At 48.0% G+C, this 487,587-nt stretch overlaps 1 protein-coding gene and 1 long non-coding RNA gene across 3 annotated transcripts; one reads left to right on the plus strand and one right to left on the minus strand.

Moving 5' to 3' along the window:
* Positions 1–237,384: 237,384 nt before the first annotated feature.
* Col22a1 (collagen type XXII alpha 1 chain) lies at positions 237,385–466,885 on the plus strand. Its single transcript, XM_046449181.2, has 64 exons — positions 237,385–237,807; positions 257,081–257,242; positions 261,172–261,738; positions 285,636–285,710; positions 291,236–291,347; positions 296,033–296,156; positions 300,611–300,886; positions 301,308–301,388; positions 302,499–302,615; positions 306,635–306,679; positions 307,782–307,844; positions 310,441–310,479; positions 321,324–321,377; positions 321,904–321,957; positions 323,029–323,082; positions 324,403–324,447; positions 329,673–329,726; positions 331,932–331,976; positions 334,030–334,074; positions 334,358–334,387; positions 334,645–334,698; positions 337,738–337,791; positions 349,416–349,469; positions 358,686–358,739; positions 359,395–359,448; positions 362,313–362,366; positions 363,322–363,375; positions 367,935–367,979; positions 368,587–368,649; positions 369,023–369,076; positions 374,236–374,277; positions 376,954–376,986; positions 379,553–379,606; positions 379,884–379,937; positions 380,696–380,749; positions 382,452–382,505; positions 383,986–384,039; positions 386,678–386,782; positions 387,865–387,909; positions 394,506–394,583; positions 401,696–401,731; positions 403,139–403,192; positions 404,404–404,448; positions 408,933–408,980; positions 414,094–414,207; positions 417,400–417,453; positions 425,281–425,334; positions 426,494–426,547; positions 429,566–429,619; positions 433,715–433,768; positions 438,030–438,083; positions 442,356–442,409; positions 444,806–444,850; positions 445,681–445,734; positions 447,428–447,481; positions 451,337–451,390; positions 452,663–452,734; positions 453,550–453,585; positions 455,806–455,850; positions 458,594–458,773; positions 460,424–460,490; positions 463,257–463,439; positions 464,842–464,919; positions 465,738–466,885. Exons 2-64 carry the CDS (start codon positions 257,125–257,127, stop codon positions 465,923–465,925), a joined length of 4,842 nt encoding a protein of 1,613 aa, XP_046305137.1. The 5' UTR covers positions 237,385–237,807; positions 257,081–257,124; the 3' UTR covers positions 465,926–466,885.
* On the minus strand, positions 460,901–468,455 carry LOC124095818 (uncharacterized). Of its 2 annotated transcripts, none has more exons than XR_009227192.1 (3): positions 468,072–468,455; positions 462,439–462,519; positions 460,901–461,190 (listed from the first exon to the last, which is right to left on the minus strand). It is a non-coding gene; the product is annotated as an uncharacterized LOC124095818 (long non-coding RNA). The 2 variants fall into 2 exon arrangements; XR_006852620.2 differs by lacking the exon at positions 460,901–461,190 and adding an exon at positions 461,260–461,348 and having other exon boundaries at positions 468,072–468,452.
* Positions 468,456–487,587: the final 19,132 nt, after the last annotated feature.

Genomic DNA, 487,587 nt, shown 5'->3' on the forward strand with positions numbered 1-487,587 from the left:
CTATGTGTACATCCTAAGGAAGTGAAAGCCAGATCTCAAAGAGTTTTGCACAGCTTGTCAGGAAAAAACAAAAGAAAACCTCACACTTATTGCATGATTCCATTTACATGAGGTAGCTAAAGTGGTCCAATTCATAGGATCAGAGAGTGGGGTGGCTGGGTAGGGGGCACTCTGGAGACCCGTCTCACAATGGGAACACACTTAATGCTACTATTTGTACCTGAGGAAAAACTTAAAGCAAAAATTACATGAAGTTACCATCTTAACCATAATAGAAATATTAGAAAAAGCTAAAAGAATGAATACATGACTTTAGGACAACGTATTTTAAAAATGAGAATAAATCTTGAAAATTTGCCATAATTCACCCGAGAAGGAATAGAAATCAGGATTGTTCTATCTCTATTAAAGAAAAATTAAATTTATAGTCAAAGTCTTCTCTGAAAGAAAATGCTAGATGCCGATTATTTTCAAAGCAATTAAAATGAATCTTTGATGAAACCATCAAGAAACAGTACAAACAGGTCAGCTACTCAGCGTGTTCATGGACGGCCACCCTGGGCAGAGAGGTAAGGCAGGTGGAAGGGAGAAGTGTGAGCCTGTGTGGTTAGACCTGGGCGACAGGGTGGACCCACAGACCCAAATGGCCAAACCAAGACTGAAGGCGTGGGGGGGCAACACAGAACAGGTCCTGCTCATGAGAGTGATGCAGCAAACTGTCCTGCAGACACGTGTAGTGACTTTTGAATACGAGTGTGCCTCTACCTGTTGATCCAGATACAGCTACCGCAGCGGGATCCAGCTCACCCACAACTAGGCAGATTCGAGATGGGACTGACCTCCCCAGGAAGGTGGGCAGGGCAGGTTCTGGGGTGAGGAAGCATTCTAGGTTGAACTGCATCCTCAAGACTCTCATGCTGCAGCCTCGAGTCCCAGGACCTCAGATGTGAGCTTATTTGGAAATGAGATATTGCAGATGAACTTGGTTAAGATGAGGTCAAACCAGATCCTCTGTGCCCCTCTCCAACACGACTGGCATTTTCTTATAAAAAGGAACGTGCACCGGGAGAAGGCTGTGTGGCCATGAGTTACAGGGCACTGAAGATCCCCTGCAAAGCCTCAGGGGAGGGCACGGATAGACCCTCTCTCACCACCTTTAGAAGTGGCAACCCTGCAGAGAAGTCAAATTCAGCTTGTGTCCCCAGTACTGGGAGAATAAACTTCTGTGTAAGGTACCTGGGGTGTGGTACTTTGTCACAGCAGGCCCAGGACGTAGAAACATCCAGTTTGGTACTTACAGACTCCAGGAAGGAGCAGCAGCAGCCACGAAGTCCGTGCCTGGTGGCTCTCGCCCCACGCATAGTGGAATGGTGCGTAAATAAAAGGGACACTATGGCCAGAGTGTTGTATGTGGGGGGTGGGCAGGGTCCCCCCATACCCAGAATCCAGGAGGTGGCGAGAGCATCTCCTGGGGGAGAGCGGGGCGGGGAGATGGACAGGAAACAGGTCCCGCAGGCCCGTCCTCAGGGGTTCTGGCGGGGCACAGGTGCTCGCTCAGGCAGACAGTGCCCCCGTGCTCCCCACAGCCACTGCTTCTCCTCACCCACCTCAGCTGCCCACTGCTGCCTTGTGCAGCCGCTGAGGCTCCACCGCTCCAGGTCACTCCCCTGTGAAGGCACCAGTTCCATGACCGGAACTTCTGGCCTATTGACTTAGTTCTGAGAGAAGTGCCGCCAGGTGGCTAGGTTAGGAGCAGAGGGAGGAGCCCCACTGCCGCTTCCTGCTGGTCACTTTCCTTTGCTCTTGTCCCTTCTACCTGCCCCCCAGCTTGCCCGTAGATAAGGTGGGGGCAATTACAGTGCTGAGCTTGTCGTTTCCTTGTGAGAATCACTTCTGCTAATATTCTGCACTGCTTAGAGCAGTGCCTCGCCCATGGTAAGTGCCCCGTGAGTGTGCAAAAGAAACATTATGAAGGGAGTGTGTGTGGGGAGAGTGGGGGTGTGGGAGAGAGTGGGGGTGTGGGAGAGAGTGGGGGTGTGGGAGAGAGTGGGGGTGTGGGAGAGAGTGGGGGCGTGGGAGAGAGTGGGGGTGTGGGGGCATGGGAGAGTGTGGGGGCATGCGGGCGCGTGCGCACAGGGGGGCCTGTGTGAGAGTGGGTAACCCCAAGAAACCAAAAGGGAAGATGTCTGCTTATGCCTTCTTTGTGTAGATATGCAGAGAACATAATATTCAAAAATCTCTCAATTTTGCAGAATTTTCCAGACAGTGCTGAGAGGTGGAAGTCAATGTCTGGGAAAGACAAGATGGCAACGATGCAGTGATTGGGAAATGAAGGGTTATGGACCAGCTAAGGGTGGCAAAAGACCCCAATGCCCCCAAGACATCACCACCTGAATTTTTTGTTCTGTTCAGAACTCTACCCCAAAAAATCAAATCCACAAATCCTGATCTCTTTTGGGGACCTGGCAAAAAAGCTGGGCAAGATGTGAAACAACTTAAGGGATAGCATAAAGCTGCTGTCCGTCACTAAGACCACAGGGCTGAAGGAGAAATAGACTTCTAATCGGCGGGGTCCTTCTAAGTTTAGTGGTGCAAAGGGGCCTGCTAACGTGACCTGGGAAAAGGTAGAAGAGGAAGACAAAGATGAGGAGGAGGAGGAGAGGGAAGGATTAAAAAAGACAACAACAACAAACACATTTCCTTGTGATTGATAGGGTAATTGATGCATTTCTTATTGGAGATGTGACTATGTTCAATTCCAGAATCCGTTCGGTCATATTTTAACCTCTCAAAGTGCTCTAGTAATTGTCAGTGGTTCATATAAAGTGGCCCTGTGTGTCCAGAGCACCCTGAAACTGTATCAAAGTTGTCCATGTTTTCAAACATTTTTAAAATGAAAAGGCACTTCTGTGTTCTCCTCACTGCACACTTTGCTGTGGGCATGTGAAGATGTCTCTGGCATTTAGAAATAATTCTATAAGGTGGTGTTAACTATGTGGTCATTGGCTACAAATCCTCAAGTATCCACTGTACCTATCCATAGGCTGTTTAAAAACAAACAAAAAACAAAACAAGAAAACCACCACTAAGGCAAACTCTTGATGCTCCCTGCTTGGGGCAGGTGCCCTTCAGGGAGGCTGTAGTTCAGGGCACAAACCATGAGGCTGGCCCTGCAGACATTGCTGTGGGCACCCATTCAGCTTCAGGCCATCTTGGTTTTGTGTACAGTGATATAGTTTTCTGCTGCTTTTCTTAGCTGTGGAAAAAGGGGTGGGGGTGGGGTCAGATGGCATGAAAAGTGTTTAAGCTTTACTGCACTTAAAAAAAAACAATACAAACTTTTTAAAAAAACAGTAGAACCCTTTATTGTCAGCAAAGAGCCACTGCATCTACAGAAGTTCAAGAACCTTCTGTACTTAAACATTTGCAACATTGGATGTTTTGTATGTTTAGAATGCTGAAATATTTTTGAAGTAGTATTACATTTTTAAAAGTTTTTTAATGCTTTACAAAAGGAGTTGTTACCAACTTGTGATTTGTGCAGTGGGTACAGGGAGCATGAGCCAGTGATTTTTTTTTTTTAATGAAACAGTAAGTAACAGTAATTCTGCACCAGGACAGCTTGGCATAGGTAGGGGCCAGTCTTGTGTCATGGCCATGCATGGATCCTGTGAGGGTGTGAGCTGTGGTCACAGTTTCAAAGGCATTTCTTGTAAGACGTGTGACCAAAGCCACTGCCTTAGGGTGTCCATTCTGTCAGAGCACCTGGCAGCCTTGCGCTCATCGCCAGCAGCGGGCAACTCCTCCTGTGCAGTCTCCTTACAGGATTCTGAGGCTGCCTCTGGGGGAAAAGTGGAAGAAGTTGCAGTTGACTGGTGCCATCTGGCACTGGCACAGCTGGGAGCAGTGGCACATGCTGGGGTGCAAAGTTCCCGACTCACCAGCGCTTCCCTCCCGCGCTGCACAGGTGACCACACCAGCTGCTGCCTGAGCAGCAAGAGGCAGCTACCTGCTCAGCATCGCTCAGAGGCCCAGCAACAGGAGCCTTGTCAACGGTGGCATGAAACTGCCATCCAACCATCCAATTGACAAAAGTTAATAGGATCTATGGAGTTCACGGCTGGCAGGGGATTAGAGAAAAAGGACTTTTCATATATAGCTGATGGGATTATAAGTTACCGCAATCATTTCAGAAAGTAATCTGTTCTAAGAAAATTAAAAAGACAACTGACTTTTGACCCAATAATCCTCCTTAGGCAAGGTATACCACAAAAATAGAGTCACCAGCATGAAGAATGTATTCGTAATGGTGTATTTGCAGTAGTTGTGTGTGTGTGTGTGTGTGTGTGTGTGTGAGAGAGAGAGAGAGAGAGAGAGAGAGAGAGAGAGAAAGAAACAGGGAAAAATGCAACAGCAATACACTTGTTACACAGCAATTTGGTTTTTCTTTTGGTAGAAAGTCAGAAACAAGAAAAAAATCTGTACAATAACATTGATTTTAGTATGAGATTGAGAAGTCTGGCAGACAGACACACTCCTGTTACAACAGGACAGTATTGTTATGCTTACTGTGATGAGCTTGTCCTACCAGAGACAAGGTAGTGGGTTCAATCCAGTGGGCACATTCAAAAAATGGATGCTCACTCTAGAAGGCTCCAGAAGATGGTCTAATGGGAAAAATACCTGAGTCAAATTCTAAGTGATGCTATCTACTCCCATCATGGGCTTGCCTTGTCCTTGGAGATCTAAGCCGCCCTTCCTTGACCACAGCCCAGCCATTCCAGGCAGAGGTGATGTGCCACACAGAAGGTTCCCTCCCCAGCACAGGACCCAGTCACAGCCCTGCTGGCACTGAATTGCAGTAGGAAGCTCTTAGGTAAACCATACTAGGAAATTTACAAGACATTATTTCCTTAATAAGAGTCCAGAAATAGCATTTTTAAAAAGAAATTTGGAGGGAGGAAAAAAAAAATATCACAACATTCCAAAACAATCACAGGTGGAAGAAGGGGTTCCTCACTGTCTCCTTCCCCCACCCTGCTGATAGCCTGGGTGGAGAAGGAAGGACATTCACTCAGAGACCTGGAGGTGAAATCACTGGCGTTGGGCAGTAGGGCACCTGTGGTGGAAGAGAGCACTAGCTGTGGGGACCATGGGAGGGTCAAGGAGGAAAGGAACTTCCTCCCAGGAAGCCCTTGAGCTGGGGGAGGTCTTGAAGGGCTGGGGGTGGGGGAGGTCTTGAAGGGCTGGGGCGGTGGCTGGGCCAGCCCTACCATTTCCTCTCATTATAGTGGGCAGGATTGACTCTGGATCCTTTTGCCTAGAACCCCTTAGTTTTGGAGAATAGTGTCCAAGACCTCATGGTATAGGGCAGGGGCCATCTGCTTCTCCTAGGACCTTGTGGACTTCCAAAATGCAGACTAGCGACTTCAGACAGTTCCGTGTCAGAAGCAGGAGGGTTCTGGGTTCCTGACCTAACCTTCAGCAGGCTGGAGATGGAGAGTGGAGGACACTACAGGAGGAGCAAGACTCAGTCAGCAGACTTGGCTTTAGCACGTGACCCGGTGGGGATGAGGGTGGGGATGCATGGGAGGCAGAAGAAATTTGAGCCAACATTTATCCAGTCCCTCCCTGGTTGAAGTCCTTGGGTTAGAAGCTGTCACTGCTCTTACATTCCAAGGTGCCTAAGGCAATGCTGACCCTGATCTCAGGCCCAACTCCAGGGCAGCCTCCAGTCACTCAGAAGATGACCATGTGCATTTGGCCAGGAAGAAAGGTCCCAGTCAGTGGTGTGACTCGTCTGGCCTCAAGGTCTGGGACCTGGGTACCTAGCCATGACAGGGTCCTTTCTGGGAGCATTTGAAGCAGCAGCCTTCTTTGGGGAGACCCCCTAGGGGCCAAAGTCATTCTTCCTTTGGACTCAAGGACTGGCAATGCTGTAGGCAGCACTTCCTTCCAGAAGAGGGGGCACCTGGAAGTGGCCAGGGAGGTGACCAGGATGGTGGCATGGCTGGGGCCTGAGCCATATCCCCGCCCTCTGGACACTCCAGTTTTGTGGTCAGCAATCCTGTGGAGACAGGGCCAAATGGTCACTAGTGAAAACTCCTCTGGGGTTTGTACCAGTGGGTAACTGTTAACCCTTCAGAAGAGGCCGATTTGTACCAGGTGCCAGTATTCATGAAGTAAATGAGGTAAATGTCCATGTACATTCAAGACCCCCAGGGGATGCCTGGAGCCACACCTAGTACTTACAGGCCTCTGTACTGTGTGTGTTTTTTTTCTATATACACATTATGATAAAGGTCATAAATTAAGCACAGTAAGATAATAACAGAAACATTTTAATACTATAATGAAGTCATGTGAATGTGATCTCTTACTGCTAACTTTCTCAATTTGAGGTACAACAGTAAAAGCATGGATTTCTATAATTTTACAGATGCAAGATTTATTCTTTATTGTAGCTCTTAAAGAGAAAAAAGAACATACTGAGGTTATCAAGAAATTCACCTTTATGCTTAAAGGAAGCATTTTACAGCTTCTCTTTGGCAACCCAACTGCCAGCATCACAAGTCTTGTGCTTTGGGGCCATTAATAAAGTAAGGCCACTTAAATATCAGCATTACTATACCATAACAGTAGGTCTAATAACTGAGATGGTTAAGAGATTAATAGGTAGGTAGCATACACAGAGTGGATACACTGAGCAAGGCGGCCGATTCACATACTCTTACACAAGGGTGTACAATTGTATCACACTACTCTGAACAGTGCATGATTTAAAATTTATGTTTTGTGTTTGCAATTGAATGTAGGGAACTGAAGCTGTAGAAAGTGAAATTGTGGACAAGGGGAACGACTATTCTACCATGGTCAAATGTAAGCTCCCAATGGGCTGTTGTCCCTGAATGTTTAGCTAGAAGAAGGGCCACACAACTGGTGCTTCTGAGCCTGTGTAGATGGCTCAGCTCACCCCCCGCTTTCTGCAGCCCCATCTCAGTTCGTCTTCATGCTCTAAGTATTTGTCAAGAATCTTTCCCCCTCCTGGCAAAAATGAGGTAGCGAAAGCCAGGCAGGCTTGTGCGATTTGTTAAAGTGATTGATACTGCCCAGCAGAGGGCCAGGGCAAAGGCTGCTTGCACAGCAGACGGGGAGAAAGATTGCTATCTACAACACAGAGGGAGACGTACAATTTAAGAAAGGAGATTGATTTTTTCCTTAAACAAGAGGGATGGGTATTGCCACTCCATATCCAGGGCTCTCCCTGGGAACTGCAGACATAACTTTGAGTCTTTCTTGCTTTCCCAGCTTTTGTTCTACAGACTTGTGTCACAGGAAGGCAACCTTGCCAGAAGCCCCGACTCACCTCCCAGCCTGGGCCCCTCCCCTCCAACTGTCCCCAGGTGGACATATTGCCATCTGGGTCTGGGCTGCAACCATCATGGTCAGGCTGCAGGGGACCGAGAAAGATTCAGGGTCATCAGTATCTGACTGGGCACAGAAACATCCACCTCACCTTCACTCATTGAAAATCTTCCCGACACTTGTTGTGCTGCTTCGTGAGAATCCCAGTTGTGAGTAGGAAAACCTTTGATGATTTCAGGACACATGGGGTACATGGTTTGTGTTCATTACAGTTTATTTCCTCCTCTTTGCTGTGAGCCCCACATTATAAACCAATTTCTCTGTTGAAGTCCCCAGTGACCTCTTCCACTATGTGGGACCATCTCTTTGTTGCTTATTGATCAGACACTGATGTTCAGAGCAAAATCTATCAAAAATGAAGCTGTGCTTACCTTCTGATCAAATAATACTGGTTTTAGCAATTTATCTAAGACAGAGCAGTAGATACATACAAGGATGATTGGGATTGTTGCAGTATTATTGGTAATATAAAAACAAAATATCTATTCATGGGAATAGTGAGAAGAAACAATATATTAAAAACAGCTTTCTAGTGCTTAGAGCAGCATCTGGCAAGTACTAGAATATACTCAGTGGATGTTGAACAAATGAATGCACAAATAAAATACAATGTGACCATTTCAAACAATAGAACTAAATCAAATATATCAGATGGCTAAGATGGTTAAGTGAGAAGGGGAGTTGCAGAACATGTGTAATTTGTTCCCGTCTTGTAAAACAGATTTCTTCCCTCCTCCCCACTTCCCTCCATCCCCCTCTTTAAGTGTCTGAGCTTCACATGCACTGAAGTTACCTGTGAGACTGCAGCAACACTATGGTGGTAACTTCTGAAGCAGGTTTGGTAGACCTGTGCTTTTTCATTCAACAAAACATTTGACAAACGTACACGAAGATAAGCGGGTCTCAGATCTTCATTGCCGGTCCTAATGACCACCTAATGAAAACTCCACAGGGGGATGCATTGTTTCCATTGAAACTTATGTTATTTTCACAATTAGATTGTGCCAAGATGAATGTTCTGTGCATCTATCGTTGCCTGTTGAGACTGTATTAGCAGATGCAGACAAGCACAAGAAGCTTTTCATGTTTACACTTGACACTTTGTTTCTTGATTAATTTCAAAAACATGAAGTGGCTCAGCCATTTGACCCACTGAGGCTGGGCAAGCCACCTCCATTATAATCCCATTTTCTTCCTCTTGAAGTAGGAGTATCCTCCCAAGGGTCACTGTGAGCATAGGATATAGCAATGAACAGGAACTGTGCACAGAAGGCTCACGGCAAGCACAACAGGTCAAAGACGAGCTGTAGGGAGATTTGTGGCTCAGAGGAGGGGGAAGAGAGCACGTGGCACAATCCAGGAAGGGATATGATCAAGTAGTTGCCACTTTCCTCTGCACCTTCTGAAGGGAGGAAATTCTAGGTCAAGGGGCCATGTCTGGTGAGGACATTCTTGCTGTGTCTTAACATGGCAAGAGAAAGTCAGTCCTGAACTCATTTCTATAGCAAGTTCACTCCTGCAGTAATGAACCTCGTCATGTAAGAGCAACATCAAGCCACTGATGGAGATGGAGCCCTGGTGACCTGTCACTTCTCAACACTGTTGCATTGGGAACTAGGTTTCCAGCATGTGAACGTAGGAGGACATGTTCAAACCATAGCAGTCACCACTGGGGATGGACGGAACCCTAGATGGAGGCAGAATTAGCCACAGATGAGAATGGGCAGGGGATGCAGACATCTTGAGTCATTTACTGATCTTGCATACCCAGGCTGGGAACCAGCAAAGACACAGGCTGTGGGTATGCCCAGGTGGCTTTGAGAAGGGCAAGTTAGTGACAGTTCCCAGTTCACTTGAACAGAATGGGACAGAAAAGACACTGTGTTTTCTCCTTTGGTTCAGAGGAGGCAATGAACCGCTTTGAAACCTTTTTTTTTGGGGGGGGGGAGGGAGGGTACCAGGGATTGAACTCAGGGGCACTTGACCCCTGAGCCACATCCCCAGCCCTATTTTATATTTTATTCAGAGACAGAGTCTCACTGAGTTGCTTAGCATCATGCCATTGCTGAGGCTGGCTTTGAACTCATTATCCTCCTGCCTCAGCCTCTGGAGCTGCTGGGATTACTCACGTGCCACCGCACATGGCACTTAAATGTGGAGACAGGATGTACAGTTTTTTTTTTCCCCCTCAGTATCCAGAAGAGAAAGAGGATCCATGAAACACTCCCCAGGGCTCCCCATGCACTGGAGGGGCTGGAGCCCCTTTCTGGTCAAGCTGATGAAGAAACCAGCCTCAGGTCTCCTGCAGAATGGAACATGCTGCCCATTTGGTGCAGGATGTTGAGGGAGTGGACAATTGCTAGCCCATGCGATGTGGCTGTGGTTCTTGCTTCTGCAGAGTTTTGAGACTGAGTAGGTCACAGGTGGACACTGCATGAACTTCATCCATGTGTCAGGCACTGTCTAGCCCCTGGGAAAATTCAACATGGACAGCCCCGTACAGTGCTTCTGCTGGCCTCGACATGAAGCTGTTTGGGATTAGACGAGGTGCCTTCCCAAAAGCTCAGATGTGAGATAATGCAAGGAGGTTTGGAGGAGAAATGATTGGGTCATAGCCTTAATTAATTCCATCAGGTATCAATTCACTGATCAGTAACTGGAGGCAGGTGCGTGTGGCTGGAGGAAGTGGTTCATTGGGGTATATATTTTGTATCTGGAGAATGGAGTCTTTCTCTGCTTTCTGACCATCATGTGAGCCGCTACCGCCACAATGTCCTGCCTCACCTCGAACCACAAAGAATGGAGCCAGCCTTCTATGGACCAAGACCTCCAAAACCATGAGTCCTCAAATAAACTTCTCTAAAATTGTTCTGGTCAGATCTTTTAGTGACAGCAGCGAAAAAGCTGAGCAAAACAGAAGTGAAGGCCTGGGCAGGTGAAGGATGGCTACCCACAAGACCAAGTTGGCCAGGCCACTGACCGTCATTTGCTCAGCCTGGAATAGTCCAATTTCAGGAGCAAAGAGGCATGCACATCTGACTTTGTTTTGCCAGACACAGATGCAATTTCCTCAAAGCAAATTGTGTGATTTAAAGGAAACAGATTCTAACCAAAAACCTCATTTTTATGTGTAATTTTCTCTACTCTTGAAAAGAAAATGTAGCAAAGAGGAAGCTGTTATTATAGAGAATTGAAATAATGGGTCTTTGAGGGCTCAAAAAACTCCTCTATTATGTCTATTGTTTTAAGTCATTTCTGAGTCCTCCACAGGAAGACTACCAGGGACACTGGTGAGGGGGAGCCAGGATTAGAGTTGTCATGTGGATAGTGCCTCTGAATGTCTTGGAAGGGCAGAGCCAACTCAGAGCACTTTGAGGTGAGGGTTGTAGAGTAGCCTAGACACATGTCGGCCAGACCCACTGGTAGAGGCAGCCGACCAGTGGTCTGGTCTTTGGATGACAAGAGGCCAAGAAGAATCCATTCTGTAGTGGATGTGGGGCTGTAGAAGTTGGTAGTAAGGAATTCACGCCTGCTCTGTGGGTAGTTCATACCTTTGACTAGCCAGGTAGGACATGGCTCATTTGCAAATCATAGTTTTGATTTCATTTCTCTGTTGGGAGATCACTCAAGTTATTTCTTGGTTTTTCCATTTGGAAAACAGATACAAGATGACTTTAGCTGATACCTAAGAAATCTCTGTAGCCCCATGGTGCTTTAGCTAAATGTTCTGTGAGGTATATATATTCCCTCTACTATATAGTTCATAAAGTCACTGGGTTATGTCAAATATACATGGCCCAATAATACACATGGATTGATCTATGTGTACAACTTTACTCTCGAAATAAGAAAAAAGTTAACAAAGTCGAATCTGTTATTATAGATTATTGAAATAATGGTTATTTGATAAATAGAGGGAATTTTTTTTAAACCCTCAAACATGTCCAATAGTTTTAATGCAGATAGATGTACATAGACATATCTATAGAGAGATGTCTAGGTGTTGTAGATTGCCAGGTAAATACACTTCTATTCAATTAGTCCTTCATGTAGTTGTTTAATCATACATTACTCATTTGTAGAAAGAGCTACCCTGTGTCCTACCACTTTGCAGACACTGAGAATAGAGCAGGAAGGGGAGACAGATACCTACTTTGGGTGGGGGCAGATCTTATAGCAACAGATGCACAAGTAGATTAGCATGTGTCAATTAGCATGACACGAAGCAGCATGTTGAAGGTGGTGGTGGGCTGTTTGTATGGGGTGGTGTCTGTGCACATGCCCTGGGTCAGGCTGCTGCTGGAAAGTGGACTTGCAAGGACGAGGAGGCCCTGGACTCCAGCACACGAACTCGCCATCACAGGGCAGTGGTGGTGAGGAGGGGAAAGCTGTGCTCAGTTATGGTCCTTCTACCTTAGCACTGATGCTGCTGCCCCAAATACATGAGCATTGCACCTCTTCCATTTTCAGCCTTATTTTAGTCAAATTTTTCACCACCATGACTAAAAGACCTGACCAGCACAATTGTAGAGGAGGAAAAGTTTATTTGGTGGCTCACAGTTTCAGAGGTCTCAATTCGTAGACAGCAGGCTCCATTACTTGGAGCTCTAGGTGAGGCAGGACATCATGGCGGAAGAGTATGGTGGAGGGAAGCAGTTCACATGGTGATCAGAAAGCAGATGGAGATCTCCACTTGCCAAATACAAATATACTCCAAAGCCATGCCCAGCACCCCACCTACCTTCAGTCAACACTCAATCCCATCAGGTGATTAATTCATGGATTGGATTAAGGCTCTTGTAACCCAACCATTTCTTCTCTGAACCATCTTGCATTAGGTCTCAAGGTATGTATTTGGTACATTCTTGCAATTTGGGGCAATGTTCTTGCTTTAGCAGTTGCCTGCTCCTGGCTCCAGTCAAGACCATCGGGGCCACAAGAGGAAACTCTTGTCTGATTCAGCCATGGTAAGACTTTTCCTTCCAGTGTTTTTCCTTAGAATCCTGTTGGGTATCTAAAGTTTGTCTACACAGGTGTTGATAGCTGAAAAGTGAGGCTTGGCCAAACCCTGGAGTGACCTAGATTTCAGAGAGGACTGCCTCTGAGCGACCTTGGTGCAAAGCAAGTCCCTCAGCAGAGCGCGGCTGCACGCACCAGTAAGACAGACCATCTGTGTCATTTCAATGTTTGTTTACTGTATGGAAATCACCTACAAGCTGATGCCACAAGCCAAAATAAAATTCACTCTTGGACAAAAGGGTCAGGATGAGGTGGTGGTTGTTACACTTCTCTGTATTTTATAATTTTCCCACAATAAGTCATGTGTAAATAAGTCAGTGAGTTAAAATAACCTTAGAAATTTCAGATATCTAGAATTTGTATTATATACTAATAGAAGTAACCACATTTTTGCATCTTAGAACCATTGGTAGTGCCAGATAATCTGCTTGGACCAGATTTTACATTTTGTTTTGTAAAAATGTCAAAGTACACTCAGGGGAATTGTGTGTGTGTATGGGCATATGCTTCTGATTATGTCACGTATATTTTGTTCTTTTAATTCTTGTCATCCCGTTGGAGTGAAAAAACAGGGATGTCTCCCTGTTTTTTACTTTGGGTGTGGGGTCACTGGTAAACAGTTTTTTGATCTGTTGGGTCTCGGCCCTTCCCCCCAGTCACAGGCTCTCTAAGCATTTCCTGTTGATTTCACCTTTCAATCACTTTCTTCCAAAGCCTTTCCTGAGACTGACTATCCTGTGCAGGAGAACGAGATTAGACCCTTATCTCTCAACCTGCACAAAATGGGTCCACTCAAAAGGAATTTGAGACCCAGGAGTTAGACTGTGCAAGTCCTAGAGGAAAATAGGGTCAACGCTCCATAGTACAACTTTATCAGTAGGACCCCTACAGCTCAGAAAAATACCAGGAATTAGTGAACGGGATGGAATCAAGTTAAAAAGCTTCTGCACAGCAAAGGAAACAATAAGACAACATACAGAAATGGGCAAGAAAACTTTGCTAGATGCTCTTCTGACAGAGGATTAATATCCAGAATATACAAAGAACTCAAAAAAAGAAAATCAGTAAATGAGCAAGTGAATAGACACCGCTCAAAAGAATACAAATGGTCAACAAATATATGGAAAAATGACTAACATCTTTAGCAATTAGCAAAATGTAAATCAAAACTACACAGATTTCATCTCATACCAGTCAGATGGCAATTATCAAAAATACAAACAATAAATGCCAGAGAGGACATGGAGGAAAAGGACACTCACACTGTTGGGGGGACTGTAAAGTAGTACAAGCACTATGGAAATCAATATGCATGTTCCTTAAAAGTCTAGGCATGGGACCACCCCATGACCCAGCTGTACTGATCCTGGGTATTTATCCTAAAGAATTAAAGTCAGTGTACTATAGGGATAGAAACCCACACACCCACGTTGACAGTGGCTCAATTCACCATAGTCAACAACGGAACCAGCCTAGGTGTCAATGGATGAATGGGTAAAGAAAATGTGTGTGTATGTATGTATATATTATACACACACACACACACACACACACACACACACACACACACACAATGGAGTTTTATTCAGCCATAAAGGAAATTGAAATTGTCATTTTTGGGAAAAATGGATGGAACTAGAGACCATTTTACTAAGCAAAACGTGGCAAACTCAGAAAGTCAATTGTCCTGTGTTTTCTCATATGGAAACTAGAAAGAAAGGTGTGTTTGAGGGTCTCAAAAAAAAAAAAAAAAATCAAAGGGGGTGGGGAGCGGGAGGAGGGTGGGGAGCGGGAGGAGGGTAGAAAGTTGGCCAGCATCCTTCCCCAGAACTTACTGTTATATTGTGCTGTGTGCATGTATGAATATGTAACAAACCCCATCATTCTTTCTAAATATAATGCACCAATAGAGAGTATGAAAAAAGCCTTCCCTTTTATTAAGAACTGGAATAATTTTATTATCTTCCCATTACTACATTTCTATTCTTCATTAGTTTCTTTCTGCAGTTTCCAGGGCAGGATTTGTTTTCTATCATTCCCAATAGCGAAACATTGAAGGTACCTCATTCCTTAGATGGTACATCTTTCTCCATCTTCAACCTATAATCTCTGCTTTTAGTAGCACATCATCTTCTGACTGAGCCTCTTCCTATATAGAGACCCCTGTGATTCTATTGGGGTCAAACAGTCCAGGACCCTCCCCCATGCTCAAAGTCCTTGACTGTGTGTTCACCAGGCCCTGTGTTAGATGTGTCCACAGGGTCTGGGTTAGGATGGGGCACCTTCAGTGGACTGTTACTCTACCCACCATACCATGCACGTGCTGTAGGGCACAGTCACCCCCACAGCACCTCCTTCCACATAGCCCCAAGTGCACAGTGAAAGTCCCTGCTCACTGAGGGCTCTTTTCTGGTTTGGTCACTTGATCCTCCTGGGGCACCGTCTGGTAACATTCATCATGGAAGTCCCTCCTGCTCACTCTGTCCACCTTAAGCCACATCCCCTAGGGTTCACCCAGCCACTCTTCCCCCCGCCCCCTGTAGTTTGAAGAGCTTCAGGAGGCTCCATGGCCCGTCCCGTCCAAGGTTGGTGTCATGTCCTCCAGCCCCCACCACTCACTGCTCCCAGCGCGCCACCAAGAGTCACCCTATCCACCTCTGCTTCATCTAACCAGATTGCCACTGGGAACACGAGCTCCTTATTTTTCATCTTGTCTGATTATTCTAGTACCTAGAATGTGCAGACCCATAGTAGGGGTTTGGTACTCATTACTATTGTCTAAATACGCACGGCCTCAGGAAGTTCTTGTGTTGAGACCTGATCTCCAGTGGACAGCATTAGAGGGAGGAAGTTTGGGGAGGTGTCTCAGGCTGTTCATGCTTCTGAAACAAGCTGCAAGCTAGTTCTGTCTGGTGAAGACTGCTCAGTCTCCCAGATACGCCCTTGAGGACCACCACAGCCTCTGGAGGGAGGCAATGTGTCCTCACCTGGCAGCGGGGGGCATAAAGGGTGAAAGGGGCCAACTCTACCAAACTTCTCATACCAGCACTGGGCTATTCCTGAGGTTGGGGTCCTCACAACCTAGATGCCTCCCCAGAGGCCCTACTTTCCAATATTGCTGTATGGGGATGAAGTTCTATCCAAGATTTGGAGGGGACAAGGACATTCAAATCACAGGTGGTGGTCAAGTCGTGAAGGTTCTGCCCTCAAGAGTGGGATCAATGCCCTTGTGAAAGGGACCCAGAGTGTGTTGGTCAGCTTCCTGTTGCTGTAATAAATACCTGTGAAGATGAACTTAGAAAAAGTTTGACTTGCAGTTCTGGGGGTTTCAGTTCATGATTAGCTGGACCTGTTTTGAAGTAGCACCCCATGGTAGAAGCCAACTGCAGAGCAAAACCATTGCCAGGAAGTGGGAGACAGGAAAAGGGGGTGCTGGAGTCCCACTATCTCCTTCAAGGGCACACCCCCAAAAGACCCAAATCTCCTATGAGGCCCCACCCTATAAAACTTCCACCACCTCCCAAGAGTGCTGCAGGCTGGGGACCAAGTCTGCAGCCCACGGGCCTCTGAGGGATACATGTCTAAGCCACGGAACAGTTAGCTGACCCTTCTACCACTTGAGGACCTCATGGGAAGGCATCATCTGTGAGTCAGTGCAGGCCCACACCAGATGCTCTTTGACCCCCGGGTCTCCAGAGCCATGAACAATACTGTTCTATGGTGGGTACACTATCCAGGCCATGGTATTTTTGTTATAGCAGCTGGAGCAGACTAAGACTTGATTCAAACTTGCCACAATGTTCTAGATCCCTTGATGGTTACATTAGTAAGATAACTGCCTGTGAAGCTTGTCCTAGGACCAGGCTCCCTAACAGGTATGGTCCCTGGCACCTTACAGATGGACACACCCAGGGGACACTCCACAATCAACAGCTTTATCCTGCTGGGGCAGAGGGGGTGGTGCTCCACATTGACCACTCCGCCCAGATCTCTCAGCAACTGTGGGGGTTTGACTGACACCCACTTCATAGAGATGGAAACCCAATTTAGGTTCCACAAAGCCCCAGGGGCTCAGCAGGGCTCAGGCCCTCCTGTCTCACGGTGTCACCTCCTGGCTTGTGAAGAGACTGCATTGTAGGCTCCTTCCCCAGAGCAGAGACGCAAATCCCCTAACCATGAAACAGCAACTACGCAAACCCAAACAAAAAGCCCACGTCACTTGCTCCCCGTGACTCGCACGGATTCACACCCCCACGTGGCTTGTAAGGATTGTGACAGGCGCAGACTGCCTGGGGCCCTTGTGTTGGTTTCCAGCAATCAAGTGTTTTCATTAATGCCATTTTCTTGCTGTTACTACTATGAGATTAATTTTAAAATGCTTATTTTTCCTGTCTCCTCTGGATTCCAAAGTAAAGTAAAAAGCTCTGTGTTCAACTTAGGCTTCCTTGAAGTGTGCACGTGCATACCTATGTGTGTACACACACACACACACACACACACAGACTTTTCAACTGGGGCGGCCTGGGAGGTGGGCGTGTGTGCCGAGGCTGGGCAGGAGCCTGTGGTTTGCAGGCAGAGACGATGCTGTGGGCATGAGCCAGTGGGGCTTCCAAGCAGGGTTTCCCACATTCTCCCTGCCTTGGCCTCCTGCCCTCCCAGCTTTCTTCTGGGAAAGACCAGGACGAACAAAGCCCGTGTCTCCTAGGATTTCTAGGCAGTTTCAGACCCACTGCTCTGTCTCACCGGGGCAGTCTGGCTCTACAGAGCGAGTTGAGGGAACTTGGCTGTGGACACCCACAGGCCTCCAGCAGGCCTCGCTCTCTGACCTGTGAAGGGAGCCTCAAAGATCAACAAATGTGTCTCTGGATCCTTGCTTCCATGCGGGAAGGGGTAGGGGTGTCCCTGATTTTATGAGCCCATGAGAAGTGGCCTGGGCTGGCCTGGACAGGTCATTCAGTCAGTCCATTTTCTCATGTAAATTAAGATATCTTTCTCTGGGTTCTTTTGAAGAACTGATGGTCCTGAACAAGAGCTCTCTGGACACCTGTGGGTCCACGGAGCAAGGCCCATGGCAGGAAGTCGGGAAGCAGTCAGTCTTCCACCCTCCAGCTGTGGCTCAGGAGGTGATTTAATGGTTCTCAGCCTTCAGTGTCCTCTTCCAAAGCTAAAGGAGTCTCTGGTTGATGAGACTCTCATCCTGTGTGGCAGGCATGGCACACCTGCCCTGCCACTTTCTCCTCAAGCCGAGAGCTCAGGAGTCCCCTGGGAAGGCAGAGCTTCGCCTAATCTGGCCACTGTCAGAGTATCTCTATCAACCCCTACCAGCCTCAGAGTCTTTCATTGAAAATTTCAACCCCCACAGAAATACAGAAAGCCTGGTTTCACATTCTGCTGCCTATTCTAGCTCATGGGAAGAGTTACTTGGGGGAAATTTTAGATTTTAAGGTTTTGCCTCTGTTGATGAGGTCCTGAATGGTGTCTCCAGCTGCAGGTCAGGAGTGCAGAAGGGGCTGGAGATGGGCTTCCAGAGTGGACTCTGCCCTCTGCAGCCTGGGAATCTACTTGTGCCTTTGCACCTCACTTTCTTCCTCTGTGGAGTTGAGGAAATAATCTAAGGAGCAGGGGGATTGAAAATATGGAGTACATGGGAGCCGTGAGGTGTTTTTTCCCTTTATGGTTTAAAAAAACAGGAGTTGCCTCAAAGACAAACAAGCATATGAAAAGGTCCTCCACAGAGGATGGTGTTAGGGCACTGCACACTGAAGTGACACCCAGATTACGCCGCTTTTCACAGTCCAGATTCAGGACAGACAATAGCACTAACTGGTGCGGATTCAAGATGGAGCAGCCGTTGGGAAGGGAGTTTGGCCGTCTCTCATAGAGCGAAACATGCTTTTGTCATCCAGCTTTGCAATCATGCTCTTGATATTTATCCAAGTGCATTGAGAACTTGTGCTAACACCGAAATCAGCTCACAAGTGTTTATAGAAACGTTGTTCATAATTACTAAAATTTGGAAGCTACCGAGATGTCCTTCAATAGAGAACTAGTCAACTGTGGAACACCCAGACAGTGGCATACCCTGAACCATCCAGCCACAAGAAGACATCGGAGAGCAGTGAAGTTACACTGCTAGGTGAAGGAAGCCCATTGGAAAAGGTGACCCATTCTGATTCCAATCGACATTCTGGAAAATAGAGACCAGTGGTTTTCGGGGGGTTGAGGGCAAGGAGAGAAGGAAGGAAAAGGAGTAGCACAGAGGATTTGGAGGGCAGAGAAACCTTCCTGTGTGACATCATAGCATGCACACATTACACTAGAGTGGACATCAGCAACTGTAGATATGATGTGTCTGTGGCTTCTTTGATGGAAACGAGTGTCCACGCTCGTCATGGTATGGTGTGTCCATGGTGGTGTTGTGGGGAGATGGCCCGTGGGGACTGCACTTTTCTCTCAGGTCTGCTCAGCACCTAAAACTGCTCTTAGAAGGCCCATTAAAAACAAAAAAACCCAAGCATGCTTACCCAAGCCACGTGATGTGTTCAACACTAGAAATTTTTAGAGAACGAAAAATTTTTAAAAAGTATCAACCTAAAACTTCATTTAAATGACAGTGTAGTTTTCAGAAAATCCACCAGCAAGGGGGCGAGTCCTTCAAGGCCCAAAGTAAAGTAGCTAGAAATGAGAATTTGGAGTCCCAGAAAACCAACGTGAACTAGTCACATTTAAGAAAATATAATATGGTCGAATATTCAGTGAAAAACTTATTCATAAAGCTCCGAGTTAATGGATTTTATGGGGTAGTAAATGTTTCTTAAATCTTGGAACTGAGTCTAAGATTTAAATGCCACTATTTAATATTAGTACCATAAGCTCAGAAATCGAACTAAAACCCATTACTCTTCTCATGGAATGCATCCTCTTAACTACTATGGCTTTTCATAAAGCCGTGGCTGCACTTTGTGCAATGCATTTATGAAAGGATCTGTTATGACCAGAATTTGTGGTTAAAAATAACCACCTGGTGAAACTTAAGCACCTCCAAGTAACAGAATACAACCCACTGGCAAAAAAGATGGGCTACTGCCACACTCCACAGGTGACTTTCAAAACCATTGTATTGGGTAAGAGAAGCCAGACACAAGAGAACACTTATTATGTGACTCCATTTGAATGACATTAGATACAGCAAATCTAGTCCATAGTGACAGAAAGCAGGTCAGCATTGGATGAGCTGAAAGGGGTGCAGGAGTGAGGGAGCCCATTAACTGGAGAGGGCCCAGCACTGACCCCCCTTATGGATCTTGATGGTGCTGAGGGTTATCCGGGTGTGTCCTCTCATCTCACTCCAGCTGCCATCACAGAATACCACAGCCGGGCAGTTTCCACAGCTCAGCAGACAGGCAGCCAAGGAGGAGACCCGTGCACGATGGAGAACCTCCCAAGGCCACGGGCCTCCCACAACAGTGTTGAACAGGCTGCAGGATGGTGGTCCTCGTCTTGGAAGTTAGACAGGTGTCCTTTTAAGGTTCCTTCCAAATCAGGGACTTTGATTCTGCCTCCTGCTGCATCCCAGTCTCCTTCTTCAGTCATACATGACGACATGAGCAGCCACCCTGGTGTGCTAGGGCCATAATGTCACACCACACAAGCCTCGTGACATTTGAGGTGGAAATCTACCCATTTTCCAGATGTTGCTACTAAGGTCCAGACAGGTTGTCCGTCTTACCTGGGAGCACAGTGTGGGCACAGGGGACAGAGGCAGAGCCAGTGTTGAGTGACAGATTCCTTGCCCAGAAAAGGCTTGTGCTCAAATAAGCATGGTGTGGCTCTTGGATGGAGAAGCTCCCTGGCCACCCACCTGTCTGCCTGGGCCCTAATAACCACCCCCACGGCTCTCTGGGTCAAGGTCCGTGGCTTGCTGCTTTGATCACCGTGCCCCTTACTCATGGCCAGTGAGCACTGTCATCTGGCCTCTATTTTTGAGGAATCCCATGGGATTTTTGCAACAGCATCTCTACTGCCCTTCTGCCCTGGGAGGAGGGCCACAAGCACCTCAGTGAACAGGCACCCCTCAGTTCATATCTGTGTTGGCTGCTCAGAGGCCAGTCCACTGACCCCCGAGTCTGCCAGGCTCTAGCACATCCATTTCCAAGCCATCTCCAATGTCTCACATAACTTTCCACCTTTCTCACGGTGCTTGTTCTTTCAAGGTCCAAGAGCCATCGCAGCGCGGGGCGGGGGGGGGGGGTCTTTGCTGGTGTGTTCTCTGCCATACACCATGGGAGCATACTCTTGATTGGTTCCCCTTATCCAGCCTACTGGGTCACGCTCCTTGATCCAGTGTCTTACTGCATGAAGTCCGCGATGCTCTCCCAACTCCTGCCTCTGCAGGTCGGCAGGTCCTAACGCTGCCCCTTTGGTGTAGAGTCCCTCTTCTCTCCTGGCAGCTCCAGCTGTGCTGTGCCTTAAACCTGGTCATTGGTCCAAGAGCCACTGGGGGCCGTGGAGTGCACGTTTCCTTTCGATACAGAGGTCCCCACACCATCTGCAAGCCTCTGACAGGGAGGCGTGGACCCAGTCTGGGAGCCCAGAGGTGGAGTGATTTTGAAGTTAGAGATTTTAAGTGCATTAACTAAGATGGCACATCCCATATCGCGTGGCAGTCTCCTCCGCTGCATCTCGGCCCCAGAATTGCTGTGGCGGACCTCCCAAGGTTGACAGCTGAAACTCCTCTGGAACTTCACTGCTCTTACAGTGAGGCCCCAGGCTCCAACCTTAGATTCTTCTCCAGCAGCCACAATGACAAAATCTATGTGCCACCAAGGAAAATGACTGGATTTCAGACTTGGCATTTGATTACTGGCTATGTAACTTCAGCCTTTCATTGTCTTTCTCCAGGAAGCCACATAAGAGGGCTAGGAGAACTTAGGGGACGGGGCTAGTGGCAGGCCCTGCGAGCTCAGACGCACCCTTGTCTGGCAGTGTGCCACCTCCATGTGCATCTGGCATCTTTCTGCTTTGTTTTTTCCGATCCTTTGTTTCAGACTCAGCTCATAAGGGAAGCTGTATTAATGCAGGTGGCATATGGCCCAGAGTTCTTTGTATGTGACTAGGGCCTGCTTATGTGGGCTCAAGAGTGAAGCTAGTCACAGGTGATAAAAACCCATTCAAACTGGATGCCATTTTAAAGCCCTCCCTCCCTCCGTCTTGGGCTCACATAACAAATCCCATCGTGCTGCATTTTGAGCAGCCCCTGGTTAGGGTGGCTCCTGTGGCGAGTCTGCCTGCGTTTCTGTCTTGACCTCATTCTCTTGTGGGCTCTACCCCAAGGTGGAAGGGTGGCCACCAGCAGATGCTAGCTTAGTTCCTAGGCTTGGGAACCTAGTAAACGTATCTCTTTTTGAACTCTTAAAAATTTTTAGAAGAAGATCTCTGGTTGGCCCTGCTTTAGGTTAGTAAACCCCAGGGCACAGGGGAATGTAGGCATGTGGCCTACCCAGTGTTGTATGTCCCACTTGGCTTCCCGAGTTATGTGCGGTTTTCCAGAAGTCAGTACATTACTTAAAACAAAAAGACTTGATAGACAAAAATAATGGGAAAGGCAGGAGACAGCTAGATTTGCCTGGATTTCCAGTTTGAAAATGCTTTTGTAAGGCGATCTGTATACATATTGACATCTGTTACCTCAAGCCATTCTCTCAAGTCCAAGGCTCTGATCTTCATGAATGGATCATTCCTATATTCACATTGCAGATGTAGGAACTAAAGGTCAGAACTGCAGGGTGGGTCATGTGACTGAGCATTGCTATTAGTCTAAACTGCTTGCAAATTTCAAAGACTTGGTATTTAAAGTATATAACTTAACATTTGTATCAAATACATGTGCATGCAATACGCTGGATGTATTAAGTAAAATATACTGCTTAAATAGTAAAATCGGGTGGAATTATTTTAATATAACTTCTAGAAAATTTAAAGATACACGTTTCATGTGACATTTCTATGGGATGGTGCTGGTTTCAGAGTCAGGCAGCCATGACTGTTCTAGGGTAGAGATTGGATGGGCCTGGGCATATCTTTCCTAGAGTGCCCTATCAAGGTGCCAGAAACTGAGTGGCTTCAACAATAGAAGCTCATCATCTCATAGCTCCAGGGGCTGGGAATGTGGTCTATCCTCAGTTCAAGACTGAGGTGTTGGTGGGCTGGTTTCTTCCAAGACCATGAGGACCCGGTTTCTGGAAGTTGTTGCTATTCTGTGCCCCATAGCACCATCAACACCATGTTCTTCCAGCGACTCTCCATCTCATTTTCTCTGCCTGTTTCGATTTGCAAATGTCCCGTTTTTATGATGACCAAGTCATGTTGGCTGGGGATTGCCCTGAGGATGCATTTCCAACTTCAGGACTTCAACACGTGAATGGGCGACACAATTCAGCATGTAGCACCAGGCTTTTCTGACTCCAGCGCCCATGCTTTCCCAAGACTCAATAATAGTCCAGGCAAGAGTGTGATGCGTTCCGTGAAGAGAAGAGAAAGGGGATGAGGTGAAGGGCATCAGAACCAGATTGGGAATGTCTAAGAAAAGCCTCATGAGACACACGGGGGTGGTGGGGAGGTGGTGGTGGTGGTGGTGGTGGTGGGGAGACGGTCTGCTATCTGAGACACACCTCCTAGTAAGTTTTGTAAGTTCTCTAGATTTTCCTACCATTTTGTCCTTTTGGATGGCTATAACAAAATGCCACAAACTGGTTGGATTATGAATAGTAAATTTATTGTGAAAATTCTGGAGGCTGGAAAGCCAAAGATCAAAATACCAGAAGATAAGAGGTCTGGGGAGAAGATAAGAGTTCTGGGGAGAAGATACTTCCTGGCTCACAGATGGCACCTCTGGCTGTATCCTCACATGGTGAAGAGATGGATTTCTCCGAGGTCTCTTCTGTTAGGGCATGTATCCCTGTTATGGTTTGAATATGAGGTGTCCCTGCAAAGCTCCCATGTCAGAAGTGAAATGTTTAGGTCACAGCATTCACAATCCAGTCAGTCCACCCTAGTTGGAATGGACTAACTGGATGGTATCTGTTGGCAGGAGGGGTGTATGTGGAAATGGCTCACTGGGGGTGTGCCCTGGAAGGGTGCATCTTCCCTGTGGCCTCTTCCCCCTACTCTGATTCCTGACCCATGGGCTGAGCAACCTCCCTCATTATGTTCAGATTCATCTCAGGCCCAGAGCAAAGGAGTTGTTTGTCTATGGACCGAGAGCCCTCTGAAATCTGGAGCCCAAAATAAACTTTCCTTCTAAGTTGTCTTTGATTGGCACTTTGGTCAAAGCAGTGGAAAAGCTGACTAGATCATTATTTGTGAGAGATGTGCTCATGACCTAATCATCTATTAAAGCCCCACCTCCTAATAATGTCTCCTTGGGGTTAGGATTTCACACAAATTTGGGGGGACATAAACAATCAACCTCTTACATCCTATCTTCTTGCAGGCCTCTGTCTCCCAGAGGATTTTTTTTTTTTTTTTTGGCAAGTCTCCATTCCAATCCATCTCTGAGAAGAGGTTGATAGGCATCTGGGGCAATATTATCTGGTCACATTCAATCCCAAAGCAGCATAATTTTTCTTAAATGAAATACCCTCATGATCACTCACTTCCCTCTTGAACGTTTCCCAGTATAGATTCATCTCCATGCTTGCGAAATGACTGAGGCTGTTGGGTTGTTGCTATTTTGGGGTAAGACAGAGATGTACGAGGGGACCCTGGGAAATAGAGGATGCTATCTTTACCCTGTTCAGACGTTGTTCATTACGTACACTCAGCAAATGATAAGCAGGCTGCAGAGACGCCTGAGCCAGCTTAGTTCCCATTGCTAATTTGGTTGTATTTTTTCAGAATGGTGATAGATTTTATAGCTTGAAAATATTGTTTCTTCCTGTTGTAGCAGCTCATTTGAATCCATTCATTCAGTTCATTCGATACAGCTGTGGGGAGCTGTGGTACACTGTGGGGTACACAGTGGGGGCCAGAAAAGCACAAACCTTGCCCTCCAGGATCTGAGTGGCCTTTACCCTGAGAAGGACTCCATTATTTAAGTGAGGTGCCATGTGGAAGTCCCCACTGAGAATAACTGTCTCCCTCACCTCTTCCACCCTCCCTCCCTTAGGTTGTCAAACCTACTTCTCGCTGGATGGTTCTGATCCAGAACAAATTCCTTGCTCCCTTAATGTTAGTTTTCTAAGTTGTAAAGAAGGGACCAGGGCTGGTTTTCCTGGAGAATGCTCCCAAGGTTGTTAGACAAGGTCATCTACAGAAGCCACCTGGGGTGGTAAAGACTAGAACACAGAAAAATGGAATGCTCGCCCTGTCATGCTAAGTGGGTTTTGCAGGTAAAAATACTGCTTTATCTACTCTTCTCCATAAGAGGCAAAGAAAGCAGGGAAAGGAAATTGATGGTAGAGAGGAAAGGAGGGTTTTTCCAGAATGGAGTGAAATCACCACAAACAACTCAGTCTCCTGTCTTCTTCCCCCTTCCCTGTTCCCAGCACCCATTGCTACCCTATGCTATGACACCTGGATTCTCAAGTCCAGCCCAGATCCTTTCTCCCAGGCGCCATGTGTGCTTGTTCCTCTGCCCTCTGGTTCCTTCACCGGGATGGCCCACAGACGCCTGGAACTCGAGGTGTCTGATCTTGAATACATTACTGGCTCCAACCTGTTCCAACCTCAGCTGTGCCCGAGTACCCAGCTCCGTCATGCCAGCACCCCAGGGGCATCCTGAGCATCTCCCTCTTCTCAGCACCCAATAAGTGATCATTTCTGGGGCCTTCTGCACTCAATGAATGAATCCCCGGTTCTATGTCTGTACCCTGAGGACAGCCCAGGTGGCCTCTCCTTCATGTCTTGAGATGACGATGGCAGTAAACCATCAAGCAGTGAATCTTACTCAGTGAAGCCTCGCCCTCACTTGTCTCCTACGAGCGTCACACACCTAGAGACGGTGTTCGATTCCTGTTGTCTTCACTCTTCTCCAATCCTCAGTTCTCCACCTCGTAGTCAGACACTTAGGTGTAGCTACTATGCCAGAACAGCTCCTCTACTTGCCCCCAGTGCCCACTCTCTGGGGAGGGAGCCAAAGCACACACCACTCCAGCTTCCACAAACAGATTGGAGAGAAGTCAGGTTTCTAGAACATTCTTTGTGCTTGCTTCCTGGAGTAAAGGGACTTGCTCAGAGCCACATGGAGCCTTTCATAAATCTAACTGCCCTTCCCCAGCTCCTCCCTAGCAGCGAGTTCTTCCTGCCTAAGCTGAGCTCTGGTGGCCCAGCCCTCTCCACGTAGCACCGGCAGTTTGCATCTCGCTGGCTCATCGAGTTGGGCCAGTGCTCAGCACTGGGGTCTGACAGAGACTCGGCTCAGCAGTCTGGACATAGACAAACTATACATTTGTCAACCATTCTTACCAAGCTTCACCCATTGTCCCAGCAATGCATCAGCGGAGCCCGATATCATTCTGTGCCCACAGGCAATGGGGATGGCTAGACTGAACCAGACTGCCCATGTTCTGCCCAGGCTGTCCTCAGTGTGCTGAATCCCATCGTCTCTCAATTGCCTCCTGCCCACCACCCCTCCGTGCTCTGGTTCCCGTATAGTGAATGAAGACTCCTGTGACAGTGGCCCGACATCTGAAGAACTCAAGGTGATTTCCATGCCTTGTGGAGGACCAGTGTCAGCTCTGCCTCTCGGGAATTCAAGGTGTGGGGTCTTTTCCACGCTCTACACCCTCAGAAACAGCCAGAGCCCGGCCTGGAGGGAATAGAGACCATACTTGCTGGACTACACTCAAGGATGGCAGGAGGCATCAGGGTGAGGAGTCCCGATTACCCCTTATTCACCAGCTCCTCGTTTGGCCCAGGATTTCTGCTGCCTGTTTCATGTACATTACCTTGTGTACACTTGGACTATCCCTGAGCTAGAGGTGTCTAGCTGCCCTTGCTTTTCAGATTAAGCAAGTGAGGCTCAAAAATACATTGTCATGTTGCTAAGTAGTAGGGCTATGACTCATTCCCAAGCTTTTCCGACTCCAAGTCAGGAATAAACAGTGCATTGGTATCAACTCTGAGTCAAACGCCAATCCTCTTACTTTGGATGGTGTCCCTTGCTTCTTTTCCTGTATGTCCTTTGATCTTTCATTCTGCCATCCAAAATCATCTTCCCCGGGGAACCTCCCTCCAACAACCCAGATTCATATAACCTGACCACATCGGCTTTCCACTACCCAGTTCCTGCCCCGCGGGTGTGTGGCTTGGCACGTGCGCTGCTTGGCATGTGCTCTGAGATGTAATCACCGTGTTCCATCTGCAGTCGAAATTCAGTTCTTGCCTTACTGATTGAGCAAGTTTCTATGCTGCTCAGCTATAGCAGTGTTACACTAGGCTCTTGGATTGTTGACAAGACAGAAATAACCTGTGTCCCCAAGGTTCTCCATCAATGATGGGCTGTCCCTGGTGCAGGGGCTGCCTTCCATTGTGGGGTCTTTGGAAGCAGGCAGGTCTGAGTCTGAGACTTCACCCTGATTATTTGGGTATTCATAAAGCAAGGACTAGGTGTAATTTCCCAGTGTCCCTAATGCTGTCAACCCAGAATTCCATCTCATGATTTTGCCATTTCAACAGTGTTATGTAAATGGCATCATGCAATAGAAAACCTGGAGGCTGGCTTATCACCCAGCATAGTCCAAGTTAGTGCATGTACTTTTTTTTTATTTTTCATGGTATAGATGTACTGCAGTTTAAACCATTCATCTGTTGAAGGATATTATTTTCAGTTTTAGGATGTTATAAATGCATCTTCTGTGAACATCCACGTACAGGTTTTGTGTGAAGACAAAGGTTTTCATTTCTGAAATAAATGCCCTAGAGCACCATTGTTAGGTCCTACTGTTAGAGTCTAAAGAATCTGCCCATCTACTCTCCTTAGTAGTCACCCCATTTTGTGTCCCTGTTCACCTTACGTGAAACATCTGCTTTCTCTACATCCTTCCCAGTGTTAGTATTGCCCCTTTATGAAGGCGCCTCGCCAGCGTGCTGGGGGGAGATCGCCCCGTTTCCCTAATTGTTGGTGCTATTGAACATTTCTCATGTTTTTATTTGCCATCTACACATCCTCTGGTGGTATGTTTTGTGTTTGTTTTTTCCCTGTTTTCTAATTGGATTGCTTGTTTTTCCATGTCAAGTTTTGAGAGTTCCTTTTATACATGGTTAAATATAAGTTAGTTATAATTTTATATAAATTACTGTCTGGGGCTCAGAGTCCCAGCTCCCCCGTGGCCCTGCCCCTGCCCCAGAGGGGGGTGGAGATGGGGTGCTTGCTTGCATCTTGGCAAGAGGCCCTCAGACCAGCCTTTGGTCCTGGCTCTGGGGGAGGAAGAGGGGCCACAGTCCCTGCTGTGGTTTGAGGCTGGAAGGGGGTGTTTGTTTCAGGAGGTTGTCCCTCACCTGGTCTTTGGAGAACCCAGGCTTTTGCTAGGCTGGTCTGTTTGTGCTGCTCGGCTCACTGGACCCTGAATAAACAGATCGGAGACAGGCCAATCTAGGACATTTGAGACCAAAAGGCAAACCTAGGACTCGGGATCCAAGGTAACTTAGAACCAGCCAGGGACCTCAATCACTTTTTTTTTTTTTTTTTAAGTGTATAACCCTCAGGGTTTACAGTTATACTCTAAGGGAAGAAAATAGAAGTTTGTCTATTTTATCTTCCTAGAGGTAGAAGCCTATTAGAAATTTTGTCATAACAGTTCAAGACAATGCTTGGGAGAAAAATGTCAACGTGTACAAAATTCTTCTTGGAGCCTCTCTGCCAGATACAGACATAAAGTGTAGCCAGCTGATAAAGGGCCTGGGCTTATGGTTTTCAGTTCCCTGGAAACCATTACTAGCCACATTTCTTCAGCCCAATTATTTCACCCAGGTTAAAACAATTGAACTGTCTTTAGCTGTCCAGTGGGCTCAGGGTGGCATTCTCATGGGCTGGAGTGGAGAATTAACTTGGAGGCTCCATGTCAGTCCAACAAAATATAGTTCAACTTCTAACCAAGCAATGACTACTTCCACTCAAGGAAAAGAATCCCAACGGAACCTGGAGCACTGCACCATGCAGGGCAGCCCCACGCACCTGCTGCGTTTCTGACTAGGGCAGCCTGCTTGCCGTCCTTCCTCTCTCCCCCACCCCCCTCCATGCCTCCATTATCACAGGTTAGCCGAGCAGTTCTTGCACTGGGCTCTGGAGCTAGAAATACCAGCAGAGCCCAGTCCCTGACCTCAAGGCCTCCAGCAGGAGCACAGCAACACGGGTGTCTGGCAATAGGTGTGGCAGGGGCCTTCCACAGGGGCCTATAGCTGTGCCAGGCATGGCAACGGCTCTTCAAGATACAAGTGTTGTAGGGAGTTCAAACCTCAAATGACCGTTTGCTGAATTTAGTCAGCCATCTGTAGGGGAGGACATTAAGAATAAACCCTCCCTGTAACACATCTTCAGCCCAGCTCAGAAGCTCAGGGATGAAGGAAGAGGATTCCTGATGGGTGGAATTCAGCTTCCAGCCAGAGGGGGCACGGGCTAGGGAGCTGGGAACCATTAGACGTCCGTCATACCACCTGGCCGATTGTGCAAATGTGGATTTGCAGAATGCTAAAGATCCAAACAAAACCCAAGCCCAGTGTGTTTTGCTAAGGGCTGTGTTAAAAGTCAGTTCGGCAAACGCAGAGGGTAGTTTCAGGCTCTCATTTGACACCACGCTGGAAGGATTCTCTGGCTGTGGGGTCGACTCTGAGGAAGGGACAACTCCCGGCACTTGTCATAAGCAGCACTGTACGTGGCTGTGGTGTTAAGCAGCTCATTCTCATGGGCCAGCCTGTCCTATTTCCTGCAGTGCTGTAGGTTTCCTGGGCTCCCACGTGGGGCCGCTTCAGCTGGAGGGCCAGCTGATGGGAAGGCCCAAAATCTTTCATTCACACATCCTGTAGTTTGGGCTGTTGACAGGGCATGTGGCTGCCCGTTGTCCTGCAGGCTGACTGGCATCATTACAAGGTGGTCTCAGAGCCGAGTTTCAAGACAGCAAAAGCAAAACGGCACTGCCTCTTGGTCTAGGCTCTGGAGATTGCTCGATGTTCCCTCCTCTGCATTCCACGGTATAGGAAGGGCAGCCTCAGTTCACCTTGAGGGGAAACTACCCAAGCATGAGACTCAGGCAGGCATGACCGTTGGGGGCCACCTCCTATGAGTCCATCCACACTAGTACCAAGATTAGTTTCACCATTTTATTGATGTGCAGAGATGCTTAGTAACTTACAGGAAACTTACACAGCAAACCGGGTGAAGAATTCAAGGTAATGTTTCTCTTAAATTCAAGCTCATATGATCCTCAAAATAAAGTCTGCACATTTCCTCACGTTCTACAATTTATAAAGTTTTCTGATAGTGATATGATCACTATGAGTTTTGTTTGAACTTCACAGAAGCCTGCTTAGTTAAATGGAGTATATTTTGGGTATCTACCCAATCTCTGCTGGAGCAACTCGAACGAAGTTTCACAAACTGGGTGACTTAAAAAAATGTATTGTCTCACAGGAGGCCAGAAGTCTTAAAAAAAAAAAAATATCAAGGTTGCTTCCTTGTGAGGCTGTGAGGAAGCATCTGTCTCATGGTCCCCTCAGTTCTCAGGTGTCTGACCATCTCATTCCTTGGTTTGTTGAAGCATCACCCGAGCTTGACCTTGACCTTCTATGCATCCTCCCTGTGTATCCAAGCTCAGTCTTTTTTCAACAAGGACACCAGCCCCAATGGACAGAGACCCATTCTCCAGCATGGGTCATCTTGACCAAGCACTTCTCAACTATTTCCCAACAAGGTCACACTCAGGTTCTGTGAGCTAGAGTATCATGTATCTGAGGGGCTGCAATCCATCTGACACCACCCACAGTGTGGAAAATGAAGCTCTGATTTTCAGAAGAGAAAAGTGGATGCTCCACCCACACTTTATGCACATGTGCAGTGTTACTTCTCTCTGGGACTCCAGAAAATGGAGTCCCAGAGAGAAGTGCCGAGTTAGTGAAAGTCATACAAGTCAGGACCAGCAGGGACCCCGGGTTCCACCATACACCCTTCATCCTCACATACACACTGGAGACTAAAGGGCCCTTTGGTGAGATGTCCCGAAATCATAGATCATTTATAGCCTCAGAACAACTGTAAGATATTACCCCCGAGTCTAAAGCCTGCATGGCCTTCAGACTCTGGAGAAGCCATTGCTCCTAAGACAAAAAGGTGTGAGTATCAAAAAGAAACCTTCAAGAATGAGTCCAACCGCCAGGCAGATAGTCATCATGCCATTCTGTTGGTGAACAGCTCTGCTAGGGCCAGGAGCTAGCTCTGCTCAGTAGTACATGGATGCTAAAGTGGATTTGCTAGTATTTACTTCCACCGTAACCAGAAAGGTGAGAGGGGAGGGAGAAGCCCTAACAGAACCTGGCAGTTATACCGAGTTAAGGTGGATGAGTTAAGGGCAGAAGGTTAGAACTTGTGGGGCAGAATGTCAAAGAAGGGAGCAGCAGGGGGAGGCCTCTAGCTCTGTGGGGCCTCCCTTTACTCTGGCCGAATCTTGAGCAGGGCAGGCATTTGAGGTCAATTCTGAGCCAGGTGAAAGAATCCTGGGAAGTCGGAAGGTCAAACAATGCCTGGAGCTCAAACAGGGCAGGGATAGGTCACCTTCCACCAGCATAGGTGGAAAGATGTTGTCATGCCCAGGTGTCAGGTGGCGTACTCAGTGTGTTGCTTAGAAGGGTGGTGAAGTTAGCTGTAAGTCCAGGCTGCTTGGGATCTGCCCCTTCAAAGCCAAGAAGCCTCAAAATGAGCAAGTTGATCAAAACTTAAGTGCACCCCAGAAAAAAGCCAGACGCTTTTTAAAGGAACACAGCAATATCCAGCACAAAGGCAGTGTCTAGAATCCAATAAACCTTATCCAACCTGCTAAAATGGGAAGATATCTGAGAACTGGAAGGAAAAAAAAATCTAATAGGAGGAGATACAGGAATGACAGTGATGAAATTATCAGATAAGACCCATTAAGACAGCTGTTATAAGTATGTCCCACATGTTCTAATAACTATAAGGAGAGAAAAATTTTTAGAAGAGTTGAAAATGGAACCAGAAGTGAATAATGAGTTGGTATTCACACCAAGAAAGGAACTGTAAGCTTGAACACAGCAGCAGTGACTAGAAAATGAAGAGGAGGAAAGCAGGTGAAGAGCCTCAAGCGCCGCTTTGGTGAATGAAGTATTTGGTAGATGTATTGAAGTAATCATGGCTGAAATGTTTCCAAACTGATGAAAACCATAAATCCAAAGAAACAGGTTCCAACTCCAAGAAAAAATAGAATCAAATCATGGTAAAGAATCCTGGAAGTACCCAATGGGGAGAAAAGGCATATTGTACGTTATATACAAATAGACAACCCGTTTTAAACCAGAGCTAAGCAAACCAAAAGGCAGTGTGGATCTTGGTGCAGTCTGTGCGCGTGCACTGTGGGGGGTGTGTGTAGCATGTGAGTGTGTGCAACTTTGAGGCATCTCCAGAAGCTTTCCAGCTGCCATCGTGGTTCCATCCAGCTCCAGGCCTGGGAGAATCTGGGTTGGGGCCTCCTCGTGCTTCCCGTCAGTGGGCTAGCTTGGTGATGCTCTGCGGCTCGTGCCGTGCTGATGAATGCAGGTGTGATGAGGTCTGCCTCAGGTTGTTGCATGAGTGCCCCAAATACTCTTAATAGAGGACTCAGACATACATAGTCCACAGCTGAGAGGGAGCTCAGTGAGAGGCTGCCCACATAGGGAAGTCTGCAGTCCTCAGTGACGTTGTAAATGGGTCCAGGCAGCAGGAAGTGGTGATAGATTGCTAACTGAGGAGCAAAGCAGGTGAGAGGCAGGTACGGGGCAATTCCAGTTTTATAGGTAACTTCCTGTTTGCTGATGGTTATCTGAAAACATTTTCATAATGACACTCCTGCGTCTGTGTAGGCCCAGTTATACGCAGGTCTATCCCACCTTGTACGTTTCCTTAGCAGCAACACATTGTCCTCTCCAGAACAGTCTAACAAGAAGGCAATATTACCAACAACAAAATTAAAGTGACTTAAGAGGTACCCAGTAAATGCTTCTTATCCCTTGATATCTTCAACATTGTGGTACACACCATTATTCTTCCCATGCACCCTGTGATGCTGAGGTTCCAGGAAAATAGGGAATTGACTCCAGCTTACCTGATGGAAGGCAATGCAGACATTCTAACCAGTTCTGACCATAACAAGTACCCTTTGGCTTCAGCCGTCATTGCAGTGTTCCATTTGTCTTGAGTTCCACTTTTTCTTTAACTTATTGTAGTAAGATTCCCCTGGAACTTGGTTCTCATCCTAGGCCTCTTTTCCAGCATCACTAATGATGTGAAGAAGCTCCCGCAGGGTGTTCCTCTTTGATGACTGCGATGGCACCACAGGATGGGGCACTGTCCTCTGCACAGCTGTGAGCTGGGCTGCTCAGCTTCCTGGGATTTTACCAAGAGCGGCTCCCACATCAGAGTCGCCTGGTGTCACGGTAACCAACTCCCAAGTGCCTCATGAAGCGCTGAAGGAGAAGCCAATGAGATTGCCTCTGAGCCCAAGTTGGCCCACACCTCGTCTTCCACAAGACTCAGGGCAAGACGAGATGCTGAGAAAGTAAGTGATCTGGGTGACATGTTAGCAGACAGTTGATAAAAAGTCTCTTTCTATAGGACATTTGGTAGTTTACAAGGCAATTTACCTGCATGGCCAACTCGAGGAGGAACTTGGGTAGATTACCTACGTTTTCCAGGTTCAAAACAGGTGTCCAGTGCAGAAACACCCAGGGCAGAGCTTATTATCAAGGCCTATCAACACCCCACCCGTGTGGGGATGCCACACGCTTCCAGTCCCATTCCCTGAGGGCAGAACTTGGGGACACAAGGAGGGCTTCCCATGGTTCTCTAATCCTATCACTCGGGGTAAGTGGCTTAGCCACCCAGAACATCACCCCCTTCTTTGGTAAATTAAGGATTTAACTTTTAGGATGTCAAGACTGGAGATGGTGAATTGTGATGAACCTGGCACAGGTAGGGGTTTGGCCACATGGGTTCCTTTCCCCGACCAGAGTGGTTGGTGTGGCAGAAGTCCTGAGGTCTGGCAGTTCAGATTAGACCCAGCTCCTGCAGCAGTCAACACCACGGGACAGTAAGAGCAGAAGGCTGTGGTTTTAGTATGTGTGCTGCAGTGTGTGGCATGGTATGTGCCTTGTTTATGGTATATATAGGGAATGTGGGGTGTTGGGCAGGGAGCGGCACATGCATTGTGCAGCCTATGTGTGTGAACTCACTTTGGGGATGTGGCTCTGGAATCAGGCTATGGGAAGTAGGACAGGAGCCCCGAGTGGGAGGTGGAGGCACTGGGCAGGAGATGCAGGGAGGGCAAGGCGTGGTTTCAAGGGTCTTCTTGCTTTGGAAACGGCGAGCCTGAAATTGAAGGGAGGTGGCGACGGACAGGCCTGGCACAGGGGATGCACAGCGACTGCTACTCAGTGTTACTATCAACGAAGGAGCAAATGAAATCCCTCCTCATTCTGTTTCAATATGTATATTGTATTGAAAGATTATCACGGTATTTGAAGGAAACATTAATTTTTGTAGAAACATGGTAAACAACAGGAATTTTAGTAATGATCAGATCTCATTAAATTTGTCTTGCTTCCCCCCAAATCATTCAGGTCCTCAAATAGGCTCCAGTGCAACTCAAAAGGAGCCTGTCAGGTCCAGACACCCTCTCAGGGTCAGCATGACTGTTTATACATGCACCATCCACAAGACACTGTAGGGCTCACCAGAAGAGTGTCACCCACAGGTGTGCATACATGCAGATCTTTGGTTTGACTATGTCCTACCGAAGTTGATGCATTGGAAACCAAGTCCCCAAATTTACATGTTGATATTCAGATGTGGGCCCTTAGGGAGTTAAGACCAGCTGAGGTCATGAGGGTGGGGCCCTATAGATGCCTTAGTGGCTTTATGAGGAAAGGAAGAGGCACCCAAGCTCACACGCTTGCTCTGGCTCACCATACGATGCCCTCTGCCATGCTAGGGGGCAGGAACAGACCTGCTAGTGTCTGCACCTTGATCTGGGACTTCAGTCTCCAGAACTGGGAGCCAACAACACTTTGCAAACTAACTAGTCCAGCAGCAGGAAATGGACTAAGACCCACACATGCTAACCTTGGCCAGAGATCTCAGGGTGAACACCACACACATGCATCATGGTGTATGCATGCCCATAAGACCCTCAATGGGACCTCCATGCAGATGCCTAGGAACATCCAGGGGCATGACCCCACATAGACAGCATACATAGCACACAGCATGGAAATCCATGGACCCTCAGGAGATCAGGCTGGGAAGTTTCCATCCCTCAGAATTAGCCCAGCACTGACACTGAATGTGTGCACGTTCCAAGTCTTGGTCCTGAAGGGGGGGCCCTTTCCTACCTATGGGCCTTCCTTCTGCCCCTTGCACTTCCACAGCGTCCTCTTCTGCCTCAGCCTGGGATGCCCACCTGCTCCCCTTGGGCCTGCTGGTTTTCAGCCACCTGGCGTGTCCATGGCTATAGTAGGCATGCCCACCTGAGAGGATTCCTAGGGGATCAGACTGCAATTTGGTGGGGGCTGAGGCTGGTGAATAATGGGCTTGGGTCAGCCAAGTTGCCCACGGGGATAAGATAGAAGGTGCTTTGCTTGCACAGGTAGGAGGGAGGCAGGACACCCGCTCTCAGGAGCGCTTTCTTGGGGATCTGGACGGATGCAGCTCCATGGAGATCCAGCAGGCAGAAAGGGCATTTGGGGAAGTTGCAGCAGGAGCAAAGGTAAAGATGGAAAGGTGAATGGGGACGCCACACGCTGCCAGGAGTGCACAAAGGAGGGGGTGAGACGATCACTCGGGAGCAGGCAGTGTGGGTGGCAGCAGGATGAGGCAGGGCTTGTGCAGGATGGGCCCTCGGCTCTTCCAGCTCAGAGACTGGGGCTCTCAGCAGAAGCCCAGCACTTCTGCAGAAAGCTGTCCTGTAATCGCCCCGAGGTCACAGTGCAGGAGTGACTGCATCACCTTTGGAATCAAATGGCCCCAGCTGTGCCATTGGTCGCTGGGTGACCTCAAGTTACCTCCGTTTAGTCATATGCTTTGCTACATGTGAGATTTGTGTTTAGCACAGCCGATGAAGCCTGCCCGTGTCCAACTCTGAGCTTGTTCCTCTGAACACCCAGCGCCCCTTGCTGAGCCTGGCCTCCGAGCATGGAGACCTCAGGCTTCTTTGCACATTTGCCTTTTTACATCTGAAGATCTCTGGGATAGAGCTCGAGGTCTGTGAGACCCTCACCACAATGGGTCCCATGGTGAGTTTCAGCTCAGTCTCTGGTGACACCTACTGGTTCTTGGCCCGTGGGGAGAAGCCTAGAGACATTCGAGATCACAGGATGTTGGGAGCTGGAGCATATGAAGCATATGACAGCTAATGATAACCAACCATGCCACTCTGGGGTCACCTCCTGCTGGGCCTCTCTGCATTCGGGATCTGGAGGAATCTAAAAAAACACAGGTTGGGTTAAAAAGATTGTCCTACTTAAAGCCTGCCCTGGGCTCCCCTTACACAGTCTGTTAAGTAAATTGCTAAAGGAAGGAGGCACCCCAGTAAAATCCAGGTTTCTCCATGCCTTGCCCCTGTCCTCTCTCTGTCCTATGATGCCCTTGACAGTGATGTCTCCTGTGCTCATTTGTGTCCACGATGCTGCCTCCGCACAGCTTCCCGACTGGCACTTCTCCAAGCCCTGCCTGCATCAGGCTGCACAACAGCAGCGGTCCCAGGTCACTGTCATTAGCCTGGGTTTGGTTCCCTTTGGTGTGGCTCTCCCCTTGTGCCAGCCCCGCGAGTACAGGGCCCACCTTTCCTACTGCCGTACCAGCCTGGTGTGCACACTGTAGATACAGGCACTCGTAAGGCATGCCACCCTCTCGGCCTCAGGGAGGGAAGCCGAGGCAGGAAATGCAGCACCTGTCTGTCACGTGCAAGTTCTCAGGATCAAAACCTGGTCACTGTGCTAAGCCCCAGCAATAAATAAAGGCACGAGGTTATGAGGGAGGGATCCCGGGCACGCTTGCCCGATAACAAGGGCCGACATAAAAGACTCCGCCAGGACAGCCTTGCAGAGGCCACGCAACCTCATGTGGAAAATGTTCTGCAAGGACATCTACTCAGCAGCTATCTGTCTGACCTTGGACTGAAGCCACCCTTATCAATCCTGTGGCCAAGGATTCTTGCTTCAGAAGAACTTGTGTAATCCTTGTTCTGCCTTTAAAAGTCTCCTTGTATCCCACCCACGTTCACCGTGGCTTCCATTGCATGTTTGCCCCATGTTAAAGCCCTCCTCGCTTATATTCTCAAACACCAGCATTCTTTAGAGAGTCTTATACAGGCTGATCTTGGAAAGCCCACCGCTTCCCCAACCCAGTCTCCACCGGCTCTTGCCATGGGTGTTTGGTTGCCACAGATGGAAACGAGTCTGTGTGGGGGTCACTTGGCAGAGAGAAGCTTGAGCCCAGGTCTCACTGTGTTCATACAAGTGTCGTCACACCTCTGGCCTAGGCAAGGGCTGCTGCCATCTGTCCATCCCCAGCTGAGCACATTCTACCAGATCAGGAGAATACAGCCCTTCAGAGCATACAGGTAGCTGAACTGCGAGGGCTTCTGGGAGAAGGACCCAGGGCATCATCCAGGCAGGCTGCATCTGCCTGAGCCAGACTCAATCTCATGGTCTCCTTTGTACCCATCCTGGGTGCCAGGGTATCATGGGAACCCACCGACGCCATCAGCATAGACTCATTCAGTAACTACTGTGCACCAGGCACCATCTGGGGCTGGTTGCATCCCTGAAAGCTACTTAGGGCTGGAGGGCTTTGCCTCCCACTCACGTTCGTGGGGCTGGTGAAGGCAGCACATCGCGATGTTGCCAGAGCAGAACTCCCCTACTACCACCTGGTCCCTGTCATCTGAGGAAGTACTGCTGGGGCCACGGAGCTTGGCCTGAAGAAAGGGGGTTCTTTATTCTCCCCCTATTTCACTCCTAGTAGAAGGGGACGGCACCTTCCTGCTCCCCAGTAGGGGGACAGGCATTGTGTCTTGCACTTCACCAGATGCCTTCTCAGCTTGATGCCAACTGCTCTGCAGTGTGGAGTTTGCATTTTCCTCGTGAGGAGATAAGGGGGGAGACGCTCTCAGTTCAGTTGCTCAGCAGCAGTTAGAGTCAGAGAGTCAGAAGCCAAGCTCAGGCTCTCAACACCCTTGGCACAGCAGAGGTGCCAGTGGGCTTAGCGCTGCCTACCGTGTGGCCCTCGGACTCAGGCGACCAGTCAGTGCCTCCTCCTTCCCTTCTGTGCGGTACTAGGGGGGCTATGGTGAAGACCAGCTCTGACCCTTGGTCACCATTGTGATTAGTGCTACTTCCAAGTCCCCTGCAATCCCGAGTTGGCCAGCCGGCCTCCGAGTGGTAGGAGGACTGGGCTGTGTGTCTGCTGGTCTGAGTCATCCCTTCCCTCCTCTGCCTCTCCCCTGCTCTTGGAACATCATCCGTCTCTGGTCAGCTGCACTCAGCAGTGGCTGCCGAGGGGTGATGGATGAGCAGCGAGTGGTTCCTGTCTGCCCCAGTGGGCTGCAGGCCTCCTTCCCGACCCCTGCTGGTCCTGCCACCTCCACCCCTAAGTCTCAGATGCATCTAAATCTTATGAGCTATCTGTGCCTTATCTGTTTCAATATTGACAATCCAGGGGTCTTCCACCTATGAGAAAGCTGATACGCAGAGTTCTAATGGGTACAGGGAGAATGGGAATCTGCCGCCTAAGATAAGGGGCCAGGACCCAGGGGACACTCCCTGGTGTTCATATCTTTCACTGCTGTCTGACCTGTAGGGATAGCCAGGTAGGGCAGAAGTGGGGACAGATCAGGGGAGGGGTGTGGCTGCCTGTTTTGTAGACAGCTACTTGAAGTTGCCTGCACACAGGCTGTCTTAGACACTGCTGTAAGCTAGGGCTTCTCTGCCTGTATCATACCCCGCTTCCCACCTCGGCCCTGAGGAAAATGGGGCCAGGAAGTCCACGGCTTGCCTCAGTCCACAGCTGACAGTGTGAAGGGCTGCACCCCACCACCCTGGCAGGTCCCTTCACTGCGGTAGACACTCGATTTCTCCTAGTAACAGGAAGCTCACACCTGCAGAGCCATCTTCCTCACCCCCAGGACTAGGAGGGCTTCAGTCATACAAGATGCAAGGGAAATTAAAGCACATGGGTAAGAGAAACACGGCCCTAGGCCACACTTCTGTAGAAGGCTTACTGCAGACAAACCCTCATTTTCCCTTTCAAGATTAAGGCAAAAACCAATCCAAGAACAAAGTAGGTATGATCCCGAATCCTGCTAAATATCTTCTGTTGGTGAAAGACATATTTCCGATTTCTCCTCAGTGGTTGCTGGCTGAATCTGTGGCTAGTGGTTACAGCTGTGCTGTAGTCAGTCGCTCCTGTCCCAGAAAAGGGGGCACTGCTCTTCAGACTCAAGCCTCCTAGAGGAGGAAACTCACCGCCCAGGCCCATTCAGTCGCCTGGGAAATGGTGATCTGAGGAAGAGGGGACAACAGAGCTGCCAGGGACAGACACCTGTTTCTGTGACTGGAACACATACACAGGTTTATTTTTTCACATAAAAAAAGCCTTGGAATCAGGGCTGCTGATGTTGGTTGTTGAGGCCCCTAGTGCCGGATTCTTTTGGTCTACCCATGTGGTAACCAGAGGGATGGAGATGTGGCATGTGGAGCTACGGCAGCCAACAGCTGGGAAGTGGGGTAGGTGCCGTGCCTGGTCACGGCTGGACATCTTCCCAAGGCAGGCCCAGCTAACCTGTCCTTGTGTTTTGTAGATCACATGACCACTTTTAGCTTCAAGGGGATGGGGAAAGAGATGGATTGTGGCTGGAGTAGACATGGATCAGCCATGACTCATCACTTGGGGATGAGCACAGTGACATCTTGAGCCAAATCAGTCCTTTCAGCAATGGAGAAGTTAGGTCGGGCTGTTTGGCTATAGAGTCGCCCTGCTGAATTTAAGTCGTGGGCATTGAAGAGCCAAGTGGGAAGGCCCATGTGGAAATCTGTACCTTCATCCTTTTGCCCCTTATATCACAGCTACTTGCCACCTTCTGTGTCATTGAGTTGTACCACCTACCTAGCCCCATCCCGCGCAGCTCAGGTATCAATGTAGTCCATTCTACTCAACCAAACGTTTACCTGAGGCCATTCATGCACTTGGTCTATCTCCAGGGTGCAAATCAGACCCAGTGCAATCCAGCCTTGTCCGAGGACCTTCCAGTGCTGTATGTCAGTTTAATAAGTGCTGGAAAGATCCACACAGCAGATCTCCCACCTAGCCTGATTTCTTGTATCCATGTTCTAATGAACCCTGGAGGCGTCTTGCAGGCAGGCACTGTGCCTCGTGTGTTATTGATCTCTGCACCCGGGCTGAACATTAGCCCTGTGTCTTACATCCCCCAGTCTTGGCCCAGTGACTGGCATATACCTGGAGCTAGTTGTGAACACTTAGAAAAGTGAGTCAATAAGGAAATGAAGAGATCGCTATCCAAACTTTGGAAGTCTGTTTTACTTTTCAAAGTCTTGGCCAAGATACCTGGGATATAATTATAGAGTAAGAGGGGCTTGGGTGTTGTATTAGAATTTCAAGAAAAAAGGTATGTTACTTGAAGAAATATGTAGGTAACTGCAGAGGCTCAGAAGTCCCAGGCAGTGCCATCTGAAGCTGGCACAGTTGGTTGGGAGTCCCAGTCTGATAGCAGAAGACTGATTTTCAGCTCATACCATGGAGCAGAGGTGAAGTCCCCTCCACTCTGCCTTTTTGTTCTCACTCAGGCCTGCAACAATTAGATGAGACCCACTGTGTTGTGGAAAGCCATCTGCCCGAGTGACTTGTTCTAACGCTAAACCCACCTGGGGCTTCCCTCAGACATGCCAGAACCAATCCTCAGCCAGTTATCTGGGCTTCCCTTGGTCTAGTGAGATTAGTGTTAAGGTTGGTATCAGATGCTAATCCTATCTCCCTGTCAAGCTTCTGAATATGCCAACTGGAGCCCAGAGCTCACGTGGGAAGCCTGCAGGGAGTGGGCTTCAAGAGGAATTTGAGTTAGCGCTCTCTCCAGCTACTTGAAGTTAGAGTTTCCCCAAACACCAGAAAGAAACTTGCAGGCCTCCTAAGGATGGAAACACTACCCAATACATGCATTAGGTCTAGAAGCATCAAAGTGCTTCCTTGTCACCTTCACTTCCTGGACAGTGGGTTGAAGTTGCAGTGTGTAGAGAACTTGGACTCCTCTGGGTGTGCAGAGCCTGGCCTCAAAGTTTTCCTGGAATGAGGTCTCTAGCTTTAGACTCCAAGGATTTCCTGTGGTCAAGTATAAACTTTTCAATGAAATGGCTTTTAAATGCTATCTGACTCCAAGTCATTTTGTCTGTCATGCTGCCAAAATTCAGGTAATGGATCCTCACTGTGTATAACCATCCATCAGTGCTGGGCCCAAGGTTTAAACCTGGCTCAGTTCAGGGCCCGAATGAGCAGCTCGTTGTTTCCAAAATGCACTAGTTTACTTGGGCTGCCGTGGTATGCCGCAGTCTGGCTGGGCACAAAGTCACGAGCCACTCAAGCAGGAACAAACTTTATTTCCAAAACTCCCTCGAACGCCCGCACGTGGCCTTCTCCCGGGACACACCACACCAACCAGAAATCCCTCCTCCGGAAATCCCTCCTACCGCACTTCCCCAACCAATGGGAGCTCCAAAGTAGCAGGCCAAGGCGGACAGCAGGGGTCTAATATGCAATTGAATACACATCTTAACATAACCATCATCATCTCAATGGCTTGCTGGCATCACCTTTCAACCAAAAATGCCATGAGTCATTCCTACTTGGCTATGGCTCTCAGCAGTGGTACAGGCCAAGTGGTTGACATAGCAGAGAAGTACTGTGTCAGGGTCCCGGAGCCAAAGTCTGAGGTCAGGGCTGCTCCTGGGGAAGGGGCTGCCCCAGCCGCTCTTGCTCCTGCTGGATCCTTGCCTCAAGGCACTAGATCCCCCGTCTCATTCCTGGGTTTCCTTACTGTACCAGCCATGGTGGCTCAAGACCCATCCTGCTCCAGTACCTCATCTGAACACCACTACACACTGGGCTGGAGAGTGGGACCTCAACAGATTCCGAGGAGACAACTGAATACAAACTAACCCATTTTTTTTTTTTTTATGTCTATCACTCCTGGTGGTATCTTTCAGGGTAAAATTGGAAGATACCACTTTTAAGAAAGTGGAAGTGACCTGATCTACCCTCTACACATTTATCAAAGGTCCCTTGCAGTTCTGCTGTGAAATAAGAACTGAAAAATAGTGGGGGAAGGACATGCCAAGGAGTGTACCGCCTACAAGACCCAGAGTCCGAACTGTTTCCGGTGTATCATCTCATCCAGCTCCCCGAGTAATTCCAGGTGCCCCTCTTGACATTTTCCCCTGGAAGCCGTCATTTCATGGGTAGTATAGGGATCCTCAGTCTGACTGTTAGGCTGTGTCCTCAGGAGGACGAGGGCTGGGACCTGCGGCAGGGTTCTGGGCTCCAGGTCCAGCCTTGCTTCCGATTTTTGCAGGCCACAGGAAGGAGACCATGACTCGGTTGTTTTCTAAAGTGAGATCACAAGGAAGAAAGATTCTGCGACAGTAAATTTATGTGCATGGCTGTGGTTTTGACTTGCTCCATTGGTCTTTGTATAATTTAGACACTTTTATGCCGTTTAGAACACAAGAATATGAATTTTGGTGGATTAAAATCTCATTTGTGGCCCTGCATCTCCAACATTTGCTATGAGCTCTCAAACAAGAGCATAATTTACTATTAGAACATTTTATCTAATGAAAAGTCCTGATCGATTTGGATCAATTTAGCTCAGGGTCTTTTTTCTTGGAGAGACAGTCTCCATAAACAAGAATCTTATCTATACCCAGAATAATGATGGTGCTCAAATTGCCCAGAGGCAGAAAGTTGTCTGGGCTCTTTCAAAGATTCTAATGGCGATTCTAATTACACCCGTGATTTAGAGCGATGGTCCTCTCCATCCATCCGTGCTTTCAGAAGCGCACAGGGAGCCCTTCCTTATGGTGGGGGACCTTCCATGACCTCCTGCTCACCCCCTGGCCTCATCAGCAGCTCCTGCTTCAGCTGCATTTCTTATTCTCGGGACCCCGAAGTGGCTTCTCCCAGCCCCTTGCCTTTGGGCCACTCTTAAGACCAACCAAGTGCCGTCCCCTTGGGGATGCTTCCCACCTTCCCTGGTCAGGACCAGATCTGTCTGTCCCCGCTTTCTTGATCATTGCCCTCTGTTTGCTGGGTTCCTTCACCCCCCCAGGGAGGGATGCTCAGGTGGCCAGGGCAATGGTGGGGGTGCTCTTGGGGAATGCCACTGACTTCCTTGCTTGGCCTCTGCAGGTGACCAAATAGCACCTGCCATTTTCTGGTCAGTGTGTCAATCACTCCTGCAAGAGCCACACATGTCCTCAGGCCTTTTGAGGACCCCTTCTTTGGGCAAGGCACATCTTTCCATTGCATGCCTTCCCAGATCACCATGAGTGGACACCCTAGTGTCCCCACTGTTGCAGTACCCCAGGCGGCAGGCTCCCCCTCGCCAGAACAAGGGACCATCATTGCCATCTCCACAGTGTCTGACCCAACCTCAGAATTCGAGTATGTCCCAATGAATTTCACTTCTAGGTGTAACTAATATGCACTGGTCAAAAATAACTAGAAGACCAAGAGAATAAAGACCACCAGGGAAAGGGAGAAGGGTATAGTACTGGAAGTTGAAATGGGACAAATTATGTGCATTTTAGGAAAATGCTAAAGTGAGCCTCACAGTTGTGTGTAAATAATGCATAAAAAAGGGCTACAGAAAAAAAACAGTTCTCTATTCAGGATTGGCCATGTTGAGCTGGCCATCCAGATAAGCCTCCGAGCTCTGACCCCTGTGAGCTCGGAGGCTCCTGGGAGAGAAGGCCAATGGCCATCCACTGCACACAGAGCCATTCCTGTCTGCAGGACTCCCAGCACAAGAGCTATCTTATCTACTCTCATGATCTGAGGAGAGAAAGCTCCTTCCAGGCGGGGCTGGAGCAAGAAATGGAGACCTTTCCCTGACAATTTGAGAACACTTGAGTAATAGGTGCATTTTGTAGACATCAAATGAATTTGTGCCCAGAAGCATCCGCACAGAGTCGTTTCCAGTAAACAGCCGAGTCTGTTATTAGCATCTATCTGGCCTCCTGGAACCAAGAGAGGTTCTGCCTGCTGTGGAGGAAAATGCTCCGTGTTGGAACCTGCTGCTTGCCGGCCCTGTGGCCTGGCCCCAGTGCAGTCCCATGGGGTCAACCAGTCTGTTTCCCTGCTGCCAAGGGCCAACTTCCTGGGCACGGGTGTGACTTGCGTGTGCTCAGAATAGCCCATGCTCTGCTGGGCTCTCGAAATTCTTTTCTTGAATTTGTCTTGTAGCTGAAGTCTGCTGGGACAGTGGAGCATGTGCCAGAGGAGCCCCGGCTAATGCACGTGTGTCCACTGTTGCTCTGTTCGTCAGTATAGTGCTCACCGTGCCCTGTGAGCACCAGGAAATGGTGTCCACCAATGGCCGAGTGAGTAGGGCACTGGCAGCACTACGATGTCACACCTTCCATTGGGACCACAGCTTGGATTGCCAAAAGATGCCGATGGCATTGTATGAATCATGAACCAAGGAAACCCGTTGTACCCTTTGTTAGTCATGTAACCTCCCTGTATTAGCCAACCACACACGCAGACAGTAGGGAGGTGGGAGGTAAGAACTCATGGTTGGATTTCCATCCAGTCCTTCCTAACTCACTAGGAAGCAAGAAGTTCTTAAAATGTACAGACGACAGTTGAAAATACCAAGTATCTTCGGGCTTTCATAAGAACTATACACACACGAGCTGAAAGACACCAGGTGGATAACCTTGGTCGTTCTACATGTTAGTAGAATGCTCTGATATTTGTATTTAAAAGTGACAATCCTTGTTCACACTACCCCAAAGTAGTCTATAGATGCAGTGTGATCCCTAACAAAATACCAATGACATTCTTCGCAGAACTGTAATAAGAGACCCTAAGATTTGTATGGAACTATAAGAAGTCCTGAATAGCCAGATAAAGAGAGCAGAGTAGGTATTTTGATTATGACAAGAAAGCCATGGTCAGAATATGGCCCCAGCCATGAACAGAACACAAAGGCCTGGACGTTCACCCTCACGTCCCAGCCAACCCATCTCCATCAGAGGAGCGGAGAACGAGGCCCGAGGGAAGGCTTCCCCAGGTTGTGTTGGACGGGCATCCACGTGCCCAGGAATACAGTTACACAACTAGTTAGAAAGACTCACTCAGAATGATCACCAGAGGCTGGCCGGTGGGGGCGCAGCAGGGCTAGGGAAAGCGATTGCTAGGCGACTTGTTACAGTCCCATAGGAAAGAGGCTCCGAGGTGCCCTGGCACGGTGACAGGTGACAATTGTGTCACTCATTAGACATACAGAGCGTAACAAAACAAAATTGGCACTGCACATTATAAAGGTGACACGTGAAACCCATGCTAATTGCTTTTTCTTTAGCTAGAATTGTATTAGATAGCAAGTAAAACCTCCTATAAACAGGCCAAAGGGACTTGAGAAAAAGCTTCAGATTTTCAGGTTTATTGGCACCTTTTTCCCCCAGGGTTTAAGGTTTTATTAACAAGAGGCTCCCTATTTTCTCATTGTATTGGGTCCTGCGAGTTATGCAGCTGGCCCTAGTACAGGGACAAAGGAGATCAGCTGAGGAGTCCCACTCCGATTCAGTTCTAGGACTTCCACTTACCAACCATCTTGCCCTACTTAATAATTATTTCAAGTTGAAGTACAAATGCAGACATTGCGCAAGTCTTAAGTCAGGCTCTAGACTTTCGGGTTCCTCTCAACAACCCCACCCTTCCTGTGGGATACCAGTTCTCATTCGTTCTGCCCCAAAATGTACCTATCACTCAAGTGTTTTCAAGTTGTCCCAATGGAAAGGGGCAGAGAACCAACTAATTGGTTAATCTGGTTGGCTGGATAACTCCAACCCCGGACCAAAGCCTGCGACACAAACCACCTTCACTGGGAACTATTTCAACATCTCCCCCGAGGGCACTTCAGGCTTCTTGCCCAGCCCACTCCATAACTGGCTCACAGATGGCATCTTTAACATGCCACTCTGATCATGTCTCACCCCTATTATGTTTTAGAAGGCTTCCATGGCACCCTAGTACCCTGAAGGGGAGCGTCTTTGAATACCTTCATGTGGCCACCAGCCCATGCTGATATGGCCACAGATGCTACCCGTTCTACTTCCCAAGTTAGTCGGGTCATTGTGAAGTGGCAGTACTTCCCAGGAGGAACTCTAGGGAGGATGGCTACATGGTGTTCCTCCACCTGATTGGCTTTTACCCGCTTTTCCAAATTCAGATCTGGTCTTGCCTCCGCCAGGAAGCCCTTCCTGACTTTATATCTGCCAAGGATTATAACCCAGGTGTACTCATAGTATCTCTGCCATCTCCCACTTCATTGTGTCCACATCCTGAAAGGACACACGGTAGGGCTCATTTCTCCCGTTGAGCCTGTGGAGTGCAGAGATTTTTGCATGCCAGTTATTGGGATCTGAGTAGAAGGGGTCTAAGGAATACCTGTTAAGTATCTTCCATCTCCGTCTTTAACAAAAAGTCTCAAACAAGCAGACACGTGGCACTCTCAGGGCTGAGCCAGTGTCCTGGATGTGTGTGTGTACAGACCACCGAGGGAGAGAGCCAGTGTTCCCAAGCCCCCTGTCTGAGCCACTACAGACGCAAGGCAGCAAGGCTGCATTTCCAGGGCAGACCTGCTAAGGACGAGCAGAGGGGCACCCAGTGGGTGCTAGCACATAGTGGGCACAGCCGGCCAACTGGCAACCACGAATCACCGATGTCTCCGGGCGACTTTGAGGCTCGAGAGAGACGCCTTCCTTTGTGTTTGCATGAAGCAATTGCTCTTTATCTCGCGATGCTTACGCCGAATCCCATTTACCTCAGGGACATTTTTCATTTTCCTCTCCAGCTCTTATTTATTTCAGGCAATTCATCTTCTCTCTCGGTGCCCTTTGCTGCCACCTAGTTAATTGCTTGTTCAAAGTTTTTCATGTTGAAGTTTACCTTTTTATTCTCTACTCAGGAATTATGGAGTTTTTTTTTTTCCTTTCCCATTAGTAAAACGCACTGGAAATACAGCTTTGCTTACCTTTTCCTTCCCTCCCCTGACGACGCAGAAGGGGACGCTGTTGCAAGGAGCGGGACGCTCCCTGGTCCCCAGGGGCCAACAGGGCTCACCTCTCCTCTGTATGCCCACATCAGGATGGGGGCACACGCTCCACCCCATCTGGGGGAAGTGAGCTTGCCCCCTCTTCGTTTCCTTTGGGGTCTTTGAAGACCAAGGTTGTTTACCTTGATGTAATGAGTTTCATTTAGAGATGGAACAATCTGGAAGCAAGAGTACTCAAAGCGTGCCTTGCAGCCACTTTCAGAGACTCGGCTCTCAGACTGGGGGAGTCCATGGTCTGACCTGCTCCCAAGTCCTCTCCTGGGGCTGAGTGCTCTGTCCCTTCTCTGCTCAGGCTCCAACCCTCATCCTGCTGAGTCACACTGCATGGCTCTTACCCCTGCCTAAGACTCCAATTTTTTAAGAAAATTTTACCCCTATAAAAAATTCTACGAGTTTCACGATAGCAGGTTCTTCTTCTCACTGCCTTTATCTCCCTGGTAGAAGCTCAGAAATGTTGGGTGAGTAGGGAGCAAAAGGCAGGTTCTTGGGCAGAATTCAGTATTAGAACATACTTCCTGAGGTGAAAATGATGCGTAACTGAAAAATACTAAAATTGTTTTTAAAACGGTGACCTACGGCTCCTAACAAAGCCTGGGGCATTGCCTAAAGGGGCCAGGGGCATCAGATAGCAGTTGCATAATCATTCCAAGTTTCATGGTGGCCTTATTTCCGTTTTCCAGGTGAGGCAACCAAAGTCATCAAGGTCCTAGAACTTGCCGGAGCCAGGATGTGATGGATGGGGCCGAAACCCGCCTCTGACTCCAGGGCCGAGTGCTTCCCCCTGGTGCTCACCCACTGCTCCCTGCCTGCCATTTCTTCCACCCAGCACCAGAGTCCTGAGCCAGGGAGCAGCACCAAACAAGACCCGAGGTCAGACCTCATAGAACTGCTCACAGAAGATGGATTTCACTGCAAGAATAATGTCTGAAAGGTCCCTACGAGTCTCAGCAACAGCAGAACCAGTGCTCAAGAACAAATGTCAGAGGAACTTGGGTTCCTTCTGAGGGCGACCTCCCCTGCCTGCTCTGCAGAGGCGTAGGTTTAGAAAATTGCTGTAGCACCATCACATTGGAGGGGAGAAATAACGATCGTGGCGGCCAGTTACAACAGTAATGATGATCATAATGGTGGCAAAGCGGCCCCGACCCGCTGTATGGTGTAATACACTTTCTGAACCTCATTTTATTTAATTCTCAACACTGAGGTAGGCTACTCGGATCAGAGAGGCTCAGCTCCGAGGCGTTGCATAACGAGGCCCCACTGCTTGCATTCAGACCCCGCCAGGCTCTCCAAAGCCTTGGATGCGCCAATTACTCCACACTCCCACAGCACAGTGTGTCCTCTATTAGCATTTTTTAAAATTACCTTTCATTTTATGCAGAACTGTGAGCCCAGTTCTTTCTCATGTTCCTCTGTTTAATATAAAATAATGACCCTAAGCCCTGCCAAACAATAAGAGAAAAAAAATGAATTTTTTTAAAAAGCATAACAAAAAATGGTTGGAGAGGAGAACCAGATTGTTGTTTTGCTGGCGTGGCTCAGCCAGGTGCAAACACTAACAGGACACAGCCTGGCTTTGACCCCAGTCCTCACCTACTGTAAGGCTCAGGGTTTATTGGAGAGCTCTGCTTTGCTCTTCTCACAGCTTTCTGGAGGAAGGGCAGGCAAGTCTGCATTCCTTCTCCCACTGAAGATGCCTTGAAGGCATTCATTCCGTTTCACTTCATGTCCCACTTTCCATAACCAGAGGATGGGGGCTACTCTTGGAAAGGGCTTAGGGCCATTTGGATTTCCCACTTCTTCCCCAGACTCACTTCTGATGTCTTGTTTAAGGGTACCAGATAGAGCCCCCAAAGTCGCAGTAACGTGGATTTATTCTACTCAATTGTAGAAGTTTTACGTTTGCCAAGTCTTGAACTATCAACCAAAAATCAAGACAGAAAAATTCCGCTGTCTGTCATGGTCAGATGTGCCCCACTCGGGACCCAAGCAACAGCTGGTCTGCTTCCTGCCCATGTTGCTCTGCCTTTGCTGTGTGGATGCACTCACCCAGTGCGGGACCCACGGAGGCCAGCAGCTTGCCTTGGCCTCCTGTGCTTGGATCCATCTGTCAAGTGTGGTGGAAGCTCCTTCCTTTTTATTCCCAAGTGAGGTTCCTTCTACTGTGGGTACACGTGGTTTGTCCCATCACTTGAGGATACTTGTGTTCCTACTTATAGGTGATTATGAACAGTCACTGTATATATTCAGATAAGTTTGTGTAATAAGTGTTTTTCAGCTGAAAAACACTTTAAAACAGCAACCCCACTGCTTAGTATAAGCTAAACTTTATAATGAACTGACCAGCTGTTTTCCCAATTGGCCCCACCATTTTACTCTCCTACCAGCAGTGTAGGAGTTTCAGTTGATGTCCGTCTTACCAAGTGACATCTTCATTGTGGTTTCATTTGCGTTTCCTAATGACCAGTGAGGCCAATAAGCATCCTTTCATGTACTTATTCACCCAACATGTATCTTTTCTGGATGAACACCACTTGGTTGGAATATCATTTTTATGTTGCTAGATTGTACTTAATTTCAGTTTTTAAAAATAGTATGTTCTGGAGAGAGAGTGGATTATAGTTTGAAATGTCTTGTGCGAGTTTTGCTTTGGGGTAATTCTGGACTCATTAAGTTATCTGGGGGTGTTCCCTCTCCTAGATTAAGAGACTTGTGCAGAATTTGTTTCATTACTTCCTGAAGTGTCTGGTAGGATCCAGCCATAGATCCGAGTCGATAGGCCTTCATCATCTGAGTTTGTTGTTCTCTTAAGGATTTTACTAATTCAATTTCTTCGATAGATAACCTGAATAATCATCTCTCTCCTTGAATGAGCTTGGTTGTTTGTCATCCCAGGAGCTGGTCTATTTCTAAGGCAGATTTATGTGCCCAGGATTCTCATCCCGTTTCCTTTTCCGTTTGTTCTCCGAGGACCAGCAGCAATGTCCTCATTCCTGATAGTGGTAATTTGTAATTTTTTTCCTTTTGATTTCTGGTTACTGGTTTGTCAATTGTATTGGTCTTTTAATGGACCTACTTTGCATTTTCTGTGCTGCCTTCTGGTTCAATCTCATTTCTGCTGTATTCTTTTCCTGCTTTCTACTCATTTTAATTTTTTGATTTTCTAAAGAATTATGAACTTAGGTTACTGATTTTAGATCTTTCTTCACTTCTAACATACATTTAGAACTATCAATTTCTCCTCAACTACTACTTTTGCTACGTCTAAGAAGTTTTGGGTAGTTGTGTTTCCATTTTAACTGACTTAAGGAGTCCCTTAAGACTTCCTTTTCTGCATGATATCAATACCTGCCCCCCTTGGGTATGGTTCTCTTTGGTTTGAAGATTGTTTTTGTGCATTTCTTGCTTGATTTTTGGTTTTTATTGTTTAGCCTCTCCCCCATTCTCGGAAAATGCCAATGACCAACAGAACACACCCTGTTCCTAAAGGATAGGAATGTGGGGAGAGCATACAGAGGCCCACCCCTCCCTCCAGAACCTGAGACCTCAGCCGAAGAGACAATGACTGAGCAGCAGCACCCAGGGAAGCCCACAGCAAGAGGCAAGGGAAAAATATTAGGTGGAATTTGAAGCCCTGGTGCCCATCCATAATACAAGCACATAAAGCAAGCCCAGCTCCCGACAGATTAGCATAATAGCCACAATGACGGCCTATTGACCTCAGTATCCATTGCTCTATGTAATAGGGCTGATGTTTCACGAAAATGTGCTAGGCATGCCAAGAGACGAAAATGGGACTCAGATGTGACAGACTTTGGAATTATCAAAAAAATTCAGAATCGCCGGTTTGTCAAAAGCTATAATGGAAATGTAGACAGCATGCAAGACAAGACGGGTAATGCCAAAGAGTCAAAAAACTAAAGGAATCAGAAAGTTCTAGAAATCAAAACACTAATAGAGATGAAGAGTGTCTTCAGCAGGCTAATTAGTAGCCTTGGTGCAGCTGAGCAGAGATTTAATAAACTAGAAGTCAGAGGAGATTACTCAAACCAAAATGCAAAGGAAGAAATAATTTTAAAACAATTTAAAAAAAAAAATCACAGTACATATGAGAACTCTGGGGCAATACGAAGTGGTATAACATACAGGCATTTGGAAAACCAGAAGTGGGGAGAGAACAAGGTCTAAGGAGTAACTGAAGAATTAAAGGCTGAAAATGTTCCAGAACAGGAGGCCCACCAGGGGGGCCCAGGGCTTCAGGTTCTCCACCGCGTACGTGCCCTCCCCGCTGCTCCTCAGCCATCCTGTCCCGCTGAGGTCAAGGTTCTGGAGTGCGGGTGGGCCCGTCTGCTCTCCACATGTTCCTGGCCTTCCTTGAAGGCACCTGGTCCCTAGTTCTTTAGCCCCTCTCTCATTCTCCAGTGCCCTTGTCCTTGAGAAGGGTGCTGAATGGGCTCCCCTCTGCCAGCAGGGATGGAATTTTGCCCTGCCTCCAGTGGTACCTGTCTCTGCATATGAAACTCTTGGTTCAGTGACAGATGGGTCTGGCAGGCTTCATGACACATGCCTTTCCCTTCCCCAGCCAGAGCAGGCTTCTTCCAGGTCCTTCTGAGGCTCTGAGGAGGTTCCAGGGCGGAAAAGGGCCTATAAAGTGTAAGGACCCTGCCTGAGACCGGCCCCCATGAGCTTCACACTGGCCTACCAGGAACCCACGGGAACACTGGTTCACGTGGCACCCTGCTCCCGGGAAGTCAACGCTGGGTCTCGGGTCTCCCTCTTGATGCCCATCTCTCCAGATGTTTGAATGTCAATTTGCCCTGACAGCTTAGTTCTGATGGGTCTAAGGAAAGACCGATTCTGTTCTCTTGTTGTAGGGGGGGCAGTGAGCACTTCCTAGATGTTTAACGTATTTCAGCTGAAACCAGAAATCCCTCAGTAAGATTGTTTATATTCACCCCAGACACTTGAGCATCCCGATACTGTGGCCTGAGGTCTTCCACTTTTCATAAGTCTGCATCATTACCCATTCTGTCCTTGTGGGTCCTCCCAGGAGTCGATGCCCAGAATGGCTATTTTAGATTTATGGAGAGAAACACCCGTGAAGAATAAATGGGGAGGTGAGAAGCATGGACAAGGAGCCTCGAGACTCACAGCAGACCTGCAGAGGCGCGGCTCAAGCTGTGAAGCAGCCGCGAGCAAGGGTCGCACACTGGCAGGTTTGTGTTGGACAGGAGCAGGCCACTAAGCCCCTGATCAGTCTGGGGAGGGCGAGTGTGGTTTCCACTGTGGTGGGTACGCAGGGCACCATCAGGAGAGCCCTCCCCGTGTGCACACACACTCCCACGCATAGATGCACAGGACTCTATGACCCCAACTGTACCCACTAGACCTCAGCCCTCTCCTGCATGCTTCCGTCTCCCCCACCCCCTTTTTCCAGTATTCCATTTTCCTGTTTACAAATCATATCTGCTATGTTCCATCTGTGCTTAGCTTATCGGCTGTTCTTCATTTTAAATTTTTATTTTGCAGAATTTCAAGCTTATTTTTACTCAGTCCAGTTGTCTGGTGAGAGGCTGTACCTCGTCATGTGTTAAAGTCATGAACATAATAATCATGGCTGTTTTAGGTCCTTGTCAGAAGATTCCAGTGACTAAGTCGGAGTGTGTGTGGTCTTTTTCCTTCTGATGCTCTTTCTGGACATACCTGATATTTTACGAGAACTCTGAAGTTGCACATGGAATGTTGTAGAAACCCAGGCTGCTGCCTTCTGCAGGTGAAGTGGCAGCTGAGGCTGTGGTTCTACTAAAGTGGGAGTGACTCACCCCCAAGCCAATCAGGAGGTGTGCTTTCTCTGCAGTGCTTGAAAAGCCATTTTGGCTTTAGATTCGTTGCTAGTCATGAGTCCTACCCGATAACCTGGGGATTTTGCTGGAACCCATTCTCCCTCGTTGCTTGTAAACCCCAACTTTTGTCTTCTCAGTCCCTTGGGATTATGCTTCCCATTTCAGTGACTTTTGCTGAACCCCTTAGGTTGGGATATTTAAAGATACCCCGCACTGTGGAGAAACCTGCTGAGCGCTGGACCCACTCCTGTGTCCAGCTCGTCACTAAGACCTTGGGTCTTCAATTCTGACTGTCTCCATGGCCCCCCTCCATCTTTCCTCGAGTCTCCTGCCCCGAGGCTGCTGTCCTGTTCCTCTGCCTTGCAGCAGAAGCCTTTTGCCAGTTCCCTTATGTGGAATCTCAAACCCTCCCCTGAAGGTATGAATCAGCAAGTACACTTGAGGGAAATCGGCACAGAATGTGGGATGATTTGTCTGCACTTTCCTCCTCAAAAACCCTGCTTCCCAAACCCCGAACACTGCCACAGCTCTCTGAAGCCTTCAGAATGAGTCTTCTAGCATTTTATTATTTGTTCCTTTTGTTCCTGGTGATTACATTGCCGGCTTCTAGCCTCTCCATCATGGCTGGAAGCACAAGGGCTAAGGGAAGAATTTGGCATGGGAGTGGCATTTCTGGAAGACTCTAGAAACAGGGAGGTCACTGTGAGGCTCCCAAATGGAGCTACAATATGCAGGTTGCAGGTGGAGTGAAAGGCATGTGGAGAAATGGCAAGACCCGAGTTGTTCGGAGTGGTTAGAGAAGGCTACGTTTCATTATGACAATCAAGGAGTGGAACAAAATTGGAGAAGGGGTTTAGTGGCCACCCTTGAAGGACCTTGAATACAGTTGGGACTCCTTAACCTGCCACTGTGGGAAGTTACCCAGAGGGTCTGGCAGAGACTGGAATTTCTGAAAAACTTCCTTTCAGCAGGTAGTTTCTTTAGTGTAGTGCCCTGTGGGCCCAGGAAGAGGCCAGAGGAGCCTGGAAAATAGTCAAGAGGTTAGGAGTGTAGAGAGTGGCCGAGGATGTGCTTGGAGGGCATGCTGATGACTGGGCGGGAAGAAAGGACTGGAAGAGACTTTGGGGACCCTATAAGTTTTTCCCTAGTTACGGTTGCACTTCCTGTTTAGCCCATCATAAGAACCTCGAAACAGGTGCTGCTTCTTTTAAGAGGGACTGTGGAGGCTTATTTCCCAAGAATTTATGCAGAGGCCCACTGAGATGCCATTGCTCCTTCCCACATCATGATGATCAGTGTTGGCTTTTCCCCTGGACAATGGTCCAAGTCTGAAGGCAATTGCCCAGTGACTCTGCATCTTTCTTGGCAGAACTGGCACACCGTCCAGCAGGCAGCAAGCTCCCGTGGGAGCATTCACCTTGATTAATTCACAAGCATCCAAGGGCTGACAGGTTCAGAAGAGATGATTTCAGGAGTCCCCAGGGGTGTCTGCTTGGCTCAGAGGGTGCTCACATTAGCTAATCACATAGGAGTGGATAAGTGAACCAAACGCCTCTTTATTAAATTCCGGGAGAAGCAGCCCAGTTGCAGACAGACTTGTGTTGGTGTCTGCCACATGCTCCCTATAGGCAGGCTATCAAAGGCTTTAGGAATACCTAGAACCTTGCAATGAATCCATAGAAGGTGAACTCTTAGCTCAGGAAAATGACCGCAGACATGCAGAATGTTTACATGCAAGTGTTTGTTGTAGTGTAATTTGTGAGTGAAATGGGAAACAATTAAAATGCCTACAGTGGGGGGGGGGGGGAGAAAATCAGTGAAATAAATTGTGGCATAATCACAATGAACCAGCATGTGATGGAGTCAAAATTACACTTGGTAATGTAATTAATGAGATGCAAAATACAGACAATGTATTCATTTTACAGAGCAGATTGAAAACATGAACCACCATTGATTGATGGTGTGTGTATAAAGGGAGAGATTGGAGGAACACACTAAGACTTACTCCTTGGTGATGGTTTATGTTTTTAAAAATAAACCATTTATTTCATAAATGGTCTATGTAAATATATGTACATGTTTACACTTAAAATATGCACTTACACATTACAGATCACTATGTGACATGTGGCTACAGAAGAGTTCTGAGATGGCCTAGTGTCCTAGCAAAGGCCTTTTAGAGTCAAGCAGACCTGGTGGAAATCCAGACTGCCATCTTCTCAGACTAAAACCCACAACAGCAACAAAAAGTTGAGTTCAGGTTATTCAAACACGGAGATTAATGAGAACTCTGGCACTTTTCGTTAATCAGAAAAGAGTCTAATGGTGTGTGTGTGTTCAAGTAAGAGAACTATTTTTATTACTGGGGAAGATGGCAGCAGAGCCCTGCCTTCCTCCATGCAGGTCTCCTGCAGGTGGGATTTTGAGATTCAGAGCACAGGATACTGACTAGATGGACCAAATCTCCCTGGCCTCAGCCATGAAACCACCGTGCCTTTGGGGAGAGGGTGTCCGGGCCCCGGGTATGCTTGCTGGACCCTCTGACCCTCATTTGTCTTCTGCAAATTCTTTCCTATTCTGTGTGAAGGGCAGGACAGGGAAGGTCATTCTTTCTGATGAACAGGAAGTCTCCACTTGGAGACTTCATTCTTGGGGACAACTCCCTAAGACAAACTTTGCTTTATCATGCAGATCAGTCAGAAATATGGACAGACTCCCCAGTCCTTTCCCTAAACACGGCACCACCTATGAATCCAACATGTGAAGTCCATTCTGCTTCAAGTCCTTCTAGAAGGACCCATGGCAGCTTCCTGTGCAGGCTTCATCAACGCTTGCTTGCAGTTGGGTCTTTCTTTAAAGCAGCGTTTAAATCTAAGCTCTGCATAGTCTTCTTAGCTGATGATTTGGGGTGAGTCACTTCCTCCCCCTGGTCCTCTGCCAAGCTTGATTTCCCCACCTGGGAGGGCCTTTGTGCCTCATCTTGTCCAACCTCCTCATTTTTTCAGAGGAACAAATGATCATTCCACCCCCAGCCCAACCACTCTGTGGCCTCATTGATCAGTCTCAGCCACCCTCAGCCCAGGCAGGAGGCAGCGGATGACTCATGGAGGGGACTGGTAATGAGCTCTGTGGCTGAACTGTCTCCCTGGCGGGTTGCTATGTGCTGAGGAAATTCACCAGGATGGAGTCTAATGCCCCTGGGAATTGCTTTTCTGATTTTCATTTTCTGTTACCAACCTTTATTTTGCTAGTTAGAGTCATGACTGTCCAGTGTTGGGTTCCTTCTCTATTCTGGGCAAAGGTGAGCTATGCTAATGCCTGATGGCCAATTCTCCCAGTGCTTCTCACATTAATGTGATCCCTTTCAAGAGCCAGGATGTTGTAGATTAGCGATTAGATTTAGATATTTAGAGATGATGAACTGTCTGTCGCACAGCTTCTGGTGAGTCGTACAAAGCAGTTCATGATTATTAGAATAATGGTTAGCTTGGAAGCTTATTGTTTCCAAGTTAAAATAACAGATTTCGAGAAGGTGCATAGCAGGTGCGAGTCCACATGGCAGGAGAGCATCAAGGACTTAGATCTCCCGCCCTCTCCCAGAGGAGAGATGCAGCCTTTCTGCACGGCATCTTTACCATTGCTACCACTGCCTCAGTCCCTCATTTTAGGAACTGGTGCCTCCTGTGTTCAGTGTGCAGAGGTCTAGACACATCCAGTGTTACAAAAGTCTGTTTTAGTCAAGATCATGCCTCCAAAGAGTCACCTGCAGCCCAAGTTGGGGGATGGACAGGTAGTCACAGATCCAGGTGGCTTGGGGGAGAAGGTGTGGGAGAGGCCATTATCAAAATTCTGCCCAGGAAACTCCAGGATTTGGTTTCCGTTTCTTCCACACCTGCCATTTTTGATCCCTTTGTTCATTTTGGCCACTTTCCGTCATCACCCGTCTTGAGATATTACGTCCTTTTGATCCTTGAAGAGAACTATGAGCATCTCTATGGTGATATTTGTCACCGTTTAGGTGAGACTCATTATGCTGCATGTACATCCAGGATGTGTGGATATGCAGAAGATGCTTAATTTCTGATGAAAGAATGAGCGAGTGAAAGCTGACTTCTATCTGGACTGTAGACTCAGGGCAATCTGGGAAGCAAAAGGCAGTTCAGCTTTGTGGGGAGACTGGAGATAGATGGCTGGAGGCCAGCATCCAATGCCAGCTTCAACCCCCATTAGTTTCTTGTTCCCCAAAACAGGATAAGTTGCTGACTCCAGACGGATAACAATAGTTCCTAGCTGTATGGTTTTTAGGATGGACACATCCAGCACATGCCTGGCAGAGTGTGCCCTGCATAAGTATTGGCTCTTGCTGAGGGTGCTACAGTGTGTTTATGGTTTCGACATTATAAAGATGGTTGCAGTCTTCTGCTCACCAGTCCCAACCTAAGCTGGCCAAGTGTATCAGAGGGGCAGAGGCTGCAGTGGTCTCCAGGAGGCCCTTGTTCAGATGTTTAGCGTTTGATATTCAGAAGTGGGATACAATGATCTGATGGAATGGTTCCGACTTGGGGATGGCCGAGTCTCTTGGGCTTAGAGTGAGGCAGAAGGCAGATGCCACTGGACTATGAGACCTATGAGTAGAAAAAGATGTGGCCTGGTTTTGTGGCTTTTTCCGAGTTGTGCTGTTTCCACCGGGGTTCTGTTGTGGTATTTGAAGACCCTCTCCCTCCACCCCCAATCCCTGGAGAACAGACTGAACTTGGTGGAGGAACCAGAGGGGATGCCAGACAGCTGCCTCTTCCTGGACCTGCAACGCCCCCTGGTGGCCTGGAGCCCGAGCATCCGTGCCCAGGTTTCCGAGCTGGTGCTCTTGCAGGCAGCATGCTCCTGAGCTGCCCACAACTTCCTGTGTTGTTCTGCTTCCCCCTGAGATCTAGAGCTCTGGGAGGAAAGAAGAAGCCCAGATTCAAAAGGTGGGTTCATGTGACCAAGCTCATGTGTGCCAATAACTTGCAGGATGATCTGCAATTTCTTGTCCAGGCTTCGAGTCTGTTCTCTCATAGCTGTACTGGAAGGACAGGTCATGCACATGGGAGTACCTTGAACATTTTGTGACATCCAGTAGATTCTCATTAAAACTTAGGAAAGTATTGCAGACAAGGACGCTTTCTTTACTAGATGAATTTTCTAGAACCCAAAGAGTGAGGCTTTTATCTTTTTAATAGATATTACAGTCAAGTGATAAAGGTGGTGGTTTGCAGATCTCTAAAATCTATGTTACACTCCCCAGGAGCTCATAAACTCAATTGAGAGAAGGAGCTAAGCAAGAAAATAATTGTTTTTAAGACTGCTTCATGACATTTAATCTTAAGTTTTATTTTTAGTCAACACAGTAATTGTACATATTTGATACAGTGTGGTGTCTTGATAAGTGTGTGATGATCATACACGAGTCATTAGCATATCCATCACCTATAATATTTACCATTGCTTTGTGGCGAGAACATTCAGAAATCCTCTAGCTATTTTGTATTCCTCTATGCCAGTCAGGCAGTTTCCTCATTGTTATTCCTTCCTCGCTTCACAGATGGAAAAGGAGTTAGTGTTTCTAATTACCACACCCAGTCCACGGGGCAGCACAGGGAGGGAGGCGACCATGACAGTCACAGGAGCAGAGCACCTCGGGGGTTAACAGGGCTCTGAAGTCCACCTCACCACGAAAGGACAGTCGGGAGATGAAATTATGTGTGCAAAGACTTTGAAGCAGTATTATACTACCCAATATTCTAAGCAATAGGTTAGATGAATATTTAAAACATTAGAATCATGCAGAAGATACTGTTATTATCAGAACTTTGTAAACCATGTAGAAAGCATCCTAATGGCTAGTAGAATTATGTGATCCAGATGGATTATTATGCAGCCATTTAGAAAGACTAAAAGGTAGATACATGTATGTAATGGAATACAAATATGAGAATACAAAGTTGTACACATTTACACTTATAAAGGATAGAAGCACCACAGGAGGCCTGACGTATCAGGATGATGCGATTTGGGATATTGATGTCTTGTGCTAACAGTTTGTGTGAAGATACATGAATTTTATTTTAATGATCTTAATCCCAATAACAAATAGCTTAGAAATGCAGCTTATTCTCAGTTGTGCAAGAGAAGACAATGACATGGGTTCAGAGGCCTCTTCAGGTTTGGTGACATTTACTCAGTGACGGGTAGAAAAGCTCTGGTAGTCACTGGAGATAGAAGCACCAGGGGCCAGGAAAATGGGTTTGGCTGTTTGACATTAGGCCAAGTTATTAAACCCTTTGTGCCCGTCTATTGGCACAGTTAGACTTGTAGGACCTGTGCTAACGGGTTCCCACGAGGGTTATGTTACTTAAGTTGGAAAGAATTTTGTTTTAATTTTATTATAAAAAACAGAATGCATTACAATTCTTATTACACATATACAGCACAATTTTTCCTGTATCTGGTTGTACACAAAGTATATTCATACCAATTTGTCTTCATACATGTACTTTGGATAACGATGTCCATCACATTCCACCATCCTTGCTAGCCCCCTGCCGCCTCCCTTTCCCTCCCACCCCTCTGCCCTATCTAGAGTTCATCTATTCCTCCCATGCTTCCCCTCTCTAACCCACTATGAATCAGCCTCCTTATATCAGAAAACATTTGGCATTTGTTTTTTGGGGCTTGGCTAACTTCACTTAGCATTATAAAAGCAGGCCCTAATCTTCATGTTGGATTAGGCTCCAATTTCCTTAATTAGACTGTTGTAGTGCAAAAGTTAAAACCAAGAGTCAATGGATTCAAACTATAAAGTTTCTTCTCAGCAAAAAGAAATCTGAGGTGAACAGAGCCTACATTCTGGAAGCAAATTTTTACCTTTCACAGGTAGGGCACTAGTCTCTAGGGTATATAAAGAACTCAAAAAGCTAAGCACCACCACCACCAAAAAAAAAAAAAAAAGAAAAAAAACCACAATCAACAAATGGGTCAAGGACCTGAACAGACACTTCACAGAAGAGGACATACAATCAGTCAACAGGTATGTGAAAAAATGTTCATCTCTAGCAATTAGAGAAATGCAAATCAAAACTCCAAGATGTCACCTTACTCCAGTCAGAATGGCAGCTATTACAAAGACGAATAACAAATGTTGGCAAGGATGTGGGGGAAAAGGCACACTCATACATTGCTGGTGGGACTGCAAATTGGTGCAGCCAATATGGAAAGCAGTATGGACGTTCCTTGGAAATCTGGGAATGGAACCATCATTTGATTCAGCTATCCCTCTCCTCAGACTACCCAAAGGACTTAAAAAGTCTACTACAGGGACACAGCCACATCAATGTTTATAGCAGCACAATTCATAATAGCTAGACTGTGGAACCAACCTAGATGCCCTTCAGTAGATGAATGGATAAAAAATGTGGCATATATACACAATGGAATATTACTCTGCAAAAAAAAAATAAATAAAATCATGGCATTTGCAGGTAAATGGATGGAGTTGAAGAATTTAGAAAGTAGGACTTGTGGGGGGGAAAATCACCATCCTCTTTACAGTTAAGGTGAGAGGTGGGGAACCCTTGGGCAAGGGCTGGGAAGGTTACAGGGACAGATGGCCAAATCACTCAACTCCCTTGGAGAGTAACATTATGGGCATCTCTGTAAGGGTCAGGTGGCCTCGTGCAGTTTGGGCTTTATCCCACGTGGACCTTTAGAGCTCCTAAGATGTAAGACAAGCCCACAACAGTGATCCAAAGCTCAGATTTGGCTGGGAGCTGGTATCACCAGGACATTGTTTCTTTAGCATCTTACCATAATACAGATGGCAAGAACTAAAACTTTGCATGGATTTTATGCTCCCATTTTAGACTGGCAACATTGAAAAAAGTTCAGCAAGCAAATAAAGGAAATTCAGCTGAGTTTCATTGAATTGACCCAGCAGCAGACCGCGTTTGAGATGGCACAGCCACGAGTACGTTGTATTTTGTGGTTTGCTTCATTTTTCACCAGGGCCATAAACCTGGCTGGCGTGAGCATGGTGCAGGAGAGGTCCCTGGGCTGCTTTGCTCTGGTTTCTCTGAATGCTCCAGAGCAGAATGTCAGCCATGCCAGGCAGTGAGTGGTGTGTGTTCTACAGCTGGGTCTAGAGACGCACACATGGCTCATCAGGCAGATCACCAGTCAAGGAGCTCGGCGGCGGGGGCGGGGCAAAGGCAGCACAAGGCCCAAATTAAGGGCAATTGTGAGAAACAGGTTCCTCTCAATTAAGGATGTTTGACCTCCCCTAAGGCCTCAGACAAGAACTATTCTGGGTACATTCATCCTACATCCAAGTCATCCAAGATCATTAAGATGTCCTTATCTTATTCCCAAATATTTAATATCTTTAAGTCATAGGCAAAGTAGCACCTTTCTGACTTGACTTCAATGCAAGTGACCTTTCAGAGGTGGAGTGACTCCAGTAAGGCTATTGACAGGTGGACCTGAAAGGCACTGGGACCCATGCCACTTAGCCCTGGCAAAGACCCCATCTCTGAGTGGGTCACAGACCTGTGTTTCCCATGGGGCTTGATGCCTTTTTAAATTTTACTTTTCTTGCTAAGTGATTATAGCAGGAAGACAAGTCATTTGTAATCTCCAGGTGAATCATCAACTGCAGATATTGTGTATCCACTGTCAAGCCTTTGTAAGTGCTGTATGGAATAAGGGGTAAGTTTGTCATGCTAACTAATGGAACTTAACACTCCACACCTGCGTTCTCCTAGGAATGAGGACCCAATGCAGGTTCTTTCCTGGGCTGCCCGCCTTCTGGTCTGGCAGAGAAAACAGTCTGACCAGGGAGCTGCAAATAAATGAACTTCATGGTGTGAATCCAATCTCAGCATCCTCTGGGCACCTCCATGGTAGTCCAGAGCCAGAGAACTCAAGTCCCCTTGGCAAGAAGGGCAGACCTAGAATGCTTCTCAGTGCTGGAACTCGGCAGAATTCAGCTCAGGGTTTCTCAATTTCAGCACTATTGACATTAGGGCTGAAAAATTCTTGGTTGCGGGGCTGTCCTGTGCAGCCTGCCTACCAAACAGCCCCAGGGATGCCTCGGGTCATCCATTCTGGCCCTGCTTGGTACCAAGTGGTATCAGCATCTCCTCTAAGCCCATGAGCTAAGGGACTTTGAACTAGAACCTGGATCTTTTGTGATTTTTCAGTGGGAGGTTCTGTTTGAAATCCTTAGATTCAGGAGTTTTGGAGCCAGAAGTAAGGAGTGGAAATGAATTGGTCCATTACTAAGTAATTAGGTTGTAAAAAGAGGGACTGACAAATATTTTCTTCAAAAGGTGCCTCTTCTATAGTGAGGATGTGTGGCTTCCATGTGCTGGGAGGGGATCTATGATTACCTGGGCTCACAGTGCAGGCGAAACAGCTGGTGTGAACTGACAACTACAGTCCCTTCCACATCTTCTCTGCGTGCTGCTGGAAGGACATTAGCAATGGCAGGACAAAGACTTGTGGCTTACCTAATTGGTCAGCCAACACTCGATTTTCTGTGCTGCGATTTCTTGCCCAAGACACCATGTGGATAAGTGCCACCCTCTTTCAACGAGAAATTCTAGTTTGTGCTCCTCTAGGGTCTCTAACATTATTGGATCACTTCCCAAGCTCCCAAGCATTTAAGTTTCAACTTTCCCAAGGCCACAGTTAGCAGCTGATGGGGGTGGAGCCCAAGTTGGGTCTGATCTTAGATACCCCATTCTAATTTGAGGACTTAACCACCACACTGGCCAGAGCCGGCTCTTGTTCTTTAAGATATCTTCAAGGTCCAGTGAAGTTATTTGCCTTTGAAGTCATTTGAGATAAGACAGTTCTTAAATGTAAGATCAGAATCACCTTGATAACTTGTTGGAAGATTGCTGGCCCCCACCCATAGAACTTCAATCAGGTGGGCAAATTGAAACCGAGGCTGGTCTGAGGATTTGAAGCCTGTTTCAAGTGTAGCAGGGCATGTACACCTGAATGTGTGGATGACGAGTGTGTGTAGATCACTGAGGAGTTTACTTCCAGTTTTCCCTGATCCCAGTTGCTCATGCCTGGGTTCATCAGCACCCCCATCTCCTATTCTTAGGCTGCACATTAATGTGCATTATTCATGGTTATCGAGTTGGATAACTGTGGTTGAGTGCCTTCTATTTTTACAATAATTAAAGGGTTTAGAGGAAAATAAGCCGAGCTGCTTACGTGCCCTCAAAGAGCCTTGTAGATTGGGGGTAAAATGCTGGGAGAATAAGGATGGGGCTCTGTGCCCTGTCCATGGTGCTGAAGGATTCATTGGAGAAGCTTTGAGCCTACAGGATCTCAGTCCTAGACAGAACCAAACGGTTCTATCCACATTTCCCTCTCCAGTTCTGACACTCAGTTGCTTTCCAAGTCTACAAGGCCAACGATGAAAGGGGTAGGAGGGGGGAGCTATCAGGCCCAGGCTCCAGGAGGCAGGAGGTTCAGTCTTTACATTCTCTAAATTGAGTTTGAGATTAAAGAAGGGGAGGCAGATGACAGATCCAGAAGCCCACTGACCATCAAGCCCACTTTGAGGGCCTGTCTGCTTCTGTCAGTGCTGGACTGGGCAGGAAGGACACCTAGGCCTGAGGACTCTGAACATGGTAGGTTTGTTCAACTTAATTGCATAACCAACAAGGCTAGGACTCAGCCTGATGATCCTTGGAATCCACACAGGCAGGCAATTATACTGGTCCTTGCCTCAGGGGGACTGAAAAGTTGGCACAACAGACCAACATGTGAACACTCAAACGTTAGTTGTACTGTCCCCTGATGAACTGTTAATACTTGTATATCCTTTGGACCGAGTCACAGCCTCTTATTCCTAGTTATTGGAGAGTCACCACAGGGTCCTTAAATGTCCACACCCCCTTGACAGCAGAGTTGCTCATTTTTGTATATTCAAGTCACATGCATATCTTGCTAAAATGCTCACTGTTGAAAGTATGGTCCTCTGACAAGGAACGTTGGCATTGCCCAAGAGCTTGTTAGAAGTATAACACCTAGGGCCTCACACCTCAGACTTGTTGAGTCTTTATTTGTGCGCTTGTTCAAGATTAAGCGGCACTGGCCCAGAAGACACTATTAGATATGCTGCACTCAGTATCTTTGACCATCTCTTGGTCCCTACATCATCCAGTCCTCCGCTGTGATCACTTACCAGTTATGTGTGTAATCATGAATTCAGTCAGGGCAGCAACTCCATGAGATAGAATGGGGACTGGCAACTCTGGCCCTAAGCAAGTGGTGGAAGATCTCCTAGTGGCAGGGCCAGGAACTATGGCACAACAGGTACCAAGTGGAGGACCTTTGCATCTACAAATACCCTCTTGGATGTCTGCTCTGGATCTTCCAGATAAACAGGTTCCAGCCAAGTTTTTTTCACATTTGTGTATACCAAGACTATAAACTTTGAATTTGGGGGTGCATAGAGGTAATTCTTCCACATTTCAGTCGTTTTCTTACACCTATGTTTAGACCTTATACAAGCTACTTCTCTTTTGGGGGGGTGGACAGTTTTTGAACAACGTAATTGCACACTAATAACCAAGTGATCTCTGAACATTAAGTTATGAGAGCTAATGCTTAACTGGGAGAGGTCAAGTCCTTGCCTGCCCCTTTTCCTCTAGGTCTTGCCAAGGAGGTGCTGTGGGTGCGGACAGTTCCTGTCGCCCCAGGTGCTGAGAATTGGGGTGTTGGTAAGTTTCTTTCTTGAAGTGGGCCCTGCCTGGGGAGTGCAGACCTAAGTACATGCAGAAGTTACGTATTTCAGATACGGATATCTTATGAACTGAGCCTCTTGAAGAGGCACACAGAGCCCAAAACAGCGTCTGGAAGATGGCACAGGTGGCCTGTGTTGCAGGTAATGAATGAAGTATCAGGAGTGGAATCAGGAACTTCTCTCCTACAGAAGTAACAAACTGAGCAGGAAAGCATGGCTTTTCAGAGGTGGATAAGCTGAGAAGGAATCAAAACCAGGGTCCTCCCTGGGGCCCACATTCGACTGCCCATCAGAAACAAGTGGGGTTTCTTTCTGACATTCTCAATGTGCTCCATCCATGATCTACCAGGTTGGGAATGGCCTAGAGGGATGTGGTAGGCTGGACATGGGGAACTGTACATTTCAGACCCTTCTAGGAAGTGGACATTGTACCAAGGTAGAACCCTGGGATTATTGCAGTCCCTGGTGGGAAGTTCAAGTGGAGAACATGGCTGGTAATATCACTGGCTGAGGGGTCCCTGTGACGATGACAACTCGGGGAAAGTCAAGAACAGATGGGTTTCTCCTTGGGAAATGGTTCTCATGAAGGTAGGAAGGCAGTCATTAAAAAATATGTATCCAGATCCTGTGAGGATTTAGAAATGAGATTTCAGCATTTAAAAGAGACTGGATACTCCAGCCATGTACAAAGATTCAAGATGAGATGTCCATTTCTCTGACAGCTGTGGAATTAAACTACAGATCAATATCAGGAAGAATGAAGAAGCTGAAGAATTCTTATGTTCTAATTAGACTTTTAGCTTCCAAATACATGAGTCTAAAAGTAACTTAAAGGGGATATTTACAAGTCCAAATCTAGTGAGTATATAAAAGAAGCACCTCAGTTTAGACGTGTGTAGACATGTTTGTGTCCCCACTGCAACCTTCTGTTCCCTGGTCAGACTTTCAAGGTCAGCCCTGCTCTGGGAGTATGTGACCAGCTAAGAAGACTCATGGACCAAGTCCTTCAGGTGACCAGGCCAAACAGCAGAGGCCAATGTGGGCCTGGGCTAAGCATAATGGGAAACATTTTATCCCATAATGTCTGGGAGACAAGTCTGACCATTCCCTAGGGGTCCAGCAGATCTGAGTGACTTACTGATCAGGAGCCAACATGGGCTGTGGCAGAGGGCCAGAACAGCGGGACAGGAGCAGGGTAGGATGGGGATGAAACTTATCCACTCCTTGGACAACACTTTGTGGAAAGGAATCTGCATGTTGACCATCAAAAGCATTCTTTCCTGTCCTTAGTGTCACCCTTGTGTCTTTCTAGACTTTCTTGATTGGCTTTAGAGCCTAAAGAACACCTAGGCCCCCCAGACCTCTGGACTTGTCAGGATGCTGAAGTACAGGTGCTTATCTGGGAAGATGGTCTAGAGAAGGAATCCTGAGAAGTGGTGCAATTGGTGGCAGAGAGGAAACCACATCCTGTGAGAAAGCCCTTCTGCAAATTGCACTTGGATACCTTCTTTGGCCAGCATCACATGGCATCAACAGGACAGTCTCAGAATTCAGGGTGCACCAGCATCCTCTGAAGTTCATGTTAAGTGTTTGAAAGTGCTCCGTCAGCTGTATTTAACCAGCACTCCAGGTAAGTCTGACTTGGAAGGTCCAAGGAATACTGAGCAGATCCACTCATTTTCTAGTTCTCTAGGAAGCAGGAGTAGCATTACCTTAGCACCTGGTCATATATGGAGGATAAACAAGCAAAGGAACTTTCCAGGATTGCTAGATCCTCTGGCCAGCTTTGGATGAGTCTGTGGCAGGTGCCAATGGCTTAGGCAGCCAGGTCATGGACAACTAGGAGTCTCAGGGTAAAGTCTGCTATCCCAGTGAACATTGAGAAAAGTTGAGATGGTACAAAAGTCTACAATTCATTCTGAACTGCATGATGTCCTTGTTCTCATTTTAGATGATTTAATCATGCCTCTCATCACATAATTTTAACTAGAGATCAAACCACAGTATTCCAGGAACCCAGCCATGCCACCATCTTGGTTAGCATTGGTCAGTCTGAATTCTACCTTGGGGCTGGACACAGGGTCATTTAGGGATTGAACCTTATTTTCCTTAAGGAAGGAGAGGAATCTAGATTTTTCTACATGTAAACTATTTCTCTGCCACTGTATCAGCCAAGCTATATTTTATGAATCACTGATTTAATATCATTTCCCATAACTAATATGTTAATTAGCATGGTCAAAAAAATAAAGGTGGTCAAAGATACACAATTTAAACAGATCAATATCAAGTGAGGAAATAGAAGCAAGCCATCAAAAGCTTACCAGCCAAGAAATGCCCAGGACCGGATGCATATACAGCTGAGTCCTACAAGAACTTTAAAGAGCTAATACCAATACTCTTCAATTTATTTCAGGAAATAAAATTAGTTTGGGATTACTGCCTCTTTCTATGAGGCCAATATCTTTGCGTCTTTGCCCGATTTGGGGATCAAAGACCAAGTCAGACCAATCTAATGAACTTAGGCCAATCTAATGAACATAGATGTAAAAACTTCAAGATTCTGGCAAATTGAATACAAAAACAAAAATATTATGCACCATGATCAAGTGGAATTCATCCCAGGGGTGCAAGGTTAGTTCAACATATGGAAATCAACAAATGTAATTCACATCAATAGATTCAAAGAATCATATGATCATCTCAGCAGATACAGAAAAAGCATTTGACAAAATCCAGCACCTTTTATGTTCAAAACACTAGAAAAACTAGGGATAAACAGGAACATCAACTTCATAAAGGCTATCTAAGCTTCAGGTCAACATTCTAGACAAAATAATTGAAGGTATTCCCTCTAGAAATTGGAACAAGATAGAGGGTATCCCTTTCACCACTTCTAGTCAACGTAGTTCTTGAAACACTGGCCAGAGCAATTAGACGAAAGAAATCAAAGGGATTTGTATAGGGAGAGAACTTAAATTAGAACTATTTGCTGAACTATTTGCTGGCTAGAAGACCCCCAAAATCCCAGAAAACTTCCAGAACTTGTAAAAGAATTCAGCAAAGTAGCAGGATATAAAATCAACACCCATAAGTCAAAGGCATTTCTGTATATCAGTGACAAAGCCTCCGAGAAGGAAATGAGGAAAACTACCCCATTCAAAATAAAAAAAAAAAATGATACTTGGGAATCAATGAAAGATGTGAAAGACCTATACAATGAAAACTACAGAATCTTAAGGAGAAATCAAAGATGATCTTAAAAGATGGAACGATCTACCTTGCTCTTGGATAGGCAGAATATCAGAATGACCATAGTACCAAAAGCACTATACAGATTTAATGCAATTCCAATCAAAATCCCGATGGCATTCCTCAAAAACAGGAAAAAGCAGTCATGAAATTCGTCTGGAAAAATGAGACCCAGAATAGCTAAAGCAATCCTTAGCAGGAAGAACGAAGCAGGTGACATCATTATACCAGACCTTAAATGATACTACAGAGCAATAGGATCAAAAACAGCATGGTGGGGCTGGGGATGTGGCTCGAGCGGTAGCACGCTCACCTGGCATGCTCAAGGTGCTGGGTTCGATTCTCAGCACCACATAAAGATGTTGTGTCCACCGAAAACAAAAAATATTGAAAAATTCTCAAAAAAAAGACAGCATGGTATTGGCACCAAAAAAGACTGGTGGACCAATGGTAGAGAATAGAGGACACAGACTAACCCACAAAACTGATTCTTGTATTAGACAAAGGTGCCAAAAACATGCACTGGAGAAAAGATAGCATCTTCACCAAATTGTGCTGGGAAAACTGGAAATCCATATGCAACAATGAAATTAAACCCATCTCTCTCACCATGCACAAAACTCAAAATGGATCAAGCACCTAGGAATTAAACCAGAGACTCCATCTAAAAGAAAAAGTAGGCCCTAATCTTTGTGGGATTAGTCTCCAACTTCCTTAAGACTTCTGTAGCACAAGAATTAAAACCAAGAATCAATAAGTGGGATGGAATCAAACTAAAAATTTGCTTAGCAAAAGAAACGATCTGAGGTGAATAGAGCCTATGTCCTGGGAGCAATTTTTTTTTAACCCCTCAGAGCACTAATCTCTAGGGTATACAAAGAGCTCAAAAACCTAAGCACAGGAAAAAATAACCCAACCAACAAATGGGCCAAGGACCTGAACAGACTTCTAGCAATCAGAGAAATGCAAGTTAGAACTACTCTAAGATTTCATCTTACTTCAGTCAGAATAACAGCTATCATGAAGACAAACTAAGTGTTGGTGAGGATGTGGGGGGAAAGGCACACTCATGTACTGCTGGTGGGACTGCAAATTGGTGCAGCCAATATGGAAAGCAGTATGGAGATTCCTTGGAAATCTGGGAATGGAACCACCATTTGACCCAACTATCCCTCTCCTCAGACTATATCCAATGGACTTAAAAACAGCATACTACAGGGACACAGCCACATCTATGTTTATAGCAGCACAATTCACAATAGCTAAACTGTGGAACCAACCTAGATGCCCTTCAGTGGATGAATGGATAACAAGATGTGGTCTATGTACAATGGAATTTTACTCAGCAATAAGATAAAATCATGGCATTTGCAGGTAAATGGATACAGTTGGAGAAGATAATGCCAAGTGAAGTTAGCCAATCCCCCCAAAACAAATGCCAAATGTTTTCTGATATAAGGCTGACTCATAATGGGGTAGGGAGGGGGAACATGGGAGGAATAGATGAATTCTAGATAGGGAAGAGGGAGGGAAAGGGAGGATGCAGAGGATTAGCAAGGATGGTGGAATGTGATGGACATTATCCAAGTACATGTATGAAGACATAAATTGTGTGTCAACCAACTTTATATACAAACATGAAGTTGTGGTATATATGTGTAATAAGAATTGAATGCAAAAAAAACACGAATTACATGTATAAAGACAAATTGGTGTGAACATACTTTATATACAGAGATATGAAAGATTGTGCTCTATGTGTAATAAAAATTGTAATGCATTCTACTGTTGTGTATTAATAAAAAAAAGGTGGTGAAGCTCCCACTCTAGAGATGTAATTTGTGGTTGAAATGCCACTTGACTATCTGATACAAACTCCTTAGGGCAACGCTTGCCCCTTGAGCCATTGCTTAAGCCAACTTGTGCATCCTTTTATAATTCCTCATAACAAAGCAATATAGATGAGTTATGTATGTCATAACCTCCATTTATAACATTTACTTGGGTTTTTAGATAATCAGACGTAGAAGGTATTGCTTCACTTTAACAAGCAAACTAGTCATGAGGGATTAAGCAACTAGCTACGGACAGTTAGTTGTGAAGTTAGAATACACTCTACTCAACCCAAATCTGCCACTGAAGTTTGAGTCAGTTGCGGATGTAGAAGTGACCGTCACACTAGAGTTGAGTAACATTGAACAGGCCACTTGCCTTCCTTCGGCTTTAGTGCCCACAAAAGGGCCAAGACTGAAGTTATTTGCTCTGACAGGTATTTGTAAAGCCAATGGAGAAATGCCCGAGACCTCTAAGGTGACAGACATACACCCCGAGGGTAGTGATGGGGACTTTGTTCCCAAAATGGCCTGTTGTCATCTTCACTCAGCACTGAAATGGTTATGAGAGTGAGCAGGCTGGGCTAGCCTGGCCTCTCTGAAGCTTGAGGAAATGCAGTGGCAGTCATCTTTAGAGTATGATCTAGCCAAGTCGGGTTCCGAGGCTCTTGGTGGGGACCATTTAGTTGGGATATGTGCCTGTCTCCCTGTGCAGCAAGCCCACCTCCCCACCAAGACAGGTGAGGTTCAACTCACTGGACTTGCCAGTCATTGCTATCTGGAGTGAGGGTTTCCAGGACTTTAAAATATAATTGCAAGAATTTACTTTGATCACTTTCATGTAATATAGCAGCATGTTAGAGGCTTAGAAACTAGAATGATAACCTATAATCCCTTCTTCCTTCATGTCAAAGTTTATCTTATTTGGTCTCAGGACGTTCTTGCAGATCTCCATTTTTACAGATAAAAATCATGCTGTAAATTTAATTTTCTATCCAGCTTTTCTGGCTCACTATTGTATCTTTCCATGTTGCTCCAGAGTTTTCTTAACTCATTTAAGAAGAGTATTCAGTCCATTGAGTATACACTATAATTTATATACCCATTTCCTTATTGATTATTTAAGACTCTTTCCAGTTTTTTTCCTATTAAAAATAATGCTTCAGTGAGTATATTTATACATAGAGGTTGCTTTTCTTTGAGATAGAATTACATCCTTGGGCTCAGTTCCCAGAAGTAAATTATTGAGTTAAAGAATATGAATATTTCCATGGCTCTGCAAATGTATTGCCAAATTGCTTTCCAAAATATTCATTTCAATTAATCAGAGAGGCTTTTACCCCAGTGATACTGTATTTGTTTTTTCCTTTGTTGGCAAAAATATTGTTTGTCGATCAATAAGATTTTCCATCGATGAATCTGAACTTCCTAGTATCTATACATCCTATTTCTCCTCACTTGTGGAGACTTCGATGTGGCATTAATGTCACCTCTGTGTGCCATGGGTATAGCTGAAGACTCTGCACAGAGCACCCTAATGTGGGCACACATGGTTGGGGAAGGATTGGAGCCTCCAGCTTGTGGTGGAGCAGGGTTTGGGAACAGATGAGCTACAAAGGTCAAGAGGAGGGTTGCGATAAGTGTCCATGAAGTGGTGTGTTGAAGTGAAATTCACATCCCAACAGCATATAAGGCCTGGGAAGCAAGATCCCAGTCTGCAGCTGTAGGCTCATCCTTTAACCTGGGTGGGTAACAAGGGCCTGGTCATTCACCTTCTCGGGTATCCACTGAGCATCTGGCTCCAACTTTCAATAGTGGAGCATGAATACCACAGGGTTATGGAAGTCCAAGACCTGCCAATGGCACAATGGGAGGGTCAGTGGCTATAGGAGCTGGGTCTCAAGTGGCTGATACTTCACATGGTGCTGGTTACGTGGGGCACCCTCAATGAGTGTTGAATTAGCAACTCAACTAGTGGCAAGTTGGGTGTGAAGTTCATGTCCTGGTGCACATGTGAGGAGTAAGAAGATTGGGGGAAGGGGGCTTGTGAGGCGACTTCAGGTGAGGCAGGTCTCAGCAGCTAGGAGATGGCAGACTAAGCCTGTTGCTGGCGGGACATAAAGTAACTGAGGCCCCAATTGTTTCCCTAGAGGAGCAGCATAATGGCACTTCCCAGGGCCTGATGAAGACCGGCACAGTTCAGCTAGCAGGCCTTCCCCTCCCTCTCCTCTTCCAGCAGGAATTGAAATTATGCTTATCAAGTTAATTAGTGCAGCCAAAATATTTTGAAGCCATAAATCCGAGCATGATGGAGCTGATAGGGATGTAAGACAACCTAATTAAACCCTCATGTTTTAGAGGGGGAAAAACTGAGGTCCAGAGAATCCTGATGTTCAATGCCATAGCAGGAGCTAGACGGAAAGATCAGGGCTTACCATCCAGGTCTCCTAAGCCCTGGCCTGGGCCCATCAGACCTTGAAGTACTAGATGGGTCCCAAATAACGTCTAATGCTTCATCAACTGGTTTGCCTGCCTCTTCTGCCAATCCCACTTATTGTCCATATTTGGCCTCAGAGTCCACAGGCATCCTTGGGAAGGGGAGCCTCTAGAAGGAGAACCCCTGGGAATGGCGTGTGGAACCGTCATGCCAGTTCAGGGCTCAGAAACAGTTTGGCTTGGTGGACCCGACAGCATATGGGCAGGGTGCAGTGACGCTGCCCCCTGTCTGTCCCTCACATCCTTGAGTGTACAAATAAGCCAGATGAGAAGAGCCATCCACTTTGTAACCTTTTCCCATCTGTCCCGTGATGGCCTTGGGCGGGTGTCCCCAGGTCCCTCCCAGCTCTGGCATGCCATGATCCGATGTTAACAGTTTTGATTGCTCATGCTTCAGCGTGAGTGAGGGTTTCATCTTCCCAGAGGGAAGACAGTGCTGGGCAGGTGTCCAGCCTTGCCTCGGCAGAGCATGCTGGCTAGGTCCATCCCTGGATCCTCTTCCCAACAGCAACATTTCAGGACTTTAGGTGCAAAAGTAGCAGAGCCTAGCTCGTCTGTCTGGCTTTTGATCCAGGCTTAGCCAGAGGAACAGTGGTCCCTTTGGACCAGGTGATCAACTTGAGGGACTGCAGACGGACAAGCGAACAGCCCCCATGAAGTACTGTGGAAACCAGTTAGGACGAGAGGAATCCACTACTTAATATGGCTACGAAATTACAAGCCCTGGGTCTTTGATCTAAGATGATAATCTTTTGCCCAAAATATTTGTGCCAGTTGGCAAGTAGATTCACAAGGGATAAGGTTTTAAGATGTTCAGCACCTAACTTATTGAAAGTTTTTTTTTTTTTTTTTTTTTTTTTAAAGCTGCTTAACAGTTCTAGCAAGATTGCAAGAGCACTGCCTTTGGAGTAGGAGCAACTGGGTCTGCCCCCTGCCATCCCCTGGGTCTTGATTTGGAGAATTTGATGTTTATAGCTCTTCACTTTGAAGTTGAGAATACTGCTGAGATGGGTCCTTAGGATTGAATTGAATGAGTATTAAGATAATGTAGTTGGCACCTGGTAGATGTTCCATAAATACTTAAGTTTTGAAGCAATTGTAGTCCTAATCCAGGCTGACATGAGTAGCCTCATCTTTTCTGATTCCAAATTTATTCATGTCATCAGAAAGGCAGGTACACCAGGTGACATCAGTCATGGCAGGATTTAAAACAGGTGTTAATTGACATTAAGTATGTTTTGTTTGCTGGGTGATGGACTAAATGCTAAGGAGACAGATTTATTCACTTGTCCATTTGTGATAATTATACACAGCCATGCTGATAATCAAAGCCATGGCCTCATGCACGCTATGCAAGTGCTGTACCACCAGCCTATACCACCAGCCCCATTTACTAGGTGTCGACTGACCAAAGAACCTACCATCTCAAACCCTGGAAATGGGGTCCAATGACATTTCTGTCTCTTTAATTGATGTATTCGCATCTTGAGGACCACAGAGTCATAGCTTGAGACCTCAAATGGTGGATTATTAAGCTCTGCTACATTTTCAGGAAAATTGCTTTTATAACTAGTTGGTTGCATAATCTCAACTGAGAATGACAAAGCACATCTTAGGATTCACATAATAGTGTTATAGCATGAGGGCCATGGGTGTCCTTTGCTTGTGAGGACAAGGAGAGCAAGGCCAACCAACAGAATCCCAGGTAACATGACTACTCTTAGGAAGAGCCTTTGACTTTGTGGGCCACTTAGGTAACACTGAGTTTTATCTGTGGGCTTGAGGTTGCAACTAGGTTTGTGTCTACCCTGAGAGATGTCATCTATCATACCAACCTCCCAAGACATTTTATGGGACTTGGAGCAGACTAGGGTTGTTACTGTGAGCTGGTGGGATGAACACCCCACACTGCTGTAACTAACCTCTTTGGTCATTTCATAAGTGTGGTTATAGCCCTTTTGTTTGCCAAGCCCTGTGGAGGATACAATACCGAGTCAGATTTAGGTTGTGCTTAGTCTGTTAGAGAAGCAAGACAGGTCAAGTGCAGACAGAATAAAGAAGCCTAGGAGAAGAACTGCTCAAGATTACTTTGAGGTTATTTCTGCACAAGCTAAGGAATTGGAGCTTGGTGGCAGTCGAGTTGTGTTGTAGTGAACATACCACACACTGTTATCCAGCTGGTAGCTCCTTCCTCTGTTCCCTCACAAATCCTGACTAAAACCACTCAAGTTAGTTACCTGAGTATTTTCTGTTTCACAACAAAACTTAGATATTGGACAGCTTGTCCAAAAGTGTGGAACTTAAGTAGGATGAAATTTGAGCCACGCTGATCAGTTTGCATCCCAAGTGCTCCTCCTAAGCACACTCCTTGGCCTTTTGGTTTGGGTTGACTGATATTAACCCAGGAAGTGAGGAAGGGGGAGGAGGCAGAGTAGGCAGAACGTTGGGCCAATGGGGAGCGTGGGTGTTCGAGGCCTAGCAAGTGGGTTATGCAGGCTGGAGGGTCTGGACTTGATCCTATGGGCAGAGGAGAGCTGCTGCTTATGGAAGAGGAATGGCGGGAAATGCATCATGGTGGAATCCTGGAGGAGGGAGATTGGTTTAGAGAATGCAGCCATGATTTCTTCAGGACAGCGAAGCCTGAGATGAGCAAGGCGAGAAGATGTGCTTTCCCTTGCTAGGAAAGCCTGCCTTCGAGTGGGGCAAGGGCAGCTCACTCCTGGGAAAGGAGAGATAAGGCAGTTTCTAATGTGCTAAAGGTCATGTGCCCATCAATTCCACTACTGGATTCACAACACCACCTTACCTGCACATGCATGTGGTGCCAACTCATGGATGACACCTGCTCATAGGAGCTAATAATGCTCACGTGCCTGGCATTTGCTTATACCCAACACTTGCCATCACACAAGCCACACCCACTTACCCATGCATGTGTGCCTGGCACATGAACACATGCCTGATGCTTGTGAGTGTTTGTCAATCCCAGGATGCATCGTGAATTTAGTATCACGGAAAAATGTGTACATATGCAGTTCTAAGCAGTCCGTTCTGATTAAGGTTTAGCCAGTGGACTTTCTGGACCTAGACTGGTAGAAGGCACCAGAAACTTTACTTGAAAGCCTTGGATTCTGAGGCTCAGAGGGGCTAAATAATTCACTCAGGTTTACAGAGCTACTAGACAGACCCTGAGCTGATTTTTATAGGAAAAAAAACTGTCAGAACTGGAACATATGATTTATTCTTAAGATTACTAAGTAAAATAGTTCTTGAACTAAAAATGTGTATGCATTAACACTTAGCAGTTTCTGATTTACTACAATTTGGGGCTTTAGTAAAGTTCTCATTTTGTGTGACTCTGCAGGACTTCAAGTACACTTGGGTTTTAATACTTTGTGTAGAATGGTCTCTGTATTTTGGCCTCATATTTCTGTATTTTTCTTATGATTCAGGACTCTGAAGACCTTTCATTTGACTTCTGTCTCTCCCATCCCTTCTGTGTCAGATTTATTATTCTTTATGATGAGAAGCAGGGCTCCTTGGAAGGATATGATTATTGGTCTGTAGCAGGAAATATTTAGTGGACCAGAGGGCCCAAGAGCCAACATGGAGGGGCTTCCCTTTGCCCAAAGATGAAACTTTAGGCGATTATAAGCTACAGAAGCTCCCAGTAATTGGAACTGCATAACAGTACACTTGCAGTCAAATGCATAGAGATCCCCAATCAAAACCATAGCACAGAGCTCATTAGAACTACTGGCTTCTAGGGCACTACCAGCAAGGAGTCCAGGACAAGTCCTATCATTCCTAACTGAAGTGTTTTAGTGTAACCAAGAAGTCTAGCTGATGAGGAAAGTTCCAGTTATAAAGACGGCATTACCATTCTGCCGTAACTTATTATCCAGATAATTGCATCAGACAATAATCTCCTATTGCTGGGACCAGATGGCATAGCAGACATCAGGTAGCCGCACCTGAGCCATGACTAGCCACCTGCTTCCGAGATGTTGGCGCATGAGGCATCAGGAGCACCAGGCCATGTCCACAAAGTTCAACTCCGATGGGTTAAAAAAAAATTGAGAGGCAGCATCCTGAAAATCCTGTCCTTAGGCAGAGTTGTGACAGTGGCCTGCATGCCAAGAATGCCCTTTTACATTTTCTAAGGGCATGAACATAAAGGATATGTGCCCAAGACCACACGTGGCCTTCATGGCCAGAAGTATTTACTATCCCCTTCTTTACAAGAAGGGTTCTCCACCTTCGGAGTTTTATAGAGAGCCTGCAACAGGGACAAATGTAGGTGACAGTGCATAGAATCAAGTAGTCAAATAATGTGGGACATGTTATGGAACATTTTGTTTCAATGAGTGAATAGCATAAGCATTGGGACAGGAGCTAGACTTCTCTGGATGGAGGAACACGCAGAGGGCATGGCATTATCACCGGTGGACAGTGGTTGTAGTAACTTAAGAACTACATGTAGTCAACAAGTCAGTTATTTTATTTTGCAACTTCATCCATCTTTCAAGCTCCACTCTACTTATAACATGAGATTTGGCTGGGCATAGTGGTGCACACCTGTAATCCCATCTACTCAGGAGGCTGAGGCAGAAGTCTCAGAAGTTTGAGGTCAGCCTGGGTAACTTAGTAAGACCCTGTCTCATAACAAAAAAAAAAAACAAAGAGCTGAGGATGCAGTCCAGTGGTAGATCACCTCTGGGTTCAGTGGTAGTTCATTCCAGTGCTGAACAAAATGAACAAGTCACATTTATATATGTTTATGGAGTACAATGTGGTTAAGATAAATAATTTGGAATGATTAAGTCAACATAATGTATCACCTTGCTCACTTTTTATTTGTGGCGAGACTTGAAATTTACTCAGCCATTTTGAAATGTTACTGACTATAGTCACCCCATCAGGCAATAGATGTAAAACTATTCTTATCTGAAACTTTGTATCTTTTGACCAAAAGTTCCTTTTGGTCATCCCTATCCTTTAGTCATCCACTTTTTACTTCTGAGGTTTTTTGCATTCCATATAAGTGAGATCCTATAGCATTTGTCTTTCTGTGCCTGTACTATTTCACTTAGCGTCTCCCAGTTCGTCCATGTTATAGGTGTCAGGGTTCCCTTGAGACAGCATGTTTCCATTCTGAAAATGCAGCATCTTCTCTGGCCACTCATGCATCGATGGACTCAGGTTCTCATACTTAGCTATTATACACGGTGCTGCAGCGAACATGGTGTGCAGCTGTCTCAACGGATTGATTTCATTTCCTTTGGATCAGAAGGGTTGCTGTGTCATATGGTTGTTCTATTTTTAGGTCGAAGAACTTCTGTACTATTTTCCATAATGGCTGTACTAATCCACATATCCACCAGCAATGTACCCGAGTTCTCCCTGTGACCTTGCCAGCACTTGAAAAATAAAGAAATATACAACTTTGTAGGTAGTGTTATGTTGAACATGAACAAACGTCCGTGTTTTAGAGTTGCATGCTGATACATAAGGTCACATTTTGAATTTGCTAAAAAATACTTCAAGATTGGGGTAGAGAATGGAACAAATGGGAAAATATTGATAATTATGAACCTGGGAGATTTAAGTTTTCATTAAGTTTGTCAAGTGAAAGAAATTGAACATCAATTGTGACTGTCAATTTGACTAGGCCATGGAATGCCCGATACCACTAAACACTTTCTAGGTATGTCTGAGGGCGTTTCTGGGAGAGATTAGCATTTGATCTGGCGGCACCATCCAATGTCGACAGGCCCAAAGGAAAAAAAGGTGGGGGAGGAAGAAAATGTTTGCTTCTTTCTGCCTCAGGTTGAGAGGTGGTGTCCTCCTGCCTTCAGTAACCCAGTTCTTACATGTGGATTGAGCCAGAATCCACACCATTGACCCTCCAGCTCTGAGGCCTTCAGACACCACTATTGGCTCTCCTAGGTCTCCAGCTTGCAGAGAAGATCATGGGCCTTCGCAGCTCTCATTGTTACATTGGTCAATCCGTTAAGTGCACAGAAGATCATGAGCACTCAGGTACATTTTGTTGCTCCTATCTGCTGTTCCTCTGGAGAGCCCCAATACAAGTGTTCATGCATCAGGTGAGACTGCTCCACCCTGGGAATCCACGTCTGGGAAAGCCTGGCCCACGTCTCCATGCCATGCATAAGCTGCAGCGGGTTCCATGAGGAGTGTGCCAGGTCACTAGGAAACGGGAGCAGCTCAAAAACCTCTAATCTTAGACACTGAAGGGTTAAAGTTCTCACAAACAAGAAGCAAAAACCCAGAAACATTCAAGGCAGTTCAGCCTGGTAGTATGAAGTTGAGGCTGGAAGAGATGTTTAAGAGACAAGTCCATGGTAGCCATGGTGTCAAGTAGCTTTTTAAGAACTCTATATCTTAACAGAGGTTAGGGCCAGTTGGAGATTCACAGTGCAACTGAGAAGATAGCAATTTTCCAAACTCCTCCTCTTCTCTCACCCACACAGGCTCTGGCACCCCCACCACAGGGGCACAGTCTGTTGTCGGACCTACAGAGGCACATTAGCAGCCAAAGTGTGCTGATTCCATGGGGTCCATGCCACTGAGCGCTTGTGTGCAGTGGCAGGTAGCCAGACGACATACAGAATGGTCCAAATGCCGGACATCTTCCTCCCCTTTATCCTTTTCCAACATGAAAGATGTCCTACAAGTGGGCAGAACTTCACTCACTGTAAAGAGATGAGTGGCTCAGTGCTGGAGCAGAGTCATGTCCACTGGCAACTGACCCGACCCAGCTGCTCACACACGGAAGGACAAAGTTTAGAAGATTAAAAGTAGGAATTCTGAGATAGGTGGTTTTGTATGTGCAACTAGCAAGAAGTATGATAATTATTGTTGACTAACCATTTAAGTGGAGCATTAAACCACTTGGCGAGAAAACTTGGCCAGCTAACAAACTGGCCTCTGCCACTGGCCATCCCCCTATTGACTTGAGGAGCACAAAGACCTCCTCAGGTGATAGGGATAGAGTTTATTGTGGCCAAAACACCCTCAGTACCCATTTACTAAGGTTCTTTAGCTATTTTGTGTGTGACTGCCGAGAGCAGGGAGAAAAGCCGAGACCCTGCAGTGGGACGTTACTCAAGGAGACCACTTGGAGCCACATTGAGTACTTTGGGTTCCTTCCACCATAGAAGGGACATGATTATTCTGGATGCAAACAGACACATTCTGGGCAAGGGGCCCCTTTCCTGTGGGTTTTAGCCAGAATTCTCGTGCAAGGCCTTATTCAACATTTGATCTGTTGGCTCTAGGTGATATGTCTCATTAGGTCAGGGTACCCAGAGGATGGCAATCGTAGGACACCCAAGTCACATGACATGCTGTGTTGCCCAGGTACTGCTCACACAGTTGCTGAGGGGCCTGCCCTTCCAGCATTGACACTGGAGAGTTTGAGGGCTCGGAGAAATCCCTCTGGAGACGATTTTGGAGAATTATGTCTGCTTTATTTCATAGCAGAATTAGCTTTTGTAGTGGGTATGTGCCAATTTGCATGTAACAGTCATGATTGATGATGTGTATCACCTCTGGCCCAAGACCAGACACCAAGAGTTCAGAAACTGCCACACAGGCTGACCTTGCACCAACAGGGGAATAACTTCTTGTCAAAGGAGCAAGGAAACAGCACTTTTCATTGTTCCGACAGCACTTCGTCCGAAAGCAGTGTTCTCTGTTAGGACTTCCCTGCTGCACAATGAACAAGATAAGCATCCTCCATGAGGGTCCAGAATCAGGCCACCAACCCCAGAGCAGGCATGGACTGCAGACAGCTAAGACATTAGCCCAGAGGCAAGACTGCAGAGAGCCAGGCAGTCTCCAGTTATCCAGATTCCATCTGAGCAGGGGAACATTTAAAGCCTTAACAGAAAAAAAGTATGTAGTTCTTGGAATAAAGGGAAAGAAGTGCATCCCCTTAAATCCAAATGGCCCACTTGACAAATTTGTGCTTACTGACCCCACAGCTCTGCCTTCATAGTGTTTTGTGTCCTGATCTCCAGAGGGCAATAGTTTCACCAATGAACAAAAAGTTATGCTGAACTTTAAGCTATAGCTTCCATCTGGGAACTTAGGCTGCTTTGGTACAGAGAGCAGCAGGCAAGAAGAGAAGTTCCCATCTTAGGAAGTCAGTCCTCAGGAGATGCTGCCTTATGCAGAGAAGGCAGGAGGGAATATGGTGGGTACCCAGCAATCCACCTAACTACCTTCTAGAGCTCTTTTGCCGACTTGGGATGGTAAATGCACAAGTGCAGAAAGCCAGTTCAAACCCTCCAGGGATAAGAGGCTGGGTCACCACCAGGTGAGCCACTAAGACCTGCAGAATTAGGCAAGAGGGCTGAGGGGCGAGAGGAAACTGAGCATTACTTCTATGCTGGATCGTCTTTCTCCCCACCAACCTTCCTTTCTAAGCTGATCCGAGTCAGGCCTAGTCATGGAGCAGCTTCTCCCTGAATTTGCATGAAGAACAGCGCTTTCCCTCCCCTGGGCTCAGTACCTTGCCTGCAGTCAGCTACTTAGGTGTCCAGCAGTATCCAAGTCCTCCCCGTCCTCAATAACCACATTTCCCCTCTGTCCATGCATGCCCTCTTCCAGGAGAGCTCCTCAGAGCCCCCTTTCTCTCATTTTTGGTGCATTTTAGTTGCCTGTACTGGTGTGATTTCTGCAGTTTGTACATTTGCATGTGTATACAATACTCAACACAGTTTGGCCAGTATCACTTCCCAGCACCCCCCCCACCTCCCACCTTTGATCTCCTACCCACTGATCTCCCCTTGACCTTCACCTTTTTCCACCTTTTTCCTCACTCGCCATCCTCGACCTCTGGAGTTTGACTTACTTTAACATGATGGTCTCTAGCAAACGACCTGCAAATGACAATTCCATTTTCCTTTATAGCCGAGTAAAACTTGTTTGTTTATGTACAGCCCATTTCCTTTATCCTTTCAACCATTGCTGGACACCTAGGCCTATTCCACAGTTTAGCTATTGTGAGTTGTGCTGCTATAAACATGGGTATGCATTCACTTCATGACGACTAATTCTGCAGGGCAAATACCAAGAAGTGGAACAGCTGGGTCATATGGTTTCATTTCTTGTCTTTTGAGGAGTCTCCATCCTCGTTTTCAGAGTAGTTTTACTACTTTGTAATTGCATTAACCGTGTGAAAGTCATTCTCCACATCTTCTCCAGACCGTGTTCTTGATTGCCATTCTGACTGGTGTGAGAAAATTTCAGTGTAGTTTTGATTTGTGTTTCCCTAACTGCTAGTATTGAATACTTCTACATGTATTTGTTAGCCATTTGTATTCATCTTTTGAGAAATGTCTGAATTCATTAGCCCATTTACTGATTGGGTTGTTTGTAGTATAAAGTTTGAGTTCTTTTTATATTCTAGATAACTAGGGATGTGAAAGAACCTACCTAATGGGAGTAGTTGTTTCCTTTGCTGTACAGAAGCTTTGGTTTGATGGCATGCCATTTATTAGTTTTTGGTATTTCCCGAGCTTTCGAGATCCTATTGAGGAAGTTGCCACTTGTGCCTAAAGACATAGGGTCAACACTTTAGCTTTCTTCTAGACGTTACGTAGTTTCTGGTCTAATTCCTAGATCTTTGATCTGTTCTGAGTTAGTTTTTGTGCAGGGCAAGAGATAAGTCTCGTTTTTTCTACATATGAATCAGTTTTTTAAAAAAGTTAATTTGTTATGAATTGTAATGCATTCTGTTGTCATGAAAAATGTGCTCTCCGGGTAATATATCTCTGGTTGTACACAAAGTAGAGTCACATCGTTTGTCTTCATACATGTGCTTAGGGTAATGACGACCATCTCATTCCACCGTCTTTCCTACCCCTATGCCCTCTTTCCCTCCCTCCTCTTCCCTTTGCCCTGTCTAGAGTCCACTTAATCCACCCCCCACCACACACAGCATATTCTGCATCTGCATCTGCATCCTTAAGAATTAGGCCTTTGTTTTGGGGGTATTGGCCAATTTCACTTAGCATTATGTTTTCCAGCTCCATCCATTTGCCTGCAGATGATTTTATTATCTTTTAATGCTGAATAATATTCCATCGTTTATGTGTACTATCTTTTCTCTATCCATCTACTGAAGGGCATGTAGGTTGGTTCCAGTTTAGCTGTTGGGTGAAGAACCAGTTTTTTCAGCACCATTTGTTAAAACAGCTTCCTTTCTTCAATGTATCTCTTTTGTACATTTGTTAAGGATCAGATGACTGCAGATGCACAAGTCTGTCGTCAGTTTACCACTGGTCTAGGTGCCCATTCTCTGCCAGGGCCATGCGGTTTGTTACTATAGCTCTGTAGTGTAATTTGAAGTCAGGTATCGTGATGCCCTCAAGCATTGCTTTTCCACGTAGAATTACTTTGGCTATCCTGGGATTTTTGTTCTTCCAGATGAATTTTAGGATGATTTTTCTAGTTCTGTGAAGGATGTCATTGATTTTGATGGGATTGCATTGGATTTGTATGTTGCTTTTGGGATAATATTTAGACGATGTTAGTTCTGCCTGTGATGAACATGGGAGGTTTTCCAACTTTGATGTCTCTTCCATGTTCTGTAGTTATAGGGGTCTTTCACCTTCCTGGTTAGATTTATTCCTAGGCATTTGAAGCTACTGTGAATGGAATTTTCCCTATTTTTCCCCCTCGGATTCCTTGTTGGTATATAGGAAAGCTATTGATTTCTGTAGGTAAGTTTTGTAACCTGCTATTTGCCAGATTTGGTTATTAGCTCTTGCAGTCTTTTGGCAGATTTGTTTTATGGATCTTCCAGATATAAGATCCTGTTGTCCGCAGACAGTGATAATTTGACTTCCTTTTCTATTTCATTTTATTTCCTCTTACCCAATTGCTCCTCAGAGCCCTAAGAAGGATCCCACATATTAAGTGCCACATGAGAGTCTGCTTCATGGAGGACTCAATAGAAAACAGTCTTGGTCCAGTACTCCTAGATAGTGGTAACGTGGAGTCATGAGCCCCTCATTAAAGTGTACAGTTACTTCAGGGACCTGATTAGTGGTTTAGTGATATTAAAGTTACATGTTAACTCATGAAATAGATATAATCCTCCTTTGGTCTATAAGTAAACTGAACTCAAAGTTGGGTGAATTGTTCAGCTAGTAGTAAGATCTGCAATTGAAAACAAGGGCCATTTGCATAAGTGGCTGTTAGCTTTTTTAAGATGCTCTTTTTTAAGATGCTTTTTTGTATGTAAATTTTTTTTTTTTTTTACACTGTTTTCACCCTAGATGCAGGATCATACTTACATCTCATGTTTACTTAAGTCTTAGTCAACCTTAATATACAAATCTCTGTCTATTAATTACAGAATTGTCATTAGAAGGCTTAATTTGACAACTTCAAAATCTTTCCAATGATAGTTTATGCTAATTTGAGAAGTGACTTGGTCTATTAATAGGCTGTATGTGGAATTTTACATGTTATACCAGACTTATGAGTTACTTCTTTTGATCTGCACAAAAAAATCCAGTGAGGCGTGATTCCATTTTTCAGTCATATACAAATGAGAAAATTGCAGCTCACATCATTCCTCGTCCTGCTCCTCCCCAGTCTCCCCACATCTTGCAGCACCCAATTACTGTAAAATAGTCAGCATGTTAACTTTAAACCCCTACCAGATTCTTAGTGGATTGAAGTATCTCATCCCATTGTTCATTTGAAGACATTTCAATAAGTGAAAGTTACCTCCCCAGAGGTTCCAAACCTCAATCATAACGGCATATAAAGTTAGTTGCACATTGAACCATACTATGCACATGCATTGACAGGAAAGCAAACCTAGAAATAAAGGATGTTCCCAAGCATTCTGGAATCCCTGAGCAGTTGGTTTCAGGGTAACATGGGGAGGAAGGAGGCACATCATTGTGCTCAATATCACGATGGGAACGGGGAAGAGGGAGACCATGCTTGAGGACCAAGAGTTGTTTTCATTCAGACTCGGGCTCTTTAAGACAGATACTTGTAGAAAAGGCCCACTGGATACTTTCCTACTTTGTAGGTGTAGCTTGGTGATACAACGTTTTTCTACTATGTGTAAGGCCCCGAGTTTGATCTAGCACTACAAGGGGGATAAAGACTTGGCACCATCCGGTCGGAGGGTAGCTTAGAAGCTCACAGCCAGAGGGATTGGGAGGAACCCTACGCACTCCAGGGGCCAAAGGTCTGGGGAGCACCTTCTACCCAGGTGATTTACAGCAGCCTTGATAAGGGGTGTATATGGTGCCACCTTACCAGAGAAGGTTCAAGACATAAGAAGTATGGCTCTGACCTTCTGGAAGCAGATGGGGCAAGTGTCATAAGCAAGCAACTCAGCTTTTGTCACAGCCTCAGCTGAGGAATAAGGACTGCAGCCCCGATGTCCTCCAGGGCAGACAGGGGTTTGTAATCTCTAGCAAACCACCCTGATCCACTCTGGGCCTCACTCTCCCCTTGTAGGTGTTGTCTGTTTTGTAGTACTGTCTTAAAGATAGCCTTTAAACCTAAGTGCTTTTTGATACATCTGCAAACTTGCGTTAGGATGTTAACGTTCTTTATCTTCTATGGACAGAAGGTGGAGGGAAATCCAGGAGAAGTTCATTTGGAGTCAGTCACATGGCAAGTGTTATGTCTTGTTCTTGCTGTGAAGTGTGTCTACATGTGCAGGTTTTTATGTACGTGCATCTAGGTTTAGATGACTTCAGTGAGGGTAAGTGGTTAAAGACTGTTGTCCTGCTCTTAGGGAACCATGAGGAGTGGACAGCAGTGTGGGGCAGATATGACTCTCCTAGAAAAAAAACATTCTAAGATTAGAAATGCATATAACTCCAGAGAATGAAAGATCAAGTTACAAAATATAGAACAGGTATGTTGCAGCCATACTGTATTCTCCATCTTCACCAGTGAGGAGGCTGAAGTACAGTAAGACAACTTACTGGAAGCTGCATAGGGATATATTTACAGAGGACTTAGGAGTTCATATGATCTCCATGTAGAGGGTGGGGAACTGCAGATTCAAATACTGGGCTGTGTGCCATTTTATGCAATGTTGAGGCATTTCTGTAGTTAGATCCTCATGAAACTATCCCCTGGTTTAGGGGAACGAGTGATTAAGAAAGCAAATAACCCAATCAACAAATGGGCCAAGGACCTGAACAGACGCTTCTCAGAGGACGACATACAATCAATCAACAAGTACACGAAAAAATGCTCACCATCTCTAGCAGTCAGAGAAATGCAAATCAAAACCACCCTAAGATACCATCTCACTCCAGTAAGATTGGCAGCCATTATGAAGTCAAACAACAAGTGCTGGCGAGGATGTGGGGAAAAGGGTACACTTGTGCATTGCTGGTGGGACTGCAAATTGGTGCAGCCAATTTGGAAAGCAGTATGGAGATTTCTTGGAAAGCTGGGAATGGAACCACCATTTGACCCAGCTATTCCCCTTCTCGGTCTATTCCCTAAAGACCTAAAAAGAGCATGCTACAGGGACACTGCTACATCGATGTTCATAGCAGCACAATTCACAATAGCAAGACTGTGGAACCAACCTAGATGCCCTTCAATAGACGAATGGATAAAAAAAGTGGCATTTATACACAATGGAGTATTACTCTGCATTAAAAAATGACCATCATAGGATTTGCAGGGAAATGGATGGCATTAGAGCAGATTATGCTAAGTGAAGCTAGCCAATCCCTAAGAAACAAATGCCAAATGTCTTCTTTGATATAAGGAGAGTAACTAAGAACAGAGTAGGGATGAAGAGCACGAGAAGATTAACATTAAACAGGGATGAGAGGTGGGAGGGAAAGGGAGAGAGAAGGGAAACTGCATGGAAATGGAAGGAGACCCTCAGTGTTATACAAAAGTACATACAAGAGGAAGTGAGGGGAAAGGGAAAAATACAAGGGGGAGAAATGAATGACAGCAGAGGGGGTAGAGAGAGAAGAAGGGAGGGGAGGGGAGGGGGGATAGTAGAGGATAGGAAAGGCAGCAGAACACAACAGACACTAGTATGGCAATATGTAAATCAGTGGATGTGTAACGGATGTGATTCTGCAGTCTGTATACGGGGTAAAAATGAGAGTTCATAACCCACTTGAATCAAAGTGTGAAATATGATATATCAAGAACTATGTAATGTTTTGAACAGCCAACAATAAAAATTTAAAAAAAAAAAGAAAGCAATCTGTCCAAGACATTCTTCACTTGTAACAGCTTTGAGTTTCCTCCCACATGAGGAGCAGCCTCAGTGCAGACAGATTCAGGAAAGGTAATGTGCTTTCAGGTTCTACCTGCCCAAACTGGATGCCCCCAGCTAAAGAAATAGCCCAGGAGGGCAGACAGGGGGGTTTGTAATCTCTAGCAAACTCAGGCTACCCTGGGGGAGGGGGGGGCGGGGAGATGCACTCCCGGATACTCTTCTGGTATCTGATAGCCCAACCCTGTTTTGAGAAGTCCACCTCATGCGTGGCGATCTACCTGGCCTCTGTATGGCCCAGTCTGGGAAATGATGCTGAGCTACAATGAGCACAGTAACTTCCTCCATGCTTCAGGGGAACTTTCATCTCTTCCATTCTGAGATTTGTTTATGACTATCCAGGCTGGAGGTTGGATCAGTTTTGTGCTCTAATGGGTCTTTCCTACAATGGTTTCTTGGCCATCTACAATGTTCCCTGTGGGTAAAGTGGAAAAAGGTCCCTAGTAGTCATGGCTCAGTTATGGAACAGCATTGTTTCTGATAATCTCCATCCTCCTAGCCTCTGCTCTTCTGCAGTATGGTCAGCTTAATACCAGGGAACCCAGCTCTAACAGCATCTAGCGTCAGTCTCCACTTAAAGGAGACAGCAACCATCAAGTTCCAACAGTGCCAGTTGCTTCCCCACCAGGATATTGAATTAACAGTCCTCTGTTCTCTAGAGACAGGCAGTTGATGGGGTTTCTTGATGTGTATAGTAGATGGGTTCTAGATTGCCTTCTCAGATAAGACTTTGGGTCACTTAGCTTTGAGCCACTTCAAGCTTCTGTCTCATCTTGTGAGCAACATCTCCCCCTCTCAAAGCTTACCTAATTTCTCCCAGCAGGTATTAAAGTTGTCTGCCTCCCAGAATCCTCGCCAAGACACTACATTCCGAGCTAGGAGCTTGTGCCCTGTCAGCACTCTGCCTCATTTCTCCTTGCTCTGGCCCAGGGCCCTAGAGCAACTATTCCCAGCAACTCTTCTGGCTCCCGACAATACATTTTGGTCAGATCTTACAGCTACTTTAATAATTGTGTTCTTTTAACATTTAGCATTATCCCAATCCAGTTATCATGGGACTTGACGGTGTGTTGGTCTAGAAACCAGGAGCAGAACTAGAGCTTATGTTGTGAAGATCAAGATTGGGCTTAAAGATAGATACCTTAGCTAAACTTCTGCAGAGGAATCAGTAAACGGGGGAGGACAGCATCCTCTAGGATAGGTGGGCCAGTTTTGCCTGTCCAGAGGCCTCTGGGATCCGAGTTTATAATGGTCTCATGTACACCCACCTGAGGTCTCCCATTGTAAAATTTGATGACCCATTCCTTTCCCATCAACCTCGACTTTGGCATGGGAAGCTTTCCCAGACTGCAAGTACAGCCTTCTGGAGTCCTACTCTGTATTTGTGTTAGGTGTCCAGTCTTCAGTAGTCTGTTTCCTGGCACAAGAAATAAGGGTCTTTTTAGATGGTATCAAGAAAGCTTTGAGTTTTGTACCAGGTTATGTTTGTCACTGACTAGAGAAACAGGATTAAACCAGAAGTAGTGGACAGGTCAGTGATGACCCTTCTACCCTTTCCCCATTCTCCATGGGTGAACACATTCACCATGAGGCTACTGCATGGCGAGAACATTCAGTTCTCTATTTACCACCATTGATTGGACCATTTTGCCTCCCAGTCAATAAGGGATGTGGCTCCCACCACCCAAATCTGTTTCCTTGGACCAATTCTGGTATCTACTATCTTCCATCAGGTTCCTCAAGATGAAGGTTTACATGCAAATGGCTCATCCCAGTGTGATTTGAGAACAAACAGGGCAGGAAAAGGGCGAGTCCACAGAGGGAAGTCTTATGGAGGGGTGGCTTCAGCTGATCATGGAGAAGTTCTGGCGGTTACATTTCATACTACCCGAAAGGACCTAGAGATCCAGACTCCTGAACCACTAGCCATAGTCTTAGACCACATGGGGCAGGGAGATAAGTTTATACTTCCAGTTCTAGGAAAAGAAACCCAAGTAGCCAAGATAGGCAGCTCTCTTCTTGAGGTACTATCAGAACAAACAAACTCAAATTTTGGCATGAGGCCCACAGAAAAAGCCAAAGTACCAGATTTTCAGCAGGGTTTGTCACGAAGTTGTCTGCTTTATGGTCCTTTAGAAAGTAACAGGACAGTACAGGTCAGCTACTCGCAACTCAGAGCAAGTCTTTAGATACAGCTGAACTTTGATCCTAGAAGTTTTATGTTTATGGAATTATGACGTGTGCAGATTTTATGTATCCCTTGTTTATTTGCACAGGTGTTATGATTTGGAAGTGGAGAGTCCCCCAAAAGCTCAGATGTGAGATAACGCAAGAAGGTTGATAAGTGATTGGGTTGTAAGAGTCTTAACCCAATCTGTGAGTTCCATGATAAGCATTAACTGAATGGTAACTAAAGTGGTATATTGTGACTGGAGGTAGGAATAGGGGAATGGCTGTTGGGGTATATATTTTGTATCTGGAGAGTGGCATCTCTGCCTCCCGATTGCCATGAGCTGCTTCCATTAGCCACTTCCACCATGATGTTTAGCCTCACTTTGAGCCCCGAGGAATGGAACCCCACCTTCTGTGGACGAAGACCTCTGAAACATTAAGTCCTAAAAAAAACCCTAAAAAATTAAGGCTTTCTCCTGTTACTGTGGCTGAATCTTTTTAGTTAAAGCAGAAAAAAAAAAAAACATGTTAAAACAGAAATTGGTACCAGAAGTGGTGTCTTTACTGTCACTAACACGACTCGGTGGTTCACAAACATTGAGCTTTTTGGAATTGGGAGGAATTTTGAGATGCTTAGCATACCCACTGAAGCTCAAGGGAGTAAAGGTAAATGTTCTTTTAAGAAGCCAGTGGGACACCCTTCTTGAAGGGGGCCTAGGAAGTTAACATGCTCAGCCACCCACTCAGGCTGCTGCATTCCAGGGTCCCTAGAGGCTTAGCTAATTGCTTCAGATGGTGGCAGCCTTGGCATCAGCCACCTGGTGCTGGTAATGCAGGATGCTGGAGTTAGGGGTCATGGAGTCTGAGATTTCAAAGGAAGGCCTTGGAAGCCAGGAAAAGTGCAGCAGGGTGGGAGTCCCTACAGACACCCGAGAAGGTAAGGTATGGAGAGTGCAGCAGGAAGCCAAAGCTGGAGACTGGAGATCAAGAAATGCCAGAGTAGGGACGAAGAGCAGGAGAAGATTAACATTAAACAGGGATGAGAGGTGGGAGGGAAAGGGAGAGAGAAGGGAAATTGCATGGAAATGGAAGGAGACCCTCAGGGTTATACAAAAGTACATACAAGAGAAAGTGAGGGGAAAGGGAAAAATAATACAAGGGGGACAAATGAATGACAGTAGAGGGGGCAGAGGGAGGGGAGGGGAGGGGAGGGGAGATAGTAGAGGATAGGAAAGGCAGCAGAACACAACAGACACTAGTATGGCAATATGTAAATCAATGGATGTGTAACTGATGTGATTCTGCAATCTGTATATGGGGTAAAAATGGGAGTTCATAACCCACTTGAATCAAAGTGTGAAATATGATATATCCAGAAATTTGTGATGTTTTGAACAACCAACAATATTAAAAAAAAAGAAAAGAAAACTAAAGAGAAAAAAAAGAAAAAGAAGTGCTAGGAATGTGGGACACCATTCTAAGAAAGCTAAAGGAATCAAGCAGAGACAAGGCAACAGGAAGGCCACTTGGGCTGCCACCAACAAGGCCATGGGGCAGAGCTACACAAGCCCTTTTGGAGAGGTTATGCCCTCATGTGCTCTAGATGCTGGACATGGAGCTGTGGGACTTGTTTGCCCAGTTGAGTATGTCTTGCTATGATCCTGTCCTTTCTAAGGGAATTTTGTGAATGGAAATGTTTATTCAGTACCTTTATATGTTGGATATTTGTAAATTGCTTTTAGTTTTATAGAAGCTCGCAATCAAGATTGTCTTGAGCCTCAGAACTTTGGACTTAACTTTGAGCAATCTCAGAACTGGTGATACCATGGGGGTCTTGGGAATTGCATTGTCAGATGGGTGAGCTCTTGGAGGCCAGCGGCAGAATGTTGTGGTTTAGATGTGTATCCCCCGAAAGCTCACTTGTGAGACAATGCAAGGATTGGAGAAGTAATTGGGGTATAGCCTTAGTCTAATGCGTGCATTAATCCCCGATGGGATTAAATGAAGGAGTAGGATGGGGCTAGAGGAGGTGGGATTTGGGACATCACTATGGGATTATATTATATATATCTATTATATATTATATATTATATATATAAATATAATCTGGAGAGGAGTCTATTTCCCTATCACCATGTGAACTGCTTCCATCTGGCACTTCCACCAGGATGTTCAGCCTCACCTTGAGCCCCAAGAAAGGGCACTGGGCTTCTATGGACTAAGACCTCCAAAATCTTGAGCCTTAAGTAAACCTTTCTTTTACAGTTCTGGTTGGGATCCTTTTAGTCACAGCAGCAAAAACAGGTTGATTTGTGAGTCAAGGAACCTCCATACCATTTTCTATAATGACTGGCTTCCACCCCTACCAAAAGGGTACAAGGATTTTTCCACATCCTCAAACATTTTAGAGTTATTATAATGAGACCAGCCAACAGGTGTGAGGTGATGTCCTACTGCAGTTAGCTTGCTTTTCTGGTTAGTGATGTTGAGCATCTTCCCACGTCCCTGTGGGCCATCTGTATTTCATTCGTCTATTCACATCCTTTGCCAATTTTATCAAGTTATTTTCATGCTGTAAAGTTGAGTTCCTTATTTTGAATATTAACCCCTTATCAGATGTGTGGTTTGCAAATATTCCCCAACCCAGATGTTGTCTGTTCACCGTTTTCTTCATTATGAAGGAACTCAGTCTGATATGGGTCCTATTTGTCCACTTTTGCTTTTACTGCCTGTGTTTTGGATCATCTTTAGGGAAATATTTCCCTCCCCCAGTGTCATGGAGTTCTTGGTCTTGTAGTTTCAGATCTTGTAAACTTAAGTTACTTTTATTTGGTAAAAGGGTTCATTTCATCTCTATGTCGATGTCCAGTTTTACCAATACCATTTGATGGAGATTATCCCTTTCCCCATTTTGTTGGCACTTTTATTAGAAGTGACTGAAACATGGGTTTCTTTGTGGGTTCTGTTCCACTGGCTAGGTATGTTTTAATGTCAACACTGTGCCGTTTTGATTATGGTCTCTTTGTAGTATGTTTAAGTCAGTGTGATGTCTCCAGCTTGTATCCCCCTTACCCCACCTTCTTTGAAGCCAATTTGCCTCAGCTTGAAGGGTAATCATGTGACCTTTATAATGTTGAAGTCCATTCTCACTATCATAAGATGTTAGCTTATCAAATGCTTTTACTGCATCTGCTAAGATTATATAACCTTTTCTCCTTCATTAGGAGTCGAATCAGATTTGCTTACGTTGCATTATTCTTGGATCACTAAGAAATCTCATTGATCATGGTGAATGACTATTGTTGAGTTCAATATATGGGTTAATATGGTTAATATTTTGTTGAGGATTCTTACATTTATCAGGGCTAATTTCTTGTGCTATCCTTGTCTGGTGTTAGTTTCAGGGTAATGGACTTTCAAAGTTTTAAAAATATCACTTCCATTGCAATTGGAGTTTAAGTAGTAGTTCTTTAAGGGTTCTTTAGGTGTTTGGAAGAATTGAAGAGAAACCTTTGGGTTTCTGGACTTCTCTTTAATGAGAAGTTACTTAGAAAACCTGAACAGATCAATAAGAGATATGTTTCTTGAAATGGTCTTGGTGCACGTGTCTAGTGGTTATCCATTCTTTTAGGTTATCCAATTTGTTGGTGTATGATTTTCCATAGTATCCTCCCACAACGTATCATTTTGAATTATCAATTTGAAGTTTCCCATTTCTCTGCATCCTGAGCAGGAGTTAAAAATTTATACTTTCTAATATGTACTAACATCTTAGTTCTGCATTAGGTAGAAAGTTTTTCATGTGTATGTTTAACTTTGTTAGTAATTATGTTCATTGTGACATTCATACATGCATGATTTACTCCATTTCCCAGTATTTCCACTTCCCCTTCTCCTGGTCCCTTCCCTCTAGTTGATGGACCTTTATTTTATTCATTTATACGTGGTGCTGAGAATCAAACCCAGTGCCTCACAGGTGAGGCAAGCTCTACCACTGAGCCACAACTCCAGCCAGACTTTGTCAGTATTCTTTATATTTTAACTTTAATTGGTGAATAATTATACATAAAGCTGATTCTTTGTGACATTCATACATCCCCTATTACCTCCCTTGCCCTTTCTCTCGTTCTACTTTTCTTCCTTTTGTTATCATGAGTATTAGCTCTTGCTTCCACATAAGCCTCAAAAGTCATTCTTAGCATGATATTCTTTTATTCCATCTTTCTTCAGTTCCCCGTTTTTTAACCAGAAAAAGAAAGATGACCGAGTAGAACTCCATTGTGTATATATAGCACATTGCCTCTAGTCATCTATTGATGAACAGTGATGCAGGTTCCATAATTTGGCTATTGTGAGTTGTGTTGGTTTAAACATTTTTTTTTTTAATTAAAAAAGTTGACAGTGAAATGTATTACAATTCTTATTACACATACAGCAATTTCCATATCTCTGGTTGGCTATTTCTTGGATAAAAACACGGGAATGGTAGGTCTGAATTATATGGTGGTTCAATTCCTAGTCTTTTGAAGGAACCTCCACATTGATTTATGTAGGAGCTGGACGAATTTGCAGTTTCACCAACAATGTCTTTCTTGCTACATATATTGTTATTCTAACTCAGGTGAGATTTGATCTGTACTTTTGATTTGCATTTCCATGATTGCTAAGGATATTGAATATTCTCATGTTTGTTGGCCATTTGCATTTCTTTTGAAAACTATTTAGTTCATTTGCCTGTTTGATTGGGTTGAGATCTGTTCTGGATATTAATCCTGTTGAAATAACTGGCAAAGATCTTCAGTTTTGTAGACTCCATGCTCTTGTTTCTCTTGCTGTGCAGAAGCTTTTTAGTTTGACACTATCCCACTTAGATTCCTGCTTTTATTTCTTGAGCTTTAGAAGTCTTGAGGAAGTTGGTATCTGACTCTATGCGTTGGTATGCAGGTCCTGCGTTTTCTTCTAGCAATTGCAAGTTTCTGGTCTTTTATCCCATTAGTGGTCTGATTAGGTTTTTATTTTTCTTTAGTCTTGGTATGTGTCTAGTGATTATCCATTCTTCTAGGTTATCTAATTTGCTGATGAATGACTTGTGCAGAGTGGTAGGGATCTAGGCTCATTTTCCTATGTGGATATCCAGTTTTCCCAATGCCATTTCTTTAGAAAAATCACTAGAAAGTCCTTGTATAACAAAGGTAAATCATCCCAGCAGATGTGTATAAAGAGGGAATAACAAACCAAAAGAATGTGACACCCTAGTAGCTCAAAGCATTTCACCTGTCCTCAGACATCACAGTGGACAAGATGTGGGATAAAGAATTTGGAAACAAATGATTATATCAAAGAAGGTATACATTGACAATTTTAGTCTGTTCAGACATTGCGCTTATTTTTAATCAGGCTTATTTTTAAGTGTATCAAGGATATAGAGAACACTTATCTGAAAGTGTTTCATAAAATATTTTCCTGTCAGTGGCTAGTTTTGTCCCCCCCACCATAGACAATTTGGACTATTGATGTAAACTGCCTTTTCATTTTTGTAACTGCTTTTTTTGAAGTATCTTTGATGATCAAACCCAGTGCCTCACATGTGCTAGGTGAGTGCTCTACTGCTGAGCCACAACCCCAGTCTCCCTTACAAGTTTTTTGGTATAATATCTAAGACTGCAGGATGGCATTTCATAGAGCTATAAACTAGCTGCATGCCTAAGTCACCATAATGTTGAATTAAAAAACACTTTCCTATATAAAAATCTGGCCAGAGAAAAATCTCATTTTAGTCTACATTTCACTTTATAGGACAGCGTTATATGAAACACTGACCGTTGGGAAAGACAAACGTTCATATATCAAGAGAAAGGATTTCTGTCAGCACGTCACTTATCTTGGAGTCACAGATCTGACAACTGCAGTTGAAGATCAGAAAGTTGGAAGGAGGGGAATGAGCCACAAATAACATTACGAGTCAATGTGGCAAGTTCATTCATGTCTATGCTCCAAGAGCCCCTCGGCCCCATTCGGCTGGTTTGCATCATGAGGGAGATGGTGTAGTGACAGGATTCCTAGCCCCCCAAACTAGAGGAAGTTTCCAGAGGCAGGAACCCAGACAGAAACAGTGAGGGAAGAGACTCTAAGACTGCTGTGGAACTTGAAGAGCAAGCACATCTGGAGCCATTCAGTGAAGGGCCTTCCCAAACCTAAACAGAACACTGCTAAGTAAGAACAAGGGATGACCCTGCAGAGATCCCATCATCTTCATTACTTCCATTTATAGATGCAGGGAGAAGTATACCAACAACTCCATGCAAATGGTTGAAATAGAACCAAGAAGTTCAACTTGGAACAACCTCAAGTTGTCTATAGCATGTCTCCTACACATTCTTACAAGCAGGATCGTTAGTACATACATATTGGAAGGCCAAGGTTCGTCGACGGAGATTAAAATGCACACACACACAGATAGCAGTGACAAAGATGAAGCACTTTACTGCCAGCTGGTGCTAGCTTATATAGAAAGTGAGAGTCAGTTATCTTAAAAACCAGGAAGCTCCCGGGGCCAATCATAGTAAAGGTCAGGTCATCACCTATGGTGCACGCACATCTGCCCTGCATAAGATTCATGGGGGGCACGAACTGTCCACGAGCGTGGAAGATGGGAGGACCAATTAGAAAATTTTCAAAACAACTTGTTATCCGCCCACTGGCAACTTGCCCGCCGCCATGTTGCACTAGGGGCTCCTCATCTGAAAGGCCCGGGGAGTTCTAGCCACCCACTGGCAATTTACCCACTGCCATGTCTGAAAGGCTCGGGGAGTTCTCAGGGAGACTCCCAACACATTGCTTCCAAGATACAGAATAGAGCCGAGGGTGCTGCTCAGAAGTAGCGCGGCACAAGCGCTTAGCAGGTGCAGGCCCGAGTTCTTTCCCCAGCACCATAAAAATGTAGGACTATTTTTATGACTGAAAACATAACACCCCTTCCTTGGAGTACCTCAATCATTGTAGGGACAATTTAAGTCAGCCTCTCCATAAGAGCTTCAATATTGTGTCCCAAGTGATCAACTACATTGATTAGTATGCCAAACTGGTTATCAAACCTTAAGTGACAGGAGACCTCTCCCAAATTAGTGTTTCTCAAAACGTGGTCATGGACTAGCCCACCAGATCTCCTTGAGAGTGTTTCAAAATGCAGATAGTGGAAGTGCACGAGTCAATCTTTGGGGGAAAGATCAGAGGATCTGAACATCAGCACACCTCTCCAGGGTGTCTGGTACATCTCACATTGAGGTGCAGGCTCAGTAGCCCAGTCAGGAGACTGGCCAGGTCTGAAACAACCATTCCCACTCCTGTTCCTGGAGTTCAAAAAAAAAGAAACTGCTCTTGTGGCCTTGACACTTCTTATACCATTAAAGAAGTTAAACATGGGCTTTTGTAGTTTTAGATTCTAACAAGCCTTAATTCTGGAAAGTCCAAGGTTGTCACACTGGCAACCTTTAGCAGACTAGATAGTAAGTTATGTACAACATAAGAGCAAAGTTAAGTGAGATGCAGGTCACAGGGCAATGGCCAAGCTGAAGTTTTCTAGCACACTAGCAAAGTCCCTCCTGGGACTTCTTTCCTCCCACATCCCTCAGACCCAATGAGCAAGAACAGTATTTTGTTCACAGGTGGTTTGATGACTTCAAGTAGTATTTCCCAGTTTAAAAAAGTCACTTATAAAAAATTCTTGTTCTGGGGGCTGGGGATGTGGCTCAAGCGGTAGTGCGCTCGCCTGGCATGTGTGCGGCTCGGGTTCGATCCTCAGCACCACATACAAAGATGTTGTGTCCACCAAAAACTAAGAAATGTTAAAAATTCTCTAAAAAGAATTCTTGTTCTACCACGTTTAAGTGCATCAAGCACCTCTAAGTGTTAGAATAAGATATTTCACATAAGAACTCATCTGATATGTACACAGCACTGGTAATTTGCACACGTAGCAATGGTAATACTGACATACCTTCTAATAGGACCATTTTGTTTTTGAACCTTTCCCTCCTTACTTCCTCCACTTCCAGTCCAGTGGATAAGTACAGGCATATGTAGTGCTAAGAGATGGTTGAGCAGATTCATATCCAGAAGTCACTTAGAGGACAAGCTTTTCTATGAATTAGTAAAATTAGCATATCTTTTACATTCTGTGCCGACTACTTGGTCACGCACGGGCAACCTCTTTAACATGTAGAGTGCAGATGTTGCAAAATCGGGACTTGTTTGTCCATTATATACACTATCTGCACAGCAAAACAAAGTGCACAAGACAGAAGAATGTCTGAAAATGTCCAAGTCTGAATATGCTACATTACCTTTTGCAGTTGCCTCCCTCCCCCCTCCTCCACATCACTGAACAAGGACAGTACTATGCTGCTCAGGGGTTGTTTAACAGCTCCATTCCCAGAAGACAGTATTTCATGTATTTTAGCAAAATAGATTTTACAAAATGAGACTTCACTACCTCTGTAACAGATCAGACACTAACACCTGGACGGTAAGAACTCAGTTTGTCCACTGTGTGTAGGACAGACTTGAAGGGCACATGTGTAAAAATAGTTTGATATTTTCAAAATGTGAGCATTCTGGCCCTTCATGGACCCAGTGGGCTAAAACAGTCAAATTTTCAGAAGACAATCCTTCCTAGGAATTTTAATACAGAACATACAAGATTTGTTTACTAGTTTTACTTTTGTCATACACTGGCAACCTCTTCAACATCTAGAGATAGTATAGACACTCTCTCCTTTATATTATGTACATAACAGAAAACCCTTAGACCTAAGGAACAATGGTTCCTCTTGCCACGTAAGTACACTGGTGTGGAGCTCTGGAGAGCCAGCACTGACGCAACGTGTACAACTCATAATTTGTCCACCCACAACATCTTGTTAGAATTACAAAGTTTATAAGGTGTTGAAAGTAGCAAGAACATCAGGCACTCTAGGATATCTAGAAAACAGCTAAGTACTTTTTAAATATCTAGGTTGTCAACTACACATACAGTAGTGAGGAATGAAATGCATACAGAACAATGGTTATAGTAGGAAAATCCACCATCAATATGGCACAGGATCTTCAGAGTACTGTCAGGGATTTTTTTGGTGGGGGAGGGATTGCGATTTTGCTGTGTCTAAAACTAGTTACATCAAAACTAGGTTTGTATGAATTTTGTTTCTACAGGTTTTTAGGGGTTTGAATTTTACATCTAGTTTCTTTTTAAGTGGTATAAGAGGTACAAGGTCTATGCATGTTTGTTTTATGGATAACGCTAAAGCAGATATGTCCCTTGTCAAAGACACTGTTCCTCTGTTGAATGGCTTTGCTCTGCTGTCAAAGATCAGTTGATTCTGTGCGTGGGGGGAGGTCACTTTTCCTTCTCTCCCCCAACCCCATTACCATTTTCATTCGACAACACCCTTGATTCCTCATTAAATTAGCTATTCTAGAACCTTTATCACATGAACCTTAGGGGCTTCAGTTTGTTACTATAATAAATATCTGATGGAATCAATGTAAGGGTTATTTTGGCTTAGGTTTGCAGTATTTCAATCCAATGTTGGGTGGATCCATTTCTTTAGACTTCTGATAAGCATGGTGGACGGCAAAGGCAAGAAGCTTCCCACTTTGGGGCTAGGAGAGGCTGGGGTCCCACAGCCTCCTGAGGACACACATTCCCCAATGACTTAAGGACCACACACCCCCGGCCCCTTTCCCAGTGTTTCACCACCTCCCTACAACATCACACTGGGGAATCAGATGACACATGACCCTTGCAGAACATCTAGATTAGAAATACTTTGATACCTACAAAGTAGTGTGCTTGGATTTTAATGACCATTTGTATTGAACCTATGAAGTTGTGGAAAATTGACACCTTATGAGTTTTATAGTGAATTACCATGGATTAGCTTGTTTAATCTGATGTTTGTCAGCAATATTTTGCAAGTTGTGTAATTTGTGTGTCAGGTTTATACTTAATCTAAATTTGGAGATTGTCACTACAAGTAATTCTAGAATTTCCAGTTCTAAAGTTGTTTGCTAGTACATAGGAAAGCAGTTTTTAATGTTAAATCTTGTACCTTTAGCTCTTGTGATGATTGTGTCAACTTGATTGGACCATGATTTCCTGACATTTGGTCAGATTTTTGGATGTTTCTATGTGAGTTTTTGGATGGGATTTACACTTCAATTGCTATGAAGGGTAATCTGCTTTATCTCAGCCTAACATGGGTGGTCCTTATCCAGTGGGTTGAAGATCTGACAGAAAGTGCTTTTTAGTGAAGCTGTCAGACATACCACTCCATCAGTTCTTGAGCCATAAGCCTGAGGTCTCTGGATTTGAGTTGCTGTATAGCCTTCTGATCTTCCATGGAGAATTTGGACTTGTCAGCCTCCATAATCATGCATGCCAAATCCTTAAGAAAGTCTCCATCACACACGTGTTTCTTCAGTGTCCCCCTGGAAAACCTTGGTTGATACATTCGCTGGATACTTACTGATGAGGGCTTGTCAGTTCTTTAGATTCTCAGGTAATTGGGTCATCCCGAGTAGAGAGGATTTACCTTCTGTGTGCCTTTACCTACTCATCATTAGTGCTCCAACAAGAACTTTCTAGCAGTATTGAGTAGAAGGACAATCTGCTTTGATACCAAGTGTTTACTATCTTAATTTTGGCTGTAGGGTTTTTGTAGATATTCTTTATGAAACTGAGAAAGTCACCCTCTGTCCTTTGTTTACTGAAGCTTTGTCAAATTAGGTGTTGAATCGGTTCAAGTTGTTTTTCTGCATTGATATTTATAATCATGATTTTTTTTGTTATTCAGGTCAACTTTTATCCTTATTGATTTTCCACCTAATTAATCTTGCAAGTTCTTTCATGTATTTTGAAGCTCATTTTAGGTGAACATTTGAAATTGTTATGTCTTGAAGATTTGACCCACTTTCCACTATGTAGCGCCACTTTGAGAATTCTTTGTTCTGAAATCTGCCTTGTCTGAAGTACAGCTATCTTTGGAAAAAAAAAAAGTATCAGCATGATGTACCTTTATCCTTTTTGTTAGTATGGAGTGTTTGCTTCTTGGAGAGGACCTGTAGTTGAGTCTTGCTTGCATCCATTCTTATAGTTTGTCTTCCAATTGGTGTCTTCCAATTGGTGTATTGACTTAATAATTGATGCACTTAGATTGATGCCCAAGTGCGCTCAGGTTGCCATAACAAGATGCCACAGACTGGACAGCTTAAATGACATTTCCTCAATTCTGGAGGCTGGGAATTATGAGATGCAATTGCCGGCTCTTTCTGGCTGGCACATAGTTGCCTTCTTGCTGGGTCCTCACGTGACAGAACAGGATGTTTCTCTTCATAAGGACACCAATTCTGCTGGATCAGGGCTCAACTTTGACCTCAATGAACCTTAAGTACCTCCTTGTAGGCCTTATATCCAAATATAGCCACACTGAGGGTTAGAACTTTGGTAGTGAACATAAGGATATGTTTGGGTCCATAGAAAGTTTCTGCCACATTTGTATCTGTTTCACATCCATTTCCAGGGTGCCTTTCCCGTCTTTGGTTTAAAATAAGTGCTGTAAGTTGCGTATTATTCTCATGTAGTCATGTTTCTCTAAACATTTTACTGTTTGCCCTAGAGATCACATGCATTTTAAGCAAATCTCTACTCACCTCTGAACACCATTTTGCTACCCAGATAGTGCATGTACCTCATAACTATTCGTTTCCAGTTGGCTTCCATAATAACCAGATTTGATGATTTGTTCTCCTGGAGGCCAAAACCTCTGAAGTGAGGATGTTGGCAGGGCTAAGCCCCACTGAAGGGGCAAGTCCTCGTCTTTTCTGGCTTCTCGTGGTTCTGAAAGCCTAACTTCTGCCCTATCTATACAGCCTTCTCAGGGCATGTGTCTCTTCCATTATGTGGATATTTATTATTGTATTTAAAGCTCAGCCCACCTCAAACTCAAAGTGAGGATTTCAAGATCTTTAGTTATTTATTTTTTTTTTCTTAAAAAGGTAGTAGTCACAGCATCCAGCATCCTATGCTAGAGATACATCATGGCTATAAGATTAATAGCCAGGAGACCAGAAATCTCAGAGGGCTGGCACATCACTGAGTACCCAGTTCAGGGCTTTCCAGGAGATAAGCCCTCAGTGCAGATGCATCTCAAGCCTTGGATTCTTCTTTTACCAGAATAGCTCCAACTCCCTTTGTGAGTAGCACCTGGTGACTTCTCAGAACACGTAGAGGCACAAGGAAGGGGAAGGAAACCAAGCTCTGAGAATGGTCTCTGGACAGAGGTCCCCCTGGTTAGGTGGTCATTTGATTCATGACTGCACCTTGCTATGGGTCAGCTCCCATGTTATATCTTGAAGTGCTGCAAGAATAAGCAACTGGGATGTCAGTATCTATGACTCATCTTGGATATACATCGGACCAAAGGGGAAGAGTCTTCCCTAGGGAAGCCATCTAATGAGGATCGCCCCAAACTCCTGGAAGCTATCTGGGTATTAAGACAAACATGTGCTTGGGGGATCTCATTCAACTCACTCTACAGTGTCCTTAACTCTACGTCCCTTGTAACGTTTTTTTAATCCATGATATAAAACCCCAGTTTATTATTTATCATTAGACAGCCATCTATCTTTTAGGTCAATTAAGACTAAGAGATGCTATATTTATTCCTTCTGACACTTCATTTATAGAGATCCGAGTTTGGGGCCCACTTTCCTTCCCTTGGAAAGATTTGAAATATTTGATTAGTATGCATTTGATGTAGGTCGTCAGTGAGGTTCAGCATGGAATCATTTCCGCAGAGCAAGTCTGTAGGGCAATTCCCCCCAAGTTTTGTTTGCCTGCGAAGATGTCTTTACTGAGAGCTTTGTTTGATGTTTAGTTCTGGGGTTCTTTCTTACTCTTCCACTACTCATGAATTTCTGTGGTTGGTCACCCTTCTTTATCGGGAAGTGCTACTTTGTCCCCTCTCCCAAAGCCCCCCTCCCCTCTGGCTTTCAGCAGTTGGAACTTCCCTAGGCAGGTGGGCTGGTCAGTGTGTCCATCTGGTATTCTCTAGCTTTCTGGACCTGTGTGCTGCTGTATATATTTGGCAGTTTTAGCTATTTAAATAGTTCTCTATCCTCAGGAATTCTAATTATTCATCTTTTGTGGAAATAATCCCACATTTGAGTTATTTTTTTTCCTTTTTTTTTTCTTTGCATTGGAGTTTGGGAAGTCTACTGACCCATCCTCAAGCCCTTCAATTCTTTCTCAACATTGTTGTCTATGGAGGTAACTCAAAGCATTTTTTAAGAAAATGTTAGTGCATTATACTCATGTCAAGACCAGCCCCACTACTGTGTATGATTTGCTCCCTTTAGTCCCCAGTGCTTCTTCCCCTCCCCCTCTCTGCCCCTTCTACTCAACTGGTCTTCCGTGTGTCTCCATCATATCCTGTGTTAGTCTTCATGCAGGGCCTAGCTTGTTATTTCTGGAGGCTAGAAGTCCAAAAATCGGGGTTCCAGGAAACTTCAGCTTTTAGCGAGGGTTCTCTTCCTGGTTTGTATAGGGCTACTGTATCATGTAGCTTTTTACTTTGGGTATCCTGGGATGTAGAGAGGGAGGGGAGGAGAATGCACTTCAGTATTTTTAATGGGTGGGGCCGTGCCGAGAATTGGGCCCAGCTTGGCCAGCCGCCTACAAGTGGTATCACAAAGGGCCACACTGATGGTTACGGCTTCAACATGCATTTTGGGAACATAAACGGCAGTCCATAGCCAAGTCCTTAAAACATCGAGTTGTATTAAGGAAATTTGAGAAGTCAGAAGACCCGAGTCTGCACTTGGTACCTATTTTGTATTCAGGCCATGGTGACTGGCCTGTCATTGTGGAGAGCTGGAGGCATGGGAGGGATGAGGAGACCTAGTTAGGGTTGTGCTCCTCGGTAGTGTTGGAGTTTTAACAGGATGCTGTTGGAGCTGCCACATTTCTCATGTCCTTCCCCGTCTCCTGACCTTGGGATTCCCCACCTGTCCTTCCTGGAGTGTTTCGTAGCCTTCAACTTGCAGTACTCTCGTATGGGAAGCCTTCAGGTGTGGCAGCAAGACAAGGCTCTTCAGTCTTCCAGGGACATGAAACCCACTGGTGGTTCTGCTTCTCTGGCCCATGGCCTCCACAAGCATCTGTCAAATTCCCTGCCCTTGGGGAGAGAACAGCTGGGGCCAGTGTCCCGAGGATGCCTCCCTGTGCTCTGGAGAGAAGAGCTTTGTTATGGAGAAAGCTCTGGGCTTATTTCACAAACATGAAATTGGGAATAAAATCCAAGGCCAAGAGACTTTCTTGGGTCTTCACTGAAAATATGGTGGGTGCCTGAAAGCAGAGCCCAAAGTGTAGGTCCCCCTAAGTCTTTAGGCCTCAGGAACTTGTCCCTCCATTTCAGTCCACATTAAACCCCCAACGGTCCATTATTGCCACTGAGGTGTTGCCAGGTTTGTGGCTTCCGCAGCTTTTTCTCCAAGTAGGCAGATCTTGGCACAGACTGCATTTAGACACCTCCAAATTTCAGGGTGGCAGTGCCTTGCAAGCTTAGTTCTCTAGCAGGTATGAAGTTAGTCATTGATTTTCACCTCCCTGTAAAGGTTGAGAGCATGACTTCAGATCCAAACATGTTAGGGATACAGCCAGGAGGGGCCAGATGTCCATTTTAGTTTAGGTCCCTACCAAAGCAGATCTTGGAAACTGTCCCTCCAGTATGAGGAGCTGGGTTTCAGGTGAGCTCAGGAAGCAGAGATTTGGGAGCAGCAGCAGGGGAATCGAGAAGCAGGCCAAGACATGGCTGAACAGCACAGTAGGGAACGGGACTGAACTGTGCTGTGGCTACATTCAGACCTATGAGACCTCCCAGAATCATCTTTGAGGACCAAAGGCTGGGCACTTGCCAAAGTCTTTAGGCCTTACCAGGAAGGAGTTACCCCCCAAATATTCTAGGCTAGGTGTGCTCACAGATCTAGTGGGCCTCACCACTTGGGCAAGGCTGGGCTAAACAGAATGGCTAAGAGCCAGTGCTTGACATTGTCTGCCCCCAGCCCAAGCCTGGTCTCTGAGGGTTTTGTCAGAAGTAGCTGAAGTCATAGGCATCCCATGCAGGTATAGCACAGGCATCCAAGAACGCCTTCAAGCCAACGTGTCCGAGTTTCCCTAATGCTTCCTTAGGAGAAAGCTCTCCATCAGAGGTCCCATTATGAAATATGTGGGACAATTCTGAAGAAGCAGTGCATTCCCCGTGGCTTTCCTGATCCAGGGCCACCTATCCCAGCCAGGTGTGCAGGTTACAAGTTCACATGTTCGCCTCGTGCCTGAGGTGTTGACACCTGTCCTGTTTCAAGCAGGGCATACAGTCTCACTTCCTCCTCCCAAGGAGATGCATTCACACTAAGTAGATGAGGTCATGATCTCAGAATGAGCAACTCAGCCACACAGCAGGGACCGGAACTGGGATTTAAACTTGCACTCTCATCACCATGGACTGCACAGGCTGAAGTGCAGCTCCAGCCCCAGTCCCATTGCAGTAGGGCTGCAGCAAGTGTTTGCATAGTCTGGTCACATCCCTTGTAGATGCTAGCTTGAGCCAAACTTCCGATGCCTCAGGGAGATTTCTAATTCATCCGAGTGGTCAAAATTTTCAAGTAAGGCCCACAGAAGAGACTTCTATAATTTCCATGAAGACACCCTGTGGCCTCATATTAGAGGAGGAATTTTGGGGTTCCCACCTCTTAAGTGTGAGGCTGGTTTTCAGACCCGGGCTTAAGTCATTTTACATGATGCCTAGACTGTGGTTGTGTTGCTTAGAACCCAGCTTTGGTCTGCAGTCTGACTTTCACTCAGCATAAACGTGAGGCCTGGTGTCTTACATTCTGTGAGAACTGTCCCTATCAGTTCTGAAGGAATCCTGCAGACTATAACTTTACTGCAGGATAAGATAAATGCAGTTTCATATACAAATATTTGAAGTTATTTTTTGTTGGAAGTTTCTAAGCACATTTGCCAACTACCTGTAAAAACTTGATTTAAAAACTTGGACCCACTTATTATAAGCCATATGACTAAGTTGTTTTCAGACACCTGGTACCTCTCTCATAAGTTCACCATAGGCCTTGACATGGTGGTCTCATTATGTGACAAAGTCCCAGATGAATTACAGTGCAACAACATGGTGTGAGCTCTAAAGAGCTACAGCAACAGTGTACTTAGAGCCAGAGGTCCTGTGTTTGAGATCTAGCCATGCCCATGAGCAAGCGTCTTTAGCACAAAGTTTGTTCTTTATGATTTTCATTATCTGCATTTTACTTCGGTCCTGCACCTGTCACTGATGACTACTGCAGTGTCATCGTGGAAAGGCATACAAGAACATTGCTGCATGTTATCCATTTTCATGGGCCCTGCAATGCCTAGAGTTTTAGAGTAGAACCTTCCCCCCAAGTATCTAGTGGGTTTAATCGCGAAGCTGGCATATGTTACTTCTGGGAATGGAGGATTTTGATCTTATATTTGGCAAACTCAGAAGAAAACGTGAACTAGGCTCTGCGCCACAGTCTGCATTAAGATTCAAGAGGAAAGCTGCATCTTTCATTATGCACCAAAATTGAAACACTTCACTGTAGGCAAGGGAGCCATGGTGACTTCAGATGGTCGGGTGTAGCGAGGAAAGGCCAGCTGTGAAATCCAGCAGGAAGTGCCTCCTGGTGCTTGAAGGAGGCCTGCTCAGTGTCCCCATGCCTAGGGCCTTGAACTCCACACCACTCATTCTTCACAGGGAGGAGGAAGCCAAGGGCTTTGCTTGTTACTGCATAACACAAATTCAGTTCTTTATTTTAGGGAGAAAAAGATCCCATCTGATTCTAATCTAAGTTCTGACACTTACTAGCTATATGAATTCTGGAACCACATTTCAAAAAGGTCTCCTATTGCCCATGATGTTGAGGTATGTGTTATGACCAGTACCTGCTACTACTGGTTGGCACAGAGGTAAGTTTAAGCCAGAACCAAACTTTGAACCACAATTTCTTCATCAATAGTTAATTAAAGTCTGATATGTATGGGCAAAACTCCATGGTTAGAGCCTTGGGTTCTCTTTATGCATATTTTCAAATGTTATTCTAGGGACTATAGTTTGGAATATTAGATCCGGTTTCTGTAATTAGGTTCAGGTTGTATTTAAGGATTTTTTTATAGCATCCTTAAAACCAATGGTGTGTTACCTCCCCACCCCCTATTACAGATAAGAGGAGTAAGGCTTAAGAGATAAGCTAAATTGCAGAAGCTTACATGGTTCTTACATGGCTGAGGTAGATTTTAATTAGGTTTTATTCCCAATCCACATACTTGCAACTGCACTGGATTTCCCCCTTGGAGCAAAGATGGTTCTTAATTAAAATTGATCTTTAGGCAATTTCTTGCACTTGACTAAACTGTCAGACAAGTAAATCCAAGCCATTTGAGGCAGCAGAACTACAGAACAGGTATTAAGTTTAAAGCCAAAGGTGTCTGGAGTCAGTCTGATGCCTAGTCTTCATGCAAGACACATGCACAAGGGCCTAATTCTCAGCATCCTTACATGTAAGACGATATTTTAGATAGACTTAAAAAAAAATCAGAACTGACAAAATCCCAAGGTGTTTTAGAGATGGAAAGATTCCACTCCTTTCTTTCCCTGCCTCTTATTTTCTCCATGAGGCAATGGAAGTGGTACATGCGGCTCCATCATTTGCATCGACTTGTTATTCGAGGGTAAAATACGTGTTCCATCACTACTTTAACTTTCTTCCTTGGTTTCTGATGGGGCCAGGTGGCTAGAGTGCACCTCCCACTTTGTACCACGCAGCTCTGGGAATGTGTAGACCCTTTCCTTCCCAGTGCCGAAATGCACCCGCTCTCATCCCCCTACTTTAAGAACTCGGGCTCAGCAGGCTGCAAAGCATAGTGCAGACAGGGCAAGTTTCAGTTCAGCAAACATGTTGAGACCAGAAAACTGTTAGCTGGGGTGACAGGCATGAGTTAACCACAGTGCAATGGCAGGAAAATCTGGGATCACATAGAAGTTTCCACTGTGTACTGCCCTTCCCCGAAGGGTTAGAAGGACATCTCTGGTCATGGCTCAGATACTCAATCCTAAACTGGATTAAGTGACTGCCTCCTACAGATATTAAGGATCTGGTGAGCTTCATTGGTTCAAGATCTCTACCTTTTATGACCATCTTATAGTTCAGACATGTGAGTGTCTGGCTTCTTGCCAGCATTCATGATCTGTGGAGGCACCAAGATAGTGTTCATGAGGTCCTAGGTGATGCCATTTTATGAAGACATTTTCCTACGGATGAAAACAGTTACTGAGAACCACACTCTGATACCAGCTTCTGCTTGCTAAGTGGAGAACAGCTTCATGTCTGAGCCACTTGAACAGGCGGCTGGCAGCCACCCCAATGCCTTCACCTATGGTCTGAGCATTTTCACGTGGGCTTCCCAACATGGAATTCCCTCATCTGGAGTGGCTGACTGGGAAACAAGTCAACTCCAGCATCAACTCCCTGGAAAGCCTTCCAAGTTCATTTGCTTGTGTCCTTGCAGTGCAGGGTTTCAGGCTGTGTTACTTTGTAGTCCAGAGGAGCAGCAAGGCATGGGACAATCTCCTTAAGGTATGTTGTTTATGTCCCTGGTCCTAGTTAATAAAAGAGGGTCAGATATTGCTAAAAGTAATGGTAAATGACCATGAGAAGTCGATTTGAAGGATTGAAGACTTAACCCAATATACCTCCCCAAAAAGTCTGCACCCCAAGATGCTCAATGTGACTGGTCAGCATAGTTTTATGCCCATCATGGGCGAGTAAAAACCTTTGAGGCCTCAGACTGATTCACACTGAACTCAGCATCGCATTGTAACTCAACAGGCTATGAAGAGGCATACTTATGGTCTCAGATTTCATGGTCCTCATCTGACGAGCATATTTGTGCTCGCTAGCATGAGATGGCCCGAGTATAGGTAAAGTTGAGTCTTAGCATGTATATAAGCCTGCGAGACTCAGTCTTGCCTTCAGTTAGCTCATACAAATCCAATGCAAGAGAAGAGGATTCAGTGAGGTCAGACTACTTTCCTGTTAAAGCTCACACCCACAAATAGTACAGATCTTGATAGTACGTCAGGATAGAGGGCTGAGAAGTATTGATAGCAAAATAGCTTCTGTTATCAAGTGCTTTCTCTATGCTGGATATTCACCCAAACATGTCACAGTATCAAAGATTGTTTAAGAAAAGACGAGGTAGCAGCTTAAGAGTTTTATCAAGGCAGCACAGCCAGTAAGCAGGACGGATGCTGGATGGTGCTTTCATAGCACCGTCTTTATCCTTAGCATCCACTCAGCACCAGCAAGCCTGTGGGTCACAGTAGCTCAGCAAGTCATCTTCATTTGGGGGCTTTATTAAGTGTTATTCAGTTGTGTTGTCAAGGATGAGACATTTAAGTCATGACTTCAGAATCTACCTGCCCCAAACATTAGGTCTTGGAACCCTCGGGATTGACAAGAGTCCACATAAGCTCTATCAAAATCCCAGTTAGAGGCGGCTCAACAAGGCTGACGCTATTCTTTACTTAGGGCTGTCGAATAGCAACTCATTCGCAGAGGCTGTAAGGCAGACTCCACATCATTCTCCCAGGCAGGCTTGGGATGGCCCAGATGAAGAGTGACCTTTTCTGTCCGATGAGGACAAGCCAATGGTAAGTATTCAAATCTGAACTCACCTACACTGAGGGAAGGGATGTTACACCTCTTGCCTCTCTACCAAGTCTTAGTGGCCAACATGCTGCATTTCTGGGAAGGTGGCCAAGAGCTACCCCACACTCAGTGGCCGAGTAACTGGTACACAAGTTTAGCTTGTGCAGTATGACTCGTTAATCCCCTTTCGGATATACAGTCCCCTTACCCTGGTCCACATTGGTCATGGAGACCTCTGCCTTCCAACTGTGTTATACCCTTAATGTTGCCACAATGACAAAGTGACCTAGTTTCTCTGGAGAACTAAGGTTTTAGGCTAGAGCACCTCATCCATCAGAACTTACAAGGGCTTGGCCCTGTAGACAATCTGGACGGGCACATCCACGGAGTCTTCTATAGCCAGTTATGTGGACCCACACATGTGGGTGATGTCCAAGAAGGTTTCAGGATCAACTTCATTTTTTACTTCTGCTGCACCTAGGTTTCTACTGTGCTGTCCCTGGTGTGTCTGCTCAACTCTGAGGTCCCAAGCCACAGACGTTAGACAAGTTTAGGAAAGGTGGGGCTCCTCTGGTCCACACAAGGGCTGACTGACCATTGTCACCTTGAAGGAAGGCTTGCTACCAGGTAGTCCACGTGAGAACTTGGGAAAGAAACCCCATATGAAAGGTCACAGGTCAAGCTCTAAAACCTGGCAGGTTGAAAGCAGAGGAGGAAGGAACAATGGTTAAGGCAGCCCAGTTAACACCATCAGCGGTGCTTAGCCAGAGTGGCCCGCTACTCCGCCTGAGCAGAGAGGTAGAGGCACACAGCAGTGGACAGCTCTCCATGACGTGCGACATCCCCCTCCCACACACACTCCTGGGTACCTGGAGTCTACAGAACAAATTGCACACCCGATATGCAAGTGAACTGGCGAGTCCTCAGAATTTCAGGGAATCTTGAACCTCTAACCAGCGTAGACATAGGCAGGAAAGCCTCAAATGTGCCTCAGCTAATCGGTTTTCCCACTGGTCTCGTGGAATTCGTGAGGACCCTCTAAACACGCTCATTTCCTAACAATTCACTGGAGCTTCTCAGAGACCTAAAGTTGCCTTGCCTTCCAGCCCTCAGGACCTCATACTTGATCCACGGCTCACTTCTGACGACAGTTTACAGACTGCATGAGAGCCAGCAGAACCTAAGTGTCAATGTGGAACAAGTTTTGGACACCCTTCTGGACAGTCCATTTCCATTTCCCTAGTTGAGCTTTTAAAGTAGGTGATGTGGACAAGACACCTTGAGAACGCTAGGACACTCAGACTGAGCAGTATGACTCAGTGGGAACATGTTCTCTCTAAACCTTCCCAGAGCACCCAGCTCCTGTGTTTAGTTCAGAGCACAACGTGTATGCACACAGATGGGGACGCCTTCCTGCCAGTCCTGTTCATCTCATGGTCAGAAATCCTCAGTCACTTGACAAGTCAAGGATACACAACTGATAGAAGCCCACAGTTGGGGATGAGAGTTTGAGAGCCCATGAAGGTTCTAGAGTTCAATTCACCCACAACACTCCCATGACAAGCCTCCTGTGGGTTTCTTCCATTGCCCAAGTACATTTGGAAGTTGGGACTTTACCTGGAGAAAAGACTCTGGTGAAGTTCCCCATAATGTACATGGGAAGGGGGCAGATTTAAATAAAACCAGACCAACAGCTGCGTAGTCAGGAAACACAGTTTAGGTGTTCAATCTCAAGTTCTAACATTTAGATTTAAATTATGTCTTTAAGATTGCAAACGTGTAGTTAGCTTGAGGCTGTTGATGGGAAGAGCAGAGCATGTTTTTGCATTATGCTCGATTCTTTGGATCACTTTAGTTGTAGCCTAGGTTTCCGAACGGATAGTAAAAGAGGCAACCTTGACATTGAGAGACTATGAGCCAGTCCTCCATATGCAAGAGAGGAGAACAAAACCTTACACTGACATTAGTCATGACAGTCCATATGTTGGAAAGTTGACATAAGTGACCGAGTTACAATTGCTATTCAATAAGACAAATGCTAAAAACAATCCAAGTTACAACTTTGAGAGGACATACTAGTGTCTAGGATGACCATTATGGCAACTAGTGTTAATAGCAAAGTAGTTAAGAGTGAAGTTGAGGAAAAAAGTAGGAAATATCCTTCAGAATATACAAGAACATTGAGTTGTGGCAAAATAAGTTGTCCAAGCCATGTATAAATGGACAGCCTGAAATGCATAGGCAGAAGTAATTTAAGATTGGCCCGAATTGCTTTCATATTTGAAGATGACTAAATTAAGATGCATAGAAGAAGCCCTGGAAACAGATGCATCTTAAGCACGCATGGAAGAAGTTAACTGAATCAATGATGTGAATCAAGATTAGACTCCAGAGACCTTGATACCTACTACCTGTTCAGTAAGTGACCATTTAGCATGTCAGTTGAGTGTTGCATGGCAGATACATTAGCTGATTTATAACAAGAGCAATCCTGTTTGCTAGATCGAGTTGCAAGAATGACTGGTATCCGAGTATCACTGGCTTACAAGGCTTCTTGGGAGGCAAGTTGTACTTCCAGGAAAAATGTCTTCTACCAATCAACCCTCAGGTAGCTCTACAACTTCCATTTCTAAAGCCAGCTCTATTTCTAAAGCCAGCTCTTCCACAACGGGATCTGAGGCTGGAGAACTGTCTCGTTAGCACATTGAGGGTGTCAGAATGTGATGCTCCGATACTGGCCTTGATGGAAGCCACTGGCCCTATCCATGTAGCTGTGCTCATCAGGACAATGTTTGCATGATGTGAAGACACAGCTAAGTAGAGAAAGCCTTCCTGCCTCCCGATCATCTGATCTAGGACTCTTCCTACCCAGCCTGCCATGGTGCTCTTGAAGATATATCCAAATCCCCACACTCCCTAACATGAATAAGCCCTGTCTGAAGGCTGCCCAATGGTGGCTCAGGAAGACAATAGGAAGAAGCATCTTCCAGAAGCATCTCCAGCATTGGACCTACTTTTCCCTCAGACTAGTGTGTTGGATCCCAGGGTACAGTGTGTTGCCTTTAGTCCACATGCCATCTGGATCTGGAAGTGCTGTGTAAGCTTCCTCAGTAGCTTGAGTGATGCCCGTTGTGAGCAAGGGTCTAAGTGAAACATGTGGCTCTTACTCCCCACAACAAGCTATTCAAGGAGACACCTAGCTATGACACTGCCCTCTTAAACAGAGAATTCACTAGGGCAACAAGGATTGAGAACATGGAAGTCTCATGAGCTGTGTAAGGCTTCACGAGATTGTTCTGTTACTTTACAATGTCTCCCCAAACTATGCAGAAGCCAAAGTTAGGTAAGTTGAAATGGTAAATTGAAATGGTAGTGTGCATCTTTGTGACTATCTGCTTACTTCAGTTTGGAGGATCAGCCAGGATATGTGAAGGAATCTCTTAAGATGAGAGATGGCCTTAGGAGTCCCAGTAGACTGATCTCTCCACACTACAAGGCAGAAGTGACCATCTAAGCCTCTGAATCATGCATAGGGAACAAAAAAGGAGAGCAGACTGATCATGATGACCCCACCTCTCCTAGAAGGTTCTGAACTGCAGGGACACCAATGAAAGTGGAGTTGGCAACTTCATGCATCGTTGTCAGAAACAAGGCACATTTAAGTAGCATTTTCCAGTCTCTCAGAAGGGCAGAATTCCAGCAGAGTAGCAAAGCAGGAAGACTATTCATAGCACAGTGAATGTGACCACTTGTGGTTAGTCACAGGTTGAGAGTCACAGGTTGAGGTGACTGGACTAGTTATTAGTCTGAAAATCTCCAACCTTCCATGTCTGTTCTGCAGGAGGAACCATGTAGAGGTTGAGTCACTGCTACTTGGAGACTGACCAAGCAGCTAAGTTGGCTTTAGGGAATGGGTGGCCCTGGGCACAGTCAGATGCATAACTAGCCAGCTTAGAAATGGGTGATGTTGAGGTAGAAGAGCCCATGACCCTCCCTTTGATGGCTGCATAGACAGACTTCCTGAGCTGGATGAGTTCTGAGATCTTGACATGTCAGTCCCCTAGCAACAGTGGTCACAGCCTAGACCAGGATGAACTCAAACTAAACAGACAACCCTAGATACTTAGGGAAGTCAGATAATGGCTGCTGGCAGAACGGGCCAAACAATGTAGTCTCTCGGGGAGATGGGAGCAGTCAGCATTTCATTTATCTGAAGCTCTGCTCTCTGAAGGGTAGATCTGCTCAAAGATTCACTTGTGTTACTTGATACAAGTCACACCAAGAATACCAAAGAGATAGTCAGTACATGGAACTGGAGCACATGCGAGCACCCTAGTAGGGTATGACGGGTCTCCCCTTGTCCCATTAGGTGAACTGCAATCTCTCCACATCCAATGATGTGGAATTGCATCCTTGTGGAAAACAGGGTATTATCTGGTGGTCCACTCAGGGAACCTGGTCTCTCGACGGGTTGTGATCTTGGCAGACCTGGTCTTTTCCCTCCCAACACTGATGTGCAACCCCAGGACACAATCTGATAGTACCTGGCTCCTGTCCCCTCAGTAGGTGATGCCAACACCCAATATGTCTATTGGCGGCTCTTCAGAGATCCTGGGGCTGCAGGCCCGAGTGTTGGGGAATTCACTGTTCAGCGAAAGAACTCAGTAGATGCCACGTCACGCTTGACAGACAACTCAGGCAGGTTTTCTGAAGTCCAAGCGAGACTGACATCCAGGTGCACTAAGTGGTAGCTTGCTTAATCCCATCCCCCCACCTGCTTCTTTATCACCACATCTTAATTCCCCACAGCCCTACAGATGGTTGAGGATTACTTAAGACAAAGGTGGGATATAAGCTTAAGTACTGTTTTTAAAAGCTGTACACAGGACAAGTTCTAGAACTCGATCCCTCAGGGTGGAAGTCAAGGATTGGATAAGATTCTTAATGCTGGTGGCAATACTCCTGCCTCTTGTGCTAACTGAGGTCCCCCATGGAAGGGAGACTGGGACAGCCTGCAGGAAGCATGGTACACCGGCTGGCACTGCATGTTTCTAGAAGACAGGACAGGTGTTAGGGAGCACCTCAGGTGCAGTTTGCTGGGGGGCTGGGGCCCGTGTGGTACTTCATCCCCTGACCTATTCCACTTCCTCCCCCTCATAATACCTCATACCCCAGGGGTGTGTAGGCATCTACTTCCTGTGTTCTAGGAAAACTTAATAGAACCTAAGTGGCTACAGTGAATCCAGCCTTATGTCAAAGCCTTGGCAGTGGGATTCCTGTACTGTCTCCTGTGGGCATCCAGGAGAAGTGACAGAATATTAGTTGTGATCAAACTTTAATTTAGCCTGCTTCTCTTGAGCATTTCCAGCAATACCTTGGAAAAAGTTGATAGGCATCCCTGCTTCTCAGAATTCCCCGAAGATTAGCCTTTCCAATGGTCAGATTTGCCTCATCTACTTCTGACCCCATGGCCCTAATCCCCATGTGGACTAAGTTCTTAGACTTTGCCCTCCTGGGCCTAGCTGACCCAGCCTGCCCAAGCTTAGCTGGGGTCATGTAAATTCTAGCTTCCGTTCAGCCTCAGCTACACCTGTATTTCTAGTCAGTTCTGGTTAACATTTTCAGCTGTGTATACTTATGCTCTAAGGGGACATGATTTTAGGACCTAGAACATCCCTCTTGAACTTGTATCTCAAAATACCTGCACATTTCAGATGGAACTGTATTGGCACGTCATAATTCTGCTTGATACCAGTGACCTAGTGCAGATATTCGAGTAATCCCTCCAAGTTTCAAAGGTGTTCGTGTTCACAGTACTGACTCAGTGTCAGACACCCAAGTTGGCTCATCTTTCAAGGAGACCTCTGGTTCGTGCCACCAGCTAGGCACCCGAGGTGTTTTCAGGTTCACATGTGAAAGTCCTTGGAGCCACAGGCTGCCGATTTCCAGGGTGCTCTGGAAACATCGCCACAGCCTTGGAGACTGGAGGAGCACCGGACAGTTACTCTTTGCTCTTCAGAGGTTCTTCCTGCTCCTCTGCCTCCATCCTGGGCAGTCAACAGCTCTATGGCAGGGAAACACCTTGACGGCTACTATCAAGGTCACTGATGGCAAAGCAGGTGTTCGATCTTCTGGAAGAGTTTAAGAATTCTCATTCTCAGAAACAGAAGAGGCATCCACTGTTCACCGCTTCCCCACATTTGTCTCGATTTCAGAGGTTTGAGATTTAGGCGTGTAAATTCCACATATAGACAAGTAGTTTGAAAAGGTTTTTAAACCCAAGGTACCAGGGATTCTTGTGTGATCTACGGGGGGTGTGGGGAGGAGGAGGACAGCTGGAAAGCCTTTGGGCAGGAGGGCCATGTTTAAGTCTTTCACACCCACACATTCCTGGTCCTTTCCCCTCCTAGGGCTGTGCCGTTCCTCCTTCCATCATCCCTCCCGGTTTGTACCTCCCAATTCACCTGGAGTTCCTAGAAACAGACATTGGGCCAACCCAGACAACCCGGTTCTGTAGAAGTCGTGTCCACTGCCCGTTTCCAGTCTTGCTCTGGGTATGTCAGGATGCTAGGAGCCACCTCCCACCCCCTGCTGACATTGCTGTTCCAGAGCCCAGAGGCAGAGACCCAAGTTCTGTCTGGGCCTGTTCAACTCCAGTTGTCCCTAATGCTGGCCTGCTGCTTTATGGTCTTTCCTCTTCAGAATTGGGCCTGTTTTTCTACCTCCTTGTCCTAGATTCTCATTTTCCCCATTCACTAAGTCATCCTTTACCTGTACCACTGTAGTAATTATTACGTTTTTAATGTTTCAAGACTATTTGCCTCGATGTATTTTTTCTCTTCTGCACTTGGAGGTTATTCAGATCACTGAACACTAGGAGAGTGTCCTCTCCACTTTAAGATTCTCATGTATACCTGTTGAGGTGGATCTGAGGATCTTAAGTTCATGTTTCTTATCCCTAATGTACTTCCTAGAATAATCTGAAGATGAAGACAGCATTTGAGAGACTGAAAATTGTTTAGCTTCAGATACATAGTGCTAAGGGATTTTCCAAGAGAAACATCAAAGTACCACTGGGGAAAAGGAGGTGGAGTTTAAGAATCAAAATTTGAAGTTTTGAGCTGGGAGAGATCTGCAGGAAGGGACTATCCCCCTTATCAAAGGAGTCTGTCACACCAGGGGACCATTTCCTTCTCTACACCCATCAGGACCAGCTGTCTAACTTCAGGGGACTACAGCTGTGGTCATCCTTATGAACCCCTCAGCAACATGGCCAGCACTTCGTTATCCTTTGTGCCCCTGCTTGGTTTAGGAGATCTGAGAAGTGTCAGGTTCCCAGCCTCCATCCCCCCCAGGTACCTGTTTAAAGGCTTAGAAGAGGCCTATCCACGTTTATCTCAGAGGGGAGGTAAGAACGCCTGGAGTTTGGATGCTTCCGATCTTTTGAATAAACCACGTGTGTCAGTCAACTGGACCACAGTCGAGGTGGGCAGGATCTGCTTGTTAGTAGGGAAAGGGAGGAATCCCAGAGCACTGCTGAGGGTGGGCTCGTTTCCTCCTCAGGCTTTGGAGCCATAGTGTGACAGTTTGGTGAAACGTCACCTGGGAGGTGAAGAGACCCCTTTAAGCTGCATTTCCTTGACTGCATCACAGAAGGATTTAAAGGAGAATGGGTGTTGGAGGACACCCTGGGCAGCTACTGGGTGCTCCTGCTGGCTCACTTGCCGACACTGTCAGACTGATGTACAGTTGGAATGCAGATGCACAGCTTAGGTGTAAGGACTACAGCAGTGAGGTCAGGTAACGGGAAACAGACATACGAGGCAGCCGACATGGTGATGCACACCACAAGCAGAAGTTATCTGTAACAAGGGCAGAGGGCCCAATGGAAGGGGACTTAGAGACTAGGTAATGTGAGGCAGCTGTGTGTTATTCCGTGGATTTTGTTGTGTTTTGATTGGAATAACCTGTCAAACTTGCCTTTCTTAGCAGCCAACAACCTCAGACTAAGCTCCATCTACATTTAAGTAGATCCTAGGGGGTAGCTAATGAGAATTTAGAACACATGGATACTGGAGGTCAGTTAAATGTCATGTGGCAACATGCAGGTAAGACATGGTTCAAATGGGTCAGATGACCTTCCCCAGGGCAAGTTAGGGGACCAAATTCCTCAAGATCAGAGGACATCCCTAGGGACTAGAGTGGCAAGCCCCCCTTTTTAGGTGTGAGGATGATCTGGAGGGATTTCTAGCACTTCATTGTGACCATGGGTACCCTTCAGGGCAACCCACCTGGAGGGTCACCCTTTCTGGGTTATTAAATAATATCTCCAGTCATCCTGCAACCCAAAGGGCCATAAATGCTTCTTGCAAATCCAGGGAGGTATTTAGAAGATGCTAGAAAAAAATTCCATCTAAAGATAGCATAATAAATAGGAGAGGCACATTGGACCTCCTAAAGAACAAGAGCCCAGAGAACAGTGAAGGCACAGTATTGGTCCCAAAGTCTAGAATCAAAAGTCTGGGCTTTGGGCCTCCAAGAACTACCAGCCTCCACAGCCACCACCATACACCTTATAAGCGGTGTGAGACCAGGGAAACCCCTAAAAAGGGGTAAGAAAGGTCATAGGATATTCTGAAGGCCTTTGGAATAAGATTTAGCTCTTGTGGCCCCACACTTACAGTGACAGACATCCCCAGGACAGTCAGATGCACCGAGTCAGAACACCCATCTTCCCAGGCCTCAACCCTTACTAGTTGTCCAACAAATTTCAGAGAAATTCGGGCCCATAGGCACAAGAGCTGGGGTTCCCAGTTTTCTGTGTTAGTTCTTTCCTACCTTGTATTGTTTTTGTTTTATTATTTTTTAAAAACACCAAGCCACATTTTTAGACCCATGGTTCAGACTCAGTAGAATGAGGTGTATAAGCTCCGTTTAAACCAGCTATCGAGGAAGGCTTGTTCTTAGCATCCACACCCCATGCAGAGGGCTGGTCTACAAAAGTGGAGAGAAGCCAAGTCAGCCCCACGCTGGAACTTCAGCGGCTGCATCCTGGAAACACCCACGGGCCCAGTTTTGTCACAGGAACCAGGAGCTTGGTGGTTGTGTTTGGGGTCACTGGTGGCTGCTGTGCTCCAACCTGCTGCAGCAGGACAGCGTGCACACAGATCCCAGGAAGGCAGTGCCATGGAGTCAGACCTGCTGTAGCACTGCTCCACAGCAGCTGCCAACTTGTGCAGGACACTCAGGGGAGGGACCCATGGGGAAGTTGGCAAATCACAGTGAACGGAGACAGAAGGACCTAGGTGGAGGAGCATTATGTAGAGGGCAGCTAGATGTTAATGGCAGAAGTAGAGCTGTCTCCTCCCTACACCATGTCCCCCTGGGTTGGGGGCTCTGGGACAGCCAACTCATGCTTTGAGGTGCTCTGCCGAGGTGCTCTGCCCAGGGCCTGGAAGAGTGCCTGTACTTGCCACACCAGGACTAGCAGAGGAGACCTCAGAGTGCAATGTGGGGGAAGTGGGACATCCTGGAGAGACCAGCAGTAGGTTCAGTGAGCAGGGCTTCTCGTCTCAAGCCCCCACAGCACAGCCTGCAGAGGCCCACGAGACACCCGCTTACAGGGCATGGGAAGGAGAGACAAGTTCAGTGGGTCTCCACAGCACAGGGGCAAGGAGGCAGCCTGGGCTTGCCCTGCTGAAGACACGCAGGCCTCACCAATGGCCAGAACAAGGCATCTGGACACCTGAGTCCCAGCCCCGTGTCTCCAGCCCTACTCACCTCCCCAGCACCCAGGCAGTGAAGAGATGGCGATTTAACCTCCCCTGCTATGCATTCGTGTGGGGGCCACAGGAGACTCAGGAGTTCCTTAAGTGGTACCAGAGTACTTTGCTAAAAATATCCAGAGGACAAACTACTGGACTAATGTTTCTCTGTACATCAGAAGTCACTGCATTTTAGGAATATGGACCTGGTCCCGAGCAGCCGACTAATTGAAATGCTTCAGGGACGGAGCCTGAATTGTGCTGCAGAGGGCAGGAGCCCTTCTCCTAACAGACACTTGCTCTTTAGTGATAAGGACAGGAGCAATGTGTGTCTTGAGCTCCACGTGGCACTCATTCCAATGAGATATGAACTTAGTGATCCTGTTTAATGTCATCCATTAGACTGAAACATCATAGGAGTCATACTTTAAGTCCCCCAGTCAGCAGTGCCCTCCCTGTAGCCCTGTTCTAAGTTGCCCCACTTAGCTGGGGAGTTGGCCACAATAGCCAAATTCAGGACAGCTGCTCAGGAAGTACAGCTGGCCAGGGTTTAACTTTGGTAGCCCAACTCTAGCATCCAGGAAGCCATTAGCATCTCGAAACATGGGGAATTTAGGTTTAGTTTAGTCATTAGAAAGTAAAACTTTCCATGTTATTTAGGACATACTAGGTGATCAGTAAAGTGAAGGACAGTAGTGAAAAGTGAAATTTAGAAGTATTCTAAAGAGACGTTGCTACTGGCCTTAGTCCCTTAGTGGAGTTCAGGAACCCGTTTTTTGACTAGAAAAAGCTTCTACAGGTATCAGTTACCCAGCTCAAAAAGTGAGGAGCAGGCAAGTCTATCGATAGACCACACATGACTGAATACTCCAGATGTAGCACAAGGGAAAAGGGACTGACTGAACACACCTGACCACAAAGGAGCAACAGGATGTAGCAGGAGATAGAGGACATCTTCCAGTAGATAAGGAATAAAGTCTAGAAAATCCTCCACGATACTTCTAGTGTATACACCAAGGTCCACGCGTGCTTCCCTGCACTGTGGTCTCCCATCAAGAAGACGGACAACATTGTGGTCCGCTGGCTTATCTTCGTGAAGCAGACTCGAATGTGCCAGAGGCCACTTAGGATGCCTTACCCAAATGGGGCCATGTGGAACTAGTCACTCGCCTAGCACCCTAACACCAACACGCAGGCTCTCTAGTGACCCGGGAGCCTTGTGTTCGTTAGTCTACCTGGGTTTACAGCAGGAAGCAATCAGCTGGGGGATGAGCTGCAGACAGGAAGCACGTTCTCCTGCTTAATGGCAGTGGAGGGGAAAGCCACAAGGCCGAATCCAACACACAGGATCGAAATCCTTCCACATATCACTGATGCTGTCTCTAGTCTCAAGTCAGGAAGCCCACGTTCACTATTCTTAAACAGCGATCATGTGCTGGGCCAAATGGAGAATAAGGCTTGCTGCATAGCCATGAACTCTGACTAGAAACATGGTCCCCGCCTGGAGATTCCATGCAATATTGGAACTAGAAAAAAACCCAGCCCTCTTCCTGGCTAGAGGTTTCAGTTGCTTAGTATGTGGCTCAGGCTACTGTCTTAAGGATAACACGCACATTATGACCACAGGAAGGAGACGTCCCCCATCTCGTGTAGATTTAGGCAACAGGACTTGGGCTCTAGGCAGATACTCAGGTTGAGGGCATTTGACACTGTTTAACGGGTTAAGATTTTAGTCCTGGAAGTTTGCCACAGGATAGTAATGTCCACTACTAGTCACCTGCATGCTAACAGGTGTCCCTCAGTCTTTGCATCCCACCCGTAGAGATTATAAAGACAGGAAAGAGGAATCACGGTCTCAACTCGTGACCAAAGTCCTGAGGCCTTTGCTTCTCCGTTAATGATGGAGCATCAGACAGGCTGTGAAAACCCTGTGATCCGTAACAGGCACACGTTGGGGGGCCTCGTTAGTCACAAATCCATGGCAGGTTTAGTTTGAGTAGGTCCTGGCACCCACTCATTTAATCCTTAACTACCACAGGTGTCATAAAGTGACCCAAACAGCTGGTGCTTACGAAGCACAGGGATAGCAGGTACTAATCCTCCGTGAAGATAACATGAGGTTAAACATGTCCCGGAGTCTTTCAAGTAAGGAAAGTATTACTGTGACTTTTGTTCACCACTGTAATGGTAGCCCAACGGCATTTGCTTCTTCACTGAAGACGGGGAGAGACCACTTAAGAAACATCTTCCCCATCAGGACCTTCCGTTTCCGTCCCACTGCACCCCCAAACCCAGGTTCCCAGGCTCTCCTGCAGCCCGTGCCTGTGTCTCCATAGTGAGTTGGAGACACTTGCTCCCCTGGTCTCTGCGAAGTTGGAGAGGAACAGATCTTCCCTGCCTTCTATTAGGTTGGCATAAGCTCTCAAGTTTCTCCCTATGCGGTTCTCAGAGAGCGTTTCTGAAGAAAGGAAATTCAGAGAGGAGGAAATTCAGAAAGGAGGCCCTTCTGGGGGGGAGGGACCAAAGCCAGAGAGCCAGAGTCTTCAGAGAGTGACGACTGTTCCTTTAAAGGTCACAGAGACATGAGATCAAGAGTAGCCTGCCAGTCAGGGCAGCTCCAGGCGCCGGAGACCCGTGGGAAGGCCGGCAGCTCCGCCTGCAGAAGAGCTGAGGCCTACAGGCTCACCATTCCGACCACCCAACCCCAGAAGCAGCACTAAGTGCACCCCGAACTCCTGGCCCCAGGGAGGCAGGGAGGCAGAGAGGCCAGGGTGCAGCCCTGTAGGCACACCCGAGGAGGAGGAGGCAGGGCTGCATCTCCTCTTTATAGGGCTTCTTATATAGTTCTCCTCCCCCTGAGCTAAGGAGAACTGGTTCCACCTGGGCCCGGGCGTGTCTTGCCCTCCCTCTGCTGGGGCAGCTGGAGGCTTTCAAACACTCAGAAGGCTCGTGCCTGGTGCCTGGTGCCTCGTGCCTCACTGGCCTTGGTCCCGTGGAGCGCAAGGCCCGTGGCTCCGCAGCTGATTCCAGTCAGGAGGGCGTTCATCTGGGCAGGGGGCTCCCTCAGCAGGTGGAGGGAGCAGTCCAGCCTCTGTGTGTCCCTCCAGTGTGGCTCAGTGCGCTCCCGGACCTCCCTGCCGTGACAGACCCCTGTGTGAAGAAGTCCTCGCCAGCCCCGTGAGGGGTCGCTGCCATCAGAAAATTAACTTTGAAATGTGCTCTGACTCTTGGGAAATAGTAACAGTTCCTGTCCCTTTCAACTCAAGTCAGCTTTACCTTGTCAGTCAAGGGATTGATCCCACAGAATTTAAATATCATAATTTCCCCTGGGAATTCAACAGAGAGTTTGATGTATTAGTGCAGTTTTTATACAACAAGTTGACATGACTTTTAATTTGCTTTCATTCAGGTGTTAAAACCACTTTCTTATTTTCGTAGGCCCAGTCATCACATAATGCCAACAAGGTGACAGTTGACATTGTAAATAGTTTCAGGGAGCTGTTTGGGATTCACATCCATCCTTTACGCTCTTGCCAGGGCACCACCAGGAAGTCACTGTGACCACCGAGCCCCAGCAAAACCCAGGGATCCTCACCAGCGACCCACTCCTCCATCTGGGCCCCAAAGGCAGCTCCCCGAGCACCTGCACCTTTCACCCGCTGGGCGTCCAGGTGACCCTTGGGCAGGAGGAGAGGCCCAGCACTGACCAGCCCAGTTCTGCTCATTCTGTCTTCCCCTAGACCTTGCATCTCTCATATGTTCTCAGCAGCTTTCCAGGCAACAAGAGTTCATTTTTAAATTATACCATTTAAAAAAAATCATTATTATTTTAAAATTATGATGTACTTTTAAAAATTATATATTTTAAATAATTATTTAACTACACAAACTTATGTGGTACATAGGTAAGTTGACACAGGTATACAGTGTGTAACGATCAAAAAAGGGTAGTTAACACTTTCATCCCCTTAAGCATTTAAAAAATTGAACATATAATAATTTTACATATTTATGAGGTAGAGTGATGTGTCCATACATGTACACAGGACACGTGGAGCCAGTCAGGGTGATTACCATTCCCAGCCCCCCGTCATTGCTTTGTGCTCGGAGACTGCACTCCTCTTAAAATATACAGGTCATTGTGAACTGAAGTTCCCTGACCAGGCAGAAGAGTACTGGAACTTATTCCTTCTGCCTACCTCCCCCATTCTCACCTCCGACAGCCTGTTTATTTATTTTTCTTTTAGCATCCACATACAGGAGTGAGCATGGGGAACTGGTCTCTCTACATTTACTTCACTTAACGTAATGTCCTCCAGTAAGTTAGACTCATTTTGCTGCAAATGATAGAATATTAGCATATCATTTTTTAATGGATGAATGTGTTCCACTGTGTGTGCCAGTGTGTATGTGTGCATTGTGTGTGTGCCAGTGTGTGTGCCAGTGTGTTTGTGTGCTGCTGTGTGTGTGCCACTGTGTATGTGTGCCAGTGTATACGTGCCAGTGGGTGTGTGTGCCAGTGTGTGTGTTCCATGCTTTTGTAACCTGTTCTTGCTGATGGCATCTAGGGTGAGTCTGTGTCTCAGCTGTTATGAAGAATGAGGTGGCCAACATGCAGGAGGCTTCCAAGACACGCCTGAGGACCTGAATTGTGCCTGCTGGGGAGAAAGCCACCTCATCTCCCCTGTGCTGCCCACCAACAGAGGCTCCCACGTGTCTCTCACAGTCAGCCTGTCATTGCAAGCACTAAGGAGAAGGAGAATTCCACGTTGCCTCCTTTCACTCTGGCCACACTCCTCCCCTGCTGCCTGGACTCCTTCCTGCACTCAGGCTGGACAGAAGAATAAAGACAAGGATGCATATGTGCAAGCCAACCAGGATCCAAGATGGGGACATGGTGGCAAAGACTTCCTGAGTTCATTGTGCAAGCACAGACGATCCTCCTCTGCCTCCACCCCAACAGGACAGGTAGCATCTTCAGAACTATGGCTCTATGTTGGCTGTTGCATATTGACTCATTGAATACGTGCGTGGCTCCAAGCTGCTGCCCAAGAGGCAGATTGCCCTGGAGGGGAGGGGAGCTGAACCTTAAGGCAGAATAGCTGGAAACTTCTGGTAGGGCATTAGCGGAAGGAGCGGGACAACAGGGCAAGAAAGCAAGAACAGGATGTGTGGCAAAAGATGAACAAAAGCAAGAGCAAGACTAGGGCCACACAAAACCAGAACAGGAGGATCTACTACAAGAAGAACACAAAGGCCAAGAGCAAGAAGAATCCATGTCTTATAAATATCATGGTATAGAGATCCCACTTAATATGGTTTTAAATGAGTGAATAAATTATGTAGGTAGGGAAAAAACCTATGTTTCTGGTACATGACTCTTTTTCTTTGGTGATTGGTCAACCTCCTAAAGATGGCAAAACATAAATGCATTGAAAGAACTTGAAATAAGAGCAAAAGGAATCCCACTGAAACATTATATTCTATAATTATCTATACATATAAATATGGTTCTGTGTGTAGGTATATGTGTATTTTGACATTTTCATTTCCTGATTTCAAGCTATGCTGTGATGGACCTTTTAAAGACATGGAATTTAGTGAAGAACACTGGCATAGTCTTGTAATCAGGAATACAACTCAATGAAGCATGTGTTGCCCTAATAGATATTTATCTATTAGAAATTTATGTAATCTCTGTGGGTCCCCCCTGCACAGGATCAAGAAGAGCCCAACGTAGATGCAGGGATCACTCTACCAGGCTGCACCATGGGTAGTCAGACTCCGTGATGGAAAAAGAGTGGGAAGTGAGATCTAGTTTTCTGAGATTTCTTGCAGAGTTCACAGTTATTTCTCTGTTAATTGGCACCTTGCATTCTCCTGATCTTTCTAGATGTGATATGATTTTCTCAACTCAAAAAGTCTTCTCATAAAGATGAGTAACTTTAAAGAAGCACTTGGAGTCGGTAACTGCATGTCCTTGGAGGGTGATACCCACACTGCCTGTGGAAACAGTGCTAAAGTCACAGATCGTAACAGTACAAACTCTGGGCTAAGCTCATCCATCTAGTAGCCCCAGAATGCACCACCGACTCATTCAGAATTTTTAAGAGTCATTCTATACCTTTTAAAAACGTCAATCAGTGTAGATTGGATACAGAGCTGTGCATTTTAACTAAAATAGGCCATTTGGGATACATCAGCCCACCTCATCAGCCTCCCTTCTGCCCCACACGCAGAGCTGAAGCTGCATCCTGTTGTCGTCACTTGGTTTGATTCCCACTGTTTCCTGGGGTCGTAGTTTCTTCCTTTCTGCCCAGTGTCGATGGACACAGTTTTCCAAGACTTCACTTCTCCCATCTCCCTTGAACTGCCTCTAGAGCGTCTCACACCTGGCCTGGAACCTCAGGATGACATGACAGTCTTGGATGAAGGGACTTGGGACACCACTAGAAGTTCTGAGGTTCCAGGCTCCTTTGGTTGTCAGTGAATCAAAGCAACATAAGATACGCTGTGAAGAGCTCAGACCTAAGGGTCAGGGGCCACGGGTCCCGTTCTCAGGTGGCATAAATTGTCAAATCCTGTCTGATCCTCCAGTGCCTTGTGTGTAAAATGCAAGTCTTGGCTGTACAGTTTCTGAAGTTCCCGAATTCCAGCTCTTAGATTCTATAAGGATTTTAAATTTCATAATCACACATAATAGAGTCAATGTCACTCTTCATAAAAATACATGAAAATGGAGAGTAATGGTGAAGCTTTCTTGTTCATTGTTTGAAAAATGAGTAATTAGGAGGACAGAATTATTGCCCAGACGAACAATAACCTTGGATGTGATGTTTGTAGACAATATGTATTTTTAAATTGCATATTTATTTTTGAAAGGAAAAGTTAGAGTCACTTATAGACAATTTGCTTGAGGCCTGGACATTATTTACAGCCTGAATGTGCTTGCTTGGCCCATGATCTTGGATGTGGTCCACCCTAACCCCTCCCCTTCCCCACTCCTGCTGGGACAACCACCTTGTCCTTCTTCTGGCCATCTGGGTCAACTGTGCTGTGCTCTCGTCGCTGGGCACCCCCACAGTTCCACCCTTTGTCCTGTTGGCTCACAACTTCTTATAGAGGGGGAAATGCTTTCTGTTGCCAAGAATTCCAGAAGTAATGCATAGGGAGCAGGTAAAGTTCCACTTGAGCCAACAGGGACCTAGAAACGGATTTAGGATCTGCCATTATTTACCCAGTGCCTGCTGGGTTCCAGCCCTTAGCTAGAGCTTTAACTACCTCTTCTCACACAACCCTGGGGTATAGTCGTGCATTGCAGGCTGATAATTGAGAATAATCTTCAGATAGTTAAAGCTAGTGGTTTCCCAACTGATTTTTTTTAAAACAGAACTTTATTTCAAATGAAACGGCACGTAGGTACATCTGCACACACCTCATTAACTCACACACTTACATTTGATCTGTAGGTGACTTACCCAGCAATTACTGGCTCTATAACAGCAAAGTGCCTCCCTGTGAGCTAACCCTTCCCTGCATTCGGGGTGCTCTTGATCACTTCATCTAGTCAAGGCTGATGGAGCTGCTGGAGAGAGCTCCTTTCCTCCTGGGAGAGGAGTCGAATGTGAGACATTCTCTCTCCACCCGCAGGAGGGAGAAACACGGGAAATACAAAATTGCCACAGCCTGAGAACGAAGGCACAGAGGTATACAGTGTGTAGCAAAGGCAAAATAGAAAACACACCTTGATAGTCTCGAGTTACTGAACCAAACAACTTTGAAGTCTCACATGACCTTTGGACTAAAAATTACATGCAGGAATGCATTTCTTTAATGATTAAGTACCCTTGAACTGGGAGTCCATTCACACAGGGCTCAGACCATCCCTCCTGGGGAAGGCCCTTCTTGGTCACCTGCCAATATGCTGTCCCTTCCTTTGGCCCCTGAGGCAACTCTGAAGACCTTAGGACTCCAAGATATAAAGTCTGAAAATGTCTGAGATATTTCAAATCTTTTTTTTTATAAATGCACCAGGATAAAGCAGTCTTATTACAACCTAGGAGAACTGAGCATAGGCATCTACAGTGAGGATGTTAAAAGTGCAGATTAACTTTGAATTTCTCTATCCCACAGTGAGCCTATGTGCAGATATTGATGGAAACCTCTAAGTCATGTAATCATGGGTAGTTTTGCTTTGTTTTATCTGCATAGGTTATTTCATTCCATTTTATTTTAGCATTAGTACTTGATTTAATTTATTGTGGTCAGAGAAAATGGAGTGTATTTTAATTATTTCAAACTTCTGGAGGTTTCTTTATGATACAGTATCTGGTCAAAATTACAAATTCCAAGTGTTTTATATATATGTATATGTATATGTATATATATATATATATATATATGTATATGTATATTTATTTATATTTGTATATACATAAATATGTATATAAATAAATATGTATATAAATAAATATACATACACATATACATACACACTGTATATATATATATAATTATATATGCACATATATTTAGATATACATTCATGCATATATATTTATATATACACATACATATTTATATATGTACATATATATTTTGATCATATATATTTATACTTATACATTATGTATGCATATATACACATATGGATATATATATATGTGTACATATATGTGTGTGTGTATATATGTGTGTGTGTGTGTGTGTATATAAATATATATATGTATATATGTATGTATGTATGTATGAGACAGATAGAGAGTTTATAGTGGCATAATGCCTAGTTTGTTTTTTCTCTTTAAGTATATACCCATGGCTTAAAATATTTAACATTTTAAATAATCTCATGCATTCAGTAATATGGATGAAACTGTTTTATTCTGTATCAGAGTGAAGTGGTAAAAAATGAACAAGAAAAATGAGCTGTCTTGAAGGATATTTCTTTGTAGAAGAAAAAAATGATTCTTGAAAGAAAACCTCACATAACTAGGATCACAGAGAGAGAAAGGGAGGGGGAAAGGAAGGGAGAGGAAGGGAGAGGAGAAAGAAGAGAAGAGACAGAGGGAGGTGAGAGGAGGGTCAGGAGAGCTTGGGAGGGGCATCTGGGGAGATAAAAGGGCTGCGGGAGCTTCAGGAGGAGGTGGCCTGAGCCTGCAGCAGGAGGACAGGTTCCCTGGTGACAGCCACTCTGGGGAGGGGGAACCCTGGGGAGGGGGGAACCCGGGGGAGTGCTTCTGCTTTGCTTGCATTAGAAACATTCCAACTTCAGATATGACTCAAAGTTAAAGGGGGAATCATGAAGAAAATTCACCAAATACTTATTTGAAAAAGATTTTTATCCAAAATATCCAAAACTTTTAAAATTCAAAAATAAACAGACACCCAATTTAGAAAATTGGCAGGTCATCTGAACAGACATCTTTCCAAAGATGACATACTGATGGCAAATAAGCATGTGAAAAAGATATTAGACATTATAGGTGATTTGGGGAAGACTGCGTGCAGTTATGTAACGTAAAACAGCAAAGACATCCCCTCAAGTGGTACAGAACAAATGCCAGCCTGTGAATGAGCTACACCACTTCATGTGCCACTAAAAATGAACGGCTAAAATTCGATAGCACTGTCAATATCTAATGCTGACAATAATGCAGAGCAAAAAGACCACTCATCCACTTTTGATGGAAAAGCAAAGATGGGATCTTCGAAGACAGTTCAGAAGCTTCTCAGGCAGCCATTGTGTCCCTAGGTACTTACCTGAATGAGTTGGACACTTATGTCCAAAAAAATACCCTACACACAGATGTGTATAGCAGTTTTATTTGTGAATTGACACACACTGGAAATAACCAAGATGTCCTTCAGTGGGGGAATAGAGAGGCAAGTCATGGCACATCCACATCATATAGCACCAGATAGCAGCAGTAGGGAGGACCTGTCAAGTCACGGGGAAACACAGAGGAGCCCTACCCACATGTTGCTAGGTGAAAGAAACCAGTTAGAAAAGGCTATGTTATATGGTTCCAAGTACATGGCATTCTGGGAAAGGCAAGGCAAAACTATACACAACGTAGAAAGAACAGTGGTTTCCAGGGGTCCTGGGGGAAGAGGGAAGAAACATAAGTGAGGTACAAGAGATTTTTTTCAGGCAGTAAAACTGTATGATGACACTGTCATAGTGGACTACTGACAGAAGCATTTGTCAAAAGCCATAGAACTGTACAACAGAGAGTACGCTTTCATGTAAATGCTGGTCTTCAATTAATAGCAGTATAGGAATACTGGTTCTTTAATGTAAGAAATGTGCCACACTAATGCAAGATGCTTATAAGAGGGTATGTGTCACTGTAACCAAAATATCTGATGAGAACAACTCAGAGGAGGAAAGATTTTTGGGGGCTCACAGTTTCAGAGTCAGAGGTTCAGTCCAGGGTTGGCTGGCTCCAAGACGAACATGGAGGAAGGGAATGGCAGAAGAAGGTGCTTAGCTCTTGGCAGCCTCTGGGAAGCAGAGTGGAAACAAAGAGTCAGAGACAAGATGATGTGGTCCCCAAAGCCATGCCCCCAGTGACCCACCTACTCCAGCTGTGTTCCCCTGCCTACAGTTATCACTCAGTAATCCACTGAGATTATTAATCCATCAAATGGATTAATCCAGTCATGAGTCACAGCTTTCATAACCTGGTATCCTCACCTCTGCCTAATACATAAGCTCTCTGAGGGACATCCCAGATCCAAGCTACAACATAGGGGTGACTATGCAGGGGAGAGAGAGTATGTGCAAGTTCGTGGTATCTGTTCAATTTTTCCAAAACGATGGAGCCTATTCCAGAGGGTTGGACCACCAAGTCTGAGGCAGAAAGTCATGAGTGACGAGAAAGAGGAGCAGGCAGAGGAGCCACTCGGGGAATGCATTCTATCCTGTAGCTAATGGGGAGCAGTTGAGGGGGTTAAGCGGGGGAGATGAAGCATTTTCCTTTGAGGTGGCGCTGGCGATGACTCCAGGCCTTAACTTACAGGGCTCTTCTGCACGGGGAACCAGATCACACCTGAGGAAGTGCTTTCAAACCCGTTAATTGCTGACCTAGAGCAAGTTGCTGTTAGATTGCCTGTGGCTTCTGCGTAAGAAGCAGTGTCTCACCATTTCAATCGAAGATCATGGAGTCCTCATTATTCTACTTCCCATGGAGTTTCTGCATGTGATAATATCCACACAATTTGGAGACCTGTTAAGCAACTTTTCTGTTGTAACCAGTAACAATCAGAGGTGAGGTACTCTGGAAGGTGATGGGACATGGGGGGGCACCCGCATCCAATGATGAGGACCTGGATTAGAGCAAAATTCCAGAGATTGAAATTCAGAACATGTCTTAATCCAACTTTCTAAAATAAGGATAAAGAGGGAAAACGACAGGGTGTGTACAATCTTGGGGGTCGGGGAGCCACACATGTGGATAAAAAGCCCAGGAGGTTAAGTGTGTCTCCCAAAGATGAGTTTTTCATTTGGCACGGCCAAAGTTTATTCTCATACACAACTGTGCCAACAAGTGACGATTAATCTGGATGTAAAAGCAAGCAATAACTAGCATTTCTGAGCACTCGCTACAGGTCAGGCACTTTTCTACAATTTACCTCATTGGTTGTGGCAGGGTGGAGGTACCACTGTGTGGACGGTTTCACTGACTTGCCCAATGTTGCTATTCACCATAGGGGGCACGGTCAGGGGCAGAAAAGCAGTCCACCTTCCAACTGCACCTTCTGAGCCACCATGAGTTTCTGTTCTCCACCCCAAGGAGGAAAGAGAGCTTCCAATAATATATTGTAATTGTAATTCCAGGAACACTGTAAAAGTTCAAAAATGGTGTTATGGGAGTACCATGGCCTTTGGGCTCAGACAGAGGAGATTCAAGTTCTAGTTCCACTACCTGCTAGGTCTGGGGAAGGTACAGAAACTACACAAAGATACATAAAAAGCTGCAGGTACTTTATTTAATAGTCTTTATGTGAACAAAATACAGTGACATCAATACAGCGTCCAGCACCCAATGCGTCGTGAATGCGCAATTCACATTAGACCAGCTGTCTTCATTTCATTCTTTATGATTTTGTCTCCTGAATGGATTTTCCCAGCATGATAGGTTGAACTGATTATTTTGGCAGCTCTATCTCCCCATGAAAACGAATAAATTGGTACCCGATTTGGTCTCATTAGTTTGGTAAATATGAGTCATTCTGCAGAGTGAAATAACCTCTCGGAGAACTTTTAAGTGCTGTTTTTTAAATCTAAAAGCTGTGGAGCAGAGTTGGAGTTCGTTAATCTCACCAAGGCCCTGTCTGTGCCAGCAGCCAGCCTCTCTTCTCTGATATCAATAGATGCAAAATCCCTCTTTGATGACTTTAGTTTTGTGGCTTCTATTGCTGACAGTATAATTATATGGTTATTAATATCCTAAATGGCTTATCTGGCTGGCATATCAATGATAGTTCACTGAGAGAACAAAAACAAGGTTTCTCAGTTGGCAAGCTCAGAAGTGCACATCTGACCGAGGCGTTGGTCTCGTCGTCTGTGCCTGCCTAATGAAATAGGCATGGAAGGCTGTCAGTCTGTGTTTGCATAGGATAAGAGCTCAAGAGTTAGAAAAAAATAGGGCTGTCACTTTATAGGACAATGTCCAAGATCACTGTTCGTGGCATAAAGTGAAGCACTTATTTCTTTGTCCTAGCATTTAAACTGTGTTTTAGGCTACTTGGTGCATTGTCTGAAAAAGAAAGGTGACAGACACTGATATCTACTTGAAGAGGTTAGGGACTTTTTATTTACTTCTTGATGTATCCCAACTATCTAAAACAGTACTAGGCAATATCAGGGGCTCTGATGTATAGGATGTATTCCAAATGCCTGATGTCACTGAGACTCTATTGTCACATATTGTAGTATAGCTCCATGGCCATCGCTAAGACCCTTACACACACATATACAACCACAGAATGAGGATGCTCAGTGCAGAACTTCTCTTTACATTCACTGTAAGCCTAGCATTTTCATTTAAATATGCAGTTAAAAGAGTCTCATTAACTTCCGCCATCAACATACCCTTCATCTGCTCTTCACATCCCTTGGTTCTACGGCCTCGTCCGGAAGAGACAGAAGGGAGTTCATGGCATGCAATTGTTGGAAATCGATTCTGCTGATTCTTCTCCCGAATATCTCCCTCCCCTCTTCCTTTTCTCCACTACACTGCTATTTCAGTTTCTCCTTCTTACTTCTGTGGCCACTTCTAAAGTCCCCCCATTACTTCCACTAGTTCTAATCCACTTTCCCCTCATGAAATAAGGCTTCCTGTTTGACTTATAAATGGTGGACTGATTGTGCCTTGTTCCCTCCTGGGCTCAGCATTACTTTCCAAATAAAACTAGACTTCCTGGGGGGATCGGATAGTCCTTTGTGATTTCGTTTCCGGCCACTTTCTGCCCTCCCTCCCTCCTCTCTCTCTCATGCCCTGGTTGCACTGCAGTTATTGATTCATTCCCAGAGTGTCCACGTGTCCTCTTCCCTTCCACTGCAATGTCAAATCTCTTGTGCTCAAGGTAATCATCTTTCCAGAAGCAGTTCGAACATAACACCTGTACCGAGGCACCCTCTCACTGTCCCGTTTGTCATTGAGATATGGTCTACCATCATGCCTTTTTGTACTTTTCCACAGTGCATCTTATTTCTGCATTGTGGTATGGTTACTTATGTTTGTGGCTATTTCATCCCCCTGTCTGTAAGAGTCTGGAAGGTATAGAATATTGCAGAAACAGCCCTACTCCTCTTTGGTTCTTTCCATCAAGAGCTGCAGCCCAGAACTGTCACCAATGCCCAATAAAAGGTTGGACAATAAATATGGAAAGGTTTAAATGTGCATTTACAGCCATGGGGCAAGTCAGCTGTTTTTCATAATTAGGCCAAATCCACTTCTGAAAAAATGAAGTGGGAATGAATATTTATACGGCTGTTCTGCATCTGATAGTCAACTGAGCTGCAGGTGTCCTGGGGCCATGGTCTCAGTCCTCTTGTGTGGTGACGTAGCTGGCTGAAAACTGGACATATGGTGCTGGTCGGAAACCATGTTTTTTGTTTTTAAATGTAAAAAGTACAAGTCATCTGTTTTAATGAATATGTGCAGCATGCTCCATTATTCTGTATTTTTCAAATTACCCAGTTTTCAAATCTGAAGACATACCACCTTCACCCTTTTCTGGCCAGCCCCCCTAGAGTAGAGAAGTGTGGGCCCCCTCCCCAAACATAGGGAACTACCTGTACACTTGCTGCCTGTGCTTTGTGATCTGGCTCCCTGGGGGGCGAGGCAGCATCTCATCAGTTAGAAGGTAACCAGAGGAGGTCTGGAGAAGGCCTGCTGAGGGGAGCTGGGTAGGGTGGGAAGAGGAGGTCTGAGCAAGCTTCTCAGCAAAGCCACTTGTGATCCCAAGATGTCCTCTGGACACCATACAGGAGGACCACCTGCACAGATACGTGGCTCCTGGGAGGTCTATCCCCAGAGCAGCTGGGAAGTCAGAGGTCTGGGGGTGGGGGGAGGCCTGGAAACAGCTTCATTATTATGCACTCCCAGTCTTTGATGTGCAGGAAGTTTGAGGGCAGCACTCCACCCCAAGGCTGTGCAGGGTGGCCTGAAGGCTTAGTTGTCACAGTAGGAAATCCCCTGCTCCACCCCTACCCAAACACTAATCCAGTTGCTAGTGCAGGAGGAGTTTCTTTTGGGGGAGGGAGATGAAGGGGGAAGGAGGGGAAGGTAGGTTAGGAATGTGAGTTACCAAATAGCCCAAAGATGTAGGGCTGTGGCCTAACATTGGAGAGTGGGATTTTCTTCTATAGAACAAAACAGAACAAACACTGCCCTCAGTGCTGACTCAGCAGTTGACCATCTCTACCAGCTTTCCAGGGCCCAGTGGCAAGGCACAATGAACGTGGGACTTAAAACCACAGAACCGTACTCTCTCTGTCACACTCCCGGAGGCTGGCAGTCTGAAGCCAAGTTCTTGGCAGGGCATGTTCCTCCTGGAGGTGCCAGGGGAGGACCCTGTGCTTTCATCTTAGCTTCTGGGGGTACCACAACATTTGGGGGTCCTTGGCGCTTGGATTCATTGCTCTAGCCTATGCTCCATCATCTCACGGTGTCGTCATTTGTGTCCCTGAAACAGTGGTCCACTTTGAATATAGCTATGCTGCTTATTTTAAAAAGGGACATGCTTTTCTTCTCCTCTTCTCCCTCTCTCCCTCCTTAACCTGGGGGCAAGGAACAGGATTACCTTGAGCTATCTGTCCTGCACAGATGTCCTCAGAAGAACTAGGAAGCCACTGTCTCCTAAAGTAACAACTGAATTTCAACACACCATCAGGGTGCACCTGGGACCCCCTGTCAGGACACACCTTGCAGTAGCTTCTTGAGAAACCCTCTATTTCCCCTGATGGGCAGAATCACAGCCTCTGGGACAGGAGTCCCCTGTGTTTCTCCTTTGCTAGCAAAGCAATAAAACTTCTTTTTCTCAATAACGTGACCTTGTTATTGGATTGGCACTGGGGACAAGGATGGAGCTTTTGGTAACAAAATTGGTGAGCCAGATGGGATCCAGGAGCAGCCCCTGCTCTAGCTTTCCCCATCTACTTTCCTCTTCCTTCAAGGACACCCATAATATCGCAGTCAGGCTCACCCTCATTCAATGTGACCTCAACTTAACTTGGTCACACCTGTTAAGACCCCATTCTCAAACAAGGTCACCTTCACAACCTCTGAGTTGAGGACTTCAGAATGTCTTTTTAGGGGACACAATGCAACCAATAACTGTATCCAAGAAACAGTGTACAAGAATGTATTGCACAAGTGACCTCCTTGGTCACTGCGAGAAGCTCTAGAGCCAGAGGATGAAAGGTCCTATGCAGCTGGGCTACTTAGCTCTCTCCATCTGGTATGGAGAGGGGGGTAAGGCCGGTGGATGGGAAATACCCCGGAGCTTTTTGATAAGAACAGAATATGGATTTTTCTGTGATCTGGGCATGGAAAAAAACAGAAAAGAGTGACTTTTTAAGACTCAAGCTGCTGAAGGGGGTTCTGTTGTTTAGGCCATGTCCATAACTTTGTTGCTTAACAAACAATCCTATGAGAGGCTATTTCAAGTACTCTTCTGAACTTAAGTGTGGTTCCTTCCAGAGTACCCTATGCTTTTATATCTTGTACTGTTACCTGGGGTTAAAATGGGTCACTGAAGGCTGGGATGGAAGGAATAGGCACATATTATAAAATAGACATATTTCAAGCCTAAATAGCCTTGGAACAACCATGAACCAATGGAAACATAAAACTCTGCTGTTTGGTCAATTTTCCAAAACTTGGAAGAGGTCTCCTAGCTCATGTTTGAAGATGATTTCCTGACTTCCAGGGCAGAATTTATTGAGTGAATTAGATTGACTGGGAGGATTGCAATCGGCTGTAGTCTTGCTAAGGAGACTTTGGCATACCCCTCATTGGGCCTGCTGCTTATAGCAGAGAACTGTCCACCCTAATGTGACGCCCCTTTCAGGAGGTGACTTAAGACCAGTGCCTGGCTTTCAGAGGGATACCAATGCCTTAGATGAGGGTCTGTCCCAATCCCACGGCTCCCCACAGTATCACCTGAGCTCTGTGCTGCGACTACGTGCCAGTTGCTTCACTCCTCTCGGTTTGACCTTTCCGTTCCTGAAGCTGTACTTAGAGAGGACACCCCACAATAAACCTTTAGCATGTTATTTTCTCTTAGATTTGTTTCCAAGGTCTTTGCTTTCATACTTTCATCTTGACAGGCCACAGAGTATCACACTGGTCTTGTCAATGAATGAAATTATTCCAAACCCCCTGCTGAGCCTGTCATTCCAGAAAGACCTCTTGACATCTCCAACTTCTCTGCTGTTTCGGCCTCGCGGTCCAGCAAATCCAGCAGTCCAGGAAGCCTCCAGGAAGGCAGCAGTGTCCACGGAGACTCTAGAAAGTCCAGTTAGTGGGTCCCAGCAGAGGCCTTCAGGGTCATGGGGTAAAGCTACGACTACACTGGAGACAACTGCTGTCCTCTTGAGAAGCCTCTTTTGTATTCTGGGCCCTGGTAGATATCGAATGCCTGGTCAGGACAGTAGTGACCTTGCAGCCTCCCTCTGCTATCTGTTACTTAAACCAGAAAAATCACAAAGGAATCATGTGTTGAAATGGAAATGATCTGCCAAGCCAGAAGGCAGGCAGCCTGCAGGGAAAGGTGAGTCCCAGCCCAAAGTTACCCGCTCCTGTGCTTCACCCTCTCCCTCCACTCACCTACAGCCTCGTGGGCACCCCTCCAGTGCTAGTGGACCTGATGGAAAAGAGTGAAGGTCTCTTTTGAAAGTGGATGTGTACCACATACTGCCATAACTACAGGTGGTTGGCTACTGCAAGGCAGCCCTAAACAGGGGTGACCGGGGAGGACAGACATGAAGTGAAGTGATCTCAGTAAAAGAATCTAGGAGGTATTTTCTGTTTGTCCATTTTGCAGTGACAAAAAGATAAGCTTAGAGTTATTATGAGTGGGTTAATTGGCTTCTCTGGAATTTTTTTAAAAGAACTATGAGAAGTTAGGTGACCTACGACATACAGAGGATAGTATGTAGATGGATTTCTTCAAAAGGGCATAGGTAATGAAGATATGTGTGAAAAAACCCTAAATGGACACCATATGGCACACCCTATGGAGAAAACTCTCAAGGTGGGTGAGAGAAGCATCCTGTGGATTTCAGTCAGCCTCTTTCCCTGGCCACTCTGCCCTTGCTCTGTGGGTCTATGCCAAAGTTTTGTGTACAGGGATGGAGGCCATGTATGAGCACATCCTTCACCAAGAAGAAGTGGACACTGGTGCCTTCGGCAGAGACTAAAGCTAAGTACCCAGTATGCAGAGGCATGCACTTACATTTCTCCCAATATTCTTTGTTTATACCTCCTGTCCTGGCGCCCTCTTAGCTATTCCCTTCATTCTTGAAAATGTCTCACTTTAGATAATATATTGCATGGTCACTCTATGGACACTGCAGCCCTTGCTCAAGAAATCATCTTGTGGGGCTGGGGATGTGGCTCAAGCGGTAGCGCAACCGCCTGGCGTGCGTGCGGCCCAGGTTCGATCCTCAGCACCACATACAAACAAAGATGTTGTGTCCGCCGAGAACTAAAAAATAAATATTAAAAAATCTCTCTCTCTCTCTCTCTCTCTCTCTCTCTCTTTAAAAAAAAAAAGAAATCATCTTGCTAGCAGGTGGTAAATGCACTACAGCCTTCCCTTCCACAGCGATGTGGCAAAGATTTATTTACCCTGCAGAAAATATTTCTAATGAACCATAGTTCAATGACTTATAAAATACCCATCCATCACCATGTTATCCCCATTTTCAGAGATACTAACCAAGGAAATCATTTTACTGTGAAGGAGAATTTGTAATGAACTCAAACTTACAAATTAATTTATTTTCATCATGTGGCTCATAAAACAAAATCACTGGCTTGATAGATGGACTGAACTTCTGAGACTAAGGTCAAATTTTTTGAAGTAATATCTTACAGGTTGGGGTTCTGTGCCACTCAATAAAGTATATGCCTTAAACCAACAGTTATTCATATCACTTAGGATCCAAAGAGGAGGCAGAAACCATATAGCATTTTAAAAGTGCAGAGATGAGAATAAAGAATTATTAACTATAATAGGGGGCTGCTCACTATGGGGCAAAGAGAAATAGAAAAAAATAAAGCAATGGCTGATATATAGAGCAGACACTACCATTAAGGTTTAGAAGAGCAACTAGGGGAGATACCCATCTGCAAGAGCCTCACTTACTGATGAGGTAGATGCAGACATCATTGGAAAGGATGCAGCCAAAGTCCACTGTATGATAGCAAAGTTCACAGAGGTGTCACATAAGTGGGATTCCCATGGAATACTCCTACTGGGACCTGGAGGAACAGTCTCCCAGGAGGAAACATACCACAGACATCACTGAAGAGCAAGTCCTCTGGGGTAGGAGAAAAGGTGTCCATGGGAGATGCTGCATTAATGGAACTTGCTGGGAAGCTTCCCTCTGGTGTCTGTGAAGCCCAGTCCTTGGTATTGACACAGAGGATGCTCGTGGGCAAAGCTTCCCATGAGAAAGTGCAGCAAGCTATTGGATACCATGTGCTTGCAAGAGCCTATGAAAAGGGGCACCTGGAACTAGGAATTGAAGCCCCACTCACCTGCAGGGCCGCTCCAAGGCTACCTACTGATGCAGGTTGTCATTGTGCCCCCTGACAAATCAGACACATTTGTAGGGTGAATGTCCATTATCAAAAAACCAGTCATGAAAAGTACATTTGTAGGTGAGAGATGGTAAGTTGATAAACAGCACTATCCTCCCCTTTGGCTTCTCAATTTCCATGGTCATGCTTCTATATATGTCTTAACTTCTGTACAGCAAGGAAACCCACCAAGCATGATACAGATATCCTTCTTTCCAGCATGAGATTTTCACACACCCTCTGAAGTGTCTGGTCATTGTGCCCATGACTGGCTTCATTCATTACTCCTCCATCTGTCAAAGACACACAGTATTACCACACATTCTTTGCTGTAAAATGAGTTCTGTTTCCACTCGGTGTTTGGGGATGCTATGATGATGGATAATGGTGCTATGATGACGGATAAAGCATTATAGGCAGAGAAGGAAAACCCATATCCAGAATATGTCTACTCTGATGACAGGAAATCTTAGATCTCTCCACTAGGGAAGAGGGCCAAAATAATCAACCTGCCACCAAGTGGCTAGATGGAGCCCCCTGAGGAATTTTGCCATATCAGGGGTTCATTGATGTTGTCTAATTTCAGAAGATTAGGTACTCACATTAGCACTAGCCAAAAGGCCAGTTTTTCCCCAGGTAAATTCACAGGGGAGCTGCCTGTTGTGTTGCTAGAGAAATCCATCCATCAGGGGATGCCAGGTCATGCCACTCACCAGGATGGTGCTTTCTAGGCGCCACAGAAACCTGCCCACAGAGTATGTCACTGGTGGCATTCACTGGAAATCTGCCCTGTAGGTCAGGGAAAGCCACATACAGGGACATACACCACTGTGGAACTCAGGCTGAAGCCACTCCCACAGGTAGCTTTACACCTTTACCTTGCCAGGGGAAGCCACATCTGGGAAGGTGTGGCATGCTGAGCTGGCTGCTGCATATGGCATATACCTGGCAAGATGAGTGCACCTGAACTAGGTTTAGGAACAGCAGCTCCTTCCTCCTGCATTGTCCCTTCAGCCTCCTCTAGCGACAGCGCTGTCAGTTGCAAAGAAGAAATGCTTATGGAGAGGCTGATTCCATCATGTAAATCAGCTTTGCATCACTGTGACCAAAGTGCCAGACACTAACAACTTCTAGGAGGAAAAGTTTAGTCTGGCTTATAGTTTCGGAGGTCTCAGTCCGCGGTCGACCAACTCCATTGCAGAAACATCATGGTAGAAGCAGCTGTGATAGCCAGGATGTGGGAGTGGGGGAGAGGAAGGAGCCAGGGACAGGTATAGTCTCACTGCCATGCCCCCACTGACCTGCATTCTCCAGCCACTCCTCACCTGCCTGCAGTTTCCACACAGTAGTCCATTCAAAGTATTAATCCATCAAATGGATTAACCCACAGAGGGGATTCACCTCTCTCATGATTCAATCATTTTTAAAATGCCTCATCTCTGAATCTTGCTGCATTGGGGATCATGTTTTCAACATGTGAGCTTTTGAGGAGATGTTCCAGATGCAAAGCGCTACCTCCACATCACAGAGTAGGCAATAAGTCTGGAGATGAGTACAGAAAACTGTTATGGCCACATCACATACAGAGTGTTCTTCCCTGCACCAGAGTACATGTGTCAAAGATCTGGGAGTGAAGGAGGGAGGAGACTGTCATTCACTATAGTTTGATTTTCATAAAAGCAGCCTTGTGGTTCATTGATTCAGATGATGCTCTGCAAGGGAAGACAACTTTACAGTAAAATTTTGAGTTAAATCAGAATCTAAACCTCCCTACTAAGCATTTTGGTCTCCTTATGGTGTTATACTACCTTGAAAAGAAGAGAGTCCTTGATTTTGCCAGGGTGGTTGATTCAAAATGCCAAGAGAAACCCTGTTAACAAAATTCATTGTCAAGACACACACACACACTTTCAAGAAAGACAATGCATGAGATCTGAGGAATGCACTTGGCTATTTTTTATATAGCTCATCTCCAAATTATCAGTCAACGGGGAATTGTGGCAACTCAGTAAAGAAAGTTCTGCTAAGAACACAGATCCTCTGTGAATAAAGGCATCAATCACTCTGCCAGGAAGAACCTTCCACCTGACTGGAAGGCTGTGGAGAAATGGGAAAGATGGTATGGGTGGTGGTAGAAGATAGCCACAAATTGTTGACTCGTCCTCAAGAGCTCCATGGCAGTAACCAGAACTCACGTTTTGTTCATTAATTTGACCCCCTTCTCCTCTCCCCATTTTTAAAATTTAAAAATAACTGATGGTGACAAGATTTTAAGTTTCAGGTGATAATGGAAAGATATTGACATACTCTGGATCCTTTGCCTTTATAAACCTTGTAACAATCTGTGAATAAGTGGGGTTTACATAACGGGGTAATATGCCAGCACAGGGGGCACTCAGGGAGTCTTGTAGTGCTTATGGAAGATTCTACAGGGTAGGGCCTGGTTAAGGACCTTATTGGTCACCCAAGACGGAGTGACCCTGCCACTTCCTGATGCTTATGACTTGGGACCAATCAGCATCTCTGAACACTTCTTGGCTCATCTGTGAAATAAATAAAGATGATGACACAATGCATGTGGTTATTATAAGGCCCTCATGAGGGAATGTCTATGAAGGGATGGGAAGATTCTAGAATAGTATAAAATTCTAGTAGATTTTTATTGACTTATAAAATTCTTATACCATGCTCAAGATAGATAACAGGAAGTCTCATAAAACTTTCACCTCAGTGTCTGAATCAACGCGTTCTATTTTTTTTAAAGAAACAAAAAATAAAAAATAAAAAAAAAACAAAACCCTAATGAACAACCGTCTCCAAAACAAGAGGCATGATCTTACTTCAAGTGTCTAGAGACATGCACTGTGTATAGTTTGATCTGCAATGCCCTTCCAAGGCTCATGCTGAGAGCTTGGTCCCGAGCTGGTGACACTAGGGGGAGGTGGGAACTTCAGGAACTAGGGCCCAGTTGGACCGTATTTTAACCCTGGACCCTTCTCCCCATCCCCTTTCTCTCCCTTTGCTTCCTGGACACCACAAGTTACACATATTTGATCTGTCACGCCCTCCCTGCCATGAAGTTCTGTCTTACTATAGATCCCCACTCAAAGGACCCAGTGACCATAGTATAACCTTCATGATCAGCTGGCTCCATTTCTTTTGGCCTGAAGTGGGGAAGGACATCATCACAGAAGGGTGTGCTGGAGGAAGCTGCTCAGCTCATGGCAGTGGGGAAGGGGGGGGGGAGAGAGAGAGAGAGAGAGAGAGAGAGAGAGAGAGAGAACAGAGGAGCAGGGGATAAGAAATACCTTTCCAATGCATGGCCCCAGTAACCTCCTTCCTCCAGCTAGGTCCCACCTTCCAAGGCCTCCACCACCTCCCAGAAGCCATTCAGCCATCAGTGGACTAATCCAGTCTTGAGGTCAGAGCCCTCATGATCCAATCACTTCTCAAGAGCCCCACCTCTGGATATGGCTCACTTGGGACAAAGCCCTTAACACATGAGCCTTTGGAGGCCATTCCAGATGTAAACCACAGCAGTCCCATGGAAAACTTGCAGTCTATGGCTCACCTTATGAATGCATCTAAACAATGCTCCTCCCTGCTATTCCATTACCTCCCCAATCTGGAAGACCTAAAGTCATTGTCATCTGTTCTGTACAGTGGTACAAAGCAAGTTCTCTCTACATTTTAAAGGATTATTCCAATATTCTCTACACTCTAGATCCCTCGAAACTTCATTAAAGATTCAAACCATTTATCTTGCTCTAGAGAGATGGATATGAGCCAAATTCCTCATGTCACCTGTCTGTCTCAGCCCAAAATATTCCAGTGAAATGGTGATGTTTCCAGAACCCATGGTCAGCGATGGTTCAGAACCAGTGTCTAATAGAATGTGGGGAACTTGCCTTTTTCTGATGCACAGTTAACCTTCTCAGTAGCCATGGATTTTTCTAGGGTCAATTCATATTTTTTATAATACATAGTCATTGTTTTTTAGCAATTTTCAATTTCATTAACAAGTTCCATCAGTCCACCTCTTCCAACTCGGCTCTACCTCCTAAAATTTCCAACATCTTCCAATAGTGCCACCAGCTGAGGACCAAGCTCTCAACAGGAGCCTTTGGAGGACAAGGGAGGACAATGTAGGTCCAAACTCTAATAGAGTGTGTGTCCCTAGATACCTGAGATAAGATCAGGCTTGCTCACAAAATCGAGGTTGTCAAGCTTCTTTTAAAAATCTGACATATTTTTAATCTCCAAGCCCATTATTATGCCCTCTTTTGAATTATTAATTTGAATTAATGATTTTAATTTCAGTTCTTTTCCCCTGAAGCCCGAATACATTTTGCATGGTTTTCTGTCCTGTTTCGTTAAGCCTATATAATGGTCCATCTAGTTTTTTTTCAGTCCCCAGTGTGACTTTTCTCTTTTTATGTAGCTGCCTTTCCCATCCTCCTGTTGGCTTTTTGTCTTACAGTTTTCTTACATCATGTTTTCCTGCTCCACTTTACAGACACTCCACCTGCTTGTGTGCTTTGAAAAGCCGAACGAATTATTTCCCATTGAAATGCAATTATATTTTATAAATGAGATAACGTTCTCTATAGTCATCATTGAACAATGAGATTTTTTAAATTTCATTTTTACCAGTAGATGGTGTGGGCCACAGGGCTTCTCTTGGCACGTGGAAGTGATAGATCCCCTTAGAGCTCAGGTGAAGGTCATGCTGATGTGCTTCTAGCAGCAGTGTCCAGGAGAGCTGGCTTGGGAACTGTCCACAGTACTGAAATGTCTTTTGTTTCCTTGTCTTGTTTTAAATCTCTCCAGCCTTTTTCGACGGGGCACCCTATCTCCATGGAATCTAGAAACAAGATCTAGATGCTATGTGTGCTAGTTACTAATGCAGTATCATTGTCTCCTGTCCCTGTCAGTGGAAATATGTATGTGCACGTGCGTGTGCGAGAGCACACACACACACACACACACCCTTTAAATTTAATTGTTTATATGTCCATGTCAGTCCATCCATCTATATAATAAAAGAGGATATCAATAAATAGGGTCTATTTCCATATTTCTACCTAATTTCTTGTGAGAATCTAACTCTCACTCCCAATGTAGTCTCTTATATGCTTCAGCTCCTGGATGGCAAACTGTGTCCCTGGACCCTCCTCCAGTCCTGGATTTTGCAGACCAGGCTTTCTAGTCACTGCTGGAATGACCCTGCAGACTTGGTTTGATTCCACTTTATGGGCTGTTGTTGCTGATGCACTTTATTTTGGCCAAAACTGAGTAAGAAACTAAATGAGAGAAAGGGGGGAAGGAAGAGACTGAGGGAAGGACAGCTGGCCTGTCGAGTCCTTACTCAGCAGTCAAAGCTCAGCCCAGAAGAATCTTCTTAGACGTTGCCACTTAGGTCATGCCAGCAGGATCTCTCCATTCCGAGAGCCCCCAGTGCCCGCTGTCTGCTGCACAAGGTTCAGTGCTTCCCTATGCATCTCGAATCACTATGGCTGCTACATGAAATTAACTTGTATACAGTACCTGCCTCTGTCGGACTCTGTGTTGGTGTCTTATGCATCTCCATTCTGCACCCCAATAGGCAAAATACACAACATTTGTTCATGCTCATAGGAGTCTACATCCTCATCCTGCCCGTGAAAAAACCTGAGTGGGAACTGGAATGGCTTCTCCAAGAAGAGGGCATTTGTATTTAGGTTGGACTAGATTAGAAAGCAACAGCCTGAACACTAAGTTATCTGGAGAGGTGACTTCATTCATGACACCTGTGCTTTTCAAGATGACAAAAGCTTTGTCATGCTCCTGGGAGCTGGATGAACAGAGGTACCTGTCTGGAGCATGGTGGCAGAAGGAGAAGAGATGTGGCTAGTGGGTGTCAGCCTGTGAAGTGTTTGCCACTGAGCAGGGCGTGTAATTCTGCTTCCAGGAGAAAGAAATCAATATCCTGCAACAACATTAAGGGGACTTCTATGGTAACTAAGAGATGGAATAGGAAACCAAAACTTTTTTCCTTTCATGTTTGGAGTCAGTTTATATTTCAGTGTGTGGTATTCACTTTTGTTAGTGTTCAAATGTGTGCACACTGCCTACTAACCCTAACTGTTCTTAACTATTGAAGGGTAAGCTCTGTGTTCTTCTGTTGCACAAACTTCTCTAACCAGAAGGTCAGCATCAGTTACTTCCTTTCTCTGGCCAATCATCTTTAAGGATGCCTGGTCCTTGCCTCCACTGCCCTGCGTGTTCCCATGGAACCTGCACGTGGTTCAGTGGAGTGGGATCCATCATGATTCTCCTTCTGATATCTTTTCCCAGTCTCTGCACGCACACCCTCACACACATGCATGATATAAACAGTTAACTTACAGATTTTTTGAATGAAGACTACAATCCTAGATTTAGCCTAGAAGGCTCTAGATAGTCTGGCTTCATACAATGCCCTGCAAACACCAGGCCAGCGAACTCCAGTTCTGTGCTCTCCTTACCACAGGCCCTCTGCACGTGCTTCTTCAATGCCTGGAATGGCTCCTTCCCATGTGCCTCACTAGCTATTCTCAGGGCATCCTGTATCTCTGCTTCCGAACACTTAGGACAGGAGGATTCCACATAGATTTTGGGATCCTCTAATCACTGTCACTCCCAACTGGCTGTCAGTTCAACATGGACAGACTTTGTGCCTGTCTGAAGACCAGCACAATATCATGGTGGAGGTGAGAGTTACCTTCTATTAAGTGAATTAAGAAGGCCTTGCTGATTTCTTCTCTAAAATCAATCTCTACCACGTCTGAGCCCCTGCTGAAAATGGAGCACTTTATTACATACTCCCGTAGTACACAGAATAATGGCTTCCCAGAGTCCAACCCCTGACCCGAAAAACCTGTGGTGCTGTCACCCTATGTGCTGAAGAGACTTTGAGAGGCGACGAGCTGAGGATCTTAAGGCGAGGTTATCCGGCATGATACCATGAGTCGGGCATTTGGAGGGAGAGAGGGAGACAGGAGAGGGACCTCAGGAGGCCATGCTGAAGGCTTTGAGAATAGAGGGAGGAATCATGGCCAAGGAACTCAAGTGGCTTTTAGAAGGAAGAGCCAAGTGGATCGATTCCTCCTTGGAACAGAGCCCTGCCGACACCAAGCGTTCAACCAGCAAAACCCACTTCTGTGATGAGGCCTCCGGAACAGTGAGAAAATAAATTTGTGCTGTGCGTCACCAAGTTTTCATTAATTTGCTACAAAAGCAATAGAGAACAACGAGTCTGTCTTGAATTATACTAACTCCTCTCCTGAGCTCACCGGGGTCCGGGCTCCACAGAGACAGGGGCACCCACCTTTGTAGCCCAGAAATTGCATTCCAAACTGACCTCTTCATCAGTTCATGTAAATATTGAGGTTTGACTCTTATTTATTTGGGGGGAGACCTTTAGGCCTCTGTGTGAATTGTGAATAAGGAGAAGTGACAGGGAGGAGTCCTCTACGTTCTATTTCCTATTTATTTATGTAGACAGCCCACATACCAAGGGGAAAGAGTCAAGTTGGTATGTGCCCTCAAAACGTGCCATGGGCCCTCCTCTGTATTTCCTGTGCTAATTCCTCTACTTGTGCCACTGCCTCCCAGAAGGAAGACCTGAGTGCTTTACTCCCGTCAGGCCATGCACTAGAACTCAGCGGAGGAAGTCTCCAGGAAGCCCAAGGCTACCCTCCAGGTTGCATGACAAGTGTTACTGAGGACTGCAGGAAGTGAGCCCAGTGTGGGAACTGGAGGATGAGGAGAGCCTCGCTGCGATGCCCTAACAGTCACTCAAATTCCTACAGTGAACAATCGTCCTCTAATCGGGTAGTAAAGCTGATCATGGAAACATGAAATGCTGCAGTCTAAGGTGAAGATGAAGCTGGGCTTGTTTCTGGTGGAGAGAGGTGCATTCTCTAAACCCTCTTCCCGACTCCTGGTGTCTTACAAAGGAGTCTTCTGAAAGTCAGGCCGTCGCATCACATTCTGGACCCATCCATGAATTATGGCATGGCATCACTCAAGGTCATGGTTCAGCAGGAATTACTTTAAAAAGGTGAAGAAATGAGGCTGCTTTGACCTTTAAACTCCCCATGTCTGGTTTCCAAATTGAGTTTTTGAAAAAAAAGATTTTGGCATTGAAATAAACTGAAATTTGAACAAATTCCTCCTTCTGCTGAACATTCACACATTTCCTCCTCTGAAACGCCTTCATGTCTTCCTTCTGCGCTTCCCAAGTCCCCTCCACGGAGGCCGGCATGGAGTGTCACATCCGCAGAGGCAGCCAAACGGGCTGTGGAAGAAGCAAGGGCATTTATCAGACAGACTTCTGCCGTGACCCCGGGACTCTGTGGGTTGAGGTTTGACTCAGGGACAATATTGCTCTTTGTGCTTTCATAAATGTTATTTTGAGTGATCTTTGCAGCAACTCTGCTAAGAAATCTGTGCTTTCCATCATTTTCAGACATGATAACTTGAAGCTTATAAAGATGAGGTGACTCACCCTAATAACGGATGGCCAAGGTGGTGTGAGGCCAAGTCGAAACTGCTGATCTAATCCAAGCTTCTCATTTTCTCAACAGGAAGATTAGGACTAAAGTAGGAAGAGTGAAATTTGCCAAAATTACTCCAGGAGTTAGGATCAGAGTGAGCATTAGAATCTAAACTTCTGAGCTTGGGCATCAATATGGGTCACAATTCTGAGGTCAAGGAAAATAAGAAGGAAAAAGGGGAGAGCAGCTTAGTTGCCATCTGATTCCTATCTTTTACTTGTATTGAGGGTGTCCAGGGTAGGTAGGGACACTCACACAATTAGATTGGATTTCCTTAGTTAAACAACAATACAACCATCAACTCTAGTATTTGATTAAACTGAATAAGCAAGACTTCTATCTAATATTTTCACCACCGAGGAATCAAAAACACCCATGTTGTAGTCCATCCCCTTTATGTTTGTTCAAAACTTTTTCATATTTTGTGAAATACCATCCCTAACAAAAAGAGAAATTACCTCTGTGTCCCATATGCTCAAACCTAGTTCCCTAACAAGATAAAATTTCTATTAATGATTCATTGAACTTTCTTCCAGAACTGATTATCTGTATTTACAACACACATGGTGTTGGTGATTTAAAATGTAAATCATATCCTAGTATACACACATTGTGTGAGTTCCGTCTTCCCATATTTTATCACGGCCATCTACGTCAGCACTACATACCTACTTCCTTCTTTTTCCAATATTAAGGCATAAAGTGAATATATAAAGGAGCTACCTGTCACAAGGTATATCCCTGAAGGAATTTAAACCCCCATATTAAAAGAAATGCCCCATAAGTATGCCGACTTTTCTATTTATATGCATAAGTCTATCAACTTAACTTAGGAATAAGATTTATGAAATCAAAAACAAAGGTTCCATCTTTCTCTATCTGCCAACACCAGGCAACTTTCTGGGACACATTTTCCTTTTCTGTAATGTGGGAATGGTGATACTTAGCTCAGTGGCACTTTTGCAAGGTAGAAATGAGATATTGCATGAAGTTCCTGCCACAAAGAGCTGTACAGAAACAGGGTTAACCGCTCTGCTTCCTCACGGGTTGGGTTCATCCCTTTCCATCAGATGATGCACTGCCCGGAATGAGTGCCATCACCCTTTCACACTTATCTAGACAACCTGGAGTGAGATGTGGCATATCCAATCCTAGCTCCTGTCTTTCCAAGTGATCCCCAACCCCAAAAATCCTCAGACCTGTCGGAGACTACTGTCCATTGGGTCGACCCTGTCTCATGTCCCTTGCCCTCATGAAGTCCCCTCCCTAGTGGACTTCATGACATTCTAGTATCCTAGCGACATTCGAATGGCTTCTTGCCTAGACCTGCCAATCCCTTCATCCTTTCTTTCTTCATATAACTCTCCAGGCAAAATACCCATCTTTAGGTCTGGATTTACTTAGATCCAGATTTCCTCTACCCTGCTCTGGTGTTCACAGTTAGACGTGATGGAAGGGGAGACGTTTAGACATGTGTCAATATGCTGATCAGGCGTTTCGAGTGGGCCAGAGAACACGCCAAAGCTCATTATTTTCCCATCACTCACAGAGATGTAGTCTCGCATCCCCTCTGCTTTTCCCAAACCATGAGCCAGTGCTCATCTCACCCACCCTTATGTTTATATCTTCTTTCAATAAAAGCATCAGCAATCAGAAGAGCAAGCTAGCAAGGCCACCCTGCCACAGCCCCGCCCCTCCGTAGCCTGTTACCACGTTTGTCTGGGTTCGACCCCTCTGCTTGTGATCACAATCCCACTTGTCCTTCCCTATTTAAGAATGCCACTCGGGAATTTCCACTCTTCTAAACTCTCTTCGTTACTCTTTCTTATTCCACTGGATCATTGTCATAGAGCTGAGAGTGAGGGCCAAGGTGCTCCTGCTCGCACCCTGAAGAGCACGTTATTGATCTCACTTCTCGCAGCCGTCACTCCATTTTCCACTCCCACACTTTGGAAATATCCCTTTAGAAAGTGTCTGTGCACTCTTTGTCCCCAACTCCTCTCTGTCAATTCCCCAACCCAACGGTTTTTGCCAATACTGTCCACCAAGCTCTTCCTGTCAGTTACAGAGGGCTGCCAGGTCCTGGAATCTGATGCCCACGTCCGGATGCACCTCTTGATTTACTTTGTAGGAGCATCTGACCAGTGGATCTTCTTTTCGTCTTGAACACATTCTCTCCTTGGCTTCCTGGTTGCAGGACCCACTTCCTGCCATACCTACCGGGGACCTTCCCCTTAGCCCCTCCCCATCTCCCTTTCTTATCATCCTTACCCCTCGACTTCCAAACACCAGAGTGCAGCGGAGAGCAGCCTTCACTGTCTTCTTTCCCTGGGTGCTCCTACCCAGTTATAAGGCTGCAATATTGCACGACACCGGCAACTCCCACATTTCATTTCCTAGCAGATCTTTCTCCTTGATATCAGCTTTCCATATACAATGACCCACTCAAGATCTCCAGCTGCACGTGTTCTCGTTTGTGCCACCCATCTCAAGTCTAAATCTGAACTTTCAATCTGTACCCTGAAATACTAACTTTCCATGGTTCTCCCCGTCTCAGTGAACACCACCTCTAGTTTTCTAGTTATTTAGGCCAGTAATGTTGGGGTCACTCTAAGTCATTTTATTTCCATCATACAACATGCCCCATGCATCATCAAATTCTGTTAACGATAGCTGCAAACTGCATCCAGGATCTGACCACTTCTCCCGCTCGTGCCGCTCCCCTGGAGCGAGCCCCCATCAGTGAATCATTGCAAAAGCATCCCTTCTTGCCTTTTCCATTTGTCCTTGCCCCTTCTGGATATTCCCCAGGAGTTGCGAGACTGATCCTAATGTAACATTAAGACGACATTTCTAATTTGTTAAAACTCTCTAATGTGCTGAGTAAGAGCTAAAGTTCTTGCACTGGCTTAAGATTGCCAGGAAAATGTGGAGTTTCTAGAATTTCAATGAGCAGGACTTTTCCCACAGGGGAGTCAGAGGCTTTTTGTAAAATTGTCTCTTAGGATGGTGTATACCTTGAGGAGGAATACATACTGAAAGGTTTGAGCATTGATTCAAGGTGGGGAAATAGTGAATATAGAGGATCCAAAGAAGACCTGGGTGTTCCAGGATTTTTAGGGAAACAAAGGACAATAGATTCATAAACAGTTCATCAGGAGGCAAGAAGAACAGGATAGAGTTGAACCAGATCACAAAAGCTCTTAAAAGTATTCTGGATTATATTTGATGGGCAACAGAGGAGCAGAGAGATCTTTTTTTCCTCTAGAGGAGCAAGATGATCAGAACCGTTGAACATAATCCAAAAGCATGATGCTGGCTAAAGCAGCCTAGGGAGAGCAACCTGAACACTTCCACCACAGGACAGGGCAGGGCAGCGTCCAGTGGGACGAAGGGGAGGCTGGAGAACATCACAAACCATATATGAGAAGCTGGCACTTACGGCACAGGGACTGAGCCTTGGGCAGGCACTGAATGGTCACAAAGTATCATGATGTCCTAGATATGGACGCCAGCTTCTGAACCACAGAAGAGGGACAGAGTGGCAGAGAAGCAGGCCACGGGGTGAATTCCCCAAGTCTGCCGCTCTGTTACTGTGCAGATGAAAACAAAGGCCGAGTCTGCCTGACATGAAATGCTTGGGATGAGAAGCGTCCCAAGCACAGCGTCCCTGTGTCTCCTTGGTCTGAAGTTCAGCTGGAATACTTGGACTGACTGGTCATGAGGGTCAAGTCAGTGCAGGCGCAGAGAGCCTGGAGGAGCTGAGCTGCTGACATTCTACCACTTCTGTCCATTGTTTTAGAAAACCCAGCCTTATTCTAGGCTTGGGTCACTTTTATCCACTAAAGATGACACAAGGAAACGTGGCCGGTATGTACCTGGCGATCGTCACCTAATGCATGTTTAATATGGGACAGATGTGTTGTGCAGGAGGAATTCCTGACTGCTCAAGATGCTCACACCTGCCACCATCCTCATCTCTGAGTACCACTGCCCTGTCGTAGAAGATCAGATTCATCAGGCAGAAATGTGGCCTCAGAAAACCATTCAGGCCTCTGCTATTCTTTTCTTTTTTTTTTTTTAGGATCCAGGATTTTTTTTCTTCAGTAAACATTTCATGGCTTTGTGAGGAGAGGGATACCTGGCTCAAAGGATCTGTTTCCTACAAACAGTTGGAAATATGTAGAAAATATCTAGATCAAAATATGAACCAGAATCTAAAGTAATCACTTAAAAAAGTGACCATGCTAACATTCACATTTTTAGTTGTTTTAGGAATTAATTATATTTTATTTGACTCATTTTTGCAGCTTGACTGGGATGATTGACATATAAACACACACAGTGTCTGAGATCCGACAAATGTGAGCCTGTGCCTGCCCATGTCCCTGACCTCCTAGTCCTTCCTGGCAACCCTGTTTTTTCTGTGGTAACAACATGAGATCCACTTTCTTTTTATTTTTATTTTTTAATTTTTAGTTGTAGATGGACACAATACCTTTATTTTATTTGTTTTTTCATTTTTATGTGGTGCTGGTAATTGAACCCCGTGCCTCATGCATGCTAGGCAAGTGCTCTACCATTGAGCCACAATCTTCCCACCCCACCTTTTTAAATTTGTTCTTTTTAGTCATACGTGGCAGTAGAATGTATTTTGACATATCCTACATACATGAAGTATAACTTCCCATTTTTGTGGTTGTACATGATGTGGAGTTTCACTGGTCATGTATTTATATTTGAACATGGGAAAGTTTTATCCTATTTAGTTTACTGTCTTTCCCATTCCCATCTCCCCTAGGACTGGCTTACTTCACTTAGCATGATAGCCTCCAGTTCCATCCATTTACTGACAAATGCTGTAATTTCATTCTTCTTTACAGCTGAGTAATATTCTATTATGTATATATACCACATTTTCTTTATCTATTCATCTGTTGAAGGGCACCTAATCTTAGCTACTGTGAATTGACCTGCTATAAACATTGATGTGGCTGCACCTCTGTAGTATGCTGATTTAAAACCCTTTGGGTATATGCCAAGGAGTGGGATAAGTGGGTCACATGGAATCTCCATACTGCTTTCCAGAATGGTTGCACCAATTTGCAGTCCAACCAGCAGTATGAGTGTGCCTTTTCCCCCACATCCTCGCCAACACTTATTGTTATTTATATCCTCGATAATTGCCATTCTGAATGGAGTGAGATGGAATTTCAGTGTAGTTTTAATGCATTTTTAACAAAACTTTAAGTGCATAGACCACATTGATAACTGAGGAACTATTTTGTTCTGCAGATCTCTAGAATTTATTCATCTTGTAGAGATGTAACTCTGTACTCACTGAACAGCTTCCCACTTCTCCTCCCCACACCTTCCACAGCCCCACCCAACTCTCTGCTTCCATAGTCTGTCTGACCGTAATGGATTCCTCATGTAAGGAGCCATGCAGTGTCTGTCCTTCTGTGACCATCTTATTTCATGCACCATCACATCCTTCAGATCCATCCACTGTGTCACAAATTTCAGGATGTCCTTTTTAAAGGTTGGATCACATTCTAATAATATTCCATGATGTATTGCATGACATCTTATTCATTTGCCAGTGGTCATTGCGGTTACTTCCATGTCTTGGCTACGTGAACAATGCTGCCAGGAACATGGAATTGCAGATATCTGTCCTGCAGCCCAATTTCAATTCTTTTGCATATGTACCCAGGAATGGGATTCAGGATAGCATGGCCATTGTACTTTAAGTGTTTTGAGGAGCCTCCAAGAGCTACTGTTGTTGTTCAGTTTTACATTTCCACCAATAGTGCACAAGAGTGACAATTTCTTCACATTTATGTTAATACTTAGGTAGGGATAGGCATATACAGATATAGCTCTCTGTGTATCTATCTATCTATCTTAGCCATCCTAACAGATGTAAAGAGATGTCCATTTTGTGGTTTCAATCTGCATATTCTTGATGATTGGTGATATTGACCACTTTTTAGTACACCTGTTAGCCATGTGTATATCATCCTTGGAGAAATATCTATTTAAGTCATTTGCCCATTTTTAAATCAGGTGATTTGTGTTTTCATCGTTGGGTTGGACAATTCCTTATATTTTTGTATATTAACCCTGTTTTCTGATGTTATAACAGAATATCACTGATTAGGTTATTTATAAAGAAACAAGTTTTATTAGTTCATCCTACTGGAGGCCGGGAAGTTCAAGACTGGGCAGTGGCATTTGGAGTGGGCCTCCTGCTGCGAGTTGGTGGCATCACAGGGAAGAAGTGCGTGTGAGAGGTCTGGCGGTGCGTGCAGCTGTCACTGCAATGGGTCCAGTCCTCCTGCATGAGAACCCTACTCACTCTCTCCTGACCCAGAGGCCTCTTATAGTCCCTGCTTCATTTAGGACTGTTACCCTGGGGTCAGCCCCCAGATTTGAGCCAGGGCCAGTCCTTATCAGATACATGGTTCGTGAGTGCTTTCTCCTGTTCCTTTTCTGGCCAGAAGCTTTTCAGTTTGATGTCCTGCGTCTGTTTTGAACTCCGGTTCTGTTAGGTACCAAGCTCTCCACCGTCTGGAAGAGAGTTCCAGCTTGCATCCTGTGACTTCGACCTTAGCAGCTCAACCGATATTTGCTTTGAACTCTTTCCCACTCAATCTCCTTTCCTGTGACTGCGCTATTATTGTTTCTGCCCTTTTCCTTGGAGGGTCACCCTGTAAGTGTCCTGAGACGCTTCCCTTTGACCTTGGCATCAGCCTTGGCCAGGCCTTCTCCCTCAGGCCAGATCCTTCTCCCCTCCTGGACTCTGGGCACCTGCCCAGTCAAATCCAGTAAGCACCATCATGCACCTGTATTTGTGCCTTTGACTATTCTCTGGTGCCCCAAGTTTGTTCTTTCTTTCTTTTTTGCCCTTTTGATTTCTGTGATCCTGTTTTGTTGTTGGCTTGTTTTCCCCTTTTTGGATTGGTGCACCATAATGACGTACAATAGTGGGCTTGGTGGTGGCACATTCTGCATGCACATAACATAACTAGGTCAATTTCATTTCCCTTTCCCTCCACTTCTCCCTTTGGGTCTGTTGCCTCTTCTGCAGTGCATTTGGATGGCCAGAGTGAGGGGTGCTATATCCAGCACATCGGTGCAACCTGGTGCCTTAAAGACACTCATATACTCTTGTATAAATTAATAAATAATTGCTCTCCCATGGAAGCCAGTGTTAAACCATCAGATAACATTCTTTAGCTGACTTTCATCTCATCTGAAAAATTGCATCAAATCTCAAATAGGGATAGACTTTCTGAGGCCCTGAGTTTCATAGTATTTTTATCTTTGTGTTTCTAATTTAGCTCATTTTATAATGTATTAAAATATGTAGCACATATGCTTTCTCAGCTCATCACACTATTAAGGCTGTGGGTTTTATTTAATAGCCAAACCAAGGCTTAAAGGGATTTGCAATCCAGCACCCAGATAGATTCTTGTTCATGGCAGGTCCTCCATGCATGCCCATCAAATAATGCACAAGAGGGATAGATAAAGAATGGAACAACAGTGCACAACATACATGTCCATTAAGAACTGCAAGAATTACTATTAAATATGTGTATCCATTAACACACCAACACTTACACTGTGGGAAATACTGTGCCAGGTTCATGGCAGGAAAAGGATGGGACACTCACATGGGATAATCTGAAATGAGATTGGAAAGGGACAACTTTATAGGTGTAGGCAGACTGTGGAGAAATGACAAGGATGAGTTCTGGGCCTTAGTGCTGCTACCTGCAGGAGTTTTTTACTGTGACCCAAGGGCCCCAAGGATGCAGTGGTGACAAGAACCCCAAAAGAGAGATTCCTGTTCGAGAAGCACTGGGGTCACAAGGGAAAGCCCAGCCAGAGATGAGGCCAGATGGTGCCAACCTACCAGAGGGGAGCCAGGGGCTTTCCTAAAATCTCTCCTTGTTAAGAGAAATTCTGAAGTGAGTTCCACCTCACAGAGAAGCAGTATTCTACCGCTTTGAATTCTAGGTGGCGGAGCTAGGAGAAACACCACTCCCCCAGAGGCCACCATCTTCCTCAGCTCCTTGGGTTTCCTACAGGGTAAGAATCTCAAGTCAATCTCTCGTGGCTGCCTATTCTTGATGTGGGATTCTGGTTGTTAGCTGCATTACAACTAGTATTTTTCAATGAGTGTCCTTCCCTGTCCTTTTGTGTTGGTGCCATGTGGTGGCTATTAAGACTGATTTCCTTCCACTGAAATCTCACAGTCCCTCAGGATCCAGTCACTGTTTCACATGCATAAAGTAACAGACACCACAGTGCAAAGCAATCCATTTCTTGGGAGACAAATAGAGGCTTCTGAAGGAAGCAGTGGGCGGAGATGTAAGAGCAGGAAGTACACCATGATGCTCTTAAGAGAGAAAGTGGGATGGCTCCAACTTTGTTTTTCTTTTTTCAAAATTGTTTTAGTTATTTCAGGTCTTTTATGGTTTCATCCAAATTTTATATTTTTTCCTATTTCTGTGAAAACTGCTGTTGGAATTTTGGTAGAGCCTGCATTGAATCCTTGTATCACATTAAGTAATAGGGACATCTTAACGACTTTGATTATTCCAGTCCATGAACACAGGGCCCTTCTATTTATTGGTGTCTTCTTCAATTTATTTCATCAAAGTTTCATGATTTAAGTGCAAAGATCTTTCACTTTCTTGGTTAATTTTATTCCTAAGAATTTTATTCATTTTGATGCTATCATAAATAGGATCCTTTCCTTGAGTTCTTTTTGTATAGATTGTTATTGGCACAAAGAAATTCAGCTATTTTTTTTATATGTTTCATATCCTTCAATGTTGCTGAAACCATTTTTATTCATGTCTGTCATGAATAAAATGATCATCAGTGGATGAAAGGGAAGGAAATTGTGGTGTGCGTGCACACACACACTCACACACACACACAGGCACACACATACACAGGCACATTATTTAGCCTTAAAAATGAAGAGAGTGACATTTGCAATAATCTGGTTGAATCTGGAGGTCATTATGCTGAGGAACAAGTCTCAGAAATAAGTCACAGAAAGAAGCAATCTCATTAGTAACCTAACTCATGTGCCCCACATGAAAAACAGACTTCATACTGAGAGAGCAGAGCAATGGCAGGCCATGAGCAGGGACAGTAGGAAGTGGGAGATGAGGGTCAGAAGGTCCAAGCTTGCTGTTGATGAGGTGAGTCCATCTGGGGAGCTGATGTGTGCAAGGGGGACTGCAGTGAATGATATAGTGCTAGACGCTGAAAATCAGCAAAGAAAGGAGATTTGGATGTTTTTGCTACAACAAAAAGATAACTCTGGAATATAATGGATGTTACATTGTGCACCCGCAGAGACCATTTCAACAAGGATAGGTATATCAGAGCATCATGAACACCTGAATTTACACAGAAAAGAAAAAAAAACCAGTAAGAATATTTTCAATAGCAGGTTAAAGAAAAAAATCAATAAACTTGAAGCAGAGCAATAAACATTTTCAAACTGAAACACAAATAGAAAAAGAAAGAAAATATAAAAACAAAATAGAAATCTAGGAGCTCTGGGATCAGGTCAAATAGTCTACCATATGTATACTTTGCATGCCGGGGGAGAAGAGCAAAAGGAATAAATACAGGACAGAATAATTGTTTCAAGTGATAATGAACAAGAGTTTGCCAAAAATAATGAAAGACAACCAAATACAGATCCAAAAATCTCAGAAAAGTGCAGCAGAAGACACTCGCATACATTAAAGTCAAGCTTAGAAACACCAAGGATTAATGGAGAATATTGAGCACAAACAGAGCAAAAAGAGACATTAAGTGCAGAAGAATAGAGAATAATGTCAGACCTGCTTACCCAAGTCCTGCCAGGCAGAAGACCTGGAATGACCTACTCACAATGCTGACAGGGAAAAGTAAAATCTGGCAACTCAGAATGCTGTGACAATTTTAAAACTTTGAAAATGTTTAACAAATAAGCATGAAATATAGACTGCTTTGGACAAATAAAGCCAAGAAATTCATTACCCATAGGCTTTCAATATAAGAAGTTATAAATCATCAAAGCAGAAAGAGTAAAACAAACGAGGTGAAGACTTGGATCTAATAGAAGAGCAGCGGCAAAAGCTTTTTAAAAAGTGCATAAATATATAAATGGCATTTTTTTCAATTGTCATTCTACCTTAAAAATAATTATCTAAAATTAAAAAGTAGCAACAATGTATTTTGAATTTTATCATAAATGCAGATGTAAAATAATATTGACAATACCCCAAAGGAGGAAAGGGGCTGGCAGTGTGCTCTCACAAGACTGGTACAATATACGCATTACCACAAAATATCATTCAAAGCTGACTCTGATAAATAAGATATTTATTCAAGCCTCTATAAGCCACAAACAAAAGAGGTATAGTTAAAAATGCTATTGCCATTCAGGTTTAACGTAAGTAGTCTAAAGACGTCAATGAAAAAAAAAAAAAAACAGAAATTGTCACATTTGTTGAAAAAGAAGTCCCGCCTGTATGCTGGCTACTGGAAACCTGCTCTAAATATAAAGATCAAAATGTTCAAAATGAAAGGAAGGGAAATTGTGTGCCAGGCAAGCACAAGTCATAGGGAGGCAGGCAGGGAGACTCTGCTGATAACAAAGAGTGGACTTAGGACAAGGGATATTCCCAACACTTCTTTAAAAAAATTATCACATCAGGGTAAAGGATCTGATTTAGCAGGAAGATAATAAAACAATACCAAACGTGTTCCACGAACCAACATATCTTCAAAATACATAAATAAATGACTAATAGAGCAAAAAGGAGCAATAGAGAAATGCATTTGTAGTTGGAGACATCAACACTTGTTCTCTGTCAGTGATAGAACAAAGTAGGCAAAAAAAAAAAAATCAATAAGTATGTCAAAGACTTGAATGGCACTGGCATTTGGTTCTTTGATCAAACGAATGTTACTACCACCACAGCACAACACGGACTTCCAGGTCCAAATAGAACCCTCACTAAGGAAAGCCACACCTAGGTCATAACATGCGCTTTGCAAATTTCACCAAATTTGAAATAATACAAAATGGTCTCTGGCCAGGAGCTCACTATCTACCACTGTGCAACAAATTATTCCAAGACGTAGGAACTTGAACTGCAAATGTTCATTGCCACACATATTCCAGTGGTCAGAAATCTGGGTTTGGCTCCGTGGATGGTTCTGGCTCAGGCTCTCTCCAGGTTTCAGCCACCCTTGGGCGGAGCCTCACCCCCAGGCTCACTGCCACAGGGGATGGCTGGCTGGAGGCTCTCCACAGTCCCAGCTCTGAGCTGGCTGTGAGGATCACCCTAGCCAACAGCGGGAAGGGACCGCACAGGATGTGGCTAACATAAAACCAGGGTCCAAGGGCACCTTTGCAAAGAAGGCTCTTACCAAAAACTACACCCGGAAGTCATCAACAGAAATCTATTTAAATAAATGGAAAAGATTCCATATTGATCAATTGAAAATCTATAGTGTAAATATCCCCAGAACACTCAGGTATGAATTTATAGGTTTACAGAATTCCAATATGTAGCAGATGTGCTTTGGTTCTGAGATAATAATTCAAATCAACATGTTCATTTGAGAGGTCATCTCAAGAACTGGAGAGTGGGAGACCATGTTAACAGGGCCCGTGAAGAGCACCCGAGCTAATCTTTAGATTCAAAATAACTCCAATCAAAATGTGTGGCAGATGTGTCTTAATATTAAAGTTCAATTGAGAATAATTAATTTGGGAGTTGAATCTATGAAGCAGAGGGATGGAGAAGTGGGAAGGGGAAGAGAAGGCAGAGGGTGATCGTGGGTCACTAACCAAGTCTCCGCTGTGGGGAGCCCAGACCTCAGCCCCAGGGCAGAGCCCCAAGTCAACTGTAGACCACAGACTTTACTCTTATCCTCCCAAAGAGGAAAGTGATGGCATTCTCCTATACCATCCTGCCAGTTTTTGGTGGAGGAGACCTCCTAGGGATTTGGTGGCATTAATTCGCCGGCAGTTCTAGCTTGTTGTTTATATGGGCCATGCAGTCCAAGAACCCCTCAGATACAAAACCCAGATGGGTACTGACAGTTAAAGAGGGAGCCACCATGCCCAGAAATAGTCAGGCCTAAGGATTGTGGCAGGACAGCAACTCCTAGTACAAAACACCCCTACAGTGACATCCCACATCCTCAGTGACATTTGCTCTCCCTGCAACCAAAGGATCTATGTGAAGACTCTTCTTGAGCATCTCACCTCCAACTGATTGCTTCTCCACCAGGTTTATTCCTAGGTCAGGAGTAGGGGCCCGTTCACTCAAAGGGAGCCCCTAAGAGATGGCCCTAGGAGCTAGAGGGAAATGCTCCCACCTCCTTTCAGGTGGGCAACGCTAGCAGGACTGTACTGTCCATCTTCCCCAGTCCCTTGAGAACCAAGCCCCCACTGCACATAGTCAGGAACACAATTGCAGCTACAGTTCTTCCCACTCCCCGAAGCCTCCTTCCCTGCCTCCCTCTGTATATCTCTCTAAAAAATAAATGTTAGTATCAGACTAAAAGGTCTGAACAAGGAACCACAACATGTATAAATAATGACAGGAGCACTTATTGGATTCCAAGTAAGACTGCGGAGGTTACTGAGAAATGGCGTCACTGTTAGTCATCAGCGTTATCCTCACACGTTCCCTGCTGAAAGTGGCCTTTATCTGCCCATGATGTATTTCATCCTGCCTGGAAAACACTGACCTGGAATGACTCATATCATTTTTCAGCTCTTCAGGGCTAGGAGGTAATTACTAATACTTTGCTTCTAAGAGAAAAACATGTACTAGGTGTTTAGAGAACTTGCCGTAGTCTTTGGGGCTTCACTAGAGTCAAAGATTAAATTAGAGTCAACTCTCGAGTGCTATAGCATCTGAGGTAAGGTAAAACAAAACCTCTGGAGTGTCCTTTGTTCCCCCTAAGTAAGAATTTATTTTATTATTAAAAGAGAAAGCTCCAGAAGCCTCTTCCCCACAAAAATCACAATATGGCCAGGTTTTGAGTGGGAAGCAAAATTTTCCCATGCTTGCCTCCAAAGATGCCCAACATTAGCTTATTTACATAGTTCCCTCAAGGTTTTTTTTTCTCATATGTATATAAATATGGTTACCCTACATTATAGGATTTATCGCCCTTTTCTAAGTTAAACCTGCATTTGAACCAGGTAAAAAATTTTCTTTACATGTCTCTATATGTACATACTCTTGTTATTTAAAAGAAAAAAAAACACAACACTTTAGTAGTGGCCCTAAGGGGGTATGTCATGCGTTATTTAGCCACCTACTTATCGTTGGAATGTAGGTAGTCTCTAGTTTGGATTGTCATAACAAAAATTCTCCTAAAATGAAAATGCAAACCTTTCCCTATATAAGGTAACTATTTAATTTCATATAAATGTAAATACCTAGTTCATGTTAGATTTTTATCATTTAGCAAAATCTATAAGTTGTTAATACCTACAAGCAATGCACTGTCCTCACTAAAATGCTAAAATGTCCTCTGAACCAGTCTCCGTTCCTTCCATCCCACCTTCTTCAGATCGGCCAGAATGAGCACTTCAGCAAATGAAATCATTCACCTTCTTAAAGTCGCTCGGTGTCTTCTCAGTGCATTGCAAATATATTCTAAGCTCTCAGAAAGCAAACGAGATTACACAGACCCTGCTGCCAGCTGTTGATTCCAATGGCAGCTGTAACAAATCACCACAACTTTCTGAAACCCACAGCTTTTTATTTTATAGTTAGGACATTAGAGGTCTGGCATGGGTCTTGCTGGACTAGAACCAGGATGGGCAGGCTGGTTCCTTCTGGAGACCCTGGGGAGAGTCTGTTTCCTTGCCTTGGCCAGCCTCTAGAGGCCCCTTCCTCCAGAGCCGGCAGCAGAGCCTTCCTGCACTGGCCTCCACCCCTGTCCCCCTCACTTGGAAGGATTCATGAGTTCATTGGATTCATCCAGACACTCCACAATGACCTTCCTTTCTTAGGTTCTTTAATCACAATTGTGAAATCCCTTCGCCATGTAGAAGTAACATGTACAGGTTTTGTTAGGACTTGGAGATATTACTCTGGTGGGGGGCAGCTGGAGAGGTGGGGTTTCATCTGTCCACCACATCCGCCCGTCTTGTAAGCTTCCTCCTTTCTGGTCCTCGTTTCCTTTCTGCACTCAGCCATCCTGAGCCACGCGGGTCCCCCAGAGACACTACTCTCTTGCCCCTCCACCTCTCCCTCTCATTGCTCCATGTACCTATGACATTTGCCCTTCCTGGGATGGGGACACCTTGCTTCTGCTTTGAGACTGAGTTCAGGCATGACTTTCTCCATGAGCGCTCCCTGCTGCCCAGATTCCGCCAACACAACCCACTCCTCCAGCCACGCAGCTCCTCACCTCCGTCTGGTGGCGGTTCTGACACTGCATTGTATCCAGTTGTCCATCTGCCTTGGAGCCCTCATCTTTACAGAAACAAATGTGGAAAGACACCTCTGGTGGCTTGGCCATCGGGGTGTCTCATTAACCCTAGGAGTCCTCGGCATCTCCCCAGGTAAGAGATGAGGGAGACGCCCTCACAAAGGTAGGGTGATCTGCTGGATGACGGACAGGCAGCAGGGGACAGAGCCAGGATCCAAGCCCCTGTTTGACCCTGAAGCACACTGACCGCACCCTACTAGGAATGATCAGGAAGGTGGAGATTTCCTTACTTTTTTTCTGGCTCAATTGGTCCAGATGCCTGAAGGGCAAATTATGTTCTAGTAGTTTCTTCTAATGCCTCTGGGGAAAAAATAAAATAAAAATAAAGCAGAAAACAAAACAACTTTAAACAAGGTCATCTTCTGAACAGAAGGTTTTGGATTTTGTAAGCTCATTGTCACCCCTGCTTTGAGGCTTGGAGCTACCCTTCAGTGACTCGTGACATACGCCTGTGCCAGGCGGCACTTGACACACTTCCATGGACCTTCCACACTTGTACAAACTCCCCAGGAAGTTTTAAACATGATGAAACAGCACTGCAGACTTCGTTTTTGAAACAAAGGTGCATAATTTGAGCACAGATGAGTCAGATGGCAGGTGATTTCCCAATTAGACAATCACTGAAAATTTCTCTCCCACTCAACGGAGAGCCGATGCCACCTCGGCATCCTCTCCCCAGTTTCCGTTAACTGGGATCCGCCACCACCCACCTGTCTTTCCCAGATGATGATTTGACCCAGATCTTCCAGTCTAAGCCATGGGAGCCAGTTGGGAAGGCTCCAGAACACCTATTTGGAGCCACGCTTTTCAATCCTGGCTACTCTTAGAATCACCAAGCAAACTTTCTAAACAAAACCTATACCCAAGCAAGTCTCAATGGATCTGGGTTGAATGTAGGATGCACCCCAGAGCTCCTGGGGGTGATGCTGATGTGCACCTGGCACAAAGACAATGCTTAGGACAGTGTCTTCCACTGTGGCCAGAAAGCACCTATACGTGAACTGCTCCGGGCATTTGATTGATAGGTTTGTGGTTCCACCCAAACTGCCAAATCAAATTCTCTGAAGCTAGAGGCCGTGGGCATGGGTTGTCTTCAATTCCCCCCCGCCCCCCATGATTTTCAGGCTCTCACTCTTTTTTAATATAGAGGGAAACTAAAGCCACAAAAAAATGGAAGGACATGACCAAATTCTCAGCCAGGTCAGGACCTCATCCCAGGTATTGTGAGATGTAATCTGTCATTCATTCCTCTGGGTTGGAGGGAAGAGAATTTGAAAACTCCGTCATTCTTTGAAAATTATGCATAAACTTCAGATATAAAAAACACTTATACTATAACTATAAACAAAATCATAAAGTCCATAAAATTTAAAAAATATTAATGACATACATGAAATGGTTTTGCTGATATAAAGATGTCCACTTGAAGCTGCATGAACACGATAGGTTGTGTGGACTTTGGCATGCTTTCTTGCTTTGTTCTGGGTGACTCCATTTCCCCTCTGCTTTTCTAACATCTTGTATTGAAATGTGTGTGTGTGCACGCGCACACACACACACACAGACACAGACACAGACACAGACACACACTGGAGGTGTAATTCACCATGAAATCAGTTTTGTTTTACTTGACCAGAGACAAACACATCGCTTACATATTAAGACTTCCTTTTTTTATTTTCTCATTAACCTGAATGAATGAAATCAATGTAAGGATATTTCATGACTTTAGAGTCATAAATATATCCCTACATCTGGTGCTAATAGCATTGATTACTCATGAGTATAGGGTGATCCAGAATGCTCTTTTATTTCCTCATGATTATTGCAATGAATTTGCATGTGCACACACACATTTGCATACAGAATGTCAATACTGTTGACAGGATAGGTAAACCTTACTTACAAAAGTGCCATTTTGTATGACTTAGATTTCCCAAGAGATAAGAACTTGATTGTTCTTTTTAATTAATTTTTAATTAATTTAATGCTTTTTAAATTAAAGCATTTGTGCTTTTGTTTTTATTCCTGGACTTGGGGGTTGATGTTTCTTTGCATAACTAGGTCATTCTCTTTTAAATCTTCTAGTTTAACTAAGTAAAGATTTTAAATATCAGCTTGTTAAACATAGTGGACAACCAAAATATGCAGTCAAAATTTAGGTTACATGTGTGTGTGTGTGTGTGTGTGTGTGTGTGTGTCTTTCCTGGTCTATCATTTAGAAGACCAGAAGGGCCATTTTTCACTTCCATAATATCATTCCATATCTTGATACATGATCTTGCAGTACTGTGCATATTGGACAAGAAATGAAGACATTTTCTTTTTTGTTGCTTTTCCAATTAATGTTCTACCTCCGTTCATTAGCACTGAGGGTGCTTTTCTCATTGTGTACAAGTAGCTCAGTGTTCTTTGGTTACCTCTTTACCTGTCTTGTGTAAACACCTGCATGGGCACATCATACTCATAACGTTTCATTTAGCAAATCCATCCCTCTATTTTTTAGTTGTAGGTGGACACAATTTCATTTTTATATGGTGCTGAGTTTTGAACAGAGTGTCTCCCAGGTGCTAGGTGAGCGCTCTACCTCTGTGCCACAACCCCAGCCCCTCCATCCATCTTTTATTTGTGATTTTTAAAATTCATTTTATTCTTATATAGTTTACACCGACTGTTTTCATATAGGCTATATTTCTAGTTTTTACTACACACTTCATAATCGAAGATTTATTCTCTCTGTAATTAATTAACATGTATGTTAGAGAAACATCTACACAATTTTTCCCTGAACCAAATTTCAAAATACTGTTAACAAATAATCACTTTTACTGAAAATTTGAACAGCTACCCTTCCATATATTAAAGTTATAAATAATAGCATGTCTTTTTCTGCCTCACTTCCCATCTCCTCTCTCAGCTTACAGTATTTAAATTATTTGAGGTCTGTAGTTAATGAGCTAAAGGAAAAAATAGGCCTTCCTCCAGAGATCTTCTTTTATAAAACTGTTTGAATATGATTTTAGGTTCATTTTTTTTAAGATTTGCTTTAGTGTTATTTTGTCCGGTGGCATAAAATCAGGTTAAAAATTGCGTTTGAGCCAGGTTTCCTTTAAGTTAATTTGGAACAGATGATCATTTACACAAAATAGAGTAAGCCGTCCCAGGAACATGGACTGCCTCACTGTTCATTTAAAAAGAATTTTGTTGTTGTTGTTGTTATTTTCAAATAGGACGTCTGAAAATATCTGAAATCTATAACTTTTATTCCATCTCGTATCACATGGCCACAACCAGCGCCCCTGTTGTTTAGTGCTGTTTCCAAGAACCACGGCTTCTTCCTCCCCTTCAGATTCTTGAGCCCTTTGCAGTGGGGCCGAGGCTCCCGGGTGGCACCTTCTGGAGCTCTGCTGAATCCTCTAGAATCTGTCAGCCTCTTCCACAGCCACGGACCCGGTCTCTCCTGCTTGGTCCTTGACAATAGCTCTTCCTTATGCTCCCTGGCAGAGGACCTGATGAGGCTTTGACAGTGATTCAGTCTGACTTGGACCTTGGCAGTGAAGGGCCCATAGCCAGGAAATGAAAACGATAATGGTGATGCCTCTTGTCATTCTTCCCAGCCTGACTCGCCAACCAACGTCCACAGTGTCGCCCGGAAGCCCAACACTACATAGGACACTGCCACTTTCCCACCAGATGCCTGGGGTCCTTATGAAGGACAGTTTCCCACCTGATCTGTCTTCCCTCTTAATTGTGTGGGAACCAAACCCACTGTTCTCTGTGCACACAGACCTTCCCCCGGGCGCCTTGCGGGCACAGTCCTTCCCACGTACAGATGGTGGGTCTCGCTCCATAGCTCCATAAGCTGGCATCCCAATTCTCTCCAGGTCTCTCCCAACATGTCTTTGGCTCAGTGGAAGGCAGATTGGTGGTGATTGATATCCTGTGCATATAAATTGGTTTTTTAAAAAGTTGTTCTCTTTTCAAATAATGCTCATTATTCTTTAAGGCTGGTCACTAATTGGACTAGACAACTTTTGGAGAAGGAACTGGACATTGCTGCCATATAAATATTATTCACAATACTTTGGTTGCTTAGAGGTGAGGAAAGGTCATTAGAGCTGCTACTTCTCCCTTTAGGAACTGGAGAGACTTCAGGGCAAACAGGTAGGTACTGCTTCAGAGCTTTGAATTTCTCCTGAGAGTCAAGTATTGAAAGTGCTATTTGTTTGTATTTTATAGAATAAATCTGACCCCAAGAAATCTGAAAAATGGAACTGACCCCTTGGCAGTGATCTTTCTGTGGCCCTTGGTGTTCAAGTAGATAAGGAAGGGCCACCACGGAACTCGTGGAGGAAAGCATTTGCTTGCAAGGCACCTGTTACCACCTAATAGCCACCGCTGTGTTGTCAGTCACCTTGGAAACCCTGTGGAAGAATGGAAATAATTGAGTCATGGAGGGCAAACAATGTGAATCTGACTTCAAACTCTATCACTTCAAAAGGGTACTGAATGGAAATGACAAAGCCAGTCCTTGTCCTCAGAGGCTCACACAGGGAATATGGCCTCAGCACACTTGCCAAGCCTCCACCTGCTCTCCCATGAAGCAGAGGTCAAGCAGATGTCCTTTAGCTCCCTCTGCCATGTCTGAGCGGGTGTCACTCCCTGCTGACCCGGAAGCAGAGTTAGAGCTCCCTGCAATCCCCCTCCTGCCCAGAAGCCTCAAGTCCCTGGTGGAGGGGGTTCCCGGACATTCCCACGTGGAGCACACTCACAAAAACGGGGAAACGGTTTCCCAACTCTCTCGCACTCGTGCCTGGAAGGGGCCGATTTGTCTTTGTCTTCCCTTCATTCCCTCTCCCCCACTGTCTCAGGCACATGGGCCTCGCCGTCTCCCCTTTGGTTCAGGTCCTGGCCCCACATGCACCTTCAGTCCCTGTAGCATAGGAAGATGCCCCCCCCCACTTGCTCAGGCCTTGCAGGTGCTATTCAAACAGAAGCTCACAGAATTATGGTGCTCTCCTTCTGTGCAAGGCTCTGCACTGTGTGTGCATGTGAAGTTTCACTTTTCTTTCCAGAAGGTCAGAAAATATTTCTCTTGAATAATTATTACCTCTCTGTGGAAGAACAATTCTGTTGAATTACTGATCTCCATTTTCAGTCAATGAGTTAACAGTATTATGTGCCTGTTGTCTCATTTATAAAATGATTCATGATTTAATGATATAAAATATGTGCCCCCCCCCCGAAAGTCTTCCTTGGTAGAAAGAGATAAGAAAGAAGAATGAAAACAATTGCAAATGTCCCAAAATGTTTCTAACTGAATGAGTGAACTGATGCATGCCATAAGGGAATTTCAAGTTCAACCAAGGTGCTGTGGACTGAGTTATGTCCCTCCCAAACTCACATACCAAAGCAATAACAACCTTCGAGATGATAGCATTTGGAGGTGGGAGGCTTTGGGAGGAAATTAGATTTAGATGAGGTCAAAGGGTGGAGTCCCACAGTGGGATTCATGTCATTGTAAGAAGAGGAGAGACCAGAGCTCACCTACCACCACCTCTCTGCTTCACGAGGACGCAGGAAGAAGTGGCTGTCTACAATTTGGAAGGAGCCCTCGTCAAAACCCAGCCATGAAGTTGAACTTGGGCATTATGCTTCCAGTACTGTGAGGAGGACATCTCTGTTGTGTGAGCTGCTCAGGCTTGGTGCTCTGTTAGCCAGAAGTGACTATCACTCGAGGCGTCCTGGGTCCAGGGCTCATCTGCTGTCCACTGGGAAATACCATCAATTACCAGGGGCCCTTGGCCTCACTGAGCTGAGGGTCCTCTAGCCACTTTGCCCATAAATTCAAGGCCCACCCTTCTCTGCCATTCTCTATGATCTGGGGGCTGAACTGTAGGAAGATTCAGTGAACAGAGTCTTCTGGGTCCCTAGCCCCATGTTTCTGTGGAGTGTGGCCTCTGGGCAGCATGGGCAGGAAGTCAGGGGGCAAGAAGAAGACATGGGTGTTCTGGGCTGTGCCTTCCCTACTCTGATGCCACCATCTGGCAGCAGGCCCCTCACTCCCCGACAGCTCCTTTCTGGTGGCCTGTCCTGGGCAGCTCCAACTCTACCTGGGACCTGGTCTCTCACTGCTCCGGGTCACTCATAGCTGGGGTGCCATCTGCACCCCTCCGCTGGCAGTCTCAGGAGCCCTCCACATGCTCTGCAGTTCTTCCACACTTCCCTTGCTCTGTGAAGGTCCCCCATTTTGCAGGGTTTTCAGTGGAAACAACTGAGTGAAATTGTGCTGATCCTGACAGAGACCTCACCTGAAGACATTAGGAAAGTTGAATGCTGACTTGTTCTTGCATTCCAAATTGAGCAAGGAGTCTGTTAAATAACAGCAATGATGAAACGGAGTGGAGAAATCCATTATCAGCGGAGCTGCCTAAGCCTGAGGACCAAATATCTCAGTTAGAAAGGACATGAAGGGTCACTTGGTCCAAGCCTTCCTTTAGCTCCTTAGATCACTTTTATCACTCATTCTGGAAGCAGAATGTTCTATGGCACCAGACTATAGAGGTTCAGATCCCAGACAACATATCAACTGATCTTGGGTAAGTGCTGAAAACAATCTTAGTCTCAGTTTTATCATCATTAAAATGAGCACAATATGTACAGATTCAAATTCTTTATCCATAAACATTGAGCCCAGTAATGTTTCCCAATCCAAAATATTTTCAGATTGCAGAAGCATAATATAATGCAGAACATGTTTCTAATATTGTGAGATGCCCCTATGAGGGTCGAGGGCAGTAGACTGTAATAAAACTCATTACTGTTTTTACAGAGAGAAATGAATATTCATAAGGGTAAAATAAATGAAAATTATAAATAGTATCATACTGGTTTTAGCCAGGTTTTCCTACCAAATGATTGCGAAATCTCTTGAGTTTTTACCTACTTGCAGAGTTATTTTGTGACCGCATTGGTTAACGCATCTCAAGCCATGAGCAGTGTTGGGACTGTAGCACTCACTCAAGAAACTGCCATCCTTCACCATCTGCATGGACAGCTACATGGCGCTGCCCACACGCTCGTCGTTTCGAGACAAGGCGCTGTCTGTCAAGTCCCCCTGTTGTGGTGGGTGCACTGCGTCTCTTGGAGTAGCATTTCCAAGTTTAGAATGTTGGAAAGCAGAGCGGGATTTTGAGTTCAGTTCTTGCATCTCAAGCTCTGGGCTCTTCTCCTGTATGTATCTACTCATGCAAGTGAGGAACAGTAGGCTTGCTATAACCCCATGTGACCAGAGAGAAAAGCACACGGGAAGAAGGTGTGGACTGGTTCCTGTGCCCCAGAGCAGGTCTGGCAGGGCAGGGATCCACCAGTGGACTTGATCGGCCCAGGGACTCCACGGACCGGGGTGAAGCAGTTTGTATACCTGCGTCTCTATCTCATTTTCAAATATACAGAGACAGAGGTGCAGACATGTCCCAGAGAGTCTGTGGTAGGAGGCAGGCATGCTGTTCCAGGAGGTTGGCCCCTGTGATACACTCTCCCCAGGTGGATTTGGTTGTGACAGCACAGAGCTGGTCCAGGGCTTGGTAATGGGATTATTCTGGCAGAGGACAATTCAGTGCTAATTAGCATAAGGACATCTTCCAGGCGTCTAGGGCTGGGGCCTGGCAGATGATAAAAGGTCTGGGTCCTGGATGGTGCCCTCTGAGATGTGTAAGTGGGTTAGAGAGAGGGCCTGCCACATCTGGTCATGGTGACAATTAGATTAGGGAGCAGACAGGGAGGGGGAGGAGGCCTCCAAGGTAACCTGTGGGGCCTGGGAGGCAAACTGGCAGAAGCGTCACCTTCCAAAAGGTCACATTCAGCAAACACGAGCTCCAGAGGCAGCGTCAGGGTGCTGACTGGTAGAACGATGGTTTCAGAGGGCCCTTCAAGGGCATCTTGTCCAGTGGCTTCCAGATGTCAGCCACTTGGTGTGGTTGTTAGAAGTATAAGTTCCCAGGCCGTCACTGCAGGCCAGTGGCTTTGGGTTTCCTGGGCGCTGCTGGGGGCCCGTGTCTTAAACAGGGTTCTGGAGGGTTCTAATGCACACACAATCCCCTCGCTGCTGACTCGTTCCACACCAGCGCTTTGCTGATGGGGACCCTGGAATGAGAAGACTCTGAGATCCGAGTGACACCCACGTGGGAACAAGTCCTATGCCCATGTTGTCCCTCATTGAGTCTCCTTGGCCAGTACTACAGTGGGCTATACTGGCTCTGCCTGTCAGAGGGGGATACCGAGGCTATGAAAGGTTCAGGGACTTGCCCATGGCCACACAGCTAGTGTGATGGTGCAGGAGCCTTCCACCACCCCTGCTCCTGAGGTACGTGGAAGGACTTCATGCAGTCCTGGGGTCAGTAGGATCCAGCCCCTACAGAATCCTAACCAGCTCACAACTCTGCCCTGGATGGTCATTCTCCAACACACTGGTTGTCTTCTATTCCTTAAAGAAATATGCTGGCCTCCCACAGCTCTGCACAGGGTCATCTGGTTTTCACCATGGTGCAAACAGAGACATCTTTGTGTCTGGGTGTGTACACATACACATGCTCAAATGCACACATACACACAGATACATGTCCACACAAATGTGTACACATACACAAACACACACACAAACCTACTCACATATACAAATGCACACCCACACAAACACATACAAACACACAGCTGTCCCTGGCACCAGGCTCCCCCCTGACACTGGTCTGGCCAGCTCCTGGCTCTCCATTCTCGAGGCCTTCTCTGTGGCCCCCTGCTTGGACTCTACACACTCCCTGGCCTTGGTGGGAGGAGGGGGATAGAATGCTATTTCTACTTCTTTTTCTTTGAATTGATTGCTACCTGGCTGTGAGCATCACTTTCCGTTTCTCCAGGACGCCTTCTTGACCTCTCCAACTGCACTGAACACCCTTCATGGATTTCCGATAAAGCCTGTCAGTCATCATCCTAACCCTTGTCATTTCACAGCTCCAATTGTTTAAATTGATTGCCTGTTGCTTCCACCAAGACACAATGTTGGGTTTTCCTCACTATTAAGTTCCACTATAGCACATGGTACACCATCGGTGCTCAATAATTACATGTGGGTGATTAATTTGAGTCAATAAATGATCTGTTTAAACATCACCTCTGCAGAAGGTCTTCCCTGACTGCTTCCTCAAGCAGTATTCCCAGGAGTACCATTTGGCTCATTCACAATAGTAATGACAATTTACAATTATTTTATTAACTGTTCACTGTCGCTCTTCCCCATGAAAACAGAAGCTGCATAAATGTGGGGGCAACTTGGTCCCGTTCACTTCTAAAGCAGAGAGTGGCATGTCTTGTGCTCCGTGCTCTCTGCTGAGTGAATCAGTGGGCACCCTGCATCCTTGGCTCATGATTTCCCCACTTCTTCTGCAGCCTGCTGTCCCACCATGGAGGACCTGGACCCACTCACACTGAGATATTGGGAATGGGACTCTATGTGTGTCTTTCCAATGTGGACATTCACAAAGTCCGGGATTCACTGCTGATGAGATTGGACGACAGACATTATTATAAGTTCTTATTACTTGTACCAAGCATGCAGGACCCAGCTCAGAGGTTGAGCTGTATTTTTTAGACTACTTACGGCAACATTTTTCCCTTTCATCATGTACATGACAAATGAAGTCTATTCGGACTCCACTTCCATGAATTACCCAGATTTTTAAGCAAAATATGCTGGGCAATAAATCATCCCAACTTCTATTAGCTAACATCTGGGGGGAAAGAGAAGGCATACATATATTTAAAGAGAATTTACGTTGGGACAATTAATAAAAGAACCACTTTGTCCTGTGGGCAGGAGGTAGGGAGTCCTGAGGGAAAGTCACACCCTGAGTAATGACAATGGGAAGCATGGCACTGCCCTCCGGGAAGGTCGGGATGGTTTTACTGGGACACACAGGAGGCCAGCTGCTCTTGTTAGTCAGGGAGCCCAGCCCTCTGCAGAGCTCTCACGGGAAGGCACGGGCACAGGAAGGCTCAACACCTTGGTTTATACCTGTCCTCACTCCCTCCTCCTTCTGGAACCCCCTAGCAACCAGCTCCACCTGGAAGTGGTGGCGCTATGTGCCGAGATCCTGGTAGGAACAACAGGAAGGAAAGGCCGCAGAACACGGGGAGAGTCGAGGAGGAGAGACAGAGCAGTCATAGCACTCAACTTTAAGAGGAAACCAAAGTGCAGTCACGAAGAATTTTATAGAGATAACCTTGAATTGCTCGATTTATAAAGTATATCATTTGCAAACATCAGCATTTTAATGGTTATTAGTCTCAAATTACTCATGACACATTTCCAAATCGTTTGAGGTACATCAAAGGATCCGCACCAGACCATACTGGGAACATCACTGAAGTTGCAGAAAAGATCCTTGAGCTGGAACACACATGACCTGCTTTACTACTGACAGATCATCTTTCTAGATGTAAAGACATCAGTGCAAGAGGGGTAAAGTTATTTAAGAAAGGTTTGCAATATCATCTGCATGTATTCGTTAGGTTCTCCTTCCAGCATAGGAAATATCCAACAAAACATAAACTATATATTTACACAATTTGCACCTTGATGAATCCATGGGTTTTACCCATTAACCATATGAGCATCTGAGAACAACCACGATCCTTGTATTATCAGCAAAATCACCATTACGGTAATGCATTTTTGTGTGATCTAACCCCCTGTCTGTGCTTAATGGACTGGATTAATGGAGCATGGTGTCCAATTACTCACAAAGCTTCTAACATATCATCTTCCATGCCATTCACTATGGAAAATTGCTCTTCAATTTTATTTTTACCTCTGATTGTGACAAAACCACAACAGAATTAGGTAAGCAGTCCTATTAAGAATTACTATAAAGAGCTAGAAATTTAATCTAAATCATATATAGTGCATGTATATTATTATGTATAAAAATTTTGCTACACATTATACTTCAGTGAACATGAAAAAACCATATTAACACATGCATTTTATACGTATTTGCATACCCACATACATATGACATCCCAATAATTGGAGGCTTAATCTAACTCAAAGAATATATTTTCTTTGTATTCTCGACTTGGGGCAGAACTCTAGGGAGTAAGACCTATCTTCAATAGACTAATAATGACTTCCCCTAGATGTCCCATCCTAGTTGCCAGAACATGAGCATATGAGAAAATACAGCTCCAGGGATGATGTGCTGCAAGTAATGCAGACATGGAGATCAGCCTGGGTTACCTGGGCAGGCCCAGTGGAATGACGTGGGCTTGTAAAGAGCAGAAGAGGAAGACAAAAAAGAGAGGGGCATGAGATTCAAAGCAGTGTTGTTTCTGGCTTCAAGATGGGGAAACTCTTGGGAAGGAATTGAATTCTGCCAATGACCTGTGCATGACCTTGGAGATTGATTCTCCCGGAGCCTCCAGAACCTGCCTTCCACTTGCAGAGAGGCTAGGCAGAGAATGACTTTTGGCTAGACTTTTGACCCATACAAACTGTGAGATAAGAATAGACATTATTATTGCTGTATGTATATACGTGACTGCATGACCAATGTGATTCTGCAACCTGTACACTCAGAAAAATGAGAAATTATATCCCATCTTATTCAAATGTATGATATGTCAAGGTCATTGAACTGTCATGTGTAACTAATGAAAACAAAGAAAAGATTAAAAAAAAAAAAGAAGTGGATTTTGATTCAGATTGCAAAATGTGTAGCAGTTCCTGATGGTGAAAATAAAAGATTAACTACAGTGGGCTGACCAGAGCTAGAAAACTCACTTTCAAGATTGCGCACTCCCAAGGCTGGAAATTACTGTTGTCTTCCCTGGGGAGCCTGGAGGGGTCAGTCAGCCAGGACCTTGGCTACTTTTAGGTAACTTTTCCACATGGCTCTTAGCTTTTCACAACATCACGAAGGGGTTCTGAAAGAGAGTATTCCAAAGAGCCATCCCAACAGAATGTACCCCAAAGTCCATGTGATTAGGGACTCTCCACCGGCAAGACAGGTAGGTGCTCATGTCTCATTGGCCATATCAAGTCAAATGGCCAAGCCTAGACTTGACACTGCAGAGGACCACACAAGGACTCTATACTGGATGGTAAAATAGCAGTTCCCCACATCTGCCCTCTGGTGCCTAATGATGGAGCTCTTGCCCACATACAAAATAGCAATCGCTTTGGGCCCAGAGCCTCACAGCTCCATCCCCGACGGCAGCAGGCTCAGGCTGGAAATCCAGAATCTCATCATCTAGTCAGGCTCCGATGCTCGTCTGCTCCCTCAGGTACTCTGTGCTCTGTCACAAGTTCTGCTAGCCAAAGAGAAAGTTATTTGTGTCTCCAACCCCCAGTGCATCCAGTATTAATGGTGAAGCACGGACAGGAAAACTGAAATAGAAACTTCAATCAAAAAGGGCAAGTGAAAGACGCGGCAGTCACTCATCCATAGAGCACCATAATCCAGGGCTCACACGTCACCGGCTGCCTGCCTGGGGTCCAGTTCTATTCTTGGGAGTGGTTCTCCATGGCTCTGGGCTCTTAATTTTGTCCTCTTAGTCCTTAAGCCTTTTCCGTAACAAATAGTTCATGTCTATAACTAAATAGGTTTCTCAGCCTGCTTCTTAGGCATCGTAGACTGTAGGCTCAGAGGTTTCTTTTCATAGTTTAAATTTCTCCACCCTTTTAATTTCTTTTACTTTTTCCTTAAAGTCATTGTGGTTTTCCTATGACTCTAATTGGGGTTCACCTCATGAGATAACCATCCTGCTCAAGCCTTGGTAAGCTTCTTGCTGTGGGTGCTGCCAGTCCAGGTACTATGAGAAAATCTTATATAAGATTTTTTTAGAAGCCCTTTTGTCTGGTTGAGAAGTTCTGTAATATGTACCCTTTAGATTCTTAGGGGACTTTTCGAGTGGCTGACTAGGAGGCTCCACCCTTAGAGTTTTGAAGTTATAACAAAGGATCTTCTGGTTGCACCCTTGAACTGATCTTGACTTAGACACCATGTTTCACAGACAGTTCCTTGGATTTGATTCATCTACAGGCCATTTCTGACACTGCGAATATTTTGCTCTGAAAGCCCAGGGATAAGAAACAATTTTACTTTTAAAAAATAAAATTCATATTCTCCTTCATATTCACCAAATGCTGCTTGAAAATGGAACATTTCTTTATATATGTCACCTTGCTCCCCCTGTACTTTGTCACAGACATCTAAAAAAGAGTCAGTTGGCATTTTCAACATTCTGCCTGGAAATCTCCAGGTGGATCTGCAAGATTATTAGAGAACGTTTTTTTTTCCTTCCACATTATCCATGTGACAGTTTCATTACTTTTTCTGCAGGTACATGACTCAGATACCCTTTTGTCCAATTTTCAATTTCAATTTCTTTCCCTCTTTTGTGGTCTCCCTCTACCCTGGCCTAGAGCAAATGCCAAGGCTCTGGTTGTAATGTCAGCAACCCCTTTCTGATGTCCATTTCTATTTTCACTGTCCACATTGCATAACCAACCACCCCAAGTACCAACTGCTCAGAACAAAACCCAGCATTTCCTCACGGTTCTGCATCCAGGCAGGGCTCAGTGGGGGCAGGGCCTCCTTCCACGTGGCTGCAGCCCAGATGCTCCAGGAAGGCTCACTCGGATGGTGGGCACGTTTGTACTGGCTGTCGGTGGGCCTCAGCCAGGGAGGCCAGGCAGGTCCTCAGTTCCCACCCATCTTCACCGGTGGCTAGGTTGAGCTTCACAAAGCACAGCATCTGGGTTCTGAGAGGCCTCTCGAAGAGAGAGTTCCGGGAGATCTAGCTTTAGTGGCCATGACAATCATGTGGCCAGGCCAAGAGTGGAGATGAAAGGAGGCTGAGAAAGTGCAGTGGGCCAGGAAATACCCTCCATTGTGCATGTGGGGGGCTAGACAGCCTACCAAGGGACTCTGAATTGGGGGACAAAATCCTAGAGACAGGAAAATCAAAACAAGATGAACCCCAAAGGGAATTAGGTACTAGAGCTGAGGCTAGCTAAGACGGTCCTGAAGTAGAGCCAACATGGAAGACTTCTGTACCAGAAATTGAAATCTGTGTGAAGATTCAGGGTTGAGACAATGCAAAAACTGGTACAAAAATAAGCCAGTAGAGGAACAGAATAGAACAAACTTCCATCACATGCCCATAACCAGCACACAGTGCAATAAATACACGAATGATTCTGGAAGAACTGATCTATCAATTGACTGATTATTATTGATTCCTTCTTCATTGTACACATAAAGTTCCCTCCAGATAGATTTTAGATCTAAAGGTAAAAGGAACATTGTTATAGATTCTAAAGAGCAGCATCAGACAACAACTAATGCCACAGTGTGGGCAAAGCATTTTAAACAGAGAAAAACATGCACTAACCATAAAGCATTTTTTAAAAAGATAAATGTGTCTAATATATAATTAAGAATTTCTATTCATCCAAACACACCATTAATAGAGCAATTGTGTGGCCACAGGTGGGAAAAGATGATTATCTGACAAAGAACTCATATCCAGAATAAATTAGTCTTTTAAATCAATAAGGAAAAGAAAATAAGTTGAACAGAAGAATGAGTAAGAGATTGAACAAGCACTTTGCAAAAGATCATATCCAAAAGGCCAGTGTGCATATGAAAAAGTGTTCAACCTCTCTATTCAAATGCACATGTAAACCATAATGAGACCCTGGTGAAGGCCCCCAGCCCCAAAGGCTAAGGCGAAAATGACTGACAGTACCAAGTACTCCAGGCATCCTTCAACAGCAGGGCTCCTGCTGAGCTGGTAGGAGTGTAAATTATCACAAACATTTTGTAAAACTGGTTGGCAAGAGCTATGAAAGCCCAACAAATGAGTGCTTTATTGCCCAGAAATTCCATTCCTAGGTAATCACAGAGAGCTAAAGAGCATTTGTTTTCTGAAGCTGTGTGCATGAATTTTCATAGTAGCAACAAAACTGCAGACAACCCAATGTTCACTTTTGGTAAAATGGATAAACAAACATGGTATGTGCAGGTAGCATAACACAAAACAGTGTGTAAGAGCTAACCATGGCCATGCCTGAGGGCAGACAGGGATCTCAAAGAGTGTGGAGTGAATAGACCCAGACTCACCTCACAATCCACCGAGTGTGAGCTCATGCATTTTACAGACAGGAGAAATTCACCTTTGTTGACAGATAGCAGGGGCTGTGTTGGTGGGGGTGGGAGGCCCCTGGAGTGGGGGTTGTGACTGGAGGGATGTGAAGGCCCTTGGGGGCCATTACTGGTTTTGTTTTTCTCTTTATCTGTGGTGGTTACACGAGCAATTTTACACTGTGAAAACTCACCCAGCCGTACATTGCTTATTTGGGCACCTTGAGATTTTATTTTGTGCTCAAATGAGAGACAGCCCATTCTTTAGTTATTAAATGTGTAATCAGAGAATTTGACAGCAATTCCAGTGTGGAGATGCTTCTGGTGCAGAGGCTCCTCCAAGCTATGCTGAGAGCCGTGTCTGTATGGAGTGCCCCAGGGCCTGCCCCTACCCGCCTGTGCAGGGGCCTGGGCACAGTTCTGAGCAGACAGCAGCAGGGAAACCCAGAGACACATGGACTGGAGGAGCAGCTGCCATTTCATCCTGGAGTGAGAAGACTGTTAAGTGTGGGGTTGTTTGCTTTCAGTTAAAAACCATGAAAATGGTCCTCACATAGCACCCTCCACACTCCCCCACTGGTGTGTCCCTGTTTTTCTGCAGTACCCTGAGCCATATGGTCATTGCTACCAGAAGTGGGCCCGAGGAGGCCGCCTGACACTAGTTGATCCCACATGCACAGAGGAGCATCTAGTCCTCCATCAAGGAAGAGAGGGAGCTCTGGGGCGAGGTGCGGCAGCAAGGCTCTCAGGGCCCCTGCCTGGTGCAGTGTGTGTGGGCGGAGAGCCCCACAGCCAGCCAGGCCCCTGGAGCTGAGGCCCAGCACTGGCCGCTGCCTACCCACCCACGCATGCTCTTCAGAGAAAACAACAGGCTTAAAAACCGTTTTCAACACAGAATACAGGTAGCGAATGAAAAGGCCTCTTTCGCGATTCCAAAGGAATTCTTTTTCTCCCGGCCCCGCGGCAGGGCAGTTGTGAATGTGGGTATGTCCCCCTTCTGTTTGAAAGGGTCAGTGAATTAGAGTGACAAGCAGTGGGTGACCCCATCAGGCGGCAGTGGTCAGGGCTGGGGCTTGGACTCTCGAATCCCCCTGAACGTTCTGGATAGTGGCCTCAAGCCTTTCTCATATGGGAAGGAATCGCCCTCTCCCCTGCATTTAAAAAATAAAGACGGCAAATTAAAAATATAACTATGGTTAATAATGAGGTATCGTGTTCTTGGAGATCTCTAAGGGAGTAGAGTTTAAGTGTTCCCACCACCAAAAAAAAAAAAAAAGTATGTGAGGTAATGGGTATGTTAATTAGCCCATGTAGGTAGCAGGATGAATGCATATTCTAAAACATCCTGGTGTATGTGATAAATATATACACTTTTGTTCGTTAAAACTGGATATATGTTTGTCTACATATACACCACACATATATGTATATGTCTGAATTTATTTATTTATAGGATTTTTTCAGACTTCACAGGAGATGCTGGCTTCCCAACAGATGCCTCCTAGGCATCTCCCACCTTCGCCTCTGAGCAGGACCTATTCCTCTATACACCAACCAGCTTATAGAATCTGCTCTTTATTGGCACAAGGCTGAGAACTATGAACGAGGGAGGCTGCATCGTCTACGGTGTGTCTCCTTCTGGGGTGCGCAGCCTCTTGCAGGCTCCTTGAAATGTGCAAATCCACATACACATTTCAGATCTGGCCGATGACCATGGATTTGAGTCACTGCAGTGGTCAGTGGACTGCATGGCCTTCTACCCAGCTTCCAGCCGTCAGCCAGTTCCCAAGTCCAGAGCCCCTCCACAGAGGGGGACATGAGTTACTACTGAGAAGGAACTTCGAAGTTCAGCCACGGGCTCAACAGACATTCCTCTTCAGGGACTGAGTTCAAAAGACAGAATGTGCTCCTCAGTGCATTGGAGCTTGGCTGTGTCTTTCATGGGAAGGGGACGGCTAAGTGACAGGGCCCTTTTTGTACCTTGCAACAGGCATTCCTAAGCCCTTTAGAAAGGAGCTGAGACAAGAACAGGGGGCTGGAACCAAGGTAAGGATTCTAAGGGAAATAGAGATTGGATGAAAGAAACATTAAAGATGACAGTTGTCAAGGTTTCCTGTTTGGTTAGATACGAGAAACTTAGGGAAAAAAGCCAGAGATAGGCAATGAATTGGAAGATGAGATCATAAAGCCCGAAGGGCACTTTATACCCTCAGAGTTGCTTGAAATTCAGAGAGCAGGGGAGAGCCACCCAAGAGTCACGAACAGGAGAATTAGGTAATTAGGAATGCTGTTTTACCCTAAAGACATGCGACAGCTCTGACAGAGCACTTCTCTTGGCAGACTCTAATCCAAACTCCATTAGAGTGTTTTAAGGTTACTGGCCTCAAAAATGATGCATTTGGAAGGTAACACATTCCCACAAAAATTCAAAGATGGCTCAATATCCGAGAATCTGGTAATGAAATTCAACATATTTACATAATAAAGGAGAAAAAAAATGAGTGAACATCTCAGTGAACATGGGGGGAGAAAAAGAAATTTATAGTTTTAAACATGATTAACAATTTATCCATCAGTAACAACTCTCTCCAAAATAGGAATTAAAGGAATTTTAACTTGTTGGAGTAAAAAGTATATTATATCAGAAAAATAATTTACTAGGCCATATTTATGGAGTTTTAAAGCATTGTAATTTTAGAAAACGGTATGAGAATATTTGTGTGAATGATAACTAATTTGGGCTGGTGGCTGGCTCTGGGGGTGGGGGGAGATGAACCTGGAGAGGGGAGCAGAGGCCCACGGTCTGTCTGGGAGCTGTGTGTGTGTGTGTGTGTGTGTGTGTGTTTTGAAAACAAAGAAACATGAGACAAGATGGAGGACTTTAAGTGTAATAAGACTTGTTACTGAACACATTATTTCATTGTCTGTGCTATTTTGTGTTTGAAACGCTTTTAAAAAGCAGGAATACACATACAGGTTAGAGAAAATGTCTAAACAGTGCACAAGAATATGGTGGAAGCGAGTTTCCCTCTGCCTCTGAGCCCCAGTGTCCCTGTCCCTCCCAGCTCCCTGGGTCACTCTGTGTTCCCTGCATCAGCAGGCGTCCTCCATGTGTGGAGGCAAACAGCATGGATGGTCCCTGGTCAGTGTCTTTTCCTCACAAAGCAGTGAATCTTGTCTGCTGAATTGTTCAAGCAAAGCTCAGGGAGGCTCCTCCTGAGGCGACAGCTCCTCTCCCTCTGATGGAGGAGGCCCTCACCCCTGCCCAGCTCCCAGCCCCGGCCCCCTCTCCTCTCTTCTAGTCTGGCTTGCACACTGCCACGAGGCCCATCTTCCTAAATAAGAGGCCCGCCAAGGTGTCTCTGCCAATGGGAATGGAGTCAGACCACCTGGTCTAACCCCTCGTCAGTGTGGAACCTTAAACGTCACTTGGACTCTCTGTGTCCTCCATTTGGGGTTAGCCCATCTTGGGTGGCTATAACAAAAATCCCTGTGCCTGGGAACTGTAATAAAGAGCTTATTTAGTTCATGGTTCTGGGGTCTGAACGTCTAAAATCAGCAGCCCCCTGATGAACCCCTGGAGACTTTGACTGGGTGACACGATGGAGAAATGGGAGGGAACTGGCTGTGTGCAGAAAGGGCCACATGTAGTTCATGGCTTCACTTTATAGCAGCCTGCTCCCTTGAGAAGAAAATGTTAATGCCCCCTGCAGTCAGCACCCCCAATGACCTAATCACCCTGCTATGCTCCACCTATATCACCTTTCCTCTCTATTTGAAAGATGTAATTAATTCATACTTCCACCACCTCTTAACACCACCACATTGCATATTAATCTCCCAACGCACCGACTCCTGGAGGACAAATTCATATATATATATATAAAATCCCCTGCATTTCCTTCACCAGCTCCTGGGCTCATTACACTCTCTAGAGTTGTCCCTGAAAATGTCACCCACCACTTTCCCTCTCCAGTCCCAACCTGCTTGACACCTGGGCTGCACAGCACCAGCCACCTCCCCTGGCTCCTAGGATGCTGCCCTCACCTGTCCTTAGACTGATCTGGCTGCTGTCTCCTTAACTGCACATCTGGTGGTCCTAGCTAGTGTTTAACCCAGCCTTCAGTGCTTTGCCTGGTCACCCCCCTGAGACATGTCTTTCAGCCCTCTAGCTATAGTTCCCTCCTCACCTGCGTAGCAGGGTCTCCCGAGCAGCCCCCCTCTTTTCCCTGCAAACCTGTTCCTCCTGTACCTCCATGCTTGGTCTGTGAATGGCCCACCATTCTCACCTTGCAGTCAGCCTATCCCCTCTTTATCATACCACAGAAACATGTGCAGTTTTATAATGTGGATATTGTTAAGCATTCGCATGTCATCAGTGGGTAAGTATCTGGCAGACGTCATACTAAGCACTTTACATGGATTAATTCATTTGGTGACGACCTCACAAGGTGGATACTGTTGTTCCACTCATCGTACCCGTTAAATGGCAGCCTGGCAGTTAAGATGCTTGCCTAGTGCAGTAAGAAAAGACCCTTCCTAATGAGACTCCCTCTCCGTTTCCTTTGCCAGCATCTGCATTGCAGCCACGGAACTGAGCTTCCCAAAACAAATGAGAGCAACTGCTTCCCTAGTTAATACCACCTCTCTGGCAAGGTACACCTGTGTCCTTCATCATCTGCCTTCTGCCTACCTGACCAGACTCAGGTCCTGCTACTAACGCTTATTTTCATGCCCAGAAATTTCTCCCCAGGCAATACTTTGCACAGGCTCCCTGCTTCCACACTGTAGGGGCGAGTGCCACTCGTAGAAAGCTCTTTGCTGCCCCCTGCCGGCCATCATGAGCAATGAGGGAGAAAATTGACAAAGAGCTCTGCATTGTCCTGGTACTTCAGCCGGTGGTTTCCGTGAATTTCATGTTGCACCAGGCTGTCCTGATGCGCTTGGTTTAACTTTCCAAACTTTAATTGGAATTCCCAGAGGTGGGGACCTAAGATCTGTAACTTGATCGAGTGCCTCAGTTGACTCCTGTAAACAGGTGAGTTTAAATGGAAAAAGAGCCGCGTGTTTAGGATTCAGACAGGTTCAGATCTCAGTTTTGCCCCCTGCCTGTTCCTGCTGGGAAGCTACATCACCTTTCTGAGCACTTCTCTCCATGTGAACGATGTAATACATTCATACTTAACCGGAAATTTTTCTGGTGCCTGGTGGACATAATATTGACCAATTAACTCTGGTTCCTTTCCCATTGGATGTGTAGAGAGAAATGAGAATGAAATATCAATCATGATCCAAAACAGCAAAATAAAGAAAATAGAAATTCTTAGCTTTTAGTCTTTTTCTCAGACCACTTGAAATTTCTTCTTTGGACTGCAGACATTTTCTGCTTCCTTTGTCAACATGTATCCGCCTTCAGAAATGGTCCTACTATTTTCTAAAACCTTTTTCTTCTGCTTAAGAGTCCTTCCCAGGAGAGCCACACAGTGTCTGACTCTTCCTAGACCTCGAGGTTGATGCTTAAGGTCACTGAACCCCTTGGGGGGGAGAAAAGATGAAGCCCCCAAAGACTTGCCTAGTGCAGTAAGAAAAGACCCTTCCTAATGAGACTCCCTCTCCGTTTCCTTTGCCAGCATCTGCATTGTAGCCACGGAACTGAGCTTCCCAAAACAAATGAGAGCAACTGCTTCCCTAGTTAATACCACCTCTCTGGCAAGGTACACCTGTGTCCTTCATCATCTGCCTTCTGCCTACCTGACCAGACTCAGGAGACCGGTGGGAGCACTAGGGCAGGCGGGACCTACCCAGGGGTCCTGCTGTGTGTCCATAGTCCTTCTGCCTGTGAGAACCTGCTGCTGTCTCATGGGCCGCCTCCCCTTTTGACTCCTGGCTGCCTTCCCACCACACCGACCAGGTCGTTCCCAGATGAAATGACTGAGAAGACTTCTCCTCCAGAAAGGCCTCAGCACCTTGGAATGAGATGGAGCTGGCCAGAGGATGGTACAGCAGCCTCTGCCCCCTCTGTGGCAGCACTGCAGATGCCTCCTGCCAGCATTCTCATCCTGACCCTGGGCAGCGCCACAGGGCCCCGCGCCTCCTGCCCTCTGCTGGCCTCTCTGGCTTCCTGTGCCCTTTCACAATAGAACAAGGGTGCTTAGTGTGGCTTCTCTCCTCTGAGAGGCAGATTCTGTGCCTTATCAGGCCTCTGGACAGTCACCCCCTGGGGAATTCGGGAGTCTTTCTGAGTGTGTCCAGCTCTTCTCCCTCTCTTGTCCTGGAGCCCTGGCTTTGACAATGGCACCGGGACCCCCCTCCCTCCCTCCACTTCCTACACTTGGCTCCAGAAGCCCTCTCGTCCAGTGCTGGCCCTCTCTCACAGCCCGTCACAGGCATCTCCTGATGCCCACTCCCAACCCACCACCGCCACTCCACCCGCCGCCCACCGCCCACCGCCCCTGCCCCCCAGGCTCTGTATTCTTCCTAGAGCAGGAGCACCACACAGAGACCAGGGGCACTGGGTATGTTGTTTGGGTTTCATTATAACTTATTGCAAAAACCTTAATTGAGTTCTTATTCAAGGACATCAGTTACTGCTGTTGTTATTATTATTGTTATCCCTATTACTATCCCTATTATCATTTTTCTAAAAGTACTGTATATTTACCTCATCTGTGAAATTAATGCAATTATAACTCCTTCAAAAGCTTTTTGATCAGCATTTCCTGTGTGTGTGTATCCACACCTGGCTTCAAAGTACTTGCTATTGAAACATCTCTGCAGTGGAAATTGTAAGCCCTATTTTACATGTAATAAAGGAGAAGTTTCCATTAAACATACACTTGCACACACGTTGTGGAAATTTCCTACGGCTTGTGATGAGCAACAATCTCAGGCCTCCACAGACTTCCTCCACCAAAGGCCAGAAGCACTGGTGGAGGGACGGAGGCTTGGCCACACAAGCAATGTGGAGACCTTCCAGGCAGTTACCCCAGGGCTCATTTATCAGCTCTCTGAGAAGTAGGCACTGCTCAGGATGAGCAGGAGATGCATCATCAATATTGAGCAGATTTCTACTGAGTGTTCTGGAGACTTCCTTTTGGGATCTGTGGCTTCGTGCTGCAGGCTCCTGGTTCGGGCCTGCTGTGGCCCTCCAAGCTCATTGACAGCAGCGGCCACTCACCTCTGCCTTCACCTGTGGGATGGGACCCACAGCCGCGGGGTGTCGCCACTGATTCCTTTGTGATGCCTGGCCCTTGCCATCAGTCATCTGGAGGTCCTTGATCAGCACAGTTTCAATGTTGACACGTTTGTCATCATGGCCTGTTAAATAACAGCAGCCCCCTCACTACACCATTCAAAGTACCTTTACGTGGGTGCGTGAACTGCGAGGAACCACACAGTTCCAGGACTCCTGACTCCAAAAGGATGAAGGTGCGAGGTGGAGCCTGAGGGGCAGCACTCTGCAGACACCCCACAGCTTGCACCTTGGCATTCATGGGAGGAAGGGTGGCTGAGGTCCCAGGCCTGCCCATGCTAGATCTTCAGTTTGCTAAACTAAAAACTCAAGGAAATACTGGCACCATGTACCGGCAGATTCCTGTGGATTTGGATATTCCAAAGGACCTTAGTGGAAAGTTAAAGTAGTCCACAAGTCAGTGGGGCGATTATTCTTTTGAGTGCTGGAGGCAAACATTCTTTGAAAAAGAATGCCCCCACGTTGGTTCCTTTGCATAGATTGGTTGTAAATTGTTATGATGATGATTATTCTCTGACACTCTTGGGTCCATAGGGCAATAGTGATTAGAAGATGGTAGAAGTTTTTTACTTTTAAAATTATATAAATGAACACAGATTGTCTAAGGGGCTGGGTCCCCATGGAAACCGGGCAGTGAGAGTTTCCCACAACTGCCGGGGTCCCAGACGATAGCCCACTCCATCCCCCGCTTTATCTTGCTTCCTCCATTTATGGTCACTCTCTTTTCTTGTGCTCTTCTCCCTCTTGCCTTGTCTCTTGTCCTCCCTTTCTCCTCTTCCCCTTTCATGGGGCACCACGCCACCAGGTGCAAGACTGGCCCAGACCCGGGACTGGGTCTGCCCCTCAAGGCTTTGCATTTCGAGCTGACCGTGAAGGAAGCTGCCAGGAAAGGGAGTGGTATGCGGTCGTCCTAGTCCCAGGAAGAAGGCCCCCTAGCCCAACCATCATGCTAACCAGCACCACAGGGACAGCAGAGCCCTTGCCCCAGCTCAGACCCAGAAATCCAGAACTTAGCTCCCATGCATGGGACGTAAAACTGTGTTTTTTTAAACCATTTTTAATGGTTATTAATGTAACAAGATATAACAAGCGTAGACAGGATTATAAAACTTTGAAGATAAGAAAATGACCTTTAAAAGTTGTAAGATATTTCTATACACCAAAAAGAGATGGATCAACCATTTTCTAGGAAAGACTTAGCTTTGCGCCAAGGGATTCACTACCTGATAACACACTTGTAAAGGGTTCTTATCCCCAGGTCTTGGAGAAAAATTGAATTTGGGAAAGTAGCCCAAATGAGCTGTCTGAGACAAATGTGGAAGGGTGTGTGGCAGTTGGGGACAGGAGCCCTTTGCTTGCAGGCCAGGGATCTCCACGGGCTCAGCTGCCTCCACTGGAGTCATCCCTTTCCTCTGCATGGAGTCAGGGACCTTGACTTATTTCCTGTTCTTTTGGCACTGCATGACATCTCACAAAGCCAAAGAGGGTAGATCTCAGGGGCCCAGGGGGAAGCCAAGGCGCTCAAGACTCTGCCTGCTGGAGAAGGCAGAAGAGTGCACCAGGCTAGCTCTGCGCTTCCTGCTCAGTACCAGATCAGAGGTCAATTGATGTCCAGGGTTACAAGCCAAGGCATGTTTAATGTTAACCATGTGCTCGCTCCACCTCTAACCTGGACCCCACAAACCCCAGGCAGGAGTGACTCTCAGCCTCCCGGGGCAGAGTCAGGCCTCAGGCACCTCTACTTGGCCTCAGGCACTCTTCCAGGTTCTTTCCCCCTCAGTCAGTTACAACCACAACGCCTCATTGTAAGACAGAGTCCTGCTGGCTCTGGCATGAGCACCCAGACCCCTGCCTCTCTGTCTACAGGCTCTTCAAAGGGTACATTCAGTTAACCCCTCTGTGGCTCTTACACAGAGTCCTCCTGCTCTTTGGGGCTGCAGCCTCCTTGGTCCCAAGTTCCCTGTGTCCCTGGAATAGCATCCTGATTTGGAAAATAACCCAGAGAGGGGTAGCAGGTAAGCAAAGTGGCTAAGGGAACACACCCAGGAACCAAAATGCTGACATTTACACAATCTGCTAGCAGTGTGACTTGGAGCAGTTTACTGATTTGACCCTTAGTTCCCTCTTCACAAGCTTGCAGATCATCACACTAGCCTCTCTAAGAGTTGCAAAGAGTAAACTCAGTGACTCAAGGGCCAGGCCCAACTCCACTCTCACCACCACCAACACCTTGCTCCAGGGGTCCTCATCCCCATCAGCAGTACCATCACCCCTGACACCTTTATCTTCCTTATAGTGGAGATTTTTTTTTTTTGGCACTGCATGACATCTCACAAAGCCAAAGAGAGTGAGTTAGCTAGCCTGGTGCACTCTTCTGCCTTCTCTAGCAGGCAGAGTCTTGACTAACACCATCACCACCACCATCACCATTACCATCACCTTCACCATCACCACTACCACTACCACACCACCACCACCACCACCACCATCACCATATCACCATATCACCATCACCACCATCACCACCACCATCACCACCACCACCATCACTACTACCTTCACCATCACCATATCACCACTACCACCACCATAATTCCCGTGTCATCACCATCACCATCACCATCGTCCTCCCTTCTGTTACTATCTGTGCTCCCAGGTGGAGTTCATGCCTTAGTTCTGGACAGTCCTTGAAAGCAGGCCCACCCTTCATTCCTCATGTCTGTTGCGGTAAGAGGAGGTGCCCAGCCCCGTAGATAGGAGAATCACCTCATTGTGGGTGAGACAGTCAAAACACGTGAATAGACTTCCCCCAAGGTCATAGTCAGGTGTGGCACAGCCGGGCCCCATATACCATCATAGTGAAGGTGACAGACCGAGAAAATAACAAGAAGAGGAAACCTAAAGACATAAAGATTCCAGAAAGAAGGGTTGGGGATGTAGCTCAGTTGGTAGAATGCTTGCCTTGTATGCACAAGGCCCTGGGTTTGATCCTTAGCACCAAAGGTGTGGGGTGGGGGAACTAAAATAGCTGTTTTAACAAAATTCAGGAAAACACAGAGAAACAATTCAGTACTTTCTCAGTGAAACTAAACAGAAAGAAAATTTCTGATAATTAGATTTTAACAGCCATAGTTCTCTGCGTTAGCATAATGGTTTTGTTTTCCAGGAGAGAGGTGGAAGAGACAAGCAGACAGTGGCCAGACCCTAAAGACAGCAGAACTCTGACTCACAACCTCTTCGACAAGCAGCTGGGAAGCCAAACCATCACCTTTGAAAAATTGGCCCAGAGTAATCAGGACTCAGTCAATAACTGCCAACTTCCCGCTGCCAGTGGAGCCCACTTTTAACTCACCAATTACGTGAAGCTAAACATGCTCTCAGAACAATGGCACAAGAAGCTCTTTCCACTGAAGCTACCAGCTTTTCTGTGCCAATAACCTCCAGTCAGGCACAGCTGAGCCTCTGCTGCATTCACCCCAGAGCCTCCTTCTTCCTCTGTCTGACTTGTCCCAGGGCCCTGCTGTCCCAGGGTTCTGGGGCGTTGGGCCCCGCTGGCCTGCCTCTTAGCACTACAGGAGGGCCACGTCAACTTTTGATGTGGCTGAACCTTTTGCAATAAAAATTCTGAAAATGGAGCCTGTTTGTTCTTATCTGGGTGATCTTTTTTATTTCTACATGTTTGAGATAAAGAACATTTGTAACAGAGCTGGAGTAGCAAGGGGCTAATGGCAGGAATAGAAGACAGCAAGGACAAGGTGGACCTCACGAAGGCAGTTGCCCTGCACACCCAGGCTACTGCTCTCAGGGCTTCAGCCTCTCCAGCCAAAACCATTGCAAATTTCCCTTCTCCCTCCCTCTGGTTCCTGGAGGCTTCAGTGAAAGCCTGTTTAACTGCACGGTTTACTGTGGCAGGGGCTAGCGATGCGTGACTGTGGAGACTGGGAACGTGTCTAACAGGAATTGAGATGTGCTATGTAATATACACCACATTTTAAAGACAATTAAAAATATAAATTATCTCATTAATAATCTTATACTATTGACATGCTTAAATAGGTTCGATAAAATATATCATTAAAATTAATCTGACCAATTTCTTTGTACTTTTTAATATGCTCTAAGAAAATTGAAAATCTCCCGTGGCTCAGGATATATTTTCATTAGACAAGGTGATTTGGACCAGAGTCAGTACAAATTCTAAATGTCCCAGCTGTCCAGAATCACCTCTCCGTGGGGGTGATGAAATCAGGGAGTGATTCTACATGCTCCCCGTATTACCCAGCTTTGCATTCCTTTGACAAAACAGCTGAAATAATTAACATATACGAGGAAAGATTTATTCAGCTCACAGTTCTGGATATTGCAGTCCAAGAGCAGGTGGATCTGTGGCTTTGGGACTCTAGTAGGGTAGCTGATGGGAATGACAGGGAGCAACGTCAGAGCACACTGCTCACCTCAGGCCAAGAAGCAAGAGAGGAAGAAGGGGCTGGGGTCCCCAAATTCCCTTCAAGAGCATGGCCACAATGACCAAAGGGCCTCCCACCAGGTCCACTTCCAACGAGTTGCACCCCATAGTGCCATGCTGAGGACTGAGGGTTTAATCCTTAGACCTTTGGGAACAGTATCCAGGTCATAGCATCACCTCCAATGGCTTGTAGACTCCAACCTGGAGACACTATCATGCTGTCTGTTGGCTCTTTCAGCAGTTCCCAAAGCTGTGTCCAGGTCACAGACAAGGGTGACACTGTGGACTTGGAAAACCTAGCCTCTGCCTAGAGCTGGTGGGCCCTACAGTCTGCTGACCAAGCCTTCCCTGCAATCCTGCCTCCCATAGAGGCACCTTGGGTGCTCCTGGCATGAACGCCGATTGCTGTCTGGCCAGGAGTAGTCCACCCGACACTTTTTCTTTCCTGCTCACCCACCCTATGCCTCTCAGGTGGTGTGCAGCTGCCCCTCCCAGTTGTGGGGATGAGTCCTAGTGGGTGTCTGCTGGCCCTGGCAATCCCTTGCTCTCTGACCAGCTACCACTTCCTTCACCTGTCTTGGAAATGAAGCCATGATGTGCAGTGGCCAGGATTCTGGGCACGGGCATGGCAGGGGAGCCGGCAATGCTGCTCAGGTGGTGGCTGTCCTTCTCAGCAGAGGAACAATCCCCTTTTCTGTTTCAACCTCTTTTTCCCCTCTGGAGAAGCTCTGGTGTGAGGTCAGGATGCTCAGAGCAGCAGTGGCCTTGTGGCGACCTTGAAGGGCAGGCCAGGAGGATGACAGGGCAGCACCAGAGCCCTAGGTTGGCCAGGCTGCTGGGACAAGCTTGGCACTGCCCAACTCAACACTTCCCATTAGGTGGGATAATTGACTTCCTGTCCTGTAAGCCCCTGAGAATTGGACATTCTGTTACTGCAGATGAGCACATGCAAAACCGTAAAAACCTTGGACCTTCTACAGCTGTTGAAATGCTAAGCATCTGTCAAGGCCTCGCTAGGCCAAGTTCACTTGTTAGCTTGCAGACAGATCATGTGGTGGCTGTGTCCAGAGATGTGCTGACTTTATTGCAGCCCTGATCTTAGGGGACAGCGACAGATCAACCACTGAAGACAACCCTGCCTTCACCTCTGCGTTCCTGGAATCAGCTTGTGCAAGAAAGCCCCCTCCCCCTCCCCCCACCAACCTTGCCCCCGCAGTGCCTCCAATGACACCCATGGGTTATTCCACTTTTCCTGTTAGTTCTGTTGTTCCCATCTGCCGAAGCTCAGTTTTTTTGGTGCATACGCATTTAAGATCATTATGTCTGCATGATGAATTGAGCTTTTTCTTTCATTATAGAACATTCTGCCTTATCTCTGGTAATCATCCTTATCTTGAAGCCTCCTTTCTTATATTAATACAGCCCCATCCGTTTTCTCATGTTTAGCAATTGCATCTATATCTTTTCTCATTTTTTCATTCTCAAACTGTGTGTCGTTAGATTCAAATTATACGATTTTAATCAACGTGCACTCGGAGCTCATTTTTTAACAATCTTATCTTAGCATTTTGTACGGCATGTTTACCCATTTACATTGAATGTCATGTTGCTATTTTAAGCTTAGGTCTTCCACTCGGGTATTTACTTATTTTCTCTTAGTTCCATCTGTTCATTCTTCCTCTGTTCCTTCTCTTGCATTTTTGATGATTTCTGGTTTTTCTTTTCTTTTTCATTTTTTTTTTCGACACCACCTCCTATCTGGGCTGTGGGTGGAATGGGTCCTCCAGAGGAGATGTAGTCCTTTGTGATTGTGGCCTTATTGGGACCAAGTTCAGGTGAGGAGGCTCTGGGTGGGCCCTTGTCAGTGATCATGTCCTTAGACTGTGGAGACACGGAGACACAGAGAACCCCCACGGAAGAGGGAGGCAGAGATGGGAACCATGCATCAACAAGCCGGGGTCCAGGGAGGACCAACAATGGCCAGAAGTCAGGAGGAGGCAGCGAGGCCTGCTTGAGTCCCCACTGGTACCTGGATTCCCGTCTTCTGCCTCCTGGAGGGAGGAGAAGAAATGTCTGCCGCTTACCGCTTGGGTTTGTGGTACTTTGTTACAGCAGTCACAGGAAACTAACAATCTCCTCTGTGAATTTTCAACTCTTTGTTTTGTTCTAGAGACGATTACAGGCACATCTGATCATCACAGTGGACATTCACGTTACGTTTACTCCTTAAAAAAAAAATCTGTCAGCCTCACAGAGTGACTCCATTTGCTTTGTTCTGCTGTTTGTGCTCCACATTTCACTTACACATTTTACAAGCCTCACAATACCTTGTCATTTTACTTTAGACGGCTGTTATGTCTTAAAGAAAGATAAGATAACAAGTACGATTTTTACTTATTTCTGTACGTATATTGCCTACTGTTTTCATTTTTTCCTGAGCCCGCAGTAGGTGTCTTATTCTCTTTTTTGCTCCCGCTAGACTCTTTCACACACTTCTCATGGCGATGTTGAAGTCTCAACTTGCTAATTCCAACGTCTGGACTTCAACATCGCCATGAGAAGTGTGTGAAAGAGTGTAGTGGGAGCAAAAAAGAGAATAAGACACCTACTGCGGGCTCAGCCAATGTTGTATTGTCTGCTTTGGGGGCTGAATTTTAGTTGGTTTGCTTCTTTACATGTCTTTTAATTTTTTAGTTACCTATTAGACATCCTATGCAAGGGAACAGAAGATCCAAAGAAAATAAAAGTTATCTCCGGAAGCTTATCAGGTGTGACTGGTGACACTCCAATTCCTCTTTGGGCATTGTTGCCAGTTGGTAATTTTCTCCAAGAAGATGTCTGTCTGGTTTATGGCTTAGAAACAGGTTTTTGTCCTGATTCTGGCCTTTTGCTTCTGGGGAGCTCCACCTCTGTCCTTCCTGGGTCCCCCAGCTGCAGCCCACTGCCACCTCACACTTCTCCAGACCTGGGAAGAGTGCTGCCTTGCAGGCCCCCACGGGATGCTCTCCTCTCCTACCCTCTAGCCTTGCCCTACACCTTGGACCCTGGGTGAGGCCCTGTGGGAGACACAGTAGAGTTACAACTAGCTCTGTGATGGGACACCCAGCAGTTCCAGTCCCCCTGGCTGCTCACTTACATCCATTCCATACCTGGGAGCACATGTGCTGGCTTCTTCTATCCTCTACCCCAGACTCACTTCCACACAAGCCAGGAGTGAGAACGTAGATGGGCATCTTCTTCCTGGAGAGATCCCTTCTGTTGGGCCTTCTTTGCATCCACAGATTTCCTACAATCACCATGCTTTAGTTTACTCAGCCTGTTCTTGGTTTTGCGGGTGACGGAGATAGTCCCTTGAGACTTTCCACAAGTGACTGGGAGGAGCTGTGTCAGAAGTGTCACACTCCTTATCTATTTCTTTCCTTTCCTTAAGTTCTGAAGTAAAGTGGCCTTGTTCTTAACCCAGAACTTGGGATGATTCTTGGCCAATGGGCAGACATTTGGAAATGGATGGCCTGGGTTGGTGGTGAGGGACCTGCTTATTGCACTCACACTGGTCACATGAATAGGCAGAGCGGAGCAGGCCCTTGCAGGTGGGCAAGACAAGCCCCCTCCCACTTTAGACCAGAGAAACCCAGGGCCCAGCAGGTCCACAGCTCCAGACTTGCGACCCAGTCACAGGCCAGAACCACCTGCCACGCTCACCTTTCCACCCGAGGAGTGTGGCACTTGGAGTCTCAGCTTCCTCATTAGTAAAAGAAGGAAGCCGGATTAAACAATCGGGCTGGCCGGTCCAGCATCAAGTCCAATGCTTTCCTTCCTGTGTGCTGCTAAAGCTTTCAAGGATGTCGAGGACGAGATCCCTGTTACGTCATCCGAGGACCTTTCTATTTGTGCTTAATGGTTCATCAGACCACGGCCAGATCACAATTCTGAGAGGAAAATAATGGCTTATTGTTAAAAACAAATGAGTAAATAAAAACCAAATGAAACAAAAATTTGAAATTTATTCTCACAAAGTCTAAAATTTGCCCTTGTAAAATATTCACTATACATTGTCAATGATATAGTAAAAACATCAATTTCCTATTTATTCCACTCCCAGAGATGACCACCATAAAAAAATACACATTTCTTATAATTTTTCTGGACTTATATTTGTGTTCTTCTTCCTTCAGTATGGGTTTACTGACTTCCCACTGTGTGCTCGAACATTCTGCCAGGTACCAGGGTGCAGCAACAGCCAGAAGGCAAAGTCCTCTCTCTCTCAGGCTACGCCGGGCAGCGTTCTGTGGTGGAGACAGAGGAGACGTCCACAGTGGTGGCAGCAGAATTCCAACAGGGGCGGTGACTCACAGTGGCCGGGAGAGGTCTGTTCCACAAAGCATGCTGTCCCTGTCACTAATGGAGACCCTGACAGTACAAAAAATAAATAAATCAAAAATCAAAAATTTTAAAACACGGGGTAAGAGGAGCTGGTACAAAAACAAAAAGGCCTGAAGGGGTGAGCACATCTAGCCAGCAAGGGGGCCTGAAGGTGCAGAGAGGGAGGGTGGTGTGTGGTGCAGGGGAGAGCCCAGCAGATCTACCTCCTGCAGGGCCTCCAGAAGTGGAGGCTCTCATCTTCTAAGTGCAGCATAGAGCACTGGTAGGTTTCAGGAAAAAGTTTCAGCCTAATTCTTAATTTAAAACGGAGTTAAATACAGACACATATATAATGCATGCCTATACTAAATTAGATATTATATGCTCATTCATGTAAATACATTTTTATTGATGACATAGCCCCTTACTGTTTTAGAGGAACAGGAGTTTTCTACACAAACTTTTGGTCACATCTTTCAGTTAAAAGTGCAGTATATCTTCTCCTGGTGGCTCATGGGGACCCCACACTGTTCTTTCCGACAGCACTGCATGCCTTCTGATCCCCTTCTCTCAGGAGGGAAGCCTAGTTAAACTGGTGGCCATATCTGTGTAAGTGCAACTTTCTCATTTAAGTTACTGATGATTCACTTGGCTATTCAATGATTCAACAGACATTGAGTTCCTGCAATCCTATAGCATGAGATAGTCACAGGGGTCCTTGCCCTTAAGAAGCAGCAGTCTAGAGAAAGAACATCAGCTGCGCAGGGCAAGTTCTACTGAGCTCCAGGACGATGGGAGGCAGGTGTGCATAGAGTAAAAATTCCTCCAAGTTGGGAGAAATTAAGCCTCGGGCATTGCAGGTCAGGAACATGTTCAGAGCATCTCACCCGAAAGCAACTCTGAAGATGAGCTTGAGTGGCTAGTACACAGGACAGGGTGTGCCGAAGGACCAAGTGGAAAGCTCAGAGCAGGCCATGCACAGGCAGGGACAGGCTTTGTCATGAAGACACAGGGAGACATCCCAAGGAAGGAGAGACCCTGTGGCCCATCAGTCAGGACTCCTGGGCCCCTTCGCTTCTGCAGTTGATTTCCTATATCTTCAAAGGTAACCCCCTTCCCCTCTCTATGCCTCCATATCTCAAGTAAGTTCTTTGATTCTTGTGGCCTGTGACTAAGTAGAAAGTCTGACATGTTGTGGAAAAAGTATCTACTTTGACCGCTCCTGAACTCTGATAATGCTGCCAAGTCTTTTCCCAGCAGACAATATTGAAACAATTAATGTCAGAAGAAATGCTGATCTCAGAAAGGGCATCTTCAACAAAATAAGGGGAATAATTAAATAATACTGTAGTTATAGATTCAAAGTAACAAGGAGGTAATTTGTTCCAACTCCCATTTGATAATTCGATAATCCACAGTGGCACCACCTGGAGGTCATCAGCCTTGGCTCCACTGTCCCCATGGAAGGAAAGGAACCCACTCTCCCGCAATGGTCGAGGTCAGCCCCATGTACTATGGGAAACCTGCTTGTTCTAGAAGGTATGGAGTTGTTCTGCAGTCCCACCCTAAGCTGCCAGGGTGTGTAATAGCTCCTTCTCACTGTGCTGGTCCGCCCAGGCCAGTAGGTCCCTGACCTTCTAGACATGGCAGCTGGAGTAGGGAGGCTTCTAAATAAAGGACTTGACAGGGAACCCTGAGAGACAGACCCCTCTTCTTCTCTATTTGAGGCCTGCAAATACAAAGATTGGAACTTGAACTGCTGTGCTGGTTTTCCAGCTATGGGAAGCAGATGAGAAAGTGGCAGAGAGAACACAGACCCTTCCCCTTTGGTTGCCTAAGCCAGTTTAACTTGGGATTTCTGATGGCTATGAGAAACGTGTCCTAAACATTCTCCAAGGAACAGAGGTCGGATGTACATGTTACATTACCGTGGAAGCCAGTGGTCCTGAGTTCTTACTGCTCTGCCTTAATAACCTGGACTGGATCCTTGGTCCAGCCAGATTGCTGAGCATTCTTGACTGTGACATCTGTACCTCTTCCATCGTCCAGGTTGGGTCTGTCTCACAACCTGTGCTGGGCACCTGCTTCACAGCACACATCCATCTCAGCCCTGCCCTGCCCTGCCTGGCCCTGCAATGGGAACTGCTGGGTCATTCACAGGTTTATTCTCTTCTCTTCTTGATCTACATCACCTCCTTCTAGAGCCTCTTTCTCTGACACACTTGTCAGCAGACCCTCTTCCTCTGACACACTTGTTAGCAGCTCCTGGTGTGTTAAGCACATCTGCAGTTGGCCTGCTTCATGACCCCATGAGTGCAGAAGTTGGGTGTCCCTTTTCTTAGCTCCTGGACCTTAGGAGGTGAATAGGAAATGAGTGTTTTCCATCATTAACTGAGGGTCAGCCCTTGCTAGGCCAAGGCTTTGCAAACCATTTCCTTCCACCCTATGCTATAGAATCCCTGAGCCATGAGATCAGATTCGGAAGTTTTTCCAGATGTGGCACACCATCAGAGGCCAGGAGGAAGCCACATCTCTTGATGGACAAGGGTAGAGTCCCTGCTGGATGAGGTCTTGGGAACTGGCTAGTCCTAGAATTATTATTATCTGTTCTGTTGGATTTATGAAGATACTGCAGATGACACAGGTCAGGAGTTTAAGAAATGTGCCTTACTGATTTCAGGGTCAGGGAGTGGCTTTTGTAGAACACAGTGTCAAGCCCTTGATGTAGATACATGCATAAGTTTACCCCCCCACACACACCCTTGAAGTGACAGTCACCATGGTTCCCAGGGAAGCTCTTATTGGCCAGCTGGGGGGATGGATGTTAGGTAAGATGAGGCTACTTCAGTAATGTGTCCCTGAGCTGTGTAACTCCAATCCTGGGTTTTAACCTCAGCTTCACCACCAAAAGAGTAGATTCTTAAAGCCTAAATATGCATTGGAATTAACATGTCTTCCCTGAACATCTTGTAGAGGTGCAGATTTGGGAAACTGGATGACTGATGAGCGTGGTGTTTCATTAGTGTCCTTCCCAGGTCACAGTGGGAGATGTCAGTCAGTGTAATGGACTAGAGCTCTGTCATTGGTGTCAGCCTGATGGGAACCCTGACTCTGCCCAGACCAATGTATGGTCCAAGGTATCATTCTTCCATTTTAAACCTAATTCCTGATTTTTAAGTGGGGAATATAGAGTTGTTGGGGCATTAAATCAAATGACTAAAAGTCAGTTAGCAGAACACTTCTGTCTATATAACAAGTGTTTAAAAACTCTTCACTATTATTTTTCCCAATGAAGTAAAAATCTACCTCAATATATTACCACAGAAGACTCCACCAGGTGAAGATGCATGGCCAACTGAGATGCTTACTAAAGGAAAAGGGAATGTGGAATAAGTAGTGCGAGAAGGTGGTTATAAATGGCAGCTAACCATGGACCCATTAGGGAACTGGGGACTGGGAGCACCATGAATAGCTCCCCTTTATTTTTTGTGAATATATATATTCATACTTATTCTATATTTTTGTTATGAGTGTTTGTATTCAGGCGTTACCAAGCTCAAACCAATGTAAGGTAAGAAAGGACTTTCACATGTGCCATCTAATTGAAGTCATGGAAAGACAGTGGAAGGGAAGATCACAGTCCAACTTTCCTCTCAAGACTGAAGTGTGGAGATGAGAAATAACTTGAAGGATGACTCCCACACCTCCTAGGGGAAGAAGAGGAAGAGGGATTTCTACTTGTTCCTCAGGGCTGCTTCCCCACATCACAGCCCCCAATGACATGCACCCAAACCCATGCGCCACTTGACAATAAGAGTGACAAGATCATCACCAAATCCAAAAGGTGCTTTCAGCTCTTCTTGGGGCTCTCAATCTTGTCTTTGAGACCCTGTTCTCTCAGCCTCCTGGAAATTCGGCACCAGAAGCCATACACTTGTACCCTCCTCCATACCCACCCACCATGACCCCCCATGGGCTTCTAGTCCATGGGGATCTAGCTCCTGGACTCACCAAACCTTCCTGAGAGCCTTGCCTGTGCTGTCTCCTGCCTCCTGGGCTCTCATCTCTGACGGTGTTGGCTTCGTCTTCATGTTCCTCCCCTTCGGGGTCTGCAACGCCCCTGCATTCCAACAGCTGGCTCTCCCAAGCCATGCCAAGCTCAGATCCATCAATTGCTTCTCTGCTAGACCCTTTCTCAGCTCTGATGTTTATTGGAAAGTATAGACATCTCAGGGGAAGACTGTTGAGTTGATTTTAGCCTTTAATCCATGGCAAACCAACATTCAAGGACTTTTTTTTTGCTTTATTAATGCACTATAGTTATGCATAATGTTGAGTTCATTTTGATGTAATTAAACATGCATGGAATAGAATTTGTTCCACTTCAGTGCCCTGTACTTCTCTTCCCCACCTCCCTCCCCTCACCCTCTTCCTCTACTCCACTGGTCTTCCTTCTATTTGTTTATAGTTTTTTTTTTTTTTTTTAATGGCTGCCTTATAGATACACATAAAGGTGAAACTCACTGTGGCCTATTCAGGTATGGACATAGCACAGTGTGGTCAATTTTGTTTTCTCCCTCTTCCTCAGTAGCACACCTCGTCTTCCCAAGAGGTGGCTGCTGTGATGTACTTGAGAAGACACCTTGAACCTGTGGGTGTCCTGGGAAAGTACCTGTGATGGCTCCTGCGAGTGTGTTTTGCATGTTGAATGGTCTGCTCAGAGTTGTGAGGACCGAGTTCTATCTGTTTGCTGCTCCCAATTGCTCTGTATCCCATGGTGTATGTCACATGTCACCCCCGACAGGCTCTGGGGTTCTCCTAACACCTGTCACCACAGACGAAGCTGCGCTCACTTCCTTAGGTTTATTCCCCAGACAGCAGCTTCTCCACTGTGCCACGGGCTCTGTCCCTTCTGATTTCACTAATGACACCAACGTTCCCTCTAAGAGGGAGGACTGTCCAAACTGGCAGCTCGTGAGAGGTCTCTGCATTCCCTCCAATATTCTGAATTGTACTTCTCTGTATTTTTTGTCGTGGTATAAAGCTGCACCTTAAGTTGTTTAAATTAGCATTTTTTAATTACAGAGTTTGAACATTTTTAATGAACATGTTAGTAATTTAGACTTCCCCATCTGTCAGTAGCCTATTTATAGTCTTAGCTCATATTTCTACTCCATTTACTGTCTTTTATTTTTATTTTCTGGAGTATTATTTTTTATTACTCATATAAATCATATGTCAGTTTCAGAAGCTGAAAGAATATTTTCCTGGCTTGTCATTAATTTAGGTTCTATGATTTTTTAAAAAATAAGAACCATTATTTTTCATGTAGCAAAAACAGTCTTGCTTCCCCGAGGTCGGGGCTTTCTGTTGTGTCTAATCTGTCATTGTTCGTCTCAGTTGACAGCCACAATGTGCCCCTTCTCATCTGAGTCAAAAGCCACTCATCATCTTGACTGCTTCCTCCCGCTTTGCCCTGACCCAGTCCCCACCCTGCCAGCTGGCAGCCAACTGCGGCTGAGCCCACACCCCACCGTGGCTCTAGCCTGGCCGCATGGGTCCTCCCTGGACTGCCCATGGCTGCAGTCTCCTGCTGTCTTCCCTGCTCCTAGCCTCCAGCTCCAGCCTCTGCCCACTCCATGCACCAAGACACTGTCTGAGGGATCACTTCAGATGCACAGCCTAACTGTCCCCTTCTCCTGCCGGAATCCCTCAGGGACCTGCTGGCTCACACTGTTTCCACCAGCATAACTGGATACCAGAATCATTGGACAGGGCATTTTTTTTTTCCTTTTTAATCAGAACTTCTGGATCCTAACCAAAGTTACACAACGAAAACGTTTGGGGGTATGGTTGGGGAGCTGTGTTCAAGTAGAACAAAGTCTCTTTCCATAGCACTACGGGTTCTTTGTCCTCCAGATTCTGAATGAAGGTGGCCCTCTGCACCCTCTGGGGAGTGGCCCCAGACTGCCTTGCCCCTGTTGCTCAGAGGCTGCTGGCGTGGTGCTGGGTGGTTCCCTTCCATGCGTTACACCGTTTCTCACTTCTCTGCGTTTAGAAGTGTCGCGCCTTCCTCTTGGGAAATCTTTGCTTCCTCAGCACAATTCTCCCAGGCTTTGCTGGGCCACCTGCTCTGGCCACTCATGCTCAGACACCCTCTGTGATGTCCCTGTAGCATGTTCTGCACCACCTGCCTTGACCCTCACACCTCTTATTTTGCTTTCTAATAATTCATCTGTATATCTGTCTCTTTCATCAAACTCTGAGCTCCGTGGGGCAGTGATGCTCCTTATCATTGTACCTGGGACAATAAGTCTAGAATTACAACCTGAAAAGAAAGAAGTAATATGCTTAGCAGAAGCCTTAGGACTATCTATGGAATCGTAAACAAAAGCATAACCAATAGTAAAAATATTGATGGCATTGTTAATATGAATGAACTTCTGAGCCTGGAGCTTAATACCCCTAAGTTTATTGGAAGATTCGATCGTTCATTACTGATCAACATATCACCCTAAACTTCGTGATATAAAATCTTGGTAACTTATTACTATTACTGCTATTACTGTTGTTTCCATCTCTTGTAGTTTTGGGCACGTGGCTTGTCCAATGGAAGCTTGGGCTGTGCTTGCTTCCTCCCATTAGTCTCAATCACCACTCATGCAATGATATCTAAGGCAACACCCTTAGAAGAATGTTCGAGAAAGGCACCTGTTGCATTCAGGTGTCAACAAACATTTATATTTTATATACACTCCTTCTTCTACTTGTTGAAATCCTGCTTATTCATAAAACCTGAGCCAAATATCTTGTATTTCTGAATTATAAAAAAAAAAAAAGCTTTAGGCAGGATTGTTGATCTTGGTAAGAGATTTTATGTGTGTGTGTGTGTGTGTGTATGTATACACATATATACATGCAATATTATATGCTATGTTGTATATATATATGTGCATATACATATGTATATATATATATATATATATATATACACACACACACATACTTACACACATGTGTATGCAAGTGCAAGTACATGTATCTCCTTGAGTCTATCAAGAGGAAGACTACAGACATTCAAGAGAGTATCTATTGTAATACCTCTTTTGCCTCAGGTAATGCATTTGATGGTTGAAATGTCATGTATTTTATTACTACTGAAAACCGTCAAGGTAGGTGAGGTAATACTCAGAAAAATAAATGAGATTGATTGTCAAATCAGGCTAAAACTCTAAAGCTTTGAGCCCACACTATTTGCATATGGTTGAAAGCAGCAATGTAGAACCTCCCACTGTCCACGCTTCCTTCTTGGGGACTCTGTTCAGGCCATGATGTAGGAGACTGAAGCCCAAGTTGGAAGACACAATCTCCCCGAACAGAGGAGTGGAATCCAGAGTTCAGAGATGTGAGGCAGCAGGGCTGGGGGCAGGGAGCCAGCTGTGAAGAGTTGGCTTGAGGTCTGCAGGGACACTCCCTTGCTTGCTCCCTTGGTGCTTGAGGAACTCCTGCGGCACCCCTGGGGCAGAGCGAGTCTAGAGTACCTGGAACCAGCAGCTGCAGGAAGGCGGAGGCCAGCAGATGCCTGCACAGCACTGCCTGCTGACAGAACCACTTTGATTCCAGCAGAGCACCAGGCATTCACCCCAAACAAATGAAAAGGTACATCTGCTCAAGGATTTGTACATGAATGTTCATGGCTGCTGCATTTACTGCAGTAGCCCCCAGCTGGAAAGAGCTCAGATGAATGCAAAAACAGAGGTGGACTATCCCCACAGCGGGATAACTTTCAGCACTAGGACAAATAAACCACCAATGGAAACAATATGGAGGAGACTCCCATCCTCCAGCTGAATGACTAAAGCAAGACAGAAGAATGCACGCCGTGTGGTTTCATTCAGATATAATTCTAGAAGATGCAAATTAATCTGTAATGTCTAAAAGCATATTAGTGCTTGCCTGTGATAGATAGCAACTGGAGTGTGGATGGAGGATAGTTAGCAAAGGGTCCTTGGGGAATCTTTTGAAGATGATTAAAATGTTCTGGGTCTTGGTTGTGGTGCATGTTTTTGCAGGTGTATCAAACTGTGAAAAGTATCAAATTGCATATTTTAAATGGCTGCTATTTTTCTATGCAAATTGCATGTAAATAAAGTTAATTAAAAATAAAAATAAGAAAGGAAGAATAAGCACATGAGGCACATAGAAAATAAGCAGCAGTGATAGATTTAAAATCAATTATATCAGTAGTGACATTAAGTGCAAGTAGAACAAACATTCCAAATAAAAATAACATTTGTCAGATTAAACATTAGCAAAACCTAACTGTATGCTCTTTGAAAGCAACACACTGTAATGCAAAGACATTTACCAGTTGAAAGTAAAAGAATTCACAAAAATAACCATGTAGTCACTACCCAAAGAAAACTGAAATTGATACATGAATTAATGTCAGGCAGAGTAGATTTTAAAGAATGATATTTTTAAAAAGACTAAGAGAAATGTTTCACAGTGGTAAAGGATAAATTCAGCAGGATAGACATGGTATGTCCAGGATAATAATGAGTTTGTTACATATCTGATTATATAGCTGCAACTACATAAAGCAAAATGACAGAATGAAGGGAGAAAGGGACAAATCCATTATTGTTGTAGACCATGAAGTAATTTCTCAGTAGCCCACAGATAAACATCAATAGAACAAGAAGACCAACAGATCCAGAGGAAATTTCAAAAACACAATTAACCTAAACTGACCTATAGAATATTCACCAAACACAACCTCCAGCAACCTACTGTTTTCATGACATATTTTCCAAAATAAAATTATAGACATAAAGTGATTTTTAGAAATTTCATTTGTGTGTGTGTGTGTGTGTGTGTGTGTGTGAGAGAGAGAGAGAGAGAGAGAGAGAGAGAGAGAGAGTATGTGTGTGTTGCTGGGGATTGAACCCAGAGCCTTGTGCATGCAAGGCAAGCACTCTACCAATGGAGCTATATCCCAAAGGATTGTAGTAATACAGTGTATGCTTTCTGACTGTGGGTGAATTTAATTATAATTCAGAATAAGAGCTGGGGAGGAATTTTAAAGAGTTGAGAATAAGGACAATTCAGAATAACCTATGGGTTGAAAACTGGCATCAAGATAATTAGAAAAGATTTCAAATTATATGTAATGAAAACCTGTTAATCTAAAACTTATGCTATTTACCTAAGTATGGGCAAAATTATAAATGTATGGCTTCCAATGCATAACTTAGAAAAGAAGAAACTAATAATTTAACCTTCCACATTCGGTATCTACATACACATATAAAGGGAAATAATATAAAATAAACTAATATAAAAGATAGTGTGACAAATAATATAAAACTACAACAGAAAAATATATTAAAAAATAGCAGAAATCAAACACAAAGAAAGTAGAAGGAAAGAAATAACCGCAAATAAAAAGGTAAGTTAATCTGTAACAATAGAAAATGACAGAACAATGGAGACGATCAACAAAATCAAAAGTTGGTTTTTAAAAAGGTAAATGTAATTATTAAGTCTGTAGTAACACTGTGAAAGAAAGAAAGAAAGAAAGAGAGAGAGAGAGAGAGAGAGAGAGAGAGAGAGAGAGGAAAAATACCAACATTATGAATTAAAATGAGAAAAGTACAACCACTTTCAGACATTAAAATGGTAAAAAAGATTATTGTAAAACTGAATGCCAAGACTTTGGAAAATCTAGGTGAAGTAAACAAATTTCAGGGAAAACACAATTTGTTTGGATGAAAAAGCATAAATAGCTCTTAATTGAGTAAGTGTCCTGAATCCAAAAAAGAAAAGATTCCCACAAAGAAAACTTGAGATTGGAATTTCTTCATGGGTGATATTTCTAAATATTTATGAAAGAAAATATATTAGTATTACACAAATATATCTAATGTTTTTCTTCAGAAAAATAGAAAAAGTTGGAACATTCCCGATGGTTTTATGTAATTAGCATAATCCTTTGTGAAAACCAACAAGAACCCCATGAAAAAGGAAAATCACAGTCAACATCTGTCATGAACATTGGCACCAGAACTTCCTAAGGGATACTGTCATATAGAATCCAACAACATATAAAATATATGATACAATTGGACAAAGTGGGATTTTATTTCAAGATTTCAGGCTTGCGTTAATATTAAAATTCTACTCATTTTAATTTACACATTAACAGAATATAAGTGAAAAACTCCATGATATTCCCAATAAGTGAGTGAAAAGCATTGGGAAAAATCTCTATTAATGATTTTAAAAATTCACAAATTTAAGTTAGATGGAACTTCCTTAAACCCAGATGTCACCTCAAAACTTCCTGCTAGCCTCATGGTTGAGGGTTAAGCATTTTGATGCTCTCTTTTGAGGATGGGAACAGAACACAGAGGTTGACTATCCTCACCTTTAAGCAGCTTTGTGCCAAAAAGCCTGGCTAATGCAATCATACACAGAAAATAAATAAGAGTTTGAAAAGGAATAATAAAGGCCATCTTTATTTAGAGATCATCCAATTCTACAGCAAGAATTGACAATTCAATTTAGAAAAGATGCTAGAAATAAGGACACTATAAAAACAATTATAACAAAGAATAAAAAAATAAAATTGAACATATTACTGTTGGTAATTGCATAGGAAAACATCTAGGGAAAATGGCTAAGCTTTCCACACTGAGCAACACAAAATGCGGCTGAGAAAAATTAAGAACGTTTGATCAAATGGACAGATAATCCATGTTCATAGATTAAGACAATGGCCAAGACAGTATTAAGATCTTAATTCTTAATTCATATAAGGACTCAAAATAATTTTAATCAAAATCCAAGTTCATTCTAAGTTAGTATTATACAATACTTATAAACAAGTTTGGAATTTTTAGTATTGCTATGGATATAAAATAACCAAGGTGATATCTAAAAAGAAATTAGAAAATTTGTGTGTTTCAAGAGTTAACATGAAGCACAGTAATTAAGTTGGTGAGGGAATTGGCACAAAGACAGATAAACAGAGACACAAGTCAATATTGAATCAGAAAAGAGATTGACAGAGATGGTAATTTGATTTACAGTGACACAGAATTTCACAGGAAGCAGTCTTTTCAATAAATTCTGTCTTTCTGAAACTCTATGATATGTATGGAAGGAAAAAAAATATCCTTACAATCTCACAGTGAATGAACAATTATTTGAGAAAATAATAAACAAAATCTGAAAGTTAAAAAATATCAAGCTTCAGAATAAAACAGGAGAATACCTTCATGACATGTTTCAGGAAAGATTTCTTAAATAGGCTGAAAAGCGCTTGTCAGAAAAGGAGGCAAATTAGACCTTATGAAGTAAGAGCTGCTCTTCAAAAGCCACAGTACAATAAGTGACTGAGCGGCACCTTGGCAGAGGCAGGTGAGACGTCCTGGTGTCCCGTGCATCCTAGGCTCACATTGCTCAGGAGGCTTGTTCTCTCCCTGTCCTTGACCCTCTGTTCATCTGGAGGCTTTGTGCCATCCCAAACTGTCAAGATTTCCTTTTACCAGCAGAGGAATCCAATTTTCACATGCCTAGTATGAAGATGTGAATCCAATTCTGTAGTCCAGTGGTGAGGCTTTATCTTACAGGTATTCAGAGGAACCTCTCAAAAAAGCAAGGATGGAGGAGTTAACTTAAATGGTCAAATACACACCAAACAGAAATCCACATGACCAGCAGGGGGCATTCGTATGGACTTCCCAAGCTGCACAGATGTGGGTTCCAAGTCTGGGGATGGAATTTACTTGTTGACTTTAGAAAAATCATCTTGACCCTCTGAGTCTCATCCTCCTTATCTGCAGCAGGATAACTATATGAGTGGTTGTTTTTAATTATTAAAATACCAAAATATATTCCATGAAGTACCAGTTCTCATGATGCTAATAAATATTTCACATATAAACTCTTCCATTATCAAATAGGTTTCAACAATTCTAGATATATATATATATATATTTTTAACATCAAGACTCTGAAAATAGAAACCTAGGAAAAAAAAAGGATATTTTTCCCCGGGGTACATTGCAATTCTCCAAAGGGGATTGACTGAGTGTTCAGTCTTCCAAGCTATGTTGGACCCAAGGAGAAACATCTGTAATGAAGGACTATCATTGTACGGATACCCTTCGGGAAATGATGGTGTAGGACCAAGCAGCCATTATACACTGCTACCTACTATTATCATATTACTGTGAGTGTTGCCACCACTATTACTGCTACAGTATACATAATAGTTATTAGCTTATTAATTATTACTTTGTAGCAACCATAATAAAGCAAGAGGCCAAAGTCTAAATGAATGCAAGTCACACATCAAAATTCATGAAGCATCATTTTCCAAACACAATTTTGCATGTGAAGTTTTGCTTGGTTCACCTCTTCTGAATTCTATCAGCCTTAGAATAGACAACTTGGAAATAGACAAATCCCTTCTCCCCCTGCTAATTAGTATGATGGATTGCTGAAATGGGATTGTTCCATCGTAGTAGAGATGAAGCCATTGCTTTTAATTAACCATAAAGGGATTTGAATTAATGCAAAAAGAAAGAAAAGTCCTGAATATGTCCATTTACCTGGGTTAATGACTAAGGAGGTCCAGGAAGTGGTATAGCTGTGCACTCACATTTGCTCCTGAGTGCCTCACAGTACAACAGGTTTATATATAGCACTTTGCATATTCATAATTGTTTTACATGACAGGGGGTGAGACGAACATGGACAGAAAATGGTAGACTCACAGAATTCTGCAGTACCAACTTTTCTTCCACTGCCTTGCTGGATTATGCTATTAATTCCTCAGAATGTTTGAATCATACTAGTTGCTAGGTGATGAGTCATTTTCCATTATTCATGAGTGCAAACTCCAGTATCAGTGTGTCTGCCTTTGTTTTCTTCATGTGATAGAAGCTCTGGACCACTACCTTGCTGCCTCTCAGCCCCTCCAGCACCCCAGGCTCCAGGACACATAGAACACCAGCACAAATACAGGCTAGGGGAATTAGGCAAGCCTCTCTACCATTTTCTTCTCTTTCTTAGCCATAGACCAAGATGAACTCACTGCCTTTCAATCCCAAGGTTGCAAAATGCCAGGTCTTCAATCTAACACTAGGTTGGGTGAAGAATATGATAAGACTTTGTTATTCCTTGCTCTGTTTTACCTCTTTCAATTTATGGAGCACCTAGCTACCTGGCCCTTGGCTAGACACTGAGAACCAGAGACAGTCATCGTTGAGTTGGGAAAATAAGCATAAGCAAACAAATTTGATATGGTATGGCCTCTTCAATACGATATGCACTTACTAACCAAGAGCCTGGAGAGGAGCGGGTGATTAAAGTCACACCCAAGCAGAGTTCTGAAGGTTGAACTCAAGTCGGACAGCTGGATGAGATGAAGAGAAGGTATCATGAGCACTTGCAAAAATGGCCTGGCCCAGGGTAAATCAGAGATCTGACCCACCATTGGCAGCATCCTGCCCAGGGAATCGACCTGCTATCTGCACTAACCAGTCCAGAAGTCAAACTACCATGTCCACCAACCAACCCCGGAAGCCAAAAAGCAATCCCTATGAAAACTGGCCTCAAATGGCTACATCTTGATTGATATCTGACAACTTCTCTAATTTTCTCCCCATTTCCACTCATGACCAACTGGAAAAGTGAAATATTCACTCCTATGAAATTGTGTAGGCTGCCCTCTGGGTAGCTGGCCCAGTCCAGCTTCCCTGGGCAAGAGCTTTCAACTGGGACACACATGAAGCCTTCAACTCGGGCCTACCTTGGTATCTGTCAGAGGTGAGTGGGGGTGGCTGGCTTCTTGGGTATAGCAGGCTCAGAATACCTAGGCTTGGCTGCTTCCCACTGGGGATAGTCACTTATTTCTTCAGCCAAAGCTCGGAGTCCCAGAGGTAAAGTCCTCCAGCAAGCTCTTCCCATGACATCTGTCCACCCCACTTCTCCCTTCTGGAGTATCCTCCTGTGACCATCTGACCACTTGTCCCCATCCCTCCAGCCCCATCCCAACTTGTTCCTGCAGAGTTTTGTCTGAATCCATGGCCCCGCTTAGCTGTCTTGTCTAGACTCAGACAGCCAGTTAGCCGTTACAGAGCATTGAGGACAGATCAGCTTCTGCCCTCTGGGGCTGGCGAAGCCAGAAATGTAAACAAAGGATTATGGCAAACCATAAAAATGTGCTAAATGGAGATATGAAAACAAGTCATTCTGTGGCCAAGAACCAGTGCCCCTCAGATAGGTTTGGGTTGTGGGGCTCGATCACAGTGAAATCCAATCAGGCTCATCACTGCCGGGTGGCAACGGCAGGGAGAAGAGAGACCCCCAGAGGGTTTGGAAAGTAACTCAGCAACTTGGTTCCAAATGCACCTAAGGTCCCCATCACTCCACACACTGCCTGGGGTAGCTGATGCCCAGGACACTGGAGGAGGGCTTGGTACCACTGACCTGCTGCAGCTTTGTGCTGGGAGAGATGACAGCCATTTGGGGAGAGGTTGGCCTGAATGCTGTGTCATATGTGCACAGGCTGCAATGAGGGCAGCTAGCACTGCAGCTCTGTGCTCTGCCCCAGGCTGTGGCTCCTTCTAGAAGCCCAAGGACAGTCAGGCAGACATGCAGCCAAAGCGGCTGCAGGGAGGGAGTAGATGTGACCCATGCTGTGCTCCCAGTGGGCTAGTGTTGGCCACCCTCTGGAATCCGTTTAAAACTTTACTGGAAAGTGTCAGCTTTGCCAATCATGATGGGCTTATGCAGTGGCCGGCAGGTGGCTTGAGCCTGGGGAACTGGGGAGTGGCATCCTGCTAGAGCTTCGGAGAAAAAAAGAATTTTAATGCGGACCTAATAAAAGCAGCCAGCATCTCTCAGCTCCACATCAGCCCTTTGGGGCCCCACACCTCCAGCCTCTGTCCAGCTCACCCACAAGCTGAGTCATGCTCATTCCACATCACAGACAGCAGTAGTTATGGGATGCTGACCATCAGCAGGTTGCTGATCCCTGGACCCACACTGCCTCCTTTAAGACCAGTAATGTCCGCTGTACAGGGAAGAACCGTCACAACCCCATTTCACAAACGAGCAAACAGAGGCTACAGGGCTGTCACTACTTGCACATGATCGCCCTTTGTGAGCTAATTTTGACACATCTAAATAACTACAAATTACCAACAGAAGTCCTAAAGGAAATCTCTCTAGGGGATTGGGCAAAGGGGCGGAGGGAAGGAAATGTTCCCAGACAGCAACTTTGGCCCACGTGAGAGCACAGAACAGGAGTCAGAGAAGCATAAAATGCCCAGTTTTCCGTTGAACATGGCGACATAGCATTTTACTGATGCCCTGATTATTGAGTGTTTTGAGTGTCACTAGCTTTATCCTCCATGATCCCCATGAGATGTCCTGGGCCGCATTTGCCACTTGCTGAGTAGACTGGGGCTGCTTCCTCTGGGCCCCCTTCAGGATGTGACTGTCACCTGCTGACTTCTCTGCTTTCTTTCTGCACCACAAGGCTCTTAGGGCAGGGGCAAAGCTCAGCTGGTGCCCACATCCTCAGTGTCTACTTGATGGACAGGTACCAGGTAGGAAGGGAATGGTGCTGTGGAAGGCAAGCTCCTGAGTGAGCTCCTCACTGACTGGATTGAAAGAGAGAGGACAAGAAAGCGAGGAGGTGGGAATGTTACCAAACGTGGATGCTTGGGTCTGAAGTTGTGGTGCAATAGACCCCCAAAAGAATTCAGGCACAGACAAGGCTTTGTTTAGGGGCTTCTGCTCAAGCCAGAGGAAGGCAGCACATGCTAGACAGGAATCCCAAGATGGGCTTGAGCAAGGAACAAAGGGGGGTCATGCCAGAGCTTTGGGGTAGGTAGGAACTCAGTCTCTTGAAGTCATCATAGGTAGAGGTTGAACTCTAGTTGGCGCCAGGACCCTGCATGCCACTCACGAAGCATGACTCATCACTACCTTCTGTCTCCACTTAGAGGTGTGCATTGTACTATGCTAACCAGGTAAAGGTAGCTGGGTTACGTCTGTGACTATTTTATGCCTGCATTTGTCCTTTATCATCTAGAAAGTCTCTGATATTATTTTCAGAAGAGGCAGACCCTGCTTTGGCTTAGCTGCATTTCTGCTGACACAGTCTAGAAGGCTGAACTGACTTTCCCAGCCCCTCACAGCCTTAGTCCCTAGGAGCCTGTTTTTCATGGAGGTCCTTGTGTCAGGGAGAGATGATGGATGAAAAGAAAAAATAAATCATAAGGGGCTTATATCCTTTTTCTAAAATAACATGAGGAGAGCACTAGATTCCACAGCCTCAGGGCACCTGCCCTTCGAGGGTACCCCTCCTACCTTTTAGAGCATTGTGGATGGAGAGAGCGGGGCCCTGAAGAGTTGATTCAACCATGCCTTTGGCCCTGCGCTGACCTACTGGGGACATCTCTACAGGGGCCTGGCTTCCACTTAGGGTTAGTGGCTTTCCATCTAGTACTTGATGCTCAATGGATTGAGTCCCAGCCTGCCCTGGGGATGTCTTTGCTGGAGAAGAGGGGTTCTGCAGAGAGGGTTGGGGCAGGATGTTAGGGTCACATGGACAGAGCCAAGCTTTGATTTTCTCACTTAAGGTGTACATTTTGGGTAAGTTGTGACCTTCCCTGAACCCAGGTTTTCCTCTCTAAATGGAGTTAGTGGTATGTATCTCATGTGTCTGTCCTGATGGCTCCTTGACACACCTCTCTATTTCTCTCTCTCTCTCTCTCTCTCTCTCCACACACACACACACACACACACACACACACACACCTGCCCACACTGTCCCTTGTATATGACTTAATTCAGTTAATTCCAAAAACAGTTTGAATTTTATTTAGGATCTTAATTCATTCTGCTTGTATCAAAGTAGTTTCCCCATGGGCTGCCCTTCCCTTCAAACTTCATCCTGTGGTCCAGATGCAGGGTTCCTTTGATTCAGTTAAGATCCATCACAAAATAGAAACACCATATTTTTTCAAACAGGGGATTTTGAGCAGATTCATTTTTTCTATGGGACTGCTGCCATAGCAAAGGACTACAAATTAGCGGCCTAAACAATAGAAACACAACTCCCCACAGCTCTGGAGGCTGGAGTCTGGGGTCAAGGTGTCTACAGGATGCTTTCATCTCAGTCTGGATGTACTCCCAGTGTGCCTGTGGGTCTCCAGATTTCCAGTTTTCATCAGGACACTGGTCGTATTTCATCGGGGGCTCACCCTAGTCCAGCCTAACCTCATCTTCACTGATTTTATCGTCAACAACCCTATTCCCTAATAAAGTCCCTTCTGAGGTATGTGGGGCAACATGAACAGGGGACACAGTTCAGTCCATACAGCAGGGGCTTTATTACAGAGGTGATGGTACGGGCTGAGATGAGGTGCCAGCCAGGGGAGAGATGTACCCAACAGGAAGGTCCTGCTGCCCTTGACTAGGAAGAAACAAGAAGACCAGAGACAGGCAGCACTGGCTGAGCCTGGAAACCAGGGTCTTTAAGCAGTAGCTGATGCCTTGCAGATGCTGGGACCCCCGGGGGACACCATCATGGCTAGGTGCTACCCAAATTAAGAGAAAGGGAGGGAAATACCTTGGTGGCCCTCTTTCCTCTTCCCTCCCATCTCTTGGCCTCATGTTTGCTGTCCCTACTGGGAAGCTAGGGACCAGACTGTTGGTAAGGACTCAAGTCTCCTCTACTAGGCATGTGAGCATGTGGAGGGCAGGGAATGGCCTGGGGCCACGCCTACAAAGCATGTTGTCATTCTTCTCTCCCCCAATCACCCCTGCACTGCCACATGAGGAGTTAATTCTTTGCCCAGGGTCTTAAAGCCAGATTGCATTAGGGCAGAATTTCTGCTCACCTCTGCTGCCCCCCCCCCCCCGGGCTTTGCTCTTTCTCCTACACTGGGTCAGCCAGCCAGAGGCAGCACGGTGTGTGATTCACACTTTTAGCCCTCCTGGGACCTAACACGGTGTCTAGCATACATTAGATATTAATAATTATTCACCAAAATATAAATGGTGGAGGATGAGTCATTCCCAAATGAGCAGCAGGGATGGCAGGAGGTTTGGAATTTAGAGGCGAGAGGACTGAGCAGAGAGAGCGGTTTCTGGAGGTGGAATAGGAAATCAGAGCAGGGTCTTGTGGACACCACATCGGAAAGACAGATTTCTTGATCTTGCGTGGCTGCACTCTCTCCAGCTCTGAGGGTGGGTCAACAGGTTCCTTCATGAAGTTCTCTTCCAGGACTAAGAGTTACCTGGCTTGCATGAGGCCCTGGGTTCAGTGCCCAGCATTGCCAAACAAACAAACAACAACAAAAAATTTCTTCCAGTACCCACCTCCTTCATCTACTCGGTCAGAAATGTTCCAAAGCAGAGGCTGTAAACTCAAATAGACCCTTAGGCCAGGCAGGGATTGAACCTGAGAAGGAAGCCTTGGCAGCCCAGACCATAGGGTGGTCTGGTGTCCAGGAGTGGGTGGGCAGGAAGGTGTGTGTGCCCCTGGTGGCCTTCTAGACAGCATTTCAGGAGCTGAGTATGTGAGTTTGAATGTAAAATTCCAAGATGTTTGAATGATGGTAATTAATTCAGATGTTTTAAATACCGTGTGGGCGATAATGATAATATTAATGTAACCGTAAAGGCCACATATGATCTGCAGGAGACAGTGCTGCCCTTCTTCCTCAAAGAAACTGACACTGGGGAGGGACTGGCTGATGTTGTTATTCAGTTGAGAGCGGGGTGGGCACTGAGCACTGGCACAGGAGGAGCAAGCTGCCTGGAGCGAACAAGCTGTTGGTTGGGGGTCCCCTTGTTCACTGAAGACCCAGTTAGTCTTCAAAGGCTTGCTTAATTGTTCCTTGAATTGGCCCCAGGAGCATCTGGCTCTTTGCAGGCTGTCTGTTTGCAGATTCCCCGCATAGTCTAATTGTGCCATTAAAACTCAGAAAAGCAGCTCCAGGCTCAGCTCAACATGTAGCGGGACTGGTCTCCAGGCCACCTGGGTCAGGGACCAGAAAGAGCATCTAGAGCCCCCGGGAGCAAGGAGAGAGGAGGGGAGGGCAGGTGTGCTGCACACCACCCCTGTGCCACCCTAGTTAATCCTTCCAACATCCCCATGCTACAGAGGACGACGTTAAAACGCAGAGAGGTTTGCTCAAGGAAACACAGCATGGTCAGGTTTTAATTGCACCCACCCCCGGGCCTTAGGCCCTCCCCCACACACCTTCGCTTTTCCTCCAGGGAAGATCTGGGCTCAGGCTTGGCACCTGCAGACTGTGATTGGGGCTGCTCACTTTCTCCTCGTTCTTCCTTGGCCAGCCCACTGAAATCCTCTCACTTGTATCTCACTGTTGTTTTATTTACTTAATACTCAATTGGTTCTGAGACTCTGAGTTTCTTAACATGGAAGCTTAGGTTATTGAATTTACAATTTTTATTCCCTAATATTTGCATCCAAGCTGAAAATTTCCCTCCAAGTCTTCCTTCATCTGCATCCTGCATTTTTTCTTGTGTTTCCCTTAACACACCATGTAAACTATTTTCTAATTTTCTTTGTGAAATTTTTTAAACCTCTCAGGCTACTTAGAAAAGCATTGCATAATTTAAACACTTGGGAATTATTTATATATAATCATACCTTATGTATTTCTCATTGAGCTCCATTCATTCCGAGAATGCACTGTGCATGTGTTCAATACTTTAAACCCTTCCTTGGATTGCCTGTCTCCTGGCTAGAACCACTGGTTCTAGCCTGCCCCTGCCTTCCTGCCCTTCCAGACATTGGGCCATGTCTGGAAGCAGTTTGGTCATCACCAACAGGACAAGGATGCTGCTGGCACCTGGTGGGTAGAGGCCAGGGATGCTGCTGGACACCGCACAGCACAGGGCAGGTGCCATCACTGCCTACAAGGAGCTGCAACCAGAATGGTAACAGTGCTGAATTGAAAAACACCGCAGAATGCTGTTTCAATCAATATCTCTATGGATTCTGTCTATTGGTTTTGCGGATTACTTAGAGAGTAGCACTAAAATTCCCACATAATTGTAGACTTTCTTTAGATCTGTTAGCTTTGTTTCACATATTATTGATATTCTTAAATGCACACATACATCACGATGCTATGGATTCGTGAAAAATCAATGCTTTTACCATTACAGAATGTTGATCTCTTCTTCAACTACTCTCTTCAGCTTTAATATGACGGCAACAGATTTCTTGGACTGAACGTCTGAATGCTGTGTCTCCTTCTACTCCTTTACTTTCAGGTTGCCATGTCTCTGATTCTAACGTCTGACTGCATGTTATACACTGAAAGTAATAAGCTATTGCCTTTTCATTTGGTTGGAAAATCTTCTTCTTGTTTTGAGGCTGTTTAAACCATTTACATTTTTTATTGATTTTATTTTATTTTAAAAACATGACAGTGAAATGTATTACAATTGTTATTACACATATAGAGCACAATTTTTCATATCTTTGTATAAAGTATGGTCATGCCAATTCATGTCTTTATACACGCACTTGTGTGTTTTTTTTTTTTTTGCATTACGATTCTTATTACACATATATACCACAATTTTTCATATCTCTGTTTGTATATAAAGTAATGTAACTATTGGTGTGACTGGGCTAAAATTTATAACCCTGAAATTCATCTGCTCTTTGTTCCACATGTTTTTTTGATCTTTTTCTCCCCACCTTTCCTGACTTTTTCTCATGTTGATCTATTTTATCTTTGGGATTGACTTTTTTAAAAAGTTTATGTATTTTGCCAGGAAATTCTTGTAACAGACAAGTTTCACATATACATTCTAAAGCACATCTATTGTGTCTATATATCATGGATATACTCTCTCCCAGATGTGGATCCTGATGCACAATGCAAAATATAAGACATAAAGTCGGTTCTTCTGCCTCCTACACACATGGAACCTGGCTAGGGGACAGGAAACACTAGTGGCTGCCCGAGGCTAGGAGGGGTGGGGGACCATAAAGGCCAGCAGGAGGGGACTTGGACCACGGTGAGATGCTCTGAACCATGGCAGCAGCAGAGGAGGATTTACTTCTTGGATTGGGGCTGTGGCTCAGTGGTAGAGCACTTGCCTCGCATGTGTGGGGCACTAGTTTCGATCCTCAGCACCACATAAATAAATAAAATAAAGGTATTGTGTCCGTCTACAACTAAAATTTTTTTAAAAATTAAAATAAAAACATCTTTAGAAAGATAACATGAAAAAATTAGAAAGCATTTATATTAAATGCCAAGTAAAGAAAAGGAAATAAAACAACTGTTAGGCGAAGGGAAGAAGGCACAGTTGGAACTCTCAGAACATGGATAAGAACATTCCGGGAAGAAGTTTGGCTTTCTCTTCATTGTCTATGATAGAAAAATTTCCCAGTTAAAAAAAAATCCAATTTCAAAAATTAAAAAAATAAAATCTTTACCCTTACATTTGCATCGTATTGATGTTTAAACCCTGATCTCCATGCTGGTTTGCGGTGGTGGCTCTGGGAGTCGAAAATACATGCTTAGCGCATTCCTGTCGCCTGCAGCTAGCCCTATACTGTGCAGAACAGTGCGAGCTGTAGAAGGGCACAGTTCCCCTTATAGGACCTGTGCATCCTGTGCTTTTTTTGTTTGTAAAGATTTAAAACCCTGGTCATTGTTGCCACTTTTGCTTTTGGCAGCCCCCGTGCACCTAGCTGGATACTCAGTGATACATCCTCTTTTACCCTCCCTTGCTCACTTCCTGTTCCTGCTGTAGATAGAGGTTCCCCCTTCTGCCCTTTATGTCGAGCTTAGGCACTTCCTCCAGCATATGTCATAGTGCAGATCTGCTCTTACCCGTCGTGGCTTCACCTCCGTCATAGAGAGTGTTATGATGAATTTAGCATTTCTGTAATTTACGGTTCCTCTCCTCCCCCAGCATTTTTAAAGATCTCACGCTCTTTGCACTGTTCCTGCTGTTTCTGAGGCAGTCTCCTGCACACGGGTTGCTCCCTTGTGTGTGATATCTGTCCTCTGGCTTAGTGCAGGTCTTGGCCCCTGTTTTGGCCCCTGGACTCTGTGGTGCCCACCCAGGTTTTTCTGTTACTGTGCTATCTGCAGTTATCTTGCTGGTGCTGGTCGATCGCTTTCTGCAATTCTAACTTCTCAACCGTTATCTCTTCAAATATTGTTTTAGCCTATCGCTTCTCCCTTCCTCTCATGTTCCAATTACACAAGAGTCTGGCTGCTTTATGTTCTGTCCATCAGGTTCTGTGCCTGTCTATCCAACCGTCTTGCCTCTGCATGTTTTTTTTTCTGCTGTTTCCAATCCACTGTTTATTCAAGTTCACAGCTCCTTTCCTCTGACATGTTGCTGTTAAGCCCTTTGAATGGATTTTATGTGATTTCATACTTTTCATTTCTAGTATTTCTATTTAGGCCTTCTTAATAGTTTCTGTCTCTCCACAGACATTTTCCAGCTGTTCACACACGTTATTCCATTTTCACATTGGACACATTTTCCATATCCATTGTACAGTCTCCATCTGACAATTACACTTTTAAGAGCCAGAGTCTGGGCAATCAAGGTTCTGTGGATTTTCCCTCTTCTGATTGTGGGCTGCAAGTTCTTGCTTCTTTGCTTGTCTTATAACCTTTGGTTCTATATCAAATGTTTTATAAAACGAGGAGAGGAGATGGAGCTAACTAATACCTCTGAGAGCGGCACACACTTTTCAGCAGGCTGCAAGTGAGGATAGCACTCTGGTAAACTAATCTGCATGAACCTGGGGAGTTGCATGCTTTCACTTAGATTTAGTGCACAATCACCTTTCATTACTTCAAGAAAGGTAAGAAGACATTTCCTTTGGATACAGACACAGCAAACACTCTAGAAATCCTTTCATGCTTTACAGATTAGCTGCTGGATTTCAACTATCTCTCTTTTTGTCTCTCCTTAGATGTCAGCTTTTGGGGTTTCTGGGGTTATTTTCTTCCATCAGTCTGGGCCCTGAATGTCTGTGCCTCAGGTGAGGCCAGCAGTCCAAACAGCTTGGGTCACTTCAGAGGGTGTCCTTGGTGCTGCTAACCAGCCTGCTGTCCTTTCAGGCTGACCACCACACTCTCACCCTTCAGAGAGTGGCGGTGAGCTCTGTGAAGGGTCACACGGCTCAGATGCAGTCCTCTCTCCTCTCCTGTTCTGCAAAGAACACTGAGTCAGCACAGGTGGAGAGTGCCATTACAGACTGCAACAGCCCCTGCACTATGCGCCCACCCCCCAGGCAGCACTCCCAGCCACCCCTTCACCTACAGGTCTCGCGCATTGTCAGGGAAGTGCCCTGTGCACACCAGCCCAGGAAAGGAGGGTCTCTACTGCATGTCCCTACCATCAGACACTAGTTCTAACCAATGTTTTGAAGACGCTGCATATTATTGATCTGCTTATTTCTGTCTCTTCCAGACAGTGAGCGCTGACGACAGAAACCATCTCTGCATCATGTGCCCCAGTGCCAGGAATCGGGCTGACACTCAGCAGGCGTTCGGCAGGTGCTGAGCCTCATCATTATGAGCTTGGTGTGAGCTAACGCCACAGCCTTGGGCACTGCTGAGTCATCCCTCAGATGGCTTAACAAATTGGTTATCTGGGGGTTTGAAGTTAGATTTAATGTCGTTTTTTTTATTAAGCAAGAAGAGAAGAGAATCATTAAAGTAATGACTAAGGACATCTTGATGAGGTGACATTTAAAGGGCATTGTCCGGGATCCAGTCCCCAATCCGGAGCCTCCTCATATGACATTATTGAATTCCTAGTTGCATGGCCTCATAGAATGAAATAGGACCTTGAAGCTGTTTTATTCAATCTCTTCATTTTAAAGAGGGGGGACATAGGACCTGGAAAGTTCTTTTAAACATTTGCTTTTTTTTTTAACCTCCCAAAATCAATTTGGTAGAAAAACCTGGCCTAGAAACTAGAATCCTATGTCTAGTCTACAAGACAGTGGGTCAAAATATTACTGCAACAAGTAGCCCCACTGCATTCAAACTCCTGGCTGCTCACAGAGTGTAAGTCCCACACCCTCCTACCCACACCCCTAGAAGCCCTTAGCATGTGTGTCTGCTGAGTCCTGCCACCTCACCTTTGACCAGCTTCTCTCAAGATCAGTGTCATTCTCCCCCTTTCTGTGAGCGCCTTCAGATATCCCAGTGGTCATCCCTCTCTTCTGGGACCCTGCAGCCCCTGCCTCTGTCTCAGTCCCAATATGCATCATGTCGTATCAAAGGATTTATTTTCATTTCTGCTTCCCAGAGACAAGGGAACTAGGATACCCTCTTCATCATCTCTGCTTTTGGGACCTAAATCAAAGCCTGGAAGCTCGTAATTGAGACTCAATAACTACTGAATGGTAAAATCCAACTCCGTACTGAGTGACAGACTAATTCTATTCCCTACTCAATGAAGACTAATCCAACTACTTACTTAATGATGGACTAATCCAACTCCTTACTCAATGAGAGTAATCCAACTGCCTACTCAATGATGAACTAACCCAACTCCCTACTCAGTGACAGACTAATTCAACTCCCGATTCAATGATGACTAATCCAAGTCCCTACTCAGTGATGTACTAATCCAACTCCCTACTCAATGCTGTATTAATCCAACTGCCTACTTAGTGATGGACTAATCCATCTCCCCACTCAATGACAGAGTAATTCAACTGCCTACTCAATGATGGATTAACCTAAATCCCTACTCCATGATGGACTAACCCAATTGCTTACTCAATGATGTACCAATCCATCTTTCTACTCTACAGAGTAATCCAGCTTCCTACTCAGAGATGGATGGATCCAAGACCTACTCTGCACTAGGCCTTGGTCCTCTTAAAGCCCATAATCCCTAGACTTTATAAAACTCCTACCAGGAGAGAATTATTATACTGCTGGCACAGGTGAAGAGACTGAAGCTATGAGGTTTCAGTTAACTTGTCTGACAGGTACAAGTTAACAGGTACAAGTAGAAGACCAGTCTTGCATCTCAGGTCTTTTGATCCCATATCTATTGTTGTTTCGATTATATCTTTTTTTAATATTTATTTTTTAATTGTACTTGGACACAATACCTTTATTTTTTATGTGGGTGCTGAGGATCAAACCCAGAGCCTTGCACATGCTGGGCAAACCTTCTACCACTGAGCCCTAGCCCCAGCCCCTCAATTATATCTTAATAAGGGGAGTCTGGGGAGAGAGAATGATATGTGAAGCACTAATGTGATATATATATATATTACATTATTGTGCATAGAAGCTGGTATATGTCAGAGATCAAAATTGTTTGCTAAATACAGGTGACCCTTGAGATCTATGGGATCCATATCTGCCAATTCAACCAACTACAAATAGAAAATATTTGGGGGAAAAATACCTCCGTACTGAATATGTATAGATTTTTTTCCTTGTCCTTGTCTAACCAGTACAGTATAATAACTATTTATATAGCATTAACATTGTGTTAGTATCATAAGTAATTTAGAGAAGACTACAGTAGATAGAAGGAGGTACATTCATTATATGCAAGTACTGTGCTATTGTATATAAAGGTCTTGAGCATCTGTAGATTTGGGTTTCTATGTGGAGTCCTGGAACCAATCCCCTGCAGATCCTGAGGGACTATTTTTATACATATGCGGAAACATACATGCATGCCTTTAAATATAAATATGAAGACATCTATTTACGTTGTGTGGATATACACACATGAACACAAGAATGCTTATATTGATCTAACATTCATTTGTATATTTAATTTGACACTTTCATAATCCAGACATTTGATATTGTGCACATGGGTCTTCATAAGAAATTTTTGCCCCATTTAAATGTCGAAAAGCCCTGGGCCTTTCTGCTCAATGGCAACGGCAGGGCATGGCACGCATAGTACCCTGTGTCTACCGAGGTGCAAAGTAGGAGATTAACACCCCAGCAGCCATCTGCCTAAGTAATGAGGTCCTGTTGTGCTTGCATCATGAATCACTGCACCAGGCAGACACCTTGGAGTCCTTCCTCCCACAGGAGGCCTCTCACCCATGGAGGAGGCAGGCTGCTGTGGTTTGCCCACAGACCCCGAGCAGCTAGCTACGAGGCCACAGACAACAGAAAAGGGAGGTGCAGAGTCAGGAGGCGACCCCATCAGAGCAGCGTGAGGAGGTGCCAGGTGTGGACTCTGGCCCGGCTCTTCCTGATGCATCCTCTTCCTATTCCTTGCCACAGCTCCAGAGGGACTAGGGAACTCTCAGTCACCCCCTCCTCCTTGCAGTCTCTCAGGGGCACTAGGATGGCTCATTTCTAAGTTGGAGGGTTCGGATGTTGAAGCCATCTGCTGTGGCTCACAGCCCGGGCAGCATTCTCCGGGCCTTGCTTTCATAAACACCACCCCATCTCAGACCTCCCTAGGTCTTGCCCTGCTCTTCGGGGCACAGAGATCAAAGACCTAGAGACAAAGTGGGGGGCCCTTCCTTCGCTCAGGACACAGCTAACATGGGTGCTCCCCAGGGCAGATGTGCACAGGGGCTGCCAAACTGGCTGTGGGGAAGGGCCTGGCAGCCCAGCAATCAGAAGAGGAAGATTTGCTTCTTTCCAGCAGAGTGAGCTCAGTGACTCCCTGATGGTCACTTGATGGCCATTGTGATCCAAGCAGTCCTAGAGTGCCCTCTGCAGGAGCGCCCAGTTCCATCTCCACTTCCCCTCCTACAGCCACACTCCCTCCCTCACACCTGCAGTTGGACTCTGTCTTTAAAACATCCTCCCCCGTGATCACCAAACCCACCTCTCCTTCCTCAGAGCTCTGGAGGGTGTGTGCCACGTTCTCGAGTTCCTCAAGGTGACCGCCATGATGCAAAGCCACCAAATGAACTGTCTAGAGTCACACACATACACTTCCTGTTTGCCCTCCAGGAATTCCAGTTGGGATGGCCACATGGAGGTCTCTAGGTCTCTCTGGGAGCCTAGGGCTTCCTGCTCACAAGGGCAGAACACTCCATGCCCTCTAAATCCAACAACATGGCAGAACTATATGACGCACATGCTCACATGTGTACACACATGCATTCACACACTCAGATACACATGTAGACACACACAGATGAACACACAGGTATGCCCACACATACACACACAACATGCACAGGCATAAAACATGCAACCATTCGCACAGAAACATGCATGTGTTCACACACATGCACACACACTGTAGGTGTTTCCATATGGGAGTCACACTTATGTAGACTGCTGCCTGCACATCCCCTGAACACTGTCTGCATTGAGTGACTTCAAAATCCTTGAATATGTCAAAAATGTAATGGTAATATTCAGTGGTAATAATTCAGTGAAAAGTAGCTCCAACACACCTGTTTAGAACACAATCGTTACTATGCCTGAGAGTCCCATAGTGCCGATATCTTTAAACCGGTGATTCCAGCACAGAAAGTCGAGTCATTCTGTAGGACATAGCAACACTGCAGAGAAAGGCACCCTGGTGGGGGTTTGGCCTCCACAGCAGGCTTGGCTAGCTGTTCTTTTCTTGGCTCCCTCCTGGCAGCATGGACTTAGGTGGACACTGCTTTCTGTAGCCTCCCCTGCTGCTGTGCTGGCACCCTACCTCACCTGTCAATGAGACCTAAGCAGCAGCTGCTTGGGGTTGGAGGGAGTTCCTGGGACACTTAGGAGAGCACAAGCATGTCACCAGACTTGCTGCCATTCTCAGTCTCGTAGCTTCAGAATCCACCCTTCAGCTCAGGGAGGCTGTAAGGAGGGCAAAGAGGCCAGCTAGAGAACTTGGGCCACTCAGCCACAGACCCTCTGAGCTGCCCACCTCCAGGCTCTTAGGAAAACAGGGGCTGTCCTTTGGCTTCAGTTTTAACTGCAGGAGAAAACAGCTAAATGGTGCCATGATTCTGTGGTGTTTTTCCATAACAAACAAACAAGCAAAAGAAAGAAAGAAAGAAACAAACAAACAAACAAACAAACAAACCACCAAAATATTCACCGAGTGAAGAATGGTTTACTAATATGATAACATTTATATAAAGTGGAATTCTGTACAGCACTTTAATTTTTAGGACAGGTTTGTAATAATGTTGGTCAATGCTTATAAAATTAAGGATCAAACCATGACATATTTTTACATTTATTGTGCATTTATAATAAAGTTCAAATAGCTTTCTCTTAACGTAAAATGTCTGCAAAAAAACAAACACACACACACACACACACCAAATTGCTCATTCATAGTGAATATTTATGAAGGTTAAGATTTGCAAAGATGCTAATTTTAATATTTTATCTTTTTAGTTGTCTTCATGTTTTCTATGGCATCTGTTTTGTCAGAAGAGAAAAAGCTGAAGTACCCCTGTGAGAAAACAGAAAGAAAATGTATTCCTCTCTTACCACACTCTCCTGGTTGCTTGCAGGAGACTCTATAATTATATACATAGAATAACTCATAGAGAAGAATCGAGTATAGATGCAGATGTGGAAGAACTGAGTTTCATAATTTCAACGTGGGATTGACGGTGTCTGCTGGCTGTTGGGAAAGTGCAGCCACTTTGGGGACAGGAATCTCAGGGCCTCTCCAGCCTCCTTTCTTCTTTTCACACTTTGTAAACCCTGATCAGTTTGGACACATTCTACAGGAAGCAAGTGTTTTCCCAGAAAAAAAGTTTCTTTGTGAACCAAGTAACTAATGTCACCTGAGGATTTGGGCAAAGTCATCTCCCCAGGAGCCTTTACTGACCTCAATGTCACAGCCCTGTTTTGCTCCTGCTAGAGCACACAGACCTATGTGAATTTCCCCTCCTCATTTATTGACTCATTCTTGGCCTCCACCTTCTAAAGGGTGAGTCCAAGTAGGACCTTGTGTAGCAGATAATAAGTACTCAGTAAAAACTTGTTGAATTCATTATTGCTCATGGCTCCTCTATGTCCTGCCCTGGAATCAGGTGGAGAGGAGGAAGAGATAAAAACAACCCAAATCCTATTTAGCATGCGGTTGCTTAAGGCTTCAAGATTGTGACATTCGGGTGTCAATTAGTTATCAGATTGATTGGTTCATGAGTGAAATTGGAATTTAAGTTTGACTTTTAACCCAGGAAAAATCAATAACCCATATCACATATGTGCTTGCACACACGTGTTGATACATGCACACATATATGTACACCCACAAATGGCCCCTCTGGTTATAGGAGCATGAGAAAACAGATACATTAGACACAAAACATTGTGAATGTATTGTTGAAAGCTCAAATTAAGCTGGATAGGGACAAAGAACTGAGATGTCCCACACTACCCATTGAGAAACTGCTTTACTATTACTGGCCTGAGCCCCTAAACACAGCTGCCCCATCTTCCTTACATCCTTCTGTTGATAAAGAAGTAATGTGCAATCGTAACTAGGTTCTGAGCCACATACCCAATTAAATGTTATCATCATTGGCTTTATTATCCTGTAAAAACCGGAAACTCATGTTACAATCAGAAAAAAAAAATTGTGATTTGTTGAACAAAGTAGATTGCAGTAGATATTATGGAGGGAGAGAGGGGAGAAGAAGCATTGCTTTCTCAAGGGTTAGTGTAAAAGAGGTAGAAGAGATATAATCAGCTAGTGTATAGTCACCATTTCTCTCCAAACAGACAGAACCAGTACTGTGTGTGTGTGTGTGTGTGTGTGTGTGTGTGTGGTGTGTTTAAGAAACTGGCCCAAGCAATGATGTCTCCAGGCTAGGTCACCAGACTGAAGACTTAGAAGGAGCCGAGGCTGCAGCCCAAAGGCCATCAGACGGGAGAACCCTGTGCTCAGGGGAAGTGAGTCTTTCATTCTATCCAAGCCATCAACTGGATGAGCTCCTTCACATTAGGGACTCACTCTGCTTTACCCACAGGTCTGGTCGAATGTGTATTTCCCCATCAGTCACAAAAATGCATCGCTTTGGCATTATTGTGTTCATGAACCTCAAATGGCAACCCCAATCACTTGGGACCTGTACTGGCTCAGAAAGGGTCATAGCCAGTGGCCAAGGCCATTACTCACACGGCCCACCAGAGGGCCCACTCCCATCAGGAATCATTCCTGGCATAGGTGCTGCCCCTTCAGTTTGGGCATGCCTGCAGCCAGGCTCTCTCCACTGCCCCTCTGCACTGGCCTGGGCTCTCTGTGTGAGTCCATGAGAAGAGCTCCATGCTGGGGGGCTGAGTCAGTCTCCCTGGGTCTAGTCTCAGATTGGCTTCTGTCCCTGGGATACCAAGGGAGGCCCAGACGGTCCTCAGGCAGGAGCAGCGGTTCAGACATGGAGTCCTCACCTCCGCATCTCCTCTCAGAGGCTATCTGGTTTTCTCTGGGCAGCTCATGGCATGTATAGGCTGCTCCATCACCGGGGAAGTAACAGGAATTAAAGTGGCCCTTGCCGGGCACTGGCCACATGGTTTCAGGCACTCTACTTGCAACCCCATCAGCTAAGCTGGGGCTGTTGGAACAAGGCGCTCAAGCCTGTAGCAGGACAAACCTCTGAGTTAATGGTGATGGGTGGATGGCTGACTGGCTGGCTAAATAAGCAAATGCATTGACGGCAAGCCTCACTTTATGCACAAGGACCAGAGGCTGGAGCTGTTGGGTACATGGCCCTCCATCACACAACCAAGCAGCTGAACACACGGCTTCAGCAGACTCCTGTCTCTCAGCCCAGGCCTGGCCTTAAAGCCTCTGTCTTCCTGGACAGTGTGATCACACAGCACTGTCGACTGAGTTCCACTGTTTCTCTCTGGGTTCCACTGAGGGCTCCGAGGTTTCCTCCCTTGGTGACCAGTGAAGGAGCCACACCAGTGCTTTCACATGTGAGTCCTTCCTCATATGAAGGAAGGCCAACTGCCAGAACCTGCGTTTTCTTCATACGGAGGCTGAGGCTCTAAGAGGAGCAGTGGTCTTACTAATTGCAAGTTGTGGACTTGAATTTTGTGCATTGAGAGCTCCACTGTGTAGCTCCAAAGAGGGAATGGCAAATGACAAATGACCTAACTCGTTTTTCTAGGGTGCAGCTCATGACTTCTTCTTGTCAAAAACAGAACCTTCCAAAAGAAGTTTGGTTACTCCCCAATGCCAATGAGCAGGAGGCAATTTGGAGAGAGTGAGAGTGGCCTGGGGTGCCTGGATCTTGTCTTGAGGGAGGGGGACATCTTGCCTCTGGGGAGGCAGGACTGTGTCTCAGGATAGGATCCTGGAAGGCAGGAGTGCTTGGTGTGGGGGAGTGGAGCAGTCTGATACTGTCAGGTGTGTAGGAAACAGAAGTTCCCTTTTGGAATGCAGCTTGTATGTCCCTGCATGGCCAGTTTTCCAACCTGGTGGCCCTGAGATCCTGCACTTATGCCCACATCCTTCCTCTGGAACAGCTACATGCACGGCTCTAGCCCCTGCCATCCATCTCACAGTCGTAAAGTGCTGGGTCCCTTAAGAAGCATCAGGAGGGTCTCCCAGCCTCCCTGCTCCTCTGGCTGGCAGTTGCAGAGTTCCACACCTGCAGCACCAGGCTGCCACATGCTGTGGGGCCAGAGATGCTTCACTGTGTCCTGCAAGGTGTTTAAGGGAAAGTGGCCCCAAGTGAACAGCTCAGGAAATACCGCCTGGAGGGGCACATGCTCAGGGGTACACTGATGGCGCTGAATGCTCCCATTATAAAGGACCTGCTGAAGTGTGTCTAATGTGGTATTCCTGAATGATCATGATGTCATCATTGTTCCTGTCCCCTGCCCATCGCCTCTCTTCCTCTTCTCTGTCACCTCTTCCTCTCCTCTGCCTCCTCTTCCTCCTTGCTCATGAAATATCCTCTGAGCCGCTCCTGATGGACCAGGGCTGGAGTGAAAAGCACTCTCCAGAGCCAGAGTGGAAGCCCACTGCCTGCACTGCCTGGAACCTGGGGGCTCCAGGAGGTGGAGATGGGGGCGGGCTAGGAGGAGGAGATGGGGAGGCTTGGGCATTTGCATCCATGTCTACATCCCACGTCTCGTTGAAGTCGAGCTTCTGCCTCAGCTTGCTGTCCATCACTAGAAGCCGGTCTTGGGGTCTAGAATTCTGCACTGGGGTCCTGCTAGTGGAGTTGGTCCTTGGACTCAGCACCTCACTGATCCTGTTGCAAACCAGATGCTTGGAGCGAATCTCTACCCTGCCTGACTCCAGGAGTTTCTCTGGCCCTGGCCCCTTGCTTCTATCCCCTTCCCCTCTGCATAGGTTCTTCTGTAATTATTAAAAGAACAGCGAAGGTGTGCACTGGTGTACCAGTGAGTTTAAGTTAAGCTTTATGTTGACCAGACAGATTTTCCAAGATTACCTTTACTTTCCAGATGAGGGAACTGGGGCTTGGCCTCTGCAAGCCGTTTGGTGATGGACATGGGCAGAAGGTGGAAATGCATGGCCTTGCTGTATCAGCCGTGTGGAGGGCTCCAGTTCCAGCAGAACTGAGCAAAGCCCCAGAGACGTGGAGGCTGAAGAAGGCTTCAAGGGTTGAGGCCTAGGTGGTCAGTGGGGCTCTGTGCTCCGAGGGGCCTCTAAGCTGGTAGAACACTCTTCTATCACTATCTCAAACTTCTTAGCATCTTTATCTTTGAACTTGTGTCTGTGAGTCCAAACTGGTGGGGCAAGAGAGGATGCATGCAAACACAGATGTGCCTGTACCCATGTGCGCAGTGCTCAGATGCCCTGGGAGCACAGGACTGCAGTGGGCCCTGTATTCCAGGAGCCGAGTGAGACTCCGAGGGAGCCGAGGCAAGATGCCACTGGGACTGGGGACAGGAGGCATCAGTTTTCCTGAGAAGCCACACTTCTCCTTGAAAAGAACATGCTCAACCTGTTCGTGCTTCAGCACGAGAACAGAGTGTGCTTGACATAGGAAGGCAGTGGTGTTCTAGGAAAGCAGTGGGCCCAGGAACCTCATGCCATTCTTTCTTGTCCTGTTTCTTCCCTCCTCGTACTGGAAATGAAGACAGAGGAGGCAGAGAACAGAGAGGTCACGGCTCCCCTGCCTCGCGCCCTCTCCCACAGGTTACGGAGCAGAAGGTGGAGAGTGCTACAGAGTGCATCACAGAGTGAGAGACCTGGATTTACCTGGTGAGGTCAAAACACCTCTGCAAGTAGCATCTGCAAAACAAAATCAGTGAGACTTTAGCAATTCTCTGTGTGAGTTAAAGACTCATATTTGCATTTAAAACTCACCTTACTGAGAACAAGGATGAGTAGAAACATAGCGATGCCCAGTTTAAATCTTTCTTTGCTTAGAACAACATTAAACAGCAAATAAAAGCTACAGTGATAACCCAAGAGAGCGGGTGAAAAGGAAAACTTCGTATTTCAGTATCTTTGACAGCACCTTTTTCTGCTTTTTGAACAAGGCACCCTGAATCTCCATTTTGTACTAGACACAGTACAGTTTGTTGCCTGACCTGGACAGAATATTTTAAGCCAGAAGGGGAATCTGGAATGTTAAAACCCCGTCACTTTGCAGATGGAAAAGCTGAGGCTCAAGGTGGGTTCCCGTGGAATGGAGACCTCTGCTCAGGCCCTCCTCTGGCCCAGCTCTTGGCCCCGCCTCAGGTTCTCAGAGCTCAGGACTTCCACGGCCTTCCACGGGGCTTTGCTCAGAAGGGCTGTGGGCCCAGGCCCCCGGCCAGCCTGGCGTTCTCTAAGGGTCTGCTCTGAGGGCTGAGGCAGCCTGTTGAACTGTTTTCTGTGAAAGCCCCAGAAACCCTGACCCCTCCCCAACAGAGTGTCTTTAGCCATACAGACTCCCATGCTGTGAGGCCCGTGGCCCACAGAAAACCCCTCATTAGGGCCACACAATGCCAGAATGTCCCACAGGCCTGGAATCCCGGCCTTATTCACTGTATTGTACCCAGAGAAAGAAGGGAGGCTTTAAGTGTGGAGAAAAGAGGGGGGCGCGTCTCCTCTCGAGCACCGGGGACAATGTCCACCCTTTGGTGCTGGGGCCTCTGCTTTCCCACGGCTTCTCTTCTCACCCAACTGACTTTGAATCTAAAGGTCTTTCCAAGCTTAACCTGTGAAAAAGAAAGGTGCCTAGTAGCAGAGGGGCTGGACTGTGGGTATGGAAGGTTGGACGTTGGAGGCAGCGGGTGTGGGGAGGGCAGTAGCCTGGGGGGGTCCTGGCATCCAGGTTTGCAGGCTTTGCTGCTAACCGCCCTTCTGAAAGATCTTTCTGGACAGCTCTTTTTCCCCCAGATTGAAAACACTTTATTTGTTCTACCTCTAACCGAATTTGCTCAGTCATGCCTTAAAACTGTGTCCTCTCTTCTTTCTTACATCTCCCTGTCTAACCTGCCTCCAGGTCCTGGTTGGATCAGGACAACAAGAACAGCTCCCTGTCCTCATGCCCACCTGCCTGGCCCCTAGCCCGAGGCTCCCCTCTCAAGCCCCTGAGTCCAGTTCCATGCAGCCTGGCACAGAGCAGGCCTAGAGTCTGCTGCTGACTCCACACAGGAGGGACAGCAGCACCAAAGGAGCCCTGGTGCCTACCCGCAGCTGAAACTCCAGTGCCAGCGTGGAGCCTCCCACCAGCCTTCCAGAAGCACCCATGGCTCAGCGTGACTCCCTCCTCCAGGTGGGTGCAGTCTCTTGGGCTATAATAGAACCCAAACCCAGGCTGGAATTCTGGGTTTGCCCCTGCAGCTGTGGGAACTTGGGTGAGTGACTTAACCTCTCTATTCTCCTCATCTTTGGGACCGTTGAGACCACCAAGTGAATCAGATCTGGATTTCTCGGGCTGGTGGCTTAAAATAGCTTCTAAATGTCCCAGAGTGATTCTGAAGACCAGAAAAATTCTGGAATCTCAAGTAAAAGGGATCCATATGTAAAGAGTGAAGAGGCTTGAAGGAAGATCTGGAAGGGAGATGGTTATTCAGGTTCTGGCCTCTGGTTGTCCCCAGGGGTGCTTCTCCATGATCACTACCCAGGGGGAAAGCCACTTGATCCTCTATGACCCTCGATGGTGTGTGCAAAGGGGTCATTTCAGAGGGTGAAGCACAGGGTGGACTGGCAGGACCACAGAGCTGAGGGAAGGGAGAAGGCTGGGCTGCTCTTTGCAAACTGAGTCAGAGAGGGGCTCCCCACTCCAGCACCAGCTTCCCCGTCTCTAAGGAAAAAGGATAAATCTGTGCTTTTTGCTCCAGGTGTGGCCCACGGACAAATGCTTCCGAATCACGCAGGGACTCTGTCAAAGAAAGAAGCCTGGGCTCCACTGTAGGCCGCTGAGCCCAAGCCTGTGCGGTACCTCGGCCAAGGCAGCGGCCTGTGAAAATCTAAAAGCAAATCGTCTGGAGTTGCCAAGGCCATGTCCGGTTCTGATGTCCCAGGATGGCACTTTCCAAAAGGCCCCTGCTGGTGCACAAAAGCATGGCTGAGTACCCCATCAGAGTGGCTGGTTTTGTGAAGTACATGTGGGCGTGACTCTGATTATTAACATTTTGCACATCATAAAGCATACTTCCAAATAAAAATGGCAAAGTCTTTGTGAAATGAAAACAGACAATCTTATAGAATAAAAATCTACCATGGGGGTAAGCAGTGAAGGTCTGATCACGTAAAATATGGGGACATGTGGAAGCAAAGTTAAAGAAGTGTTTTCATTGGTCTGAAATGTCACAAAAAATAATAAAATTGCAAAAATGACTCGTATGTAACTGATGAGCACAGGCAGAGGCTTCTGAAGCTTCCCTTGTGAGGGAGGCAGGCATTTTCTAGAGCACACCTGTCTCCAACCTGAAGAGGACAAGACTGAGGTGCCTCCTCTGAGAGCAGAAGCCGGGCCAGGGGAGGACACCAGTCGCCTAACAAGCCATCTTGCTCCTCTGCTTAGCCGGGGGGCTTTCCTGCCTTTTTTCTCTGTGCCCACCCACATCTCCTCCTTGACCCGCCCCCCATGCTCTTTGTACCCCAAGCACAGACAGCTCTTCTAAGACTCCATGGCTAAGACAGTGGGACCAGACTCTTCTGAGAATGGACAAATGCCTGTACGTGTGGCTGATTTCCATATGGAATCTCATTAACTACTGGGAAGTAAAAGATAGGATGAGTATCCTGAGCCCTTGTTACAGATGCCGTGCACAGGGCCAGAGACAGTGGAGGTGGGTCACACAGCCCAGTAAGAGGCAGATTCAAGAAGAATCTATACATGGTATAGAAGCAGAATGTGCACTTCCTGCCCCTGCTGTGTGCAGGTAGCCTGGGCCCCTCCAAGTCCACAGCCTCCTGCCCCAGTTTACTTTCACTTTGTAAATCTTTGTCAGAAACCTTTCCCACTCTGAGGGAAAGGTGGGTGAGCTCAAAGCCAGGCTGGGCATGCCAGCACAGGCATTTTGTCAAAATAAACGGATGCTGCAGAGCCACAGGGCCAGTACAGTGGATGCTTGCGGAGCAGATGGGGAGGATGTGTAATCCCTACAATACAGGCAGAGGCATGTAATTTAGGAAAGTGGATTTATTTTTCTTGAACAACAGGGACAGATAATGCCACTCCATGTAGCCAGGATTGTCTCTGCAAAGTCCAGACATTATTATTTCTCTGCCCTGCTTTGCCAGCACTGGCTCTACCAGCATCCACCGAGGAATGGCAAATGTGCAAGCCTGTCCTGACAGCCTGCTGGCCCGGTGTCCTTACCCTCCAGGCTATTGCCCTGGACAGGGTGGGCTCTGGGTATGGTGCACCTTGACAGGGAGGCCGGGAGCAAGTCTGTAGCTCTCTGGCTGGTTTTCTGCCTTGGCAGTGGGGTGAGAGTGCCAGCCCACAATGGCCCAGTTCCTCTACTGCAAGCACACTGGTGGCGCGCCTCCCACCCAGCCTCCCAGCAGTGACAACTGACGCATGAGCCATGCACCACAGCCTGCGGGCGCGGACGCGGGGCTCCTTTGCTTTAGCACTCGGTGCACCAGCATCTCAGTTTCAGAGGCTCCTGTGGCTTTTGTCCTGCCCAAGATAAAGCCCATATAGCTTTGTTGGGCTCCATTATTTAAGATATTCAAGACAACAGGCCGGATGTGGTGTGTACACCTCTCATTCCTGGAACTTGGAGACTGAGGTGGAGAATTGCAAGCCCAAAGCCAGCCTCGGCAATTTAGCAAAACCCTGTCACAAATAAAAAAAATGAAACGGATGGGGGATGTGACTCAGTGGCAAAGCATCCTAAGTTCAACATCCAGTACCCCAAACTAATAATAATATGATATTTGAGAACCTATATCTATCAAAAATTAAATTGTGCCCCTTTGCCCACCAGGGGCCACTTCCAGAAAAAACCCACTTGACACAGACAAATGCAGAGTGAGCTATGATAGTTTTCCCTCAGAATCCCCAGGGTGTTGGTGCTAAGACTCACACAGGTACCCAAATCTGTGTGATCACGTCCCTAATGTGAAAGGGGGTAGTATGTGCATATAACCTGTGTTCTTCCTCTTTTATACTTTCAATCAACTCTGGGTTGCTTATACCCATCTACTACAATGTATGTGCTGTGCAAATAGTTTTTACACTATACACTTGGCGGGTAATGATAAGAAGAAGTCTGTACATGTTCAGTAGAGATGCAAATTTCTTTCCATTTTCAGGGATGCAGAATCCGTGGATGCAGAGGGCCAACTGTATGAACAAAGTTGTATATTGCAGCACATTTTAACTGAGAAAAAGAAATGGAAATAACCTCCCGTTGCTGGAGGAATCACAGAGAAAATTGCAGTTCGCGGGCCTGGTGAAGCTCTGTCTGCCATAGCATCTGGCAAATGAGGAGAGTGAACATCGTGATGGAAAGTGCAGGCTAAAGGAAGGCCATTCAGCGGAACAGGGGGCTGTACTCGGACAAACGGATGCCATAGAGGGATGTCCCTGCTTTGTAGAGCAGGATGTGTCAAGACATCCCAAATGCATGGAAAAATGTCAGGAAGGTCTCAAAGAAGTGTTCCAGCAATGATTTGTGGAAGGAGAAATGGAGAGTTCTGCTATGCTAATTTCTTTCCTTATTAACAAGACAGCCCTGACATCTCCACATAGTCATGAACAAGACCCTTCTCCACCATTTTTTTGGAGCAATTCCCTTTTGTTGGTTTAGATTTTCATCAGATTTCTTCAGTGTTGGAAGCAGTGCTGAGCTGTGCATGCTTGAGAGTATGACTTGGCTCACGAATGCCGCATCCCTGCACGGGGAACTGTCATTTTGTTGTTATTTTACTGATTTCCAAATCAGGACATGGTGCTGCTTTTTCCTAGTTCTAGACAAATTGAATTAACCTCTGAAGATCACTCTCTTTGTTCGTGCAGTGGGAGTTTATAAGTTGGGGTGCAGATGAGGAATGGCAGAGACAATCCATGGGCATATGCAGACAAATTGCCCGGGATGCCCAGGCATCTTAGAAGAGGGGATTCCTCAGAGAGAAGGCATCACTGATGCTGGCAGAACTGAACTGACTCCAAACCAGGGCAGCCCAGGACACTGGGGCCCCACACAAGGACAGAAACTGACCAGGGAATTGGCTTTAGCAGGGTTACAACAGCCCTCAGTGGCGCACAGTCTCTTTGCTTGAGTTGTTTTTAAAGGAACATGGGACAAGACCCAGTAAAAAGGAGATTTTGAGTTGCCAGAAAGTCAGAGTTTGTCGAACTGTGTCAGCCTTGCCATCCTGCCCAGGGTGGTGCTTGTTGGAAACAAGACCCACGGGTGACATCTGGAGGTGCACCCTGCAAGACTCTTTGGCCATAGCCGTCAATGTCCACGTTATTATTTTGAATTTTCCTGGAGAGTCAGGGAGTTCTAGGAGGAAACATCAAGTCGATGGCTAGGTTCTTGCCTGCCCTGGGTCAGGCATATTCTTGGTGATATAGCAGTGACAGAATCTCCTGTCCCCCTGGATCTTGTTTCTGGCTGAGGAGAAAAAGAATAAACACATAAATAAAAAATTCACATCAGACAGCTCTAAGGACCTTGAAAAACAGCAAAACCATGGGGATCAGAGGAGGAGGCAAGTAGGGTGGCTGTGGGGTGCTGACAAAGGGACTTTGGCTAAGCCCTGTATGGAGAGGGAGGGCTGGGTCACACCAAGGCAAGGGGAAATCTGGAGTGGGGCGGCCGGGTTTGAGGGAGGTAAGGAGACCACTGTGGCTGGATGGGGGTCTGACCACCAGGAGCCAGGGGGGTGGGGTTGGAGAAGAGCATGGAGGATGGGGTTTCAATTTCATTCCAAGCAGGAGGGAAAGCCACTGAAGACCAGTCAGGACCAGGGGGTTGGGGGCTCCCTCTAGTGGCTGGTGGGAGAACAGCCTGGGTAGGTGCAGGGAGGAGGTGGACCAGATCTCCTTGGGTGGGTGGTGGGTTCCAAACTTGCCCATCCAGCACTGCAGAGGAAACCCAGACAGGGCGTGGAGAGTGAGGGGGTGCTCCACGCAGCACTCTCTGTCTGGGGAAACACACTCAGATTGCAGCCACAGCTGCTGTCCCCAGAGGCCTCCTCTGGGAGAAGTATGGAGGTCCCTGTCCTTACACGGGCCCTCCCTTGGGGCTCACGAAGGCTGACCCAGGCTGGTCCAGGTACAGAAGGAGCAAGGTTTGACATTCCAAGACCAAGTGTCCTGAATTGGAAGAATCTGGCTACCAGGAGCTCAAGGAACATTACAAACCTAACTTTTTGCTAAGTATGGATGTGCCTTTTAAAATAAAAAGTACATAATTCTACAAAAAGTAACAGCAGTATTACCATGGTTAATTTGCTTTTCTCCTAAAAGGAATAAATGCAAGAAAACTAAAGCCAATTCTACCAAGGAAAAACTTACTGGAGAGATACTATTCTAAAACAAATGGTCATGTTAAGGAGAACTCTCCAATTTTCATCTCTGTGAAGTGGGTTGAGGCATGATTTTAACTAATCTATGAGGAATTTAAAAACCTAATGGTTAATGGTTTGAAAAAATAAAATTGATTCTTACATTTATTAGGCAGCTCCTGTGCACATGACAATTTTTCCAGATGTTGGGAGAGACCCAATTCCCCTGCCCCATGAAGTTATATATCCAATTGGGGGAGACAAAACCAAACTCACAGAGAGCCTGTTGGAAATGCAGGGCATTGAGGGCTGTTGAGTAGCACACAATCCACCCACTCATTGGGCTTCTATTTACAGGGTGCCCACCGAGCACCCAGCCCTGGGAAGGCCGTGGGCATTTAATGGTAGCTGGAGCAGCAAACATTCCTTCTCTGGGGGGAATCACATTTCAGACCAGATGAGAATGGGGGCTAAGGAAACCGTGCGATGACAAACGAAGGAGAAGTGTGACAGGGGCCTGTTTTAGAGAGGGCTGTCTGTGTTTATGGAGCGCTTGCCTAGGTCAGGCTGTGTCAAGGGCCGGAAGTCAATCTGGGCCAGAGAGGGCCATGTCTTCTAGAAACTCAGAGACGTGTGGACAAAGGGCCAAGCAGGTCCAAATGAGGACATCATGAGTCATTCTTATGTGGCCCTGGCAAGATGTCCTGCACACAAGAACAGAGCAGTCAGAGAGGGGAGGGGTGGCCATGAGGGAGTGAAGGAGGTCCTCTCAAGGGACAAAGGGACATGGCTATGGAGGACAGATGTGATGCAGAAAGGTGGGGTGTGAGTCTGGAAGGGAGGGAGGCTCCCCCAGTGCTATAATGTGAACAAATTGAAGCTGAGAGTCCCCCACCTGGAGGCTGCTCTCTCTAACTCCAACCCAGTGTGATTTGGCTGCATGCAGAGACAGGAGCAGAGAAACACAAAATCGTGTTCCGAGACCCAGGTCGGCACCCACCTTGAGGACTGTCCCTGGGGACTTGTCTCCTCCCTTCTCTGCCTCCTGGACTCCTCTTTCTGGGTGAAACGGAATGACAGGTGGTAACTTCTAAGCTTCTCCCCGGCCTAGGAGCTGGATTCCTGGAGGGGCAGCATTCCCGTGGTCCTCCATAGGGGACCTCTGTGTGACCACTCACGCTCAGCCCCTGGGACTCTGAAAAACCTTTCTATCATGTGCACTTCCTAAGTCTCCTTCTCCTGGATTTTATCAAAAGCCTTAAATTTACCCTAGAGTTCCTTTCCTATAAGGGTGGGAATGGCTGAGAACCACAGTTGTCAGCTGCAGAGGAACACTTCAATAATGCCACCCACCCATCCGTGTGGAGGGAAAATAAATCTCCCAGGATAACAGGCTTGGGCAACACGACGAGGAGAGAATGCAGGTTGTTTCTCCTAGTCATCTGTTACTCATGGGAAGCAATCTGGAAGACTATGGGGCAAGCCTAAACATCCTGGTCACAGGATGGCGAGTATTTGTTTTATCTTGGCTTCTCAGTATTTTCATGTATTATTTTTTATTTTTATTATAGTTGTTCAAAACATTACATAGTTCTTGACATATCATATTTCATACATTTGATTCAAGTGGGTCATGTATTTGACCAATGAAAACATTTTCATTTTGAATTAAAATCAAAAGTACCTTGTTTCCAGGAAGCTTCTCCCACCACTTGAGCTAACTTTTGCCTTTTTTTTAATTGTCACTTTTTTTAAAATAGCCTTTCGAACCAGCAAGTAGTTTTCTGAAGTCTCCTCATTGTGTGCGATCTTGTATGTCTATTGATTTCATCATGTTTCATATCTGATTTCTCCAAGGAGATTGTAAGAGTCCAAGAAACAGGAGACACACTCTCCACTTGGCTTCTTCTCACACTTAGTGGGGCCACATAAGCACCTACCTGCCAGGACTGGGCATCTATTGTGCCCTGGGTCTTCTGCACATCCTCTGGAGTGGGGAGTTACAGTCTACACTTGAGATGACAAGACTGGACCTCTGAACAGTTAGGGAACTTGCCCAATGCGTTTGAACTAATTCCAAGCAGAAAAAGACTTCCATCAGAGAGGTCTGACCTGCTTCAGGGTGCCACACAGCACCTCAGGACAGGTAGCTCAGGCGTGCCTGGAGTGTGACATCCCATTTTCACCCTGGGGAACAACCGAGCTGAACATGTTCTTGGGTCCTTCACTTTTCTGCAACTTTTATATTTTTTAACCTCTGGGTCCTGTGTATCTTGAAATGCCAATCTCGTGTCTGATTGAAACCTCACAGGCCAGCCTAGTGCCAGCTGTTCTGAGTGGAGCCAACTCAGTATCACACCTCATAAATACTGTTGAGACCTTTCCTAGACCAAGCTCTGGGCGAGGGATGGGAGTGCCACAGTGAACACTTTACTGCCCTCCAGGAGAAGAAAAGCCAAATAAAAATGCAGGAAGCAATTGTTTCAAAGAGGAAAAAAGAAGAGTGACAAATTTCTGTGAGAAATATTATAAAAAGGAGAGTAGGCAGTTTGTGAGTTTTTAGTAAATATTATACTCAAATCCCTCAAATTTTAGAATGTGATGATTGTGCTTGACTCTGCTATGTCAGACGGCGCAAGTGACCTGAGCATAGGGTGATCACCCAGGGGGTGTCACCTAGTCAAGGGAGCCTTTTAAAGAAGCTGACCACCTTCTGTGGCTGGTGGCAGAGGTGGAGGGCCAGGAGAACTGCCCTTACTCCTAGATGGGGAAGAGAGGATGGCTCCCTGGTGAGCAGCTGATGGAGGAGGCCGTCCTGGAATCACAGAGCAGTCCCCGACTGATGGCAAGAAAGCAGGGGTGTGGGCCTACTGTGGCAAGGGACTGGGGGCTGCCAGCAGTCTGGGATAAACTTGGCAGAGAACTCCTCCCCAGAGACTTCAGAAGGAAACAGCCAGGGCCATCTGACTACCAGCTTGGGAAGCCCTGAGCAGGGCCACCCACCAGAGACACAGACAGGTGTCTAGTTCCACAGAGGAATATGAATCCCGACTGGCAATTCCTGGAAGTGACCGGTTATGCTTCCCTTGGGCATCAGTTATCACAGCCATAGAATGAGTGATAGACAGGAAAAACAAATCAAGTCACATGGGCACATTGTTTTACTCTGTTAAATGCATATCCGTAGAGTGGGGTGTGTAATGATATATATGTGGATTTTCTATTCCTGTTTATTACATCTTGGCTCTCTGAACACTTTGTCATCTCAGCAGAGAAACAGTCCAGAAGGGGAAGGAAGTGAGACAGAGCTTTCAGAATGGTCTTTCCAGAACCCCTGCTGGTTGTCTGCAGCTGCTTAATGTCCCACAACAGCACGCAGAGGATGAAGAGCTTGTGGCTGAGCACCGCTCTGAGGCAGAGCAGGTGTTCTCAAGCCATGGGCCATTTCCACGAGGAGCCTTTTTCCTGGAACATAACGGTGGGGAGAAGGGCCGGAGGCAGTGCTGATGTGGAATGCAGCCTGCCTTTCCTGGGAGCTCAGCGTGGCTGTGGGGGAGATGTGGGAAGCCTGCTGTCTACATGGGGTCCCCCTGGGTTCTCCAACCCCAGGAAAGATTCATTCCAGTTTTCTGGTGGCAGCAGCATAAGGTGTGCAGGTGTTGAAGCCACACACTATGCCCCAACATGTAAGATTATTATGCATTAATTAAAAATTAGAATTAAAAGAGGGGAAGGAAGGGAGGATATTGAGGCATTGCCTGGAGTGGAAAGCAGGATGGGGAGACTTTGAGTCCTGTCCCCAAGTTGTCTTCAGCAGCTGAAGGCCTGGGTCCTGCAGGAACAGTGGGAAGTATTGGGCCACAGGAGAGCTGCAGTGCAAGGGCTGGGCCACTCCTCAGTGTGTCCGATCCTCAAGAGGGGTCTTTATTTGCTCTCCTAGTTTCTTTTCTGGTTCCTCTGACTAGTTTTCTGAAGTCTCCTAATTGTGTGCAATCTTGTATATCTATTGATTTCATCATGTTTTCACATCTTTATGTGAAATCAGCCAATGAACACGGTAGTTTGCTTTGCTGTTTTCTGTTTCCCCATAGCAGGCGTGGGGACATGTGCTTGGGCTCCTGCTCAGCTCAGCTCAGCTGGGCACATGTAACTACTTGTTGAGATACTGAGACCTGGGCCCTTCTCACACAAGTGTGGTCACTCTTCTCGGCTCCCTGCCCTACCTGCAACTGAGGTAACCTACCTGGGCACTCATCTCAGCCTGTCACCTTTCCTGATGCAGGACCCACTCTGACACAGGGCACACCTCTGCTCTACTTGGCCAGTACCCAACCCTGTCCCTGCAACAAGTGGCATTCTATAAGCACATGAGGAATGAACTGCCACAGGGTGGCTGGAAAAGGAGGCAGGACAGGAGGCAGGCGCTAGGATGTTGAGTGTCCGTGGGCCACAGATGAGCCCCATTTTGTCTGTTTATTAAACTGTTGCTACTCAGCTGGCAGCCAAATAAAGACACACAGTGTTGGGAGACTAGGAGCAGAGGGATGGGAGAGGTCATTCAAATTAAGCCATGTTCTCATCTAGTTCAAAGTACCCCGCCTGGCCCACTTGTAGGAACAGCTCTCAGAAAGGAAATGGAGAAGGACACCCCAGCCAGCACCAGCTCGGGTTCTGCCTCTGGGGCTGGGAAGCCCATTGGTAAGAAAAGCCTTCCTATCAGACTAACCCGGGCTCCCTCCGTGATCCGCTGAGGGCCCTGGCTGGTGACAAAGGCTCTCTCTGAGACCTCACCATCCTTATCCCCAAATAAAGACAACATCTACCCCTCACCCCTCCTCACCCCTGGGCTGAAGTGACAGTCCCGAAAACAGGGCCACCTGTAGGAAGCCCTGGCACCGAGGGGTGAGTGCAGGTTACTTTGTCATGTGCTCTGACAGGAGGGAAACTCAAGCACTGGTTGAGTGCTGGACAGAAAGCAGAGCTCTCCCTTCCCTTGCCCTCGGCGGGGTCCAGAGGCGCCGCGGCAGCTGCCTCGCTAGGTGGTGGGCTATTTCAGACCCGGCCTTAAGAGGGACCAAAATATCCGGCGAAGTCTAAAATTGGACAGAGAGTTGTCCGCGCTCTCTGGGATTCCTAGCGCAGCCTCAAGTGTCCCCCGGTCCCCGAGACACCTGCCCGGGCTGCCGCCAGCCTTCCGCGCCCTCCTCCCGCCCCCTTCCATTTGGGAGCTGCCGGCCGTCTGCGCGGGGACAGGCTCGGCCAGCTGTCCGGGCTCTGGATCCCGCAGACTCCGCCCCTGCGCGATCAGGCCCCACCCCGGGCGCCCGGGCCCGCCCCTCTGCTCCTGCCCCGCGCTCTCCGCCCCCGCCCCCGCCCCGCCCCGCCGCTCCGCCCCGCGCCCCGCGCTCGCAGCCAGGGAATCCCAGTGCTGCGCCAGGGCGCCCCGGGGAGGCCGGACAGCTTTGTTCTCGGGCAGTCACCGGCCGCTGGGGCTGCTGCGCTTCTCCCCGGGAGAGTCTTCTCCTCTCCCTCCTTTTTTGTTTCTCACAGTTTCTACTCCATTTGTAAGTCTCAAGCCTTGCCTTCTAACTCTAGGCGCTTAGCTGTTTGTTTCAAAACTTGCTCTCTGGACCCCTGGCTGGGAAGGACTTCTTGAGAGTCTTGCCTGGGGCTGAATGTGTTAGGTTTTGGAGGGAATGTAGGTAGGCGTTGACAGGTGACCCCCAGGAGGGGGCTTTCTGGAGCTGGCATCTTCTCCCAACACCGCTTCCAGGGGCTCCTGCCCGGGACAGAACTGACTGACACCCTTGAGCACCTCTGTGCCAGGTAAGGCCTGAGTCTCTTCTCTGCCACACATGCTGAGGTCACAGGCCTCCGTGCACTCCTACCTTCCCCATGACAAGGGGGACGGCGGAGTGGGTACAGGCTGGAGAGGGGGCTCTCTCCAGGTACAAATCTGTTTCCTGCTGAAGCCCTTTGGGGATGATCCCAGTTAGGAGCAGATGTGTGTGTGTGTGTGTGCCTTGCCGTTTCAGAGGGACATGGAATAAAGTCTGGGAGACCGTCCCTGTTTGATTCTCACTGGGCATCACCAGGATGACCACAGGGTTAAATGCCAGAGCCCTTTGAAATTGCTGCTTCTCAAGGGGTTTGTGCTGTCCTCTTCCGTTTTTCAGTAAGAAGAGAGAGAAAGACTGGGAAATGGAGGTGAAGAATGTCTTCTAGGCTTTGCATTGACTGTCAAGGGACTTTGCCTTCTCCTCCTCCTCCTCCTCCTCCTCCTCCTCCTCCTTCTTCTTCTTCTTTAATATTTGTTTTAGTTGTAGTTGGACACAATACCTTTTTATTGTATAATGTACTTATTTATTTTTATGTGGTGCTGAAGATCGGACCCAGGGCCTTGCATGTGGTAGGCAAGTGCTCTACCACTGAGCCACAACCCTAGCTGGACTTTGCCTTCTTGAGCTAAATTCAGGTTTCTTTTTTTATCTGAGCATTTTCTTGCCCGTTTCCCAGCTTCCTTTAGACCACGGAGGTGTTTTTGACTACTTTTATTTTCTCTGCATATTGTGTTCTGTAGCAGACCGGAGCTTTTTGTCCCATTTACGGAGCATAATGTTAATTCAGTGTGTTTTTGGACAGTGAGCCTCATATCTCCCCATTGAAGGCCAGATGACAGGCAGACACGCTTGTCAGGCATCCATGAAGGAGGCCCTGCCTGCTGCCTACCCCAGAAGTCTGCAGGGTCTCCCTGCTTAGAGCTTTGTTGCATTCTCTGTCACCTCCCAGATCCTGAGCTGCTAGTTCTCTGTCTACACTGGTCATCTGTCTGACTTTGATGATTCATGCCTAGCAGAATGATAGAAAGACCTAGTTTAGTTCAGGGCCTGGGGAGTTTCTTTCCAGGGCTTCTGTTTAGTTAGAGGGCTGCTGTGTGGGGCGCACTGCCAGCTTCATGCTATTAGGTGTGGCAGAAGCTAACCTGTCAAGTTTTGGCTTCTAATCTTAACTCTATGGTTTTTGTCCTATTGTCATAGATAAACCCAAGGGTCTGGGCCAGGAGCCTCCATTTCCTCATTTAACAAATGGAGATGATAAAAGGAATCAAAGCAGGTAACATGTAAAGTTTCCGGGACATGCAGGCATGCGATGTGTTGTAGTTTGCTTCTGTCTCATGAACCTGGGGTGCTATAGATGGAAGCACCCTGCTCCATCCTGTGTCTTCTTGTCACTCAGATATTGAGCGGTCCTGGAAGGTCACCATGCTAGGTACTTGGGCCGCTCTTGTTAGGCAAGAGGTTGTATGGGATGGGGATCTCTTCTTGTGGGGGGTTGTGAAGGGCTCCAGGAGAGCTATGGACACTTTTAAGTGTTCAGAGCAGAAATGCATTTGTATCTAGCTTTTCTAGAGTTTGTTCAAAGTGTCATAAGATACAAGTTTTTCCACCTACAAAATAGTCAAGTGGCCCTAGGTTGATGCAGCCCACAGAGTTTTAATGCTTCATAAATGTTTTAAAACTGCATTTAGATCAGAAAAGCCAGGATTTCTTGGAAACAGAAACTGTGGCTTGTGTGGAAAGATAAATATGACCATGGGAAGATCCTCTGGTGCAGAGGAGAAGACAGGTGGCCTCAGTGGCCTGGGGTAGGAGAGGCATTCTGAATAAGGGGCAACTGATCTGTTCATTGGATCATTGGGTGCCATATTCCATTTCAATTGAAAGAACTGTCCAGAAACAAGAGGAATAAACTTATTAGGTGTGATTTCTCCACTGTGGGAGGTATTCAAACATAGGTTGCATGTCCATTTACAGGGCTGTAGGAGGGCTAAGTCTGAATTCAGGTTCAGACTTGGACCAGGTGAGCTTTTAAGGGCTCTTCCTAGTCTGAGATCCTGCCATTCCTAAGCACTTCCTTTCATCCCTAGAAGGCCCCTCCTGCCTGTCTCTCTTCCTCCAAGGCTGTGCTGATGGTTCCAAGGCAGGTTCATTGTCTGTGGAGTTACTGTGAGCCAGGACTGAGTGACATGCATGCTGTTGGTATCTCAGTGTCAGAAACAAGGACCAGAGAGTTTGAATTACTTCTTCAAGGACAGGGAGAGGGAAGGCAGAGGAAAAAGATCTCAAAGATAATTTCCATGTCAACAAAAGGCTTTGTCTTCATGCTTGGAAACTTCTCAAAAAAAAAAAAAAAAGGTAACATTATTGATGTATAGCTCCCAAGGCAGACCATTAAATGAGATAGGCCTGCAGGGAATTCTCAGGGCGAGAAGGTTCTTGGGGATTTTTGGAAATCCTTCACCCAAGAAATGAAGATATACTGAGTTGCCCCACTAAAATAGATTCAAAGGCTGGTGAGTGGAAACAATTCAGTTTCCAGTCTACAGATGAGGACACAGAGCTAGAGAGTGAGAGTGACTCACCTAGTTTGTGTGTAGATAGAGGTGGACATGGGTCTTTAAGTCTCCTGAGCAACCTGGGCAGAAGGCTTGACCCCTCATTCTGTCTTCCTACCTGGACTTGGCATTGTGTGTGTGTGTGTGTGTGTGTGCGTGCACGTGGGTGTCTGTATGTATGTGTGTATTTGTACACACCTGTGTGTGTATGTACGTGTGTGTGTTTGTATGTGTATGTTGGGAGGCAAAACAAGTGTCTGAAACCAGGTGGGCACCCTGACATCTCCTCTTTGCACGTTGCCTGGGGTCAGGGGAGGGTTCATGGAACCAATGACTGAGGACAGTGGATGAGTGGATGACATGGCATTAACATTCCTTGGATTTACTCTAGCACAATCAGTCCCTGAGCTTGGTCTTGGTAACACTTTGGACTGCTTCTTAACATTCTTGTGAGGGGATGCTTGCCATATGCTGACCATTCCCTTCTTGCTGCTGCCATGAGCATCTTTGCTACATGGCTCCTCCCAGGGGCCAGCACGTGTCTCAGCTGACTGCCAAGGAATAGGATTTCTGGGTCAGAGGACATGGTCTCTTTACTGGTTCTCAGGAGGTATTAGGACTAAGCATGCTCGGGAGGCTAACAGCTGGGGTAACCTTTTGGTACCAAGGGAAGTCCTGGCAGACACTCAGGGAATGTGGGAGGGCACCACACCTGCCTGCTGAGGTCCTGGGGATGCCTTGCCAGAGGCTGAGCCCAGGCCTTCTGTGCTCCACTCCTCCTCCTCCTCCTGCCTCAACTTACATGCTCCCAGTTACTGGGAGCTCATCACTTCCAGCTAACTCTGATTAGTTCTGGCAGAGATGAGAATATCTTTTAGTCTTTTTTTTTGTTCGGTTCCTAAAAAAATTTTTGACAAAAAGAAGCCAGAATTTACACCGTCTTTTGGTTGGAAGTATTTCTAAGGAGAGGCCTTTCTTCAGCAACTTATAGGCAGAGGCAGGCCAGAGGTGGCTGACCTCAACTGCCCAGTAGCCACTGCCAGGGTCATAGTCTACTCTCGATGCCTGAAAGACAAGAACAGGCAGGCCAGTGACAACAACAAAATCAATGAGACAATGGGTATAATTAGTTGCACGAATGATTCCAGTTAAGATGAATAAGTCATAGAGATCTGCCGTCTGACATTGTGCCCAGATATATAATGCTATATTGTACACTTAATAGTCGGTTAAGAAAGTAGGTCTACATCATGTGCAATCAGAACAATGAGAAGTTATTCTCCATTTATGTATGATGTGTCAAAATCCATTTTACTGTCATGTAGAACAAATAACAAAATTTAACAAAATAGAAGAAAGTAGGTCTCATTTTGAATGTTCTTGCCACAATAAACGAAGTGAAAATAAAACAGAACCACGGATATTTTTGTGATTAATCCAGGAGGACCACCCACAAAGGCTTTGTAACTCATATCTGCTTTCATGAGCTCATTGGGTCTGAGGGCTTGAGGTGTCCATCAGCCTGCTCACTGGAAGGCTGAGTCCTCTCCCACCCTCCCTGGGACTGCCCACCTGTGGGAGCAGAGGACTCGCTGCCTCCTAAGGCCTACAATGCAGGTCTGCATGTGGAGTTAAAACTCCTCCTCTTATCAGAAAAAGCTCTCCCCTACATTTCCATCTGATGGTCCTTATTTCATCTTTTTTGGGTGAACTTAGAATAAACTAAATCTCTCTCCCATGGTACCTTTTGACTTTTGCAAAAACAAAATAACACACTTCTTGATCCTCTCTGCAGCTGAGTGCCAGTCAGTACCAGAACTGGGGTTCAAATTCACAACTTAGCACAGTCTTGCTCTTGATATTCTAGACTGCCTTAGGTGTAAATGTATATAATTCATATAAATGAATATAATTCACATAAAGGTAAACATATGATTTATATAAAAAAGCAAACATAGCAGTTGGACATCTTTTTTCTTTTTAAAAACCATTCCTCGTTAGAGTGCTTTAAATCATACAAGTAATAAGATGTATTGTAACAAGTGCATTAATCTCAGCAACCTCCTGTAGTCTGATCCTTCAATTTCAGCAGTAGCAACGTTCCAGCAAATAGCCTTTCACAGCTTTATCTAGATCCAAACATGCACATCAGTCAAAATGTAGCATTTGAACATTTGGGAACAGTGACTGACAAATACTAAGCATGTGTTTATCTAGCATCCTGTTTGGTGTGGGTGACACTCCATGAATCACTGCCAGGTGAAGTGTAGGAAGGATTTTGTTTAGCCTGGTCTGCTACTTGTCATGAGCCCACCAGGGAGCAGGGCTTCTCCTGCCATCATCAGCAGCGCTGCTGGACGGAATGAGGCATGGGGTGGGATGTTCCCAGCACTCTGGAGAAACATCTAACAGTGACCGATCCTGCCTGTATGTGCCTCCCACTGTTCCATGCCTGGCAGGACCTGTGTGATCAAGTGCTGTGGTCACATGGGGGCGGGGGGCAGGGGTATGCGTTTGTCCCCAGGAAATGAGCTCCTCTAGTTCATAATTTCTGTATTAGCTTTGAACCACCAGTGTCTGCACGGTGCTGGGTATAGTAGGAACCCGATGGTAAATCTCTGCAGAACAAAGTAGTTTTTAAAATGGGGATTAAAAAAAAGTTTCTCAAGGAATCAAAATCCATGCAAAATTCCTGACATATAGTAGGTGTTAGAGTAATAAATTACAATTTAACTTAAATCATGACTAAATGAGAGAATGAAATATTGAAGTTGGAAAGGTCATGTTTATATTGACCATGCCCAGCACAACACCCACACTTAGGCATTTTCAAGAATGCTCACCCTTCCCAGCCTTGCAGCTCTGGCCCCAGAAGGACTGTCTGCTTACAGGCAGTTCTGGTAATGCCCCCACTCAGCCCAGGGGCCTGGCATGGCCTGGGCTGTAATAGTGTCATAAGGCTGTCTAGGTCTGAATTTGGCTCTTCTGTTTGCTAGCTGTGTGTTTTCCAGAAATGTTTAGAGCATCTCTGGGCTGGAACACGGGGAAAGGGCTTAGGAAACAAGATGAGTGTCATCCGAGGGCCCTGGAATTTCTGATTAGCAAACAAATATGACATCCTTGGCTGTGAAGTGTCTCTTGGTCTCCCTGTGTTGGGTACATTTGCAAGTCAAGTCCCTGGGAAGAGAGCTCACCCTGCAGCACTCCATTCTTGGTCCTTCTGGGTGCAGGCCTGACGTCTCAGTACTCACACCTGTGAGTGACAGGGTCCCGGGGGAGCTGAGGCAACTTCTTGGAAGAGCCTCCCCATCCCCCACTTGCCTTGTGACCAGGCAAAGAAAGTAACTCTTGTGCCATGTGCTTGCTCTGTTCTCAGGAATTAGAAGCTTCAAGACTGTTTAAAAAAAAAAAAAATATATATATATATATATATATATACACACACACACACACGTATATGTAGTATATATATTAATGTCTATGTATATATATATATATATATATATATATATATATATATATATTTGTTTTGGAAAAAAAATGAGAGTGCCATACTAAGCTAGATAGACAGCTCAGATACTCACTCATTGATTCATTTCTCTCTCTTACACGGATTCGTGGAGCCTCTGCTGTGTGCCCATCACAGTTCTGGGCACTGAGGAAGAGAGCCGGTCAGGATCCCTGAGTCTGAAAACCCCAGTGGAGAATACAGACCAATACACAGGTTACTTTAAATGTCCCCCGTGAAGTGCTAAAAACGTGTCTGGGAGCCTGAGGAAGACAGCTGAGCAGTGGCACTCTCCTTACCTAGGCAATTAGTGAAGGCTTCACTGGAAGAAGACACATGAACTGGGTTTTGCAGTCTGGGGCGGCGTCTGCCTGGCAGGGAAAAGGTGGTAGCAGAGACAATGTCAAGGACTGATGAGGATTTAGGAAAAGAAAGTACTGTTGTGAGAGGAAAAGAGAGATGCCTTTGGAGTTGAAGAATAGGTTCATAAAGTACGGTGCGTTTCCAGGAACCTGGAAAGGAAGGTTGGGATCATGTTGAAAAAGATGTGGAGGGTCCAGAGGAGTTTAAGCTGGAAAAATGACATTCACGGGCTTGTCTTGTCCAGTTATGTCTGTACTCATTGTGAGCAGGTTCCTTCACAGATGCAGAGTGCAGTAAACAAGGAATTTACAACCTGCTATGGAAACAGGCCTCTCACTCTGAGAAGGGAACCTGTCCCTGGAAGTTGTGTGGAGTGGCTGCTAGACGGCAGAGCTGGAAGCATGGGTTAGAGTCCACGAGGTCACTGCAGGTGGGGACTCCAATCAGCCTGGTCACCCGGGGTTGCCTGGTGTGAAGCCGAGTTCTGTGTTAGGGAAAGGGCTCACTGCCTGTCTGAGCTTGGCCCCTGGTCTTCCTTCGGCGGTCTCCTCTAAAGACGGGGGACATCTCTGCAATGCCTTCCTGCTCCCACATGCTAGAGTTCTGAGACGCACTTAATGTCTTGCAGAATAGCAAATTCCTGGTCTCTGGGGACATGAAGTTTAAATGAGGGAACTTAACAGAGACAGAGTGGATTCAAACATGGGCTGATCAGAAGTGGTGGGGAGCCTGTGTGGTCTGGTAGACTTCTCCAGTGGAATTATACTGTGGAAAGTTCTGTGAGTATGGGATTAGTACTGCAAAGGATCCTCTGGTCATGACACCTTCCTTCTGTTGAGTGCCTGGAGTTATCCTCTGCCTGTCACCATCTGGCTAGCTGGCTAGCCATATTTTTATGGCTCCTAGTCACTGAGTAAGGGAATCTAATCTAAGCAACAGTGGTGTGTCAGTCTCCCTTTATACAGATGAGGCAACTGACCCTCTGGGGAGACCAGCTGCACTCACAATACCAGGGTGTGGTAGAGGCAGGAAGCTCGCCAACATCTGGTAGAGGCCCCATGGGGACCTGTGGCTCTCCCACTGCACTGCCTCATGCCACAGGGGAGGCACTGGTGGCCTTCTCATTCTCCCCCAGAACAGGCTGGCTGCTGGGGCACTATTTATGTGTGCTGCTTCATCAGGACAGACTCTCTCAAAATAAATTAAACAAAAATACCCTTCTGTGTCCTCAAGACCTGGTCATCTGAGAGCCTCCTGTGAAGTGAACTGAGACTGTGTGCTTGGGGGGAGAGGGAGAAGGAAGAAAAACTGGGAAGAATTCCATCCTGAAAATGTGGAAGACGTAAGAACGGGGTTATGACAGCTCTGAGATGTCTGAGGAAATCAATGAAGCAGGAGGGAGCCATTCACGTGTTCTGGCAGTGATGGGTGGCGCTGGCTGGGAGGCCCAGCCTCCAGTCTGTGTGGCCCCTGCCCGGTGGCCTGGAAGGGTGCACAGGGAGTGTATCTCCATGGGCTAGCAGGCACAGAGAAGAGGAGGTGCTGTTGGTTCTGGGGTGCACTTGTGGGGGGGTCAAGTGCTCGAGGAATGTTTGCCCCAATTCTAAGACCTCTGGGGAGAGACTGACTGCATTTGAGGCAAGATCATCTGCTTGCAATCCATCCTGAGAAACTTTTATTTATTTATTTATTTTGAGAGGGAGGATTTTTTTCTCTTGAATATTTTCCAGTGATTCATCCACATTGAGTATAACCAAGGGGCTGTCAGGGCTTCCATTTCCGGGGAAGGCTGATGTTTTCCCAGTTGGTGCTGGGGTATGGATGGCACAAGGAGGTCCACCTCTTTGGGAATGGGTTGGATTATATGCACTTAGAGCAGGAGGCGAGGGCTGCAGCTCTGAGTTCCACCCTTCTGCTTGGCTCTACTTGCTGTAGATGAACCTGGCCCCCAGTTCATATGTTGAAACTTAACTCTCAAAGAAATGGTCTTTGGAGGTGGGGACTTTGTCGGTGCTAGCTCACAAGGGTGGAGCCCTCTGTCATAGGATTAGCATTCTTATAAAAGAGGCCCAAGCACCCCTCACCCCTTCTACTGTCTGAGGATGGTGAGAAGGTAGCTGTCTAGCAACCAGGCAGTGGCCCTTCCCAAACACCATATCTGCCGCCTTGATCTTGAACTTCCAGTCTCCAGAACTGTGAGAAATGGTTCTCTTTTTATAAGCTGCTCAGTCTAGCCTTAGTCTGTTGCAGTAGCCTGGACACAGGAAGACACTGTCTCTAGTTCAGCTGTGTTCTCAGAATAAAGTCAGAATTTCTTATTCTAAAACCTGCTCAACCTGTGAATTTGAATTAAAGGGAAAAAAAAGGATTTCCCTTTAATTCAAATTAATTATTTTTAATAAATTAATTCAAATTAATTTATTCACTGAATTTTTACTTAGCACATATTCTGTGGGCAGATGAGCTGGGCAGTCGGGACAAGGCTTCTCTCAGGAACCTCCCAGGGACCCAGTTCATTAAGATATTTGGCACACGTGGAAGGGCCTGGCACAGAGCAGGGAAGGAGAGAGGGACCACAGCGATGTTTCCCTCCCCATCCTTGCCTTCAGCCAGGCCTGGGTTCACATCTCCTCCCCATGGCACCCTGGCAATGGAGCCTGACAATTACCCCTCCTCTGTAGGACGGATGAGACAGTCCCGGAGACAGCCCCTATGCTCAACGCCCTTTCTAACGTTGAGTTTGTGTGTATACTTGGGATCCCACTTTACAAGTCAATGTTCCATTTATCAAACATATTACTGCATTATTACAATATTGACAGAAATCAAGTAAAATAAGACAAAGAGGGGGTGGTCCTAGCTCTAATCAGTGATTGACAAGGTCCTCGTGTGAGCTGACCCAAGTGCCTCTTCTGGGGTTGGGGACCTTCAGGCAGAGTTGCTGACTGTATTCTGAGCCCCTCACTCAGTTGGCTTTCCCTCTGCTTCTTGGAGGGCCTCGGGGGCCACTTTATTATTTCCCTTTTGTTAGTTTCATTCCTCATTCTTCAGTTTCCCTTTGCCTTCCTGCAGATTCCCTGATAATTTCTATAATTCCATTTTGATCTATTATCAAAACATGTTTATGGCTCTGGATACATCTCCTTGTACAGTTTCGTTAGTGCTTGCTCTGGGTGTTGCCAGATACGTGGGCAAAGTCGCAGACTAGGGGTGGGCGTTTTACCACTTTGAGGGTGGAGACCCTTCTTTCATTTAGGTCCCTTTACCCTCTTTCCCTTTGAAATACTAATGACATCTCTAGAATTTCCTCTGCACACACTGAACACCACATTGGATGGCAGTCTGTTATAAATGCCCCCCTCACCCCATGCCTCTTCCTTCCTAAACCCCAGCCTCTTTCTTGTAGCACTTCCTTTCTATTTAGGGAACCTGCTCTGGCAATTCTTTAATTTTATTTTTATTTTTTTAAAATTTTTAATTTATTTTTTATTTTTATTTGTATATGGCAGTGGGATGCATTACAATTCTTATGACACATGTAGAGCACAATTTATCCTATCTCTGGTTGTATACTCAGTATACAGGAAATCTGGCTTCCTTCAGGATGCTGTTCTCCCTCAGTCCCCCTGCTCCCTGGCAGTCACCTGGTATCATGGAGTCCACAGCTGGACCACACAGTCCATGGGGTCTCAGGGAAGGTGGTTGGCACTTCTTTTGGGTGTCGCCCTGGTCTCCTCCTTGGTCTCTCCAATCCATCTTTGTCACCAGCTCATCAGCAGATGCCTCTCCCATGCTGCAGATATCCGCTGGGCCCAGGGGGTCTCTAAGCAAAGCCTGAACCCTTGCTCTGGGGTCAGCGCACCCGTTTCTAGGCTTCCCTTGTTAACCTTCCTTCCTCACCCTTGAATGCCTTCCTCCCCACGGAGTCCTGCCTCGGCCTCCACCCGAATTTCGTCTTCCCTTCATCCCTTCCTCTAAACGCCGGTGCGAATGGTGACAGTGATAACATCTGGCTGGCATGGAGAAAGTCTTGAGTATGTAGGCATCGTCCTACATTCTAAGGGGCTTCGTCCGCATCGTCACACAGAGCCAAGTTTTGAATCCAGTGGGCCTGCTGGACCTCAGGCAGCCCCACTGAGACAGAAGTTGCCCTCTCTGACCTGTAAGTGCAGTTGACCTTGCAGATAGCTCAGTAGGGCTGTGTAGGGGCTCAGCGCGGGGCCCTGGTATTCCCTGGGCGGAGGCCAGCCCCTCTGATTCTGCCCAGGCTGTCCTAGTAGTGCACAATCTCATTTTCTCTCTCTAAATTGCTTTCTGCTCAGAGTTCTCTCTGCCCCCTCCTCTGGGTCCCTGAATAAGGAATGCTGGTTACTATGGCAATGGGCTGGCTCGTGGAAGGAACTCAGCCCAGTAAATTAATTGCTGGACTTTTGGGGGACTAATGGCAGAGCTCTGCCTCCCAGGGACAGGGGTGTGGCCTACGTCATGCCAGGTTGGCAGCTAACCCTGGAAACAGCTCAGGGCTGGGTGAGAGGGAGACAGTCCAGTGGTGTGCCATGTCCCAGGCTGCAGCCCTGCTGGGGAAGGTGGGGGTGAGAGCTGCTATAAACCTCACATTTACTGAACACCTTCTCCATAGCTGGATCCCTGCTGCAAGCTTTGCAGAAATCATTTCCTGTCTCTCAACCCCTTCCCCCAAGGAGCAGAGATCATTGCTTTCCTATGGATAGGGGACCTGAGCACCGGAACTGCTCCTGAAGTCACTGAGAGTTCCACAGTGGGCATTTTCCTAGTGGGCAGAAGGATATTTTCTTCTTTACAGTGGCTTCTGGGAGATGTAACAGAGGAACAGTTCCTACAGCCAGCACTGCCCTAATAAATCCTTAAGAAATGTTAGCAAAGCAATCCACAGGGCATTGAAAGAATTTACAGTGGGGCACTTGGGATTTATTCCAGGTATGCAAGGTTGGTTCAACTCCCCCAAATCAAGCACTGTAAGCCAGCACACAGGCAGCCTTGAGAAGCCAGTTGCTCCCCTGGGTCCTGCCTTTCTCTGTGGGGGCCCTGGTCCTCTTCCCTGTGATTGGGTGATACATACCTGACTTGGTGATTAGATCCTTGCTCCTTTTCCTTCTGTTTCTTTGCTTAAGTCCTACATATTAGAGATTTCGCCTTCCAGAGATGCAAGGCTGCTGTTGAGTTGCACTTCTGACTCTCAGTTCTCCAGGGCAGTCCCAGACCGCTTGACAGCGCAGGCCTGTGTGGGGCAAGATTCAGCACAGACTCACCCGTAGGAGCCAGTTGTCAGGCAGTGGTCAGTTCTGATACGGTGAGGCCCACCCAGGGGAGCTTTTAAGATAGAAATGTGCAGTCTACATCCTAGAGACCCCCAGCACTGCCAAGCTCTGCAGTGGAGACACTGGATTCTGGGCAGGTTAAAAACTGACTTCAGGTCCAACTCTGGCTACATTAGTGATGTGGCCATGGGAGTGGCTGAGGTCTGGAGCAAAGGGCTGGCTATGCCATTTTATTATCCAGTCCATATGACAGTCCCCATGAGATGGATTCTCTTATGACTTCCACTTTGTAGGTGAGGAAAGGGAGACACAGAAAGGATAAGTCACCTCCTGATATCAGAGTCATGGTCTAGGCAGGATTTGTACCCCCAGGCCCTCTGATTTGAGAGCCCCTGCTCATCAGCACAGGTGAGCTCTAACCCGTGTCCATAGGACAATGGTCCCTGTAGCTCTCCTGCTCGTGCTGCGGGGGCAATGGGAGCACCGCGGGCTGTTTGTGCTGCCCCACGCAGCATGGTGGAGCAGACAGTCCCAGCCCAGGTGAGGGCTCTTGGGCTAATGGAGAATATGCCACCATTTCCTTGATCAGGTCAGTGGCTCTGCATTCCACGGACAGAGAAGCTCCTGGGATGCTGCCCTCTTTGCCAGCCTCTTTCCAAGGGAAGAAGACGGAGACCTTTCCCTCCCCTCTGGGGCTGCCCAGGCTCATGACAGGGATACCCTGCTGGGGCCTGAACAAACACTTGTAGAAGGCAGGTGGAGAGAAGGTTGCCAGCAGGGAGCCCCCTGTCCTGGGTATTCCCAGGGCCTCCATTCCCCTCACCCCTCACACGGGTTCAGGTCTGTATCCACTTCCCATTGTTGCTGTGACAATCACCAAATTAACAACATGCATTTGTTACATTAAATTTCTGAGGGTCAGAAGTCCCTCATGGGTCTCACTGGGATAAAACCAAGATGTGGGTAAAGCTGAGGAGTCCCCAGGAGAGACCCCTTTCCTGCCTTTCCAGCTTTGAGGATCTGCATTCCTGAGCCCCATGCTCAACGCCACCGGTGGCCAGCCACATCTTTCTCTGGCTCTGAGTTAGCCTCCTCTTTTCACTAAGACAGACCCTATGATTGTATCGAGCTATCCATAAAGTCCAGGTCAATCTCCATAGTTTACTAGCCGTGATTCCATCTATAACTATAATTCTTGCTTGCCATATAATATGACATAGACAGAAGGACTGCATGATGAACATCTTTGTTCTCATTATAGCTATATATTTATGTTATACGGGCATTACACATGCACGCACATAACATTACATTTTCCATTTTAAATACACAATTCATTGGCTTTAATTACACCCACGTTATGTAACTGTGACCACTATCTATTCTTAGACCTTCTCTACCACCCCAGACAGAAATCTATCAACTATTAAGCAATAGCATGAGCTGTCTTTCCATTTATTCAGATCTTCTTTAATTTCTTTTAGCAATATTTTGTAGTCTTCAGCCTACAAGTCGCATACTTCATTGGTTACATTTATTCCTAAGTATTTTATCTTTTTTGAGGCTATTATAAACAGGATTTAAAAATGAAAAACAAAAAAATTTCCCTTTCAGCTTGTTCATTGCTAGCATAGAGAAGCGCAACAAGGTTTTTTTTTTTTTTTTTTTTTTTTTTTGGGGGGGGGGTGCTGTCTTTGCACCTTGCAAATTTGATGAATTTATTCATTCTAGCAGTTTTTTTTGTGTGGATTCTTTAGGGCTTTGTGCATACGAGAGCATGTCATCTTCAGATAGTTTTACCTCTTCTTTCCCAGGTTGGATGCCTTTAATTTCTTTTTCTTAGCTAATTGCTTTGGCAAAACACTATGAGTAGAGTGGTAAAAGCAGGTGTCCTTGTCTTGTTCTTGACCTTAAGAGAAAAGCTGTAGTTTTTTTCACTACTGAGTATTATGTTAGCTGTGGGCTTTTCAGATTCAGGCTTCATACTGCTAAGGAAGTTCCCTTATAGTCTTATTTATGAAGTGTTTTTTGTTGTGAAATGTCATTGGCTTTTGTCAAATGTCTTTTCTACTTCAGATGGTGTCACCATGTGTTTCTTCTTCCCTTCATCATATTGCCATGGTGTGTTGCATCAATTGGTTTTCATGCATTAAATTACCCTTTCAATCCTGGTATAGACAGATTCCTTTTGGTCATGGTGTCTGATATTTTTAATATGCTGCTCAAATTGGCCTGCTCAACTGATTGCTAAGTATTTTTATATCTATGTTCATAAAGAATTTTATCTGTAGTTTTTCTCTTTTTTGTATATTAAAGAAGATATATGATAAGATTCCTCTAAAAACTTGGGGAGTACAACCCATATAAATCTCAGTTACTATAATCAAGGAAATTATCAAATTTATTGAGCCCTGTAATTTAAAAAAATACAGAACAATGATAAATTCTACTATTTTATGCCCCATACCCACCATCTATCTTATTTTCTTAAAAGTGGTGTCTAAGAACTTGCTGCTGATATTTGGATTTGTTAGAAATCACAGAATTGGTATGGGTTCTGCCCAGAAGAGAGTATTTGAGTCTCAGTCCCTCCTCTAGCCCCATAGGGGACCTGGGGAAAGATATGTGTTTTCCCTAATCTCAATCTCTGTCTTCTCCAATGGGGATGATGGTGCCTGACCTGGGGAGTCCTGTGAGATCAGGTAGCAATCAGACAGTGCCTGGAACATGCTGAATCATAAACAGTAGCTAATTATTTACTCTCATAGCTCTCCAGTGATGTCTCTGTTCATCTAATTACTGTGTCTAGCCACCATAAAATCATAAGATGACTTGATAGCATCAGATGCTGCCCATGTGTCATTCATTCATAAATTTAATGCTTATTGAGGTGTCCACTACCTGCTGGAAACGGTCCCAGAATCTGGGCAACAGCATCAGCAAGACAGATAAGTCCTGCACTCACGCAGCTTTGAGGAATGAGAGGTTGGGCAGCCGGTTCCGACTTGCTAAGGTGCTGTGTCTGTCCTCACCCTGGGCCACTGGTCTTTGGCCCTGGAACTCTGGTTGCCCTCACATGTTCCACTGGGGAGAGTGCCTTTCTTCTTGTTCTTGTGGCCGTCGCCTGGCACTCTTGAGTAGACTTCTAAGACTCTTCCTCCTGCTTCACTTGTAAGGTGATCTCTAACGCCCTGATGGGATGAGTGTGCCTTGCCTTGAAGGTGGGAGGGATCAGATGATAGAATTCATGCACCTGCCTTGAGAGGAGCCTGTACCTCTTTCCTGCATGGGGAGGTTCCCAAGTACCCTGCTGGGGCTTGCAGATGCTATTCCCTCTGTCTGAAGTGATCTCCTACTTTTGTCAGCTTGAGTCCTACTCAGCCTTTCAAACTCCGCTTGGAAGGACCTGGAAGCCTGACCTCCCCTGCAGTGGCCTGGTGCTGGTCCCCGTCCTGTGGTCCTGTCACAGCCTGCACTCCCTCTTCCACACTTCCCTCATCCTGCCTTGCCATGATGTGCACCTGTGTATCTAACCTGCATCCCAGGCACGCAGGGTGGGCTCCGTGTCATTTGTCTCCCTGTGCTTGGCACCTGGCATGTGAGGGCCACTGGTGAATATTTATTAATGAGTAAATCAAAGGTGAAATCTAGGGACTATTTTCCCTGTCCAGAGCCTTGGCTTTAACAATGACAAATACTTCTAGAAATAGACATCTGCAGGAAAATAAAAAATACAGAATGAGAAATACACTTAGATAACAGACTTCAGGAACCCAAACTGCACAGGAAAAGCAGAAACCACAGCATTGCTCCTGCTTGGTTGGGAAAGATGAAGCGATGATGGCATCAGTGCTGCCAAGTGTGCAGTGGGAGCGGTCCACACACACACACACACACACATGCACGAGCACGCACACGCACACACACACACACACGCACGCACGCATGCACGCACGCATGTACGTGCTATGCTGGGGGGCTCTGGAAATTGGAGCCTTTGGGGAAAGCATTTTGTTTTCGTCAGCTTTTTTGCTGCTGTGACCAAAAGACCTGACACGAGCAATTAGAGGAGGAAAAGTTTATTTGGGGCTCACGGTTTCAGAGTCTCAGTCATAGATGGCCGACTCCTTTCCCCAGGGCTCAAGGTGAGACAGTATCATGGTGGAAGAGTGTGGCAGAGGGAGGCAGCTCAGGACGTGATCAGGAAGCAGACAGACACCAAGCTCAGCTCATCAAACCCTATACTCCAAAAGAAGCCCCCAGGGACCCCCCTCCTCCTGCCATACCTTACACACATTGTGTTCAGTTATCACCCAGCTAATCCCATCAGGATCAATTCACTGATTGGGTTAAGGCCCTCAAAACCCAATCATTTTCCCTCTGAATGTTCTTGCATTGTCTCACACATGGGTTTTTTGGGGGACACCTCATATCCAAACCATAACAGCAGTTCATGAGAAGGTCTTGCAAAACTCACAGAAAAAAACTCTGTTTTTCTACAAATCTACCCTAAGAAAATATATATGAATAAGGCTTAGGTAAAAAGATATCTTCATTACCACGTTAAACAAATAGAATGGCCTATTTAATGTCCAAAGGTAGAAATGATGATAAAAATAATGGTGGTAGTGACACAGTGTAGTTCTAGGTAGCCAATAATGAGGAAGCTAATAATGAGGAGGTTGATGAGGAATTTTTAAGGGATTGAACATCGTTCACAACATAATGATAAGAGAGAAAACATCACCAGCACAGAAGGGGGGCTGCAGAGTAGCCCTGGCTGAAGGAACAGGCATTGACCCAGTGTTCACATTCTAGTGTCACCACTAATAGCTGAGACTGTCCCTCCAAGTTCTGGCTTTTCCTCTGTAAAGTGGAGGGAGATGGTGGTGCCAGCACAGAGCTAGATCTAGGATCTGAGAATCTAAGTAAGGTGGGGTAGGGAGACAAACTCTTAGCCCAGTTACTAGAACAGGCCCTTAAGACCCCTACTGTGGGTGCTTGGGTAATCTACACTTGGTGAAAAATGATCAGGTTGGGCGCCACCACATCCACTCAGCATGGAGACGGAGCATGCTGGACAGTGGTGCCGATTCTGAGGTCAGGATCCCTAGGGCAGCCCAGTTATTGGCCTCCCCTTCTTTCTGTCACTCCTTCTTAGTACGAGCATTAACCCATTTGGCCCATTTGGCACTGACTGGGTGTTGAGCTGGTCACTGGCGCTACAGAAACCAATAGACATGAGGGAGATAGACCATGGTGTGTCATGATGGGGACTGTGGCGGGGGCCACAGCCAGACCTGTGGAAACCAATCGTGTTTAAATCCCTAGTAGGGCTATGGCTCGATTCACTCAGCCACTCCTTCCCTGGGGAGGCGATGGAATCAGAGAAGGGGCATGAAGAGCAGTTCCCTCCCTGCTGTGCATAGAGTGTAAGCCTCCAACGGTGCAGGGGCTGGGAGAGGTGGAAACAGGACCGGTTGTGGAAAATAAAGGCCACCAATTGAATCTGGTAGTCATTAGTGTAAAACCCAGCGCAGGGTAAATCAGGTTAGCAAAGTGTCTCTGGATGGAGGTGTATTAAACCTGTATTATGCAGTGGCACTTGGTAAATGTGGAGAAAGGGAGAGATTTGAGGGCCTGATGCTCTAGTGTGCTGGGGAGCAGGGTGTCTCCTTGGGCTTTGACTCCAGGGCTGAGGGACTCCTGGTGCAGTAGGGGTGTCCAGACTGTTGTTGGAGGGATGCTGGGCCCAGGGTGTCTGATCCTGGATGCATTACTGCCAGGAGTGTGGCCTGGGTGAGTTCCCCCACCTGCTGAGACTGGATCCTTATAATCTGTACAATGGTCTAAGCACAGCTACCCTCCAGGAGCTATAGGGTGGGTGGGAATCAGACAGGTAGACCAGCTGGAGGCCACTCTGGAGTCTCCCAGGATGGGCTACAACCTCTCAGAGCATGGTCGGTTACCACATGTTCGCATCTGGTTACCACAAGAAATTGCATGTGGCTGGAGGGCAGATGCTACAGGAGGTCGAATGGGCAATGCCAGGTCTCGTGCAGTCAATGGTGCCCAGGTAGCTTATGATTTCACACACTCACTTAGCTTGCTCCCTCTGAGGGGTGTGTGTGTGTGTGTGTGTGTGTGTGTGTGTGTATGGCGGGGAGCAAGACCCCAGAGATTAATGGTTCACCCGTGTTTGTCACCAGGCTTACCCTGTGGATGTTTTCTTCTGAGGTCATCCAGATTTGGGAGGTTCTCTTCCAATTCAATGGATCATTTTTTAAATGACTTTAGATGACATTGATAAAAAGCTGAAATGTTAACATAATTCAGAAAAAAATGCAAGAAGAGAAACACCTCCACACACACCTGCTTGCACACACACATATATCCACGCACTCTCCACCTGTCCTGTGGTTTCTGTTTGCACAATAGTCCCAGCTCAGACCTCTGGGGTAGCACACAGCTTCCATTGCAGTGGACATGCTGATTCAGCAGATGCGGTTGTGGAGTCCTCTGTGGTTCTTTGTAGTTATCCCCCGATGATCTTTGTAAACACAACTCACGTTGGTACTCTGCAACGATTAAGTTTGCTTTTATTCCCTTGCAACCTGCTTTTCTCTTTATTAAAATCTAAAGAAAGTACTCATAATTTGAAGCAGAAAGACTCTTATGCTCTTTTGCCTTTGGATAACCTCCTCCCATTGCAAGTGTCAGGTTTGAAAAATTCTTGACTTTCCCCTTCATTCATAGATATTGGCTGTGTGTGTGTGTGTGTGTGTGTGCGCGCGCGCGTGTGCGCGCCCTAATCCGTGCCCAGTTAGGTCAGCTTGGCATCAGCCCCCAGGCATCCGGTGGTCAGCAGGGCAGACGCTAGGGCAAAGGAATGAAGTAACATAAACCCACTGCTGTGAGAGAGGCTCTGAGGGCTCACTGTAGGCAGCCGAGGGTGGCAGTCATATGGGAGGGGACTGGGAAGGCTCCGGAAGAGCAGCTGCTGAGCTGGGACCTCCAGGTGCCCTCAGGTGAGTGTGAGCACTTCATGCAGAGGGAAAAGCCCTCTGCAGAGGCCAGGGGCCATTTCAGAGCTGGCATCAGTGGGACACTGCTGGAAAGTCCACAGTGACCAAGTGCAGTCTGCTGGACCCTCGGGAGGTGAGCGGTCGTGGGGTGCACAGTTGCAGCAGGCCTGTGGATCTCCTCAGTCGGGGATGAGCTGGGCTTACAGGTGGGCTGTAGGCTGGGCCTGGCTGGGGTCCTCCTGCACCAGGCCCCCCACTGCTCTGCAGTCCCCTGGCCTACCTAGCTGGGCAGGTCCTCCGCACACACGGGCTAATTGGGTGGGTGAACGACAGGTGGACGGGTCAGGGGGAGGGGGCACTTGCTTTCTCTTTGGAAGGTCACCTTCTTGGCTGCCTGAAGAGTTAAGCCGAGGAGTGAAGATTGGCTGGGAGGCTGGTCGGTCCCTCCCGTGGCTGTGGCCCTTCCACTCCAGTGAGGGGCTGCTCTGAGGCTGGGTCTTTCTCCACACAGGAGATGCTCTGCTAGACCTCGTCAGGTCTCTTCCTGGCCTGGAAATGCTGGTTTCCAAGAGCAAGAGAGCCACGGCAGGCCTCCTCGGGAATGCCACAGCCTGCCTCCTCTGGACGCTGCTGCTGTGGAGCGGGGACCGCGGCTGCCAGGCCCAGCGGGCAGGTAGGGCGCCGTCACAAGCCATGCCGAGTGCACAGCAGCAGGCAACACGCACGGCCCTGCACCCTCAGTGTGGGGTGTGGGCCTGTGTGAGATCCAGTAGCCCAGCAAGTGTGTGTGTCCAAGATCCTCCAGTGGTGTGAGGAACAGCCACCTATTGCATCAGGGCCTGGGTGTGAGGGGATATGAGTGGGTGTGAGCATGTGAAGGAATGTGAGAGAACGTGAGCACATGTGTAAGTGTGTGTATGTGACTGAGCATGTGTGGGTGTGCATGTGAACATGTATGAGTGTGTGAGCATATGCTGTGAGTGTGCATGTGACTGAGCATGTGTGGGTGTGCGTGAGTATGTAAGTGTGTGTATGTGACTGAGCGTGTGTGAATGTGCATGTGAACGTATGTGTGTGCGCATGTGAACGTGTGTGTGCACGTTTGCTGTGTGTGCATGCATGTGCTGTGAGTGTGCATGTGAGCATGTGTGAGTGTGAGTGTGCACATTTGCTGAGTTTGTGAGCATGTGTGTGAGTGTGCATGTGACTGTGCATGAGACTGTGAATGTGTGTGCATGCATGTGCTGTGAGTGTGCATGTGAGCATGTGTGTGAGTGTGCATGTGAGTGTGTGCATGTGAGCGTGTGTGTGTGAGCATGTGTGTGTGAGTGCACATGTGTGGGATAATTGTGAGTGGCTGTGGGAGAAAGTATGATGGTGTGACTGCGCCTGTGGGTGTGAGGGAGCGGGTGTGAGAGAGGGAGAGGGCAATGTGTTGCTGTAACAGGTCCGATCAGTGGCATGATGTGCCGTGAGCCTGGCCCTGTCAAGTGCATGCAGGGTTTGGGGAGGGGGCAGAGGGCGGGTTAGGGTTAGGGTAAGGCCCTGTCATGGTATTCTGCTCTGCGAAGGCTTTGGACACATCCCGGGGTGTGCTGACTGGTGGACACACTGGGGCCCATCAGAGAGTGTCTAGGACACAAGGAGAAATCCCTGTGGAGTTGACCAAGGCTCGGTAACATTTACTGGAGATGGGACACCAGGGGTCCAGGGAGGTTGAACTGTGACAGGACAGCTTTGCTGGGCAGCCTGAGGGCCCTGCAGCGGGGGAAGGCACAGGCAGTGCTGAGAGATGATGGAGGGTCAGGAGCACAGCCAGGCTGTGTCCACAGCACCTTCACAGAGTGGGCATTCAGGGTCCTCTGCTTCTATGGTTGGGGCTGTGGAGACTCCCCGAGGTGGCAGATCCAGGCATGAAATGCCACTCCCAGTTTACAGATGAGGAGCTGAGGCAGCGACGCCCCAAGCCACAGAAGTGAGGCTGGGAGAACATGGAAAGTGACAGTGACGTGCTAAGACTTTCTTGTGTGAGCCTCAAAAAATAAAGTTCACCCTATTTCTTTATCAATTTTACAGCATTTTCTTATGTATTTTACTTTGCCTAAGACTCTCAAAGCCTGACTAGCTAGGAAGACTAAACACTGTGGATGTCCAGTTTGTGTGTGAGGACCATGGGGCTCTATGTCTGTCAAGTCGGCCTCAAATGTGCAGTTGATTCAAAGGCGGAAGACATAGCAGTTTTCTCCCCCAGGCCCTCACCTCACAGAGTGGAAGATGTCCGGTGTGAGGGCAGAGGGCACCTGCGAGGGCCTTTGGCTTCACAGAGCCCAGGCTATAGCACTTGATTCTCATGTGCCCACAATCTGGGCGGTTCCTTTGCCTCCAGGAGAAAAATGTGCAGAGAGCTCAGAGGGGCCTCTCAGTGAGGCCTCCCCAGCAAATGAACCTTCAGCTTTAGAACAAATTTGCTCTAGGATTATAGCCTACAGGCCCTGCCTGGCCCTCTGCAGCAATTATCCTGAATAGGCAGAGACATTCCTATCCTAAGCACAAAAGGATTACCTTTGTGTCAAGGAAAGCAACTCCCCAGGAATTATCTCTGAGTCTACACATCTGGGCAAACACACTCCAAAAGCCCTAATCCTGTTAGGTACAATCCTGCCAAGACCCTCGAGGTGCAGATTGTAACTTGGATTTTGAAAACAGGAGGGAAAGATAGGTATGAAATATTCAAGAGTGGCTTTGGTCAGGCCTAATTGTGCATGCGCGTGTGTGTGTGTGCGTGTGTGTATGGGTGTTTGAGTGTGTGTGTAATTACATATAGCTCTATTGTTTTTCTGACTTTTGAACTCAATTGCCTGCACATATAAAAGCAGAAGATACAGAATAATAAAGTTCATCCGTAGCTCTACTTGCCATTGGTGAGCACTGCTGCTCAGCTGCAGGTTCTCTGAGGCACATGTACACAACTACACACATAGGCTTGCTTTCCAGAATCTTTTTATATTATACACAATACTTTGTAAGCAACTTTCACAATCAATACTCTTTTGGGAAGTGTGTCCACACTGGTAGATGTGGGTTCCCTGGCAGTCATGACTGTGTGATCCATGCCTTGGCATCCCACTGCATGGATCCAGTGCACAATGGCATCTAGTTGTTCCACACAGGCCATGGCTAGGTTGTTTCCTTAAATTCTCTGATCATGCTCTGTAATATTCCTAGTATTTCTTTTTTTTTTAAATTTAGTTGTAGTTGGACACAATATCTTTATTTTATTTATTTATTTTTATGTGGTGCTGAGGATGGAACTCACCACCTCACACATGCTAGGTGAGCACTCTACCCTGAGCCACAACACCAGCACCCTAGTATATCTTTTATTCCTCCATCTTTTTTTTTCTGTTTTCTTGGGATCAATCACAAATTTGAAATTGGTGGATAAAAAAATTCCATCCTTTATGAGAATGGTGTGGCAAATTGTAAGGCCACTTGTTGAGCAGACAGATGTCTTCTCCTCAAATTCACAGTGACCATCAGTCTTTTTTGAACTTTGCCAATCTGGTATTTTAACTAAGTGGTTTTTTTTTTGTTGTTGTTATGTTTTGTTTTCACTATCTGCATGTTTGGATTTGTGTTCTAGAGGCTTCTGCAGTGCTGCTGTTGGTGCGACCAACAGCACCTTCTGGAGTGGTCAGCACCAGGGCTTCTTGACGGTTCCCCTGTATGTGCACCACTCTGGGGTTTAGGACAACACTTTTCCCACATCATCTAGTTATAAGATGGATGAATAAACTTGCTGCACGAGGCTAATGTGAGGATGAGGAAACTTGGTTTGTTTAATCAAAAGCATCATTAGTTTAGGTAAAATCTATAAGCTATAAAGCATATAGCATAAAGCATTATAAAAATTCTTAAATTTATATTGAAAATACACAAATGGAAGATATCCTATATGTAGTAATGTTGAATGAAATACTATAAACTATTTAAATATCCAGCAAGAATGTGCATCAATCAACTGTGTGCATCTTTACAGGAAAGGCCAGGGAAACTGACCTTATCAACCAGGAACTGATTTCTAGCATAGTGCTAGGTGTGGGTAAACAACTTGAACATCAGGTCTAATTCCCAGTAACTAAGCGGAAATTGAAGGTAATCAAGGATATATATCATGACTAACAATGTTGTCTCTGTGGATGGGAAAACCAGTGTTCAGTTTGTGATTGCCTTTTCTGAGTTTTCTGAAATAGGCTTGTGTTATTTGTAAGTAGGTTTTAAAAATAGCAATAATAAAATTTACTTTTAAACCAAAATTGAAGTGCAGAGATTGACGCCTAGTGGCGTTCCAAGGGTGTGAATCATTTTAAGGTGCTGTCACTATCCTCAGTGGAATTCACAGCAAGCTTGGGGAGGCCCCTCTTGTTGCTACCAAACAGGAGCGCTGTGCTCAGAATCCCGATTGTCACCTGCGGTACAGGCAGAGCAGGCAGGTACTGGAGTCAGGCGCCTGTGGTCCCAGTGTCCACTCCTTTAGGGCCTTGGGGACATGCTTTTCCACAACCCATCTGCACTATGTCACCCTTTCTCTTGCCCCTGCAGGCTGCAAAACTGTGCACTATGATCTGGTGTTCCTCCTGGACACCTCCTCCAGCGTGGGCAAGGAGGACTTTGAGAAGGTCCGTCAGTGGGTGGCCAACCTGGTGGACACCTTCGAGGTGGGCCCAGAAGGCACCCGCGTAGGTGTGGTGCGCTACAGCGACACGCCCACCACGGCCTTTGAGCTGGGCCACTTCAGCTCGCGGGAGGAGGTCAAGGCTGCAGCGAGGCGCATCACCTACCACGGAGGCAACACCAACACGGGCGACGCGCTGCGGTACATCACCAGCCGCAGCTTCTCCCCGCAGGCCGGCGGGCGGCCCGGGGACCGCGCCTTCAAGCAGGTGGCCATCCTGCTGACCGACGGCCGCAGCCAGGACCTGGTGCTGGACGCGGCGAGAGCCGCCCACGCTGCAGGCATCCGCATCTTTGCGGTGGGCGTGGGGGCGGCGCTGAAGGAGGAGCTGGATGAGATTGCCTCCGAGCCCAAGGCTGCACATGTCTTCCACGTGTCCGACTTCAACGCCATCGACAAGATCCGTGGCAAGCTGAGGCGCCGCCTGTGTGAAAGTGAGTGGCCTGGCCTCCCTGTGTGGAGTTTGACCCCGTCCAAGGGCAGCGTGCCCTGCGACCAGCGTGGTTGTGTGGGGGTCCCCAGGCAAAGAAGCAGTGTAGCAGGCGGAAGTGGCTGGGTTAGGTGAACAGCAGGTGCAGGTGCGGGGACAGAGAAAGCCGCCTTGCCTAGGGGTCAGTGTGGTAATGGATCTGGTGGACCAGCCAGCAGTTATTAGGGAGTCTGTCTTCCCACTTCTGGGGCAGAGATGGAAAGGGCTTTGGGATTAAAGTCTTCCTTCCAAATCCTCACCCCACTGTGAGATGCAGGAGGACTAAAGGCCTGAGTGTCCATCTTCATCTCTGAGCTGGGAACGTGGTCTTCCAACCACCAAGGCAGCACTTGAAAAGTCCTCACTGAGGCATTTGGCAGGTGGCAAGGTCTCCTAAGGGGCTTCCATGAGCCATCAAGCAAGAGAATGGGCATACACAGGGTATGTGAGCTAACCAGGCCAGCAATCCAGCTGCACGCTTCAGAGATGGTCAGGGCTGCCTCTCCCAGGCCAAGTGCTCTTGACCTGCAGCCCTCTGAGATAACCCCAGTTCTCCCACTTGTTTGCCTGGAATCCGTCTCACTGTGGCTGGGGGAGGACCGGCCACTGGGCAGGAGGCAGGCACAGAGCATGAATGGCTCTGGGGCTGACCCGGAAGCCTGACCTCCAGGATCTTAGTGGGTCATTCTGAGGACAGTTCCCTCCCCTGGATAGGGAGGATGGAGTGATTTTCTCAAGGTCCAGCTTATCTGTAGTTTCTACAGGTTAGACCTGGATGGTGCCGGTATCTTTCCCCACCAGGCCTGGCAGGGCTGTGCCTTGAGGCTGGGGAGGCGGGGGCTATAGACAGTCAGTGGATTAGTCTTAGTCTGTCTTATTTATGACTGCAGGGACCAGCCAACTCCTCCCAGGGAAGCCCAGTGGTCCAACCTCTACCAGGAGCAGGGATGGTCCTAGGGGTTTGGGCAAGTGGTGGGAGGGACTGGCAGTGAGAGCAATTGGGTGTGGCCTAGCAGGCAGGCACAGGCCTAGCTTGTGCCCAGTCAGCACACAGCTAAACTACTCTAGGAACTGGATGGTTCTTGGTTTCTTACCATACATGGAGCTTATCTCTCTGTTGCTTATTTAATCTCCACTTATTTTTTCAACAGAAATGTATTGAGGAACAACTTTTTGTGCAACTTTGTGCTGATTTCTGGGGCTATAGAAAAACATGAGACATAGCTCCAATCCTCAGTGTGTTTGTCCAGAAGCCAGGAAAGACATGTGAAGAGCATGTGATACTGGGTAGTTGAGGGGTGTCTTCATAAAGGTTCAGGCAGTCCCATGCGCTGGGGTTTTGTGTGGTGATGGCGGTAGTGATGTTGAGGAGGGAGGGCGGGCTCCCTGGAGGAGGTGTGCTCAGGTTGTTGGTGAGCTGTGGAGGGAGGAGGAGGTGATGAGGTGGCATTAGGAGTTGCCACAGCACAGTGTGGCTGAGGTCATGGGGAAGTGGGGGCTTTGTCAGGTTATCAGAATTTCAATAGACAAGACTTAGGTGTGCTAAGGTGAGGATTGTAGGATTTTATGCAGGAATTTGACAGTTCATTTGGCAACAGGGCTAGGAGCAGATTCCAGCCTCAGGCCTCCCTCTTCCTGTCTCCATGGGCTGGTCTCCTCCTGTGTGCCTATGGAATGCAGCTGTCACCATCATGCCACCATCCATGATTGGATGATGCCTCAGAGCATAGGCCACAGAAGTCCCCACTCTAACTGACTTGAAGACTGAAAAGGCCAGAAGGCAGGCAGCTTGGCACCATGAAAGCAGGCCATACCAGGCTTCTGTCTGGGTGGTAACGCAGCACCCCGCAGACTTGTGTGTAGGCCCCAGCAGTAAATGGGTCCACTAGTGAGACACGGATGAAGGTTCTCCTTAGAGAAGGCTCAGATCAAGAGATGGGCTGGATGGACAATTTGCCTGACTCCTGAGGGCTGAGGACACGCTCCCAGCAGCAGCGCGGCCTTGGAGGTCTCAGTTGCCCTCCAGGCTGCAGCTAAAGGAAGCTGGAACCCCCACCCCCTCTCCTGCTTGGCTGGGCCTCCAGGTAGCCTGGCCTCTTCTGATACCAGCTGACAAGAGTCTAGGTGCTGCCGTCCCAGTGGCCTCCTGAGGCTGGCAGAGGAGAGGATGGTAGAAGCGGGCAGACTGGGGCTACCCTCGCAAGACACCTCCCAGCACCCTTAGAGCTCCATGGGCCTGCAAATCCAAGGGGAGGGGAGTTCTCCCCACCCCATCTGACATTCAGTCTGATTGGCTAAGGAAGGTCATGTGACTGCTCCTTGGCCAATCACTAACCTCAGAGTGTAAGCCAGCTGCAGGCGCTAGGGATAGGGGCATTAACCCCTGTAGTCTTTTTAACATTTGGGAGTGGAGGTAGTTACCACTCCTGTGCCTTTGAGAAAAGGAGTTTGATACACGGAGGAAAAGTAGCCAGTACCTTAAGAGAAGGAGAAGCAGGTGCAGACCAGCTGAGAAGGACTCTGTGCACCACGATAACCTTGGGAAAAACTCTCATATCCCCGTAGCCAGGGTGCTCCAAATGCCTCCCTGGGAGATTCCAGTTCTCAGTTGCCTAAGGCGAATCCGTTTTTGTAAATACAGCTGCACGATGAAGAGGGCTTGATCTATTCTGGTGACAAATGAAATAAAATGCCCTAACAGTGGCTTCAGTTAGAAACAAAGGAAAACAAAAATAAAAGATCTAACAGTAACATATTGGAAACATCTGGTAAGATTAGATCAAGGAGGCCACAAAATCCACACACCAGGAATTCCTCTGCACATGAGAGAAGATGCCCCTGAGTGACTTCACAGCCTGAACTGCATAGGAGCTGTTCTGAATAGAGGGGCCTATTGATGATCTGGAACGTGGCAGAATAACAATAGCAGGTTATTTTATGTAGCAGGAATTCATAAGACCCATTTAGTCATGCATTTAAGGACCATGTATGGTGGCAGCTGTTAAATTCAATCTAATCCTTTGGTCACTTTGTAACCATGCATGGTAGTAGACTTTGTTCATTTCCATCCATCCATTCCTTCATTTTTATTCATTCATTAAACATACATTGAGTGATTCTTTGGTGTTGGGGCCCAGCCAGGGACCCAGGATACAGGGATGGAGTTGGCATTCTCTTTGACCTCAAAAAGCACCTGTCCACTTGGGACAGCAGGAAAGTGGCAGACAGTTACACTATTGGGTGTGTGCACTGGATGTCACCTATGTGTTATGTATGTGTTAGTGTCTACCTACACACACAAGAGTATAAGCATCACCAGGATGAAGTCCACTGCTTTCATTCCATGGTTCCTGAAGCAGATCCTGGCATTTAGGAAGGGTTCTCTAATATTGTTTAAAGGAAGTCGAGGACAGTGCCCGGACAATGAATTCTGTGCTTGCTGTTGTGATGTATGTACTTTTGGAAGTAATTATGCAGTGGTCTGTCCCAGCTCCTGCCAAGGGCCAATAATAAAAATCTCCCACGAATCAGAAATCACACTCAACAATAACTGAAAACTTGAAATTGTGAGTACAGACAAATGGTTAGATTTTCAAGGTTGATGTGAGTCTGGCAAAGGCACACTGGCCGAGGCAAGCTGAACGTCAAAAATCTCAGCACACTTCCTTCAGTGGGACTTATGCAGAGGGAGACCCGGGGAGCTGGTTCCACTTTGCATGAGAAGAACTGAGGAGTCTGCCATTAGCTGAGCCTCTTGCAGTCTCACTCCATCTTCCCCAGCTGCAATGTGGGCCCTGATACCATGCAAGTGGGAGCCTGGTGCTCCTGACCTGCTGTTCAATATGTGTGACTACTGAGCACTTGGCGTGGGGCTGGCCCAAACTGAGCCCTGCTGCAATTGTAAAACACACACTGGATTTTGTAGATTTAGCATGAATAAAAGAAAGTAATGCAGCTATGAATTTTTATATTGATTGATTATATACTGAATTGATAATTTGGAAAAATAGAGTTAAATACAAGATATTAGTAAGAAAAAAACCTATCTTGTTTCTTTTTACTACTTTTAATGAGGATACTAGAAAATTACTGCATATGTGGCTCACATTTTCTTTTGGGTTGTTGCCCTAGGGGTCAAGATCATTGCATGGTTGGCAGCATGGATGGATAGTAGTGGTAGTGAAGGGGTTGGGTTGGCAGTGTAGACAGTGGATATGATCCCAGTTTCTTGGCCATTACACTTATTATTAGTGTGATATTTAGCACATTACCTGATATCTGTGAATTTTAGTTTTTACAGTTACAGATAAAAATCTTTCCCCCTCCCCATATAATAGCATGCCTGATGCATCGTGGGCTTAAAGGATGGGGTGGTCATTGTTGCTGCCTTCTCCCCTCTCCCTCTCCTCCAACAATGCTGATGTTGGTGATGACGTATGAAGTTCTGGTTGCTTCCAAAGCCATGTGTGCTCTTTCCATTGAGCTTGGCTACTGAATGGAGGAAGAACAGCTCCGAGGACCAGCAGGTGTCCAGGGGCTGCCCTTCAGAGGGGAAGCTGAGTCTAGAGCCAATGAACAGGAAGTAAGGGACTGGTGTCCACGGTCGAGTGCAGTGTCCCCCTGCCCTTAGACTGCAGGGGTTGCAGTCTGTGGGCAGAAGCTGATCTGGAAGCCAGCCAGGAGTAGCCAAATGGGCAGAGGAGGGGTGGTGGGCTGAACTTCCTTTGGATATACCATGCAGAAGCCTTTCCATTGTCCAAATGCTTTTGGACCACCTGTGGACCTCACCTGTCCTACTTCTCAGGTCTCAGATGCCCCCATTCAGTGTTCTTTTAAGAGCTATGTTGGAATCCCAGCCACACAGCCTGCCACCCAGGGCTCAGAGGCAGAGCATAAGTGGGTGTGAATAGTTAATTTTCTCTTCATACGCGTCTGACTGTCTCTGTGTTCACATACATGGCAGATGTGTCTGCACAGAGTTGGCACCATGCTATCCCGACTTACCACTGAGGGGACGGTGCCTGAAGAACTTGAGTTACTCCTAAGGTGCCCTAGCTGCCCGAGGGCTGAGGGGGGAGTTTAGCCTTGCTGTGCTTGACCCCAGGTTCTGAGTTCCTCTGGCTGGTTCCACTTACATTAAAGAAGCAGCTTTAAATACCCATTTTACCAAAGTGTCGTCAGGATCCTCTGTCTAAATGTCATGGTCATTCCTGTCTTGTGGTTGATGGCACTGAGGTGCAGGGAGGCATGACAGGGACTACGGAGGATGACAGAGACCAGGAGCAGACTCTCGGCTGAGGGGTCTGCCATTAGCTCGGGAGTCCTGCTGGACATGTGATACTGCACTTTCCCTGGTCCCTTGCAGAGGTCTGTCTCATATTTGGTGACCAGTAGCTGCTTGCTGAGTAGCTGCGTGAAACTAAGGCTACTCAGAGAAATCATCATCTCCGTTTTGTAAGTGAAAAAAGTGCAGATGTGTAGGTGGAATGGCAGAGGCCGTGATGACCACAGTGACCAGTGTCAATAGAGATGACACTGGAGCAGTCTCATGACCTATGTAGGCCTCTCCCAGTGGCCTCTTCTAGGGGCATCTGTGGTGCTGTAGTATCCCCTTGGCCTTGGATGCTTTCAGAGAAGTGCCTTCATGTCAGGGTACCAACTCTGGCTTCTCTGTGGCCTGAGAGAGGTTCCCAGGGGACCAATCTCAGCCTCAGCTTCCCACAGCTTATGGGGTGGAGGCTGTGGACAGGCCCAGAGCATCGGCTGTAATTAAGAGCTCTCTCCACCCCCAGCTTTGCTGTGGCCACAAAACAACCCTTATATAGCTTATCGGGTTGCTGTAAGTGGTCTGTGGAATGCCAGCGGAGAGGGCCTCCACCTACTTCTATTCTGGGGACGTGCTATGGTGGTCCTCTATCCCATCTCCATGGGCAGAGACCTCCTAGGTTCTGCCTTTTGCTCCTGGACTCCTGGGTGGGGGTGTTGGTCTGGATCAGGGGAGGGTGGGAGCTTCTCTCATGCTTCCGTGGTGCTTGCCTGTCCCTGACGCGTGGCCATCCTCTCTCTCTCTCTGCTCCTCATGCTGCATGGGTAGCTGCATTCCTCCTCTAACGGGAGTTTTAACTTCTGGCTACTAATGTGACCGGGGGCAGGAGGGGGAGTGACTTCTTTGAGGTGAGGGGCAGGTCAATTCTATCCTTACATTGTTCACCTTGACTCTCACTGGAAAGATGTGGGCATTGAAGCTTGGTTCTGCATTTGGATTTGGGTGTGGTGGCCTTTAATTCACTACCCCCTGAGTTCAGTTTCCTGTAGCATTACACCTGTTTTCTGCTGTGATAGCAGTGACTGGGCGGGCCATGGTCCCCAGCCTTTCTGAGGGCTCCCCCTTTCCCTGTCTCGTGCCCGGCAGCCAGAGCACCTAACCTTCCAAAGGAATCAGTTATTGGGTGCCCTTAAAATTTATTTCAGTAGATAACACAACTCATGTAATTAGAAATGGGCTAAATGGACATTTATGGTTACCATCTCACAACAGTGAATTTTAAAAGGACTCTTTATATGTGTTTTTGTGTTATTTTAATGAATTTTTTTTGAGCCATATTCTCCCCTGGGAACTGTCCTGAGGCTTGTGGGTCACAGTGCAGAGCAAGACCTCTGTGGTCCTAATTGAGGGTGACACTTTCAGAAGGAAAGGACATAGGTGACCAAACAAATCGCAGAGTGGGCAAAGTGGCTTCACGTGGAGACAGGTGCTCTGAAGCAGGTGGAGCAGGAGCCTTCTCAGTACCTAGTTGGTGGGGGCTGGGGAGCCTCTGACAGGGAAACATTAGAGATGCTCTAGGAATGGCATGAAGCCCAGTGGGGAGGCCCAGATGTACAGGCCAGGACTGCTGGGCACAGGGAATGGTGGGAGCAAAGGGCCTGAGGTGGAGTCCATCGGGCCTGTTGGGGGGAGAGACCAGGGGCCGGGGAGGGGAGGGAAGGCCTGGGCCAGGTGTGATTGCCTGTGTCCCAGGAGGCAGAGGGGAGGCTGAGCCATGTGCTTAACCTTCCCAAGTTAGCACAGCTGGGAGGGAGGTCCTGGGGCAGCCTCAGCCAGAGCAAAGTCCACCAAGTGCCCTGCAGTCACCTCTCCCCATGAGGACACAGCCAAGTGCCGCATGGCCTCCAGGCTGGCGGTTAGCGAGTCTGCCCTGGGGAATTCTTGGGTCACTGGCTCCCTATGAACACGAGTTTTGTAAAGTTATCAAAGAGGCCACATTCCTGCTGGTGGCATTGTCCCCAGTGACCATGCCTGCCTGACCACACTCCTGCCTCCCCCAGTGTCTATTGGCCTGGCCAGCTGGGAGGTCCCACGGTAAACTCAGGACACACACTCTACACACATAGACACCATACACACCTCACACACCTCACATGAACACACATCACACGCACACATTGGGAACACGTATGTGACCACGGAGTGACCCACACAGCTGTTCCCTCTGGGTGGATCCAGAGGCCAGAGAGGAATGGGTGGCAGCAGCAGCTGTGGGTTTGGAGTGCCACGTCAATGATTGTGGCTTGGCACTTGGGACCATGCAGGCCTCCAGGAGCCATTGGGTTCCAGCCCTGCCCTCCACCTAAAGGTCATTGTGAGTGCCCCTTGGGGAAACTTGTAATGATCGTGCTCCCTAGAAATAGCCATCCGGTTACTTAATTCTGATTATGTGCCTGGAAATTTTATTAGAAAATTACTGAAAATGATGAAAAACTAAAAGCCACCCTTCATTTATTTTTAATTAGTTTTTAACTTGTGTACTTCAAGGAAGAAACAGCAGACTCCCAGCTCTGCCCAGCCAGATCCAAGCCCGTTTGATGCATGACCTCTCCTGACTCCAGCCCCTGCCTAAAACCAGAGAACTGGCAGTCACCCCACAGGAGCTTCTACACCCAGGGTCCTGCCACTTGCTTATTTACATGACAGCATGTGGCTGCTTCTCATTACTCCCTCTCTGGCAGTGGGGCAGACACAGTGCTTTCTGAATGGGTGGGGGCTTGCTTTTCCCCTGGGCTCTGGTCTGCCAGGCCAGTGCTGAGTGGGCCTTTGTTGCAGAGAGCCTTCACTCGCTGGGGATTTGTTCCTGCAGGCTGCCTCCGAGCAGAGGTCTGAATTTCTACAGTGCACGGCCGAGGCACACTCAGAGGCAGAGGCCCTGGCTGCTCCCACCCAGCATCTGGAGCTGTGGCCTGGGTGTGACACCCAGCCCCCTCCTTCCTCTCTGTGGACCTTGGGCCACTTCGGTAATCTCCTTCTGCCTGATCTCTTCACCTGAAAAGAGGATGTCACAGTGTTCCCTTCCTTGCTGAGGGTGTGAGGATCTAGTGAGGTAGTGCCAGGGACGTGCCTGGTGCGCTGGTGGGGCTGGGCACCTGCTCTCAGGACCCAGACATGAACACACGCACATGCGTCAAAGACAGTTTCCTGTGTGTGACCAGATGATCAAGCCGGAGCTTAGGTCAGTGTTTCTCAGCACTGACTATTGTTTTCCCCTCCTAAAGAAGCCTGTGGAAGCAACGTGTTTAACTCTCCCCTTCTCTGAAGTTGTAAGATCACCCCTCGGCCGCATCCAGCAGCCTGTGCAGTTGGGTCGACGGAGGCAGAAACGCTCATGTCCACTGCCCCCATCCCCAAACCAGTGTCTGCCCCTCCGAGAGCAGCTGCCTGGGGGCACAGGAGGGGTCCCAGGAGAGGACTCAGGGTGGCCAGGGTGGGGTCCTGCGTCCTCTCCCTCACAGACTGTGACTTTTGAGCATCAGGCACAGACAGTGGACTCATGTAAAGCCTGACCTAAGTTCGGGCTTTTCTGTATATTTTGACAAGAGACTCCTTTTTCCCTCTAAAATGAAGACAGAGTTAGCACTTTGCTTTTTAGAGCATGCCTGTGTGATCTTTGCTCCCTCTGCAACCTGGCCTGTACTCAGTGCCAGTCCTGGGCCAGCTCTTGCCATCCCGCGGTGTCCTGAAGAGCCCTAGATGGATGTCAAAGGGGCCTGCATGGAAGCCCAGCTCTGCCACTTTCCAGCCAGCAGCCACCGCCAGCAGCCTCACCCCTAAGCCTTAGTCTCCTCGTCTATAAAACAGAGATGATGAAGATCCTCTTGTGTTTTCAAATGTCCTTGATGTTATTGTAATCACACAGTGTGTTTCTGGCCAGCTGGAACAAACAAACAAATATACACCCGTGAAAAGTCAAAACACCACCAAATAATGTGGCTGGGCCCGAGTCCCCAACATGGGAAGGGAGTCAAGTCTACCTGTCCTGGGCTCTGCACAGGGAACTGTCCCGTCAGGAAGGGAAGGCCTGTCTTGGTCTAATGCAGGGAATGGCAGATGACGGTCTGCGGGCCACATCTGGCCAGCCATCACTACCTGATTCCCTGGAGTGCTGCTCACAGTGCACACTGACCAGAGCTGCCTGTGCCCGGAGCCGCCGCAGGCTCAGTGGCTGTGGCAGAGACCCCCTGACCTGCACAGGCCGCAGTGCTTACTATGTGGTCCTCCATGGAAGCTGGCCGACCCCTGAGGCTGATTCTATACGATGACTGATGGTCTGAAGTCACTGCCATAGCTCTCAGATAGGAGGTTTCCTGCCCTCGGTCTCCTCCTCAGGGCACTGAGTGGAATGGGCGTGGCTCCTCTGAAGGGCTCCTCTTCCCTTCCTTTCTGTGTCATGGTCAACATCACACATAGCCAGCTGACCCTCCACGTGTCCTCCAATTACAGGCTCTCCCCGGCCTTTCATGCTTCTGGTTCCATAGGTGTTCTTAAGAAAGGCTCACGCCGCCCGGGTCTCACACGTGGACATCCTCCCAGGTCCCCGTGGGACTAGAAGGGGCTTTGAGTTCTGATATGCATCAGTCCTCTTGCCACTGCCCAGCTGTGGGGACTTGTGCCAGCCACATGGCTCTGGTCCTGCTGTCAGGAAGCTGAGTCCTCACAAGCGTGACCACCCCATCGGGGGTGGCAGCATGTCTCAGTGTTCCAGCTCATGGAGAGCCGTGTGAGCTTACCTCTTGGTTTCAGTGCTGGGTTGACAAAGGGGTAATATGTAGTGGCCACAAGTAAATTGATATTTGCCAAAAGTACACAAGCACACACACAATCTCTATATAAAACATGTTTAAATATAAATGTGAATCTATATAATTAAATTTGTGGGGACATCTTGCACTTCTGAGCATTTCCCTTGTCCTGCTGCTACCCTTGCCTGTTAATCTTAGAGCAAGAGGCGACACAAGGTTACGTGACATGCCATGGCTTTCCCAGAAATGTGTCCACGAAGTGCAGTGCTCATTACAAGTTCAGGTTGCAGGGAGGAGAACGGAAAGTAGCGGGCCACGTTGCAGGGCTTCGAGGACTGGGCTGGGAAGGTCCTTTGATCATCCTCAGATTCCCCACACAGAGGCACATGCACACACACAGATGTGGACACACAAGCACAGGACACACATGTATGCCCCCACACAGATCCACAATACAGTACCTTTCAATCACACACGTATGCACATGTGCATGCGTGCGTGCACGCACATACACACACACACACACACACACAACCAACGTTTCTATGAAGGGCCTTCTGTGTCACTCTTAAGCTCTTAAGGGACTGTTGGTTCAGGACAATAATGATGCCTTCCCTCTGTCTACAACTTGGAAGCGTCTACTTGCAGTTGCCCAGAAAAAATAAATTTATTATAGACCTGTGTTTGCATCTTAAATATCCTCATGAAGTACCCACCTGTATTTTCTAGAGACCTGCTCTGGCTAGTCTGTGTGGCTGGATTGGTGGCAGACGCGTAGACAGCTCCTCTGCTTGCTGACTCTTGATAGGTTCTCCTGTCCTCTGGTCTGACAACCAGATGTGAGCGGGTGCGGCCGATGGGGATGGAAGGTGAGACCAGTACTTGCTGGTCTCCTGAGGGAGCTGGAGGCAGGCAGGCTGCTCAGGAGGCCCTGCATGGCGGGGTCTGTAGCCCTTGGCACTGCCCAGCACGTGTGTTCTCGACCATGAGCATCTTCTGTCTTGGAGTCCCCAAATCTGGGGAGCAGGAAGACACTGTCCTGCCTGTGCTCTAGATGGGGTGGAATCAGAGGCCATGAGGGTGTGTAGGTGGGTGTAGGGCCCCAGTGTGGAGCCAAGTGCCTTCCTTCACACCTCTGCTCACCTGAGCTGACTGGGCTTGGCAGAACCTGGCTGTACACTCAAATGGGGCCCCAACCCACGAGTGGCCTTCAGTGAGAGGACAAGGAGGACTGCAGGCCGCGTGTGCTGTTTATACATTACAGAGGTGTCCTGGAAAGTCCATTCCATCCTAACTTGCATATGCCCGTGTGACAGCCTAGGAGGCAGGTTGGAATTCAGATTCCCTGGGTTCCTTAAAGTGACATGCAAAGACACGGTGGCCCAGGGAGACTCGCACCCTGGCCCCAGCCCAGTCCACGGCCTGGCCTTCTTGTCTTCACCACTCCTGCTTGATCTGGAACCAGGAGGGTCCCCTGTGCATGAGCCAGAGCACCCTGGGTGTGAGGTCAAGCTTGTCCGTGTGTCCCACAAGCACCTGCTCCCAGGCCAGTGAGAGGCCTGGTCCTTCTCAGGAAAACAGGTGGGCAACGAGGTTGGAGTCTTGGAAGTAGGCACAGGCTATCTGGGGTGGGGTGTCTCCAGGACCCAAGTCTCTGGAACACAGTCTGGAAGAGGAACATGAGTCCGAGAGGGCCTGGTCCCTGTCCCTTCTCCTCTTCTGTGTGGCATGGTGAAATTGAGGGGCTCTGGGCATACCTGGATCCAAAGGTGCCTTTATTTATTTATTTATTTTATTAGCTACACATGACATTACGATGATCTTGGCAATTCATACATTTGAATCATTGGGGTATAATTTCTCATTTTTTTTTTTTGGTGCGGGGACAAATTGGACATGAAAGAATATAGTTTCTAAAATCCAGGAGGCCTCAGTTGTAAAACTTCCACTGCTGCCTACCGGCTCTGTGGGTTTGGGCAGGAAGCATTACCTGTATTTTTGACTGGAATAGAGGAAGAAAAAACCTTCCATAGATAAGTGGTGAAGATTTGAGGAGAGAGAGCTGCAGATCATGTGTCCTTAGTGAGCCTGGACCCCGTCCCCACAGCCTTCCACATTCCTGCCTCAGGAGGGGTTGATTGACCAGAGCCCAGAATAGACAGAAGCCTGGTCAGATGGAGATGGCCCAGGCAGAGTACCGTACCGTCCCGCTGCTCCCGGCCCCCATCTGCCTTCAGTCCTTATTTCTCATGTCCTCCACGTGGAACTTTGGTAGCATGGACTCTCAGACTGTGGTCCGCTCACACCAGGCCCCACACCAGCACCGAGCAGCCCAGCTGGGCATCAGCACCTCCCCCTGGTGCAGGTCCCTGGGTGTGGGGTCGGGGCAGTTGGAAATGTCTCCAGGGGAACTCTGGCTCAGCCACAGGAAGTCACCTCAGGTGATAATCGCACGGTGTGACTCATTGGGCAGCAGTGGGGTCTAGCCTGAGCAATGTCTAAGGCTCCCTGGTCCACAGGTTTTGTTGATAGGAGGCCATGAACAGCCTCATGAATTTACGAAGATAGATGGAGAGCTTGAGAGAGCTAATAGACCTGTAGCGCAGATCTTTGCAAACCTAGACTAGTGGAAGCTTTTATTTCATCTTTTAGAAATCCTAACTCCTGAGGCCAGGCAGCACCTATCAAGGTGAGACACTGAGATGCTTAGGCTGGCAGACTGGGTTTGAGTTCCTGTGCTTGACATTTATCACCTCTTAGTCACTATTTAGCCTCTTTGAGGGCAGGTCTAGCATCTGCAGGGTGGGACCACAGCCCCAGTTTCCTCATCTGAAACATAAGGATGACAAAAAATAAGGCAAAAATCTTATAGTTTTGATGCACATACTGTCCACACATTTAGGATGTCTCGGATCACAGGGGGCTCACCACTTAGGGCAGGGGAGTGCAATCGTTAACACAAACCCATGACAAAGATAGCACTTAAGATTATAGATTCAAATCACAGCCGAATGTAACAGCACATGCTTCATCCATTACACAAAGCCCAGGAGGGAGGTAAGAAAGAACAAGAAGTTTCCTCTCAGGTCAGGTGGTTCAGGGACCGCTGTGAGGGCACAGCCCAGGAGTGGGCAGCACAACTGCTGAATTTATGTAGGGGCAGGGTCGGCCTCACCTCTGCCTTGAGAGGCTGGTGCCCTGGCTCCTGGGGGTGTGAGGTGATGGAGTGGAGCATGGACAGAGGCTGGTGTTTGGAGGGTCTCGGCCTGAGGAGAGTTTGGGGTTTATTCTGAATTGAGGAGAAAGGCAGTTAAGACTGTTGTGCTTCACCTTGAACTTCACAGTGAGGGATGGGAAGCCATCAGGGAATTGGCATCCTTCAGCATGGAGCTCACTGGATTTCTCCCCAAGTGAACATTCATTCCCTCAGCCCCTTGAGGAGTTTAAGCCAGGGAGGTGCTACCCTATTTGTGCTTTAAGTTCCCTGCACTGCAGGGTGGCAAATGGATCACCATGAGGGGACAGAAAAGCAAGGGAGCAGCCCAGAAGTGGGTGAAGGGGCTAGTTAGGTAGGAAATGTGAGTCGGGTCTTCATCAGGGATCCTGGCTCATGAGGAGGACCAGGTGCAGCAGGAACCACTCAGAGCTGAAGGTGAGGCCCAGGCCAGAGCTGCTGCTCTCCCCAGGTGTGGGGCCACAGGTGTTGCAGAGCCCTGCTGCAGGTGAGGTCATTGGTGGCCATGGAGAAGCACAGAGGCAGGTAGCCCCACTGCGTGCTCACCCTCACTCCCCCCCCCCCTGCAAATTGTCAGGAGGCCTGCAGGCTGCTCCCCGGTTCAGCACTCCCAGAGGGGGTGCCCTGGGGAGGAGAGGAGGCCCTGTCTGCGGCCTGAGCTGCACACTTGCCCCCCTCCCACCTCAGCCCTGCCTCCAAGGACAGCCCACGGAGGCCCTCCAGCTGCGCCTCTCAGCAGCTGGCTGTCATTCCCACCAGCCTTCCCGTAGCTGTCTTGTGGCCGCCCATGCCCGTTCAGGAGGTGGTCTCCACCAGCCCTTGGGAAAGAGGGCCAGGAGAAAGTGTCTCTGCCTGGAGGCCTGGGATGCAGTGAAGGTGGCCCAGCCTCGCTGTTTTCTCCCATGTAGCAGTTGGGTGGCCTGATGGTAGCGAGCGGAGCCAGCCACTGCCCTCTCCTGGGGCTCTGGGCCTTCTGTCCCTGTGGTCTGCCACTGTCATCGGTGCTGATTTTGGGGGTCAGGGCCTTCAGGTTAGACACAAATATGTCTGACGCCAGGCCGTATGCTAATGGAGGAATGTGGCTGAGACTGGAGAAAATAAACACCACCTCATCTTGTTTGCCCATCTTCCCGGAGAACCACGGACTCCGGGAGGAGGCAGCAACACCCTGGAGGGCGTCTGGGGTCATGCGGCCAGTCCTGTGTTTTCTGGAAACCAGGAGGGTGGAGGTTTGTGCTCAGATGTGGAGTCGGAGGGTCAAGGCTGGGTCTGACCAGGTCCCTCTGAGCTCCCTTTTCCTGTTTCTTCCCTTCTCCCTTCCAACCTGGGCTGTGGACTCTCACCTTCTCTTCAGGGCTAAGTGAAATGTCCTGTCAGCTGACCTCCGGATTCCTATGGGACCTTTGCAACCTGAGGCTTCTTTGATTTTGCATTTCTCTATCTCAGAATCTAGGCCGTGATGAAGGGATTATTGGATTCTGTAGCCCTCCCACCCTGGGCCCAGCACCCAGGATGCAGGCTTGGGGACCTCCATCTTCTGGTTGCTGCCTGGGGAAGCCAGGTGGGGGATGAACTGGCAAGCTGGATTGGTGATATTTTGCTCATCCCTTGGGGGTTCCAAGATCCAACTCTGCAGAAGGAAAAAGAGGGCCCTGCTGTGCGCGGTCTGGTTCCCTCGGGGATGTACATGGTACTGCCCATGCTTTCTCTCCCCCAGGCCCTGCTAGACCCCACGGGGTGAGTGGTAAGAGCTTGAACAGATGAGGCTCAGCATGGGAAGGGCCTGGGATGCCACCCCAAGAGCAGCAGGCTCCCCCTCTGCCAAGGAGCAAACAGAACAGAACAGGGAGCAAGGGCAGTGCAGACAACCTGGTGCCAGGTTTGCATCCCAGACAGCAGGCCGGGCTTGGGGCTCACAGCACCAGAAGCCAAGTGCTCCCTCCTCAGACGGGTTTTCCTATACACTAGAGCAGGGGCTCAGAGTCACCCCAGCAGGCGACACACTGTGGGGTTAGCTTTATAGGGAGGAGGTGGTGGGCAGAGTGCCCTTCTGAGGTGGCCCTTGGTTGGCTTGGCCCTGGTACAGATGCCCCACGAGGCGTTTCCTCTTTATTGACGTACAGTTGCTTATCTGTAAAGCCATAGGGCTGGACCATGGGGTCATTCAGACTTCTCCCGATCCCCAAGTCTGACTCTTTTCAGGACAATTTCAGATGGAAGTGGCTCCCTCCATTGTCCCCTCCAGCCTGACCCAGCAGTTCTTTTTCTTGAGTAGCCCATCTTCTGCCTTGGGTCTTGGGGGATGGATGGCAGGCTCGTGGAGCAGGGCTGACTGGGCACCCCAGGAGGGACACTGCTGCAAAGAGAAGAGCCCTGTTTGAGGAAGTGTGTTTTCCTGCCATTTCCCCAGACAGCTCCCTCGCCTGTCCTTTCCAGAGGGTAGGAGGAGGCCCATTCAGAGTCCCTGGAACCAGAGGTCAGGGAAGGAGAACTTGTGTGACACAGCTGGTACCCTTAAGGTCCCCATGTACTGCTTGACCTTTTCGTGAACCTTTTCTGGCCTTTTCCTGTCACTCAGGGCACCAATGCCCGGTGAGATGCCAACTCTCAGGTCAATGCTGCCTTCTTCTTGGATGACACCAGCACAGGATTGATTTCGGGGATGGCCCTGTTGCTGGAACCCTTGCCCCGTGCAACCTGGGACCTCACTCTCCCTGGCTCACTCTGCCTTGCCGGCCTCCCCTCCTCAGCCTCTGTGGCCATCAGGCCTCACGTCACCCCTTTTATCTTGGTGGCCCTGAGACCTGGTTTGCAGACTGTACTCTCCCTTTCTCTGTGTGAGCATTCCCACCCACCCCCGGTGCTCAGACCCTGCTGCGCACCAGCGACTTCCATAGCCTGAGCCCCGGCTGGGAGCTGGGTCTTGAAATCCAGAGGCCAGCTTTATAGATCACAGATGCTTTCTGATCACCTCAGGGACATCTCAAATGAAAAGTTTGCACTGGGCATCCAGGTCCAGTCTTCCGGAGACACTGAGCAGCACCTTCTCTTTTCCAGCTCTGCATCTAATCTGCCACCAAAGCATGCTCAGTTTGCTTTCACGGTAGACCTGAGCCTGTCCATTTCCCTCCTCCACCCATCGCATGGGCACAGACCACTAGTGTTCCTCCCCTGACCGTCAGGGAGCTTCACCCCTGCCTTTCACTATCGGGCCCCTCTGCAGAGTGTCCCATCTTGCCGCAGCCCATGGGCACCATCTTGGGGCCCTTGATTCCCCCACTCATCTCATGGCTGCTCTTCTCTGTTGACGGTCCCTCGGGCATGGTGTCCACGTTTCACTCCAGTCCCTTGCCTGGGCCTCCAGTGGGTCTGTGCACCTTCCTGCCTTCGCCTACCTGCCACCATCCTGTCCTTCAAAGGTCCCCGTCCTGACCCTCCAGCAGGGTGCCCAGTGCTCTCAGCCAGCTCTTGCCTGGGCACTTTCTGCTTGTCCTAATCACACAGTACTTGGGATATCAATGGCTTTTCCAATCAGTCTCCATCGTCTCTGTTGGGTGATGTCACCCACAACCCGCGCGGGCCACGGATTCAGGGTCACTCCACGTGATTTGGGCTGGCAACCAAAAGACCACACAAACACAAAATACCTTTTGGTAGGTCAGAGACGACTCTGCCACCTCAGGGGTCTGCTCCCATGCTGGAGGGCAAGAGGAGCAAGGGAGGCAAGAGGCAAGAGAGCGAGCACACCAGAAACCCCCTATTTATTGGGAAGAAGACATTCGATAGAGTATTCCACCCAAATAAGGCAAGGGTAGGGTTTCGAAGGTGGAGTCTTGCTTGGCGATGTCTTGTGGTCAGCAGATTGATTTAAATTTCATCAAGTCACACTCATCTCAGGTGCTACGTGGGATCACAGGAGAGTGAGAAGAAAGGCACACTTGAGTCATGTAGCCTAATCAGCACGTAACGCCAGACCAGTCCCTCATATGCACAAATTCACGTAGCTCACACATGGCCATGGATGGCTCGCGGCAGGATGGTACTTGGCATTTGCCGTCTGTTGCCTGCCCTTGACCGATCCAGTAGCAGGTGCACGGTCAGCATTCATTTTGTGTGGGACCAAGGGAAGAAGACTGGGTTCTGGAAGGTTTGCTGTCCCCTGGGAGTTGCAGCCTTGTCAGATGAAAGGAGTGAGAAGGAGTCTGAGGGCCTGTGGCACTGGTGGACAGGGCTCTGCTGCCCGCCAGCCCACTGTGCCTCCATCTCATCTGCTCCTAGGCATGGTCTTTACAGTCTCGGTGAGGCCTTGGTGCTAGGACATGGGACATTCCCCAGGAGGGAAACAAGGTCCAAGGAACCCCTGGCACACCTGGGTCACTGATGATGGGCTGTCCTTGGATTGTGACACTAATACAGTGACCCTGTTCCCAGTAGCAAGTCACTTTCTTCTGGGCCTCCAGCATATCTGCCCTTGCCCTCCTGGGCAGTGGGACTTCCTTACCCTGAATTGGGGCTCCCCCACTCTCTGCCTGTGCCCCTTCAGCTCCACAATCCAGGCCCTTCCAGCCCCGGGGCTTGGTGCTTGCTGGTACCTTCTACCTGTTGTGCGCTTGCCTTGGCTGGCCCGTTTACCTTCTTAGTCTCAGTTCAGGTGTCAGTCACCTCAGAGATCTCCCCAGTTCAGCTAACCGAATGTCACCCTGTCACAGCAGGGGCGATATCTCCCATGGCACAGGTGACACATGGTGTCCAGCTTGCACCTCTGTTGCTCTCTACTTCCTCCTTGAACATGACCTTGGAGGGAAGGAGCCACCTCACCGGTGCAGTCACATGCTTGCCTTGTCCTTGGCCAGGACATCTGTGCCAGACACTTGGAAGACACGTGTTGGCTGAGGAATGAGGGAATGAATGAGCACTCACTCATTAGGTGACAGGTATCTTGCCCAGGACTTCCCATCCACAAACCATCCGATCTTTAGGACAGCCCCATGGGGACCGTGATTTTGCACAGAGACATAGAGGGAGGACTGGCATGGAAGACATGAGGCCTGTGTGACTCCCTGGCTCTCTCCCATTGGCCTTGGAGTCACCTTCTCTCCTGGCCTGGCCCTGTTCTTTCTCTCCTTATTCAGCAAGCAGCTTGTGCTCCGGCTGGGGCAGGAGATGGCCTCGCAGGGGCTCTCCTCACTCCTTGCTCTCTTCCTCTGGTCTCCTAACATAGATGGCTGCACCCCAGCTCACCATGGAGAAGGGGCGGGGCTGTGTGAGAGCCCATCCATCTCACCTCCTGCTGCACCTTCTGCTTCTGAGATAGTGGTAAAAAAACAGGAGAAGGGGACTGGTTACCAGCATTTGCAGCTGTCAGCAGGTCTGGGGATTTTTTCTTTCCAGAACTGCTTTCTTTGCTAAATATTCTATCAGGCTGCCTCTGAAACACATGAACAATCCCAAATTGGCTCCCTGACCACACATCCCTACAACTTGAAGAACCTGTTTGATGTGGATCATCCCTCCAGAGGATCTGTGGCTTCTGCAGAGGTGGCTGTGCCCAGAACTTTGACCTAGAAGAGAGATGCAAGTCAGGAGTCTCCAGAAGGTTCCAGAACAGGAAGTAGAAGTGGAACTGGGGATAAGAACCCAGCGTCTGACCTCAGGTCAACGTTGTGTTCCTCTTCTCACATGATCTGCACTATGGACATGCGATTGGTTAGTAGCATCCCCACCCACTTTTATAATGTGCAGGGAGGCTAATAATCCTCCTGTAAGATGTGGACAGTAGCAGCTGCCCTGCCTTGCACTCCCAGGGTGCTTTCAAAGGCTGAGATTGTATGGACTGTGGTTGAGGGAAAATGCCTACATCTGAATCCCTGGGCATAGTTTCTGCCTCTGCCATTTGCTGGCTATGTGATATCAGAGAAATTAATCTCTCTGAGCTTCTTTTTCCTATGTGTAAGTGAATGAATCCAATGGTGCAGAATGAGGAAGAGCCTTCGGCAAGTTAGAACTGAAGAAAGAATGGGATGCTTCAGAAGGTGTCAGACTGGCCATCTGTCAGTGCAGGCTTTGGAGACCAGATTGAGTCCCGGTTGGCTGGAGGAACCTGGGCAGGTGCTGTGGAGAGACTGCATCAGCCCAAGACCCTGATGCCAGAGGCTTAGTGGCCTTGGGAAAGTTACTAACTTCTTCATGTCCTTCTTTCTGTATCTGTAAATAGTAGCACCTATCCCAGGAAGCTGTGGCGAGGACTGTTGAGTGTGTTGATGTGTTTCACGTGCTTGCAGCAGCGTCCAGGGCATAAGAAGCTGTCTTCTTGTGTCTGCTGGTCCCGATTTAACCACTTCCCCCAGCAGAACAGTTGAGAGGCCCAGAGTCAAACCACATAGCATATCTGGACATGTGGGCATTCAGTCCCAGGAGCCATTGGGACTGTGCCTTATTAGCACGATCCCGAGGGCCCTTGTGCCTGGCTCAGTGGCTGCCACTTCTCTGAGGTGGAGGTGTATGGATGATTCCCTTGTGGGCCTCTGAGCAGCAGAGGCACAGGGTCAGTGTCTGCAGGCATCTAATTCATGTTTCCCTCCTCCGCCTCTCCCCTGCTCTCTTGGAATGTCATGGTCTCTCTGTGGTCAGCTGCATTCAGCAGTGGCTGGGGAGAGGTCATGGATGAGCAGTGATTGCTTTCTGTCTGCCCCAGCGGGCTGCCGGGCCTCCTTCCCTGGCCTCTGCTGGTCCTGCTGATCTCCTACCTAGGTTCTGCCACCTGTACTCCTAGATTCCAGATTCAGGTAGGCATTTATTCAGTCACTCCTCCCGTTTGGTGGGTTTGTTAACTTCTGTTAAGCATCAGTTTCTATATCTGTGTTAAGGGAACAAAATCTACCTTGTTGGATGATTGTTGTGGGTTAAGTTCCAGGTTAGATGAGCAGTATACAGTGGGTGCTCAATAACTACTTTCCCAAATGGAAAAATCATGGCTGACAGTCAGTGGGTGGCAGGGCTTCGTATACTGCGGACTAATCCATAGATGTGTCAACACAAAGTACCAGGACACCCGAGACCAGCTTGTGCAGACCTCCCCCTCCCAATAATGCAACACACATCCACTCCCAGTTTCCCACTGAGTAAACCGATTACAAGTTCAAGTGCATTTCCAGAAAGACTGAAGTATATGCCGGTGTTTCCCCTTAGAGCGGCAGCTCTGATGGACCCATAGCTCCCGGTGCAGTGGAGCCCCTGCATGTGCCTTCTCTCCTGAAGTCTGGGGTGTTTATTCCAGCCCCCTAAAGACTGCGGGAAATGAATGTCAACAGGCAAACAATTAATGAACTCCAAGGGAACAGGAACTCTGTGAGCATCAGTCCTTCTCTATGTTTTCAAAAAGGAAAATCAACCAACCAGGAAAAAACCAAACACGTTTTTTGTTCTTGAGAGCTTAACTCCATCTTTAGTTCTGGAACTGCTTCTTGTTGATGCTGGATGATTATTCGATAAATCCTTCTCTGGAATGTCTCTGCTGGGACGGTGAAGGGAACCTGGTCTGCCGGTGGCTCCTTTACCAGGGCACTGATGCCTCAGTGTGCACCTCATCCGCTGTCCTCGGGCGCCAGACAGGGACTCTGGCTGTCCAGTTGGTCCTTCACCCTGACTTATCGGTGCCGCTCCTGAGAAGGGAAGGCCTGTGGCCTGTGGCGCTCCCACCTGCGGGTGAGGAGAAGCTCACGGCAGTGACGTAGACAAGACAGGAACGCGTTTCTGGTTTTCAAGCTTCCACCCCGGCTTGGGCTGCTGGATTTGGAGTTCCCCTACTTCCTCAGATCTCCTGGGTCGGCCCCCAGAGACCATGTCCTCCACTGGAAGGAGGAGGCGGGAAAGTAAAGTTGCAACCCATCCACCTGTCTATCCCCCACGACAAGGAAATCAAGGTGCTTTATGGTCTACCCACTTCTCCTTCCAACCTCCACAAACCTGTGCGATTTCTTTCCTTGGCTGAGAGACAGGAAAGGAATGGCCACATTGGCTTAGCCCAGCCAGACTCAGCTTGCCTCCTGAGCAGACCACTCTGCCATTCCAAACTAAGGCAGCATTTCTTCAGCCGGGAGCAGGCAGTGGGTGTCAGGCTGCAGTTAATGGCATCTGCTGCACCTGCGTGGCATAAGCCCTGGAGCCCATGAATCTTCTCACTGGCTCACTAAGACAATGATGAAGGCCGTGCCCAGAAGGCCCTCCAGTCGGCCGTTCAGCACCCACTTCTTAGCTCAGGGTCATTGACCACTTGGGTTCAGCAAGAACTGGGGCCTGCACGGGCCTCATGCTGTGAAGACAGTGGAGACCCACCAACTGGGACCGACTGGCCAGACAGCACCTTCAACAAGGTGCCCTCAGCTCTGAGACCCCAGGCTGGATGCATGGACACAGGGCCCTGCAGGCACCAAAGGTCCAGCAGAGCCTCTAGGATGGAGGGGCAGGGACCTCCAGCAAGGGAACAGAGGGTTCCACAAGCTCATGCACTTTCTGTGACCTTCACGTGTTTGGAGCCATTCACTGCAGTTAACTCCAGAATGATCTGGAGGCAGAATCAGGGATGATGGACTGTCCGTGTTTGCGTATCTAGAACGTCAGAGCTGGGGGTCCATCTGGAGTTGCGTGCATATTTCACTTTGAATAGACGAGTGAGAGTGAATGTGGAAACACATGGGTCGTAGCCAAGGTGTGGAGGTAACCTGACCACAGAGAATTGGAATGTGGCCCAAGGGGCTTAGCCTACCTCTGTACCAAGCAGGTGAATCCCAAGAGCCTGGCATTTCCGGAGAGCCTGGCTGAGCGGGTAGTTCAGGAGCCCCTTGCCTAACTTAACCCAGTCGCTAAAAATGCACCTTGAACCTCCTGAACATACGAAGCTTGGTGATGGTATGGAAAAGGATTTGCGGTTGTTCGGAAGCTGATTCCTCAAAGCGGTTTGGGCAAGTTTTGCCTTTCTTGAGGAGATGCCATTTCTCCCGTGTCTGTGACCTTCGACTTGGCCTTGCAGTCTGGATCTGGGAGCCAGGTCCTCCTCCTGAGGAATGTTTGCAGACAAGACTCAGTGGTGCAGCCCACCCTGAGCTCCAGCCTCCAGGAATTTACTCACAGCTACGATGGAACCTTCTAAGTCAAGTCCTTTTAAACCTTAAACTCACATAAGTGACATGTAATCCCCCGCCTGTCTTTGTCAGGCTGCCAAAGTTAAAGCACTTGATCGTCACCCCACAGCTGCATCTGTCCCGGGTGGAGCTGTCTAAATATTGCCCAGTGCCTGCGTCTTCTCTCATATTTAGTTCTAGACAGACAGCTTGGTGCTGTTTCCAAAATAACCCTTCCATGGGGCTTGTCAGACCTGGTGGTGCCTTTAAGGATAAGCATTAAAAATAACTCCTCCCAAATCAGGGGAGATCTATTTGTTCTGCACTGCTGTTGGGCTAACGGAGCCTCAGTGACCCTCATTGAAACACTGATGCCCCCAGATAGGAGAGGTGGTCACTGCACATAGAACTGATGGGATGATGAACTGTTCAGTAATGGCAATTAAAATAATAACGTGATAGCCAGATTGCTTCCTGGGCGGGGCTGGGTCTGCGTGAGGTCAGCGAGCTGCTTCAAGTGCTCTGTCTGAGGGAGTGCTTCCCTCCCCTAGGTCCTGGGTTGATCTTGACCAGTCCCCAAAGCAGCTGTGCTGCAGGTGTGCATTTGAAGGTCTCTCCTGTTGAGATACTCACACTGAGACTATAAAGGCCAGTGGGCTAGCAGTCCTTGGAGCCAGCTCTTGGACCCAACCCAGTGAATCTCAGAGCTACTGATTGTCCTGGGATAGGTAGAAATATCCAAAGAGCTCATTTTTAAAAACCGTTTTTTTTTTTTCAAGTGAAGATTCATGAAGACTTTAAGAGAGGCGTTAATGTAGCATCGTGACTCTTTTTATTTTATGACTTTTGTATAACTGAGAGAGTTTCATTCTTCTGGCATTTGCCTTCTCCTGGAATTGTACCTGAAGTTTCATTGGGTGACTGAAAGGACACCTTTCTGGTCCTGCCCATCCACAGTCTCCCGGTTGACTTGGAGTCCCTGTGTGTGTCCCTGCCTTTGTGAATGAAGAAACTCATCTGTGTCTCACTTGTTCCTTTGTCTTCCATTCTTCCTTACAGAGAACCTTTTCCAGGAAGCTCTTCTGTCCTCTGGGCTGGGTTGGGGGGGTGCACCTGTGCTCTGAATCCCCCAGTTGGACCCCCCACCCATCACTTATTCCCTCCTGTGGCCTAGTCTTGGTCTCAGTGTCTGGTTTCCCATAGTTGCGAGGCCATGAGTTGGATGGAGATGTGGTGATGCTTGTTAATGTTTCACCCTGGCCGAGCGCAGTACCTGCAGAGCGGTGCTTCCCCAGGACACAAGTGGAATGTGGAGCTGACAGTGGCCTCTGTGTCTGCTTGGGCTTTGGGGGGGGGTGGGGTCCGTTGGGTGTCACACATCACAGGGTGATAGGGGCCATGCTTTCTCATCACCCTGTCTCCTCTCGTTTCCCTCAGATGTGCTCTGCCCCAGTGTCCGAGTAGAAGGAGATCGCTTCAAGCACACCAACGGAGGCACCAAGGAAATCACAGGTAAGTGAGGACACACAGGGGTGGCCTCTCTGACCCTGTTCTCAGTCGCATCTTTCACCAAGGTCCTGATGGCTTGTTTGAACCACACAGGTGGCAGTGATCCATCCAATAGTGGAGAACATTCATGGTTTTCCATTTGACAGGCCGTGGATATTCTATAGGAGTCCCTAAATAATGTGTCAGGTGGCGTGCGTTTGTAAAGGAGCTGGAGGCTAAGCCAGGGAAGGATGGGCAAAGCCAGCAAAAGAATGGATCCATAAATGCACTTGGGAGTGAGCGAGGCCGCACCGTGTTATAAATATATGAATGAATCAGGGCAGAGGAACAGAGAGACACGTGGCTGCAGACATGTGACTGCAAGGCACAGGGAGAAATTCCACAGAGGCTCCTCCAAGGCTGTCTCCATGAGGACAGAAGAGAAGTTTGGGGAAGTGCATGGAGGGGGCTGGCCAGTGTCCCCATCAGCCTGGTAATGCTGGACATTCTTAGCCTCCCTGTGGCTGGACATCCTGCTTAGCTCTTTAAATGTATGAGCTCAGGGCAAGTTCTTCCCCCACCCTGGACCACCAACCCTGCCTTCTCACCAAGGCTCACTCACTCAGGCTCCTCTTCTCCCTCTTCCACCCTCTCGAGCCCAGTTCTGACATGTGCTCGTGGGCTGCTTTCCTGCCTCCCAGGGACCCTGCCATGTCAGTGTGCTCCTGTGGACTTCAAGATACCAGCTTTGGCATCCTTGAGCCTGAAGGATTTGTCTAGAATGTCAGAAGTCTGCTGTGCCTCTGTGCACAGCAAGCAGAGGGTGCCAGGGAGGTGACATTCCCTGGAGCATCCCTGAGCCAGCAACTTGGTGTAGAACCCTCCCAGCCCCACCTTTCCTTGGGGGATCATCCCAGGCCCATGTTGGACCCATTTCCCGGTGTTTCCCAGCAGGGTCCAGGAGCACGGCCTGCTGTGTAACTGGATTCATGACTCATCCTCTCAGCTCTTTCCTCTCCTGATCCCCAACCCTGTGCCCTATCAAGCACCTCCAAATAAACTGCTAGCAGTTTTGGTGGAACCCAGACAAAGACAAGGGACTCATCTCTCCTGTTGGGCATGTGGTGAGCAGAGGGGGCTTAGGAAGCCACCACTGTGGTGGCTGCTCTGTCCAGTTCCTGAGATAAAGGTGATGCATCTCTGGGCTCTGGGCTTAGTTTCCTTGAAGTGAGCGTATGACAGCTGAACCGTGCTGCCCAGGTGCCCTGTGCCAGGCAGTTAGACTTGGAGCAGCACCAGACACTTAGAAGGAGCTCGGTAAATGTCTGTTGAATGATCGACCGAGTGGATGCATGAATGAACCGAGTGAATGGGAGAAGGCTGCAGTAAATCCTGAGAACAGGGATGGGCAGAGGGGAGCTGGATGAATGGGAGGTGGACACAAGATGGATGGAGGAAGGAAGTGCAGAAGAGAGGAAGGAAGAAAAGGAGAGAGGAGGAGGAAAAAGGGAAGGCAAGTGAGCCCATCAATCTGCCTGTGTGGCCTGCAACTCAGGCTTTCCCGCCATTCTGCCTACTCAAGAGCAGTGTTGTTTTGTTTTTTCTACTTAAGAATTACTGATTCTTGCTGGGAAGAATCAGAAAGTGTGCTTGTGTGGGTATGTGTGTGTACACATGTTTGTGTGTGTGCAAATCCTATATGTCTGTCTGCACATACTCGCGTATGCATGTGTGAATATGCAGATCTGAACAAGTATTTTAGTCTCTGGACGTGAGGAGGATTCTGCTGAAGAGTCTGCTTGGTGGTGGGTAGAAATGAGACAGCCTGTTACGAATCCTCCCGGGTCCACCCACACCAGTGGAGTCCTGAAACCTCCCCTCCCCTCTGTGGAGGCTTCGTGGAAATGATGCCCAGGGCCAGGTGGGCCTCCATTTGCAGGCAGAGCAGACACCTGCCCATGCAGCTCTGAGTCCACAGAGGACCTGCTCTATCTGCTGTCTACTATGATAATTACCACCCTGAAAAATATCCAGCTAGGTTGAAGCTGAAGAGGGAGTAGAGAGAGATGGCGCCTCAGACTTGCCAATTTAAATATAACTGGGTAATCTGAGCATCTTTTGTATTCTGGAAAAAATGCAGTTCCCAAAAGCCTCACCTCCAGGCATTTCCTTAAATGACTCTGGCTATTTTCGGGGTTATCTGGAACAATGAGGAGGCAGACAGGGGTAGAAGATGGAAACTGAAACAGGGATATTAGATGGCCCCATTGCCTGCCAACGGGTCAAGGTCTGAAGCCTCAGTTTCCCCACTGGATAACAGTGGATCTGACCAGAGTCTCTGAGGGTCCCTCAGCTGTCAAAATCAACCTGCAAATCCTTAGCACTGAGAATGTGACACAGCTTTCCTGGGAGTTGGCTCCTGGTGCTTAGGAATGGCAGACCTGCTGCGGGTCCTGTACCTGGGCTTCCTTCTCCTTCCAGCTGGGACCCCACATCCAGATAATCAAATCCCTTACTCAGATAGGGACTTAGGATAAACAGAGAGAAATACTGAATGTTAGAGGAAATGCCCATCATTCACTGAGTGGCACAAAGCTCAGTTGTAAACCTTGAGCTCAGGCCCTGGGCCCACTCCCTTGTGAAATGATGGAAATGCACAAGCACGAGGAGAACTGGGGTGAGATTGTGCAGCTCTGCTCTGGCCTGTCCACTAAAGCTCTGTTCAGTGCAGTTTTTGCAGGATGAGGGGTGCACAGTAGGTGCCTGGCCTGAGGGGCCCTCAGAGCATCCTGGGGACACTGCCAGTTGCCTATCTGACTTCTGGCTGCAGCAAGGTGCCCCTGATGACTTTTGCATTGACCAGTTGCCTTACCTCAGGGCACCTTGCTCCACGCCACCTCATTTCCCTTCCCAGTTCTTATTTATTTCAGGCAATTTGTCTTTTCTCTCGGGTGCCCTTTGCTGCCACCTAGTAAATTGCTTGTTGTTGAAAATTTTGTCATCGCTAAGCCTTCCTTTTCATTCACTGAAGCCAATAAAAGTGGACCCAGAAAGTACAGCAGAGGTCGGCTTTCCTAAAACATTTTTATTGTAATTCTCCCACATGTAACTGCTGAGGGGAAATTCAGACGAAGGTGGCACCTTCCAGTGACAGCTGACAAAGCTGTGAAGCAGAGGAGCAGGCCTGTTTCGGGGTCCTGGTCCCTGGCTCTCTGGGGATTGGGTGTGAGTCCCTCTAGACTTGGCAGATTTCCTTAAGCTGTGGCCCTGGGGGCTCCCCTGTGGGCTGCAGCCTGCAAAGGGCACCCCTCACCCTAGGTCACTGGGAATGAAGCCCCCAGGATGCTGCCATACTGCCCACCATTACTGGGCTGGCCTCAGGGCCCAGAAAGGGCCAAGTCCAAAACTCATTCCCACCTCACAGGCTCTGTGCCTTCAGCTGGTGAAGGACTTGGTGTTGCTCCACAGAACCTCAAACCGCAGGGCCCTGCAGGTCTTCTCGGCCAGTGTCCTCCAGTCCCAAGTGGCAGCCCTCCCCACTGATTTGGGCTCTCCAGCCCCCTGCTAAGATGGTTCTCGGGGCCCATGCACGCGGCAGGCCGGTGGGTTGTCCAAGCCCCTGCACTGGTGCCTTGTCAGCCCCAAGAGCTGTTTCTCCCGGGCTGCTTAGGCACCCAGAGCTGCAGGCCCCCATGCCTCTGCCTGAGGCCACATGTGGACTGAGGTCTCTGGGCCACAAGTCCCCTCTCCACAGAGGGGCCTCCTGACAACCCACAGGCCTGCCACGTGGGCTGGGGGCTGCGCTGGCCTATGTGCAGAGGGAGCAGTGGGGAGGCTGTCCTCTGTGTCCTTTAGTGAGTTTCTCCCTCCGCCTGGTGCTGCCTGTCTCCTGCAGCTCAAGGGCCCTGCGGGATCCATGCAGGACTCTTCCCTGATGGGAGTGGCGACTGCTGTTTGCTGAATTTGCTCTTTGGAAATCTGGTCTCGTATAACCAGGTGACAGTGGGGTGTTCTGGGGGAAGTGGCAGAGGAAGCTGCAATCATTATGACAAGAAAGTGATCAATATAAAAGCTTCATTGCGGGCCACCTGCTGTATGGCAGGCATGCAGGGAGAGCATCGTGTTCTGTTGTTCAAGTCACAGAAATCCCGAGGCACCTTCCAGAGCAATCCCCTTTAAACAGATGAAGAAACCAGGGAACAGGGATGTCAGGCAACCTGCCCGAGGCCACACAGCAAGGGCATCGTGGTTGCAAGCACAACCCAGCCCTGTCTGATTCTAAAACCCCAAATCCCCATCAGCATGAAACCTCTTCCCTCCCTGCCCATCCTCCCTCAGGACTCGACACCGAGCAGATTCTCTAAATCAGGTCGGGAATGGATAAGCAATCTTGGTGGTGGAAGGGGCTTTGGTCATTATCACGTGAGCCCTGTGAGCTCATTTCCATGGCAGCATCTTAGAATGGTGGAGAGAGCAAGGGACTTGGAGCGAAGTCATGGGTGACGTGCCACTGATGGCAAGCCTTGTGCCGCCCTGGGGATGCGCAGCTATTTCATCCCGGCTGTCCTCTCAGCCTCCCTCTACCCTGGGAGAGCTGCCCCAGGCCCGAGGCCACAGTCCCCAGTCATTGTGGTGTCTGCTGTCAGCCTCCACCGTGGGCGTCGTCCTCGGGCCCCTCTGAGGAGCTGGTCTGCAAAACTCATCAGCCCTCCAGACGGGTCTGGACAGCTTTGTAAAGCATCCCACCCTAGGGAGATGTGGCTCGGGATGTGCTGTGGTGGACGGCGTCTGGTCACTCCAGCTCTGTGGACTTCCGGCTGTCTGTGGAGTGTGTGCAGGACCTTATCCAGTTGTCACAGCAGCCCTGTCTGGTGGACACTGTGGCCTTCCTTCTACAAGCAAGGGCTGGAGGCTCCTGCTGGGACGGGACTTGCCAGCCTCGCACAGATGCAGATGTGGGCCTGGGCAGGTTACACCCCATCCCTCAACCCAGCCCAGGCCCTGCTTGTCACATCACTTTACATTGACAATGACACTCAGGGCATCTATGGGGGGAAACTAACCCAACAAAAGCACCTTTCACTGGTGCAATATCCTGAAGAATGTCTTCTTCTCTGGGATATATCTTTAAGTCGGGAAACTTAAATACCAAACTATAATCAAAACAAAAATTGTAGCAGCAGGAAGGAAAGCCCTTCAATTGAGGGTTTGCTGTGGAGCCAGCACGTGCTCGGGGCTTCTGCAGCAGCCAGGCCTGGCGGCAGGAGACACCAGCCGCCTCCCATTTGTCATGTGCTTGGTTGCGATCCAGGATGTCCTGGGTGTTCCCACTCCTGTGGGAGCACAGCAGCTGCATCCCCTGCACCTTCTTGCTGGGATGGGTGTTGGAGCCCTCTGTCGGGGTGGCCCTGTTTTCCCTGGACATCAATTCTTGCAGCACCTCTGTCCTCTGGCAGGGTGGCAGGCCACCTTCCAGAGAGCACGGTGCCTTCCTTGCCCCTCACACTCTCCCTCTGTGGAGCTCACTCCCACTTCTTCTCTTTGCACAGGTTTTGACCTGATGGATTTGTTCAGTGTGAAGGAAATCTTGGGGAGGAGAGAGAACGGAGCACAGAGTTCCTACGTTCGGATGGGATCCTTCCCCGTGGTGCAGAGGACAGAGTGAGTGGTTACATCTCCTTCCAGACCCAGCCTGGAAGCCTTGGGAAAGGGCAGGAGAGGGACTGGCAGCTACAGTGGCACACAGGTGCTGAGTTGGGCTTTGTCCTGCTCAGTGGTGCCTCAGTGGTCCCAGGAAGATGAAACCACAGACTGAAAATCCAACCTGTGTCCTTGACCTTCTAGTGTTCTTGACCTACTTAACAGTTCTCTGGTCCTTTTATGCCCATTGCTCCATACACATCGGGCATTAATCATATACATTTTTCTATCAATTTAAGTAACAAACATAAAGGTCAGTGGTACATAGCACCTCCTACAGACCAGGGCTGCAATGCATGTGGACACAGTCCATCCCAGAATCACCCAGCGGTTCTGGCCAGTGGAGTCCCAGCTGCATGTTGACTAGGGCTGGTCTCACCCTCTGTGCCTTGGTGCTCTCTTTTCCAACAGAGGGGAATGTCCTCGCCCTGCACTGTCCCAGAGAGGATCTGTGTAAAGGTCTGGCCAGCGTCTGACACCCAGTGGGTTTCAGGTCAAGGGCTAAACATGATCCCAAACAAAGGCTCAGTTTTTCTCACTGCAGACAGATCATTTGAAAGCAGAAATGATGCTGCATGCTGCCACCCCGTCTCCATCTTAAAACTCTTTAATTGCTTCCAAGCAAATGGCCCCTGTGAGACCTGGCCACCTGGCCTCCCTCGCCACCGGCCCATCTCCGTTCTGCCAGCCTGACAGACACCTGCCATCCCACGGCTTTGCTGATGTCTTTCCCCAACCTGAGACCCCTGCTCTCCTCCTCCTTCAGGGAGGGCTTCACCATGGAGTTTCCAGGACACTGTCTCTGAGCTCCTGGACCAAAAGGCTGTCCCTTTGGGCACTCTGCTCACAACCTGCGTTCCTGCACCACACACGCACACACTTGCTGTTGTTAATCAGCCGTGCAGATGGCCTTCATGGACAGGCCCAGGCCGCTTCCCCTCGCACAGTCCGAAGCCCCTTGGGGAAGCTCGGAACCAGAGTCGGGGACCAGCGGATCTGTGCTGAGCGAGAGAGTGGGGAGCCATAGCCATGGTGCCTGCCCTGCAGGTGCCAGCTGGGGGAGGTGCCCGCACGTCAGGTCGGGGTTTGCACTTGTACGTGCGGTCCTTCAGCTCGGTGAGCATCCTCCATATGCCAGCTGTGCCCCTGGCCTGGCTCACCTCATCTGTGGCTCCAGCGCCTGCCTTCCACGAGGTGACCCCAAGGAGAGTTAATGAGGCAAATCCCCTCCTCTCCAGAGCCTGGCTTCTTGCTGACCTGGAGGTGGCAAGCGCAGGGGTTGGGTGGACTCTAGGCTTCGTCTCACATCATGACCCCAATGCGATTCCCCAGCCATAGGCCTTGTAAATAGAAAAAGCCTCGTATAACTTCTCCTCACAGGAGAGTGTGACTGGGAGAGGAGGAGACAAAGGAGAGGAAGTGAAAGTTCAAATCTGAAGCAAGGGCCCAACAGGAGCCTCCCACTTCCTAATGATGCCTCATCAATAGAATGTGTTATTTTATTATTTTTGGTTTGGTACTGGGGATTGAACCCAGGGGTGGTCTACCACTGAGCCATGACCCCAACCCTTTTAACTTTTTATTTTGAGACATGGTCATGCTAAGTGACTGGGAGTCTCGCTAAGATGCCGAGGCTGGCCTCAAACTTGTGATCTTCTGCCTCAGCCTCCTGAGTTCGGGGATTACAGGCTTGTGCCACCACACCCAGCCAAACCTGAACATTGCTTTAGGTGCTGTTCTATGGAATGCTGCCTGGGACATGGTTTCTGGGTAATGGACTTGAGCTCATGTTATGTTCACAGTTGTCCTAAGAAGGACTTTCTACATGGTTCACATTTGTTTTAATGGCAAAATTCCAGAAACAACATCAAGCCCACGAAGCTCTGAAATTTTAAGGAAGAAAAAATTTGCATTAATTTCTAAAGCTTTGAAATTTATACACACACACACACAATCTGCAGGGTAATTTTACTCATCTTGAAAAGGGATGACACTTTCAACATGTGTGCTTTTTTATCTCTTGTTGGATATGCAAAGGGCATTTTATGTGTCTTATCTGATTTATTTCTCACTACAATAAAATGAGATAAACTAGGCAGGCATTAATCTCATTTATCTATTCAACATTTGAGACTCTAAATGAGGCAGTAACTGGTTCAAAGCCTCACAGTTGTGGGAAGAGGAAGGGGGCCTCACACTCAGGGCCTCTAGCTCTAGACCCTTGCCCTTGGCACTGCTGCCCCATAATCTGCTAAATTCATACGGAAAGGATTAGATTATGACATTTTCCTTCTCAAACATTCTGTCAGGGCCTCCCCCCTTGACTGTACTGACTTTTTCTTAGGATATGTGTGTGTGTGTGTGTGTGTGTGTGTGTGTGTGTATGTACTTAAAAGAAGAGAGTCTGTTCAGAAAGAAAATAACAAGAGAGTTGGACTCACTGAGGAAATAAGGAGGAGATTTGTGGCTACCAAATCTGTGTCTGTGACACACTGGGAACGCTTGTCTTCCCCCGTGGGCAGTGAGCAAGGCTGTCCCTGAATTCCGGGTACTCCCAAGTGCTGTGAGTGATGGGATGTTCTTCTGCCTGGGAGTGGTCCTGGGTGAAATCTCAGTGCAGGGACTGACATTGAATAGCTGCTGGGCCACCTCCTGTCATAGATGTGTGCACTAAGGTTCCGAGAGGATGAGTCTTTGGCCACAGGTTCTACAGCTAAATGAAGGGTCCCTGAGGATCTGCAAATCTGAGAACCAGGAACCCAGCTGCCTGCCACTTCCCTTCCTGGCTGTCTGGCCAGACAGTTTCCACCTCCTCCAGTGGTGATGAAAATGAAGGCGCAGTCAGCCGACATTCAGGCCCCTGGGTGGGGGCTCTGCCCTGCTGCATCAGGTTAACTTGCAGGGCCTGAGTGCCCTCACCTGTAGCGTGAGCATCAGATTTTTCTGCGTGATTTCTTCACAGGAGAGGTGACCTGTGCATCACAGATCAGTTGGGCCTGCATCGAGCCCTCAACCAATACTTATTTTTAAATTAAATCTTAGAATCTTATATCAAAGAGATCATCTGTGAGTAATTTATTGAATCTAAAAAAAACACTACAGAAAAGTAAGCTAAACTTCATTTTGAGAGGATTTGTGTCCAGGAGAGATCTGTGGTCTCCACCTGGGGAACTTTCCCCCTGCAACATTTGGAGGAGCTGGAGGGTGTGTGTGTGTGTGTGTGTGTGTGTGTGTGTGTGTGACAGCTCGGGTAGGAGAAATGCTCTTGTCATCTAATGAGTGGGTCCAGTGGTGTTGCTAGGTGGCCAGGCCTGCTGGGACACTTCCTCTGGGGAAATTATACAGGCCCTGCATTATGGACGGGGAAAGGATTTCTCTACGGAACTAGAATATTGACGGTGTTCAAAGTTGGCATGCCTGCACACTCTGAGCTCTGTGGTAGGTGCCGAGGGACAGGGACTTGTAAGTATTTCCTCATTGGGGACCTCTTGAGGAAAATGTGGGGGGATGGAGGGAAAGAGGCCAGGTGGCCATGAGTTGAGCAAATGGGGAGAGAGTGAGTGTGTGGATAACTTTTCCCAGAACCCTGTGGTGAAGGAGATCACCAGCTACCAGCAGGGATGCCAAGTCCTTTGCTATCCCAGCGGGTTAGGGGTGAGGAGCTGCCCTGAGAGGTCGGGAGTTTGCTCAGGAGCCTCGGTGTGTGGGATGGGTGGAGATGAAGGACAGTGGGCTGAGGATGCCCGGGAGCACAGAGAGATGGGGGCTGGGATCTTGCTGAATGACTGGGTGCTCGAAGGAGCAAATTAACAATTTTCATTGCTGAATTTGGAAGACAAGAGGCAGTTTGGGACTGGTTAGGGTGGAGCAGGGAATTGTGGATGCCTCCAGGTGATAGGGTAACCCACAGTGGGCTGGGCTGAACCAGGGCTTGAGGGAGAGCAGAGGGTGTCTTGTGCCTCAGTCTAAGTGCCATTTCCCAGGTGGTTCCAAAACAACAAAAATGCATTTCTCCCAGATCTGGAGGCCAGGGAGGGTAAGACTGATCCCCACAGATGGTGGTCTTCTCACTGTAACCCCACGTGAGGCGAGGAGTGAACAAGCTCCATGGGACCGTTCACAAGTCCCCAGTCTCCCCATGAGGGTTCCACCTTCAGGATCCCTTCACCTCCTCAAAGCCCCATCTTGGGGGTTAGTGTCTCAATGCGTGAATTTGGCGGGGGGGGGGACACAGACATTGTGACCGTGGTGTCCTGGGACAAAGTAGTGTAAGACATCGCAGTTTGGCCTTCTGAGAAGGAGCAGGGCGGGGCGAGGTGATGGTGAGGAGTCTCCATGGCGCTTGGTCCTGGGGGAGTGGCCACTTGGCATTCCTTGTTGATGGTCAGTCACAGTGACCACGGAGTGACTGCAGGGTGTGCTGCAGGGTGCCGAGGGCAGGGGTGGGAAGGCAATGCAGGGCCACCAGCTCAGGGTCTACAGAAGTTCTTCCTGACCTCGGGAAGAAGCAGCATTTGTAGGCCAAGAAGGTGGGTGTAGAAATACCCAGGAGGTTGGGTTGGCAGGACTCAAGGTGACAGGCGTGTGGCCTTCCGCTGCCAGCCCTGCTCTCCTTGCTAAGCTTGGTGTTGTCTGTTTCTCCCCAGGGACGTGTTTCCCCAAGGTCTTCCTGATGAATATGCCTTCGTCACAACCTTCCGGCTCAGGAAAACATCTCGGAAAGAAGACTGGTATATCTGGCAGGTCATCGACCAGTATGGCATCCCGCAGGTACCGGCAGCCTGTGCGTCTCAAGGGTCCCAGCGCTCGCTGTTTCCTTCTCCCCGGGGATGGCATCTGCCACCGTGTTTCCTCCAGGAGCTTAGTCCCGGACCTAGAGAGGCAGAGGGTCAGGTGTGCAGAGCCTCAGGGAACCTTCAGGGAGCAGTCACATGACCTGCTTTCCCTGATCATCCAGGGCGGGGCATTCCAGGGAAGAGAACCTAGCTCCTGTCCTCAGGGACCCTGCCCAGGCAGAGAGGTGGCCAACAGCTCTGTGTTGGTGCCATGAGTGACACAGCTTTGTGACATAGCAGAAGAGATGGGCCAGTGTCAGATAGACCTGAGTGGGACCTTGTGTCCACTCCTCTCTGAGTGTGACCCTTGGGACCAAACTTGCTCTGAGTCTTGCTTCTCAGCTGGAAAATGGAAAACAGAGACTATCTGCCATGAATGGTTGTTAGAAGAGTCACATAAAATGACATATGCAAACATTATCCAGAATAGTTCTGATACATAATAAAAGCTTGTCAGGAACAGGTCCCTTCTGATGAATAGAGTAGATTTTCTTTGATTTCTTAGGGTTTCTTATGACTGAAGCTCTGAACTTTGTCTTCGCCCACCTCTGGGTGTCTCCAGGGTAGAATGGCCCGTCAGCGGCACATAGCTCAGTGAGGAAAGCCAAATCTCAAAGTCAAAGCCGTCACACAGTCTGTCGGCTTGAGATGAAAGCAGTTCTACCTTCCCTTCTCTACAAACCCTCTCATTCTCAGAGCTTGCAGACGGGCCACATCTGTGTCCTCTCCTGGAAGCGGAGCCTGGTGCAGATGCTGCTCACCTTCAGCTGGGGGACACAGTCTAAATTTTTGTGTGGGGATAAAATAAAACAAAAACATGCTCAAGTGATTCGACAGATACATAGTCGCAATCATCTTGACTCCTCCAAAGCAGCCAGTTCCTGTCCTGCGACTGGAGCCGGATCTGGCAAGGCACACTCTGTGTACCAGCACGCGCATGCTCTTGGTGGGGGCCAGGGATGGCTCTGGGTGATCTCAACTCACTCAGTCCTCATCATAGCCTTGAGCAGCTTCTCCTGTCCGCCTCTCACAGAGGAGAAGTTGGAGCCACAGGGGGATGAGGACTTTGCCCAACCGTTCGCAGAGTTGAGATGGGAAGCCAGGCCGTGCTCTCCCGTGCTGTGCTTTGCAGTATGTGCTCAGCTGGCCCTGCCGTAAGCCTGCCCCGAGTGACCTCTGCAGCATCCCTGGTCAACTGAGACATGCACATCTTCAGGGGTAACTGCCGAGAGAGGCCCAGTGTTTCCCAAGAGCGGAAGGCGGAAGGAGGGCTTGAGACTCTCCTGTGGAGGGAGGCCACTTTTCTGGAGGGGAGGCAGCCCACTGAACCCCGACCGTCTGTGTCTCCTGTTATGTGAATTTGCCTCTCCAGTTTCTCAGGTCTGGCTGGTGGGACTGGGCGCCTGCCATGACATTCCTGTGGGTGAGCCCGCACCACCCCCTGTCTGGGTTCTCTTCTTTCATGGCATTTGCAGAGCCGTGTGATCCCCGTCTGCCCCGTCGGTATCCTGTCCTCCTTCTGCCGGAAAGAGCAGGGCTGTTACTGCAGAGCCACGCAGAGGATGAGTTTACCTCGAAAGTCTTGTGGCTCATGTTTGGAGAGACACCTGGCGGTTCACTTTCCCTAGGCAAGCCTTGGTTTAGTGCCCTTTGCTGGATTTGCCCACAGGGTCACCTCTGTGCCTTTGGGAATTGCAGGCCAAATACAGGGAATGGGCCTGCCAGGAGGTGAGCTGTGTGCAGCGTGGGGTTGAGGCACAGGATCATCAGACCTGCGGACAGAGCCGTGGTCTGCGGACCTCACTGGGTGTTTACAAGCACCCTTCGAAGCTAGCAGTTTTGCTCGTGGTCATGTGGGGCACTCACTCACTCCAGATATGATAAAGGGAAAGGAAGGAGTCCTGTGTGGCTGGAGCAGAGGGTCCATGTGTCTCAGGGGCTGCTGGTTATGTGAATTTGCTTCTCCAGTTTCTCAGGTCTGGCTGCTGGGACTGGGCGCCTGCCATGTCCCACCATGGGACATGGAGGAAGAGCTGAGAGGAAGCATGTGGGGCTTCGTGTTGGAGAGTGGGCTCTGTCTGGGTGCATGCTTAGGGGCGGATGCGTTGGTGAGGAGGCTGTGGTCATAGTCCAGGCGAGTGATGCTCACTCAGACCAGGCAGGGACAGAGAAATGGGAAGAAATAACCAAACTCAGAACGTGCTTTGAAGATGGAATCAATAGGGTTGGCTGATGGGTCTGAGAGGTGAAGTGCCTTTCCCGAAGCCACCCAGTGAGTGCTGGTAGACACGAGGCTTCCGTGGGCCTGTGGGTGCCTTTCCTTGCTCTGTATGCTGACGGAGATTGAAACATCCACGGGATGACCAAGTCCTCAGGAAGCCCTGAAGGTCGCAGGGACACAGGTTAAGTCTGTGAGATTATTCTGAAGAAAGAGAAGACCATGTTTAGTCATGAGAGCATTCGAGTGTGCACATTAGGAGTGTTAGAGTATTAGGTGGGGCCCACAGCTCTGTTTTTACCCTATCCATGATCATAAACAAGTGAGACGGTTAGTTAATCCATGGTCCTCCTTGGTTATACTGAGGGCTTGTGCCCAGAAAGAGTGTCCAGAAGGCCTGGGCAGTGTCATGCTGGCTGAGGCTGGTCCCTGCAGAGGACTTGCGTGCACTTGTTCATTCATTCATTCATTCACTACATTTTTTACGGAGTCCCCCATGTGTCCTTCATGGAACTGGAGTTGCAGAGGTGAACAGGAGAGGAGAGAGAGGGTGAGGAAGGCAGAGAGTAAATGGGTGGACGCGAGATGAGGAAGATTCCACATGCTGACATCTCAGCGCGTGCTATGCAGATGTGAGCAAGTCAGCATGCCTGGGGACCTCAGGGTCCACTTGCTTTGTGTCCACTGGGGAAGGGTTGGGTACAGTGGTGTCTCGGAAGTCACTTGCTCAGGTTATCTGACCAAGGTTTGGAACAGTGCTGGCACAGCAGTACCCTGTTGATTGTTGACACGCATACTTATTCATTTCCATCTCACAGCAGGTTGAGGAAGTAGGTACTACTGTTGTTCCCATCTTATAGATGAGAAAGCAGTACAGAGAGGTTAAATAACTTGCCTCAGGCCACACAGCTCTAAAGTGACTTACTGGTTTGGGTTCGTGAGGCAGCCAACAGCCTAGGGGACCCAAATTCCTAATGCACATTTGGATGGAGCAGGAAGGGTTTGAGGTGAGAATGTGGATGAGGGTGTGTGTTAAGGGGTTCAGAAGGAACTCTGGGCAAGCCGCTACCTGGGAAGATGCGTGTCTGGTGAGATGGTGAGCAGGGAGGCCCCCAAGGAGCCATGGCACAGGGAGGAACGGCCACTCTGGAGGCCTAGGGAAGCCAAGAGGTGGGGCAACAGATGGCCGCCCCTTTCTCCTGCTGCCCTTTGATCTCCGCTCCAGTGGGCTTTGTGGGGCTAACCTCAACTGCAGGCCAAGGGCTCAGGAGCCAAAGGGGTGGAGCCTTACAGGTCAGACTCTGGGTGCAGGGAGCCCGCGGGCGGGTCAGGGCAGAGGAAGATGGACGCCACAGAGGAGGAGCGGGCATGTGCCCTTCCACTCATCCACTCCATGAATTCTCACTGCACGTCCCCCACGTTCACGCCCCAGTGAAGTTTCCCTCTGCTCCATTGTTGCTGGACTTGCCTGTCACAGAGGATGTTCCGCGAGTTCTGTAGAGAGGATGAAGAAAGAGCATGCGGCTGGGAACGTGTTCAGCCATTCATTCTTACAGAGCAAACACAAGCAGAGCTTTCTTCCAAGCTGGCCCTCGGCCAGAGGCATTGCGCACAGGCTGTCTTCTCCAATGACCCAGATGAGGAGCCTCTGCCACCAAGGGGCTTACTCCACTGGAGCTCCTACTGAATCTTCAGGGTGACAGACAGTGCTGGTTGACAGACACGGCCAGTCTGGTACCCAGCACCCCACACAACATGTTTGGTTTAGCCCACCCAGGGTTGTAAGAGACCCTGAAGCTAGCTTGGATTTCTGGGTGGTCTTGTGACTTCACTTCCTCCGCACCAGTTGACCTGCCCGTTACAAAGCCTCTCTTACCTGCATAGCCCCTCCAGGCAGGTGAGTTTGGGGCCCTTAGGCTGACATGAGTGGTTATTCCACTTGACCTGGGGCTCAGGGCAGCTCCTGATGCCCTTGCACCAAGGAGAAAGCTCAGAGAGGTGACGTGACTGGCCTGAGGTCAGACAGCAGTTGAGCAGGTAGGAGTCACAGCGAGGCTCTGACTCAGCTTGATGGGGCCGGCCTCTGCCATCCCCTGCACTTCTCCTGTTGCATGGTCCCATGAAGCTAAAGCCTATTAGGTGCTCTAGGAGTCTCTGGTGCCTCTTCCCAGGTCTCCATCCGGCTGGACGGTGAGAACAAGGCTGTGGAGTACAGTGCCGTCGGTGCCATGACAGATGCCGTCAGGGTGGTCTTCCGAGGTCCCCGGGTCAGCGACCTCTTTGACCGAGACTGGCACAAGGTGGCCCTGAGCATCCAGGCCCAGAACGTCTCCCTCTACATCGACTGTGCACTGGTGCAGACGCTGCCCATCCAGGAGAGAGAGAACATCGACATCCAGGGCAAGACTGTGATTGGCAAGCGTCTGTATGACAGCGTGCCCATTGACGTGAGTCCCAGGGCCCGTGCAGGGCTTCACTTAGCCTACAGAGTGCAATGGCCCAGAGAGGTTGAAACAGCAGCATGCAGAACTCTCAGAGCTGGTGCAGCTGCATCGTGGGGCTTTCTTACCTGAAGTCACGGTGACGTGGGAGGGGAGGAAGGTGTGCTCACACATGTGGCAGAGGCCACGTTCCCTGCAGAGTAGAAAGAAGGAAAGCCCCCAGCCTCCCTTACAAGTGGACTCTCTCTTTAGAAGGGGGAAAGATGCATAGATGATGCTTAGGCTCCCTCTGAAGTCCTATAGTGGAACTCAGGGTAGGCGGGCCCCAGAGGAGGAAGTGGGGCCTGGACAGGACCTGTTGGGCACCATGAAGGTTTCTGGGCTCCAAGGCCCCTAAAACTCATTGGCTCTCCCCGTTCCTTTCCAGTTTGACTTACAGCGGATTGTGATTTACTGTGATGCGAGACACGCGGAGCTGGAAACTTGCTGTGACATCCCCTCGGGACCGGTGGGCAGATTCCTGGGCAGGGGCTGCAGAGGGAGGGGTCCAGGGCTTAGGAAGGGGAAGCCAGGGTTGGGGGGCGTTGGCCTTCAGGATGGGTCTGTGGGGAGCTGGGTGCTCGTGTTTGGGTTCCTGTCCACACAGCATGGGGCTCAGGGAGCTGAGTGAAACAGGTCCTCCAGGGGACTGCTGCAGTCTGGCCATCAGTCAGGGGGGGCCCCAAAGCTGTAGATCAAGTGATGAAGCCCAGCTTTGGGGAGCTTGGGAGGCAGAGTCTGGAAGGTGTCCCAGGGAGTAACCAATCCTCCATGCTACCAGTGCTCAGAGGCTGGGGAGGCTGCAGTGCCCCCGGGGGGGGGGCAATGAGACAGGGAGATCAGGACATGGATGGCCCCAGAGACCAGAGGTGGCCCCTTTGGCCCCTCCATACAGGATCTGCTCCCGTTCGTAACTCACCACCTACCCCTTTCAGTGTCTCCCCCAACCAAATCCTAGTTCCGCAGCTTTCTCCAGAGACAGGAATCACCCACTTTCTGGTGCTGAAGGGTAAAATCCACACACAATGCACAACACTTGACTGGCCCAGTCCCCAGGGCTCAGTAAGTGCATGGTCGCTGCCTGTCTCAGCACCCTTGTGGTGTACAGGTGATGGGCTTGGTTGTGGAAAGAGAGGAGAGGGAAGAAAGGAAGGAGAGGAGAAATGATAGTGTGCAAGAGGATAGAAGGAAGAGGAGGAGGTGGTGAGGCTCAGACACCACCTACCAGGTGCAAGACCCCCAGGAGACATTTTCCCATTTGTGTCATTAAATCCTCTGATGATATTGTGAAGAAAACACCCTGTGCCTATCTAACAGATAAACACTGATGCTCAAGGGTTCAGTGGTTCCTGTAGGTTTCCCAGTCGGCCAGAGGAGGGGTTCAGGCTGGACTGATCAGCCAGGAGCCCAGTGTCAGACAGACGTGGCCCTCCTGCTGCACCACATACTCAGGATGCTCATGGTCGTCTGGTTCCCTTTGCTTCCCTGGCTCCTTGGAAGCTCCAGAGACCTTGCCCCTCACCAGGGAGCAGTGGTTGGATGAGCAAGCAGATTCTGACCCACTGGCCTTTCCTTCCAGTGCCAGGTGATCGTGGTGACAGAGCCTCCACCTCCACCCCTGCAACCACCCACCCCTGTCAGTGAACAGATTGGGTTCTTGAAGACCATCAACTGCTCCTGCCCCCCTGGAGAAAAGGTACCATCCATCTGGAGTCTACCCTTGGTTCCCAGCCTGCAGCCCCAGAGATGAGTGGGACAGGGCTGGTCCTCAGAACCATGGTGGGGGCAGTGAGGTGGGAGTTTCCCTTCATGCATCTGGTCACTGGGTTAGGATGCTCCCAAGCTCACAATGGCTTTCAGCCAGAACACTATTCATGTTTGTTGGATCTCCTGTTTTTGTTTTTGTTTTTAATTTTGGAATCCACCAGAAGGGGAGATGCTCAGACCCAGCTCAAATTAATGTTTTCCTAAGGTTATTAATGGTGTCCTGGGATTTCTCTGGCTCTGATTTGTGTCCTCTCCACTCATGTGCAGCTAAGTCCAATGAGATATGTTGCTGAGTAAGACCCAGAACAGGACCATGAGTGAGGGTTTGGGCATGCTCTGCAATTTCTTCTCAACAATTCCTTTAATCAGCCACACTCTATAATCCGAGTCTGTGTATAACAGTGAAATGTATTTGTTCCCAATTTTGAAAAGCAGTGCATTTCTAGGAACATCACTGCCACCATCCATTGGGCTATGTCTCCTCATGTGCCTGAGGCTCTGATTTGTCTGCTTTTTCAGTAGACTAGTGGCCCTTGATAAGAAAAGTGTTTCTCACTGTTGGAGCTGAGAGAACCAAAACATATTCACAAAGGATAAACCAAAGTAGAACTGTGCAAGGAAGGTTTCTGGAGTCTGCTAGACCATCACCCCAGGGCCCTTGACCTCAGCATGCACTGTGCCCAGCTCCACCTGCACCTGCCAGGGATAGGCCAGCATAGAGGAAGGATGCGATGGTTTTGTGGGGCTGGGAGTACTAAGACCAAAAGCTGAAATGTGGTTGTAGGTTGCCGGCGCAGGCACATTTGGGATGTGTTTTTCATAGTCCTCTTGGCAAGGTGTCCTGGCATATTCTCCCTTTCCTTGTCTCCTCTCCTCTGTTAGTTTTCACACGCTCCCTCTTTATTTTTGCTTTACCCAGAAAGCCAGACCCCAGAGGGCCAAACCCTAGGGAGGGAGGAAGGGCCCTTAGGAACTCTAAGTCAAATGGGCTTGCCCATCCCTGGCCCAACTTGCCAAAGGCCTAATCAAAAGCCAGCCCATTGTGCCCCAAGCTGGGGACTTTTGGGTGTCACAGATGAAGTTAAGAGCCTCAACCTGATGCCCAGGTTAGGGTGGAACAGACAGAGGAAGGAGCAAGGTGTGTGCACACAGCACAGGGGGCTGGCTCCTCCTGCAACCAGGCGGCTCAGATCTGCTCAGGTCTGCGGGTTGGTTCTGCATGCCAACAAAATAACAGAAGCAGCTGTGTAAACCCCAATCCTTCTGAATCCTGTTGCCTTTGTAACCCCCAGTGAGAAGGGCAATGGTCTGGAGAGGTTTTAATCTCTAGCCACCATGCGCAGACTGGGAGCTCTGCCAAACCAGCTCTGCCCAGGCCACAGCTCCCCTTGGAGCCAGGCCATGCCCTGGCAGGACCTCAGCAGGGGAGTCTGGGGTCCAGCAGTCCTGGCTTCCCTTTCCTGTGGCTCCCCACTCTCTAGCCCTCCCCTGATCTCCTTGGTGTGGTTTCAGGACACACCTCCACTTTTCCACCCTGCATGACCCATGCTGGGGCCCAGGTGCCAAATAGCCTCATCCCACATGCTCCCCTTCCAGGTGTCTGGCAGTAACTCTGGTTCCTTGGAGGGGCTGCAGCTTTCCCTGCCTTCTGGCATTGGCATATGGAGCAGCTTTGACCTGGAACTCTTTTCCCGACCCTTTGGGTCCTCTCCCTGACTACATCTGATCTTCTAAGACATGGCCAATGAACCCTTGCTGATTCCCCCTCCTTCCCTCTAATTATCACCATCCACCCAGGCAGTCTTTACTGAGTACCTGGTGTTTCCAAGGCATTAAGTCCCTTTCTTCTCCCTGACTTCCACCTGCCAGAACAATGACCATGCTGGCCCCTGGTCTTAGCTCCTGTAAGTCCTACTTCTGGAGGACCATCCTGAATCATTACATGTCTGTATTTGGGGGGACTACTGCTTCTCCTGGTTTAGAGAAGGCTGTTCATTAATATCTGAATGGATGGATAAGTGGCCAGTGTTTGGAAAGGTGGATGGGTGGATAGCTGGAGGGACAGGTGGGAGTGAGGGATAAAGGCACACAGCCTCTCTTCCTCTTGGCAGGACAAGGTCCTGCTGTTGAAGCTCATTAGTCAGCTGACACAGTGTCAGCCATACATTCTGGACGGCATCACTCAGTGACCCATTCTTTATTCAGCCCATCATTTCTTATTCCTGACCTTAGGCATAAGTGTCCAGTATGTGCATGGCATCCTACTGCACAGGGAGACTTTTAAGACAGAATATGTCTCTCGAAAATCCTAGAGTCTGGTTAGGGAACCAGGAGCTCAGACTCCTGGCTCACCCTTGGGAGTTTACCCTCAGGCCTGCTCCAAAGCTTCCCAGGCACAGGAAGGTGGGAAGGTGGGAAAGGTCAGGTAGAGGAGCCTCACAATCAGCTGGTGAAGCAGGTGTGGCCTCTGCCTCCATCTGCATTTCTGTGAGAACCACAGCACAGGGGCCCAGGTGGTCAGAGTTCTCTCCTCAGGGCAGAGCTTTGGCCACAGCCTGGCTTTTGTTCCAAGGGATTGAATCTTCCATTTGGTTTGCCAAACCTGTCCATTACTCACCAAGGCCAGCACAGTGCCTTCTGGGTCTGCTTATATCTCTATGATCAATATTGTGGTGAGCATAAATGTGTCCAAGGCCTTGTGGGGGACACTCTGAAAGGTCAAGTACACACAAAATTATTAATCTTCCTTTGCAGGTACAGAGGTCCTCTGTGAATGCACTTGGAAGCTATGTGCTCCTGAAGTAATCACATGTGTAGCTGTGACCAGAGTGTGGGCTGTTAGTGGAGGGAGCATGTGTGGGAATGGGTGTGGGGTCACCTTCATTAATGGGGTGATAGATCCACCTAAACAATCATATTAGCCAGGTTGTATTTGTCTCCTGTATGGAGTACTTACAGGTAGTCACCAGCTGCAGATCACATTTTTAAATCCAGTAACAAGATCGTTTTTCCCATTTAAAAACCTGAACAGTTTGCTTTGAGAAATTGCTAATAAATATGTTGTGCTTTGTATTTTAGTGAAGAATAATGACATGGACCAATAGCAGCCAATGTAATTTTCTTTTTAATTGAATTGATGACATATTTTGGGGCAAAAAATAGTCCATGGAAAGCATTTTGTTTATATTTGTTTACATTTGATATAGAAAAATTGCAGTTGCATGTATTTGTGAGGCACAGATGGATGCTATAATGTATGTATACAATGTAGAATGAGTATCCAAGCACAGTGGCATACACATGTAATCCTAGTGACTCAGGAGGCTGAGGCAGGAAGATTGCAAGTTCAAGGCCAGCCTCAGCAACTTGGTGAGGCCCTAAGAAACTTAGTGAGAACCTGTCTCAAAATAAAAAAGTAAAAAAAAAAAATAAGGACTGGGGATGTGGCTCAGTGGTTGAGCACCCCTGGTTTCAATCGCTGGCACCATAAAAAAAGAAAAAATGTGAAATGAGTGAATCAAGCTAATTAACAAATTATGCTTAGCATTTATTCTTCCTGTCTGAAACTTTGTGCCCTGTGACAAATGTGTCCCTCCCCATTCTCCCACTCCCAGCTGTGGAAGCCACTCTCTGCTTCTGTGTTTGGTATTTGGGGATTTCAGGTGTAAGTAAGGGCTTGTGCATTTGTCTTTCTGCTCCTGGGTTTGCTTGTTTCTCTTTACTCTCTGATGCCCACCTCTGGAGGCCATGTTCAGAATTCCCTAGGTAGGTCTGCAGTTCAAAGAACCCGGGCTCTTGGCTGGTCAGCCAGTTCTCTTATCCAGCCTCTGGTCAGTACTTGGCTTCCTTCAAGGCTGGATTTTCAGTACATGGGGTGGCAAACCAGCTCATGATATGAGAAGGGGACAATGAAAATTGAGGCTTACTTGATTGTCTGTCTTCCTTTAGGGCGAGAAGGGTGCAGATGGTGCTGTGGGACTCCCTGGTCTGAAGGTCAGTACTGGCATGGCAGGGGTGCCCTTTGTGGCCTGTGTAGTCCTTGCTCCACGCTGTCAGGGTGACAGAGGGTTTTAAATGTCTGTCCTGCTCTCATCTTGCCCTCTTGCTGGTTGAAAGGCTAGGGTAAGAGCCAGAGGTGTCAGATTTGGACCTGTGAGTCTCTGAACTGCTTTAGACTCCTTTCCTTAGGCTGAATGTTCTTGAGTATGCAAGGGCAAGATGGCCAGACCCCAGCTAAGAGCATGTCTGCTCTCACAGATCCAACCCTCCAGGGATGGTTAAAATTCCATAAGGCCCTGCAAGCCCATGTGCTCCAGATATTTTTAAGAAATTGGGTTTTTAAAATTTATTTAAATTGCATAAAATTCTTGTATATAAAATAGGTGAATTCCATAGTCATACAAAGCCAGGTATTCCCCTGTGGGCCCCCATTCTCAGTCATGGGCCATCTCCTTCCCCCTTTCATCCCCCACGGTGCCATTTTCTCCCATCACTGTTTGTCTTGGAAAACTGAGTCCCCAAGGTGCCAATTGGTATGGTCAGGGAGTGGGAGAGTTCCACACCAGTGTGTAGTGTCACCCAGTGTGCTGCCTGGGGAAGGGGCTAGGTGTGGTGGTGGAGAACCTGGGGATAGCTGCGTTCCTCATGTCTGCTCCTTCCCTTTCTCCACTAGATTCCATCTGCCAGGCTCCCCTCTCCCCCTTCTGCTCTCCATTCATCTCCCCTGACCCACCTCTGTCTCTTCCTCTCCCTCTTGGTCCCTCCTCCTGCCTCTCCTGGTTTTGAGTCCACCTGTCACATCACGATTGAGCACCTGCTAAGGGCCAGGCACTGAAGTTGACACAGGGTTAGAGGGTGGTTGGGTCTTGTCCTCAAGTGCCCAGGTTTGGTGGTGCATGCAGATGGTGCATGCGAGTAATGTTTGGGTGACTTAGGTCCCCTCCCTCTGTAGGGGTAGGACTTGTGACCTCATTATGCAGTTGGCAGAGATGGCATCAGCTGCTCCTAGGGATTCAGACAAGGTTGGTGGTGGGCAGCCTGAGTGCAGAACTATCCGCAGCTAACTCAATGCTTATTTCTGGGTTCACCCCCTTAGGGAGACATAGGAGCCACTGGGCCACTGGGTGCTCCTGGACCCAAGGGAGAGAAAGGGGACATGGTAAGTCACATGCTGCTTCTCTGTGCGGTTGGGCCATGTGGCTGGTGTGGGAGACCAGGGCCCTGATCATGCCAATCAGCCTATGCTGAAGACCCGGTGAGAGCCAGGCACCAAGCCCATTCCACCCATCGGAGGAGACCCATCTACCTTCATTCTGGACATTGCCCTAGTGGCTTTCTGTCCTGGTCTCTTGCCCCTTCACTCATCCCCAGAATTCTGTACCTCCAAATTCATACTGTTGTGGTTGCTCATATTGGCCATTTCATGGGGTCCTCCCTCACTCTGGCCATTATACATGCTCTTTCTTCTGCCAAGAATAATTTCTCCTCCACCCACCCTGTTTTCTCCTACACCCTTTTCTGCCTGGTGGTGGGTCAGGAAAGATATGAAAAACCACACACAGTTCAGGAGCCCAAGAGCTGTGGAGTATCTGGCTTCACCAAGATACCTAACCTCTCTGTTATCCGTTTTCTTGTCTGTGACGTGGGGATGATAAGCAACCTGCTCAGCGGCAGTTTGAGGATTTAGTGAGTTAATGCTCACCAATGACCTAGAACAGGGTGGGAAGTCTAGCAAGGGCCATCATTGCTGCCACAATCGCAGCAGTGGGTAGCATCAGTGATACACTTTGGTGCCAGATGAACCTCAAAACTTGTCCTTGGCACCAGTTGTGACCTTGGGCAGGTGTCTTAACTGACAGTCTCATTTACCCCATTGGCCAAACGGGAGGGAAGCATGACAACTGTTTTGCTTACAAAATGCTGTTTGTGAATGACAATTGCCTTTTTGGGTGTGTGGGATCATAGTTGGTTCCTTCTAGGTTCTCACCATCAGGAGGGAACCCCAAAGTCCCTTCACAGAAGAATTCACCCAGATCTCCACTGCCTTCACCCATGTCACTGTAACCATCCAATCCACTCCTTGCAGGTGCTTTGTGTGATTCTGTTAGTTGTTATAACTTTTGAGATAGTCTTATTGCATCTCTAATGGGAATGGCACTGATCATTGACATCTGAGTGACTGTCCCCAATGGCAGGCACTCTTCTGCCATCTTTATATGTTTTAACTTCATCTGTTTTAATCTGAGTCCTGAGCACCCAAAACCACATGGTGAAAATATCATGAAGGAAGTAAAAGTGCAGCTAGACAGCATTCACTGCCTCTGAGAGGAGTAGAGGAGAAATAAAGGAGCAAGAGACCTAGAAAACAAGGAGGGAGTGTTCTGTTTGTCAGAAATAGAATTATGTGTGAATGTATTGAATGAGCCAAGCAAAGAGCAGGGATTTTCAGACAGAATATAGAAACAAGATCCAGCTACCGTCCTGTCCATAGGGGACACAGAGACACACATAGAGTTCTCAACCTTTCATGGGCAAGGCCTTGGGCCCATTCCCAGGACTGCAAAGCTTAACAAAATGGAAAACCCAAAAGATACAAATAGGTAGAAAGTAGAAGGATGGAAAATAAATACTCTGAAACCAAAAGGACATAAAAAATGGAGTAATTATTTCAATTTTGGACAAAATAGACTTTCAAACAAAAGTAGAAAATAAAGAGGGATATTTTATAATAATAAAAGGATGTGCCTTTGGAAATGAATAAGGAACAATTATTAACACATAGCACCTAATAGCAGAACTCCAGAATACACAATACCACTGATAAGATTGACAGGAAAAATGGATGATGCAATACAGATGGCTGGACACTTCCATTGCTCACTTTCAGTAATGGACAGAGCCAGGAGGAATGCAGGGAAATAGGAGCTTCATACTTTGGTGGCATGAAATGGTGCAGCTGCTTTGGAGCAGACTTACAGTTCTCAACAGTTTAAACACGAAGGCACCATCTGACTCAACAATTCAACTGCACTCCTTGATATATATTTCAAAGACACATAAGCATATGGCCACAGAGAAACACACACACATGTTTATAGCAACGCTATTTATGTTTACTAAGAGGTGAAATAACCCATGGCTCATCACCTGAACCATGAATAAATGGGATGTGCTGTATCCATGCCTCATCACGTTAGTCTGCAGGAGATGAAGTCTGCTACATGGTATTACCTGGCTGATTCTTGAAAAGACCTTGCCAAATGAAAGAAGCTAGTCATGAAAGGCTTCCTGTTGCATGCTTCCATGCACACAGAATGTCTATAATAGGCACATCTATGAGGAGAGAAAATAGATGAGAGCATGCCTGGGACTGAGGATTGGGGAGTGGGGAGTAACTGCTAACTGGAGAGGGTTCCTTTTGAAGTGATGGAAATGTTCTAAAGTTGATTGTGGTGATCATTTCACAGCTCCCTAAATAAATGAAAACTTGAAGTGGACTCTTGAAATGAGTGAATTACACAGTGTACAAATTATGTGTCATGAAAGCTGTCGTGGAAGCAAAGAAGAGTACCTGTGATATTGAAATACTGGAAAATTAAGTGAGATGGCACTCAGGAGAATCCATATTCAATACATAATAGTTCATCTCTTTCAGAGGCTCTTGCAGAGCTGATGAAAGCATCCAGCCTTTGGGGTCTCAGGGTGATACCAAGCCTTGGGGAAGTAAACTTGGCTTTCTGATTTCCTTTTCCTAGGGCAGAGGACCCTTTGTCCAAGGAGAAAAGGGTGAAAAGGTAAGCACTTGCCTTGATTGCACTCCTCCAAGGGAAGGTGGTGGAGACTTGGGTTTGGGGGAGGTGTATGCTGGCATGCTGCTACCTGACGAAGATTCTGGTGGGGAGAAGAGGTGCTCTGCACTGTGTCCAGCCTGAGTGCATGTTCTTTACTCAAGTGGTCGAAGCATATGAAGTATTCACAGGAAGAGGGAAGGTGGAGACAGGAAATGGCAGCTGGGAGAAGTGGGAGGCAGGATTCACATGTCTTGGAGATTCATGAAGAATCTGTTGGAGAAGTTGGCTCTTGAGCTTCAACCAAGTAGTGGAGCTTTGTGCAGGGCCTCCCAAGCAGGGTGAAGAGCATGAACAGATGTGGAGGAGAATGCTTGCTTCACATGTGGTGATTCATAGTGTTTAATAATGATGGCATTCAAGAGCGTGGCAAAGAGAGCTGGAGAAGCAGTTTGAGGACCACCATGTTCAAAAAGTGTGTGTAGGGGACGGAGTCATTGAAGAGTCCATGCATGGTCAGACATGCAGAGGATGCTCAAACAGCAGGTGTGGTAGATGTGAGGGGAGACCCACCTGGGAAATTTGGGCAGTCAGGGATGGCTGTGGAATTTGTAGGGAAGGTCATGAGGACAAAGCTGGTAGTGGCAGCAGGCCTGAACAAGCAGAGGCCTGGAGGATTTGTGGGAGGCCTAACATGTTCTACTATTAGTTTCTTCTTCTGACACCTGAGGCACCTTCTTGGTGCCCAGGGCCACGCCTGAAGTCATGCATTCTAGGTCCTGTGGCCGTGGGGACACAGCTACAGCCAGGAAGCCTCCTTTGTCACTTGGTGCTGCAAGCAAAGGCAGAGAGCCAGGAGGACTGACACTCCCACCTCTGTCCTCAGTTGACACATTGACTGGCAGTTGGCATTTGTTAGCAAAGTCTGATCTAGATTCTTCCACACCATGGTGTGTGATTTGCAGCGAGTCACCTCCCTCTCTGTCTCTCCTTCCTCCTCTGTTAGAGTGAGAGGGTGGGATGTGAAGAAGCACAGAGCCCCCTTCAGACAGCATCTCTGAGAGCTGGGAATCAGCCCATCCCCAACCTTGCCTTCCAGGGCTCTTTTCTGAAATATAGTCTCTGCTTCCCCTCTGGGGATGAGTGGGCCAGGGTGGGCCAGGGAGTTGGCTGGGGCTTCAGGGGTCTCGTGACTTATGCCCTGGGACAGTACTTAGCAAACTGACTTCTCTGCTGACTGCTGTCTTCAAAGCAGCTGCTGGATTCCAGGGGGATTGCACAGGGAGCCCAGTGAGTCCAGAGATGCTAGTTCTTATTCTGGCTGTGTTTCAACTTGTTAGTATTGTAATTATCCACTGCCTGTCTGCACCAGGCATTCTCCTAAGTGCAATCTGAACTTCACACCAATGAGGAGAACATAGCTCTGAGGTCAATTCTCCAGCCCAAGGTCACACAGTTAGTAAGTATCTGGAAAATGTGGATTATTATTACAGTGAGGGGGAAGCTGGGGAGCTGATTGGGCCACCCCTCTACCTTTAGCTGAGCAAACTGGAGGGTAGAGACCGGGAGTCACGCAGCTGAAAAACGGTTGGAGATCTTGACTTCCTGCCTCTGCCAGACCCCTACACTACCTCTCTCCTGGCACCTCATCATGTGACCAAGGCCATGTCTGGTGCCCATGTTTAGAGACCCTGGAAAGGCACAGGGATGGCAAAGTGCCCCATGAAGTCATCCTTAGGTCAGCGACTAGACACTCAGCATCTGGGTGAGGGGGAAGAATAATAACAACAACCACCAAAAATGTCCTTTGTTAAGCGTGTTCACTGAAATCCATATGGCAGTAAACAAGACTTCATATGGATGGTGCGCTCGGTGTCAGTGTCGTGTGCCAGAAAAATAAAATCAGACAGTGCATATCAGAAACGCAGCTAAATTCACTGGGCTCACTGACTCACCAGCAGACAGAATTTTGGGTCACAGAAATATGATATATCATCTTTGATAGTCTTTCTTAATTTTTCCCAGGACCATAAACCCAACAGTGATGCTGAGCAAGGGCTCACTGCCCAATACACAGAAGCCGGGACTATGCACTGGGCTTTTGCAAAAAGAAAGCTATTCACTGATGGCAGACTGACAAGGAGGGAGAGAGGAGGCAAGCTTGGCTCTCTCCCCCCATTGGCAGATAGAGAAGGGACTTAAGGAGCCTGGTGTGGGAGGAAATAGGGGTTGGGTGGTTATAACTGGGAGTCTTGGTGGACTAGTCCACACCCAATGTGCTGCTCTAGGGGAACAGGTCACTCAGGCCTGTCCTGCAGCTGTTGACCCATGCCTGTCTTCGGGGCCCTGTTGGCATTCCTCAGCTTCTGCTCCTCAGTGACTTTTGGTTCCACCAGGTTCTTGAGGTCATTTTAGGTCAGGTCCTGAGTTCTACACCTGTGTTCTGAAAGTGGCTTGAACAGTTTCTAGGAACAGGGAAGTTGCCATTTTATGGCTCAGTTTCAACAGGAGGAACAGAAGAGAGGTCTCTGAGCCAGACTAGCAGCATAGGCTCTTTCAACTTGTTGGATGGTACCTTTATGGGCTTTGACCACGCATCTGAAGATGGTGTCAGGATGCTGTAAAACCACCTGACTGTTCTGAGATCGTCAGGTAGGAGAGTCTTTGTAAGGTGGTTCACCACAAAGCTAAATGACTCAGGAGCAAATCACAAAGATGAGGAAAGAAAACCCAAGGCCTTCAGGGTGGAATTAAGGCAGATGGTCAGAAAGTCAGGTTTTCTGCCACCAGCTGAGGCAGCTTGCTCCCCGAGTTTCTTGAGAGCTGAGGAGCCCTCTGATACTTTGTCCCCTGATCATATGCATCTGGACAAAACATCTTCTCCATTTTGCTGTGGACTGCGAAGCTGTCACGTTTTGGGGGCAGGGTGCCTGGAACTCCTCAGCTCCACGTGGCTTCCATTGCTTTGAACCTGCCACCATGCTGAAAACACGCAAGTGCTTGTGAATTTGCAGTGACTTTAAAATGACACTGATGTCACCTTGCTCTGCATTACTTGGCAGGTGGCATCCAGTGAGTTTGGAGTGCACACTGGACTGCCCTACTGATGTTACTGAAGTTACATACCCAAATGACCTTCCTCAGTATTTGTCTTCTGCTGCTACTGGGTTCGTCTTTTCTAGGTTCATCCCCCATTGCCTCTAAAATATCAGGGGGGCTTCTGCTCAGTGATCTTAGGTGTCAGGCACTAAGCCAAGTGGTTTCAGGCATTGTCCTCTTCATCTCTCCCAATAATGGCAGAAAGAAGGCACAAATATCCCCACTTCACTGGAAAGGGCATCAAAACTTAGAAAACCACACAAACACATTCATGGTATTTATTTCATTATACAGAGGCATGGGAAGATGACAGGTTGCTTATTATAAGCTCTGGCTTATTCAGAAGGATAGTGACTACCTCTTGAGAGCTGGTGTTTTAGTCAGCTGTTTTGTTGCGGCAACCAAAAGGCTTGCCAAGAATAATCCGAGGAGGAAAAGTTTGTGTGCTCACAGTTTCAGAGGTCTCAGTCCACAGATGGCTGACTCCATTCCTTGGGGCCTGAGATGAGGCCGAACATCATGAGAGAAGAGTGTGGTGGAGAAGAACATTCAGGACATGGTCAAGAGGCAGAGCAAGAGCTCTGCTCAACAAGGACAAAACATAAACCCAAAGACACCCCCCCGAGGGTCCCACCTCCTCAACCACAGCCCACCTGCCAATAGTCACCCCTCAGCCAATCCTTTCAGGGGATTAATTCACTGATTAATTAAGGCTCTCAAAGCCCCGTCACTTCACCTCTGAACTTCTTGCATTGTCTCAGACATGAGATTTGGGGGGACACCCCACATCCAAAGCATAACACTGGCGACCAGGGAAGAACAGCAAGACTTTTCTGTTGTTTATAAGCTCCTCGGTTTAAGGAGTTCTGCTGCAGCAGCCCAAGCTAAGGTAGACAGAGGGTTTCTGGCCCAGGTGAAATGCATGGCATAGCAAGGAACAACAGACACGTTGCTAATTTGCTGGTTCTCTCTGAAGCATTGGGTAGTGGCACTGGGATGTGATGAACAAAGGGTGAGAGCAAAGGGTAGTGGTGGAGGGCGGGATGAAGGGCATTTAGGGAGGGGAAGCTAGAAGCCATGCTCCTGCCCACCCTGCTTCTGACTAGAGGGGACTCTGCAGGTGACAGTCAGGTCTTCCCTCATAACAACACTTCCCTGGTTCCCAACGCAATGGACACCCATGTACTGTCCACACAGTGGCCCTTCTCACCTGAAGAAGGTGATGCTTCTTCAGTGTCTCTAAGATACAGCTTTGTTTGAAATTGTGAGATGAGAAAAGTTCTTGGAGGTGGAGTAGGGCCACACAGGTGGATGGGGGATGCCTTCTTTCCAGAGTGGTGATCTTCCAGGAATGATCTCCAGAAACCGTGATACTTGTTCATATTAGGGACATCATGGCCCAAATATTGGTGTCCCCTCACAACTCACATGTTGGAATCCTAATCTCCAAGGCAGGAGCATTAGGAGGTGGGCCATTTTGGAGGTGAGTAGGTCCTAAGGGTGCAGATCTTCTGTGTAGGGTTAGTTGAAAGAGGCCAAGGAGAGACCCTCTCAGACCCTCTTCTGCTATGGAAGGGCACCACAAAATGGTGTCCTCTGTGAATAGGAAGTGGACCTCACCAGACACTGATTCTTGTGCCTTGATCTTGGGTTCTCCACCTCTATGGCCGTGAGGAGTAAATTTCTGTTGTTTATAAGCTCCTTGGTTTATGGAGTTCTGCTGCAGCAGCCCAAGCTAAGGTAGACAGAGGGTTTCTGGCCCAGGTGAAATGCATGGCATAGCAAGGAACAACAGACACATTGTTAATTTGCTGGTTCTGTCAGAAGCATTGTGTAGTGGCATTGGGAAAACCATCATGCAGAATTCACTTTCTAACACCAGTGAACATATGTGGAATGGTATATGGACTTCATCTGAAAAGAATATACCACTTAGTGAAAAGACTCATGACCTAAGCCCTTTATTGATCCCTTAATCTCTGCCAGGTTATTTGGTTTTTGAGTGGCAGCTTCCTAAGCCCCTTGTACGGGGCTGCACCATGCCCAAGATCATAGAGCAGGTGAGGGTCTGGGGCTGAGACTGGGCCTGTTTGATACAAGACACAAGATGAGAGAGGGGTCCTTGCTCTTGACCACTACATTGGCCAGTGCCATCCCCTGTCCCTCTCTGAAAGTAGGACTACTATCTGGGAATTCTAGATCCTAAAAACCTGTTCCTCATAGGAATCAATTTCATGTTATGACTGCGTTGTAGAGCCTTGGAGCCAGAAAATGTAAATTACATATTTGTGTTTATATGTGTGAAACCTCTAAGATTTATTTATGCCATCCACTTCTAGCTTGGGGTCCTTTCTCTTGGTTCACGGTTGGTGTAATCAGCTCCCCCATTTCCTTCCCTTAGCGTGTGGGTGTTAGTGGACATCTCCCATGGTTATTGCGTTGGATAGCTGTGGTTGAATGCCTTCCATTTTTACAATAATTAAAAGGCTGAGGGGAAATCTAGTTTCGCTGTTTATGTGTCTATGGGGATAGTTTTATAGATTGGAGTTAAAATACTGAGGAAAGAACCATGCCCGCAGCCCTGTCCATGGTGCTGAAGACACGCACCTTGGAGCAGTTGTGAGTTAATGTGTCTTTCAGCCCCAGGCGGAGCTGGATGGGGAAGTCTGCATTTCTCTCCAGCGCCATCTGACACCCAGTTGCTTGCCAGGTCTAATGGGCTAGTTTCAAAATCAAGGACTGTACAAAAGGGTGAGAGCATTGAGGAGAAGGGAAATAAATGCTGGCGACTGGACTAGGGGGTCAGGGAGGCTGAGGGAGCAGACCCTAGACACAGACTGGCTGGATCCAGACCTTGATCAGCCACTTAGCAGTGTGACTGTGGGCTGTTACTTAACCTGTAACCCTGTAACCCCAACTTTCCTCCCTCATCTGTGAATTGGCAAATAAAGCACTCTCTGCAGAGGGTTGCTGTGAACACTACATGAGCTAATGAACATAAATGACTTATATTTGTAAAAAGTGCTCATAAATGTTAAGCTTAATCAGCATTATGCCAGCATAATGTTCCATTCTCATACTCCACGTGACATCTGCGCTCTCAGCATTAATCAGATCTTACCCTCAGAGGTGACAAAGAGTGGGAACTCTGTGCCTCTCGGTGAGGACAGCTGCAACACTCGAGGCTCAGGAAGCCCAGCAGGAGTCTTAGGAAGTATGCTTCAGGGGGGCAGCTGTAGAGGTCTTTCCTTTCTCCAGTTCATCTCAGATAATTCACAGGACATCTAAGAACGATGACAGTACCTGCACTTACAAGCACTTGCTGGCTGCCAGGGTTCATGTGCATGCTGTTTGATTTAACTCTTGAGGAAGAGGATGTTCTCATTTCACATGGCATTTATACTGAGACCAGGTACCAGTGACTTCCTCTGTAAGTGGTGGAGGCAGGGTTTGATTCCATGTTTTCTGATTCTGTGACCTGCATTTGTCTGTTCTAAGGAGTGGTTCTCAAACCCAAGATGGTGCTCAAATCACCTGGCTGGTGGAACCCCACTCCCAGAATATCTGCTTCAGTAGGTCTACAGCAAGGCAGAGGCCCCCAGAGATGCTGATGCTGCTGGTCTAGGGACCACACATTGAGAACCCCTGCCCAGAATATTCCCAAGACCCCGCCTAAAAGGCCTGCCATGCCTCCTACCAAATAGGTGAAGACTAGATTAACATAGCACCTCTGGTAGGCTCATTGTTAACATTTAGAAATGCCCTGATAGCTAATTAACCAAGAGTAAGAGGGGTGTGTGTTCCCTTGTACCTCTGCATCGTGCCCATGAGTTAACAGAGTGAACCTGCAATATGATCTGGATGCTGATGAGTGGGTGTGGATGGACAGGTAATTTCCTGCTACATGTTACCGTCATGTGATCTCCAGATGGGGTCATGGAGATGGTGAGTGTGTATGTGTGGGGTGGGGGATAGAGAGTTCAGGGCTGCATTTGGAATCAAGCCCCAATTTTGAGTCACAACTGCTAGCACACCAGTGGGAAGGCCCGACTTCTCTGAGCCCTAGTTGTCTTCTGCTGTGGATTTCATGGGCACTGTCTATTGCTATGCTGTCCATGACCTAAGTGTTGTCTTCCTTTTAACAGGTGCAATAAGGAGGCTCAGAAAGTCCACTCAAAATGACAGCACTCATTGCTTACTTTGCAGTCCCCCTTCTAGGAAGCATTTCCCCACCTTGACCAGGAGGCTCTTCCTCCTTGAACCACTCTGTTCATAGCAGATGGAGCTGAGAACAGGAAGGGGAGTGTCTTCCTCCTTACTGCTACTATGACAAAATGCCTTAGACTGAGTAATGGTAAGCAACAGAAATGCATTGCCCACAGTTCTGGAGTCCAGGAAATCCTAGCTGAAGTGCCAGTTCTTAGCAGAATCATGAAGCGCTCTGCCTTACAGATAGCACCTGGTTGCTGTGTCTTCACAGGCAGGAGTCCAAAAGGCTTCCTTGAGCCTCTCTAATAAGGGCACTAATCCCACCTCCTAAAGTCCCCAGTTCCTGATACTATTGCGTAGGGGATTTGGTTTTCACATGTGAAACTTGAGGGGACATAGACATCCAGGCCACAGAGGGAAGCAAGCGTTCTGCTGAGCCAAGGTGCCCTGGAGCCCCCTTTCTCCTCCCTTCACTTCCTTTTCTCCTCCCCCTCCCTTCCCCTGCATATTATTGTGGATCCTTAGCTACACTTGCTTGGGCCTTGCCCATCACAGGGCCACCTCTGGTCTGTCATCCTCCTTGCTCACCCACATGGACTTGGGGGCAGCACGTGTTTTAGTTCTTAATAGAATGCCAGCAACTGGCATTTTAATAATATTTTATAATCTACAAAGTATTTCTTCATTTATTTCTTATCTGAAATCAGCATGAAACTGTCTTACAAATGACAAAACTTAGGCTGGGGGAGGTCAGGTGGCACTCTTGATGGGCTGTGAGTGGTCAGTCTAGAGCTCTGCCTTTTTCTTTCCAAAGCCACTGAGGGCAGGAGAAGGGAGTCCAGTGGGGAATTTTGGAAGGTGTATCACAGGGGCATGGTAGTATTTTGTAGCATTAATATTAGATGACACTAAAATGAACTATCTGGGTCAGGTTAACTATTTTGGGGGGACACAATTTCACAAGCCCATCTAATGAAAGGGCTTTGATGACAGGAAGGTGGAAATTTCTGACTGTCCATTTGCAGGGCTGTCTTGGCTATCTTAACCAAGTAAAACAAAATTCGAAGGAGTTGTTACACTTTTTCAGTCAGCTTTGTAAATACAGAGCAGAGGTAGCCCACTCCTATGTCAAAAGAGAACATGGCTGGTCCTGTCACGCTGGTCTTCTAAAACAAGATGCCAAGTCTTCTGTGTCCTTGGGACGTGTGGATCCTGAAGTAGGCATGTCCCCTGCCTGCCGGGAGCCTGGGACTCAGCCTTTCACCAGCCTAGCCACAGCCATGGTACTGAGGGATGGAGAGAATTGGAAGCTGCAGTTTGCTGGCCGTGGGGACCTTTGTCTTCTCACCATACCCTACGTTTCACTTTGTTTTCTGGGGTGACATAGTCAAAGACTAATTTTAAAGCAGGAGCATCTTTGTTACCCTCCCTTACGAGCACACAGGGTTGGAGAAGGAATGGAGGTCACAGAGCACATGGGCCCTGCACCAAGGCAGGCCCTGGCCCTGTGGCTTCGCTTCCCCCTCTCGGGTGCCAGTCTGTGGGGGGGCCAGATTCAGAGATATGCACCAGGCACCCACTTGAAGAGAACAGCAAGGCAAGAAAAACGACCTCTGTGAGGAAAGGCCAAGATTCCAGAACTTTCCGGAGTTCGGAGTTCTCTCTGGCATTGTCTTTGGTCTCACCCGACTCCCTTTATTAGATGGCCCTGGGAGCAACAACGTCCCCCTGCCCCCAACTTTGTTTCTGAGGCAGGAGCCCTCCAAGACACCCTTTCCTGCCTTGAGCTGAAGGACTTCCCACCCTGCAGGAGCCAGAGGACAGACTGGCCTTTCACGGACCCGCCATCCTAAATGGTAACCGAGGCAACGGGTGAACACATTCACTGTGAGGCCTGATGGCTGGGGGAGGCAGCCCCCAGGGCTCTTTCCTAGAGAAAGTCCTTGTTTTTTGTGATGTCTCCCTTTTGTAAAAGACTGAATTTCAGCCTTGAGGTTACAGGGATATGGCATTAAGGAGGCTGGGGTTCTGGAAATGCACAAGCCACAGGCTCTCTCAGTGCAGGAGGAGTGGAATGTGGGCCTTAGAGAGGGTAGAGCGCATGGGCTGAGCCTGTCTTTTCTTGACCACCAGTCTCCTGACCCTGTGCAGAGCTTCTGCCCTCCTGAGGCAGTTAGAGGGTAGCTCTGGAATTGCCAGGGAAGTGGGGCTGGTGCTCAGGACTGCGGAGTGTCCATTGAAGTGGTCTGGGTGCAGGTCCTGCTACACGCTATCAGAATGTGAAAAAACACATTGGGAAGGAGAAGCCAGGGATGGACTTGGGTTAATCTGATGCCAGGCTCAGAAATGCCTGTCTTTCTTGGCAATATCATGCTGATTGATATTAGAATGTTGAGGCCACAGGAGACACTGCATAGAAGTTTTAGAAGTATACATATGTGTGCAGGCTTCTTAATTTAATTTGATTTAGTTTATGGACAAGGCTAGAAGTTTTTAGTGTCCGATATGTCTTTGGAAAAAAACACCTTCTCGTAGGGTTATGACAGGGACTGTGCGCTGCTGCACACAGGACTCTGTAGCTGCACGTGTGGATTCATCAGTCTGTCTATTCACTGCAGATTCATCACCCTCATTGTGCATATGGAGGAAGCCCAGGTGGAGGCATAGCCTGCTCACGGTCTCGTGGAGGATCGAGGGGGTGAAGGTAGCTGGGCAGAAGGTCTCAGGCAGCTTCCTTTTATTTGAATCAGGTGGTGTCAGAGCTAGATGGGCGCTTAGAGACCCTGGAGTCCCCTCTTTTAAACTGCCTCCCCAGGCCCGCAGCAGGTGTGTGTGTGTGTGTATGTGCAGGAGAAAGGGGGATGAGGAGCCTAATCCAGGTGCCCCCTCACCCCACAGCTGCTCCATATTTATGCTTGTCATGTGTATCTGTGTGTGATTCCTTAGAATTAAGTTTGTCATAAGTTAAAAAAACATGAAATAGCTGTCCTAGCCCAGTGCCTCTCAGCCAGGAAGGCTCTTGCCTCCTAGGAGGCATTTGGCAACATCTGGAGACATATTTGGTTGTGGCAACTGTATGGTGCATCTGGTATCTAGGGATCTGCTAAGCATCCCATGAGGCCCAAGGCACCCCTGCCATGAAGGCCTGCTCAGCTGTATGTGCCCCTCTGCAGCCCAGGCTGGCCTCCCCTCTACATGTGTGACATCTAGCCCAGAGTGAGAGGGCCACTCTTGTGGACTCTTGTGAGGACAGGGTTGCAGACCAAGCTTCTTGTTCATGCTGTCAGTTCATACAGATGCTCTGGAGATCTTATGAAGGGTTGCTCCTGATGTGGTAGATCTGGTGCAACTCTTGGGAATCTGCTTTTCTTCCTCTCTCCTAAGTGATGCCTGAGCTGCAGGCTGGTGTCCACTCTACAAGGAGCAGAGTCCTATCTGCAGCCTCCTTCCCAGTACTTGATTCAGTGTACCCGCACCCTGAGAGCCTAGCCCAACACTGTCCTCACCCTGTACCAATTGCTAATCTCCTTCTCTCCTTCTAGGGTTCCCTGGGCCTTCCAGGTCCCCCTGGGAGAGATGGCAGTAAAGGCATGAGAGTAAGTTCTATTCCCATTGCTCTGGCCTTCACCAAGAACCCAAACGGAATAGGCTGTGGGTTCTCTGCATCTCTTTTCCTTCTCCATCTGCAACCGGGTATGATAGGTCTCAGGTCCTGATTTGTAAGAATCCCATAAGTTCACAATTGACAGTACATTAGGATAAAAGGTCTGAGGTCCTGGACAACCAGGAGAGAAAGGGGAGTTCTTTGTGTCCCTGGACTCTTGGTCCCCTCCAGGTGGCCACACTCCTTCTCCATGAAGATGGACGTCACTGGGACTCCAATTACTATGCTTCCTCCCTTCCCTTTGTTTTGAGGACCTCTGATGGTAGGAGCAAGTGGGAGTGGAGACAGCATGGGTGGTGAGGATCAGATCCTTTGCTTATAGAAAAGCACGTTTCGTGATGAGTTCTGAGCTGCCGGGGATGGGTTCTCTGTGTGTCCCCGGGATGAGTTCTCCATGTGTCTTTGGCTGCTCTGGTGTGTCCTGAGGGCTCTGACCATATGCTAATTTGTATGCACAGGGGGAGCCAGGAGAGCTGGGGGAACCCGGGCTGCCTGGAGAGGTGGGCATGCGGGTAAGTGTCGCTGTGAGCTGTGCTCTCCTTATGCTCCTAGGGGACAGGTCCTGATGTAAAATGAGACCCTGTGAGTACAGATGAGATGCTCAAATGTTTCCTGCCTCCCCTTCTCACTCAACACAAATATCTGTGTGTCTAGCCACATATAATCTCTCCTGAATTCTCAAAAACTGGATCATGTAATTGGCAATTTACCTTTTTCATTTAACAAGTGATTTGAGACCTCCTTCCAAACCCACCCAGAGAGCCCACAGCCCACCTGTAGTGTCCTGTGACACAGAAGGCTTTGTAATTTGTGTAACCTTTCCCCTACTCATAGCTCTGAGGTTTCTTTCTTTTTTATTTTATTGTATTTTATATTGTTTATTTTTTGTTCTTTTTAGTAATACATGACAGTAGAATCTATTTTTATATATTTATCATTTCATTTGTTTTCCTCTAACATCGATGAAGCAGTCAAGCATGCACATGTGCGTGTTTTTCCTCAAGTCTTATATATTTTCATTGCAGTAGGAGACACCACAAAAGTTGGGATACCGTTAGCTAAGGAAATGCACATTTTTTAGTAAATTTTTATGATATTTCCAAACTACTTGTTCAGAGGCAGCAGTGGTGGATGGTGTGGGCAGCAGAGGAACTTCCAGGCTCTACAGACTTCCTCCAGGCTCTTTGTGGAACTCTTCAGGGTATACCCACTCTGGGGCAAATGTGAATGAGAGCCACAGGAATCAGCTGTGCTTCTGCAAAAGACGTAATTGTGTCCAGGCCAGATCTCAGAAGGCAGAGGGACGTGGGGCAAGTGGAAATGGAAATTGCTGCATCTGGGCTCAGGGGGCACGCCAGAGCTGTTGCTTGACGTCTGGCCGATCTGGGTGTGAGCATGGCTCCATCAGTAGGGGAGAGGAAGCTGAGGTCCAGGGCTGTCTCCTGGAGAGGTGGTTCAGGCAGTGCAGGCAACTCTTGGGATGCAAACCTGTGGATCTTTGTACCAAACAGGGTCACTGACTAAGCAGCTCTTATCTGTTGTTTTTATCTCTAAAACTTTTCTTTGTGAATGCTTTTCTGCAGGGTCCCCAAGGACCACCTGGACTCCTGGGACCTCCTGGGCAAGTTGGAGCTCCTGTAAGTAAAGGTTCCTGTCTGGGAGGGATGCTGTCTCTGCCCATCAGTCAGGAGCCAGGCTCTCTGGCCAGTGCCTCACTGAATCTGCATGATGAGGACTTGCTGTTGGCACATAGTGATGCCCAAGAAGCATCGGTCTCTCTTCTTTTAGACCAGAATTTCTTAAATGCTGTGGTACATAAGAATCACCTGGGGGATAGGTTTAAACACATTCCTGAGACCCCTATTCCAAGGTTGAAAAACAGGATAGAGCCCAGGGGTTTCTGACACTTGGTTGAAAGAAGCCACTTTCACCCACCCGTCCAGTTTGCCCCTCCTGGAAGGTAGTGAAGTCTATTGGATTTCCAGTCCCTAGACCAGTGCCAGTCACAGGTGCAGAGTCTCCAGTGGGTAAAGGAGTGGAGAGTGGGTGACTATGGCATAGAAGGGCACCGTGGCTTCTTGAGCTTCAACCCTTTCTTCATTCTCATTACAAATGGTTGAGATTGGCAGCAGTGTAGAAAGTCACTTTCAGGCAAAGCAGCTTGCTCAGCCTCCTGGGCACTCAGGACCTCCCATCTCAGTCTGCACAGCCCAAATATTTAGATGGGATCAAAATAGAATCCATGTCCACTAATTCCCAGACCCAGGTGTCCCTGAAGACCCTCTGCCCTTTAGAAGAGTGTCTTGTGGCTCTGATGCTTTGCTCTTCAGTACAAATGCACAAATTATTCCTGGAATCAATGGGAAGTTCTGGGATGTGTCTGTCATGTTTAACACTCTTCCCATGGAATGCCCAAGGGTCCCTTCTTCAAGAAAGGAGAGAAGAGGGAGGAACCACACAAGGAGTTCATAGCACAGGGCCCTGCTGCTGCTCTACAGGAGGCGTCAGTGCAGCAACTCTCTCCCTCGGGCAGGAGCAGGGATGTGTGTAAAGGGCCCAGAGTCTCCAATTCAAAGAGGGGCCCCTTTCTGGAATCCATGGCACAGTGGAATTGCAGGCTTCAGGTGGAAGGGTCTGACTCTGAAACCACATTTCTGCCCTTGGCCAGGTGAGCTCAGAGGTTCCGGTCTATAGCCATGAGAACTGGTTAGCCCAGACCAGGAGAACAGCCCCACTGGCTCCCCTCCACCCTGGAAATGGCCTGGTTCAGTGGCCCCGGCCCAAGGAGGAACCTGGGCCGCTGTGTGGCATTAGCAGGACTACACTGCTACACAGGGTCTTCACCACCTCCCTCTTCTGCACCCCGAGCTGGAAGCTCCCAGGAGGTTCTCCAGAGGCCTCAGGGGTCTAGCCCAGAGAAGCAGGCTGTGGTGGTGTCACTGCTCTTACCTCCGCAGGGTCTCCAAGGAGAACGAGGGGAAAGAGGACCTCGAGGAGAAAAGGTACGTGCAGGCTGTGCTGATCATCCACAGCACTCTCCACTCTCCAGCAGGAGCAGGTGCTGGGACTGTCCACGCTTGGTGTGTGTATGTGTGTGCTGGTATGTTTGTGCACATGACATGTGTGTGCACATACGGGTGTGCATGTGTGGTGAGGACCAGTGCGGTGCAGTGTCAATGTCCCACCCTCAAGGTAAGCTGTGCTGAAGGCTGTGTCTCTGTCCCTGCAGGCCTAGCATCCTCTCCAAGAGACAGAGGTCAGGACTTCCAGACAGAGTCCTGGCTTGAGGCTTGGAAGGTCCTGGTTCTTGCCATGGACTGGCATCTGACCTAGCAGGTTATATAACTTCTCTGCTCCTCAGTTACCTTGAAGTGAAGAAATGGGGGGTTTGTGGTGCCATTGATGAACAGGTCCCTGGGCACTCAGTCTTGGCACCCACTGAGTGTTAGGTACAGGCCACGTCCAGAGAGGACTGAGACACAGGCGCTGCCCTTAGGGGTCCAAGAGCTTAGGGGGCAGAACAGATACTTACAAAGTCAACACAATGCAGAGCCACAGGTGCACAGTGTTAAGAGTAGACCCTGGAACATAGATGGCCCTCAGTGTCTGAAGAATCTATGAATGAATAGAAGACAACTCCATGAAATCCTGTCTCAAGACCAGGTCCTTGATAAAAAGAGCCAGGGGTGAATCAAAGGTGTAGAAACGCAAGTGGAGGGCAGTAGTCTGGATGGAGCCAAGTTTGTTCAGACAAGAGGCAGCTACATTTGGAAGAGATGCAAACCTCCAGAACCGCCAGGACCTTGGCCTTTAGACCAGGTCCAATACCAGCATGGGGCCTCAAAAGAGAAGCCCAGAAACCCTGACCAGCTGGGAAGGCAGCCACTCCTGAGAGGCCAAGGTTGTGGTTTCTCCACTTACTAGAGGCCTGGGGCTGAGCCGGCCTGGAGAGAGGGGCATCCAAGAATCCTCAGGCAGGAGCAGTCACTTCAGGGCCCACAGAGGTCCTGTTCATGGGGCCCTCGGGTGCTTCACCTGGGGTCAGTGTTCCAACATACACCCCAGCTCCAGATGATGTGGGTTCAGGTCTCCCAGTGCTGATACAAATGTGAAAAGGAAATCTTAAAAAACAGTCCTCCTGCGAGGCCTCCACTGCTCTTGATTTGTAGACCCGAGGAGTCTTGGCATCTGTCAGCTCATCTACACAGGAGGCTGGTACTCACAGGGGCACCTGCTGGTGCTACAGTGTCTTCTGCCTCATGAGAGAATATTGAGGAGATCCTGAAATAAATTAAAAATTACCTATTAGGTGTTTATGTTTTTAATGTGCCATAAAGGATCCAAAAACGTCTAAGCATGACTTTTGACCTAGGGAGCCTTCAGTCTGACTAGAAATGTGTGGGAAGTTGGATTTAGTCATCCATCCATTAATCCATCCACTCTTTCCTTCATTCATACACCACCCCCCAGCAGTGCCTGCCTCAAGTATCCCCTTGACCCTCTGACTCTGGGCCCATGCATGGCCCCCTCCCAGGTCTTCCTGGGCTCCTGGCCTGCCCAGAGCTTCCTCCTCTGTGCTTCTAGAAGCTGTGCAGTTTCACCCGACTGCTGTGGTTGCTTGTGTCCTACACACACGTGAGTTCTCAGCTTCTTGAGCAGGACACTCATGCCTCCTGCATCTCGGGTCTTCACTGGCTGAGGCAGCACTTGGTGCAAAGCATCTGGTCAGTTCTCATCTCGGGGACACACTGGTATGGCACTGGGTGTGAGCTGGGATGCTGTGGGACCCACGATCAAGCTCGGATGGCAGAGGGCCTTGAGCGCCAGTGTAGTGTGAACTTTGGAGGCGTGTGGTGTGGGTGCAGATGGTTTATTTTGGAGTGCAGGCTGAGATGAAGGCACAGGTCTGGATGAAGCAGCAGACAGGAAGCTGTGTCATGGTATCTAGGACATGTCACAGAGACCGAGCGCCCATGAGGGCTCAGGTGGGCCCAGGCCACCATCTGAACTGTGGTCTCAGAGTGCCCCGGGTGCTATGGCTTCAGTTCTGAGGATGGTGAGACCAGCTTTCCCAGAAAATGAAGACTGGCCAGCCGAGGGGTGGCTGTGGCCTTGTGAGGGGAAGCCTGGTGCTGAGAGCTGGACTGCCCTGAGCTGCCTCAGTTTCCTCATCTACAGAATGGAAGTATTAACGTCCTCCGTGTAGCTTGTGGGAAGGTCGGACGAGATAACAGAAGTGTCCAGCTCGTAATGGATGGTCCATAAACACCTGCTTCCGTTCCCACCTGTGCTTTAGAGAAACCCAGCTGTACAGGATTTCTGCCAAAACACTATTTGGAAACAGTAGCCTTTCCATGAGGTGTTGGGCAGCCTCTCCAGCAAGCTCTTAGCATCTTGTTTGCATTAAGACTTTGTCTAGTCAACAAAAGCTGCAGTCCTCTGGACATCCCAGACCTGTAACAGACTGGAGAAGCCTGGCGCCCTCTCCTTATTGTACAGCGGGGGAAGCTGAGGTGGTGTATTCCTGATGCCATGTGTTCTGTGAGAAGAAGAACAAGTTGTAGAAGCCCCTCGTCCCAGCCTTTCTTTCCCCTGTGTGGTAGACCAGGCCTGAAGCACTGGAACATGGTGGGATGTTCCCCTGGACTCCCTCCCTAGGTGGCCCACAGCCCTTTCTGCTGAAGTCAGTGTGGGGAAGCTCAAGAAGTGGAGGGCACCTCCAAGCCATGTCCAGGGGAGAAGGTTCAGTTAGTGCCTCTAACAGCCTGAGTCCCTCCAGTATGTAGCATCTCCGTGGTGTGGGTCAGCCCTGCAGTGATTCTGGAGACTATGTTTGGACCCCGGCTCTGGACTCTGTCTGTGGGCAGCATAACCTTTGGAGAGCCATTTAACCTCGAGGCTCAAGTTTCCTCCATGCAGAAGTTTAGAGTATCTACCGCATGAGGCTGCACCAGGATCAGATGAGTTAACTTCTCTAACAAGCTGAGCAGGGTCCTGAGCAGCGCGCCCTGAGTATAGAGGGTGAGAGGAGAGACAGACACAGAGAAGCGGGGAGGGCGAGCTGTGCATTCTGCTAGCTCAGCTTTGGGTGTGATTTCTGCCTCTTTCACTGATGTGCCTGGGGACTTGGGCACCTCCATTTCTCCATCTGCCAAACAAGAAGCCAGGGCTCCATGCTGCCCTGGGCCCTTCTCCAGTTCTTATATTTGATGGGTACTTAAAGTAGTCTATGTTCTCGGGAACCTCTCTGACTCTTACATCAGCAAGAAGGAAGTTCCAGTCTTCCCTTGAGACAGGCCCTTCGAGCTGCTGGGCCATGTCCCAGCACAGCCTTAGCCGAGAGTCACCACCCATCCACCAGTGTGAGTGTTCACTGTGATGTGGGAGGCAGCCCTGCTTCCGGGGCTTTTCAGAAGATGTCTGTGTGGACACAGGTCGGGAAAGGTTCTTAGGTGAGAGTAGTAGTTCCTGGTGTTGAGGGACAGTGAAGCCCAGAGGCCGTCAGGGGCTGCTGAGTCCTGTTGGTTGGCAGACAGTGAGATGCATCTGGTGGGGACATAGAGGAGTCCACTCACTAAAGATCCTGGGAATTGGCCATTGTCAACCACAGTTTTGTCTGGAAAACCAGGTGCCCTGACAACTAAGGGTGGCTCTGGGCATTGGGAGCATGTACTGGGTGCTGGGTCCTGTATGTGCTTAGGCCCAGGGGTAGTGGAAATAGACCAGGGGCTAAGGGTCAGGAGGCCCTGACTCTATTTATGCCAACTGCACAAAGTGGTTTCTTCTCCCCGTCCTAAATTTCCTCCTCAGTTGCTGGGGCTCCAGCCTGCCACCTTTAGAGTTTGGAAGAAGAGAAGGAGCAATAACAGATGTGGAATCATCAGAGAGGAAACACAGACAGCTCTCCTCTCCTTCTCCTCAGATCTCCTGCGATGAACCAGTGTTTTAAATCTATATATACAATAGAGCTTGAAAACAGAAATGTGTACATCGGCCTACTAGATATATCAAGTGACTTTTGGAAGAGAACATGTACATGAGTGCATTGTCATAGATGCAAGGTGAGAGGAAGTCCAGCTGTGGAGCTAAGAGAGGATCTGGGACATCTCCCAAGGTCAAATCCATGGCTGCAGGTGGTCCTGGGGGAGTTGTCAGCAGTTGCCCTGGGAAGCGAGTTGGGCAGCTCTTTCCTGTCCCTCACCCCCAGATTAAGGGACAGAACCATATCCCGGGCAGCCAGTGGTCCCCAGGAGGAATGGGAAGGCCAAATTCAAGGAGGTGACCTTGAAGCTGAGCCTGAGGGGAGCTGACAACCAGCAGAGGCAACAGTTAGCACAGTGTGGACACAGGGAAGGGGAGCGTGTCTGCTGGGCTCAGTGAAGTGTCAGCATAGGCACAGATCCACCTCGGAGCATCGGCCTTTCTTCATCATCTGAGATCATATGGCCAGCTGGAAGGACACTTGGTGAGGACATGAAGCCCTGACCTATGGCCACTCATGGGACAGTCCAGTATCTGTGAACACTGTCTCAATGAAACCAGTGCAAATCTGGGAGAAAAATGTTGCTGCTCCTGGACTGTCCTCAGGAAGCAAGTGCTTCAGGTGTACCATCTCCTGTCTTAGTCACAGGTGTCTTTGAGGAAGGGATTATCCTCACTCCTATGAAACATCATGAACAGTCTCAGAGAGGTAAAGAAACTTGCCCAAGTTACACAGCTAGTGCGATTAAGGGAGCTCTGGGTGGAGACATGGCCAGCTGCAGTCAGTTCTTAAATGTGTTCCAAGCAGGGGAACGTGGTGGATGTTCATCTGGGTGTACTGGATGGAGGAATAATGCATGGAATGTGCATGTGGTTTTTGCAACTGCATTGCAAATCCCACACATGTATCACAGGCAGATCCAGATGACAAGGAGGGTTTGCAGCTCACAGAAGCTACATGGTCATCCCTGGGTCACAGATTTGGGAACTGAAAAGGACACAAGTGTCTGATTTTTCTGACCCTTCACCTCTATTCCTTGACACTTTCTGGGGCTGTGTGTATGTGTGTGTGTGTATCTGTGTGCTCATGTGCATTTGGCCTTCCTGTGCTGAGAAGTACCTGATGGAGGGTGGAGCTGAGCATGCTGGGACACTTTCCATGACAGTGACCACAGCAGTGTCTATTCAGCTGTTGCCTGGTGATCACATGCTTGTATTCGTTTTTTAATTGTCCTTATTTTTCCAGGGCGAGCGAGGCCTGGATGGATTACCAGGAAAGCCAGGGGAAACAGGAGAGCAGGTGGGTAGGTGCTCGGGATGGTGGTGGCTGGGTTTTGCTAGAGGACAGAAATGATTGATATCAAACTCCAGAGGGCCTTGGTCCCTGGGCTTCCTTCCTGTCAGCTGAAGACAGCAGGAGGCTTAGTGACCAAACTCCAGTTGTGTGACCCTCGTTGACTCTACTGCAGAGCTGGAGGGTCCCAGTGAATAGACTACTTTAAGTCAATTGTATGTTGAGTAGCATGACGTGTTGCCATGAATGCGAAGACTATGGATGACATGCTCATGTCCCAAGTGACATGCATGTCCAGGGATTGCTGCTCTAATCTTGTCCATAGAGTACAAGATTAGAAATGCTCGGCAAGATGAACTGGGTGAATCAATCAGGAAGCATAGCTACAGGGGAATGATATGAAGCCATGGAAATTGTGCAGAACCCTCATGTGCTGGCCCGGGCAGTCTGTCAGATACATGGTTAATGGGGAAAGTGCATCGAGGACTTACAACACACAGCTTCTCTCTGGTTGTAAACCAAGATGGTTGCCCCTGGAAAGGACGGTGGCAGGTGGATAGGGTGGGAAGTAATATTTTATGCACTTATGCATGTGAATGTATGATATATTCCAAAAAATTTATGCACTTTCGCATTTGAATGTAAAATATATTCCAAAAGTAATTAAATTTAAATATTCTTAAAAATAAAAGTTAAGTAAAATTGTACATTCATTTTGAGGACTATTAGAAAGATGCTTATCATATTGAATGTATGATTTAACATAATTATTAGTCAATTAATATATTTATGTAAATAAAAAATAGTTCAGAAAGTATGTAAATTAACTGTACTCAATATATAAATTAATTATAGTAAGTATATCAATTTTATCATACTTAAATCTCATGATAGTTAATCCCATCACCCAGGAATAATATCTGGATTTATATTTCTTGTCATTTAACAAATTGAGATTGCATTTTTCTTATATCTTGCTCTCCTTTCATTGACATTATATGGTAAACATATAACCATTTCTTAAATATTTGCCCAAGGTAACACCCAAGTGGCATATTAAAAATACCCACGGTGTGCTGCTTCTGTGCCAGCACACCTCACACCTGGCTCTCGATAGCTGGGAACACCCACTTGGTGATGGCTGAGAGAGGAGGCCCCTTCCCAAGAGAACCTTAAAAACACAAAGAAACCACAGGCTATGGTAGAGGGTGGGCTGGGGAGCGGAGGGAGGGCACCTTCTCTCTGATTCCCTGGGGGACTCCTTGTGGGTGAGTGGGCTCCGTTCATCTTTGCTAAAGGTGAGAGAGCTTGTGTGTGCAGCCTTGAGTGTGTCTCCATGTCATTAGGACAGAAATCCCCATTAGTAAGTGAACACTGCTTGTCCAGCTGCCCCCGGATCCCTCCTTGCTTCTCCGAGGAGCCTGACCTGAGGACTCCCAGTGTGGGTCTCCTGGAGCCTCTCACCTCTCCCCTCTATGGGGATTTTCTGGGGTATTTTTTCTACTCTGGGGATTGAGCCCAGGGCCTCATGCATGCCAGGCAGGTGTTAACCACTGAGCCACATTCCCAGCCCTTTTTATTTTGAGACAGGGGGTCACACTAAATTTCCTAGGCTGCCTCCAACTTGTGACCCTTCTGCCTCAGGTGTGCACTGCTGTGCCAGGCTCCCAGAGGAGATTTGCTTGCTGTGGCTTTGGTTCTGGCCACTCCTGAAAGGGGACATTGTGTTGGGGCACTGACGGGGAGGCAGGCTCTGCCTTCATCCTCGGAGGGCCTCAGTTTCCCTGTGGCATTAGCTGGTCCTGGCCTTCCCTCTTCACTTGAGCATGGAGACCCAGCCAATTTTCAGACCTCTAAGGATTCCCAGAGAGCTCCATCAGACTTGGCCCTCTGTAGTGCCTGGGCCCGGGGCAGAGGAGTGATTTGCTCCTCCTGCCTCTCTCCCAGATTCCTTCTGCCGTGTCCCCTGCCGACTGCAGCACCACACTGCAGTGGTGTGAAAGAGGGAGAGGTGGACATGAAGATCTAGGTTATTGGAGAAAGAGCTTCCTAGCAGGAAGCCCAGTCCAGAAAGTCTGTTGTGGGGGACCTTGGCTTCTGGGGAAAAACAAGCCACAGGTTCAGAGGCGCAACTGCCGACCCTTTCCTTCTCCCCCTCCACCTGCATAGCCCAGTGCCTGTCATAACCCAACTTTGCTTTCTTTCCTCCAGGGCAGACCTGGCCCTCCTGGTGTGGCGGGACCCCAGGGAGAGAAGGTAAGCCAGGCCAGGGGCTGTAGCACCAGCTCCTGAGTCAGCAGATGTGTGAACTTCCCCTTGATCAAACCAGGATGGGGGAGGGGATGGGGTGGGAGAGTCCTGTGAACAAGGTGGGTACAGAGGAAGCAGGAGTTTGGGCATCAGGACCTCAGCTAGCAAGACACTGCTGGCTATCACATTTAAGTAGTTTTCCTTCCTTTAGGAATAAATATCCATTGAAAAACAAACAAACAAACAAACAAACAAAAAGCCCCCTATTATATGACATTTAGATGTATTAAAATCTTTTACTACTTAAAATGCTTCTAGACTAAGATAGGCTATGAATAAACACAACTAGTAATCTTTACAAACTCCTTGTCCTCTTCTCCTTCTTTTCTTTTCTCTCCTCTACAACATTTCACATTTTTTTAAAAATCAGAATAAGAGTCTTGAGAATATACTAGGCCTTTAGTAAATAAAATAAAGGTTGTATCCTATTATACGGGTTCTCTCTCTCTCTCTCTCTCTCTCTCTCTCTCTCTGTGTGTGTGTGTGTGTGTGTGTGTGTGTCTCTCTCAAGCATTTTGGAGAGGAGAGCAAAGTCTTTTTATTTATTTATTATTTTTAATGTAGTGCTGAGGATCAAACCCAGTGCCTCACATGTGCAAGGCAAGTGCTCTACCACTGAGCCCCAGCCCCATCCCACATGTCATCCCTTTTAGAACACTTTCCAACAAGGCTTAACCAAGCAAATTTGCTGCTTAGGATTTCTGTATCTCAAGTAAAATGCCTGCATGTAAAAGTTTGTTGTCAATTTTGCATGCTTATAAGAATGCTGTGAACGTGACTCTCCTGAGCACTGGAGCTAAACACGAGGATGAAGGAGAAGCTCATGCTCCGGGATGAGACCCAGGCCTGTGTCGGTGCAGGCTAGAGAAAGGCAGGGCGAAGGCTGTGGGGAGCAGGGTTTAGTGCTGCTGAGATGAGGTCAAGTAGCTTTGCTTCTCAGAGGGACCCAGGCAGGGCTCAGGTAACATCATCTTGGGGCAGCCCAGTTCCTGGAGTGTGGTCTCAAGAAGTAGACAGGGTATGCACCATAAATAAATAAATAAATAAATAAATAGGAAGCACTGCCTAAAGAGGCCTCAGCTGAGAATTCTAGCAACTCCCAACTCACTCACCTGGGCTTCCATTCAGGTGCATTAATTATTCTCTCACCTTCTCATGGTCTCTAGAGTTGAAATTGACATGGTTGGGTTATTTTGGCATCAAGATTCTAATACATTCTTGCAGTGTTTTGATAGGAGATGCTGAATCCTAAAATTAGCTGCCAAGACTCTGGGTAAAAGGAAAAGTTTATGCTCCTAAGCTATGTGCAGGAACATTAGCTCTGAGCAGTCTCCCTGCTTTAGCTATAGGGCACTGGAGTAATGAGATAATGATTTTTGTATTGCCATAGTTGACAGATGTTCCCCAAGTGGAACCAAGATTTAGCTCATGCCCTGGGGAATCTGGTCCGGTTACCTGCTTATTAAAAAGGAGGAGTCATGAAGCAAGTCTTTTGCGTTCAATGACAAAGAAAGTGGACAGAGTCATCACAGCATTTTCTTGCTCTTTTATCTGATAACTGTTTATTGAATGCTGACCATGTGCTAACTGTGAACTTGACACAAGGACATGGCAAGGATATGGTCACTGCTCTCACCGTAGTGCCTGCTGTGTGCAAGTGCTCACTGAGTCAGAAGTTTCCAGCAGCAAATAGCTGTGACAAACCCTGAGGTGTTCATGGGACGCCAGCCAGGTCTAAGCATTGGGCTGAATGTGCACAAAAGACAAAATGAGACTCCTGTCTTCTAGAAGCCTGTGGACTAGACATAGAGATAAGAATCAGACACAGAAGCTTCAAAAATATTGTAGGGAGGCAGGAAGTCCAGGCATGGTGACCCTAGGTGTGATAGAACATGGACAAGGTCCACTGGGCTTGCGGGACTGAGCAAGGACCCTGAGGGGGCAGCAGCGGAAGGTGGCAGCAAGTCGCTGAGTTGAAACGCTTGTTGTTTCTACACAGGGAGATGTGGGACCTGCGGGACCTCCTGGTGTGCCCGGCTCTGTGGTGAGTGCCCAGCAGTGGGTGGGAATCATGCACTCAGGTGCTGATGGACCCAGGGCCCTGCAAGAGTCCTTGTCTCTGAGCATGAGGCAGAACTCTTCTGATGCTGCCAGTTGGGTGGAAAATCTTCAACACCAAAAGCCAGAGAATAGGCAGAAGCCACTTCATTATAGTGTGTGTGTGTGTGTGTGCATTTGTGTGCGTGCGTGCTCTTAATGGAACCTAGAGAGGTTGACTATTGCTGAGAAAATGCCAGCACCTTTGCTAACGCCTGTCTGTCCCTCAGGTGCAGAGAGAAGGCCTGAAGGGAGAGCAGGTAATTGGATGTGGGTCCTCCTGTTGTGGGGACTTAAGGAGGAGCAGAAGTAGGGAAGGCCACAACCCTACAGTTGGGCTCAGGCACAGCCTTCCCACGTCCAGTTGGCTTTCGGGAGTACAGATGCCTGCACCCATGCCTCTGGGTCCCTGTTGGGAGCTCAAGAAATAAACTCTAGTCGGGGAAAGACCATGGGTGGTGGTATCCCTGGTCATGTGGAGAAGGAAGTTGAACTAACACATGGCTTGTGTTTCTAGGGAGCTCCGGGACCAAGAGGTCACCAGGGCCCACCTGGACCCCCAGGAGCTCCGGTAAGCCATCCCTCCAACCCAAGGTGACTCTGAGCACTCTAGCCTGGGCAATGATAGTCCCCGCATTATGAGCACGGCCGTCTCAGAGGCCTTTGCCTCACCATGGTGGAGCTGATCTCATCATTCCAGGAGGAAATGCTGTGCGAGGTGAGACCTCGGGCTACAGCGCACGCAGGAGCCAGGTGTGGAACTGCCGCAGAATTCCAAGCAGGCTGTCCCCAGTGCCCTCACTCCAAAATAAGGCTGTGACTGGGGCTATCAGGGTTCTAGTTTCCCAGAGTTCTAGATAAAACAGAAGGCACTCAAGTGCATCACCTCACGCAGGTTTACTCCCCCAGGTTTCTGATTGGTGCTGACGAGGCGGCACCCTTTGATTTCCTCTCTGTTAAGACCATAACTGTGTAAATTAGCTATTTGGGGGGAGGCCACTCTAGGGGAGCCCATGATCGTTTGTGCTGTAAGTTCAGATACTCAGGATGGCCAATGAGAACACAGTGAACACCAGGGGGCCCAGTTTTACAGTTGCCCCTCCTGGCAACGGGTTGCTGCTGCTGCTGCTAAGTTGCTCTCTGAAGGAGATAAAGCAACTCTCATTTTTATGTGGTGGATGAGATTCATAATGAATTATTGAGGCCCAGGCAGCATCAGATACATGTGTATGGTTTTGCTGGGATAAAACTAGAAGAAACAGATGATTTTCCATCCCAGTATCATTAGAAGAATTTCATATAAAAAATCATGGACAAACTAAGCTACTTCTTGTCTCTGTGATGTCCCCAGGCTCAGATTCCCACTGGGGAGGACTGCATGGGGCACCTTCACCTACAGACATGCCTCTCCAGTCTGTAAGGCTGCACTGTTCCCTCCCATTCTTTTCGAATGAAGGCATTGGTGCTTGCTCAAAGTCATATCGCTTTTGAGAGGCAAAACAGAACTTGGAATCAGTAATCTTGGAATGTGATCTTGGAATCTTGGAATCTGCCTGACTAGCTGGCCCCCACGCCCTTTCATCACTGAGAGCTCATTTTGCAGGACCTAGGAAGGTCTTGAGCCTCCCTAGGTTCAAACACCAGAAGAGCACAAGCAATCCTGCTGCCCAGAAGAGCTGTCCATGGTCCTGCAGATGTGTTAAGGCCCCGTGCTGCTGATAGAGTTGGATTTAGTTCAATCATAGCATTGGTGCTGAAATGCCTATGGACAGAGTTCTTGAAGCCAGTGACCTCGCTAAAGCCTTTATTAAAGGGAACAGTATGGAGAGGTCCAAGACTGAGGTTCATACGGCCAGGATCAACTCCCCTCCATCTCTAAGTCCACAGGGTTATTACTTAACACATGTTTTAGAATGATGGCCCCACAACATTCTTGGGGGCATTAAAGTGGGGCCTGAATGCAGCGTGAGCTTGTAAAGAGCAGGATGACTTTGGGGTGACTTGGGATTAGGAGCCAAAGCACTTGGCTTCACATCCCTGTTCTTCCACCATGGAGATTTTTGAATTTGGTACCGGGGTCTGATCTCGTTTGATCCCACTTGTTTCCTCTCTAATTTGGAAATCATCACCATCATCTCTTACATAGACATGCCATGAGTGTTAATAAACTATTGTGCAAAATCTTGCTCCATGAAGACTTAGCCCAGTGCTAATATGAGCTGTCATTTCTATCTTCTTTGGAATCCCATCAGACCCTGCCTTGGGGGCTTCTGCAGAGCACTTACCTTCTACATATTCACTGGATTGAATTGAACCAAGAAGCTGGCTTCAGTGACTCTGTTGAGAATGGAAAATTTTGAATTTGTGTTCAGCAATCCCAGAAAGAAGAAAATTTATCCTGTTCTCTAAATGGAAGCAGGGTGCCGCATTCTGCATCCAAATCCTGGCATCTTCCATTCTTTCTCCAGAGGAAACAGGCCTGATGGCTGGACCAGTCTCAGGCTGAGTGATTGAAGGGCCAGCTGGGCAGATCAATGTCAGGCTTTTCTTGATGCTTAAAGCAAACTCATTCCTGCAGGGTTGCCTCACACTGTATGCCCCAAGCTCAGCAAAACTCTTGTGAGGAAGGAGATCCACATATTAAATTCCTGCAGCTTGGCCATTCATTTATCCATTTACATGGTGCTATTAAATGCAAAGACCTTGGACCTAAATGCAGCTTGATCATGTAATTAGTTATGCAACACTTGACAATAATAACTGTTAGTATTATAACCATATTTGCTTAAGGTGAGGAAATTGAAATGCAGAAAGAATATTTCCAGCCAAAGTCCACCCAGAGGTGGTGAACCGGTACTGGAGCTCAGGGTCTGAGTTGTCCACTGAGCCTCCACGCCTGGCTCCAGATGCTGTCATTCAGGGTGCCGCCAGAGGCTGTGCACAGCCTTAGAATCCATTCCTCTTGTGATCTTTACAGCTGCTCAATAGCTGGCTGTATTATCTCCATATCAGAGAAGAGATTACTGAGGTTCAACCATGTCGAGTGTCTTATATAAGGTCATGCAACAGATACATAACAGGGTGAGGGGTCAGGATCTGAATTAGGTCAGTGTGCTACCCTCGCCCACAGTCAAGGTTCTCTGTCCAGCTGAAATTGACCTTTCCTAGATAATTTTATGCATGTGTCTGGGCTGTCATACTTTGCACGTCACTGTTGCCTGAGAATCAGCAAATCCAAGTTAGTTCTTTCTAAAACAGCAAGCCACGAGGCATGGACACTGGGATTAGAGTTAGAAACTTGGATTCCAGAAGATTCTTCTGTGTGTGCTTAATGGAAATTGGTGATGCAAGCCATTTGAACCTTACTGTGCTCATCCATAAAATGTATACCATGGTGCTACATCTTCCTTATTAAGCATACTTAATTAGATCAAATAAGAGCAAAAGTAGATTGGAATGAAGGGGATGTCATCTCCTTCCCACTCCATCAAGATGTGATAATATTTCCGTATTCAGTGAGAGAGAGTGAGAGAGAGAGAGAGCGCATAATCCCTGCTGTTGAACCCTGCATTCACCATTCTCCCTCTCCCCCTTTTTTTCCATCCTGAAGGGTCTGATGGGTCCAGAAGGCAGGGGCGGACCCCCTGGTTTGCAAGGTCTCCGAGTAAGTACCTGTCTTCCCTTTCTGATGCTCCACCTTGCAACCCATCCCCCCCATTTCGTAAGTTCCATCGGAGGAGATGAATTCACTCCAGAAGCTTGGGATGAGTGTTGGAAGCCAAAGGAAGGTTTGGGCTCCGCTCACTGGCCTTTGGGAGATCTACCACACGCTCTGAATTGGGTTGGTCCCTGGGGACATGGAGATGGGTCTTGCCCTCTGCTGAGTGTCCAGCGTATAGAAACTGTAGTGCTGTGTGATTAGGGTTCCCTGGAAGAGAGAGGCCCAAAGTAGAGAGAGCACAGAGATGGGCAACCGACCCCGTCTGGGGATGGCCAGGGATGTTTGAAGGAGGTGATATGTGAGCTAAGTTTTGAAAAAAGACACAGAGAAAATAGGGGCAAAAAGGTAGAATCTGCCAACTCAGTGCAGCTACTTTAAGCAGATTCACATTATTATCGTACATCATGTGGCTCGGCATTTGATTTAATCAAATTGAATTTAATTTAGCACTCATCTTCTTATCTAAATTGTGCACACCTAACAGGTTTTAGTTCACCAATAAGCTTGGCTTCTGACACAATGTCGTAGGCTTAAGGAGGGCTGCAGAAGCACCTGTGGGTTAGATGCCCCCCTGGACACCCCACAGCCAACTAGACTGGGACCCAGACTGAGCTCTGTCTGCAGTTCCCAGTAGGTGCCTGGCGCGGAATAGGGAGGCAGCGCAGTTGTTAAACTAACCTTAAGCTCATACCATTTTTGCTGATTCACATGGAAAAGTGTCTGTGGCTCCCACCCACCTGCAGATTGGACCTGAAGCTCCAGGAATAGTGAACTCACTGCCTTGGAGGTTTTCCTGCAGGGTCCAGGTGACCACTGATCCATGGGTGGGTGCACATCCTGACATATGGCAGAAGCAACCCTAGTCCCATTTACAGCCCCTTTTAGCCTGCAGATTCTGCAGCTCAGGCAGGTGGATAGTGTTACACGTTTGCTGTGGATTGTCATTTCCCTCCCAACAAGGAGGGAGCTGGGCCACAGCTCTACATCCTCCATCCTGAAATTGGATAAACCTGCCCTTCTCACCCAACACAGACTCCAGCCTGTCCACTGAACTTAATTGTTTGATTTCCAAAGGATTCTGCCTCCTCTAAGTCTCTTGGATCTTCAGATTCTAGTGAGAACTTATTTTGGAATCTAGGTGAGCTTGTAGAAAAGTGTCTCAAAGGTACTTTAGGTGAAAGAGAAGAGTCAGTTATCTCAAGCAGCAGACCTTGGGTATGCCACCTCCTATCAGTCAGTGAGGCTGTGAGGTGAGTTGCTTGCTCCTCTGGAGGGTGGAGGGCCCTGAACCTCCTGGGTGTGGAGCTCTGCCTCACTTCCCCGCAGCTTGCAACCCCTGCAAACCACCAGGTCTCTCTAAGCCCGAGGCCTCCTTGTTAGAGGGGAAAGGCATCCCCATGGCCATGTTGCCACGAGGCCCGGGATGGTGTGACCCCTGGTGGGCAGCAGACTGTGGCAGTGTCAAGGCCTTTGTTCCCTCTACATCCTCGTCTTTACACACCACGTGATCAGTGTTCATGGAACCTGACCTCATTTGTACTGACCTGTTGCAGTACTACTGTTCCTAATAGAGTACTAGGTGGTAGGTGTTTACCTGGAGATGCCCGTGAACATTCTTTACGTCTTTACCTAATTTTCTTGTATGAAAGAGGAGAAGGAGCATTTTGCTGTCAGGCTCACACTTTCCTGGGCATGATTTCTTGCAACCTTCTGGGTGTGCTTCCGAGGAATGGCTGTGTCTCACCTGGGAGCGCTTTACTCCTAAGAGCCACACCAACCACAGATGCAGTGGGTGTCTGGCCTGATCCCAGCCTAACAGCTCAGGGGCCATGGAAATGGGGCAGATGCCCCAGGCCTGGAGATTTGAGGAATGAGGAGAGTCAGGAAAGCAAGCCGGGTGGGGTGTGGTATTTGTTGAGTTCTGGTTATGTGCTGGTCCTCACCAGAGCCTCCGCAGGTGCAGGGCATGCCTGAGGGAACACAGCTCCTTGGTGGCCTCCCAGGGACTCCCCCCCAGGGCTGTGTGTCCAAAGCCTGCCTGCCTCCTCCTGCTTTCTCTCCTTGTATGTGTGAGACATCAGCCAGCTCAGTGAGCTCTTGTGATTGCAGGTGCTCTCTGCTCCATGCTCTGGGAGTTCCTGAAATACCCAAGGGCTCCCCTGCCAGGCCTCACAGTGGGCTCAGAAGCTTGCTCTCCATGCATTGGGGCCTGACAGGTGTTCTGGTGTTCAGAGGGGTAGCAGGGCTGGGTTCCAGGTGGTGCGGGGAGAAGGCACCACCAGGGGTGGGGGCGGCCTCCAGGAGCCGGTGGGCTTGTGGAGGAGTCAGTGGGATGTGGAAGTGGACACAGGAAGTGGGCCTGAGGGGGCTCTGCACACTTGCTCACCCCGCAGCTCTGCTGTACTTCATCTGCAGTGTGGGGCACAGCGCTGTAAGAGGGCCGTGGCCAAAGCTTCTCCTTCGTGCCAGGCCAGCCCTGAGTGGGGCACTCAGCTGACCCTCTTCCTTTCCTTTTGGTGTGGCTCTTCTCCATTCTCACCTTCACTAGTTTATCCTTTTCCTTCCCTGTCCTTTCGCTTCTCCTATGCCCTTCCTTCCAAGTTCATCCAACCTGCAAATAGCACCCCAGTGGGCTTCTCCAGCACTGACCTGGGACCAGATGTGTCTTAAGCAGCTGGGTAGTTCAGCGAGGATGGGCCGTGCCCTGATGATGGTGGTGCCCTGCAGGCAGTGGAGGAGAGACATCATAACCCGCATGCAAGTAGGTGATGCAGGCAGGCCGCGTCGAGAACGTTGCACTTAACCCAGCTCTCGGGAGATGAGGGTGCAGGCTGGCATGACAGCCAGGTTGGGACACCAGGTAGAGGGAGCAGCTTGAGCTAAGGGCCTGGGGCAGGGGAAGATGAAGTCAAAGAAATGAGGAAAAGAAGCCTCGCGGGCTGTTGTAAAGACTGAAGGAATTGTGAGTCAATTGCTTACACTCAACGTATTTTGTTATGAAAAAAAATCACAGGCAGAAGTAGGAAGAGGAGTTCACTGGACCTCCATATGCCCAGTACCCACTTCAACACTCTGAAGCCTTAGGGGTGATGTTTTATTTACACCAGCACTCACTTCTACCCACCACTGGATTAGTTGGAAGCAATTCCAAAAGGCACATTATTTTGTTTCTAAATATTTCAGTCCATCATCTCTAAAAGATAAAGGATTTTAAGAGAAACAAAACAATGAGACCATTATCCCTCCTAAATCTGTGAAAACTCTGGCTTGAAGTTTCATCAAATATTTATCTGCTGTTCAACGTGCTGCTGTCTCATACATTCCTGGCTGCAGTTTGCTCACTGCGGACTTTTGAGAATGGCAGTGGCGGGCTGGCTTACATTCCAAACTCATCCATTTGTCTTCTGTGCCGAGAATATAGATTACAAGGAGCGGGGAGACCAGTCCTGGGTTCCCATGGTGATGGAATGGGAAAGGTGGCAGCTTAGGCCAGGGATGGGGACAGGAAAAGCAGACGGCTTCTGAGCACTCCACCTGGTGGGTCCAGATCACCCACCAGGAGTGGGAGAAGACTGAGAAAAAGGCAGAAGCCATATCCTGAAATGCCAGCCCCTGGCAGAGGACTGGCCCAAGCTGCTTCTAGGCAGGCCAGTAGTGGCATTGACACTGGGGATAGAGGGGGCAGAGGGGCTCCTGCCTCTCCTGCTTCCTTTGTGAATTGCAGATGATGACCAAGGGAGGGGGGTCTTTGAGGCTCCTGGTCCTCCAGCAGCTCCGAGTGATTCTCTGATTTGGACCCTGCTCTGTCCTGCAGACATTGCTAGCTCAGCACCTGCAGTGATGGAGGAAGGAGAGTAGGAGCTAATTGTGATGTTGTGGGCTTGGAAGCCGCTTCTGGTTCTGTCATCTTCTGGCTGAGTCAGGAAAACCCAAGACAGAATGACTTATTCAAAAATTATATCTCTGCTTCCCTTGTCATGACCTGTCATTTCCTCCTCATCAATTTCAATTGAAACATTACTCGGAAGAGCTCCCGAGTGCTGCTGCACACACTCAGGCTGCTGAAAGGCAAGACACCAGACAATGACAAGGTACAGACACGTGTGAATTGAGAAGCAGAGGCTAAAGCACCGGGTGGGGAAAGGAATTCAGGCCTCTCTTTTAGAGATTAGTAACAGGCGGACGCTATAATCCTTGGCAAGGTAAATCCATTCATTTTGGACAAAGCTAGTATTTTTCCACAATGACACAACAAAGGGGGAGAATTGGAAGCTAGGTGTCCTCTGCACCATCCAGCAGAAGAGCAGAAAGTGCCCACCCAGCTGGAGGGGGGTGGGCAAGGGGCTCCCTGCCTCAGGGGTTGCCTTTCCGTTTCCGAGATGAGAACCCGCCCGGCTTGTCTGAGCTAGACAGCAAGCACAGTCACTTAGCTGAAGTGAGAGATACTGCAGATGCATCTGAATTGGAATGTTCCAGCAGAGGAGCCAGCTTGGCTGTAGGCCGCTCCGGCACTCGGACACTCCAAGCCTCCGAGAGAGTCACTTTCCAAAGATGTAGTCACCCTCGTCGTCCACTCCAGATGCCAGAGTTGTCTGTCACTTCAGTCCCTTCTCATTTTCTGCAGAGGGCTTGACTGATATTTTTCATATTTGAGAATTTGTTTCCTTTTTCTCCATTAGAATGTGAGACCATAAAAGAAAGGATGTTCTCTTTTTTATTTAGATATCCTCGTTAAGGAAAAGAGGGCCTAACGTGTGAAACACAAAGTTTTATATATACATACAATATATGTGAAATATGGAAACATATAATTTGCATAAACATCTAATGACACATTAATAAGCATCTCAGCAAGATGAATGCATGAAGCATGGATTGAGATCTCTGGGTACCGATGTAATTGAGTGGCACGAGGAAAAGGACAGGACCCTAAACTGGAATCTGGTCACCTGGTTCTGATCTTGGACAAGAAATGTCCCTTTCAGTGAAGACGGCATGAGCCTTGCTCTGTGGGGCAGAGTCCTGGGTGACATAGCTGAGATATCATTTTCATATCATATTTTCTCTTCTCTGGATCAAAAAGAAAAAGAAAAAAAAGTCTTGTTTAAGAAAATCCTAGATTGTCAGGCATTTCAACTTCACGTCAAGTTTGGCATGTCCATACTACAGACTCGTCATGACAGAAGGGGTTCTTGAGACTCTCAAGGAGAGACTCAATGTCCAGAAAGATGTCATGGCCTCTCAAGGTCAGGGCAGCCTCCTTCTTCACATTAGCTTGGGAGTGTCTTCTGTTCCTCTGATCATTTTCTCTGTATCTGGTCCCTCCAAACTTGTCTTGTCCAATGTGGCGCCTCTTCTTACTAAACCGCGACGGCTCCCTCCTCCTCGCGCTGTCCTGGGCTGTGTCGCCGGGGTGAGAACATACCTTGGAAGGGGACTCCATCTTGGCAGGCGTGAAGCTTGTGTGAGGTAGAAAGGAATGACGATTGCTTCAGGGCAGGCACCTACTGAGGCATCCTTGTGGAGATTGCCTTGGAGAGAGCTGGGACCCTTAATAACCAACTGTGCCACCCTGTGGGCTGCCCTGGACACGTCACTTTAGTCTCTGGTGACTTCGAGTGGAGGGCTCGTGCTGCCCGCAGCCCTGATCTCCCACAGGTTTGGGGGAGAAGACAGCAGTCTTGGCAGGGGCGGCCTGGTTTGCATTTGTTTTACTTTTCCATTTTTAAAACCTTTCCTCTGCCTTTTCCTGCTCTGCCAGATGGTAACAGCATTGTTTGGATCACAGGCTCCTGTTTGATTCAGTCCAGGGCCTGGAGCCAGGGTTTCTGTCAGGACACCCTAGGTTTTTCCTGAGCACCTGGTTCTATCTTCAACCGGTAGAAAATAATCACGTTTGACATTTGGAGGCACGGAGAAGAGGAACTGAGCTCGAGACCATACGGAGCACATTAGAATGATGCACACAAGCAATCCTTTTATCTGTTAATGGCCCCTCGAATGGCTGTGTTAACTCATCCTGCCTGGGAAGGGGTTGCTGTTCTGAATTTATAGGTTTCCCTCCTCTCCACGGGCAGACAGGCAGCCTTGGAAATACCAGTCCTGCTCAGCATCCTGGCATTCAAAATGCCTTGGAAAATCTGCCCTGGTGATAAACTGCAAACACTTATCCAGATATTGTCCTGGGTAGAAATTTAAAAGAGAAGAAAAATGACAAGGTACAGACCTATTGTTAGTAAAACAGCTCTTTATTGCAGCAGAACTTGTCCTTGTCGGCACTTCTCAAATCCCTACCATCAGTTATGGATCAAAAATGCAGAAATGACACAGCTGCTACTGCAACTCCACTGCCAAAACTACCACAAGAACACCACTTCCACACTGCCAGTGTTGCAACCACCACCATTAACACCACCATCACCACCACCATCACCACCATCACCACTAACACCACAATCATCACCACCATCACCACCACCACCACCATCACCATTACCATCACCACCATCACCACCACCACTATCACCATTACCATCACCACTAATACCATAATCATCACCACCATCACCACCACCACCATCACTATCACCATCAACATTATCACCATCACCACCATCACTACCACCATCACCATCATCACTACCATCACCATACCATTACCATCACCATCACCACTACCATCACCATTATCACCACTACCATCACCATTATCACCTCTACCATCACCACCACCATCATTGGTGAAGAACACAGAGAATCCCTCCGAGTATGTTGAGTAGCCAAGTCTATAGAATCACTGGGAACTTTGTGCTCTACAGCTGGTGATTCTAACTTGTTGGCACTTAGGTGGCACCCGGGAATTCGTATCTCAAGTATGATTGTTTTCCCATTTTGGGCTGCCACTTACTGTTGGGGCTTCATTGGAGGAGGTGGCATTGACTTAGGATGTGATTTTGACAAATCTAGATGGAGTGTTACAGACAGAGCAGCAGTGTGGGCAAAATCTCAGAGAGTAGAATTTCCAAGGGGACGTTTGGGGCTGAGCTATGTAGCCCCTGTGGCTACTCCCAGGGGATGGGAGAAAGAACCCTGGAGACTCCTGAGAGGCAGAGAAGTAAGGGCACAGACAGCTCAGATGGTATCTCTGATGATGAGGACCCTCTGACTTTAAGAGCTGGGCTGGAAGGGAGTGCAGGTGCTGTAGCTGGCCAGGCATGGTTACCTTGGTGCATTCATGGGTGGTGCCCTCACAGCTGATCCATGACAGGTTTTGCCTCTGTTGGAAGAGAGGCTGCCTGTGACACTATTCTGATTGCAAAGTTCTGACACTTTTTTCCCTTTCTCTGGCCTCTTGCCACCTTCTTGGTTTTTTCCTCCCTACTGAAATCCTCAGGCTGGCAGTGTTTGCCTGTGTGGGTGGTTTTCTTTGTTTCTCTCCTCCCCACCACATCCTCTTACCTGCCTACAGCTCTCCTCCTCCTGACTGATGTGTTTACTTCCCAGGCACAGGACCACCTCCTGACACCGTTCCTGTCTGGAACCTCATTACCTCGTAGGTGGCATCCCCTGGGCATGAGCAGCAATACATAAAGTCTCAGCCAGCCGAGGAGGCAGGCTGTGGACACCTCGAAGCACCCCAGGAGCCATGGCACCACCTGGCGGAGGGGAGCTCACCCCCTGCACCATCACGCAGGCATCTCGGGAGTGATTCTGCTGAATTGCAACCCAACCTTTGCATCCCTGCTGCTGTCTGGCCCTTTCCTGTCCATGCTCAGTGTTGCTGTCCCTCTGTCCCTCATCTCAGCCTTTGCCATCAAAGAGGCACTCTGCTGGCTGGGGTTCTGAATTCTGATGATTGTTTACCAGGTGCCACTGACCTTGAGGGAAAATGGTTTATTCATCTTGTAAATAATCAGTGACTCTCAGAGGAATAACCTCGGGCAATTATAGGGGGTGTCTGTCTAGATAGAAAATTAAAGGTGTCTGGTTTCCATTGGGGGGGGGGCGGGGCTGCAGCACTTGGTGCTCTCCTGCTCCCCACCCTGGGCGTTGCATTCATCACAGCAGGATCTGACATGCCTCCAAGGCCTGGCTCATTTCTGAAGGGATCTGGGACAACATTTTGCATTTTACCTGACAAATGTCAAAAAACTCATTCTGAGTTAGACTTCAATGCACCCTGCAGGTCTATGGGCTCCGCAGCAAGGGGCTTGGACTCTGGGGGCTGTAAATCAGGTGGACTCATGCTCTCTGCAGGTCCACAAACTACCAAGTTGCATCTTCCCTTCCTCCCTGACATCACCTACCTGGGACCTCTACTGCTGTCCCCACTGCCATTGTCATTTCTGTGGCCCACATGGATCTCAAAAGCACAGGTCCTTTATCCAGGTGTATGGTGTGTCTACCGTGTGATAACTACTCTTCTGGGCCTCAGAAAACAGGGTCAAACAAAAGCAGAGCTGACCCCCCATCACTTTCAGAAGGCACGCATCACAGTGGGGACAGATGGCACTACATGGAGAGGACCATGGTGTATTGGTGATGACCCAACCTAGGGAAAATAAGGAGGATGAGATGAGGGGACACGACTGGGCAGAGGGCGTGCTGATTTGGTGAGACAGGCTAAAGAAGGCGCTCAGATAAGTGGGCATTTGGGCAGAGACCAGATGGAATTGAAGAATTGTTTTCTGTGGATCCCTGGGGAACCGGCCGACCGGGAAGAAGGAAAACCAACGGGAAGACCTCGAGGTTGGGATTATTTGGCGCTTTCAAGGTAGAGGACACAGGCCAGTGTGCCTGGGGGCGGGAAGAGTGCTAGGAAGTGAGAAGAGGGGCAGGGGATGGGGTCAGAGGGGGCAGGCTGGGCCACTGCAGGTCTGTTCTAAGTGGAAAAAGAAGCATTGCGCTTCGTTGGGCAGTGGGGAAGAGTATGGGCTGCAGGTGGAGGACCGTGCCTGTTTATGGGGCTGCCCCACTGGTTCGGGGAAGGGAGGGGATGGCTTAGGCTGGGCATGGAGACATGGCTTGCTCAGCCCCACCCCAGCCTCTGGCTGCTTCCAGAGTCAACACGAGGTGTGCAAGGCTGTGTGGTATTCACCACGCTGGGCCCTGAGGGAGGCCCTGATTGGTCCAGGGCATGCAAGGCCCCTGTGACTCTGCTGGCCACACGCTTCCCCCAGTTATGCAGCCGGCTGCCAGCCATGCTGTCTGAGCCCATGTCCTACTTTCCTAGGCCGCCTCTTGCCCGATCTCTTCCTATGGCCAGTGTGTCCCTTGGGCAGCTCCTCCTCCTCCTCCTCCCACCACCTCAGCACCCTCTGCCAGGAAGCCTCCCCAAGCCCGCAGGCCCACCTCAGAGCTCTGGGACCCTCCTAGGTGGGGCTTATCAGCTGTGTTGCAGTAACACAGTGCCTGGCACAGAGCAGGTTGGGCGTGTGGGTGAACAAGCAGGAGGGAGGGGCGGGACCGCATCTTCCGTTGTTTCACCCACGGCTGGCTGAGTCTGTGTGGGGCCCGGGGGTTCTGAGCATTTCCCTCTGAGCCCAGCCTAGCTTCTCTCCTGTGCAGCCTTAGGACCTGTTTGTCCCTCCTAAGGCGCATGACCAGGAGCTCGCACGGCCAGCCTGTTCCAGGGTGATCTGTGGAAGATGTCACCTTGGTGGTGTTCTGAGGTGGAGGCCAGATGTGGGAGCGCGGCACAGGCCAGGAACGGGAGGCTGCAAAGACTGCTTCCTGCGCTGGGCACTGTGGGAGGAAGGCAGAAAGGAAAGGAGGGAAGGGGGGAGGGAGGAGGAGAGCAGGGGAAAGAGAGGGAAGAGAGAGGCCCTCCTGTGTGAGAGGTGGGCTCAGGAGTGGGGCAGACGGGCATCACAGGCAGCAGAGAGCAGGCCCATGAGAAGGGAGCTGAGGTCTGAGCTTCTAGAGTCTGACATACGCAGAAAGAGTGTGGACAGAATAAGTCTGCTCTTCAAGACATGCACATCAAAACCACTCTATGATCCACCTCACCCCAGTCAGAAGGGCAGCTATCAAAATACAAATAACCACAAGTGTTGGCGAGGATGTGGGGGAAAAGGCACACTCCTACATTGCTGGTGGGACTGCAAATTGGTGCAGCCAACATGGAAAGCAGTATGGAGATTCCTTGGAAAACCGGGAATGGAACCACTTTTTGACTCAGCTATCCCTCTCCTCAATATACCCAAAGGACTTAAAATCAGTGACTCAGCCATGCCAATGTTTATATAGCAGCACAATTCACAATAGCTAAATTGTGGAACCAACCTAGATGCCCTTCAGTAGATGAATAGACAAAGAAAATGTGGCATATATACACAATGGAATATTACTCAGCAGTAAAAGAGAATAAAATCATGGTATTTGCAGGTAAATGGATGGAATTGGAGAATATTATGCTAAGTGAAGTTAGCCAATCCCAAAAAACCAAAAGCCAGATGTTTTCTCTGATATGTGGATGTTGGTCCATAATGGGGATGCAGGGGTCAGGGAGCATGGGAGGAATGGAGGAACTTTAGATAGGGCAAAGGGGAGGGAGGAGAAGGCGGAAGGGGGTAGGAAAGATGGTGGAATGAGATGGACATTATTACCCTAAGTACATGTTTGAAGACACGAATGGTGTAACTCTACTTTGTGAACAACCAGAGATACGAAAAATTGTGCTCTATATGTATACTATGATCTAAATGCATTCTGCTGTCAAGGATAATAGAATAAATAAATAAATCTAAAGTTAAAAAATAAAGACAGTACAGAGCTGGGTGGAACCCTGACTCTGTCACTAGGTACGTAACAAGCGGGTCTCCGCTTTCCTGAGGCCTGTGAACACCTGTAGGGAGGTGGACTCAGTCCAGTGAGGGTGCTCGTCCCCCAAGGTGCCCCTGCCCTGGTGTAGGGCACATAGTGTAGTAAAGATTCTAGCCACAGAAGGGCCTCAGGGACCTCTGTCCACGGTGGGGCTGTCTACACACCCCGCCTCATCCTTGGGGGGACACTCAGTCTATGACGGCCGTGGAGGGACTCTCGACACAGGACACAGGACACAGGCAGGACCAACCAGGTGAAAAAGCAAGATTGGTTAGCAGATTGGATGGTAAGGTGAAGTTTGTGAAGGAAAAAGGGGAGAAAAAAGAAAAGTATGTGTGTGTGTGTGTGTGTGTGTGTGTGTGAGAGAGGGGGGGGGGATGTGTGTGTGTCTGGGTGAGATGGTGACCTCTGCACAAAACATCTCTGGAAGAATCAGGCAGCATCTGGCAGGTTAGGAAAGAAGCTAGGTGGTGGAGAGCTAAGGAGATTTTTCTCAGCTGTAACTTTTTGTGCTTTTTGAATTTGGGGCCCTGTGTAACCTACAAAGTGGGATCCATAGCCAACCCCTCTGACCTGAGCCTTAGCCCCTTCCCCACCCCATACTGCTCCTGTGTCGGGCACCCCCGAGGGACAGCCTTGCGGTGTGAGCCAGGAGGACCGAGGTTTCCACCGAGATACATGATCATATCGGCTCTGGTAATGATTGCCTGTCGGTTAATTTTGGCTTCTTCTTTTGCACTCAGGGGAAGAAAGGTGACGTGGGCCCACCAGGAGCCCCTGGACCACTGGGGCTGCAGGTAACTACTGCCTTTAGACCTTCTTCTGTAGGAGTGCTGCTTCCTCTGATTCAGGGAGTGGCTGGGGCTTCTCAGGTTGGAGCCAGAGTCCTGCTAGTCACTACCAAAGTATTAGAGAGAATGGTCAGTAGCCATCTCTGGCCGTTGGTGTAGCTCTCCGGGGACAGCACGTGGTCCCCAGGAGGGTGAATCAGGGAGCAGAGTGGTGGGAGGGTGAGCTGAGGATGGGAAGGAGCCCTACCAAGTGGCCAGAAAAACCAAAGGACAGTGGGGACCCGGGTCCTGGTGTGGGTCTGACTTCCAGCCTGCTGGGACTGTGGCCAAGTCCCTTCCCTTCTTTGGGCCTCAGTTTCTGTAAAGTCGGGGGATGAGGGCCTCCATCCCAAGGCCTCTGGCCTGGGCAGGGACTGCTCGTCACCCCTGCCTGTCCTTCCATCTCTGCCCTCTCCTCCTGCGCTTTCTTCTCTTGGCCTACTCCTATGGTCCCCAGGACCCAGCTGGTCACCCTGCTTTGGTCCTGCTCCCTGCCTCCACGCACTTCCCGGTGGGCCATCTGGTGCTGCCCCAGCGGATCCCCACTGTGCCCAGTGCAGTTGGCAGACTCAGGGTCCCCTGGTGTTTCACAGATGAGGGACAAGACCCCAGATGCAGAGGGATTAACTCCAGTCCACGTCTGCTGGGGAGGCATCTGACATCAAACCAAATCCCTCACTCCCCAGGTGACCTGGGCCCCTTGTTTGCCAATGCAGCACTAAGGAGCCCTCTGCAGGGTACCATGGTGTGACCAGAGGGACGATGCCTGCAGCCCACACCTGGCATTGCAGGTGTCCAGGTCCCTTCACTCTTCTGTGCCTTGGATCAGTTCCTCCCGCTTCCCATGCCCAGTCTTGTCCCCAGGTTGGTGAACTCACCACACAGCAGTGTCATGGGGAGAAGATGTGGAGTTAGAGAGTCAGAGAGGCCCGGGTTCACTACTTTCTGATGAGGGGATCCTGGACATGTCATTTGACCTTCTGACTTTGGTTTTATCATTTGGTAAAAATAAGAATACTGGGTTAAAGAGAAAAGCAGACTGTGTCCGGAGACTATGGGTCCCCTGGGCACAGTGAGCACCAGGGGAGCGATGGCGGCCCTCCCTGTTCTGGCTGTACTGGCAGCGAGCAGGTGGAGGGAGTCATCCCCAGACCCTTGTCTGGCTCCCCCCAGGGCTTGGTAGAGCAGCTGGGCTTAGCCCTGCCTGTTCCCTGAGGGATACCTCTGTTCCATGGGGAGCCACGGCCATCCGCCTTCCGCCAGGCGTTACTGCAGGCTGCACTTGGAACCCGCTCCTGCTGCTTGCTGGCGTGAGTGTCTCCTGAGTCTTGGATTTCACTTCAAGCCCCTCTCAGTTGGGTTGCGAAAGACCACGGAGTGAGGAATATATCATTCACCATGATTCACAGGGTCCTAAAGATTCCACACCCATTTTGGTATTTTGTTGCTAATAAGTTAAACTAGAGTGGGTTTGGCATTTGCTGTCTGTCCTTGCTGTTTGACGAGCAAAGCTTGGCTCTGTTTTAAAATGTACCAGCAGCCAGGTCCAGTGTCACACCTATAGTCCCAGCTGCTTGGAAGGCTGAGGCAGGAGCATCACTTGAGCCCTGGAGTTCGAGGCCAGCCTGGGCAACATAGTGAGACCCTATCTCAAAAAAATAAATAAAAAAAACCCCGACAATATAAAATTCACCATCAATGAAACTCTATCAGATTATCTTGATTTCTTTTTTTTTCTTTACAATTCTGCTGTCCTGGGAAACATAGTTCTTTTCAATTTGAGCTTTGAAGCCATTTTCATTTAGGATCCCTGCATGCCAGGCACAGGACTGGGTGCTGAAGACGTAAACATGACCAGGCTTCCCACAGCAGAAATTTGCCTGGCACAGTGCGTGCGGCCTTACTCAGGGAACCCAGAACCAGGCGGCATAGAGTATGCTCAACCTGGTGCCTGCGACTGGGCCACTGCTGAGGGACATGAGGCCGCCTTCCAGCCAGCCATGCCTGAGCCGAGAGGCAGAGTTTCTGTGGGTGTTTGCCACCCCTCTGTGCCACTCTTCCTAGCATATCCATGGGCCTGTTACCATTTTCTTCTGCTTATCACCTGGGTGTTTGTTCATTTGTTCCTTGAGTCATTCTCTAAGCCAAGCTCAGCTCTGCAGCTGTGAAACCTCAGTAGCCACGATCTGTCACCTGAGGAGCCACATGCCCAGGGTGCAGAAAGACGTGCTAACAGAGACGGTGTCCCTAGTGTGTGCCTGGGTTTTGTTTGTATTCAGGTAGGGCGAGGCCAGTGGATCCGAGGCCATTAGACCAGGGCTCCCCTCTATGGGAATGGTGCCACCGAAAAGATAGTTGATCACAGTTCCCATGTGGGGGAGTGGGGGGGCACTTCTTGCAGAACTGCATGGGGCAACATCAGAGTTGGTCCAGAGATCAGAGTGAGGGGAAGACATGGGGAAGAACCTACCTGAAGGCTCTGAAGGGAGGAGAGGCAAGGAGGCTGTGTAGTTGGGCAGTTTAGGATTGGTGCAGAAAGATGTGCCAGCAGAGATGGTGTCCCTAGTGTGTGCCTGGATTTTGTTTGTATTCAGGTAGGGCGAGGCCAGGGGATCTGAGGACATTAACCAGGGCTCAGGCTCTAGGCCATAAGGCTGGTCTCTGGTTTGCCTGGCTTCTGGTCCTTGAGTGACTTTTGGCAGGATAGTGTCCTATTCCAGTCTACAGGAACCTGGTGGAAGGCTGTAGGTGGAGGTAGGGACTAGGGTTTGTCAATTTGCATATTAAAGTCTTACTTGCAGGTAAGTTGTTTATATCTCTAGAAGCTAGTTCCAGGGATCAGCAAGATCTCAAGATGCCAATGCATCCTAAAGTGGGGCGTGGGACTGATTGATGAATACTAAAGGACAATCTACTGTACTGAGCTGGGTTTGGAGAGTGGCAGGGCTCTGTGGAGGCCATACAGAGTCCCTGCACTGACCTGGAAAATTGTGGCGATTCCAGAGTGGCACATCCCTGAAAGGGCAAGTGTTAGTCATTTTTGACACAGGCGGCTTATGGGAGGAATGAGGCTCACAGTTCTGGAGGTTCAAGTCCAGGATTAGGTGGCCCATTGATGTGGGCCTTTGGTGAAGGTGGGTGTGTGTGTCAGAGTGAATGCTCACGTCTCCAGCCGGGAACAGGGGATGGAAGAAACTAGGGGACTTTGGTCCCTTTCGAGGGCACACCCAATGGCCTGAGGCCCTCTCACTGGGCTCCACCTCTTGGAGGTCCACAGCATCCCCAACACTCATCCTGGGACAAAGCCTTTCACGTCGGGTCCTTGGTGGGACATTCTTCATCCCGCCATAGCAGGCCAGTTGCAGAGGGGGAGGGCAAGCATGTGTGTGCAGCTTCTGCCATCACCAGACTCTCCCTTACTACTTCATACTTAATTCTGTCAATTCTTTATAACTTCCTGTGAGCAAAGGGTGCTTGTCTCCACTTAGGGTCTAAAGAAACTTGGGCTCAGAGTGGTGAGTTAGTTTGGCCTGTGGGGGGAGAGGTGCCCAGTAGTTCCTGTGCGGACGCAGCCCCAGGGAAGTGGACAGGCGATAAGAGGCTTTCTGTGCCTCCTTTTGGAGATGAAAAACCTCATCTGCTGAAACATCCTATAATAAATCTGCATATCTGCCCTGTCCTTTATGAGGATTCTCTTCTCTGAAGGGCGCACCACAAGGGCAGTACCGGTTGGTGCTGTGGGGCGTATGGAGTCCCCTCAACTGGAAGCAGCCAGGGGCGGAGGCTGGCCTTAGAGCTTGGTGGTGATGTGCCTGTGAGCCTCAGTGCAGGATCCCCTGAGGCAGGCAGGACCACAGTGGGGCCTCAGGGATCCACATCTGAGGGGAAGACAGATTGTGAACACCTTCCCAAAACGCCAGTTTCTCCAGGTTGCGCAGGTAGTGTGGTGGCTGTGTGGATTTATGCAAGCACTTCTCAGGCAAATCCCCCCACACACTCGTACATGTACTTCAATGAGAGCTAGGTGTAATCAGGGTACCTATTTGCTATTTCTTTATTAATGATAATTAGGCTGATTGGTTATTTATGCATCATCATTGTAACCGCTAATTGCATTAGATAGCTGTGTATTCCGTGTTAGAGGATCAAATGTTGTTTCGTTAATAATAATTGGTCTGATTGGCTAATTAATATGTGGAGTCATTACTTAGTTGTTTTGTTAATAATAATGAAAACAGTCGTGTTTTGTTGTATTCATTTAGATCTACTGGCTCATGTGTCACTCTCATTAACAACTGGACTAACCAGTTATTTAGATATCTTTATTAATGATTAGGAGAGGAGAAGTATCAGTGGTGAAGTCCTCCCAGGACGGCTGGTGTACATAGTTTCTTCCTTCCGCTCTCAGTGACCTGCAGTCTTCCTGCTGCCCTGAGTCTCAATTACTTAAGGCTATGAGGTGACATGAGGCCACCTTGCATTTGACCCTGGACACCCAGAAGCCCTGTTTGTCACATGAGCTCCCAGCTCTCCATCTCTCTGCCAAGAGAAGAGCGACCTGCCCACTGCACCCCGGGGGGTCCTGACCTTGGTGGCTCTTGCAATTCAGTCTTTCCCTTCATTTTCCCCCATTTTTTCTTGAGCCTTGGTCTTCTCATCTATAAAAGAGGGAAATGAGGTGAGGAGTCCTTGGCTTTTCGGCCGCTGCTGCTCTGGCTCGGCTGTGGCCACTGGAGGAGGAGGGAGTCCCTTGTCTCTAGAACACCCAAATGCTGAGGAGCCTGCAGCAAAATAGAAAGCAAGTCCAACATTGCTTTCCTACAGTTTTTCAGTCTTCTAGTTTTATTTAGAAACTTACCAGTGAGGTGACTCAAACAGCTGGTCTGTTGGGGTTGCTCAACTTGATTTTCAGGAGAAAAGGGGTGTGGGGTGAAAGTGCCCATAAAAGCCCATCAGAAGGCCCCGGGGCTTGATTCAGTCTCAGCTGCAGTTATGGAGCTTCACCATAAGGTTCCCCAAGGCTGGAGGATGCTCAAGAACCACGACCCTCATCCAAGAAAGTCGAGGTAGTGTCTGGCCTCGCTGTGGCCTGTTATCTTTTCTAGAAAATCCAAAAGCCTCTCCCGGAGCCCTCAGCTCACAGCTCTGGGCACACCAGCACCCTGTGCCCTCTCCACTCACCCCCAGTGGCCTCTCTGGCTCAGGTTCCTAAGGCTCTTTCTTTATCTCAACACCTCAAAGCTGAGCCCGTCACTCACTATGCCAAACCCACTGTCCCTTCCCCTACAGAATATTTCCATGAAGGCCCCCCCAGCGTCTCAGGCCACATCCATGTCCCAGTCCAGTTGGCCACTGAATGGTGCCCCTGGTCTGCACCCCTCCCTGGTGTCCCTGCCCTCTGGAGCCGGCTCAGGCTTCCTCCCAGTTGGCCTGGTTGTCTGCCTCCTGGTCCCCTCTCCCAGTGGAGTCTAAAGATGGCGGAAATCTGCCTTCTTAGCTCAGTTCTGCTGTGTCGCTCTCTCAGGGGACCTCTATAATATTTGTGCTCCCTCAAAGACAAATCCCAGTGTTTCCCACTTACCCCAGCACACTGCCCATCCCTTGTCCCGAGTCCCCACACCCTGAGCCCCCTGTTCCTGTCCTTGTACCATCAGCCTGGGCTCCACTGTTCCATCTGCTTGTGGTGCCTGTCTCTTCTCTCCCCTCCCTTTTCTCAGGCTCCCCTTGGTCCTTCAAGACCGAGCTCAGCTTCCCTCAGGTGCTGCCTGACCTCCCCACGTGCTTCACCTGCTTCCTGCGACTTTACAGCATCTCTCTTGTCATTCTCTAACTCTCCCCAGGGAGTGTCTCTGGGGCTCTTCCACATGTCATGGATTCCCGTGACTCAGCTCTGCAAAGAAAGTGCTGCACCCGCTCTCCACTGGCAGGAGCAGAGGCCTCCCCCAGTCACACAGCTGCTGGGGCACTGAGCTGCCTGGGGTGCCTGACCCTTGGGTGGCTTTCCAGGGGGTCACAGGCATGGTTCCTTTATTCTACCAGACTGTGGTTTTCTGGTGAAAAGGAAGGGTCTCCTCGAGGACAGCGTGTGCTGGACGAATCCTGGCTTGACTGGCCCCTTCTTCCATTCTGGGCTCCTGTCCTTCAGGGCTGACATTGTTCCTCATCACGGGAACACTGTACTCTGCCAGCAGTGATGGGTGAGGTGTTTGCCTTTCCTTTCATCCCCTAAAGCCTCTGTGGGGACAGGAGCAATATCACATGCAGGTTGTTAGAGGACAGAGCTGCCATACAGCCTGGGTTGGTGGGGTCCCAAAGGTCCCCTTAATCCATGTCACAGGGTGTCTCTCTGCTTTTCTTTTACCTCAAAGCAAGAAGATAGCACCCAGCCCCATCAGGCAGACTCTGTTAGGTCGATGTGACACCCCAAAGCTGAGGATTAGAAGATAGTGTGACGCCCAGGGCATGGGAGATGCTCATCCAAGAAGGACGAGATTGTGTCTGGCCTCTGTTATGTTTTCTCATCTAGAAAATGCTGACACCTCACCTGGAGTCTCTCTGCCAGGCAGAGGACAGCACCTGGATTTGAGGGTCCTTGGTTGTGTCCACAGTGAACATCACAGATCTGAAAGCTGCGTGTGGCCTGGACACACAGCAAAGCTGGGCTACCCAGCAGTACATTGGAGCTGCAGGCTCCGTCTTTCACCCCAGGCTGAGAATGAGTGGCCATCTCGTGTCTGACCACCCATGTCCTCTGCTGCCCTGGTCCTGTCCAGTCTTCTCTGAGCCTCTACCTCTCCAGTAAAGACAGGCCCAGGCTGCAGGCAAAGAGAGTGGGAAGGGCCTCAGATTGGCTCCTCAGGCCAGGGCCCACGGGCCCTGGGGATCCTGCTGAAGCGCCGTGTTTCCTGGAAGCTGCAGGTGCCTGTGCTGCTGCTCGCGGTGTCCTTGCTTTGCTGAGAAGGGTGAGCTGGGAGTGGGGGGCTTATTCCCAGCTCATCCCCTAAGGAGTCCAGTCCCTGCCCAGGGCACTGCCCAGGTCGGCTGGGCCCCAGCCGCTCCTTCTCAGAGCAGATGTCCCCAGTGGGAACAGATGCTACCCCAACCCCAAAGACACACCAGGTCTAAGTGACCTACAGAGAAATCTAAATCTGGTGACATCCTCTTTGCTTTTTGATGCCTATTTGTGACTCACATATGCCCCTCCAAGGCAGAGAAGGGAACAGTTCATGGATGCAGCAACCTGTGCCATTTTTTAGTGTGTATCGCCCTCTGGTGGTCAAATCTCTGAACACAAATTGCTTCCTGTTCATAGGACTTCTAGAATTTTCTCAGCTCTATACCATGCTGGTTGATGAGGGAGACAGACAGAACAAGAAGGACTGGCCCTTGATAGTCTCTGGGACAGAGGAGCAGTTGTGCTGGCCCTGAGCATGGAGCAGGAGAGATTAATTCCACCTGGGGAATTAGGAAGGCTGAGGTGCCAGTGGAGGACACGTCCAGAGAGAGTCCTCTGCAAGTCCTTGAGGTTGAGTGGGCAGTGATTGGCAGTAGGGGAGGTGAGGGGACAAGGAGGTTGTGGACAGACCTGGAAGAATTCTGAATGCACGGTGGAAAACCCAGGACATAACCATCAGGGACCCAGAGCTACTGAGGGAGTTCTCAGCTGCGAGGTCACTGGGTGATGTAGTACAGGGTTCTGGGTGCTGTCAGAGCCTGTCAACACTCAGGGCTCTAAACCCCCCCGCCTCTCTCTGAGGGCCCCACTGTTGCACAGCTGCAACTGGCCCCTGTGTGACCCACTGCCCACCTGTCTCCCTCAGTGTCCTCCAGACAGCAAGCTGCCTTTCTAAACACACATGTGACCAACAGGAATCTTCTTAGACTCTCTTCGTTACCGAAGACTTCTGGGCAAAGTTGTCTCTTGGCCTTGGCTCCCAGTTCTCTGGGGTCCTGGCCCTGTCTACGTCTTGTTCCCATGTGGAGCCATTGGCCCTTGCTCAAACACAGAGCCCCTTTAACTCCAAAGGCCTTTATGGGCCTAGCTCCACCTGCCGTGGTCAACCTGGCCTGTGGGCAGTTTCTTCTGTCTCCAGGACCTAGGAGTCCCCTCTGACCACCCTCCTTCCTCCCCCAAGTGCAGAGGGTTGCTCCTGCTCTGTGCTTGAGGCCTAATCAGGGCACTGATCTTTTCTAACACAGTCCTCTCTTTACCCCTTTCTTCCCTCCCCGCAGTCACCTGCAGTGCAGACAGGAGCTGTCCAGGTGTTTGGTCACTAGTGGTACCTGCTGCCATTCGCAGCCATTGAAGGTGTCCAGGGCACAGGTGCAGGGAACGGACGATGGCAGTTACAGGCCTGGGGTGCAGGCCTCAGGAAGGACTGTCCAGCCTGGCCTGCATCAGGCTCAGGGAGAGCTTGTAAAGTACAGACGCGTGGCTCTCCCCAGGCCTACAGAAGCTGCAGGGCCAGGCTCTCAGACCCCTGCTGTTCACCCAGCTCTGGTCCCTGACTAGTGATTGGGAATGTTCTGGAAAGTCTTTGTGAGTGGGTTAACCCACTGTGTGCATGTGTGTGGGCATGTGTGTATGTATGTATTCACTTTAAATGTTCAAATATTTTAAATGTGAGTGTAATAGATAAAATTGAAACAGAGAGCTCCAGTCTTCCTCAAGCTGGGAATAACAGCTCCTGGGCCATATGGGTTCCGAGGAAGCTGAAGCCTGACTTGTTCTCTGGTTCAGCACAGACTGGTTCATCTACATGTGTGTGTCACAGGCTCTATCAATTGTAACTGCTTCTGTAGCGCCCACAGAGAAGCAACCTAGCTGCTTCTCCCCCATTTTCTCAAAAATTCATTTTGACTTTTTACACTGTTTGCTTATTTCTTAGAAGGTGGGCGTCAGAATCTGGCCAGCCAGGATACAGGCAGGTTTCTGGTTGGGCGAGGTAACAATACAAAGGTGCTAAATTCCCGTCACCAGAGAGCCACACTTGCTAGTGTTTTGCACGCTGTCCTCCAGGTCTTTCCTTTTGCTCTTGTTCCTTTCTGTTGAAATAAGACATCTCAGATAAAGCCAAGCCCCTCCTCGTCATTGTGCCCACTGCCCTCTTTCTCTCTCAAATGCCACCGTCACCAGGAGGCTGCTCTGTGCTCTTTTGTAACCACCCTGCTCTCTCCTTACAGGGTCCCCCTGGACCACCTGGTGTCCCAGGACCCCCTGGACCAGGAGGCCCCCCGGTAAGGTCACTCATGGTGCTTCCATGCCTGTGGGGTCAGGGGCATCTGCCTGCATGGACACTTGCCTTTGCTCTGCCCAAGTCCAGTGCAGAGGTGCCAACAGGAGGACCTCCTCTCACAGACACCCCCACGTCTCTGGACTTCCAGGCCTTTGGGTTCCTTTGATCATAAATAGCAAGTGAGCCAACCCAGCACTAAGGCTGGTGGCTGCTGGAGACGTGGTGCAGGTGGCACGTTGGGCTCCTGGGCCCATTCAGGTGTCTGCAGACATTCATGACTTGACTTTCAGGCAAAACAGGACCAGGGCAAGTGTTTGTCAACATTTCCCCTCCCATGTTTTGGGGGACAACTGGAAACTCCCCCTACTAGGCCCTGGGTGGGGCAGACCCAGCAATGGGCAGAGGGGGCCATTCCTTCCTGCCCCAGGTGGAGGTGAACATGGCAGGGACCCCAGCTGCTGACCAGATAAGCTGTGGGGTGCCCGGCTTTGGAGATGTGTCAATTCTGCATCTTACTGTGCCAGTATGGAGGGTGGTGGATGCCCAAGAGGTGCCCTCCTCAGAGCCCTCAGAGGCCAGGACCCGGGCCAGGAATGGAGTCGGGGCAAGGATCATATCTCCAAATAGCCTAACAGCCTCCCTGTGCTCCCTTCCAGGGTTTACCTGGAGAGATTGGCTTCCCGGGCAAACCTGGGCCTCCTGGCCATGCGGTGAGTGTCCTATGGCGTCTCCCTCCTACCTTCCCCCTCCTTCATTGCTCGGGGTCAGGCCATTGCTGCTGGCCCAGGGGCGCCCTGAGAACTGAGGACTTCCCACGCCCTTGGCTCCCTGCAGCTGGTTCCAGGCCCAACACGCAGCTCTCTTTCCCCTTCTGCAGAGTCCTCCTGTCTGTCTCCTGGGACTGCTCCACGTGTCCTGGCCAGGGTGTGGATTGGGGCCACTCTTCCCAGGCTACCACCCTTGCTATTGTTACCCAAAGACACATTTGAAAGTCCCTCGCTTTGTAAAGTGTGACCCTTGCTTTGTAAGGTGGGACGACTTGTCCACAGGGACGCCCAGAGGGTAGCAGAAGCAAAGCCCCAGATGAGAGAAAGGATACAGGTGGGGCCATCTTCCCATTACTGTCCCGTCAGTAGCAGCTGTTGTCCTGATGAGGTTTTTCCCACCTGTGAGCTGAGAAGACCCTGGAGGTCTCAGGGGACCGCTGGTTGCCTTCAGGTCCTGCAGGTGGAGCTCAGCAGCTCAACCATCACATTGGAGCTGGGGGTTAAAGGCAGGGTGTCTTCTTGCATGTTGGTGTGTCCTCTTCAGGGCAGGCTGATGCAGTGGCTGGCAAGACTCTGGCACCATGTGACAGAGAGCTGGACATGCCTGATGATCTGCCCCAGGGCAGCCTCTGCTCCACTCTAAGGGATTATTTCTTTGGAACATGGTGTCCTCATGGAGCTGCTGAGTGGGGGGGGGGGGCATGGCACTGATGGAGGCTCAGACACTGCAGAAGGACGAGGAGGAGGCAAAGCAGGCTCTGCAGTGCATGGCAGCTCTCCCCTTCTCCACGGACCACAATCCACTGGTGCCTGTAGATGGAGCTCCCAGGAGACAGCCCCAGAGGTCTCTGCAGCACCGGCACTCTGAGCTGGGTTGAGCCCCCCAGCGCATCCTGCCAGACCGCATCAGACATAGACACAGTGTTGTGGCGTGTACTTGGATGAACTGACACAGACCTGGAAGGAACCTCTGGTGAAGTGCATTCCTTGGACATACAGTCAACTGCAGTGTCACCAAGAAACATGGTGAAATGGGTGTCTTCTGGCAGCTCAAACACATGAGTCTTTTGTGACCCAGTGGGTTCATCAAAATGTGTATCAGTGTGAAAATTCAGAAGAGCGAGTGTGTTATGTGAACAAAAACATTTTAAAAAAAATCTTTTACAGTTTTCTGAGGCCATGGGTCACTTCAGATTTGAAGTGTGGCCTCTGGCTTTTGTGACTGCTCTTGGTTAAGGTCATTCTTGGGTTGCTCCAGGTGGCCTTGAACGAATCTCCTGCAGGTCTGTCCAGTGATTCCCATGACACTGCTGTTTGGATATGTCCCTGTCTTTTCAATAACCAACAGCCCAGGCTGGAGACTCAGGGCATCTTAAATAGGGTGATAGCAAGTTCTGGGGCAGAAGAAACACCCGGATTATAAAAGAAAATACCTTTTACTTTTATTGAAGCATTGAGGATTGAACCCAGTACTTCACGGGTATTAGGCAAGTGCTTTGCCACTGAGCTATATCCCCAACCCCCAATTCCATTTTTTAATTTTATTTTGACACAGGGTCTCACTAAGTTGCCCAGACAGGCCTCAAACTTGTGATCCTCAGCCTCCCAAGTAGCTAGGGTTATAGGCATGTGCCACTGTGTCTGACAAGCATTAACTTTAAATTTTTTTTAAATTTTTTATTTGTTTTAATTAGTTATATGTGACAGTAGAATGTATTTATGCACTTTGATATATCATGCATAAATGGGGTATAATTTCTCATTTTTCTGATTATACATGAAGAATCACATTGGTATGTAGTCATATATATGCATAAAGTAATAATGTCTGTTTCATTCTACTCTCCTTCCTGTCCCCATATCTCCTCCCCTCCCTTCAATCCCCTCAACCTAATCTAAGGTAACTCTATTCTTCCTTAGTGCCCCCCCCCCCATTGTAAATCAGCATCTGCATATTAGAGAAAACATTTGGCCTGTGGTCTTTTGCAATTGGCTATTTTGCTTAGCATGATATTCTCCAACTCCATCCATTTACTAGCAAATGAAACCATAGCTCATGAGATCTGTCACCAAGAGAAATCACGTACCTTACATCCATCACTGAAGAACATGTGTGTCCCTGATCACCATTGAAAGCCCAGGGGATAAGGAGAAGATGGAGTGTCCCCGGTGTAGTGGAAGGAACCCAGGAGTGGAGCCAGAGATCCTTGTGGGTCCCCATTACTAGCTGTGTGACCTTAAAGGAGTCACTCAACCCTGGAGTTCTTGTCCCCTCATCTGCAGCAGCTGTAGTAACAGCTGTCCTGCCGCATTGTAAGGAAGGAGTTTAAATTGGAAAATCCAACGCGGAGGCCCTTGGTGTTCATTCCCACCAGAAAAAAAAAAAAGACAGTAGTTCCAAACCAGGCCAAGTGCTTGCTCTTCTGAAGGACGAGGTGAAGGAAGGATGGGAGTGGGAAGGAGAATCGTGTGGCAGAGAGACTGTGGAGAGCAGGGCAGTAGTTGGGGGATAGTGTCACCCCTAGTGCTCTTAGAAGCTGAGAGAAGGAACGAAGCACAGAGGTCCTGTCCCTCCTTGCCCACCTGCACATCTGGGGAACTGGACCTGTGGCACTGACCAGAGGTGCTCTGTCTTAGCAGCATAGTGTGTAAGGAGACCAGTAACTCTGGGGAGGGGATGCAGCTGGTGAAGGAGGAAGGCCTGTCCCCCCAGTCTCAGAGTCAGCTCCTGGATCCAAACAACTTAGTGCAGTGTTTCCTAAATATGACTTTTATTCTAATTTTATTTTTTTCCTACCTTGACCCAGGGGCCACCTGGAAGGGATGGGCCGAATGGATCACCAGGCCTGCCGGGATCCAAGGTCAGTACTCCCAGGTTGGCATGAGTTTGGAAAACAAACCCAGGAGCAAAAGAGCTTCTTGGTTGTGGGTGCATTCTAAAATGGCCTTGATCAGGACCAGGTTGAAATGTTTGGATTTACCAGGTCAGATTGGGAGAGCTCTTTATTTCTACTTAGATAACTGGGGAAGGATGTGGAAGCCTTGGGCATTAAAATCAATCTGTTTCAAACAAGTATTTATTTTATTTGAGGGAATTCTCTCAAATGCCCTTATTAATGTAAGAGATTTCAATCTAAAAAATATTCCAGTTGGGCCCAATATAGCAGGATTATTAAGATAAAAGTCCAAGTTAAATATAAGAAAGTAGAGAAGCAAAGTCATAGCTTAAATATTTCAAGAGAATACTTATGATTCAACAAGTCTTTTTAAGAAATAAACTTTCTTTTTTCATAGCCAACAGCAAAGGCTCAGGAACTCATGTCAATAGTCCTTGTAAGGCAACTGTTAATGGCGATGTCAGAATACTAGGGGACACTTCATTCCAATAAACAAATTTAGAAGCTCAATGTTTTTCATGACAAAATACAGAATAAGTATGAATTTAACTTTTTTGTGTGAACATTTTATGGAAATATTTTCCATTTTTCTCCCTCATCATTAAGGAGACAATGGCTAACTAAGTACTTTGCATTCTCAAAAGTATTTATTCCCACAATGCTTTTACTCAAAATCTCTCATTAAGAAAAGTGTCATTTCTGGTCAATCATAATTATAAAAGTAAAATGAGAGCCGTGGGATTTGAATGGCAGGAGGTGGCACATGCTGTTGTGTTGGATCACCAGAGTTAGGCAGTCACTCGGGACCATGGAGTTCAAGTCCACCCGAGGACAAATGGTCCTCTTCCTTGCTCATCTGCAAAGATGCAGGGATTCCTGCAAGCAGGGGCCTCGGCTGACTTGCTTTTATTCCTTACAGGGAGACCCTGGAGAGAGAGGGGAAGGCGGCCTGCCTGGGAAGCCCGGACCTCGGGTAGGACTTTGCCACCTTGTTCATTGCACTCCTCATGGTTTTACTGGGTATCCTGGGCTGTGCGGCAGTCCCAGGCACCCCAGTGCGTGTCAGCCAGAGCTGGGCAGAAAGCAGATGATTGAAAAGGGGCTATTTAGAGGGGTGAGAGGGGTAAGGGGCTCCAGCTGGCCATTAGCATCCCCTGAGGCTGGCCACAGCTGAGCCAACACCCGCTCCAGGGCAGAAGGTGGGAGAGGAAGGTGCCTGGAACCAGGGAGACCCGTGGAGAAGGAGCATCCCACTTGTCCTGCAGGGAGGAGCAAGGGGGACATGCACACGCCACTCACCTTCTCTTGGCTTCTCCTTCCCTTGCTCCCTGAGTTTTGCTTTCCTCTGATGATTCCTAGTGCCTGGAGCCTCCAGGAGGCAGCCCTGGAGTCGGCTTCCTTGGGCCTCCAGGGGGTGGAGGGAGTGAGGAATGGGTGGGGGACTCGGAGTGATTTGGACCCAGCACCTGCTGTGAGCGCAGAGCAGCTCAACATCTGGACCTTGTCCGAGGCCAGCATGCAGTGAGCACGGAGGAGAGGCCGGGCCTGCGAGTGTGCGTGCTGTGTGCTCAAGGACGTGCCCCTGTGGCTCTGGAGAGTCTGCAAGGAGGACTGCCCCTCCGGCCCCTACCTGCGGTGCTCCCACCTGTGAGGTGTGAACTACTGAAGGACGGTGCCCACTGCTGGCCTCTCCTGTTACCACATGCAGTCAGGCGTGCGGTGGTGTCACAGCCAGCTTTGCAGGAAGGAGGGAGTCTCCACACCCACCCAGCCAAGCATGGGAGGGCCCGACTCCACCAGGTGGCTGGACGTGGCTGGTTCTCACCTTGCTGGCCAGTGGGGTGCTGCCAATGGGCAGATCCCGGAGCCCTCCTCTCTACTTAGAAGGTCAAATTAAAGAGGAACAGGGAAAAAAAAACACGCAGAAGAAATTGAACCCAACTGACTCAGTTCATGCTGGCTGACCCAAAGTGTGGCAAGAGCGTCCCCAGGCACCATCCTGGAACCTTCCACTTCTGAAGCCTATATTGTGAGAACTGAGCCCTCCCCCTTTAAGGGCCCAGCGAGTCTATCCCTTGCCCTTCATATTTTAAGATTCAATATTGGTGTTTAAGAAAGTTGGGTTTTTGGTAGGTCGGCTTCTGATGGCATGAAAAAATGTTTGTCATCACTAGCAATTAGAGAAATGCAAATCAAAACCACTCTAAGATTTCATCTCACTCCAGTCAGAATGGCAGCTATCATGAAGACAAACAACAAGTGTTGGTGAGGATGTGGAGGAAAAGGTACACTCATACACTGCTGGTGGGACTGCAAATTAGTGAAGCCAATATAGAAAGCAGTATGGAGATTCCTTGGAAAATTTGGAATGGAGCCACCTTGTGACCCAGCTATCCCTCTCCTTGGACTATACCCAAAGGACTTAAAAACAGCTTACTATAGGGACACAGCCATATCAATGTTTATAGCAGCACAAGTCACAATAGCTAACTATGGAACCAACCTGGATGCCCTTCAGTAGATTAATGGATAAAAAAAAAATGTGGCACTTATATACAATGGAATATTACTCAGCAATAAAAGAAAATAAAATCGTGGCATTTGCAGGTAAGTGGATGGAGTTGGAGAAGATAATGCAGATGTGAAGTTAGCTAATCCCCCCAAACCAAATGCTGAATGTTTTCTCTGATATAAGGAGGCTGATTCATAGTGGGAGAAGGAGCATGGGAGGAATAGACGAACTCTAGATAGGGCTGAGGGGTGGGAGAGGAAGGGAGGGGGTATGGGGTTATAAATGATGGTGGAATGGGATGGTCATTATTATCCAAAGTACACGTATGAAGATACTAATTGGTGTGAATATACTGTGTAAACAACCAGGAAAAAAAGTTTATAATGGAGCTGGGAGTGTGGCTCAGTGGTGGAGCTCTTGCCTCACACATGGGAGGCACTGGGTTTGATCCTCAGCATAAAAATAAAATAAAGGTATTGTGTCCACAGACAACTAAAAAAATTTTTTAATTTTAAAAAATGCTTATAACGATCCCCAAATCATTGAAACATAATCATTTTCTATGATTTTGCATGCTATCCTGAGGTGGTTGTTAGGGGGATCACAGGGTCTTAAAAGCATCTAGCCTAGCTATCAGGGTCCCCTTAGTTGAAATCCTGTTATTTCCAAGGAAGGATTTAAAGCATTTGGATGGGTTTTCTGTTTGTTTTCATTCTTCACTTCATGGAAGTGTTTTGTTTTTGAGTCAGCCATGCCTGATAATTGTGTGTTCTCACATTTGGGAGCTGGCACATAATCGTGGGCTTCTGCAGGAAGGATGCCAGCTTTCTCCCCTGTGGTCTTCAGGAGCTTCGCGTTCCCTGTGTGTGGCTTTGCAGTAGAGGGTTGATTTCGAGGAACCTGGGGATGCAGTTAGAGGTCCCTCGGGGGCTTCCCATCTGTGTGCCTCACGTTTCTGGGAATCATCAACAACTGACAGGTTCAAGCACAGATGTCTTCTGCTCCGTCTCACCTGTGTCGCTTTTGCATGATTCTAGTGCTGAGTGCGTCAAATGTTTCTCTGAGAGTTGGAAGCTGAGTTTCAACAGTAAGGGCTTCTCAACCTGTGTGTGGCCCCAGAGGAGACCTGCCTGGCACAGGGTCAGTCTTGTTGCTTTATGTGGACCAAGTACCGGCTGAAGATGAAAACCCTTTCCGAGATGATTCTGGAAACCTTGGGGATGGTGGTGTGGAGAGTTCACTCTGGGCCAGTTGCTCTGCGGGACGCACAGGGCACCCACATTCCAGGGCTCGCTTCAAGAATTCACAAGGATGGCAGCTCCTTCTCTATGTGCGCTTGGATGGGGCTTCACAGCACAAGTTCAGGGGCATTTTGATGGACTTTAAAGTTTTTTTCTGACTACACTCTTATCCTTGCTCAGCAGGCACGAAGCAATTTCCCTTGCAAATGTCACCCTCCTAGCAGATTTAAAGTGACAACTTGAGTGCTGAGTATTTGCACAGTTCTGGCTACAGCAATTCTCACTAATTGTGCTTGTAAACATGGGGAATTGATGGGCGCATTGGAGTGCGTCTAGAATTTTAATATGTGCTGACTCCAGATGCCAGTTCCCCTTGTGACACCGGAGCTACGGGGTAAATTATGTGCTTACACTGTGCAAAGCCTTGGGTTATCCCTCCCTTTCCTTTCTTCTCCTCTCCCCCCTCTCCCCTCCCCTCCTTTTTCTCCTCCTCTCCTTTCCCTGCTCTCCCCTCCCCTCCCTTCCTTTTTATCTGTTGGCTTGATAAGTACTGATGGTCTGGCCTTCACTATCAGTTGAATCTGGCATGACTCTGGGGAAAATTCTTATGTGGGTGCACACTACCAACTCATTCACGTCCACTGATACATCAGAAAACCACATTTCTTTATGAGAATTTATACCAAAGATTTTATTAGAAAGAAATTGTCACACAAGAAGTTAGTGATATTCTAGACGTATGGTTAGCTAGAAGTTGTAGTCCCTCTCAGCCCCACCACTCACCTCTGTGCACGGATAGTTTAGGAGGGTGTGGTGGACACAGAGGCTTGGTTCCTAGGGATCAGAGAGAGAACCCCTCTTCCAGTGCCTCCCACTTCAAAGTGCTATCTAGGAACTGCCTTAGTCCCTTTTGGTTGCTGTGACAATATTACTTTAAACTTGGTAATTCATAAACAACAGAAATCTCTAGCTCACAGTTCTGGAGGCCAGGAAGTCCAAACCAAGGTGGCAACAGACTTAGTGTCTGTTGAAGATACCCTGCTTCATAGATGGTATCATATAGCAGTGTTTTCATTGATGGGATGGCAAGAGGGCTCCCTCTACAAGGGCACTAATCCAACCCTGAGAACTCCACCCCCATGACCCAATCACCTCCTAAAGGCCCTGTCTCCTAGTACCACAAACTGAAGATTATTTCAGTAGGAAAATTTTCAGGGGAGACATTGTCATAGCAGGACTCCAGTGGAGAAGAAGAAACTTTCAAAGGAACAAGACCAGTGTGTACCTCTTTGGGGTATACTGTCTGAACTAATCTTGAATGACTAACTGGGAACTTCATGTACGACTCTCTTTATGGTAGCATACCATGGGACAGGTCACTGAAACTCTAACCTACCTCCAACTACAGGGCCCTGCCTGTCTTTGTGAAGAGACCAAACAACAATCATGGGACACCAGTCACCTGCTCAGGTTTCAACAGCTTCCTTTCACTGTTGGTCCTAGCATGGAGTCTGTGTTTCCCTGGTAAGGTTTGCAGTGAATGGATTCAAACTGAATGAACTCTGACAGGACAGTTCCAGGAATTATTTCTTTCAGGAGAAGCAAAACATAATATGAGAAATGCTCCTCACTTTGGTCTTCACAGCTCATAACCCTCGGGCCTTTAACAATGCTCCATAGTGGAGAGCTGAGGGCTGTGGCTGCAGGTGCCATGGATGTGTGGACCCCCCTGGGGAATGAGCATGGAGGATAATGGGGTGTCTGTCATTCTGTTCCCAGGGTGAAGTTGGGGAGCAGGGCCTGGCAGGCCACCCTGGAGAGAAGGTCTGTTCATTTATGCCTTTTTCCATTCATTTCATTCTTGTTGATTTCTTTATTTGTTGTTATAAACTACATATTATGTAAATTGCTCATATGCCCAGAGAAATTAATCATGTCTTTTGGGAGCTCACTACATTGATTTCATGAATTCATTTATTTGCTCAATAACTGTGTATCAGTTGCTATGGTGGGCAGCAGGGTCACAGCCACAAACAAGATAAGTTGGACCCTGGAGAACACTTGAACAGCTGTAGTTAGTGGTGGCATATAATGTCATGTGGGGCATAGGAGAAGTCTTTCAGACTTGGGAATATCAGGAAAAATGGTGACGAGGTGACATTGTGATTGAGTCCTAAAGGACAGGAGGAGGTATACACCCAGATAGGTGAAATGAGGGTTCCTGGGAGAGGAGATATCTCACATGGGAAAGAGTGCGGGGCTGCCCTGATGGACACGTTCTCTAGAATTCTCCTTTGCCCACTGCTCTGCTTTCGGTGTGACATCCACAAGCCTAAAGCAGGACCTGGAGAGCAGTTAGCACATGCCCTGTGCCTTAGGAGAGCCCTCCCGTAGGTGCCGAGTGGACAGAGCCACGGTTTTGTTCTCACAGGGAGAAGCAGGCCTCCCAGGTGCTGCAGGCTTCCCAGGTGTGCGGGGAGAGAAAGGAGACCAGGTAAGTGTGGTCTCGTCCCAGCAAGGCCACTAGCCTGTGCCTGTGGAAAGGCCCCTGTGGAGTCCTTTGACAGGAGGTGGCAATTTTGACTGGGTGAATAGAGTAGTTCTCAATGTTGAGGAGAAAGAACTGGGAGGGGTGTCGAGTGCCAGAGTCCATGAATGGGACAGAGGACAGGGGCTGGGAGACACCCCTAGAAAGGAAGAGTGTCTTCAGAGAGAATTAATGGGAGCATTGGGTGGGAGGCACCCCACCTGCCAGATGCCAAGTGGAGTGTCAGGTGCTTCCCACCTAACTGACAGGACACCCTTTACCTTAGGAGGATTGAGACTTAGTGTGGGTTGCAACGTTTTCTAATTGTCTTTTACTATAGGGAGAAAAGGGTGACCTGGGACTTCCTGGCCTGAAGGGTGACCCGGGTGAGAAGGTAGGCTGCTTACTTCATGCTGATCAGTTACCATTCGCTGCTCTTGCCTTGGGTTATAGGAGTTTTAGTTTATTCAGAATGGACTTGTGTGGCTCCAAAGTACATTTTTGAGGAAACAATAAGGTAGACATAAACCTTGTTTGCAAGTATAGTCCATTTAGACAACAATAGAATCAGAGATGACATGTTCATCCAAACAATCTCTCCCTGAATTCCAGCACAGCTTTAGAAGGTAGGTGTCAGGGACTTAAATGTGTGGCAGGCAATGGAGTCTCCAAGAGGGTGAAGAACTCGCTGAGAACCAAGCCCTGTGTCCCTGACTCCTGTGTCCTCCTCCTGTGTCATGCACCAGCATGTCACTTGGGGTTGGTTCTAGAGCCAGCCACAGAGCCAAGGCAGACTGTCTCTGTTGCCCAGCCCTACTGTGTGTAGGTCACAGAAGGGTGACCTTGGCTTCGACTCCCAGCACTCTGTGCAACAGGCACAGTCCACATCAGGGGCCACTCACTCAGAACAGACCAATGGAGAGAAGGCAGGGAAAGGGCTACTTGCACGCATGGCTAGTGCAAAGGGAGACGGACCTGGGGTGGCGATGCCCTCTAGGGCAAGGCACAGCAAAGAGGCCAGGAAGGGCCTGGAGCAGATGCCCCAGAATCTGTGGAAGATGAAGCCTGTTGGGCATCCTGTTTGAAGGGTAGGGAAACAGACACGGCCAGCCTGTGGACTGGCACCCTCAGTATCTCGTCCTCCTTCCTCTTGCCTCTGATCTCCTCCTGCCAAATCTGGACACCAGAGGCAAGGTCAGTGAGACCATCAGGCAGGACGGGGAAGGTGCAGGGGTGGGTGTGGGCACCACATGGAAAACAAGCACAGCTATCAGCCAGCACCCTCTGTGGGTGAGGAGAGCAGGGCGTCTTGGTGCATGTCTGAAGCTACAGAATCACTTTCCAAGGACTCTGGTCCACAGTCCCGGCAGTTGTTTGAAGGGCTTCTCCCACTCAATCTCAGCAAGCAGGCTGCACTGTGCCTGGCACTGAAGTAGCACCCAACAGGCATTCCATCCATTTTGCCTCCTATCAAAGCCCCAGAGAAACACATGGGGTGGAAAAGCACATTGGACCTTTTAGATACTTGCTTGGTGAAGCACAGAACTAGTCAGCTGAGCCGCTGAGCCTCACATACTTGGAAGTGTGCTAAGATTTTGTCCTAGGTCGGTACCTGTCTACTGTACCTGTCTTCTTACACATGTACCTATGCTGGGATTTGGTGAGATGTTGCTTTTGGGAAGCGGTTCATTAGGTGGCACATGAGCGAGGTCGTCCCTGAAGCCAGATGTGCGTGAGTAGCTTGCCTCTGATGCTATCTGCTGGTTGCATGAGAGTCCAAGGGAGCTTTTGCTAAAACACTGTGAACTTGAACAGGTGTGAAAGGCAGGGTTTCTGTACAGTTGAGCCTCTGCGTGTCGTGATTTCTAGTTTTCAGTGTCTTGCTCTGGTAAGCAGTGAGTTCTGAGGTCATTTCCATTGGAATCCCTGTTTTACTGAATAGAGAGCTGAAGTCCAGAGAAGTATAGAAACTCGCCCAAACTTAGGGAGCTCTCAGACATGGCCAGAGGGTGCACAGGATCCAGGCAGCTGACTTCTCAAGCAGGCAACTTCAGCCACAATAGTCTGCATCCTTCCAACTAGATTCTAGACCGGGAGGGATGCCGCCCTCAACCCTGGCAGCCCAGGAAAGTCCCCAGCCATCCTTCCTGGTGCTCTCTAGCACAGACTGGTAGAACACTTCCTCTCTGCTAGACCATCACTAATAAAGTGACAGTGGACAAGATGCAGTTCAGGCTCCAAAAATCAGACTCTAGAGGAGGCAGCCATGGGATGGTTGAGAATCCCACCCTGAGAGCTGCTTTTCTTTGCTATTCATGCTCGGCCTTGGACCACATTACACCTGAAATCCCACAGTGACTTCATAAGTACACACCCACACAGCCCTCGGTGTGCTTGTGTGTGTTTGCCTGCATCTTGGTGGGAAGAGCGCTGTTACAGAAGTCAGAGGTAGCCTGGGTTCCCTTCCTGGCTCCGCGTGCTGTGTGGCTCTGAGTGTCTTGTCTGCCCCCCTGTGCCATGATGGACAAGCTCAAAATGGATCTGCACGGACCTCCCTCCAAAGGTCATTGTAAAGTGGAAATGATACTCGGCTTGTGAGTGAGGGCAGGGACCTACTATGGGCAGAACAGCCCCCCTGAGCACCGTCCATGTAGGGACCTTGCTAATCCTTAGGACAAACTCTGAGAGGAGATACGGTTGTCAGTCATATCCCCACTTTAGAGATGAGGAAACTGAGGCACAGAAAAGCTAATTCCATTGCCCACAGCTGCAGGATAGAGTCGAGAGCTGAACCTGCCAGGGCCAGGCTGCAGTCCTGGCTGTCAGCATCACAGTGCTGCATGCTGGGCCTGACCCTGAGAAGGGGGACACCCACACACCACCGGGCCTTGCACCCTCCCTCCTGCAAGGTGTCTGCTCTCAGGTTGTCCTTTCTGTGCTCTCTCCCTTCTGACCTTGCCCCTCCCGGCTCCCAGGAACACCAGGAAACTCATTTCCTGGATGCAGACGATACGGAAAGCTCGGTCTCTGTGCCAGATGCTGATTCAGTAATAAGAACAAAGTTTGAGGAAAAGGATAAAGATGTTTTATTGCTTTGCTATTAAAGGAGAAAGGCAATGGACTTATATCATGGACGCTCGCTTCCATTTCCAATGCCGGGGGGACAGTGAGGATGTGATGGCTGTTTCCAAGTATCATTATCCGTAGATCTAATTTACGTTTGACTAGTGTCCTTGAAAGAGCTGTTGTCCAGTCCCCAGGATCGGGGCTTCTTTATCCCTGTGGACAGTGAGGGGAAATTGCAGATAACTTGGCTTAGGACAGGAAAGAATGTTATGTTAACCTTGCCTCCCCATGGATGGGGAGGGGAAGAAAGAGAAGATAAAGGAAGAACCCAGGTGCAGTGGCGCACGCCTGTAATCCCAATGGCTTGGGAGGCCAAGGCAGGAAGATCGTGAGTTCAAAGCCAGTCTCAGCAAGTTAGTGATGTGCTAAGCATCAGTGAGACCCTATCTCTAAATAAAATTCAAAATGGGGCTGGAGATGTGGCTCAGTAGTTGAGTGTCCCCGAGTTCAATTCCCAGTACCCATCCCCGCAAAAAAAAAAAGGATGGTAAAAAGAAAAAAGGCAGTTTTAAAATCATCCTAAAGTGGTCAACAGCAAGATTTATATTCAAAGCGTGAAGTGGACCCTGTTATGTGAAAGGGGCAGAGGGTCAGGGAGACATGGAGGCCCTCCAGTGCTTTGGCAGGATCACAGGTAGACTCCAAAGCGTCCTGATGCCTTCCTGTCCAGAGAGAGAGGTAGCAACAATTTTGGGTAAAAACATTCAATATAAGACTTTACAGCAGCACCGTCCCCTCCTGACTGGGGTGCAGACCCTGCCGCTTCCTTGCCCCTCTGGGTCCCCCACTCTGTAAGCCTTTCCACCCGACTGACACCTTGTCCTCAGGTGGGGTGGGGCTGCTCCTTGCTCCTCAGGGGAGCCCAGAGTGAAACATCCAGGGGGAAGCAGGTTTGGTCCCAGGCTCCATCCCAGCCACGCCTCTTAAAGTGACAGAGCCCCTGGGCCTGTCTGTGGCACCCACCATTCCTTCCCTGCCCTGCAGCTCTGAGGCGGGACAAAGTCTGATTCTGCAGGCAGCAGGTCCTCTGCTCCCCCGTCCTCCTCCATTTGCACCTGTCATTCATGCAGTTTAGGAACTGCATGGTCACTTGGGATCTGCTGGGGTCACTTGGGCTCTTTCTTGGTAAGGAAATGAGTTTAGGTGAGATGGCCTCTGAGCACAAGTCCCACCGAGACAGGAAGGAGGCTGGGAGAAACCGGGCACCAGGTGCGTTTCCTCCTGCATCTGCTGGAACTCTAGTCCAGCTCAGAGCGGGATTCTGGGTTTACTCCAGGCTCAGCACTGGCCGCTCGTGTGAGTCTGGGCAGGCGAATTGCAGCTTCTGTGCCTCAGTTTCTTCTTGGGGATACGTAAATACCCTATGAGTGAGTCTACAAGATTGGGATCATACATGTGAGACACATAAACCAGTATCTGAAATTACATGTTAAGTAGTGATAGAAATAATGATAAAAATCATACAACTATTATTTATTACCCTATTATGTTGTTTACGCAGAGTGGCCTTGTCCATCACCTTGACCCAACCTTGTTCATTTGTCCACATAATGACTGTATTTCAGGGCCTGTCCAAGGCCTACCCCTGGGCCAGTTTCTGATCTAGCACAGACACTATCCTCTGGCCCCAAATGGCACCTGCAGGGTGACAGCTTCAGAGACCACTTTTGCTCACTGTGGTTCTCCCTGCATAGAAGAGATCTAGGAGCCTTGTCCCCACTGTGAATGTACCACATACTCTCCTGGGGCTCATTCAGTTGCTACATGTGCTGTGAGTTGTAGGCATTACTATCTTTATTGGGCAAAGAGAAGAAACAAGACAAGAGGTAAAGTCATTTATAAAATGGTAGAGGTGGGTTTCAAGCTCAGGTGACTCAACTCCCAAGCCTGTGTCATTCACAGGGATAAGGCTGTTCCCTGAACTTGAGAGCAGCCTGCTTCTTTCTGAGGGGGTGGGTCTGGGCTCCTAGCTGAGGGAGCCGAGCTTCCATGTGCTTATCATGCTCAGGGGCACAGGTGGGAATGCTTGCTGTAACAGTCAGTACTGGCTACGATCACAATCAAAGGAGAGCAATGTCACTGTCTTCAAAGAACGATGGACATTGTATAGCTTTATTATATAAACTCAATGGAATAGAACAGAATGATTTAAATAATCTATAGCTTTATGGATCAATACAGAGACTTCTCAAACCCTGTGTGTGTGTGTGCGCGCGCGCGCGTGTGTGTGTGTGTGTGTGTGTGTGCGTGTGTGACTGAGATCTTTATAGTTGAGAATGTACATTGGCCTCAGTCTGCTGGTCTGACCCGGCCTGTGCTGGGACAGCGCTCATTGCTGTTGCCTGGAAGGTGATACCAGGCCTGTGCTGCATGAAGCAGGTGGCAGGAGGATCGATGTTCATTAACTCTTCATGTTTCTTCATGTAGGGTGAAGCTGGCCCTGCAGGCCCCCCTGGGCTACCTGGAACTGTAAGTCACTCCGCTAATCCTTTCTACTTCTCTAAATTCCCAAGGTATTGGGATTCCTCCATACACACCACTTCATTAAAATCATCTCCAGATTAGAGTTTGTCAATAGTCAGACCCCCTCCAAGGGCTTATAATTTAAAATTATATCTTCTTTAAAAAACCACCCTGAGCTAATTGGTTTTCTTTATTCAGCAAAAGCACAATTACTACTCAGCAGAATGTGCGATTCACACTGAGAAGACATAGGCACCTGTTATGTGTGGGCATTGAGGTCCAAAGACAAGAAACCATTTGTCCAGCAAGAGATTGTATCACCATGACCCAGGCTGGGCTTCATCCTCTGCCCTGTGAAGGTGTTTAGCCACCATTGTGAGTCAGTGCTGTGGCATTTTGAGCAAGGGCTCTAGGGACAGAAAGAACCAGCTCTCACCTCTGCCACTCACCCACGTTGTGTCTTAGATATGTTATTTAACTCCCCAAAGAGTAAGTTTTCTCATCTGATAGAAGATATTGTACCCAACTAGCTTGTACATTTTTTAGTACAAATTAACTGAAATAATGCAAAGTACTTAGCAGAGTTCCTGGTACCTAATAAACACTAAATATAAAACTGCTGCTATTATTATTTGTCTTACACTCAATAACCCTACAATGGTGCTTTATTTGGAATTGTTTTTTCATTGTAACATTTCTTCCCAGACTTGAACTTCTCTGCTTTGAGCAACTGATTTCAGCAAAGTTGTTCATGGCTTCTTGTGCTGGCCCTGACTGGTAATTGATTGGTTGCTGGACAAAGCAGGGGTGGAGAGCAGGAGACAAGATGGCCTGAATTCTCAGCAGTCCTGCTGGCCGTGGGGCAGGACATCTGACTCAGCACTGTTTGTCCGGCAGCCCTTACTCCATAGCTTCATCTTCTCCCCAACCTGTACCCTGTGAAAATGAGGCTCAGATATTGCATAAAGATGTTGGAAGAACCTCAGAATCAGAAATTTGGGGCCAGAGTGGGTTGTATGAGATTATTGTTTAAGATTGTGATACGGCCTTGACAAGGCTTCAGGGAGGTGAGCACCCCTGCCCTTCTGGTGGGGGAGCAAGTTGGTAGTGCCCACTGGGAGCTGCTTGGTCATATGCACACGCCAGGAGGTGCCTACCCTCGACCTTAGCTAGTCCATGTCTAGGCTTCTAAGTTAAACAGACATTTGCATGTGTGCATTTAAAAAATGTGTGAGGATGTACATTGTAGTGTCACTTGTATTAGGGAAAAATCTACATGACCATAAGTATAGAATGAAGTACATCAGACCATCTGTATCACAGAATCCTATTTTATAAAGAAACACACACACACACACACACACACACTATACACAGGGTCTTGGAAAGGTATAGGTACACTAATTAAGTGGAATAAGACAAAGTAAGTGAACAAATTAATTTGTGGATCATTGTGAATTGAGAGATTTCAGAGCGTGGGCTCACAGCCTGCTTACATGATGTCAGTTCCTGACCATGGCCGGCAGCTGCTGGAACTGCATTAGGAAGCTCACATCTCTGGTCTCTGCCCAGGGTTCTTATTGACAGTGGTGGGTAGAGGCAGCTGGTCTACCTCCTACAGTCTCTGTGAAGAGCCATGAGTTGGTGCATGGGAACAACTGTGAAGAACGCATTCAGTTTCACTATTCTGTGGAAGTTGCATATTTCTATATGTTCATAATTGTGTGAAAACATAGAGAAAAGGTCTAGAAATGTGAAAAACTGTTTTTTTGGGGGGAGGGAAGAGGCTGGGATTGAGGACTTGGAGGGGAAGGTCTAGGAAGCCCCTTCTCCCTTCCCCGGTAAAGTCCCTGGGTTTTAGGGCTAGCCCCCAGGTTCCCTTTGTCCATTCGCTTTATCCTTTGGAGCCAGGTCATGGCACAACTGGGGCCTGATGGAGCTTATAGTCTTGTAGTAGAGATAAAGTCTGATCTTACAGTGGACAGGATAAACATTACAAATTAGAGTAAATGTGATCAAGAAAAAGAGCAAAGTGCAGTTGATGAGACTAGCAACGGGACCTAGCTTACCTAATTCATATTTGAGAGCATGACATTTAAGAGACCTGAAGGGTGGCCATGGTGGAATGCAGGGGGAGAGCCTGCTCCGGGGCTGAGGAACCGTGTGTGCAAAAGCCCTGAGCCTGGAAAAAAGCCTCCTGAGAAGCACTCAGTTCAGCCAGGGTGGGCCAGCCGGGTGGCGGCCAGGCTGGAGGGCTGCCCCAGGCACCATCCATGAGGTCTTGGCTGAGGGCACTTTGCACAACAGGGCCCTCTGTAAGCCCTGGCTCTGGTTTCCTCTGCCTGTTTCCCTGCCTGGCACATGGCAGACGACGGTAGTGGAAAAGCAGACATGGAGGGCTGGATCCAATGTCCCAAGCACTGTTCCAGTGGCTTGTCCAGGTTATTCCAGTGTGTCCTTGTGACCCCCCAAGTGAAGAACATTTCATCCCTTTTTACTGATGGGGACATGGAAGGTGACAGAAGATATTCAAGGTCACATAGGGTTTGGTGCTTGAGGTTCTAATTGTTGAAACTAATAATCACTGAAGGGCATTTTCTTTCACTTGGCAGACCTTTCAGAGTCAGCAGCTTTGGGGCTCCACACACCCCTATCTTTCTAACTTCTGTTTTTTTTTTCCAGACATCCCTGTTCCCACCGCACCCAAGAATACCTGTAAGTAGCAGAGGGAAGGGAAGAGACTGGGATTGAGGACTTGGAGGGGAAGGTCTAGGAAGCCCCTTCTCTCCTTGCATACCCTGGCATGTCAGCAGGCAGGGGATGCTGTGGTGTGGGCTGGAGCGGGGCTGGGTGGGGCCGGCCTCAGCCCTTCATGCCAGGCAGCCAGGCCTGTGGGATCCCAGCCTGGTCCTGGCAACAGGCGGGAGGAAGTCCCTGCATGGAACCGGCCCTCATGTCAGGTGGGACATTGCAGGGACATCCCAGGGACACAGCTCCATAGGCAAGGGCAGATGCCACACCTGTCTTCAGCACCCAGAGCTGCAGGTGCCTTTGAGGAGAAGCAGAGTTATTCGAGACGGCAGAACGTTCAGGAGTTGGAGAGGGGCAAAGGCGTCCTGAGGATGCTCCTATAGGTGGGAGTGCTTTGAGGGGACCCGGGTCTGAGGGAGGCTGCTGAAGGGACATGGAGAGCACAGCCTGCTTCTGTACCCTTGGGAGGTGGCAGAAGGAGGGAGAGCCTGGCGAGCCAGTAGACACTGCCACACCTAAAATGACACGCCACGACAGCCCCAGGAGCCCTCTCCTCCTTGCCCGTGGCTGGCGCTTCTGGAGGTGGGGCTTGCGGCACGTCTTCCTGCTGTTGGTGGCACTGAGGCCAGAAAGTGGGCCTTTGTTTTGTTTGTGTCTCTCCTGTTGTCAGGAGGTGGCCCACTGCTCCATGGCATGTGGCAGCTGAGGCTAGAATGGGAAGATCTAAACCCCCGTGTGATTTAGAGAGTTTAAGGTGTCCTCCATGGATGGAAAGGACGGATGCAGGCCGGGACTGAGAACTGTGCACTTCACAGATGAACGGGGAGGAGGCAGGGCCGTGGCGCAGCCATGGGGAGTGTGCACTTGAGGAGAAGCTATTGGGAGAGACCTGTCAGCTGTGATGACCTGGCGGGGGTGACTGTCCCCACCTGAGCGCTGCTCTTAGAGGCAGGTTCCCGTGGCCATCTCCCAAATACCTCTATGAATTGCTTCCCTGCCCCGGCGTCTTCCCCTACTTAGGTTGACGCTGAGTTCCCTGAGATTGAAACTATGGAATGGCTCCATAACAAGACAGCTTTCAGAGTATTCTGTTGGGACAGCGCAGGGGGAGAGGGTGGAGAGGGAGGGCTGCCCTACTTTGCCTCCGATTCCAGCAGTGACATCCTTCCTTCAGGGAGGATGGGAGCCAGGAGGCCTCTCTCAGAATCAAACCCAGCAAGTAGGAACTGGAGGGAAGGGAAGTTCCTTTGCCATTTCACAGCTTTTTCTGGGACTGGCTTTGTGTTGGTGGGTCTGGAAAGTGTTACTCTGTTGGACTTCTCACTGCTCCCCGAGGTGTGCCTCTCAGTCCTTGCGGTGCAGGAAGAGGCGAGATCTAGAGGCACCTAGAAGTTTGCTGCATAATTAACAGAACAGAAAGGAGGCGCTCACGTGGAGTGGAAGCCCGGCTCCCTTCCCTCCTGGATCCAGGACTCGGAGGCTTGTGGGGGTGGCTGGTGGGCAGCCTAGTGAGGTGGCCTGATGAGATGGCTTAGGGAGATCAGGGCAGGCTCTTAGATGGTGTGTGGATCTCTGAGATCTGGAGGAAAATTGGAGGAAAGAGGGACAGATAGCTGGAGGCTTGGGGAAATGACAGTAGCAAAGTGGGGTGCCAGGAGGTGGCTCAGAAGCAACCATGCTGGGAACGCTCAGGGGGAGCCTAATCCCGCCCCTCACAAGGCATGCCTGTCCCTGCTCCTCGCCTGCAAGATGGCCCTTCAGCCTTAGAAAGACACCTGAGCCTTGGAGCTCTGCCGTCGATACAGCCTCTGCCCCCTTACCTTCTTCCTGTCCCCTCTGGGTTGCAGGGTATAGATTTCCCACGCTTTCTGGGAGGTGTATTGGGAACCCCAAGTGTGGCACCTGCAGTCTCAAGGGAGAAGCCCTGCCCCTACCCTACCAGATGAGTCCATCTTGGGCACACCCAGAGCACTGCCTTTCTAGTCTCTCCTATTTCTTCTTTAGCAATAGCTGGACCCACCACTCCAGCCATCCAGAGTCTAGGGCTCAGCTTCCAGCCCGTCCCCCAAGGGCTGGCCCCCTTAGCAAAGCATCCACATCACTCTCCTTCAAGAAAGGGCTGTAAAGGATTATCATTCATTATGATCCACCATGTGCCGTGGGCTGGAAGGGGACATGGGTCAAGCCACATGAATAAGTGTAAAACTACCTGAGCAGACGTCATGCAGGAGAAGGACCCTGGTCTCTGTGAGTCAGTACCAGGAGGACCTGGCCAGTTTGGAGATCCACTTCCTTGAAGGGGGGATTCTGGTCCTTAGAACTGAAAGAGTCAGACTCAGTTAGAGTCCCAGGGTAGTGGGAGAGAAGAACCCTGTGCAGTAGGGTCAGCCTTTGGGGGACCATGGTGACCAAACAGGTGCATCCATAGAACAGGAGGTGGCCCTCCTGCTGAGGGAGGGGTGTGTATGTGCACTGTGAGGAATGGGGGTTCACTTTTGAGTGGGCTGTACCCTGTGCTTCTTACCAACAGGGAGAACAAGGGCCAAAAGGAGAGAAAGGTGATCCGGGAGTGCCTGGGGATCCGGTGAGTGCACGCACACTGCCCTTGCTCCCATGCCCTGTGCTGACCTGTGCTGCTGGAGAATGGGCCCCCTAAGACCCACAAGCTCTAGGTCTTAGCAGTACAGTCCACCACCAGGAGCCCCACTGAACTGAAGGCAGCCCCTTTCTTGTTCCCCAGGACTCTGGTGACATGCCCTCTGCAGATCTCAAGTTATACCCATTGCATGCGTTCACACCACGCCCCATCTGCTCAGAATTAGGGTGATGAGCCACTTTATGGATGGATGGTTTCATTGCAGGGACCACAGGGACGTCCTGGAGATTTGGGCCCTCGGGGACCCATTGGACCTCCGGTAAGAAAGCCCCTACCGCCTGTTGGCTCCGCCAGGCCTTCTCGCCTGGCATTTTGGGAACGCCCACCAGAGGGACCTGCAGCAAGTGCTGTACAAGCCAGAATGTGCCAGCGCTTTGCAAAGCCTGTGGACAGCAGCCTCCTGGGGCCTGACCCTGCCTCCCCAACACCCGCAGGCGCATCACTAAAGGGTTGACCCAGGAGAGCTCCGGGTTCATTAGACAGTGCGATCTGGAGAGAGGTGGTCCAGCAGGTTCCCACAGCGTTTTCAGAAGCAGGAAATCCGCCCCCGCTTCCAGCCATTGATTGGCAGCTCTGATTTAAATAATGCTTGTACTGATTAGCGTTTTAGTGTTATTTTTCCTGGTTGGCTTCTTGCTGCATCTTCCCTGGGCAGCTGTTCAGTTGTCTGGGGAGCTCTGTTGGGGTGATCTGTCTGGCTGAATACCTTAGGGCCACTTGCTGGCTGGGCCTTGGCCCTCCTGCCCCTCTGAGCCTTAATTACATAAAGTCTCAGAGAGGACACCCAGGTGACACCAGGGATCTTAGTGAGGATGGAGGAAGTCCTGATATGACAAATGCCTGCAGCCGACCAAGAAACAGTGGTTTCTGTACGTTTTAGACCCTGCTCCTGTCCCTTCAGTTTGGATCAGCTAATTCCAACCAGCCAGGTTTGGTGGGGACTTTCCTCCTGTGAGGGTGAGGACAGGCTTGCCTCATTTTCTGATCTCTTATCTCGCCCCTTTAATTTCCTCACAGGGTGGCAAGGGACAAGACGGCACACATGGGGCCCCTGGAGCAACTGGAAACCCTGTGAGTCTTTATGTCCTGCCTGCATCATGAGGGACCCCACAGAGGGGGTGCCAGGCTACACTTCTGCCACATGGCTCCCCTCTGTGGGCACAGCCCATGCCTGACAGCTGTCCAGGCCGGGAGCCTCTCCAACACCAGGCACAAGGAGAGCCGCTCTGGCCTCCACAGCATTCCCAGCCCACAAAGGAGACCTTGCACACACACGGATGGTGCACACACAGACATGTGGGGACACTTCCACCCTTTCACGAATCTGTTACTCTGAAAGGTTTGCCCAGGTTCACATCCACCTCCGCACACTCTATAAACCCACGTACACATACCCCAACACACATACACACTCAGTTGGGGAAGGGCACGCAGGCAAACACCTGCACGCCTGCACCTTCAGAGCTGTCCAGCCGTTGCTCCTGGACTGCCTGTCTGCAGGGTCAAGATCAGAATCGGGTGTCTGTGGTCTCACGGGGTTGGCACGGGTCCTCTGGCATGGTGCAGTGCTGCAGAGCCCAGGCTTGTCCGTGGTGCTGGTGGGAGGCAGGACCAGGCTGGCCTGACCAGCTCTCCCAGGAGTAGTAGTGGGAGGAAGAGGAGCAGCTGACATGGGCTCTCGTGGCACCACAGGCCTGATGCATTGACAGGAGCACACTCACATGACCAGGCCACCTGTGCCTAAGGCTGAGTGGGGACTGGGGCATCCAAGTACTGAAGAGTGAGGATGCCACAGAGCAGGGCAGAGTCCAGTTTCTGTCTTGAATGAAGAGAACCTTGGACCAAGCTCAGGTAGAGTGGCAGAAGTTTAGGCAAGGGACCTGGGAGCATGCTCTGTGATTTCTGACCCTGAAGACATACACATCCTTGTGACAGTGGGGGACAAGCCCAGAGGAAACACGAGCAGCCTCTAGTCCTTTGAGAACCCCCTGCTCCCCATCCCCATGGCACAGACCTGCCTGGAATGTCCTCATGGACATCTCCTCCCATGGATCCTGGCCCAACCACCAAGTTCTAGTTCAAGTGCACTCCCTCCAGGAAGCAAGGAGAGCTGCTCCGGCCTTCAGAGTCAAAGCCCCCCCCCCACATACACACACACCTGCTCCCTTCTGGGTGCCCTTTCTCTGTGAATGGCACCGGTGCCTTCAGCATGGTGCAGACCAGAGGCAGACTTGCTGTGGCCATGCAGACTCATGGTCTCCAGGAACCAGCAGTTGATCATAAGCTGGTCCTTGCTCTCTGCACATTCTCCATGAATGCCCTCCCTGTCCAAACCACGCTCAGACCCCCTTGTCTCTGTGGCCTCAGGTCTTGTCCACGCCCTTTGGCTGACCTTCCTTACCCAGAGCCTGTCCTCTGCAGCTCAGGAAGGAGCAGTCTGTTCCCTCCTCAGCAACTCCTTTCCTCATGCTTAGGCTGAAAGCCACCTCACTAAGACCCTCGTGTGTGATGGGGCTTCTTCCCCTGCCCATCCCTGCCCTCCATATGCCCCACCCGACTCTGTGCCTGGGCTGAAGGAACTGCCAGAGTCCTCTGCCCTCCTGCCCCTCCCACACTCTGTGCGATGCCTGCCAGCAGGTCGGGAGCCACAGCCCTGCCGGGGAGGACGTGGTAAACTGGAGCCTGGTGGGGTGGGCAGCACTGGAGACTGGCCTGGATAGCTGTTTGCCTTTGATTCCTTGGGTGTTTCTAAACTGCTACTGTCTCTGAATAGGGTGCTCCTGGACCTGTCGGGCCCCCAGGTCCCAGTGGACCCCCTGGAAGCTCGGTGAGTAATCAGGAGAGGGTGGGGACGGGCAGTGGGCGTGGCCTGCAGGGCCTTCCACCACATCTACTCACCTACCTTCCCTGACACCCAGAGGTGTGGGCCTCGTTACCCCCACTCACAGGTGGGGACACGGATGTCCTGGCAAAGGTCACCCAGAAAGAACACACCTCAGACTCGAGGTCTGGCCTCAGCCTCCAGTGGTTCACAAAGCTGTTCTAAGTGCAGAAAGCGTCTACATTTTGCTGATGTTGGAATCAACATCACAGAAGAAGTAAAATGAACCTAAAGAAGTCACAGGCTCCCTGACTGGCTCTAGGGACCTGGATTCCAATCCCAGCTTCCACAGACAGCTTTGAGACCTTGGCGAGCTGATCCTTGTACAATGGAGGCAGTGAGGCTTGCTGATCTCTATTAGGGTCCCATCTCACTGCCCTTCTGATCCCACCTCTCTCATGAGGATGCTCCACGGACTGGTCTGCTAATGGACTGGCTTTAAGATTCACCATAAACACTGATTTAGATTCCAGCATTTAACAGAACTCTCCGTAGATCTAGTCAAGGGCTGCAGAGAATTTACCCTCTGCCATAGACTCAGGTCGGTTCTGTCCATTCATCAGACCTTCACAGGTGTCAGTCATCACAGTGCAGGGGATGAATCCCGGCGTTCCTCTGTTCTAGGCCTGCTCCTGGGGCAGACATGTGTCAGCTCGTTTCATGCTCACAGTAACCCTGTTAGGCGGATGTTATCATGGGCTCCATTTTACACGGGAGGAAGCTGAGGCCCAGGAGATTGAGGCGCGTCGTAAGGGGTTGCATGGCTGCTCCGGGGACATCACCACAGCAGCTTACCCTTCCCTCAGCTCACACGCCCATCTGGAGTCTGCAGCTCTGCTCTCCTTCGCCCCTAGAGAGCACATCACCAGCCACATGACAGGTGGCAGTAGCACCCCCAGAAGCAGCCTTGAGCGGACGGGCGTGTGAGCCACCCAGCTCCTTTGCCGAGGTGGAGTGGCTCCTAGGTGGGCTCCCAGAGGCCCCTGCAGGACTCGCTCCAGTGGCTCTCATGTTTCTATCTGCCCACCCCTCCGCTTCTTCACCCCTCTACTTCTCTGGAATGCCTGTCAAAACGCTTTCAATTTTGTTTCAAAGTAAACTTATGGGGGACTCCATGGCACTGTGGTCTCTAGTGCTGAGCTTGTGTTCTTTGGGTCATTTGTGTCTTCTTTGGTGATCACTCTACTAAGGCCTGTCCTCCAAAAGCTCACTGCCCAGAGCAGAGCAGAGCCCTGTGCAGACCAGGCCTGCTCTTAAGAGCTCTGGTGTGGAAGGCGCATGGTCAGACTCAGGGGAGGAGACGGGCCTTGGGGAATGTAAGCAGCAGGGGAAGGTGGGACAGAGCTCAAGTGGGACCCAGATACCCTTCGCTGGGGACCACAAGCTGTCAAGCAATTCACCATGTGAATACCTGTCCTTTCTTCAGGGCTCCACTGGCCTCAGAGGTCCCCCTGGGAAAGATGGGGAGCGTGGTGAGAAGGTAAGACCAAGGCAATCTCAACACACCAGCATGTGCGTCCCAGGCCTGGTCCAGGAGCCAGGAATCAGAGGGCGCTTTGAGGGGAAGGGTCCTGGGCCACCACTTCACCTCATTCAGTTCTTACAAGAGACCCGTGAATCAGATCGATGCCCATTTGACAGGTGTGGAGACTGAGACTCTGGGCAGTTGATCGCTTCACCCTACATCTCCTCACTGTTAGGCTGCAAAGCTAGATCAGGCCAACTCCAAATCCCGCTTTCTCGTCACTCCACGCCCCAGCACAGCCACTGTGCACCTCGACTGCGTCTTCCTCTGACCGAGCACTGTAGGGCTGAGGCTGACTGGCCATGCTGAGCCAGGGCTTGGATGACTCAGGTGACACATGGGCTTTAGACCTGGGTTGAATGGCAGCTCCCAACTGGGTGCTGCTCCCACCAGTCTTCCCGACATGTCTGATGGGCAGCACAGGGGCCAAGAAAGACTGGAACCTGGTAGCTAGAGACCAGGGATTCCCACTAAAAATTCCACCATGCACAGGACATTCCCCCGTACACACCCAAGAATCATCCACCCTGAATGTCAGTGATGCCAGGACTGAGAGACAAAAGCAGGCCCCCTCCTCACACCTGAACTGCTCAGCTGTGAAGTGTGAACAGGTGCTGGCAGCTGCGTTGATCCCACACTGTGCAGACCAGCTGGGCAACTGGGGAGGGGGGTCGGGGCACGTGCAAAGGGCTCAGCCCTGAACAGGTGGTGCGGGAAGATAGTTGTGCCCTGCCCTCTCTGGGCCAGCAGGTGGCACTCACAGCCACGGCAGGTGCCCAGTGTGCTGTGGCTTCCCTTGGGATGCACCCTGGCCAAGGCCTCTCCCAGAACACAAGTGCCAGATCCTTCCAGCCCAATTTTCCTGGAACCTTTTCTGAACATTCACTTGATATTTTCCATTTTTGTGAAATATAACTAGTAGGTATAATTTGCTTTTCGGCTTAGTTTTAAAATGTGTTTTTGACTTAGTTTTGAAATATGTGTTTAAGAGACAAAGTGATTTCTTACAGGTAAAAATAATCAAGTAATTTAGAAAAAAACATGGGTTCTTGAAGTGTTAGTTGATCATGAGCCCAGAAATTACCCTTATGTGATGCAAGTGCTAACAGTTTAGAGGAGGGGGAGATAGTACCATCTTTGCAGTAATAAAAGCACCCAGATTAAGCAAGGGAAAGCACAGCCCTTGCTGGTATTTCTTGAATGCGCCATGTCTGAGAGGCCCCGCATTATAAGTAGGGCGTTGACAACCCAGAAGGGTAAACCTTAACCAAGATGCTAAGGGTCTGTTTTATGAGGTCTAGTCTAGCTTAAAAAGCCAGAAAAGTCAATGTGCTGTTGGTGCGTTCAACCTGTAGGGGGAGCCAAACACCTTTCCTTGGCTAAGCGCAAGCCCAGGCTGAGGGCTAGGAGAGGGCCCTGGACTGTATTTGGAAGGAAGCCTCCTGTGCTCTGCAAAGTGGTAAAATTCCCTGACGTCACACTGTGCGCCTCTCTCCCCACGTCCAGTGGCTGGTCTGGGGCTGAGGACGCTGATCTTGCTGGGGAGACCTGTTCCATCTTGCTTTGCTGTCCTGGGCTGGATTACCTCACCTCTTCTACATCAGAAATGTCTGGAGACCCTGCGACTGCCACTTAGCAGGGAGCTCCCTCCAGGAAAAAGCATCCCTCTGGTTCATGGGGTTTGACTCAAGTTCCACGTAGGGGGCTGCTCCAGCTTTGAGGTCAAGAAAGATGAGCAAACTCAAGGCCAGCTTCCCCGGCAGATCCTGGCTCCCTGTCCCTTTGGAGCCTTGAACTCCATTCATCCTGTTACAGACTTCTCATGTGAACAGGGATTCGATTTTGTCTTCAGCGCTCCAGGGAGAAGGTTGAGTGTCATATTTGGGGAAGACATCAGACAGGCTGTCACTGAGGTGAAGAGATGCCGTGTAGTGTGACTGAACTGTCTGGTGGAGGCCGTTGCTGCTGGGGCTCCTCTTTGAGACCCACTGGTGTTCCCCACACTGGGTGGATGGTTGCATGGTAGCCCTGATGACCCTCCGTTTCTGTGTTCCATGCTGTATTAACTAGCTGTGGCCTCCTTCACAAGGGATCACAGACTAAGTGACCTAAACCACAGAGAGTTATGGTCTCTTAGCTCTGGAGACCGGAAGTCCTAAGTCCAAGTAGGGGCAGGGTTGGCTCCCTCTGCGGGCTGTGGGGGAAGGATCTGTCCCAGGTTCTCTGCTTGGCTGACTGCCATCCATATTTTTCCTGGGTCTTTACAAGGTCCCTTCCCCTGCTGTGTCCAAGTGTCTCAAAGGACACCTGTCACTTGCATGAGTCCAACTTGACCTCATCCTAACTTCACTAATCACATCTGCAGATACGGTATTTCCACATTGAGGTAGGGGGTTAGGGCTTCGACATGTGAAGGGTGTACAGATCCAACTATAACACCCCTGGTACAGTCAGTGTGTCTGAGTCCTAGCTGGACAGGCTTCTAAACTGTCAGGGAGCCCTGGGGACCTACCACCCACTCAAGGTGGTCCACCATGGAAGAGCTGAGTTCTGTGTTACACTGGTCTGGAGAATGGTCCTATTTTCTCTCCAGGGAACAGCAGGGGAAGAAGGAAGCCCAGGACCTGCTGGCCCCAGGGGCGATCCTGGTGCTCCTGGGCTCCCTGGGCCACCTGGAAAAGGGACAGATGGCGAGCCGGTGAGTGGCAGGTCGGGGTTGGGATTCTGTGCCTGGGGAACCAGGTAAAATTGGAAAAGGGAAAAGAAAATACCAGACTCACCGCTATACTTGACAGAAACAGAATCACAGCTAGTGCCCTTTGGCTGTCTGGGAAGGGGCGGTCTGTGGGCAAACAGCTGTCCACCCCACCAGGCGAGATACATTCCAAGGCCACCACAGACGCCCAAGACCACAGAGAGCTAAATCCTGCATGTCACTGGGCAGCTCTGATACCGCAGGGGGAGGAAGAGGCTGGGCCATGAGTCTCCCTGCTCTAAAAATATTTCCAGTCAACTTGGTAGTAAAATGGGCTTTGTTCAAAGCCAGCTGTAAAGGAAGATAGAGGAAAATCAATCGTTTCAAAGGTTCTGTCTCCCAGAAGGGAAGCTCTAGGGTAAGGAAAGGCTTTAAAAGGGAGAAAGGACGAGGCAGGGATCTCACAGGCTCGTCTCCTTCTGAGACCCCGGAGCCCCCTCATGACTTCAGAAGGACCCTATCGCAGCAGAAGGAGCCAGCATCTGTGTCTTCACAGGGGAGTGAAATTCCCTCTGTTCATACATTACATGCTGCTTCCCTCTCCATCCATGTTTAGGATAAAGATGTATTTACAAATTCAGTCAAGTAAGAGATTTAACAATAATAATAAAATAGAAAAATAAAAACAATCCACTGCAATAAGTTATTTAAAACTGATAAATTGTTTGTTTCTGGAATTTCCTATTCTATGTTTTCAGACTGTGGCTGAGCCACAGGTAACTGAAATCCTGGGAAGCAGAATCACAGATGAGGGTGGTCTGCGCTTCCGTGGCCAGTGCAGCACAGTGTGGCCTGCGTGCCAGGCAGGGCCAGGTCCTGGGGACACAGAGACGGTCAGTCTGTGTCCTTAGGTTTTTGGGACTGAGGGGAAACGGTCGTGTAGACCAGTACCCCTGGCCCACAGCCGTCCAGGGGCTTCCTGGTCCCCTCTGGCTCTTCCGGCTGATACTTCCAGAAGTCGATTGTGACTGCCATTCAGCTGTGAGAGCAGCAGCCTAATGCTCTTGTTCTGCTCATTCTCTCAGGGTCTGCGTGGATCACCTGGAGCACCTGGACCCCCAGGGACCAAGGTGAGTAAGTGCTTGACTGCAAACTATACCCACAGGTTGCACGTACAAAGGGCCCAGGAGCTTGTCACGAGCAACTCGGTCACCTCTGCTCACCCCCACATTTCGCTGCTTGTCACCTTCCTTTTGACTAAAGGTTCTACAACCTGTGACTGTTACCTTGAAGCAGTGGCTGCACAGTCAGTGCTTAATAAATACTTGCTGTTTTAGTCAGCTTTCTGGTCACTGTACCAAAACATCCAATAGGAACAACTTAGAAGAGGAAACGTTTATTTTGGGTCACAGACAGTTTTAGAGGTGCAGTCCATAGACAGCCCACCCCACAGCTCTGGGCCTGAGGGGGACGCAGAACGTCATGGCAGAAGGCACGGCAGGAAAGCAGCTCTGGAGATGGCAGCCGGGAAGCAGAGAGAGAATTGTGCTAATAAAGGACAAAATATCCACCCCCAGAGACACACCCCTGGTGACCTACCTGCTCCAGCCACACCCTAACCTGCCTTCAGTTACCCCTTAGTTCACCCCATCAGAGGATCAATTCACTGGTTGGGTCAGGGCTCTCATAATCTGATCATTTCACCTCTGAATGTTCTTGGATTGTCTCATACATGAGCTTTTAGAGGACACCCCCTATCTAAACCATAACACTTGCTGACTAAATTAAATCAAGAGACACTGGCTTCCAACTGGCAGAGTAATAGATCTGAGTGGTCTTAGATTAGGTGATCCCTGAATCTCCGAGGCTTAACACAGTGGCTCCCTTACCTTGAGTCCAAGGGACATCTTGGTGTGTGGGAGATTGGATCCATAAAGCCATCCAGGGACTCATGTTCTAACCCAACAGCTCTTAGGTCCTCCAGGGTCTCAGCATCTTCCCCCAAATCCTCAGTATAGAGGGGTAGATGAGGGGAAAGAGAATGGAGACTGGCGGGAGGAATGAGCCAGGCCTGAGGTTAGAATTTATGTCCTCAACCCTTAGTGAGAGTCCTGATGGGGAGGCTGGGGGTATCATCTAGTTGTACACCCAAGGGGAGAAGGGCATACTGAGGACACCAGCAGTCTCTTCCTCTATTCATCAGCAGTTGCAATCCAAAAAAGGTGACTTTCCCCTGCAGGGTGTCCTTGAGGGAACTTTCCCAAGCCGGCAAGGATGCCCTAGAGCTACCTTCAAGAGGATTCATTGGTTCATGTACTTAACTTCAGCATCAATGGCCAGTGCACTTATCATTTAATCCATTGCCGTCTCCTGAGCTTCCCACCCAGGTCAGATTTCAGGGTGGGCTTTGGGAGGACAGCAGTGCTCAGGAGGTGTTCCTGGGGCCCCAACAGATCATGGCCCAGAAGGTAACATGGATATATAGACAGCAAAGGCAGATGAATGCTGGGGAATGGGGGACTTGGCCTCTCAGTGAGCTCAGAGGAGGCCTCTTGCCCAGTCTAGTTTGACAGCAGGTGGCCTCTTGGAGGAGGTGGCATTTTTCCTGATTTTATGTGTCTGTAGCAGCTGTCAGGGAAGAAATCAAGGAAGCAGTGACGTGGGGCAGACACTGAGGTAGGGTCCAGAGTGGTCATGGAGGGGCTGGACCGTGAACAGCCACCTCCGGGGAGAATTATTTAACCAGCTCAGGGCACAGGCTTTAAAGAATGTGGGTCAGTCCGTGCTCAACATTAGACTGCTTATTGCGTTTTTGGCTTTAACCTGATATACATATTGAAAATTACACAAATGTGAGTGTTATTTGGAAATTGTATGATTCTTACCGACTTGAACATGTTTACAAAAACAGTTATTTGGAAAGTTCTCATGTGCCTTCAGTGTTGGGGCCTGTCATGCCCCCCACCCCACCCCGTCACTTACAGCCAACAGAGACTTCTCTGAGGCATTGTACCTTCCATCACATCCAGGATTTTAAGATTCGGCATCCAAATATGATGCTGTTACGGGAAGTTTTACTCCAAGCCCCAGAGACTGGTCGCTTGCGCAGGGCCTTTTTGCTCCCCTTAGTCCTTGTTTTGTGTGGCTGTGTCTTGGGGATCTCAGCAACAGAGCCGGAGTGCATTGCTTTTCAAATTGTATGTGAAAGGTTTGTTGAAATAATGTCCATTTCTCAGGAAGCTGGAGGCTCCAGGAACAGTTACTGCATCTCCATTAAACTTCTGGGCTGGATGGTTTTTCCTCTGTTCAAGTGGTGACCGCTGTCATTACCCCACACCCTACTGATTGAGACTGCAGCATGCCAAGGTGCTTTCCTCCGATTGGGATTGTTTCATTGTGTGTGTGTGTGTGTGTGTGAGATGTGTGTAAATATAAGACAGCCTCCTATTTTCTGAGGAACAAGAAGGCAGTAGCTTTGCCTGGAATGGGGGTGTATACAATAGCCCTGTATCCTGCAGCAGTGGGCCCCTGTCGGTATGAGCAGGACAAGTTCCAGTTTCTGGAACCTCAGGAATTTACAGCCACCAGAGGAGCATGTTGGAAGTCCCCTGCCATGCATAGAGCCCAGGCTCCTCTGTAGGGCCTAGAGGACACTGGTGGCCTCTTAGGATAGGAAGTGAGGGCCGAGCAGCACATTGGTTCTCTAACTATTTATGATCCTGTATCCAGCCTTACCGGCTTTTCTCCTTTATTCCTTTCATTTTGTGACTGTTTCCTTGGAATCTCAGCAACAGAGCCGTACAGTATTGCTACTTTTTTCTCAGGCAGAGTGTGGGGGGAAATCAATGATGTCATACCAATAAAAATAGCTCCCAGCACACAGTCCCATTGCATGCTGAATAAATATTTGTGATCTTTATTTGACTGCCCTGTGTGGACACCTAGAGAGGCTGTATCCAGTCTGCAGGCATGCTGTTGAAGAAAGCCCCAGGGGAACAGGGAGGCATCCATGAAAGTTAGAGAGGCAGGCGGAGACCCCGGGGCAAAGAGCATGGAGACCCTGACCTGGGCTCAATTCCATGGGACTCGGGATCAATCATGCTGTCTTTGGTCAAATGTTTCCCACTGTTTAAGAGGTGAGACTTTAAAGAGGTGACCCATTCCAATGTTGGTATTGTGTAAATTTGTAAATTGGATGTGGTTTAGAAATCATGGTTTCCGTAGTCAATGCATTGGGAAGAAAAACGGGAATTTGGAGATAGCATTAGTTGACGGACAAGTGATTGAGGGACAGGAAGGAAGGAAGGGAAGAAGGGAGGGAGAGGTGGAGAGGTGAGTGCCTTCTGCTGTCTGCTGGTGCTCTCCCGGTGCTGAATGGGTGAGCCTTGGGAAGGAGGGGGCTAGCAGGGATTCTCATCAGCACACCCTCAGCCCTTCCTGGTTACTTAGAAGTGCAGAAGGCTCTTAAGGACACTTTTCCTTGTCCTGAGTGGCACTTGTTTCCAGCAGAATGCCTGGGGTTTGGCTTCCTGCAGAATCCCAGTTCAGACACTACAAGATACATAACGTGAAGGCAAGTGCTTCATTTTCCTGAGACTCTTTGTTCCTTTTCTGTATGAGGAAGTAAGGAATATTTGACACTAAGAACTCCTCGGGAGAGAGCTGACCTTCTGGTGCACAGCTGCTGCCCTGTGTGTGGTTCTCCGTGCAGGACCCCAGACTTCTCACACATGCCTTCCCCAGGCTCTGTGTCACAGATTCGCGTGCACATGCCCTTTCTTTCATGCCCATCGACCTCCCTGCTTCTGCTGGCACAATGTTAAGGACTTTTGCGGTATTCTTAGGGCCTTTAAAAGTGTCTGTTCATTAAGCTGTGGAGTAGTTTTGGATGAGTTGTTAGCATCACAGCAGACCACACACAGAAACAGAGCCAGATCTGACCCCAGTATAGAAAAACGGTCAGTTACTCACCGCCCCCAGGAAGGGGAGGCCTTTGTCCCATACTCCTTCCTCTGGAGAGAGCTTATTGTGCTCAAAGATGGTGTGAATGATGGGGGAGACTTGCTCATTTTCAGTACTTGATAAATATGTGTTAAATGAACAAAGAAATGGAGAGTTTCTATGTTCTAGCTCCTTACAGAGAAGTCGTAGGGTGAAATGGGCACGTGGTCGGTGGGAGTGTTGAGACGGATGGAGAGGTGCAAGGCGTCTGTAGGAAGACAGCAGAGGAGTGGACCGGGAAGCCATGTGTGAATGCAATGACTGGGTGGTCAGCTGACGGGTAGGTGTTCGGAAGCTCGTACCGCGGATGCATGAGCGTCTCTGGGAAGGCCACCGTGAGTCTAAGAAGCAGAGATGTCAGAAAATAGCACAGAAGAAAACAAGTCCAGGTGCTGCTGTGGCTTCCCTGGCAGGGGTGAGAGCTAGCCGGTGTGTGGAACGTGGCCATGGGAAGGGAAGGGAAACCCAGTGAAAACCAAAAATAATGATAGGAAAATCACATTGAAAAACCTAAAGCAAAACCAAGTGTGAAAGAATATGGATTTCTCTGATATTTATATGTTTAGCTGGTTTTCTATCTGCTAACTCTGCCGATAAAGTGATAATGTGTAAGTATAATCCGGAGTGTGTTGCACAGCTTTGCATCCCTGGGACCATGTGTCTGATCAGAACAGTAAAAGAGGAGAATTGTATTTTGGCTCATGGTTTCAGAGGTTCCCTCCGTGCTCCGCCGTCCACCCACGGCTTTGGTCCTGGGGTCAGGGAGAGCATGATGGTGGGAGTGTAGGACAGGGAAAGCCACTCAGCTCCTGGAGGCCAGGAAGCAGAGGGGCTCAGGAGCCAGGGACAAACTGTAACCCCCAGAGCATGCTCTCAGTGACCTAAGGTCCTCCAGCCACCCCTTCCTGCCTATGGTCAATCGGCTTCAGTGGGTGGGTCCAGTGATTAGGTAACAACTCTCATAATGACATGCAGGGACTCTGCTGGGTGTTATCTTTTTTCTTGATGAGGGTCCTAAGACGCAGAGACGGACTTACCTCGTTCGACTTATCACAGGATGAGGTTGACATTGTCCTGAGCCTGGACCTGGAGTCGCATGACAGTGACCACTTGACCTGGTCCACTGTGGCGAGAGCTGAAGACACACAGCAGGGATCAGGTTTGCTCTGAGTTCATGAGCCCTGTTTCTACATTGGTCTTGATTCTGGCCTCCTCTTCCCATCCTCCCCATAGTGCTCATTTGAGTTCCTCTTCTGAGCATCCCATCTTCCCAGAATGGGCTACACCACATCATTCTGAAGAAACAGAATGCACAGCCTGGAAATTTGAAAAATAAAATATGTTGGGGAAGGAACTACTGGGAGAGTTGAGGGTGGGCCAGGGATGCTGTGGTCCAGGGATTGGTGGGCTCTGGCCTGGCCACCTGTGGGCCTCTGGGGTACAAGGGGAAGAAACAGCATCAAGGGAGCCCAGCCAGGGATCGGACCTTGGTTCCTGTCTTCTGTGAGAAGGTGGCCAGGCTTATTTTCTCCATCCCCACAAACAATGCTCTGCTTCAGAGCATAGCAGGGGTACTGACAGTGAGCAAGCCTCTGAGTGAGTCGTTCTTTGGGGTTGGAGCCTAGATGGCTGTTTCAGTGGACAAGCGTTGTCCCTGAGCCACAGTCCTGCTGCAGGAAAAACGCCTCATCTTAAAGCTCCAGAATGCTCTTTTATTTTCCCTTAAAATAGAAGAAGATTGACTACTTATACATGAGAATTTAAAAAAAAAATGCTTCAACACATACATCTCGGCAAAGCAATATGTTGCCCAGCATTCTTGGGTTCTCTGCAGAACCAGTTGGTTGCACATTATCTGGACAGCTCTACAGAACCGCCTCTGAGGATGTTTCTGTTCATCAGACAAGTTAGCTCATCCTAGGGACAGTAAGTGGCTGGAGCAAGGCTGTCTGTCACCTCAGTCTCAGGCTTGGCTGCTGTCCAGCTGACCTAATAAGTACAAGAGGACATTCTGTTGCATGAGATTGTTGGGCCCTGTGCCTTTGGGATCAAATTTAGTTTGAATTATGGAGAGGTAGTAATATGCACGCTCCATGTCTCAACATTTACTATACTTTCAGTTAGAAGCACCCCAAACAGACTTGTTAACAGTGATGCAATAAACGTGTGAATGAATACAAATGGGAGGACCAAGGACTGCAAAGAGCCTGTGTTGGCCCCGATCAGGGCTTGCTGTCTTGGAACTGTATCAGCACTTACTTCCAAAGACTGAGGAGGCCAAGGTTGTGGAAGAGGCCTGGCTTGCTACACTCAGAAAAGTGACTCACAAAATGTAGGTGTCAATAAACCTCGATGGACTGATGAATCCATTTACCAGTGATTTAGGCTCGGAGTTGAGATGTGGGTGTCTGTGTGGTTGGGATGGAGTCATAGATTGGAACTGCGGTCACCACTGCGGGAGGATCATAGTACTGTAATCACTTTTAGAACCATGGTCAAGGTTGGGGACCTGTCATCCTTGGAAAGTACATGACCACAGTCATTGCTGTGGTCCATGTGGTGCTGGACCTCCTCCTGGGAGCCGAGCAGTGGCCCATGGAGGCCTGGCGGTGGGAGAGGATGCTATGGAGTGGAAGTCAGGACCCCTGGAGGATCGTGGTCATCCTGTACCCGGGACCTCTCCTTCTGGCACTGACCTCTCAATCTTATTTTTCTTTCTTTCTAGGGGGACCGAGGAGCACCTGGGATCCCTGGCTCTCCTGGTAGTCGTGGTGACCCAGGCATCGGGGTTGCTGGCCCTCCTGTGAGTTCTTACCCAGCACGTCCTTGCTCTCGAGGCCACCAGCCTTTCCCTGCTGGCTCCCGTAGAGTGTGCGGCCTGGGCCTCCCTGTAGGGACACCGCTGCTCCGGCTAGCATGGTAGTGAGCCACTGGTCTATTGGGGTGGAAGGTCTACACCCACGGCTGACATAGGTGGAAGACTAGGGGTACTTGTTGTGGGAATGATGAGGATGCAGCTTTTGGAGAGATCAAGACTTATCTGATTCAAAGAAGGGAAGATAAATCTTACTAAAATGTAAAAAGTGAAAACAAAGACTCATGGGACAAACTCTGAGAATCTTAAATCATAGCCTGCGTGCGACGTTAGTCTGGTTGGAGAAGGGGTCTGGAACGGGAAAACGATGTGCGTTCATGTATTTCAGGCCCCAAACCCCAAAATGAACTAATTACCCTGCTTCCTCTAATTAGTACAGCTGAAAACACAAATGAAAGAGCATCTTCAAAACCAAAGCCACGATGTGGTCCTCCTAGTGTTGGTTTTAAGGAATCTTTTCCTGTGGGTCTGCTGGGTGTGAGTGCGTAAGTCCCCAGAGGTGGCGGTTTAGGAATTGATGAAGCCTTTGAGTTTTGAGGGCTCGTGGGGTCCAGGAAGTCCAGGCCCTCATCCAGTTTGAGGATTGCTCTCAGTGTCCTCATCAAGCCCCCTGAAGGCGTTGAGAGAAAGAAAACACACTTTTTCCAAGGCCTGTGCACCTGGCTCTGGAATTGAGAAATGTTTTTCCGTGGAAAACAGGTATATTTAGTAGAAGTCCCTTCTCAAAGAGAAGAGGATTGGGGTGCTCTGTATCCTGTCCATTGCTTCTTAATCTTCCCTTTGTGCTGCAGAACACAGCTTTCCTTCCTCCCTCCACTGAATGACAGCCTTTGGAAAGACAGTTTTCTCTCGAGGTCTTATTTTCTCTTCAGTCCTTTCTTTGCTAAAGACACCATATTGCTGCACCTTCAAATTGCATTTATTTATTTTTTCTTGACAGTCATGACTTTTACTATTATTTAAAAGAGAGTCCTCACTAAGTCTTGTAATATCCAAACTACCTACCCATTCATGTTGTTGGTATTATTATTTTGACCCAGATGCACGATCTAACTGTGCCCCTATTAAGCATGACTGGGATATAACTAGAGCACAGAGCCCAGTCTCTGCATGCTTTTGCATGTAAGGATTTCGGAACACAACCAGTGATATTCAAAGTATGCCATTCTTCATATTTCATCTCAAAGAAGAAGAGAAATCCAATTTATCTCCCACAAGGTCACTTGTAAGAAAGTTCCCTCTCATTTTCCCTGAGGTCTTCATACAGCCTAGAGTCATCTGGGGCTTCTTGATGCCTCCCCCAAGTTCTCCTGGCCCCTCCCTCTCCTGCCCACCCACTCTAAAGCAGGTCCCGTTGCCTCCCGCCAGGCTGGAGCACCCACTGCTACTCCCACCCACTAGCAATGAGGGTTCCTTTCAAGGTGGTAGGAGAACAGGGGACTCTGTTTTCCTGCATGTCCCTGAACACCATGGGAAGATCCTTGGGAATGTTTACTTTGGTCTCTTTTCTTAAAAGAAATTCTTAGCTAGAATTTCCAATGAATACTCCATTCATTTCACTGGTTTCATCTTTGTCTTGGACTGTGTTTTTCGGTCTCTGATAACTGAAAGGTTCCATGTGACTAAAGGTGCAGTGAAGAAGCAGGTTAGCCCAGACTTTCTTATTTCTAAAATCCTCAGTTGGGGGGTCCCCTTCCCCTGCAGTGAGGGTTCTGTTGGACATGGGGATTACCCTTTAGGATAGAGAAGGGACTGAGAGGGAAACTGGGAGTCTGAGACCTGGAGGTGGCACACTCCCTTAGGTAACAGGGTCTGTGTGTCCAGGGCACTCCTCAGGGAGTCACTGTACCCAAATCAGAAAGCCAGCCAGCAGGGCTGGATGCAATTCACCTACCTCCCATTTAAGAGCCAGCGAAAGCCACCCATGAAGTATGTCCCCACATAAGTGTGTCCACCTGAAAAATAATTGGCTTGCTCCAACCCAGAGGCTGTAAATCAAGTGTTTAGTGTCTTCCTACCACTTAGATTTATTAAAAGCTTCCGTGGTGCATGAAACCTTATTGAATCATCATAAATCTTGTCTTTGGCCTCCAGCCAAGGTTGCTGCTAATCTGGGATCTGCATTAAGGGTTCCAGGACATGCTGAGAGGAGGTGTGTGGAGGAGTGAGGGAGGAGTGTGTCAAGGTCATTGGGGATGCTGCTACCCCTTTACAGGAACAGTGCCCTTTCTGAGCAGTCTCTCTTATGGGCTTCGAGCATCACATTCACCACCTCATTCAGTCTTGTGGGAGCTGATGGTGCCCTTTGGCTGAGGCTAGGGTCCCAAGAGCAAGGAGTTTATTTGGGAAGCGATCCCAGAAATCACTATTAGTGACAAAGTGAGAGAGAAAAAGAAAGAGAGACCAGGGAGCACATGTTAGTGAGCGGTGGCCCCTGTGGGATCCTGGGACTCAACTCACTCCATTGACCCGGGGTGATCACAGGGTTCAGTGTAGAAGTCTTTCTGCAGAAGGAGCATTGAAGCTGGGTGTTAGTGTTCTAACACCTGTTTTCCCAGGAACTCAGTCTTCCCCCTGCTTGGACTCTACAGTCTTGTGTTGCAAAGCAAGCCCTTGGACAGGTGTCTGCAGCAGGGAGCGGCCAGGGTTGGTGCGTCCAGGGAATATGGGGGTAGGGGGATGACATGTCTGGACGTCACTCTTCTTCAGTAAGCATTTCAAGATTCAGAAGGTCCAGTGGCTAGTCAGGGTCAGCTGGTTCAGGAGTAGGACTTCGTGCCAACATACTTTCCATACCCCCAAAGCCAGTCCTGGTGCCTCTGTGGCATCTTGTTTTGGGGCCTCAGGAGGACAGACAGACTTGCTCATTCAGTTCCCCAGAGAAAGCACATGAAGTGCAGATCTGGCTGTAGGTCAGTCTCTACTTTCTGCCTCCCCTAAAGTCATGGTCCAGGCCTTTGGCATCCAGGGACAGTGCTGCCCTGGCAGGGGCTCCATAACTCTGTCTGCCAACCTCTGCTTCATCAGTAGACAGGAGGAGGTGCGGCGAGGCAGGTGTTTGGGGTTTTGACTTACTGCTTCAAAACATTCACAAACAAGAAAGATCCCTTTAATCTTCAGGTTGTCTCTGGTCTTCCTTTAGCAAGGTTTGAGATGCTAAAAAAAATAGCTTGCTCAGGCTGTGAGAGGGTCAAAGTACTGTGGGCCTCGGTGACAGCAGGGGCTATGACTCTGCAGGGACCAGGCTCCCACTGACAGCCCACAACCTTGGTTCCCTTCCTTCCGCCCTGTCCCAGTTTCCTCATGATAAGGTGACAGTGATTTCTTCAGTATCATCAGGGGAACGGGGAGGGTCACAACCTGATGCTCTTGGTGATAACACTGGGCTCCCTGCCTTGGCTCATGTGATGTCAGAAGGATCCTCTTCCCCCCTATATCTTTCTCAACCTTCGCAGCCTGAAGTGACTGAAGCTGGTCGTATGGATGCCTTATTCAGCCTAGATGCTGGGAACACATGCACCAGGTCAGGCTCACCCCCCTCCAGTGGTCTGATAGCCTGAGGCACCAAGAAGCTCACAAACCAGTTATGTGCAGGAAAGCATTTCAGGTGCCTGACCAAAGGGTTTGCTTTCTGCACTCCTCTGCTTTTCAAGGAATGACTCAATCATGATAGAGATGGCAGCCACTAAAACAAAGAGTAAGACCGATAAGCAACCAACCTCCGCTGGCTAATTGCAGGGAGTGAGCGGGTGCCTAGAAACGCTTCATCTCACAGGCACCTCTCAGTTCGTCCTCCCAGCAACCCCACCAGACCGACTCCAGGTTCCTTTCCTCTTACAAATGAGGAGAAGACGGGACATGAAACCCCTTCATGAGGGCACACTGGGGAGATGGTAGCGTGAAGGTGGATCCCAGCATTCTAATGGAACAAATGCTCTTACTCACTTGTTAGTAGCTTTTTGTCATGATGACAAAATATCTGAGAAAATCAAAGGAGGAGAGATTTATTTTGGCTTCATGGTTTCCGAGGTTTCAGGCCATGGTCAGCTGGCTCCATCATTTCTGGGCCTATGGTGGGGTGGAGAGTCATGGTGTGAGAGTGGGAGGAGCAATCACGAGGCAGGAGTGAGAGAGGAAGGGACTGGGGACCAGATATGCCCTCCAGGGATACAGCCCAGAGACCTAAGTCCTCTAACTATGGCGCCCTTCCTGCTCCTAAGTTCACCACCTCCCAATAGTTCATTAAATTATGGGCTCATCAATGGCTGAGCCCACTGATGAGGCTAGAGCCCTCATGGTCCATCTCTTCCTCAAACCCCACCTCATGAGGACCCAGCCTCCAACACATGAGGCTTTGGGGGAACTCAGATTCCATAACACCACTGTTGCAGTGGGGGACAGGAATGAGGGGTTTAATGTACATGTCAATCATCACCTATGCTGGGGTCTTCTGGTGTCCATATTTACTCCTGAAATATTGACTTATATGTCAGCCACATTTTTAAAAATTCATTTGTCTTATTCACCTGTTTGCATTATCACACCTGAGTCATTATCACATATCCCAAGATCGCTTCATAACACCATCGAGCCTCCAGCCAGTGTTTAGACTTCTAATTGTTTCACAAATGCCGCACTCTGGCAGTATTCTCTTCTTTGAATCAACAGCCAAGAAGTAAACACGTAGCAATTGGTTGGTCTTTGACTAATTTCTAGATTTGCCTCCATTCTTTTGGATTCCGTTTGAAATTCATCTGCTGATGAAATCAGGTTTATTCTTTGGTCTTACGGTGCTTCCCACAGAGTGGGGTTGCTGCTGCTGCAGTTTTCGTGTCCCTCTGTCCCTGTGCTTCTGATCATTTGGTGCTCAGGTCTAGAGGCTAGATCAGGTTCAGGTCTGATGTCTTTGGTGGCACTTCACATGTGCTCTGCCATGGGGAAGTGCAGGATGTCTGGTGGAGCCCCTTTTTGTTATGTTTGTGCCCTTGGCTGTCCAATGCCTTCATCAGTTAGCACATCAAGGGCTGCAAATTGGTGCCCTTATACTTCTATCAATGCCTCTTGCTTCATTAGCTGGAATACTTCTGTAGAGAGAGACCCCCCTCAACTGCCCTGTGTACCCTGTGGACACCTCACATGGAAGGGAACAAGTCATGCTCAAGCCTTTCCACTGATTGTTTGCAAATAATGACTCGATGCTCTGACTTTTTGCAAAGGTGAGCAGAGAGATGTTTGTTTGTTAAGCAGAATTTTGGACTCATAATTTTAAACTTATATGTTGCGATTATTCTTCCTTTTGATGATCAACTTATTTTATCTTATGCTAGTGGGAGTCTATTCAAGTTGACCCTGAGTGCTTCTGACACAAACCTGGCAGTGTTTGATAATGGCCTTGCCATCTGAAATGACAAGGCGTTCTAGGCTTGCTGTGTACATTCTTTGTCCAGATCTCTGGTCAGTCTTTTGTTCAAGTAGCAGCAGTTCTTTCTGGTGAAAAGTGGTATCAAAGGCTGAAATTGGAGTGTTAGGTAAAGTGGCTCTTGAACAAACACATTGGAGGACATAATTCTGGAAAAGAGAGCTGTAATTACCAAAGACGTACTCAGGCTCCAGATCCCATTAGGTGCTCATTAGGGGTCTTCTGGTGTCCATATTTACTCCTGAATCCTCCTCTGCATGCTCTCATATTTCTTAAAAGGAGACAGACAGAATAGCTATGGGAAGGCCAAGACCTGCAATGAAGACCGCTGGACAGAAAATCTGTTCTTCTGAGCAAATTCTGTATTAATTGACATCAGAAAGGAAATGTGGATCCTAGTATAATGAACAATTTAAATGCTTGAGGTAGATCATGGAATTTAATTGGAAAACAAGGAGTGATGCTAAAATGACTTGGCAGCTTTCCCAGGCCAGCAGCCAGCTGTCCCCTGCCCCTTTTTCTTGAAGTATATGTAGGCAGCCGTGGTGGGAACCATTCCACAGTAGAACAGTTTGGATGCTTGTGTGTTGGTCTGTGGGCACCCAAGACCAACTTGACAGAGCCCTCGCGTGGCGGAGGGACCCATGCCCTCTGAGTTACATAGACCACGAGTGCCCCTCTGAGTCCAATATTTCACCTGCTTGACTTTGGCTAAGGTTCTTAAAGGGTTTTAGCTTCAGTTTCTCTATCCATAGCACTGAGACCTGCTCCTGCAAGTCCTGGTGTTTTAGTCAGATTTTTCATTGCTATGACTAAAAGACCTGACCGGAACAATTATAGAGGAGGAGAAGTTGATTTGAGGGCTCAGGGTTTCAAAGGTCTTGGTCCGTAGACTGGCTCCATTCTGGCTCAAGGTGAGGCTGAATATCATGGTGGAAGAGTGGGGTGAAGGGAAGCAGCTCACATGATGTTTAGAAAGCACAGAGAGAGACTCCACTTCCACTTCCAGATACAAAATATGTACTCCAAATGCATGCCTCCAGGGACCCACCTCCTCCAGCCACACCCTACCTGCCTTTAGTTACCACTCAGATGATCCCTCTCAGGGGATTAATTCACTGACTGGGTTAAGGCTTTCATAACCCAATCATTTCTCCTCTAAACCTTCTTGCATTGTCTCACACGTGAGCTTTTGGGAGACACTTCACATCCAAACCGCATCACATGGATGGTCCACCAGGGTCTCAAGTCTGCCCTTAGTGTGCCTCATCCTGAGTGGGAAGAGCTAGTCCTTTTCCAAGGGGTGCAGTGTGGGGAAGCCAGGGCTGCTGGGTCCCACCCCACACCAGGGTGATGGAGTAGAGGTGGGGCCAAGTGTCAGGAGCCACGTGGGAATGATGATGGAGTGGCAAGAGTTTGGGGCAAATGGAGGAGGTTCCAGGGAACTTCGGGGGGCAGAATTTTTGTGTGGGCCGGGGCGAGAGCTTGTAGCAGTGTGGCCTGAAGGCTCCAGTGACCTCTTCTAGGACAGTCTGAGACCAGGTTAGACAAAACCCAGGGCAGTGTTAAAGAGTGTTTCCTTCCTACTTGCTCACTAATTTGTTGTTTGTTTGTTTGTTAGGGCCCTTCCGGACCACCAGGAGACAAAGGGCCCCCGGTACAGTATGCTTTCAATAAAGGGCTGGGTTTCCACGAGAGGAATTCTGCTTTAATCAAAACAATTTTAAATGATAGGCACCAAAAACTAAAGTAGTTCCAGAAAATTCCTAACATTAAATGGTGCAGACTCTCCAAAATACGAGCACTGGCCTGTGGGATGGGATGGGATGGACGTGGATTGAGTGGAAGGGGCTGGGTCATCTAATCCATCATGCCTATTTTCAGTTGGGCAAATGAGGCTGGCTTTGCTCCTTGGCTCCTCTTCATCACAGAAGGATGTCCACGGTTTAATTAATTTCATCAAATTGCCAAAGGAACGGATTTTGAATTCTGGCTTCTGGCTTCACTCCCCTCCAGTCACAGGTCCAGGAACACATGAGGGGGGTGTCTCTGAGGCTGCAGCATGGGTGAGGCAGACCCCTGAGCTAGGGGCAGAAATGATGGGCTTATTTTATGCTGAAAGCAACTGAGAGCCCCCAGGAAGCACCTGTCCTCATAAGCAGCAACCATTGACCCTGTGGTTGTGCCTGCATTTCCAGGTAAATGAGAATTGTCAACTCACTCTTTAGAAGAGGAGCTGTCTTTTCACACCTGGGATGATATTGCACCTTTGGTCATGTACACACATTTTAAATGTTGTTCATTCATATGATTTCTGTGATTGAGAAGGACAGGGATTTTTATTCCCATTTTTTATAGATGAAGACATTGAGGTTCAGGTTTATTAATTGATAGGCATGCCATTCTAGAGCAAGCTGTTGCAAAGTAGAGGTAAGGAATACGGGGCTCTATGAGGGCTTGAGTGTAAGGGGAGGCCTGTGGAGGCCCTGAAAGAGGCAGGGTTAGCTCCTGAGCAGCAGGTAGTGTAAGTCTTGCTGGTAGGAAGAGCTGATTTCCATTTGCTGATCTATTTAGGGAAAAGTATTATGGGAAATGAGATCCATAATAAAAGATATCTGTACAGTTTTCTGATGCTGTTCAGAAATTTTAAATGGAATGGGACGGCCTTTCTTGTTAGAAATCTGGGGAATGTCATGTGGACAGAGCATTATGCTAGGCACCAAGACATTTGTTCAGCTAATTAAGATCCCCAGGGCTGGTTATTCACAGGATACATAGGGGAGAGCTGGGATTCACACTCAGGCCTGGCTCACCCAAGGAGCTGTCCTTTCCACTTAGAAAAGGAACCTACAAAGCTGGCATGGGTCTTCAGGCTCAGAGTGTAGGATTTCCTGAGAATCCTGTGTGTGGAACACTTCCATCTCCACATGAGCTGAGCAGGGTGCTTTTGGCACATGCATTTGAGATGCCAACAGGCTATTTGTGTGATGAGAGCTGACTAATGCCAAGCAAAGTGGGGCCTTATTTGCTTACACTTTGAGATGTTTTCTCTTCTTTTCATCAGGGATTGCGAGGCTTACCTGGATTTCCCGGCCCACAGGGACCAGCTGGCCAGGATGTAAGTAAAGAGAATTGCCATGGGCTTAGTCAAGGCTTTTAGAGGCCCCTGGACGTCCATCTTCCACCCTTTCCTGGCCTCCTTTAACCATGTGGCCAGCTTGGTAGCTCAGTCAGGATTTCTAGAAATCCCAAGGTCTTTATTTATAGTCCGTTGCTCTTATGTTTGTGGCTTATAGTTTTGTGTTGTCCAGTTTTCTTTCTCATGTTTGTGCTCCCAGGTCTCCTGCAGAACTGTCTCCAATTTCTTGGCCAATTTCTTACAGAGCTGGCCGGACAGTTCTGCTTAGATTGGGTACTACCTTCTTTGGACTTCTTCCTGACCCTCCCCTGGAATGGCCCTTTCCCTTCGAGGGGACCTCACAGGTGTGTCTGTGTACCTGAGGATGTGTCACTTCCTACTTTGTGACAGTAGCATCCTCTTACATTTGTTATCTGTCTTTTGCTCAGATAGATCTGGGCTCCAAGGGTCTGCTTGTCTGTAGATCCCGGATAACAGTGTGCCAGGCACAGAAGGTACTTGATCCTTGCTGGTTGACCTTGTGAGTGAATGACAACCCTGAGTTCTTAGGGGAGAGAGGCCCAGCATGAATAAGCAATAGCATTCACTGCTCAAGTGACTGCTCAAGTGAGCTTAGGTATGCACCCTTTCCTCTCTGTCCTTTGAGTTACAATCAGGATCAATAAAGTCCTCTTCTCTTCCTTGGATTCTATTTCAAAAAATCAGATTACTCTCTGATTCCTGTCTCCAAATATGAAAATATAGCTGACCCCCCAACATTATGTTTTTTTAGCTGACCAATAGAAGGACTTTCCTTTCCAGTCAGTCCTTCCCCCTGTATGCAAAAGGATTTTCTGTGTGTGTGTGTGTGTGTGTGTGTCGGGGGCAGGAGGGGCTTATGCACATGTGCTTGTGCATGCATTCTCTGTGTGTGCGAGTTTGTTTTAATTTCGTGTTTGCAGTGAGGTTACAGGAAGGGTAGCTGTCTGTCATAAGTGTTGGACACTGTCACTACTCTCCTGGGAAGCTCTGAATATTCAAACTGAACTTGGAAACCATGAATTTTTATTGGTGCTCGTCTTCAGAGTTGGGTGATCATTCTTTCCTACCATAGTACCATGGCAGAGACTGAGGCTGGCAGAGGGGGTGGGTAGAATAGGTCAGGATTATGTGCTCATCACAGTTTACAGTTTCTTTCTTTTTTCTCATAGGGTACACCAGGGAATCCAGGAGAAAGAGGGCCTCCTGGAAAACCAGTATGTCATCTGACCATTCCGGATGAGTGTTGATTGTCAGAGCTCCAGCGAGAAATAAAGCGCAGCCCAGAAGCCTCAAGAGACTTAACAAGGGGGCTTTTCCTCAGCTGTGGGCCGAGGGAACTGATAGGGGATGCTGTGACACCCAGAGATAAGTCACACTGGGGAGTGTCGCCAGTTGTGCTTATTGTCAGAGCCAAAGTGAGACCTAAGAAGAGGGGATATGAGCTGTAGCTGTGCGTTCAGAGTTGGTGCCAGAGAGCTTGGCCTGAGGGCAGGGGGCACGTCTCTCTCGCCCTCCTGTAGTTTCTCAGTGGTGCCTCCCGTCAGGCCATCCTGAGCACAGGCCAGCAGGTCAGCCAGCTCTGGGATGCAGTTCTAGGGGTCTGGCCTCCCAGGGCTTGGAATAGGCCAGCACATGATACAAAGGGGGCCTGTGGTGAGGAGATTGACAAGACCATCATCTATTGCTCATTGCTAACTTGCCCGTTTCCTACTCCTTGGCTGGGTTGCCATTTGGCTCTTTTCAGAGTGGCAGAAATGTTCTTCCTGGCCTCACATGACAACAGTGGGAGCTATGGAAGCTCAAGCAGGTGTGGACCGCCTGAGGGCCGAGTCCTTGGCAGTCTGGCTGCAGAGCAGCCCGGAGTCCCACAGGTATCCCTGGGCCCAGCACCCTCGTCTTCTGGGGTGACTTCTGAGTGAGTTACTGTGCCAGAAAACCCCAGAGTTTTAGCCAGATAGCCAGGCAGGAGGCCTTCCTTCTTGGAGGGAAGGAAACAGGAGGAGCAGTCGGGGATGGGGGTGGGTGGAAGGCAGCTGTGCAGATGTGGGAGCTCTGGGAGGGGCTCCTGAGGAAGGAAGAGAGGGGGCCACTGAGACTGGGGAATCGCAGGCCTCAGGAGTGAGCACACAGTCTGGTTTCAGAGCCAAGATGGATCCAAGAGGCTACTAGTCTCTTCTGCAAGCCTGGCTGCTATAGGTTTCAGACAGGGGCCTGAGCTGGTGGGCAGAGCAGAGACTAGCACAGGGACCGGCTGGCTCTGAGGGTCCTGAAACTGAAGCCTTCTGAAGGGATGAGCATAAGGTCTTGTTTGGGGCTGGGGACAGCTTCACCTCTCCTCTGTGGAGTCAGCTTTATGCCAGGTAAGCCTCATGGAAGCAAGTACTGTGTGCAGGGGGAGGTCCTGAGGAAGTGGGTGAAGAGCAAGGGTCAGACCAGAGACCAGCAAGAGTTTAAGTGGTGTCTGCCACACGTAGACCTCGACGCCTCTATGCAAAGAGAATTAAGTTGACAGAGTCGAGCTGACAATGTGGGAAATCATGAAGGTCTCTCAGCTGATCAGCACAGAGCAGAGAGCTACATACAGCGAGAGGGATGGGGAGGGAGAGACAGGCCCACAGAGTCAGGTATAGAAATGCAGAGAGACGGACAGACATGGAGAAAGACAGACAGAAATCAAGACAGAAAGAGGTAGAGAGAGAGAGAGAGAGAGAGAAGGAGGCAGAGAGAAAGAAAAAGAGCAAGCACAGAAAGGCTTAGATGCAGAAAGAGAAAGAGGTCTTCTTTGGACCACCTTTAAATTCATGGAACCTGCTGCCTCCAAATGGCCCCAAGGGTGGTGAGTGACACTCAGAGTTCTGGCCTCACTGATGAGAGCTGTCAATGTGTCAGGGTCCCCAAGACCACCCTCAGTTTCAGAGATTTTCTGGAACTGACAGAACTTAGGCAATGGTTATCCCGTGCATATATATACCCATGCCTCATCAGGGTGTGAGGATGCGGATTAGAATCGGCAAAGAAAAAAGTGTATAGGAGAGTTTGCAGGAGAGACTAGACAGGGGCTTCCTGTGATGCTCTCTGCGTGCCAACTATGCCTAAGCCTCCCAGCTGCCATGTGTGACATCTGCACAAGGTGCTGCACCAGAGCTCACCTCGGCCTTAGTGCCCAGTGTTTTTACTGGGAGTTGGTCGTGTAGACGTGGGGTGCTCACATGACTGACCCTAATTACTCAGCCTCCAGCCTCTCCAGAGGTCAGAATGATGCTGTGTGGCCAAGGTCCCTACCATAAACCACTGTGTTAGCATTGACTGCCTGCCTTGGCCAAGGTCCTGGGTAAACAAAGATGCTCTAACCAGGTAGCACAGCCTGAAGGCTTAGAGGTGATACCCAGGGACCAGCCAGGAGCCAGATCTTTCTTTGGAATGTCCAGGGTTTAGACACCCAGGCCTGCTGTGTTAACTCTTCATAACACAGTTGCCCATCCTCAGTGGGTGGAGAAAGTGACTCGTGGATCTTCCATGGCAGCACCCACCTGGGGAGAAGCATAGAATCCTGTGCCAGGAGTCCTCATGCCCATGGTTATTGTTCTGCAAGCAGAGGCTGCGGTGGGGTTCTTGCCCCAGTGGTGGGTTAAGGAGGGCCTGTAAGGTGAAACCTGTCAGGATGAGAAGCAGGACATGATGGGGAAAAGCCCACTAGGGGGTGTGTTCAGCTCATGTCTGGCCTGGCCTGATCCCATATGGAGTCTAGAGCATGGACAGGGCCTCAGAGCTGCCCTGCCTTCAGATAAGGCCTGCCCTTGGCCCCCCCAGGCCAGTCACTGGCTGTGTGACCTCCCTCACGTTTCCAGTCAGCACTCCCAGCACCAGGGGGATGGTGCACCAGGAGTAAGGAGGGTCCAGGTGGGCACAGACGGGTCTTCTAGAGCCAGGCACTTCTTGCCATGTCTTGTCTCAAGCCATTGGGCCTAGTAACAATCCACACTGACTCCTGGGAGGCAGAAAGGACAGGCTATGGACATTTCGTGTCCACCATCCTCAGGTCAGTGCTCCTTCACAGCCCCGTTCCTACGTACCTTCTGGAGGCTTCTCTTGTGAGTTTTGGAGAAGTTGGTCAAAGAAAGACCTTAGTGAAGCTACCTGTAGGACCACACTGTACACTGGAAACTCACCCATTTCTGGTGACTCGTGCCTTGTACTCTCCTCCTGTGACGAATGTCCAGCCACAATGTCTAATAGGGCTCATTCTCATTATATAAAACTCTCAAATGCAGTTTAAAAATACCCCAGATAATACAATGCTGGTAACCTAAAGATGTCCCAGTGTGAACAACTTGAAGCCCTACTATTGTGACCTTCCCAGGGAAGCATGTAAGGCTTCAAAATAAAACCTTGCCCTTTTGAATTAAAGTTGTAATCTATTACATGGCCAAGCTTGGCCTTGCTCCAGAGGGCCTGTCTCCAGTGACTAAAGGGCATTGACCTTGTGTTTGGTGACTGCATGCTCAGTGGGTGCTCATAGCAGTGCTGTTAATTTCTTCAAGCACCTCCAAGTCAGAGTGGCCCCAGTCCCCTTCTTGCAGCAGCCCAGAGAGTTGGTGGCTTTCCTGAGCACCTCAGCATAGAGAACACCATGAGCATGTTTCCAGCCACCCCACTCATCATCTCATGCACACCGAGGTTACCACCATCAGATGAGTTGTGGGTCCCAGGATGGGAAGGAAAACCCAGGGTATCAGGAAAGGGGGAATAGCCAGAAATTGGCTCCAGCTGTCCCAAGCTGCCAGGTGACTTCCAATTCACACACCTGGATTCTAGCATATTCAGAAGGAATCACACACCATGAGTTCAGCTGTGTGTCCCCCTTCCCATGTTGCGGGGGACAGTAGGCAGCCACCTCTTCTGGGCAGGTTCTCCCATCCTCCTTTCCCAGAATTTGAAGTTCTCAAAGTAGCACGCCCATCTCCAGTTCTTACCTAAGAGACTCTTCTTCCCTCCAACATCTGCCTTTCCTTTCCGCTTTCCTCCCTAGCCTTGCATGCCCTACACCAAAATGTGAAAGGAGCCTTCACGCTGTCTCCCGCTCCAGGCTGGCACAGTCATAAAAGGCCGCAATCCAACTCTCAGGGCTTGAATGTGGATTCAGTAATCTGCAGCTTCTTATGCATCTTCAGAAGCTTTGTAATGACCCTTGAGTTCTGAAGTCTCCTTTCCAGAATTAAAGATTTCCAGCCTGAAATAGTAAAGAAAGTTTAAATTGCTGTTCACCTGTGAGAGCTGAAGACTTGGTTTAAATTCACACTAGCTGTTAGTTATTGAGAGCAGCTGCTGTTGCCTGTCTGGGAAATCCGTAACACAAGAGTGCGGATGGTACCTGTACGACAATCAGATTTTGATGTGGGTGAAGAGGAAGGAACACTGGGAGAGGAGAAAGGGCCAGTGGAAGGAGACTAGGGACCTGAAAGGCTGTCATTTAGACATGGTCAGGGTCAGCAGTCCCAGCTGGCTACCTTGGAAGGGTCATCTTTGGGTGGCCTTGGGCTGGGGACATTAAATGGGCCATTGTCTCCTATGCATGCACAGATGTGTTATGAGTTAACACCTTGAAAGCCATTCACTTTCTGGAGATGCATGAAATGTACTGTGTGTACGCACATATGTATGTATGTATGTATGTATTTTTTTTTTTTCATTTTGACAGGGCCCTTCTTCACCACTGTCTCCAGGGGACATAAATCTCTTGGTTAAGGTAAAAGCATACAATAAATGTGCATGAATGGTGAAAATGGTGATGGGGGGGTTTTAGCTATCTCAGTAATTTTCTCTGAACACATAAATGATAGCATTAACAATAATAGCAGCAGCATGTGTTGAGATTTCACTGTGTGCCTTCTGACGTGCTAAAATCCATATTATCCAATATGGAAGCCACCACATGCATCTATTTAAGTTTAAACCTATTAAATACAATTAACACTCAGGTGCTTGGTCACACTAACTCCTTTCCAAGCACTTAATGTCCATCGTGGCTGGAGGCTACATCATAGGGCAATACAGACATGGAGCAGAAGGTTCTGGACGGGACTAGCTAAGCGCTTGGTATATGCCTCTTATTTCACACACTCTGTGACACAGGAACTACTCAAGTTCTCTGTCATGTAAGAGAACCTTTACTGGGGTAAAAGTTGGCTTTAAAGCCTACAGGGGGCTGCCTTGTGCTCTGATCAGGGTCTGCGACAGAGGTACACAGCTTGTTCATGGTCCTGCTGGTGCAAGGGCCAGAAGCACAGGTTCAGGGTGTAGGAAACAGCTGCCAGGCTTTTAGCTGGGATGGGTCCAGACTTGGTGTAGTCTCACCTGGTTTCTAGAACCACAATTGCTTTCCCTGTGAGATGCAAAGGCTCTGAGAAATTGAGCATAACTCAGCCAAAGTTAAGTATAATCCTAACTGCAAAGAGCAGGACATGGCTAGAGTCCTCCATGAAGCATCCCAGGGTGCCCGGTGCCTAGCCAAGGCCTCAGGTGTCAACAGTGAGGAGCTGGAGATGTGTAAGTGTGCAGAGAGGAGAAGGGGAGATTCATGTTGCAGAAGGACAGCGGTGTGCAGGAACCTTGGCTGTCTCTCCAAGCCTCGTCTAACTCTGGGGAGGGGTGATCCTGGATTTGGGGAGGTGTGGCACTGGGTTTCTTGCAAGTGATCCTTACCTCATTCCTTATATTCTAAGAAACACTGGAGGGAAACAAAAGAAAGCAAGAACCTCTTCATAAGTTTGGGACTTTCAGCTCCCTACACACTGAGATGTCTTCATGGAAAATTATATACTTCATTAAAAAATGAGTGGTAGCACAATAATTATTGATTTTTATTGACAAGAGAGAGGTTTTATCCCACTGTCAAAGACTTGACAAGAAATCAGTATCTATCGATTAAATCCCTTGTTTATTACAGGATTGTGTGAACCTGAATCTCATAATTCAGTCACGCTGCATCTGCCCCTTCTCCCCTGCAGCGATATCAACCATATTATTTATGCCAATAATGACAGGAGTGAATGCTGAGGATTAAGCACAACACCTCAGGGCTAGACATCGAGACAGATATGTTGTCCGTAGACACTCCCCAAGTGCTACGGGCTGCAGCTGTGTTCATCCAGGCTGCTGAAACCTCAGAAGGGACGTGAGCACCTGCAGTCGGGGTGACCCCGGAGACTCCCAGCTCCCCCAGTGCTCTGGGCCTGGAAACCTGCAGCAGTAGCCTGGTGGGTGGGTGTGGCCAAGCCTGCAGAGCTCTCCTGCTTCCTCTGCTTGCAGCCCAGCTGCTGCAGATGTGATACCGTGGGTCAAAGCCTGCGGTCTAGTCCAGGTGACCAGTGGCAGGTCCTCCCCTGCTGAGAAGACAACTTTTAGTACAGAATATGTACCTCTCAGAGAGTTTTAACACATCACATATCTCATTCTGCTAGTTGGAAAACTGGCTGGATAGAATATTTATCATCTAAGAGTCCCTGTTAATTGGACTTCCAAGGTTGGATCTGTGCCCAGGGAGACCAACTTCAGGATGTCTCCTTTAGACATCCCTGGCATAAACATCATTCCATTCAGAACTCACAAACAGCTCTATGGTGTGTTCTGTTACTGACTGCATTTTACAGATGAGGAGGCTGAGGCCCAGGTGGGTATGTTGCTAGCATAGGCCACAGAGCTGTAGAAGGAGAGCCAAGACTCCCACCCAGCACAACCAGCTCCACATCCTTTGCACATAACCTGTTTGCTGTCGGATTTCATCTCTGCATGAACCAGGACTTCCTGACAGCTATCTGTTGAAATACAGGCAGCTAGCAAGTTCCTGCCTGTCGTCTAGAGATTTTGAGATGTGAACTACACAACCCTTTGGTAGGAATATTGTAGTAATGATTCAGATGCCCAGGAAGAGTTGGATGAGATGCCCTGGAGATGATCTCCTCTCCTGGAAGTGAAGCTTCTTTTTTCCACAAAACAGCCCCATTCTCCAGGTGGTAGGCAGTTACTGAGTACTTATTGTCAGTCTGTACTGCACTGAGCACAATGCTGACTATAATGACACAGCTGGATTTGCTTAAAATGTCTCAGACAAAAGGGAGGAGTAGAGATTAGAAGATGCCCAACATCTATAGACTGGATACAATGAACTCTGAACCATGCTGGGCACTTTGCACACATTTTCTAATTTAAATTTTCAGAGTTTCCTAAAGTAGGAGAACGGTGCTCATTTACAGATGGGGAAATGCTCTCACAGATTGAGTGACCGCCCTGAGTTAACTTGTAAGCCGAGGTGTTTGGAGCTAGTATTGATGACCCACGATGTTTAATCTGTGAATGGGGCAAGATGGCATTTCTCAGGAGTAAAATAATAACTGAAACCAGAATGACACACGCAGCAGCTAAAATTCACTGTATTCCAGGCATGGTGTCAGATATTTTCCATTCGTTATCTCACTTGTCATGGGACTTTACGGTCCCCACATCACATATATAAGGAGACTGAGGCTCAGAGAGAAGCCAGGATGCCAGATGGACAGAGGTTTCCGAGGGGTCTGGACAAGCCCACCTGGTTGGAAACAGGACTCTCAGGGAATTCAGAGAAAGTGTGAAATGCTCTCAGAAGAAGGCATGTGTGTTCAGGAGTGATGGGGGGCAGGGTCCCAGGAGCCAGAGAGAGCATCACTCGGACTGTGGGTGGCACCAAGTCTCACCCTGTGCTCACTGAACAGACTGGGACAGTAGGCCAATTACAAGTTCCTCACCAGTACACAGGGGCTGCTGGTAGGTCTGGTCTTCAGGGGATTATTTCACATAGTGTACAGCTAAGGCAGACCCAGTCTGCCTTCAATTACAACAAAGAAGATTTTGTATTGCTCACATATAACTTCCTGATACTATTTATCCGTGTTGCTGCAAAGAAATATTCTCCATCTCCACTACACACTCCAATTCTAACCTAACCTCAGTGGCCAAAATTCTTACTGTCACCAAGCTAGTTTTATTCCTTTTGTCTATCCAACCACCCATCCATTTACCCATTCATTATCCACCCACCCACCCATCTATCCATTCATCTACCCACCCACCCATCCATCCATCTGCCCATTCACCTACCCATCCGTCCATCTACCCATCTACCCACCCACCTGCCAGTTGTCACAGGGTTTCATAGCTGCATCTCATTTTCAAGTTCTATAGCAGAACATCTAGGAATAGGTGAGTTCCTCCCTGCTCTGCTACTTTTCTAAAAATCAAGAGCAACCCCAGTCTTTTTCATCTTATTTACCTTGCTTCACATCCCCAATAATTAGCATTCCTCACTTTCCAAAAAAATCCAGTCAGCCTCTCAGAGCACCCACTGAAGGAAGATGGCACAAGACTCCAAAAGTTCAGGTAGTTCATTGATGAATCCATTGGTGGTGGTTGGGTTGCCTGATTCATTCATTCATTGAACTCATGTTGTACAGTGGAACACTATTTGTTATGATCTGGACAAACAAAGAGAAGATGACTCTTCTCTGTGCTCTAAGCACTCACATTTTCTATTTTGCTTGGTGGGGAAAGGACGGAGTTCTAAACAGACCACTTGGACATTGAGACAAGTGCTTCAACTCTGGGACCTTCTGATGATGAGCTGCCCCTGTCCTGAGGCCACCTGGAGGGCTTCTTGGAGTAGGAGCCTTCCAAAGAATCTTCAAAGACTAAGTGGAAGTGAAACAAGTAAAAGGAGAGTGGGCTGGAATTGCTTCTGTGCTTGAAAACCTTGAGGAATGCCGTTACTGGAGACGGCGCCTCACTGAGTGTGAACACTCGTACTTCCATATGCCTTTGCAGGTCCCGCCAGTGGTGCATTCAGTAGGCCTTAGTGCATCCACTTGGTGTTGGTTGACCCCAACTAGCCATGAGTTCTTCAAGATACATGCTTACAGTGGTCCCAAGGCTCAGCACTGTGCCTAACCGAGCAGAGCCTTTGCAACTATTTTTTCAAAGAAGGAGTGACCAAGTGAATAGTGAATGAATAATCACAGCTACATGCACTGGGAATTCTCCCTCTTGACACCATTCTCATGACTTACTTGTGTTATCTCATTTAACTCATTGTAAGGAGGGACTGGGGGAGGTGACTGTCTCTTGTGCCCAGAAATTGGCGAGGGTGAGGCCAGTGACGGGGAATGCTGTGCTCCAAAGTGGAAGATCGACCGGTGACACAGACAAATCAGAAGGCATACTCCCTGGGCTGACAGAACTTTAGATTTCCTCCAGGGACAGCATTTACCTGCCTCAAGAAGTAAAACGAGCCCAACTCCAGGGAACAGTCGCTGAATGCCCCCCTTGGGCAGAACATAATGCTAACATAATGCTAAGCCGGGTCAGAGCTCAGCTGTGTGTCCCAGCAGGAAAGTCCCGAGGGTGGGCTCCTGCTGCTCTTTTTTCTCCTCCTTTCTTCAGAAACCACATTCATTTGGCAAACAGGACAAAGACCTCAGCTCCCAGCCTGTCTGACTCTAACCCAGGAACAGAGCCCATTTTTGTCAATACTAAATGCTTGTCTTAAATCTTCACTGCTATTTATTTATTTTTGTGCACGGGTCCATGCGTTTTTCATATAGTTTGCTCAGCCGTGCTCCCAGCAGTACCGCTGGCTTAAAGTAGGGCAGCAATGCAGACATTCAGCACTGAGACGCAAAGCTTTGACGCCAAAGTGTCTGGATCATGACTCGTTCCACCATTTTCTTTCCCATCTTTGCTGGCATCTAAAAACAAAGTCTCCATCCAGTTGTAGGAACCAGGGCCACTTTGCAAGTAGCTATCACTCATTTCTTCTCTGTTTCCTCTCGCAGGATGTGTGCAATGATTGCCCTCCTGGCCCCCCAGGCCTCCCTGGTATGCCAGGATTTAAAGGGGACAAAGGTCTTCCAGGAAAGCCAGGGAGAGAAGGCCCAGAAGGGAAAAAGGTAAGGAGAAAGGGGGACTTTGGACTTTGTCATTGCAGGTGGAAACCTTCTGGTGCTCCTGCCTTCTGAAGGACTTAGGCTGTGAGGGGTGAGAGGGAATGGGGGACACTGGGCTGAGAGGACAGAGCTACAGAAATGGTGGGAGGGCATCTGCAAGTCTTTGCCATTTTAAGGAAATGTTGGCCGTGACATTCCAGGGCATGCTGATGTCTGGTCATTCACATCCAGTCATTCAGATGGTCCAGTCTGGAGCACAGCAGGCACCCAGTGTACCTCACTGGCCCCACTGAGCCTACCTCCTGCACCCAGGGGAGAGTTGCCCTCTCCAGGCCCTTCTCTCTAATCCTCCCTCTCTTCCTCCCCTCCTCTCTCCTTGCAATAAGTGTTAAGTGAGATAATGCAAATGAGTCGTGAGAATGGTGTCAGGAGACAGAATGCCCAGGACATTCAGCTGTTACCCATCCATTCTTCACTCCATCACTCCCTCTTTGGAAAAGAGAACTGGCCTTTCCCCCTTTTCTTCACCATTCAACAACCATCAGCTGCCCACTAGGTACCACACCAAGGCAGGCCTCCAGATTCATAACGCCATCCAGCCTGCCTTCCTTCCACCCACCCACCCATGCTTCCATCCATCTCTTTGTCATCACCTGTTTGTGACCCCTATTAAGTGTGTCCTATGTGTCAGTGAACGTGTGGACACTGGGGAGGACTCAGAAGAGAAAAGCTGTTCTTGTGAACCTCATGGTCTGTTTCATGCAGAATGAGGGGTAGATAGTTCTATGGGTGTATGGAACTTGCAATTTAGAAAACCAGTCCACAAAGGTAGAAGAGAAAGAAAAAAATATTAATAATGAGAAAGCAGTAAATTAGAGGTGAGAGCACCACAGGTATTATTCAGAGATTTTATAGTCAGAGCCTCACTCTTTACTTAGCCAAGCCGATACACTGTGTAGTGCACATCCGTTCTCAAGATAAGCAGAGACTAGTCCTCAAGAGGACGCAACAACACCATTTGCCACCAATCTTCACCTAGTAACAGATGGCCATCTGTGTCACTAGTTAGCCAGAGGAAAGGTAAATACCTCCCTTCTCTGTAACAGGAGGTAGTTCTGCAACTTGGGGAGAGCTCTTACCACTGCAGGAATTGGGAGACAGAGCCATTATCTTTCTTGTTGACTTTATTCCAAAGAGATGGATCCTGGGTCCTTGAGAAGCACATTCCTAGATTATAAAGCTAGCAAATGCCTTCTACAGCTTTTACAAGGATTCGTGTACATTCTAAAGAGAGAAAGAACTCACAATGACAGCTTTCTAAAGTGAATGCTCCAAGATAAGAGGTTGGGGAGGGTCTCTGCCTTGTTTCTTTTTAAAAATAGTTGGGTTCATCCCAACAAATTCAGACATGACTGGAATCCACTTCAGTCCATCACACCCCTTTTCCTTCCATCCTCCTTCCCCTCTCCCATTCTCCTTCCTCTCCTCTACTAGATTCCTTTCACTCATGTATTAATCTATATTTGACTGATTCTTTCTACCTATGCATAAAGGTGAGGTTCTCTGTGGTATATTTATATATGCACACAACATGATTTTTAAGAATTTATTCTGCATTGCCTCCCTTTACCTGACCCTCCATTCTGCCTCTTGGTCTCCTTCTTCCAGGAGAGGTAAGTCTCTGTATGTAATTTGCATTTGCCCTTACATGGACAGATACAAATGCAAATGTGAATTTCCCCTTTGTTCTTTTCTGGGCCTTGAGCAGTATCCCTCTCTGCTGCACAGACCTGAACATGCCAATACTTCCACATGTGTGCATTAGGATACCAGAAACTGGTCCCTAGCCCTGGAACCCCGCAGGGAGACTAAATTCTAATTTCAGGAATTATAAAACTGATTGCACTAAGAATACTTGATTAAACTCTCCTGATGGTCAAGTCATCAAAAATAAGTACTGTTTTGATTTGTAGCATTTGTATCATGTGGGACAGTAAATGGTCATGTTTGTCCATTTTTCCTTCTGTGTTGTGGTCTTTCCCCAGGCTTGCCTTTAAACAAGTCAAAAGACCACGATTGGGTCAATTAAGATGTGTAGAGTTTGGGGGTGATGCCAGGAGTCTTCACCCCAGGAATTCATCCTCAGTGGCTCTCAGGGCAGCATCTCCAAATCACTTAAGGAAATCTTCAGAGAAACCCTGTCCCGAACTCTCCTCCACAGGTCCCTTGCATCACCAGGACAAGACAAGCATCACATGTTGATGAACCGAAATGGCAACTCAGGCAATTCGGAAGGGCACACCGCTCCATGCCCACTCCTGGCAGGGCCTGGAAGGTGGCCGGAAAACACCATCTTCCCACCTAAGCATCCCCCTTCAGAGCCAGGCAGCTGACATCCCTGGCATTACAGAGAAGGAAGACAAAGCACATACTGTGTGTGTAGCTATGCAGACACACACACACACACACACACACACACACAAGCAAGATGCTACACAACCCAGAAGCTCTTATTCCAATAGCCTCCTCCTCTTCTTACTATATCGGCTATCCCTCATGTCCTTCCAAATTTACCCAACAACAGACACCTACTTCCTCACAAAGTCTGAAGGGCAGGAATCCAGGAGTGGCCACTCCCAATTGTTCTGGCTCAGGGTCTTCCTGGGTAGCCCTCGAGCTGAGGTCATCTCAGGTTCCATGTGGCAAAGACTTTTCCAGGCCAGTTGCTCTGTGGCTGTTAGCTGAGGAGTCTCAGTTTCTTACTGACTGTCTCCTCCCTTCCTACATGAGCCTCACAGCAGAGCTCCCTGGTGAGAGCCAGGCGTCTTTACGCTGTAATCCCTGAAATGACACACCATCATCGTCCCTGCTGTATTCTGCTGGCCACAGCCAAATCCTGGTACAAATGGGGCACTCCAGGGTGTGAACATGGGATGCAGGAGGCACTGGGCTCCCGTGGTTCCTGGCTGCCATACCCACAAGCCACAATGGTGGTGTGCACACAATGGCATAGCCACACTTGTGCCACCACTTGCCAAACCCTTTGCCTAGAGATTCTGGAGTCAGGGTTGGATGCAGGGGCATCTCATGGATCAGTGATCAGGTATGCAAGGTCTGTGGCTTGGTGATGACTCTGACATGGGCCCTAGACACTCATTCTTATTTTTTTTTTCTTCCCCTTGGTTCCTGCTACAGGGAGATGCTGGGCCCCAAGGCCTGCCTGGGCCCCCAGGAGTAGCTGGACCACAGGTCAGTGAGACTTCATGTATATCTCTATGTGTCCATTCTGCTCATCTTGCTGGTTCATCTAAGTTTGAGGAAGAGTGATGGCAGCTGTAGAGGAAATGTGGTCTTAAAATCAGAAACCCATGTTCCAGGCCTGAACATGTCACTGACAATTGTAGTGACCTGGGGCAGCTCAGTTTAACCATGGATCCCCAGCTGCTCACTTAAGACTCCCTAAGGGCTGCTCAGGATGAAATGCCTGAAGTGATTGCCATGTGTGATGCCTACTGGTTAAGGCACAAGCTTTGGGATCAGACACTGCCTTCACTGCCCACTACTGCTAAGGATGCAAACAGCTTCCAGATGTGTTAGAGTTGATCATAGAACACATACACAACTTGGAACTCTAAAATATATTAGGAAAGTGTTTTACAAATGCAAGTGAGTGTTATGGTCCTCGTGTGAATGGGGAGGCACTCATTTAAAGCCAGCACAAGCTCTGGATTCAGAGCCAGGAGGCCTCCTGGGAGGAGTGGGTCTGGTCTCAGCCACAGAAGAGGCAGGGATGCCCTCTTAGGCTGAGAATGTCTTGGCTGCTGTGGGTGATGGTGGTTGGCTCTGAGAAGAGACAGCAGGGGTGTTGTTGGCATGGGGGCAGGAGAAGGCAGGGACACGTCCCACTCCAGTTCCCCCTCCTCATCAGTGGCACTCCCCTGGGGATGCTCCCTGATGCCTAGTCACCTTGGTGCTACTCCAAACCATGCCCCAGTGCTCAGGGACAGCTGTGCCCTGTGCATTTTCCCGTGGCTGGACGAAGCATGGCTCATCTGGTTGGGAGGCAAATTGTACTTGTCACTAAAAGAAGAGGTCAAGATGTAGGAGCTGGAATCCCATCTCAGCCACACGGCACAGGAATATTTCTCAACTTCTTCCCACTTCCTTCTTCATTAGCTGGGAGTAGCCAAGAGCAGTGACCCATAGGCCCGCGCACAGCTGGAGGCAGGATGCTCCTGCCCACACCTGGAATCTTGCAGGTGCTCAGTCAGTGTTATTGCTTCTTCAGCTCCTGGGGCCGCACCTTTGACAGGCCACAGTGAGGTTGAAGTCTTGGGCATACAATGTAAGGGGAAGCCAAAAACTTGTCACCAATGCAAATAATACTTTAAGGCAACATTTTTAAATTTAAAATTAATGTAATAGTTTGATTAGGATAAAGACAGGATCCCACATTCCACTGAACATCTTTTCCTAATACAACAGACCGTTAAGATCCCTTTGTTTATTATCAGTTTAATATCTTGTCCATTTTGGATTCTTTTGCATTGATTTTGACTTTTCACAATATTGCATTGGAATATTATTCATCCTGGATACTGAGGCTTTTGGTAGCAAAGGTTGATGCTTCTCTTGCCTTATTCTAAAAGTCCAGCCCTGGGAAACAATGTTGAAGAAATAACTGTGACTGTTACACAGAAATCAAACCACCACCACCAACAACAAAAACAAAAACATGTGATGTGGCCACAGCCAGATCCATGGTGAATCAGGATGGGAGATATATCCAGGTCTCCTGGGCCCTAGTTGGCAGGTTAAGATGTGCAACATTTGTGATCCATAGACTTTGTGAGGATTTAGAGGATTTTGACAGCCAAGACCTATGCTTTAAAAACCACAGATATCAGGTCTCAGTGTAGGTGGAACAAGAGATTTTGCCCAGGGCAGTGCCTGCTTGGGAGTCACCAAGGAAGTGCAGCAACATCCAATGTCTGCCACTCTCTCTGTATCACCCTTCCCTTCTGGGGTCACTGCTAGAGGCTCAGCTCCCGCCTGGAGAATTCTGTGGGCCTGTAATTCCAGTTGATCCTTAAGTGCCTTTGCTGTCAGCTTCCTGGCTGCTGGGCTTGGCCTTTGTGAAGAGATGACCCTTATTCAGAGAAACAAAAGCAAATCAATAACACAGATGAAGAGTTTTCTCCAGAAAATATGGAGTGTTTTCTCCATAAGCCCAGGCCTACATGAAGGGCTGATGATTTGGGGTAGTGGCTTTTTGTGTATTTCCTTACAATTTGCCAAAAAGAAGGGTTTATTCTTTTAAGTATTCTGAGAAACTGAAGAAAACTCCCATCTAGGAAAACAAAACTTAGTGCTGTATCTGAAAGACAGGGCTCTTGCTTCCCTACTCAGAGTTGATTGTGACCTTGAGCTGCCCTTGGGGCTCAGAGTCCACCCTCCACAATGAGCTCTCCAAAGCTGCTGCGTGCAGCCCACAGAGGGTCCTAACTCACTGCTTTACAGCATGGCCGCCTGCATGATCAGCAGTCCTGGGAGGTAGAAATGTCATCCGACTTACAGATAAGTAAAGGAAGGTTTAGCAAGAGTATATGTCAGACTACAACCTGTAGGTAACACAACAGAGGTCTACCCTGCTGGTTTAGCTTCAGGACCCCACTAGTTAGCATTCCATTATACCTCTGTCAGCATCAGCACCAAGGACAGCTCCTGGTGTAGGACAATGGATTAGTCTATGTGACTCTGATGATGTCCCTCCCTGTAAATAGCTTCTTCCCCTTATCACTATTTATTATTGGGCAAATTAGTCTCAGAGGGATTAATGGCTCCTCTGCATGCTCCCAGGTTTGTGTCTTGGTTTCAAACACCTGCCAATTTCTGTGTTCTTCATTCAAACCATGCCACAGATCTCTGCTGCACTCATGAAGACAAAGATGACTTTGTAAACTCTGTTACTGTACCCCAGTTACTGTATTAGTGACAGAGTGTTTATGACCACTCTTAGCATCATTCTGTAACTGAAGGCCTTGAGTGTTCACTGGCCATGTGTGTTTTCAAGAGGGCTTGGTTCATTTGTTTGTAGATATTACTGGGTACCTGGGAAGCAGCTTATCTAAGCTTTCTTTTGCAGGTTTGCAGCTGCCCTCTCTATGGGTTGGGACTGGGAAAATCAATGCCATGGTTAGTTACAGAGCTGCATCCTAGGGGTTTAAAACTGCACCAAACATTGCCTTTAAGGCACAGGGTCTGGAAATGGTGGCTGCTGTAATTACAGTCCATGGGAGGAGGAAGAAGGAATGGGGTGGTATTCACAGGGAGGAACCTGAAAGCAAGTTCTTCTGTGATGTAAAGGCTCTCTCACATCGGAGGTGATGATTATTCTATCCACCATGGGAAGCATTTCATTTTCTCTCATTGCACATTCACTCACCAGGTAATGGGGTCTAAAGGGAGTCTGTGGTGGACCTGGAAACACTCTGAGGAGCAGAAATCCTCTCATGGAGGTTCTGGATGTTTCTGGGATTCAGAAATAACTGCTGCTATTGGCACTGACAGAAAGGGCCACAGGATACCATTCTGTGCACAATCATGTGCCCCATGCTCTCTCCAGGGGCAGGCATCTCCCCCCACCCATCGCTGCCTCCATCCTGAAAGACTGTCACCATCATCCCCTTAAACAGTTTCCTCCCCAGTCAGGAGGTATGGAGAAAGGTCACATTTGCACTTTACCTTCTGGGGTCTGATGGAGAAGAAGACCAACAGGCTGATGAGCGACTCTCACAAAAGTCACACTGAGGGTAGAGGTCTTCAGAGTCTTGGGCCAGGCCTGGACTTGGAAGCCAGTAGCTCTCCGGCCTGCTTTGCCATTTGTTAGTTCGTGTAGCTAATTACTAATTATAGGACTTGGGCATATGTTTGACTTCTCTGAACTTTAGGTCCCTCATCTATAAAAGAATGTGTATCCTAACACACAAAGAAAATAAGAGGACTAAATGACAGAGATTGAGAAAGCTTGTGGGAGTGTTTAATACAGGCCACTCCTAGGGGGCCTCAGAACTCTTGCTCCAGTTGAGCTAATAGCAAACACAACAGAGTTGGGGGGAAGAGGGAATGACTATAGGAAACTGACCTGTGGGACAAGTGCTAGCCTCTAAAAGCCACCAGGAGGAGGTGGGGTTTTAGTTGTGTGCAAGGGTTGGGCAGAGATTTGTCAGACAGTGAAAGGAGAAGCTTTTCCAGACAGTGAAATGGTATGTAAAATTTAGAGACAGAGTTTGCTTTGAGAGTAGCAGAGACTTATCCTTTGCCAAGTTTAGACCCTGAGCTCAATGGTTTGTAAACCCCTCAGAGAATTACCTGTTCACAAAGGCTGACATTCTCACAGAACCCCTAGTATAAAAGTGACCTCTAAATAATTAAAAATGCAATTTAGAAATCATAATTTTCTCATTGTTATTTATATTAATCTATAATCTTATTTATATTAAAGTATATAAGTGTAATTAGAAGCAAATGGAATTGTTTTCCAAACCAGAAAACCTTTCACAAAGGTAGAAGAGAAAGAAAGATAATTTAATGATGTATCTGCATTAAACCAGAGGCAATAAGCATCCAGGGCTCCAGAGACTGCAGAGGTGAATGGGAGCCTCATTGTGTCCTGCACCTGCCCGCTGCCAGCAGGCTCTCAGGGTAACCAGTCCTCGAGGTGAGGACGCAGCCGCACTGTCTGTTGTGTGTGTTCACCCCAGATTTGCCCAGTAACTTCCATCACCACCTGTGTTCGCTAGTTGGCCTTCTCCAGAGGAAAGAGAAAAGCCTCCCTTCTTTATGACAGGTGGTCTGCTGGGCCGTGGAGCCGGGCATCTGCCCAACTGAGGCTCCAACCCTCCCCCAAGAACTGAGAAATGAAACTGTTATCTTGCTGAATATATTCCAAAAAGGTCCCCAGAAAGACATTCCCGAGTTCCTGGATCATATTTCAGGCAAAAGACATATTGATCTTTGAAAAGGATTCACATACATCTCAAGGAAGCAGAGAAGGAAGTCTCAGTGACAAGTTTTCTGAAGAATTCTACAGAAGAAAGGGGTCTCTGTTCTCTTATTTTCAACTGGAGGACTTAAGACTTTCCCAGGGCTCCTCAGCAAACACTCTGAGAGACCTGAACGTGAACTGGCAATCTCCCTGGAGTAAACATTCCAGGCACACGGGGTCTTTCATCTTTTTTATTGATCGTTGTACCCTGTGTGTGTAACTAGGAGCCTGACCTGTGCTCAGCATCTCAGTCAACCTTCCCGACTACAAAGCCAGTGCTCTTAACATCATGGAACCCAAACCAGTGGAGATCAGTGGTCAGGGAAGGGTGGGGAAGGAACAGGAGAAGGGAGGAAGGTGAAGTGAGCCTGATCAGATATTCCCCCTGTGAATTTCTCCTTACGTATCTTTATATTGCATTAATTTTAAAAACTATAAATAAATGAAAGAAAGACCAGTAGAGTAGAGGAAATGGAATAGGGGTGGGAGAAGGAGAGAGAAAGGGGAAGTACTGGGGACTGAAGTGGAGCAAATTATGTTCCATGCTGGTATCATAATTTCAAAATGAATCCCAATATTATGTATAACTGTAATATTATAATAGTAAACAAACAAACAAACAAACTAGTAGGACCAAGCATCATGGCTTAGGGAACCTTCAGGAAAGTAACTCATCAGGGAGAGACAGCTTGGCTATTTGATAATCAGACAGACTTGTCTGAATCAGATTTCAGACCTTGCTTTTTTTTAGCTGTGTGACCTCAGGTGAATGCCTTCACCTGTCTGGTCTTCGATTTTTTTTTTTTTTTATCTAACATTCTGTTAATAACCCCTATGTTGAAAGAAGACTTATTGGCTAAGTTAGAGATCATAAACATATTGAATATTTTTGGTATCAGCTCAGGATATAAATAAAGGCATATATTTAATGAGATTTCATATGGAAAGCCCTGGCAGAGTGCCTGGCAACATAGGGGCTCTGTAAATGTCAGTCCCCTCTCTGGAAGGAAATGAGTCAGGCTTGGAGGTGGTTGTGTTTGCTTTGATCTTTGGCTGCGGTGGGCAGGGAGGCAAGACAACTGTGGGGATCCTGAGCCCCTGACATTTCCATTTTTCCCAGGTGGGTGTTCAAACCACTTGAAAGCCAGACCAAGGACTGGAATTTGAAAGGAAAGCGCTTACTTTGAGGCAATTGTCCTAAATGTCAGGGAAGCGGTGTGCTACTGGATGCCACCTCTTTTCATTGATTATAAAGCAGCATGCAGACGGTGCACCCGCTTTATTGATTCAGAAACAGTAGACATGATCACATGCAAAACTGTTGGAATAATGCTGTCCCCTACAAACCCCTTTTATCCTCTTCTAAACAATGGCATTTAGCCTGTCACAGGCATCAGCTCACCTAACCACCTCCTGCCACCCAACACCCTTGGGGACGAAGGGAGGGAGTGTCCTCGGATGGTCTTCCACCAGTGAACTGCTGTGGCCTGATGTCTCTGTGAGAGAACTGCGGGGTCTGGACCCAGAGGACCCACACAGACTGCCCACCACCCTTCACTTACTGGATGAACTAACAGACCTGAGCGGGGGCGTGAGCTGCTCAAGACGCCAAGACAAGGAGCACTAGGAATGGAACTGGAGCCAAGAGTGACTCGCTGCCAAGGACTTATTTTACTGCAGAATGCATTATTTTAAAGAAACTGTAATGTTCTATTTAATAACATTTTACCGAAATACATTTGTTAACACAGTACATGTAGGTCCAGGATGAGTGAGAGTTAGGACATTGGAACCTTTGAATGGTACTTTTACGGTTAGTCGATACAAATATTTTTGATAGTTTATTTATTCTGAGTGTCTTGATGACATGATAATGAAAGGAGGGTCATGATGGTGATGGTGGTGACAATAATGATGAGTAGTGACAGGTGATCAGAAGAGAGTCATGATGGCAGTGGTGACAATGACTAAGGTAGTGGTGATGATGGTGACAGTGACAATAGTGGTGGTGATGATGGCGATGGTGACAATGACGGTGGTGGGGACAATGATGATGATGGTTAGGGTGATTATGATAATGGTGGTGAAGATGATGATCTGGTGACGATGATAAGACATGATGGTAGATAGTGGATATGGAGTGCCAACCCTGAGCCTGTCACTAATCCAAGCACTTTGTAGATTTTAGGTCAGTTAATTCCCACAACAAAGATACCATTGTTATTATTCCCATTTAGAAGAAGGAGACAGACTCGGGGCACCTTGTTCAGTGACACCCAGTAAAGATTAAGGTGCAAAATAGCAAACACAGTGATCACACGGGGATTCGTGCGCTCTCCCTGCTCTGAGCTCTGTGTTTGCCACGGATGGTCTGCTTGCCTTCATGGGGTCACCTCTTTAATTTCTTTTTCTGGTAAAAAAGTCCACTACTCTGAGGACTTGAGTGGCTGCTCAAGGTCCCACAGCTCATAAGGAAAAGAGTGAGAGCATCTAGAGAAGCCTTCCCCAGAATCCAGGGAGCAGCGTCCCCGTCTGCCACCCTCTCTTCTCCCCTTCTCCACCCTACGGCAGAGCCCACCAGCTGTTGGTCCCGCTCTTGCCTACTCACTCCCAAGGTGCCCAGTTTCCTCCTGAATGCCTCTCGTCTCCCCAGCCTGGACCCTCTAGCCCACCATAGCTAAGACCTAGGGCACCCAAACCTTCCAGATATCCAGTGTCTACAGCTAAATCCCGATTCAGGAGCTGACACCCTGCACCTTCACCAGTGGGACCCAGCCACCTTCCCAGACCCATTCTTGGATGCCCCCCCATGGTACCCAAAACCCGGTTAAGCACTGACTCCAGCCGCCCCTCAGCCAGACCTTGTTTTATCTGCTGCCACTACATCTGACACCGAGGGAAACCTGTGAGGGATCGTTGAGAAACGAGCGGAGGGTGGGTGAATGGAGGCGTGGGGAGGATTTTCTGTTGCATTAGCTCCAATGACAATCCCATTGACTTCTCTTTCCTTTTTTCTCTCTCCTTCCAAGGGGAGCCAAGGAGAGCGTGGTGCCGATGGTGAGGCTGGACAGAAAGGCGATCAGGTAGAGGACCGTTTCCTTCATGATGCATCACCTTGATGAAAGATTCCTCCCCAGCAGCGTCTGGCCTGCTGCTCCGATGCCATCCCTCGCCTCCTCTTGCCGGCAGCAGGAGGTTTACAGGGCGTTTGGACACCTCCCTCCTGGCCTCTCTGGCTCACTGTCACCTGCTCTTCCCACCGTGCCTGAGGAGCACGCCTTCTTTCCCCTTGTTGTGTTTTGTACCTTTCTCAGGCTGCTTCCTGCTCCCTGAAGGGGTGGGCACTCACAGGGCCATGCCCCTTCCTCCCTCCCCCAACCCCCATTCCCTGAGCATGTGTGGTGGGACTCTCAAAGTACATGAAAATGCCCCCCACACCCTTCGCTCTGCCACTGCCCACCCAGGCCTGCTGGCCTCCTCTCCTAACGTGTTTCAGGATGGCACCACATTGACACCAACATGCTGTCCTGGGCATCTGAGCACTGCCTGCCCCTTGTGCCAATCCAGTGCTCCAGGTGGGCTCCCTGCAGTGGCCTTGTTGCTGGTGGAAGGGCTCCTGTCCTCTGCCCTGCAGTGGGCTTCCCGCTCACTCTTCATCTTTACTGTCCTCTGCCTCTCACGCCAGTGCTCCTTGGAAACCAGCCCCTTGCCACCACTGTCCCCAGCTCTGAGGTGCCCAGGGAGTGAGGGACACATACCTGACCTCACCAGGCTGGCAGTGCTGCTGTGAGGGTCACGGGTGCAGGATAGGAGCTGCACTTAAGGGCGGAGCATCAACTGTGTGTGTGCGTGCGTGTGTGCGTGTGTGTGTGTGTGTGTGTGTGTGTGTTATGGAACAGTGCAATATATCTATGCAGTAGAGAGTATTATAAAATAAACCCCCAGGTACCCAGTCCTCAGCCACAACCACTGTCAGATATTATGTCCACTCTTGTTTTCACTGTTTCCTTAACTACTTCCCCATGACCGTCTCCTCACATTATTTTAAAGCAAATGCACTTCCAGGACATAATTGTTTCTGTAAACATTATCAGTTACCTTTACTACCTATTGGAACACTAGCAATGGGTATAAAAGAGATCCTTTTTGTTGTGTCTTCATTGGATTATTGCCTGAAAAGTATATCCGAACACAGCAAAAAGCTATTTAAGTTCTCCATGAATTAACTCTCGTGTTTCCTAGGGGCATCCTGGAGTTCCAGGCTTCATGGGTCCTCCAGGGAATCCTGGGCCACCAGTAAGTCCAACTCAGACCTCCTTCTCTCTTGGCCTTGACATCTGAGCACATGCCCATACTTACTGGAGATGGCACCACACTGGACCTACCTCTTATTTTAAAGGATGGGCTGAAATCTCAACAGTGCTTAGGGATGAACTGAAATGGGAGAATACAGAGGCACTGGAGTGGCCCTGGTGGGCAGTATACTCAGAATGGGTTGGGATCAGGGACATGGGCAAGGACTGATGAAGTCGTATTTCAAGATTAGGATCTCAAGTAAAGGCTTTCTTTTCATAGGAATGGGTCCTATGGTGAAAGGCCCAGGATCAGAAAGCACCTACTCAAGCCCGGATTTTTCTGAACAGACTGCAATCTGTAACAATAGTAACAGCTAAAAATTCTTGTTTATTGTTACTGTTCTAACAATTCATACATTGCTATCCTCTGCACTTCTTATTCTGATGGCTACAACATGCAACATGAGTGTTGTCCCATTTACTGGGCTTCCTAAGCAGACATATCTCTGCTCCTGCAGAACTATGGCCCTGATGTTGACCAATGACCTTAGCATTTCTCTTTTCCCTCAGTCCAGGCTGCCCAAAGACCAGCCTCATTCTTTTTCTTTGTGGAACCCACTGTTTGAGCTCATGTATCCTCAAGGGTAGCCATGGTGACAAGCAGTGGAAATTAGTGTCCCTGCCAAGCCCAGGAGCCCTGGGGTTCTCCATGGGTTCTCCGTGAGGTTCTGTCTCCCAGACCTTGCCAAGCAGGGCCCTTGGTCATGGCTAAAATAGCACTGAAAGGGAACCCACTTTAAATAGGGAACAGTATGTCACAATAGATTTTGAGAAAAAGGTTGGGGTTAGGACTATAAAGTTGAAATATGTAAAATTAAGCTTGCTTTGTCTTCTAAAATGACACCCACTGTCTTTTAATTGCAACTATATGTTACTTATTTGAGCAAATCATTGTTTTATATGTCTTTTCAATGAAATCTTTTTTTTCTTTGATGTTTTTAGGTATACATGACAGAAGGGTATATTTTGGCATATGATACATACATAAAGTGCAACCCATTTCAATTTTGATCCCATTATTGTGGTTGAACATATATGGAGTTACACGGTTGTGTATTCATATATGAGCCTAGGAATGTTATGTCCAATTCATTCCACTGTCTTATGAGAGCATGAAATGGCTTTTAAAATTTTTTTTATTTTTTTTTCTTCATGATTAACTTTTACAGCAAACTCATAAAAGCTTTCCCAGTTTTTTGGAAAACCTACCTCAAATCTCAAATATTCAGCTCATTCCCCTTCTATAGTGTCTGTGTTAAGACCCTTTTGAATTCCTCAACCTGGATCCTAACAGCTCTGCTCCTGCACATTTGTGAAGGATCTTTAGGGGATTGGTCAGTTTGCTATCATTAAACTTCATGGGTTTTACAGTTCTTTCAAGATTTTGTATTTCCCTTAATAAAGTGTCTTGTATTGTGTTTGAATGTTATTGAATTTTGTAGTATTTTGTGATAATCAGCAAAATGAAAATCTGGCAAAGGTGGCTGTACAACGGTTCCCAGGGACAGGCATTAGCAATGACAGAGAGGGACATTTGAGAGGGATGTATTTATTAAAAGAAACCTTTCCTTGGAGAACAATTTTCTATCATGACAACTGTAGCTTTCCTGTGCAACCTACTAGCTGAGGAATTTAGAAAATGAATATTGGGTTAAAGCTCCATCCTTACTTCATCTGAAGTCCATAGCATGTTTCCACTACAAAGGAATCCCTGCTCTCTCCTCTTTGGAAATTGCAGTAACTTGGAATCTGGCAACCATAGGAAATGACTCCTGACTTTTGAATCTCCTGCTAAGTGATAAAACTCAGAGACACACAATCAGAAGCTGGCTTGTCTGTCTCCAACTGACTAATGCTTTCAATTCACTCAGCAGATGTTAATTGAGCTTCTGTTTTGTGTCATGCCTTGTGCTGTTGATTGCCTTTGGGAATGGATGCTGGGTCAGCTTCCCTTTCAGGCTCATCAGCCTGTCCTGCAAGAGCAGAGAACTCACCTTCCTGGCCATTTGTACAATTTTTGAGTGCATATTATTTGGCAGGCCCTGTCTTTGATGCCCAGAGATATAGGCACCAAGCAGGAAAGACTCTTCAAGCTTTTATTTTCTTGTGCTCAGTGAGAATCCTTCTTCTAGTTAAAACCCTTGCCCTGGTCCCAATGTGCAGTAGAGAATTTTATTCCAACTTAGCAGATTTCCAAAGTCTAGGGTGCCCAAAACTTCTGCTTAAAGTTATGTAGAAAAAAAAATCCAGATTTGAAGTAGAACATTTATTATTCTGTTAGTTTTGGACTAAATGTATAATTAAACCCATAACTTGTGCTAATTTTTTAAACATTACTAATATCCCTTCATTTCATGAACATTCGCTTGGGTCCTTACCTGGTGGAAGAAATAGGGGCAAATCAAGCTACATCCTGTTGCAGTAATTTGCCATGCATGGAAAAGGACACTTCTTTTCTACAGCTATACCAATTTCCTTGAAGTCCAAGACTATGCTGTGGTCAATTTTATACTCCTAAAACTTGGTTGGCACCTGGTAAAAAATAAGCATTCAATAGTATATGTAAAACATTTAAATAAAGGCTGCTGGATTGGTGTCAATAAAATGCTAGGAGAACTTTCTTATTTATGCCCCACTATTTAGTTGGTGACTAGTGTGCCAGGTCTTTGGAAGGACAGTAGACTCTTCTAATAAGTGAATGCCTTTTACAGAGAGCCCTTAGGATGCTCCTAGTGCTGATTCTTGATGTATATTAATTTTCCAGTTCTCTCTGCAGTCTATAAAGCAGGTTGCTATCATCATTATGGAGGGGGAAACACCATTGCAACATGATAGTTCAGGCAGCTTGGAGGGGACATATAGTGTAAGAGCTGTGCATAGCTTCCTGTCTGTAGAGGAGGGAACAATGACCTTTGCCCATTTGTGTGAAAAAGCTAGTCTTCTGCCTTGTTTGTTCTAGGGAGCAGATGGAATTGCAGGAGCTGCCGGACCACCAGGAATTCAAGGGCCACCGGTAAGTTCCTTGAGGGACAGGATCTACCTTATGGCTATCTTTAGGCCTTTTGAGAACCTATGTATTTGCTAACCTTTTCTGATTCTCTGAACCTCCCATGGCCCAGATATTCCTAAGCTTCCACTTATGACCAGTCCAGTTGCAAACACAGGAGGGACTGCTTTTGGTGGGGGCTGATGACTTTGCCACTAAGATAAGTGTTGGGGTGAAATAAACTGGCAACCTGCAATTCCAGAATTCAGATTACAACCACCACTGCAGACAGGCCCTAGATTCAGGCCCCGTTTCCCTATTATTTCTCAGGTACTTTCTGTTCTGAGCAAGTGTGGTGAGTGGAGGGGCTTGGGCTAGCCCACCCAGAGCTGTGGTGTGCTCCAGTGCATCTCAGACATGAGGCAGCCACTTCTAGCCCATCAGATCCAAAGAGGGGTGAAAACATCAAAGAAGTCTCTGTTCAAGGTCCCAGAATCACAGCTGGTACCATTGCCACATGAATTTTGTGCTTTTATCTGATCAACACAAAGCTGCCAGAATCACATTTGGCTTCAGTGCCAAGAAGCAAGGGTAAACCATGGTTCTGCAGGCATTTTGCTGGTAGCAATACATGCATGATGTCCAAAGGAATATGTAGAACAGTAATATCCTTCATGTCATTTCACTGCTGCCCCTCCACTATCGCCCAATAACTTAGAAAAGTCCTGAATCATTGTATCCATCTTATAAATCAGAAAAGTGGGGATTGGGGAAGTAAGATGATCAGTTCAGGATCACATAGTGAGGATATGTACCAGCCAGACACAAACCCTGGTCTATAGGAATTTCAGCAACATAATCCAGGACTAGCAGGAGAGGAGGTCAACCCTGCCCTGGAATTTGGAATCTTGTTCAAAGGGCACCTCAGGCGTCTTAGAACAACTTCATCCCTCTCAACTCAGGACATCAAAGCCCAATGGGGTTAATTAAGTCTCTTGTCCAAAGTCATCAAGGAAATCAATGTCCAAATTGGGACATAAGTCAACCTGAAAAGTCACAGTTCAGTATTCTTTCTGCAGTCTACACTGAATCGCCGCAGAATGTTGAGACTGAATATTGACAGCCACGTGGTCCTTCTTAGGATCATCCTGTGGTAATCCTTTTGAAGCAGCCCATCTACAAGTCCTAGGATGAATTAAATGCTGCAGGCAGCATTTCATTGATCCTCAGACTGTAAAATATTTACCCAATGAAAACTAGTCAACTGTTTTCCTAAAGGGAATATAAGCTATGAATCCCAGAAGTGAAATCATTACCTTCCTAGGAATTCACTGTATTAAACAAGACTTTCATTCTCTCCTGGGACTCCTGGGCAAGGTATGCCTGTACCTGAAGCTGTCCATGGTCCTGGTACTTTACCAAAAACCACAAACCAAGACAGAGTGGAAGTTGTCTTAGCCTGAACAATGCATAGTGATATCTTTTCATTAAAAAAAAATACTTTTTAGTTGTACTTGGACACAATACTTTTATTTATTTATTTATTTTTATGTGGTGCTGAGGCTTGAACCCAGGTCCTTGCACGTACTACCCAAGCGCTCTATTGCTGAGCCACAACCCCAGCCCCACATATTGATAGATAAAAAATCAAAAACATTAGATGGGTAACAATAATAAAAATGTCCATGTAAAAATAAACATTTCCACTGCTTTTTGAATTAGCAATATGTGCATTTGTTAATCTTTTTGATGTTGAATAAACTCCAGTACTGTGAGTTTGAGCCCCCTGAATTGGATCCCTTATAATTATTCTTATAAATAGAACATCCATTACTATTTGATGCTTTTTTTTAAAAAAAGTTGTTGAGTCCATAGTAGCATCTGTGAGACTGTATGAATGCAGAGCCCTAGAGTGTTGGGATTCTAAAATAATCCTTTGAGCTTCTTACCTTAATGCTATTTGTTTATAAAGTCAGCGACTCATCAAATATTTTCAAAATCCAAACTTAATTTGCATAAAGTATGATTCTTTTCCCTTTTTCTTAAATTTCTTTGAGATGCTTAATTAATAATTAAGTAGATCAATTTCCATAGCAAATAACTAGTGTGAGCAGATTTCCAGTAACAAGCACTCTGGATCTTTGGGAGTCTTAGGCTCCTCTGGTGGGAGCAGGAGGAGCAGGGAGAACACAGTGTTGCCAGCAAGGCACGGAATTCGGAAGGTGGGTGCCCCTGGGCTTCCTGTGGGATGGTTGGGTGATGGAAAGCATGTCTCCTGTGTTCCCTGTGCCTTGCCTTCTGGTCTCTCTGCCAAGGGAGAAGCCTGGACAGGATCACTGGGCACAGAAGCAGGAAGCTCAGTCCTCTCCTAGATCTGGAACATGCTACTACATGACCGTGCCTTCCTCAACTGAGATGTGGGGTGGTGTGGTTCAGGGCTTGGAAAACTTTCCCATAACAAATAGCAAACATTTTTGGATTTCATGGATCATATGGTCTCTGTTTTAACTATTCAGCTCAGCTGTGGTAAGGCCGAAAAGGACCAAACAACTGGTCAGTTGAAGGGGGTGACTGTGTACTAAGAAAACTTTGCTTACAAAACCAGGCAGAGGTTTGAGGTGGGCCTACCCCTGAATTGTATCACTGCTGTTTTCGTTCTAGGGTCTTTGAAACCACAGCCTTCCAGGAAGTAATCCAGAGAAGTCTGTTTCCATATCTAAAATCCCCTAATGATGATTGAACTTTTGTCCCATATTGACAGAAACCTTCCACTTCATTTCTTTTGTGTGTGTAGAGTTGTGGCATGGGGGAGGTGAATTTGAGTTGCATTGTGTTGACTGTTTTGTTTTAGTCTAAGTGGCAATATGGCTAGATGTCCCAACTCTCCTGCAACGTCACATTATGAGTCGTAGGTTCTGCTTGATGACACAAACATAACCAGTGCTTTCTACTTTCTAAAACATAAGGAATAACTTCTTAACATGGATGCAGAACACAAATCCTTCTGAGAAAAGGTGTTGGCAAATAAATAGTAAGCCTAAAGCATTATTCTTTTCTCATGAGTGCCTAAGGCCCTATTAAAGAATCCCAAGCTAGCGTCTCAGTGTCTTAATCATGCATTACTAATGTCTTTTATTGTCTTCAGGTATGGATAAAACTCAATTATTGAGTTATATTAAGTTTGAAAAGTACTTAATAAAATAAATGTGTTTCGGTCTCCTAATGGGAACATTTTTATATGCTGCTATTTAAAATCTGTATAAATCTGAAATATAAACTTTAGTTTGTTTTTGCCTTTGTTTTAAGAGGATTAAATAACAACCCTTTAGAATACCTCATTTTATGCCATTAGAATGCAAAACTTGACATCAGTGTCTGTCTCACAAAACATTGGTAAGAGATTATAAAGTCGCCAGGAATCTGCATCTCAATACAGAGATGTGGTGATATAAAAATGTGCATCATGAAAAGTGGCTCTGAATTCTTTAAGTTGATGTAGAAGCCCTGATGGAAGATCATGTCTTTGATGCATAAGATGGGAAATGAAGTGTTAATTAATGCAATTTGTTAAAATAGACTTTAGAAACCCCACATGTCTTTTCATAGGAAAAAAAATACTCTCTAGCCACTTCTGATCAAAGGTTTAGGTGTCTCTCAAAGACAATTAAAATAATGAAGCCATCAGCCACAGTTTCCCCTAGCTCAGTTTTTCCTTGCACTGGGTCCTATAGGTACAGAGTTGCCCTGTCTGTGTGTATAGGTGGGAATTATGTCTCAAGAAATTAGGGGACAAATGTCAGGATCTGGACCCAGGTCTTGTGGACTCCAAAGGCCCATTATTTTCTTTCCAATAGCCTTTTTTTTTCTTTTTCTTCATTTTTTTTTTTTTTGGCCATCAGTCACTAATTTCCTGAGTCTCTTTAGTATGGCTGGAACAGATCTGGTGTCCAGGCCACTGGTGGTGAAGATGCTGCTGCCCTGGGGAGCGAGCCTGGGCGGTGAGGAGGCTGGTGCAGCCCAGCCCACCTGGGGACTTCCAGCACCTGGCAGTCCTGTGTGAGGACTTTATTTCCAAAAAGCCAAATGATGATTTCATGGTGTCTTATGTCTTGGATCTTTCAGGGGAAAGAAGGTCCCCCTGGCCCCCAAGGCCCATCTGGAATACCTGGAGTCCCGGTAAGTGGCATTTAACAAACTTTAGTTTCGCTTTCCAAAAACAAGCAAGCCAAAATGTATTCTTCTATTGTTGAAATACGGCTTGATCACTAGTGGAATTTCAGGTGTTACAGATCTTTAAAAGAAAGAAAAATGATTAACTTGCTTGTTGGCCAAAGCAAACTAAACTTTGACATTATTCTTAGTCTTGTTCTTCTTTATTGTTTAATTGCTTGTTTCTTATTTATTTATATAGTGTTTTTCTATCTCTCCTCTCTCTCTCTGATTGAATCATTCATCAACAATGGACACATATGCACTCAACACACACAGCTATTTTTGGTAATTAGCTACTTGTGACAATATAAACATTTTTTATTTTCCATGCTACTATTAAGTGTTCATAAAATTCACATAGAATATATCCAGTTAATGCACTGAAATATATCTGATTATTCCTCTGTTGCTTCATAAATCTTGCAATTATTTTTAAAGCTACAATGGACAATTTTACATGCATAGTGTTTTCCTAATTTCTTTAGAATGATTCCCCAAAGTAGAGTTTACTTGTCAGAGTACAGTAATAGCTCAGGTCTTGATACATACTGCAAAATTACTTTCCCTGAACATTGTTCCAAATATCTCAATTTAACATGCTTTTCATTAAAGTCCAGATTGGCAACATATTTGTTATAAGGTCTGCCTGGAAAGGCCACATGTTGCCTTTGTCACCTGGGTTTTTTGAGTGCCTCAGGGTCTAGCCTGTATGTGCAGGGGCACCAGCTGACCACAGTCCCCAACTGCCCTCCACCCATAATCTTGTCCCTAGAACAGACTGTGATCTTTCCTGCCACACTGGACCCATCCCCCAGGTCACAGAGCCTTTGAATGTGCATTTCTGGAAAGCCCTGTTGCTGGCTTTTATTTTATTTTTATTTGTATGTTTGTTTCTTTTGTTTATTTTGCGGGGCTCAGCATCAAACCCAGGCTTCAGGCAGGCTAGTCAAGTGCTACTCCCCAGCCCCTGCCGAAGCCTGATCCCTCCTGACTTGGTCCTGGCATGGCTTCTTTATTTGCCCCAAGACTAGGGCAGACCCTCTCTTTCCTTCTGGATGCCTGTTCCAACTAGGGGTCACTTGCTATTGGTGGAAAGGGGTGATGAGTGACTTGCTGATCCAATCAAATCATTGATCTGACACACTGGTCAGGAACTCTCTGTGGGCTAGCTCTGGGGACATCACAGAGAAGAGTAGCTGTTCATTATGGCATTGTGTCCTAGCTTCTGTGAGAGCTGGGCCCTCTTCAGCTCTCATTCAGTCTTGGTTCTCCACCCAGAGTTGAGGACATGGCAAATATTAATTAAGGAAGCATGTGGGTGATGAGTTGCTTTCTGGGGCCCTTCCTCCTAGGAGATCTGGTAATAAGCTCCTGAGCGTCATTGTCCAGTCACACAGGTCCTAAGTGATATGCTGGCACGTGTTGTCTCTGACAGAATAAACTGTGGTCCTACTATGTTATAGCAGCTGAGACACACTTACTGATTTAATTCTAGTGACGGCAAAGTTAAGTGGAGAACATCTCTGTTAGCGGTTTGTGTTGATCCCTCATCATTAAAGTTCTGGGGTGCTGGGGAAGGAAGCCACCTTAGATGTGATTGTTTTATGTTCATCATCAACAGCACACGTGCACACACACACACACACGCACACACACCCCTTTGTGCCATTCACTATTTGTGGTGATATAAACATATCTGCCCCTCTCTTACTCTTCTCCCTCCCTCCCTCGCTTCCTTCTTTCCTTCAGAGGCAAATCCGATGATGCCATCTCTCTTTCTGTTGACTGTTGCCACTGTGAAGCCAAGATGGGCCCGTGGCCTCCCTGGCCTCTCATGAACTGACCCTGATTCTTCTCCGTCTCTTTCTCACCCCACTCCCCTCAGTCACCCTCCACCACTTGGCCATCCTCCAGGAGGCCGTTCCTTCCTGGGTAGCTCTTCCCTGCCTCCTGCCTATATAATGAGGACCAGGCTGGCTTCACGTGCGGCCTGCTCCTGTGCCGGCTCCGTGCTCAGGACTTCCCATACGTGAAAGTCCCTCCGTCTCACCAAGACCCCATGCGCAAGCTTTCCTCAAGGCCTCCACTAAACATCACTGGCTCCTGATATGTGCTCTTGACACTCCCCAGCTGGGTTAGGAAGGGACTTGAGCCAGACCGCAGGGCCACTGCTGTACCCCTCCCAGCAGTTACAGTATGAACCAACCGTGGATGTCATTGACTTCCGTCGGCCTTCTCCCCACCTCCCCATAACTGTGCCAAGCAGGTGCTTCCTAGATCTGGATTGAATGAAGGACAAGATGAGTGGTGATACGTGAACAGCAGCACTGCTCACCCACACAGCATTCAAGGTCCCAGCCCTCTAGGAACCCGTGGTTTTATGGAGAAGCCAAACAAGAAAGCATGATGCTTGTCTTACAGAGGGTCACACCGGGGCTGTGGGAGCCCAGGAGGTGGACACCTAAGTCAGACAATGAGGTGACGCCCCAGGCTTCATGGAGAGGTGACTTCAGTTATGGAGGTGGGTTAGACCCGGCTTAGACCCCAGCACCTCAAATTTTTTTCAGGAAAAAAATGCCAGGCAAAAGACTCAGTCTAGATACAGACAGGGGTGTCTGTCCCTTAGGAGTGCGATTAGGGAGTGGCTAATTCCTTCCACTTCTGCAGGGTGCTGACAGGGACAGGGGGCCCTGTGAAGCTGCTGACATCAGAACACTGACATTAGCATCCTGGAAAGTGAGATAGCACCTCTCCCTATTTGTTGGGAACCAGCTCTGAGCCAAGCACAGCGCAAGAAACACCCTTCACACATGTCCCAGTGTGAAGTCCTCGCCATGCAGTGTGTGTGTGGGGGGTATCCCTGCTCAGTAAAGGTGGAAGACCAAGGCTCCAAGAAGACCCAGAATGCTCAGGAACACACGGTTAGCGAGGGGCAGCTCTTCTGTCCCAGAAAGGCATGCTTATCTCTGAGATGGTCCTGCAGGCCACATTTGGTCCTCCTGAGCATTTTCTTGAGTTGCTGCTTCAGGAGTTCAGTGCTGCCCCAGAATCGCCCAGTTCTCCCCTTTCCCCAGCCTGAGTGTGCTGCTCTCCTTGGTAGGCTTCGTCTTGTTTCACTGGTTTTCTTCCTGACCCCCTTCCCTGTGACCTCCAGGCATGGGGGAATAGTTCTGCAGTTAGGCTTTTAATTGCAAAGAGGATGGGTGTGTGAGTTGGCTGACTGGGCATTCACACAGCGCCCAGGGGCAGCATTCCTAGAGGGCTGCAGGTGCTCACTGAGCTTCCGGCCAGCAGCCCGGGTGGTCTGTCACAGTGGCTCCCTTGTGCCAAGCCACTGAGGTTCAAGCGTCCGCCTTCATTAGCAGCCCCTGTAGCAGAAGCAGCACATCCGTGGGAAAGGAAGCCTGACTGCAGTCTTGTGGTGCCTCTGCAGGGCAGGCTGGCCTCTCTTCAGGAGAGATGGCACCGAGGAGCTGGGAGCTTGAAGAACTTGCCCAAGATCCCGTGACTTCGGTTCCCCTCTGCCTCCTCCCCTCTGCTTTCTCTCCCAGACCAGGTCCAGGTGCCCAGGGTTGGACCCTCAGCCTCTGTCGTCATAGCCGTCATACAGATTAGCTTTCCATGCCTCAGAGACCCCGAGGAGGTGCTCATCCCTGGGAGGAGCATGAGGAATATTGTGCCCCCTCTGGGATGAGATTGGCAGAGGGGAGGGAGTCCTAGCTTGGCTGCGTGAAGAGTAGTGCAAAGTGCCCATGTCCTGTCCACGCCCAAGTCGACGCCTTCACTCTCTGATCCCCATGTGTGTCCCGGGAGCTGTGATCCCCTGCTTATTACTTAATGTCCTCTTCTTCTTCCTCAGCTCTCACCTCCCCCATCTCACATTCCACTCTGGAGGTCAATAGACGAGGGTGTGTTGTCCCTGAGTCTGAGTCCATGAAAACGCCCCGTGGGGCCTCCACTAGATCAGACCTGGGAAGAGCGATCCTTTGCACCATGTGTTACTTTTCCAGCACATGCTGGGCGCTGTGAGTCCGAGGTCTGCACCAGATCTTGGTGTTGGGAAGGAAAACATGAAATGAGTTCTGTGCGTGGAGACACCCAGCAGCTGCCAACAGGGAATGAACATAGCTGCTGGACGCGAGGGACAAGGACACTTGGAAGCAGCGTTTGTCCCCTGCCCTCTAATCTTCTTTGACCTGATAACTAGCTTGACTTTCTCTTGCAGGGTGAAGAAGGCAAACCGGGCAGAGATGGAAAGCCAGGTCCCCCTGGAGAGCCGGTAAGGGGCTTCGTGCTTCTTACCAGTCTGCATGTCAGATGCACAGGGACTTGATAGTGGCCACTCCGAGCCTTCTGTGAACCAGGCTCAGTGGACGTGAAATCTCATGTATTGCTTCACTTACTTCTCCCAGCAGCCCTTCAAGGTCAGCATGTTGTCCCTGGGTTACAGCCGAGGACGCTGAGTCTCGGGGAGGTGGAATGACCAGCCTGAAGTTGTCTGATGGGCTGGCGGCTGCATGGGGGCCTGAGTCCGGGGCCCTGTCCTTCCCTCCTCTCTGCGTTTTACTGCCTGGTGCTCTTGGTCCTGTTGATGTGGGAGGGGACGCTGGCGCGAGCAAGCTGGCCTGGAGTACAGACCACACACACTCTCACTCCCACTGAACTGCTGGGCAGTACCTGTCAGCCCCACGTGTTGGGCCTTGTCCCTGCTCCCTTTTTCTGCTCTAGTTTTTGTTGATTTTTTTTTTAATTCGTTCAGGGACATCTGAAGAGATGGACAGAGTGTTCAGTAGGACATCTCTGTGGCCTGCCTAGCTGTTGGCTGGGGGGAGTGTGCAGGGGTTTCTAAAGGCCCTTATCTAAGACCTCAAAGTCAGCCTCCCTGAGCTGGGTGGCCTCTCCGGCCTGGAGGTCCCGGCTCTGTGATGATGAGGCCTGATTGGATGCCGCCAGCACTTTGGTCTTCATGACTGGGCTGGGGTGCGGCTCAGTGAGAGAGCATTGGCTCAGTGTGTATGAGCCCCTGGCCCTGGGTTAGACCCCAGTACCACAAACAAGCAAGACAGACAGATCCCACACCTGGACGGGAGGATTCAGGTTGAAGTCAGCAGGGTCTCCAAACACCCACCCCAGGGGCCTAGCTGAATGATGGTGTTTACCCCGGGACACCAGGCAGCTACTAGAAGGGACACAGGCTTTCTCTGGGTGATGTAGGGCTGCTGCAAGTTATAGGAAAGGGCAGAGGCATAGGGCAGGGGGTGGTCTGTCCTGCTGTGCATATAAAACCAAGTATGTGTATATTTTTCTAGTTTTTATATAAAGGAACTCTGTGAGACCCCATAGGAAACCAACAAAAGTAGATTCATCCATGGAAGGATGATTCTAAGCACAGGCTATGGGGTGGGAAGGCAATTCTCTGCTCTGTGGTGTTTTACTTTATTATTATCATTTTAATTTTTCAAAACACGAGCATGCATTATTTACTTATAAAATTACATTTAAAATATAGCAATTAAATTAAAATCTTTTATGCCAAAATTACAGCAACTACAGTACTAACCAGGTAACTTAGGGTGCCGCTTTGCTCCTACAGTCTGTGTGACCCAGAGCAGGTCAGACAGCATCTCTGGGCTTCAGAATCTTTTCACATAGAATGAGGATATTATACCAACTTTCCAGAGTTGCTAGAGGATCCGATGAGGTGGCAAAACCGTGCTTCTTTGATAATTATTTTTGTGAGTTACTTTTTCAACTACCCTGCTTTAAGTCGTGGTGAGGAGAGAGCTGTGGATTCTTTAGAGTCTGATGTGAATTACATAAAAGTCTCTACAGCAAGCTGCATGCTCCATTTAATTTGCTTTGTCGTAAACTATTATGACTCATTCCGATCTTACGCAACTTGCCGGAAGTACCTCCTTTGTCATTTCATAGTTTGCCAGATGCTGAAGCCAGAATTCACCACTGAGAGGAAAAGAAAGAGCTTTCCGCAGCAAAATGGAAAGCTCTTTCAGAGTCATGCCACCCAGCCCAGTGCCTGTGGGGGACAGGACAGTCCCTGGGGGTGGTGCACATGGGGGTGCACCAGCTTGTCCTTGTGACCAATAGCTCATGCAGGAGACAGGGATGGTTCTCCTGGACCAGGAGGGACTCAGTGCCCTGGCTCAGGGACCCCTGAGGTGCCCATTCCAGAGTTCTCTCGTGGATCCATTCTGGGAATCCATTTGTGTCCTTACTCTGAGCTGTTTGGGAGGAGTTTGGCACAGGATGGGTAGAATCTGGGGACCCTGAGATATCAAGACAGACATGGTGCAGGCAGAATGCTTGGGAGGGGTCCCAGGAGGACCCAGAGAAAGGAGCAGGGAGAGGGATTGCTCCTGGAATGCCCTTCTCTCACTACCCCTGAGGCAGGAGGTGGTGGCTGGAATATTTATCCATCCCGTGCCAGCCAGTTGTGGCTGCTCCTGGAGATGTTGGCTGCTGTGCACTTGGCCTTTCCACACCCTGAAGTCAAGCAGCCCTGGGGGCAGCAGAAGGAGCTCTTTCTGCAGACACCCTTTAGGTGTAGGAGCTGTGACAGTGGGAAGGGACCCTCCTGGGTGAATCCAAGCACATGGCTGGGAGGTGAGAGCACTTACCGCTGGTCATAGATGGCCCTCTTCACCTTGGCCTGTTCCTTTCAGTTCTTATGTGGGGGACACAGATAGGCAAAGAGACAATAAGGATGGATGGATGGTTGGATGGATAGACAACTTTTTGAATTGCCTTTTGCTTAATTTTTAAATTAAGACGCAGTTGAGCATTGAGTATAGTATATGATTAAGTGCAGAGTCCCTGGTGACAAGATGTCTCAATTAGAACCCCCTATGTGTCCTTGAGCACATGACGTAACCTCTCTGTGCCCTCATGTTTTTCCTGAGGGATAACAAGAGTGTGCCCCTCATTGGGCTGCAGTGAGGATCCATTGACGTCATGGTATAAAGCACCCTAGTTATGCCTGGCATGTGGATGACCCTCAGTGCCAGTTGGCCTGGCTGGTCATCATTTTTCTGCTGGTAACTTGGGTCATCATACTTGACTATGGTGCAGGGCAGGCTAGGCCTGTGTACGCTCAATCACAAAACACCTATGAGGGATGATTGTCCTGAATTTACAACTGCAAAATAGATCCAGGAAGAGAAAGGACACACAGTTAGGTTTGGAAGGTCCAGGACAGAAGGCACCAGCAGATAAACCTGGACATCAGAGCTTTGAGCTCCAGCCTTCTCCCTGCAGTTTTTCTTCTAACCCCAAGGATGTTGCTTTACCTCTCATCTCCCCCACAGAGTGCCCCGTGTTAGGCTTGGGGCTCACAACCTGTGAAATAAGATGCTCAGAGCATTTGGGGATGCCCCCAAATGGAAGACCCAAGTGCTGCTGCCGCAGTCTGGCTGGGCACAATTCAGGAGCCACTTGTCAAAAGAAACGAACTTTATTTTTAGAACCACACACCAAACCACACAGCTCTTCAGGAAAAACCCTCAGAGCCCAACTGCCACCACCAGCTTCCCACAAGCCTCTCAACCTCCCCCACTCCTCCTGCTCTTGAGGCCGATTGGCTGGGTCGCTTGGGCGGAGCCAAAAAAGTCCCCCAATGAGCAGCTCCGTGGTCTGAAAGGGCGGGGAAACAACCCAATGAGCATCACTGCAGAGGAGCCAATCAGTTGGCAGCTAGAAGTTTGCTGGGGCCGCTGTGAGCCAATCATCAGCTGGCAGCTGGAAGTTTGCTGGCAGCTGGAAGTTTGCTGGGGCCCCTTGGGCTGTGGCTCTCAACATGCTTCCTGGTGGGCCATCAACCAAACTTGCCCTTTAACTTTCTCTTTCCAAACCACCTCTGCCACTTTATCTGGACCTGAGCCTCCCCAGGGCCCTCATCCGTTTTGTTTTGTTTTACTTATTTGTTTGTTTGTTTTTTGGTGACTTGTTCTGTCCAGGGCAATGCCAAGCTATGGGAAGTAAAGAACTTTAAATAGCAAGACTTGTCTCATAGCTCCTTTGAATTGGAGAAGATGTGTGGGAGATGGCATGGAGATCCCAGGCTTCCCTGTGAGTGGGTGCTGCTGCTGGCGGGAGAAGAGCATCCGCCTGGGTGTGGCATGAAGCTGGGATTCTGCCTGGCTTTGCCCTTTAGAAGCTCAGTAAAAATATCACTGCTTTGATCCTCAGTGCTGCCATTGGACAAGTAGAGTGATTAGTAGCTGCCTTGAGTGCCTTTGTGAATAAGGTCCCTTATAACCAAGACGGCCATGCGATTTCTTGTCAGACCAGAGCACTTTGGACAGTGAAAGGGTCTGTCCCTTTAATTTAATCTGGAGATGAAATCTGTATAAACAGCAGCAGCCCAGGGCAGCCAGAAACTTTCCAGACCTGGATTCCAGTGGACACTGGTGTGGGTGAAGATGGCCCAGGACACCAGGGCTGAGGACTGGAAATTCAGTGACAGCAAGGGCAGAAGCTGAGAGGGGAAGTCCTGAGAAACCTCATCCTCATTCTCTTCTTTCCTTCTTCCCTCCAGGGAAAAGCGGGAGAGCCAGGTCTACCAGGAGCAGAGGGTCCCCGAGGCCCACCTGTAAGTGTCCCTAGCAGAGCGAACCTATCAGCCACTCACATGCTGATGCACCCGGCTGGAGGGGGCTGCGTGGCATGGGGATCTGCAGCCCCTCTCCTCCAGGGCAGCAGTGATCCTGTGTGATCAATTCTGCTTTCTCCATACCATAGCCGTGAGGTTGATTTTCAAAGTCTCACTCATCACTGGCGGGTTGCTGTTCCAAGTTTTCTCTTTTCTTATCCTCTTTATTATTATAATATCTTGGGCTTTTCTCTGGATGATAGAACCTACAAACGAATCTGAATTTGTATTTTGAATACTTTCCATACCTATGGGTTTTTTTTCCAGTTATGAAAGAAACCCATTCTAATTGCATAACAATCATACTGATAATTATTAGTAAGAAAAAGAATGGCATAGAGAAGAAAAGAGATACTGCTAATCCTGTAAAACAGAAGTAAAGCACTGCTAATATTCCAGTGTAGTTTCTCCAATCTTCTTTATGCAAAATCACTACATCTGTACATTTTAATCTATATCTAGTTATTACACATATAAAAATACAAAAACTGAACTTGTGTCTTTTGTTTAATAAAAATTCTAAGACAGTTATCTGATAAGAAGTGGCATATCAGAATGCTATTTGTTTCCTTAATGTTGCTTTTATTTAAAAAAATCAATAAATCATCTGGCCAGTATTCAATAAGGAGGAACTAAAACACAAAAATCAATTTTCCTTTTTCCAAAATCTCCTGCCTGCACCAGGAGGAACCTGAGAGTGAGGACACTGTTACCCTGGGGATTAAAACACAGAATTAGCGATTGATTTTTTTTCCAAACATACTTTAAATTGATGACCCCATTAAATCCTTTCTAAAGGCATTTTTTAAATTTAATAAATGAATGCTTACCATGGAGCACTGTACAACCCCTCAAAGTCAAGGGCAATTCTCATGAATGATGGTCAGGTTTCAAAGGAGGGGGACAGGACCTATTCTGCACTGGGAGTTGTGAGGATGGAATGCAGGTGGGGTGTTGACGGAAGCCCTGGCTCTTGTGGCTGCTGGGCACCTGGGAGGAGAGCATGGCAGAGCCCCTGCCTCTGTGGCTGGCGTTGAGACTCAGTGTTATTGAGGAACATGCAGGGACACAGGTTGTTCCCTGCCCTTTTGAACATTCTTCATGTCTTATTCAGTCCTCCTGGTGACCCTGTAGAATAGGTTCTTGCCTCATTTAACAGGTGTCAGAACAGAGTCCCACTGGAGAGAAGCAAAGCCCCCAAGATCCCATTGCTCAAAGGTGGGAGCCATGGTTCAGCCAAGACCGGGTTCCTCAGTCAGCCCAAGCACATCAGGTGGCGGGGCATAGGGCATCCTCCGGTGGACAATGCCCCTGGCTGGGTTTTCATTACCTGGTTTGATCAAGATGATATCAGGACTGCAAGGTGTTAAGTGTCCTTTCTGAGGTGATTATAGTGGTTGAATCTGGATCCAGATCTGAGACACCTTCCTCCTCCTCCTCTTCTCCCTCGTTCCTCCTCCAAGTCCTTCCCAGTCACTCCCAGGTCCTGACTGCTCACCAGGCTTCAGTCCTGTGTCCCCTTTGTGAATCCCCACCACAACCTGGCAGGACAGGACCAGTCTCCCCTGTTATAAGCTTGAGGCTCACAGGGGAGAGAAGAAAAACTCAGGATTGGCACACCTCCTGACCCCTTTCCACTGCCCCTGCCGGGGCCCTGGGTTGCCACTGCCCACTCCCTTCCCTGCTGCCCTGACACTTCCCACAGATCCAGAGCCTCATCCTAGAGTGGAACAAGGTCACACCTTCTCATCAGCCACTCTGTGATCACAGTGACTTCAAGGAGGCCTCTCGAGTTGGAGTTCCCTTCAGGTGGCCTTCCCCAGGGTTCTGACTTCCCTGGTCGGGTCTTCCCTTGTTTTTGAGATTAGGAGATGGAATCAGGAGGTAAGCCTGATAGAGCAGCCAGGTGACAACTCTCTTGGTCTTGAAAAGGGCACTCTGGCCCCAGACCCCCTCCTGGGTTGAGTGTGCAAATACAGAGGTGTGCTCTGCAGGCAGGCAGGCCTGCGTGTGAATCTGAGGGAAAGGCAGGCCTGAGCCTCAAGTTTCTTTATCTATGAAATAGGAAAGGAAATCCCCTTCTGCAGGACCCCATGACCTGGAGATGGGCGTGCCCGAGACCCGCATGGCACAGTGCTGGTGGGACCCACGAGGCCCTTCCTGCTCCCCAACCCCCCATTGCCCCCCCCCCCTTTCCTGCCTTGCTCCTGTTCCCTTCTTTCCATCTGGGCCTGGCACAGAGCAGGGCTCCACACACCTGGACCCCATACTGGGTGCCGCCCTCCCACCCCACAAGTCTGCTCACAGGTGGAATAACTGCATTTTCTTTCTTCCAGGGCTTCAAGGGACACACAGGTGATTCTGGAGCACCTGGTCCCCGGGTGAGTGGACGTCTCTCCTGGGAGGTTTTCCTGGGTGACTCAGAGCTGACACTTCCTAGAGAGGACTCTTGGGCCCAAGGCAGGGCATTTCCATGGTGTCCCAGAAAGAATAGCGGGCACGGTTGGCAGTGTCATCCCCTTTTTGGTTTGATTCTTCTAGATGGTTCTTCTGGGGGCCTGACTGTGACAAAAGCCAGTTAGTCCAAGCAGCCTGGGCTCAGGTTGGTTTCCATTATCTGGGCTGTGCACAGCACTCCTGAGCCCTGTGAAGCAGGTTCTGATAATGGGCTTGATTTTCAGAGAGGGAAACTGAGGCCCAGGGGTCTGGGTGGTTTTCTCAGGGTCCAGATCTTGTATGTGAAACACATCAGCTTTGTCCTAGACGGGAAGACTCCAGAGTCTGTTTTCTTATCCTTCAGATCTTTCTCTCTCTTCCAATGCCCCAAATAGAAGTGGCCTCTGGGATCAATGGTTAGGTCCCCTGCACATTATAGAAAACTAGAAGAGAGCCATGGGTAGGAAAGCCAATTGATCCACAGATAAGGAGGAGGAGTGGAAGGGCATTGTCTGACTCAAGCTGTTCTTTCCTGCCTGAGGCCTGGGGAGATACAGATGGCCCTAGGCACTTGCCAATGGCCTTGGGTACACATGGATACCAGCTCAGGGCCAGGGCTCTTTATGCAGAGGCACCCTGCTCTGCTGGGACCTTCGAGATCGAGATCGGCAGCCACCTGCATCTCTGCGTCTGACCCAGGTCCACAGGTGGCCTGTGCTTGAGGCAACCTGAAGCTGAAGTGACTCCATGTCTAACAGTGGATTTTCATTTCTAGGGAGAGCCTGGTGCCACAGGGCCCCCTGGCCAGGAAGGATCACCAGGGAAAGATGTGAGTGGGGGTGCTATGGGGCCTGGCGGGGTATGGGCATGGGGGACAAGGAAAGGATGCTCGATTCACAGTGGGTGGTGACAGCACTGTGAAGACACAGTGATGGCACATATTTGGCTGGCATGACGGAGAGTGGGGCTATAGCTCCTGACAGTGCACATGCCTTACCATGGATGGGAGGCTTTTCTGGATTAATCATCTTGTGTCTGTTGGGACCAACATGGGCTCCGCGGACCCAGCCTTGCATGCACTGGAGGGGCACCTGAGGGTGCTCTGGATCATTCCTCCAGTGCCTCTGCTTCCCATGCTCAACGTGAACATGCGCCCCTCTCCACCTCTACTCCTCCTGCTGTCCTGCTCTACACGGCTCAGATGGCTCCTGCCTTGGCTTGGTCATGCAACTGGGCAGGGCAGGAGGGGTTTTATCTGAGTTGCACAGAAGAACAGACCTGAGATCCAGGGAGGTTAAGGACCTGGTCATATGTGTCAGAGGCAAGGAGAGGTTAAGGACATGGTCACATGGTGTGCCCGAGGCAGGTAGAGCCAGCTAGAGCCACATCTGTCAGTTCAACATCCCCACTCCACCCCCAGTGACTGGTCATCCATGGCACAGGGTATCCTGCAGGGCCATCTGGCAAGTGGGATCACAGCTTGGCCTCCTGGCACTGGGTGCCTGGTCAGAAGTCTGGGTACTTGGTCCTGAGGTCCAAAGTGGCCTCCTGTCCACTGTATGCATCTTTCAGGACCAGGTTTGGACCTGGGAAGGTAGACTCTTCCCAGGAGCTGATGATTATCAGAAGCAGATCATCTTTGGCTGATTTGCTGTCATGAGATGAAGTACCTGGACAGGATCTCAGGAGAAATCCATTGTAGTCCCCATGTCTTCCCTTAGCAGTTATAAAACCAACCCGAGTGCAGAGCCCTATGCAGCTAAATTAAAGTACAACACACCTCAGTCCACCCTGCTGGGGACCTCTCAGCTGCTGAAGCCACTGATCTAGCCCACTCCTCTCACTTCAGCTTATAGAAAAGGCAATGCAAGGAGTCCAGGCAGGCAAGGGACCGAGCTCAGCTTGCATGGCGCGAGGGTGGGGCTGGGACAGCACCAAGTGCCAGGTCATGGGGAGATGCTTTCTTCCTCCATTTCAGCGCTCTGGCTGTTTTAATTAAAAAAAAAAAAAAAAAAAGATCCATTTCCAGAGGGCTTTTTTAGAGGCACATCCAAGCCTTTCCATCGTCATCCTTCACATGGGTAGGGACTGCCAGTCCAGGAGGCTACTCAGAAGGCCACATCATCATGCTTGGCCAACTAGAAGGTGCTATGAGCATGGCTGGCACTCTGCCCACCGGGTGGCGGGCATGGTGGTTCCAGGTTGCTATCTAGTGAGTCAGGAGAACTCTAAGAGCACTTGTCTTCTCAGTTCAAGATGGGGCCATCTGAAGTCACTGAGGGACCATGTGAAATACGTCTGATTAGGTAAATCAGTACACTAATGCAGAAGGCAGAGCTGCGAGCATTTCTAAATCTGTGAAGTGAGGGTTTTTATGTTTGGAAGACAATCTACGAAAGGCATCTGTTCACTGATGGTTTTCCTGGGTCTTTTGGTGAAGTTTGATACATATTTGAAGTGGAGCCTTCCTTATCTCCACCCAGTGACTCTGTGATGATGTGACCCTTCTCTGTTTTTTCCAGGGTGATGTTGGACCGTCAGGACCACAGGGTCCCCGAGGGCCAAGGGGCCCACCGGTGAGTTTTGCTTGAGACTAAGTTGCTCATGTCCTGGTGTGTTTGGGCAGCAATGTTGGCATGGTGAGGTTTGGGTCTTTCACCCTGGCACAGACATGTGGTGTTAAAAACGGCTATATGTCACAGCAGGTGGGGAGCAGCCATTGCCCTAAGCCCCCGGGGCCTCCCACACACCAGGAGCTTTGCTGGGACCATTTGCATACAGTGCCACCTGGCCCAGCAGGGCCTGTAGGACCTCCGCCAGTCTCTCTAGCTCTGGGCCATCCTAAGAGCTGGTACTTAGGACACACACAGGTATCCTGGTGCTGCTACAACACAGTGCTGTGGACTGGGTGGCCTGAACATGAAATGTTGCCTCGTGGTTCTGGAGGCCAGAAGTCTGGGATCAAGGTATCGGCAGGCTTGTTCCTTCTGAGGGGGAAACCGTCCCACATCTGCAGCAGCTTCTCGAGGTTTGCTGGCCTCCTTGTGTTCCTTGCCTCGTGTATGCATCACCCAGTTGTCGGGTTTCTGCTCGCAACTAAAAGGCTCAGGGGTCACTCCAGGGGAACTGGGCTAACTGGGCTGTGCAAAATAACCATACAAGAGACAAAAATACCTTTTTCTTTGGGGTCGCTGTGACAGCTCCTCTGACTTTAAGGATCCGCAGGAAGAGAGAGAGAGAGAGAGAGAGAGAGAGAGCACTCGCTGACCCCTTTTATTGCGCTGACCCCTTTTATCGAGGGGATGCTATTCAGATGAGGCAAGGGGTCGGGTTTCAGGGGGCTGAGTCTATCTTCATGATGTCCACTGTCAGCAGGTTGACTGACACCTGGGTAGGCCACACTCAAGGGCACAGTAAGAGAAGGGGACACACAAGGCACTTCCATGGAAGATCCTACCCTAAACAGAGCAAGGGGTTATATTACAAAGGAAAAGGTGAGCATAGCTCCACCCTTGGGCTGTAGGAAGACAAACCCATGCACCAGACCCCAACCCTCGAACCCTAGAAAGGGAAGCCTGATGCCACATCGCCTGGCAGGGGAGTTAACTCAGTCACATGAAGGTTGGTCTCCCACCCCCAGTCTCTGCCTCTGTCTTGGATTGATGCTCTCCCTGTCTGTCTAAGAGTATTTCTCTCACCAGGCCACCTGTCATATGGGACAGGGCTCACCCTGTGGAGGTATGAACTCATGTGAACTGCTTACATGGGCCATGACCCTGCTCCTAGATAAGGTCACATTCTGAGAGTCTTGGGCTGTAGGACTTTAGCATATGGATTTGGAGAGGGTGATTCACTGGGTCACACTCCCTACACCAGTGGACATGGTGGACATGGCCCTTGTCTATCTGTGCACCTTGGCAAGTGCTTCTCCTACCTAAGAGGAGCCTGGGAAAGTGAAGGGGACAGAGGTAGAAGGGGACACACACATGCCTAGCGGCATGTGATCAAGAGCCGTGGGAAGCGCGAGACGTGTCAGGGCTGCTGGTGGAATGTGGCTGCTGCACCAGGAGAGTTTTGGTAAGTAGAAGGAGTATTGTTGAAGATAAAGTGCACATTGTAGCAGGTACTTGGGCCAGCAGCAGCCATTTGTCATCACCATGCTCGGTGACCAGGTGCACGAGTGATGTGTTCACTGTGGTATGAGGACGGCGACAGTGTCACCGGGCAACGGTCATTCTTCCATTATACTCCTAGGGGACCCCTGTCATATATGAAGTCATATATGTCATATATGTTGTTGGGCACACTGGACTGTGTTTAGGGATCGACTGCACTTATAGTCATGGTGATTGTGAACAAGCGCGCAGACTGGGGTAGCCCCTGTGACTCCTGGCTTCTAAGAAAGACCAGGGGAGTTCAGGGCTGGGACTGCAGGAAGCATTAGCACAGTTTTTTCACAGTTTTTACACTGTGTCCTCGGTCTGTGCCGTGTCCTGGGAGGCAGGGGCTGTGACGACCCCACTTACAATTACTTACTTGCCCAAGATCTCGCGGCTCGTAAGCAGCAGAGTCAGGATTTCAACTCAGGCAAGCTGCTTCAGAGCCTGCAGCTTAAGTAACGCGCCTGGGCCTGTGGGAGCTGGAGATCACCCTGGAAGGAGGAGGGAGCTTGGGACTGGAGTTTGAAACTCAGAACATTTGGGGACGGGGGCTGTGACTTCCTTTCTGGGGGAGCACAGGGGACAAAGGAAGAACAGGACCTGAGGAGTGGCTCATGGGGGGAAGGAAGCCAGCCCCGGCCCTGACAGGCCCCTGGAGCCTGAGCTGGCACCCTGTGCCTCTGCGTCTGGTCCAAAGGGAAGAGGAAGAGAGATGACTTCCTCAGGGCTGAGCCAAAGTGTGCGTTTTTTTGGAGGGACACAGATGGGCAGGTGGGCGGAGAGAGCGCGGGGAAGGCGCTCAGGAGGCGCCTGCTGCAAGGCTGCTCCTGCATCCACCCTCAGTAGCGACTCTGTGCCTCAGTTCCTCATTGGTGAGACACCATGCAGCGTGGTTCCTGGGAGGATCCAGTGGGGAGAGGCCCCTTCATCACCCGTGATCACAGGCTGAAGCCATGTTTTGATCACAAACCAAAGCCATGCCCATAACGAGCGGCATGGATGGGGCCAGCACTGCCCAGGCTCAGCACAGCTCCTGGGACACGGGGCTCAGGCAACCACAGCAAGGACTGAGCCCGGGTTACAGAGAGCCCTTGATGCTACCTCTTTTCCCCTGGAGCGAGCTGCTGTCCTCTCCTCTGCCTGCGCTTGGATCTCAGCTCCTCTGTTTCCCTCTCGGGGTGCTTAGTGTCACCGAGTCTCAGCTTCCCCACTGGTACAGTGGTGCTGGTGTTTGTATCTGATGGCAGTAGGGTGTGGGTGAACACACCCTTAGAAGAGGGTCCAATGTGGAAGACGTGACTAGTCGGCTTTTGGCTGGGATGCGCTTCAACCCAGGTGGGAGCCCGGGCCTCACGGGTCACAGGGTGTTGGCACCTGGTGGTTGACAGGTGAATGGAGAAGGGTTTGCTGTGTGCTTGTCCATTCACTGAGCAGAGAGCTGTCGTGTCTGGCACTGTGCCAGATGCCTGGAATAGAGTGACGAGACCCAGCCTCTGCCTTGGCTGCTCACGGCAGGGAGGGGAGCCCGCCGTAAAGCCTCAGTGGGAGTTGACCCTGAGTGGAGGGAAACCAGAAGGGAAGCCACAGGGCGAGGAGGCCAGCCCAGCCTGGGAAGCCGCGCATCTTGGGCTTAGTAGGAATCTGTCTGAGCCTGAAAGGCGGCAGCCAGAAGCATTCTCGTGGTTTCTGATTTTTACTCTATCAGGGAATCCAATTGTTAAATGTCAAAGCTACACATGTGCACAAACCCCCCGTCAGGTTAGCGGGTGTTAGAGTCAGACTTAGGATCTGGAGGCATGGACCTTCCATTCCACAGCCGCAGGGCTCCCACCAGTGTCCTCTCCTGCTCTCAGCCCCTGCTGGGGTGTGACATGAGATAAGGACATGCTCCTCAGCCATGTGAACCAGTGTTTCTGAGCTTGGTCATGTTCGGTGGCTTGTTTGCTTCTTAACACAGACTCTGAGTTAGCGGATCAATGAATGAACGAGGCCATGACTGTGTCCTCGGTCTGTGCCGTGTGCACCAATCACCAGGCCTCGGGCTCATTTGATTCCACAGTGTTATGAATTAAATATTATGAGCTCCTTTTACCAGTTGAAAAATGTCCTTGGAGGAAAGAAGTGGTTTCCTGAGAGCTACATTGGCCCAGGTGACAGATTCTGTGGGAAACCTGGTCCTCTGCATGCGGTCCTTTCTTTGTTTCGTCACCCTGCTGTGTGATGCTCTGGCCGAGAGCCCTGAAGGAGAATTACCTTTGTTTCTTCCCTCAGGGTAACAATGGATCACCAGGCTCTCCAGGAGACCCTGGCCGCCCAGGAAGCCCAGTGAGTACTCAGTTGCTGCCACCTGATGCCATCGGTCACGCTCTGAGAGGGCTGTGGCTCATGTCACATATTGTCTGGCCTCTGTCCTTGGAAGTGTCAATGGGATTGTGGGTCTGAGTGGTGGTCTCCTTCACAGCTAAAAGTACATGTGATTTTGCACCTGGTTCCCTGTTGTCTACACTGCAGGCATCTACACCTACCAAACACAGGGTGGAGTGGGGTTGCAGGTGGGCATTTGATGTTTTTGGAGCGTGGAAGGGCAGTGTCCTGCTTAGCAGCCCTAACTGCCTAAGATGACAGGGTAAGCGTGCAGCATGCAGATGGAGGTGGGCGTAGGGGGTGGGGAGAGCAGACTGGACCAGTGGGTAGGTGGTGGGAGAGGTGGTGTGGCTAACCAGCAGGGCCAGGTCACTGGTTAGAGGATTCCGATCTGGGGTGCTGTCTGGCTGATGGGAGGCACGGTGGGGAAGATGTTCTTTGATAGGATCTGGGGTTGGATAAGTCAAGCCTGACACTAGTCTGCTCCCAGCCCAGCCTTCCTGAACTTTTATAATAGTAACTGCTATAGTTGGCAGTCCTATCCAGGAGCCCACCTGCTGTGTGGTGAGTGAGCAGTCACTGCCCAGGGCAGTGAGCCTGCCGGTCCTGGGGGGTTAACTGTGGGTGCTATGGAAAGCCAGGGCCACAGTCTCAGGAAACCGGGCACTTGGTCACCCTGGTGGAGGCCATGCCCCTGCCAGATGAGGGTAGCTGTGCTAAAGGAGCCTGCCTCCTCAGTCAGCAGCCCCAGGGCAGGACTAGCTGCTGGTGAGACACAGCAGAGGGGGCAGGGTGGGCCATGGGGCTGGATCCACCCTGTGCACAGCTGGCATATATGTGGGGGCTTCCCAGGAAAGTTCAAGTCGGGAGATTCACAAAGACTGAGCCTCCTACACCATGCGCCTGGCATCCTCGGGGGTGGAATGGCCCCATCTCAATGGAGGACCCCGGGAGGGGCCACACACACCTGGGTATTTTTGCCAAATATCTGTCCCACTTGGTGTTTGCTGCTCTGAAAAGGAAGGCCACCATCAGATTCTGAGGCCATGTCTTCTCTCCCGCTGGCCCGTGACAGCACTGTGAGGACCCTGACCCTTCTCCATTGCCAGGAGGGGGGCTTGTGTTCCATTGTGCGGCTGCCCCTGGTCTTTGGTGTTTGGAGTGGTCCCAAGGCTTCTGAATCCGCTTGAGTCAGTGGATGACCTTGGAGATTGATCCTGTTTTTCTTTGCAGGGCCAGAAGGGGAACAAAGGAGAAAATGGCAGCCCTGGACTTCCTGGCTTCCTGGGGCCCCGGGGGCCTCCGGTAAGCAGAGAACCTCAGCCCGGCCCAGGGTGTCTGGCTCCAGGTTGATGTTCACATTCAGAACTGTCCCTGTCCCCTCCTGTGTCCTGGGGCCCATTTGCTCGGGTCATGACGATATGGTGTGGGGTCAAAGTGCATCTAGACAACAGAGGGCTCAGAGGCCACACCTGTGTGGGATCCCTGGGTCCAGCTCCACTCAGTGCCCCCTCCATCCTGGTGTTAATGGTGTGGCTGCTCCTGAGCAGTGGGTGCGCTTTCTATGTAACAATTATTCCTCAGTCATGGAGATAGCGGTCGTTTGTCCAACCTGTAAGATGCGCCTGCCACTGTTTTGATCCCTCTACAAATACACTGAAATCTCGTAGGACCCTATGAAGCTACTCCTCCCATTTTACAGAGGAAGAAACTGAGGCACAGGAAACTAAAGGAGGTTGTAAGGGGGTTTTCAAGGTCCCAGAGCCTCCAGTAGAGGACCGAGATTTGTACTAGGAGCCAGCGGCAGCCTGCTTCGCACACAATGAGCCTGCTCCTTGGGAGGCCTCCCTCCCACAGCTAGATAACGTATAAAACTGGAGTCACTCCTGGTGGGGTCACACACTTCTCATTGCTGAGGAGCCCACAGCTGCAGGCTCTCCTTTCTACTGGGGCCACAGTTTTTGCCTTCCCCTGCATGGAATGACCTGGGTCAGGGGAACCATTGGTTACTGTCTTTGCTGGAATGAGATTTGAGTGACAGTGTCTGCTTTGAGCACCATCATGTTTTTTTCTGTCTGCTGATGCAGAAGGGCCTGCTGACACTTTGTTCTGTCTTACAGGGAGAACCAGGAGAGAAAGGTGTACCAGGCAAAGAGGCAAGTGTCCATCCCTCCTCCACTGGTAGCTCTTCCTATGGGGGCCACGGGTCTGGTGTCCTGGGTGGGCAGCGTGTGTGGTCTCCAGGGCCCTGAGCTTGGAAGGACCCCTCTGATGCTCTGCTGTCATTGTGTTGAAATCATAAGTACTTTATGAAGAATGGACACACATGAATTTGCACAAACCCTACAAATAGTGTAGCCACTGTGGACGCCATCTGGATGACCTGCCACTCAGCTCCCACCTGTCAACAGGCCCTGCCAACGCAGACTTGAGAGACCTTGGTTGTGCCCAGTTCTCTCCATCACTTCCACCTGGATTCTAGTCTGGCCTGCTTCCCCTTCACCTGCACCATCATGGGGACCTACAGGTTTCCTCAGCCTTGCCCCCTGCTGACCTGTCCATACTGCAGCCAAAGATCTGTGGGACAGAAGCACGCGATGGCACTTTGCAGGTCACCTCTCAGCCCTGTCCTCTCCCGGCCCCCTCAATGAGATCCAAGAAGCTGCGCCCCTGCCAACGCCCCTCCTCTCAGCCCCAGTCACTCTGGACTTTTAGTCCTGGAAATGCCAAATTTCTTTCCCAGGGTCCTCTTTTCAGAAAGCCTGCCCCCCTTCTTCCCATGCTGACTTCCCCTGGTGGCCAGGGACGAAGCCGATGATCCACCATGGGCTGCCTGAGCACCTGTTTTGCTCTGCCCTATCCCAGGAGCCCAGCACATAGCGGCACCACAGGTGTCTGATGAGAGATAGATACGTAGAGGGACAAATGCAGAGAACTCAGTGGTTGGAAATTGTCACATCCCCGTCAGAGACTGTGCTCTCTCCTGAAGGGCCAGGGACACTTTCCCTCTGTGCCTTTGGGCTACACTTTATTAACTCAGACTTCCTTGAAGCTGGGTCAATGGCTCCATGTCTGGCAGGGATTTGATCCTGGCCCAGCCACAGCTGACCACTCACTGGGCACTCACTCGTTGACCAATCACAGCTCCTTCTGCTTATTTGATTGAGATGCAGGGGAAACACCCTGGCTCCCCTTTCTGAGGGATTCATCAGCTGCATGTGCTCATAGCTGGGCTGCTGCCTACATGAATTCTCTCTGGCTCCCTATTGCTTTTCAGAATAAAGTGCAGGCTAATCGGGCATTCAAGGTCTTCCCCAATTTGACTCCAAGACAGGAGCTCAACCGTACATAATATGTCCCTGCCTCCCCCATCTCCCAGGCTTGGTCTTCCCTGTGCTGCCCACCTGGAGTGCCTTTCCCAGCCTCCTCTCCCCTCTTAGATTCTACCTGACCTTTGGGGCTCTGTGCTCCCCAAGGTGCTTCCCCAAGCACCTCCTTGTGCTTCTGTGACAGGAATCAGGTCTGTCTGCTTTGCATTGGAATCAGACAGAGGGAAGGCAGAGAGGCACACCTCTGCCCCACATCTGGGCAGAAAGAAAGTTGTCTCTGAGAGGCCAGGGACCCTGGCATGCGGATGCACTCTAGCCGCAGGGATTAGCAAAGCTTTTCAGAGGAGCTGATGTGTGTGTGTGTGTGGGGGGGGGGGCTGCGGGCAAGGAAGGAGAAGGCGACATCCTGAGTGGACAGATGGACAGAGGGGCTGAGAGGGAGGCAGGTGTCTGTGGTGTCGACCATGGGGCTGTGACCCTCGTTCCCAGGGTGACCACCCTCCTGCAGGTTGGGAAATGTAGAAGAAGGCCACTTCTGTAGGTGGGGAGTAGGTACAGAGGGCTTCCTGGAGGGGAGGTCTGTGGCCAGGCCAGTGAGCTATGTGGACAGAGGGCAGGAGCATAGCCCAGGCCGGGGAAGAATACAGGCAGAGCCAGGAGACCTCAGAGCTGAGTGCTCCCCGCCTGGGGCCCAAGCCTGTCACCTCTGCTGGAGCCATGGCAGCCGAGCCAGAGGGTAAGTGAGGAGAGCTTGTCTAGGGCTGATTCATGCTGGGCCTTGGGCCTGCCAAGGGCAGTGGAGTTCTGAGAGACGAAGAGGAGGAGTCTGGAGGGTCCACACGGGCTGTGCCATCATCAGTCAGTGGCGGGCAAGGACAGAAGGACAGCAGAGAAGAGGAGGAGGGCCAGGCCCAGGGTCTGGACAGGTTAGAGAGGAGCTCTCTGGGGATCTCGGGATCCCTTGTCCTCAGCTCCCAGAAGAACCAAGAAAGGCAGAGAAGCCAGGTGGCCTGGCGCGTGACTGCTGTCCCCTTGGTCTCATTGCAGGGTGCTCCCGGGAAGACAGGAGAACCTGGATCCAAAGGAGAAAGGGTGAGTGGGGAGTTCAGTCCCCTGGCAAGGCTGCAAGTGACCTTTCCACATGACCAGGGGACAGGTCCAGGACAGTGAACACATGGCCCCGCTGGGCCGCCGTCTTGTGTAGTGGCTTCTGCTCTCTGTTCCTGGAAAATGTGGAGCCTCACTAAGGCCGCTTCTTTCCTGGGGATGGCTGTAGTCTTTCCCCCATTTCTTTTTGGTTGTTATTTTGAGGAATAAAATCATCATCATAATTACAAGTGCAAAAGAAAGTGCCGGGCGGCTTCGGCAGATCCCCTCTCCATGTGTGAACGCGTGTGCGTGATGGGCCTGGCTCCCAGAGTGCCAATGTGCTGGGAGCCGGATTTGTTGCTGGAGGTGACAAGGGAACAGATTTTCCCATAATGAGTTGCCTTGGCGCCACACTCAGAGAGCCTTTCTTTACATTTCATTTCTCAAAAAAAAACAACAGGAGAAAGGTTGGTTGTTGTTGTTTGTTTCCTGGAAGAGGGAGCAGGGAACGTTGTCATCCTCGGGACAGCTGCTCCCTTGAGCGGCTTAGTAGGGCTCCTTGCCACAGTCCTGCATTTGGGCCACCATCCTGCTGCGAGGACACGGATGTCACCCACCCTCTTCCCCGCCCCCGCTTGTTTTCCATGGTCCTGCAGAGAATTTATCTCGGCTTTCTTTGCAAGTTGGATGGGTGGGGAGCTGGCGGGCTGCTCCTGCAGCCCCAGGAGATCGAAGTGGAAGCAGAGAATCCCAGGCCTCCTCCCTCCTCCTCCGCTCTCCCCCACACCTATCTCCTTCCCTTGACTTTGAGTCCACTGATCCACGCCTGTGGCCAAGACAGGGTTGGCTCCCTCATGAGAGTGTCCCTCAGGCGCCTGTGGGGGCGATGGCTGGAGTTTGGAGGGGAGCCAGGGGATTGGACCGCAGGTAGGAACCTCTTGTCTCATATCTAATCAATAAACTGAGAGCTTGTCTTTCCCTGGTAAGTGGTTTCATGGAACCTGGCCAGGGAGCCGAGACTCCCCGTTCCTTCACACTCCTGGGAACACTTGAAATATGGGACAAGTCCTCTCACCGCAAAGTGATATGGAGATGCGCAATGAATAGGAAACACTGTACATGTGACAGGGCCTGGCATCTAGGTGGTTAGGGACCCGTGACTTAATAGACCCCTGAATTCAAAATCACCACGAGATGTGACAGCATCACAGTGCCCCCATGAAGTGCACACCAGCTGAGCTGCTGCTTCATTTACTGATATTCTGATAAGTGTTAAAATGTTCATTTCCTTCCTTCCTTCCTTCCTTCCTTCCTCCCTCCCTCCCTCCCTCCCTCTCTCTCTCTCTCTCTTTCTTTCTTTCAGAGATCTAACCCAGGGCATTAACCACTGAGCCACATTCCCAGGCCATTAAAAAATACACCCCCCCACACACACACCCCACACACATTTATCATTTATTTATTTAGAGAGAGGGTCTTGCTAAGTGACTTAGTGCCTTGCTAAATTGCTGAAGCTGGCTTTGAACTTGTGATCCTCCTGCCTCAGCCTCCCTGCTGGGATTACAGGCGTGCACGACCACACCTGGCAGTATTGACAGTTTTAAAGCAACATAGGGGCATACCTAAACAGTGAACACTGCAAGAAAAGCAACTGCAATGAAAGTTATGTTCCTCTTCCATCTCCCACCTTTGCCCTGGCTCCCAGGCTGTCACTCTGTGGCTGCTCTGAATCTCCCTGGAGTCTGTGCATACACCTGGGTTTCTGACCTTGCATGTTCCTTCTCCTCTACCCTCCGCACAGCACACTCCACAGGTCTTGCTCCTATCATTTCCACTTGGTGGCTGCAGAACTGTGAAGTCTTCCTTTTCAGAGACTTGGGTCAAGTCCTAGCTAAGCCACATTCCAGTTACCTTATTGCTCCTCTTCTTGGTCTCATTGTCCCCCCCTCTCTTTGCTACATCCCAGCAACGGAGTTCCATTAGTGCACTCTGAGGCCATTGATGCGGCTGTGCTCCCACACCATGGAGTGCTCCCACAGCACTTCTGATTCAGGGTCAGGGAAGGGGAGAAAGGGCCTCAGGCAGCGCGTTGGCCAGGAGATGACCCTCTGTGGACTCACTAGAGCCAGGACTGGGAATGGGAAGCACTGGTGAGGGGGTGCACTCTCCCCAGCTGACAGAGGCCCAAACTGCACCAGGAGGGGGCTGGCAGCTGGGCCCCCAGTCTCTGTGGCCAGCCAGACCTCTTTGGGCAGGTAGAGGAGCTGAATTTTGAGGGTGCAGCCTGGGATTGGGAAATTCTTTGTTTTTTAAGGTATAAGGCGAAAAGTTGTGCTCCTTCCCCTTTCCCCTCCACCCCTCCCAATTAACCATGGTGGGCACCCCGTCTTTCTAGCAGCTACAGCGTGCTCTGTTGGGTCCATGGACCAGCACTTTGTTCCTGCTCCCCAAATGACAGAAATGCAAGTGGGCTCAGTCTGGGACTGGGGTTTGGGAATCAGCCTTCTCTTCCTGGCCTCCGCAGACTCGAGGGCAGGTGGTGTTCCCTCTCTGGGCCGCCATGTCCTCAGGCTCACAATCAGGATGGAGGGATGGCTCTGGGCCCTTCTCACCCCAGGCTGTGCACAGGTCAGCCTGGACTGGCCCTGCTTTCCGGGTTCCTGGAGGAGAGCCCGGCGCCTCCTGCGGCTCACATCCTGTTTGCCCCCATCTGCACCCACACTGATGTGCTTCTCTCCTTCTCCAGGGAGACCCCGGGATCAAAGGGGACAAAGGACTGCCTGGTGGGAAGGGCCAGCCTGGGGACCCTGGAATCCCAGGCCACAAAGGCCACACAGGCCAGATGGGCCCCCAAGGGCCTCCTGGGGAGAGTGGACCAGCAGGGCCCCCAGGGCCTCCAGGCCAGCCAGGCTTTCCAGGACTGAGGGTAAGGATGCCAACATTACTCCAGACTTGGGCTTTTGTGGGCCTGAAGAGAAGCCAAGGAAGGGTGCGGCCTTGGTCCTCCAGGGTCTGGCTGTGTGACTAGGGGCAGGTGACATCCCCTCTCTGAGCCTGCCCTTTCTTTCTACAAAAGGGATGAGTAAATTTTCTTCCCATTTGTTATGATTGAATGAAGTAACATGGGTGGCCTAAGTTAAGATATCAAAAATGGCGTCCTCTGTCCTGCTGTCTGTCACAGTGGTGATGAGTCCTCCAGGCTTCATCCCTTGGGCTGTGGAGCTCCTCTGTCCCAGGACCCTGTGCACAGGTCACTGAGAAGACACCAACTCCCAGACATGCGAGCTCCCCGCAGGTGCCCGCCACCTGCAACTGCACCTCTGCACTCTCTGCCTCCCTGGGCTGCTCATTCTGCCCTCTGGGTCTCATTTGTCCCAAGTGCGATAGGAAAGGCTTGTGTAGTAGGGGTAGATTTTTCCTTTTAGCACATTTCTTTCTAGTGGCAGGACTCTTGTTTTACCGGCCTGGTTACACAGGCACCCTTGCCTGTAAATGACAAAACAGAGTTCCCTGGGTGTATTTGTTGGTGGGGACTGGTTCCCCAGGCCCTGTGACCTCCCACTCCCCACCAGAGCCCACCTGGTCATCTGGGACCCCTCATATGCCCTGAGCACAGTGTTGGGCACTCCATATCCCTATCTGCTCTGTCACTGTGTGTCCCTCCCTTCCTGGAGGTCGTGGTTGGTCTGAAGGAGGCTGGGCAGCAGAGCCTGTCTCCCAGCCATATCCAGGGGGAAGGCAGGAGGGTCTTGGTTGACTTCTGAAGCCCAAGGAAGCTCACCTAGTCTGCACACCCTCTGCTGTGGGTCCTGATGGAACTTCTGAGACTCTCATACAGAATCCCTGGCCAGCAAAGAACAGGAGAATAAGGAGATGGAATCCCCTCCACACTAGCCCATGCCAGGTGCTTGAGTGGTAGAGATGAGCAGAGCAGGACCCCACCCTTGAGTGGTGACTCTGCTCCAAAGCTGTCAGGCATGTACACTGCTCTCCCGGGTCCTTTTGAGAACTGCTGCCACTTTGGGAGCCTGGGGCAGCACTCTGGCCTCTCTGACCTTCCCAGACATGGCCCAAGCATCAGGACTTGGTTGACATTTGTTAAGAGCCAGCACAGACCAGCCAGGCCGGAAAGAAGATCCTGGGAGCTGGAGGGGCCAGGTGGCCTGACAGGGGACTCAGACATGATCCCGTGCGGGGCAGGCCTCGGGCTATGCCTGCAAGCCAGGACTTTGGCAGAGAGAGCTTGGGTGAAAGACCCCATGGGCCCAGCGCTGGGAAGAGAGGGAGTGACTTAGGCACAGTGGTTTGTGCTGGAAGGAAACCTGGCGGAAGACCTGGAAGGTGTGGAGGCAAGGGCAGCAGTGGCTCCGGGAGAGTCCAGGCTCCGTATGGAAGTGGGTGGCATTGCCTGCAGGGCAGAGAGGGAGGAGGGGGCGAGAGACGTAGGACAGAGTGACGGGGAGGCTGTGCTTCCCCACTGACAGGGTGGCTGGGGACTCCGTGGTTTCCCGAGTCATCGGGGGCTTGGGTGGCAGGAGCTACAGGGAAAGGAATGACCTACCCGCCTCCCTCCTAGGGGGAGTCCCCGTCCACGGACACCCTGCGGCGGCTCATCCAGGAAGAGCTTGAGAAGCAGTTGGAAGGTGAGTAAGCAGCCCTCTCTGTCCTCCTCCAGTGCTTGGGCAGCCTGTTTGGAAAGTGCCTTGGGGGCAGCTCCCATGTGGAGTAGCAGGGCTGAGGAGGGGAAGCTAGAGCAGCAGCAGCACTGACCCCAGCGCGGGGGCTTTGCCCTGGGTCAGGAGCAGCGCTCAGCTGACACACAGGTGCTGGGGCCTCCCAGCATCCTCATGGGGAACGCGTGGTGTTAGGAAGATGGTGAGGAACAGGGATGCTAAGTAGCTACCTAGGGCTGGAGAGCTGGCGGGACCTGGCCAGGCTTCGCACCTGGGTTGTATAATCCATCCTCTGAACCACAAGCAGAAAGTCACAGACGATCCTTCTGCAGGAAAGAGGAGGAACCTGTCACTGTTTCAGGCACAAATGGACAAAGGGAGAGGGCTCATTTATAGATTTATTCATGGGGTCGGGTCCCAGTTACTCTGCATCTGACACGTGCCAGACTCCTGGGTCTGAGGACAAAGAAGTAAGCAAGGAGGCCTCCTCCTTCCCCTCGTGGAGTCCAGTTGGAAATAGTCCATATCCACGTCATGCGGGCAAGAAGTCATCACCTGGAGCTGACCGCAAGGGAGAGGCGGGGTGGATGAGGGGGCACTCGAAGGAAGGAGAAGGAGCTGGGTGTGGTGGGTCTGAAGGATCAAGGGTGGAAACTCCAAGTTCTTCCTCCTGGGTATTAACTTTGGGGGTTAGAAATGGCCTCGGCACCTTACAGAGTTTCTAGACAAAAGCGGGCAAAGCTGCTTTGTCTGGCTGTTCTGGATGGAGCCTCTGCTAGGCTGGGTCCTTCCTTCCAGCACTCCTTTGAGGAGGAAGCACTGAGTCTACTGTGAAGATGAGACAATCAAGGCTCAGAGAAGTTGAGCAAATTGCCCAGTTTGCAGAAATAGATGACAAGTCCCCGTGGGGCCTTGTTCCTGAGCAGCAGGAGCGGGGCTTGGCCAGGCTGAAGACCCCACCTCTGCCTGGGTCTTACTCCAGAAATGCTGGTCTGTGACACAGTAACAATTTCTGCAGGACCAGATTCTCTGTGACTTGAATGCAAAGAAAGATGGCCTTGGTGGCCACCAGGCCCACTGTATGTCCTGCCCAATGGAAAGGCATGCCAGGCCAGCAACTGGGCTTTTGAATTCTGTAATCTTCAACCCTTAAACTTGACACTCAGCAGAGAAAAGTCACTCAATAGATTTGTATACTCCACTTAACCCTCCCCAGGCCTTGGTTTTACAATTGCTGCTACTATGCCTGTTACCACCACTAGACTTCCATTACTACCCCAAGACTTCTGTTACCACCAGTTCTCCTACCGTGTCTGCTATTGCTACTGCCAATGATTCAACTCCCAGGGATGATACTATACTGCTGCCAATGAGGCCACCATCACTGCGTGTGTAACTACTACTGCTATTGCCAGTACTGCCACTACAGCTGCTACTGTTGATACCACTACCACCACCTTCCAGAACTACTACTACTACTGCTGCTGCTGCTGCAATACTACTACTACTACTACTTCTACTGCCAAAGCTGCTTCTGTGGCTGCTACTACTACTACTGGCAGTGTGACTACTGCTGCAAGAACTACTACTGTTACTATTACTAATACTACTGCTATCTCCAGCACAACTACTATTATTGCCAAAACTAATACTCTACTGCCACCAATACTACTACTGCTACTACTGTCTATATTATTTCTACTGCCCAAACTACTACTAGCTCTGCTGCTGATCCTACTAGTACTATTGCCAATACTTCTTCTACTGCGAAAACTACTACTGCTGCTACTGCCAATACTGCTATAGCTGCTACTTCCAATAATGTCTCTAGAGATGATGTCAGTACCACTGTGGCTGAGGTTACCACTGCAACCAGCATCAACATCACCACAGCCGTTGCCATCTGCTGAGCACTTACCAAGGGTCAGGCACAGCTTTGCTGGAATCATGTCACTCTGTCCTTACACCAACCAGGGAGTGGGTGTTATTTCATTGCCTCCTTTTTACAGAAGAGAAAAATGAAGGCTATAAATTTATTCTGTTTTCATGCTGAGTAATATTCCACTGTTTAAAAGAGAATAAAATTATAGCATTTGCAGGTAAATGGAGAGAGTTGGAAAATATCATGCTAAGTGAAATGAGCCAATCCCCCCAAACCAAAGGCCAAATGTTCTCTCTGATATGTGGATGCTAATCCATAATTGGGGGGAGGGAGATTGAAAGAACTGTGGATTTGGAAGACGGGAATGGGAGGGGATGGGGTATGGGGGTAGGAAAGATGGTGGAATGAGACGGACATCCTTGATGTATGATTCCATAAATGGTGCAATTCTACATTGTGTACAACCAGAGAAATGAAAAGTTGTGCCCCGTTCTTGTACAATGAATCAAAATTCATTTTGCTGTCATGTATAACTTATTGGAACAAATAAAAAAATTAAAAAGAAGAGAAAATCAGACTGAGAGAGGCCAAGTGGCTTGTCCAAAGCTGTGTGGCTGGTGGCAGCTGCCTTGGGCCCCCCTGATGGCCACCACCATCAAGGCACCCTATGACCTGCCCAGTCAGAAATGCACGTTCAAATGCTGTACCTGTGCTCTCTGTGTGTCACGGCTGCTGTTTGTGTTGTGGTCTTTGTAGTCCTGGTCCCTTGCTTCCTAGCTTTGCAGGGAGTTCCCATTCTGCCCTTTATCCTCCATCCATTCTTCATGAGTGTCTCTGTTTTCTGTACTCCATAGCCAAACTTGCCTACCTCCTGGCCCAGATGCCCCCGGCACACATGAAGGCATCTCAAGGCAGACCTGGCCCCCCAGGACCCCCTGGAAAAGATGGGCTTCCGGGTCGAGCAGGCCCCATGGGAGAGCCTGGACGCCCTGGCCAGGGGGGTCTGGAAGGACCCTCTGGACCCATGGGTCCCAAAGGTGAGTAGACACAGGGGGGTGGTGCTCGAGGGCTGAGGAGAGGGGGGTGTGGGCGGCGAGCTCTGCTGAGCCACGTTCCTCATTCTGTTCTCACTCTCTGTAGCTTGGTCACACCCTGGATTTTGGCATCATGTAATTTTTTCCTATGTTTAAGAGGTTTTCATTCTTGACATTTTAGCAGAGTTGTGCTAAGAAGATGGACTCCACTCCCACCCACTTTCTTGTTCTCCCTCCATCTCCCCCGATCAGGTTTCAGTGGTACTGTAACATGCTCTCCTCTTCCTCTGCTGAGTTGAGAAGTAACTGAGGAATGAGACATTTAATCTCCAGGCAGTGGGGAGTAAGTGCCAGCATTTAAATTACATCAGGAGGCTTTGAGCTACAGCAGAAATGGCCGTTAACTGTCCACTGTCAGTGTCCAGCACTACCTGGACACTGCAGCCCTGGACAGCCGTACGTCCCTCCCCTTGAGGGTCCTGGCTCCCTTGACCCACCGCATCTTGGGAAGCTGGTCAGAATGCTCGCTTCCTCTGCAGCCAGGCAGATATGAAGAGCAGAGAGGAGGAACCTGATGACACCCCAGCCTGAAATTCACTCCTTTCTGATAAAGACTAGCACGGGGAAGGAGGGTGCAGGTAATTGTAGCTGCTCCTGGGTGATTGGGAGGAAGGGAAACAGATGACCCTAACATCTCCCATTTCTTTATTATTAATTTTCATTCTCTGTAATAGTTCTCCTACATGAAATGGTTTTTGTTAAATTCGTGTGTTCTAGTTCAACCCACAATAGTTCATAAAGCAAAATACACAAAAGAATTGTCCATAACAAGCATAAGGCCTAGAAAACAGTAGACTGGCAGAATCCTGAACAAATGTAATAATTAAAACAATAAAAATGGGTGATTCAAAGACACCACGAACTAGCAGAATTTAAATTTGGATTACAATATATATATATGATGTATCTAAGAGATATTTGGGAAACAATATGGCAAAAAGTGATTGATTCAAGAAGTGGGAGAGAAACAATTTAATTATCCTATCTGTACAAATCTCAACTCAAATATGGTCCAAATAACCCCTGTGGGAATGACTCGGATCTCTGAATATGGCCCTGTTTTTATTCTTAGGATGGCACTGACTGCAATCTGTATCACATAGAACATTCCTTGAGAGTGTGTGTGCGCATGTGTGTATGTGTGTGTGTGTGTGAGAGAGAGAGAGAGAGAGAGAGAGAGAGAGAGAGCGCATATGTGTACACGGGGACGGGGAGTGTGAGCCAGGGTGGTTTTGAGTGGGACGCTGCAGCCACAGTGTTGTGCCTCATGTCCTGCAGCTGGGACTCCCTGTCTCTGCCCTCATCATGGGTCTCTACCACCAAGGGAGCATGTTTTTCTCCACAGGTGAACGAGGAGCCAAAGGTGAGCCAGGTGCACCTGGAGTTGGCCTCCGAGGCGAGATGGGACCCCCCGGAATCCCAGGTATGGGGCGTCTGGGGTCTGTGGGGGGAGTGGAGAGGAGAAACACACAGATGCGCTCCATCTGCAGCCACGCAGGACTCAGGAAGGGAGAGATGGTTCAGTCAAGTGATGATGAGACAGAGCAGCTCCGTTTTTATTAAATATTTCTAAACTTCTTGAGGCAAACCTCATGAGTCAGAAACCCCAATAATTTATTGAATATTTCAAAATGGCTAGAAGAAAGGATTTGGATGTTCCCATCCCAAGGAGATGATCAATGTGTGAAGCAATGCGGATGCTGACGGCTCTGACATGACCACTGCACATTGTGTACATGTCCAGGGATAGCTCACCAAGCCCCGTATATACACACAAACACAGGCAATTACCATGTCAATTAAAATGTAAGTGAACAAAACATCCTGAGAAAGAGTCATGTGCACTGGGGCTGATGGCTAGTGGTCAGAACTTGGTGTCTCCCTCTGAATGCAGAGGCACCTCCTAGAACTATGTGAGGACACGGGCTGCCTTGGGTTCTGTCTGACTCTCAAGCAGAGAACAAGCTCCTCCTGGCCCAGGCCTACCCTGTGTGTCTTTCTCCATTAGTAGCTGCCTTAACCTTCTGGTTCACCTGGTAAACTAGGACACTCCCTCATGTCCTGGTACTCCTGGTCCCTAGCATTTGGTGGGCCACTGTAATCACTCAGACTAGCGTACCCCGATGGGAGGCTCTCTGAGCAGACTTCAGGTCCTGGTGCACATGGAATGGGGGGTAGCGGGGCTCCTTGTTCTCAGGGGAAGCACAAATCACCTTCTGTTTCTTTTGCTTCTTGCGCCAGGTCAACCTGGGGAACCGGGCTATGCTAAAGATGGAATCCCAGGGAGTCCTGGCCCTCAGGGAGAGACAGGACCAGCTGGACACCCTGGCCCTCCAGGACCACCTGGGCCCCCTGGCCACTGTGACCCTTCCCAGTGTGCCTACTTCGCCAGCCTTGCTGCCCGGCCGGGAAATGTGAAAGGCCCCTAGAAGCTTCTTGAAAGTCAGAAGACTGTGGCAGATTTCTGAAACTTGAACTTGGAGCCCAGTGGGAAGCCAGAGGCCTTGAAACATCTCATCTCTTTCCCTCTTCCCACTTTCCTCCCTCCCCCTTTTCTTTCTTTCTCTTTTTTCTTCTTTCCCTCTCTCTCATTGTCTTCTCTTGAGAGACCTCAGAATTATTAAAACCAGCAGTTGCTGCTGGCTGTTCAGATTATTATTAATATTATTATTATTGTTAATTATTATTATTCCATATTCTGATGCTTGTGAGTTTTTCCCTCTCCTCTGAAGCTGGGGAAACTTGATTGTGGGGCAGGAGGTGCACCCATCTGAAGTGCAGCTGCAATTTTACGGAAACTCTTGGTGCTACAAAGCCCTGAGCAGACACCTGCCGAAGTTACCTCTTTCCTTAAACAAAAACTAGGGAGTGGAGCCAGTGAGCTGCTATTCCACCTGCGCCCAGAGGTTGTCTAGGGAGGAATCAGCTAAAAACCCCCTCCTCCCAGGAGAGAGGCAGTAGGCAGGAGGGAGGGTTTTGCAGACTTGAAGAATGTTCTGGCCTCCTGAGGGCAAGTGCAAAGAGAGAGCTAAGCCCTTGGGGCACCTCGACCTCTGAATTTCAAGCTTGCAGAAGCCAAGAAATGTCAGGGGCATTGGCAATGGCTCTGTGGGCCAAAGGAAAATCAGTATTGAAGTAGCCTGGAGGTTAATTTGCTCCTCCACCACGGGTAGGACTCCTTTAACCTCCTCATGTTGGTGTCAGTCATATTAATTGTGAAATAAAGGAGTCCAGTGACCACTCACGTGTTCCCTAACAGTGGGCCACTGGCCAAGGCACTGAGCAGAGCTGTGTCCAGGGTTCCAGTGCTGAAATAATTGCTTTGGGTGTACATGTGTGTGACATGCCCGGCAGAAACAGGTGCTCAATAAATTCGAGTTTCCTCCTCAGTTCCTCTTGTGGTTCGTTTCTTACCTCCAGCGTCTACCTGTGCCTCCTCAAGTGCCAGGATAAAACTGGGGTACAGAGTCCCCTTGTTCCGTATGCATGCTGGCGACAATGACGGCATGCATGTGTGTGACTGGGCTAGCCCTGGGCGACTCATCCTCCCATCCTTCTCCAAAGCCTCTTGGTGAGCTAGCCTGGAGCTGCTCCTCATCGAGGCCCCCTTCAAGCAGCTGTCTGTGTTTTGCCCTGGGAAGAAACCTTTGAAGTGTGTGTTATGCTGGGTCTCAGTGGGGAGGGGAGCTCGGGAGCAGAATGCTGCTTCAGTAGGACCCACCCTGCCAAAGTGCATCTGCTGGGGGACTCTCCCACGGCCTGAAGAATTGCTCTTTCTGCTTTTGTCCCCTCTGGACTGACATTTGATTGAGTGATCCCTTGTCTCCTTGGGAGCTGTCAGCCTCTTACAGACCCGGGCGGCATTTTCCCACTGTGGGCCCATCTGTGGTCGATATTTCAACTATAAACATCCAAAGGAGGCTGACGCTCTCAGGGTGCGGGTGTCCCTGCAATGGTTTTAAAGTAAGATCTGGGCCGCTCCTGTGCTCTGTGTTCCTTCAGTTGGTGCTGGTTCTGGGGACGGGTGGGTGTGGTCTAGGGGAGCAAGAGTGTCCCCAGGGAAGGAGCCGCCTTCCTCTGGTCCCTTCACACCTGCCATCTCAGCCGGTTTTCACAATCACATATGACAAAAAAGCATTGTTTGGGCACCTTTTGTGTTTTTTGGTTTTAGGAAGCATCACAGGCTTCTTCTCACTCTGCAGCTTTTATCCTGACCCGTGGCAGGAGGTACCACTTCTCTACCCTGACCAAGCACAGTGCCCTGTACATTTGCTGTTCTGTTTCTTGTTTTTTTGTTGTTATTTTTAAAATAGACTATATTTAGGGCAGTTTTCAGTTCACAGAAAAATTAAGAGGAAGGTACAGAGGTCCCCGTGCTCCCCGTGGCCTGCACTCCCTGGGCTGCCCCAATGCCAGGGTCACAGGCTCAGGAGACCTTGTTCAGCTGGGCAGCCTGCTCCCTGTCACCCAGCGCTTCCTCATGGTTTTGCTCTTGAGATGGGTTTGGACTAACGTTCTATGACAAGTGTCAGCCACAACAGAGTAGTTACCCAGCCGTTCCGATCCTGTGCTCACCTGTCCATCCCTTGCTCCTCCCATGCTCTGGCAACCGCTGGTCTCCTGTCTCCATGGCTTTCCTTCTCCAGAAGGTCACCCAGATGAGTCACACGGTGTGCAGCCTGTGCAGACCGGCTTCTTCTGGGTGCAAGTGCGCATCTGAGACTCCCCCAGGCCTCTCCATGGCTCCCCAGCCGTTTCTTCTGGGTGCCAAGTAGCACTCCATGGCCTGGTGCAGCACAGCAGATGTGCTCACTCCCGTCCTGAGGGACATCTTGTGTGTTCCTGGTGATTCTGAGTGAAGGGCTTATCAACGTCCCTGTGTTGGCTTTTGAGGGGCAAGAGCTTTTAGCTCCTTTGGGCAAATGCAAAGAGCCACGAGTGCTGGGGCCCTTGGCAAAGGCAGGCTTAGTTTGTCTCCAGAGTGGCTGTGCCACTGGGCTCCGCCCCAGAGGGGAGAGCTCGATTCCTGCCCTGGCTCACCTTTGACCTACCAAGCAGCCCATGGGTTTGTGGAGGCGTCTCCTTGTCACCAGCAGCAAGTCCTTAATGACCATGACATTCAGCATCTTTTCCCAGGCTGTTTTTCAATGGTGTGTCTTTTTGATGAAGTGTGTTCAGGCCTTTTGCCCATTTTAAAAAAACAGATTATCTGATTTGTTACTGTGGAGTTCCGAGAGTGCTTTGCATGTTTGGATAATAGTTCTTTATCATAATCCTGGCAGTCCCCAGGCCCCGGGCTGCCCGGGGTGAGGTGATCCTGACACAGTCTATGGAATCAGGGCCCAGTGGGTGATCTGGGAGGAGCGCTGAGCCCATCGTGTCCTATCAAAGGCTGGTTCTTCCTTCTGACCAGAGTTGACATGGACGTGAGTACTCACCTAGCAAGGGCAAAGCCTGGTTTCTTTCCTCAGCACTGAAAAAAAAAAAAAAAAAACTTCATACTACGAAAAATAACGGCAAAGTGTGTGCATGTGTGTGTGTGTGTGTGTGTGTGTTGTGTGTAAAATTCATTGGTCTGAGGTGGGTTTTTTATTGTTGTCTATTTATTTTTTATTTTTTTGATATCCTTACTTGACAAATGAAGCCTGGCTTCCCTGTCCGTAGGTTGCCAGGAACATTTCTGAGTTCCAGTGTGAATTTCCCGCAGTTCAGGTCCACCACTGCGTCCAGTGGGGAAGACAGGCTCAGAAAGACCGAGTGACGTCCCCCGTGAACGATGGGATCACCCAATACCGGCTCCACCCCACTCCTTCAGCGGCTGCTGCCAGGCCCTTGGTGGAGATTCACGGGAAACTGTTTAACATGACAGTCTCTGGGAACTGCTCCAACCCACTGAACCAGGGTCTCCAGGGTGTTCCTGATGAATCTGTGTTTTGAAAAGTTTCCCAGCAAGTTCTAGAAATCCCAGCCCTCCCTCGGTTCTTTCTTATCTCCCTCCCAGGCTGAGCATGGAAGGGGGTCTGTTTCTTTTTTATTTTTTTGGGTACTAGGGATTGAACCCAGGGACACTTAACCACTGAGCCACAGCCCCAGCCCTATTTTTTGTATTTTATTTAGAGACAGGGTCTCACTGAGTTGCTTAGTGCCTTGCTAAGTTGCTGAGGCTGGCTTTGAACTCACAATCCTCCTGCCTCTGCCTCCCGAGCAGCTGGGATTACAGGCATGGACCACTGCACCCAGCCACATCAACTCAAGTCTGAAGGTTTAGGCAAACCCAGAACTCAGGCAGATGTCTCCACGGATTTCAGGATCTGCAGAGATACAATGCCTCATCTTTATTTTTCTGAGAACTGGGCAGTTGCTATTGAATTAGGAAGAGATGGATCACACACAGAAATGACCCACAGACGTGGTCTCAGACCCGCAGTCTCTGGCATCGTCCCCCAATCTTCCCTCCATGCTTCGTGGAGGGCTGCAGCTACAGCATCCATCTCTGCAAACTTCTGTCCTTCCCTTGGAATACCCCAGTGAAGGAAGAGAAAGGGTTGATTCTGGGCCCTGAAAGGAGAAGGGTAGGGCTGGCACAGTAGCTCAAACTGTACACACGCAAGCTACTCAGCACCTGATGGCTGAGGTGTGCTTGAGGATACCCGGGCCCACGTGGGTTTCTCCTGTCTGGGATTGGTAACACAGACTCCCACCAGCCAGGAATGCAAATCCTGCCACATCCAGGGTGCGCCTGCTCCCCTGTGCAGGGCACCTTTGTGGTTTACTGCTGAGGGGCAGGTTGGAGGCCGTTGATCTGCAGGCGCAGCTTCCCAGGGGGAGTGTAGCCAGGCTGCAGGTGAGACCCCGGGTCCCCACAGGCTTCCAGCTGGGTTGGCTGAACCCTGTCTCAGACACTCCAGTGGTGTGAACCTAAACCTGGGGACATCGCTGAAACTCAATGTTCTCATCTGCTAAATGAAACTCACCGCGTTTAGCCACAGGGTTCATATGGGGTTAAATTTCTGGAAAGCTGGAAGGCCTGTGTGCCTGGATCCGCCCACACTTTCATAACAATTTCAGTGGCCATTATTTTTAGTCTTATTTTTCCCTGTAAAAATGTAGCACTCAGGTAAAGTGACTCTCCCCAGGTCACACAGCAGTAAGTAGTCAAGCTCTGGTGAAGAGTATCTCTAACCTGACCGCCCCCACCTGGCATAGGGCAAGGCTGAACTGTGTTCAGGGCCTCTCCATTTTCACTTATTCAGCAAACGTGCAGCCCAAATGCTACGTGCCGGGCACTGTTCAGTTGGGTTTTTCAGAATCACTTTCCAGGGAGCCAGAGTTTCCTGATGGGAGCTTGGCCGGGAGCTGTAGGGAGGAGTCATCTCACACCTGCCGCCCTGCAGCCCTGCACCCCTGCCCTCAACTCCCTGACTGCAGAGCAGAGGAGGGTCCTGAGGGCATGGGTGCATGGGAGCACATGAGCTGGGCTTCCCATGACACATGAAGAATGGTGGTCTTCCACCTGGAAAAGACAGCGCCGGTGCTCTCAGCTGGATTCAGACCCCTGAAGGGAGCGTGACGGAGAATCAATGAGCCGAGCCGGAAGAGGATGGTTCTCAGTGGCTGAGACAGAGTGAGCACAGAGGCAGAGAATAGGAGCCCTGCCTCATTTGGGATGGTCAGGCAGAGGCTGCTGCAGGTGCTGGGGCAGTGGACACACTGCTGGGCAGGGACCAGCCAGGGAGACTGTGCCAGCTCTGGGGAGTCATGGTTTGGGGTCCAGGAATGGGTCAGAGAGGGCGCTGGGAAAAGCTCACAGGGTAACAGGCAGTTACCAAGAGACACATTCAGAAGAGACGGGTGACAGGGGTTGTGTTGAAAAGAATCTGCTTGACCACGATGGAGAGGAGCCAAGTGGTCCACGAGAGAACTGACGAGTATAAATTATTTCTAAATGGCAGGTAGCGCCCTGGACCCTGGGCAGAAGTTAGTCTGTGTCCCTCGTGACCAGCTTCAGGGCAGCCATGAAGGCCATTGCCACCTGAAAGATGAAGCGCTCAGGGCTCACAGAGGTGAAGTGACTTGTCCAAGTCCAGCAGCAGGGGACGGCAGGGGTGGAGCTGAGCGGGGCACCCTCTCTCCCTCCGGAGGTTGGAGGCACTCTTGGGTTCTGCTTAATGGGCGCAAGGGCAGGAGCTGCTATTGGCTGCCAAGGAAAAAAAGAGATAGGAGGACAGAGGTCCAGCCCCTTCCAGTCCCAGGGGGACTCAGGCTCATTCCTGTAGCAGCACAGGTTGGGCTGGCAGGGGCCTGGGGTAGTTTAAGCATGTCTTAGCAGACTCGAGACCTCCAGAACTAATGGTGGCAACTAGGAGCAGCCAGAGCCCAAGCAGGAGCCAGAGTTGGGTGGAGACAGAGCCTCGAGCAACACCCAACTCTAGCTGCTCTGACCCCAAGTAGCCACGGGTTCTGAGAGGCACTTACCAAGACAACAGCAAAATTAATCTCTGAGTCCCAAAACATGGCAAGGGGACTTGGAGCCATTCCGTGGCTGAAACAATGAAGGTTCAAAAAGGGAAAGTGACCTGTCCACGGTTAAGTTGCAAGATGGTGGCCCCAGGATCCAGGTTCCTGCCATAGCCAAGAATCATCATGGCCACTTGCCTTCTGCTAGTCCCCTGGTGTTTGCCCTAATTAATTTGTCTTCCATATACATAAGAACACCCATGAACTCACAGCTCAATATGTTAGTATATTTCTCTAACATACATTAAAATAAAAATATGATTACTACAAGTGAAAGCCTGCCCATCCGTGTCCCCAAGGTACTCATGCACACTCCCAGGCAAACACGGCCAGAAAGTGTGTGTGAAAGACTGGAGGGAGACTCCAACAGAACTGGCCTGCAGTCAATCATTAGGCACTGGGGGGAAGTGGCCCAATTTCTTGCCTGTAAGTGGGGGGATGATCCTGAACCCCAAGGGTTCTAGTGAGATTTTCAGAAGATCATATGAAGGACAATATTTGAAGCCCAAACAGGATCAATACACATGCTGTGCTCAGCCATACTGGTGCCTGAGGCAAGGGGAAAAATCAAAAACAGTGATTCTGTCTTTATTTAAAATGTAATATTTCCCCCATGGACTTTTTTGGCATTGATTCTGATTTTTGAAAAAACATGCATTCAAATATTCCTCCTGTTTAGTGAGATTTGTGGCACCCCCTATAATTCATCATCACCCCTATTTCCTGCCCTGTTGACGTGGTCTGACCTAGGGCCAGGGGAAGCCCATCTTGGCAAGAAAATCAGTCCACGGGGCCCAGCTGGGTTGGTTCAGAGGTATCACAAGGTGAGGAGCAGGTCACTCGGCAAGCACAGCAGGTTACCCGGCGGAGCAAGAAGCGGGGTGGGGGGGAAGCGGGGTGGGGGGTCCCTTCCCCCTCCTCTATCGCAGACAAGTTGCCGAGGCCCAGGGAGGGGAAGGGCTATCTAGGAAGACAGACACAGCCTAGCAGCCAGCCAGAAGTAGCTCCTAGGATCCCCATCCTCTCCAGGTCCCGACTGGAGGGTCCAGCACTCTGCCACACCCACTTCCACTGCAAGATCCACGGGAGCGGCCTGAGCCCCAGGGACAGAACTGGCTCCCCCCAGCACACCCTGGCTGGTGTCTCCCTGGGATCCCGCTGCCCACAGAGCCGCCACCAGAAACTGTGTCCTTGGCCAAGCCTGAGTGGCCCACCTTAGCCATAGCGATCTGCAGTCTCTGGCCCTGACCACCTGCAGGGGCCTGTAGGGTCTGTACTGCACCAACAACCTCCTGGAACTGCTGCCGGGCACAGAGGGCCTCAGAGGACACGGGGCCTGCTAGTTGGCTGATTCCTGAAGAGGTGGCGAAGTGTGGCAGATTGTTCCGTCCCCATGGCCCTGTCTTCTCCCAAATGCATCGTCCCAGCACGCCCACACCCAGATCCGGAGCTGCAGGCGGTGCATGCTCAGCTCAGCTGCCCTTTCCAGGCCCCGCCTCCCATGTGTGGCCGCGGGTCTCCTCTGAGTGGTCTGACAAGGGTCAGCTGGCCTCAGACACCCCTCCAACGCCAACCTTCAAGTCCTTCCCCCATGAACACACCAAGGCCCCTCCTTCCCTAGGTGCTCTGCTGTCCCCTGCAAGGCCACTCTCTGGCTAAGAAGCCCTGAGTCCTCACCCCACCACCCCCTGCCCGTGCTCCTCCCTCTGCTGCCTGCTTCCCCCCATCCTTGGGGCCACTCCCACTTCTGCACCTAAGCACAGCCGGGTGGCCTCCAGCTGGACCCAAGGGTCCATGCTTCCTTTGCCACTTTCCTTTGTGTGGGCTTTGGGTGGGTTTTATTCCCTGTATTTTGGTTTCCTCCTCTCTAGAAAGGTTAAGAATTAGTGGTTTCTTTACATGTAAGAGGGGAGGGAAGTTTAAATAGATTATTCTGTGGAAAGTGCTTTAATATCTGGCACAAGTAACTAAGCAGAGAAGGCCATCATTATCATGGCTACTAGAGCATGGTGGACTTGAAGCTGGCCAGACACTGAGAGACCAAGGAGAGTCAAGGAAAGAGCTAGGGAAAATACCATGGCTTGCCAGGCTGGAGGTCCACGCTGATTGTCTTTCGGATCAGCTACTCTGCAGACCCAGAGGGCTTACCTGGCCTTCCCCCACCCAGTCATGGGCATGAATATCCCCTGAACATACTGGCCCCGTGGAATGAGAAGGCCTCTCAGGCTCTGAGATTCACCTTTCATTTCACTACCCTCGTGTCCTGTCCTCTTCCTCCACCCATCCCCAGCCCTGCCCTGGTACAACCTTGCTGATCTCCTGCCCACACAGGCCCTGTACCGTCTCCTTGGCCTTGGCCTTGGCTTTTCAGCCTCCAGAACACACGTCCTGAAAGCCCAGGGCTACGCTGAGCCTCCTCCCAGCCGCACACTTCCCATGACCGTGGGCAGCCAGGCCTTCCACGACCATCTATTTCTTGGAAGCCCACATGTACCCACTCTCTACCTGCCTCTCACAGGGAGGTAGTTTTAGATGAACTTTTGCAACTTTCTATGGAGGCAGAAGGACTTGTCTAGAATGAAACAATTACTGAGTGGAAGAGCTGGAACTAGATCCAGGCATCCCGACTCAAGCCCAGAGCTTTGCAACCACCCAGCAGAGAGCTCTCTCACCTGGGGAAGGGGTTGCCATCTTGCCAAACATCCTGCATCGCCAGCACTTCCTGCTAGAAATTGGAGCATGCCCTTAAGATGGGTTGTTTAGTTTTAAAGACTAATGAAAAATGAGTGCAGAAGCCAGGAAGGAGGCGCTTCTCTTTTCCCTCTGTGGGTCAATTAGCCTTTACTGAGTGAGCACCATTTTCCTGCTCAGCATTAGTGAGACCCAAGAGAACCTCAAAACTTTGTTCTTGGTGTAAGGAACCTGACATTCCAGATGAAGAGATAAGATGAAGCAGCCCAGTTGGCCTCTCTGGGCTGAGCTTTGTAAATCCAGCTCCATGTGAAGGCCTATGATGTACACCCCTAGGTGGTCCACGTGGGTCTGGGACCATAACAGCAGGGCCACTCAGTGAGGAGATACACCCCATCCTTCTCACTCCCAGGACCACGTGTGGATTTTGTAGAAGCAGCAGCCTGTGTGTGCTGGAGCCAGGGTTTGGCACACATCTGCCTGGTCCTTCAGATCAGATGGTCTTCCTGGTCTAGATGTTCCTTCACTTGTAATCCTTCAGACACAGAGAGCCAGGTCAGGTGGGGCGCAAGAACGTCCTTTAGACGTAACAGGTTTCTTCTCGAGCTGCATGCGGGGTGGGGGGGACCTTCTGTGGGGAGTTGGGAGTTATGAGGACAGATCAGGGCAGGTGAGGACTAAGCTTTACTATGGTTTGGATATTCTTATCCTCTGCAGAATTTGTGTTGGATTAAGACTGTGGTCTTGGGAAGTGTGGCCCCTGGGAGGTGACGAAGAGTCGGCTCTGCCCTCAGGAATGGGTTAGGTGACCTTGACCATGGGCTCAGTGGAGGATTCTGCCAGTCTTGCCCTTTCACTTTCTGCCATGTGAGGACCCCAGGTTCTTCCTCTCCACAGGATGCGGCATACAAGGTCTGAGGCATCTTCTTGCAAGCAGATGCTGAACCTGCTGGGCTCTTGATTGTGGACCTCTCGGCCCCAGAACCACGAGAAACAAATATGTGTTCCTTATAAATTGTCCTGCCTCAGGTATTCCTATAGAGCAGCACAAGAGACTCAGATAGGCCTCTTTTAAGACCAACCTGGAGCTGGGTATGGGCCACACACCTGTGGTCTCAGCACCTCAGAAGGCTGAACCAGGAGGATCACAAGTTTGAGGCCAACTTAGCCAGATCCAAATCATTTTTAAAGCCTGGGGATATAGCTTTATAGCAAAGCTCTTGCCAGCATGGTTTGATCCCCAGTGCCACAAAACAATCAGACCAACCCAGGGCAGAGTTCTCTGCTCACAGTCTCCTGAAAGAGCCTTCTGGGCCAAGGGGTGATGGTGGCAGAGCGCAAGGTTCCCCTGCCAAGCCAACATCTTGGATCCTTCAAGTTCACGACGAAAGAGAACAAGCAAAGAAAGGGCGAACAAAGAAAGGAGCTTCTGTTACTGTGGTTTAAACCCAAGAAGGAACGTCCCTGCACAGGCAAGCTCCATGTAGGTGAGCTCATTCCTCGCTTCAGAGGTGGAGACGTGGGGTCAGAGAGGACACATCCGTGAGGACAGGGCCTTCTCCCTTTTACAGAGCCAGGGAGCACGGATGCACACCCAGGCAAGGACGCCGTCCTCCGGGCAGCGGATTGCTCTCAAAGTGTTCTTGTGTTCCCTTTATTTCATGGCCCGTGATGGTCGTGGCAAGTCCCTAATCACCTGCGTTTGATGACAGTGCTTATGAGGATGCCCTTCGTGGATAGTGGATATTGCTGAACACACAGGATGAGCTTCAGACTGGCTTTGTGGGTTACATCCAGGGCCTAGGTCCAGGGGCTGCACTGTCCACACCTTAGCAGAGGGCAGAAGCCAAGCTGTGCACGGAAGGTGCAGTTAAATTAATATCTCTGCCTTCAGCAACGTCTTGTCCTTGTGGGCAAAAGGACAACAGAACTCTCAACACACAGAGACATTGAAAAGATCAATGACAAGACAGAACAGAGTAATACAAGACAGAACTTGTGTAGGGAGATCGGGAAAATCCCTGAGGTTACATTTGAGCTGAAACTTGGATGTTGAGAAGAAGACAGGCAGGCCAAGTTCTGTTGGGGGAACAGCATGTGAATAGGTCCTGTGGCAGGTCATGGCAGGTTGTATTTGAAGGATACTGAGTGGAGGGTCTGCAGGGGAGAACAACATTGAGATCAGAGAGAAAGGTCATAGGCCTTCAGCGACAGGATCAGGCTTGGATCTTATTCTCAGAGTAACTGCTGTGGTCTGAAGATTTCACGCCCCCTCCACCATTCATACATTGGAACCTAACCACCTAAGTGAGAGCACCAAACTCTGAGGCCTCCGGGAAGTGATTACCTGAGGATGAGTGCTCACCAATGGGATTCGTGTCCCATAAGAGAAGTCTTGTGTGCTGCCGGCCACTCTACACCATGTGAGGTTAAAGCCACAAGAGGCCCTCAGCACATACCAAGTCTGCCCACCCTTGACCTTGGACTTCCCAGCCCTCAGATCTGTGGGAAATAAATGTCTGATGCTCACAAGCCGTCCTGTCTGTGGTAGATTGTTACAGCATCCTGAAAGGACTAAGAAATGGCACCTGTGTCCCTGCAACGGCTGCCCTCTGCAACGTAGGCTCTCACTCCCAGAAAGACAGCAATTCCCGGGGGTGGTCAAGAAGGAGGGGTCCAAAAATCCTTCAGCAAGAGCCAGCCAAGCAGGCGGAAGCCAGGCAGATCCACAGAAGGGAGGCTTCCATGCAGCTGTGAAAGTCAGCGGGCGGAGGATGGAGACCTGGCCTCAGGCTTCAGCAGGTGGGATGATTCACAGTCACCGAGGCTCATTTCAGAGCAGTGATGGATATGGACCTAAGTGGGTCACTTGGGGATTCACTGGAAGTGAGGGTGTAGAGGCATTGGTGCCGAGAAGCCCTAAGGGACTTGCTGGGAAGAAAGGTGGTGGTACAGCTCTAAATGTTTGTGTGTACAAACGATCTCTATCTATCTAATCTACCCATCTATCATCATTTGTATATCTCTATCTATCTATCTATCTATCTATCTATCCATCCATCCACCCATCCATCTCTAGGATCTAGGTTCCAGGAGCACAAATGTATTGCCTTCAATTTTCCAGTCTTGCTTTTGGCCTCATCCCCAAGGTGTGGCACCCTTCCTCCATATCACTGTCCATCAGGAGGGTTCCCCAACTTGCAGGACATGCCACCCATGGCTCCCTGGTTCACTGACTAGGACAACATGAAAGAGGTTGATGCACAGGATTTGATCTCTTGCAAGGTGAGGCAAAGAAGCTTTAGAAAAGAACATAGAGGCTGATGATGGAGGATTTAGATATGAGAATGCGACAATGTTTGTATAGCATTATATGTACTGATGGAAAGAAGCCAGAAAAACTTTTATAAGCAAGTAAGTGATGTTATTTGGTCCGTGTTTTAGAAAAGCAGCCCTTCCTTACCTGCTCAGGAAATAAAATAACAAGAGATTAAGAGTTGAGAGAGAAGGAAAAAGAGAATAAAAGCAAGGTAGCAGTTATTCTGAACACCAGGGAGGTTAGAAGGGAGGGGAGGCTTCTGTTTGGGGAGAAGAGCCAGGGAGGAAGAGAGCATTTGCCAGGACCTTTGCAAACCAGGCACAGGCAGCTGGGAGTGAGTGCACGGGGCGTGAGCACCCCAAGAAACCAGCCACATTTCCCTCTGCAAGAACAAGTCTTACAGGCTTCATGCCAACTCTGTTAGTCAAGGACTTCTTGCTCTCTTCTCTTGCTGGTGTGACTTTTTGTCCCCAGCCTCTCAAGCACCACATAATCACAGTTCCCCAGTTGAGAGAGTTTTGTAAGAAGATAAATAGCATAATTACTTATGTGTCAATCCACATGACGTTATTGCACCGAGCAAACATTAACTTGAGCTGCTGCTGCTAAAACAAGATTAAAATCTAATCAAGATGTTCAAGAACTACTTGTCCTACCTTCAATTTGTGGTATGAATCATAGTTAATATTTCCTTTTTTCTCTCAATTGCTCATTATAACCTGTGCTGTTCACTTTAGAAATGCAATCATCTGCTGCACTAGCCCCAGTTGTGAAGACCAAGTGATATTTCACATCTGGGTGAGTGGAGGGACGAAGAGTCTTCCTGTAGCTCCTGTTGAGAACCTTAACCTGGAGTCCAGGTCATCATGTAGGATGAAAATGCTCATCAAAGTCCATGAGCAACCCATCCATCCAGGGCTGGCCCAGGAACAACAGCAGGGCCTGAACCAGTGTTAGGGTGGTGGAAGAAACATGAAGGGAGATGGTAGGTAGATAGGAAGCCAGAATGCTAAGCGGCCACCAGGGATCCCTCGATCTGAGAGGTCAGAGCCCAGGTATTAGTCAAAGCCCAGGGCTGGCAGGGAGGATGGGAGCTCTCACAAAGCCTGAAGTGAGTTTTTCTTCTGCAAAGGTTGACCCCATTCCTTCTCTGCATGATGACTTAGGTGTTGCAGATTCATGGACAAGTGGGGAAATTGTCCACGAAGGAGTTTATATTCCACAGAGCAGAAAATTCTGGAACAAGTTATTATTTTGAACATAACTTCTGAACAAGAAGTCATTCCTATATAGCTCAACTGTTCTTGATGCTCCTTTTCAAGACTCTAGGACCCCCTTTGTCTAACTAACTTTCAAATAATGTGTGGGTATTCCAGTTACACGGCTCCACCCGCATCATCTCTGCCACCCTTCACCTACCCCTGCTTGCAGACATGGGTTAAGCTCTTGCAAACTCCGACAGTGCTCCTATCTGAGCTGCAGGTGCCTGCCTCCTTCAGCCCTCCAAGTCACCTCTTCTGAGAACAATTTTAAAAATGTTTTTTTATTAGTGAATTATAGTTATACATAAAGTGGGATACATTTTGACATAATCTGACAAACATAGAATATAATTTGCTCCATTCCAGTCCCCAGTCTTTCCTCTACCCTCCAATCTCTGGTCAACTTTTCTCTCCTCTACTGGTCTTCCATCTGTATATTTATTGTTTTTGAAATTGGTGCTTGATAGAGACCATAGAGGTAAGATTCATCGTGGTATATGCCAATATACACTCAGCATAATTCGGTCAATTTCATTCCACAGTCCCTCCCTTTATTCACCCCTCTTCTCTCTCCCTGAGTCCCCTTCCTCTGCTCTGATAATCTTATTTTCATGGGACCCCCACCCTTATTTTGCTTTGTTTCCTTCTTTTGCTCTCACTTCCATCTATGAGAGAAAATGTCTACTCTTGATTTTCTGAGTCTGGCTTATTTCACTTAGCCTGATGTCCTCCAATTCCATCTATTTTCCAGAAAACGCCATGATTTTATTCTTCTTTAAGGCAGAGTAAAACTCCATTGTGTATACATACCACAATTTTTCAGTCCAGTGTGTTAAATGGATAAAGAGAAAGAGCAAGTCTACAGCCAAAGAATACGCCTTTTTGTCTTGGCAGCCCACGTGATATGAGCATCACATTGAGACAGATGTTAAACCGCACAGTCTTCTTAAGGACACCTTTAAAAAAATCTTGACCTAAAATGATTTGACAAGCTCTGGTTATATATTTTTATTGGGGAAAAAGAACCCGTAATTTCACACTTGCTTGCTATCATTTGCTGCCTTCTGAGGGCTTTTGCTGCTTGCATAGAATTCTGGGTTTGTCATTGAGAGATGAGGTGAGATATTTCAAAGATGCCTGTGTTCTCACTGTGCACAGGCAGATTCTTCAGCCTAAGTCTCAGCTTCGACTTCCCATCTCACCAGCTCTGTGTCCTGTGGCCTCTCTCCACTACTGGCAAAGGCCCACGTGGCCAATGCCAATGCCACCCTCCACCTCTGTGTCATCACCTCTGCTGGCTCCCCTCACTTCTTCACCCTTCCAAAATGTCCTTCTCCCTAGAGCCTCCACCACCAAGCTGAGTTGATGAGTCCTCCTGGAGGGCACTGTGGGTTGACCTTCCATCTCCTTTCCCATGTCCCCTACACAAACATCCATTCATTGTCTCACCATGTGGTGGATTTGTCAGTGAACACCCAGGACACAAAAGTGAATAAAACAGACAGGCTTCCCTCCAGTCGTGTATATGTAACACAGGATTTGGTTGGAGAAATAAGTGGATTATTAGATAACTACAGGTGTGTTGAGGGCTGCAAAGGAGGCCATAATGGTTTCACCAGTCAAAACAGGGAGACCATCCAAGAACTAGGTAGGTCTTTTCATCTTCTAAGGTCTTCTTTAATGTCTTTCTTTAGGGTTCTGTAATTTTCATTATATAGACCTTTCATCTCTTTACTCATCCAACTGCGTACACTCTTGATTAGATAGTCATTCACGAAGGAGGCGGGCACCCAGGAGATGCTCACACCACAACAAGTACTGTCGCCTCTGCCTTCACTTATTTCCAGAGCTGACCACTCCACCACACCTCCCACCACCCCCTGGATTCTGGCCACTTCATCTTCCGCAAATGTTCTGTGAACACCTGAAAAGAAGTTGTGTTCTTTTCTTTTTTTGAAGCTGTGGATGCTGCAAAGCACTTGATCTGTCTCATTTCCACTCCTGCCACCCAGACTGGTTGCTAAGAGTAGCTAAAAGAGATACTCACAACCTGGCCAGGTCACGGTCTCTTCTGCTCAAAGTTCTCCAGTAATTTAATGCCATCTGCAGATCAAAATCAGAGCTTCACCTTGACCCTCAGGGCCTCAGGGGCCTGGTTTGGCTGAGATCTCTGGTTATTATTCTCCACTCTTCCCCAGCCACACCCTGTCCTTGAACTATACCAACTTGCTGTCCTGTCTCTAGACTTCATTTTATTTTTCTATCTCTTTCCTCCACCCACCCTACCAGGACAATATCCCTGAAAACACTTGACTTAGTTCATTTTTCTTGAGGAGACTTACTGTCTCTCGAGAATACATGGCGTGTCTGTCTGTATCCCCTATAGCAACGTAAAGCCCATGTGGACAGAGATGAGATCATGTCTGAGATATTAGAAATGCTCAGAAACTCTCCCAGGGAGAAGGAAAGAAGGCAGAGATGAGAGACGTGGAGAAAAAGGAAATTGTTGCATATCCTCCCCCAGACCCCATGCCTGGCCCACCCTCTTCCACCTCCCCGGAGTCACAGAGGAAATGCTGCTATTTCTGTGAGCAAAACTACTGTCCCTGTCAGGGCTGTGATGTAGAAAGTGAGGCAACTTTAATGGTTAGAGGAGGGACAGGACTTTCCACAAGCACTTCAGAAAACCACAGGAGCTCTGTGGAGGGGAAGGGCCGTGGGGTACTGGCTGGAAGGCCTGACCGGTGTTCAAGACATGAACCTTGAACCTAGAGGACTCTGAGGCTGCACTATGAAGGGTTGGTGCCCAGAGTAGAGGAGAGGGTGGCCACCTCTTTCCAGAACCTCTAGGACACATTCAGTGAGAACTGTAAGGTGCTAGACCCAGTGTAAGATACCCTGTGTTGCGCTTTGTATATGGAGCCATTCTGCAATGGTGCAGGTAGGCAGGTGTAGGTAGGGTAACCACCTATTCTTGGAGGAGGGCTGGTTGCCTGGGGGACAGTGATGTACCTGCTTTTCACTGAAGCATCTCTGAGTATCATTTCCAAGAATGCATTTTGTGTATAAATAACGATAAATTCTGATTACTTGGAAAGAACAGGGAGATTTCTTGGAGCAGATGAGGCAGAAGCATTGTCCTGAATCTTCTCACTTCTTCCATCTCTTGAATAAAGAAAAGAACACAACTTCTTTTCAGGTGTTCACAGAACAGTGATAAAAACCAACTATCTATTTAGCAATGGAGAAAAAATATTAAATATAGTCCCCCAAAGTAGAAATAGCAGACAAAACTCTCATAAAGATGCAACAAACTTTCATATTAACAGCAACACCATTTTAAGAAGTCTTTGCCATCTGCAAATGAAGAAGTACAACTACACAATTCTTGGGTCCAAGAGGAAATAAACATCAAAACAGATAAGTTTCTAGAAGAAATTGATAATAAAAAATTTAAACAAGAGAATTTGTGACATTCATCAAAACACTGTTCAGAGGAACATCAAAAGCCATAAATTAGTATGTCAGGTTTTTTTTTTAAGTTATAGAAAACTGGTAAAGCTAGTAAATAAATTCAAGATCCTAGACTAATAACACACACACTAGCTATTCTACTGGAGATGAAGAGAAAGAAATCACAATTCATAAGATTAAAAAAAATTCCTAGGAATAAAATTACTGTAGGAAGCAGAAGGCATCAAAAACAATAATGAGAATGATATTTTTAACTATATGGAAACACATTTGTACTTTGGATTAAATAGCTATTTTCCTAGAAAAAAATATGATTAATAAGTAGCAACTAGAAAATCAAGACACATCAGCTATCCTCAAGGCATAAAGATCATTTAATTTAATTCCATTTCAACTATTCCAGCAAATATAGAAAGGAAAAAAAATCCATTATTTTTATGGACTGTGACATCGAAAGCAGAACCTGACAAAATTGTATTTTAAGAGAAGGAACTGCATGAGTTACATAGAAAAATCAATTTAGAATCCTGAGCGAAAAGTCAGGCAATAGAATTCAGTGGCCCCTTAAAATAATAATAGTACATCATGATATGCTCAAGTTCATTTCAGAAGACAGAAATGGATTAATGTTTACTGATACATGTATCTTACTATTAGAACAGAGTGATTAAAGTGATATGACCTTCTCTATAAATTGTAAATATGTTTTTGACAAAATTTGTCCTGCATACTTGATAACAGTCAATAAAATGATAATTCTTTAAACATAATGTTATATTACATAAGAGAAATTCTCCAATGGCATTTGAAAAGAGGTCTAAATTAGGGGAGTGATATCTGGAAGAGAAGTAGCATGTTTATCATGATGTATAGGCAAGTGATTACATTATATTATTATAGTATAAACCTGTCAATTTTCAGAGAATCAACAAAAATCACCACAAACAATGATTTCATTGAAAGTGAGTGCACAAAATTAACATTTAGGAAGCCAACACCTTTAAAAGCACAAGCAAGCATAATTGGGAAAGGTAATGAAACATTTCCACTTATAATAAAGGAATAAAATACATTGAAATCAGTTTAGCAAGAAATGCATAAAACCTTTATGGTTAAAACCGTAAATGCTCCCAAAAGGCATAAACACAAACTCAGAAAATTATGACACACTCCTGGAGAGGAAAGTCGACTTTGAATAGAGATTCTACCTCAGCCAATGCACGCATTCACTGTGGTTCTCATTAGAGAAGTCACTGGGTGTTGATGTAGGTTTTCACTGACTCAAGCAGGACGTTGGTTCCTGGCATCTTTCCTCTGAGGCTCTGCAGAATAAGAACCAGGGGTGACATTGATGGGGACCAAGAAGAGCAGCACAGCTCAAGTGCTGGAGGGCAAGGGGAGAAAGAGGAGGAGGAGGAGGAAGGGCCGGAGGGAAGGAGGAAGAGAGAAGGAAGGAAGAGGAATTGAGAGCCATCTGTGCATGCTAACAACAAACATACAGAACTACGTAGGCTACACCACGGTCTTTTATGACATGTCTTTTCTGTCACCATAATGCTTATCCTCCCCACAATTTTATAGGTGTGTTACAGCTACACACATCGATGGAACTTGTACATGCACAGCACACAACAGACCTATATCATATCTATGGTGGTTCCCTTAGTCTTTTAAGAAACCTCCAAATACATTTCCATAGTGTTGTACTAATTCACAATCCCACCAACAGAGTAGAATTGTTTCTTTTTCTCCATATCCTCTCCAGATTATGCCTGTTTTCAAATGAAAACCAAACAAACGACAGGGTAGCAGGATTAAGTGGGTTGTTTGGAGTCATGCAAATGAGGAGGAGCAGACCCATAAGAGGAGAGCACCTATTTGCTGAGCCAGGATGACTCTGCATGCAAACATGCAGGACTGGGCTTCTGCTCCACAAAGTAAGACTCTCCAGCTAGTTTTTCTAGAAATACCTGGGGGTGTAAGGACTGGAGATACCTGGAAATAAAAAGAGTGAAAACCCCTGGAGGTATATAGATGGGAAATACTTGGAGATGTTAGCAATGGGAATACCTGGCAATATGAGGCCGGGAGAGGATATACAAGGACTGGACATCCGTTTTTCATTCGCTACCCTGGCTTGATTTGAACCCAATGTAGAGAACTATAATTGTAACATAATAACAGAGTCCTTCTGAGGCAATGATGAATGATGCCGGGTGACAGTCCACTCAATGAATGCCTGTGTGTGTGTGTGTGTGTGTGTGTCAGTATGTGTTGGGGGTGGTGACCCAGTGTGGAGCTTATTGCCTACCAGGCAACAAACAGAAATGCCAGATTGCCCATCATTTTTAAGAGAATCAGGAATTTTTATAATTTCAGATCAAGAACTTCTCAAAATATTTTGTGGGTCAAACAAAAGATATGGCCCCTGAGAACCAGTTTTTGACATCAGATTTCAGCCTAGTAACCCCTCTGTCAGTTCCCACGTAAGGAAGTCCAGGGTGAAAGGGTTGGCTCCGCTCTCATGGTGGAGAGTGGCAAAGTGGTGACCGAACCGGGGACCCCAGCACTGTGCCCTGAACTCCCTGGAAACATCAGACTGTTTCTGGAAGCAGGAGGCACCTCTCCCAGGAGGTGGAGATGGCTTGTGTGGCATGACACAGAGGCACCCTAGCTAGACCAAGAAACCTGGGGTCATTAGTCCAGCTTTGTGTTTGGGAACATCCAGCTCAGGACTTGCCCGCAGTCTCCCAGAGAAGGACTTCTCTGCAACTGGCCCTTGCTACTTGTTCAACTCAGAGGGACCAAGCTGAATTTCAGGAGCCATGTGGATGACCATGACCATGAGATAGCACGAGGGAGCAACCATTATCTGCTCTGTGGCACCTGAGCCACACGGGGGAACCTCTCCAGAGTTCACTCCATCCCCACAACACAAGAGGTTTCTGTTACTTAGTCCACATTATACAGAATTAATCTGCATCTCAGAGAATTCAAAGGCAAGTACTCAACGCCAGAAAGCTGCTATATGTGGATTTACTCCAGATAGGATTATGGTCACATACATTCTCTAAAATTTATCATTTCAAATTTAGTGAAAAGCAACATGAGCATGTTCAGACCCACCTGGGTGGGGGCACCTTAGCAGACTGCCTCGATCATTTTCCTGGAGTGCATTTGTGTTTGTATTAGTGCTGCCATTGGCACCTAAGTCATAGGATCTAGAATTACAGGCAGTATTTTTCCCACTGGGGTATGGGGATCATGGAAATTAGTAGATATTTTCTGAGGGGTCTAAGAGTTCCTCAAATTTGAGGAGCTAGTTTTCATTTCATCTTTGTTTTTTAAATTTATTAAAATAAAAACTGAATATACTTATAGTGTAAAATATATGACTAAACCAAACTGATTAATGTATCCCTTTCCTCATATTCTAGGTGACATCATGTAAAGTCTACTTTTTTATACAATAGTGTACAAACTAGCCACCATGATATTCAACACATCTGTTGACTTACTTCTACCATCTAACTGAAATTTTAAATTCTTTGACCAATATATTTCCGTATCTTTCATGACCAACCTCTGATCACCATCATTCTACTCTCTATTGTTTCGAGACTGTTTTAGATTCGGCATCACTGTGGGATCCAGTGGCACTTGTCTTTCTGAACCTGGTTTATTTCATTAGTATCATGCCTTCCAGGTCATTCATGTTGTTCCAGAACATGGGATTTCCTTCTTTGTTAAGGTGGAGAACTATTCCATTATGCTTGTTGTTAAGGTTTAGAAATGAGGTGTCGCCCAAAAGCTCATCTGCAAGAAAGTTTAGAGGTGGAGTGTTGGGTTATGCGAACCTTAACCCAATCCGTGCATTAAACCTCTTATATGGACTAACTTGGTGGTAACTGTAGGCGGGCAGGGTGTGGCTGGTAGAGGCAGGTCACTGCCCTTGGGGTATATATTTTGAACCCCATGGGCAGAGTCTCTCCCTGCTCCCTGATGGCCATGTTGTGAGCTACTTTCCTCCACTAAATCATTCATCTGTGATTTCTTACCTCCCCTTGGACTCAGAACTATGGAGTTGGCTGGCCATGGACTGAATCTGTGAAACTTTGAGACAAAATGAACTTTTTCCTCCTCTAAGTTGTTCTTTTTTTTTTTTTTTAAAGAGAGAGAGAGAATTTTTTTAATATTTATTTTTTAGTTCTCGGCGGACACAACATCTTTGTTTGTATGTGGTGCTGAGGATCGAACCCGGGCCACATGCATGCCAGGCGAGCGCGCTACCGCTTGAGCCACATCCCCAGCCCCTCTAAGTTGTTCTTGTCAGGCATTTTGGTCACAGAGATGCAAAGCTAACTAAAACAGAAATTAACCCTTTATTAGACGTATGTTTACAAATACTTTCTCCCATTCAGTCAGTTGTGTCTTCTCTCCATTTATAGTTCCCTGCACAGAGCTTTCTAAAATTGATGCAATCTCTTTGTCTATTTTTGCTTTTATTGCCTGTGCTTTTGGGATCATATCAAGAATTTTTCCCCCAGAAAGATGGCAAAAGTTTTGCATTTATATTTTCTCCTAGTAGTTTCATAGTTTCAACCTTGTTTAAATTTTTAATCCACTTTGAGCTGATTTTTGTGTAGGCTGAGATAATGGTTCATTTTTTTTCTCTTATTTGTGGATATCCAGTTGTCCCATCATCATTTAGTGAAAAGGCTGTCATTTCTCCAGTGCATGTTCTTGGCACCTTTGTGGATGGGTCTTTGGGTCCTGCATTCTGTTGTGGTGGTCCAGATGTCTGTTTTGTGCTAGAACCATGCTTCTT

Source organism: Marmota monax, unplaced genomic scaffold, assembly GCF_021218885.2.
Source record: "Marmota monax isolate L192 unplaced genomic scaffold, Marmota_monax_Labrador192_F-V1.1 WCK01_AAM20220418_F8-fsc00073, whole genome shotgun sequence".
Classification (NCBI taxonomy): Eukaryota; Metazoa; Chordata; class Mammalia; order Rodentia; family Sciuridae; genus Marmota; species Marmota monax.

Excerpts from the sequence above, each read along its gene's own strand:
- Col22a1 (XM_046449181.2), top strand. The coding sequence starts at position 257,125 with ATGCTGGTTTCCAAGAGCAAGAGAGCCACGGCAGGCCTCCTCGGGAAT. Across the intron at positions 285,711-291,235 it reads AGGCACCAAGGAAATCACAG|GTTTTGACCTGATGGATTTG; the intron begins GTAAGTGAGGAC and ends CTCTTTGCACAG. Across the intron at positions 394,584-401,695 it reads TCGGGGTTGCTGGCCCTCCT|GGCCCTTCCGGACCACCAGG; the intron begins GTGAGTTCTTAC and ends TTTGTTTGTTAG.